Source organism: Lissotriton vulgaris, chromosome 11 (genome assembly GCF_964263255.1).
Source record: "Lissotriton vulgaris chromosome 11, aLisVul1.2, whole genome shotgun sequence".
Lineage (NCBI taxonomy): Eukaryota > Metazoa > Chordata > Amphibia > Caudata > Salamandridae > Lissotriton > Lissotriton vulgaris.
Genome location: NC_141699.1, coordinates 3,829,044 through 4,405,759, shown reverse-complemented (window position 1 = coordinate 4,405,759; position 576,716 = coordinate 3,829,044). Strand labels below are relative to the sequence as shown.

Sequence of the window (576,716 nt, the reverse complement as noted above, 5' to 3'; positions counted from 1 at the left end):
AAAGATGATGAGGGGCAAGCACTAAGATGGGCCGCAAGGGTGGAGTTCACTCTGACAGAAGTAGAAGGGGCCATACTAGGCCTATGAAAAAATAAAGTGCCCGGCCCAGATGGCATACCCCCTGATCGCTACCTAAGTAATGTGGAGCTGTGGGCCGCTATTCTGAAGCCGGCTTGCCGCGTTCCTGGTCCTCTGCTATAATAGTCCCAATCTTCAAAAAAGGGAATAGGGACAACCCCCAATGTTACCGCCCGATATCTCTGATCGACGTCACGGCAAAGGTGTTGGGCCGTGTTGTCCGTAATCGCCTTACAGAATGGGGCGGACACGCATCAGATAATCACTGACACACAATACGGGTTCAGGGAGGGAAGATCAACAACGGACCTTGTTGTTGATCCGTAATGAGGCGGGTCCGGACACCGTGGACATCTCTGGACTGATCGATAGTCGTTTTTCTCTCGGTGCCGGTTGCTCCCCGACGGCCGGGGGCCTCAGCCAGAAAAGTGGAACCACCCGCGATGATCGGCTGTATTCTGCCGTGATCCTGTATTCGCCTGATCCTAAGGAACTTCCTAGGCGACACTACGACTTGGCCCTGCGGGACTCCCTGCCGCGTTGGTGGCTGCAACCCGAGGTCTCCTTTGTCCCTACAGGACCTCGCCGATTGGCGCTGATCGCCCCCACTTCCTCTTTGGTGGTCTCCGGGGACTCAGCGGGGTTTCATCCCGAGAGATCGGAGTGGTGGCAGGACTTGGCGCCGCCAAGTCGAAGACGATCGAAGGCCCTCTTCACCACGGTTGCACACCGGGAGAGATACAGCCGACGCCCATCATTGGTTTTTAACCCGCCGAGCTTTCTTCTGCTGGGCACGTCCGCCATGGGAAAGCCGAGGGGACCTAAAGGAACCACCCTGGCCGCCTCGGACACAGAGGCGCCGGACAAGGACGATCGAGGTGACCCGGAGAGTTCTGGAGGCCCTCACCTACAGCAACAATTCGACCGGGTCCTGGAAGCGATCGCGAATACGCGATCTGCCCTGCAACAAGACATCGCCCAGGTTGCGACGAGTCTGGGCCTCCTCAGGACGGACCATGGTAAGCTTTCGGACCGAGTCAAAGAGGTAGAGAGCTCGGTGAAGGTCCTGGAGCCGGCGCAGAAGACTCTGGCGGCTACGATGAAGGATGCCCTGTCCCGAATCGGGGACTTGGAAAGACGGGCGGAAGACGCCGAAGGGCGTAACAGAAGGAATAATATTCGCGTGGTGGGCCTACCGGAAAAATCGAGAATGGGACATGGTGGCCTATCTAGAAGCTTGGCTCCGAACTGTGGTGGCGCCGGAGGGTCTGTCCTCCTTCTACACTCTGGAACGTGCACACAGAGTGCCAGAAAGACCGCCGCAACAAGGCCGTTCCCCGCGCCTGGTGGTGGCGCGCTTATTGCATTTTCGAGACAGGGATCTGCTCCTCAATGCCCCCAGACATAATGGCCCTTATCACCTGGAGAACAGCCAAGTGAACATTTTTCCGGACTATACCTATGAGACCCAACGAAAACGGACCTCATTCCTAGCGGTCAAACGTGAACTGCGGAGCGAGGGCATACAATACTCTCTCCTCTTTCCTGCGAGACTCCGCATCATCCTGGATGATAAGACCCAGTTTTTTTATACCCCGGAGGACGTGTGCACTTGGCTTGAGCTGTATAGGGCTGGCAAAGATAGCTTCGGTTCTTCCTTCCAGTCGACTTCGGAACCCGGACAACAGCGTCGATCCAAGAGACTTCGGAGTCGCCGCGGTAAACCGGGCAAACCCTCGACGGTAGAGACTATGGCTGAACAACGAGGAGTGTTGGAAATGGTTTCCAACCTGTCTGGCTCCCAGGGCGGCCCCATCGTCGAAGAATCCAAACCAGACGGAGAGGGAGCTCACTCGGACATGGAGGACTCGGAGACTGATAGTGTTCACTTGCCGGTGATTACTCCGGACTCGGCTGAGGGCATGCTGGATGGGCAGGGATGAACTCGGGTGAGCTGATTCCATTTGGGCGGGAGTCTATCGTGGGAGGTGTGGGGGTTACAGGACTTGCTGCTGGACTATGGATCACCGATGGAGTTGGGGGGCCTTGCTCTGCCTGATACCTTTGATTTGGTGCTCGATCTAGTCTCGGTAGTCCGAGACTCGGTGGCCCATTGCTGGCACCCGGCCCGCACTCGGCCCTTAAGGCATACCTGTGGTGGCTACCACAGGATTAGTCGGGAGACGGGGTTGTTTGAGGGTACAGTTTGGATGGGAACTAGATGGTGCTATTTGGGTCCTATTCTGGGGTGGGTGGGAGGGGGTTTGTTTCAAGGGGAAGTTTGGTTGTTGTTGGGGAGGGGTTTGCCATTGGTGTTGACATGAATATTGACTGCTCCGTGCCTGAGCGCTGTTGGGAGGGCCTGAGAGCGACAATACGGGACAATGGCTGAGATCACTAATGTAAAATGCGTCACTTGGAATGTGCGGGCCTTCACACTATGTCTAGACGACACAAAATTCACGCTTATCTAGTGCGTAGAGGGGTGCAAATAGCGTTGCTCCAGGAGACACACCTCACTAAGGAGGAAGGGGCGGCGCTACAGCGTAGATGGAGGGGGCAGGTTTACTACACTACGTACTCAGCTTACGCGAGAGGGGTGCTGATATGGATAAGGGCTGGGACTCCCCTGCAAGTTACCAAATCGGTGGTGGATCCGGAGGGTCGCTACGTGGCTATCTCTGGCACATTGGGGGGTAGGGCACTGAATATTTGTTGCATTTATGCGCCTAACGTGGACCAGCTTGCCTTCCTCTCCGGGTTGTCGGGCTCCTTGGCCCATTTTCTATCGGGAACCCTCCTGTTGGGTGGAGATTTTAATTCGGTGGTAGACGTCGACATTGACCGTTCACATCCCCCCCTTCCGGACTCCCCGGTCCGATGAGTGGCTAAAGGTAGGAGGGAATGGCAGGCACATTGGGGGTTGACGGATATTTGGCGTGCGCAGCACCCCGATGCTAGAGATTATTCGTACTTCTCTGGCCTGCACGAGTTACATGTGCGACTAGATGGGTTTCTGGGGTCGGCGGAACTGGTCTCCGCGACTGTACGATCGGAATACTTGGCCAGGACCATCTCGGATCACAACCCCCTCCTGGCGGATTTCAGCTGGTTCCCCGGGGTCCCCAGCGTGCCTACTTGGAAACTGCGCCCAAGATGTTAGAGGATATAGTCTTCAGGACGGACCTGGAGGATAAAATCACTGACTATTTTGCGACCAATGGGGGCACGGCCGGGTCGAGGGCATCGGAGTGGGATGCTTTCAAGGTAGTGATTAGGGGCTACTGCATATCCAAGAAAGTGGGAATGCGTCGTATCATCCTCAATGACCTGGCCACTGCGGACCAGAAGCTCCGCGAGATGGAACTTCGCCGCCCCGGCCACCCGGAACTTCAGGAACGTACTGCTGCGGCGAGGGAGACAGTGGCAGCGGAGGTCGAACGACTGCGCTGTTTTGATTATAAGGCCTATACCACCAGATCGCTCACGGAAGGGGATAAGTCTGGCGCGCTTTTAGCTTGGTTGGCTAATCCCACGCGCCGGACCTCCCTGACGATGTCTATGTGTACCGCAGAGGGACTTGAGGTGCATACCCAACCAGAAATATTGGATTGTTACTTGCGCTACTACAAACGGCTGTACCATAGTAGCCTGACCCGAGATCCTACCCTGATCGATGATTATTTGCAATCCTTAGAGATTCCCGCATTGGAACCCAACGTGGCGAAGGCCCTGGGCACCGATATAGAACTTGGGGAAATTCGTAGCGCTATAAAGGGGATGGCAAGAAATAAGACCCCAGGCCTTGATGGGCTCCCGGTCGAATTTTACTCCACCTACGTGGACCTATTGGCGCCCCGACTGTTAGTAGTCTACAAGGAAGCGAAACGTTTAGGACGGCTCCCCGGCTCGATGTGCGAGGCCTTGGTAGTTCCCCTTCTCAAGCCTGGTAGAGACTCAGCTGACCCGGCGTCCTATCGACCGTTATCAATGTTAACGGTCGACTATAAGATTCTAAGCAGCATATTGGCATCGAGGCTGCTGGGACACATGCGCTCCTTGGTGCACGAAGATCAGGCAGGATTCATCCCAAAACACAATACGACCATGAATATTCGGCGCTTATTTCGTCTGCTGGAGGAGTCGCATTCAGAGGCCCTCTGCCCCTTGGTCCTTTCGGTTGACCTGGAAAAGGCTTTTGACAGCCTGGAATGGGACTATTTGCGCAAAGTACTACTGAGCTTCGGTCTGGGAGAGGGATTTGTCAGTTGGACCATGGTGCTCTACGCCTCGGCGTCGGCCAGGGTGAGGGCGGGCCCGCTGATCTCTCAACAATACCCGGTGGAACGGGGCACGAGGCAAGGATGCTCGTTATCCCCTCTGCTCTTTGCGCTGGTGGTGGAACCACTAGCGCTGTCAGTCCGGACCAGAACTTTTTTCGGCGGACTGCGGACCTTATCTGACCGGCACTACATTTCTCTGTATGCCGATGACCTGTTGCTCTTCCTCGAGAACTCGAACAATGCTTTGGATGGGGCTGCTGAGGCTCTTACAACCTTTGGGGAGATCTCGGGCCTTAAAGTGAATTGGGCCAAGACCTGCCTGTTTCCGGTTCGTAGGGGAGAGCCCATGCCCGACTCCACCAGAGGGATTAGGTGGGAACCTGACTGCCTCAAATACCTGGGAGCATACGTATACCATGACCCCGCCGATCTTCTAGACGGCAATATAGCCCGCTGTATTCGCGCGCTGCGAGGCAGCATGGATTTCTGGGCCACCCTGCCGCTTTCGGTGGCGGGGCGTATAGCGCTGTTGAAAATGGTGGCATTACCCCGGCTGATATATTATTTTAGAGCGCTACCGATTTGGGTTCCGCCGGCCACCTTCCGTCTCCTGAGATCCATGGCGGTGGGGTTCCTCTGGGGGTCGGGCCGCCGGAGGGTGGCACTCAAGACCCTGATGAGACCAAAATCAGAGGGGGGCCTAGCGGTGCCGGACTTTGAAAAATATTATTTGGCGGCTCAGTTGCAGACCTTCACCCAGGAGATAGCGAGAGAGTTTCGAGGCCCGGAGGAGGGGAGGGGCAGGGGAATGCCCAGACATGTTATTTCCTACGTCGCACTACGCCAGCGCTTAGCCCTGCAAGACCTTACGCTCGAGGAACGGACTATTAGATTGTGTTGGAATCGCGTCCACGCCTGGGGAGAGCTAAAACTCCCATATGCACCGGAGATTCCGTTGGGGATGCTAACGGCCTTGCCGCACGGGGGAGACTGGTCGCGCCTCAGGCATTGGGAGGATGCAGGATTGCAATTAGTGAGGGACCTTTATGAAGACGGGGTGTTATTACCCTTCCAGGAGATTCTGGACCGTTTTGACGTTCCCCGAGGCGACTTCCTCCTTCATACGGCTCTAATTAGAGCAATTCAGACGCACTGGAAGAGAGGCATGGAGGAGCCACCAACGTCACCGGTGTGCCAGTATGTTATGATGTCCTCGGGGACAGTCAAAGCAGTCACGTGCTTATATAATAGATTAATTAACGAGGGTCTGCCCCCGCTCGCCACACTGCGGAGCCGCTGGGAGGCCGACATAGGGAAGGAGATACCAGAAACGACTTGGACGTAACTAATGCGTCGAGCGTGGAAGGGCGCACGCCACGCCCGGTTCCAATTGGTTCATTTTTATATACTCCACAGGGCCTAGCTGACCCCGGCGAAAATCCAGCAATACTTCGCCACGGACACGGCAGATTGTCCCAGATGCCGAGCGCCTGAGGCAGACCTCATTCACATGCTGTGGTCCTGCCCAGCGCTGTCTTCATACTGGCTTCTGATAGGGGACACTCTTAATGGGGTTACTGGGAGAACATTAACTTTCGATGCGGCGGTGGGGATCCTACATTGGTTCCCGCATACCCCTAAAAATAAAATCTCAAGCAAATTTATAGACTTAGGGCTCATTCTCGCTAAAAGAGAGATAACCAGGCATTGGAAGGCAAGAGTTGGTCCAACGGGAGCTAAATGGCACAACGAACTCCTGAAGTGGGCCACAGTGGAGAGCACTTTGCGATACCAACTGGCGAGGCGACAGCAGAATGAGAGGGCGCTGGAAACAGCATTGGAATGGGAAACAATAGTGCAGGCTCTGCGAGACTACAGCGCTTCCAGCGATTCCGAAAGTGATGACGCAGCACACCTTGAGTCCCGTTAGATGCCCATAACACTGATCTCTACGCAGTTACCTAAGGTTTCTTCCAGCAGGCTCTTTTTGCACACACAACACACTGATGGCGGGGCTGGGCGGGGGGAGGGGGTTAGGCTGAGTAGGTGTTGGGGAGGGTTTGTTCTTTTGGGTTGATTTAGAAAAGCAGACGAAGGTTGCTGGTTTATCCAGATCAGCCTCGACATTACAACGGATCCCCACCAGCGATTTCACAAACGGACGCCACCCGACCCTCGGGTTGTGGGCTGAATGGCTGTGTATTCAAGGTGTTCCCTCATGGGGGATCGGTTGCTTTTCCTTTACACCGCTGAACTATTGCTGATCTGTCATGTAATTTTGGCTAATTCCTGCAATAAAAATATATTTAAAAAAAAAAAATAATCACTTTCAATCCAGCCAAGAAATCCCTGAATAAAAAAGCTTGAGTGGACATCCCTGCACTGTTTTAAACATCTTCTCTCTGACACAAAATTTAATTAAACACCTTACACTCACACTGGCCCAGAGCTATATGACCACGGGGGCACAACTGCTCCTAGGGGCTTGGGAAGAAGGCCCTGTCCTGGCAGAAGTGACACCTCACAAAATGTCCAAATGTAAATGTAGCTCTTGGACCTGGCCGCAGAGGCTCCTGGGCATGTATGACGTTTTCCCTTACGATCACTCAATATGACAATATCCATCCATTCTGCACGCAATTTCATGTTATGGAAAATGATGTGAAAATTTGGAAATTATGCTAGCATGAAAAAACTGGTTCAATCAGGGAATGACTTGTGAGAGACTTTTCTCTGCACACGAGTGTTTTGGTCTTTATCTCGACTTGTATGTCCTCGTGTTTAGTTTTCACCGACAGCTCGAAAGTGCATTTTTTTTGCAATTTACACGTAATTACGCACACATTTCCAAACATTTCGCATAATGTTATAAACAAAATTATGCAAAAACATGCACCATTCTTTTTGAGCTAAAGTCTTGTCCGCTAAAGATGAGGCTGCCACAAAAGCGTAAAGCGTAAAGCCTCGTCAGGGGTAGTAAACGCTATATAAATGCCATTACAATTGCATGCTTGGACCTCTCCTTCAGCCTAACCGTAAATAGTGGGCTCTGCCCCATATCGGGCTGGGCAGAGCTGGTCTCTGCTGTGATAGCACCCCCGGTGAGAGGATGGAGCGACAGGGACAGTCTCGTGGCACCTGCAGATCTGTGCCTCAAAGCCACGTGGGTGTTTGTGGACAGTGACAGCACAAAGTTGTAAAATGTTCTGTCACTGAAGGTGTAGAGTAGACACTTTACCACAGCACACTTTCGGAGGCTCGCCACAGTCGTCTCAGTTAATTTGTTCCTGGTCGGTCATTCTTGAAAAGTTTGTTAAATGAATGAACCTTAAAGGGTGGCATTTAAGTGGGTTCGTCAGTGTTGTCTCCAGTGGGGGTTTGGGGGGGGGGGGGGTGCATGCAGGTTCAGGGACTCGTTCAGCATCTCTCCCGGTGGCCCAGGGGTGGCTCTCCCTGTCCCTGCAGGGGAGAGATGCGCGGAATGTTCTGGAAGGATTCCTCCCGCGTTGCCCTCCCCTTCAAGTTATCTTAACCGGGACCCCCTCCGCCCTGTGCGTTGTTCCTTCATGAATACTTCACAGAACATCTGCAGATTCCCTGCAGAAACCCCGGACTGTTCTTATGGAAAACGTGTCTCTCTCAGGAAACACACGAGCGAGTGACACCTTCACACCACAACAGATGCATTCCTATTAAACAGATGTTAATTTTTTTTAGCACTTTCAAGGCGCACATTTCATAAAATAACCCTCATATTACCTACCAAAGTGGTTAATAGAACATAATTACTCCCACAAGCAGTGAAGCATGACTGACCCCGGCCCGTCCCAACCGGCTTTGCCTCTGACACACCGGCTGAGTCCTAGAAGGGATAGTCAGTGAACCCTGTTTTGCTCCATCATTAGTTTCTACAGCACCCATCATCTCATATAAAGTAGAAGCTGGAACGACAACAGAACAGTGTGCTGTAGGGTAAACCCGTAGACTCAGTAGGGTCCGTGTGCCACGAGGCGGTCAGCTAGGCGCAGGAGGTCCGCCTGGTGGGCCTCGTCTGTCGTCACACCGCGCGTTTCTCCCATGCCTGTCCCTTCTATCAAGAGGGTTTGTAAGGGAATATGTGCTGTTAATGCTAGAAACCCCTGACCGCCCACCGAGCGCTGCAGCTGGGCTCCTGCCGCCCCCACCCCTCCCCTATAAGATTATATAGATGACAGTTTCATGGGGGCACCTGGTGGTCGGCCCACAGGTGGCATGAGAGGGTATTAATCCAGGGGGTGTCAGGCGCACCCCCCACTTTGTGAGCATGCAACAGAAGGAACATAGCAGGCAAAACAATGGCTTTAGGTTTTAAAATATCAAATTCCTCAAAACTTCATGTTTCCTAAAAAAGCCCCCACCAGCATGGCCTGCGGGGGCAGAGAGGGGCTCCCTTCCCAGAGGGGGGTGGGCGGGCCTCGGGCGCACTCTGCCTCAGGGGAGACCCTCCTGTGTATAGTCCGGCCTAGACTTGGAGACAACTTGGGGCAAGAACAGGAACCGGGCTGCCCTGTGGGGAAACCAGAGGTGGTTCTAACAAACTGGGAGAGGCCGGTAGGGGTGGGGCGGAGTCAGCCACATCTTCTGATAGATTTTTGTGTGAGAGACCAAAGCAGAATGGTTCTTAATATGGGCCCTTCGGAGAGCCCGGAGGGGTTGAGGAGTGTCTTGCTTTTCTGGGGTCAGCCACGGTGAATATTCAATATTGCCTTGGAGGCCTTAAGGCGTGAGGGTCTGGGGACATCACTCACACAGGGGCAAGTAGGCAAAGCCTTGGGCAATGTTAGGCAAGGGAGAGAGGTAGGTGGGCTACCAGAACATGTTTGCCAGAGGACCTCCTGGCTTCAATATTGTGTCTTAAATATCATGGCCAAAAATATCTTTACATTGGAGTTCATAAAAGAAAATCTAAACTTTTTGTAAAAGAATATATTTCCATCAGATTATATCTCTGTATGTGATAGTTGTACCTATAAACAGAAAGGGATTCATGAATATGTCTAAAACATGTGGTAAGCAGCGGCAGCCCATCCTTAAGGGTGGATGGGCCCCGTCCCCACCTTTTTCCCCCCGATGTGAAGAGTGTCTATCAGGCTGATCAAAAGTCGGCCTGACAGACACTTTTCTTGTTCAGGTCAGGCAGCCAGGCGCTAGACATGCGCTAAATGCGAAGGCATCTGGCTGTCCAAGCTGAACTTTGCTGGACTGAAGATGTCTCATTTTTGTGCGCCTGGCCTCCTTCGCTCACCAAAGCACTGGTTGGTCCCCCCCACCTCATAGAGAGGGGGGGGGCATCACTGATAGCCGCGGACCTGGGTGCTTCAGGTTGAAGCCCTGAAGGGCCCAGGGCCAAGTGCCAATCACTGACACCTCGTCACAAAGCAGGGTGGGATCAGCAGTCTCACTGACCCCATCCCACCTATGACTAGTGAGGGACTGCTGCCTCCTCTCATTGGCTGGACCATAACAAGGTCAGCCAATGAGAGGGGGTGGCAGTCCCTTTAGTTAGGATCCAGCAAAGCTTCCCTCCTGCCATCCGAGATCCAAGCTGCTGCCCAATATGTGTTATTTTAATAAATGATGGATACATACCTGAGTGTGTGTATCAATATATGTATATTTGAGAGTGTGTGCTGGATGTGTATGTGTGTATGTGAATGCATGGGTGTGTCATTAAGTGTGCATGTCTGACCCGTCCGCAGCCCACCGCCTGAATGACCGGCCTCCTCTATTGGTAAGGGAATGATTTGCATATAGTCCATGCGAATACCTTGCATGTAGCCCCACGCGTGAGTGAAGTGATTGGAGCATACAAAGAGGTCCACCCACACAAGAAGAAATTGAGTGCTATCATTAAATACACAGAAAGATATAACCAGGCGAGAAGATGTGAGCTCCTATCATTGAATATACAGGGCTAGCCAAATGGACAAGAAGACATGAGACACAATTATGGAGAATACAAAGAGATCCACACACGAGAAGGTACGAGAAGCTATCGCTGAGTATACATATGCATCCCACTGGGAAACGAGGCATGAGGCCCTGTCATCCGTTGCTTGCAGAGATTCAACCACACAAGAAGGCGCGAGACACTCTCAAATATACATTGTGATCCTACTGTGAAATAAGGGAGCAGGTCTGTCACCCCCTCGCCGCCATCGACAGACACCACGGACGCAGTATAGCATCCTACGCAGACGACACCCAGCTCATCCTCTCCCTCACCAAGGACTTCATCACCACCAGACTCAACTTCCAGGAAGGAATGAAGGATGCTGCATCCTGGATGAGCAGCAGCTACCTGAAGCTCAACTCAGAAAAGACAGAGGTCCTCGAACCCTCCCCCTCTGCATGGGACCACACCTGGTGGCCCACAGCCCTCAGCAGTCCCCCCGCCCCCACGGACCAGGCCCAAAACCTCGGCATCATACTCAACTCCTTTCTCTTCATAAGCCGACAGGTCAGCGCTGTGGCCGTCAGCTGTTTCAACACGCTCTGCATCCTCCGAAAGCCCTTTAAATGGATCGCCCCTGAATCAAGGAAAACCGTCACCCACACCCTCATAACCAGCAGACTGGACTACGGCATTGCCCTCTACACCGGAATCAACAAGTCACAGCTCCACAAACTCCAGACCATACAAAACACCGCAACCAGACTCATCCTCGGCATCCCCCGACACAAACACATCACCCCGCACCTGCGCAACCTCACAACCTCCACTGGCTCCCCGTCGGGAGGAGAATCACTTTAAAGATACTAACCCACGCCTACAAATTCTGACACAACACCGGACCGCAATACCTCAACAAAAGAATTTCTTTCCACGTACCCAAGAGAAACCTCCGATCCGCTGACCTCGCCGAAATCCCATGAATTCGCAAAGCCAGAACAGGTGGAAGGGCCTTCTCCTACATTGCAGCCAAGACCTGGAATGAAGTTCCGATCGACATCAGATGCACCCCCTCCCTGAACATCTACAGGAAGACCCTCAAGACCTGGCTTTTCGAATAAACGGATCTACTTACCCCCACCCCCAGAGTCTTGAGACCCTCATGGGGGAGTAGCACGCTTACAATGCACCTGACTGATTGATTGATTGATTGATAGATAATCAACCAGACAAGAAGGCATGCAGCAATGCCATCAAATATATTTAGAAATCCAGGTAGACAAGAAGGCACGACTTGAGATTATTGCATAGTCAAAGAGATCCAACCATTCAAGACATGAGGTTCTGTCTTTAAGTACACAAGTACATCCAAATTGGCAATAAGTCATAGGGCACTATCATCGAGTGCACAAAGAGATCCACTCATGCAAGAAGTCATGAGAAACTGTTATCGAGTATACAAATAGATTCATTCACACAAGCTCATCAAAAGCTGTCATCAAGTACACAAAGAGATCCAGTCACAGAAGTCATGAGAATCTGTCATCGGGTACACAAAAAGATCAAACCAGACAAGAAAGCATAAGGTACTGTCAATAATTAGATAAAGAGATCCAATCAGACAAGATGCCATGAGCCGCTATCACTAAGTTTACAAAGAGACCCACCCAGAGAAGAAAGAACAAGGTCATAGTCTAAAAACATGCAAAGAGATCCAGTGAGACATGAAGGCATGGAGTTTTATAGTTGGATATAAAAAAGAGATCTACCCAGGGAAGAAGGCATGAGGTTATATCAATTACTACACAAGGAGATTTACCCAGAGAAGAAGGAATGATGTACTGTCATCACATAGACAAAGAGTTCCAATCAGACAAGATGATAATATACAAAGAGATCTACCCAGAGAAGAAGGCATGAGGTTATACCATTGAGTAAAACAAAAGGAACAAATGTTGGACGGAATACTGAACAATGCAAACCTTCACCCCCAGTCGCAAGGATCTGGGTTTAATCCATCATTCTCTTGCTCATCACACCACCCCAGTTTGGACACAGTCATATGCAAATCAGTCTTGACCCTGTGCCTCATTGGAAAAGTCCAGCCCTAACTGCCAAGCCAGGTCCTCTCTGGACCAGAAACAAGGATCCCGGGACTGGTTTCAGAGCATCACCCCTCATCAGCCAGGCTAGCTTGAACCCAGTGGTGCAATGAGCACAGTACCCACGTCTGGGCATACCCTTCCTTTTAGGGCGACAAAAGCAAAAAGAAGAAACGATGGACGGAATGCTGAACAATGCAAACATTCACCCCCACTCTCAAGGATCTGGGTTTAATCCATCATTCTTTTGCTCATCACACCACCCCAGTTTGGATACAGTCATATCCAAATCAGTCTTGACCCTGTGCCTCATTGGAACAGTCCAGCCCTAACTGCCAAGCCAGGTCCTCGTGGACCAGAAACAAGGATCCCGGGACTGGTTTCAGAGCATCACCCCTCATCTGCCCGGCTATCTTGAATCCAGTGGTACAATGAGCAGAGTACCCACGTCTGGGCATACCCTTCCTTTTAGGGTGACAAAAGGAAGGAATGATGGACGGAATGCTGAACAATGCAAACATTCACCCCCAGTCGTAAGGATCTGGGTTTAAGCCATTGATCTTATGCTCACAACACCACCCCAGTGTGGACCTAGCCATATGCAAACCAGTCTATACACATAGAGATCCACCCAGATAAGAAGGCATGGGGTGATATCACTGAGTATACAAAGAGATCCGGTCAAACAAGAAGGCATGAGGTGATATCTGACATTTAGTATTACGAGATGTAAGAGGGTGATAAATCATGAGGCAGATTGAATTTACAGATGGTTAAAACACGGTGAGGAGGCATGAGTCATTATCATCAGTTGTAAATAGAGAAGTAATAGAACAAAATTATGAGCACTATTGTTTGTCATACAAAGGGATCTAACATGACGATGAGGCATGAATCACCCGGGGTCATCTTACAGAGAGACATCTTACAGGACGAGGAGGCGTGAGACCCCATAGTTCATCTTACAAGCAGATCTAACGGGATGTCAAGGCATGAGCCACTATAGCTCATCTTACAGCGAGCTATACCAAGATGAGGAGGTATGAGTCGTGATACTTCATCTTACAGAGAGATCTAACATGAAGAGGAGGCATTAAGCACCATAGTTCATCTTACAGAAAGATCTCAAAAGATAAGGAGGCATGAGTCCCCACAGTTCATCTTACAGAGAAATTTAACAGGATGAGGAGACATGAAGCACCATAGTTTGTCATATAGAGAGATCTAACAAGGCGAGGAGGCATTAGTCGCCTTAGTCCATCTTACAGAGAGACATAACAGGACGAGGAAATATGAGTCCCCATAGTTCATCTTACAAGCAGATCTAACGGGATGTCAAGGCATTAGCCACTATAGCTCATCTTACAGCGAGCTATACCAAGACGAGGAGACATTAGTCGCCTTAGTCCATCTTACAGAGAGATCTCAAAAGAAAAGGATCCATGAGTCCCCATTTTCCATCCTACAGACAGAGATCTAACAGGACAAGGAGGTATGAAGCAGCATAGTTCATCTTACAAAGGGATTTAACAGGATGATGAGGCTTTAGGGGCCACTGCCATGTATAAAGAGAGATTTAAGTTGATGAGAACATGAGGTACCATTTGAGGCATTCAGAAACATGTTGGGAAGCATTATTATTGTGTATAAACAGAGACCTAGCTTCAAAAAAGATGTGGTACAGTATCACCACATATAAGTACAAATTTAACATAAAGAGGAAGCATTAGGCAGTATGATTGAATATGCAGAGGTCTAACTGTATGAGGCAAGAGGTGCTGTTGTTCACCACAGAAAGAAATGTAAGAGGATGAGGCAATATTGAGTGTGTGGCAAAATATATGGATGAGATAACTCAAATGTTACCATTTAATATAAAGAGATCTAACAGAGAGAGGAGACATTAGCCTGTAACTCTGAGTGCACTGAGAGACAATGGTGATGGGTAATAAGCCCGAGAAGTTGGGGCATACCGTAAGCACACATACATACTCACACTCACACATCAACATGCACACTTACTCACTCCCTTCCATTTGCAAGTGCACACACATACACCCATCATTAAAAAGCGCATACATACACATACACCTATCCATAGCATGCATGCAAAAATACACATACATTCATACGCACACTCATCCAACATCAAAACGTAGCGAGCCAGACCAGCGACATCAGGTTGCGGGAGGGACGCATGTGGCTCCTGACGGCTTCAGTAAGGGACTTCTGGAAAATCTGGCTGCCTCCTCTTTTTGGCTGACCTTGTCATGGGTCAGTCAATGAGAGGAGGACCTTCTCTTACTCCTCACAGAGTGGGATGGGGGTCACTGAAACCCTGCTGAGTGACCACACCCTACTCTGTGACGAAGCATCATCGATGGACAGTCAGCGCTAGGCGTTCGGGGGTTGCAAAATGAAGTGCCCAAGTCTAAGTCTATCAGTGATGCGTCCCCTCATTATGAGGGGGAGGACCTCACGGCATTTGTTCTGGCCAAGGAGGTCACCTCCTCAGGGCTGTGAAATCTTCAGTCCGGCAAACTTCCGCTCAGGCAGCCAAGCGCCGGGGCATTTAATGCATGTACGGCACCTAACTGCCTGACCTGAACATGAATAGCGTCTGTCAGGCTGACCTTTGTTCAGCCTGACAGACACTCTCAAGCTTTGAAAAAAGGTGGGTGGGCAGGCGGGCTCCTCCACACTTAACTATGGGCTGCGGCTTCAAAAAGATTTAACAGAAAATGAAGCACTACACACAGAGATATCAGACCATGTGTAGACCGGGGTCACTAGTATGCAGAACAATTAAAGGTTAGGAAACCTTCAGACAATATTACAGAAATTAAATGCATCTAATAGAATGAGAAGGCAAGAAGAGATTTAGTCAGGTGTAAAGATATTTTACCAGACTGGAAGGCTTCAGGCGATGTCTGCAAATATAAAGAGATTTAGAGTAGGTCCTGTATTAATAGAGATTACAAATAAGTAATTGAAGCATTAGTATAATTTTAGTACAGTGGTGTAGAAGAATGGGGCTATTTGCAATGAAGATTGCCAAAAAGTAATCCATCGCAGATTAGACACCCATCGCCCACTGGATGAAGACCAACTCTCTAAAGTAACCGTGAGCAATAAACTCCGCTCCCCTAGCGGATGTTGCGGTGATTTGGTAACTACGCATTTCATTGACATGATTCTGACTCTGCTACGTAGTGGAGTTAGCTACTGCACCCTCAACACCTACAATGCATCCAAACTGTGGAACTCTCTCCCCCTACATCTAAGGTCCAACTCCAACCTACTAACCTTTCGCAAACAATTAAAAACCTTCCTCTTTAACTAAAAACAAACTTACTCCCTGTGATCAACTTCAGTAGAAGGTTCATTCTATTTTCTAGCGCCTGGACGCCTCAGGGCAGCTGTTCGCGCTTAACAAATTTCTTTCTTTTCTCATTTCATTTCTTTACCTTTACTTTTACCTTATTGTCCCATAATGCTTTGCAGGGCCTTTGGTTGGGATTGTATTTTTGCCCATAATTGTGCTTGGGGTGGTCCTAGGAGGATAGGACCACCACCGAATAATTTCAGCCTGATGTGCTCTTTGTGTTCGAGGCATCTGCTTAGTTCTCTCCCTAGGTTAGGGAAGACCACAAAATCTTCACCTCTCTCACTGCTTGCTATATTTTCATTTTCACTTTTGTGAGATGACTTTATGCATTTTAGCATGTAAAGATAAAATTATTTATTGTTTAACCCGTTTACTGCGGCCCCGATTTTCCCGCAGTGCGGCACTTCCACAAAACGGGCGGGGCCGCGTCGGCCATTGGCCGATGGCAGCACTGGGAAGGTAGTGATGCCGTCGGCCAATGTCCGACGGCAGCAAGGAAGGGGTTAACTGAAGGCACTCTTTGCTATGTTTTCATTTTTGTGAGATGACTATATGTTTTAGCATGTAAAGATAGCTATTTGTTTTTTTATTAAAAGTATGTGAGATTTATGGTTTATTGTTATGCATTAACACAGAGTTCATGCAAAAACTCTGGAATGAGCTACTGCACCCACAACCCTTTGATAAAACAACTTTACCTTTACATGCTAAAAAGCTTAAAACCAATTCACAAAAGTGAGCTTTGAAAAACATCAGGCAATGAGAGAGGTGATGATTTTGGGGTCTCCCCTAACCTAGGGGGAGGACCAGGCACATGCCTTGAACACAAAGAGCATATCATGCTCATTGACTGTGGTGGGCCCATCCTCCTACGACCACCCCAAGCAAAGTTATGGGCAAAAATACAATGCCAATCAAAGGCTCAGCAAAACATTATGGGGGCGAGATTCTCGAGTGCAATGAATATTATAGTATTAGCTCTCAGCTGAGTCTGGAGAACCTGCCCCTTGAGGAATGTTTTGATATTGAATACTATAATATTCACTGTACTCTAGAATGTCGTCCCATAATGCTTTGCAGGGCCTTTGGTTGGGATTGTATTTTTGCCCATAACTGTGCTTGGGGTGGTCCTAGGAGGATGGGACCACCACCAATCGTTCAGCATGATGTACTCTTTATGTTCAAGGCATCTGCTTGGTTCTCTCCCTAGGTTAGTGAGGACACCGAAATCATCACCTCTCTCACTGCTTGCTGAATTTTCATTTTCACTTTTGTGAGATGACTATATAGATATTTGCATGTAATGATAGAGTTATATGTTGTATTATCAAGGATATGTGAGGTTTTTAATTTATTAAACAGAGTTGTGGAGCAGGAAGGGACTCCACCTGTTAGGCAACAGAGCCAGCACCCACGCCCACCCCCACCTCCCACGCCAAGAACCTCAGGATCATCATCAACAGCAAACTCAACATGACCACCAAAGTCAATGCCATCACCGCCTCATGCCTCTACAACCTAAAGATGCTAAGGAAGATTTTAAAATGGCTCCCCAGTCAGAACCCACAAAACCATCACATATGTTCTGGCCACACGCAAGCTGGACTACGGTATGCCCTCTATGCCGGGATCTCACCAGAAGGCTGCAGACCTCTCCCCCTCCACTCACATCACACCACACCTGAAGGTGTTCCACTGACTGCCCATTCACAAACAAGAACAAAACAAACTCCTCACCCAGACTTTCAAGCCACTACATAACACTGGTCTAACGTACCTCAACAATCACATCTCCTTTCACAAACCATCCAGACATCTCCACTCTTCTGTATTCCTAGTTGGCCAATTTTTATGCAGTCGGAAAACCAGATCTGGCGGTCGAGCTTTTCGCTACATCGTTCCTAAAACGAGGACCAACCTGCCACTACAAATAAGTGCCTCCTCATCACTTCTTGAATTTAGTGAGAAGCTGAAAACCTTGCTTTTTTGAGTAGTGCCATTGAGCCCTAAATGTGTCTACACTTACACATGCTCAATGTCAGGATACAAAACTCTAATTTAAGACAAAATCCTGACTTTACTACTACTGAATTCCGTCTGTGAATACCAAAAGTAGTACATTTAGGATTTTGTCTCCTATTATTCTGTGAATCAACCTCCTAGTTATTATGATGAGGAACAGTAAAACCTGTGGTATTGGAGTTTACCAATAATTAATGACAGCATTACCTGCTGGTAGGACTGTGACACAGAAGATTACCACCGGTAGTAATGGAAATTACCAATAAGGAGGACTGTTAAAAAAGCACTGTCGGTGGAATTACTGCACTTGCCACCTGCTCCACGCACATTTAGATTTTCACAAAAAAAAATGTTGTTTGTAGCTGAAAGGGATCAAAAGGTACTATAAAAAGTGAGACGTGGTACAGTGCAATGGCAGACACCTTGCATAGGTGAATTGGTCACCATTCATATGTTGCTTGCTATACTCAACTAATAATGATGTGAAATCTTTGTCTAGAGAGTATTAACCCCTTCAATAGCCGCCGCAGTGCTAAGGGGGCGCGGCGGCCGCTCCGTCACCAGCCTCGGTTGAGCTGTGCTCATGACGGAGCGGTTCCGTCACGGCCCGCCCCGCTCAATGGAACGTCCAGCGCAGGCGCGGAATTCGCGCCGCGCAGGCGTTCCGAGCGGGCCATGACGGAACCGCTCCGTCATCAGCACAGCGCACCCGCAGCTGATGACAGAGCGGTTCCGTCATCAGCATCCAAGGAGTTAATGTCCCCTATTTGATGGACTTCCGTTTATTTTCAACAGGGTGAAAATAATTTCTTTTAATTTTATTTTATTTACATAGTTTTATAAAGCGCGAACATAACCCAAGGGTACCAGAGCACTATAGATAGAGAAAAACCCACATACAGTTGCATGACAAATACCAGGAAAAACACGAATAAAAAAAACATATACGTATGCTGTTTCTGACCACCCAAAATGGGGAAACACGGGCTATTGTTGAATTATAGCAGTGTCACAGTAAGCATGGGCTCCGTAAATCATACAGTTTCGGACAAGATGCAGAAATCCCAAAAGAACATCCACTGTAGCAGTCCGCCCCCTCTGCGGGATTGACCGTGATTGTTAGTGTCAGCACCACCATGGCGAACTTGTTCTTCCGGTGTCAGTCGGTCAGGATTAGACCCTGGTCAGGCACCTTATGGTAGGAATCTGCTTGTTGAAATCTGTTTGACTTATTTCTTGAAGGATCAGGCTGAAGGGTTTGAACAGGTTTCTGGTGCAAGAGAGTCCCAAATTCTTGGGGCAGATCCATAGAATGTGCAGGCATAGGATTTCTTTTTTTCTGAATCTAGGAGGTTCTAGCAGAAGGGAGCTAGCACTGCATACAGATTGGCTGCCCCCTGAGGTCTTGAACTTCTGTACAAGCTACAAAGGTCTCTCGAGGTGGAGGGCTTTGTGTGTCAAGCAGGCTATCTTCAACTGGATCTTGACTTCAAATAGGACCCAGTTTAGAGATTTGAGAGAGGGTGTGAAATGGCCGAAACGTCTCGTTTCAGTAATCAGTCTTGCTGCAAGCATTGGGGATGCCTTGAACAGTATTATTCTTGCTTTAGGCAGACCCATTATAGTCAACCTCCCTTATGCAGGTCTGGAGATGATTAGGGAGTGCACTGCTTGCTTGAAATTTGGTGGTGGGAGGAACAGTTTCACCTTCCTTAGGAGGTTCAGTTGGATAAAAGCCCCTTGTGCGATGTGCGGCTGCATTGATATGTGCTTGCATGTTGAGGTTTTTATCCATGGTTATCACAAGGGATTTTGTTGACTCGATGGTGATGGGTTTGCAGTTGAGGGCACCTAAGTGGCTAATCCATTCATCCACAGACAATTTGCTGGGGGTGGGGATATGAGTAGGAATTCTGTTTTCAGGGCGTTCATTTGTCCGTGACAGCCAGAATTGGCTTTTATAAGTGTGCCATTGAGTCTGATGGTATCCTCCAGGGAGCAAATATTTACATAAAGCTGAGTGTCATCCATGTACATATGGTACCATCCAACTGGTGCAATATGTTTGTTTGTCCAAGGATCTCCGTCAGTGGTTCCATATACGGGTAGAACAGAGGTCGTGAAATAGAGAAACTTTTAAAAACTCTGTTGATCAGAGCCTCAGTTTCTCTCAGAGGCTCAGAAAAGTCTCTAAAAGCCTTTATAAAGAACCAGTGACATTTAAGACTAGAAAAAGAAACATTAAGTTGGTGATACTCCACCAAAAACTGCAAGACTGCCACAAAAGGATAGGAAGAATCTCAGAGATCATGCTGGGAACACCACCTGTGGAAAATACCCCGATGTCTAGAGTAGGCATTGAGAGTCGAAGGCCAACGTGAATGCTGAATGATCTTGACCAAAGCTGCCAGAAGACTTCTGCTTCATAGGTTTGCCCGTTGAACCTCCAGGCCGAGAGACGGAGTTGAAGATGTGGAGGGCATGGCGTCTCAAGAGGAGATGGAGTTGACGGAGACACTAAGGAGGACAAGTGACCGGTTGCTTCAGAAGAAGAAACCACGATCTTCTTGGTCAGAACGGAACAATCAAGATCACTTCTGCTCTCTCCCACTGAGTCTTTGCTAAGTCTCTGTGATGAAGGGATGGAGGAAAAGCACAGAGCAGCCTCTGGGGCCAATACACCTGGAGAGTGTCCATGACTCAGGCTTCCTCCTCCTGGAACCTTGAACAAAACCAATTGTTCCGTGACACAAAAAGATCCAGAAACGGCTGAATGAACGTCCTGCAGATCTGGAGGAAGATCTTGCGGGTCAAAGAAAGGTACATTCATAAGGGACGTGTCCTGCTCAAGTGATCGCCCTTAGAGTTGTCTCCATCCCTGATGTGAGATGCTGTCAAATTCAAAAGATTGGACTCTGCCCTAAGACTTATTGATGACGCTACTTGATTCAAGGCCTAGGATCTGGTGCTCTCTTGATTTTTGTAGGCAATGAAGACTGTGTTGTCTGATCTCACCAGCTCATCCCTCTACGTGATCCACTTAATTGGAGGGATCCCTCTACCTGATCCCTCCATGCTGCTCGTCCCATGTGTTCTGGTCCCAGAGGACAGACAACCAGCCAGGGAGACTCTGGTTGAGCCCATGCCTTATATGGCACCAGGAGGGTGGGTCAGGCTTACTAGAAAAGTCCTGTCTGTTATTCTGTCCGGAGGGTGGAGTCACGCTCATGCATCAGTAGTGGCTCCCCCGCTAAGGCGAGGAGCGTTTCCCCACTGCTTCGCAGCAGTGAAGTAAAGGAAACAAAATGATAACTCGCGTTATTATCATTTTATGTTTCCTTTTGCTGCAGCTTTGCGTTTGGGGCGGGGCTGCTCCGATGACAGAGGAGCAGGGGGAGGCGTGGTTTCTCCACTCTTAAGTACACATGACTGTTGGGCCGGCCAAATATTCATGCACACTTTGCATCTTCTCCATACAGGCTGCATTACAACCCGCATGAAGAACATGCCCAGGCTCCCATTCCCTGGCTGAGCTCCGAACCACGGTGCTCAGACCAATTACACTGCTACATTGCAGCGTTGTGATTGGTTCAGGGAAGCCTGTGAGCCCGGGCGCTTCCTGCTGCTTCCTGTATCCTGCTGCAGGACCGGAGACAGAAAGAAGAGGACGGAGGAGAGGCAGATAAGTGGCTTTAAAAAAAAAAATTCTTCCTACCCCCTCTGCTTCACCACCCGGGTCCGGTAGTAGCTGCTACTGGTTGTGATGACGGACTTGTACGAGGCTAGGTGACTTAGCGGTAATTTCTGTAGATCATGGTCTCAATGGATGAACCACAAACTCAGGGGCAGGTTTACAATAACTGGCGCATCCCTACATATCAGCAGGGATGCGCCAGTTATTGTGCGCCGTAGCTCCGCCATCCTGGATGCACCGCATTTACAAAGCAGCGCACCATGGGGCAAAAACGGCACAGATGCGTCCGCATCTGTGCCGTAAAGGCGGTACATTGCTGGAGTTGTGTCGCAAGCAGGGTGCAGCTCCAGCAATGCTCTGGGAGGCCGTATCTCCGCAATGCTACGTCAATCCTTACGCCTGCTTCAAGCAGACGCAGGGTTTTGACGCAGCATGGGCCCAAAAGTGACTGAGTGAAATCTTGTAGATTTCACTCTGCCATTTTTGGGAGGGGTTCCTGCGCCTGAATGCCCCCACCCCCTTGCGATGGAACACCTCCTTCTGGCGCAGGGCTTTACAACGTGACGCATCTGGGAGATGCGTCACATTGTAAATACCCCGCACCCTGGCGCATCTTTTGTGCTGCCGCTGAGTCACAAAAGTGACGCAGCGGCGCCGTAAAAGAGGCGCAGAGGGCTTGTAAATCTGCCCCTCAGCCTTTCACTGTCCTAATGTTGGTAAAATGAGTATTGTAGATTTTATGAAAACTACACCCACAACTCTGTTTTTGGTGCTGTCATAAAGCATTTCAGCCAAACGGCGAAAGCAAAACTCACATATTAATGCAATTAGACGAGGCATTGACGGCATTTAAATGCCAAACTCCAACTAGGGGCCTCAGTTACAGGAGAGAATGTATAATGAGGGGAAAAGGCAATTAACAGATGCTAATGCCCTGCTTCACGAAGACACGTGTCACACAATATTATACCTTATTTTAAATGTCTTGCTGACTGTAGCACCACCCACCTTCCAAGAAGCGTCTGCGATCATCTCCTCCTCGAGGAGGGAAGAGATCAGAAGTCGGAGGGATCTGTGGATCGCTGGCAGTGGTCACGGTAAGAGATTAATCGCAGGCCGAGCCCGGCCCTGCAGGATGAAGGGCTCAGACAGCGCGCTCTCCCCTCGGCGCGGCTGACAGCAGCAATGAAGGATTCGCTCTGGGAGTCCAGCGGGATCAACTAGCCCCGCCGGGGAGCGCAGATGAGTGGATGGAGGCAAGATAAATCATGCATCATCTCGAGCGCTGTGATTTACCTCAACTCTGGGCCCCCGGTCAGCATCGTCCCTGGGCCGAGGCTGCTCAGCAGTCATTGGCCACTTGATGTGGCCCGGTGGGGAAATTGTCAAAGCCCCGCGGGGCATATTTCCAACAAGTAGCAATTTTTATCGCTAAATAGACTTAGCGACAATTTTTTTATTGCTGCCTATCGCTAGATATGTTAGTAGAGAAAACATGCTATTAGCAACGTTTTTCTCCATTGTGCTAAAATATCCAGCAATAGCGGCTAAATGCGTGAATATCGCTGAGAATACAGCGATATTCACGCATTAGCGATGAAATGCTCTTAGCCATGTTATCTACCTCCCATTGGATAACATGGCTAAGAACTGGTCTGGGCAGGTGTTAGTTTTTGGCAATAGCGGGAATATTTCCATCGCTACGCCTGCCTTGCTAATAGGCGATAGCGACGTTAGCGACTGCTTTCAGTCGCTAACTGGTTGGGTATGCCCACTTTGCATGTAATTAGCGATAAACATCACTGACATGCAAAGCGGGCCCCAAACCGCTCGCTATCGCCTAAAAGCTGTCGCTAACATCAGTTAGCGACAGCTTCCTAATAAGGCGATAGAATTATTGCCGCTTAGCGGCCGAAAACGGCCTCTAAATCGGCAATAATTGCCTATCGCCCCCCTTGGTAATATGCCCCCGAGTGTGAGAAATCTCACTTGTAATCTCGGCTTTCACACTTGACCAAACTTGTGTGATCTTGGGGAAATTGCTTTTGCGTTGGATGCTCTGTTTTTTTGTCTCGTTTTGGAAACAGAAACAGGGATACATCGAAAATATTTTACGCTGCTCCAAGTTAAGTTTAATTCATTACTTGTTGTGGTTGGTTGAGGAGCACAACTTCAATCTCAGCCCCTTCGTGAACTTTTGTTAAAGACGTCACTATCCACGTGAACGTCACGAAGTTCAAAAACATTCTTTTTTTAAGGACCAGGGGAGAAAAATGCTACAAAACTCTGCCTGTTCGCTGAAATGAAAATGACCACAAATAGTTTTCATATGAGAATTCTCCCTCAATATATTTCTTTTGTTGAGTGGGAAAAAGTTGTTCAAAATCCGTATGGTATTCAGTTTAATGAAGGAGTGAGGTTCCAAACATCACACAACTCAGCTTGGTTGAAAACTCACATCATTGAAACGTTTGTTTGAGTGCCAAAGGCAGTGTCAGAGAAAGGAAAACAGAAAGATAGAGATGAATTCAGGCAGAAGTGCAAGGGAAATGAGAAAAGAGGTAGAAATCAAAGATGGATTAAAGAAGGATTAATAAAAATAAAAAGAAACATGTCTAAATGATAGTACTAAAAAGAGCTAAAGCACTTTAGAGAAATGGATAAATGAAAAAGAAGAAAAACTGAGAGCACAGAAAAGGGATTATACTGAAAGACAAATTGAAGGGAGAAGGTAGAAGAGAATAGGTTACACACATAAATTGAAAAAAGACAAAGAAAGTAAGTAAAGAAAAAAATAAACAAATATGGAACTAAGAAAGAACAATGAAAAAAAAACGAAAGGAGAGCGGGAAAAAAAAGAGAACGAATGGGTTAACCATGGATGAATTCAGCTGAGTTGCACATAGATCTCTGTGAAGTGATGATATACACAGATACACCACAAGTCCCTGTGGAAAATGGGATGAAATATCCTGGTTGTACAGTCTCGGAAAATTCCTGAACAGTATCATAGGTTAGACTAGAACCACAAGTCAACGGGCCCGCTGTGAAACTGAGCGTGAGTGCAAACGTGACAAGAAGAAGCCGAGCATGGTGGATGGTGAGGGAAAGGCTGCCATTGTTGGACTCCAACCACCTTCCCCATTCCTCTACCCCGCCCCACACACCCCAAAACATCAAAGAAGCCATCTGAGGTCATGGCCCCTTCAAACAAAAAATTGTGTAGCCTTATTTTGCTCACTCAGGGGGATCCACCATATTAGGCATCCTCCTTCTCCACATCCCACCAGGGGTATCTGCCAACCCCTGACTGTTTGCAGTTTCCTTCCAGTTTCCCCAGTTTGGCAGTCGCAAACCTTAGCAGAGGAGGCCAGTGCAACAGCTTGCAGAAGAAGAATGAAGGTTTGATGGGGTCCAATTAAAAAAATGAAATGCACCCCCTCTGCAAAATCCAGGATGAAACTTTACCCGCTGTATGCATCCACTAAAATTAAACAGTAATCTTCTCCATCAGGTTCAAATTAATCTAATGTCTTCCTATGAAACCTGGAAGCGCAAGCGTGACATGTGTAGATGTCTGTGAAGCTGCCTGCCACTACTCTTTCCCATTTGAGAGAAAGGGTTGGGTTGCCTAGTTTGAGTGTCTAGAATGCAACGCCCCACTACAGTGGCTGTCCGGCAATGGTCCTGATGCTGTGAAATTGTCGGGTCCTATATCATTGAGGGTCCTACAGAACACTACATCTTTTCTGCACTGGCAACCAATGGACACATGGTTGGAGATGAGTCAACGAGGGGGCAGATTTTGGACCAATCTCGCTGCTGTGTTTTGGAGCAATTGGAGTTTGAGAATTTTTAATTAAGGGATATCCATGTAACATGAGCTACCATAATCCAGTGTCAATATATCCTTCACCCTGGTAAGGTTAAGAGTCTTGATAGGGCACTGTGATCTAGCTAGGAACAAGGCCAACATGCTCTGATAAATACTCGTGAACGGAATTCTAGTATCTTGAAGTTTACGTTGTCCAGATACACAGTCCTACTGTATACGTAGAACCGTATAACAAGAGCAGGGACTACAGTTTTCCTGCAGGAGTGGAAAGGCATAGGAAGAACCTTCCTGAGCACTTGGAGTGGTAAAAAAAAGCAGGAAGCTGTGACATGTGATATTTGCGTGTCAACATTTCTGGTGGCTTGAGGGGGATGAGAGGGCAGTCGAAGTTCTGCTGGCCACCGGGAATACAACAAAACTTAAATCAACTTATCGAAAAGCAGAATCTCAGATTTGTCACTGTTGAGGTGTAAACAGTTATTTATTGTTGATCAAGAGAGCAGCAGCTGAGAGGCAGATTTGAGAAACCACCAGACACGTGGGAGCCCAGTTGTCAGAGACAGAAGTGATCAACTGTGTGTCACCCACATAAGAAATTATTTTGAAACCAAAAGATTTGAGCAAAGTGGCAAGGAGGATGACATATATTGTGTTAAATAGCGTTGATCTGAGGGAAGAGTCCCAGAGAACACCTTCCCCACCCTCAGGATTTTCAGAAGTGTAGGGAGGAAGAGACAATATATGGGTTCTGTTGGGTGGAAAAGACAAACAAACTCTTCGAGCACACTTCCATAATTCCCCTGACATTGCAGTCAGCAGGAAGGGATGGGATACTGTGTTGAAAGCTGCTGATAAGTCAAGAAAGATTAAACCAGCAGAGAGGTCCTGATTTAAGAGAGCTGTCAGACCCTCCGCGACTGCCAGCAAAGCAGATTCAGTTCTGGGGCTTATTCACTTCAGTTCTGGATATTCTTCAGACTACTCACCAGTAAGGGTCTTAAAGCGCTGGGGAGTGGGGGGTCGCAGAATCCAGTCCATCAAGGAGGTGGTCTGTCGAAGAGCCAGGTTTTGAGGTTTCTGGCGAAGATGGGGAGCGATGTTGTCTGTCTGAGGTGGAGCAGAAGGGCGTTCCAGGCTTTGACCATATGGAAGGAGAAGGAGCGGCCTCCCGATATGGACTTTCTGGTCGGGGGACCAAGGCGTAGGGGAGCTGGGCTGATCATAGGGTCCATTGGGGTGCGTGGAATTTGAGTCGGCTGTTCAGGTATGCTGGTCTGGTGTCATGGAGGGCCTTGTGTGCGTGGGTGAGCATCTTGAAGGTGACTCTAGCTTCGATGGGGAGCCAGTGGAGTGTGTGCAGGTGCTGGGAGATGTGGCAGAGGCTCGGCAGCTTGAGAACCAGTCTTGTGGCGGCGTTTTTGGATGTTCTGTTGCTTACGGCTGAGGTTTTTGTTTATTCCGGCATAGAGTGCGTTGCCGTAGTCGAGCCTGCTGGTGACCAGGGCGTGAGTGGCGCTCTTTCTGTGTTCAAGTGGGATCCATTTGAAGGTCTTACATAGGAGGAGGAGGGTGTGGAAGCAGGAGGACGAGACGGAGTTGATCTGATGGTCCATTTTGAGCTCTGGGTCATCTTGGAGTTGGCTGGTCTTGACGTTGTCATAAGGAACATTCATGTGCTTTTCTAAACCTTTTGTGGCAAGGTGCAAAAGAGAAATTGGATGATAGCTCCTCAGAGTAGAGTTGGAATTTTTGAGAAAGGTAAAATTGAGACAACATTCCAATTCGCAGGAACAGAAGCAGGGGTGAAGGAAAGGTTTAGGAGGTCTGTAAGTATTAGGCCAATGGCCTCTAAAGCCATTTTAGTGATAAGGGTACCCTGGAGAACCAGACTTTTAGAACAGCATTATTTTAGTATCATCATGAGTGGATCTGGCAGGGAAGTCTCAAGGGTGGTGAGAGGAGGAAGGGCTAGAAGCCTCGAGATCGTAAGAAGAAGGAAGTGGTCTCACTTTTCAAGCCCCTCAGACATCCACCAAATTGTGAGCCCCAATCTTTACATGGATATGTGCATTCTCCTCACAGCCCATCAGCCCAACATAGACCGCACTCTTCGTATGCTCTGACTCCAGTCCTCTCCTCATCCCATTCGCAATCCGGGGATTACACTCTTCACATGCTGTATCTCCAGCCCTAACCTCTCCTCATCCCTCCACAATCCAGGGACCGCACTCTTCACCTGCCCTGACTCCAGACCTCACCTCTCCATCCCTTCACAATCCAGGGATTGCGCTCTTCAAATGCGTTGACTCCAATCTTAACCTCTCCTCATCCCTTCACAATCCAGGGGCCACACTCTTCAAATTCTCTGACTCCAGACCTCACCTCTCCTCCACCGTTCTCAATCAGGAGACTGCACTCTTTGCATGCTGTGACTCCAGTCCTAACCTCTCCTCATCCCTTCACAGTCCAGGAACCGCACTCTTCTCACACTCTGTGTCAGCCCTCACCTCTCCTCATCCCTTCACAATCCAGAGACCACTCTTCACAAGCTCTTACTCCAGTCCTCACCTCTACTTAACCCTTCCCAATCCAGGGACCACACTCTTTGCATTCTGTGATTCCAGCCCTCACCTCTCCTCCTCATCCCTTCACAATCCAGGGACCGCACTCTTCACATGCTCTGACTCCAGTCCTCTCCTCTCCTCATCCCCTCACAATCCAGGGACCACACTCTTCGCATGCTCTGACTCCAGCCCTCACCTCTCCTCATCCCTTCACAATCCAGGGGCCACACTCTTCACATGCTCTGACTATAGCCCCCACCTCTCCTTATCCTTTCAAAATTAAAAACAAGCGGCAGTGCCATATGTGATTGTCTTGGCTGGAATTCCTGAACTTAAGCATGGACAGACGGAATCACAGCTAGACCTTAGAAATAAGATCTTGTTTTGGACGGCCACACACAAACAATTCCCTTATTATGGGGCTGGTGAGATGCTGATGGTACGGAGGGTGGCTTTGGTGTGTTCTACAAAAAAAACAATACCAGGGGACTGTGTGATTGTTAATTTTAAACACCCAGAGGTAGTACGCAGATTAGCATCCCAAAATTCTTGCCCCTCGGAACAACAAACAGCCATCAGAGTGTTTATGTTGGATTTTTTCTATCCCTCCCCCGAAGCATGGGTGAAGCCTATACTGCTTTGGACTGGGGCAGATGGCGAATGCAATCCTATAAAACCCCTACAATCCATCCACACAACTCTTCCTCCTTTAATATCCCGGTATCAAATTATTTTGGGCCGCTGGAGGATGTAGTTTGACTGGGAGGACCTGAAGTTTCTAAATATGATAAATCCGGGTTATGGGCCCTTGATGTATCATCCTATCCAAGTCAGATCCACCAACATTTTACAGTCCGTAGCGGGGTGGGTTTGGATTTACAAAACCAGGATATTTCTCATTGTAAGATAGCAGGGGGATCATCTAAAACCGATGGACCCCTCCCAACGGTTGTCTATAAATCCATAGGGGTACACACAGAGAAAAAATCCACTAGTGTATGTGGAGGAATTAGTACTATTTTCCCTGCAGCCTTAGTCTCTGTGCACCCTGACCTTCCCGGGGGCGGGGGGGGGGAGCCAATAATGGAGAATAATCTTAACCCCTTCGCCGCGGGGCTAATTCCCCCGCGGTGCGGGGGGAGGGGGGCCGCGCACAGTGCCGCGGTGCTGATGACGAGCCCAGGCTCGTCATGCAGCACGGTGCTCGTGTGCTCATGACGAGCCTGGGCTCGTCATGAACCCGCCTGCGCAATGGAACGCTCAGCACAGCGGGGGAATTAGCCCCGCGTGTGAGCGTTTCACGGCTCATGACGAGCCCAGGCTCATCATGAGCACACGAGCACCGTGCTGCATGACGAGCCTGGGCTCGTCATCAGCACTGAAGGGGTTAAAGTCTTGTCATGGAATGTGGCAGGCCTATCTAAGAAATTAGCCTGCCCTGATCGGGGGGTATTTATAGACCAGTTTGATGTCTGCCTACTCCAGGAGACATGGGCAAGGCAAGAGATAGCAAGGTTGGGTTTTGCGTCCTATAACAAAATGGCATCTATAGGAGAAAGGGGAAGACCCTATGGGGGATTACTGATATTGGTGGCATCCCATTTGGGCTGTACGGTGACACATTTAAATACTCCAACTATAGATCTCCAATGTGTCACACTCAAGTTCCCGTCTAATTTAAGGGTGACTTTTATTAATGTCTATTCTCACCCGGTTAGGCTGGGGAAAGAATCCCCCACTCTGGCTTTGCTGGATACCTTTATTTCCACTGTCATGGGAGAGAGCAGACTGTTTATTACGAGGGATCTTAATTGCCAATATGAACCTTTACCTGGCATTGGAATCCTACTTACTAGAGAAGAAGATGAGCAATGGTCAATCCCCGAGCTTCAGATTGGTCCTATTAAGGTTTGGTCGCCACTGGCTTGCCAAGTAAATTCTATAACAATGGCCCATTCATTGAGAGCCTGTAATGGCCGAGCCCATTTAGATCGGGAAGGGAAAGCTATGTTTAATCGTGTTGGTCAGTCTTCCAGGATAGATTATATCTTGGTAGAGACAAGGACATGGTCTTGGGTCGCTGATTTTGAGGTTCTTTTACGTCATGACAGCGACCATAATGCCCTGGTCCTTAACTTAAGACTCCCTGAGACAGGTAATGCCCCAGGGGAAAAAACTAGGAAGGAAAGTGCTTAGATTCTTTCTAATGACAGAAGAAGGCTTAAATGGCCTACGATAAAACAATCCCCAGATAAAATGAGTGCTTTATATTCAATTGTCCATAAGTTTTTTGTGGAAATAAGTGCTTTTATTGAGCTTGGACAGGAAATGATTATGAAGGAAACAAAAGCTCCTCAGCATAAAGGAATAAATGCAAAAATGTTATATAGACCACAATAGGCTACTATATATTTCAGTCCCTTGTCCAGCCGGACAGGGAATTTAATAATCAAACAAGTCGTTCAAGGTAAGGGTACATATGAGCAACAAAGCATTATGGTTACAGTAGGGCACAGTCCTGTACCGTACAAGGGAAGGGAAAGTGAGAAAGTAATAGAGTGAAGGAATATCAGGCAAACAGGGTGAGCTAACAGGCCACTGTCATGAATCAGAATTAGCAGTGTGTCCTGGAGTAAACCATACATACAGTGATATAATAAGGTGAAACGTATGTCTACTCAAAGGAGTCGACGTTTTGATCCCACGCTCAATTTATATAGGGATCATCTTCAGGACTTAAGGAATTGTTTTTGCCTGAATGGAAATTAAACGCCTGTTGAGGAGAAACAGGGAAGAAAACAAAAGGTAGACAGATACAGTCACTTTTAGGAAGATTATAAATGAACATCACCTTTAGCCATTTACTTACAGTATTAGGATCCGCAGTGAAAGGTGTTGCCTGATGGCGTGGGCATTCAGTGCAAACATATATTAATAAGTGAATAGTGAATTGACCGCAGTGCTAAAGGACTGGTTGCCAGGGCGGCTGGTGACATTTGAAAGTGGTGAGGCGTAAACTAATTTGCATATTGCACCGCAGCGAGCGAGCGAGCCCGAACCACCTTGCATCTATCCATCATTCATTCATGCATTCACCCATCCATCCATCCATCCACCCATCCATCCTGCATCCATCCTGCATCCATCATTCATTCATGCATCCACCCATCCATCCACCCACCCATCCATCCTGCATGTTATGTTATGTTATGTTATAACGTTTTATTGAGCGCGAACAGCTGCCCCAGCAACGAGGCGTCCCGGCGCTAAACTATAACAAAACCAAAAGGGGGAGATGGAGCGGAGAGGGCAATAAGAAGTTAGGATGGGGAGAAAAGGAATGTTTTGATCGCTTTGCGGAAGGCGAGCAGATTAGTTATGGAGCGAATGTGAAATGGGAGGGAGTTCCAGAGCCTTGCCCCCAGGACTCTGAAAGAGCGACCGCCCATTCTGCTTAGCCTTATACGTGGGGTGACAACCAAGTTTTGACCTGAGGAGCGTAGGGCCCGCTGAGGGGTGTAGGGCTCTAGGAGTGGACGCAAGAGGTAAGCATGGGCGGAAAATCCGTTACGCTCGCGGATTTTGCGGATTTTCGGGAAATCCGCAATCCGCGAGATTTGCGAATTTCCCGCAAAATCCGCAAATCCGCGAGCAGCGGATTTTGCTCGCGCTGCTCGCACTGTTCGCGTGAGTTCGCGCCCCGCGAATAAGTGCAAAATTGCAGAAATACGATCTTAGCAAAACTGAAAGTAACTACTTACCAGGTTCAAAAGTTCAGGCACATCATTAGTAGCCATTTCCTGTAGTGCTTCCTGAGGGGCCCCTCCAGAGTTCAGTTGCCAGTTGAAACTATTATGTGACCCTGCTCTGAACCTCAGAATAGTTACACATATGCCACAAAGGTCCTGAATTACAGCTAAGGGAGACAAGCAGGAGCCAGGCTGGAAGTTAAAATCCATTAATCAGCCCCTAATTCATTATTGTCAGTTGGGGCAGGGCAGGTGTTGTAACTAATTTTGCAACAATGAAAGCACTTAGCAAGTGCAAAAGATCACTAATCAGGGCGCACTAAGGAAGCAGGTGCCAGCTAAAAAAATATTCTGTGACACATTAATCAGCCCCAAATTAATTCAGGTCACTTGAGGCAGGGAAGGTGTGCTTTGCTTTGCCGAAAATAATGTACACTGGACAACCAGAGGGTGTGGTGATGAAACAGAGGGTGGCATGGGTGGGCCAGAGGGTGGCATGAGTAGTCAGAGAGTGGCAGTGGTGACAGAGAGTGGCAGTGATGAAGAAGAGTGTCCCAAACAGGCTGGACACGTAGAAACAACAAGTTCGCAAAACTTGCGACCCGACAGGTAAGTTCGCAAATTGCGAAATTGTAAAAACCCTCGCGAACTGGCAGAAACACGGGCGAACACAAAAAAAAAAGAATCCGCAAATTCGCGGGAATTCGCGGATTTTGCGGATTGCGAATCCGCAAATCCGCAAAATTCGCGGATTGCCAATCCGCAAAATCCGCTCATGCTTAGCAAGAGGCCAGGACAGTCAGTCTTGAGAATCTTGAAGACCGTAGTGAGGGCTTTAAACTGGACTCTGGCTTCTATTCGTAGCCAATGTAGTTTCTGGATGGTGTTTCTTGCGGAACACCTTCGGGGGAGGCCTACAACTGCCCTGGCGGCATAGTTTTGAATACGTTGAAGCCGCATCATCTCAGCTTTATTAAGGCCGAGGAAAAGGACATTGGCGTTGTCCAGTCGAGCCAGGATGGTGGATTGGACTATTAGTTGACGCGTATGGCGATCAAAAAAGCCAAGAATAGGATGAAGGTTCCTCAACAGGCCCACACAGGTGGCAGCCAATTTCTTTGTGTGGGTCTGGAAGGTAAGGGATGCATCTACCCAGACACCAAGGTTTTTTACCACGGTTTTGGGGGGGGGGGTCGGGCCCAATGCGGACGGCCACCAGTGATCAGTCCAGTAGTCAGGGTTTTTGCCATCCATCATTCATTCATGCATCCATCCATCCATCCATCCACTCATCCATCCTGCATCCCTCCTGCATCCATCATTCATAAAGGGGTGGGGATCGTGGGGAATAAACATTGCATGTAACACTGACCAACACAAATGTTGCAGAAGGGCAGCAAAACGAGTGTAAATGAGGGCAGCAAAACGAGTCATTAGCAGTTAGATGGCCGACAAAGCTACACTCATTTGTAGCAGCGCGCCAAAAACGCCATTCCAAGCGCGTGCATAACGACGTTACTTCCTATAGTGTTTCTTTAATGAGTTAATCAGGTATTTACTTTTCCATCACCACATTTCATAAGCAAACCTGTGCTGCCTAACTGGCGATTGCTACTGCGGCATAATTTAATAAATAAAAATCACTCTGCATCTATATTTCTCAAGGTCGGATTTCACTTTCCGTGTACACTACACTACTACAGTGAACCCGTTTAGTAAACAATGTTCCTTCATAGCACTCTGATCATTGACCAGCCAATCCTGGCGCTGTATGGTGCCCCCCCAGCCAGGATTGGCTGGGGGGGCACCATAACTGCTCGCCCAGTCGCCCTGTACAACCCCGGGGGCTGCCACCCGCCCCCATGTCCTCTCTCTAAAGGGAAAATCAGGGGGGAAACAATCTGTGCATGCGCGGGCATGTTTGTGCCCAAAAGTCGACATGCGCAGCTTTAGCAGGCCCATCAGGCCCCCACCCCCACCCTGTGCACTCCGGGAAAGTCGGGTGTCTCCCGGATTCCCGGCCGGCAATAAGCGCGATTTTAAAAAAAATGTGTATGTGGTTTAGTGGCGACGGTGGGTCCATGGGGCTTAGTGGGGCTACGCCCCTACGCCCCAATGGACGCACCGCGCCTGCTGGTTGCTATGTGCAGGTGGTGAAGTGGCCAGTTTTACGTGTAATCTGCGGTGGGGCATAGTGACGATTTGCCGTTGCGCCGTGACGTGGAAAGTGGGCCGGATCTGTGTTTCAATTCCGAAGGGGTCACATGTTGCCAGGGGCTTGACTGCGAGAGGGCATCCTTATGGACCTCACAGAAACAACTTTTATCCGGTGGTGTTACATGTTTCTGGTGGAAGTGAATTTAAATGTAATTTTTAGGGGGGAGGGAACCTCCCAGAGGTTTAAAAATGGAGGACTTCCGATAAGTTTGCAGCAATGCTGACTGGGCAGCTCTGTAGAAGCTTCAGTTGCCAAGTCTGGGCGCCCAATTAGTCGGACACTGCGGGTAAAAGGGACGGTATTTAGGACATTAATTAAACCTTGTGGGGGGGGGGGGGTTTGTTGATGCGCCAGAATTTACTGTGGAATCCTCGCGGCTGGTCCAACGTGGGTTGAAGGGGTGGCCGGAGTTATGGTTCCGTGCAGGCATCCATTAGCACAATTTGAGGTCCATCAACACACCCTTTTGTACCGCTTTTTATTTTGTGCTTATTTAGGCTTATTATGCAGAATGATACTTTGGCTTTAAGGATATTTATCTTTTTTAATGTTGAGAGCATCTAGATTGGACCTGGATTGTTTTTACTCTATTCCCTTTCCAGTGCTCTACCCGATTTTCTTTCTTTATTTATGTCAGACCCCATTCAGAGGGCCACGGGCCCAGAAGTGGCTATTGGGCCTCAGTCGTGGGATGATGGGGGTCGCTTGTCACTGGTGTCAGAGTGTCCTAGTGTCCTTCATACGGGTCTGGAGCACTGGGCAAAGTACAATCCCTCCAGCACTTGACTCTCAGTGGTAGTGAAGGTGGGGTGCCATCTGCTTCTCAGGGAGATTGTGTCGGGGTACATAGGCTCAGGATGTAACAAACACCCAGCTGCGCAGTAACAGATTGTCCAACCCAAGGCTTCACTTTTGTAAAGAAAAGTACTTGACATATCTATAAAATTGAATACTGCAGAGAACAGGCTAGAGATGGAATTATTTCTCTGGTGCTTGGGCTACTGCGCCTTGGCCATGGTTCCCCTGTCTCTTCTCCTGTAAACTCCTCCTTTATTGAATTAGGCCTGTCCCCCTAGTCTTCATTCAAGCTCTCACGAGCAGGCATCAAGGGTCATATGTAGTTTGCCCCTTGAAATTTTTTGTGCACTCAGTTATCATATATAGCCGCTGTGTTACAGTTCTCCCGACAGCGGAGTTGTTTCAGTTCTCCTTTGGAGGCTTGCAAGGACCTATAGCCCGCAACCTGCTATCTCCGTCTTACAGGCGGAAAAGCTGCATCTGGAGGCTTTTCCCACTTTCGGCCAGAGGGGAAAGCAAGTCTCAGCTGGGGTTGCCACCTAGCATCCTTGCAAGGTTGCAGAGCTCGAGTGATGTCGCGGGTTTCCGGCTGTTGAAGAACCCACTTCTGAAATTGGGTAAGATGCAGGTATTGGGATGAGAGCGGCAGAGGTCATGGCGGCAGGGTCCACCTCAGGCCCAGTCTCTGATGCGGAGCAATTGTCAGGTAAGGTACCACACAAGAGTGTTAGGAAACATATCACATGAAGGAGATGGAGAATGGGGCAATTGAGACTCCAGTCATGGAGGACAAAAGCTTCCAAGGCGTGGCCTGAAACACGTTGCCCCAGCCACCAGAGGACCGATAGCTGACTTTCAGGTCAGAGAGGGCAGAACCGTATAAAAGCTTAGTAGAGGCAGAAGACCGTGTGTAGCAACATCACTTGTTTAGACTGGGCCTGGGTGGAGTTCGCGGAGTTCCAAATGACCCAAAAACTCTGCCGCCCTACGGGGAGTTCTGCAAGTGGCGGAGTGCGTTAAGTCATGCTGTTCATGCTGATTTTTTGCACCAGGTGTTTGTCCCACTCTGGAAAATCAGCACGATCAGCACCATGCGCAGCGCAAGAGGGCGCTGCTTCTTTCTGTCGCTGGAGTAGATGTTCTACTTGAGCTTCAGCTTCCTTCCCTCCCCGAACTGAAGGTTTCTCAACGCAAGCGGTAGTGGCCGTCTGTGACTGCCCACGTTGAGAAATCTCGCCAGAAGGTGTTCTGGAGTAAGATTTTTGGCGCTTGCCAACTTAATGGTGAGCGCGAGCGAGGAAAAAACTCTGATATGCAGAACTCTGCGCGCTATGCGGTGTGCGGAATGGGAATGGGAAAAACTCTGCAAACTCCGCAAGCGGAATTTCACACCCAGGCCTAGTTTAGACTCCCTCATTTGATGTTAAAGTTCTCACTCATAATTCCATTCCTCTATTTTTGTTGTTTTTCCCTTCTGTTGGTTACCTCGTCTTCCTTCTCTCGGTTCCTTGTACTGACCTTTGTATTTGTTTTTGGACAGATCTTGGTATTTTGCTGTGCCATCCTGTATTTCAGAGACTTTAGTTCATGTCTTTTGCCAAGTATCCTGCTGAAATGATTGTTCTCTTTTTAGTCCCATATCCCTTACCTCTCTTTAGAAACAGGTGTTTCTTACTTACCAGGAGTGTGATACAGGAAGTAGGACCACCTAGAAAGGGAGAAGGGTTGGATTAACCTCACTATCGTTCAACCTGAGTCATCACAGCAATCCACCTCGAGCACTGTTTCTCCGATGCAGTGCCACAGGCCTTTCGGGCACAGTTCTTGAATGAATGAATGAATGAATGAAGCCAGATTTATATCGCGCAACTTAGCCCCAAAGGGCGTCAAGGCGCCCAAGTTCTTTGATGCAGTAGCACAGTCCGGCCAGGCACAGTTTTTCGATACAGTGGCACAGTCACTCAGGTGCCTATTCCTCAATATAGCAGCACAGTCCGCTCAGGTACAGCTCTTGTAGTACAACTGTTTGTACTGAGAGACTGAACCCAAACTCCTCAGGGCATGCAGGTCACTCTCCTGAGTCCTCCTGTTCTGACGGACACACACAGCTTCGGGGATCGCGCTGCTTCCGGGTCTCACTCGACAGTCACACCACCAGCATGGTTGGTAGGCTCCTTCTCTCTCTCAGCAAGCAGGTTGGCTTCAAGGAGCTTCAGTTCAGAGGAACACTGTCCTTCTTCCTGGAAATACTTTGGGTGATGCGCTTCATCTCTAAGTAGCTGGATGTCAGGCAGACAGCAGTTGAGCTAAAAAATATATATATATATATGCATTAATAATGATTAAAAGTGGTGCACAGAATTAATTAAAAGTAATTCAATGGGATTTAATAAAATGCATTGTTACATTATTTTTTAAGTGTGAAGTATTACAATATTTAGAAAATACATAATTAAATAAAAATAGGTACTATTTTATATATTTTTAACATCAAATTATATTTATTTGTTTTTAACTATTTTACATAATGAAATATCTTCATTTAACATTCTTTTCTATGTGGTTTACATTCAAGTGCCTACCTACATTATATTTTATGGTAGGATGCTGCAGTACTAGTGGTTGGCCATGTGTGCAAGGTGCTAGTTGCAAGGTACAATGTGCTGGACTTACTTCTGCTCTAAGATGGAGTAATTTACTACAATTTTGGCTCCCTATCTAGGTCTTCTCTGTGTCTGCTTAGATCCCGCCCATTGCTTCTGGACCTCATTGTCACTCTAATTTGCTGATTTCTAATTGGGCTGCCAAGCTGGCTTCACTTCCTCTTCTTTTGGCTGGAGCAAGGACCAAGTACTGATTGCTTAATGTGAATTAGGTTCCTTCTCCTTCTAGTGCTGTGAGTGAGCTGCTATTTTTTTTAATTCCTTGCTATTTCCCTCTCATCACCCTGCCAATGTCGCTTTCTCCCCTTCCACCCCAGTCTGTGTGACTTTCCTCCACCCCCTGTCCATTTTTGCATCTTCCCCTCACACCCCATGCCCGTTTGCTTTTTCTCTTCCCACCACCCTCTGAGTTACTTCATCCCTTGCCACTGTAAAAAAGGGTTCCAAAGACAACCAGTAACCAAGACCCTTTTTATGTTGCCCGGCGGTATCGCCTCTATGACCCACCAATGTTAATCAATGAAGAAGCAGGCGCTGGAGACTGGAAGGCAGGAAACGGGGATTTTATTCTCTCCGGAGGAGAACACATCAATTCAGACAGCAAGTATCGTCACGAGGTGCTCTAACCACATCTCTGAGGCCTGGCCTCTTATACTAGGGTTTATGACCTTTATTGCACATAACACATTCTCGCAACACATTGATAGTTGAAAGAACATCCTCGGAATCTCCCCTTCAGGCCCGTTCCCACATACATTTACAGTTGGATTCCCCACCCCGGTCACAACAGGTGGTGGTTGCCGCACAGCAGGGCATTCCGCCGATTCACGGAATGCATGGGGTTGATCGGATCTCATAGGGTGGGGGCTTTGATCGGTTCGTGGGTCTTTTGATGGGGAGGGGAAGGTTCCTACTGTACGGGGTAATAAACAGTATCCGCAGGGCCAGGTGGCGGCCTGGGAACAAGGAAGACAAACAGGGACACAGGAAAAGGGGTTTGCATCAAAAGGATCTGAGGCCATGAAAGGAATGAGGGGAGGTGTCGCGCTGGGAACAGGATGGGATTCCGTGATGAAGCTGCGCTGAAGAGGGGTTTATGACCCAGGGCATGAGAGAGCGGGGGTTGTCAGTGTGCGGGGGGGATGCTTGCGAGGTTAAGGGAGAGAGAGAGAGACGTGCTGGCTATCAGCGAGGGGCAGGGAGGCCATGGTGCTCAAAATGGCTGCCGCTTACGCGCACGAATGGGCTTGGGAAGGGGCAAGATGGCGCCGATAATGTTGACGTTTTGCAGTCTAATCTTTAACAGTCCTCCCTTTTCAACATATCTTAGCCAACTTGCTTACTCAATGTCAATCTTCATCAAATTCCTAACCTCGGCATCATATATTGCTCTCATATGTTCGTTTCCAAAGTCCACAGTCTTAGGGCAAATACAATTTACACATAATGTACACAGGGGTGGTAGACATTGAATTCCTAAACATAAACCGCATATTACGACCACAGGAATCAGAATAATGGTGAATAGTCTCCAGCCCCAGTTCTTAACGGTGCTCCAGAACCACCCACCCAGCGACCATTCTTCTTGTTCTTGGTGGACTTCTGAAGAGAGTCTATGAAGATGTTCGATGGCCTTGTACACTGAGGGTGAGTTGTCCGGTATGTACGTACAGCAGCTGGACCCAATAATGCGGCATGCCCCACCACGATCCGCAAGAACCACGTCCAGGACAAGGCGGTTCTGGAGCGCCACCAAGCGGACCGCTTGAAGTTCAGCGGTGTTGTTAGCAAGGATACCAGCCGTGATGTTCATTGTTGTCTCGACTGCTTGAGTCAGATGTCGGATGGCACGGCTGTTTGCCATCGGGCCCCAGAGGGGGACAAGTCCTTTCATAGCATCGATGAATTGCGCTCCTGTTGAGTCGGCTTGTTCGATGTCCTTGGCTCGTTTTTGTCTGTGATGATTTGCTGGTGCCACATAGGTCGGAGGAAGGATGAAGGAAATGAAACAAGTGCCCCCCCAGCCTTTGGGGAGCCAGGTGTAAGCCTTTGTGCCGCAGACGAAATACGTGTTTGGTGATGCCACAAAGGAAGGTGGGTCGGCGGAGTCCAGAGTTCTGGAAAACCGGCAGGCACTGTGGCCTACCAGCTGAGTCCCAAGCCCTTCCATGCACATGTGGCCGGTGACGTTGATGACTGACAGGGCCACAGTCAGAGTGGCAGCCGTTCGTTTTCGCAGGTAGGAGAAGGTGGTTCTGGTTGGATTATTGAACACTTGCATTTCAACTTGTTCTTTAGCAGGGATGTTCAAGTGGATTGTGTTGTTGTTGGTCTGTGGGCAGAAGTGTGTCTTTGTTCCGTTCCGCCAGACCCCGTGGTAGAAATGCGTTACGGTTTTGCTGGAGGTGGCATTGTCCTTAAAGCTTTCTTGCAGAAGCATCAGCCAGGCAAGACAGGAGCCGTGAACTGAGAAAGGTGAAGGGATGAATGGTATCGAGTGTCCAGTGGCGTGGGGTAGCAACCCACAGATCCAACAGTTGGTGGCATTGGTGGCAAGGTTGTGCTGGTGAAGTAGTTGTACGAAGGAGTTATTCCAAAATTCCTTTCGCCTCTCTCTGAGTTGGGGAGAGAGCGAAATCAGATAATGTTCCTTCATGGTGGTAGGCTGGACAGTGGTCAGGAACGTTTCGTGAGCAGGTGCATTTTCTTCCATAATCCAGAGTGTGGTCATGAGGAGAAAGCAGAAGAGGATTGTGATGAAGAGCGCAATAGTCTTTGGGCTATGGAGTCTGTCTGCTTTTGGGTTTCTGCGGTGGGTATTTCCTGTTTCCTTCATTATCTTCTTATTTGGCGCTTCCATCATCTTCTTATCTGGCGCTTCCATCATCTTCAAGGGGCTCGGTAGCGGGCAGAACCACAGACTTTGTTTTGCTTCTCTCCGGGTAACCCTTGGTAGTGTTTAGGTCACCGTTCTGAGATTTAACTCAGTCCGTGGTCTACTTAGCCGAGACTCCCTCCTTTCGACGCAGGAAATACCCTTCTTTTGATGGCACTGTGGGATCAGAGAATTTTGAAAGTTCAAGTGGGTCGGTATCAGGATAGCAGGTTAGTGACGGTCGGTCCTTGTTCAGGAGCTCTTCTTGGTTGTCGATGTTTTCGGTCGAGGTCAGGGTCGAGGAGATCTTCTTACAGTGGTGCGCATGCAGCCAGTTGCGTTTCCCCTCCACCCGTAGTGCTGTTCGGGTGGTGATGAGGACTTGCCAGGGGCCCGTCCACCGGGGTTCCAGACTCTTGGCACGCTGGAAGTTCCGGATCAGGATGAAATCCCCAGGCTGAATGGTGTGTCCGGGACCCCTGGAAGTGTCAGGGATGGCATGCAGCCAGGGCCGGACTGGGAACCAAAACCGGCCCTGGCAAAGTGCTCGGCCGGCCCCCCCTCCCCTCCACCCGGGGGGAGGGGGGGCCGGCCGCGCTCTTTGCCAGGGCCGATTTTCGGACGATTTTGTTACAGGGCCGTTTTTGCAGCTATGCTGCAAAAACGGCCCTGTAACAAAAACGGCCCCCAGGGGCCCCAAACCGGCCCCCACCCGTGCGGCCCACCGGGGGATTTCCCGGTGCCCGCAACGGCCAGTCCGGGCCTGCATGCAGCACCTGTTGATGGATAACAGACAGCGTTTTAGTCAACTGACATAAGTAATCAGACATTAGGACGTCCGGGACGTCATGAATGGAAGTTGGTTTAGGTGCAGACCAGACATTCATAGGCCGGCCGAAAACAACCTCGTATGGCGTCAAGTGGTGTTTGGTGGGGGTGGAATGCATTGAAAGCAATGCCAGGGGGAGTGCGTCTGGCCATTTCAATCCTGTGGTAGCTACTATTTTGGCCAATTTTAGTTTCAGTGTGGCGTTATGTCGTTCAACTAGTCCAGCAGATTGGGGGTGGAAGACTGCGTGGAACTTTTGTTTTACACCCAACCCCTTCAAAATGAGTTGGATAACTTCGGCTACGAAGTGGGGGCCATTGTCGCTCCACAAAATTCGACAAAGGCCGTAACGGGGGAAAAACTCCTTTAACAGTACTTTTGCTGTGGCCATAGCAGTGTTGTCACGGGTTGGATATGCTTCCACCCATTTGCTAAATGCGCACACCACCACAAGTACATATTTCAGGCCTTGACATCTGTCTAGTTGGATGTAGTCCATCTGTAGGACTTCAAACGGGTGATTCGGGACCCCAAACCCTCCCCGGGGTACTACAGTTCCTTTCCCGGGATTGTGTTGCAGGCATATCAAACATTGTTGGACCAGGCGTTTGGCGGACTCTGTGATCTTATCATTGTGCCAAACTCTGGAGACAAGTTCAATCATAGGGGCTGATCCTATGTGGGCAGGGGAATGTGCCATAGTCAGTATGGGAATCAGATACGAGTCAGGTAACAACCATTTGTTTGTGTCTTTTGTCCGCCAGCAGCCTTCGTCATCTTTCAATCCCACCCGTGTCCATTCAGTCAGTTCGTGTTGTGTGCTAGCCATTTGAATGTCTCTGATAGTGTCCCTAGCGTCAGACCATTTTTCTGCTTGTGACCTGGTCACATACATGCGTGTTGTCGTCCTATTTTCAGCTGTCGTTCGGGCAGTGAGGTCGGCTAGTGCATTTCCCTGTCCAATAATGTCTGTCACCTTTTTGTGTGCCTGGCATTTGATGACTGCAAGCTTTTTGGGGAGAAGGACGGCTTCGATCAAGGCGGAGACTAGATCCCCGTGCAAAATGGGGGTGCCGTGTGAGGTCAAGAATCTCCTCTCCCTCCAAAGGAGCCCAAAATGGTGAACCACCCCAAAGGCATACTGGCTGTCGGTGTAAATGTTTGCTGTGGTTCCTGCTGCTAGAATACAGGCTCGTGTCAGGGCAATCAGTTCCGCTGCCTGGGCAGATCGTTGCGTTATGCGGGCTGTCTCGACTACAGTTCGAGCCGTGGTGACTGCATAGGCAGCTGAAGTGGTGCCATCGGGGAGTTTGATGCAAGAACCGTCCACCCACAGCTCTCCGTCGGGGTTGGGGAAGGCCGTGTCTCTGAGGTCAACCCTACTTCTGGTCTGTTCGTCTGTGAGGGTCACACAGTCGTGTACAGGGTGTGCATTGGGATCGTTTTCTGGTAAGGGCAGCAGGGTTGCTGGGTTCAGTGTGGTGCATCTCTTCAGAGTGATGTGGGGTGCGAGCAGAGTCAGTTCGTATCCTGTCAGTCGTGCACTCGTCAGGTGTTGCGTTTTGGTTTGGTTTAGGAGGGTGTCAACTGCATGGGGTACCAGTACTGTGAGGGAATTCGAGAGCACGATCCCTTCACTCTGTCGGATAGAGATCGCAGCAGCAGCTACGGCTCGAAGGCAAGCAGGCAGGGCTCTGGCTACAGGGTCAAGAGTGGCTGAGAAGTAAGCGCATGGTCGTTGCTTTGAGCCGATGGACTGGGTCAGGACAGATAAAGCGCACCCCTCCCTTTCATGGGTGTAAAGGGAGAAGGGCTTTGTGTAATCAGGGGTACCCAACACAGGGGCCGAGCAGAGGGCATCTCGTAGTTGCATGAAAGAAGCCTGACACTCAGGGGTCCAAGGGAGTGGGAGAGGGATGTCCTTTGCTAACAATGAAAGCAGTGGTTTTACTACAAGGCTAAAGTTGGGTAACCACTGTCGGCAGAAGGAGGTGAGGCCTAGTAGGGAGCGGACCTGTTTCTGGGTTTTAGGGACGGGGGTGTCAAGAATGGTTTGGATCCGGTCAGGAGTTAATTTCCTTCCGTCTTTGGATAAAAGGTGGCCTAGGTAAGTGACCTGGGGTTGGCAGAATTGCAACTTCTTCTTAGAGACCTTGTGGCCATTTTCTGCGAGGAAATGCAGGAGTTGAATGGTGGCTGTGACAGCTAGTGGAGTGGTGTCGGCTGCCAAGAGGATGTCATCGACATATTGTACTAACACCACTCCATCGGGTAACTGGACTTGATCCAGTTGTCTCTTGAGGGCCTGGCTGTAGATGCTAGGGCTTTCTGTGTAGCCCTGGGGTGCTCGGCAGAACCTATATGAGCGGGCTTTTAGGGTAAAACCGAAGAGATATCGGCTGTCTGGGTGGATGGGGATGGAAAAGAAAGCGTTTTTGAGGTCAATGACAGTGAAGGTGGTGGCAGTGGAGGGAATCAAAGTCAGGATGGTGGTAATGTCCGAGACCACAGGGTACTGGGGTACCACCACTTTGTTGATCTCTCGAAGGTCAATGATGAAGCGGTATGCTTTCTCATCTCCTTCTCCCTGTTTCTTAATGATGGGCAAGATTGGGTTGTTGCAAACGTTGCTAACTACTTCCCCTACCACTCCTGCGTCTATCAGTGATTGGATGATCTCTACCAATGCCTTCTCGCCCTCGGGCGATATCCGATATTGTGGAAGTTTTGGGAGTGTTGCATCTGGTCGAACAGTGATGTGCACTGGGTCAATCATCATGCGCCCTACATCCGAATCCGTTTTGGCCCACAGATACGGAGGCAGAGTGTCAAGCAGGGAAGTGTCAGCGTCGGTGATGGAAAACATGTGTCTGGGGGGGCAATGTCTGAGCAGAACAGGATTGTCGTAAAGGAAAACTCGGACTCCATCTTGAGAACATCTAATCGTTGCTCGGAAGTGTTTCAATAAGTCGAGTCCCATGATTGCGTCAGGGCTATTGGAGGAAAGCAAAAACGTAGTGTCAGTGGTGTTGTTTTCTAAGTCAAAGAGGATTGGGGCGGACAAAGGGTTAGTGGAGGGCGTCCCATCGAAACCTGTCGATGTTATTAGTGAGCCAGACAAGGGTGCCCTTGGAATCAGTCGTTTAGATAATGCACTACGTGTTGCGCCAGTGTCTACCAGGAATGGTGACTTTGTACCCAAGACCTTAGCAGTGACATAAGGGCCTTGCTGGTCAACATGGAGCTCGACTGGATCCCTCCCTTGCCCTAGGCAGTCCTATGCAAAGTCATGAACGTCATCGTAGTCAGATTGCTGGCATTGGTTCTGTCGGGGTCGATCAAATGTGTTTGGTCTACTTGATCTATCATTAGTCGCGTTGTTTGGGGGCCCTCGCTGTGGTCCCCTATTTCTTGGTTCGTTTGCTGAATCTCTAGGATCTCTATTTCTGGTGAGTTCCAAAAGAACCGGGCACTGAGATTTCCAGTGGCCCGATCCTTTACAGAAGGCACACTGGTCCTCTCTAATGTCTGTACGTCCAATGTGGGGAGTTGAAGCACGGTCTTTGGGAGGTGTCGTTTTAGGGACGTTCATCTGAGGGTTTCCCCGGTATTGGTCTCGTCCCAGAGTCACCCCTTGCAGTTGTGCTATCATCACCCTCTCCTTTAATTCTTTCTTCTTTCTCTCTGTTGTTCTATCGTTTTCGTTTTTCTGATGTTCATAATATTGGGCCATCTGGAGGATAGCCGTAGGTTTGGAGGCTGCCCAACTACTTTCGCTGGCCTGCAGTTTCTGCGAGACCTCCGGTGATAAGCCCTTAACGTAATTCTGGACAAACAGATGGTGTCCGGTTGCAGTGGTCAGGTCCTGGCCGCTGTAATCGGAGAACACCGTTTCAAACCGGGAGAAGTATTCCGATACATCCTCCTGAGGTTTCTGGCGACAAGCCGTTACTATCGACCAGTCCACTTTCTTTTCTGGGATCAGGGTTTTTAATTTCTGCACGATTTTATCCGGGAGGTCTAAAATGGCTTTCAAAGGCTTTTGTCCGGGTTCTCGTTGTCTGTCTATGCCATCAAGTTGTGACCAGTTATGTCCAAACAGCTCAGAGTGGTCGGCTTCCGGATTTGCTTCCACACGTCAGCCGGTAGACATAACCCGAAAAACAAGTCGATGTCAGCTAGAGTCATAATCGTCGATCCTAGGGCCGTACCTAACTCAGTATAGAAGGCAGTGGGGTTTTTACGTAGGTCAGGCAGAGATTTCCGGAAGGTCAGAATCTCTTGCCGGTCCCATGGTTGGTAGACCCAATTGTACACTACTCTTCCCTTTGCATCTTTGTTGTTTGCGTCATCGTGAGTCCCTTCACCTCGTGGAGGAACCCAGTAAGGAGCAGCCTCTCGTATCGGCATCATAGTGTTAGGTCGTTCAGTTTGCGGGTTGGTTGCTACGGAGGTAGTGGATTCGATTTTCGGCTTTTGTTCAGTGAGGTGGCGGAAAACCTCAAGCGTACGCGTAAGGAGGTCCGTCACATCACTCTCACTCTCATCCCCGATATCAACCTTCCGGTACAGAGTCGTTAGGCTCTGTGGACCTTTTTCTTGATATCGGTCCTCGTATGCATTTAAGACATGGTAACACAGTTGTACAGTGAAGTGTCGTCTGTGACTCCCAGTATAAGAATTAAACACATCCATGACGGACTCTTCATCCTCCCTCTTCTCTACCAGTATCTTTGCTATCTTGTCGACCCCTGCTCGTTCATGTTTGCTTAGTCTATATGCTCTAGCAGGACCACCCCTTCGGGCTTCTGGGTCGCCCAGCGTTGTCGTTTGCGTAGTATCTAATACAAGGAGTTCAGCCGGCACGGAGGCCATGGGGGCTGAAGCCGTGGTGCTACTCTCGCTGGTACCTGGGGATAGTGGGTGCTGGGCTAAGGGTTGGGAAGGGGCATATGGAGGGGGCATGTGGATGATCGGAGGACCTAGCAGCAGATCATCGTTGGTTCGCTGTTTTGAGTGTAATTCAGGGTAGAGCGTGGAGGGAGTTCTAACCAGACACTGGCTTGATGTTTCTATTTCTAGCTTCTGTTTGGTATCCTCTCTTTCTTTTATCTCTTTCTCTAGTTTCTGGGCCGCTAGGTGGGCTGCTTTCCGCAGCTCTTTTCCCAACCTACTCTCGGTTCTCTTTTTGCGTTGTTCGGCTTCTTTTCGCCACATGCCGAAGCTGTCAAGCATAGTGGACGTCGTCTTGTTTTTACCAAGGGCTGTTTCTAGTGCGATTATTCTATCATTTTCGAAGGATCCTATCAGTGGCCACTGACTTTCTCGATCCTTTTTCGTATATTTATGCCACAGCTGGCTATAGGCTATAGCAACTAATCCATGCTTCGTGAACATGTCCTTATTAGGGGTGCCTTCCAGCGGAGCCGGATGGTTCATCTCTAATAAGCGGTCCGGGCTAAACAGGCTACTAACCAGTGGGGAGAAGACAGGCATGACGGATCACAATGGGATAATAGTCAGCACTACCTATCTTATCACTGCGTGCAAAGACTAGACAGAATATTTCTATTCTACGTTGTTTGCACGTAGTGAATACCTCATGAATCAATCTTGAGCAATCAATGTTAGGTCAAAAATAAAAAATCAATATGGTCAATGGGGAGAATAAGTAGGCTCGCAAAGGTTCGCGTCACCTACCCTTTCACTATCTGTAAAGAGGGGACCTATTTTTCCCTGTTTGCAGACAGAGAATCTCCAGAAAACAATCTATAACAGTTAATCAATGGGGGGAAGGGGCAATTGTTCAGTGGGGGAGAAAGATAGGTCCGACGGGTGCGTACCTATCCTTCGCTGTTTATAAAGGGAGAGCCTGTTGTTTCTCCGTTCGTAGACAGTGAATCTCCAATAAATTAACAAAAAGTAATACTAGTATTTTCTCATCAATTATCAATCACTTTCAATTATCAATCACTTTCGCAATTTGTCGTGTTTACACGACCTCACCCGGACCGCATGGACAGTTTCTTGTCTTCCGAATCCAGCGCCCGATCGTCCTCTTCTCTTCGTACTTCTCGTGGCACTCCTGGTGGTTCCCAGTCAGGACCGCAGATCACTCGAGAGAGGTCTGTTCGGAACCAGTGAAGTTCGGATGATCGGCTGTCAGACGAGGGTCTATCGGACAGGGTACCTTCCGATCGTTGCAGTCGTTCACTCTGTCGTCAGGACCTCTCCCACTGGATCCGCGAGTCGCTGATGGGCCCCACGTTTGGGACGCCAATTGTAAAAAAGGGTTCCAAAGACAACCAGTAACCAAAGACCCTTTTTATGTTGCCCGGCGGTATCGCCTCTATGACCCACCAATGTTAATCAATGAAGAAGCAGGCGCTGGAGACTGGAAGGCAGGAAACGGGGATTTTATTCTCTCCGGAGGAGAACACATCAATTCAGACAGCAAGTATCGTCACGAGGTGCTCTAACCACATCTCTGAGGCCTGGCCTCTTATACTAGGGTTTATGACCTTTATTGCACATAACACATTCTCGCAACACATTGATAGTTGAAAGAACATCCTCGGAATCTCCCCTTCAGGCCCGTTCCCACATACATTTACAGTTGGATTCCCCACCCCGGTCACAACAGGTGGTGGTTGCCGCACAGCAGGGCATTCCGCCGATTCACGGAATGCATGGGGTTGATCGGATCTCATAGGGTGGGGGCTTTGATCGGTTCGTGGGTCTTTTGATGGGGAGGGGAAGCTTCCTACTGTACGGGGTAATAAACAGTATCCGCAGGGCCAGGTGGCGGCCTGGGAACAAGGAAGACAAACGGGGACACAGGAAAAGGGGTTTGCATCAAAAGGATCTGAGGCCATGAAAGGAATGAGGGGAGGTGTCGCGCTGGGAACAGGATGGGATTCCGTGATGAAGCTGCGCTGAAGAGGGGTTTATGACCCAGGGCATGAGAGAGCGGGGGTTGTCAGTGTGCGGGGGGGATGCTTGCGAGGTTAAGGGAGAGAGAGAGAGACGTGCTGGCTATCAGCGAGGGGCAGGGAGGCCATGGTGCTCAAAATGGCTGCCGCTTACGCGCACGAATGGGCTTGGGAAGGGGCAAGATGGCGCCGATAATGTTGACGTTTTGCAGTCTAATCTTTAACACCACCCTTTCCGTATTACTTCCAGCCAGTCCTGCTTCTCCCTCTTACATTAACTACTAAAACATATACTTGCGTGTGTGCAAACTCCACCATCAGACTGCAGATCACTGCACACAAAAAGACAGGAAAAGCAGAGTCAAAATCTCCACACAGGTTTATGAACAGCATTTTGTAGGACGTTTGTAGTATTGTTGTATAACTACAAAAAAATACTACAACATTCAGTTTGTGAATGGGTCCCATGGTGTTTCTGTGTTTTTGGGACATTTTTTCTGGTCTCATAATTGTGTAACCTATTGCGCATCAGATTGTGTTGCCTCTTTGTGTATCTGGACACTCAGTGCCAGTTTAAAAAAGCTTTCCATGGTTCAGAAAAGCAAAAACATACATTATACCTAAGCTCTCACAATCTTCAGAGTATAGAATTGCCTATCCTTTCTCTGCTTCTGAGAGATTCTTCCATTCTGCAGGGCATATGCACTCCTCAGAGCATCAGCAGCCAAGGCCGGACTGGCCGTACCGGTCATCGGGCAGTTCCCTGGGAGGCTGGAAGGGTGGGGGCCTATTTTGTTAGTGGGGGCCGGTATTGTAGCAGTGCAGCAGTTTTAAAAAGCACTGTGAAGTTCTTGTACATCCATCAGTTTTCAGGAAACAATAAAAGTGCCAAGTTAACTCTGGTGATTAATGTACCTTCTGATGAGAGAGATGGGAGTTTTGTCTAGTGGCAGTTTTGGCTCATCTAAGGTAGTGCAGAGGGTTAATATGCCTGCTGCAAAAGAACATGTACCATGCATATCAAACAACAGTATTTTATGGGCATAGCTCAGAGGGTTACTGCTTTTGTCACAGAGATTCTTTTGTTACTGAGCAGTTCATAAGTTACAATCGTAACCTAGCACAGTGAGCCATTAAAGAGCTGCATGGAAGCTTCATGGTACAGGTTACAAAGGTATGGTTTTTCCCAGTCGTTCATTATCCTGATGCTTCTAAAAAGGTTTGTTTGGAGAGAAATAAATTCTTATTATTATAGCCAACCCTAACCATTGTGTTACGTTCTGAATCCTGGGTTGGTGCTTCTCCACGCCAAGCACTGTTAAAATAATGCCAACCAGTATGGATGACATGTGAGTCCTACACCATGTAGTCCCCTTTGCCTTATGTAATATTTTCTATAAACCAATTTACACATGTATGATTGATTGTCTCTGTATGTGTGTGATGTATAGTGTTCAGACACCCTACACTAGTATGCGAGGCGCTGTAAAACAGACAAAATAATTGTGAGAGAGGGGCTATGGAGAGATGAAGGGCGCTGTCGGAGGGTGATAGTGAGGGATCCATTGAAGACCCCAACAAAGATTGCTGTATCCTGAAGCACAATGAGGTTATCATTTACTATGCTTTAAAAGCTAATACAATTGAATATATAATGACAAATATGTTATAGAATGTACCATTTGTTCCTAAATTCTGAAATTTCCTTGGGGGAGAACCCCCCCCCCCCTTTGGAGTGAACAGCAGCGCTAAGAAAGTATGGGGGCGGCTCCAACTACATTTTCTAGAGCTGCTTTGGGTTCCCAGTCCGGCCCTGTCAGGGACTTGGGCTGGGGAGGAGGGGTGTCAACCTTTACATATTTCTGTCTCAGGTCAAACACAGTCCTCTCAGCATCAGGGATTGAGCAGAGTCTAACCTGGCTCTTTTTCTGGAAGATTTTCCTTTCCTCAAGGGTTTCTACTCTTCAGTGCATCCACTTGCCTCTTTTCCATGTTTCTGGAATCTTTTTATCTGTCTTCAAGCACTAACCCATGAGTATTATTAGCGCGCCAGGCCTTTCCATATTTCTAGACGATTCTGCTGTCCTCAAGGTCCTGGACTGTACTGGTCCAGTCATCTGAATGGAAGACATTCCCATGTTTCTGGAAGCTTCTTGGCTCCTGAGGTTTTCTCTTCTGCAGGAGCTTGGGTGTTGCAGATTCCAGGCAGCTTAGCCAGACGCATCTTCCACCATAGGGCGCCATGTTGTTTCCGTGACGTCTGCCTTCGCTCAGGAGGAGTCCCGCCCACATCTTGATTGGCGTCCGGCCGCCGTGCACAACTTAAAGCAGATGAGGTGTGTCAGGCCGCAGAAGACGCATGAAGGGAAGGGAACTGCCCTGAAAACCAACCCGGCCGTGGATTTGTCACTGCCCGTCTTCTGTTCTTATCTGGGAGAGGGCCGCATGGGATCAGAAACACATTTTTGTGGTACAGAGCTGACCCCTGACTGGATCGGCAGAAATGTCTGAGGCTGCACAGCTGTGCCAGGGGCAGCAGAGGGCGACAAGGATGGATGGCCCACTGCCCCCGGGGGGCCGGACCCCAGGGAAGACTGGAAAAATACAGAGGCAGGGGTCTAAAAGGCCCATTGTGAAGGGGCGACAAGTTCAGTCACTTGTCAGAGTGTGTGAGGTGTGACTGACCCTCACACAGTGCTGTGTGAGTGTGTGGGCAAACTTGATACACGACTGACTCTGCCCCAGCCCTCCGCGCCTTTCATAGTAGAGCCCAGGAGGTTCGGCACAATCTTTACTTAATCTCTCGGAGGGGAGCCTCAGTGGAGTTATTTTTAAGGGGGGTAGACACGCGCCCACATTGGACAAGTTGTGGGGCCACCTACAACCTACAACGAGCAATCATGAAGATGCAGATATTTTAATCAGAAATTAATTATTAAAATTAAAGGAACAGTGACCTCCGGAATGTGTCAGTCACTCCTGTTCTCTTTTTCGCACAGTTATTTTGCAGTCTCCGGGTTAGACACTGACGGTCTTTTTTCCTGCTCTCTTTCTGAAATCCTCTATCTGCATATTTCACACCTCATCTCTTTCCTCTTCAGCATCCTCTTTTCACTCTCTCCTGCATGTACTTTCTTGCATCTTCTCCCCCTCAGCTCCCCACATACAACGCAACCAACTTACTTGTAAGCCCTGCCTCTCCTTTATTCTTCACCCTGGCAGTAGTTTAACGGCGATGCACCTTCCTTTGCACACTTTCACATAGAATCACCCCCCACCCCACCCCTGCCCCCTGCAAGGCCACTAGTGATCCTAGAGTATGTCTGGCTTTTGATATTACACCACCCCTTCCAGACACCAGCCAGACTTATAACTGACCACAGAACTGCTAAGTCTTTCAGTGACAAGTCTGTTACTGACCCAGCCCCAGCCCTACTGACCTAAAAGAGTCTTCGATCTGACATTTGATTGACCGTTCTCCCCACTTTCAGGTCTCACAGAGGCCAAACGTAACCAATATTGCATAGGAGTGCCCCTTCAGAGATGAACCTGACGTGTGACTGACGTCACCTCAGCCCATCCCATCCCAGTATTTCAGAGATGAATTTGAGATGTGACAGTTTCCTCCCTAGTCCTGCAGCTGGCCTTACAGTAGCCAGCGCTCCTTTATTGCTTCCCTTTACGGGTTTTTTAAATTTTAAACCAAATACTAGAGTATATTCTCGATTTCCTTTTTTCCTTGTTTCATTTCCCATTTTGCTTATCACATGTTTATGTTACAATACAATATTTCAACAACTTTGAGGTACTTTTAAGAGGTTGGTCAACGATGCTTTCTTTCAGTTTTCTGAACTAGCAATTCAAATCCCCTATTCACAATACTTACTTATGAGTGGAGCTATTTTAAAATTATTTTCCTCATATATCGCCTTATTGAGACCCAATGAGACCTTTTTCTGTGTTCACTGACGTCTCAGAGAAAGCAGCTGTGCTTTCATTATGTAAACATGTAGAATAATTCGGTTAAAACATTTTTAAACTACAATAACACTTGAAAACTGGTTTATCTGGTGCATCTTTGGTCTACATGTACTCCTTCCATTGTGCATCTATGTACCTTTCATGTGCTTGGATCTGTGTGTTTGTTACTTTCCTCCTTAAAAGCATATCCAATGCACTACCCTATTTCTCATCCTGTACCTCTATCAATATCTTTAATCTACTTATACCTACCTCCTGTATGCATCTATATACTTTCAATGTACTTATGGATCTATATATCACTTCTAATTCAGCATATCCAATGCACTACCCTATTTCTCCCCCTATACTTCTCTTCAACGAGACAGCCCTCATCGCCGCCACAGACGGCATCAGGCGCCAACTAGACAACAGCGAAATATCAGCCCTCATCCTACTGGACCTGTCGGCCGCCTTCAACACGGTCTGCCATCGCACTCTAAAGACACGCCTCCTGGAAGCCGGAATCCAAGAGAAGGCCCTTGACTGGACCACGTCCTTCCTCACCGTCAGAACCCAGAGCATCCACCTCCCACCCTTCCGATACGAAGCCACCGACATCATCTGCGGCGTCCCCCAGGGCTCATCCCTCAGCCCGACGCTGTTCAACATCTACATGTCCCCCCTCGCACAAGTGGCCCACCAGCACGACCGCAACATCATCTCCTACGCCGACGACACCCAGCTCATCCTCTCCCTCACCAAGGACCCTCACACCGCCAAAACCAACCTCCACGAGGGGATGAAGGCCGTCGCCGACTGGATGAGGAGCAGCCGTCTGAAGCTGAACTCAGACAAGATGGAGGTACTCATCCTCGGACCCACCCCCTCAGCCTGGGACGACTCCTGGTGGCTGACCACAATGGGAACAGCACCAACACCCACTGACCATGCACGCAATCTAGGATTCATCCTCGACTCCTCCCTCTCCATGGCTAAGCAGGTCAGCGCCGTCTCCTCCTCCTGCTACAACACCCTCTGCATGCTCCGCAGGATCTACAAGTGGATCTCGACCGAAATAAGAAGAACGGTGACACAGGCCCTTGTCAACAGCAGGCTGGACTATGGCAACGCACTCTACGCAGGAATCCCAGCCAAACACCTACGACGACTACAACGCATCCAGAACGCCTCCGCCTGACTGATCGTCACCGTCCCCCGCCTCAGCCACATCACCCCCCACCTGAGAGACCTACACTGGCTCCCCGTCGACAAGAGGACCACCTTCAAGCTCCTCACCCAATCACACAGAGCACTCCACAATGTTGGACCAGCCTACCTTAACAGCAGACTCAGCTTCCACACCCCCACCCGCCAGCTCCGCTCCCCCAGCCTCGCCCTCGCACCCGCTGTCCCCCGCATCCAACGAACGACCTTCGGTGGCAGATCCTTCTCCTAACTCGCCGCCAAGACCTGGAACACCTTCCCTACCCACATACGGCAGACCCAAGACCTACTCGCCTTTAGAAGACTCCTCAAGACCTGGCTGTCCGAGCAGTAGCAGCACCCCCTCCCCTCAGCGCCTTGAGACCCTCACGGGTAAGTAGCATGCTTTAGAACATGGGTACTCACAAACTTTCTCTAGGGGGCCAAATTTACAGTGTGGTTTATGTCCGAGGGCCGCACTGGTGGGGGCGGGGTCAGTGGGGGAAGGGACGGGGCTAGAGCAACAAGAAAAAAACTGTGACCATGAGGTTGATCACAGGTCCCCGCAGCGGACACCTTCGTCCACTGAGCCACCAGACCCGGCATACACACATCTCTCTCTCTCTCTCTCTCTCTCGTTCTTTCTCTCCCTCACTCTCTCTCCCTCCCTCTCTCTCCCTCTGTCTCTCTGTCTCCATCTGTCTCCCTCACTCTGACTGTATCGCTCCCTCTCTCCCTCTGTCTCACTCCCTCTCTCCCTCTATCTCACTCTTTCTCTCCCTCTGTCTTGCTCACTCCCCCTCTACCTCTGTCTCACTCACTCTGAATGTCTCACTCTCTACATCTCCCTCTCCATCTCTGTCTACCTCTCCATCTCTGTCTTCCTCTCCCTCACTCTGTTTCCCTCTCCCTCAGTTTTCCTCTCCCTCACTCTGTTTACCTCTCCCTCAGTTTCCCTCTCTCACACTCTGTTTCCCTCTCCCTCAGTTTCCCTCTCTCTCACTCTGTTTCCCTCTCCCTCAGTTTCCCTCTCCCTCACTGTTTCCCTCTCCCTCCTTCCCTCTGTCTCCCTCTCTCCTTCCCTCTCCCTCCCTCCCTCACTCTCCCTCACTCTCTCTCTCTCTCTCCCTCCCTCGCTCTCTCCCTCCCTCGCTCTCTCCTTCCCTCGCGCTCTCCTTCCCTTGCTCTCCCTCCCTCTCCCTCCCTCTCCCTCGTCCTCCCTCTCCCTCGACCTCCCTCTCCCTCACTCTCTCCTTCCCTCGCTCTCTCCCTCCCTCGCTCTCTCCTTCCCTCGCTCTCTCCTTCCCTTGCTCTCCCTCCCTCTCCCTCGTCCTCCCTCTCCCTCGACCTCCCTCTCCCTCACTCTCTCCTTCCCTCGCTCTCTCCCTCCCTCGCTCTCTCCCTTCCTCGCTCTCTCCTTCCCTCGCTCTCTCCTTCCCTCGCTCTCCCTCCCTCACCCTCGTCCTCCCTCTCCCTCGACCTCCCTCTCCCTCACTCTCTCCTTCCCATGCTCTCTCCTTCCCTCATTCTCCTTCCCTCTCCCTCCCTCACTCTCCTTCCCTCACTCTCTCCTTCCCTCACTCTTTCCTTCCCTTGCTCTCCCTCCCTCTCCCTCGTCCTCCCTCTCCCTCGTCCTCACTCTCTCCTTCCCTCGCTCTACCTCTCCCTCGCCCTCACTCTCCTGCCCTCACTCTCCTGCCATCACTCTCCTGCCATCACTCTCCCTCACTCTCCTTCCCTCCCTCTCCCTCCCTGTCTCTCGCCCTCCCTTTCCCTCCCTGTCTCCCTCCCTCCACCTTCCCCGTGTGTGCCCGGGCTGAGACAGCTTCTGGGCAGGCACACCCACAAACACAGCCTCACCGGAGCACTTCACACGTCTTCAAAAGACACTTCGTATGTTAATGAGGCTTTGTCACCTCTTAGCCCCCCTGCAGCCCCACTCTGACTGCGAAGGGAATCGCCTGGCCCCCACAGAGCAGCAGTCTGAGTCGCGCTGCCGCAGGGGTTTTTGCTGACACTGTAAAAAAAAAAAAAAAAAAATTAAACACGGGTACATGTCTGCAAGGTCCGCGGGCCGCCAGGGAAGGCTTGCCGGGCCGCCCCTGGCCCGCGGGCCGTACTATGAGTACCCGTGCTTTAGAAGTACTCTGATTGATTGATTGATCGATTGAATATATCTTCTAGCCCAACTTTCTGACTCATCTCAAACTTCTTTTTACTACTCTTTCCAATGCACTACTCTATTTCTCACCCTATACTTTTATCAATATATCCTCTACAACCACTCTATCATTTATCCCAAACCCCATTCCACTTCTATGATCCCCAAATTAACCCTTTCTAGAATCTCCCTTACTCTTCCCCTCCTTGCATCATCTGACACCTCTTTTTCTATACTGATCTTCCAAAACAAACCTTTCTAAACTCTTCCCTCTGACTCTTCTCGTCCACAACCCCTTTTTACTCATCCAAAAGCCTCCTCCTACTGCTATGACGTAAAAAAAGAAATCCTTCACTCTTCTATCCCTCCACTATCCTTTTCAATCAAAATAACAGACTAACATGTTCACTTCTCTAATTCCATATTCCACTATACTAATTCACCACTAATCCTTTATGGGTCCCAGAGTAACGTGCTACTTGCCGAAAATGCATTTCAACACCTCATCAGAGGTAAGCATGCATTATATAAATGCAAACCTTTTTCCCTTTCTATCCCTCCGCTACCTTTCTCTGTCCAACTGAATAACACACCCACCACTCAAACTACTTTCATAGTTCACTATATTAATTTTCAACACTACTCCTTTATGGGTTCCGGAGTAGTGTGCTACTCGCCAATAAAGCGCTTCAACACTCCATCGGGGTTACAAGCGCTATGTAAATGCAAATCTTTTCCCTTTTCTACCCCTCCCCAACCCTTCTCAATACAAATAACTGACTAACATATCCACTACTAAAATTGCTTTCATGTTTCACCATACTAATTCAACACTAATCCTTATGGGTTCCAGAGTAGCGTGGTACTCACCAAAAAAAGCGCTTCAAACCCCATCAGGGGTAACAAGCGCTATATAATTACAAACCTCTTTCTCTCTTCTATCCTGCCACTACCCTTCTCTATCCAAATAACTGAATAACATATCCACCACTCAAATTACTTCATATTTCACTATACTAATTTTCAAGACTGTTCCTTTATGGGTACTGGAGTAGTGTGCTACTCTCCAATAAAGCACTTTAACACCCCATCAGGGTTACAAGCGCTATATACCTTTTCCCTTTTCTAACCCTCCCCAACCCTTCTCAATCCAAATAACCAACATATCCACTGCTCAAATTACTTTTATATTTCACTATACTAATTCACCACTGATCCTTATGGGTTCCAGAGTAGGTGCTACTCATCAAAAACAGCGCTTCTAACCCCATCAGGGGTAGCAAGCGCTATATAAATACAAACTTCTTTCCCTCTTCTATCTTGCCGCTACCCTTTTCTATCCAAATAACTGAATAACATATTCACCACTCAAATTACTTCATATTTATTTACTATACTAATTTTCAACACTAATCCTTTATGGGTTCCGGAGTAGCGTGCTACTCACCAAAAAAGCACTTTAACACCCCATCAGGGCTAACAAGCGCTATATGAATGCAAACCTTTCTCCCCCTTCTATCCCTCCACTATCCTTCTCACTCCAAATAACTGACTAATATCCACCACTCAAATTACTTTCATATTTCACCATACTAATTCACCACTAATCCTTTATGGGTTCCCGGGGTAGCGTGCTACTGCCCCCCCCCCCAAAAAAGGCACTTCAACACCCCATCAGGGGTAACAAACAAACACGTTTTCCTCTTTTATCCTTCCGAATCCAAATAACTGACTAACCCATCCACCACTTTAATTACTTTCATATTTCACTATACTAATTCAACGCTAATCCTTTATGGGTCGCTCCTCGCCGAAAACGTGCTTTGACGCCCCATCAGGGGTAGTAAGCGCTATATAAATGCAATTTCAATACAATACAATCTGAGAGTGGTTTCCATAGCGCTCTCGTGCTATGGCCTTGCGGCACTCTCCGACCTTGGACGGCCGAACATAATGGTAAGCAGCAGTGCCTGAAATGGAAACATTGGGGGTTAAAGAGTGGAAGCAGGAGCGTAGCTATTATTAGTACAGCAGGTGCAGTGGCACCGGGGCCCAGAGACCTAAGGGGGCCCATTGAACCCTGATTATTGCTGTATTTAACTACCCCAATAGCAGTCAAACGTGGCATTTTTCATGCATACACAAGGACCTATGGCATCCGTGCTACACTACCGGGTGGCAGCCCAGACGGAGTGGGGTCACAAGGGGTGGGGTCATGGGGTGCAGAGTTGGAAACTCAACTTATACATTCATTTGTTTTTTAACTCTGCCCCTCCCCCCCCCCCCCCCCCCCCCAAATTGACAACAAGGACAAATGCATACATCTGTTCAGGCTTACATAATTGGTCACAGGCAGGCTGCATTTTAAAACATCATACGGGGTTCATCCTCCGAGCACGTTCCAGGTACCAGCAGTAAGACAACTCAGGCGGTTAGTGCACCTTCTCCAGAGAGGGGCATGCAGTCCAGTCAAAGCTTTGACTCTTCATAAGATAGCTTAGAGGGTTAGTGTGCCTGCCTGCTGCACAGCACAGCGTGTAACAGGAAGGTCACATGCTTGTAATTTGTGGAGGTAGCTCAGTGGATTACTGCTTCTGCTGCAGACATCCTTGTGTTGCCTGATGGTCACAAGTTCCCGTTCTTCTACTATAGCTCAGTGAAGTATGACCCAGCAGCAAGGAGGCACATGCAAGCTCTACTTTCTTTTCAATTTTTGGTTGTAATAGAGAATAGTAGGTGTAATAGAAATACTTGTGTAATTACTCATATGGACAGATACATATGACTTTCTTACAGTGCTTGCATATCTCTTGCTTGCAGAGTTTGGAAAAGTCAAAAACCTGTTCCCAGAGCAAAGTTTATCTCTTAGGAATTGTGGAGTAACACGCTGAGCGTTTTTATTTCCTGGATGGAGTTGGCATCTAAGCTCCAGGTACCATCAAACACATAGAAGGTGATGGGAGGATTGCTTGCGTTAGGTCTACCCACTAATAATCACTCGAGCCGCATTCCAAGCATCACTATTTTGCCCATGATGCCTCCGCAGCTTGGACCGAGCCATATGCAAATCAGTCTTGACCCTGCTCCAATGGAAAAAGTCCAGCCAGAACTGGCAGGCCACTTCCTGAAGAAAGGTAGAGGCAGCACCAGGGAGGAAGTCACACTTTAGCCAGTATGGTCATTTCAAAATCCTTTATTGTTTTTTGTATAAAAACACAAGACAACAGCCAACGCGTTTCGTTCCCTTTATAGGAACTTCATCAGGGCTGAAATCAACACGAAACAATACATAAATAACCACATATAAAATTCATAAGACCAAATACACATAAGTATATAATGAACCAACAGCACATATATAAATATATATACAACGTACACAAACACAAAATTCCATACAGAGTGGCACTAAAACCTAATGTCACCACAATAGACAAGATCTACAATGTATTTCCACAAACATATTTAAAAACAATTACAACTAACCACACCATCACCGACACAACTTTTTCTTCGATTTCTTTCCCATTTCCATACATTTAAATTTGTAAAGATGTGCATATTGTCATCATTGATGGGAGAATCGATATCAGCACAGATATATCAAATGTTTAGGATAAACGTTTTTATATATTGTGGAAACTGTGATGGTCTGTTTAGTTGTGTCTCTGGATTTCCACAGAGACCTAACTACAGCAGGTCTCGGAGGTGATTGGCACGGCACTCTATTATTTTTTGGACTTTAAGATTGATGTGCTTAACATACAGTCAGCTGTAGGATCAGTAGTGTTTGGCAGGCCACTTCCTTCCTGAACTGGAACACAAGCAAACCACAGCAGGCTACCATCCAGCCAGGGTGATGCTTAAGTGAAAGGGGTGCTTGTCTTGCTTTTATCTGGAACTGAAAAGAAGACACACCTTTCATCCTCTGCATGTTACTGCTGAGAATGCCAATCACACAAAGTGCAGGGGTTCGGCTGCTGAATGTGGACACACTGCAGCCAGCAAACATTCCGGATCTGGCTCTAAAATTACTGATGGGTTTGGAATCCGGTGGGATCCCTGTCTCTTCCAGCATTGATCCTGAGGATTCCTTCCTCAATTGGATTCTTCACCAGTATTACAGTGAGTGTGTTTCATGTCTTGATTTGTGTGCATTATTGGGTCATAGGTGTATTGTAATAGGCCATAGAGATTGTACCATGTGCTCAGAAGCCTTTACAAGTTCAGGGACATATCTTCTGGGTAGCGAGCTTTGCACATCACCAGTCTAGTGGCCTGTTTGTGAGTTGCTGAAAGTATTTTTGTTTATTTCTGCATTTAGCAGTTTTCTTCAGCCTTCCTGCACCAACAGGCATGTTTTGGTGGTCACAGTAAAGTTAAAAGAACAGTAGTAGTGAACATGGTCAAACAGTAGCACGTGCATTCATGGGGAATGCAGTCAGTCTGGTGCTCAACCTGAATCAACAGCTGGTGTTTGAGCTCAAAAGCACATACACACCTGGCTTAACATCTCACACTATCTGTCATGGCCGCGGCTTAGCATCTCCACCTCCATGACCCATGGCATAACGTTGAGAATGTAAGTTATATACGCCTTATGCTAAATAATATTACTGCATTTCTCTCTCTTCTGTAGTGTTCAGGCTGACTGAAAGGCATTCTTGTGCCTTCTGATTCACAGAGTGGATACTTAAGGAGGGTCAACCTCAAGTGTATCCTCCTAAAATAGTATAGCACAACAAGGGGCGCTAGAGGGGTCCTAACTCACGGCAGACTTAGTATTATTTTGGGGGGTTTTCAGCGGGTGGGTCATCAATAGATCTTTGTTGAGAGGTCACCTCACCCTCAACTTATCAAGGCAACTTTCATCATTTGACGACCTCTCACACCAGGGTAGGAACAATGCCGTCCTGGCGGACTCGACCGAGGGAATCTAGTCTCCCTCCGGGAGTTCTTATAAATCTGTTTTCAGGACAAGGCACTTGGTCCTGTTTTTTATGAAGAAGAAGAAACGGGTTTTAAAATATACCTAAAGGTATACTAAGGGATTTCCTTTATTTTGTGAGTACCTCAGGTATTGTTAAAAACATTAGAAGAATCGCGGTCAACTAGTGAGTTACAATGGATCACCTGACCTGCATTCATTCCATTATCAAAATGTTTCGACCACACTTAAAGCCTAACAAGGTCTGGGGTCTTCTTCAGGGTAATCATTGGTACAGCAGGTACAGTGGCACCGGGGCCCAGAGCCCTAAGGGGGCTCATTGAACTCTCCCAGAGGGAGTGGGGTCACAAGGGGTGGGTCCATGAGAAGCAGAATTTGACACTCAACTTCTACATTCATTTTTTAAAAACTATGCCCCCCCCCAAATTGGCAACAGGAAAAATGCATACATCTGTTCAGGCTTACATAATTGGTCACAGGCAGGCTGCATTTTAAAACATTGCACAGGGTTCATCCTCCCAGCACATTCCAGGTATACAGCAGGAAGACAACTCTAGCGGTTACTACACTTGCATTGCAAGGGTAGAAACGGTGTCCCGACTCCCTACCGGTCCCTGTACTGTATCAGCTTAACCCTAGTACAATTCAACTAATGGCTTCATTGCGGATGTGGGGGACGCCTCCTTCATAGTCACACATTCGTCAGAAGGATGGATGTGCAAGTGTCACCTATCCGGCCACCATCCATTACCATATTGTGGTTTTAACCGTACCAGAGGTACTCACAAAATAAAGGAATTTCCTGAGTATACCTATAGGTATATTTAAAAACCCTTCTCTTATCCATAAAAATCAGGACTAAGTGTCTTGCCCTGAAAACAGATTTATAAGAGAGACTAGCTTCTCTCGGCCGAGTACGCCAGGGCGACATTGTTCCTACCCTGGTGTGAGATGTCATCAAACGAGTAAGCATGCCTCGATAAGTTGAGGGTGGGACGACCTCTCATAAGTCTATTGCTGACCCACCTGCTAAAAAAATAAATAAAATAATACTACACAATACGGTGCATTCCTGTCCTACTTCCCTGCGCCGGTTCACAAACAGCAGCTGTGTGCCAAGGCAGACACCCTTGCATCATGTTGCAAGGGTACCTGCGTTGCGGGGATTATTGTTTTTGTGCTGGAAATTGCACAAAATCAATAATTGATTGCATGTTCCTCTTTCTGTGCGTGATGCATTCTGCAGCACGCATAGAAAGAGGACAAACAATGAGAAATAAAAGTATTTCTGCTTGTTGCGCCACTCCTACGCCTCCCCTGCTGAGGTGGACGATTCAGACGCATTCCCAGCTTCACTATCCCTTGTACATCTGGGAATTCTTCAGATTCCATGGGTGTTGTGGGGCAACACCCATGGAATGCCCCTTTCATGCAGTGTCCTGCGTGAAAAAGGCACATATTCACAAGGCAATGAAAAGCCACGTAAAGTGGGTGTGCATGGTCTCGTAAATATGCTGCGGCACATTGAGCCACTGGAGAAGCAAAACATGCCACTCTGGTGGCGCAAAAGTGCCGCTCGGGGGCTCGTAAATTAGGCCCACTGTGCGTAATCTACCGCCTTCCTTATTGCTGCACCACGCTTGTCATACCTGTAACAGCACTCAGATGTAATGTCATTGGATCATTTATCGTAAGTGCACCCTGGAACCCTTTGGGGTTTATCAGCGCTATATCCAAATTATTGAAAAAGTTAATAGTAGGTTTGAGAAGCAGGCTCTGGATAGAATAACAGACATGTTGACTCACATATGTACAGAAGAGGTCAGTTGTTGGTCCTTTCTTGCACAACAAAAGTTCTGGTGCAGTTCTTATGTGTGATCAGAGTGGGTTCCAGAAGGTTGTTGCCCCACCTGAGAATGCTTGGTTCAGTGCGGGGGAGGTCTTGAATCTAGGTGGTTCAAGGAGTAAGGAATGATTGCACCTGAGAATGCTTGGTCCAGCGCGGGGGAGGTCTTGAATCTAGGTGGTTCAAGGAGCAAGGAATGATTGCACCTGAGAATGCTTGGTTCAGCGCGTGGGGGAGGTCTTGAATCTAGGTGGATCAAGGAGTAAGGAATGATTGCACCTGAGAATGCATGTTCCAGCGCGGGGGAGGTCTTGAATCTAGGTGGTTCAAGGAGCATGGAATGATTGTACCTGAGAATGCTTGGTCCAGCGCGGGGGAGGTCTTCAATCTAGGTGGTTCAAGGAGTAAGGAATGATTGTACCTGAGAATGCTTGGTCCAGCACGGGGAGGTCTTGAATCTAGGTGGTTCAAGGAGCAAGGAATGATTGTACCTGAGAATGCTTGGTCCAGCGCGGGGGAGGTCTTGAATCTAGGTGGTTCAAGGAGTAAGGAATGATTGCACCTGAGAATGCTTGGTCCAGCGTGGGGGAGGTCTTGAATCTAGGTGGTTCAAGGAGCAAGGAATGATTGCACCTGAGAATGCTTGGTTCAGCGCGTGGGGGAGGCCTTGAATCTAGGTGGTTCAAGGAGTAAGGAATGATTGCACCTGAGAATGCTTGGTCCAGCGCGGGGGAGGTCTTGAATCTAGGTGGTTCAAGGAGCAAGGAATGATTGTACCTGAGAATGCTTGGTCCAGCGCGGGGGAGGTCTTCAATCTAGGTGGTTCAAGGAGTAAGGAATGATTGTACCTGAGAATGCTTGGTCCAGCACGGGGGAGGTCTTGAATCTAGGTGGTTCAAGGAGCAAGGAATGATTGTACCTGAGAATGCTTGGTCCAGCGCGGGGGAGGTCTTGAATCTAGGTGGTTCAAGGAGTAAGGAATGATTGCACCTGAGAATGCTTGGTCCAGCGTGGGGGAGGTCTTGAATCTAGGTGGTTCAAGGAGCAAGGAATGATTGCACCTGAGAATGCTTGGTTCAGCGCGTGGGGGAGGTCTTGAATCTAGGTGGATCAAGGAGTAAGGAATGATTGCACCTGAGAATGCATGTTCCAGCGCGGGGGAGGTCTTGAATCTAGATGGTTCAAGGAGCGTGGAATGATTGCACCTGAGAATGCTTGGTCCAGCGAGGGGAGGTCTTCAATCTAGGTGGTTCAAGGAGTAAGGAATGATTGTACCTGAGAATGCTCGGTCCAGCACGGGGGAGGTCTTGAATCTAGGTGGTTCAAGGAGCAAGGAATGATTGCACCTGAGAATGCTTGGTCCAGCGCGGGGGAGGTCTTGAATCTAGGTGGTTCAACGAGCGTGGAATGATTGCACCTGAGAATGCTTAGTCCAGCACGTGGGAGGTCTTGAATCTAGGTGGTTCAAGGAGCGTGGAATGATTGCACCTGAGAATGTTTGGTCCAGCACGGGGGAGGTCTTGAATCTAGGTGGTTCAAGGAGTTAGGAATGATTGCACCTGAGAATGCTTGGTCCAGCGCGGGGGAGGTCTTGAATCTAGGTGGTTCAACGAGCGTGGAATGATTGCACCTGAGAATGCTTGGTCCAGCACGTGGGAGGTCTTGAATCTAGGTGGTTCAAGGAGCGTGGAATGATTGCACCTGAGAATGCTTGGTCCAGCGCGGGGGAGGTCTTGAATCTAGATGGTTCAAGGAGTAAGGAATGATTGCACCTGAGAATGCTTGGTCCAGCGCGGGGGAGGTCTTGAATCTAGGTGGTTCAAGGAGCGTGGAATGATTGCACCTGAGAAGGCTTGGTCCAGCGCGGGCGAGGTCTTGAATCGAGGTGGTTCAAGGAGCGTTGAATGATTGCACCTGAGAATGCTTGGTCCAGCGCGGGGGAGGTCTTGAAACTAGGTGGTTCAAGGAATAAGGAATGCTATATTATGGGCCTCATTTACAAACTATTACGTCACTTTGCATAATTACTTCCCATTCTTAGCAGAAACATGCACTGAAGGAGAGAGGGGGATATGGAATAACCCTGGGCCACGAACTTCACTCTGCTGGCTGAGTTTGCAGATTTTTCATACTCTTCATTCCACGGAGAACGCGAAGTTCCTGCAAAACTTCCCACTCCACAGAGGAGCAGAGTTCGGCCCCGGACCCTCCCGCCTCCCACCCTCCCTCAATAAATATTTTTCAAATAATAATTATAATTAAAGTTAAAAAAAGTGCACTTACCTTTATCGCAGCATCTCCAGGCTGCCCTCCTCCTCGCTGTAATCCTCTACGTCAGACGGACGTCATGGTAGGACTGCGCATGCGTGCGCTTGTGCAGTCCTAACATGACATACATCTGATGTAGGGGAGTCTACAGGACCACGCCGAGGAGGCGGGCAGCCCGGGACACCGCGATAAAGGTAAGTGCTCTTTTATTTACTTTAATTGTAATTTTTATTTGAAAAATATTTATTACGGGCGGGTGGGAGGCGCGTAGCGGAGCGCCACTGAGTTTTTGCCCAAATCCGGAGAGCTCCATGTAGAGCAACTCCGCCTGCTCCGCCCAGGGTTAATATGGAATAGGTATTTCAACATAAATACACTGGAGGAGAGAGGGGAGATGTGGGGGCATTTGGGGCCCGATGTAGGTAAATCCCATTTACCGATTTTAAAATACCGAATTATACCGATTCGGTATTTCAAAATCGGTAAATGGTATGTTGGTCCCAACATCTGGATTCGTTACCGAATCCTTAACAATTCTTTAATTACCGATTCGGTAAATACCGAATCGGTAATGCCCATTCATTCCTATGGGCTTTGAAGCCCATAGGAATGATTAGGCATTACCGATTCGGTATTTACCGAATCGGTAATTAAAGAATTCACAAGGGTGCAGGGGGTGTCCCTTTGACACCCTCTGGCACCCCCAAAACAGGCACAGGTGCCATGTGGCAGGCATACCTGCCCTAAGGGCAGGTCTGCCTGTCACATGACATAGGTGTGCATGCACACATGTGCATGCACACCGGAATCGGTATTTTACCATGGATTTGTATTCCATGGTAAAATACCGATTCTGTAAGCCATGTGCAGAAGGTACATTGCCTACCTACATTGCATTTTCGGTAATTTTACCGAATCGGTAAATATTACCGAATCGGTAATTATTTTACCGATTCGGTACATATTACCGAATCGGTAAATTTACCGATTCAGTAATGATACCGATTCGGTAAAATTACCAAAAATGTGCACCTACATCTCAATAGCCCTTTACCGATCGGAAACGGCCGAAAATCGGTATTTTCGGCCGATTCCGATCGGTAAAGGGCTACCTACATCTGGCCCTACATGTCTACAGGGCATAAATATAGTGGAGGCGAGAGGGCCATGCAAGAGGCATTTAAATATCTACAGGGTATAAAATCAGTGGACGAGAGTAAGGAGTAATGGGAGATTCATTTAAATATTTCAGGGTATCAATCAATCAGTCTTGTAAAGCGCTGCTCTTCACCCCTGAAGATACCCGGGTGCTGAGGTATGGGTAGTCTCATTTGAAAAGCCAGGTCTTGAGTTCCTTTTGAGGGCGTTTCCTTGGATGCCGGTGGTTGAGTCTGTTGATGTGGGTGTGATGGGATACGGTGTTGAATGCAGCCGAGAGGTCGAGGAGGATCAGGGCTGCTATCTCACCATGGTCAAGGAGGAATCAGCGATTAGGGCTGTTTTGGTGCTGTGATTTGTGCAGAAGCCAGATTGGGAGACGTTGAGCATGTTGTTTTCTTCTAGGTGTCTGGTGAGCTGGTGGTTGATGGCCTTCTAGAGGACTTTCAAGGGTATAAATACATTGGAGGAGTGATGGGGGTTATGGAGACTCCTTTAAATATCTCTAGGGTATAGTTGTCCTGAGGGAGAGAGGGGATATATGGAAGAAGCATTTAAATATCTCTAGGGTACAAATTAGGGGCGGGCGCCAGAAGATTCATGGAGGTTTGTCACTCTGCGCTCTGCTTGGAGGGTGGAGATTGGCCAAACAAAACTTTGTCAACAGAGTTAATTGGCACCCACCGCTCACCCCCCTACTCAAACCCCATCTCCCTTACACAATTCTGCCTTCCTGCTGCTGGTACAATGCCCCTTTGTCCATGTTTGCAAATTATCCACAGTGCGCACTATCCCCAGCAGTGCTCACCCCGAGAAGGGCAGAGATGGGCATGGATTCTCCAATATGTGGCGAATTAGCCTTGGATAATCTGGACGCAGCAACTTGTTGCTGACTCTGGGGAGGGGTTTGGGCTCCAGCCCAAGTTTGAGCAGATAGGCCAGGCAGCTAATGCCATACTTCAGGCTATAGTTGGACCTAAGGAGCACCATGCATGACCTGGCTCCTCCAGCATCTGCACACAGAACAGATATAGGAGCAGTAAACCAGGGCTTTCATGTGACCAGCATTTGATTCAACCTCCAACTTTTAGTAAAAACAATGACAGCTTTGGTACTGTGTAGCCTAAAATAGTGCCCATCAAGACCAGTGCATTTCAGTGTGGTGTTATAGTTGGAACAACATAACATACCTCTGTGACAATTATATATATATTTTTTAATATTGAGCGAACCCGTCCTGAAGGTGTTGGAGCACTTTACATGATGTGAATGCGACAGCTCTCTGGTCAGCATAAGTGTAGTCAATATAAAGAGCGCTTAGGGAAGGAGGTGATACCAAAGGCCTGCATGACAGACAAAAAAAACACCGAACCAAAACAGAGGTAGTGTTCTGGAATCACGAGTTGGTCATCCAATAGCAGCCCAAGAAGTCTGGAGCCGGCGGTTGGAAGACTTGAGACGTCTAGTCTGATTAGCTGCTGGAGATGAGAGAAATCGTCCACCTGCAGGCCGGCCAATGCAGCAACCAGATTGGAGCCAGGGTGAAGTCTAAAAATGTGGTACCCGTGATGTGGCTGTGAAGGAAGCGTGAGAACTTATTTTGTTGCGTTACTGGTGGTAGAACATATCTAAAGAGCGTATTCCAGTGGTAGGTTGATTGGGGACCGGAAAGAACGCTTCCAGTATGCCGTTTTACTTAAGAAAGTGGCGCATATGCACGGTATCCTGGTTATTAGACTTATTTTGCCTTAAACAATTTGTATTTGTATTTGTATTTGTATGGGGTATTTCTAAAGCGCTAACTGTCGCTCCGAAAGGAGCATCCTGAGGCTGAGTAGAAGTGTCCGAAAAATACTCCGCCTGCTCAAGGAACTCCGCAGAATTTTGCCGGAGTTTTTAGTAACTGTGCGGAAATCTACGGAGTGAAACTCCGCTAGCTCCGACTAGCCCTAGTATAAATACATTGGAGGAGAGGGGAGGGTATGGAAGAGGGATTTAAATATTTTCAGGGTATAAATACAGTGGACGAGAGGCGAGATATGTGAGAGCCGCTTACATATTTTAGGGTATACATACATTGGATGAGAGAGGCGAGATATGGAAGAGGCATTCAAATATTGTCAATGTATAAATAGGTACAGGAGGAAGAGGGACAACTTGGGAGCAATGGAAACATGTAAAAGTTTTCTCTTGAATGAGTGATGCAATTGATTTACCAATAAGCACTCAGTAAAAAGTCTGAAGAACTATTATCAAGGCTGACGAGTTATTGATATCTGCTAACCGGAGATATGCTCTTCACATAGTTGTGCCTCGTTAATAAACATGTTCTCCCCTTTTCAGGCCATCACATGAGCAGGTGGTGGTATCACAATCAAAGTTATGACAATCGCCTTGGATAGCTGAGAGACAGGGCTGGTTCAAGAGCCCTCTAGCCCAGGTTCCGTGTGCCCCCAGCAGACCCATCTCCGGCCGAGGCACACACTGGTACAGGAGCACAGGTCCTGGGTCTGATCTGAACCAGGGCTTTCAAGTTTCCAGATCAGTGTGTGAGGGGGAGATCCAGTTAAGGTGTTTTCTTTGCATTCTGGTACTTGTAGTCTTGATTTTCAAATGGGATAACAAGGACTACAAGTTCCAGAATACAAACAAAATGAGTAACTCACTGGGAGAGCTCTGGAATACCTGGTAGGTGTGGCTTGTTGGCATTGGACATGCTCGATCAGGGAGTAAGTGCACCCCAAAAGCTTGGCCCTTCCTGCGGTGGGCAGCTCATGACTGGCTCAAGTCCTATGTGAAAGCATAGCGCCCGATGCTTTGCTGTGCAACCTGTAGGCCTGGTTTCTAGTTTTGGCTTCCCACTTAACCAGATTATGTGATCACGCCAAATCCTCTGATGTCCATATACCTCAGTTTTACGGTCAAAACTGGAACACTTAGGAACAGAATATATACTATAAGTGCCTCCTAGTACTAAAAACTGGACTTTGGAATAGCAGTGTGAGGTTGCATTGCTGTGGATAGTCACTCATGCTTGGGACTCCATGTTGGCAGGGGACAGGGGTTCCAGTCCTCCGGTCTTTCTGTCTTAGTCCTGTTTAATAGAAGCAAATATATACTACTGTCTCTGGAATGCATTGCCTTAGTGAACCAAAGACACAGAGCTATGCTCACAGCCTGCCATCTGCGTGGCAGCAGGGCCCTGGTTCACTATATCTTGGGGTATGTGTTTGTGTTAAAGTGGCATTTCTATAGCGCAAACCTTGGCAAGGGCAATGGAGCCCTCAACAAGACCAAAGACAAGCATAAAGTCTGAGCGACAGGAGAGGGAGCTGGGTTGTGTGCGGTTAATGCATTCCGATGTATAGTTCTTTAACAAGGTGTGTTTTCAAGTCCTTCTTAATTGGAAGATGCACTGGAGTGGTCCTGATGGATACAGGGATGCTGTTCCATATACTGGGTGCGTAGATGGAAAAAGCTTCCTGTCTCATTTAAACAATTTTACACTTCTTAATCTGCAGTCTGGTGGTGTCCTGTCTGCGGGTGAGCCGATATCCACCAGAGATGATGAGCTAGTCTGCAAGATAAGCGAGGGTGCTGGTCGTGCTGGCTTTGTGAATGATGCAACTGTTTTGAAGATGGTGCCGGATGGCAAGGACAGCCAATGGAGTTCAATCAGGATGGGAGACATCCTATTATTAATCTTAGTTAGAAAGGGCTTTTATTTCTACTGAAGTCCAGAAACCTCTGGTTCTAGGATATTTCACCAAGAGACTCTCGCTGTGGCCCTGTTTTCCCTTGAGCTTGTTGCATGGTGAGTTCCCAAACTAACTTGTTTTTTCCTGTTCAACCCTTCAGCTGCTGAACCTCCCATCCCCCAGTACTTTACACTTAAGACGTCACAACTTTTACCCCACAAAAGGTTTCTAGGCTAACTTTGCATCATTTTGCTTTCCGCTCAAGTGTTGAGTATTTTAAAGGCACCCAGGGGTTGTGGATTCCCCTAGAAGGAACAAAGAAAGTGGCCAAAATATAGCAATATGTTGTGGTGTTTTTGGAAAAATTGTGAAAAAATTGCTCAGCAAGAAAACCAATGTTTTTTTTAACACTGCACCAGCAAAAGGATTCCATGTATGTATGTGGTATTTCTATTGCATGAACCTACCCAAAAGGCAACAGTGTACTATACATGGTCAAAGACAGGCATAAAATCAACAAGTGGTAGGACAGGAGACTGATAAGTGGACAATCAATCAATCAATCAATCAATCATGACATTTGTAAAGCGCGCTACTCACCCGGAAGGGTCTCAAGGCGCTGGGGGAGAGGGGTCCGTTACTGCTCGAAAAGCCAGGTCTTGAGTTGCTTCCTGAAGGAGAGATGGTCCTGGGTTAGCCGAAGGTGGATGGGGAGGGAGTTCCACGTCTTGGCTGCCAGGTAGGAGGACTATTGTGCATTTTTCTGATATAGTGTTCTTTAAAGAGTTGTGTCTTCAACTTTGTCCTAAATAGGAGCAGCGTTGGAGTGGTCCTGATGGATGTTGTTCGGCACATAGATGGAAAAGCCTGCTACCTTGTTTTTATTTACACTCCTTAGTCTGCAGTCTGATGGTGTACTGGCTGCTGTTGTGCCGAGAACCACCAGAGATGCTGAGCTTGTCTGCAAGATCAGTGGGTGGACGTGATGACTTTGTAATCGATGCAGCTGGTTTCGAAGACGGTGTTGGCCAGCAGGGGGAGCCAGAGGAGCTCCATCGGGATGGGGGGGTCATCATATTTCTTAAAACCCAAGATGAAACCAGGATGAGAGGTGCTGCAGTGTGTAGGATGCCCCTAAGGGATGCCAGTGTGGAGTCTGGGAGGCCATAGAGTAGGTAATACAACCCTCCCCCCGATGCAAGAATACAAGGGACTACACAGCAATTCTGAAGTTGCTTTCTGGAAGAAGTGGTTTGATTTTCTTTAGAAGAGAGAGCTGGTACCAGGCTGCCTTTGATTTTTTGGCACTGAGGGTGGAGTTGGTGTCCAGGCTGAATCGAAGTCACTTGCCATTCAGTTAAATTTGGGGGTCGAAGCCTGGTTTGTTTGTACTGTATCTTGTTTTTTGTTATTGCCAAATAATAGGAATTCTATCTTGGTTCTACAGAGCTTCAGGTATCCAGGTATGGATGAAGGTCAAGCAGTGATTGAGGCATTGGATGTCTGAAGCAGAGGAGGCTTTGAAGCAGAGCTGCTTCTCCTCGACACATTGTTGAATCGTGATGCTGTTGTCTGAGAGAAGACCACCAAGTGGCTCCACGTAGAGGTATGGAAGCCTGGGCGAAAATATTGGGGTGCTGTTCAAAGGAGGTGGGCTACTAGAGTGTTAATGGTACTAAAACCATTTGCTGGTGAGTAAAAGGAAGGTATTCATCTTACATGGCCCAACCGGTGTACTGCGTATTACTATAACTTGTGGGTGAGTTGCTGCATGAAGAGATGGGCCATCAGTTGGTTTCTGAAGAGGATTCTGAGTCAATATGTTTGCCAGAGTCATGTGTAGCGGGGTAAGGCAAGTGGTCCCTGTTCCAACATGGCGGGTACCTTTTTCCTAGTATAAAAGCATAAAAGAGGGTCAGTTCTCCGGGCTTACAGCAATGTGCTTCAGGGAACATAGTTCCAACCGAGAAAGGATGCTTGATGCAGCTTGTCACTCTCTGCACAAGTGCACACTTTTGTTACTGTGTTCATGCAATAGTTGATTACTAGTGCAGTGGTGTGAACTATGTGGTGGCCAGATAATCACAATCATCCCTACACATGGTCAAATGATCACCATTGTCCCAGGTGATGGTTACATCCTCATTGTGGTGTACGCTAGCAGTTATCCTATCCGTTTGATCCCCACTTGGGGTTATATCATCCCTGACATCCCAACTGGTGACCACATAATTACTGTGGTCACTATATGTGGTTAAATCTTCACCATGGCTCCAGCTGATTCTTACGTCATCACTGTTATGTTAAGTGTATTTGTAAAGCACACTATCAACCACTAGGGTATCCTGGTGCATCACTTTGGTGTAAACTAGCGGTCATCTTACCACTTTGGCCCCAGCTGACGGTTACATCATCCCTGTCATGTTATGTTGTGTTATGTGTATTTGTGAAGCACACTATCGCCCGCGAGGTTATCCTGATGCATCACTGTGGTGCAAACTAGCTGCCCTCTTGTCACTATGGTTACCACTTCCGTTTATATCATCCCTGACACCCCAACTGGTGACCACATAATTACTGTGATCCCCACACATGGTTAAATCATAACTGTGGTCCTGACTGGTGATTATTTTACCCCTAGGGTATAGACTAGCAGTTATCTTGTCACTGTGGCCCCCTCTTGTGCTTATATTATCACTGACATCTCAACTGGTGGTGATGTACTTGTGTTCTCGCACAGTTATCTCATCACCATGCTATGAAAAGTGATGGTTTACCGTCTGGTGGATACATTATCACTCTGGCACCAACGCATCCCTATCACAGTCACCAATGCTGTCGACTCGTGGTCCATTCTGATGCCAACAGACAGCCCGCAAGATCGGAAAGTGAGGATTACAAGTGACAGCGGGTGGGGACACGCATTGTAGGGGTATAGCGCCTTGAGACCCTCACGGGTGAGTAGCACGCTCTATAAACCCCCTGAATGATTGATTGATTCAGTGTGAAAACATTACATTATTTCTTTAACACCTTCGCTGCGGCGGCTATTCCGCCGCAGCGCTATGGGGGCGGGGGGGCCTCGGAGCGCTCACACGCTGGCGACGGAACCGCTCCGTCACCAGCCTCGGGTGAGCTGTGCTGATGACGGAGCGGTTCCGTCATGGCCCCGCCCGCTCAATAGAACGCCCAGCGCAGGCGCGGAATCCGCGCCGCGCAGGCCCATCGGGCGGGCCATGACGGAACCACACCGTCATCAGCACAGCGCCACCGCGGCTGATGACGGAGCGGTTCCGTCATCAGCATCGAAGAGGTTATTGAAAGTAAAACCTTGTGTGCGGAGCATATACTTGGCCAAGTATGTATAGCTGCCATGTTTCCAAGCCCATCCGTGGGAGCTGGTCCAGTCCAGGGTTTTCCTTTGCATTCTGAACCAAGTTGTACTGGAATGGTATGAATCTGCCAAGAAGTTCCAGAAGGTACAGAAGAAAACCTGGACTGGAGCGGCTAATCATGCATGGACGTGGGAATTTTGGCAAGATCGAAAATGCTAAAATGCACACTTCAAGAACAATTTGTTATTTTGCGTTACCCTTCATTTTCTAATTTTAGAAAATTTCCGTTTAGGTTTCAGAGTGATGGCAAAGGCAGTGTGCACTGTGGTCCCGGGCAGGCCACACAAGTTTTTCAAAAACTCTTTTCAAGGAACATTTGAGTGGGAGAGGAGAGAGCATGAAACCAATCTAAAATACCACCAAAGTGTGTAGAGAAAAAGCAAATAAAGGAAAATCCGAGAGTGACGGCTGCAGAGGAACAGTCAAGCCCCTGAGCACCGGATTAAACTTGTCTCTCGTGCTTTAATCCTGCTCTGTCACAACACGGCGCTTAATCCCTCCAGTACTAATAGAGGCACTTGGAGGAACAATGGCGGCCGACAAGCACACAGGGGCCCCGAAACAACTGGCGCGAGGCCAGCTACGCCCCCTACGCAGCACCTGTGAGGAGAAGGCTGCCTCATTGGCCCAGCCCCAGTGCCATGGCTACAGTAGGAAGCAGGCACAGCCATGCCCTCCAGGAGTCATACTACACACAGTACCCTCATGCCCATCAGGGGTCATATTACACACAGTACCCTGCATGTCCACCAGGGGTCATATTACAAACAGTACCCCCATGCCCACCAGGGGTCATATTACGCACAGTACCCCCATGCCCACCAGGGGTCATATTACACACAGTACCCCGCACGTCCACCAGGGGTCGTATTATAAACAGTGTCCCCCATGCCCACCAGGGGTCATATTACAAACAGTACCCCCACGCCCACCAGGGGTCATATTACACACAGTACCCCGCATGTCCACCAGGGGTTGTATTACAAACAGTGCCCCCCATGCCCACCAGGGGTCATATTGCAAACAGTACCCCCATGCCCACCAGGGGTCATATTACACACAGTACCCCGCACATCCACCAGGGGTCGTATTACAAACAGTGCCCCTCATGCCCACCATGGGTCATATTACACACAGTACCCGCACGTCCACCAGGGGTCGTATTACAAACAGTGCCCCTCATGCCTACCAGGGGTCATATTACACACAGTGCCCCTGGGGCACAAAGAGTTTGCGTGCCTGTTTTCTGTATACCCTGGGCTCTGTAGTATTACAAAATGAGGCATAGATGCTTGTGCAACCTCTCCTGTACCACAGATCGTGCCGGTGCAAATGGAGCGCAAGGCGCTATCTTCAGGGGGCGTGCCTTTATTTGCATGGGGACATGGCAACATGCTAATGAGGGAAACATTTGCCCCTGTGCTTTCGCCCTAGTGGATGCAGAGACAAAGAGTCTGTCAGGAGGCGCAGTGACAGTGTGCCCCAAAAAAGTGGCACCCAGCCATTTCCTCCCCCATCTCCCCTCCCCCTGTCCCTTCCACATGTACTACTAAAACCTAGTCTTATGCGTACAGAGACCTTCACAGCACAACAGAGATATCTGCACAGGAAATACAGGAGAGGGGGAGATAGAGGTCTCCGCCCCTAGGTTAGTGAGAAACATTTTGATTGGCTGATTTGATTTGATTGATTGGTACCACTGTAGTACTACGTCACATGCTAAAAAATGCAGTTGTGAATAGGCCCCTCAAATCAATTCGCTGCAGACAGCATACAAAACTTTAAACTGAAACCTGTGGCAGGTATACTTTTCTCCGCTGCAATGGTTGTAGTAAGGTGCACTCCTTAAAAAAGAAGGGGCAGATTTACAAGCCCCTTGCAGCACTTTTGCGTCACTTTTCCCTTGTTAAAAATGACGCAAAAGTGGTGCAAGGGGCTTGTAAATCTGCCCTGAAGTGTTCTATACAAAAACAGAAGTGTAAAACTCATTAAAACACCCCTTTGCCTCTTCACTCTCTACCAATGACCACGGTAGAAACAGTAAAACAGGCTTTACACACAGGAAGCTGCATTTTTTCTGCAATGTGTGAATAAACACCTACAATAACCGAAGTTCAGATTTAGCACTGATGCATCTTATTGTTGGTATCAAACTGAACAATTATCAAGAATTAACACAAACATTAGAAATATTTTTCCCAAAAAACATGTAATTCCCATAATTTCCTCATCCCTGAAATAATCGAAAGCACCTATAAAGGTAATTCTGGGGATGAGAAGTAACAGACATTTTAACTGGCCACTTGTAGTAAGGGCCTTACAGGCACATGCATTAAAGGATTTTGCGATCGCAAACGGTGCGATTCGCAAAAATCGGCCGTTTGCGATCGCAAAATCTGCTTTTGGAATGCATGAAGGATGAAGGCCCTCGCAATTTGAGAATTCGCAAATATTTGCGAATTCCCAAATTGCAATTGCATTTAAGGAATCGCATTTTGCGATTCCTTAAATGCAATGCATGAAACTTTAAAAAATTGTGAATTCGCAATTAGAGGGGAGCAAATTACTATGAGGTTGAACCTCATGGTAATTTGCGAAAACTTTGAAAAATGCACTTTTGTGCATTTTTCAAAGTTTCATGTTGTGCACACACATGCCCTTGGGGCATGTGTGTGCACAACATATGTGTACAGATTGATTTCAGGGGTGCAACAGGGTGTCCTTTGGACACCCCTGCACCCTTGAAATCGCATTCTCAATCAGCGAATCGCTAATTGCTAATCGCAAATTGAGAATGTCTTCCCATTCATTCCTATGGGCCCATAGGAATGAATGGGGAGGTATTCCTTAATTGCGAGTCGCAATTTGCGAGTCGCAATTAAGGAATATTAAGAAATCGCAATTTATTTAGCGATTTCTTGATGCATTGCATTTTGCAATTCCTTAATTGCGATTCCTTATTTTTCGCAAATAAGGAATCGCAAAAAGCAATATTGATGCATGTGCCTGTAGATGTTTGTAAGGTGCACAAATAAAATAGAAAGATACACCAAATATTATTTAATAGCTGGTACACTTAAAAAAAGTAGCTGGATTATTTCTTATTTGTTTTGATCTAATTCAGGAATTCTCTCTGTGAAGTTAAGTCTTATTTAGGAATTTTATAATTCACAGAATTCTAGGGGCCAGCTTTACCACAGTTTTTGCGGTCGCAAAAGTGTATTCAACCCTTTTGCAACCGCAAAAATGGTGGTGGTATGTACCAAAGCTATTTTGCGAATCACAGACTTGCAAAATAGCGTTTGCGACTCGTTATTAGGAAGGGGAGTGCCAAGGGCGTCCCTTCCTAATAACGAGTCCAAATGATATGTCCCATTGTTTTACGACCGCATTTGTGGTCGCAAAACACTTGTATTTTACCACCTACTTCAAGTAGGTGGTAAACCATTTGCAAACGAGAAGGCTTCCCCAGGGGACACCTTCCCCTTCGTGAATGGGAGCGAAAATATTTTTTACGGGCAGGCAGTGGTCCCAGGGACTACTGCCTGCCCTTAAAAAATGAAACTGAAAAGTTTCCTTTTTTAGGTCTCGCCTGTCGATGCGCATGCGCATCGAGCAAGCGAGACTATGGGGGCTTATCCACTCTTTATCCAACTTGCAAGGAATCGTGGCGATTCCTTGCAGTGCCCGTGACTTTTAAGCTCAATGCGCATGCGCATTGAGCTTAAAAGCGCGTGCACATGCCCCCAGCCGCCTGCCTTGCCTACTCTCCTGCCCCCTCACTTCTTGATTGCACGGCCGCTAGGCCGTGCCTCCCCTACTCTCCTCCTCCTACTCTCCTCCCCTCGCCGTCTGTTCCCGCACTCCTCCCACACCCCCGCTCCGCCCCCTCCCCTGCCTGCCATGTCGCGTCGCATTTCTCCTCCCCCCTCCCCCCAGCCGCCTGCCTTGCCTACTCTCCCGCCCCCTCACTTCTTGATTGCACGGCCGCTAGGCCGTGCCTCCCCTACTCTCCTCCTCCTACTCTCCTCCCCTCGCCATCTGTTCCCACACTCCTCCCACACCCCCGCTCCGCCCCCTCCCCTGCCTGCACTTTAGACTGCCACGTATTTTTCTCCGTGTAAAATCCGAGGCAGTAAACTAGAAGTCCTTTCACATAAAATGTTCTGGAATCAAAAGAAAGGGCGGGTTGAACGTGAGATGGGCTGCCATGAAAGCTGCAATCTCTCCCCACCACGGTGGGCAGCAGGGTTCTCACCTGAAGGAGTGGCAGTACCCGCTGGTTCAAACGTCTCCTCTCAAGCAGGGGCGCAAGGCCCGACCGGCTCATCTCGCTAAGAAGTACCAGTACGGAGATCTTATACGGGGTCACCCAGTCCTTGATGCCGAACACATTGGCGTGCACCACCCCGTTGGTCATCATGGGGTTGAAGTAGAGGCTCTCGTGCACGCTGGCCATGGCAGGGGATCCTGCGGCTCCCGGGGGCCAGATTATCACCTTAATATGAGCTCTATACAGGTTCCTGGACTCGGACACCCAGACTCGCGCCTCTACCTTTCACCCGCACCAGCAATAGAATACAACCAATCAGAGAACTTGCTGTCACGTGACGTCACAAAACAGAGTTGGTCATAAACACTAGCCCGGAAGCATACCATCAGATCTGCGTGTAACGTCGGTGGCCATACTGGAAGGAGTTCGCTTGTCTCTCCTTATGTATCAAAATGTCTACTGTCTCCGAAAAGGCAAAGTTTACATACGCTCTTTCCCAAGAAAGTAAGAATTACTTAATCAAACCATTGATTGTTCCAAAACGAAAACAACCAATTCACGATATAACTTTCAATATTGTTATGTCATTAAGTATACATTTTGTAAAAATATGCAATTAACCACGTTCTAATTTAATAACGCTATATTAAAGATACTGTATCTTATATGTGTAAGTGAAGTCATATTAAATAAGTCCAAAACTTGTCGTTCCTAGCTGGCTGTTTCTTGTCAACATGGAGCAAAACTGAGGCCCTTCTCCTCATCCAACTAAAATTTCTTCAGCCTCACCCTCACTCACCCTCACCCTCACTCACCCTCAACGCCTCACCCTCACTCACCCTCAACCCCTCACACTCACTCACCCTCAACCCCTCACCCACACCCTCAACCCTTCACCCTCACCCCCTCACTCACCCTCACTCTCGCTCACCCTCAACACCTCAGCCTCACCCTCACTCACCCTCACTCACCCTCAACACCTCACACTCACTCACCCTCACCCTCACTCACCCTCAACCCCTCATCCTATCTCACCCTCACTCACCCTCACTCACACTCACCCACACTCACCCACACTCACCCTCACTCACCCTCAACACCTCACCCTCACTCACCCACACCCACACTCACCCTCACCCTCACTCACCCTCAACGCCTCACCCTCACACTCACTCACCCTCACCCTCACTCACCCTCACCCTCTCACCCTCTCTCACCCTCACTCACCCTCACCCACACTCACCCTCACTCACCCTCACTCACCCTCACTCACCCTCACCCACACTCACCCTCATCCTCACTCACCCTCAACGCCTCACCCTCATTCACCCTCAACCCCTCACCCTCACCCTCACTCACCCTCACTCACCCTCAACCCCTCACTCACCCTCACTCACCCTCAACCCCTCACCCTCACTCACCCTCAACCCCTCACCCTCAACCCTTCACCCTCAACCCCTCACTCACTCTCAATCTCACTCACCCTCACTCCCCCTCACCCTCACTCACCCTCACCCACACTCACCCTCACTCACCCTCACTCACCCTCAACCCCTCACCCTCACTCACCCTCAACCCCTCACCCTCACCCTCACTCACCCTCAACCCTTCACCCTCAACCCCTCACTCTCACTCATCCTCACTCACCCTCAACCCCTCACCCTCACCCTCACTCACCCTCACCCACCCTCAACCCCTCACCCTCACCCTCACTCACCCTCAACCCCTCACCATCACTCACCCTCAACCCCTCACCCTCACCCTCACTCACCCTCACTCACACTCACCCTCACCCTCACTCACCCTCACCCTCACTCACCCTCACTCACCCTCACCCTCACTCACCCTCACCCACCCTCAACACCTCATCCTCACTCACCCTCACCCTCAACCCCTCACCCTCACTCACCCTCACCCTCACTCACCCTCACCCTCACTCACCCTCAACCCCTCACCCTCAATCCCTCACCCTCACTCACCCTCACCCTCACTCACCCTCAACCCCTCACCCTCACTCACCCTCAACCCCTCACCCTCACTCACCCTCACCCTCACCCTCACTCACCCTCAACCCCTCACCCTCACTCACCCTCACTCACCCTCACTCACCCTCACCCACCCTCACTCACCCTCAACCCCTCACCCACCCTCACTCACCCTCAACCCCTCACCCTCACTCAGCGCAACCACAGCATCTTCACTAAATATATTTAATAAACTTTAAGCTATTGGCAATATAAAATAAAATCCATTTTATTTACGTATTAATTATTAATTGTTTTTTAAAGCCATTGATTTTTTTTATATCAATACATATAAGTCACATATAAGTCCCGTTAATACAAAACATGTTGCTTTACAAATGCTAGAGGTGTCACATTTACAAAAATTATAACTATTGGCTTTGTAAAGAAGAAAGCTATTAATTTAGCTATTTAGAAAAAACAACACATAAATAAAAAACAAAAAAATAAATAACACCTATAGCTCAAACTTTACTACTGCGAGACCTATTGCATTTCCAATGCTTGTTTTTAAATGCATCCCGTTTTCCTTTAAGGAAAACGGGCTGCATTTTAAAAAAAACTGCTTCATTGAAAAAGCAGTCACAGGCATGGTGGTCTGCGGACCCCAGCAGACCACTATCCCTGTGGGGAATGGGGTCGCAAATTGCGCTTGCCTCATGAATATTGATGAGGCATGCAATTTGCGACCCCATTGGGAATCGCAAACAGTGTCTGAGACGCTGTTGTACATTGCATTTCGGCGAGTCGCAAAGCGGCGCAATTTGCGAGTCGCAACATGCAAGCATCGTACATCTGGCCCTAGGCGTTTTACGTCACAGGTTCTACCTGTTGTAAAGGTTCCTTGGTCCCAATTCTAATACTCACACTCCTTCAAAAACTGCAACCTTTATCATCCCACTTAAAGCACCGTCTAACAATGAAACTCGAAACTGACCAGTGCTTAGCGAAAATTGGCGAAGGTATGCATAGCGACACCTGCCTTTGCATTAACTCTCTGGTGAAAACTATACATAGAGGGCTTCGGGCACTACAGATGTCATAGCTTTCCAAGTTTCAGACGCATATAGCAGTACATGGCCTTTTCTCACTCCATTCTAACACCATCATTTTGAGATTAATCTCGAAGACTAAACTGACACTTGATGATGTTAAATTTGCCTATAAGGACAGGAAAAATCAAAGGGAACAGCTCAATGACAGTTTGAAAGCTGCTTTAGGGCTGGCTTCCAGGTTTATTTGCAGAATAAATATGTGGCCCGTCAGACAGTAACCTGTAATCTCCTGTAGATAAAGCTAAGTAAACCAGCGATGCCAGCGCTCATGCAAATAATGTTTGTGAACCAGAGGTGCCTGCGCGGACCTGCAGGGCCAGGGACGCGGCGAGTATTGGGAGGTTGCCCCGGGGCAGGTGTCCATGGGGCTTGGGCACAAGATTGCACGACTGACCTATATAGTTCCTGCAAAAGATGAAACAGGGACATGGGCACATTTTGCATTTTGCCACACCCACAAGTTTGCTCTGTTTTTAGCAAAATGGATATGAGTCAGTGTAATATAAATATGTTCACTTTAGCAGCCCATCTCCATCATTGTTTGGGCTGCTTGGATCTCAGCCAATGAGTTTCAGAGCTGAACGTTCTACCTCCAGGAGTCTGTTATCTCATGTCACTCAATGGAGAATGCTGGTTGCATGTGAACTTGTGAAATATTCTGACCATGAAGATTTCTATTACCTGGCAAGTAACCCTTTCCTCTCCACTCCTGGAGCTCCCAGACCCTATGTTGTTGAAATGGAATGGCCAACAGTGTTACCTGTATAGGGGAGCGGTGACGCATTGTCTTCTGCCTGTCTTGCTTGGTTCTACCCTTTGGCACTGGTGTTAGCACAGTTATGTGGATACACCTGACCTGATCTGGACTAAACAACCTGAGGATTTTTTTTGTTTTTCTCTCCCATCTTTTAGTCCTCTCTTGACTTACGTTGATGGGATTTCCTGGGAAGACAGACTGCAGAAGCCTTTTTTTGAAGGTTAGACTCTTGCTGTTTTTTAAAAAGATTGAATTCCTGCACTTCCTACAATGACATATTCTACAAGTCCTAATGTTTAACTGCTAGAATGTTTTCCTTCTTGTTTTCTTGCCAGAGCTGTGATTTCATATTGTTGGGCGGCGTTCATAGGGCCACAGGGCAGGCAGGGGCCACTGAACCCAATGATGGTTGAGGGCGATGTGGGGTCTTTCCTTCCATGACTCTGCAGACTGGACCTAGTGCATCCCTTCTGCACTTGATTCTCAAGGGAGAGAGGGCGATTATTGGTGTGGGAAGCAAAGGCTGAGACCTCAAGCATTAACCAAGACTCAGCACAACACTGCCCAGCCCGCGCTTGTCCTCTTAGAAGAGAGAAAGTACTTCTAATATCACAGCGGTACCAAATACTACACAGTTGAATAGATAATGACTTCTATTACATTTCTGTACCTGCCCCGATGCCCTGCTCCGGGGTCTCTTCAATGTCCCTCCCCTGTGCCTTTTGGCAAAATTGGGCACAGATGCAAGCTGCACTAACCCGTTGCCTCTGGACACCCGGTACATCAATTAATTTACTTATTTAACCCAAAAGAGTGGTAGTGGTAAAGAGAAATCCTATCGCAGTTTGGCTTCGCTCTCATTCACTGTCTCTGGAGGGTGTGCCACTCTGTTACTTTTCTCAGTGTATGAACTGGCCCGGCAGGCCTGGGCTGGTACAATGATACTGGCCTTTGCATACACTTATCAGCATCATCTGTGGTCTCTCTCTCTCTCTCTCTCTCTCTCAGTCTGTCTCATGGACCACTTCAGGCATTGGCCTGGGGTTCAGAAGAAATGGCCTCAGGTCAGGCTTCCAGTTGTGGTGGCAACTGGTCCCGTGTTTTGAGGCGGCAGTGCCAGTACGAGCCCCCCTGACTGTATACGTTTCGGTGGTACACGGGTATTTAGTTGTGCTTCTTCAGGCAGTTCATCGCTAAAACAGTGCTTGAGAAGACAGGACGACATCTCGCATCACAGGCTGATCCCAATGATGCTCTATTGAATAGACAGCTTCCTCCTGGTGTCCCACACATGAGGGCACAGCTGGGCTTCTCTGTATGGACAGTTCGACACTCATTCCTCCTGCAAGCCCTGGCACTTTCCTTCCCTCTCTAATCAAGCAGTCTTCAAGGTGCTACACAAACCCATTACTTCTCCAGAAAGATTACATCACTTTCAATTACACCACAGTAATCGTAGTAATATCGGTATTGGTAATTCCACATTTACTCTTTAACGTGGAATTACTGATAATATTACAATTACACCTGCTCGGGTAATTAAGAGTAATTTGTGGGAAAACATCCTACGAAGCTGTGTGCGCTCACTGTTCATGTTTTGTTGCATTTAGCGCTATTTCTTAGCACAAAATGCATCCTCACATCCAGTTTGTATGCACGGGTGCATTTTGAGCTAAGAAACTTGTGCTAAATGCCGGAAATATGTTGGTTGGAAAATCCTACTTCAAATGCAAATTTTGCAAGCGCCAGCAGCTGCTCGCTATTCGTGTTCTGTTCCATTTAACGCTATTTCTTAGCGCTAAATTCATTCTTGCATTCATTTTAGACACGAGGATCATTTTTTGCGCTAAAAAATAACTCTAAATGCAGAATGACTCCACATAATCGCGCTGAATTTTTTGGTAATTGTACACGATTACTTTACATGGGATTACGTGAGTTATGCCCACCCCTAATTAGGACAGCTTCCGTATACAGAACGCATATTGCCTGCATTCCCGTGGCTGACGGGTGGGCAAATCCAGACAATCAGGTGAGGTGGATGGAGACGGGGGTTTCTTTAGAAATTCCATGAATATTTTGTTCGCAAAGGACTGCTGTAGGGTTCCTCCGAACTGCTGCCGTTTGGTTAACGGTAGTGGTGAGGGGTTGGATTGCACTTTCTCTTCCTGGAGGTGAACTTTACTTTACTTTACTTGTGGACTTGTATAGCGCAATGAATCATCCCCAGAGGGATCTCTCGGCGCTTCGAAGAGAAGTCATAATGGGCAAATGTAACTAATAGAGCCATGTCTTTAGAAGTTTTTTGAACATAGTGATCTTATTACAGGCTCTGATGTTCTGCGGTAGTTTATTCCAGTGACTGGCTGCCAGATGGGAAAAGGCTCTACCACCCATCCTTACCTTACCTTATGAAGACGTTCGAAGATCAAGCCTGCTGTCTTGTCGGTACCTGATTACTGCTGAGTAAGGCTAATGACACCAATTACCGAAACCTCACGCTTTGTTGTGCACATGTTGTGAGTATTCCAACATGGAGACAGCCCCGCATCCTCTTGGTCCAAGAAACATCACTCTACACAAAGGCTGTGCTCGGAGAGCATCCTGAGAAGGAGAAAAACCCCAAATCGGTTCTGGTGTTTGAGACAGTAGGTCTAGAAAACATCTATAAATGTGAGATACAAACCACCCCACTTTGTTCCAATTCAAAGTTCTTCATGAGAAATATCAACACACAGAGACCTCAAGGAACGGCCGTGGGACCAAGGTTGATGTCTGCCTGGCAGGCAGTGTCCCAGAGGTGAGGGGGTGTCCCCTGAAGGCGGCCCTTTCTGCTGAAGGAGATGAGGGCCTGCCTAGCGCCCAGAAGCCCGCCTGCCTGCTGAGAGAGGGAAGGAGTCTACCTGGCCCTGCAGGAAAGGTTTCCAGGAGGTGAAGAAGAGAATTTGCCTAGAATTGGTAACACCCAGATAAAGACACTGCTTGTGGGAGTGCCCAGGGGCCACTTGTGCTGCATGTGGGTCCCCGATACTCCTTCCACAGTTCACATTGAGAACCACACCTGAAGAACTGCCCATGATTAACTATATGTGTGCAGGGTCGGATTGGGATCACAATTTGGCCCGGGCACTGACGAAAAAGTGGCCCACATTAAGGGGGCGTGGCCTACATTTAAGGGGCGTGGCCTACATTTAAGGGGCGTGGCCTACATTTAAGGGGCGTGGCCCACATTCGAGGGGCATGCCCTTTCATGAAACACCATTTGGTTACTCTTTGAGGTCTAATTTGTAGACAAATATTTAGTAAATTAAGCCTTTTAAAGCTTACAGAGCAAGTAACATTGGTAAAGACTAGGAGCACTGCAGTTCAGATAACTGAATACTTACTTGCAGTCTTAACGCCCTGCACAATGTCGTTGGATACTCTTTCCTAACCAGCTATGTCCTAGACTCTAATCATCACATAAACCAGAAATCTAGTACAAAGTCAAGGAGAAAGGGTAAGACTGGAATCTCTGGTAATAGAACATGTAATAACAAAAGTAAGAATTCACGAACGAGGAAAAGGCAGTCTGGGGTGTAAAGAATGCTGAAAAAATGTATCTGTACAATCTAGTCATACATTTATTTCACAGTCAGCAGGTGATGTCTATATACAAAAAACACAGTTTTATTCATATCTGTTGCTGCCTTAAAGTCTGGGCCATGGGGAGTGAAATAAAACAATTGCATAGGATCACATGATCTGATTAAGATACGAAACCAGTATTAATGCCAAGTTGTTGGTATCACATTGTGCAATTCAGAAACTAGATGTATATGCCTCACTTCCCTTACACTCACCTTACCCCCAACTGCAACTCATCTGGTATCAACATAGCTCTTGGTCATAACTCAGACCAGATGTTGTTGCTCCTGGCAAAATGTTTGTGAGCACCTATGTTCAGGCCTATATCATAATGTAATACAATCTGGAATAATGCTGCAAAATCATTCCTTGGGTAAATTGTGTACATTAAATTGCAACAACATTTGACGTGGAATTCTGTGTGCAACCTGCCTATTTCTCACATTTTTAGTGGTAAGGGTGATTTGGTTGTTGTTTTGTGAGCTAGCACACAATATCACAATAAACCATACGGGCATTGTGTTTGCAATTGTAGCTTTAGTTATGTTTACTTATGCCATTCTTTCAGCAACAATGAAAACCAATGCGATGTTCTGAGGATTTTCACCATTCCATTGGAGGAAATCTAATAATTTCCTCCTTATATAGAAGAAGCAATACACACACTCTGTTCTCTGAATCATGGTACAAGAGACCTGCAAACAACTAGTGCTATTGGTTTTAAATATTCCAACCGTGTAACAATCCCTCACAATTTTTCGCATGTCCTCCATGTGTAAGACACATTATGTAGCACCAACTCTGAAGCACGTTCTGGGGCCCACATGCATGATAACAAAACACAACCAACCAGAAAAAGTTGTGCAATACCCTAAAAACTAATCCCACCATGGTCCCTTTAAATACCCCTGCACCCCATAATCATAACCCATCCTAACCCTAAAAATACACCCTGCACCCTAAAACCCAAGCCTATCCCTGAACCCTAAAAATACCCCTTTACCCCAAACCCCAAACCTATCCCTGAACTCTAAAAATACCCCTGTACCTCAAAACCCAAACCTATCCCTGAATCCCAAAAATACCCCTGTACCTCAAAACCCAAACCTATCCCTGAATCCCAAAAATACACCTGTACCCCCAAACCTATCCCTGAACCCTACAAATACCCTGTACCCCAAAACCCAAACCTATCCCTGAACCCTAAAAATACCCCTGTACCCCAAAACCCAAACCTATCCCTGAACCCTAAAAATACCCCTGTACCCCAAAACCCAAACCTATCCCTTCACCCTAAAAATACCCCTGTACCCCAAAACCAAAACCTAGTCCTGAAACCTAAAAATACCCCAGTACCCCAAAACTATCCCTGAACCCTTAAAATACCCAATCACCCTAAAACATATACCTCAGAACCCCAAAACATATACCCTATATACCCATACTTACCTTATCCTAACATATACAAAAAAACATGCTTTTATCATTCATGCATTTACGAGTTTCATTGTAAATGTATGCGTGGTAAAAGCATATAAAATGTAATGCCATGCGTTATAACGGCATTGCGGAGTCCTAGTAGATTCGTAATAAAAGTATGCGGAGTGATGGTATGCGGCAAGAAAGATTCGGGATAATGGGTGTTTACTGTCAGAATGACCTACAAACTACAAAAAAAAACTAACCAAAACTTACTAAATGATATTTTTGGCATATAGAGAAATATGCCCCTTGTCTGCATTTTGGATTAGGCCTTTAAAATAGAGTTAAATTGTTAACTGGCACATGAAATGGAAATTTTATATCGGAAAAGCTGTGTTAAAAATATGGACATGTTTTTATAAAGTGTCCTCTTTAATTATCATGGTCCCTTTGCAGAATCATAAAGCATGAACAAATGGTTATTTTTTATAATTTTCTTACCATTTGACAGTTTTATGTAGTGTAAATTCAGCCCAAGACAAAGGCTATTTGAGTTCTATTCATGAGTACCAATTACAGTACACATGATCTGATTTTTAGGTCGAGCAGACGTACGCTCAATGCGTGAGCATTGAGCGTGTCTGCTACAGACCTAATGTCGCCCGTATTCAGGAGACTGGACACGACTCAGACGCGCGCTTTTGCAGTGTCGGATTTGACCGCGGGAGCGCGCGTCTGAGCCGCGCTTGCGCAGAGTAACTAGTACTCACAGCCTCTGCTCACACACAGCCAGCCCCCACCCCTCTGCATGCACGCATACACACAGGCGCGCGCGCGCACACACACACACACGCTGCCGCCCCCCACCCACCCCCCTGCATACACACAGACACGCCAGCACGGAGCCCCACTCACCGGACACATCCAGCCCCCACCCGTCTGCATGCACGCACACAGGCACGCGCGCGCACACACACACACACACATACACACGCTGCAGCTCCACTCACCGGGACTTCTAATCCGCAGGACTCTTCCGACGTTAACGGGCACAGGGACACCGGCACTCCGCTCCTTGGCTTCCCGGGCGGACGCCGGCTGCACGCAGGGCTCTCCTCTCTGCACCGGAGCCATGCGCCAGCCACTGCAGCCTACCTCCTGGAAAGCTCCGGTCGCGTGTCCGGCCCCGCCCCCGTCCCAACAAAGGTTGCCTGGCTTCCTGTTGAAGCCGGGCTGCTGCGGTGAGTTTGCTTTTTAACCCTTTCCTGTCTGTAGACACGTCACCCTGGGCACCGCGTCAGCACATAGGACTTCGCTATGTGTAAAAGTTGTGTTTTATTTTATTCGCCCGCTTTTCTGTGCTGACACTTCCTTGTTTCCCTGCGCTGCAGAGACCCGGGGGAGCCCCTCGTCCGGGTGACTTGCATTTTGAATGGGGAATGTCATGGCGCTTCGCGTGTCATTCATTATCTCTGTCCCCGCCTCAGACCAGTTTCTGCTGGCGTTGATACTCATGCAGTCTCACAGCTGGGTATTCTCACGTTTCAAGTCATGGAGAATTTGCGTAATTTATTGGCTGAAACATTCTTGTTTGTTTTGTGGCTTCATGTGTCTGGAATTCCTGCGTTGGTGTGGGACACTAGCGTCCCTCTGAGTCTTGTTAACTGTTCCGGTTTGCAGTTCATGACATTTGACCCCAGGCCGCTCTTACATGCTTCCTTTCCACTCCAGGTGCAACAGGCATCCTTTTACCCTGCTGCTGCCAGAAACAAGGTGGGCGCACAAAGATCCATCCCTGGTTCTTCAGATTCCCTGCTGTCTGGTTCTATTCAAGGGAGTGTATTTGAACTCAGTGACTGAGCACAGCTATGTACAAGCAGACTTGCACAACCAGTCAGCACCTTCTGTGTGTGTGTGTGGTTGGAAGCTCTTTTGCTCTCTTTTCTTCACCGGTAGAGATGTGGCTGTTGAGCCGGAGGATGATGTAACACTTACACAATGAAAAGAGTCTAGCTAAACCTTTATTCCGGCGCTTAATTTGTAAAATAATATATGCATAAAAGTGCCGGAGCTCAGTTTTCTCGGGAGTTAACCACAGATTCTACTGAATGCTGGGATTGTTGAATACTGAGGCTGCCTTGTTTTGATTCCACCTCATCAACTTTTCTTACACCACTTTACTCTTCCTCTCTTATACCTCACTTTCCAGGTTCTTTTTCTTACCCCTGCTGCTTTAGTACCAGTTTTCTTATCCTTTCTTCCTTTTTAGCCTTTCTCTGTTGTGCTCTACACCAAAGTCAGATGACGAAAAATAATTCTTGGACCTTAAAAATAAGTACTGGTGCCCACTACCTGCACTACATGCCCATCCCTGTCTGTTTTTAAATCTGAAACACTCAGCTGTGTTGTGTTGGAGGCAATAGGCTTTTGCAGTAACATCAAGATCTCTGTTGTGACACTAGGTGTGGAACCGGAGAACTACACTGCCAGCTTCTCGTAGTCACCCTCACACCCTCACTCACCCTCACACCCCCCTCACCCTCACAACCCTCACACACCCTCACATCACCCCACCCTCTCACATCCTCGCACCCTCACCCTCACACCATCAAACCCTCACTCACCCTCACACCATCATACACTCACCCTCACACAATCAAAGCCTCACTCATCCTCACACACCCTCACACCTCCTCGGCCACACACCCTCACTCACCCCCCTTCACCCTCCCTCACTCACCCTCACACACCCCCTCACACACCCCCTCACCCTCACACCCCCCTCACACCCCCCTCACACCCCCCCTCACCCTCACACACCCCTTCACCCCCACACACACCCCTTCACCCTCACACACACACACACCCTCACCCCCTCTCACCCTCACCCACCCTCACCCACCCTCACTCACCCTCACTCACCCTCACCCTCACACCCCCTCTCACCCTCAAACACCCTCTCACATCCTCACCCCGCATCACTCATTCGCCACCACAACATCAATCTGTGCAACCATTCAACAACTACTTCAAATATGTTCTCTCAATATTTCAAGCTTTATTACAAATGTAACAAAAACATGTTAATATTTCACTTCTGTTCTAGGAGTTTTGTAACAATAAAAGACACAGAACATAATCTTCACAAGTTATTTACAAAACTTTAAGCTATTACCATTATAAATTATAATACCTTTTATTTAAGTATTAATTATGTAAAAAAAAAATGAAAAGCCATTGTTATTTGTAATATCAATACATGTAAGTCACGTAAATACAACACATATTGCATTACAAGTGCACTATGTGTCACATTTGCAAAAATTATAACTATTGGCATTGTAAATGACAAAGCTATTAATTTCGCTATTTTCAAAAACAAAACCTAACTAAAAAAATTTGTCATTTACAATTCCAATAGCTCAAACTTTCCTAATGCGAGACCTATTGCATTGCAAATGCTTGTTTATTTAAGGGCCTGGGCGAGGAAGTGATCTGCCCAGAATCACAGGCTGTTGAGCAGACCCTGGGATTCAAACTTGAATCCCCATCTCTGCAACTCTGGCGTTAGGCCACCTATGCCTATGCAAAGATAAGGAATGAAAGTGGGAGGATACTGTTCTTGCGCAGGACTCAGGCCCAAGGTGACAATGGCCTACATGCTGAGCAACTAAAAAAACAGCAAGGCCCCTTTCTGTCACAAAATTATTCAAGAACTTCAGTGCAGGAGCACCTGAAAAGAAGGGAAGCCCCTGCTATTACTAACCTACTTAGCTCAAGAGCACATGAACAGCAGTATGGCCCCTGCAATTAGTAAATTAATCAACCCTCCCCAGCCCTCCAGGCCCCAGGGCAATGTCTTGGCAGGGGAGCACAATGGTAGACAGGGGAAGGCTGAGGTGAAGATGGTGGGAGTTCAAAACATCACCTAGCCCCCACAGCCAGGCCCATTCTTCCTCGCCCACTGTGCCCTGAATCTGAGGGGCTGTGGGCGAGGTGTTAAGATTAACACCGTTTCTCGGCTGCGTGGGCCCCAGGGGGGCCGAGGTGGAAATGGCTCAAGGCCTGAGCAACACCTGGCCCCCAGGGAGGCCGATTTTCGCAGACAATCACCGCTCCCCAGCCCACCCTTGGCGTGATTGCTTTTCAGGGGCAGGGGGTGAAGTGAGGCCACAGCTAATAATCACTGCATGGCACACAGTGAAGCGCTTTCATTTCTGTCTCTGTTTCCGTGCGCTCTGTGGGCCGTTTTTTTTTTCTCCCCTTCCCAAGTTCACAGAGAGCAGATAGCAGAGAGCACTCTCTGTGAACTGAAAAAGGGGAGAAAAAAACCGGCCCACAGAGGGCACTGAGACAACGGCCCTTCGGCCGTTTCCCGAATGCCCGCCTTGCCAATCCGACCCTGTATGTGTGCCTCTGATGACCTCTGTGACCTTCAGTTCTGAACTGTAGACAGCATGAGAAGCTGGGACCCTGCTGAGCGAGAGCTGATAGGACTACACGGGCTGCAACTGCCTGGAGCACGCATTGATCTGGAAGAGGTGTTGCAAGTACCTTGCCCTGAGATGCATCTGCTTGGACTTTAGAGAGGGTTATAACTACCCTCCTGTGAAATCCATCTGCACTCAACCAAAAGAGGGTTGCAACTGGTTTGCCATACGATCCACCTGACCCAGATGAGGACCGCAACTGCTGAAGTCACCAGGTTTGCTAAGCTATCAACCACTGAGCTGCGTTTCATCCATCCCACTGGATGGATGGACATGCTGAATACATAGGCAGTGTTCGACCTCCTTCCTCGACTGTGACAGAGACAGGTAACAAGTACCGCAGATCCCCACATAATGCTGTACAGGAATTGAAATGTGTTGACTTAGCGTAAAGCAGTGCTTAATTTGAGCCAGTGGTTTCCGGTGCTCGGCACCGGCACTTAATTGTCAACACTGACGCTTAATATTGTCTGCCACATGATGGCGCTGTTTTGCTAATTTTAAAATGAGCACAACAACTATTGTTTAATAATTAAATATACAGTACAAATGGCTAATCCCTGCTTCCCAATTTTTTCTTCTAGCTACTAGGGCCCTGAATTAGTCCGAATTGTCACACTTGCAGGAGTGTGATGGTTAGTAGTTGTGTTGGTTCTGTCATTGGCAGTGCTGGCAGAGGCAATGTGTGGTGCAAGACGAGGCCGCCTGACGAGGGCCCTGGCATTCATTTTCTTACAAATTAAGAACTGGCGTAAGGGGCTCGAGAACTGATCCTGCCCACAACCACCAATGGGTAAGATCACAGGAACTGATTACACATTTAAACTAGTGGGGTGGATGCCATCTGTACCTCAGTCTAACTCATGCCTCTACTAGAGATTGCTGGGGAACTGTAATCAGGGTGCCTGGAATTATGCATCAGGGGGGAATAAATTATACTGCAGGGTTGATTGAATGATGAAGCAAGAAAAGGCAAATTATGTGGCATAATTTGCCACATTTTGTGTTAGTGTTGCTTCACTACTTTGACATTGTCACACTTGTTAACACTATGCCTAGGATTCACCTCATTGTAGCAGTTTAACAAAACCCAAATATAGCAATAAGCCACAGAAAGATAACGAGTCAACCTTTGGGAAAGGCCTTCCACCGTGCAGCAACACTCGTGGCTGCATTTCTAGTAACTTTTGATCTGTACTAGCTAGAAACAGCATGCACAAGAAGAATGATTATGTGGCAAATGCGGTCAATCCATCATTATCTGGAAGACGCTTTGGCCAAAATACCATATTACCAGTGTCTCTGGAACGGCGTAGCGTCACCTGGATGCGAACAGAGCAGTGGGTGGAGGGAGGAAAGTAGAACCCACAAGGCTGAGAATCATGACCAGGAGTAGCACACTTCATCTGCAAAATATAGTTTTAGTTTTATTGTGTGATTAAAAGTACTTTCATTTACCCAAAAGAGAAGCACTGAGGTGGAGATGTAGTCATTGTGTCTTTTGTCTGATTGGTCAGTTCTGGGTTCTTGACCCCATACAGGCCTGTGACTGCTCTCTCTCTCTCACTACCCTGGGAATAAAATGTGGAAAATGCTATAGTTGGCCCAGTTTGCAGAGCCGTCATAAGAGGGACCCCTAGAACAGCAGTGGCAAACAACTTCAGCCGCCTATTGATACCCGAACTTAGGGGTATACTTATAAGCCCCTATCGCCAGCACAACGTCACTTCACTTTTAGTGACGTTGTGGTGCCACTAACATGGCTTAACGCTGCCTTGTAAATAAGGCCCCATTCACGGTACACTTAGAGTGAAAGGGCAGGGCAATGGGTGTGGCTGTGGGCGTTCCACTGTAACACCCATTTGTTTTGACGCTGCCCCACATTTACAAGAGCAGCGTAAATATGTGGCAGCGCCAAAATAGAAATCAGGGAAAACCTGGTCTAACCCTGGAGGAACGAGGAGAAATGTTTCATTTCTCCTTGTTTTTGCTCTTTCCATGTGTGCTGCGTTGTGCAGCCCACATAGAAACTGAAGGTGCCCCTTCCTGCACATAAACAATCACTTTAAAAAAAAATACAGTTTTGCAGCTTCAATGTGCGCTGCATTGGCACTAGGCAGCTGAATATAGCGCCAGCACCAGGGGAAACGCAGGGCTGCACCAAATTCTTGTAAATACGGTGCAGCCCTGTGTTTCAGAAGTGACGAAGCGTGTTGTGAGCCTTCTTGGCTTAACAGCACGCTTCAGCACTTTATTGTAAATATGCCAGAGAGTCTCACAAGTATTAGGTAAGGCAAATAGGTTGTGTCCAGTGCTCTGATGCAATCTCAACATATATCGGTAAATACAGCGGTTGGACACCCATATGGGCATCTATAGGGCAACATTATGTAAAGTAATTTCTTCCTCGCCATCAGCACCCTACATAACATGCATTCTTTAGGCATGTTCACACTGAACAGCAGATGTTTACTGTCACACAACACAATGGTACTAACCTTATCGTCTCCAACAGGATGAAAGGCTGAGTAACCCTGAAAAGATTCAAACTTGTGATCAAAGAGCAGACTTCTGACCCACCTGAGCCAGTTGCCCTGCAGAACATGTCCCAAAAGGGATGATGGCCATCAGTTGCTAGGGTTTCCTTGAATCACAAAAGAAGGTTAGGTTATACCTATCAAAAACAACAAAAATAAACTAGTAGCCGACAATGCTCGTAAAAGAAATCTTTCAGGGAGAATTCTTCTACAAAGACTTTTAGTTGGGGAATGAACTTGTGAGTTTACTTCTCATATACACACATTATGTCTGTGCCTAAACAGCCAAAGGGTCTGGGCCTGATATGCGACTGACCCTGCCCCAGTAGTACCAGCCTGCTGGTATTAGAGTGCTGCCCCTAAACAAAACCTCCGAGGCAGCAGTTCTTCACCTAAGGTCTGGAGACCACTGGGGGTCCTTGATGCCTACTCGGGGGCTCTACAACTGTTTAGAAAAAAAACAACAATAACAGATTAATATCTCGTAAATAAAGAAGCAAAACGTAAAAGTGAAAACTTTAAAAAGTTCTGTAAATGTGAAGGAGTGTGAAACTGGAGACTAAAGATCAAGTCAGTATCCTCAGACTGGTGTGTGGGAGCAGAGAAATTGCATCAAACACAATATAGTGCGAACAATGGGTGGTCTCGATTGAATTTGGAAAAGGTTTAACCTTCCCATTAAAATGAAAATATAGATTTTTGTGAATTGAATAAAATAATTCATCATGTGTGTATTTGTTTGACGGATGCTTGTTTCTGTAATTGTGTGTATTGTTCTATGGTTTAAATCATCCATTTGCTTAGCCAAGGTTGCAGGGAATCCAATCAGAACTCAGTGGGGTTCCCTGGATTCCAATAATGGTTTAGTAGGGGTTCCCTGAAATCCAGAAATGATTAAGTGGGGGTCCATTGCAGTCAAAAGCTTAAGAACCGCTGCTCTAAGGGCAGGGAGAACATGAAGAAATGAAGCAAAACTGTGCGACTGCTCCCAAACATGCGCAACCTAAGCCGGGTCAGTGGGTATAAATAGCCGAGCGCGCCGACAGCTGGCCTGACCCGGCCTCCGGCCACAAGTCCAAGTGCTGGTGACACAAAGGCGACTCCGGCATCAATTCTGGGACTCATTTAATGCTCTGAATAGGATTAGGCGCTGTAGTGTGCAGCTGTCGGCGCTATATATAAAGCGTGCACAGTTGTGACCATGCGGCAATGGGTTGGTGGGAGCTGCGCGCGCTAAGTGGGCGGGTACATGCACTTGGCTGTTCATTGGTCCTCCCTGGGTATGAGGGACGTCACCTGACTCACGGGCAGGAAATAACCATACTTCTGTCAAATAAAGGCGAAAGGCTTATCTGCCCTCTGGGTTCCCCTCGCAACATTATGGGTGCGCTTTCTTTTCCTGCTCCCCCATTAGAAATGTCATTGGACAGCTTTGATGCTGCCGGACATGACATCAAACAGACCGCCCACTTTAGGTCTGACATCGATTGTACTAATGGTGGGCAATGGTTTACCCTGCTGCATGGCGTTGGCCCTCTGCCTTCTGTCGATTCTATAAATGGTGATTTCGAGGGGGCATTCCTTTGCCAGCTATGCGGCTTTGGTGCTTTTTTCAACAATCACAAGCCAGCAACTCAAAAAAACGTCACCAATGTCAACCAGCCTCTTGCAAAGATGTTTAGAAATCACAGACAGGGATGCACCAATGACTGCTAACCATCGAAAATTGATACCTTTGAAAGATGGCTAATAATCACAGCCCATTGTACCTTAAAGGTGTCCAACAGTCCCATTGGTGTCAAACATTTGAAAGTAACCTGTGAGCTACAAACCTGTGGCCTACAGGCTTCACACAAATTTCTGTAGCAGACCATGAACCCTCTGATCAACTTTAACAATGTCGACTTGTTTCAACCGAGGTTCTATTCAGTGTTTCTGCCCCCAATCCCTTCTCTGATTTCCGTTTTGTCTTTCCTTACTAAAGTATTTTTTCCTTTGGAGGGACTCTTAGAGCTATAGAGAAGGTAACTGGGAAAAGCCCTTTAGGACGGTGCCGGAATCACGCTGTGCCTACAAAGCACCCGCAACAGAACGAGTGCATCTTTAGCACGCACTCGTTTTGCACGCAAGGCGTTACAAAGACTTGCTTTAGTGAGGGCACAATGGTGGAGTGGTGTTGGAACTAAAGTACAACACCTTCCCTACTGTTGATCAGGCTGGAGTTGGAATAGTAAATTAAACCATTCCAATACCTAGTGTCACCCTAAGGCAAGTCGTTAAAACAACTTACGTGCAGAACTAATGCACGCTAAAGATGCATTCGATCAAATGAAGGAGTTCCTAAGGCATGCTTGAAAAATAGATATGGAATTCCAGTATCCATTCAAGCTGGATGTTTAAAGGGCTTTCGCCCAACCAACCAGACACCTAAGATCTGCCTCCCTCTTGCTCGCAGACACCCCCCGGATTGGTTGAAGCAACAGCAGAGGCAGCTGAGCTTCTTCTCACACCTGGCGGCCAAAGCTTGGAACGGCCTTTACCTGCCCATCGGGACCACCCCATCGCTCCAGCAATTCAGGAAAGGACGCCAGACCTGGCAGTTCAAATACCCGATCACCACGAAGCTAGCAGCAACTCCAGCGCCTTGAGACCCTCCCAGGAGATTTGCTGCGCTTTACAAATCCTGCTTGATTGATTGAAAAACCCTGAAGCTATAGGGAGCGGACAAACTTTACTCACTAAGGGCCCGATGTAGGTAATCTCGATTTACCTACTCTTAAATACCGAATCATACCGATTCGGTATTTAAGAGTAGGTAAATGGGATGTAGGTAATTCCACTTTTGAAATTACCGAATCGGAATGATTCGGTAGATTCCTATGGGCCTCAAGGCCCATAGGAATCAATGCCTTTGAGGCCCATAGGAATCAATGGCAATTACCGATTCGGTAAAATTACCGAATTTGCAAGGGTGGCAGGGTGGCACTTTGGCACCCTGTTGCACCCCTCAATTGTGCTTGGGTGAACATGTTGCTGACATACATGCCCTTAGGGCATGTATGTCTGCAACATGGCACATTTTTAAAGCAAAAAAAATGCTTTTTGAAGGGTTTTCATTATTTACCACCAACTTCTAGTTGGTGGTAAATAACGAATTCTTAAACCCTTGTAGCACTGATTACAGTGCTACCTACATGTTAAATTACAGAATCGGTAATTTAACCGATTCGGTATTTTACAGAATCGGAAAAATTACAGATTCGGTAAAATTACTGATTCTGTAATTTAACATGCCCCTACATCTCATTTTCCAAATACCGGTCGGTAACGGCCGAAATTACCGAATTTCGGCCGTTTCCATCCGGTATTTGCCTACCTACATCGGTCCCTAAGACATTTAAATGCCTGTGATTCCCATCAAATGTGCTAATACTGTCCAGCTTCAGCAGATATTCACACCGTGCCTCGGAGCCGGGGCAGGAACAAAACGTAATGCGGATTGTGTTTGAGACAACCACTGCCAGGGTGAACGAGGACACCCAAAAATAGCCTGGTTCAATGGCACCACCCAGCCAAATATGACAGCACAGAAGCAGCTGAGGGCACCTTGACCGAGAAGCTGGTGCTTTGTGGTCTGTGTGTGAACGGATGCCACCAGTGACCCTCTGAAGGCCTGGCAGCCAGGAGACATTCCCAGCACATGGCTTCTGTTCATGTGGAGGAATGCAGCTCAGTTTAACACCTCTGTCCCTAGAGAGGCCCATCGAACGGCAGAGATGCACATAAAAGGGTCCGATTCACAAACTGCATTTGGTAATATGGAAATTAGTACTCCAGTAGTACGCCTTACCCGGACCATCTTTGGTTCTATCCCAGATGATGAAGCTCGGCCATATGGGTGGGCTGATGGGATTCATTTCCTTTTTGTTGTACACACTTTATAGGTAGACACAGAGTCCGTCACATTTTTCTTTGCCCCCAGTAGTTGTACAGACCATTGACAGTCCTTTTGTATTGTTATACTGTGAATAAGGGGTTTGTCTGTCCTTTGGTCTTTAAATAATTTTCCCCTTAGACCCTCCACCAACCTTGTTTTTTGACGCCTTAATTACTACAGAATGGAATTCACAACCTACAACCAAAGAGTGTCACTTCTGCCTCTCCACCGTTTCTTGTGCAAAGACCTCCATCGAGGTGGCAGAACTCTCCGTAGGCGTATGTCTACCCTTTGTAGCAAATGCACGGAGTTGGGGAGTGAACGTGCTAATACCAAACACACACCCTCAAAAGAGTAAACCTGTTGATATTCACAAACCACTCTTCCAAAGTTACTGCAGCGCTAAAGGTGTAAAAGTTGGCAGATATGTACTCCAACCCAACCTTAGAGATAGCCAAGCAGCAAGTACGGCCAACCACTGGTGCTGGAACCCACTCGACAGAAATCAATGGAGAGAGGGGATTAAAATACCCTGAGAGAGGTTTTTATGTGTTTGTGTTATTTGTTTTCATTTCACACTCCATTAACTTGACAACCTGTGACATATTCTTCAGTGGGTTTCCAGGATACTTAAAGAGGAAGCAATAGAAACATCACATAAGAAAGGAAGCCGCATAAGGATAGAGAATTACGGTACAACAATAGAAGTATAGTAGGGACGAGGACAAACCATAACTATTCTAGATAAACTGTTAAGAGTAGTTTGGACAAATAAACTCATAAGACAAAGGGGTTTCAAAGAAGGTGGAAGAAAGAAGTACTATAAGCGTAGGAGAAAGAAATGGGAAGTACAATAAAGTTACAATACAGGGAAGGGTCAGTAGAAGATGATAGATGCAAAGATATAGCAACTGAAGTCTCACACGTCATACACTTACCTGTGTTCCACTCTCTTCCTCAGAGGGTCTCAGATCCAGTAGCAGTGGAACCTGTGGCGGTGGAACCTGTGCCGGTGGAACCTGTGGCGGAAAGGACGACTAAGGAATCAGCAGGTCATCCGTCAATTCATTGGAGAAACAAAATAGATTGGCCTCACCAAAAGAACAATTTTGGCATTCCTAAAAAGAAATACAAATGCAAACTTGAAATGAAAGAAAAAGTGAACAAGTCACCATTTCATTTGTTTTTCTGTTTTAATACAGTACCTTCCCAATGTCTACGTATACACAACAGATTACACGGTGGTGGTAGTCACTGTTCAGCAATATGTGAGTCAGAGCTTCCATAGATAGAGCATTTTATGTTTTGCTAATAACTTTGGCGCCATTTAATGAATCTTCACAAACCTTGAAAATAAAACTTCACCCACCTCAGCTCCTGCAAGGAAGGTTTCGAGTTGATCCGTCCGGTGGGAGCTGAAAAAAAGTGAGGGTCCCAAAACTCTTTTTTCCCATGCAAGCCTCTCCCTCTCTTGCAGCAATGCTTAGTGTCTCCCTCGACAGGAGACTCCCAACTTCATCCCACCTTCTGCTAGCACTGCGAGACTAAGGTTATGGCTGGACCAGTCTGGGAGCAATATGCAAACGTCAGAAACTGCCTGAAATGGGTCTCGGAGTTAAACTTGTGCAATGCATAGACTATGTCTGCAAACTTGGTTTATGTATGGGGGAGAAGCTGCCAGTCAGGTGCCAACTGGATACCACATCAATGGCGACCAAGAGATGCTTCTGTACTTCAGGGCTGGGGCATTTGACCACCAAATCCCTTTCTCCAGAATAGAGAACAGAAATGTGGTGATCTGCAACCAGCCAGGAGGACCTGCCTTTGTTCTTCCTCAATGGAAGGAGCTAACTGGCTGCTGACGAGGGCTGCTGGAGATGCTCTTGAGGAGAGAAAATTCCACCTAGAAGAGAAGTCTGCAAGGAGCTGAAGCAGAGGCAGATGAACACAGCCCCCTGGAACCCAGAGAAGGATCTGAAACACCAGGCCGTGGTGTGAAGCCTTGCAACCGTATGGTACCTGTGGGGTGCCAGCAGGGCCGGACTGACTACCAGGCGTTTTGGAATGCTGCTGAGCTGGGGGCTGATTTTGTTGAAGGGGACCTGTGTGTGCTGAACGAAATTCGTTTTGCTTTGCTTATTTCAAAGCAGATGCAGGTCTCCATCAACGAAATCAGCCCCCACCGCAGTGAAATCAGCCCCCAGCTCGGCAGCATTCCAAAACGCCCAGTAGTCAGTCCGGCCCTGGGTGCCAGCAGCTAAGAGCTTGTGATAGCTTGGTGATCATGCTGATTAAGTGCTTAATTTGTCCCAAAAAAAATAACTGCCAGAGCCCAAGGTATTACTATCTGGTCCCCTGCCACTGGCACAACCCATGTACATTTTTATCTGCAGGTTTAAGTTCAGGTTTATAATTTTTGAAGCTATATTAAACAGCTTTTGCTCCATTAATGAATGTTGCTTAAAAATAAACACACAGCTCCACCATGTGGTGGTTTCTCATAAATATGTGCTGGTGTTTACGAGTGCTGGTGCTGAGCCCCGGAAAACACAGGCACAAATGAAGCACTATGTGATTGATACTGCATCCTATTGTCCCCCATAACCACAATCATCAGTTTTATCGATCTGTGTTGATCACTGCTTTGACCCAGGATGGGCTCTTGGCTTTGCTAGGGTGGTGACTGTGGGCCCGATTCACGAACGTCCTCCGCACTTGTCTCGGAGGTCCCGCAGCAGTGGCAGGGCCTGTACTCGTGGCAGGAACTCAGCATTGCAGCTTCTCATCGCGTAGGTCCCGCTCCGAGTTCAGGCCCCTGTCACCACTGCAAGGCCTTCGCCGCGAATACGAGGCCACACCACTGCAAGGCCTTCGCCGCGAGTACGGACGCTCGCCACAACCACATGCTGAAAGATCTGTATTTGGGGCCAATGTTACGCGTAAACAATACCTCTCCGGATCACAGGAACTCAGATGGGACTCGAGAGAGCCTTGGCCTTGATCCTCCAGAGCAGCAATGTTGCCTAACTTGTATTAACTATATATTGCTTCAAGACCAGATCATTGGGCACCAGCCCAGGCCAACACTGGTGGAGTCCCTGACAAAGCAGTCGTAACCTTGACCACTGTTTACCATGTGTCTGCTCTCTGGATGCTTTGCCTCTCAATGTTGTAATTTAAATGTAGGATAAATTAAGTTGGTACCAACGATGCATATGAGGCCAAAGGAAATAAAAGGCAATTAATTGATAAACATTAACATGTTACATCGTACATGAGTGTTCTGATCATGTGTTTGCTTTATTAAAGCAAAAATCTGACCACACAGACATGCCAACAGAACACTTTTGAACTGTGTTTTACGTTTAATATGTCACATGTATGTTTTCTACATATACTTTGCAATTTAGGTTTGAAATGACACAAAGTGAAAGTATTTTTTTAATTTTTTTATGGTGCTTGGTAGTTATAATATGAAACTGAAGACACAGATACACAAGAATGTGGTGCGCGTTTAAGAGTTAAGAGTTTGCTGTTTGCTTCCTGTTGGTGTTCTTTCACCAGGTTCAAAGCACAAACCCCCTCCCATCTAGGCCTACTTATGGGATGCAGGTTTAAAGGGGTAGAGGGGCTCACTGTTGAGATGCCCAAAGATAAATAGAGGTAGGTGAAGAATTCCTCTCCACCGTTAGAGTTTACAGAGTTTTGCCCACCCCGCGCGGAGTTCCGCGAAACTCCACGAAGTGACACTGAGCGGAGTTTTCTCTCTCGCGTGGTTGGCGAGTTAGAAAAATCATGCACTAGACCTCCTACTGGCGAGATTTCTCAACGTGGGTGGTCGCGGCAGGTCGCGACCGCTCGTGTTGAGAAATATGCTGCTCGCGTTGAGGAAACTGCTGCTCGAGTACAATATCTACTTGAGCAGCTAAAAGAAGCAGCGCCCTATGGCACCTCCGGGTGCTAAAAATTAGTGCGAGCAGTGCGACTTACCACACTCCACCACTCGCGGAATTCCGCAGACCTCTACAGAGTTTTCCCTGCACTTTGCAGAGTTCTGTAGAGCAGAACTCTGCGAACTCTGACCAGGCCTAAAGACGGCCCATTCCTGTGGGGAAACAGCCTTTACAACGCAGTCATTACATCGCACTACCTTCACATAACAGTCATTACATCGCAACATCCTTTACATCGCATGTCATTACAACGCAGCCATTACATTGCATGTCACTACAACGCATGTCATTACAATGCATGGCACTACAACGCAAGCATTACAATGCATACCATTTCAACGCATAGTACCCTTACACTATCCAACACTTACCCTACTGTTGCACTCACTGGAGTTAGAACAGTAATTATTACCCTTATACTATTCAACACTTACCTTAAATGCAATGTAATGGTATGCATTGCAATGGTACGCGTTTTAATGGTATGCATTGTAACGGTATGTGTTGTAAAGGTAGTTTCTAAAAATGCGATATAATGGCATGCTATGTAAAAGAATGTGTTTTAAAGGATGTTGCGATGTAAAAACTGCGTTGTAAAGGTATGCATTGTAAATGTATGCTTTGTAACTTCGTACATTCATTCCTTGGCCATCCATATACAGTAAGAGGACTCTGCCAGGCTTCTGACTTTGAAAAGCTTCCCAAGGTCGCATGTCAAGGGGTGATGAGCCATGGAGGTGCCAAGGGCTGGGACACAGGGAGACAGCACCAGCATTCCCCAGAATCCATCAGCCTTGTTGTGAGGTGGATTGGGCCTCCATCCTTTAATGGTGGGGGCACTACCAGTGTGGTTGTGAACCCCACACTTTTGCAGTTTACGTGGGGGTGGTGTTGACACTCAGGGCCCGATGTAGGTGGCAAATACCGGTCGGAAACGGACGAATTCGGCCGTTTCCGACCGGTATTTGGCATCTTGAGATGTAGGGGGCCAGATTTTACAGATTCTGTAAATTTACCGAATCGGTAAATTTACAGAATCTGTAAAATACCGAATCGGTATTTTTACCGATTCGGTAATTCCCAGATGTGAGTGGGACTCTTCTGAGTCCCAAAGGCCCTACAAATTCGGTATTTTACCACCCAATTCAATTGGGTGTTAAAATACCGAATTCAGGTGTGCATGCACATGTGTGCATGCACACGTAGCCATGTGACAGACAGACATGCCCTTAGGGTATGTCTGTGTGCCACATGGCGCCCATGCCTATTTTTGGGGTGCCAGAGGGTGTCAAAGTGACACCCCCTGCACACTTGTGAAATTCGGTATTTACCGATTCGGTAAATACCGAATCGGTAATGCCCATTCATTCCTATGGGCTTCAAATTCTTCCGATTCGGTATTCCAGCACATCTGGAATACCTACATACCCACCCCTTAGATTTACCGATTTTTAATTACCGAATCGGTAAAATTCGGTAATTAAAAATCGGTAAATCTATTCTACCTACATCTAGCCCTTAGTTATTTATGAGCCTTTCCTGTCTGCAGCTCTGCAGACAAAAGCTCTTAAAAATACTGGACACTGATTACAGAGGTCAAGCAAAGAAAGTTAAATACAACGAAGAAATGAAGAGGAAAAGAGAGGGAAAGAAAGAGAGAGCGAGAGAGAGAGAGGGCTAGAAAGAAGAGTGAAATTAAGGGAATATGAAAATAAGGAAAAACTGATGAGAAGGAAGGGTAAAAAGGATGAAAGAATTGATGCAAAGGCAAATGGACTGATGGATGTAAAGATACAACAATAATTGCATGAGTGAGAGAAAGAAAGTGGCTGGAATGATAAAAGTCTGGATGAATGGGTGAATGGATGAATGGTCGCCTGGATGGAGGTGTGGAAGGATGGATTGTGGATTAATAAAAGGAAGGTGAATTGGTGGATGAATGGATGGGTAAAAGGATGGATGAATGTTTGGAAGTGTGAGCGGAAGGATGGATGGAAAACTTATAATGAAATGGTGGATCAGCTGGGTCTGGTGGCACAGTGGACGAATGCGTCCATTGCAGGGGCCTGTGTTCGACCTCATGGTCACAGGTTCAAATCCCGGCAGGTCCACTCAGCCTTTCATCCATCTGAGGTGGATAAAATGAGTACCGTTGAGTTGGGTAACAATGAACATCTGTTATTCAGTGCCCAGAGACCTCTGGGTGAACGTGCGCTTTACATATACACATGTTATGTTATGGATGGCTGGAATTGCAAAAGGATGGATGAAGGTATGAAATGAAGGATGTATATGAGAAAGACTTAAAGATGAATGGAATGGGTTAATAAGGAACCGCATTTAGAGTCGGTAGGTCTTACTCACTTCGCTTCCCCAATGGCATTCGAGGTATGGATCAAAGTGGGGGGTGTTTTAATTTTCTGACTACTACCTTGGTCACCCTGTCCACTTGCGCCCAGCCCTGACTTGTTGCCTGCTCCCACTGTATTTTATACATTTCTGGCCGCATCCCTACTCTGCAAACTTTCCCAAGCCTCCACTAGCAACTCCACAGGCCTCCACACTACCTACGTCATCATCCTTCTGGAAAACATCATCACTTCTCAAACCTGTCGCACATACTCCCCTGAGTGCAGAGTAGGCCCCCCTCCCCATGACACAAGAGCCCCTGCCCATTAACATCCCCGCCATGCATTTACACAGCACACAATCTTCACCACACCCGTGAGTGTGCACTAAACTGATAAAAGCTCTGAGGCAGGTAAAGTTGTAGAAGGAGCTTTATTGGTACAACCATCAACAGGAGATCACAGCAACTGCTCTACAGGAGAAAACATAACATTCTGATAATGATGTAAGGAAGGAAGAGTTGGTGAAGTTCTATTAACCCCTTCGACGCTGATGACGAGCTGGGCTCGTCATGGCGTAGCCTCCTCGCACGCTGATGACGAGCCCAGCTCGTCACGTAAAGTGCGTTTTTTAAAAACCCAGCGTGCGAGCGGAATTCCGCTAGCGCGCATGCGGTTAAAGGGATAGTAACCACAACACATCCCCTTACCAATAAAAAAGAAAGAACAGAAAAGTAAAAGAAAAACACATCGTAAAATCAAGGACACTCTATAAAATCAAGGACAAGGAATAAGCTAGAGTTTAAGACATTACGTAATCATTGAACTTCCGAGGGAGGTGAATAGACCTCCTGGGAACAATTCTCTGATGACAAAAAGAAGGAGTAACACGAGGATTACAAGAGGAACTGGAACTGCTATTGGGATAATTCCTAACACCATCGCACCTGGCTAATTTTGACATATTCCAAGTGCAACCATTGTCCAATGTGACAACATTTTTCCTGATGGAAACAATGGTGAAAGGACCGGTGAAGTTCGAAACACCTATTTGACCACACTTGGGTTTTTTCACCATAACACAGTCACCAACATTCCATTTCCTAAGTTTGACAACCATCTTAGCATCATAACGTTGTTTATACTTCTGCTGATAGTTTGTCAACATTTCCCTCCTTCTCACTTCACTCTCAACACTGTCATCACAACTCTTCTCAGGAAGCCAAATAGGATTGAGTTTAGAACAAGCTAACCTATGTATGTATGTATGTAAATGTATAGGCATTTATACAGCGCACTACTTACCCGGAGGGTCCCAAGGCGCTTCGACCGCTGCGAAACCCTTCCAGGCTTCCCTGAGAGATGGTCCCTTAATGGGTATCTCCAGGGTGAGACTGATGGAGCAAGGATTTGCACGTGAAGCGCCTTGCCCCGTGCAAAAACCTCGCCAAAATGTATAATATTACTAAAATCATTGTTGTCGTTTATTACACGTTTTTTCCCAAACACGCGGGTGTCCCCGGATGCTTGCCTGTATGTCTTTTTCATATTAACGAAGCTTGCACTAAGGAAAATGGCTGCTTCGCTGAAATTCAGTCTGCGCATGCGTCGGTCATACCCATGTGATGTGACGCACTCGCATTCTGGAGGGAGTTCTGTGCACATGCGCACTACTACTAAAATGGCCGCTTGACTCTCACCACGCTCTCTGCTATTGCTGCTGCTTTAGCCTATCTATCTTTTCGCACTAAACCTTAATGCTAGAGTCATTATAAAGTAAGGGTTGGATAAGATTTTTCATGGTATACAGTGTGATCATTCTGGATGTGATATTAATTTGTTTTCGCTTACTTTTCATGTACCGCGTCTTTTGGGGCTGGGAGTTCTTAAGATACACCATATTTGAAGCGCCTCTGGGTTTTGCCATGTGACCTGGGAGAAACTCGACTGCGCAGAAGCTGAACCAAGCCAGCTGGCTCCTGAAGCAAAATGCGCCTGAGAACCCAGCACACAATGTGGACAATCACCTTGAATTTAACAGACTTTGTTGCAACCGTCTTATGCGCTCATATTTTCTGTTGTACTCTATGGATGGGAACGTGAACCCGGGGGGCGGGTATGCAAACCTGAATATTAAATCTGGGAAAGCTGAATTTTAGGAGGTGGTAATGATCGCACCACCTCTCCTGACCAATCAAAATATGGGAAACTGTCACTTGCAACATTAGTGGGTGGTCTGAGGGACCCCAAATTGGTATAACTACTCTAGTTTGGCTTATGGAAATTGTCCGACTTGTCCGAGTAGCAGACCTGTCACTGACCCTACGATCTCAATAGGTGTTCAATCTGAAAGTGCTGCGGAGCACTTTGTCCATACTTTCCACAAGCTCCTAAGGGGTGGAAATTCCTAAGTGCTGGCGAAGCACTTTGCTGGGAGATTCGAAAATCCAATCGGGGTTTCTGGCGGATTACTTGCAGAAAGGGGTAACGCAGGCGTTGCTGTCCGAAGCTGTGGGTGTTGGTCGTTCCCTGGGAGGCCCAGTCCTTTGACCCGAACCTGAGGGGTATCCTGTCCTGATCTGTCCGTGGGTTGTACCTGTTCGCATTCTGGTGTGCCTTTTCTGAGGGTCCTTGTCCCCGTCTTCCCAACTGACCCGTGGCCAGGGTTGGTCTCAAATCTGAATTAGGTAAATATTGTTTGTGGGTTTGCGTATTCTCTGTATCTTGTTTTCTCTCTCTCTCTCTCTCTTTCGTATAATCTATTAAAACATTCAACCTGTGATATTGCTCTATTGCCGTTGAAACATCCAGTATATGCGTCTGATTTAGTTGGGTTCCTTCTCTCCCCCCCTCCTTTAGGAGCTCATTGACTTTGTCATAAATAATAGCATGTTCCCATTTTTCCCTTTCCTTTAGTGGTTTGCAGTGAACTTAGTAAGAGTAGTCTTAAGTGATAAGGATAAGTACATGTTTTAGGTCCCTCCACAACTCTTGTCTTAGTATAAAATTGCAGTGATTAGTTCTATGCCAAACCCCACCTCTAGTTTTCCCATATATCTTAATGGTCGTGATTTTCTTTGTGCAAAGTTACCTATTGGTGTTGATATTAATGTTTGACATAGTGTTCTGCATATCGCTTATTGTCTTGGCATCTTCTTTTTGAATTTTCATATAAAGTGTTAAACTTCATCAGGTGTCTGTGGTCATTTTACAGAAAAGTGGATAAAATATATGGACGCAAAGAAATGTTTTAAGGTCCTGTCTACTATTTTCCCTTTTAGCTCTAGGTCCATCGTAAGTTTGTGCCTGCGGTAAGTCAGGTGCATGGTAAGCAGAGGTAATCCTGAAACCATTGATTACTCATAGTAGCGTGCTAGGATCTCACCCGGTTCACGAGAATCACTGATTGAAAATCAAATGCACGCCGGGGCCCAGTGCGTGTAAGAAATTGGTGACCCGGGTGAACTGCGCGCTCTATCAGTAATTTTCTGGCAGCCAGAGGATGGTTTGGACTAGTTAGATTAGGTAGACAGGGAAAGTTAAGAAACAAACAGTGAAGAAAAAATAATGTGCTGCTGATTTTTTATTATATTGTTTGAATTTTTTTTTTTTTTTTTTTGAAATGTTTTAAAATTTTATATGTAAATGTATATGATTTTTTCATTGCTGCTATAAATGTTGAATTAACCCAGAATTGTTTGTGAATGTTCAGTGTAGTCCGAATCCCCGGGGAAGTATTTTAGCTAACGGTGAGCAGAATCCGGTTAGCTGTTGAAGTCACTAGGGTCTGAATCATTAGTGCAGGGTTAAATGAATAACTGGAAGCACTAATTAGGATCTTTTGTTATATCTGAATAATTGATAGCTACGAGTCCGGTATAAAACTTTCATTGCGATATCACCTAGTAAGGGTCGCATACGGAAGGAGTAGTAGGGTCTCCGAGGCTTGTCTGGTAAGTAAAATAGTTCACTGGTGAAATCCCGGCTCAGTACATATCCCTGATGACAGTGGATGAGTCGGAAGAATAACGGGTTCTATATTACTCGAGTGTGAGGTTAGGCAAAGAAGTCTACCCAGAGTGAATGAGAAGTAGACAGAAGTGGTTTACTTGCAGTAAAAGGAAGTTTTTCTATCTTTTTAGAACACTCAGACATAGTGGCAGACGTTGTGTGTTGGTAACTAAGTTTTGCAATTGCAATTTAGGAAAAGTTAAAAGTTTCCGTTACCTTGTAAAGGAGGGAGTCAGTCGGAGAGCTGCTCTGACGTCACTCCGTGCCGCGCTGGTATTGGTCAAGACAGCGGGCGTGTAGTGAAGCTGAATTTGTGAAGGAGGGGTGAGTGCCGCAGAGTGAGACTCTGTCTCGCGAAAAGGCCGCGCACCCATTGGCTAAGAATTTTTGTATTCTCTGACCTGATTGGGTAGTGCGAAATAAAAGTCGCGCTAGCATTGGAAGCACAAAGGTAAACAAAATTAATCAAGCCGAGTTCAAAGAAAGTCCCGAAGATTATATGTGGTATCCAGATTTTATACCGAATCCAAAGTACCTAGGATTCTATAAGGATCAGCTTATGCGAGGTAGACCACACATGATGTACGGAATGAAGAGGAAATTGTCCTTTTCTGACAAAATAAAGAATTTTTTCAAAGCTGACAAGCCCATTAGAACGAGGGAAGGTGTGCTCATTCCCCCGCCGAATACTCCTGCTTCTTTCATGATGTTTGAGAAAGGGTATCACACTTGTGTTTGGTTGGAAAATTGGGCAAAGTATACTGCAGATGACGGAGTTCTAGCATTCCCTGTTGAAGGTACTTTTAATGGTCGGATCCTGTTTAACTTAAGGACCCGCATGAATGAATTGCACCCTAGACCTAGGTTGACCCAGTACGAAGCTCTGGAGGAATGGGAGATTGAGGCTGCAGAGCGAGATAAACCCAGGATGGATAAGGGAGTAAGTAAATGGTATCCTAAGCTTCCAACGCCAACTAAAGAGCAGAAAATGAAACAGTGGAGGCAGTCTATGATAACTGAAGGGCTGTTCCCGATGATGGGGGTGGTTGAGGAAAGGAAAGGAAAATGCAAAGAAAAGACCCATCACCTAGCTCCTATGGGGGACTTGGATGATGACCATTTGGAAGATTTGCTAATGAAAAATCCACCTCCCTATGATGCAGACTCAGAACCTGTGCCCTCTCGAAATCCCTTTGCAAAGTATCCCAGATGTAGGAGAGATAGTGATACAGATGGAACCGGGACAGACAGTAAAACCAGTGGAAGGGACGGGTGTTGCAGACCCAAACCAACAGTCCCGAATTATCAGCCATTCGGAGAAGATCCTCCGCGACTGGTCACTCCGACCGCTCCGAATATTTATCCGTCCTTAGTACCCCAGGTATTGCATGACAAGTCTACTGGAAAGGTATTAGGAGAAAAAGAGAGAGAGGTCCTGACTAAACAGCGAGATGAGTTAATTCGAACCATTACCCAAATGCAGCCCCATCCCGATTCTTTGACTATTCCAGTAACTATTGGTCCAGCTATCCCACTGTATAGAAATGACATGACCAGTCCTCAGCCTCCTGGTCTCCCCTCGATGCTGCCCACTTCTAGCATCCCGACCATGAAGAAGGAGATATTCATAGATGAGGATCAAGAGAGTGAGTGTGAATCTGGAAGTTTGATGGATCTGCCCATAAGGGAATCAAGGGCCAGTGTAATAGGGACAAGAAGTCAGCCCAGACCAAAGGAGGTGGGAATTGAAAGTGCAACGGGAATTAGGAGTGCCACTTTAGTTTCCCCTGAAGAATTAGACAGATGGACAAAGGAGCTAGAGAAGGAGGCCACTCCCCAACCTAAAGCATTGGAAATATATAAATTGAGAATAGAAATAGAAGAAATGATGGCTGGAAACGTAGGAGTAGAGCGCCTAAGCTCGTATAACGAAGAAGAGTTGCTGTTTATCAGTAAAAATCTTACCCGGAGTGCTAGGACGCTCCATGAAAAAATAATGGATACAGCAGAAGAAATGGGAATAGATGTTAGTCGCTCCAAAATCCTTCAGAAACCTTACAGAGTGGATTTTTCAGACAAAGATTTAGAAAGCCTGAATGTAATGGGAAAACAGGTCCAGGTAAAGGAATTGTTAAAACTCCTGCAGAAGTGGGGCGAAGTGGGGAAATGGAGAACCCGGTGGGCAAAGAAAAAGGAAAGCAGCAGGGCTGGGTCAGTGACTTCGGAATTTTTATTAAAGGAGGTAACACCAGCCGAAAAATTGTGCCCCATGAGGGAGGTCCTGGGAGGAAAATATGTTCATGTCCCTTGGTCCCGACAGGATATTGTGTCATTTACCAATGACTTCCCGAAATTACGGGAGAAGCCAGTTGACTGGTACAGGCAGGTAGAACGCTTCATAAAAGTTCAGAAATGTCTGCTGAAAGACCTGGATGGGTTTTTCGACATTGTGGTCCCTGTAGATTTATGGACCGAATGTAAAATAGAAATTGATTGGCCTAATGATGAATATCCCAGAGATGAGAAAACCGGAGCTCCCTCACCTGATGTAATGAGGAAATATGACCAGGTCATACAGTACCTTAAGAAAAAGGTTCCCGCAAAGGAAACAGATTGGACCCGAATAGACAGAACCACCCAAGAACGTGATGAAAATGTTCACTCCTATTATGAAAGGTTACTGCAAGTGTTTAAAACATACAGTGGTATCGACAATGTGGACCTGAAAGACATGACACATTTCAGTTACAGATTTGTGCTAGGATTAAGGCCTGAAATTTCCCAATGGATTAGAGACAATAAAATCAGTTGGCAGGGAGAACCAATAGATACTGTCCTGAAATATGCAAAATATTGCGAAGATGAAATCGAAAACAAAAGGAAGGCCCTCAAGGAGAAGGTAATGTGGGCACAGGTGAAATTAGCCGAACAGCAAGAAAAGCAGTTAAGTAGATTGACTTCTGATAATAATGCTCAGAATGCCACTGCTTGGGGAGGAGGGAAGCCCCGCACTAAAATGAGTAGAGAAGAAGCCATGAAGAAATTCCCGTGCCATGGGTGCGGCCAGATAGGGCATTGGAGAGACGAGTGTCCACACCTACAGGCCGGTAATGCCCCTGTAAATGGTTTAAATCCACAGGTGCCGAAAGAGGGGACGAGAAAGAACCAGCAACAGGTAAAATTACCCCCAGTGCCTCGCGCTCCTAGACAGAATTTTAAGAATCAGGGTCAGCAGAATGAAAGGGCGGAAGCATGGGAGGTCGAGAATGAAAGAAACGCAGTCATTCCACAGTATTTGTTAAATGACACCTTCCTCTGTGAAGATCAAGATTGACGGGGCCTGAGGGGGGAGGATGGGGAGTGCGTGCTTGGCGCCTCCTTACCGGTAGACCAGACTGGACCATACATTGAAGGAAAGGTTGAAGGAAAAGATGTCACCTTTCTGTTGGACACTGGTGCTACCAGATCTACTGTAAGAACAGTGGATGTTCCTAACCTACCCCTCTCGGGAGAAGCAATCCAAGTAGTGGGAGTCTCAAATCAAATAATAAGTACTCCAGTAACCGAACCAATGGAAATTTCTATAGGAAATTTCAAGGAAATGCACAGATTTGTGGTCTGTGATTCCAGTCCCGTAAACCTGCTAGGACGTGATTTGTTGTGCAAGATGCGTTGTACCATCTACTGCACACCAAATGGTGTCGAAATTCAGACCCCCGATGAAGATGGCCTATACAAACTGATGTTAGTTAGACAAGATGCTGATATTAAGACTTTGACAATTGAAGATTTACCTGAAGAGCTCCAATTAAGAGTAGTACCAGAAGTGTGGGATTTCACAGGAAAAGATGTAGGCCTGATGGCAAATGTGGACCCAGTTAAAATAGCAATAAAAACGAATGCTATATACCCCAAAACCAGACAGTATAAGATGAGTGCAGAAGTGAAAGCAGGAGTGGCGACTGAAATTACCCGGCTGCTCGAAGCCGAAATCATAGAAGAAGTGATGAGCAGCCCCTGTAACTCGCCTATCATTGGGATCAAAAAGCCTAGTGGGAAGTACAGGGTAGTGCAGGATCTGCGCAAGGTAAACCAAATTGTTGTACCTTGCTGTCCTATTGTACCCAACCCTGCAGTAATTCTTTATCAGATTCCCTGGAATGCAGAATGGTTCACTGTCATTGATCTGTGCCACGCATTCTTTTCCATCCCATTACATCCAGAAAGCAAATTCCTTTTCAGTTTTGAATTCGACAGCCATATCTATGTCTGGAATCGTGTCCCTCAGGGGTACACCGAGAGTCCATCGATTTTCAACCAGATATTGAAAAAGTGCCTTCAATCCCTAGTGCTGCCAAGAGAGTCTGTTCTGGTGCAGTACATAGATGACCTGTTAGTGGCATCTAAAACCCAAACTGACTGTGTCACTGACACCATTGCCTTGCTGAACCACCTGGGAAAGGGAGGACATAAAGTGTCGCCTGACAAATTGCAGTTTTGTAAGAACTCAGTAAAATATCTGGGGCACCAGATAGAAAAAGGAATCAGGAAAGTAACTACTGAAAGAATCAAAATAATTAGAGCAATGGAACTGCCCAAAACTCAGAAAGAAGTGAGAATGTTTCTAGGAGTTGTGGGTTACTGTAGACAATGGATTGTAGGATTTGCTGCACTGGCCAGGCCCCTGATAAACATGACCAAGAAAGGAGTAGAAGACCCCGTCAGCTGGGACAGCGAAAGCATGAATGCTTGGGTAACATTGAGAAATTGCCTATGTACCGCTCCTGCATTAGGTATGCCGGACTACTCTAAATCTTTTGAACTATTCTGTGACACCAGAGAAAATTGTGCTCTTTCAGTCCTGACTCAGGAGCACGGATTAGTTAGACGCCCAGTGGCCTATTTTTCGGGCACCCTGGATCCGGTGGCTGCTGGATTGCCGGGGTGTCTGAAGGCAGTTGCTGCTACTTGTGTCAGTCTGGAACAGAGTGAGAACATTGTCATGGGACATCACGTCACTGTATATGTTCCTCATTCTGTTGTAATCCTGCTAACTAGAACTAAGACCCAGTACCTCACACCTAGTCGGCTGACTAGGTATGAAAGAATCTTGATTGGTGCTGAAAACGTCACCATTTCCCGGTGCAATGTCCTAAACCCAGCGACACTGTTACCTGTCCCCCTGGATGTAGAATCAGAAGAAGAAGGGGACCATAATTGCATTGATCTGACTGAGTTCAGTACAAAGCCCCGTCCAGACATTCGTGAAATAGCATTACTTGATGGGGATGAGACAATGTTCGTGGATGGCTCATGTTTAAGACATGAGAATGGGGGCCTGAGTGCTGCCTATGCTGTGGTTACATTGACGAAGACCATAGAGGCATCATACCTAAGCGAGGTGAAATCTGCACAAGTGGCAGAGCTCATCGCGTTATCCAGAGCCTGTAAGAGGGGTAAGAACAAAAGAATAACTGTGTACACCGACAGCCAGTATTGTTACGGGGTTGTTCATGACTTCGGCCAGTTGTGGTTGCAAAGAGAATTCATGACTTCCTCCGGCACCCCTATCAGAAATGGAAAAGTGGTGCATAACTTACTGGAAGCTATCCAATTGCCCAAAGAATTGGCTGTGGTCAAGTGTGCGGCTCACAGATCAGGAAATGATGATGTGACCGCCGGTAATAGATACGCTGACCAAATGGCACAGTTTTGTGCCCGACATCACATGTCTCTCCAAATTGCATTGTGGAGTGGAAACAGCTGCCAACTTATGTTGTTTGAGAATGTGTCAACGTGGGAAGAACTAAAGGAGTTGCAACAGGCAACAGACAGGCAAGAGAAAGGCAGGTGGGCAGCAAATGAATGCAAGTTGAGAGAGGATGGTGTGGTGGTAAATCCGGCTGGGGTGCCCGTACTGCCTGATAGCTTGGTAGACCCCATGGTCAGAATCATACATGAACCAACACATATGGGAAGAGACGCTATGTGTCGGGTGTTTGAACAGGTATTCTGTAACTCAAAGTTCAGGAACCAGGCGGAAAGGTTTTGCCAGAGGTGCCTAGTGTGTCAGCAATTTAATGCAGGGAAAAAGACTGTAGTAAAACAGAGTACAATTGGGAAGGCAGTAGGTCCCTTTGTAAGAATGCAGGCAGACTTTGTAACCATGCCAAATTGCAAGGGATATAGATATATCCTAGTCATAGTTTGTCTGTTCTCCAGGTGGGTGGAGGCTTACCCAGCAAAGAAAATTGATGCCCTAACTACAGCTAAACTATTGCTCAGGGAGTTGATACCTAGGTATGGAATCCCAGAGACTATCGAAACGGACCAAGGTGGGCATTTTGCCAACGATGTGCTAGAAGAACTCTGTAAAGCATTCAAAATGAAGAAAAGACTACATTGTGCCTACCATCCAGAGGCTTCTGGAGTAGTGGAACAAATAAACGGCACCCTGAAGTCCAGGTTGGGGAAAATGTGTGATTCCACAAAAATGAACTGGATAGAGGCTTTACCCCTTGTGCTGATGAGTTTGAGAAGTATCCCGAACCGAAAGACTGGCCTGAGTCCCCATGAAGTGTTGATGGGAAGAGTGATGCGGCAGGCATGGGTACCCGGACACAAACTGCTAAGCATTTCTGATGATATGGTGCTAGAATACTGCAAGCAGCTGGGTGACCAAGTGCGTTCTCTCTCTCAGCAGATTGGAGAGACAGAAGACGAGTGGCCAAAGACTCCAGCACACAACTTGCATCCAGGAGATTGGGTGGCATTAAAGAAACACACCCGGAGCAGTTGCCTGAAACCCAGGTGGGGAAAGCCACGACAAGTGATCCTCGTCACTACCACTGCTGTAAAGTGTGCTGGTGTACCGAAGTGGATCCACGCCAGCCACACGAAGCGGGTAGCTGGAGAAGACGCGACTGTAGCTGAAGGCAGCTCAGCTGATGAGGCTTCTGAAGAGGAGAGTCCGGAACTAGCTGACATCGAGCTGCCGAGCACAAGTCAAGGCGTTGAATGGTATCCCGCCGACGACCCGGTTCATGATCCAATACGAACCCAGAAATATTCCTACTTAGACAGTGAGTGGGATAGTCCAGGTGAGTTAGAAATAGACGAAGCAGATCAGGTCCAAGAGAATCACATCACACCTGATCAGGACGTAGGCCAAGTAGGGTCAGATCAAGGCATCGAGACTCCTCCTGGAACTCCGGAGTCTGGAAAGGGACAGATAGTAATTAGAGCTGACGTTCATGCAGAAGAAAGCGAAGGGATCGAAGAGCATGAACAGGAACAGATAGAACTAGATCAAAGTGCTCAGACAGCGGAAACAACAGCAACCAAAAATAAAAAGAAAGTGCGATTTGAATCTGAGCAGGGTCAGAATAAGGACCAGGCAGAAGAGATAGATGAAAGACCTGGAACTAGTCAGTCAGGTAGGGAAACAGAAGTGCCACAACAAAAAGTAAAAAGAGTGCACGAAGAAGGGCAAGTTTCCTCAACTACTGGGAGGAAAGGAGGCAGAAGTGCACCCCGATACGTAAAAAGACTGAGGCTCAGACTAAAGACAGTCGCAGAAAACGACAAAGACCGAAAAAGGGCTCAAAGTGAAAGAAGGACAGCCCAAGGAAAATCGCTGAGAAAGAGCGACAGAATAAAGAAACAGAGCAAACGGTATCGAAGCCCTGAGTGGACTTACTATGTGTTGGAAGAAATAGACGAACCACACCACAGTGGCAACAGTGAAGACGAGTCCATTGCTGATCGGAGCTCTGACGAAGACCCTCCTTGAAAAAGCCCAGAAGTGAGCCTTGGGTGCAAAGAAACGAAGAGGGGCAGCGAAAGCCACCTGTAAGCTAGAATGTCTGATCCGAGTGTCTCTGGGAGATCCAGATGTGGGTGTCTAAAAACTTGCTGTAAAGTATGCTTATGTAGCATAGCTGTGCTAATAATAATATGGATAGGACTAACAATCTTCTTACCGTTTATGATAAGTAAGAATCCTAACCTTTCCCCTACTGAACCTGAGGCAGTAGACGTAGGGGCTGACCCGACTGCAGAAACACCACGAAGCTTAGAAAGACGCGACAAACTAGTAGGCTCGACACACACACGACCTAACTTAGAAGCATCAGATGAGGATGGACTACATTTTCACAAAATGAAAAACAGAACACACCTAAATGTTTTTGCTAACTTGTTAGTGCATTATGTAGAAGCTATGGAAATAGAAGATTGTTATGTCTGCATGAAGCTACCTACCTCAGTAGCTGAAGGTGTGACATATCACCACCTACCGTTAACCTATGGAATTTCCTGTAGTATTTTAGCTAGCTTGTTCTATAGAAGCACCTTGCAATACTATTATTCAAATGATGACGTAGTTTTTTCTGAACTTCCTGTTAGAAAACACTTGAACCGTGTACATACTACAAGTGACGTGACCCGTTATATGGGAGAATATTTTCTGACTATAGGTAATATAGATTTAAATGAAGCAAGAGAATCTAATCTGACCTGTTCTCTGCAAGAGCAGGAAAAGATGTTCATAAAGATGGCAGACAGAAGGAGAGAAAAGTTTCAAAAGAAAGCAAATGACGAAAAAGATAGAGTCCCTAGGTGGGCTGAACACATGGATAACACCTCACAAGGCGAAGCTAATCCTGCCTTGTTGCTGGATTTTGAACGAAAGGGGAAACTTTGTATCCATAGGGAAAAGACGGAGTACTATAACAATGAATTCATCGGTTCCAGCGAGTGTGAACATAATTACAAGGTAATTGGTGGTTGGGGTTTCAAAAATGGGTCAGAACCTGTGTTTCCCGGAATATATTATATATGTGGGAACAAGGCTTATTTCAAATTGCCGGATCACTGGTATGGAAGCTGCTACTTTGGCATTGTTTTCCCGAAAATATACCATGTGAATAATGCAGCTGGAAGCGATGAAAAAACTAATGGCTTAGTGCGTAGTAAGCGCGAAAGTGTAGGTGAAGTTATAGGTGATATTTTCAGTGCACTGATACCTGGAATGGGGGTAGTTCTGAACACCCATAGAATCTGCAAATTGTCTACAGTAGTGGACCGGTTATCAACGGACACTGCTGCTGGATTCCTGCTGGTCAATACTGAAATGGTTGCGATCAGATCAATGGTTTTACAAAACCGTCTTGCCCTTGATACCCTATTAGCAAAAGAGGGCGGGGTCTGTAGAATGCTGAAGGCGCAACATTGTTGCACTTACATTCCAGATAAAGGTATCGAATTAAAACAATATGTGAAGAACATAACCAATTTGGAAAAGGAACTCAAACCATTGGAGGTTGACAGTGCCTGGACAAGACTGACTGGAGGTCTCTCCTCTATAGGTAGTTGGTTTGCTAACTTAGGTAGAAACCTGTTGTGGAAAATACTGATGCCAATAGTTGTGATAGGTATAATTATATTGATTATTTTTATCTGCTGCAAATGTCAGAAGTGTAAAAAGAAATACACAATAAATCAGAGAGGGGTGAAAAGAAATATTGATGAACTGGAATTAGAAGAATTAAAGAATACTATCTACAAAAAGGCGAAAAATCACCACTCTCATAGAGAAGCTGAAAGAAAACTGAACAATAAATTCATTGAAATAGAAATGAGTGATGTGGATGAATGAGAAAAGTTGGCATCTGTTTCCATTATGTAGTGATGATAGTAAATATCATCAAAGAGGGGATTGATGGAGCAAGGATTTGCACGTGAAGCGCCTTGCCCCGTGCAAAAACCTCGCCAAAATGTATAATATTACTAAAATCATTGTTGTCGTTTATTACACGTTTTTTCCCAAACACGCGGGTGTCCCCGGATGCTTGCCTGTATGTCTTTTTCATATTAACGAAGCTTGCACTAAGGAAAATGGCTGCTTCGCTGAAATTCAGTCTGCGCATGCGTCGGTCATACCCATGTGATGTGACGCACTCGCATTCTGGAGGGAGTTCTGTGCACATGCGCACTACTACTAAAATGGCCGCTTGACTCTCACCACGCTCTCTGCTATTGCTGCTGCTTTAGCCTATCTATCTTTTCGCACTAAACCTTAATGCTAGAGTCATTATAAAGTAAGGGTTGGATAAGATTTTTCATGGTATACAGTGTGATCATTCTGGATGTGATATTAATTTGTTTTCGCTTACTTTTCATGTACCACGTCTTTTGGGGCTGGGAGTTCTTAAGATACACCATATTTGAAGCGCCTCTGGGTTTTGCCATGTGACCTGGGAGAAACTCGACTGCGCAGAAGCTGAACCAAGCCAGCTGGCTCCTGAAGCAAAATGCGCCTGAGAACCCAGCACACAATGTGGACAATCACCTTGAATTTAACAGACTTTGTTGCAACCGTCTTATGCGCTCATATTTTCTGTTGTACTCTATGGATGGGAACGTGAACCCGGGGGGCGGGTATGCAAACCTGAATATTAAATCTGGGAAAGCTGAATTTTAGGAGGTGGTAATGATCGCACCACCTCTCCTGACCAATCAAAATATGGGAAACTGTCACTTGCAACATTAGTGGGTGGTCTGAGGGACCCCAAATTGGTATAACTACTCTAGTTTGGCTTATGGAAATTGTCCGACTTGTCCGAGTAGCAGACCTGTCACTGACCCTACGATCTCAATAGGTGTTCAATCTGAAAGTGCTGCGGAGCACTTTGTCCATACTTTCCACAAGCTCCTAAGGGGTGGAAATTCCTAAGTGCTGGCGAAGCACTTTGCTGGGAGATTCGAAAATCCAATCGGGGTTTCTGGCGGATTACTTGCAGAAAGGGGTAACGCAGGCGTTGCTGTCCGAAGCTGTGGGTGTTGGTCGTTCCCTGGGAGGCCCAGTCCTTTGACCCGAACCTGAGGGGTATCCTGTCCTGATCTGTCCGTGGGTTGTACCTGTTCGCATTCTGGTGTGCCTTTTCTGAGGGTCCTTGTCCCCGTCTTCCCAACTGACCCGTGGCCAGGGTTGGTCTCAAATCTGAATTAGGTAAATATTGTTTGTGGGTTTGCGTATTCTCTGTATCTTGTTTTCTCTCTCTCTCTCTCTCTTTCGTATAATCTATTAAAACATTCAACCTGTGATATTGCTCTATTGCCGTTGAAACATCCAGTATATGCGTCTGATTTAGTTGGGTTCCTTCTCTCCCCCCCTCCTTTAGGAGCTCATTGACTTTGTCATAAATAATAGCATGTTCCCATTTTTCCCTTTCCTTTAGTGGTTTGCAGTGAACTTAGTAAGAGTAGTCTTAAGTGATAAGGATAAGTACATGTTTTAGGTCCCTCCACAACTCTTGTCTTAGTATAAAATTGCAGTGATTAGTTCTATGCCAAACCCCACCTCTAGTTTTCCCATATATCTTAATGGTCGTTATTTTCTTTGTGCAAAGTTACCTATTGGTGTTGATATTAATGTTTGACATAGTGTTCTGCATATCGCTTATTGTCTTGGCATCTTCTTTTTGAATTTTCATATAAAGTGTTAAACTTCATCAGGTGTCTGTGGTCATTTTACAGAAAAGTGGATAAAATATATGGACGCAAAGAAATGTTTTAAGGTCCTGTCTACTATTTTCCCTTTTAGCTCTAGGTCCATCGTAAGTTTGTGCCTGCGGTAAGTCAGGTGCATGGTAAGCAGAGGTAATCCTGAAACCATTGATTACTCATAGTAGCGTGCTAGGATCTCACCCGGTTCACGAGAATCACTGATTGAAAATCAAATGCACGCCGGGGCCCAGTGCGTGTAAGAAATTGGTGACCCGGGTGAACTGCGCGCTCTATCAAGACCAGGCATCCCCGGCGGTCTGGTGGGGCCGTTAGTGAAGATGAGGCAAGCTAATGCCCAAAGTTGCCGAGTGTGATCGCTGATCGGAGTGGGCACCGAGGCGAGAGAATTATCGAGTCCGCTGACCCTGGTCCAGAAACCTGCCGCGCCGGGAATCGAACCCTGGTCCCGGGCCGTCCTCTGCTCTCGGGTCTGCCGCCTCTAACCAGTGAGCCACGCTACTTCACTCCTACCCCTCAAAGCCTCAAAAGGAGATCTTTGCATGACGTCGCCAGTGATAAAAGCTCTGAGGCAGGTAAAGTTGTAGAAGGAGCTTTATTGGTACAACCATCAACAGGAGATCACAGCAACTGCTCTACAGGAGAAAACATAACATTCTGATAATGATGTAAGGAAGGAAGAGTTGGTGAAGTTCTATTAAAGGGATAGTAACCACAACACAAACCCACCCTCACACACTCCTGGATGGGCCCTCCTTCCCTATTAAAGACCCCTCTTTTCTACTAGTCACTTCCTCACTCACTGCCCTAAATGTGAACTGAGCCCTCCCACCCCTCCAACCATTAACCACCCATTAAAACCCCATGGGCTGCCTCTTCACCCCTGGTCGCCTTCTCACCCCCTGCCCTAAGTGTGAACTGAGCTCACACTCGCTTTCACTTTGAATCTAGGTTTGTGCTAAACACGTTCTCTCCTTTCTCTCTCCCAGAATAACTTCGTTTGTGTCACAAACACTATTCAATATCCTTTCGAACTCACAGGAAACAAACCTATATTTTAAGGCTCTGGCTAAGTTTAGATTAGTATTTCTGGTTCTGTGATTCCTCCGTGTTCTCAGTATAGGAAGGCGCCTGTAATTATGCCGGACCAGATAATGCGACCAGGAATAGCAAGTTACGCAGCAAGAAAAGGTAAAAAGCACGTGACATATTATATGACTAAAAACTAATCACAGAACACATTCTGTGGCCTTAATATCCAGATATTATGACATTTTAACACACAGATGTGAAACGGATCGCAGTGCTATGAAATCACATCGAGGGAGAAAACAATGCAGCCGTGTGTATAATATTATTCACTAATACGGAATGATTTTGCCTCGTAAGCACCATTGAATAAACACACCTTTCTAGTTATCAGAGTAAAACAGATTGAGAGAAACAAGTGTGATGTTGTACTTTGCAGTAAACAAGGCCTAGTCCACACTTTGGCACCTCCCAGTTATGTTCTAAAGATTATCTTCATTTTTGGGGCTTCCAGTAGACACAGCTAGAGCCTACACAACCGTATACTCTATTTTATATGTATTATGTATGTGTCTCACTGGGTGGAACTTTGCGATTCAAAGCATTGGCTCTCGAGAAGAGATGTCACGTGCAGGGTTCTTCCAGAGTTCGAGCACCATCTTGAAAGACTGGTTTGAGAACAGTGTCTGTGATGTAAACATGACTTTGCATGAAAACAGAATCAAAATATTTTCACATCCATGAAACATTTATTTGACTTTAGTTGAATCTCATTTACATATGTAGGGTTATTTGTTTCCTGATCCAGACAAACCCCTTTCCCATTCCATCGACCGGAAATATCATTACAATCTATGCAAACCTTTCATCAAGGTTTGAATACATTAGTCCACAGATGAAATGTGCCAATTGGCTTTGGCGTAACATAATGGGCTGCATGTGGTTTTCTGTGTGCAGCTTTTTAATAAGGTTGTATTTGTTTAATTTATAAACCTGTAACCTTATTATGTTGAAATCTGCAAATTAAGCAGCAGATGGTGCACTCAAGATATCCAATGTTGCCACCTCTATCAATTCCTCTTGAATCCATATGGACCCCACATGATCCCGCTAATGAAATCCCGTTCATTTCTACCTCATCGCAACAGGATTTAGGGTAAGGGGAAATGTCCTTAACAATATGTGCGTAGTAGAAGAGTTGCTAATGTTATTTGAAGATCTACTTGAGTCAAATTGAATACAGTTTACATAAGCATAGTTCAAAATACAGTACAATCATATTATACACCAAAGGTTGAAAGTTAAAAATTCATTTATTATGTATACAATGAAATAAAAACAATAATGTAGGGCTAACTAATCTAATGCCCTAATCTAAAATACATGAAACACAGCAAAAACAATCAATTATGGCCTGCACAATTGAGACTAAAGACAGAAAAGGTAAAACATAAAAATTGTTAAATACAGGTTGTACATTCGGACTCCATTATATTTCCACCAATATACTGCTACTACAGAATCTGCGCGTCAACATCAATGTCGGAGTCTTGAATTATACCAGGAATTGCGTTGACACGTTTCGGTGGATTCTAGTGATAATTACCACATTTATCAAGACTTTCTGTATATCTGTCACACCAGGGGGGTCAGTCAGATCTCCCCTTGTTCAACAGGTAGCTTGTAGTCAAAATATCAATCTCTGTAGCCAAGAGGTCTGGTGAGAATCGTTGAATAAATGAAATCAATCTCTGCCCTGTTTTGGGACTGAGAATTAATTTTTCTAGCGATGTTCCCAGTTAAAGCCAGTTTTCGTTAAAATTAGTTTTTCATGATACATCTAGTATTCCTGTCCCTGTTGACCTGCAGCGAGGTTTGTTATAGATCGGCTTCTCCCATCTAGCGGTTATATCGGTAGGTTAATACCGTCTTTCTCGCTGTCAGGAGTCGGGGTTGCTGCAGCTTCCTATAGAGCACTGGCTGCACCGGCGTCTTCTGGGGTTCCGTCTTGTAAAAACACGACGGAACCCCAGAAGACGCCGGTAACCCTGACTCCTGACAGCGAGAAAGATGCAAAGTAAATAAGGATGAACACAAACTGAAAACTGAAATATATAAATACCATAAAACCAGGAGCCCTATTTATTAATATGTTCTGCTATTGACATGTATGTAACACACACTTTGCCATTAGCATGGTCTTCCACATTTGGCTGTCTGCCGGTCCGTGCCTCATGACTTTGAGGTTTTCGGCCCAGACCTGAGCTGTACCTTGTTGATAGGTTTCAATCTGTGCTTAATTTGAGACAGTGGTATCTGGTGCTCAGCACAGTAACTCGGTTGCCAACACCAGCAATTATGACAGCTGCCAAATGGGGGCGCGGTTTGTGTAATTTAAAGATGAGCAGAACAGTTGAGTATTCATTCAATATACATTAAAAACAACTATTTCCTGCCTCCCAAGCCATTCTTATAGCTGTGGGTGTCTCAAACAGTCTGAATTGTCGCAGTAGCAGTGCAATGGTTAGCAGTTATGTAAGTACTGTGATTGGCAGTGGCAATGTGTGGTGCAAGGTTTGGTGGCCTCCTGACAAGGGCACGGGAACTTATTTGTTACTGGTTCCAGGTACTGTGTTCTGGCCTGGCTCCCTGACTTTGTGATGTGATGTCCCTAGTGTGATGCTGAGCATCAGATTCATATGAGGCACACTAGAGTCCACGGTACTTGGTTGGATGGTCACACATCACACATTGAACTTTGGGTGGGTGATTGGCTGCTTGAGAGGGGCGTGGCCGATTGCTTTGCACCTCTTGGCTCAGGAGCAAGCCCACTGCCTGGTGGTTACTGATATTCTGCAGTGCTTAATTTGTAAATAACTAATTGCCAGGGCTCTCACCAGGAGGCCACTGCAGCTTACATCACCCCTTGGCCCTGCCAACGCTGCTAGTGATAGTAACAACACAACTACTAACCATTACACTCTTCCAAGTGTGACAATTCAGATTATTTCAAGCCTCTAACGGTATAAGAATGGCTTCGCTCCTTCCTTCCTTCATACCTTCCTTCTTAGGTCCCCCCCTTCACTTTCTTCCCCTCTTGCTCTCGTCCTTCCTTTCTTACGTTCCATTCTTCCTCCTTTCTTCCTCCTTCAGCCTTCGCTCCCTTCCTTCCTTCTCACCTTCCTTCCTTCTCTCATTCCTTCCTCCCTTCATTTCGTCCTCCCTTCCTTCCTTCTTCACTTCCTTCCTTGTGTCTTTCCTCTGCATCCTTCAGGACCTTCGTTCTTCTTGCTACTGCTTCATTCCTTCTTCCTTCCCTCTTCTTTCCTTCCTAGAGGTCTTTCGTCATTCTATCCTCTGTTTCTCCTCCCTTCCTACTTGATGCCTCTTACATGGCTCCCCCGTCATCCCGTCATCCCCTCTCTCCATTCTTCTTTCAGTGCTTCCATCCCCTCCTTAATCTCTGCTTCCTTCCTTTCCTGTCTCTCTTCCCCTTCACACTTACTCCTTGTTCCATCCGTCTTTTCATCCGTCCCTCCTCCTATTCTCTGTCTTTTCCTCCCATTCTTCCTTCGTTCCAGTTTCTTCTTTCCTCTCTTTCTCTTACCCTTCCTTCACACTCCTCCTTCCTAATGCCCATCATATAGTTTCTCCATCGCCCTTAAACCCTTTCTTCCAGTCCTTTATTTCTTACATTCTATCTTCAGCCTCTAATTTTCTTCCCCTTCTAACACTTATGTATTCATATAATACTAAGCCATATTTTACACCCCCCTTCTCTTCTCCCCCCTCACTTTTTCCCTCCCTCTTTCCACGCTTCCATCTTTTCTTCTCACCCTCCCTTCCTTGCCTCTCGTCTCCTCCATCCTTGCTTGGACCCATGCAGCTTCCCTTGAGGGGAGCTGTAAAGGGGGGGGCGAGGGGGGGCATGTGTCACTTGTTCCTGGGAAGGTTAAATTTAGTTCTGTGCCTCACAAATAAAGCAAACAATTGCTGGATGGTTCCGCGCCCCGCGGTGCCCTTTCTGCTCCACGGGTGAGAGCGCGTGCCAGGATATTCCGGGCAGGCCTTGTAACACCGGCCCCCCTGAGGCCCGAGGCCTGCCAGGGCCTGGCTCCCGGAGGGTCCGGCCGGATTAACCACCGCAGGGGGCCGGTGCTGCGCCTTCCGCCTCGGTCACGAGATGCTTCGCGGATCTGCCTTAAAAGGCCCCCACAGGGCACGGGAGCACAGCGCAGCCCGCTGCAATGCCAGCTATGTGATCCTGTGTCTATGATTGCTGAACGTCTTTGGGAAATGCTCGCCATTAGATGACAAAGTCACGTTTAAAGTGGCCGCACCTTCTGGCTGTGGAGTTATTTTAAGCTTGCACGGCCTTCTTTGCAAAGGCAGAAGGCGAAGCCGAGGACGCGTGCCCTTCACAGAGGCCGCGGTTTGACCCGACCTTGATCAAGGTTGCCAACTTCCTCTCTCTAGTGCACTCGGTGCTACCCACAATGCACCGGTTCCCCCCTGACCTGTTCGAGTCCAATGAGAATGCTCGACATTGTCTCTGTTGTTCAAGGCCCCTGGGTGGCCCTGCTGGCATAGCCTTTGACCATAGTCCTGGTACTGGTGTGGTACTGCGAAAGATCCCATCCAGAGTGTGAATTACACGGTCCTCATGGTGAATCCTTGGTGTGAAGTGTGTAAGTTATTAAAAGGACCACCCTATGATCCCACCTGGACGGGGTAAATATTATCTATATTTAAAGGGTGCTGTGGGCATCATTCAGTAGGTAGGTTAATACATTAAAGTGAGGCGCCCGAAGGAAGCGGTTCACACAGTGAACTATTGGTGTGAAGGACATGATTCTCACAGTGAACTCTTGAATAAAGGACGCGGTTCTCACAGTGAACTGTTGGTGTGATGGACAAGGTTCTCATGGTGAACTGTTGGTGTGAGAGACACGGTTGTCATGTTGAACTGTTGGTGTGAAGGACACGGTTCCCATTTTGAACTATTGGTGTGATGGACACGGTTCCCATTGTGCACTGTTGGTATGAACAACACGGTTCCCATTGTGTGCTGTTGGTGTGAAGGACACGGTTCCCATTGTGAACTGTTGGTGTGAAAGAAACGGTTCTCATGCTGAACTGCAGGAGTGAAAGGCATGGTTCCCATTGTGAACTGTTGGTGTGAACGACACACTTCTCATGCTGAACTGTCGGTGTGAAGGACACGCTTCTCATGGTGAACTGGGTGTGTGAAGGGCATGGTTCAAATTGTGAACTGTTGGTGGGAAGGACAAACTTCTCATGCTAAACTGTTGGTGTGAAAGACACGGTTCTCACAGTGAACTGTTGGTGTGAAGGACACGGATCTCATGGTGAACCCCTAGGGTGAAGGACATGGTCCTTGTTGCGAACCACTGGTGTGAAGGATATGGTTCTCATGGTGAACCGTTGGTGTGAAGGTCATGGTTCTCAAGGTGAACTCTTGGTGTGAAGGACATGGTTCTCACGGTGAACTGCTAGTGTGAAGGCCATGGTTCTCACATTAAAATGTTGGTATAAAGGACACAGTTCTCACAGTGAAATATTGGTGTGAAAGACACGTTTCTCACAGTGAACTGCTGGTGTGAAGGACACAGTTCTCACAGTGAAATGTTGGTGTGAAGGACACGATTCTCACAGTGAACTGCTGGTGTGAAGGACACAGTTCTCACAGTGAAATGTTGGTGTGAAGGACACAAGTCTCACAGTGAACTGTTGATGTGAAGGACATGATTCTCACAGAGAACTGCTGGTGAGAAGGACACAATTCTCATAGTGAACAGTTGATGTGACGGACACGATTCTCACAGTGAACTGCTGGTGAGAAGGACACGATTCTCACAGTGAACTGCTGGTGAGAAGGACACGATTCTCACAGTGAACTGTTGGTGAGAAGGACACGGTTCTCTCATTGAAATGTTGGTGTGAAGGACACGATTCTCACAGTGAACTATTGGTGTTCTGAGATAAATGGATGACCGTCTTGTTGACTCACCACTATTCGTGCTTCTCACCTGAAACCCTGACCTGCAATCATCTCACAATATGTGGGCCGAGAGGCCACGACAGCAGATAACATGGCGGTCTATGAGGAAGCCATTCCAATCCAACACCATTTCATCTGCAGGAGATACAAGCATCGTTGGATGTCCATTCACACTTACCGTTCCTTCAAAGAAAAGAAACCAGGGGCAAGAAAAATACTTCAGATGTTATAGGTTTTATATCTGAGGTTGTTGGAGGCCAAAAGGCAGCAAACCTTTGGTGACAGCGGGTTGGTGTCCTCACTCCCTGTCAAACTTTTAATGGTCAATCGACCAAGGTTACTCTTCTTTTAATGGGCTTTCTCCTAATTTGACCGTTAAGGAAGGTATTGGTTACTTGAGGGCTCGTCCATTTGCTGTGAAGATTATCTAAACTCCCAATCCGGAGCCTCTAGAAGAGGTGACTTTGCTCCTTCTGTCCTGCAAATCCCTGGTTTTGGACATGGTGACACTGGTTACAATGCTAGCTGGGTTACCAGAGGCGTCAAGCCTCTACTCTTACCTTACAATTTTTCCCTAAAGCCTTGACTTTGAGATGAATCCTGAGTTCATGACTAAGGTCCTTTCAGCTTTCCATCTGAAGAAGCAGCTTGTTCTGCCAGTCTTTTTCCAGGCACTGTTCCCAGGAGGAGTTAAGTCTCCCCTGTTATGATGTCTGTAGTTGTTGCTGATATAGTAGGCAGGCTTGCACTTCCTTGTTTAGGAAGGTTCATAGCTTATTTGTTTCCTTTGGGGCGCTTCAAGATTCATCGATTTCCACGATGAATATGTGGGCATCCGTGGTGATTCTATAAGACGAGGATTTGGACGAAGTCCCTTATCTTCTAATCGTTTAGAAGCATTTGCCTAGAGTTTCTGGCGGAATCCTGGCTATAGACTCCGGGGGTGGCAATATTGTATATATGCTAAGCAGTCGCTTGGGCTTCGTCACATACCTTCTCGACTAATTATCAGATGTATGTTGAAGATCCTAAGCCAGAGGGGTGGATTCTCTCCTTTAGTCATGGTGAATGAAATATAATAAATAGGCCTGGGTGAAATGTAAAGTTCATCAGCTTAATTCACACCATTGTGGGGATTTTCTGTTATCAGCCTAATAAAAAAGTTCCTAATATTATGACATTATGCCACTTCGCTTCATTATGGCTCCATCTGCGGCAAAATTATAGAGCGGGAGCACCGTAACAACGCGAACAACCTGAACGCTAGCAGCTGTTGTTTGCGCCACTTGTGTGCTCATTAGTGTGAAGTGCGTCCTCATATCAATTATTGATGCAAGGACGCATTTCGTGCAAGCATAGAGTGCTAAATGACGGATTTGCATTTTGTGTATTTACGTATAAATTTGCGAAATTGTGCACACATTTTGCATAATTAAGCAAAGGCAAGTTATGCAAATGTCTCATGCCCCTAATTCAAACCTGATGCTGACTTCGGTTTTTTCTCAAATATTAAGTGGGGCAGATGGTAGTGAGGAGTCGAGTAACGGGGATTACTGGTAATGAAAACAGAATGGAAAATAGAACAAACTCGGGCCATCAAATTTGGTGCCCCCATTCACCACACAAAGGAATACAAAGTCAACAACACGAGCATTCGTGTGGGCTGGAAGAAAGTGCATATTTGTACAGTGATAGACCTGGTAGAAATGCCTGATCCCGGTTAACAAAGTAAGCTGGCAACATCAAGATATGTTATGTTATGTCAGGTCATATGGCATGGAGTGGACTGGTATGGTATGGCATAGTGTGATGTGGTGTGTTATGGTACGGTACAATTCAGTATGATGTAGTGTTTTCACCAAATTGAATATATTATTTTCCCCTGGAAAACACCACCTCCCACACACCGCTTCGATTTTTGGGGGTGCTCCCTTACAAGTTCCCCCCTGGAAAGTAAGCTTACGGTTAATATGAGGGCTAGGGGCTGGGTGGCGGTGAGGGCTGAGGTAGGGATGGGGGAAGGATAAAAAGTGGGGTAAGAGAAGCAAGGTTTGGGGCAGTGTTCAACAAACACACCGGGGGTTAGGGACAGGTTAAAGCCCCAAGGTTAGAGATAGGAAACCAGTTACCCCAGGGGTTAAGGTAAGGGGCAGTGCGGGACTGCACTTCTGCACTGAGCCAGCATGGAGGTGCGAGTGCACTAATATCGTGCACAGGAGGGAAGTGCATGTAACTAATGGGCAAATGTACAGGTGAGTGTGCATTGGCAGTGAGCAGCACTTCACAGGCCAGAGTCCATCAAACTGAGCACATGGATGTGAGTGTGCAACAGACGTGAATGTTCCCACCGGGGGGTGCTTGCCACCAGTGAGCATATGTGGAGTGAGTGAGTGATGTGAACCCTTGAAAGTGATGGGTCATTGTTAGTGAGCGCATAAGACAGTGAGTGCACGCACAGGCCGGTTCACACGTGAAAGCATTGCGTGAGAGGGAGGGCTGTCACTGAGTATGACGGAGCACGCGGGAAGGGCCTGGAACACCATCTCGAGGCGTGAGAAGCACAAAGGTGATGGGAGTGTCTGTGGCATCCCAAGAATGCACCTGGATCACTAGAGCGTGCACGCGTGTCGCAAAGACCCTGCGGCGAAAAGCTGGTCTGACTGGATGTGCTTGGGTACGTATGGCCCTGTTTGCACCCAGTGCAGGCTGCGGTGTCTTACCGCTAGCACCCTTCACAGGCCCTTCAGACACCTGGCTACATGCATACATGCAAACATACATGCTCACAGACAGTGTGTAAAGGCAGTACCCTCGGATAGATACTTTTCTAAATTCCACCTGGCACCTTCCCTATCCGTCCCTGGTGAGTGTGGGAAAGCATTTAACTTCTAAAAAGATGCCACACTCAAATAATCAAACATTGATTATAACAAAAATATCAACCAGACTTCTTAGCTTCAGGTGACCCATGTATTTCAATGTTCTTTATTTAAGCGTTAATGCCCTCTCCTGAGAGCATTACCAGTGACTGAGGAGTTAATGCCCTCAGCAGAGGGCGTTATGGGCTGGTAACTGCTTGTTCGGTTATTATGTGCCTGAGCTGAAAGAGAAAGCAGGTGATGAGAGAAAGGGCAATCTCTCTCTTTGTAAAGGGAGTTAACCTGTTAATTGTCTGTTAATGCCTCCTTCTGACGCTCTTCGTGTAAACACAGACATATATATCTATCCAGGTTCACATGAGGCATGGACAGGGACCTTCAACGGATCCTGTTTTGCAAAATATCTTTTTTTAATGCACCAACTTCATCAGGCTAATGCAGGTGAGTTAGTAAGAGTGAGTAACAAAATACTCTGGGCTGTGGTTTTTTTTTTGCTGAAGAAGCTCCCATAAACCTTTTTTTGCAGAGAAAGTTTCTAGCAAACAAAACTATTTTTTTATGGCAATTCTTCACAAAAAAATCTTTATTGAAAGGGAAAATTTCACATCCAGGCACAGTTAAAGTACACACGTTTTTTTGCAAGATTTTGAATGTTGTGCACTTTCCCCAACATTGCCTCTGGGATTACTATTGGGATTACTATTTCACAAACATCTCTTTCTCAACTATTGTAATAAAAAGCATACTACATCTATGATTCTGCATACATGGTTTATGTTGTGGCATTTTTTCATTCATTGTTTCAAAAAAGATATTTAACTAATTCGGTCCGCACAGGTTTAAATTTGTGCATAATTATGAAATCATAAGAGGCCTTGGGCCATTAGGAAAACTGTATCAATGTATAAAGTCATTGTAATACACAATGTGTGCGGCGCTGGTCTCCTGCGGTTGAGTCCATTCTACTGTGGTAAGAAACTGCAATTTGACCTTTGATTTGTAGTAATAAATGTGAACATGTGGATGTGTAAGTGCAGCTTCTCTCGATAATAAAGTAGCTATTCGCTATATAGTGAAAATAATAAATATACACACACACGTTTATATTTATAATTTACAGTGGCTGTCGCCAAAGTGTAGTTACAATTAGGTCAGATTTTTTGCAACAATTTTGCAACATTTGATGAATTTGCATCAAACTGTCTAAAAACAAAGTTCGTCCACCCCAGCTCCTTCGTGAAAAGTTTCACGCTGATCCGTGAAGCAGGGCCCGGGAAAAAGGGCAGGTTAGAAAACATTGTTTTCCCATGTTAATTGCCATAGGACATTTTGTTCTGTGGTACAGAAAAGGTGGCTGAAGGAAATAACACCAACTATTGCAAAAAGTTTAACTTGTGCCCCCTGCCATTCACTGCTCATGACATCAGACATTTCCCCACTCACCACATGTTAAATGACATCACTGAGGCGTTCATGTGCCACAAGAAAAGCTAATGGTGGTAAGGTGCACATTGGCCATGGCCTTGTCTTCCCCCACTCCACCCTTGGTCTACGTCATTCAAGGTTTCTTGAAGGGTACGGTCGGTGTCCCAGGAGCAGAGCGCGCGCAGTCGAGCCATGGGCGTCAGCCGCCGGGGCCACGTGCCGTCCGACACCGCAACGATAGCTCAGGGACACGAATACACACACATCACTTCACACATCCCAGCAGCACACACACGGTGAGGAAAAGCCTGAGTCAGCAGCACCAGATTTATGAGCGCCCTAAAGCTAGGAGGAGCGCGCGCGGCGCTGCGAGGCAGCCATTGTGGAGCTGTTAACACAAGGCCTCTGTCATCGGAGCTGTGAACGTGTGCGCTGCATCTAATTATGAAAGCTCCATTGACAGAGCCATATCAATGTGTCAGCAGGGCCTGGCGCCTTGGCATAGGCCACTGCGCCGGCCAATCACAGGGGCGCCTCCTGCCATCACTCTCCAAGGCCCAGCCAATGGGAGCTGCGAGAGGCCTCCATTTTGTGGCCCCCAAATGTCTTTTCCTGGTTGAGCTCGAACAGTTGTGTGGGATTATTCTGAGGGCGGGGGTGGCGATCTGTTTTGTTTCTTGTTTTCATCAAAATGTCTTTTTCTGTCCCGCTTGTCACACTGCGTGAAACGTGGATGTGATAATAGGGCGAAGACATCAGTTACATCACTGATTACACGATTGGTCTTTCGACGCCAAGTGATGCCAGTCAGTTAGCCTGAAAATGGTCTGGAATTGCAACAACTTACACACAATCGTCACTTATGTAGGGGTCTGCATCTTTTGAATTTGGCCCGAAAAGTTTAGTGAAGTTATCGAACTTGGCACTCCTCAAGCACTTAGAAATTCGAAAAAGAACTGTTCTTTTGCAAGACAATTTTCACACTAAAAGTTTTTTTTTCCAGAGATCGGTCCCTGCAAACTCTGCCTTCGTAGGACGTTATCTCGCATATAAAACGTCGCAGTCTTTATAAAGGTGACGCAGTTCCCGAAGTTGTAAAAAACTGAAATGACATAGTTTGCAGAAGTAACCCTTCTTAACCTTGCACGCCCATCAGAACTACTACCGGGCTGATGTAAAATGGAGTGAGTGATGGGCGAATGTTTCACTGTCGGGTCTCTCTGGAAGGCCACGAGGGCTGGGGCTGGATCAGTCACCTGTCAGAGTACTGCAAAGCCAAGTGCTGCTTAAAACTTATTGGACCGAGCCTGCAAGCTTCCCGCATCCACTTCAGCCCCCACCACTCCCTGTCCATTCTCCCCACGTCCCTCCACCCTGCTGCTGACTCACTTTTGTCCACAACTCTGGGGTTCAGATGATCATCTGAGGAGCACGACGAGTCCCTTCTGGTACTCCTTTCAACCAACTGACGCCTTCCATCTCACCACCCTCGCACACTTCGAACCAGCCAGGCCGTCTCCCACCCCACAGACTACGGGCACAGGCCACGCGCGCAGTCGAGTGTACAGATGTGTCCGTGGCCTCCTCGCCCCCTTGCCCTGTGGGTCCAGCTTCCGGGTCTATGCGGCACGTGAGGCTGTCCTCTGCCCCGGGCCGAGGGGAGGGGGGCTGGATAACATGTTCTGCTTTTACGTCCTATGGCCCATATGTACCTTCGTTGACCCCGGGGCTCTCACAATGCAAACGTGTCCAAACGGCTGAAGTGCGCTGCACGCGCAGTGCCAGGCCCGCGTTATTCTATGCAAAGGGGGTGCAGTGGGGCGGGAAAGTGCAAACACCCTTCGAATGTCACACAAGGCGGCCTGATCTCCTAATGTCCCCGATCTGGCATTTTGTGGTCCTCTAGGGCCCAATGAGAGCAGAGACACACAGTGGGCAGGTGCAAACTATGGCTAATGTAAGCAATCGCCTCAAAAGTCCACCTGTGATGTGAGTACCACGGGGCAGTCGTGGCCAGCCAGAAGCTTGCACTAAAGCGGGGTCCCTGTGCAACACACCGCTGCCCGCGTGCCTGTGCGCGGTGGCATCGTGCCAACTAAGCCTTGCACAGAATGGCGCAATTGACGGGGGTGTCTTTGGCGTTGCGCAATGTCTTGCCATTCGCTAATGCGGCGCTGCAGAGTTTCATGTAGTTCTGGGGCACGTTGGTCACCCTGGGACGACGTTGCCAGGAATCGTTCGACGCTACGGGTTGTTTAGGCCTCAAGTGGGCAAAGAAGGCCCTGGGCTCTCCGGGCACTAACACGAACGTGACATCCCGCAGCGCTTCCCCACCGACCTTTGCACACCCGGCCTGTGAGCTCCCGACCTCTGTGCACGAGTTTCACGACTGAGGGAACCTATTTACACCCATGCATTGCATCCCAAGTGCACACAATACACAGATGCCAGGCAGTGCCTGACGTGTGCCTGACCCCTAACACAGTGACCGAGGCACTGTTGCAGAATCTCACATGCCCGTATAAGGCTCCACAGGCAACCCCGTCCTCTATGGATAAATGCAGACATATTCACGTGAAAAAGCAAGCAGGCTGTGGCTTGCTCAACCGACTGCTAAACCGGAGCCCCCCAAAGATGAATGGTTATTTCCCATTGTTTGGTATCTTCCACGGGGGGGGGCAGGCGCGGGGGGCACTCGAGGCAGTAGAGATCCGTGCAGGGCAGAGCCCGTGGCGAGAGCGCGGAGCTATGTAATAGACACCGCTTAAGATGCCTTCACCAAGTCCGGGCGGGAGGTGAGGCCGAAGGCCAGAGCATCACACGCCTCGCTCTGATGAGGCATTGCTACTTTTCCGGGACACCTGTTGTTATGGAAGTCAAACCAGTTCTGGGAAAAAAAAAGCACAAAAAAAGTTTCACCAGCAGAGCAAAAAAATATGCATTCTCAGGCCCCAGGACCCCTGGCGCTTCGTACCCCCCACGGACAGCGCGGCGGGTTTTCTGTGAAATGACACGCTCAGTGTCTGTCTGTCTGTCAGTCTTCGGTATCCCTCAATTTGTAAGACACGCTTTAAGAGAGGCCTGGCGAGGCCAATGGAATGACAGCAAGGGCCTCGAGGCCTAGACTGCGCGCGAGAGAGAGGGGGAGGGGGGCGAGAGCAGGCGGGGCATGCAATGTGGCTCGGAGTCCGACAACTATATAGAAAGCCTCTCTGTAGTTATGGTTGATTCAGAGTTTACTAACAAAACACCATGTATGCGTCTGATCACTTAACCCCTTCCAGCAATCTGCCCCAAATCTGGCAGCTGCTGGGCTCTCCCCAATAACTCCACCCTCCAGATTTAGAGCAGCTCAATCAAGGAGGTGAAAGGTTACTCCAGCCAAGGAGGTGAAAGGTTATTTCAGAAAAAAAAAATATTGGTATGCGTTCCAAATCGTTTTGTTAATTACAGCAATCATTATTGGGCACTGGGCAGACTTACCTCACAGAATGAAGACAGAGACTTTGCTAGAATGAGCCCTTTCTGTGGTTTGTTGTGAATTGTTCAGTGTGGTTGGAGTTGTGAGCGATTTAAAAAACCCAACTCTCACACTTGTTACAGGTGATGTTATGTAGACATACAGTAAATATACTGGAAAGAGGGTTGAAAGCCAAATGTCACATTTCCCGCATCCTGAGTGGTGGCATGTGGGCCAAGAGACAATCTCTGAGGAGCTACCTGACTTTGACGGAGACCTCAAAGTGTACCTGACTTTGACGGAGACCCTCAAAGTGTACCTGACTTTGACAGAGACACTCAAAGTCTACCTGGCTTTGACGGAGACCCTCAAAGTCTAACTGGCTTTGATGGAGACCCTCAAAGTGTATCTGACTTTGACAGAGACCCTCAAAGCCTACCTGACTTTGATGGAGACCCTCAAAGTGTACCTGACTTTGACAGAGACCCTCAAAGTCTACCTGACTTTCATGGAGACCCTCAAAGTGTACCTGACTTTGATGGAGACTCTCAAAGTCTACCTGACTTTGATGGAGACCCTCAAAGTGTACCTGACTTTGACGGAGACCCTCAAAGTGTACCTGACTTTGACAGAGACCCTCAAAGTCTACCTGACTTTGATGGAGACCCTTAAAGTCTACCTGACTTTGATGGAGACCCTCAAAGTCTACCTGACTTTGATGGAGACCCTCAAAGTGTATCTGACTTTGATGGAGACCCTCGAAGCGTACCTCACTTTCAAAGGTGCCTGATAGTTTCCTTCTGTCAGTCATGTTAGAGTCACAGACCTCAAATGGGACTGATAGAGCGCCATGTTATTCTGAAATTTGTAGGGGTGCATCATAATCACGGGTAGTCAGCACCCCCATATTTAGAGGATTATATTAACGTGTGACTCATAGGAATGTAGTACTTAAATCTCATATCTTGAGTGTTTAGAATTGTAACCATGTAGTTTATGTAGACCAAAGTAGAGTTTATTCAAATATGTCCTCAAAGTGATGCAGAATGTATTAGGTTATGTATAAAGTGATGCATTAGGATTAAATGTGCACCATATTAAAATCTGCACGTGTAGATTTGCTTATTCATGTAACAAAATGTAATGCTTTAGATCAGTGTCTCCAAAACGTTTGGCTCCTGAAGACCCCCACTGAATCACTACTGGAAGCCGGGGACCCCCAAGCAATTTGTAAAATTTTTAATTTTTTTTTAAAAAACGCCTTCTGAAGCAGAGGCAATTTCAAGAGGGAGACAGCCTGAATTGGGTCTATTGGCAAGGACATGTATGCATACAGCAGTGTATTATTTAGTGGTACCCAAGGGCTTGTGGAAAGTGAGCAATCAGACAGCAGCACAAAAATCCTACTGCTGATCCTGGCTGCATCTATTTTTACCTGCCTGCCAAGTAACGGTAACCTACACACATGTGTCTTTCAAAGTTTTATTGCTTTTATTGTATTGCCTGTATTTTCATTGTTGTGTCTGTGACTGCTGTTGTCTGTCTTCCCCCGCTGCCTGTACGTGGTCCATGCCCCTTTTTCTTCCCTCTGTTCCCCTCACTGTCCCCGTGCTCTCTCTGCCCGGTCTTTCCTTCTGTACCCCTCGCTGCCCCGTGTCTCTGCCCCGTTTTCCCTTCTGTTCCTCTCGCTGCCCCCGTGCCTCTCTGCCCGTTCTGCCTTTTGTTCTTAGCTGCCCCTATATTTCTGTATTCTATATTTTGCGTCTGTGCCATTTGTTTTTTGTGCTCGTCTGCCCTCTGTGGCACTCGTTTTTCCCTAGTTGTTGTGCCCCTTTTGCCTTCTGTTCCACTCGTTTTTCCCTCGTTTTTTGTGCCTGTCTGCCCTCTGTTTCACTCGTTTTTGTGCCTTTCGGCCCTCTGTTCCACTAATTTTCCCCTCGTTTTTTGTGCCTTTCTGTCCTCTGTGCTACTCGTTTTTCCCTCGTTTTTGTGTCCTTCTGAACTCTGTTCCACTCGTTTTTTGTGCCCTTCTGCCCTCGGTTCCACTTGTTTTTTGTGCCTTTCTGCCCTCTGTTCCACTCATTTTCCCCTCATTTTTTGTGCCCTTCTGCCCTCTGTTCCACTCGTTTTTTGTGCCTTTCTGCCCTCTGTTCCACTTCGTTTTCTCCTCATTTTTTGTGCCCTTCTGCCCTCTGTTCCACTACTTTTTTTGTGCCCTTCTGCCCTCTGTTCCACTTGTTTTTTGTGCCTTTCAGCCCTTTGTTCCACTCGTTTTTTGTGCCCTTCTGGCCTCTGTTCCACTTAATTTTTCCCTAATTTTTTGTGCCTTTCTGCCCTCTGTTTCACTTTGTTTTCACCTTGTTTTTTGTGCCCATCTGCCCTCTGTTCCACTCGTTTTTCCCTCGTTATTTGTGCCCTTCTGTCCTCTGTTACACTCGATTTTTGTGCCTTTCTGCCCTCTGTTCCACTTCGTTTTCCCCTCATTTTTTGTGCCCTTCTGCCCTCTGTTCCACTTGTTTTTTGTGCCTTTCTGCCCTCTGTTCTACTCGTTTTTCCCTCGTTTTTTGTGCCCTTCTGCCCTCTGTTCCACTCGTTTTTTTGTGCCCTTCTGCCCTCTGTTCCACGTGTTTTTTGTGCCTTTCTGCCCTTTGTTCCACTCATTTTTTGTGCCTTTCTGCCCTCTGTTCCACTTCATTTTCCCCTCATTTTTTGTGCCATTCTGCCCACTGTTCCACTCGTTTTTTGTGCCTTTCTGCCCTCTGTTCCACTTGTTTTCCCCTCGTTTTTTGTGCCCTTCTGCCCTCTGTCCTACCTGTTTTTTGTGCCCTTCTGCACTCTGTTCCACATGTTTTTTGTGCCCTTCTGCCTTCTGTGCCGCTCGTTTTTTCCTTGTTTTTGTGCCCCTTTTGCCTTCTGTTTCGCTCGTTTCCCCAGCTGCTGTGCCCCCTGCGGCCCGCCCCCCTGACTGCCCACTGCCCATTCGCTGCCCCCGCCTCCCGATTGTATTGTTATGGTCTCGCCACCCCAGCGCCAACAGTCACAGCTCTTGTGTGCTGTGAGAACGCATGGGCGTTTCATTTTTCACTACGATAGGCACTCGAGTCCTGCGGACCGCCTGGGAATATCTCACCGACCCCTGGGGGTCCGCGAACCACAGTTTGGGAAATGCTGCTTTAGATGACTATGAAATGTAATGCTTTTAATGTGATTTTAGAATTATATGTTTAATCGTGTAAAGGCTGGATTGCATATACATTCAAGATAAGGCCTATTTGTGATTTCTTATGTTAGCTGAATATTGTAGCCCCGAAAATGTATTTCCTTGGGAAGGCTCCTTTTCTTAGTTGAATGTAGACTGTAGAATTTGTGTGCGTGCAAGGTCGATTTGCTCACAGGCTTTCTGTGACAGGTGCAAGGACACGCCTCGCCTCGTTAGGCAGAATAACCCTTTTGTTTTAGGAGTTAGGATGGTAGGGGAAGGCGCCATGGGAGTATACTGGAATGCAGAGATGATACTCTAAGCAGACAAGGTGCCTGGGACCCAAGGTCAACCTAACGGTTTTTGGATGAAGACAGAGTTTCGATGGAAAACTACTGGAAGAAGACCTGTCTTGATGAGGACAAGAGCGGAAACAGGACGGAGCATCTTAGAACGAGCTCTGTAGCTTTGGCTACTTACCTATGCAAAGTGAGTGCACTTCTGAGGAAGTCTTCACTGCCGACACCTTTTTCTCCTGCCTGGGAATGATACTGAGTAGGCATGCCACTGTAGTGTTAGTGTAGGATTAAATTAATATTTGTTCTTTCTTTTAGGTCAATGCAGTCAAAGATTCAAGTAGGGACTGTCGTTGTTTGCCTGATGCTTTTAGATATAACGCTCATTCTAATTCTGAGTCGGATGAGACTCCTCCGTAGGAATTTGTTTGTATTAGTGCCCGTTCACTTTCCTAACCTCTTGCTGAGGTGCTTCTACATTCAGTTGTTTTTGGCTTTGTAATAAATCTTCAAAACTTTACCTTGGTAGTCAATAGTTCCTTCGAATTAGATTAATCTGGTCATTGATAGAATTGCGAATGAAAGTGTTTCTTCCCTTTACACTTTATAGCAGACAAAATGGTCCGAAGGAAAAAGGATTCTCAAGATTGGTAAGATAAAGCCCAAACTGTAAAAAAGAATTCGGCGTCTTCAGGACTGCGGATGGTAGCATGAAACACCTTTGGTTCAAGCTCTGCCGAGTAACCCCAGACTTATAGGAGACTCAAGGAGTGGAGAAAGCTCACCTTCCATGCCCACAGAGGACCTCTTCAGTGGTCATTAACCTCCAATGACTATGCGATTCTTCTGAACCACATAATGTGCAAACTGCAGAATTCACATGATAGTCGATGATCATTTTCACCACAATACTGACGATGAACAATCTGGGCACAAAGCACTAAACGATATTGTGGTCATCCAGCCTGCGTTTTACAATATCACAGACTTTGTGACTACCCAATCCAAAGTCATAGTGTATCAAAGGTACATTCAGGCTCACAAATGTCTTTGAGAGTCACAACGCACAGTTTGCGGCCCACTGCAAGTGTTAGGAAGAAGGTGTGTGAAATGGACATCCATGTCCACACAATAAGACTAAATTGTGGTTGCAAACAGTTGATTGGATACTGGCACCTGATAGGGGGTCATGTCGAATTGGAAAGAGAAACCTGTGCTTAAGGGACAGATCCTAGTTTGTTATGTGGGCATGGGGAAGCGGGGGAACACATAGAGGTCCCTGACTCTTGCACGCTCTCCTCAAGCTCCTCCTCACATCATGTCAGTTGTTTCCTGTTTGCAGCCCCTATCACTGAATTGGCCATTAATAGTAATAGAGCAGGACTCTGCTTTTGCCGCTGAATGGTCATGTTTGCTCTACGGCTGACTTGGCCATCAGTTGTAGCACAACAATATTCTGAAGTCGCTAACCAGTTGCTGTTTTTGCACAAGGACTGCGTTGCACCCCAGTGCATCAGGCCCTTTGTGTTCACGAACATCCACAGACTTCTACAAATATAGATTAAAAAAACACTAACACACAATTTTTCAATAAAAAATCTTAAGTTAAAGGACTTTATGACACAGATGAAAGTAGACTATATGGACTACTCAGTTAGGCAGGTACGATTGTCGGAAGCACTAGAGCTGTAAGATCCCCAGGGTCCACTTCAAACGTTCAAGTCCCTAGCTCAAGAGCCCCCTTGGCGTATATTTCCGCCTTGTGGAGTGGGCTCTGGCTGCAAGCCCCGCACTCACTCCCCAAGCTCAATAATCTTGATCCCATTGGCTACAATCTCATAATGGCATTCCATGAAATGTACAAATTATAATGAGCTTCGTAAACTCCCAGAATGCATTGCTCCTCAAAGAAGGCCCATCAACCGATGAGTTATGATGTCACCAATGACATTGAATTTGTGCAGGTTCCACATGGCTCGGTGTGTAGGTTGGCCCTGTGAATGATATGCAAGGATGTGGCTTCTGACATAAATGGTATCATGTCATTCACCATAAAAAGTCATATCAAGGAATGCTGCCAAGACTTGTTCAGAGTAAACATAGGGCATGGCCTGAGGTCGTGCATGCACTGTGAATAGGACACATGAAGGTTTAGCACACTGAACATACATGGATGTATAGCTACTCGAGTGATGGCATGCGTCCTGAACACGTCATGACACACACAGGGATGCGTTGTATACAATGAGTAACTCACAGTTTGGACTTAACAAGGGACAGGACCTGTGTACTAGGCCAGGGCAAAATCTTGTTTATGTCGGCGTACTCTTGGCTAATTTCCAACATTATCCATTACGACTGGGCAGCAAAGTACTCGATTGCGCCATTATGCCATGTTGAATAATTATTTTGCTCAGGAAAATATCTTATTACAGGATAATAGGAACAATGCGAGCGGAACATAGTAGTAACAGCTGTTCACCTTATATTCAATGTTATGTTATTTGAATTTATAAGAAGCGCACAAACACCGTTGGGTGTCCTGGCGCTGAGCTTTACCTAAACTTTGGTCGATGCGGTCAATGAAAAAACAGCCAGGTCTTCAGACCCCTTCTGAAGGAGAGTAGATTGGCAGCATTCCTCGGGTGGAATGGCAACTCGTTTTATGCCTTGGATGTGCAGGTAATAAAACTCCCACCTCCCCAGCCGTTTTTTTGGAAGGTAGGTATTTGGACATATTTTGCACCGTAGGATTGTAGCGTCCTACTGGGGGTATACCATTTAAATCTTTGCCTCAGATGTTCGGGCCGGTAACATTAAGGGCCTTAAAGGCTATACAAAGGGTCTTAAAAAAAAACCTTTGTTTAACCGGAAGCCAGTGTAACCAAGTTAAAGCTCTTCGGACTGAAACAAATTTGGGTATGCCAGACAATAGTCTGGCAGCTGCATTTTGAACTATCTGAAGCCTATTGAGAAGTTGTTTTTAGGCATTCAGATAGATGCTATTGCAGTAGTTCAGGCGTGCCATTACGAGGACTGTGACTACCGTCCTAAAATTACCGTCCGAGAGATGTTTTATTTTCCTTAAAACTCGCAAAATCAGACAACAAGCGGATATAACTGAACTAATGTGGTCAACAACTGAACTAATGTGGTCACAGAAAGTCATTCTATTGTCCACTATTACTCCTAAATGTTTCACTTTAAGAGTGGGGGTAGGATGATTTTCCATATCTGTTGGCCACTAATCTGTGGTCCATACATGAGGGTTGTGTCCAAATACAATCACCACAGTTTTGTTGGAATTTAGTTTTAAACAATTTGCTGGCATCCAACTTGCAATGGCCTTCATGCGGTCATGGAAATGAACTTCTGTTTCTTTTACCTGACCGTCATTGAAGGACAGTACAATTTGTGTTGTCAGCGTAAGAGGTCAACTAAAAACCAAACGATCTAATCAGGGCTGCCAGGGATGTCACATAGTTATTAAAGAGCGTAGGGCTCAGTGATGCCCCCTGAGGCACCCCGCATGAAAGGCTGAAAGGCTGAGATTTGTTATTATCTAAATTGACCATTTGAGTTCTCTCTGATAGGAAGGAGTGAAGGAGTTTCCAGGCGACCCCTCGTACCCTCGCCCCCGACAGCCAGTCCAACAAAACTTTATGATGGACCGTGTCGAAGGCTGCTGAGAGATCTAACATTATAAGTATGGCCTTCACGCCACAGTCCAGAGCCTTCCTTACCTAATGACAAGATTTAATTAGTGCAGATTCCGTACTATGGTCAGCGCTGAAGCCATATTGGGTGTGATCAAGTACATTATTACAATCACTTTTTTGTGTGTGAACTACGCCCTAAATTGGACGGTAGGGTGCAGTTTGTGCTAAAAAATTGAGCAAAATGCCAAATCAGAATTTTGCATAGTATCGCATAATGTTGCGCAACTTTTGGGGCAATTTGCTTATTAGCCAGTAAGGAAAATACATAAGCTTACTTTGCACCATGAAACTGGAGCATCAGTCCTGATTCAACCCCACCCAAGGCTAGGCCCAGATGTGTTTTTCGGAGCAACACATAGCAGAACATGAAGACATTGGATGTACCTTTCAGATATGCTGGGGCAGGTTCAAAAGTCCCTAACAGTCACGTGGCACACTGCTGTGCGACTCTCAACTTGTTGAAAATGATGTGCCACGCAACATAAACTTGCAACACAGACAGAACTACACAGTGAAGGCATTCAGTAAGTGCGTTTTATATGGGTAATGCAGATGTTACACCGAGCTGCCTCTAGGTGAGGCCTTGAAAGATCATAGGTAACCCTGGGCGGAGTTCACAGAGTTGCACTACGCAAATCTACGCGAAGTGCAAAGAAACCTCTGTCGCACTATGCGGAGCGCCGCAAGCGGCGGAGTATGGTAGAAAAATGCAGTTTGCGGTGATTACACAGTGGGGCATTGCTTGTCCGCACTCTGCAATCATTGCGAACAGCACCATGCACAGGGCAAGCTTACCTTTTCTGCCGCTCAAGTAGATTTTTACTCGAGTGGCAGCTTTCTCAAGGTGAACGGGCAGTTTCTGAGCGGTCACGAGCATACGCGACCACTCGAAATGAGAAACCTGACCCCCGCGTTAAGAAATCTCGCTGGGATGTTTATTTTCCAAGCTAACACTCGTCAACTTGATGTTGGCGATCGCGAAGGAGGAAAAATCTCGCTGGCCGGTGGATTTTCCTCGCTCGCGCTCGCCAACTTGATGTTGGTGAACGCGAACGAGGAAATATACTTAGTTTTTCGGAACTTTGTGAGCTCTGCGTAACACTGAGTGCGGGAAACTCTGCAAACTCTGTGAGCAGAGCGAGTTCTCCGCCCAGGGTTAATCATAGGCAGTGAATCTGCGGACTGTGCAGTAGGTGGTGCGTATAATGGTTCTCTCCACCTAGTTTGTATGTATGTGGTATTACTGCAGAGCGAACCTAGCCAAAAGGCAGCGGAGGTCTGCACAGGGTTAAAGACAAGCATAAAGTCAGCTAGGAAGGGAGAGGTATCTGGTTGTGGACGGTTAATGCATTGTGATGTAGCGTTCTTTAAAGAGGTGAGTCTTCAACCCTTTCCTAGATTGGAGCAGTGTTGTGGTAGACCCGATGGATGCGGGATGTTGTTGCAGATCCTAGCTGCAGAGATGCAAACTGGTGACATTGTTAAGATATATTTTGCATGCTTAAGAGACAGCCAGAGCTTAATTTGAGCCGGTGGTTGTGTGATGGGGGCCTCCAGCCCTTATATTTGGGGTCCGGATCTTATTTCTACACATCAAATATTTACCAAGCACAAGTGAGGGAAAACGCACGGAACGCAGCAGCGGTCCGTGCAGGTAAGCACGGTGGGACGAAGGGGCGGGGGGATGTCGTCAGACGACAGAATCGAATTTATTTATTTATTTATTTTTCCCAATTCCATCGTCTGTCGGCTCCCTCCCTATCCTGCCCCGTCCCACTGCTTTTCCGCCGCTGACAGATCACAAAGAAGAATGAACAGAAAGAGGGAAAAACCATCAAAAGGTGAGAAGGCAGAAACCTGCACAAGTAGAAATAAAAAGACACAAAGTGTCGGGTAGTGGATTAAAGAGATCTGAGGTGGATTCAGGACTCCCAGCTTTGATATTCAGGGCACCAAATTTTAATTGTGGCATCTGAGCAGAGCAGGGCACCGGCAGTCTTGCATTTACAAATTAAGCCCTGGAACACATTTATTCTATGTCAACAAAAGTGAAGTCATACAGGGCTCAAAACGAGACCACCGCTAAGGTGCGTGGCATGTGCATTGCTTCACTGTTCAATGAGGAGCCTGCGTTCTGAGGGCACCATAGGGCGCACATGCAGAGAGCGGCGGTGCCATTTTAAATGTCATAGCCTTGTATTCTAATTAAACAATATAGGAATAAAAAAAACTCTTGCAACACAATAGCAAATGTTCTTTAAGCAGAGGGGCGGACAGTCTTGACCTTGCGCCTGCATCGGTTGATTGGCTGCTTGTTAGGTGCAGTGCGTGTGCTTACTAACTCTGGGCACGCTTAGAGGCCTGCTCCTACCTCGTGGAGTTTAGGGGCCTGGTCCTTCCCCAGTGGAGAAGTTTAGGAGCCTGGTCCTTCTCAGCTGGGGAAGTTTAGAGGTTTGGTTCTTCCCTGGTGGGAAAGTTTAGAGGCCTGGTCCTGCCCCAGTGGAGACGTTTAGAGGCCTGGTCCTGCCCCAGTGGAGACGTTTAGAGGCCTGGTCCTGCCCCAGTGGAGACGTTTAGTGGCCTGGTCCTTCCCCAGTGGAGAAGTTCAGAGGCTTGGTCCTTCCCCAGTGCAGAAGTTTAGGGGCCTGTCCTTCCCTGGTGAAGTTTAGAGGCCTGGTCCTTCCCTTGTGGAGAAGTTTAGGGGCGTGGTCCTTACATGGTGGACATGTTTAGGGGCCTGGTACCGCGCCAGGATACTCTGGTAGTAACAGAGCGCGTTATAAAACAGCTAAAAGTAAAGTAAAGTACCTTCCCGGTGGAGACATTTAGGGGCCTGGTCCTTACACGGGTAGAAGTTTAAGGGACTGATCCTTCCCCTGTGGAGAAGTTTAGAGGCCTGGTCCTTCCCCAGTGGAGATGTTTAGAGGCCTGGTGCTTCCCCGGTGGAGATGTTCATAGGCCCTGTCCTTCCCCGGTGGAGAAGTTCAATAGCCTGGTCCTTCCCTGTTGGAGAAGTCGAGGTGCCCGCTCCTTTCCTGGAGGAGAAGTTTTGAGGCCTGGTCCTTACATGGTGGAGAGGTTGGTCTTTAATCATTGATCTCCCCAGGACCTCAACCTGCCTTCGCTGTCCCTGTCCCCACCCACCTGGTCCTGTTCCCTGCTTACTTCCCTAGACAGCTGAGACCTAGCTACTTTTGTATGATGCCCGGTGGAGCTACCTCGCGAGCTATAGGGGAGATAGACTTCGGACTCCCTGTTTGACTATCACCTACCCAGCCGGACTTCGGGCAAATGCTCCTGCGTCTCTCCTGACCTTATCTTCCCCCAACCCTCACCCCTCTCCGCTCCTACTCTTTCCAGCTTCTGTCCTCTGCCCTCACCGGCCCTTGCCCTTTGTCCCCACCCTGTTTCTCTGTGAACCTCTTCCCTCGCCACTTGAGACCGAACTATTTTGTCTGATGCCCGATGGAGCTACTTGGTTTAGCTTTAGGGGAGATGGTGCCATGGATTCCCTCCTTGGTCGTCACCTACCCAGTCGGTCCTTAGACAGACTTCCTTTCGTCTCTACTGTTGTCTCTTCCCTTATCCTCACTTTCTCACCTCCCTTACCCCCCACTACTTTTCTCTCTCCTGTCTCTCCTCTCCTAATGTATTGCTGATTGTTTGATGTAATGTGTAATTGTAGATCTTGTTCTGTTATATTGCTGAACCACATTGTTGCACTTCCTTTCGTCTCTCCTGTCGTCTCCACCTGCATCCTGCTCTATTTTTGTCTCTCCTTCTATCCTCTCTCAATGTATTGAGACTGAACTATTTTGTCGAATGCCCGATGGAGATACCTAGTTTAGCTATAGGGGAGATGGGCCGTGGATTCCTCCTTGGTTGTCACCTACCCAGTCGGTCTTTAGACAGACTTCCTTTCGTCTCTCCTTGTAGTCTTGTCCCTTATCCTCCCTTTTTCACTTCCTCTGCCCCCTCCACTACTTTTCTCTCTCCTTTCTCATCTCTCCTAATTGTATTGCTTATTTTTTGATGTATTGTGTAATTGTTGAACTTTTTCTGTTATATTGTTGATTTTCATGTAAAGCTCTCTGATTCCTTCGGGTCTAGCCAGCGCTATATAAAACTCTTTAATAAAAAAATAGATTAGAGGCCTGTTTCTTTCCCAGTGGAGACCTTTAGGCGCCTGTCTTTCCCTGTAGGAAGACCTTCACTGGTGAAAAAGGTTAGAGGCCCGGTCCTTCCCCGGTGGAGATGTTTAGGGGGCTGGTCCTTCCCTGCTGGAGAAGTTTAGGGGCCTGGTCCTTCTCAGCTGGGGAAGTTTAGAGGTTTGGTCCATCCCTGGTAGGAAAGTTTAGAGGCCTGGTCCTTCTCCGGTGGAGAAGTTTAGAGGCCTGGTCCTTCCCCGGTGGGGAAGTTTAGAGGCCTGGTCCTTCCCCGGTGGGGAAGTTTAGAGGCCTGGTCCTTCCCCGGTGGAGAAGTTTAGTGGTCTGATGCTTTCCCAGTGAAGAAGTTGAGGCGCCTGGTCCTTCCCCGGTGGAGAAGTGAACTCACGTGGCTCTGGGGATGCTGGACACAACACCACTTGCATGTTATTCTGTGAGACTTTGGAGTTCAGATATGTTGTCTCGTAAGCTAACAGGTCTTACTGACCACCCTCTAGGCGTGCCTGCTGGTGACATCTGCTCAGGGCATTGTAGACTGTAGCGTGACCTCACACACACACACGGCCCATGCACTGCTGGTGGTGGAGGCCTGTAAAGGGGGAGCATCAGATGCCAGTGTCTTACAGTCAGCACCAAACAGCCAAGATGGCTCCTGCAGTCATGCTTGGTCCACACCGTGCTGCCCAGAGGCGCGGTACCACTGTGTGTGTGCGATGCACAGTTGCACTCACAGCAGTAGCGGCTGCTACCGGGCATCAGTGGTAGGGCAGGGGAGGGAGTCTGGGAGGTTAGAAAAAAAGAGAGAAGCAGAAAACGAAAAAAAAACCTTACCTTACTAGCGGCCGAATTTCCTCCATCCTTCTTGCAGACGGAGGAACAGGAAGCACCCAGGCTCCCGCCTCTAAGCCAATCACAATGCAATGCAGCGTTGTGATTGGTCTGAGCACCGTGGCTCGGCGCTCAGATGGAGAATGGGAGGCTGTGCATGTTCCTCACGAGGCTGGGCATTACAGCCTATTGGGGAACATGCGCAGTGCGCAGGACTGTTGCAGTCATGCGCACTTGGGGAGTGCCACCACTCCGCCCCTGCTCTGTGGGCAGCCCAGCCACGTTGGCGTTATCATTTTATTTTTCTTGTGTGGCGACGCTCCTCTGGCATCATTTACGCAGCCAACAGTACATCCTCTAACTCAAAGACATCAGCTTGTCATACATGCCACATATTTAGGGCTCCCGGTTTTATGGTATTTATATTTTTGCAATTTCCATTTGTATTTATCCATATTTATTTTGTGATAACTTTATCTGTATTTATCCGTATTTATTTTGGGTTTTGTGGAAAAATTTAGCAGAAATTAGTATAGTTCCACATTTATCTAACCAATAAATATGCACTCCAGCTTGAATGTCTGCCAGGTTTCAGTGCTGAGAACACCCGCAGAAAATAAATCAGTGCGCTTATATGAAAATATGCAAATTTCAGTATCAACCTTTTGCATATCTACTGTTGTTAAAGGCTTTTTACTAAATTTCCTTTTTGTTTTTATCCCCCTTTTCTAACAATCCGCACATCTATTGGCCTTGCAATCATGGCAGACAGTTTTAGAACTACTAACAAAGCAACACAATTTCCGTTTTTATCCACATTTAAAAATAAATACAGACAAGAGAATGAATGTTTACTGTCTCTATCTTCAAAAATCAGTACAAATGGAAAACAGGGAGCTTTACACATATTCTATTGCTTTGTGGCCTTTCTGTTGGCACCAAGGATTTCTTCCTCATTGTCTTGGAAGGGGGGGGGGCATCTTTCTCTATGGCAGGGTTCTTCAAACTGTGGGGCGCGCCCCCCTAGGGGGGCGCGGCACCATCCCAGGGGGGGGCGCGCTTCACTCCGATCTTCCCTTTGTGCCCGTTCCTTTGTCTGGGTGATTCTCCCAGGAGGGGGCCAATTCATGAAGTCGACAGCTTCGGCTGCAGTGCAGGCAAGGAGTCTCCTATGCTAAAAAGCTGTCGACTCTGTGAATTGGCCCCCTCCTGGGAGAGTTAGCTCTTCCCAGAAGGGAGAGAAGGTTTCCCTAGAGCAGCGATTACCAATCTGTGCGCCGTGAATGCAAGCCAGGGGCGCCGTGAACAGTTGCACACAAAGATAGTTTTCGGTAAAAGAACAGAAGCATGTATTGTAATTTATAGTGCTACAATTAGGCTAAAGTGTGTACAAAAGACTTGTAGATAAAGGCATACCGTATTTAGAAGTGATAGGGGGCACGAGACGGCACCCTGATGACACGTGGAGCAGGAGACGTGAAAAGAACACCAGGTTGCTTTGATGTAATTGAAGTGTAATTGAATTGTCTGTCACGTGAGGATCAGCAGAGTGTGCTATACAGAGAACTTGAGAGGAGAGCACACAGAGCGGGGACAGAGGCGCCAATAAACTCTCTCTGAATATGCAGGTAAAAAACGAGAGCGGGTTTACCTCTCTACCTGCAGATGTGAGCGCAGACCTGCTCTGAGACTCCTCTACCTCTGGCACTCAGAGATGGCGGTGCTAGCTTCTGTGGCTTAAGTTACCTAGTAACTATTGAAACAATATTGTGAGATTTAGGCAAAAAGTATGTGGCGAGAAGAGCAGAGGGGCTTTCCTCAAGAAGTCCTTTGAAAGTCAGGCACTTTCACTCAATTTTATAGTAAGCACTTTGTTCCTTTTCTGAAACAAAAGCTTTGAGAAGCAAGCACATAGTGTCAGGCTGCACCCATTTGATGTAACTCTCTGCATACCACTGAACACTGCTTCAGCATTCTCTGCTCCATAATCTCCAACACAATGTTCGACCCTGGTGCCTCCCTTGCAATCAGAGTCCTTCAGCTATGCGACCTTAATACAATTATCTTCTTTCATTTTCATAACTGCACCCTCATTCCCATTTTCCTTCTGCGCATTTCCAATTCCAAGTAATTGTCTCATCCCTACTATTTTATAAGGAACACATCCTGTCCCACCTTTTTCATCAACCACTTTTTTACTAACTTTGTCTCATTATGCACTGTATTTACAAAATCTATCTACCACATCTTTCTCTACATTTAGCCTGTTTTTCCATGCCATCTTTATGCAAAAGCACAGCATGTTTTGAAACCCTGTTGATTGTAGGAAATCTGCTTTTAATATATTCTAGTGGTATTTAAAGTATAATCAATTTCCTTTCCTTGATCTGGAAGATCTCTGTCATATTTAACAGCAGTGACTTTTTGACATCTCTTTGCACTGTGGGTCAATCGGTTTTACTGACATAGTATACCGGGGATAACATCTATGATGGACGGGGGATGGATGGAGGAGTGAAGGGGTGGGTGAGAGGTCATGGATGGATTCATGAGTGGATGAGTGGATGGATGAGTGGGTGGATGAGTGGGTGGATGGGTGAAGGGTGGATGGAGGGATGGGTGGCTGGGTGAGGGGGGAATGGAGAGAGAGGGGGAGGATGGATGGATGAGTGAGGTCATGGATGAATGATTGGCAGAGTGGATGGGCAGGTGTGTGCATAGATGGGTGAGGAGAGGAGCATGGAGATGGATGGGTGAGAGAGTGCATGCATGAGTGGGGGGAGGGTGGGGAGCGGGAGGGATGGATGGGTGGGTGGAAGGATGAGTGAGGGGTTGAGTGGGTGGACGGATGAGTGACTGGGTGGATGGATGAGTGGGTGGGGGGATGGCTGGATGGGTGAGAGGGTGGGTGGTTGGATGGATGAGTGAGTGGATGGATGGATGGGTGGATGGATGGGTGGAAGAGTGGATGGATGAATGGAGGAGTGGATGGATGAATGGAGGAGTGGATGGATGAGTGGGAGGATAGCTTGGGTGAAGGGGTGAGTGGATGGATGGGTGGAAGAGTGGATGGATTGGTGAGGGGATGGATTGGGTGAAGGGATGGATGGATGGATGGGTGAGGGGATGGATGGGTGAGGTGATGGATGGAGGGATGTATGGTGGATGGGTTTGCAAGTGGTTGAAGGGGCTTGGATGTGGATGGAGCACAGATGGAGGGAAGGAATGAATGGTGGGGGAGTTGGTGGACGACAAGGTGTACATGATGGATGGGGAGGGTTGTGATGACTTCCTTTGCCTTGGAGGATTGTGTTTTGAGCTGTGTGGTATGCCTCTGTCGTTTCGCCACACCCACTCACAGGCCTGCAGTTTGCTAGGCACTCTTGTTGTGTTGAGCATTGTTTGCCGGATATGGCCCGTGGTGTGCGCGTTGCAGTCGATCATGTGGTGTGCCGGATTCCTGAGGTTTCTGTCGGGTGGTGGGGGGGCCCAACATCTGGGGGAATTCAGTTGGGGGGGCTCAACCTGGAAAAGTTTGAATACCTCTGCTCTATGGCGAGACAAGGGACTGTTTCGAGTGCAGCAACATCCTGCGTGGTTTGTGTGTGACATACGTCAGGCCCTGTGGCCTTCAGGGCCTGAGTTGTAATTTTCATACCGTGACTTGTGTGAGGGAAGCACAGAAGTGACATCAGATGTTGTTTACTGTAACGTACCTGCATCTTCTGGAGTCAGACCCACGTAAGACGCACGTCTCCGTTGTCAGCCCCGGGTCCCTCGCGTGCACCTGCACTTCTGCACATAACCAGGCGACCCACGTTCAAGGTCACACGGCATGCGGATGCACCACACAGCTTTCCTCCAGCTTGAACACTTCCGGGGTGAAGACACCCGCTTCCTCCATAATACATTTGTATTTTCTCCTCTCGCCTTCTGCCAGACTCTGGTATCCCTCACTAATTTCGCTCGCTCACTGAAACACTGTAAGATATGAAAAATACAACCCTTTGTGACCAAGCAGCTAGAGCAAATTTACTGTCACATTTGTAATTTTTGCTAATTTCATTGCAGCGTATTGAAAATAAATAAATAAATGTATATGTTGCCTTGCAGTCTCTCCGCCTTTCATGGCTCTGCCTCTCGTGACTCCACCCCCTTGACCTCCAATTTCTATGTCTCTGCAGCACACCCCCCCCCCCCCCCATTTCCAGCAGTGGCCTGGAATGCAGTGTCCATCCCATCTGCACAGGCGTTCTTGCCATCAATACATGCACACACCTGCATTCTCGTGCTTTTTGTGACGTCATTAACAAACGCTATGCCGCATCGGGAGTTTGCTAACAGTGCACAATTTAGCGAGTAGCAAATTATCAATTTGCAAAATTAGACACGAAATCTACATTAATTTAATAGGATAAATCGCTATATCTGGTATTTCAGCGTTGGGCTGTATTCAGTGCTTGAAATGAAAAAATAGAAGTGCCTGTACTTTATACCAGAGTACCTGCTTGTTTCTGAGACATGCCAGTACTCTACAATTAATAGTAATATATATCTCTTGAGAAGTGCCGGTACTCTCCCTCTCAAAATAAACAAGCATTGGCATAGCCAAATGGTCGCGCCTTTGGGACCTTATAAGTGTTTAGTTATCCAGCCCAATATCCTTGGTGCAACAACATCAACTGTTGCATGGCTAAACACTAAAATACCGACCCCAAAGGCTGCCTTTTTTCTGGACTATATCAAAAAGATTCATTCCCCTTGAACATTCACATACGTCTGAGTTTAGCTGTAGCTGTTTGTTGGGTAATGTCGCCCCCGGAGTCATGGTCCAAGAAGAACCTGTTTTTTTATTGTATGAGATGCATCCTGTGGGAAGGAAAGGATTCGTGGTAGGTTTTGTTCTGAAGTGACACAAAATTACTCAACATACAAGTTACTCTTTAATAGTGTTTAAAGTCCAGTGGGTGGGGGTTGGTGAAGGGCAGAGGTGGGGTGGGTAAGATAAAAAAAAGCATCTTGAAAATAACCCTTTTTAAAATAATAGATTAGTATATACTTTATTTATTTTATTTTCAGAGTTTTATATAGCGCTGGCTAGACCCGAAGGTATCAGAGAGCTTTACATGAGGATCAGGTAAAAAGGGGGTAAGAGATGGAGATAGTGTCAGGCAGACGGGCAAGGGGGAGGTTAATTAAAGGGGACAAAGACTGAAACCGCTAGATGAATGACCTACAGGAGTCGATAGCACTGTCACAAAATGGCAGGATAAACAAAATCAATCCAAGCAAGCATTTGTAATGCAAAAAGGTCTTGCATTTACGCAAGCCAGAGCCCTTGGCAATGTTTTGGTTTGATAAAGAAATAAAGCGCATTGTCATTTACAATGCGAATAGCTTAAACTTGCGGAAATGCGAGACCTTTTGAATTGCAAATGATTGTTTTAAATACAAGAGATTTGTCAAAGGCACAGTGCAACAAAACCTAAAAATAGCAACAATAGGCAGCTGCAACAGTTATGCTGTCATGCCAGACATAACAAATATTGGCTTAGACATGTCGGTCTATGTTCTCCTCTGAGGTTAGTACACAGAAGCGTTATTGTGAGACACAAGGCTTATTTATTTATTTATTTATTTTTTTTTTATATAGTGCAGGATTCGACCCCCGGAGGGGTATCTCCGCGCTTGTGCATAAGTACAGATGTTGGACTGATAATCAAATAATTGTACTGCCAGTAGATTATAGGGTGGGGTATAGATGGGTCTTAGGGACCTTCCTGAAGGATTGGAAATTCAAATTAGTCTTTAGGGCAAGTGGAAGTGAGTTCCAGAGAATGGGGCCTTTATAAGAGAGGGCACGTCCTCCCTGTCTTGCCCTCTTGATCCTAGGGACCTGGAGCAGTTGCTGATTACTTGAACGCAAGGAGCGTCCAGGACTGTAAGGAGTGAACTTGTCCGTTAAGTATTTGGAGCCTGTGCCAAAGAGACATTTATGTATAGTACAGCAGATTTTATATTTAACCCGTTGCCGAACAGGCAGCCAATGAAGGTTATCCAAGAGCAGGCGGGAGGGAGCCCTGGGCAGAGCATTAAGCACTAGCCTTGCCGCGGTGTTCTGGACCACTTGCAGACGGTTGAGTTGTTCCTCATTGGCAGAGATGAACAAGCCATTACAATAGTCCAATCTACTGACCACCAATGTCTGGACCAGAGTCTTACGATGATTGTCAGGCAAGAATGGAAAAACACGTCGCAAAAGTCCGATGGTATGGAAGCATAGACCAGCGACTTGATTGGCATGTTCTTTAAGTACCAGTGCCTGATCCAGACGTACACCAAGATTTTTAACGGTTTGTTTTGGGCTTGGCACTGGCCCAAGATCTAGAGGCCACCATTCTGGGGACCACAAGAGCGGCGCGTCTCCGAATAACATCACCTCTGTTTTGCCTACATTGCATTGAAGGCAATTTGCAGCCATCCAGTTTGAAACCGCCCTCATACCATCCGCAAAAGATTTCCTTATTGCTGGAGTGAGGGACTGGAAAGGGAACAGGAGTTGGGTGTCGTCAGCATAAGACACCGGGGTGAACCCATATTCTCTCACAATGCCAGCCAAGGGGGCCACATACACATTAAATAGTGTGGGGCTTAGACATGAGCCTTGTGGCACTCCCTTGGTGAGCTCCCTGAAGATGGAATGAAGGAAGCCCAGTCTGACACCTTGTGAGCGGCCTGCGAGAAAGCTCTCTACCCAGGACAGCGCCACACCTCCAATGCCCATCTCCCGCAAGCGGCCGAGAAGGATCTCATGTGACACCGTGTCGAAGGCAGCGGACAAATCTAACAGCACCAGAATCATCGAGCCCCCTCCATCAAGTGTCATCCGGATCGTATCGGTCACTGAGAGGAGGGCAGATTCGGTGCTGTGATTAGGTCTGAACCCTGATTGCGAGGGATCCAGACCTCCCGCTGCCTCGATGTATTTTGACAAACAGGTGTTTACATGCTTCTCGACCATCTTGCTAAAGTATGGCAAGAGGGAGATGGGTCGGAGGTTGGAAAGATCCGTCCATGGGTGTGCCGTGTTCTTACGTATTGGGTTCACCACCGCTCTCTTCCACTCCATAGGTACCCGCCCTTCCTTGAGCAAAAGATTTAATACAAATTTGACCTCAGGTCCAATCAAAGTACTCAAGGGGGCGAAATTGAAATGCCATATACCCCAAGATGAACATATATAGTCATATTGAGAGCTTGAATACTCACAATGCATTTTCAAGCATGTTTGAAAACAAAATTAAAATAAAAGCCACTCTGTAAGATAACCGGAGTGGCAAATCTCAGCTTGCATGGTTAGCGCATTTACTGTATTCTAGACACATACACATATATGTTCATGTATAACAGTAAAGCCATTTTATTTTTGCACTACTTCAAGTCTTCTATTGTGTTTCAGTGGCAACTCCTGCTGGGAGATACGCTGAGAAAGAAATAAACTAATTTATTAATCCCGCTTGTTTCTGAAAGCCGAAGAATGCAAGTGCGTCCACAGTTTACAATATAAACAAGAACGAGCAGTTTACAGATTACAACACAAACAAGAGCCTCCAGTCCAAGCCCATATACATGCATACATTAGAGTTTAACATTTCACTTTTCATGGAAAGGGCGTGTTTGTCATATTTGCAAATTATGTTGTGTAATTCAATGAAAGTGCACAACATTGTTTTGTTTTTTCCTCATTAGCCCCTTAAGTGCGGGGAACGTTCAGCGGTCGTCGCGTGCACTACCTCGCTAGTGCTGCGCACGTCCGCTGAACGTTCCGATCCCGTTAGCGCAATCGAACGTCCGCACTGGGGCAGAATTTTCGGCGCGCTTAACGGGTTAAAAAAGCACGCTACTGAAGCACGAGACCGGACCAGATCACAGGATCCGCCGTACATGGGGACCTAAGACTGTTCTTTGGAAAGCATAAGCGGTCTTCACAAGAGGCCACGTAGCCAAAAGAAAGAAAAAAACATTGGCGTTTAACTATACGCTACGGGATATCATTTTCAGAACATACTAGCGAGAGCAGAGCATTAAATCAGGAGAGTGTAAGCAGTGACCTACTGGGTGTGATCTTATTAAGATCCTGTGGGGTTTTGGAAGTAAAAATACTGTGGAACCTCCCCATGGAGTGACTGGTCTCCGGCACTTCACGAGTTTTATGATATAATTTGTTCAATCAAATTGTGGGTACGAAAGAGTCAAAAAGAACCTTTAGTCTTGATAAAGGTGGTGCACATTAAGTAACACACCGAAACGCGTTGACGCATCTGTTGCAAGTTAAACTTCAAGGAACAATGTGCCAGGACTGATCTATTTGATTCTGGCTTTTGCTATTCTGATTCCTATGAATTAACATACCGATGATTGTATATCACATCACGGGTTTCGAGTCTCTTTCTTGTTTTTAGAACTGTGTAATGTGTTTAAATATTGATGAAGTAATATTTCTGTTGTATTGTTTTTAATGTTTTTAACTGATATTTAATACTAATAAATGCACATACTGTGATTTTGAATTGTTCAGGTTTTTTCCCATAATCAAAACTGAGGGGTGGTTTACATTTAGGATATCTAAATATATGTATGATACAATTGATGAGGAAAGGATGAGGTATGAATGTGTGAGTGCAGCATGTATAACTAGGAGCTTAATTGACTTACCCAAGGGATATTTTATTCTTTGAGTGCACAACATGTGACAGCCCATAGACATGTTTAACACTGTTGTAATACATCATGGTTTTAAAGCTCCGTTGAGGACGAGGTAAAGTTAAACAAGTGTCTCCGTCACAGGAAAAACGACCCTCCCTTTACGAATCTGTATAAAATGTTCGATATTAATGTAATAGGACCTTATGGATATCAGCGAGGCATCTGTAGATAGCTTATTCTAGGGCCTTCACTGGGTATGATGGGAGGGGGACCGTCAGTATGTTGTGAGCTGGGTCTACCTAGGGCCTTCTTCTTACTAGTGCGGACAGCTCCTTGCTCCAAGATGGCGGTGCCGATGGACGTGTTGAGGATGGTGGTGAGGGTTTAGCTGATCAGGGTGGAGACCTTTTTGAAGGCGTGGTGAAAGAGGAGGTCTGCCGGGGCCCCAGAGTGGATGCCCATCAAAATGGCTATTCTTTCTTCTATGATAAATAATAAATTGATACTTGTATAGCGCACTACTCACCCGCAAGGGTCTCAAGGCGCTTGTATGAATACCGCTGTGGAACCCATCCTGGCTTTCCCTGTGAGGCGTCCACTCCTGGGCACCCCCAAGGTGGAGGCCAGGCATCCTTAGCGTTGTGGGGGCCGTTGTGGAGAATAAGCAAGCTATTGCCCAGAGTTGCAGAGTGGGACTCCATGATTGGAATAGGCACTGAGGCGAGAATGATCAGGTCTGTGGAATTTTGAGCCCAAGACCCGCCGAGGCGGGGAATTGAACCCTGGTCCCGGGCTAGACCTCTGCATCAGGGTCTGCCGCTCTAACCATTGAGCCACACTTCTCCACTATGAGTGCTCCATGTGGTAAGGGTGTTTCTTTTGTCCTAGATTGGTAGGCTTGTAATCAGCTTGCTAGAGTTCAGCTACGGGTTAAGGTTGTCATATATGACTGTGTCGTCATTGCACAGTTCTTGAGTAGGGGTGATATTGGTCGTGGTTGCTGCGGGTGTGGTGGATTCCTTGCTGATCGCTAACATGCATTTGCTGCTGTTGGATCCGGCATCAGAGCATTCTGTTAGGGCCTTCCTCTTGGTTTCCTGTGTTTGCAGTTGTTCTCATCTGCGTCTTCTCAGGTGGCTCGCCACCTCCATTACAGTTGTTTGCAACGTCATTTGAATATGCTGAGTTCTTCTGTATACCAGCTAGTCTGTTTTCATGTGCTTGATAAGTAGCTTTGTTTGGGGTGTGTTAGGGTGTTTCTGCAGGTGGTAGTCCAGTTGTTTATGTTGTTGATCTCTCTCTTGATAAGTTGCCTGTGTGTTATTGCTGGTTCTTCTGAAGGGCAGAGGCCGAATCCACTTTTGATATATTGGTTCAAAGTCGGGGATCAATATTTGTTCTTCTGTGTGAGGGATGTTGATTTTTAAGTTGACTATGGAGATAGCCATCCATGTGGTAGGTGCGTGTGCATTTACTGCGATGTCTTTTTGTGAAATGAAGACGGGGTCCAGAATGTGTCTGGTGGCATGCATCAACCCAGAAACTGGTTAGGTGTGTCTTGGGTTTTCAAGGCTTTCGAGGAGTGCGACTGAGTTGGGGGTCGGTCTGTTTTTCTAAGTGGAAGTTGAGATCTCCTACGAGAATGCAGATACAATGACTGGTGGAGCGATGAAGTCTGTGATGTTGTTAATGAAGTTTGTGCAGGATCCTAAAGGTCAGCTGTGTTTCCGTGAGAAAAAGGAATTGGAAGTCCGGGGTAGCGTCGACCAGTAGGTCCCCGGTCTGACTGGTGTGTTTGCTGTATGTGCAGGTGCTGAGGATCATGCATGATAGCGAGGACAACAGTGTGGGTGGTGGAAGGTTTGGTGTGTCTGAGAAGGTGGGGTGTGCAATGATGTTGGTGTGACAGTGTGGGGTGTTGTAGTGGGGAGTGGTGGTACAGGTGAAGCAGCAGAAGATGCATTTAAAAGCCTCTTCTGTGTTGTGTGGTGCAGTGCTGTAGCAGCGGGGTGCGGTCCACCCTGGGAACGAGTAGCTCGTATTGACGGAGGGTTGCTGAGCACAGGTTCTACTGGCCCTCCACCCAGACAGACCATGAGGCGCAATTTGGCCATAAAATAAATACTACGTGTTCAGAATCAACCGTATGTATTTTTTCGCAATGTTCACACAATAGGTGTGCATTCATTATCTTTAGTTTCACTTAACTATAGGTCCTGCATGGAGTGGTACTCAAAGGGCTAGTCCCTTTGTTGTCCTGAAGAAGAGGTTTAGGGGATACCTCGAAACATGTCGACACAATACTAGGGATTATAATTGCATAACAGTTATTTTTCCCTTTTATTAACCCCTTTTTATCCTTGCCAACTGGGAGCACGAATAAAACTTTAGCTCACTAGTTAGGTACATTTTTAAATATCACTTACAAAACTCCCCCTACACTGCACTACACATAGCTTCACAAAAAGTGCTCCTACGTAGTTCCGCAAGTCACAGTACGCCCAAGACAGTAGCTGTCTGGGATGGCCCCAATGATGAAGCATGTCACCTAGGGGCAACCCTGGGTGAGTGAGGGAACTCAAGAAAAGATTTTTTTTTCCCGGCTAACAGATGTTGGTTTCCACCCAATTGGTGAACCACCAGTATGTCCTTGGCTAGGTTCTTTTGATCCGTCATCCACGGATCCTTTTTGCTGCACTTTGAACACATAGGAGGGTGAACCTAGCCCAATCCTCCTCCCCCCTGTCCTGTGAGGAGTCCAGTGTGGGTGGTGGAAGGTTCGGTGTGTCTGAGAAGGTGGTGTGTTCTATGATGTTGGTGTGACAGTGTGGGGTGTTGTAGTGAGGAGTGTGGGAGTGGTGGTACAGGTGAAGCAGCAGAAGATGCATTTGAAAGCTACTTCTGTGTTGCGCGGCACAGTGCTGTAGCAGAGTGGTGAGCAGTGGCTGGAATGGATAGAGTGGAGGGAACGTGGAGGAATAGCAGTGAGGTGGGGTGGGACCAGTGTTCCTGGTGCTGGGTATGATCCAGGTGTGGACTGGCACAGATGGGTTTGCCTTTGGCGCACCAATGGCGTGTTGGCACAGCGACCACCAGTAAGTAGGTCCTGGGAGGAAGGAGGGGCATGGGGGTGGTGGGATAGGGCTGGAAGGTTTAGGGGAGGCGGGGGAGAGAGAAGGAGCGGGAGGCACAAGGATCAGGTAAGGAATTGTGGGGAGACAGAGGGGGAGAAGAGAGGGTGGGAAAGGGAGCATGGGAGGAAGCAGCGTGCAGGAGCATGGCAAGAAAACCAGGTGGAACAATCACAGTCACAGGAGACAAACAAAGGGACAATCACAGGCAGAACGAATGGCAAAACGAAAGGCATAATGGCGGGCGAAAGAAACAGACAAAGGCACAATCACAGGCAGAAAGAATGGCAAAACAAATGGCACAGTCACATGCAAATAACAAACAGAGGCATAATCACATGTAGAAGGAATGGCAGAACAAAGACACAATCAAGGCCAAAACAAGTTGCTCCCTCGTGGCAAAAAGAGACAGATAAAAGGCCCCATCATGGGCAAAGCAATTGGCAAAAACACAATACAAAGAGAAAGACAGTGGCAGAGAACAGGAGAACAGAGACAAAAGGTCACGAAGTACAGAGAAAAGGTAAGAGAGCAAGTGGGAGAGAGCAAGAGATAAAAAGAGCGAGGAGGTGGTGGGAGCCTTGAGGGGCTGGAGCCGGGTCAGAAATGGATTTGACCAACTGGAGAACTGGCCACAGGTAAGTCTTAAGTCCCACTACAGCTACCACCTTCTTAGTGCCCGGTAAGTCAGTGGCCAGGGATCTCCACCCATTGAACTGAGATAGGGGTGGTATCACCTGTGGGTGGTTGGATGGAAATGAAATATGAGGTTGGACCTGAGTCTTGTGCAAAATTAATGATTGATCGAGTTATATTGATAATAAAATGCGAAATGTGTGTAATACAGACAAGAGGCAGTTGGAAGTCATTGTCTCGGATGAGTGGGGTGGAGCAGGTAGTGAACCCACACATGCCCTCAGCCAACTATATAATTGCCTCTCCCTCCTCCCCCCAGACAGGGAGCCGCCATCTTAGAGCGTTACCTTTACTTCGGCTGAAATATGTTTCTCAAAACAAATGTGGCTCTACGCACATCATGAACTTAAGACAATTGATGAGCACGCACCGGCTTGTCCCCGCGGTGCCAACAAAACTGCATCACAAAAACGACAGCAATTGTTCTTTGCCGTCCTCTGACCTGCATTGCATCTTGGAATGTGTGCATTAAACAACAACAAAAAACAATTAACTGCTTCATAACCTGCAGGCGTCGCTAAAACCTAACTCTGTTGCTAACACAAAACTGTATTTTCATTAGGTCAAAGGTTGTTTATAGTTGGGTTGGCCCTAGGTTGCTTTCTACAGGTTGCAGTGTGAAATATGTTATTGAAACAACAAAACTAGTACACTACCCTTCAGCATGTCAGGTCTTCGGCTTTGGACCACTTAGGTGGTCGCTTTACTCAATCTAGCGGGGGCTTTTCGCAAATCTGATCTATTGTTGTTTATTTTTTAAATAGTTTAGTTGAAAAAAATGACACCATTCATGTTGAATAATCATGGAAAAGGTTGTAAAGTTGCAATGTATTTATTAGCAGCATGGCCATCCATCCACAGGTTACAGAGTACAGCTACAACTGATTTCTAAGACAGCAACATGTCAGTTCCAAAAGCATGTGGAATGTAGAGCTCTGTTGAAAGGAAACATGTCGCATGCAGTGGCATGCGACAATGACCAAGCTTCTTAAAGAAATACAACCTGAAATAAGAATACAACATCTTCCCTTTTCAAAACAAAAAGAAAAAGAGAAGAACAAATATGTACAATATTGAATAACAAAAAAAAATGAAAATAAAAAAATACAAAGTTACATTCAGTCAGAAAATCTTTTAGGTAAGTTGACAACACGTTTTTCACCCTTGACTCTATGAGCTATAGAGTCCTCTGTGTCAGCATCAACTTGTTTATCAGCCAAACTATTGTAAACATTATAAGGCTTAGTACACTTGGCTAACCTACACATATTCCAAATCCTACCGTCTTGGGTCATGACACTGTTGGTAAACACCTTTTTAATCTTAATTGGATCGGTAAATTTGCTGGATCCTTTGGGCAAAAGACCAGGTTTAAGAATTCTGACCCATTCACCCTCTTGAAAAAAAATGCGTTTGGTATTCCATTTCTTGTCATACCATGATTTAGTTTTCAACTGTTTACATTCCACACGTTTAGCCACCTCAACAATATTTTCCTTGTCATTCAAAACAACCTTGCTATACTTTTCTTTTAACCACCAAGGTAGAACACTGGAAGCTGGATTTCGACCTTTAAACAGTTTGAAAGGACTCACCTCTGTAGTAGAGTGGGGCGTGATACGATAAGTCCACAACCTTTCTCGTAAAGCACTTACCCAATTTTTTCCAAATTTGACAGATTCCACAATGAAATTTTTTAACACTCGATTAAATCTCTCCACTTGCCCATTTTCATGTGGTTCGTATAAAGATGTTAATCTGTGGACAACATTACATTCTTTGAGAAAAGAAGACATATCTACAGAGGTCAATTGCACCCCATTATCAGACACCAATACCGAGGGACAACCTTCTCTAGTAAAAATGTCCTTGAAAAAGCCAATCACGGCCTCTGTGGAAGCTTTGGGTACAAATTTAACTTCTGGCCACTTAGAATGGTAGTCTATCATGACCAAAGCATACTTAGAAGATTCTGGCAACATGTGAAAAGGACCAGAAATATCAAATGCAACTTTTTCCCACGGTTCCAATGGCCACTTAACCATTTTGAGGGGTGGAGTAATGGTTTTCATCATCCTGTCACTGGATGCACAATCCTGACATTCTCTGACAATTCTATCAATGAATCTGTCAATTCCAGGCCACCAAAAATACGACCTAACTAATCTTTTCATAGATGAAATTCCCGGATGAGTCTTGTGTGCCACCTTAAGTATGACATCCTGCATCCCTTCTGGAGGAATACACTTGCCTGACTTAAAAATAAAACCAGACTCTAATTCCAATTCTTCTTCCACATTATAGAAAGGCAAAAGTTCTGCTCTAATTTTGTCTTTGCTAGGCCAACCCTCATAGATATAATTTTTGAGTTCCTCCCATTTATCATCTTTCTGTACACACTCCAACCACAACGATTCAGAAATATCTTGAAAAGAATCTTGTAAAACATCCTGAACCGTAACCACAAAATCACCTTCATGTAAAGTGCCCACTACATCTTGTTGACACGGTAAACGCGATAAACAGTCAGCCATAACATTCTTCTTCCCAGGTACATAGCAAGTGACAAAATTGTATTCTTGTAATCTAGAGGAAAGTCTGGCTATCCTGGCTGTTGAGTTCCACCCACCACCAACTGATAAAATGTTGACCAGTGGTTTGTGATCTGTCCTAAGGACAAACTTAGAACCCCAGACATACAATCTGAAGTGCTCAATCGCCCAGACACAAGCAAGAAGTTCCCTTTCTATCACTGCATATTTTCTCTCACACTCATTGAGAGTTCTGGATGCAAACGCTACAACCCACTCATTATCACCCTCTTTCTGTGATAAAACACTGCCCAATCCATACAAACTCGCATCAACCGTAATTACACATTCCTTGTTTATGCGGAAAGGCTTAAGGGTAGGGGAACTTATAATATCATTTTTGATGGTATCAAAAGCTTGTTGTTGTGTAGTAGACCACTTGAATTCCTCACCTTGTCTTAATAATTTTCTCAGGGGTTCCATCTTAGTTGCAAAGTTTACTACAAATTTACTGTAATATTCACACATTCCAGCAAATGATAGCAACTGATCCTTATTTATTGGAGCGGGAGCCTTAATAATAGCATCTACATTTGATTTTTTAGGAACAACACCCTCACCCGACAACGTGTGTCCTAAATACTCCACAGATTCCTGAAATAATTTACACTTATGTGCTTTAAGTGTTAGCCCATTTGACTCTAATCTTCTGCAAACCTCTTGCAAATGAGATTCGTGTTCATTCACATTTTTTGAAAATACTAGGATGTCGTCCTGAAAGCATTTGACGTACCCATCCAAATCTCTGAAAATATGGAACATTGTCCTTTGGAACACGGATGCAGCCGATGCTAACCCAAACGGCATACGTACATATTGGAATAAACCTTGAGGTGTAATGAAAGCTGTAAGTTTCCTAGATGTTTCTGTTAAAGGGATCTGGTGATAAGCCGATCTCAAATCTAATGTTGAAAATATTTTTGCACCTTCTAACATAGACACTAGCTCGTTTATATTGGGTAAGGGATGACAGTCAATAACGATATTAGCATTTAGTGCTCTTAAATCTACACATAGCCTTAATTTTTGGTCCGGTTTTCTTACTAGAACTATGGGCGAAACCCATTCGGAGGATTCGATTGGTTCAATGATGCCCTCATCTAGCAAATCTTTCAACATACTTTTAAGTTCCTCCCTGATGTTGATAGGTACACCTCTAAGCTTTTGTACAATTGGTGTATGGTTCCTCTTGAGAACAATATTATGTGAAAAATGTTTGAGCATTCCTAATTTTTCGCAAAAAACTGAACCAAAAGACTTTACTAGATTATCAGCTTTTTCAGTATAAGTAGTAGCAATATTGGATGGTTCAATCAATGAAACAGTACCCATGAGACTGTCATCACATAGAGAAATGGGATCTTTGGCACGTGGATTAATCAAAATTCCTAATTGCCACTGATCCCACCATCCTAAAACGTTAACGCCCCTGAGAGAAATATATAATTTTATGTCAGCTTTCCTATTTCTAAATTGAATCGTTACGTGAAAAAAACCAATAATGTCAATTCTTGTACCAGAGAAATTTTTTGCAAAAATATCAGGTTCATTCATTTCATTCAACATTAAATAATTAGCTAAAATCTGGTTGAAAAACTCTAGGGTGATGATAGTCCAAGGCGAACCTGAATCCACCATGAGGGACAATTCAACATTACCAATGTTGAATGTGCAATCAGGTGCTTTAAGGTGTAACAAAGCCTGTTCATCAATGATGGATACTACAAAACCAGAAGAATGTGATTCAAGGTTACAAATTTCATCAGCATTCACTTCTGCTACAGAAGAAACAGAACCCTTATTATGAGATTGAAATCGTCTGTCCCTACACATGTTCCCAAAATGACCAATTCTTTTACAAAAATTACATTCTTTTTTAAGTGCTGGACAACCTGGAAAGGAAGCATAATGAGATTTGTTTCCACATCTAAAACACATTCCTTGCATACTAGTATATTCATTGGACTTTTGTGTAAAATTAGTCTTAAATCTGGAAGGCACATATTTAGATAAAGATTGGTTAGCCACAAATTTGTTATCTTGTCTATTTTTGATAACACAGACTTCTTCCTCAGGAACTTTCTTTTCTGAATCATTTCTAATAGTTTTCATCCATAAGTCAAATAGATAAAGCTTGTAATTAACGCTGTATTCAGCCGCAGGTGCGATCATAGCACATAAATATATTCAATTTCAGCCGCAGGTACAATCAATGTACATGAATTCAAATAAATGAAGAAAAGTACATACCAGAATTTCAGCAAGATAAGAAAATAGTGAGTTCAACACCACTGAAATCCATGCTGCTTAGTGGTGATTTCCCTCGTCGCCATATTTTGTTGAATAATCATGGAAAAGGTTGTAAAGTTGCAATGTATTTATTAGCAGCATGGCCATCCATCCACAGGTTACAGAGTACAGCTACAACTGATTTCTAAGACAGCAACATGTCAGTTCCACTAGCATGTGGAATGTAGAGCTCTGTTGAAAGGAAACATGTCGCATGCAGTGGCATGCGACAATGACCAAGCTTCTTAAAGAAATACAACCTGAAATAAGAATACAACAATTCAGTAAGCACATTCTATTAAAAAATGGAAACCGTATGAGGTCTACGTAGGTTATATTTGAGATGAAGAGTGTCCACTAAAAATAATTTGAGGAAAAATGATGGTAATTTGAGGTTCAACTTAATGTTCTTCTTTCTCCTTTGTTTCAAAATGTATTTCGAAGTTTACATAAAAATATCAAAATTCAATATACGCTTTATTCGATTTAAAAACAATTAAATCATAAAAGCACATCATAAAAACAAAGCCTTAAAAACAAACTGTATCAATTTATGTAAGAACATTAGAAATGCAATAGAAATACAATACAGATTTCTTTAAACATCCCTGACGTGAATAAAATTGAAAATCAGTTATGCTGGACGCTGTTTACATCGAGTTTCTAGATCTAACCACCCCCTTTAAAAATATAGCTATATGTCCAGTACAGATTTCATCATCCAAAAATTGCAGTTTTATAAATGCAGGTCGACACTGTCTCAAAGCTTGTGTTTTTAAAATGGGTATGATCCATCTCTTCCTGGTTATGGTGTAAAACTTACAGAAAAAGATGACATGTATTGTCGCCTGTGGGGAGATGTCATCGCACGGGCATGGGCACAAAAAACGTGACCAATCATTAATTTTGGGGAATGAAACCATATTATGAAAATTACCTAGACGTAAACGTGTTAAAAGCATCCTAGCATATATACTCGGATTACAAGACAAATATGGTTGTAACCCTGGTTCAGTAAGAATCAATTGATTAGCACGGACCGTTGATTTCATAATATTAGAGGAAAATCTAAGCATCTCCAGGTGACTGAAACATAGGGACATTAACTCCTTCCTCGTAATTGAAGTCAGACGGTCAGGTTTATCGAAAAACTCGGGATAACCCAAGTCATTTGACATACACCTGCCAGTGAATACGTAAAGCCCCTTGTAAATTCAAACCGTTGTTTATCACGTCCCGGTTGAGACTGGTAGGAATACCATTCCAGACTTTATGCCACAATAGTATTGGCTGCGTTTTTATTAAGTCGGACACATATGGTAGTCCCAGTTCGGCGTGACAAACATACGTAGCGGTGCTATCTGGAACAGCTAAAAGACGTTTTAAAAAACTGTTCTCGATTTTCTGAATGACCTCTACATTTGCATAGCCCCAAATGCCAGCTCTGTACAGTGCAGTTGAAATGCATTTGGCCTTGTAAATTTCCAATAGATCTTTAATAGGACCCTTGCCTAGCTTCCTAGCGAAATTTAAAAGGGCTCCCACAGCTTTAGCAAAGAGCAATTTTCTTGAATTGATAGCTGGAGCCCACGAACCACTGTTTTCAAACACAATGCCCAAATAAGAAAAAGACTTGGCAAATTCCAACCAAAAATATAAAAAAAAACCTTGCTGGCTGACGTCTATTAACATTTTAAACAATTAAAAAGTATGAAATGATTTTCATAAATGAATATGAAATATGGTAAATTAACAAAAAAGCCATATTTAAAAACAGAAAATTACTTCACAAATAGTGACCAAATATACCTATTTGGCGGGAAAATACCCTGTAGATGCAGCAAAGCGTAAATACTCTATTTTCACTGTAGTCACACTCATTCACCTCTTCATCCAGCTCCACAGTCTCACTATTATAAGACAGAAAGACATGTGTGTCCTCCGTCTGTGTAGAATGTAGGTGTGCAATGCATACTGTGAACTATGGTTATATGTACAAGAGTATTACGCACAAGCAAAGCCTATGCTTCACAAAACCACACGCTTTGTGTCCGCAAAAACACAGAGATCCCTGTTCACAAATGTTCTTTCGATAAACATGTTTATGAGTAAAGTTACATCATTTACACCTGACAGAAATTCACACAAGGATTCATACCAGCCAGAAATAGATTTACTCCTGTAGATTCTTCCAACACAAATGTTGAGACGTCTGTGGTAGAAATCCCACGCAAGCACTGGGGAGTGGTACAAAGCTTGTTTCCCTTTATCTTTGAGAACACCCACAGGCATGTCCCCTTGGGGGTCATTTCACAAGCTCTGATATAACCCTCCTTACTCTGGCGCTCGTTGGCAGGGCCAAAAATGTTGCCCAATATACGTACCTCCTTTATGCATCTATATACTTTCAATGTACTTATGGATCTTTATATTTATCACTTTCTTCTAATTTAGCATTTCTGATGCACTTCCCTATTTCTCAGTCTATACTTTGCTCAATATATCCTCTACATCCACTCTCTCATTTAACCCCAAACCCCATACCACTACTATGATCCCCAAAATAACCCTTTCTAGGCTCTCTCCTACTCTACCCCTCCTTGCATCATCTTACACCTCTTTTACTATGCCGATCCCCCAAAATAAACCTTTCTAAACTCTTCGCTCTTTTCTACCCCTCCGCAACTCGTCTCAATCCAAATAACTGACTAACATTTCCACCACTAAAGTTACTTTCATGTTTCACCATACTAATTCAAGTCAAGTCAAGTCAAGTCAAAGAATTTATATAGCGCACTACATACCCAGAGGGTCTCAAGGCGCTTAGGGAGGGGAGGAGGATTACTTGTCAAATATCCACGTTTTAAGTTGCTTTCTGAATGCTAGGTGGTTCTGGGTAAGGCGAAGGTAAGTGGGGAGTGAGTTCCATGTTTTAGCAGCCAGGTATGAGAAGGATCTGCCTCCCATGGTGGTCTTGTTGATGCGAGGTACAGTGGCGAGGGCTTGGCTGGAAGAACGTAGTTGGCGGGAGGGGGTGTAGAAGGACAGTCGTGAGTTGAGGCATTCTGGTCCGATGTCGTAGAGTGATTTGTGTGCGTGGGTTAGCAGTCGGAAAGTGATCCTCTTATTGAGGGGTAGCCAGTGGAGGTCTTTCGGGTGACCAGAGATGTGTTCGTTGCGCGGGATGTCTAATATGATCCTGGCTGAGGCGTTTTGGATTAGTTGGAGTTTCTTCTGGAGTTTAGCGGTAGTACCTGCGTAGAGGGTGTTTCCGTAGTCCAGTCGGCTCGTGACCAGAGCATGGGTGACTGTTTTTCTGGTTTCGGTGGGGATCCAGCGAAAAGTTTTTTTGAGCATGCGGAGAATGTTGAAGAAGGATGAGGATACGGCGCTGACTTGTCTGTTCATTGAAAGTGCAGAATCCAGGATAACGCCTAGGTTCCGTGCGTGGTCTGTCGGGATGGGTGCTTTTCCAAGGGCTTCCGGCCACCAGGAGTCGTCCAATGCAGAGGGGGATGTACCTAAGATGAGGACTTCTGTTTTATCTGAGTTCAGTTTCAGACGGCTGTGTTTCATCCATTCGGCAACTTCTTTCATTCCTTCGTGTAGGTTAGTTTTGGCGGTGTTGGGGTCCTTGGTGAGAGAAAGGATCAGTTGAGTGCCATCCGCGTAAGAGATGATGTTGAGGTTGTGTTGGCGGGCGATGGCCGCGAGGGGGCTCATGTATACGTTGAAGAGGGTGGGACTGAGTGAGGATCCTTGTGGTACGCCACAGATGACTTCAGTGGCCTCGGACTTGAATGGTGGAAGGCGGACTCTCTGGGTTCTTCCGGTGAGGAACGAGGTGATCCATTCAAGTGCTTTTCCTTGTATTCCGATGTTTCTGAGGCGTTGTAGAAGGGTGCTGTGGCAGACTGTGTCGAAGGCTGCAGAGAGGTCTAGGAGGATGAGGGCGACTGTGTCTCCATTGTCCAGTAGAGTTCGAATGTCGTCTGTTGCTGCGATGAGGGCGGTCTCAGTGCTGTGTTTTGCTCGGAAGCCAGATTGTGAGGAGTCCAGGGATTTGTTGGCTTCGAGGAAAGCGGCGAGCTGGTTGTTGACAGCTTTCTCGATTACTTTGGCCGGGAATGGAAGGAGCGAAATGGGGCGGTAATTTTTTAGTTCGGTGGGGTCCGTTGTGGGTTTTTTCAGAAGGGCGGTGAGTTCAGCGTGTTTCCAGCTTTCCGGGAAGGTGGCGGAGTTGAAGGAGCAGTTGATGACGTCTCGGAGGTTCGGTGCTATGACAGAGTCTGCTTTGTTGAAGATGTGGTGAGGACATGGGTCTGTGGGGGATCCTGAGTGGATGGAGTTCATCAGGCGGATGGTGTCCTCAGTGGAGATTGGGTTCCAGTCGTTAAGGGTGTTCAAGGGGGGAGAATGTTCAGCATATGGTTGGGTGGGTTGGTCTCCGGGTTGGTTGTTGAAGCTGTTGTGGATGTCTGCAATTTTGTTGTGGAAGAATGAGGCTAGGGAGTCGCAGAGGGCTTGAGAGGGGGTGATGTCGTTGGAGTTGGCCGAGGGATTGGTAAATTCCTTGACGATGTTGAAAAGTTCCTTGCTGTTGTGGGCGTTGTTGTCAAGTCGATCCTTGAGTGCTGTTTTCTTGTCCTTTCGGATTAGTTGGTGGTGTGTGCGGGTGGCGTTTTTGAAGGCGTCCTTGGTGCTAGTGGTTGGGTCTTTTTTCCAGGCCTTTTCGAGGGAGCGGCAGAGTTTCTTGGACTTCTTAAGATCATCGTTGAACCAAGAGGCCTTCTTGCTGCCAGGTTTCCTTTGACGTTTTTTCAGTGGTGCTAAGGTGTCGGCGGTGTTGGATAACCATAGGGTGAAGTTGGCGGCGGCTTGGTCTGGGTTAGAAGAGTGGGCTGGGGTGTTTAGAAGGAGCGATGAGGAGATCTGGTCGATGGTGATTTTGTTCCAGTTTCTTTGCAGAGTTGGTTGGAGGTGGTTGGTGGGTTTCGGCTTGTTGTAGGTGAAGTGAACGCAGCTGTGGTCAGTCCAGAGGAGATCCGTAGTGTGGCTGAAGGAGACATGATTGCTGGAGGTGAAGATGGGGTCGAGTGTGTGACCTGCGATGTGGGTGGGGGAGGTGACCAGTTGTTTAAGTCCGAGGTTGGCGAGGTTGTCCAAGAGGGTGGTGGTGTTGCGGTCGTTGTTCTTTTCAAGGTGAAAGTTGAGGTCTCCCAGAAGGATGTACTCTTTGGAGGGGAGCGCGTGTGGAGTGATGAAGTCCGTGATGTCTTCACTGAATTTTGCGCGGGGTCCTGGTGTGAGTGTGGTCTTGGGGTCGATGTGGATCTGGAAATGAAGGTGTTCAGAGTTGGCGAGGTTGGCGTCAGAGCTGGTTGAGATGCGGATTGATTTTTTATGGACGAAAGCGATTCCTCCTCCTGTGTGTCCGGTACGGTCCTTGCGTGTGATCTTATAATCTTCAGGGATGGCAATGGTGATGTCTGGGGCGGAGGAAGCGTTCATCCATGTTTCTGTTAGGAAGGCGACGTCTGGAGAGATGGTGTCTAGTAGATTCCATAGGTCGATGGCGTGTCTGTGGACCGATCGGGTGTTGAGCAAGATGCATTGTAGGTGGTTGGTGTCGGGAATCTGAGGTGTGATCGTAGAGGAGTTGTTGACGGTGCTGATGAATTTGCAGGAGTAGCATGAGAAAGGGCCATGGGTGTGTCCAGGAGCGGCTTGGACGCAGTTGGGGGCGCGACCGGGGTTAAGGGCTAGGAGGGTGGCGGCATCGTAGGTAATGCGGGAGGGCTGGGCAGCGCGAGGGGCAGGGGGTCTGGCGCTGGGCGCGGTCCAGGCACGCCTTCGGCGCGGGTTGGGCGCGGTCGCTGCGCGTGAACGCTGCGCGCAAGTGCGTCTGTCATATATGGATACTGGGAAGGGGAGGGGCAAGGGGGGGGTCAGCTGGGAGGCGGGAGCGGGGAGGGGCTGAGGTCAGGGAGGTTAAACAACAACAACAACACCAGTGCGATTAAAATGGCCGCAATCGGAATAGCTTCGAGTGCAAGCGCACCGTGGCAGCTAAGCGCTATGGAGAGTTACTTGGCACTAGTAAGCTACAGTGTAGCAATGCGACGCCGTCGAGCGCGAGCAGATAGAAATAAAAGCAAATCCCAAATCAGGTAAGGCAGTCTAGCGCTACGATCTGTGGGCAGGTTAAGTGGCAAAGCAGTCAAGCGCTACAATAAAGTTTAAATGCAATTAATCTGTGCAGGTAAAATGCAATAAGTTTGTGCAAGCAAGGCAGGAAGCACTTATCGGTCTGGCGGTATGGGCAGCAGGGAGCAGCGTTGGGAGCGACCTCTTCTGCGATCCTAATGGGTTCCTGATGGGTTCCAGAGTAGCGTGCTACTTGCGCTTCAAAACCCCATCAGGGGTAGCAAGCGCTATATAAATACAAACCTCTTTCCCTTCACTATTCCGCCATCTACCCTTCTCTACCCAAATAACTGAATAACCTATCCACTACCCAAAATACTTTATATTTTACTATACTCATTTTCAACACTAATCCTTTATGAGTTCCGGAGTGGCGTGCGACTCGCCAGAAGAGCGCTTCAACATCCATCAGGGGTAGCAAGTGGGATATGAATGCAAACCTTTCTTCCCCTTTTATCCCTCCGCTATCCTTCTCACTCCAAATAACTGACTAATATCCACCACTGAAAATACTTTCACATTTCACCATATTAATTCACTACTAATACTTTGTAGGCTTCCTGAATAGCGTGCGTCAACAAGCGCTATATAAATACAATCCTTTTTTCCTCCTCTATCCTTCTGCTATCATTCCGCATCCAAATAACTGACTAACCTATCCACCACTTAAAATGTACTTGCATGTTTCACTATACTAATTCAACACTAATCCTCTAAGGGTCCTGGAGTAGCGTGCTACCCACCGAAAAAGTGCTTTGACGCCTCGTATGGGGTAGTAAGCGCTATATAAATGCAATTACAATACAATACAATACAATATTGCCAGGGGGCTAGAGTAATCCCCCGGCTAGTATTAGAAGGGGAAATTAAATATGAGGCTGGACTGGATTCTTGTGCCACATTAATGATTGATAATTCGAGTTGTATTGATAATCCATTTGCCAAAGATGTAGAGAAAAATTAGAGCAAAAAAAGAAACATACCCAATGTGCATTTGTATAGCAGATTCCATTTTCCCTGCGCTGAAATTAGCGCTGTGTATATTTCAGTGCAGGAACAATAGGAGTCTTTGGTAGATATTACATGGCAGTCCCACTAGTATGGGTGAAGACCTGGGGCAGCGTTCCATGCACACTTCTGGGAATGTTCGGGAATTAAAAAATAACACATGTAAACCTCCATGAGTACTTTTGCTTTTTTTGTGAATGGGCCCAGAATGAAAACGCAAAGCATGTCCTCTGGAAGCCTTTCCAACTACAAAATACACTTTGCTGATGAGAAGGTGGGAAGGCGGAGGGAGCATGACAGGGTTTATCACTTTCTCCTTCCATGTCGCAATGGAATGTATTAATGTTTTGCGGCTGCAATTGTGGTGACAAACATTTGAGAGAATACCAAATTCACAAATAGGTTGGTAGCCATTTGCAGAGTGTAAGTTGTCCAGCATGGATAGCGTCCACCCTGGCATCCATGAGAGCAGCCAGTGGTCCCTGGCGCTACCACATGCTCTGTCTCATGGTATGCCTATTCTTTTTAGGTCTCGCCTGGCGAAAGCAGCGCATGCGCTGCTGTCGCCATAGAGAGGACTTTTTGGAATCGATTCTTCCTGTGGGCTTACGTGCATGCGTCTGCATGGACAAACTCTTGCCATCTGTCCAAAGCAGACAGAATGCGCATGTCAGTGGGACAGTGGGCAGTTCGACGCCATCTTTATTTAAAGCTTTTCATTGTCATGGCAACTATGCTTCCTATCAGAAGCTTCATCATGCTGCCTTGTTTTTACAGTCATGATCGCTTTCGCTGCCACTTGTTCTTTATTCTTGCGCATAGTTTTCTTCCTGGCACTACTGCACATTACTTTCACGGCTGCTTGTTTTTTTTTACACTTGCGATCGCTTTCACTTTTGCGATTGCTTTCACTGCTGCTTGGTTTACATGTTTTCCCCTTCACCAAATGCTAGTGGTAAGAGGCAGGTGCAGTGTGCTCCCCCCTTCTGTAACGAAGAGGCAGGGAGCAGCTTGGAGTATACACAAGGTTGATGTATATTCCATTACATATGAACCGGCGACCAGGAGCTTCCGCCACCTGCGAGCCGCCCCTGCAACTGAATAACGCTGCTGACAGCCTTGCAGACGGCGTCCACTCCACGAATACGGTACACCACTCAAATGGCAAAAATGTGTAGGACTGCATGCACCGACCTCGAGAGATCACACCTCTGACTTGTAGGTCTCCTAGCTACACAAGGCCAACCACTACAACCCCCCCACCACCCATAGCTTCAATCCAGTGCTGACAACTGCAGTTCATTCCAAATAAGTCTTCGGTATGCTCCTTGTTCAGGCTGCCAGCATTCAACCCTTGTTGTTTTCCCTCTCCTACAGATTAGTACAGTAAAGGGCGTAAAACAAAGACATAAAAGCACACGTTAAAAGGCATTAACACTAAAGCAGCCTCAAAAAGTTCAACACATGGCGAGACATCAGAAGGCGTGGGCGCCCGCCCCCACACTCACATTACTTACAATACATTGATGCATTCGCTTTCAAGTAACAGAGGCAATTACAGCTATGTACGCTGCCCGACAAACACTCACTTTTGTCTAACTCCTGCGTCTCGTTGCTTAGTGATGTAGGAAATACACGTTATCTGCTACATCGGAATCACAAAACTTGCCAGAAATATGCTGTTGCCATTTCCTCAGAGACTTGTGCTGCGGTGGTGCAGAACAATAAAACATGCGGTGAGAAGGGAATGATATATTCTCAGATGATACAGCAGGAACAGAATTAAGGATTGCACAACTTCCCAGTTCTAGGAAGACACTCAGGGACCCACTTGCCATCTACCAGTTACTACACACCGACCACAGTCACAAGTACCACTTATATGGTTAACGCTGGATAGCGTCGTTCACGGACTGGTAACCAGGACATTCTGAAGGAAGCCCGGAATGGTAAAGATAATCTTGAAAAGGAGCAAGGCTGTTCCATCCAGCTGTGATTCACAGGTGGATCTGAGAGCGCTGCTCACACCTTCACTTCCTCTCAGCTTTAAGCTTCCATGTGTTTTTATCGTAGTTTTCTACTGCTTGGATTAACAGTCCATCGAGGCAACTGTTTTTTTCACCAAAGAACAGGGTTTTCGTATTCAGGAAGAAATGGTGCTCCGCCTATTGAAGTCAGTGTGTATGTGATTCGAACAAATTAGTATGGTGCTAACTGGGAAGGGCAAACCCTACTAACCCCTTAATTAGTGCAGGGAAACCCTACCACTTGACATAGATCAACAATCCCATGCACACATACAACATTAAAACAAGCAATGCAAATGTGTATAAAAAGCAGATGGAGCAAAATCCAAAGGCGATATCTTGGTATTCTTTAATTGGTTGTTAACGAAGCAGCCAGCCGACACATGTTTCATCAGAGAGACAGTGGTCTCTGACTCTTCAGGGCTGAATGGTCCGATTCAAGATCTGTGTACTCCCTGAACCGGTGATAATTCCAACCCGGTGGGGAACAAATCAGTCAACACAGAAAGTTCTGTTGCACTAAAATAAAGGTGACTGTTAGGTGAAGGCAACATTAACTGTTGCATGGCTAAACAATTATAAGGTCCCAAAGGCAAGACCTATTGGCTATGCCAATGCTTGTTTCATATTGCAGCTCCCTTAACGGACAGGAGCTGCACTCAGAAAAGAAAGACATGCTAATATCGCCAGTGCAGGGTTGGTGGTTTGTACCTCCCAGGCCTCCGTCCCTGCATTCACAGGCATTGGACAGGATCTTGAAAGGGGCAGTGATGCTGGAACAAACTTCCAAGTGGGGGTGCTGCCATGAGTGTTACATCACAGAAGTCATAGAGATCGTGACTAGGGTACAAGTGTAGCAAGTGAGCCACGCCCATTCTACAAGAGAGTAGTAAGGGTGTTGTATGTGTCGGTGGTGCTTTTCAGAGCACAGTGTGGCAAATATATTACTAAAGCGTGGCATGGTAGCGCATTGTCGTTTACAGACAGCACATTTTCCATTAAAATGTACACTCAGGGTGGGATTTACAAAGATTTTGCAACACAAAAGTGAGGCAAGTCAGCGCCAAATCTTTTTTACTTAATTAACTTTCCAGCGCTAAGCTTGTTTAGCACTCCATGGCAAGGATGGTGCGTGGGCATTCACATGCAACCATCCAAGGTTTCTCATGCTAAACGCAATTTACTCAAAACAGTAGATTGGGTTCAGCGTGAGAAAACTGCGCCCTTTCAAACTTGGTGCAAGGAAGGAGAAATGCTTTCATTTCTCCATCCTTGTCCGATTTTGCATGCGTTCTGCACTGTGCAGCACGTATGCAAAGTGGGAAAAGTTTTGCATCGTGCCTAGCATAGTATTTTGTACAGGAAGGGGACACTACACTCATGTACACACCCTCGCTACGCCGCTACGATGTGTACATGGCACACGGCAGCTGAAATCAGCGCCAGGGCATGGGAAATGGGAGGAGAGAGCCATGTCTTTAAAAATGTGGCTCTCCCCTGCTCCTTCCTTGTTGTGCAATGCAGTGCAGCCTCGCGGGCGGATGTGCTGCGGTGAGATTTTGCATATCTCCCCCTAAATTTGCATAGACGTGCAGTTTTCCTGATAAAACTCTGTAGTGCACAAATGATAATGCGTGGAAGACGTGTTTCAGCGAATGTTTATCATTCATGCCCCGCCAAGTAAAGTGTCTTGATTAGTTTTGATTCAAATCTTTGTTTCTATCACACTTCAGAATTAAAATGCACTCCAGCAAATGTGTCACCTATTTCACTTCACAAAATCCTCTCACTTTGTAGTCAGAGAAAGAAAAGTGAACACCAATGTTCCCTGTAGAAGAATAAGCAGTTTTTCATCAGAAGACGCAGCGTGACTCTTGACCCGTGTCTTTGAATGCACTGAAAATGCGACAAGATAAAAAGAAAATTAAAGGAATTTTTGTTGGTTATTCCCTTTCTGAACTCCAATGTGGATATTTTGGGGGTCCTGCAGCACCCCCTCACTCCTACTTCCAGCCCCTTTCCAGTGTGGATTCCTGGCGTGTTCACATTAACGGGCCAGGACGGTGCAAACCCTACTGCATGCCCCTGCTGAGCTGTAACGAATTTGCACCTACATCACAGTGCAAAATGTTGGTCGGGTAGCACACCAGTTGTGTGCAAAAACACTGTGGACCCGACCCGTAGTACAAAGGGAGACACTATGGTTTTCGAAGTGGTATTGGATGTCGACTGTGTGACGGCTGAAGAGGGGATTCTTGAGCAGGTCTCAGGTGAGAGCGTGTTTTGCATTTTCTGAGTGTTTTTCTCTGGTATTATTCTTTCTGCTGGAATTGTGTGTGACGCGGTGTCCACGGAAGTCTGTTTCTTTCTTAGAAAGTTTACGTCTGTCTAATTTTAGGACGATGGCTTTTTGGGTGTTTTTGTTCTGTAGCTTGCTTTGTTGGTCACCTGGGAGTCGGAATGCATGCATGTGTATATGTCATTGTTCGCTTGCTTTACATTCACTGCGTGTTCTTTTTTCCATTCTCCCTTACCAGATTCTGGTGGGCGTGGTCTTCTCCTTGGGGTTTTGTGTGCTCAGTGACGTCACTTGTCCCAAAGTTCTTTTAAGACTCTAATTCTTAGCATTTGGGCTGCAGGAAAGTAGTACTGGTGGTGACAATAACTTTTTGTTGTTAGTAGTAATTTAAATACAAGTATGTGACATTTTAGAGTAGTTTAGAGTGTTTTTATATATGTTGTAAAATCATTGCTGGTCCCTGATTTTATCCTATCCTCTGTCCGTAGTCCTTTAGATGTATTACATGAAATGAAGCATCTTTGCGTTCATTGTAAGGTTGGTGGAATTATGGGGGTAAATATGTAGGGTTTTATTTTTTAATCATTGCAATTGCATAAGTATAAGTAGTCTTATGTTTGGTCTCTGGTTCTATATTGTTTCATTGTCTCTATTTCATACATTTATGGCTGCATGTCAGCTAAATAAAGCTGATTTAATTGGTTGGTGTGGGGTTCAAGGGGAGGTAGAGGTGGGAGTGAGGTGAGACTGATAGGCCGATTCCCATCTCGGTTGGAAAGCATTCCGACCGAGCCGGATCCGGGGTGTTTTCCGACCGATCCGGACTCCTGCAGTCCGACCGAACGAGTACGATGCAGCCGTATGCTGTCGGACTCGGTTCGGTCGGACTCCCATAGAAGTCAATGGGAGCCGATAGTACGATGCATACATGGGCTCCCATTGACTGAATGGGAACTTACGGACAAGTGCGCCCCCTACAGTGGGTACACGTTGGTGCCATCCGCACCGTACATGCCTGTGTTAGGGAGACCTATGGGTCTCCCCCGTGTCCGAGTCGTAAGGCTGCGGGTAACAAGGGGTCCGATGCGGACCCCCAAAGCCCAACTCCGGGAGCTATTGCGAGCCAGAAGCTCCGACTCGAACCGGCTGTCCGAATCGAGCATCGTACTGGCTCGGACGGAATTCTTCCTCCATTGCGCACCACGGTTAGCTTACGGCCGAGACGTACGGAGCGGTTCGGACCCAGAAATGATTCGGATGGAGATTTTGCGCTTGTACACATCGTTCTTTGACGTCCAGACCAGTGTATGAACCAGATGGAAATTCAGCCTCCGAATCCGATCCGCTAATGCCGAACACGATTCAGTGCCCTCCCGACCAAGATCGGAATCGGCCCCTTAGAGAGAAAGGCTATCTTTGGGAAGAAGAGCGAGTTCTGTGACTTTAAGAAGAATCCCTCATACATATGGGGGTCTACAGCAATCTTTTCAAGTTCAGAATAGGACATAAAATGTAAACATAACATAACGCATTTATTTGTAAAGCGCACTTATCACCCATGGGTCTCAAGGCGCTGCATAACAGATGTTTATTGTTACCCAACTCAATGGTACTCATGTTATCAACCATAAAGGGGTGAAAGGCTGAGTGGACCCGCCGGGATTTGAACCTGTGACCATGAAGTCAAACACCAGACCCGGCTTGACCCCATGATTATGACCAGGGGATGGGTCAGAAGAGGAAACCGAGGGTGGAGGGAGGGTTCAAAACTGATTGAAGTTTACATCCCTCACAGCTCTGGGAGCTCACCGGAAACAAAAGGGCACCTACCGGGCAGCAAGTGGGTAACAAGTGCAGGTATAAATCAAAGAGTTGTGCAATAATGCAATAAATACTGCAACACTGGTAGTGTTTCTTTTAAAACAATAGTGGAACTATTTTACATTGCAAATAAAATTAGAGGACCTCGGTTCCCACTCAATTCGACCTCTTTCATTTCTGTTCCTTCTGTTGAATGTAGGTGATCAGGAGCACGGCAGCACATTTCTGTGCCTTCCTTTAGTGCAGGAGTGGGGCTGGATGAATGGCTGGATGAATGACCCTAAACCTCATTTGTCGACTCATCGGTCTGGAGCTGAGACCTCTATCCTTGGCTGCAAGTTGAATGTTGCACACACTGAGTTTTATGCTTTAGGAGTTCAGGATTTTAAATCTGAGTTTAACTCCAGAGTCATGATGGTTGCACACCTGACTTTAGTTATGCAGTAAGTTTCACTCACAATGTTGTACCCCACACCATGTACACTATTGTGAAATAATGTCAACCTAGAAATGGGGGTACTCCCATGTAGATTGGATTAAAACATGTCATGCTCTGATGCACAGATCACTATATACTAAGGTTTGCTGTGCCATGTTATAGGAAATTGTATAGCAGACTCTCCGTCATAGCACTGTTTATAATATGGGGGTGCCTCAGCGAACAATTCTGGGGTGCAGTATAGTAAGGCACATGTACATTTTGAGTTTCGAAGGCAACAGCAAGCTACACAACCAGCGAATTGTAGGGCAGAGGAGGAAGTGAAAAGTCATTGAAGTAATCGATGAAATAAAACATTGGGGGCCAATTCGCAAAAAAGTCAGACTTTTACTTTTGTAGGTCTCTGCCTAGTTTTGAATTAAATATTTGACTTTTTTGGATTAGCACAGACCTCCTTTAGTGTTCCTATAAATCTGTGACTGTCTCATCTCTCCAGGAGTGCTGAGATAATGTATATTTACTCATACGCATGTGAGAACTGCTAAAGATTACCCACAAATACACGTTTTCCATTTGTTTCTTCACATGGCCTCTATATTTTCAGTGGAACCCCCATTGCCTTGTACTCTGCCAACTTTGCATGTACTCACACCCCCTTCTCTTCAGTATAGGACCTTCCACTGCCCTTCTCAGGGGGAGTAAATATCCAACTGTAGCGGAAAGGTGCTTCAAGTGTGGAACAAAACGTGGGTACGGCCTGCTTGAAGAAGTTGAGCATATACTGCTGTCTCCTCCCCTAAATCCCACAACTTTAGACATTCTCTACACACAAAGGCCCACATGCATCTATATCGGCTTTTGCGATTTCTAAATTGCGAAAAATAGCGATTCGCAATTTAGAAATCGCAAAAGCCCATGCATGATTATTTTTTCATTTTTTATGCAATTCGGTAAAAATCGCTATTTTTACCGAATCGCATAAAAAATGCGAATTTCAAATTGCGAATTCGCAATTCCCATTCATTCCTATGGGCCAAAATGCCCATAGGAATGAATGGGAATTGCGAATTCGCAATTTGAAATCGCAATTCATCAATCCATTTCAAGGGTGGAGAGGGGGGTCTAAATGACCCCCCCCTGCACCCATGAAATGTACTTTTCAGTAGAAGTTACCTACACACATGTCCTAAGGACATGTGTGTCTGTAACTTAACAGTTTAAATAATGCATTTTTGTACATTTTTAAACAATTTTGCAAATTACCACGAGGTTGAACTTCGTGGTAATTTGCACTTCCAATTTGAAAAATCGCACATTTTTTGGAAATGATGCATAGCATTTAAGAAATCGCAAAATTGCGATTTCTTATATGCTATCGCAATTTTAGAAATCGCAAAAAAGTTGCGCTTTCTAAAATAGCATGATGCATCCCAAACAGCACTTTTGGAATCGCAAACGGCCGATTTTGAGGAATCGCACCGTTTGCGACTCCAAAAATGCTTGATGCATGTGGGCCCATGAAACAAAAGAGGATACACATGACAGGGTCTGAAACTAAGAGGCGTTAGCTGGTGCTTAGTCGCTCACGAGAAGAGGGCAAAATACTTTGGAAAAGTACAATAAAGGGACTCGATTGAGAATTTGCGTTTCGCCGGGTCAGGCATGACAAGGAGGCGTCTGAATGTCAGAAGTGATGGTGACATTTGACATAGTGGTATATCTGTTAACAATTGTGAATTCACAAAGTGTGTCACAGCTAAGCCTGGGCAGAATTTTGATTATGCCGCAGTAATCGGAGTAATTTTGGAAATTCCTGGTGTGTGTCCTTTAACACTCAAGAGTGCATTTTGTGCTACGCAAATAGTACTAAATATTGGTACTAAATTGGGGACAATCCGACCCCAAAATCATGTTTAACGATTGTGAGCGGCTGTTTGTGCTCTCTATCCGTGTTCTGTTGCATTTGGTGCTCTTTCCTGGTGCAAAATGCATCCTCGTGTCCATTTTGAAAGGAAAGTGGCATTTTTGGGGTGAGAAATCCCACTAAACACAGAAAAACTATTATCACTTAATTCATCCTTAACCTAGCAGAATTCTTAGGTAATTTGGGGTGATTTGGCTACCGAGCACTAGACAACTACGCCCACCACAAGTCACAACCTGAGAAACATCAGATTACCAGCAGAACTCTAGAAATCGTGTGTGAATTCCATGATACCCCTTGTGTTACCTTTTAAACATCTGTAAATGTGCATGAACTTCAGTTGAAATGTGAAACACTTTTTTCTCCCTGGTGAAGAAGCTTACACACCCAAATTTGGTGATGACCTCTCATTCCCTTTTTGGACATAACTTTATTCCTTCCTTTGGTAGGAATGCACATCTGGCCATATAAAACTTGATAAAGTGCCTCGAATAAAATTGTCAAATTTAGGGGTGTTCATCAACTTTTTAAGACATACATGCCCTGGTACGCCTACGCCCTACCCAGCAAGCAAAGTTGCTCACACATACCCTAACACTGTATTGTCGGAATATTACATGTGAGAAAATAGTATTACGAATGCCAATTCACCTTTGTGTATCCAAAATGTGAATTTACAGTCAGAGCACAAGTTATTTGCAATTCTAATTACAACTTAGGTGTGCAAAACGCACTGTAACCCTGGTCCCATCTTTTAATCTCCATTATTTTGTCAAGGAAGACTACCCGCATTTTATCCACTGAATATCATGAATTTAAAAAAAAAACTTCCAGAATTTAAGGCATGGGATTGTATGACTTTCTGGACTACAAAATAAGCTAAGCTCTGCTTACAGAAAAGGAAAAGGGGTCAGGGGGCTCACAGAAGAGTGTAGAGTTTAATGCATTTTCCTGAAATTTTGTTAAGAAATAAAAATTGTGAATGTGATGGAACTAAACTAGGAGGTGCACTTTTGCTCAAATGTTGTCAGGTTTGGAAAATGAGTGTTTTTGTACCGGAAGAGTGGCCTTTTAGAAAAACAGGAGTTGTGACTTGAGTAGGGCAGGGCCAGTCTCACGTCAAGCTGAGTTGACATAAAATAACCCAAATATGTGGAATATGATTGTGTCTGTCAGTTTCCCTCAATTGTGCTCTCAATGCCGCCATTTTGTTTCCACTGTTTACACCAAACATGAAAGTCGGCTGGGTGGCCTTTGAAGGCAGGAACTGAAGGTTCTCCCTCTGGGAAAGAAAGGCGCACCCGCAACATGGCCGCCCAGGTGAGAGGATGTTTTTCCAGTACGCACCCGCCCTCTAACCGCAGACCGTGCCGCAGTGATCCTCACCTGCTGGCCTGCGGCCCCCACCCAAGAAAGGCACTGTTGCCCAGGGCAGAGCAGGAATCGTTTCTTCTCTCAAACTTTCTCCCACTGGGGAACATTCCTTGGTGCTTATAAAGCGGAGTAGCCTTCACTCCTGGAAGACAGGTGATGAGAGAGTATCACCTCTGGGCGCGTCCACTTGGGGTGGGGTGGCGAGTTAAAAGCCAAACCACCACAGAACCCTCTGGAAAGACAGACAACACTGTTTAGTTTCACTCTAGCTCCCCTGAGGCTTCTTATTGACAATCTGCCTTTCCAAAATGGCCCCCACTTTAGGAAACCACGTGGATCTGAAATAGGACAGAGTAATTGTGAGTGTGTTTATCTTTCTCAATCTGCTTTTCCCTTGTGGCAGCCATGTTTCAGCAGATGCTGAAAGGCTTGTAATAAAAGTTGGAAAAAAGTTTCCCCCCAGGCGGGTTTCTCTGAATTGCTAGCGGGGAAGAGTTCTTTACATGCCAGTCTTTTCTCGGCATGCAATCAACTGTGGGACACCAGTGCCAGCTTTTCAGTGCCACAGCTTGTTAGTACATCACCTGATTGGTCCATCAGCCTGCTCACCTGTGCAGGTAAGAGAACAACATATGCAAAGAAGCAGCTGAACCTAATTAGAAGCCCATGCATCGAATGCATGCTGCTCAAGGGTACGTGCGCCTTGAGGTACATTGTGCTAGTTTAGGCGCACAGTACCCACAATGTGAGCTTGTTCACTAAATACACTCATGTGACAAGAATGTCTTCCTCAGCAGCACAACAGACAGGTGTAGGTTAAGCATGGTCAACTGTAGGACAGCAGAGTCAGGATATGCCACCAGCTGCCCACCTAAAGTGCCCGCGTCTGCTTTGACCGGTGCATCAGCTCTAAGGTTTCTCTGAGAATGGTCCACCGCTCCCTCTACGCGAGGCCACTTCTAGTCGTGTTCTGGGCCGGTGCCACATGGAAGTCACTGCAGACCCCTGGCTCACGGTCCCACCACAAGAGGACACAAGATTGCTACATAAGTCTTCAAATCTGCTAGGTAAGTGGGAGCTACCAAACTGCAAAATATCGTTTTTTTCCAGGACTTTAAAAATCCTTGCGGTGCAGCTGCTTGTGATACCTCCAGCAGGCCCAGCAGCACCGAAGGAGCCTTGTGTTCTGTGTCTAAATCCTCCTCTTGGGACCTAGAAACCTCCTGGTGATTTTGGTTAATTTGAATCAGTGCCCTTGAGGATGCAGGTACCAGATTACAGAAAACAATTTAAGGAAACCAGTTTCACAAAGTAAGTGGTGGACAAGATTCAGAGATACCTTCAACTGCTGTGATAGGGATGGACTGAAGTCAATAGATGCTTCATCTAGTTGTACCATCCTCACATTATGTTGATTCTCTCAAGTAAGGCCCTTTATGTTTGATTATTCGATTCCTAAAATATTCTTTAAGACAGTCACCAGTTGGCAATGGGTTTTGGCCCACTGCAGCAAACTGGAAGTACACCTCTGACATTCAGAAGAGTCCACTGACCCTCACCTGTGTGTCCTCTCTGAGAAGTCCTCACAGGAGCTTCAGGCTGTCAGTCTTCCTAAGTCTGGAACTAAACCTATAAGTCTGCCCTGCCAGCTGCCTAGACATGCTACCCAAATGGATTCCACCAATAGGCCAAGGGGAGCTCTAAGGGAGTTACCAGGGTTCCTCCAAAGACCCCTCACAAGAGTCGGTGGAGAGGAAGGGCATCAAAGACCACGGAAAGGTGAGCAGACCCCAGAAAGAGGGAGAGCCTGAGGGGCTTGTTCCCTGCACCACTGAGTAACCCTTTGTGCCTGCGCAGCTACACATGCACGTTCCCAGTTCCCTACCAGCCCCGCCCTGCATGGTGTGAAGCCTTATGGCCAACCTGATGGCCTGAGTGCCATGGGAATGCCAGCTCTTGAGGAGTCTTTGCGCAAGAAGTGGGCATGTAATGATTTCCTCTTCCTTGGCAATCTGTCCTCGGATCATTCTTGAGCAGGGAAAAGTCTTATGACGATTTTGTGCTCCATGTTGCCACAAATACAAATATATATATAAATAAAAAATGATGTAATTTAAATATATAGGTTGGAGCTTCTCTAAATTCAAATGAGGCCCCTCATCCGCCATACTATATTCTGTTTGACTGCTTCCACAAATCAAGCTCAGGATAGTAATTTAATTTTTATCCTCCAATTTCAAATTCCTTCACATTTACAGTACATTTTACAATGTTAAATTGTACATTTATCTTATTCATTTATATGCATTCTAATAATCTGTTAATATTATTTAATTTTCTAAGTAGTCACTGACCCCCGGAGGAGGATTTGTGGACCCCTAGGGGTCCTGGCACCCCAGCTTGGGAACCATTGAGGTGTATTACACTGTGCTTAAATCCACCTTTGATTGGAATTGACTTGAAATAATTCAGACTAGTTCTCATTTTGAAAAAAACCTATTATAGAATGAAGAGTTTGTAGAGGATGAGAAGTGAGTCCCCCTGGGGTGCCTTTTGACTTCAACTTTTGATTCTTCTTTTCTGAATACCCCAGGGGCACCTTTGCAGATTTAGTAAACAGTTCTAGTACTCTGGACAGTCCCAGAGTGATCAATGGCTCTAAACACAAATTATTAGAAGCCCATTTTTTCTTGTAAGAGGTGTGCTGCCGAAGTGTAGGATAGTGTCCAAATCATTACATAAACGGTGGAACGCGTACCATCCATAACAGTTAGATTTGACCGTATCTCTTGACGGACTAGTGATTTGAGACTACTGCTGTTCTTAGGTTTTGCTGTAGTAATTACTTAAAGTTTTTCCCAAAAAGTGGTACTTCATTTCAAGTAATAACCCTGGCTTTAGCGTAATAGTTATTGTATCTTATTTTGGGTTTACCCAGCAGAGTCATGGAGACTGTGGGTGGCTCCGCTTTGCTTCATAGACCCAGGCACAATATCCTTATTTTGAAGAGGAGATACCCGAAGCTTTGCCTTTGATGGTGTTAAGTTGCACTTACAAATTCAAGGATCTAGAAAATGCCTAGAAGCAACAAACTGCAAACGTTTGTATTTGTATTTGAATCCAGGATAGGGTAGGATTGGATGGATGGATGGATGAATGGATGGATGGATACAGAGTCGTCTACTTATAGAAAGATGCACACACAGAAAAACAGACATATACATAGAAAGGCAGATATATTGAAATATGCAAATGTATAACAATAAATGCACAGACGAAAACAAACCTAACTAGACTGATACACACTCAGGCAAAAACACACAGACTGAATTCACAGTTAGGCAAGTACATTAACAAACAAACACTGGTAACACAGACAGACAAGACAGACAAATACACAGATAAGCAGATATACTGACCGACGGATGCACAAATAGATTCACAGAAAGATATAGAAACTGACAAATGGACAAATACACAGACAGAATTAACAAGCAGATAACCCCGTCGGGAATATATATACACAGGCAGATCAGGAAACAGCCGGACAGAGTAGACAACTGCACAGATAGGGTGGGGTCATGATTATTGAGAATATCATTATATTTTAATAAAGGACCCAAAACACCAAGCACAAATATATCGACAGGCAAGTATAGATTTTGTACACGTAAATATGCGCCATGACGATACAATGGTATCTTTATGGTAAATAGATGTGGAGTTAAGAATATTAAATCTATACTGCCCTAAATGCACTTTTCTTTTGATCTTTAGTTGCTCAGTATTTCGGGTAATGGTATTAGGGTATCACAACCCGCAGAAAGGCGGAAATACAAACACAGAGAGACAAACGGGTAGAAACTGAGAAAAACAGAAAGGGAATGACAGAGTTACAGTCAGGCACATTCACGACCAGGCAGATACATTAACAAAAACTAACACCAACATACAGATACACAGGCAGATACATGAGCAGGCAGACATACAAACAGACAACTAAACAGACAGCAAGAGAGATAGGTAGAAATACAAACACATGTCAACAGACCAACAGACAGATACACAAACAAAACAAATGCCCAAGCAAATACACGACTCAACAATCATACACACAGGCAGATAGATACAGAGCCAGATGGCCAAGCAGACAAGAATGCAAACAGACAATTATATAGAGAGACAGCTATACAGAGGCAGAAAAACAAACACAGGTAGACAGGCAGAGAGACAGACATAAGGCAGCTATTCAAACAAACAAATGCACAGGCAAATATACAACTCGACAGTCAAACATACAGGCAGGACAGATACACAAGCTGATGCCCCAGCAGGCAGACATGCATACGGGCGAGTGTACAAACAGGCAGATATACAGAGAGGCAGAAAAAAAATACTGGCAAACAAACAGGCAGTTATTCAAACAAATAAATGCACAGGCAAATGCAAAACTCAACAATCATACATACAGACTGATAGAGATAGAGAAAGCCAGACAGGCGGACAGAGACAGAGACAGACAGAACTTGGAAGCTTTCCATGAGATGCTAGAACGTCCCCACTGCCGCCATGACAGGGGTAGCCGCTCCTTGGTTTTCACCGCCTGATGTCATCATTTAAATCACATAAAATGCTTTGAGACTTAGACTAACTGTCTGCAGAAAATCAATTTCACCCCCTGCTCCAGAGAATGAGTTAATGGTGGGTGGGAGCCAATGTAAATGCAGACACAAGCTGCAGAAGTGAAGAGCAATTCTTCTCTGGGGGGTAACTCTATCTGTGAAGACCCCATCCCAAGCGCCAGCCCAAGGCGAGGACTGCAGAGCTTGAGGGTGCCAGAGGGGCTTCTGTCCACACCAGACATGGACCAGCAGCTGCTGCAGGGGCCGAAGACCTCCAAGTATCGCCTTCATTTTTTATAAATTCTTCCACTGTCCTGTCTGCCCCATCATAGTAATCTGGCGAATGGGGGAGGCGCAGACTCCAGAGTGATTAAGACAACAATGATACCCCTTCTTTAATCTTTAAAATACAAAAGCAAAAATGCTAAATTTACTATGGTGCTATTTGATTTTATTTCACTCTTAACATTGGTTTTGAATTCTGACAATGTATGATTTATCAGGTTTTTCAACATTTGTTTTTCATATATATTCTTTGCTATCATTTGGATTGGTTTTTGATGCTCTTTATTATAACTTTGCACCATGTTCTCTTTATCTGTTTTAATAAAGCTTTCTGAACAAAACAAAAAACGACAACAATGATGGGACCATGACTCTCTCATGCCCAATGTGTCTGCCAAACTCTTGCCTTAGCTACTGGGAAAGGGTGAGGTAAACTCCAGAGCGATGAAGGCAACAATGATTGGACCGTTCCCCCCTCACATTTACTGCGTCTTCGGGACTCTTGCTGTAGCCAATGGGAAATGGGGTTGTGACAAGCGGCCATAATAAATGAATCCAGAGACAGGAGGTCAAGTTCAAGAGTGGGTTTATACTCCATAAAAGGTCCCATGCATCCTCAACAACCTCTGCCTGGCTTCTCGGTCCAATCTCCTGCCTAAACATTCCATGTGACCTGAGTACTTTCCAGTACCATGGTTACACGCACATACCAGGCTTACATATGTACAAGCAATTTGGATATTGCAGGGGAGGTGGGCACTCGACCAGTGAAGGCAATGATGATTGGACCATTCTCATCTGACACCCAACACATCTTCCAAAGTCATGATCTAGAGAATGGGGGAGGGGCAGACTCCAGAGTGATTAAGACAACAGTGATTGGGCCGTGTCTCACTCACGCCCAATGCGTCTTCCAAACTCTTGCTCAGGTGAATGGGGAGAGTGAAACTCCAGACCAGCGGATACAGCAAAAATGGAACCATCCCCTTCACATTCAATGCATCTTCCAGACTCTTGCGCTAGTGAATGGCGGGTAACAGACTACAGACCAATGAAGACAACAATGATGGCCACATTCCACCCCCTCCCCCCCCATACTCAATGTGTCTACCAACTCTTGCTCTAGTGAATGTGGGAAAGAAGACTCTTGACCAACCATGATTGGAACATTCCCATCTCACACCCAATAAATTTTCCAAAGCCATGCTCTAGCGAATGGGCGGGGGGGCAGACTCCAGAGTGATTAAGACAACTTTGATGGGGCCATGTCTCTCTCATGCCCAATGTGTCTCCCAAACTCTTGTTCTGGGAAATGGGGAAAAGCAGACTCCAGCATGAGGCATACAACAATGATGGACCCATCCCCCCCCCCCCGCAATCGATGCATCGTCCAACTCTTGCTCTAGTGAATGTGGCGCAGACTCTGACCGATGAAGATAAACACCTAACACGTTTCCCAATTGATCTTATTTTTAGCCCAAATTATTCTATTAGAAATCTTAGTAGCAGAAAATGTGTCTAAACCTACATAAAATTAGAGCAGTGGGATGAACAAATTGAAAGTGCAAAATAGTCACGACTGAAAGTTTTCAACAAAACAGTGGTCAAAATATAAATTACCACATTAGTAGTGGAAATATCTTTACAAATTACAAGCTGACTAGGTAGAGGTGTGGCAAATTTGTAAAGCTGGCTTTTGTTAAATATGTTTTTTTTAATGTTGCTAATCTCAAGTCTATACATCATAGTATTCCAATATGCTTAAGTAAGGGCATTTTTCATTTCCCTCTTTGATATATATATATTTTTTCTTTACATATATTTACTTACAACCGTGGTATTCTTTTCTGGACTGTTTTAACTTAATAAATAAAATATTTTGAACACTAAAAAAAGTTTTTCCTTAGGAAAGGATGAAAATTGTACACAAATTAGGCTTTTCAGAAGGCCTGGGTAAAATTGTTGTTAGGACAGCTTAATCTAGCGTAATTTCTGGCATTTTGCATTACACCTGTTAATGAAATACCCAAAATTATGCTATTACATCATGTTACATATTTTCAAGTCCATTCAGGTTAAAAACCTTAATGGGATCAACAAGAATTAACAGAACATGAATAGCTGTTGGTTCATGACACGTGTCTTTTTGCGTATGTTTTTAATGCAAAATGCTTTCAGACTTTCAAAATGGGCTCAAGGATGTATTTCATGCTACAACATAGTACTGAATACGGGATAGGCATTATGCATAATATTACATATTTTTCCTGAAATTTCAAATAAATACACAAAATATAATAAAGCACATTTTGCACAGTCCTACTTTTTAGTAGTTTGCTTTTTTTAGGCGTATTCTCCTACAAAAGAGTTTTTAGTGAAAAATCTCTAGCAAAAGTAATTTTTTTGCAACAAAGTTCATCAGGCAGGGGGGGTATTGGTGATGTCAGAAGCTTTCTAAATTTGAGAAGTTTCACAATTTGGTGGAAATATACTCCTGTGTACTCCTAAAACCAAGCCCTACAACATCCTTTACACATTTCTTGTTCCCGATTCCTATTACCAGAGAGGTGATGTAGGCAGCCGTGGCCCTTGCAGGTAAGAGCGGTGTGGCCGGGTGGGGTGGGGATTTTGACAGACGTCGATGAGGGAAAATGAATTATGTATTTAATATTCCCTTGTGGTAGTCGGTCGAATCCCCCTCTAACCCAGCCCCATCGCTCTGACCTGCACGCGCCGCGGCTGGATGGAAGTGTGCTCTGTAAGAGTCTGAAGACTTGCATGAATATATTTCCCGTTTTGAGAATTTAGAACATACATTGAGAAGGGTTTTCCTAGTAACATAGTAATGATATTGGCCATCTATATAGTGCATAAACTAAACTCAGCTGTCACTTACTGATTACACAATAAATCTTATTGTTAACCATCCAAGGTGCATATTTGCAAGGGCTTTATCTCCGCTTTTTTGGCTTAAAAAGCCAAAAAAGCGGAGATAAAACTATCACCCTATTTACAAGAGGTTGCTAACATGCATAAAGGCATGTTAGCACCCTTTTTCCCCAACGCCTTCCTTTGCATCTCTAATGAGATGCAAAGTGGGCGTCACTGGGCAGTACAACCTTGCAAATATCGCTGATGTTCACATTGCGATATTTACAAGGCTGCCCCAGCATTTTAGCACACGTTAGTTTTTGGAGAAAACTGCAGTTTTCTCCAAAAAATAACGTCTGCTAAAATGCAGACTTACCTATCCCTAACATTGGGGTGGCTTATGCTGATACGACCCTGTGGGTCGTATCAGCAAGGTTATCGCCGTTTTTCAGGGAACATCGCTTTTACGCCACTGGTGCGTCACAAAAAGTGACGCACCAGCGGCGTAAAAGTGACGCACAGCCTCATAAATGAGGCCCCATGAGCTCATTGTAATTAAAGTTTACCAAAGTTTGTGAGCGCCCTTCCCCTGCCCTCCCATGACGGACACCTGAGTATCTCTTCCCATCTCTTCAAAGGGACTAGTTTGACAAAATGCTCTAAAATTTGACTGCAGAGCGGGGTTGGGCAACTGTTTGCTTTCTCTGGACAAACAATTTGTGGTGAAAGAGCCGCCTTGGTCCTCGCGGGCTGGTGGACACAGTAATCATTTCATACCCAATGTTTACCTTTTTGCTCAGAACCCCCCCCCCCCCCCCCCCCCCCCCCCCCCCGCACCAGGTGGGCGCAGCTTTTTAAACTGTATCCAGAGGTAAACCACGGTGCGGTGGTGGCGCGTGCGTGGAGGGAGGTGGCAACTGGGACTCGTGGTGGTGAAAGATGGTCATTTTTGGTACATTTCCGGTTATCTCAAGATGTGCCCAAATGAAGGGGTCGAGGGTCTCTGAAACGTGCAGCTTTAAGGCAGCTATATTTTAATTAGGTCTAAAATAACATATCTGCCAATCCGTAATGTGTGGAAAGCGGATTGGGGGGCTGTTTGCTGAATTTCCGCTTTGTCCCCCCCACCCTTCGTCATGTCACCTCACCTGCCTTCATCTTTCACTGCTTTCATTCTTTGCTTATGTTTACTCTCTCTCCACGTGTCATCGCCTGGCAGTTACAATTTATGTTTCAGGTGCAAAGCAAGAGTACGGGAGAGGAGACACGCTATTGTCTCTGTCGAGGCGCTTTATGGACAAATAAACGCAACAGTTTCCACTTTGATAGCCACGCAATGTGAAGGTTGAGAATGGGGCAGCGCCGTGGGTGTGTTGACACACCCCACCCCCGGCGGCACGGGGGCTCTAACTGTATCGGGTCTTTCAGAGGCAGACAAATAGGCTTGATTTCCAATAAAGGCCCTCGCAGCGGGGCGGCAGGCCGGCCCGGGGCCTGTTGACAGCTCGTGTCATGGCGGCCATTGTGTCCGCCATGATGCTTCTCGGGGATGCGGTTACTGCGCACAATGGGTTGGAGTTAGTTGTACTAGTGTTTCTGGCTTCTAGGCACCTGCTGCCTCGGGGGCAGAGAGCCCCTGTCCTCAGCGCCCGATGCTGCCGGCGTCAGAGGCAAAGTTATAAAAGCAATTCACCCCGGCCTCTCTCGCACCCTTGTTGTAAAACCCTGTGCAGCGCTTGCTTGCTTTGTAGCTTGGCTTGCAGCCTGCACATACGTGCGTGCACGCATACATACATACATACATACATACATATAGTCGCTGTGTCTCATTACTACCTAAGTGAAGAGGTAAGGTAACCAGGGTGGTACGTGCATGCACACACACATACATACATATAGTTACTGCATCTCATTACTACTCAGGTGAAGAGATAAGGTAACCAGGTCGGTATGGGCATGCACACATACATACATACATACATACATACATACATACATACATATAGTCGCTGTGTCTCATTACTACCTAAGTGAAGAGGTAAGGTAACCAGGGTGGTACGTGCATGCACACACACATACATACATATAGTTACTGCATCTCATTACTACTCAGGTGAAGAGATAAGGTAACCAGGTCGGTATGGGCATGCACACATACATACATACATACATACATACATACATACATACATATAGTCGCTGTGTCTCATTACTACCTAAGTGAAGAGGTAAGGTAATCAGGGTGGTCTGTGCATGCACACATACATACATACATATAGTTACTGCATCTCATTACTACTCAGGTGAAGAGATAAGGTAACCAGGTCGGTATGGGCATGCACACATACATACATACATACATACATACATACATACATACATATAGTCACTGTATCTCATTACTACCCAAGTGAGGAGGTAAGTTAACCAGGGTGGTATGTGCATGCACACATACATACATACATACAAACATACAAACATATAGTGACTGCATCTCATTACTACTCAGGTGAAGAGGTAAGGTAGCAGGGTGGTACATGCATGCACACATACATACATATAGTCACTGTAACTCATTTCTACCCAAGTGATGACGTAAGATAAACAGGGTGGTACATGCATGCACCCATACATACATATATACATACATATAGTCACTGTATCTCATTACTACCCAAGTGAAGAGTAACCAGGTACGTGCATGTGCACATGCACACATGCATACATACATACATACATACATATAGTCAATGCATCTCATTACTACTCAGGAGAAGAGGTGAGGTAGCATGGTGGTATGTGCATGCACACATACATACATACGTAGAGTTGCTGTATCTCATTACTACCCAAGTAAAGAGGTAAGGTAACCGGGGTGGTACTTGCGTACATACATACATACATATAGTCACTGCATCTCATTACTACTCAGGTGAAGAGGTGAGGTAGCCGGGTGGTATGTGCAGGCATACATAAATACATATAGTAACTGTGTCTCATTACTACCGAGGTGAAGAGATAAGGGAACCAGGGTGGTACGTGCATGCACATATACATACATATAGTCGCTGTATCCCTTTACTAACCAAGTGAAGAGGTATGGTAACCAGGGTGGTATGTGCATACACACATGCATAAATACATACATATAGTCACTGCATCTCATTAGTACTCAGGTGAAGAGGTAAGGTAACCGGGGTGGTACGTGCATGCACACATACATACATACATACATATAGTCACTATATCTCATTACTAACCAAGTGAAGAGGTAAGGTAACCAGGGTGGTACATACACGCACACATACATGCATATAGTTACTGCATCTCATTACTACTCAGGTGAAGAGATAAGGTAACCAGGTTGGTATGGGCATGCACACATACATACATACATACATACATACATACATACATACATGCATATAGTCACTGTATCTCATTACTCAGGTGAAGAGGTAAGGTAAGGTAAGGCTCTGTGCATTGGAATAACATATGCTATAGTTTAGACGTAGGACTGAGGTCGACTAGGTCTCCATCGAATATGTTAGACTTAATTGTGAGTGCCAGCTAGCTCAGAGATCACTAGAAACGTTCTTGAATACACAAGAAGGGATTAGTTTCTGATAACCGCATAAACCTGACAACTTTCCTTCCCAAGAATAAGAAATCAATATCTAGAGTCGCAGAAACAATAGATAGTTATTTCACTCAGTCAATCATGCATACTTCGTTTCACCAGAGGTGCAGAGAAATAGAGAGACGGGCGTGTTCAATAAAAGGGTATTTATCGAACAGTCTTCTTTCTCATGCAGAAGAAATTAACTACTACAGTCGTGATACTGGTTGCAAAGTACAATGCGTACAGTACAAAGAGTATTATAAAACAATACTGTAAAAGCATGATATGGTTTCTAAGCCATACAATACATAAAATACATACACTAATAAATAAAGACTAAAAGTTCTCAACTGGTGCTTCTAAAATACGCCTACGCCGGTGTACCTAACCTAAGTCTAGTACAAGGGAAGAAGTAAGTGAGGTGTAGCTTAGTTTTAGTATTCTTTGCCAAGAATCTATTCCAAGAATTCTCTAAGGGTCTAATCAGCTCCGTACCTTGGTTTAGAATGAAGGAGGTCTTGTATATCTCTCTCAGGACTCGATTTCCCAGCAACCCGCAAGGGTAGCCTGGAAACACTGGAGCTGGATTTCTCGGGAAGAGAAAAGACAGCGTCTCTCTCAGTGCATCAGCTGGAGGGTTGGCTTCCTTCGGAACTTGCTGCAGCAGGGCGTCGAACAAGTAGATAGTCAAACTGCTCCAAGCCACTGTGTGTTTGCTAGGGCAAGTGTGGGCATATTTATACCTTGAAGGTGTCGAGTTTGACGTAAGGTTAGACATAATAACGTCATCAAAGACTCAGTTCTTTGAAAACTCCTTGAGTCCTTGAATAAATCAATATTCAAGCAAGGGAAGTCCCTGACTGTTGAAGGCGGGTTTTTCCAAGAAATCGTTGTCAATTTTCGGAACTAGTGGAAGTAGCCGTGCCGTATTTGGACTGCATAGGCTAAGTCTAAATATGGTTATGATTTCTATGCCTATTTAAGGATAGGGTGATTTATACCTATATATGGCCATGAATCGGGAAAATTACACTAGGGTCCTAAAGCGCCACACAACAGGGTGGTACGTGCATGTACACATACATATAGTCGCTGTATCTCATTACTATCCAAGTGAAGAGGTAAGGTAACCAGGGTGGTACATGCATGCATGCATACATACATACATACATACAGTCACTGTATCTCATTACTACCCAAGTGAAGAGGTAAGGTAACCAGGGTGGTACGTGCATGTACACATACATATATGCATACATACATACAAATGTAATGTAAATGTACAGGAATTTATATAGCACAAATCACCACCGGTTTCTAAGCGCTTGCTTAGGGAACCCGTCCTGGTATTCCCCTGTGAGATAACCCCGTCAGGGTATCTGCAAGGTGAAAGCCAGGCATCCCGCCGCGAGGGGCCGTTGTGGAGATTAAGCAAGCTATTGCCCAGAGTCGCAGAGTGTGAACCCGTGAATGGAGTAGGCACCGGAGCGAGAATTGTCGAGTCCATGGACATTTTAGGACTCAAGACCCGCCGAGCCGGGAATTGAACCCTGGTCCCGGGCTGACCTCTACTTCCAGGTCTGCCTGCTCTAACCAGTGAGCCACACTTCTCCACATACATACATATAGTTGCAGTATCTCATTACTACCCAAGTGAAGAGGTAAGGTAACCAGGGTGGTACGTGCATGCACACACACATACATACATATAGTCACTGTATCTCATTACTAATCCAAGTGAAGAGGTAAGATAACCAGGGTAGTACATGCATGCACACATACACACATACATATAGTCGCTGTATCTCATTACTACCCAAGTGAAGAGGTAAGGTAACCAGGGTGGTACGTGCATGCACACACACATACATACATATAGTCACTGTATCTCATTACTAATCCAAGTGAAGAGGTAAGATAACCAGGGTGGTACATGCATGCACACATACACACGTAGTCACTGTATCTCATTACTACCCAAGTGAAGAGTTAAGGCACAGCTTTCGAAACTTTTCATGTTGGTGACACACCTTTTTGTGAAAACATTTTCAGGGGCACGGTTACGCGAGGAAGCGCAGTGAGCGATCCCAGATCACCTATGGTGGGTTCGGGCCCAATACACAACCCCACACACACCACCCCACAGACACACCACCCCACAGACACACCACCCCACACACACACACACACCCCACTTGCACACACAACCCCCCACACACACAACCCCACACACCCCACACCCCCCCACACACACACAGCCCACACACACCCCCACACTCCCCACACACACACCCCCACACCATAGCACTCGGATTACTATATTCCCTGTGGTCGTTATGCTCCAGGTGAAATATATTCCCCTTTTAGGGCTGCCAGAGTCTACCAGTATGTGGGAGGTTGAAACGTGTTGAAATTCTCCTACTGGACTTGTTTGGAAGGAATTTCTCCGTTATTTTTATTACTAAAAAAGTCCACAGAATGTTAGCACAAACTCCTGTGCCAAGGTAAAGCAACAACCAATACATGCGGACTGCCGCCTGAATTAAAGAGATGAAGATGTCACCCTGCATATCACCAGAGAAAATGGAACACTGACGCCTCAAGATCTGAACATCTCCATGTAACCAGATTTTACATTGGTAATCCAGGGGGCTAAGAAATACCTGTCAAAAAGAAATTACAATAACAGGTAAAATATGCTAAGCCTAGCGTCGCTGCAGTGGTGAAAGCTTTTCGCTGCTCTTTTTTGGCGCTGTTAGATCTTGATTCAGCTGACCGCATGTTGATGAATGAGTAATAAGATTAGACAGACCCATCTCTGAAATGCTGTAATTGTTACATTTTGGTCGATTTGACAAAAGGCTCGGGTGATGAAAAGGTACCACACAACTGGAAGACATATGTCCTTGCTAAATTTACCAGGAGATTTGTTTAAAATGAGAGAGCCAAGCAAAAAAAATGCCTGTATATCACCTTCACCTTGAACAAGAGAAAACAAATGGTATGTTATGTTATGTTATTTATTCTTTTGTATAGCGCGCGGCTACTCAAAAAGAGTGTCCCGGCGCTTTATGGAAAAGGAGGGCTGCAACACAATAACATAACACCGTTAAAAAGAAAAGGACAGAAGGCCAAACAGATACATACAGGAGAAACAGGCTACTGGGTGAACAGCCAGGTTTTAAGGCCTTTTCTGAAAGCTAAAAGGCTGGTAGCTCCCCGCAAAGTGAGCGGCAGAGAGTTCCATAACTGTGGCGCCAGTAGTCCAAAAGAGCGACCTCCCAGGCGGGCTCTCTTCACACGCGGAACAACCGCCAAAAACAGGGATTCCGACCTCAAAGACCGGGTCGGTTGGTAGAAGACCAGTCTCTTTTGAAGATACTTTGCTCCCACCGCGTGGAGAGCTTTATAGGCCAGAGTCAAAGCCTTAAAGGCGATCCGTTTCCGGATAGGAAGCCAATGCAGGGTTTTCAACAGGCCCGATGCACTGGCCCGTCTATTTAATCCAAAGATTGCTCTCGGGGCAGCGTTCTGCACCACTTGGAGCCGCTGCAGCAAATACTCTGGCAGGCCCAGGTAAAGAATGTTGGAATAATCCAACCTGGACCCGATCAGAGCCTGCACTGTCAGTTTCCTGTGCTCCTCAGACAGCAGGGGGAGGAACCAAATACAATTAACTTGGTTTAATGTTGCTGCATGCTCGATTTTCAAGGCTAAGAGCTATTCAGCATCTGTGACTTTCGGAAAAGTACAATTGGACTATTTTTACAATAGGTGGGGCTTATTTGCGATGACTTGTGGTGCTGAAAATACACCAGGCACAACGGATTACCCCGTTAAAGGCACGCTTGTTGGAAACTCACTGCAGTCGCCACTGATTAACTAAATGGTCTGCTAATCCTCCTATGTTGCTTTGCATTTAAAATACATTTGAAAGGCGAAAAGTAGTGTCCTTTCATATTCTACGCAGAAGTTTAAGGCTGCGCGCCACCCAAAAAAATGTGGCTGATTGCAGAAGGTGGGAAGGCATAACAGATCATTGTTCCAGTGGACAAGCATTACATCACCTACAGCACTCTGCCAAAGAAACTCCAGAGAGCAGAGCAATCCTCATTCTATTCAGCTTCAGAGCTGTCCACCTGTGGATACTCCTGCATCCTAAAGGGCTTCAGCCCCTTCCCCCCCCCACACCCCCCCCTCGTGTGTGGCATCCCGGGACCGCTCACAGCCGCACCCGAGCACTTCACGGGTCTTTAAAGACCCTTAACATATTAATAGGGCTTTGTTGTTGTTTCACCCCTTCTAAGAGCCCCTGCAGCCCGGCTCTGCCGGTTGCCGGCAGACGTCAGATCATCGCATCGCGCGACGCACCTACATATGGGACGCGACACAGTAATGTGTCGCACCACACAGTTTGTAGTGTAGTTCCTAGTTTCCCACTAGGCCCTGCGCATTGGAATAACATAAACAGTAGTATCGACGTGGAACTGCTTATATTCCAGGCCTCCACTGACTATGCTAAACTTAATTGGGTTGTGTTACCAACTAGCTCAGAGGTCACTGGAAACTTTCTTCTCTGCATAGGAAGTGATCAGCTTCCTTGGCACAGACAAGAAGGGATTCAGTTTTCCAACAACCGTGCAACATGACAACTTTGCTCCTCAGATCAAGAGTCAATCTCTAGGGTCGTGTGAAACAATAGACATAGATTTCACTCAGTCAGTCTAGTGCAGTTTACTTTCACGAGATGTAGAGAATAGAGAGACGGGCGTGTATCAATAAAGGGTTAACATTTATTGAACAGTCTTTCTTCTCGTACAAGAGAAATGTATTGCCACAATTGCAATAACTGTTATTATAAAAAGTACGTACAGTAAGATAAGTATTGCGAAATAGAACTGTAAAAGCATTGATATGGTTTCTTAGCCATACAATGGTTTAAAAGTAATAAAACATATATACAGTCATATATACATTAGGCTAACATACTCAACTGGTGCTTCTAACTAAGCCTACCCCAGTGTACCTGACCTAAGCCTAACACGTGAAAAGGGGAGTAAGTAAGTAGCTTAAGTTAAGTTGGTTTTGCCAAGGTTTGTTTCAAGAATTCTCGTCTAAGGGTTTAGTCAACACCATACCTCTGAATAGAATGATGGAGGATTGGTATCTCCTTCAGGGGTCTCTCTCGATATCCCAGTCACCCGCGAGGGTAAACCGGAAGCGCCGGGACTGGATTTCTCTGCACGAGAAAGGCAGCGGCTCTCTTCAGCGCGTCGAGGAAGGAGGCGGGGGACAGCGTCCGCGGGCAGCTGGAATCTGCTGGATGTCTTCGCAGAGGACGGCTGCTCGGCTCCTCAAGCGTACTGCACCATAGGTCGCGCTGTAGCGGCGATAATGGTAATCAGCAGCTTCACCACCACAGGATAGCAGGCTGCAGCGACAGAGTGCTAGATTAACCAACACAGGGTCATGCAGGCAGCTGGCATCAGCAACAGGCAACGAACTCACAGCTCGTATCTCTCTCATTGCTTAAGGCAACGTTGGTAATATTTATACCTGACAGGTGCCGGGTTTGACGCAAGTTTGCTGGACATAAGACGTCAATTAAAGATGTCACTAGGAAGTGATAGTTATCAGTTGCTCATTAGAGTTCCATTACTAATCAAAACATAGCAAGCGGGGATTTCCAGGTTTTGCTAAGTTTTTATCTTGTTGAAGAACTCGGAGTGTTATCTAGGAGTATCAGATAGTGACTGCTGCTCTGTCATTGCACTAATTGGTCGCAAAGGAAGTAGCAGAGAGTCATGCTGGAATGTGGCTCTGTTCGTGTGAGGCCAGAGATGACTTTACAGAAAATCGCACTTGAACGGTTATGCCAATATAGGGAATAAATGGATTTATAGCCGAATAGGGGCATAAGGTCACAGTATCGATCAGGAACCTAGATAAGCACGCAACACCCACTCCACGGGTTAATGTCCATCAAAATTACTAAAACTAAGCAATTAGATGCATGTGTAACATTGCCCACCCCAAAATACATAAATGCATTCGAAATAGGCGTACTTGTAATACATGGAATTTAGGTACTGTACGTTTTTTTTTAAAGCATAGTAATCATTCAAAAACGATTGCATATGAAATCAATGAACGATTCTGCATAAAGAATTACACATGAAGTATCTCTGACAGAAGAAATGCGAGATAAATCATCACATAAAAATGCATTGTAATAACATGTGTGCTAGAGGCTGGTGTTATGTTGTTATGTCTCTAGATGTGTTTAGAAATAGAAGTGTGAAGCTTCTGTTCTCTAAGAATAGTTTTTACGTTAAGCAAAGAATTGTTCGTGCCAAAAAGGGTCAATATTAGAAAAATTGTCCAATTCAAAGAAAATAGACTTCCAAAGCTCTTGGCAGTTTTTTTGTTGATCAAAACTGAAGGCCGAATTCAGAGTTCATGGGAACGCTGTGTGTCAGAAAAGCTTCTCAAAAGTTATTGTTTCTCTATGGGTGAGAACATCGTATCAGACAGGCTCGCAAAGAATTGGTCTACAAATTCAGGTGATAGTTCAACCAAATTAGATAGCGCTGTAACTTGGCAGGTGTGAGAATGATTGCTGTCATCGAAGGCAGGACCAGCAATGCTCACAGATGGTTGTACCTGGGTGATGCTGCTTTTGTCACTCGCTCCACTGATACCACCTAGTCGTAGTACAGGAGTCTCCACAAATGCCGTCATCAGGATTGGTAGCCGCTGGGGACAACACAATGCGTGAGCCGTTATTGGACTGAGCAAAGTATCGACGTCCATTGGTACTGCTGATGGAAGTGAAAGACAGATGTCCAACACGCATTCATCTCCGCAAAGCATACACCGTAGCACAGGTAAAATGCAATTTTGCCATATCGGTCTGAATGAAAGGAACCAGGTCATGTTCAGATCTCTCAGCCTGGCCAATCCGAGGACGTTAGATATCCTGTCCCTGTAGCGCATTGCTAGGATTGTCTCTTCCATTCCCATGGGAGCTATGTCTGAGCCGAGGCTTGCCATAACGAAGCAGGAGGGTCAAAAATAGAATCCCTGCAACGAGTCCCAAAAATAGTGGTATGCCGCCAAAAATGGAGTGCACAAAATTAGGAAAGATTCCCAAAATTGCCTGGAAGGGTGTTAGCAGTCCCGTAAAGACTGTCTTAAATATGCCTGGGATGCTTGTTGCACTAGACATGTTAAGGAGTTGGCTGAACATTTCTACGAAATGCACGGGGCAATTTGTTGATAAAAGGTCATGGACTTCAGTAGCCGTCCTTGCGACTAGAAGATCATACGTCTCCTTAGATGACGTTATAGGCACTGTTGTCTGTAAAAGTACAGATTTCATTTTGCTTAATGTATCAATTCGTATAGAATAGAGATTCAGACGAGGCCAGAGGGGAGTCACTATGTCTGGAGGCCCGCTCGGGAACAATGCTTGCATACAACATTTGACCATGGACGTTACTTCTACTAGATAACTTTTTCCTGGCGCGAGGCCACAACATCTGTGATCCGTTCTAAGAATGTAACTCCCGTTCGAAAGTTGCATAAAGAAGGGCTCTATCTGAGTTGCAGGTGTGACTAGCTGGTGGCATGAAAGGTTGTTTGAATTTCCATCACATGCTCCGTGTAAATTAATACCCTGACACAAAAGTATACCGCTTAGTGAATGTTTACAGTTCTCACCACCAAGAAATACATTTTTGTCACTGTCACTATAGCAAGAATGAGTGTATGGTAATTTCCACTCGGATTTTACAAATCCTTTACCCAATTGTTCATACTGGCCAGCAGGTATGTATTCAAGGCACTTTTTAAATCGGAAAGTTGTTATCGGAATTGTGATAATTCCGTGTATTATCCATTCAATGACAGGACTCTCTGACATTGTCAATGGTAATCTCTCGAGTCTTTCGATGCTCAGGATTGTATAGTCTGCTCCTTTCTGTGCCAAACTGATCTGTTTATCAGTAAGGTTAAAACTGGAAAATAATGACGTTGTGTTGATTAAACGCCAAGGCACATAGCCTGAACGAAGGTTTTGCAGCGTCCAGCCTAATTCTATAATAGAGCGTAATTGAGACTGGCCATGTTGTAACATTAGCAAATCTCTGTCTATCACATCAAAGGCAGAGGATACAATATTGTCCAACGAATATATTCTGGAAGACAGAGTCATTAACCCATTGTCTACCACAGAAAGTGATTTCTCCAAATTAATACGATCAATTTCTCGTATTTTCTCAGCAGTTTCAATTTGCTTTACTTTCCAAGCCTCGTTGTAAGCAGCATAGATGCTGGTCGCTATGAAACGCTTTTGACGCTGTTTGCGTGGTCCAAGAATGAAATCGCGCAAATCAGCACCATCTTTTAATAAAGACAAGTGTTGCTTAATTTCAGCCAGTGTGGATGTAGCTAGCCATTCTAGGCAGAGTTTCCCTACACTGTATGTTGTTATAATCCCTGGATGTTGTCTCTGGGAATATCTTGAGTCTAATCTGGTCATTTTTAACCCCTGTGTTTTATTCAGGAATCTATCTTGACAGCTATTTGTGTCTGTAGGCCAGATTAACCACTTTTTCCAATCAGGATGTGTTCTGTTGAAATGTAAAATTTGTGAAACGTCTAACTCAATATCTGCGGTTACATTTTCAGGTATTGGCTTTGGTATAGACGGTGTTTTAAGGTCTTTGATCTTAGCTAGGCCAAGACAAGATGTTTGGTGTACAGTGTCATTTAAAAATAACATTTGTTCTGGTATCATGCAGGTTCTAAATAGTGCTTCAATGCCTTGCACCTGCCAATCTTTTGTACCCCAAATTGTTTTCGTTTCAATATTATTTTTCCAATAATCAAAACCAAATGTCATCATTTTGTCATAAAATGCTTCTGAATATATCAATTTAGAATTTGTCAGCATTGTTTTCATTCCTGTTTTATCTAACAGTTTATAATAAAACGTTTCTGCATCACTTGTGTTAAACCCTGAGAAGTATTTGAATTTCTCAAAAAATGCTTTAGAACTGCTTTTAGGTGGTGTAGAACAATGTTCCCATTGATTATACATAAAAACATTTCTAGGCTGTGCAGATTTATGCAAGTAATGATCCCCATAGTGGGTGTAACAGAATAACTGTTCATAACTAGATGAACCTTGTAAATAATCATGATCTGTGAATCTAGCTGACATTACTAAATCAGACATCATGTCATTAATACTGTTAAAGTCCCAATCATCAGAGAATGTACTAGGTTTAACAAAGTCACTTAAGGAAACCTTCAGTTGATGAGGATACTTCAGGATTTCGACTGGACCATAGATCTCATAGTCTGTTTTCTCCCATACTACCCCACCAGGTATTGGAATTGCTGTGACATTTACTGTTGACAGTTCTCTTTTCTTCACGTGGGATGATCTGTGTGGCTTCAGGACTAGGTTGATGTTCTGACTTGCTGTGTCCATTCAATTGTAATGAACTTTCCTAAAATTAAAACTAAAATTAGGCAGAGTAGGAGTATGAATACCCCTGAAATAATCCAATGCTCAATCAACGGTGAATCCAGATATAATTCTTTGATTTGTTGAAGGAGTCCTGTTGTATTTTCTTTAGAATACTTTTTTGTTTCTGGCATCACTTCGGGATCGTTTTCATCTTCAGAGAAGTTGTCGAAGTTGATGAAATAACCAGAGGCAGTTCTGTCAATTGATGGGATTGTTCTTTCAATCTGTCTCTCGGTAGCATTTTCTGATGCCACATTATTGTAGACTGGTGTTTCTTGACGAACTGTTTCAATCTGTGTTTCAAGAGGCACGAGTTCCATGGCATTATTGCATAGTCCTTCAGTGTGCACTGCAGGCTGATCGAATGTGATTAGTCTTTCAGTTTGAACCTCTTGGATTGTTGCAAGTTTGGGTATTCTGTTGTTTCTTGGGAGTCCACTAGGCCTACTGTTGATTATAGGCCACATGCTTGTGGTTTTACCAGATCGATGGACACGATTCTGTTCTCCTTTTTACCAGCAAGGGGCGGTAGCACAACTGATCTTGTTCCGGTGACTGCTAAGACAGGTACTGCTTTTCTGTAAGAAGGCCCAAATTCCTTCTTAACCGCGATCTTTTCTCTGACTAGATCCCCAATCTTTGGAATCCAGACAGGCCTTGCTGGGGCTGTTGCGGGTGGTGCCTCGTCAGTGGTACTTGGCTGTTGCTTTAACTTTATGTTGCTTAATGATTTTCTTGTTTCATTCAGTTCCTGTAAAACAGCCAAACGGTCTTTTACATCAAACTGCGTTGTTTCTTCTTGTACCACTGACATCTGACTATCGAGGTCCTGAACGCGCATTCTAATTCCGAACAATAGTTCGTATGGGCTGAAACCTTTTAGAGAATTTCTTGGCATGTTGTTAAGACTAGTCTGGACACTTATTAAATGTTTGACCCACCCAGCGCCTGAACCTAATACCTTCGCTGTTATAGATTGCTTTATGCCCCGGTTTTATCTTTCTACCACACTTTTCCCTTCCGGGGTATGACGGACAAGAATACCGCAACCCAATTCCCATGCTAGCTATGGTCTCCCTATAAGCTCGAGAGCTGAAAGCAGGACCCTGGTCAGAATGGAACGTGGTAATTGCGTATATGCCGATAAAGACTCGCAAATCTTTTATAACAGTTCTAGGCGTCAGCCGAGTGCTGGAGGACTCATTTTTAAAGTGCTTTTCGTCTTAACTAATTAATAGGACGCAGGTTGGGGTGCAGGCAGCGTTACGCTCTTTCTGACTGGTAGCCGGTAGCAAGGTTCGCTACTGCGATCCCTATTGCAGTTTTCACAGTTGTTTGCATATATTTGGTGTTCTACACTCATTCCCGGCCACCAGTATGCTGATTGTAATTCAGTCAGAGAAACCTTAATTGTTTGGTGTCTCAGACCCAAACCCATATGTGCATCTGCTATTAAAAATATTCTCCTGTTCGTGTTTGGAATTACTCTATCCCCCACTCCAGGGATTCGAGCAAAAGGAACGGAGTTTGCATCGATTATGTATGCATAATTGAGTGGATAGTTTACGGGTAGTGCTGCACAGTCGCCTTTTACGGTCGTTTTTACTGCCAGCATGGTTTCCCCGTCTATGTATTTATCTGTACGCTTTTTTGTGGCTACGGAAGCCGGTTTAGTTGCTTCCGCTTTGGCTGTATTAGCCAATGAATTCCCTGCAACGTGAACGCCATCACGTTGAAGACTCTGTGCGTGAATCACGTGAGTCTTTTGTAGTTCTTTGTGTAAAAGAGCTACCTCGTTCCAGAGCTTTTTATGCTTTATTGTGGCACCTGTGTCATCTTTGTAGTCGTTTTCGATCCAACTCTGCAGTTTGTTATTGTAAGAATTGACGCAAAAATGAGAATCGCACACTATAAGTGTGGGGAATTCGCGTTCTGCATTTTCGAGCGCCATCTTTAAACATCTGATTTCAGTTCTTTGAGCCGAACAGTACTTTACTGATTCAGTTTTGGTTATCTTCGGTTTGATTTTACCGCACAGCCAACGACATTTAATGATCGCACATGCTGCATCGTAGGATTTTCTCTCTACGTTGAAATGCTGTACAGAGCTATCCGTATAGATTATACAGGCGTATTGTGGGAGAGGCAGAATTTCGATTGGCAGAGGATATTCTTCTTCATATTCTAAGTCATTCAGTTCTTCGTATTGCGGGGCGAAATAGTATTTCACGTCTTCCGCTCCTAGAGAATCTATACACTGTATCCATTTTGGATCCAGTGACACTGTAGGCAGATTTACTGGGCTGAATAGCGCTTCGAAGGCGGATTCCGCTGTAAGGATATTAATCCGTTTGCCGTGTGCTAGTTCTCGTTCATTTGCTAATGCGATTTGCACTGCGTTCACAGTTCTTTCTGTGTGACTGAATGTTTTTTCTGCTTGTGTGTACAAGTGAGATTTAATTGAAATGGGTACCTTTTCTCCCTCATTAGAGGTTAGGTACGTGAATCCGCATCTTCCTGGGATGACTCGGATTACAAGATCGATCGTGTTGTCACGTGTATCTAATTTTGTTTTTGCTAACATGTCTGTTTGCAGTGATCTCAAAATTTCTGTGTGTTTTTGAGTCCAATTGATTTGTTTGAAATCAGGTTTAATTAGTTCGTAGAGAGGTTTAACCCTCTCTGCGTAATTTAGGATATAAGTTCTTCCGAAATTCAGAAAACCTAGAATGGATTGTAAATTCTTCAGCGTTTTTGGAGCTTGGAGTACAGCGCACTTCTCTAAGAAGTTGTCCGCTAGGCTTTTCCCTTCACTTGATAATTCGTACCCTAAAAATAGTACTGTCAGATGGGCAATTCAGGACTTTTTAAAGTTGAATTTGTAACCCTCTGCTGCGAACCCAAGTATGATGGTGTTCACTCTTTTCAAGTGAGTATCCAAGTCGTCGTCTGTGAGATAAATATCATCTACGTAAGATAATGCTTCATCATCATAGATTTGTAGTAACTCTGTTACCCTAGCTGAGAATAGTCCTGGGCTGTTCTTGAACCCCTGTGGGAGTCGACAGAATTTTTTCTGCGACCCAAATGCGGAGAAAGCGGTCAAATATCTGCTTTCTGGTGCAATGTTTTGACAAAAGAAACCATTAGATATGTCTAATGTCGTTTTATATTTTTTCCTAACTATATTATTCATTAGGGCTGCACTATGCGAGTTTTGTACTGCAAAGGTTTTGCAACATGTATTAAGATGTCTGTAGTCCAAAACTAGACGATATGAATTGTCTGGCTTGGAGACAGGAAACAAAGGATTGTTCATTTGAGAGGTGCATGTTTCAATCACCCCCTGGTACTCAAGTTGATCTAAGATCTCCCTGACCTGTTTTTTAGCTTCTTGCTTTATGGGATACTGCCGTTGGGCAGTTGGTTCATTTTTTAGTTGGATTTTGTGAGGAGGTGAATCCTCATCCCATCCTACATGATTTTTATACAATGCAGGTGCCTGGGCTACTGCCCATTTCCTAGCATATGTATATTTTTTGTGAATCGGTATGTGATTCGAGAAGGCAGGCATAATTACTTCTTCGCCACGAGGGCACTCCCTGACAAACTCCGGGGGCCAATCTTTTTCAGCTAACAGAATATTATAGCCTTTTGAGAGCTTATCCCAAAATAGACCCTTAATTTTCCTAGTCTTATCACCCTCCATACGCAATGTTATTTCGTATATTTTATGGGGCTCGCTAAGTCTGGTGTCGGCAGTTTCAACCTGAATGTACTCATTCGTGTCCACTGTCTCCAGATGACTCATCAAGATCTTGCGCGCTATACTGATTTCTGCTGCACTGTCCAACATTGTCAATGCCCACTCCCCGTTTTTCAACAGTGTCCTCAGTATTATCGGCATGGTTGATTACTCTAATACTGGCTACCTTCTTTTTCTGAAATTGAGATTTCTTATTTTGAGCAGGTTCCTTGTCTTTGGACTTGGTGTGCTCTCCTGGGTCTGACCGTCCTCTTCTTTCCGAATTCTGTGGAAGAGATCGAGAGGGACGTGTATCAATACTTTGATATCTATCAGGTTTTTTTATATTATCCCTATTTCTAAGGTTATATCTTTTCTCAGAGGGCTCCCGTTGGGGAGACTGGCGTTCTCGAGTCGGAGTTCTTTCTCTCCGTCGAGGAGACCTTCCTCTGGACTGGAAAACTTTTTCCTTGGGAGTGGATTGTTTATTTCCATCCCAGCTCTTTTTAGGAGTGTTTAAATTATTTTTAATAAATAATTTTTCTGGATTTTCGAGCAGTTGGGGCTTTACTGGTTTCCCACCCAAGCTGTCTCTACCTAATTCTTCATAGCATTTTTCTATGATTTTTGCTAGCTCAACAGGATCTTTTATATCTGTTTCCCTCAACTTCTGGCGAATCGCCACAGATGCTGCTTCTCCCTTTATGTTGGCTAATAATATAGCCGTGACCTGCTTGAAGTCTTTCAGTAATTTCATACCTAGATTTAAAGCGGGCTCTGGACCGAATTCATTTTGAATCTGTTTTAGCACTTCTGGTATTACCGCCATAGACGGAACACCGTGTGTTTTTGTGTAAATGGAAGCAAAGACTGTACCCCAAGTGTCACAGTCCTCCACGTGTGGTGCGATTCCCATAGGAAGGCAGATGGTCAAGATTCTGTGTTTCTCAATAGGGGTAGTATCAGGAAATACTGCCTCTATTTGAGTGATTTTCTGGGCTAACCAGAAAGGAATTTGTTCCCGTTTTACGGGTGTTTTACCAAGACATGACTGTATGTTCTGTGGTGTAATTTTATTTGTGTTCCCCTGATGAGGGGTCAGCTGTGGTGTATTAACAGCTGGCTGGATTGTAGCAATCCGCATTACATATTGGACTAATTGCCTATGTATTTTTATCAATGTGTTTAGCTGTACTAACAGCTCATCTCTAGACATTTTTACAATGTCCGGATGTGGTGTGTAGCTGGCTAGAACCGGCCACGTTGCTCCTGGTTTACCTAGTGGACCGAGCCTGGTAATGTGATCATTGTGTTTTAGGGCGCCATTAAACCAGAGCAGGTGCTCTTGAAATTTAAGTGGAATTTCAATCTCCTCGAAAGGAGCGTACTCTTCCGGAGGTTTCTCTATTTTGTAATAGTGAAACTCTTGTGTTGCAGCGTTTGCTGCTGGAAAGTTTATCCATGAATAGAATACCTCTGTCTGCCGATACTCGTGAGCCTCTATCACGAAAACTACTGTACCACCTTGTGGTGTCAGTCCGTTATCTATAAGTTTTAACGTTATAGATCTTCTTAAGTGGACCGGGATGATAATAGCATCCGGGTCTGTGTGTTCGGAATCCTGCTGAGTCGCATCTACTGCGGCCCCAGAGGTTCCGTTGTTTTCTCCTGGCATTTGCTAAAATGCGAGGTTTGCAGAGTAGGTCTCCAAGGAGACAAAGATTAGGTGCACAATATTTTGGAACACTGTATCCTTCAACGTTGAATAAACCAGAGCTTTACATAGGAATCTCTTCCTACTAAGGTCGGGCGGATTTTAACCTTTCACCCACTCCAGACGTCTATTGGAGTATTTACGGGAGAAAGGGGTCTGTGAAATATGCACGACTGAGTTACTCTACAAGTCTTGCATTAGTTTATCGCCTTACCAAACGTTGGGCGCCATGTAGTGTAGTTCCTAGTTTCCCACTAGGCCCTGCGCATTGGAATAACATAAACAGTAGTATCGACGTGGAACTGCTTATATTCCAGGCCTCCACTGACTATGCTAAACTTAATTGGGTTGTGTTACCAACTAGCTCAGAGGTCACTGGAAACTTTCTTCTCTGCATAGGAAGTGATCAGCTTCCTTGGCACAGACAAGAAGGGATTCAGTTTTCCAACAACCGTGCAACATGACAACTTTGCTCCTCAGATCAAGAGTCAATCTCTAGGGTCGTGTGAAACAATAGACATAGATTTCACTCAGTCAGTCTAGTGCAGTTTACTTTCACGAGATGTAGAGAATAGAGAGACGGGCGTGTATCAATAAAGGGTTAACATTTATTGAACAGTCTTTCTTCTCGTACAAGAGAAATGTATTGCCACAATTGCAATAACTGTTATTATAAAAAGTACGTACAGTAAGATAAGTATTGCGAAATAGAACTGTAAAAGCATTGATATGGTTTCTTAGCCATACAATGGTTTAAAAGTAATAAAACATATATACAGTCATATATACATTAGGCTAACATACTCAACTGGTGCTTCTAACTAAGCCTACCCCAGTGTACCTGACCTAAGCCTAACACGTGAAAAGGGGAGTAAGTAAGTAGCTTAAGTTAAGTTGGTTTTGCCAAGGTTTGTTTCAAGAATTCTCGTCTAAGGGTTTAGTCAACACCATACCTCTGAATAGAATGATGGAGGATTGGTATCTCCTTCAGGGGTCTCTCTCGATATCCCAGTCACCCGCGAGGGTAAACCGGAAGCGCCGGGACTGGATTTCTCTGCACGAGAAAGGCAGCGGCTCTCTTCAGCGCGTCGAGGAAGGAGGCGGGGGACAGCGTCCGCGGGCAGCTGGAATCTGCTGGATGTCTTCGCAGAGGACGGCTGCTCGGCTCCTCAAGCGTACTGCACCATAGGTCGCGCTGTAGCGGCGATAATGGTAATCAGCAGCTTCACCACCACAGGATAGCAGGCTGCAGCGACAGAGTGCTAGATTAACCAACACAGGGTCATGCAGGCAGCTGGCATCAGCAACAGGCAACGAACTCACAGCTCGTATCTCTCTCATTGCTTAAGGCAACGTTGGTAATATTTATACCTGACAGGTGCCGGGTTTGACGCAAGTTTGCTGGACATAAGACGTCAATTAAAGATGTCACTAGGAAGTGATAGTTATCAGTTGCTCATTAGAGTTCCATTACTAATCAAAACATAGCAAGCGGGGATTTCCAGGTTTTGCTAAGTTTTTATCTTGTTGAAGAACTCGGAGTGTTATCTAGGAGTATCAGATAGTGACTGCTGCTCTGTCATTGCACTAATTGGTCGCAAAGGAAGTAGCAGAGAGTCATGCTGGAATGTGGCTCTGTTCGTGTGAGGCCAGAGATGACTTTACAGAAAATCGCACTTGAACGGTTATGCCAATATAGGGAATAAATGGATTTATAGCCGAATAGGGGCATAAGGTCACAGTATCGATCAGGAACCTAGATAAGCACGCAACAAGTTTGGGAAACTGTGAGTTAAGGTAACCAGGGTGGTACATGCATGTACACATACATGCATACATACATACATACATACATACATACATAAATATAGTCGCTGTATCTCATTACTACCCAAGTGAAGAGGTAAGATAACCAGGGTGGTACGTGCATGCACACACACATACATACATATAGTCACTGTATCTCATTACTACCCAAGTGAACAGGTAAGGTAACCAGGGTGGTACTGTGGAAAATTAACACAAACTTGGTGAACATTATCGGCGTCATCTTGCCCCCTTTTCAAGCCCCTTCGTGCGCGTAAGCGGCAGCCATTTTTTTGAACACCATGGCCTCCCTGCCCCTCGCTGATAGCCAGCGCGTCTCTCTCTCTCTCTTAACCTTGCAAGCATCCCCCGCGCACTGACATCCCCCGCTCTCTCATGCCTTGGGTCATAAACCCCACTTCAGCGCAGCTTCACCACAGAATCCCATCCTGTTCCCAGCGCGACACCTCCCCTCATTCCTTTCATGGCCTCAGATCCTTTTGATGCAAACCCCCTTTTCCTGTATCCCCGTTTGTCTTCCTTGTTCCCAGGCCGCCACCTGGCCCTGCGGATACTGTTTATTACCCCGTACAGTAGGAAGCTTCCCCTCCCCATCAAAAGACCCTCGAGCCGATCAAAGCCCCCACCCTATGAGATCCGATCAACCCCATGCATTCCGTGAATCGGCGGAATGCCCTGCTGTGCGACAACCATCACCTGTTGTGACCGGGGTGGGGAATCCAACTGTAAATGTATGTGGGAACGGGCCTGAAGGGGAGATTCCGAGGATGTTCTTTCAAATACTAAAGTGTTGCGAGAATGTGTTATGTGCAATAAAGGTCATAAACCCTAGTATAAGAGGCCAGGCCTCAGAGATGTGGCTAGAGCACCTCGTGACGATACTTGCTGTCTGAATTGATGTGTTCTCCTCCGGAGAGAATAAAATCCTCGTTTCCTGCCTTCCAGTCTCCAGCGCCTGCTTCTTCATTGATTAACATTGGTGGGTCATAGAGGCGATACCGCCGGGCAACATAAAAAGGGTCTTTGGTTACTGGTTGTCTTTGGAACCCTTTTTTACAATTGGCGTCCCAAACGTGGGGCCCATCAGCGACTCGTGGATCCAGTGGGAGAGGTCCTGACGACAGAGTGAACGACTGCAACGATCGGAAGGTACCCTGTCCGATAGACCCTCGTCTGACAGCCGATCATCCGAACTTCACTGGTTCCGAACAGACCTCTCTCGAGTGATCTGCGGTCCTGACTGGGAACCATCAGGAGTGCCACGAGAAGTACGGAGAGAAGAGGACGATCGGGCGCTGGATTCGGAAGACAAGAAACTGTCCATGCGGCCCGGGTAAGGTCGTGTAAACACGACGAATTGCGAAAGTGATAGATAATTGAAAGTGATTGATAATTGTTGAGAAAATACTAGTATTACTTTTTGTTAATTTATTGGAGATTCACTGTCTACAAACGGAGAAACAACAGGCTCTCCCTTTATAAACAGCGAAGGATAGGTACGCACCCGTCGGACCTATCTTTCCCCCTCCCCATTGAACAATTGCCCCCCCCCCCCATTGATTAACTGTTATAGATTGTTTTCTGGAGATTCTCTGTCTACAAACAGGGAAGATTAGGTCCCCTCTTTGCAGATAGTGAAAGGGTAGGTGACGCAAACTTTTGCGAGCCTACTTATTCTCCCCATTGACCATATTGATTTTTTATTTTTGACCTAAACATTGATTAACTGTTATAGATTGTTTTCTGGAGATTCTCTGTCTGAAAACAGGGAAGATTAGGTCCCCTCTTTACAGATAGTGAAAGGGTAGGTGACGCGAACCTTAGCGAGCCTACTTATTCTCCCCATTGACCATATTGATTTTTTATTTTTGACCTAACATTGATTGATCAAAATTGATTCATGAGGTATTCACTACGTACAAACAACGTAGAATAGAAATATTCTGTCTAGTCTTTGCACGCAGTGATAAGATAGGTAGTGCTGACTATTATCCCATTGTGATCCGTCATGCCTGTCTTCTCCCCACTGGTTAATAGCCTGTTTAACCCGGACCGCTTATTAGAGATGAACCATCCGGCTCCGCTGGAAGGCACCCCTAATAAGGACATGTTCATGAAGCATGGATTGATCGCTATAGCCTATAGTGAGCTGTGGCATAAATATACGAAAAAGGATCGAGAAAGTCAGTGGCCACTGAGAGGATCCTTTGATCTTGACAAAATAGAAACGGTAGAAATAGCCCTTCGTAGGAATGAAACAACACCTATTATGCTCGATAGTCTCGGTATGTGGCGCAAAGAAGCCACACGACAAAGGGAAGGGCCAACGATGGCACAGTCCCGAGGAGTAGATATGAAAAGAGAACGGTGTAAAGGGGTGTGCCGACAAGTCAACCCCGGAACACAACGACCCGAAGGTAATCCCCCGACACTGCGCACAGGACGAATAGATTTAAAACAGAACCAATGTGCTTTCTGTAAATGTCTCGGGCACTGGAAAGCCCAATGCCCGACTCTGCAGAGCATAGGTAAGAACGGAAGGTCGACAGAAAGAACAGGCCGACAGAAAGGGAAAAGGCGCGAGGTAAATCAGACTAGTACGGACAGGACAGATAGAACCACCCCGTTTGATTATGCTCGATGGCACAGATTTCGTCAGACCAATTTTAACGACATGTTAGAGTTTTGGGACTGATTGCTCTCTGTTGCCCCCCCCCCCACTCTGAAAAACAAACACAACTGCAGGCCATTGTAAACAACCCCCAGTTAGAGAAAGGACTCAAGGAAGCCAAGCGTCTATTATATAACTTAGGATTTAATTACGGTAAAGAAAAACACACAACCAACAGTAAATAGAATAACTAGTAGAACTCTCTAAAAAGCTAACTTGACTAATAGGGAAAATACAAAACATGTTATGCTCACTCCGGAAGTCCTCGAAATGTAACAGTTCGATGGTCCCGCCCATCCGAAACACATAGCACGTGTGGGGCGGGGCCTACCAGCAACCATGGGCCAAAAAGGAGATCGCTGGCGAGAAGGTCCTGGAGGCTCCACCAAGCAGGCAATGAAATGGTCTTCCCATACTACCCTTCCAGGGATGGCGTCCCCCGGGCCGCGAGTAGGGAGGGGGCGGCTGCAAATGACCCCCTCCCTCGTATCTCCTGGTCCGGCCATCACGAATTCCTCCAGCGAACGGATGCAGGGTGGGCAGGGAGGAAGAGGCGACGCGGACGAGCCCCTTCCACCTCCACAGGTAGGAGGCTTCCCTGCCCTGGTCCGGCGCCGATGTCCTCCAGCCGGGCGATGGCCATATACCTGCGCTGCACAGGACACATAATGCCCGACTGGTATATTTCCTTAGCACGGGACATACAAGACCCAACTGGTATACTTCCATAGCACAGGACACACAATGTCCGACGGGCATATTGCGGAGCACCGGATGTACAGTGGTCCCCCAAGAGTCGGAATCAGGGGTGTAGGGTGGTCATCATGTGCGCCCCTGATTCAAAGGGGCGGCGTAGGATGCGCCGGGAGAGGAAGGAGGCACGGACGAGCCTCTCTCACCTCCCCAGACGAAGGCTCCATTGCTGCACCCTGGCGCCCCGAACCAAAATGTCCTGCTCCAGCAGCATGATGCTCTGTCCTTCGCCATCACAAGAAGTTTCTTCCACTCCCGATGGATACGACAAAGGTGGCTGCCACAGGGTCTCAAAATGGCGTCTGGGCCCTCGAAAGGCGGGTCTAGGCCGCTGGAGTAACTTTGTCCGAAATTGCAACTCTGGCACTTGCCCACCTGGGCGCAAGCCCCCACCATCGACAAACATCCCCTCGACTTTGAAGATTCTACCAAAGTCCCAAGAGCCCTCAGCCCCTTCAGGCTTCCGGAGGGGAACAGCTGCATTGATCACTAATGAAATAACCACGGCACAGCAACAAGATGGCGGTGCTCTCGTGTCTGCATCAGCTTCCGTCTGAACCACCCAGGAACATTATGGGCTAACGAACTCGAGTAAGTTCCGGCTGAGCATCAACGTGACCCGGTAAGAAAGACTCTACCCCCTCCCTCTCTTGATTGACGGTCCACACCACCAGCCCCTCTGTTAGCACAGTTTTCTTTTGAACTGCCGAAAGGGACCCTGGTCCAACCGCCAATCGTCGAGGATATTTTTTCCTCTGGTGCTACTTCCGGACTAAACCGGCCTCGCCCAAAATGGCGCCGGTATCAATGGAAACTAACGGACGCCTCGTGGTGTTCCTTAACTAATGAAACTTGATGTACTAAGATATATACGAACCATTGTGCACTCGAGGGGAAAGGGAGGAGGGTTCACTTGGCGAACGTTTGAGAGGGGTTCCGTAAAAATGTTGATTTCAATGAACGATTTATTTTTTTTGATATTTATTGTAACTGGTACATAACGTCGCTTATGATGCACACCCACGGTTTACATCTAGGAAATACGATTCCTATGAGCTTGACTGTGTTTCCATTTATGAACTAAATTGCCCCTGATTCCCTCGTCACGCAATGAAATATTTTTAGTTACTTGCAAATAATAAATTAGGCCTTTTTACATGTTCTTGTGTTATAAAATAACCCCTACTGTATGTGCCTCCATCGACGACATATCAGGCCAAATTATGATTGTGCTCTCACATTTTACGTACTGAATGATTATACAAATAAAGGTCTTAAAAACTATGAATAGGCATCGCATACTTTTGTAAATGTGGGTATCGGTGGGAGGGTTTTTCTGTGCGCAACCGTTCTGCTCTTTTTTTTTTAAGGTTATCCGAGAAATTATTGTCCGGCCCCGGATTGATGATCGGATCCCAGGTATGATACGTTGCCTCCAAAATATGCGACTAAGCTCAGGGACTGACATATGAAGAAGGACCTCGACCTCTGAGAATGGGTAAAGTAAAGCGGGGTGATTGATAAAATGTTATTAAGAGATGGTGGTCGAAGGTACTAAGGTACCGGGCTAAACGAAGAACTGATATGCCTTAGAACCTCACAGCTTTGGGAATGATTTAAGGATCCCGAAGGCCGGATACATCTACAAAACCGGGTACCTCACGCTAGGCACCTCTGATTCCTTTTTAAGCGTTTCTCTACACACGATCCTTAATGCCATCCTCGAACCTCCCCATGAACCACCCATCACATTGCCCACCCCCCCTACGAGTATGCGGTAAGTAAAGGACTTTCGTGCCCGTACATTTGGTGTGTTCGAATGTTGTCCCCCCACCTTCCCCTTTCCCTCCTTTTTCCCTCTGCAGGTTACATTAGAACCCCGATTAGAGTATCGTAAGGGATCTGGAACCACGTCACGCCCGATGCATGAAAACGGACTACCGCTGCAAGACGACACAAAAAGGACGCCCTACCCAATGCACGACCTTTTTTGTACCAGATCTAATGCTCTTCTGTCCCAAAACTGCATGCTTTCTACATCCTAACACAGACCTGAAACGTCTAACGTTGGGTAACGCACTGAATAGCCCAAACAATACACGGTCATTCTCCATGTCCCATGTGTACCGTTTGGCCTATTGTCTCTCTCTCTCTCTCTCTCTCTCTCTCTCTCTCTCTCTCTCTCTTTCTCTCTCTCTCTCTCTCACTCTTTCACCCCTCCACACTTTCCCTCTTCCTAGCGACTGGCACCTAATTGACGAACCTGGTGCACCTCCTGATTGGCCCCAAATACCATAAGTATTTGCACAAATTTGTCCAAAATAAAATTGTATCGGTACCACGTTACTACCTCTCCTTTTCTGCTAAATATGGATGAAATTTAAATTGGCCAAAAGGAAAGGGACAGGTAAGACGACTGAGGTTCCCTAAATTTGACCCACAGCCAGGGAACCATTTGTCAGTGGCTTCTATGATAAAATATGTCTGTGGTAATGCGACCATCCCCATTCCAAATTGCCTCTACACCCCGAACAGTAAGAAATGATCGAGACACCTCCGTCTTCCCAAAATGCCCCCAGTTTGGTGTCAGCTGCCCTGAACGAGAGCCTGAAAAACGCCCCCTGCTCTAATTCACTGTGTCCCTAATTGTTTTCCATAAGATCCCTCCTTCCCCGAGGATAAGTTCAATAATTACTGCAAACCACCCCCCGAGTTTTTTGTAGTAACCAGGTTGCGAGGATTTATATAGAAAGTTAGAAAGATGTGTGCAAAGTTGAAAATTAGATCGAAAATCGAAAGAACTTGTTGCAGTAAGCCTGGTTGAAAATAAGATGTTTTTATGTAATGAAGACTTGTTTAGCCTATGTTCACCCCTCAGAAGGATGCACATCAGACTGTGGTGAATAGCACGTTGCACTTTTTGTAAAATACAAGGCCCTGAAGGCCAGCCTAGCCTTGCAAGACTCGTACTAGGGAAATGGGTCTCTACCAGAAGAACTGACATCTACTATAATAGACGTATGCAATAAATGAGTACCAGACCTCGTACCTATTACAAATAAATATAATAACCATCAAAGCGCCAAAGAATTAGCCAGCAAAAGGAAGTTGTAAGGAATCCAACAAACCCATCATCAATTGTTTATACGTTAACCGCAAGAATCTCCAAATGTAGCGAGTGCTTACCCCAGTTGCTTGGTGTTGGGAGAGAAATAGATTTATGTAATTACCTTCTTCTGCAATATCTCTAAAGACTGTTTTTTCAAAACTCATTTAAGGGTATCACTGTCGGAGGAGAAAGAGACCGGATGTGGGAGCACGCGGCCTGACTGCGGATTGTGGAACATCAGCGACGGAGGCCGAGGCGAGACCACAGCAGTAAGGAGACGCAGGACGGGGCACTGTCTCAGACAAAGCTAAGGAAAGGGCTGACCTGAAGCCCCTGCTCTATGATCAACGTGTGCCAAAAAGTCCCCGCCCTCTGAACATGGTTACGGACTCGCCTGTCACAAACTCTCCGCCCCCCTGATCTGTTCCCGACCTGGCCTTGCTCCATCCCCTCCTCCTCCGACCTACCATAAGGACTGTTCACACCCGCACCTTTCCACCCGAACTCCCAAGTTCCTCCAAATCCTACTGAGCTACCCAGAGAAGAGTACTCCCTGCGTCAGAAGGGAGGGAGCTCCGACTAAGTAGACCACGAACTATGTTAATCTTAGAACGGTGACCTAGAACTCCACCAAGGGTCGCCTCTAAAGAAAAGATGAATGAAGTATGTGGTTCTACCCGCTGCTGAACGCCTCGAAGATGATGGAAGCGACTGGAAATGCCCACCACAGAGACTCAAGAAACAAACAGATCCCACAATTCAGGAACAATCGCATTTTTTATTGCAAACCTATGCTCTGCGTTACAAAAGAAGATGCACCTGCTCCAAAACCATAACACATTGCTCCTATGAGGTCTGGCGAAACAAGACAAAATGTACCCCTGCCCGCAGACCTCCAACGACTCAATCCACATGAACATTCCTATTGACAGACCGAATTGTAATCCAGGTGCTTAACAGTGCCAACAGAAGACGACAAAAGACAACGAGAACTCTGATATTTTCTCTATATCTCCTTTCTCTCCCAATCACCATTGGACTAACAATGCACCCGCCGAATGCAAAAAAAAGGACTTACTTATATAATAACTTACCAGCTCCTATTTCGAATGACTATAAGTACCTATGATCTGTACCCAACGCCCTCGCTACGTAATTCTAGTCTGATATTGCATTTCGATGACTTTTTCTGCAACCAACTTAACGATGAACCCGACTACTAGATGATGAGATTTTTCAATATGATGTTTATAATGTGATGTTTATGTACAGTTCTTTTGCCTAAGTCCACACTTCCTTACTTATGATCGCTGCATATAGGTATAGATAGGAAATAGGCCAGCAAGATGTCTTGGAAATGTTAAAGGGGGGACTGTGGAAAATTAACACAAACTTGGTGAACATTATCGGCGTCATCTTGCCCCCTTTTCAAGCCCATTCGTGCGCGTAAGCGGCAGCCATTTTTTTGAACACCATGGCCTCCCTGCCCCTCGCTGATAGCCAGCGCGTCTCTCTCTCTCTCTTAACCTTGCAAGCATCCCCCGCGCACTGACATCCCCCGCTCTCTCATGCCTTGGGTCATAAACCCCACTTCAGCGCAGCTTCACCACAGAATCCCATCCTGTTCCCAGCGCGACACCTCCCCTCATTCCTTTCATGGCCTCAGATCCTTTTGATGCAAACCCCCTTTTCCTGTATCCCCGTTTGTCTTCCTTGTTCCCAGGCCGCCACCTGGCCCTGCGGATACTGTTTATTACCCCGTACAGTAGGAAGCTTCCCCTCCCCATCAAAAGACCCTCGAGCCGATCAAAGCCCCCACCCTATGAGATCCGATCAACCCCATGCATTCCGTGAATCGGCGGAATGCCCTGCTGTGCGACAACCATCACCTGTTGTGACCGGGGTGGGGAATCCAACTGTAAATGTATGTGGGAACGGGCCTGAAGGGGAGATTCCGAGGATGTTCTTTCAAATACTAAAGTGTTGCGAGAATGTGTTATGTGCAATAAAGGTCATAAACCCTAGTATAAGAGGCCAGGCCTCAGAGATGTGGCTAGAGCACCTCGTGACGATACTTGCTGTCTGAATTGATGTGTTCTCCTCCGGAGAGAATAAAATCCTCGTTTCCTGCCTTCCAGTCTCCAGCGCCTGCTTCTTCATTGATTAACATTGGTGGGTCATAGAGGCGATACCGCCGGGCAACATAAAAAGGGTCTTTGGTTACTGGTTGTCTTTGGAACCCTTTTTTACAGTACGTGCTTGCACACATACATACATATAGTCACTGTATCTCATTACTCCAAGTGAAGAGGTAAGGTACCCAGGGTGGTACGTGCATATATGCATATAATCACTGTGTCTCATTACTACCCAAGTGAAAAGGTAAGGTGCATGCACAGATACATACATGTAGTCACTGTATCTCATTACTACCCAAGTGAAGATTTAAGGTAACCAGGGTGGTATATGCATACACACATACCTACAAACATATAGTCACTGCATCTCATTACTACTCAGTTGAAGATGTAAGGTACAAGGTGGTACGTGCATGCACACATACATACATACATACAGTCAATGTATCTCATTACTACCCAAGTGAAGAGCTAAACTAACCTGGGTGGGTCTGAGCTGCAGAAAAAGGGAGAGATGCCTCAGCCGGGCAGTGCTGGTCATGTCTCGTCTCAGGCAGTATCATGAACCCCAGACTGACCGGCCTCTCAGCGCAAAGTGTATCATTACCCAAATCAATGTTTCTCATGTTATCAGTGCAGAATCATTAAAGGCTAAGTCAGCCCTTGCTGGATTTGGAATTGTGAGCTGTAGCTTTATCACAGTTGTAAGTGTTCTAACAGCTGTGCTGTTCGACCATTTTTTCCACTGACGATGGCTCTTGAGTTTTCAGGCAGTATTGCTCGTCTGACGTCAATGAGGAGACCCTAGGAAGGTAGGCAGTGTTGTAAGGTTGAGGGCAGCGTAGGGCAGTCTGACAAGGTTGCATGTGGCTTTTGGTGGTTGGCTCAAGTACAGGGCTGCACTGGAATCAGCCCTGGCACAGAGGGAGCTTCCTTCAGAGAGGAGACATGAAAGCCCAATACTGGCATGGAATACGGAGACCAGCGTGAGCTGGTCAAGGACCCAGAGTGCTCAGGACATCCCAGACCTTTGGTGGTGGTCCAATGAGAGCCAGAAGAAGGTGGTGATGGTGACCTCTTGACGCCACGTACTCCTTTGGTGGTAGTTACAGGTGCGTCAAGCCATTTCCCACAGTCCTCATGACACTCAGAGACACCTCCACACTTTACCACACGCCCGACAAACCCTGACACTGCAGCTTGACTCATCTAGGTGCCCCTTCCAATTTAAGAAGTGTTTTGCTGTCATCGGCACACGCACAGAAACAAAGCCCACGCACGTGGGTAAACTTAAACATACACGTATACTAGCACGTGAAGCATCATCATTGGACCACCACCAAATGTCAAATCCTGAGATGTCCAGAGCCCTCCGGGCTTCCATCATCACTAGAAGTCCTGCCACTGAACTCAGCTAGGACTAATGCCTGAGTAAAAAAACTACCAAGACAGAATAATTTATGCATTTGTTTTACATATGTGTGTACCTTTCACAGAAGGCTGAAAGGAAAACCGTAAGTAGGCGGTTTTGTGTGTGACTCTGAGTCGTGTGCACCTTAGCGTGTGCATACGCCTCTTGTCACTTCTGTGATCCTGATGAAAGCCTTGCACTGACGTACTGAGGCTGAAACGTGTAGACCGTGATCCTTCCACTAATATCACTTTGTAGATGTCACAGGTCACTTTAACCTGTGAAGGCACCACCCTTTGTATTTAATCTTGTCCTATTGCTCCATTATAAAAGTTTTAAGGAACGATAAAGACAATTTTACTCACTTTTCTTTCACGCATTTACACTGTATCACCAAACAACAACCTGCTCCGCTGTAATCATGCGGCAAAGCACATCCGAGTGACTTTCGGTTGCTCAGGTGGGAACCCGATGATGAAGCATGTCACCAGCTAGGTTGGTGAGTGAGGAATTATGGAAGTGCCACTGGCCTTTCAGAAGCCATCTAAAAGCCACCTGACCATAGTCACATGAACAAAAAAATACAAATGTTGGACGGAATGCGGAACAAATCAAACATTCACCCCAGTCACAGATCTGAGTTGAATCCATCGTTTTTCAGGTCATCCTTGGACCCGGATACAAGCATCCCGGGACCGGTTTCAGGGTATCACCCCTAATCCGCCACGCTAGCTTGACTCCAGTGGCACAGTGAGCACGAAACCACATGTTGGTATACCCTTCTCACTTAGTGCGACAAAAGTAAAAAGAACAAATGATGGACAGAATGCTGAACAAATCAAATATTCACCCCTATTCACAGATCTGGGTTTAATTCATGTTTTTCTTGTTCGCCAAATCACCCCAGTTCCCAGAAGCTGTCTAGTAGCACCCTAACCATAGTCAGAAGAGAGCTGCGCATGGTGATAAAAAGTTCTGATGAGCAGATCCCTGGAGTAGATTTCTGGAGATTGCGATGCTCCCTTGCAAATCCTGTTCCGCAGGGGTGCTCCTAGAATTTTGTCCTTGTATTGCCTGGAGATGCTAGGAAAACACATGACAACAGCCCCACCATGAACATAGGTGTGTCGCCCATTCCTACGCGTGTTATATTGAACTGTTATGTTTGTTCTAGTTGATTCAATGCCCATTAGATTCCCAATGTTAGACTAATGTTCTGATTTGTTACCTTTGCCTCAAATTGTAAAGCGCTCTGATATACTTCGGGATCAAGTTTGCGCCATATAAAGCTTTATAAATAAAAAATAAATACATTAAACGATGTTGGGTGTTCTGTCTTATTTCCAAAAACCAATACAACATATTCAGATTATAGCAGTTTGCCAGGAACTCAGAAGTCGTAACTTTGACAACATCCCCCATATCATATGGGCTCTGCATCGATTGCTGGATCAACAAAGGGCGTATGCAAGCATCCTCTGTACAGTTCATAGAGCTGTGTTTGAGGCAGTTCTCTTGCATTTGAAAATTAATTAGACATCTTGGATCATACAATAAGGTGAGAGGACTCCTCCAAGTGTTCCGCCTTAGGCATCAGAGTAAGGGATGGAGGCCCTTTTTCATTCTTAGCACTACATTATCGAATAGCTTAAGCCAGGACCTTTGAGCTTTGCCTGATCGGTTATGTTCTTTGAAAAGTCTTAACATATACTATTCTTTTTTTTTTTTTTTTTGGAAAGTATGGGCCTACAACCCCCAGGGCTGGCCGCTAATCAATATCATTTCAACCAAGCAATTAGAACCAGACTCGGCCTCCCGGGAGGCGAATACAGCACGACTTCAATTAAAACTGGCAGCATAGCATACTATACGAATATCAGGATAATAGAGGTTCCATTTTATAATATAAAGATAGAAGGATCAGGTGCCATACAATATCACAAAGGTGCATAAAGGGCGGGCAAAACAGTAGGAGGTCCACAGTTAGTTCGATATCAGTCAAAACAGTGGCGCTGAGGCATACGATTCAGGATAAACAAGCATACAATTAATGTTCGCACCAGTGGAGCGCCCGCCCCATGGTACCGAAGTACCGTGAAAGTATAGGCACAGATAAAAAGTCGACAATTGGCAAAAGAATAGACCCACTACGCTGACCCGAAAAAGAAGAAACAAAAGAAAAGGCGAAGAAAGATAAGAAGAAGGAAAAAAACATACTATTCTTATGTCTAATTGGACCCTCCAATCTTCCCATTTACACCACAGTAAAATCTTAGGGTGTACATAAAAATAAAACAACTGAGAAAAATAATCAATTCTTGTGCGTTTAATCTTCTTTAGTTCTTTATTTGTGAACCAATGGGCAGCATATCTTTGTAATCCCCAGCAAACACTAGCCAACACGTGTTTCATCTATGGACATTTGTAATCCATTAGACTTCATCCGGGCTGAAAATAGAAGAATCCCTCTAATCATATATTCAAAGATCAAGCAAATTCAAAATGATGGACTCGAAAAGGAGAGTACTATAATCTTAGTGATGCAAGGACCGTATTGGTGTTCAAGAAGAAGAGGAATTCTTCTATTTGCAGCCCTGATGAAGTCCAATGAATTACAAATGGCCAGAGACGAAACGTGTTGGCTAGTGTGAGCTGGAAATTACAAAGATACAGTGGTTTACGAATAAAGAACTGAAGAAGATTGAACACACAGAAATTTAATATTGAATGGAGTTGGAGTGCTCACATTTACCCATCTTGTACATGGACATTGACCTTTTGAAAAGCAAATTGGCAGCTTTTCTTCCTCTCTGAGCAACCATTTGATTTACTTGGCAACATTTGTGTTACTCATTTTTGGAACAGTTTGAACCTGAGTGTGTATGCACTAAAGTTACCCAGTTCACATGCTTTTTCTAAACTTAGATAAATACTTCTGGAGCTTGAGCAAAATTGTATCTATCGTCTTGCAGGTCCCGCCGCTATGTACTGACTCCTGGTGGCCTGCCTGACCTGACCCGACTCTATACTAAGCAACAAATTCGGTTGATTCTGAACTCCACAAACAGAGTCCATGAAAGCTACAAACAAATCTCTCAAACCCCTCTTAGCCAGTGGGCGAGCTTGAGCAAAACTTCCTCTACCATCTTGGTGGTCCTCCTTGCAGCCTGCTCACTCGTCAAAGTCTACACATTGCTCTCTGCGCCTGTCTGGCCTGACCCTATCATGGCTGCCAAACTCACAATCTGAAATCTTTTGCACCATATGGTTTAGTTCTTTCCCTTTCTACCGAGCTCTCCTAGGATATTCCAACTCATACATTCTTAGAAAACGGGATTACCACTAAAGTCCACTCCATGTGGAACATGCCCTATTTGGCCATGTTTGGTCTGGAAGGGCCCAACACTTCACACTCGCAATGAAAAGGCCACTCTTCGACATGATGCCAGCACCTACTAACTCTGCTGATTGTGGGCCGACCCCTATCATCCATTCTATCTTTTTGACTCACTCCATCCGCAGGTCCGATTTGATTCATCACAATATGGGTCTCAGTAACGTGAATGAACATCCCACTCATTTTATCTAGGGAAGGGAACTATAAAATGGCCGCCACACCAGGCATCACATCTCATGTCATCACTTTTTACAAATTCTTTATGAGCAGGGCTTCTGGGATAGCAATTGCTCTAAAGTGGTCCACTTTTAAAAAAAAGTTATGAAATAATGTCCTAATTTATCTACATTTGTAAGATCTTGGAGTTCCGCTCAGTATGCAGAATGTCGTCCTATAGTAGTTATGTGAAAACAGTGAAACAAGTCGCCAGGATGTCAGGGCAGGACAATGTGCTGATAGTAGCCCTACTCTCTGCGCATGTACAATGCCAACAAAAGGGTTCTCTGATTGCCTGGTGATGACATGTCCCATTCAAAGGCTTCCCCGGTGCACCATAGGACAAGGCTAGAGCCGGCCCAGTCCCTCTGTCATCGCCACCGACCGCCTTTGAAACCCACTCGCGCAAATTGGGCTTCTTGTATTTCCGGGACACTCTAACCGGGCGAGTCCGAACACAAAGGACCTTGTTCCCGGGAGAGGTTTCCTGTGTTGGCAACAAGGGTGACAGGTGCCCTGCAACAAGGGTGCAACAGAACCGTCGCGTCCTCTTTCCTCTATTGCGGCGGTCATGGCCAAGAGGACCTAATCAGGCCAATCAAAGGCAAAGGGCAGGGAGGCGGAAGTGGAAAGAGACGGCTGAGACAAACAAAAATGGGGGCATTGTTTGTGGCTAGGTCAACAAGTAGGATGTTTAAAAATGGCACGTCAACAAATGTGGATCTGAGGACATTTCTGAGAGGTCACAGGCCTTGCTCAATGCTCTCAGACCACAAACCGCTCTTTCCAGCTTCAGGACCAAGTCTAGAGATTAGATGGGTATGGAGACTAGACTTTCCTGATAGGTGGCGTGGGGCGGGGGAGTTAAAGGATTCTCTAAGGTCCAAGGAGGTAGCTACCTTTGCAAAAGATCTGACATGATTACCCAGTGCCGCCATCTTGAGTAGCCACAACTTCCTGCTGCGAAGGAGGGACTTCCTGTTAACCTGTACTAAAGCCTCTGTTACTTCTCGCTTGAAGCCAGAGTGGGGGACAGGTACTTTGAAATAATAGGCTACTTGTCAAACGATGGCACGTCCTCTCCAGCTCACGTGTGTGCATGTACATGCACACACATGCTGCAGATACCTCTTTACTGCATCAGCTAACTCTTCCGCCCAGTGGCTTGCAAGGGCCCTCACGGCGGAAAACCACTGGTTGGAGTGGGCCTTGCGGATCGTTGATGTGAGCTATAAAAGTGCTTATAGGATAAAATGACACAGCTCATACACAGAGAACAAGGAGTGCGGGAGGATGCGCTGGGACTAAAGGTCTTGCTTGGGCTTGGGTGGGAAGGCAGAGGTCCATTCTGCTGAATTCTCCTACTTTTCACATCAAGTCAAAACCTTGGCAGGACGTCTGGGAGAGCATAACATCTGTTTCCCCTATGTGCTAAAAGTGTCCACAATGTAGCGCTGTAGACTTGTAGCGTGTTTTATCACTCTTCTAGGCGCATCCTTTTCCAGAGCCTGCCCTGGTGTTTGTAAATATTCCCTCGGACAGGTTAGGCGGATGCATGGACCTGTCCCAGTAGATGGAGAGGGTCGCATTAAATCAGAAGGGAAAGAGAGAGGCGTGGAATGCATGGCACCGGCACAGACAGGGGTCATAGCTCTGAGACAGACCGAGGCACAGGACAGGGACAGACAGGGAAAGCTTTTCACTAAGACAGACGGAGAGACATAGGACAGAGACAGAGTAGAGACACTGACTCCAACAGAAAGGCACAGTACTAAAAGAGGGGGGTAATGGTACTGAGAACAACAGGGAGGGATTGTACTGAAACTGGTCAGTAATGGTACTGAGAAAAACAGAGAGACGTCGTACTGAGACAGGGGAGTCAGAGTACTGAGAACAACAAACAGACCTAGTACTGAAACTTGGGAGGCAGAGTACTGAGATCAAGAGGGAAAACTAGTTCGGAGAGACAGGCGAAGGGGACACATAGCACTGAAAGCAACAGGGAGGCACAGTCCTGAGATGCTTATAGGGATGCCTATCCTTTGTGAATTCCCCTTACTGGCGGCGGGGCAGGGAAGTAAAAGGCATTACAGGATTCTGGAGAATACCTTGCGAGAATCTGAGTTTCTGCCCCAATTCCACATGTTTGACCCTTGTACTTTTAGCAGCTGAAACCTCTGTGTGAAACACCATATCTTATAGTTCTGGGGCCCGGGAACTCCCATTCTTGGGGCCTGGTAACTCCCATTCCTGGGGCCCTGTAACTCCCATTCATGGGCCCGGTAACTCGCATATCTGGTGCCCGGTAACTCTCCTTTCAGGTGCCTGGTATTTCCCATTCATGGGGCCGGTACCTCTCATTCCTGGGTCTAGATAACTCCCATATCTGGTGCCCGGTAACTCCCATTCCTGGGGCCTGGTAACTCCCATTCCTGGGGCCCGGTAACTCCCATTCCTGGGGCCTGGTAACTCCCATTCCTGGGGCCCGGTAACTCCCATATCTGGTGCCCGGTAACTCCCATTCCTGGGGCCTGGTAACTCCCATTCCTGGGGCCCGGTAAATCCCATTCCTGGGGCCCGGTACCTCCCATTTCTGGGACCGTCAGTACTATAAAGGGTCCCTCTTAATGAGGCCTTGGAGGCAGGGCTCTGCCACGAACAGGGAAGACACAGTACTGAGATGGGGGAGGGGGTGGGGGAGGGTACGCGGTAGTAACCCAGAGCGGGGGTCCTCATGACACGTGGGCCGTTTATTCCGATGAGTCCGGTAATTGTAGGTTCAGGGCCCACAGAAACTCCCCGGGCCTCTATTAGTTCCTTGCACGGCCCAGATGTTTGAAACAGCTGAAAATTCTGGGAGACCCTGTGAACAGGATGGTCAATTGCCTATCACCCAGTAATTCCCCATTCCTCAGTGGAGCCCCGGGGTTCAAGTCGCTCTCTTCCCACCCCCGGTGTCAATTGGACCCCGAGCACCGTTAACTCTGGTGTTGCAGCCTTACCAGGTGTGGGTCCGTATACCAGTACCGCGGCCCTTGGAGGCACAGAAGGGAAACAAAGTACTGAGGCAAACTGACAGAGAAACACAGTACAGAGAGACAGGCTAGGAGGTCAGGCAGTGAGAGACAGAGAGGGAGGCACAGTCTCTTGCCAAACACCTGGAGGCATAGAACTAACACGGACGAGAAATGTAGTCAGTAGGGCTGGGGCAGAGACGGTTACAAAAAAGGGCCACGCCCCTGGAGGATGAGAAGGGCAAAAGCAGTCTTTCATTTGTATCTGGGGTGCCAGTCTGCGCCAGTCCGCGCTGGACCCGCGCCTAGTGCCTCAATTCCTGGCCGGGTACTACACCATCCTAGTAAGTTATTGAAATACACATCCTCAGACCTGTTAGATATAAAAAACACTATGGCCTTGGAAAAATGCCCACACTTCAATTTAGAAGAGTGCTCTAACATGTCTCATGTAGTTTGCTCAAACTGTAATTTTAAATCCACTCGTTTCCTCACTCAGATACCGCCAGTCCTAGGGGCTTCTTTTAACGAGGCCAAACGCATTAAATGCGCACTGGTGAATGCTAGATCTATGTGCAAACATAGAGAAGATGTGGCCGAATTAATCTCGGCACACAAATTAGATATCCTGTTTATAACAGAGACATGGGCCGATTTGGCTTCTGACCCTGACCTTGTGGCAGCCATTCCTGAGGGCTACTACATCGTCAGACAAGATAGACCGACAGGGAAAAAAGGGGGCGGGCTCGCCATAATTTTACGGCTAGAACTAGCATAAAAACAGGAACACCAGATAGCATTCCCGCAGAAACACTAGCCTTTTCTATTACTTTGTCTCCCATCCAAATGTTTAATGGTGTTCTGCTTTATCGTCCCCGAGCGGCTCGAGCGCCTTTTCTCCAATCCATTAGCACCTTATTAGAACCAGTGGCAGAAGCCTCCGATTTTACAATACTTGGAGATTTTAATTTTCATTTAGAAAAAACAACAGACAAAGATACATTGAGCCTTATTGAGGATCTTAAGGCAGCTGGCCTAAACCAGTTAGTTACTACAACCACGCACAAAGCAGGTCATGTTCTTGACGGCCTATTCACGAATAACCCGGCCATTACTCCCCCTACTGTTGTTCCAATTGTATGGTCAGATCACGCAGTGGTGGTTTTTTATGTCTGTGTTAAAAAACACAAAAATCAACACTCGGCTAAAAGGCAACTTAGGACGTGCAGGGACTGGAAAAACATAGATATAAAAACACTATCTGAGAAACTAGAAAATAATAAACCATCTAAAGCGTTAGATTCTCAATTAGCAGCAAATAACTACAACCAATGGCTCACAGACACTTTTAATCAGGTAGCGCCTTTAAAGAAAGTGCGTCCAAATCGCGCAACACCGTCAGCCCCTTGGTTCTCTGAACCTTTAAGATTGGAGAGACTGAGATGCCGCAATCTAGAAAGATGCTGGCGAGTTAATTATGATAACAACGATAAAGAAAGGTACAAACAAGCACTATCAGGCTACAGGAAGCTGTTAAGACTGGAAAAGAGTAAATACTTTTGTGAACAGATAGAAAAGGCCCAGAACTCCAGTAAGCAATTATACCAGGTAGTGGCAACATTAACAAATATACCAACAGCTAATACTACAGATACCACCCAAGATTTCTGCAATCAAATGGCTGATTTTTTCAGGACCAAGGTCACAGAAATCTTTGATAAATTTAACAACAACATGACAGTGGAATCATCAGAAAGCCTTAAGAACGCACAGCTCACATCCTCCTCTCTGAATGAATTCCTCCCTCCATCACTGTCAGAAATAAAAGATCTCATTAAAACAACTATGTCGGGTTCCCCCCTGGATCCCTGCCCACCGACCATCATAAAATCAACAACTGATGTGGTAGCTCCAATCTTGGAAAACATCTGCAGTACCATCTGCGAATCAGGAATCTATCCTCAAAGATGGAAAACAGCTATAATAAAGCCACTTCTAAAGAAACCCACCCTTAACACCTTGGAACCAAAAAGTTATCGCCCTATAGCAGCGCTCCCATTTCCTTCTAAAATACTTGAAAAAGTTATAAATAAATAGCTGGCCAACTACATTGACCATAATAACCTGCTAGATAATACTCAGTTCGGGTTTAGGAGAGGCCATGGAACGGAGACGGCGCTCATAAAGGCTTCTGAGGAAATCAGACAGATCATGGACCAGGGTGGCACGGCAGTCCTGATCTTGCTGGATCTCTCAGCGGCCTTTGACACGGTCGATCATAACATCCTGATCGACCGTGTCACTGCTATGGGCATACAGGGCAAAGCTGCGGAGCTCCTGGCTTCATTCCTGTCTAACAGAGAACAGTCGGTAAAGATGGGGAGCTTCTATTCACCAACGTTTGTACTGCCCTGTGGAGTCCCCCAGGGATCCTCGCTAAGTCCGACACTCTTTCACATCTATGTGTCGGACTTGGCGAGGGTCATTAAAACCCATGGAATAGGAGTGACTTTGTATGCCGACGATACTCAGTTGGTGCTAGCAGTGCATAAAAATGGGAGTGAGGTGGCAGCCAACTTTCAGTCAGGTATGAGAGCCATTAGTCACTGGATGGACAGTAATTGTCTAAAACTAAACACCGATAAGACCGAGGTAATGGTGTTTGGAGACCTAAAACCATCTTGGTCCCCGGTCTGGTGGCCACCAGAAATGGGTAATCCACCCACCCCAGTTTCAAAGGTTAGAAACCTGGGAGTGTTGTTTGACAACAAACTAAGTTTCACCAGTCATGCTAATGCAGTAGTCTCCTCTTCCTTTTTCACGCTACGAAAAGTGAAAAAGTTGTTACCTTTCCTTCCCCTGTCTGCGGGGAAAACCCTTATGTCCTCCTTGGTGTTATCCAAGGTGGATTATTGTAACGGGCTTCTGCTGAATGCCCAGGAGCAGGTTTTTAAAAAATTACAAATGGTGCAGAACGCTGCTGCACGAATTCTGACCAAAACTCCCAAGTTCGCATCCACCTCTCCTATCGTTTACCAACTTCACTGGCTTCCAGTAAAAAAGAGAACCAAATTTAAGGCTTTATGTATCATCTATAAAGCACTGAACAGCCTAGGACCTGACTTTTTTAGGGAATCACTGTTGGTATATGTCCCTAAGAGAGCTTTAAGATCTGCCTCATCCGCATCTCTATGCATTCAACGGGTGAGAACGGTTACATGGGGAGACAGACGCTTCCTGGTAGCCGCCTCGAAGCTCTGGAATACCTTGCCCCACCATATAAAAAGCAGTTCATCACTGATGATTTTTAGAAAGCAAGTGAAGACTTGGCTATTCATCCAATAATGCACAGGAGGTGCCTCTCTGTCTGCCCAGCGCCGAGACACCATTTGTGGTATTTGTTGCGCTTTATAAGTTTAAAAAATAAATAAATAAATAAATAAATATCATCACATCAGGCCTCTGAATAGACGGTACAGCTGCCAAACTACCGCCCCAGCCCAACAGGCTTTTTAGAATTTTAGGGGCATATTATCAAGGGTGGAGATAGGCAATTTTTGCCGCTTTAGCTGCCGTTTTCGTGGCCGTTTTCGTCCGCTAAGCGGCGAAAATTCTATCACCCTATTAGCAAGCTGTCGCTAACAGCAGTTAGCAACAGCTTGTAGGTGATAGTGAGCGGTTTGGGTCCCGCTTTGCATGTCAGCGATATTTATCACTAATGACATTCAAAGTGGGCGTACCCAACCTGTTAGCGACTGAAAGCAGTCGCTAACATCGCTATTGCCTATTAGCAAGGCAGGCGTAGCGATAGAAATATTCGCACTAAGCGCGAATAGCTCCATATACTAACACCTGCCCAGACCAGTTCTTAGCCATGTTATCCAATGGGAGGCGGATAACATGGCTAAGAGCATTTCGTGGCTAATGCGTGAATATCGCCGTATTCTCAGCGATATTCACGCATTTTGCCGCTATCACCAGGTATTTTATCACTTTTCAGATAAACGTTGCTAATAGCACGTTATCTCAGCGATAAAATCCGGCAATGATTGCCGATAGAAAAATTGTCGCTAAGCGTATTTAGCGATAATTTTCGCTAGTTGTTGGTAATATGCCCCTTAGATCCACAGGGTTGTCTGAAAATCTCTGAGGGCATATTAGCAAGGCGGGCGAAATGAAATTATCGCCGCTTTTGCTGTCGTTTTCGGCCGAAAAGCGGCGATAATTTTATCGCCTTATCAGCAAAGACACGCTATCGCGTGTTTTGCTGATTTAGCGTCCTTGTCAACAACGCCCAGCTTTGCATCTCTAATGAGATGCAAAGTGGGCGTTCCAGGGCAAAATATTAGGAGAAATGTCAAGCGACATTTCTCCTATTATCAAGCTGCACGCTCACAAGCAGAGCGTTAGGAAAAGTAGCGCTAACCACAGTTAATGCTACTTTCCTAACGCCTGCTTGTGACCTGGTTTAGCTTGTAATCCAATGGGAGGTGGATTACATGGCTAAGATTGTTATCGCCATTTTCAATGGAATATCACTGGAAAACCAGCGTTATTCCTTTGAAAACGCCGATAATCCCCGCTATCGCTGGGATTTTTATCTCCATGGCGTTAAACGTTGTTAATACAACGCTACCATGGACATTATCGCCAGCGAAAGCGGACGATAGAATTCCTCACGCTAGCAGCGGTCAGCGATAATTATCGCTGCTGCTTGCTAATATGCCCCCCAGTTTCCTGACAGGCCAGTCCTCTTCTGGCATACAAGTGAGTAGTGCTTTAAATGGGCCGGTACTGTCCGGTACGGAGTACCGGCACTTTTTAGGTTTTGCCTCGCGAAAAAGATGCGCTCTGCGCATCTTTTTTGCGCAGGCAAAAACCTAATGAGTACTGTGTGTGGGTTTGGGTCGGCCCTCGTCATTCATTGGCTGGCTCCATAAATGGAGCCTAGCCATTGGATGAGGGGCCTGTCCGTCAATGCCGGACCAGACACGGGGGCGTTCCCGAGATTCTTTGGCTTTTGCCGACGTCACGCGACGTCAGCCGAAAGCCGGGAACGCCCCCGAATCCGGTCCGGCATTGCCGGCACCCGCCTTCCTGCTCCGGCCGTCTTCTGCGTCTCTCCACCCCCTTTCCCGCCCCCTCCCGCCCTCCCGCTCATTAATACCTGCTGCAGTTCAAGAATGCTTCCGAACCTGGAGGCCACATTAATGACAGGCCATTCTACGAGAATCCTATCAATGGAGTGCTTAACTTTCTGTAGATTTAACATCTGAAAGCATTTGATCATATCACTGGGCAGTGGAGACAACGGGGTCCGGTTTGCAGAATACACCATTTAAATCAGAATTTCGCCTTTGACAATAAATTATGACGTAATGCAGCTAACACAAATGTAACGTGTGAAACTGCAGACTGTTATGTTCAGCCAGGATTTTAGGACTGTTACTCTGCACTGTGAAATACTTTTTTTCGCATCAGAGTGGAGCTTCAGAGTGCAGAGTGGAGCTTCAGAGTGGAGCATCAGAGTGCAGAGTGGAGCTTCAGAGTGCAGAGTGGAGCTTCAGAGTGCAGAGTGGAGCTTCAGAGTGGAGCTTCAAAGTGCAGAGTGGAGCTTCAGAGTGGAGAGTGGAGCTTCAGAGTGGAGCTTCAGAGTGGAGAGTGGAGCTTCAGAGTGGAGCTTCAGAGTGCAGAGTGGAGCTTCAGAGTGGAGCTTCAAAGTGCAGAGTGGAGCTTCAGAGTGGAGAGTGGAGCTTCAGAGTGGAGAGTGGAGCTTCAGAGTGGAGCTTCAGAGTGGAGAGTGGAGCTTCAGAGTGCAGATTCAGAGTGGAGCTTCAGAGTGGAGCTTCAGAGTGCAGAGTGGAGCTTCAGAGTGGAGCTTCAGAGTGGAGCTTCAGAGTGGAGCTTCAGAGTGGAGCTTCAGAGTGCAGAGTGGAGCTTCAGAGTGGAGCTTCAGAGTGGAGCTTCAGAGTGGAGCTTCAGAGTGCAGATTCAGAGTGGAGCTTCAGAGTGGAGCTTCAGAGTGGAGCTTCAGAGTGGAGCTTCAGAGTGGAGAGTGGAGCTTCAAGTTGGAGCTTCAGAGTGCAGAGTGGAGCTTCAGAGTGGAGCTTCAGAGTGGAGCTTCAGAGTGGAGCTTCAGAATGCAGATTCAGAGTGGAGCTTCAGAGTGCAGAGTGGAGCTTCAGAGTGCAGCTTCAGAGTGGAGCTTCAGAGTGCAGAGTGGAGCTTCAGAGTGGAGCTTCAGAGTGGAGAGTGGAGCTTCAGAGTGGAGCTTCAGAGTGGAGAGTGGAGCTTCAGAGTGGAGCTTCAGAGTGGAGCTTCAGAGTGGAGCTTCAGAGTGCAGCTTCAGAGTGCAGAGTGGAGCTTCAGAGTGCAGCTTCAGAGTGCAGAGTGGAGCTTCAGAGTGGAGCTTCAGAGTGGAGCTTCAGAGTGGAGCTTCAGAGTGCAGCTTCAGAGTGCAGATTCAGAGTGCAGATTCAGAGTGGAGCTACAGAGTGGAGCTTCAGAGTGGAGCTTCAGAGTGGAGCTTCAGAGTGGAGCTTCAAGTTGGAGCTTCAGAGTGCAGAGTGGAGCTTCAGAGTGCAGCTTCAGAGTGCAGAGTGGAGCTTCAGAGTGCAGCTTCAGAGTGGAGCTTCAGAGTGCAGAGTGGAGCTTCAGAGTGGAGCTTCAGAGTGCAGAGTGGAGCTTCAGAGTGGAGCTTCAGAGTGGAGAGTGGAGCTTCAGAGTGGAGCTTCAGAGTGGAGAGTGGAGCTTCAGAGTGGAGCTTCAGAGTGGAGCTTCAGAGTGGAGCTTCAGAGTGGAGCTTCAGAGTGGAGCTTCAGAATGCAGAGTGCAGCTTCAGAGTGCAGAGTGGAGCTTCAGAGTACAGCTTCAGAGTGCAGAGTGGAGCTTCAGAGTGCAGCTTCAGAGTGCAGAGTGGAGCTTCAGAGTGGAGCTTCAGAGTGGAGCTTCAGAATGCAGATTCAGAGTGGAGCTTCAGAGTGGAGCTTCAGAGTGGAGCTTCAGAGTGGAGCTTCAGTGTGCAGAGTGGAGCTTCAGAGTGCAGAGTGGAGCTTCAGCGTGCAGATTCAGAGTGGAGCTTCAGAGTGGAGCTTCAGAGTGGAGCTTCAGAGTGGAGCTTCAGAGTGGAGCTTCAGAGTGGAGCGTGGAGCTTCAGAGTGGAGCTTCAGAGTGGAGCGTGGAGCTTCAGAGTGGAGCTTCAGAGTGGAGCGTGGAGCTTCAGAGTGGAGCTTCAGAGTGGAGCTTCAGAGTGGAGCTTCAGAGTGGAGCTTCAGAGTGCAGCTTCAGAGTGCAGCTTCAGAGTGGAGCTTCAGAGTGCAGCTTCAGAGTGGAGCTTCAGAGTGGAGCTTCAGAGTGGAGCTTCAGAGTGCAGAGTGGAGCTTCAGAGTGCAGATTCAGAGTGGAGCTTCAGAGTGCAGAGTGGAGCTTCAGAGTGGAGCTTCAGAGTGGAGAGTGGAGCTTCAGAGTGGAGCTTCAGAGTGGAGAGTGGAGCTTCAGAGTGGAGCTTCAGAGTGGAGAGTGGAGCTTCAGAGTGGAGCTTCAGAGTGGAGCTTCAGAGTGGAGCTTCAGAGTGGAGCTTCAGAGTGCAGAGTGGAGCTTCAGAGTGCAGCTTCAGAGTGCAGAGTGGAGCTTCAGAGTGGAGCTTCAGAGTGGAGCTTCAGAGTGGAGCTTCAGAGTGGAGCTTCAGAGTGCAGAGTGGAGCTTCAGAGTGCAGCTTCAGAGTGCAGAGTGGAGCTTCAGAGTGCAGCTTCAGAGTGCAGAGTGGAGCTTCAGAGTGCAGCTTCAGAGTGCAGCTTCAGAGTGGAGCTTCAGAGTGGAGCTTCAGAGTGGAGCTTCAGAGTGCAGAGTGGAGCTTCAGAGTGCAGAGTGGAGCTTCAGAGTGCAGATTCAGAGTGGAGCTTCAGAGTGGAGCTTCAGAGTGGAGCTTCAGAGTGGAGCTTCAGAGTGGAGCTTCAGAGTGCAGAGTGGAGCTTCAGAGTGCAGCTTCAGAGTGCAGAGTGGAGCTTCAGAGTGCAGCTTCAGAGTGCAGAGTGGAGCTTCAGAGTGCAGCTTCAGAGTGCAGAGTGCAGCTTCAGAGTGCAGCTTCAGAGTGGAGCTTCAGAGTGGAGCTTCAGAGTGGAGCTTCAGAGTGGAGCTTCAGAGTGCAGCTTCAGAGTGGAGCTTCAGAGTGGAGCTTCAGAGTGGAGCTTCAGAGTGGAGCTTCAGAGTGCAGAGTGGAGCTTCAGAGTGCAGCTTCAGAGTGGAGCTTCAGAGTGGAGCTTCAGAGTGGAGCTTCAGAGTGGAGAGTGGAGCTTCAGAGTGGAGCTTCAGAGTGGAGAGTGGAGCTTCAGAGTGGAGCTTCAGAGTGGAGCTTCAGAGTGGAGCTTCAGAGTGGAGCTTCAGAGTGCAGAGTGGAGCTTCAGAGTGCAGCTTCAGAGTGCAGAGTGGAGCTTCAGAGTGCAGCTTCAGAGTGCAGAGTGGAGCTTCAGAGTGCAGCTTCAGAGTGCAGAGTGGAGCTTCAGAGTGCAGCTTCAGAGTGCAGAGTGGAGCTTCAGAGTGGAGCTTCAGAGTGCAGAGTGGAGCTTCAGAGTGGAGCTTCAGAGTGGAGCTTCAGAGTGGAGCTTCAGAGTGGAGCTTCAGAGTGGAGCGTGGAGCTTCAGAGTGGAGCTTCAGAGTGGAGCGTGGAGCTTCAGAGTGGAGCTTCAGAGTGGAGCGTGGAGCTTCAGAGTGGAGCTTCAGAGTGGAGCTTCAGAGTGGAGCGTGGAGCTTCAGAGTGGAGCTTCAGAGTGGAGCTTCAGAGTGCAGCTTCAGAGTGCAGCTTCAGAGTGGAGCTTCAGAGTGGAGCTTCAGAGTGGAGCTTCAGAGTGGAGCTTCAGAGTGCAGAGTGGAGCTTCAGAGTGCAGAGTGGAGCTTCAGAGTGGAGATTCAGAGTGAAGCTTCAGAGTGCAGAGTGGAGCTTCAGAGTGGAGATTCAGAGTGAAGCTTCAGAGTGCAGAGTGGAGCTTCAGAGTGCAGATTCAGAGTGGAGCTTCAGAGTGCAGAGTGGAGCTTCAGAGTGCAGATTCAGAGTGGAGCTTCAGAGTGCAGAGTGGAGCTTCAGAGTGCAGACAGGAGCTTCAGAGTGCAGAGTGGAGCTTCAGAGTGCAGATTCAGAGTGGAGCTTCAGAGTGGAGCTTCAGAGTGGAGCTTCAGAGTGGAGCTTCAGAGTGGAGAGTGGAGAGTGGAGATTCAGAGTGGAGCTTCAGAGTGGAGCTTCAGAATGGAGCTTCAGAGTGGAGCTTCAGAGTGGAGCTTCAGAGTGCAGAGTGGAGCTTCAGAGTGCAGAGTGGAGCTTCAGAGTGGAGATTCAGAGTGAAGCTTCAGAGTGCAGAGTGGAGCTTCAGAGTGGAGATTCAGAGTGAAGCTTCAGAGTGCAGAGTGGAGCTTCAGAGTGCAGATTCAGAGTGGAGCTTCAGAGTGCAGAGTGGAGCTTCAGAGTGCAGATTCAGAGTGGAGCTTCAGAGTGCAGAGTGGAGCTTCAGAGTGCAGATTCAGAGTGGAGCTTCAGAGTGCAGAGTGGAGCTTCAGAGTGCAGACAGGAGCTTCAGAGTGCAGAGTGGAGCTTCAGAGTGCAGATTCAGAGTGGAGCTTCAGAGTAGAGCTTCAGAGTGGAGCTTCAGAGTGGAGCTTCAGAGTGGAGAGTGGAGAGTGGAGATTCAGAGTGGAGCTTCAGAGTGGAGCTTCAGAGTGGAGCTTCAGAGTGGAGCTTCAGAGTGGAGCTTCAGAGTGGAGCTTCAGAGTGGAGCGTGGAGCTTCAGAGTGGAGCTTCAGAGTGGAGCGTGGAGCTTCAGAGTGGAGCTTCAGAGTGGAGCTTCAGAGTGGAGCTTCAGAGTGGAGCTTCAGAGTGGAGCTTCAGAGTGGAGCGTGGAGCTTCAGAGTGGAGCTTCAGAGTGGAGCATGGAGCTTCAGAGTGGAGCTTCAGAGTGGAGCGTGGAGCTTCAGAGTGGAGCTTCAGAGTGGAGCGTGGAGCTTCAGAGTGGAGCTTCAGAGTGGAGCTTCAGAGTGGAGCGTGGAGCTTCAGAGTGGAGCTTCAGAGTGGAGCTTCAGAGTGCAGCTTCAGAGTGGAGCTTCAGAGTGGAGCTTCAGAGTGGAGCTTCAGAGTGGAGCTTCAGAGTGGAGCTTCAGAGTGCAGAGTGGAGCTTCAGAGTGCAGAGTGGAGCTTCAGAGTGGAGATTCAGAGTGAAGCTTCAGAGTGCAGAGTGGAGCTTCAGAGTGAAGCTTCAGAGTGCAGAGTGGAGCTTCAGAGTGCAGATTCAGAGTGGAGCTTCAGAGTGCAGAGTGGAGCTTCAGAGTGCAGATTCAGAGTGGAGCTTCAGAGTGCAGAGTGGAGCTTCAGAGTGCAGACAGGAGCTTCAGAGTGCAGAGTGGAGCTTCAGAGTGCAGATTCAGAGTGGAGCTTCAGAGTGGAGCTTCAGAGTGGAGCTTCAGAGTGGAGAGTGGAGAGTGGAGATTCAGAGTGGAGCTTCAGAGTGGAGCTTCAGAGTGGAGCTTCAGAGTGGAGCTTCAGAGTGGAGCTTCAGAGTGCAGAGTGGAGCTTCAGAGTGCAGAGTGGAGCTTCAGAGTGAAGCTTCAGAGTGCAGAGTGGAGCTTCAGAGTGGAGATTCAGAGTGAAGCTTCAGAGTGCAGAGTGGAGCTTCAGAGTGCAGAGTGGAGCTTCAGAGTGCAGATTCAGAGTGGAGCTTCAGAGTGCAGAGTGGAGCTTCAGAGTGCAGATTCAGAGTGGAGCTTCAGAGTGCAGAGTGGAGCTTCAGAGTGCAGATTCAGAGTGGAGCTTCAGAGTGCAGAGTGGAGCTTCAGAGTGCAGACAGGAGCTTCAGAGTGGAGCTTCAGAGTGGAGCTTCAGAGTGCAGAGTGGAGCTTCAGAGTGCAGATTCAGAGTGGAGCTTCAGAGTGGAGCTTCAGAGTGGAGCTTCAGAGTGGAGAGTGGAGAGTGGAGATTCAGAGTGGAGCTTCAGAGTGGAGCTTCAGAGTGGAGCTTCAGAATGGAGCTTCAGAGTGGAGCTTCAGAGTGCAGAGTGGAGCTTCAGAGTGCAGAGTGGAGCTTCAGAGTGGAGATTCAGAGTGAAGCTTCAGAGTGCAGAGTGGAGCTTCAGAGTGGAGATTCAGAGTGAAGCTTCAGAGTGCAGAGTGGAGCTTCAGAGTGCAGAGTGGAGCTTCAGAGTGCAGATTCAGAGTGGAGCTTCAGAGTGCAGAGTGGAGCTTCAGAGTGCAGATTCAGAGTGGAGCTTCAGAGTGCAGAGTGGAGCTTCAGAGTGGAGCTTCAGAGTGCAGAGTGGAGCTTCAGAGTGCAGAGTGGAGCTTCAGAGTGGAGATTCAGAGTGAAGCTTCAGAGTGCAGAGTGGAGCTTCAGAGTGGAGATTCAGAGTGAAGCTTCAGAGTGCAGAGTGGAGCTTCAGAGTGCAGAGTGGAGCTTCAGAGTGCAGATTCAGAGTGGAGCTTCAGAGTGCAGAGTGGAGCTTCAGAGTGCAGATTCAGAGTGGAGCTTCAGAGTGCAGAGTGGAGCTTCAGAGTGGAGCTTCAGAGTGGAGCTTCAGAGTGCAGAGTGGAGCTTCAGAGTGCAGATTCAGAGTGGAGCTTCAGAGTGCAGAGTGGAGCTTCAGAGTGCAGATTCAGAGTGGAGCTTCAGAGTGCAGAGTGGAGCTTCAGAGTGCAGATTCAGAGTGGAGCTTCAGAGTGCAGAGTGGAGCTTCAGAGTGCAGAGTGGAGCTTCAGAGTGCAGAGTGGAGCTTCAGAGTGGAGCTTCAGAGTGCAGAGTGGAGCTTCAGAGTGGAGCTTCAGAGTGGAGCTTCAGAGTGGAGCTTCAGAGTGGAGCTTCAGAGTGGAGATTCAGAGTGGAGCTTCAGAGTGGAGCTTCAGAGTGGAGCTTCAGAGTGTCAAGAGCAATGCCAATAGCTCTAACTTTAACAAAGGCAAAACCATTGCATTGTAAATGCTTGTTTTTTATTTTGAGAGGCAGAGTACCAGCACTTCTGAAGAGAAATGTAATACTTTTAATTGGAGAGTGCCAGCACTTCTCAGAAACAAGCAGCTACTCTGGTACAGAGTGCCTGTACTTCTATTTTTCCATTTCAAGCACTGCACGTGACGTCAGCATCTTCACCACTACATCCTCGCACGCACCTCCGCTGTCCTGTGCCTGATGGCTCCCGCATGCTCTAAGGTTACCCCCACCCCTTCTCACCACAGCCGCTGCCAGGCCTTTACAAATGGCCTGGGGTGTCTCATTATAACCTAATGTCGGCGACCTTTGACCCGAGGAAGCGTTTTAGGAGGAGCAGGCCTTAAATCTCCCCTGCACTCCTCTGCGGAGGAAGCCTTCGGCCTCTTATCAGCCTCCCCGGCAGGAACCGGGCCACTCGGCGAGGACAGACGACTTTTGAAGTGCCTTGAAGGAGCGCCCCCGCCGCCACCGCACTGTCCTCGCCGTCCAGGGGGGGCTGTCAGAAAGAAAAACACCCTGGCCGAGCCCTCACTCAACCCCGCAGGGATGTGTGTTTAACTTTCAAAACAGACAGAAACCCCAAGGCACGCGGGGGAAGTAAATGTGTTAGCAGGGCGTATATCACCGCGAGGCCTCGCAGCTGGGACCTCTGGAGGCACCGGCTGGGGTGGCGGGCCTGTGCTTTTGAGAGGTAAATGTACTATAAGCGCATTTATGCAGCGCCTACCGTCCCTCACGATACGTGAGGCGCTTTATAATAGCACGCTTCTCCATAACCCACAGTTCGTGGCTAACCCAGGGATTATTACTTCCTGTTGTAAATGTGTTGGTTACTGCCTTAGTCTGCTGCTCAGAGGAAAGGGAAACCTTCGGTCCAGTTTCTAGTGGGGAGTCAAAATGTCAGGGGTAGCAGAAATAACATCACACACCCTCTGCCCTTAATGACAGCACATTCGGACACCATATGACCTTTGATCCGATTCTTCCCAGGAAGTGATGTCACATGACCTTCATTCTGATGACGGCACAATAACTGATATCACGGAAGCTCCATAGAAACGGCATCCTTACTGTCACACTGCAAACCTACATGTTTATTTTAACCCTACCTATAGTGATATGCTGCCACGATATGGCAGGGGAACTTTACACGTTTCTCTTTTCATCATATGAAATATTATGAGCGCATCCGGAGAATAAAATACTGCCAAAAACAGCACTGGGAACCTAAATTATTTATACCACAAAAAGTTATGATTTTAATAGTTAACCTAGTGTATATCGCAACGAGATATTGATTGATAAGTGATAGGAAGAGGAAAAAAGATTAAAAAAAACAATACTAATGCCCACAAGAATTAACTTGCATAGACCGTACGTGCGTGCTGAGTAGTAATAATGTTATTGGTTTAAAGCCCTCCTTATTGTTCAAATATTTTCATTTATAATTCATTTGCAAGGCACTATCACTCCTTGCGAAGCACAGAGGTGACGGGTTTATTCCACAAAATAATTTTTCATGTATTCAAAATAATGAAACAATGGAAGAACGTATTAATAACATATTTTGAGTCATGTTTTACTTAATTTGAAGAGTTTGCAGTACACTGTTGAAATTATTCACAAATCTAAAGTGGAATGTCCCTGTGGAAGCTGCAGCTAGTAAACTGCGCTCACTGAGACACTTTTTTACCTGTTGTCTTTTCAGTGACGGCTGATGAGCTTACAAACTGGTTGGGCGTACTACTTACCCTGAATGTGTAATGAGAGTGTGAAGTGAGCGAGCCCGCCTTCTTCTAGGATGAAATAGTGAATCTTAAATCACACCTATTACATACATTTGTGAAAAGCCTTTTGTATCCTCGGAAAGTTTGTTTATTAAATATTCAGGTCTTTCCAGTGGCAGCTCCTCTGCAATGGCGGAGGAGCCTCGACCCACTGCCTGGCGCAGAGCCAGCAAACGAAAATAAAATGATGCTCTAGCATCGTTTTATTTTTCGTTAGCCGGCTTTGAGCCAGCTTGTGCAAGGAGGGGCGGGGCATAGGAGGGGGAGGAGGAGTGCTTGTGTACTCCCTAAGTGCTCATGTGTGTTTGGCTGGCTGTCTCAGGCCGACCAAAACAGACATGCACACTTAGGTTTCTCCAGCCTGGCTGCATTCACAGGTTGGGCTGGGCAAACCCCACAGACTCCATCACCTGAACTTGGCGTTTTTCATGCCCGCTCAGACCAATCCCTGTGCTGCTCTGCAGCACGGGATTGGCTAGGAGTCTTTCCCAGGGGCTGCTGGGACCCAGGAAGAGGCCAGCAGGAGCAATGGGATGTCGGAGGCGGCTGGCGGCATCAGGTAAATGTTTTTATGTATTATTATTAACCCCTTGCGTGCTTCTGTCGGCCGTTAGCTAACGGGAGCACTACCTCGCTAGTGCTGCCGTCGGCCAACGGCCGACGCTGCCCCGCCCATTTTGTAGAAGTGCCGCACTGCCACAAAATCGCGGCCGCAGGAAAGGGGTTAACATGCCCCCCTCCTACCCGTGTGCGCTCTCCCCGCCCCCTCGCACTCACCCCACCACCCTTTGTTGATGGCAGCCACCGCAGGCTCATTCATGGCGTGCCAGGCCAATGCATCCCAATGCTCTCCATGACTTGACCCAATTGTTTAAACAAAAATGCGATGGGTGTTCCCATATATCAGAAATGTCTACATTGTGCTAGGGCCCGCATTTTGTGATGGGGGTCGCCCACATGCTCAGGGTACCTCTTGTGGCCAAACATGCTAGTGCCACAATTTTGCAATCAGTGCCTCTCATACACCATGGGAGACCCTTCTGTCAAAAATGACCTGTAACAATGTTAGTGCCAGCATTTTGTCACGAATGCCCCCCAGCCATACATGTCCCCCCTTATGTCAAGAATTCACTATAATATGCCAGTCTGCCAGCATTTTTCCACAGGTGCATCATACCAAGTATTACCTCTAGCACACCAGTGCCAGCATTGTGGCATAGATGCCTGCTAACGCCTCCAGTAGGCCAGCACAAGCTTTTTGCCACTGATGCCAGGCATCGGATGCCCGGGCCAACGGTAGACTCACAAGCTAACACCATATTGTAACTCACGCGCACACACTCACTCAAACTCCTCCCCAGACAAGTTCACCCATTCAGACCCAGTGAGACTGACTAGAGCGCTCCAAGAGCTGCAGCTTCGAACATTCTGAAATACACCCCCCTCTGGTGAGTGGAGGAGAGCCGTGCATCAACAGCTCTGGTCTTTACAAGTTTCCGTGTTCTGTGCAGTCCTCTGTTCTTTCAGTAATGCAGTGAGCGTATGTAGGCATTTCTACAGCATCATATGTTGGGTGGGTGCGTTACAGTCCATGTGCGGGCTCGGGTTGCTCCGGTCCACTGAAATATGAATCTCATTATATCCTATGGTATTTATATTTCGGCGGGTGGGTTATCCGTCACCCTTGTGATGGAGTGACCCGTCCACGAGATCTAAATGAGGCCCTCAGTGTCGTGCTGGGACTGAGAGGCGGCTGTAATGCCAGAAACCGGTCCCCGGAAGCTTGTTTCCTTCCCAGTACAAGAATTGGCTTGGTAGTTTGGTCTGCCCTGTTCCCATGATGCACTGGGCCAGGGACAGACTAATTTGCATGTAGCCAGGTTCTGAGCTGGGATGGGGCAGTCAGCTAAATAACGGTGATGGATCAAGCCCTGATCTTTGGACTGGGTAAGAGTGTTCTGCTTAATTCAGACACTCTGTCCATCACCACCCCCTTTTCTGAATCGGGACTGAGAGTGCATCCCAGTTTCCCAGGCACTTTCAGTGAAGCAATATACGAATGACTTTACAAGAGGCTGACCAGTGCCGATATGGGCAGCTGTGGCAAGTTGTATGTCAGGTGTACAGGTGGACCCACAGTGCTGTGTTAGGTGATAGGGTCCCCGGTCTGGTGTCTCAGTGGACTAAAGCATCCACTGCAGGGGCATGTGCTCGACCTCATGGTCACAGTTTCAAATCCCAGCGGGTCCACTCAACCTTTCATCCATCTGAGGTCGATAAAATGAGTACCATTGAGTTGGGTAACAATAATCATCTGTTATTCAGCGCCAAGGTACCCCGTTAGGGGTGAACATGCGCTTTACTAACACACATGCTATGTTATGTTTTGTAGGCCCTTTAGACAAGGCATGCTAAGCAGATTAAAGGTGCTGGCTTCACATGTGTTCTGTGAGCTTGTAGGGCCGTAGTTTGCAAGGTGAAAGAGGCGGATGAGAATTCTGGTGCAAAGGTGGGAAAGGACAGTGGGCCTCATTTATGAGAAATTATGCATCGCTGCGTGAAAGCAGCGATGCGTCACTTCTCAGTGCGCACTCCTTGCGACATTCCTGATGCATCATATTTAATGTATGACGCATCATGTCGCAAGGAGTTACAGATATGTCAGTATTTCTGACGTATCTGTAAGCGCAAAAGTGACGCATTGCTGGAGTGTGTCTCAAAAGTGACGCAACTCCAGCAATGCGTCTTTTCACATGGGGCAAGCCCAATGTGAAAGGGCCTGCGTCAGTCTTACGCCTGCTGTGAGGCAGGAGCAAGATTTTGACGCAACGGCGTCCTAAAAGTGACGCAGTGAAATCTCATAGATTTCACTGCGTCACTTCTACGACCCTTCCTTGCGTCAATACACCCCCCTTGCATACATTATACCTGGCGCAGGTATATTGTGGCGCAGGGGTTTACAAAGTGACGCATCCACCTAGATACGTCACTTTGTAAATATGGCGCAACAAGGCGCCTATTTTACGCCACTGGTGCATCACAAAAAGTGACGCACCAGCGTCGTAAAAGTGACGCACAGCCTCATAAATGAGGCAGTGTACCCATGGGAGTCCTAGGAAGCATCCCTCTGTGTTTTTTTACGAGCATGTTTTTCTCTACCTATTTGCAGGTTTTTAGTGTTTAAATCCAGATATATAGCTAGATCAGGGCAGATACCTATTGCCTAATGTCTGTTTCTGGTCACTCTGGGCAAATGACTTCACCTCAATGCAACATTTAGTTCTCATGTAAAATGTGGGGCATATTATCAAGAAACAGCGTTAACAATATCGCCGCTTTAGCGGCAGAAAACTACTGGCAAAGTGGCGATAATGGGCTTGATAATACGGCCTTGTGAATTCCCATAGAAGCCCATGTTCTGGTGTGAACATGGGCTTCTATGGGCATTCTCTGCTGCGTATTATCAAGCCCGTTATCGCCGCTTTAGCAGCAGTTTTCTGCCGCTTAAGCGACAATAATGTTAACGCCGTGCTTGATAATATGCCCGTAGTGCTTTTTTTATGTATGATCTTCGTATTGCTATACCTTCTATGCCTGTTTTCGCGTATTGCTTAAAATGTAGTTTCGCGTTCGGGACTTTTTAAAAGTAATGCCTTTGCTGAGATGTTTTCTATGGGGCCTCGACTTTCAGAGTATTTGAATCTAAACTTGGGAAATGGCTCTGTGCTCCCACCACGTGCCCTCCCCCTACCCCCCCCCCCCCCACCCCCCCCGCCCCCCAACCACCACCTTGCACACCAGAGGTTCAGCAGCATTCTTTTTTCAGATAACAAAAACAACAGTGATCATTAAGTGACGTAATAGAAGTACTTAAAAACACTTACAAGCTCCAGACCCAATGAAAACAAATAAGAAGTGCCCATGGTGGCCCCTTTACGTCATGCTGTTTTTGTATGCTAACCTGGCACGGAATCTGAGAAAGTCTACGAAGGCCAGGGTTAATTTGCAGCACCAAGGTGGCGTCATCCATCGGGTGTGTGAAGTGTCTCTCGTACTCGTAGCGCTGTCTCGGGCTGCCTTCAAAGCGCTGTTTGTACACAACGCCAAAGGTGTTTTCTTACTACAATTGTATTGCATTTATGTAACGTCCCTTTCAACTTACCTGGGGCCCCCAGATGTTAGGGCAGTGCGGGCCACTCCGGTAGGGCGAGACAGACAGCTGATGCGAGACAGATGCATGGACATTCGCAGCTTGAAAAACTGGACTGGAGCTGCCGCCTGATGTTTCTACCACAATCACAGTGCGGAACGGGCGCAACCAGGTAGTGGCGGCTCCCCCACTAAGGCGGAGGAGCGTCGCCCCACTGCGTTGCAGCAGTGAAGGAAAGGAAAAAGAAAATTATAATAAAATGATATTATCAGGGGGCCGGGCTGCTCTGCTCAAAGAGCAGGGGAGAAGTGGTGTGCACACTGAAGTTCGCATGACAATTTGGCCAGCCGTCTTGGGCCGGCCAAATAGACATGCGCACTTAGCATGTTCTCCACCCAGGCTGCATTACAGCCTGGTTGGAGAACATGCCCAGGCCCCCATGTCCTGTTTGAGCACCGAGCCACGGCGCTCAGACCAATCACAACACTGCATTACAGCCTGGTTGGAGAACATGCCCAGGCCCCCAGTCCCCATCTGAGCGCCGAAATACAGTGCTTGGACCAATCACAGCGCTACACTGCTGCATTGTGATTGGCTCAGGGGAGCTTGGCTGCTTCCTATTCGTCCGAAGGAGAGATGATGTGGGAAAGAGCTGCGTGGAGGTAAGCGTGTTTATCTTTTTTTTACACTCCCTTACCCCATCAACCCCTTACCCGCCACTCTAGATCGATGCTGACCGCCACTGCATAAATCATGCAGGAACAGTAGGAGGTGGAACATGCTAACCCAGGCTGTGTGTCCCGCCCTAGCTAAATGAATCAGCCAATTGGAAATGAGTATTCATGGAATAGAACGCAGTGCTTGTAATGCACAGTGGTGATTAGCCCTCTGATTGGCTGATTGGAGTGCGGTTACTGCAGCCTGGGCTTATTGTAATTCAATCAAAGAGCTGTTCTTTTCCGGCTCTGAGGCTTGGCCATTTCTTTTTGAAGGTCAACAGGGCATCTATATTCAGTGGGGTGTATGTAGGTGGTCTGTGCACCTTCACTATAGCTAGTAAGTGAGTACACATTTCGAGGCCTGTCTTGGCACTGCTTGTGCCAGACTAGGGGTCGCAAAAGCAGTGGCAGGAGTTGCAAAGAGCAAGCCAGGGTTCACAAGTGTGACCCCTGGCGACCCCTAAATGACAGTCCATGGGAGCTATGTGTAAATTATTAAAGTAAGTCCATGCAAATTTAATAACAATGGGATAGGTAAACAGAGTGGAATTGGGCAGATATTGTGAGAAGTGTGAATTGTGATTTAAGGGAGCAGGATGAGTAGATGAGTTACAAAAGGTGAGATATTGCAGGAAGGGTTACGCAGAAAGTGAATTTATGATGTCCAGGGAAATTTATGGTTAAGTTATAGTAGAGAGAAAGGTAGCAGGCGTGTGATAGAGTAGGGTGCACTCAGAGGCACTTCAGCAGGCAGAGGATGGAGAGTAAGGGAGTACCATTCAGACAGAAAGAAAGGAAAGAGGGTAATCCCTAGCTATAAAATAAAGGTAACATTTCCAGCAGGGTTTAGGAATATGGTGGGATGAAGATATTGAGACAGAGTGCAATCTGTGGATCTATAGAGAACAGAAGGAGGTGGAAAGTTGATTACCTGCAGGCAACTGATCTATGTTGTTGCATCTTTGGCTGTTCATGGTGTTGCTGAGGCACAGGCAAAATGTAAATGACACAGGCATAAATTGTGGGGCATATTATCAAGGGGGTTTATCTCTGCTTTTTTGGCTTTAAAAGCCAAGAAAGCGGAGATAAAATTATCTCCCTATTACCTAGCTGTCGCTAACACCAGTTAGCGACAGCTAGTAGGAGATATCGACCATCTTGGGCCCCGCTTTGCATGTCAGTGATATTTATCACTAATGACATGCAAAGTGGGCGTGCCAAGATGTTAGGGACTGGAAACAGTCGCTAACATCGCTATCTCCTATTACCAACTTTTGGAGATATTCGCGCTAAGCTTGAATAGCTCCAAAAGCTAACACCTGCCCCAGAGCAGTTCTTAGCCATAGTATCCAATGGCAGGTGGATAACATGGCTAAGAGCATTAGCTCGGTAATGCATGAATATCACTGACTTTTCAGCGATATTCATGCATTTCGGCCGATTTTTATCGCTTAGGAGATATACTTTGATAATAGCAAGGTTCCTAAGCGATAAAAATCGCCGCAGCTCAGCGATAAAAATATCGCCGCTAAACCAACATAGCGATAATATCGCTAGTTGTTGGTAATATGCCCCTGTGTTTTTTGGTAATTTCACTTTACAATTGTTACTCTAAATTCCCGAAACTAATGCCATTACACTACTTTGCGTAATGACGTTCCATTCCCTGCAATAATTTACCATGAACGTGCTATTCTTGGTAAAAAGTTGCGGTGCACGCACGGGAACAACAGCATGTGAGCGACAGTTGTTAACCGAGCTTTGGGTTTTCTGGGACTATTTTTTTTAGCAAAAAAGATTTCTTGTGTGAAAAATTGACGCGAGGACGCCGTCCACACTTAAATGTAGCTCTAAATGATGGATTTGCATTCCGAAGAATTATGCATAATTTGACTCAAATTTCATGATTATGCGAAAGCAAATTACGTGAATTTTGCACACCTCTAGAGTTGATGCAGTCCGTCTGTTTTTTACATCAATGTTTTTTACATAAATATTCAACATAATTGACATTTTTTGACTTTGCACTTGTTTTTTTAATATGAGGCAATGAGTTCTGTGGTCCAAATAGCGGGTCCTTCCGGTTTGTCTGGTAAGATTTTGAGAAATGTGGACGATCCCTGGGATTTGTAATGATTATTTATTTGTTTGAAACAGAGGCAGGGTTGGTATGTTTATAGGGGGATGGGGTTCTCTATGATATAAGAGGTTGTTTTTTAAGAGATTCTGGTGATTTAGCACTTTTATGATTTTAAAAGGTCCACACGGATATCTGTTTGTAGTAATACATTGGATTCCTGTGGATTCTTTGTTGATTCAGGGTGGGACTAACCAGGTCTTATCCATCCTTCTAAACTCTCAGTGATTCTCAGTGGCTCTGATCTTGGCAGGAAGGGAGTTCCATAATTCTGTGGCTTGAGCGGCAAAAGTAGCGCCACAATTAGCAGGGATTATTAGGTGCAATACCAGTCTGGAACACAAGCTCTCGCGATGGGAATATTTTGTGATGTTTCTTGAATTGATTTTGGTCTTTTGCCATCAATAGATCTGTGAGTGCTGGACAGTAGTTTGAAAGAGAATCTTCTTGAACTTATGGGCCACCGTAGAGCAGTCAAGACCGGAGAGATGTGGGTTTGTATGTTTACATTTAGAAGTAGCCTTCTTGCAGAGTTTAGGCTTCTTTGTTGCCTTCTAATAGGGGAGAGTGGATTGATATATTTGTTAGCATAATCGCGTTTGGAAAGAATGAATGATGTTGTTTTTAAGTCCTTTTGAGGAAATCCAAGATGCTGAAAGATTCGTCTGAGAGTTTTCATTGAGCATAAAGTTGACTGAGACAGCCGACATGTCCACTTGAGTATTCGAGGCACGTGTTGAGTCAAAGAAGATTCCAAGATTTCTAATGCATGTTGATGTTTTTGACAAAGGTTCATCTGAGTCACCCTTTTTCTGTTCACCGCAGGTTGGTATTTCAGTTTGTGAAACATTCAGCTGGAGGTGGTTCAATGTCATCCACTGATCTATGGCTGTGAGGCAGGTGTTACGTTTTTTGATGTTCGTATGTCCTTAGGGTTTCCAATTTGAGCATTATCTCTGTGTCATCTGCGTAGTTGTAGCAATGAGTTTGAAACTGTTGATATGATTTAGTGGCGGTTTAAAGTATATGTTAAAAAGTAGAGGTGAGATGATAGATCTTTGTAGTACTCCTGTTTTTGTGCAGTAAGAATTTGTTGAGTAGGCAGTATGTGAATCAGGTGGGATCTCTTGCGTAGATAAGAGGAAATCTAGCTGAGAGTTATATCTTCGATACCGACTTCCTTCAATCTAAGAAGCCATGATTCATGGTGTACCATGTCAGAAACTACTGAAAGGTTTTAGGTCATTTCAAATTGTGATGAGAGCAGACTTGCCCTTCTTCCTGGACGGAATCCTGTTTGCCAGTCTGAGAGTAGATCATATTCTTCTATGGATTCTGAGATCTGGTGATAGGATGGTCTTTCCACACGCTTGGTAATGAGCGGTACATTAGAGACTGGTCTGTAATTGATGGGGTCCTGGGGGTCCAATTTGTTGTTCTTAAGCAGTGGTGTATCTATGTCTTTTTCAATATCTCTGGGAAAGCTCCTGAAATTAAGGAGTTATTGATACTGGCCCCGATTCACAAAAGTAATCTGAGACAAAATCCTAACTTTACGACTTTCTGTATTCACAAAAGGCATTTAGGAGTAGTAAAGTTTTGATTTTGTCTCAGTTAAACTTAAGTTTTGGTCTTAAGTTAAACTTAATACCAAACTTAAGTTTAACTGAGACAAAATCATAACTTTACAACTTTCGTTATTCACAAAGGGCATTAAGGAGTAGTAAAGTTAGGATTTTGTCTCAGTTAAACATAAGTTTTACTTAAGTTAAACTTAAGACCAAAACTTAAGTTTTAACTGAGACAAAATCCTTACTTTACTACTCCTAAATGGTCTTTGTGAATACCGAAACTTGAAAAGTTAGGATTTTGTCTCAGATTACTTTTGTGAATTTGGCCCACAGTTTTTTGTGGGACATATGCAGATGTTGACTGAAGGATCTTTTTGAAAATTTGTGAAGGGCAGGGATGAGACGGGCAGCTGCTTGGGCTGCTAACTTTTAGTAGGACTACAAATTCTGAAGTTGTAACTTTGATAGCTGATACAGATCAATGCTTATCTTCTGTCATTGTTTTTCACTGTAAAATAGGTGAATTAAAGTTTTTAATTCTGGTTCCTCTCTCTGGAGACTTTCTATAAGATTAGGGTAACCAGAGTTTTAAAACTAAAATCGTGGACATGTCACAGGCATAGACGAATGACTATAGTTTGAAAACAGCTACGGGCACAGGACTACAATGACAGCTCTCGCAAGGATTGCATTAAAAAGGAGTTCCTAAAACATTGTTGTATACACTTCACCCTTAAGCGTAACCAAGAGATACACGCTGCCATGTAACAAATATTCAACAGACATATTGATGATAATCACACAGGGAAAGTGAAATGCAAACTTTAATCAATTTTAAATATTATGAAGATTGGAAATGCTTGCATTAATCTCAGCCATTGGTAATTACTTCCGGCCAATCACCATTCCATCACGTTTTGCAGACTGAACCACTTCACACAGGGACCAACCATATGCAAATCCGCCTTGGTCTTTCTGCAGGAGAAACAGTCAGCCCAAACTCCCAGGACATCTCCCCTCTGAATGTTGTTTTGGGGTCATCTGCGAGGTGCAGCTTGGCGCTGTGCATGTCACAAACATTTTCCCAACAGCCAGCCAAAGTGGTCCATGGCACAACCACAGGCTGGAGGTATGGGTGTGGGGGATGCTGCAGCACAAAAGTCAAATGTCAGGCTATGTCTTCTGACAAACTGCTGCTTATCCTTTGAGCATGGAGATTAGTGTTTACTTGTCTTTGACTGCAAGGATGTGACAGTCTTGTTGGGGTACAGGGATCATGAAAGGAAAGGCTGAAGGATGCCATTTGTTTCTACCACACAACAAAATGTAAATAGTTGTACATGAACTGTTCAAAGGATATCAGCAGATAGGAAACTTGATGATTCGCAAATGATGAGCATTTGCTGAAATTTGTTTTCAACACATTTCAACAGTAACACTGCATCTCTGTGCCAATTTAGTGACCATTTCAAATGAAAATGGGCTGTTAGTACATGTCAATGCGTTACCACACCATGCTTTAGTAATATATTTGCGAATGTGTGCTCCGAAATGCACCGGCCGCTACATACAACACCCTTGTCACACTCATGCGGAATGGGTGTGGCTCAATTGCTACACTTGTTCCTCGTGTAACACTTGGAGTTTTCACAATCCCCGTGCCTTTAGTGATGTCAAACTGTTGCAGCACGGCTGCCACAACAGTTTAGTATCACGTGATATTCGGTGCAAAATTTACCAAAGAAACAGGAGTGCATGGGAGGAAAGAATGGACTTCAGGGTTATCCTGTAGTAATTGTATGTAATCACAAAAGACGTGCTACTTTAACCCCTCCCCTGCTGATGACGGAACCGCTCAGTCATCAGCTACAGTTGGGCTGTGCTGATGATGGAGCGGTTCCGTCATGGCCCAGCCGCCGCGCCTGCGCGGCGCTGATTTCGCGCCTGCGCGGCAGTTCTAATGAGCGGGGCTGGTCATGACGGAACCGCTCCGTCACCAGCACAGCTCAACCGCGGCTGGTGATGGAGCGGTTCTGTCACCAGCATGCGGCCGCCGCGCTGCCGCCCCGCCCCTTTAGCGCTGCGGCGGAATAGCCGCCGCAGCGAAGGGGTTAAAACTATGGGGCTTATTTTATGAGTGTCCTGCGTCCTGCGCCACTTTTGCACCATGTAAAGTGGGATATGCGTGGCGCAAGGTTCTCATAAAGATTTATGAAGCCCGGCAAAGCCCCCCTGCATGGCTTTGAGTGACCTTGTAAATCTTTAGTCAGGCTGCACAGCGCACATTGCTGCGTCGCCTCACGCTGCACTTGGGAGGGCCCCACGGGCATTGCACTGGGTTTTCCCATGCAACACCCATGGATTTTGACATTGCCCCAGATTTACAAAATCATGTCCACCTGGGAAAGCCCCAAATCCGTACGCCTCCCGATGTGAGGCATAAAAAGAAGAAATATCTCCAAATTTGTACCTCTTTCTATGTGTGCTGCGTGCAGCATTCTGCAACACATATAGAAGGAGGAAAAAGCCTCTTAGGAGTGTTTATGTGCAGGAAGGTGATCATTCCGGCACAAAAGACAATCCTGTATTCAACCATGTGCAAGAGTGCCTATGTTGGCGCGAGGCAACCGAAATGGAGCCATCGCAGGGAGACAGGGCGGGAATGCACCGTATTGCATAAATATGGTGCATTCCTGAGCTTTCAGTGTGGCGTAGGAAAGCGCAGCAGGTTGCCTTACTACGCTGCCCAACTCCAAAACCCCATAAATGAGGGCCTATGTTCATTACCAGTCGAACTATATCACCCCAGCTCAAGGGACTGAAGAAATGCAGGTTTAGAGGAGAAGACACTTCCTCAGACTCTCAGAGAACAAGACAAGGTGTACAGTGGACCCTGCTCAGGAATGATGAAGACATCAGAAGGGCACTATAAGGGCTTTGGGTAACAATTCACCATCTATCCGTTGCTTTCATCATTGGTGCTTTTTATTTACAAGATCATAAAGGACAGAAATCAGTTTATCTTCTGTCCTCAGGACTGCCTCTTTCTTCTATTGGGCCTATTGCATGTGAGCTGATGCACAACTTTTGTGTCCCCCTCACGTCTGCTCTGCTAGGCCAACAGTGTGTTCGCCTTACTCCCGACCTCGTGCAGGCGTCTCAGCGAGACCACGTACTGGGTGTGGGCCTCATCAGGTAATACATCTCTTTATTTCTATTGCTTAAGGTGAAGGGCATGTTCACTACACTTGTCCTGGGTGGTGGAACACGTCTGTTCTAGATAGAGAATGTCCCCCTCAGTTTGCACAGCCGCCGCCAGGCATTCACCTCACAGGGCCGCTGTCATGGATATAACCAACCCCATAATGACCATATTGTAGGCCTCCCATAGCGACAATACTGAGGCGATCAAGTCCTTGTTTTCGAGAAAGTAGTGTTCCGTATTGTCTCTGAGCTGCGTTGTCACCTTCCTGTTTTTTAGGATCCAAGGATCCAGGCACGGGAGATTTTGGGTGTGCAACTCCCCATCCAACAGGTCCATCCACAAAGAGGAGTGGTCAGATATCCCCCTGGACAGGTATCGGGCATTACAGAATTTGGAGCTGGAGTTTCCTTGGGTGAGACACTGATCTGTGCGAGAGAAGCACCGATGGCCTCCCGGAGTAGATCGAGCACTGTTTGCTGGTATGATGATGGTGTCCCCACATCTCCACCAACTCCACGGCATTAAGAAAGTCGCCATTTTTGTCTTCCTCCCTCTGTCGTCATGGTATAACCTGTCTAGCTCCGTTGCCAGTGGCAGGTTCTGGTCGCCAGCCAGTACTAATTACCCCTTTGGGGAGGGTGAGCATTTGCGCCCCAAGTTTTGTCGAGGGTTGGGCTCTGATGACGAGGTAGTCAAATATACTGAAAAAAGACCGGGTCTCCTATTATGTCAGGTGCACGTCACTGCCACAAATCTACCCTGAGAGTCAATCCACATTCTGCCCTCCACAAAAGGAACCAATTTTGTGATCAACATAGCTACACCCCTCGAGTCACACATAAAACCAGCACGTGCGAGTACTCTATAACCTTCTCTGTTAAGTATTTTCCAGGAGGTCTCCTTAAAGTGGGTCTCCTGAAGGAGCCCACGTTGGGCACATGCCTTTTTAAGTAGCCCAGGACCACTCCTCTCTTTATCTTGTTCCCCAGCCCATTGACGTTCCATGGCAGAATGCCTACTGATTGATGGCCAGGTGCTAGGGTACGTGATACCTGCATGTGTCCCAATGAACTGAGGCATCCGTGTAGCCATCGGGCTGCAACCATAAAGACGCAGCAGGTCTCCGAGCACCGGTCTACCATGAGGTCTCATACAAAACTTCAAACATCCCCTATAAACCACCCCAACTTACCCCCTGCGCACAACCCTGCGCTGCAGACTTAAAACTGCCTGCTCTCCCAATGTGCAGGAAGCCTGTGCTTTCAACAGGGTGGTCATGTGCAGGAGTAGTAAAACGATCTCGGAGAGTAAGACGCGAGGATGGCGTGCTACAGTTCTGCAGGTAACTAGCATATTTTGGAAGCACCGAGGTTTTGTGGGTACATGTCAAACTCGGCTTTACCTTTTCTCCCTGAGTGACTGTGAGGGATCATACCAGCTGTGCAGATACCCAAGATGAGCAATGTGGCAAGAGACAGCCAATAGAAGACCGAGCGGGGACAACACAGTACAGCCAGTGCACACCATCATCATCAAAAGCAGGGCTCTATGGGGTGCGGATTGAGGGCCCGATTCACAGAACTAACTTAAGACAAAATCCTAAACGTACTACCATTTTGGTATTCACAGAAGGCACTTTCTCATTTCGGTATTCACAGAAGTTAGGAGTCCTAACTTTAGGATGCCTAAATGCCTTCTATGAATACCTAAAGTCTTAAAGTTAGGATTTTTCTCAGTTTAGGAGTAGTAAAGTTAGGACTCCTAACTTTAGGACTCCTAAACTGAGAAAAATCCTAACTTTCAGACTTTGGGTATTCACAGAAGGCATTTAGGAGTCCTAAAGTTAGGACTCCTAACTTCTGTGAATACCAAAATGAGTAAGGGGACGATTCACAGAACTAACTTAAGAAAAAATCTTAAACTTACTACTTTTGGTATTCACAGAAGTTAGGATTTTGTCTTAAGTTTGTCTTAAGACAGAATGAAGACAGACTTAAGACAAAATCCTAACTTAAGTCTGTCTTAACTCTGTCTTAAGACAAACTTAAGACAAAATCCTAACTTCTGTGAATACCAAAAGTAGTAAGTTTAGGATTTTGTCTTAAGTTAGTTCTGTGAATCGGGCCCTGAGTGTGCAGCACAGTTTGCACAAACTTTAGGCCTATCGAACTAAAGCACACTCAAACCATCTAAAAATAGACGCTACCAAAAAAAGAATTGCTTTATTTTCTGCAGCATCCATTTTTCTGATGCTTTTTTCAGCACTTTCGCCTGAGTGCTCTAGGGCAGACAGATTATAAAGGTGGCATCCAAACTGGAGAGGTAAAATAATAATAGAGCATGTACTATGCCGCTCAGAGAGGGTCACCATGTGTTTAACACCTTAGCTGCGTTTAAACATTTCTCCCCAGTGCTGCGCTGTCCATTAGAACTAGTGCTGAATGGACGTTCAATGGTCGTGCGCAGCACTGGGGAGGTAGCGCTGCTGACGACCATTGGCCGTCAGCAGCACTTAAGGGGTTAAACAGCAGCAGTGGGGAACGAGCATTGACAAAAGCATATGGAAAATGGATGCAACAGAAAATAAAACAACCCTTTTTCCTGTATCATCCAATTTTCAGTGGTGTTCTAGAACAATATCATGGTCAGAATATCGAACCGCAAATATATAGTGACAATAATATATACTTCAAAATAGTGTCACACCAGAGTTGGCAATAGTCAATTACCTTGACATGGCTTTGGTGGTTTATGGTATTGATTGAGATTTTGGCTGCATTATTGTGACATGCAACCTTTTTCAGATGTTTTTGTGAACTCTCTCTCCCCAGTATTATCGTGCGACTTGATAACTGAATACAGATGTAAAATAGTACCTGTTGCATTTCAGAGGAGGTGAAACAACACATCCAAACAGGTAACAGAAAACAAGTATTTGCAATGCAATAGGCCTCGCATTTACGAGAGTTTAAGCTATTGGCATTGGAAATGTGCCTTTTATTTATGTTTTAAAAACAAAACAAACAAAAATAAAAGGATTTGTTATTTGCAATGTCAATAGCTCAAACTTGCGTAAATGCGAGACCTATTGCATTGCAAATGCTTATTAGATTAGTGAGTAGAAACGCTCCCTTTCTGCCTACGTGGCAACTTAATTAAATAAACAAGCGCGGCCGCTAAAGTGAAAGCCGAACGCGCTACAAACAAAAAAAAATGGTGCATATCGACTTATAAAGGAGACCGTGTAACACCACAAGTAAAAGATCCAGTCCTCATGGGAGGTAACAAATGGCGACAGGGCGGGAACAACGATGGATTAACAAGACTCATTATCAATCAGAAGCCTGCATTTACCAAGGACAATGACACCAGCCAATCAAAAATATGGGCAGAGAGAAGGCGAGTCTTCTACAGGATACTCGACAACTGCATGCCTCGCAGAGCGAGCAGCGCATGCGTGCTGCAACGCTAGGCTCGACCTAAACAATGGACTAAAATACTTGTGCAGACTAATCCAGGTTGGATTTGGCAGTGAATCAAGCTAATGGCAGAAGGTTGAGGAACAAAAGAAGCCAAAGAAGGAAGAAGGATTAAACAAAGACCTTAACATAGGAATAGCATAAAATAAGTGTCTCCCAACAAGTACAGGCAAAGCCAAAAGGTCTAGTCTTTTGGACCTATCGGCTTTGCCAATGCTGTTTGCCAATTTTGTGAAGGATGTCAACATACCTTTTTGGACGATGCTGTGCAGCATTGGTTAAAATAAATAGCAATCACAAAAGGTCATTTTGAAGTGTGTGCATTTGTGATTATACATGTGCACAAATGTCTAATCACATAAGCACACGCATGCGTCACCTCACTGAGTGTTGCATAGTAGAGTTCAGTGGCGTAGAGTGCAGTGGTGACGAGTGGAGTGGTACAGAGTAGAATAGAGTGGCACAGAGTACAGCAGTGTCGAGTTCAGTGGAACAGAGTTGAGTAGATTGGTATAGAGAGATAGGTTGAGGCCATTTTAAAATTTACACAGAAACGTGGCCATAAGCCTGAAAGGGAAACGCTTATTTAGAAGAAATGCCTGTCCACCGTTACATATGGCGCCAGTTTATGGGGATACCAGATTGCTGATCATCTGCAGAAAATAGAGAATAGATTCACCAGAAGATTCTGGCGGGTCCGCAAGGTTGTTCTACCTATATACGCATGGTGAGCTTGGTCCCTCATTTTTGGAGGACCAGGTTAAGACCAGCCAACTTTTATTTTTGATTTCCAAATGGCCAAAAGAGTAGCCGATCCTCACACTACAGATTGTAAAGGATCAGCAAAATTTGGACAAGGCTCACCATAGCCCATGGTTAGCATTAATAAAAAAGGCATTCTTTGATCTACGGTGGACCGAGGCTTTTAATAACCCCGAACAAGCTTCGTCATAAGTAAGCAGGTGATAAAAGAATGGTACAGGGCGCAACTAGGGCAGGACAGCTTATCCCAGGAAGTCAGTACAAATACAGTTCAACACCATGATGATTTGTTCACTGGGGAAGGGGTGGAGCCTAATCTGGGAAGGGTTGTGAACCCCCAGCATAGATTCTACTTAACATGATTTGTGCTGAACCTGGTGCATTTTTGGTGGTGTTTCCAAATCGCTGATCCTGGGCAGAACATCTATGTCCCTGTGATAATTATTCCACTCTAACCACTGTGCACTTTATTATATTTTGCAATATTTATTCTGAACCTAGAAAACACAATTTTTTGCCTTTATTATGTGATTGTAAAATAAGAGCACCAAACAAGCATTGAGAGCTTCAAGACAACTGTCTTCTGATAAGATATGTGAGAATGTCATGAATTACATTTTAAGTGCTATAAGAATAAGGAATCACTATGCCTCCTAGTATGAGATGACCTACCCCATATACCTGTAATTGTATGTTTTTAATGTCTCTTTTTAAGGTATAGTTTTATCTTTTTAATGAATGTTTACTGTATGCTGGATGTAATGGTTATTTCTTTTTAACCTGTGTTGTATTTGTTTTATCTATTGCTGTAATGAATGCACTTTTATGGCTGCTATTTGAAGCCAGATAAAGTTATTTTGACTGACTACCTGGTAATGGTGTAGAGTGCAGTGGCATAGAGTGCAGTGGTGTAGAGTGCAGTGGTGTAGAGTGTATTTGTGTAGAGTGCAGTGGCATAGAGTGCAGTGGTGTAGAGTGCAGTGGCATAGAGTGCAGTCGTGTAGAGTGCAGTGGCATAGAGTGCAGTGGTGTAGAGTGCAGTGGTGTAGAGTGCAGTGGTGTAGAGTGCAGTGGCATAGAGTGCAGTGGTGTAGAGTGCAGTGGCATAGAGTGCAGTTGTGTAGAGTGCAGTGGCATAGAGTGCAGTGGTGTAGAGTACAATGGCATAAAGTAGACTGATTCCGAGTAGAGGGATAGTGTAGAGTGGAGTGCTGCAGGCTGGAGTGCAGTGGTGTTCAGCGTAATGGCGTAAAGTGGTATAAAGTGCAGTGGCACGTAGTGCAGTGGTGCAGACTAGATTAGAACGGTGTACAGTGGATTGCTGTAGAGTGGAGTCGCATAGTGTGGAGTTATTCAGATTGGAGCGGAGTGGCCTCCACTGGAGTGGTGCAGAGTGCTGTGGCAAAGAGTGCAGTGGTGTAGAGTAGAGTGGTGCAGACTAAAGTAGAAAGGCGTAGAGTGAAATGGAATAGAATGGAGTGGTGTAGAGTGGAGTAGAGTGCAGTGGCACAGACTGAAGAGGTATGGGGTGGTGTAAAGTGGAGTGGTGCCGAGTAGAGTGCAGTGGGGTGGCGCACAGTAGAGTGGAGTGGTGTAGAGTGGAGTATGCAGGGTGTGGTAGAGCACTGTCATTTACAGACAACACATTTTCAATTAAAGTGACCATTACATTTGCACAGACATACAGTTTTACTAATAAAGGTACGATGTAGATATCTTCCTAGACAGTTATAATAGCTAAACGTCTGTGAATAATTTGTCATTCCTGAGCAAGGAAAATATAGTGTCAAGCAAGAAAGATTTGTAAAAAAGATCAATATTTATTAAAAAATAGAAGGATAAAAACACAATAAATTCAACAATTAATTTTAAACACAAAATGTACAATCAGTTTTGGACACAAAATATATACTCAATATAGTACAGCTCTACCATTCATAGACTGCTGGCCCATATTAATACAGGAATCTGTGGCTCGATTCCCAGAAGAAGGCGCAGTTAAACGCCGAAACGTGCGTTGGAAATAATTCTTACCTGTTTATTCAATTAGATAAAGACATTTTCTTGTTTTTAACTGTGATACTATATTGATTATAAATTTTGTGTCCAAAACTGATTGTACATTTTGTGTTTAAAATTAATTGTTGAATTTATTGTGTTTTTATTCTTCTATTTTTTAATAAATATTGATCTTTTTTACAAATCTTTCTTGCTTGACACTATATTTTCCTTGCTCAGGAATGACAAATTATTCATAGACATTTAGCTATTATAACTGTCTAGGAAGATATCTACATCGTGTTTTACCCTGTCCTAGAAGTACCTTACTTAGCCAGGGGGTCCTTGTTTTCTTAATTACTAATAAAGGTATTCAGCACACAAACGATATTGAATAGAAATGTCATCACCTAATGTATTGATCTGTTTTGATCATATTAAAGTGTTTGTTTCCAACAAACTTCAGCATTAACAAAAACTTTTCTTCATTTGGCTTTCCTCATTTCTGACATATTCTGAAATACTTGCGCAGCTCATTTAAAAGTTGTGGTGTGCTAGAAAAAAAAAACCTTCCCTAGTCCCAGTATCCAGCAAGATTGTCACATAAATCTTCTCACTTTGAAGTGCGAGGAAAAAAATAAACACCAATCTTCCTTGAAAACAGAGTCTGACATTTGACTTATGTCTGTGAATGCACAGCAAATGTGACAAGATAAGAACAAGATTTACAGGCCTGTTAACAGAAAGGAGCACTTGTGGAAGCAGAGGTGGTGTGAAAAGGCTTTGCTCCTTGGGAGGGACAAACTCACGCTGGAGAGCCTAAACAAATAAAGCCTGCAAATAGAAAGCCAGAAAATGTGAGTTACAAAGCCAATGGTAAGCAGTGGTAAGCAGTGTGCATTCCCGAGGAAGCTTTCAGAATGTCCCCAAGATGTATTCAGCAAACCTATACTTCGACCTAAAAAGTAGCAAGCAAATGAGAGTGCCAATAAAGCGACCCGTGGTAAGCAAAGAGTGCTTTGCATGCTCACTGTAAATTTTTGGTAAGCCCCCCAAAAAGCCCTTTACAACCAGACAGCTTGCACTTTTGTTCCCCAAATACTCTGTAAAAATGTTGTTTAAGGCACCTGAAAAATTCTACACCCAAGGGTGCTGGGTTTTACTGGGTACGGTCGTTAATACCCCCTGTACCTCTATGGCACTGCTGTAATCAGGTCCCTGCAGGCAGGCATTCATCACAGATAACAAGCATTTAAGAGCACACAAAGCTGCATGAATGGATGAATAAAGGAAAGAAGCAGGGATTAGTTCTCTGCACCGGTGAGATGCACCTGAGCTGTGTTTTATATTTCAAAGCAGCTCCTTACAACACTGTTCCCTGATGAGTGACATGTCTTTGAAATGCGTAACAAATTTTCAGTCCTGGCTGAAAGTCTGGTCACATATTTTGAAACCTGAGTAAAATGAAATGATGCAACTGCATATATTAAGGCTCCCAGTTTTCGAATTATAGTGACATTTACAGATAAATGCAGACAAAACAATGTGTTGCCTGTCTGTATTTATTTTTAAAAGTGGAAAAATACAGAAAATTGTTTTTCTTGTGGGGGCCTCTCGTTCTGTCCTTCATGAAAACCAGCAGAACAGCTGAGCAGATAGGATGGGAGTTAAAAACTTTGAGATTTCCTTAAATGCAGGCATGTTAACACATATTTGGATATAATGTCAATATGTACCTGTGGGTGTATTGTTTGGTTATATTTGGCTGCTTAATTTGCTAAAATGCAACAGGCATCAAAGTATGAGAGCATTTTTATCAGTTAACGCCTTAACCGCTTCGAACGTTCCGCGCCAGTGCAGAACGTTCTATTAAGCGGGCGGGGCCACGTCGGCCAACGGACGTGCGCAGCACTACAGAGATAGTGCTCACGACGGCCGTTGGCCGACGGCAGCACTTAACGGGTTAATAAATGTGTAAAAATACAATTTTATGACTCAATTTATTCTCAATACATAAAAAGTAGATAAATACCTATGAAGCTGGATACAAAAACATACATATCAACAATGAACTAATTCCCCCCTCCTCCTCCCCCCCCCCCCCTCCCCTCCCCCTTTTTGGGATTTTAGATAAACAGGTCTGGGTGAATGCAACACGGGGAACAGGCAAATTGCAATTTCTGCTCCATAAAAACTAAAATTAACAAAAGAGTGAACAAATATTCGTTACTCAAATGAGTACATTAAGATTAGATAGCATCTATCAGTTACAGCGCTTTGACAGCACAACTGCTATTCTAAGTGCTATATAAACAATATATTATCGTTAATTATGGAACATATTTGAAGGGACACATTAGGAAAGTGTCGTGCGAGATTATTAACGTCTGATGAAGTTATAGGCCTCCTCAGTGGAAGGATTCTGTGCACGGAAGTGACGGTTTAACCTTCATTCCCTGGGCATTACCTCAGCGGCCATTGGGATGCTAGTCATGTGAGAAACCGGAAGCGCGTGAAAACTGTGAAAACAAAGTTTGGTGCACTTCTCTTTCCTCGTTTTCATGGTTGTGCTCATGCGAATCTCTGCGGCAACCAAACTTTGTTTTTCCAAGAACTCCTTATCAATACAGCGGTATCTGCTGCACCCATCAGGAAAGACTATTTCCTTATGAAAATAGCAAAAAAAAAAGAGCTTTTATGAAATATGAAAATGTATTGCGGCGCATCTACTGTCAAGGGAGGCCCTCTGGAGGCGAGTGTGAGAACTGCATGTCTGATGGGTTTTTCTCTGACCCCGAGATGCAGAGCGGCCCTGTTTTGGGGAACAGTCCAGAGGGGTGCTCCACATGAGTCAATGTGGGCGTTTTATATCACATCGTACAATTGTATTGACTAGAAGTTAGAAAATGTAACTGGCAGTTCGAAAGAAAAATTAACTGAGGAATGCATAATTTCCCAACGCAAGGGCTGGCACAATGCCCCAGGGCATTATTTCTCTGCAACAGCTAATCATGGAGTGAACATCAGAAAGCGGTGTGTGTGCCCAAATATATACGTTAGGCACAGCTAGCAAATATTTGTACGACAGAAACATTCCTATTTAAAATGCTATCCAATGAAAGCAATCCAAGCTTTAGTGACTTTTCCTAGACCAGTACCATTCATGTTTCAATTTCCGTGTCAAAGGTTAAAATGCCAATAGAATATAACATATCTTTAGATGCCCTTACATGCCAGAGTACTTTGGGCCCGATTCACAGAACAAACTTAAGACAAAATCCTAAACTTACTACCATTTTCATTTTGGTATTCACAGAAGGCACTTACTCATTTCGGTATTTACAGAAGTTAGGAGTCCTAACTTTAGGACTCCTAAATGCCTTCTGTGAATACCGAAAGTCTTAAAGTTAGGATTTTTCTCAGTTTAGGAGCAGTAAAGTTAGGAGTCCTAACTTCAGTGAATACCGAAATGAGTAAGTGCCTTCTGTGAATACCAAAATGAGTAAGTGCCATCTGTGAATACCAAAATGGTTGTAAGTTTAGGATTTTGTCTAAAGTTAGTTCTGTCAATCGGGCCCTTTGAGTGTTGTTTAAATATTGAAGTGCCTAGATGCCTCTGGACAACTGTCACGCTTTATAAAATATTTAACATAATATTCCAGGTACAGCCGATAAGTGCGCTGCTTATGAAGTTGCGGCTGCTAGTTTTAGTAGGATGCTTAATGCACCTTCTTCTCTGTGGTGAGTGGGCTGCTTGGAGAGGACATGGCTGAATCCACCCTGGACATCAAAGATGGGGGCAAGGACTGGCGCTCAGTGTATTCACATGCCAGTGTTTACATTGGCACTATGTTCATAACCACACATGATATTCCAGCAGACACTGCACCCAATTCTAAGGCATCAAAGCCATTTCCATAGTACCCCAACCATACTCCATCCAGATTTACCATGCCAGTCCCTAGACCCTCGGCCTGTAAAGTACCTTTACCACGCATCGATGATTGCACCAGCATGCAAAGCCCCACTGCTGTGCAATATACACGCTGACCCTGAAGGAACAGCATTATTGCCGCACTAGTGTCTAACTAGCTTTAGAAATGCAAAGCACCATTGTCATGTATTATCCACACTGTTCCCCAAGTACGAAGAGCACCCTTGGTGTATGTAACACGCCACTACTGTGACGATTCCACGATGCATACCTTCACGTAAAGTACCATTGCCGTGCTGTATACACATAGTCCCTCAACTAGACAGAGCACCATGCGGCATGTAACACACCATTGCTGTTAAGATTCGAATATGTATAGAATAAACATGTTACAAAATGCAGTTTGTGAATAGGCCCAGTGTAGTATTTACTATATCTATGGTATAGGGTACCCCGGTGATCTGCGGGGAGATGGGGGTGGCCTAAAGAGACCAAGAGGGACACAGGCAAAGGCGGGAAATTTCTGAATGACTGATTCCGAACCTGGCACGTGGACATCCATCACCATAATGCAACATATCTCTCAATATATGCAACTCCAGACATTAGCATAAAAGAGTCCAGGGTAAAAACAGCTGTTCTGATTAGGACCAGGAATGTTTTAATCACTGCAGTGATATTTGCACAATTTTGGGATTGTTGTATTTCAGTGCTAAATAAGAGATTTGTATTTTGTGTAATTTCCCCAAATTTTCCATAATTACACGAAAGAAAAGTGTGCACATTTTGTGTATCCCTAGTTTTGATACCAGATTTTCACAGATAACGGATGCATTGGTAAAGTCCTTTTCTCCTCATAAAAAATAAAGAGGCTGAAACACGTCAACCACAAAAAGGAGGCAGACATAAAACAAGCAAGACCTGAATAAACCATGGGACTTCTGCATGCTGTAAGCAAAAGTACACACTTAATTTTAGTACAAATATATAAAGTCTCCCTTGACTTTGATTTAAAGGACATTCGCTGTACTGATGTGCACAGAAGAAAACACTATATAAATACCAACACAAAACAATTCTTGCAAAATGTCTGTGGACCAAAAATCATGTAATGTTTTGATTCCATGATATGTAAGGTGTGATAAAATTAAAAATAAACTTCACAATATTGCTCCAATTCGGAGCACAAAATGACGTAATGTAGTAGTCACGAGAAGATTCAGCAAATATGTGTTTTTTAAACCAGGAGGAAATAATAAAAGACATCAGAATATGTTGAATGCTGAACATTAACCCAAAAATGTAATTATATAAAGTGTCTTACAATGTGACAGTGAGGAATTCACTCCCCTCAGTTGATTTATTAAATATATTCTTCTCTGAGAAAACATTTGGCATGTTATTCGAAGCCTTAACTTGAGCTCTCACCTACTCTAGTGTGACACATTATGGGCCATTATTGTCTAGTTTTTAATTTTTTTAAAGCTATATTGGTGAAAAAAGAATTGCAAAGCAATAGAAAAGGCACGTGTTTCTTAAGAAAGAACCCGTACACACCCAGTAGATCCCAGTGAAAAGAAATTCACAAACAAGCACTGGTTTTGTCTTGCATGAAAGCACAGGAACATCATTTATTACCAGGCCTTTGTGCCTCTCACAGTAAGGTAGCATCTGTCACACACATACAGTGTAAAACTCAGCTCTAAACACCCCCACGTGCACATACCTTGTAGTCGCTTCTTTGATTCCAGACATCTCTTTTATGTACACATACTTGTGTTCGGTTTTTGCCTTACTGTGTGTTTACACTACAGGGCCTCTCGAAGAAATTCTCTCCAACAGAAAACAACCCTGCAGAGAAGTGTTGCACCTGACAGGTTATTCATGACCAAAAAAGTGACTCAGAATGTTTGCCTTCTCCCGAATGCCCTCATAATAACTGCTCCTTTGAAAGCGGTGTCGACGGCACAGACATCAATTTGCATCAAAAGTGAAACAAAGCCCTTTCATCTGAAGAGGGACATTCTTGCAAAACTTTTTAAATCGCATTTAAATACTTGGAGGTTTTGTTTCCGGCTGAGGACATTTCTTTGGAAGTGCAACTTCATATTGTTATAATTTTGTACGACTCTTAAGCCTCCTTTGTTTAATTCTACAAATGGAACTCCTTCTCTACTTTGTTTTTTTTCATAACTACTTTGTCTATTGCAATTATAATTTACTGGTTTTTAATATGTACTTTTTCATGAACTTGTCTATGAACTTTTGCTGTCTTTCGTCTTATTTTGTCATCCTGCACATCAATAAAAATGTTTAAAGAAAAAAAAAAAAGGAAGTGCATGCAATGGATTTATCAACACAATCCGAGCAAAATTGTCACTTCTTTAATGAGTGAATACACCATTCAGTAGCTCAAAGGCGACCAGTTACCAGTGCAAACAGGGGGAGGAGGAGGGGTGCGACGATGGATCTTTTGAGCACTGTTTTTGCCACTTTCGATCAGTTTGTGCTACAAACACATTTCTTCAGACACAACAGATAGAGATAGTGAATGCAGTGGAAAATCTGTACATGCAGAGAAAACAAAGCAGCCATGGAACTGCATGACCCCAGCAGCTCTACCCCAAGGGGTGGTGCCTTCAGGTAGGTGACACTTGGGGTTACCACCCCCATGAGTCCAGGTAGGGAGTTTGGGTGCTACTGGCTATTTACCACGTAAGGTAATTGGGCTGTGTAGTGCTACGCTGCACCAAAGCGCTATGGGAAAGACTGTGGGATGGAACAGAAAGGCAGGAAGGCGAATATTAGGGGCGTGGCCGGCTTCTGCCCAGGGGCGACCTGGACCCAGACCCAGGGCACCGATCTCTAGAGGGGTGCAGGAGTTGTCTGCATTAAGCTCATGCAGCCAGCAGAGTTCCTGCCACCTGCCGCCCGGCACCAGGCATTCACAAGAAAGTGGGTTCACTCATTTTTATGGTCTGCCTCTACAGCTCAGCTGACACCAGAAAACTATGTGAGAATCACCAGGAGAGGGGCTGTGGCTCCGCTCACTTGTTGGGACACAGGAGTACCTGTTGTGATTAGGCAGAAAGTGTCTGCTTCCATCAAAAAGTGCTTTCACTCCATACAGCTGTGATCCCCTGTCCTCAAAGAACTTTTTTTTAAAACATACAGTGGGGGCACAGTTTGGATACCCTGACTCCCTTGACCATGGCAACTGTATGTGTTATAGTTACTTTCGGGCAAGAGTTTATAGTTAATTGAGATAACCATAACTGGTGCATTTCAGGCGTTTTGTTAGTTTAAAACATTATGTCTTAACTTACATTTTCACTGAACCATTTAGCCTCTGTTTTTTAGTGAATACATACTTTATTAGACACACAAAGAGGGTTTGAATTCATTGCGAATGGGCTTCAGTTAGTGAGTACTCAGCTGAGATGGTTGTGTTGCACACTCACAGCGGAGATCTGCGTGTACTCTGCAGTCACTAGTTCAAATCCAAGGAGGGCTGTCTGTGGATTTCATCCTTTTGAGGTTGATAAATTGTGCTCTAATAAATTCCTTGTTAGTCGTGCTTCTTAAGTGGAGTGCTGCTAAACTGCAGTTGCAAACCCCGCATACAAATATAAGTCATACTAAGCACACATCTCATTACCTGCGAGGTGCCAGTTATTGCTAGAAGCTTTGTAGATGTGGGTAGATACCAGACTTCTTTTATGGGGTAACTGTAGGAATTATCTGTACATCCGGCCCCGTTGGTCCTGCATGCAGTGCTGCAGTTTTCGTCTTCCCTGAAGAGGTCACTGAGGGAAGTCTGTGGTTCCGTAGATTCTGAACCCGTTCAATAAAGGTCGTCGGATATAGATGATTTTGGTGTCAGCGGACCGCAAATGACGAGTGCGGTATGTACGAGTGTTTTCGTCACAAACGATCAATGAGAACACTACGTATTCATAGATTTCGTTCGAACCTTCGGGTTCCATTTTGTGTACGGCAGCCATTTTGTGTGGTTGCCCTCACATAGGCCGATGACTACGGCCGAACGAGTCTTTGGGACACGTACACCTTAGTTGACGTCTGAGTGACCTGAACGAGCTGACTCCTTGCCCGAGGCTGACCTCGTTGATCCAGTTCCTTGTAAAGCAGCTGGTCAGATAGAGATCAAAGAGCAGGACATTGCTTAGTTTATGGTACATGCACACACCCTTCTATCTTGCTTCTCATCTGCTTCTGTTCCTTCCTTTATGGCTTAATTATTGATTGGGTTGAGGTCTTTATTATGGGTTCGCCCGGCCTGTTCGAACAGGAATGTTGAATTTTGCTTGGTCATTTCTGGTGGGCTGGACAACGGAAAGTGGGATTGTCGTCATGCGATGTGTTTGAAATGTCACCCTACGATTGGTCAGTTTGTATGTAATTGATGCTAGCCAGGAATGTGATTTTTAGCATTAAAGACGATGCTCCGCTCTATGAATTTGTGCAGTCTCTAGCGCCCCACCCGTGTTGTGCTTCGTAGACCTCTGTTCCTGGTTGCAGCCAATAAATTTGGTCTTTGACGTCATCAAGAAGTGTCCCGTGTCTCTGTTTGCCAAGGCAGGGGAACTCGAAGACATCGGGCATTTTCCCTGGCGCCGCTGGGTTCTAAAACCTGGTTCTTCAAGTATGGGCACATTACAGCTTTATGATAGTGGAAAATGTATATGTTTCTGCAAAATTCAAGGGTTCATAAAGTGAAAGGAATACCCTAAACGGTCCTCGCATAGACGAACATTCAAAACAAAATTGAATATTAATTGATGTGCAGCTGTCCGGTTTTATATCTTATGCTGTTTTCACAGCATATGCACAGAGCATAACCTGCCTTCTATGTGGCACTGCAGGGCTTTTGCTGTTCAAAAAGTGGCTTACCAAATGGTCCCAAGTTTGAAATCTCATTATTCGGCTTCTGGAGATGTGAAATTGGTAGTGAGGCCTGTTCCTTTGTTAGGTGAAGGTGCCAACTTCTGGGAGTTGTTGTTTGGTGGTTGATGGGTGACACCATAGGGCTGTGCCGAAAGGTTTAGGCATCTTCTGGGATGGTGGAAGGCAGGGCCCATTGGCAGTGGAAGTACACTTGTGTAAGAGTCGGTGGCAGCAAGTGCTGTTGGGTGCAGTAACCGCTCATTCAGGCTGTGTTGATTGTATGTTTGTCATTTGGTCATAGGTGATTTGTTGTATGATAGTGCTTGGTGTGTCCTGATGAAGAGCACCTTTAGCAAGATGATACTCAGAGGCCCCTCTCAATGACACTGATTGTGAGGGGCCTCTTAGACCATTCTGCTTAGGAAAACAAGTTCCACCTAAAGCAATATTATGACCCCTGCGTGAATAGTGTGCATGGTACACTACATTGCTTTTTTGCGGACAAATATTCCAGGGCAACCATGGAGGACTTTGTGTATGGGAAAAAAACAGACTGTCAGGTTCACATGCGAAATTCAGTGCAGTAGGAATGTTTCCCATGTGCCATGCCCCCCCCCCCCTTTTGTACCGCTTTGTTCGCCATAAGTTGGCAGGGTATGCTCAGACGTGAGTCCCTTGCTCACTTTGCCACTGGATTCAAGCAAGCCTGGCTGAAGACGGCTGTAATGCCAGAAACCGGTCCTCGGAAGCTTGTTTCCGGTCCAGGGAAGACATGGCTTGGCAGTTCGGACTGGACTGTTCCCATGGGGCACAGGGTCAGACTGATTTGCATATGGCCATATCTGAACTGGGGTGGCGGAGTGGGCTAAAGAACAGTGATGGATTAAACCCAGATCTTTTGACTGGGTGTGAGTGTTTGATTGATTCAGATGCTCCGTCCATCACCACCCCCTTTTGTACCGCTATGCCCAATTCCATTGGCGCCAATAAGGGAATCAACTTGAGTTCCCCAGTAATACAGCGACCAGGTATTACTGATGCCCAATGCTATACAGGGTGTGCTATTACTCAATATAAGGTCAGACTGGGGCAGAAAATAGGCCTGGGCACCAAAATAAAAGTGGCCCACATTTGCAAATTGGAAAGTTTCAAAATTTGTAAAGGCACGGTGTATAGGTGTTTTGCAAAGTATGGAGACTGCATCCATTTGTACTTGTTAAAGGCAATGCCTGTGCTAATATCAGGAAAAACAACAGTGAAAACAGGCCCCTAAAACCAAAAAAGAGACCCACAAACCTCCAAGCACCTGGTCCACACTGACCTATCATACCAGCCACTCAGACACTGCCTTAGCGCCCATTGACCAGTGCACCCTTGGTAGCCCAGGGCAATCAGGCAGTGCCCAATGGGCTTGTGTGAGAGATCAGTCTGTGGGCCAGCTTTTTGGCTGTTTTTTGACCTGTTTTATGGTCTTCTTCTGGGCCTGTTTTTACTGTTAAGCTTGTGATATTACCTCAAACATTGCCTTCAGCGAGCTCACGTTCATGCATCCTTCCATACCTCGCAAAGCACCTATGCAGTTTGTCTTCACAAGTTCAAAACTACCCCAATTTGCAACTATGGGCCACTTTTTTAGCTATCTAATTTTATAATTGGGGCCACTTTTATTTTGGCGCCTGGGCCTATTTTCTGTCTCAGTTTGGCCTTGAACCCATAGGTGTGACTGTGGGAGTGGGGCCACTCCCAGTGAGTCCCTCTGTGGGTGTATCTGTGCTGCATGTGCGTGCAGTGTTCTGTCGAACATTTCCTGTTATCAGTATGCAAAGATGAATGCTTTTCACAGCTTGTCACTTATTCAAATTGTTAAAACATGGCAGACATTCCATCCCCTTGTAAGACAAAGTAGTCTAAAGGTCAAACATGACACACGACTGTGACAGGAGGATTTCAGGTGCTTTCAGAGTGGACATATTTAAGTAAATTCATCGACTTCTGCAGGCAACAACCGGTGAAAGGCCTCACTCCTTTAACTCGCTACCTTATGAACAGCAAGTCTGAAAAGGTGTCCAGCGAAGACATAAGAAAGCTGCTTGCATTTAAACACTAATCTATGGATTCACACTCAAGGTCTCATGAGTTTCCCGGGTAGAGTTGCAAGAATTCCAGAGGACTGGAACATCTGATTCCAGCCAGTATTCCTACACTTAGAGGCAGGAATTGCCAGAATGGGGAATAACAAGCAGACCTAGAAAATTTTAGACCAATGCACATGTTATGCTATGGAAGGGCAATCTTGCTTTAGACTCTCCTGGGGTACACTTTGTGCTCCCCCAAGTCGAAGTAACCAGGTGGACGGTGGCTGGGTACTGGAGCTGCTCGCAGCCTCCGAAGCTCCACTGACAAGCCCAGGTGTCTTCAATCCTGGGATTATCGGGTCTGCAGTTTGTGGACTGGAGACACCAGAAAAAACAGGGGCCTATTCACAAAAAAGTAAATTAACATGTGAGTAAATCTTCATACCTAAATTTACTATCACACTTTGGAGTCAATTCTCGTCACTTGACTATTCACCATTTTTAGTGCAAATTTACTCCAGAGGGTAGACACACATGCCTCCATCCCCTGAAACCAGGGGTTGGAGAAAAATGTAAGAGTTTTCACACAAAGGCGGAGCTCTCCATGACCATAGTAGAGCTCTCTGCCATCGTGGGAAAGAATACGGGAAATGATGAACGTTTATTAACTCCTAAACATATATATTTGATTTATTTATTTATTAACTATAAATACAAAATAAATATAAATAATTATTGTTACCCTAGAGCTAATAAAATAACATGTTGGAGCACAGTACCTCTTCAAAATAATTGTTTATTAAATAATTTAATAATTTAAATATAAACATTTATTTTAGAACTATTTAAAGAAAAAAAAGACCCTATATAGCAATTTTATTTGTAATATTTAGTCAAGGTAATTAGAAGTTGTATTTAATTAATGTAAATAACGTTTTATTTTTTAATAAAAGCTAAAGATAATTTATGTTGATACATTAACTATTACATAATTAATATTTCATTATTATTTTTTATAAATACGTTAACTATTTAATAATTAATATTTCATTATTATTGTTGCATTCTCATATAGTTACACATAGTTTACAAGTTTAAATAAATCATTATTTTGACAATATTTCCTGCGGGTGAAATTCTTATTCCTCCACCTGGACGTCTGTATCAATGCACTGTCCATGTCGGGAGCGATGGTGGTATTTGTGCCACAGTGGCCAACTGGCATGCACCCTTCTTTGCCTGGAACTATTGCCACCCGTAAGACACCTGCCACGCCCACAATATTGGAAACGGGATCAAGATAACTCCTGCTGCCACCCGAACACCTTGGGGCCCATTCGTCTATCTGCAAATGGGTTTATTCAACCGCCCAAGTGTTCCGCCTATTCTTATATTTCTGTGATTGTTTGCATGTTTTGGGGTGAGTTGAAGCTTACACCCCTGGGTACGCGCTGATGCCATTACTGCAGCAAGAATGGTTGAGGGACTTCCTCCCCCAGTTTGGCATGCTGCTCAACCTTTGGAGTGATCGGGGCTCACACTTTGTTCAAGCCAAGCCATTCCATCCCAGAAAAAAAAATTAAAAGGCCCGATTTAGAGTTTGGTGAATAGGATATTCTGTCACAAAAGTCACGAATATTCTGTACAAGCGCCATAGGATATAATGCACTTTTGATAAGGCAGACGGGACATCTACCATTATTGCGATGGAGTATCCCGTCCTCCAAACTAAAAATCACGCCCTAAGGACCTTGGAGATTGCCATGCGGCCGCCTACGATGCTTCCTCCAATTCATCAGTGTCGCCTAATACTTAGATTCTGCAATTGAATGATTGCATGCATGCACTTGACTGCCTCTTCAATTTCCAGTCTCACGTCCGAGATACCCCGCCTGACTGCCATATTGAGGTCTGCCACCATCTGAAGCCTGGCTGCTGGGTCTTTGACAAGGTGCAAGGAGAGTTTTCTCTGCAGGCATGCTGGAAGGGGCGCTAACAAGTGCTGCTCGCAACCCAAACTGCAGTAAAGTGTCAGGGACTTCCTGGCTTTATTCACCCCACTCACAGCAAAAAGCACCTACAAATCTGGTAATCCACCCTGTTGCCTCTGCTGTGCCTCCACCCAGTCTCCCGCTGCTGGATCTGCTCCACTAAAGTATTCCACTTTAGGACTGCAGGGAGGGCGCTCCTACCTGCACCCGCTCAGCTCCCGCAGCTGCATGATTCCCTGGTCCCTTCTCAAAGCTACAACCTTCACCCGAGGTGATCGTCCCTCTGACACACCTCTCCCACGCCACCCCTCCAGCTCTAGGAATAGACACCAGACCCATGGTCCTTGTACTTTCAAATGTGTGGGGGCAGTGCTTAAGTTGAGCCGGTGGTTTCCGTTGCTCGGCCCGGCACTTAACTGTCAGCACATCACTTATGACAGTATGTCACTTGGTGGCGCTGTTTGTCTAATTTCGAGATGAGCACAACATAGTTTATTTATTAATGCAATATACATTAAAAAATGATATTCCTTGTTGCCTAAGCCATTCTTGTAGCTTTAGGGTGGGCGGGGAGGGTGGACTAGTCTGAATTTTCACACTTGTATGAGTTTGATGGCTAGTAGCACTGTTGGTACTCTTTAGCTAACTCTACAGTCGTGTCTGTAGCACAGAGATACCCCTTCGGGGATCGATTCGGGCGCTATATAAATAAATAGATTGGCAGAACTGGCGGGTCAATCTGTAGTGCAGGCTGCAGGGGCGTCCTAAGAAAGGCCCTGGCACTTCTTGTATTTTTTACAAAGTAAGCACTGTGTGGGAGTCGTCATCACTATGCAAGTGCGCACTGGTGTTTTCCAAGTGGAAAGTGTTTAAAAAATGTCAGAAAGCAAGTGTGTGTGGAAGTAAAGGGAGGGGTAGACCAAACCTATGAGTAGACGTCTTGTGGTGATGATGCAGGGGCGTCCGCCAGGAGTTGTAGAAGCGCTGCAGGAGAGACCAAGTATCGATGTATTAGAAGGGGAGGGAGGGAGTCGCGGGAATCCAGTAATTCTTGAAGGAGGCATAACTGGACCCTCTCCAAACCCACCGCTGACCCTCATATAGACCACAAGACCCGCCTCTTCGTCCACTGCTCCAGGGGCTTCTCACCCACGTTTACCTGATCGCCATACAGACCTGGACGGCTTCTACATCACCACTCTCACAGACCCCAATACAGACCCCTCTATAAACCAGTACACGCGGATACTGACACTACCACCCCTCACACAACTAGAGCCACTGAAAGCTCGTGCCAGGCTCGAGTCAGATGCCCGGCTCCGATCGAGGTCCTCTTGGACCCTCAATCCCAGAACGAGTCGAGCCTCCATGTGATTCTACCACCCATGATCTAACCTCATGCACCAAGAATGAAAGACAAAGAATAAACGGGCGAACGAGATGCCCAACTAGTGGCTGGAAAGCACAATGTGAAAGCAGAAAACCTGAGACAAACCCCAGCTTTCTTGACGATTGTGTGATCCTGGGTGAATGTGTTATTTCATTAAACCTCCTTTTTCCATTATCACAGAAGTGAGAATTGTGGCTCAATGAGTAGAGCGGCAGACCCTGATGCAGAGGTCTAGCCCGGGACCAGGGTTCAATTCCCGCCTCGGCGGGTCTTGGGCTCAAAAATTCCACGGACCTGATAATTATCGCCTCGGTGCCTATTCCAACCATGGAGTCCCACTCTGCAACTCTGGGCAATAGCTTGCTTAATCTCCACAACGGCCCCCACAACGCTAAGGATGCCTGGCCTCCACCTTGGGGGTGCCCAGGAGTGGGCGCCTCACAGGGAAAGCCAGGATGGGTTCCACAGTGGTATTCGTACAAGCGCCTTGAGACCCTTGCGGGTGAGTAGTGCGCTATACAAGTATCAATTTACATTACATTTACAGAAGAGAGCGCTTTCAGGAGTTCAGGATGTGCTCTGTATAAAAATAAAATACCTCTAGTGTTTGATTGAATAAACTGCAGCATTGATTTGTCTATAATAAGATTCTAGGCCATGTATAGGGTGCGCGTGACAATAGGTGTGCATTGTGCCTCTACTGGCATTGTTCTTAGGGCGGAAATAGGGCATGTATGTTTCTAAATTCATGTTTGAAAACTACGAATGCCTCTCAATGCAGTGAAATAATCCGAGGGCTGGGGTGAAATGATAAAGGAACATGTACTTTTTCGAGTTTTGAAGAGACATTATCGTACTTTTAAACGTTGTTTGTAGCACAATTTACATGGTAATCATGTTAAGGTCTCGGCTTGTGCACGGGCTCTTAGAGACAAGCCAGACCCTTGGCTCGGCTCTGGCTCGGCTCTTCCTCTTCATGTGTTGGGTGGCCCACCTCTACACACAACCCAACTTGGCTCTCACTTACCCTCCGCACATACCCCACAAAGGACCATCATGTTGCCCCCAGGAAATGCTCATATACCCTAACAATACCGCACGTGCTGCTAAAAGCTCACGAGATACTTTTCAACAGACCCTCACAGACCCCAACAGGCCTTGACTGAGCCAGACAGAGTTCTGTACAGACCCTAACAGGCCCTCAGAGCCCTGCAAGGTCCAGCCCAACACGTTTTCCACAAAGACACAAAAAAAATGATTTTTGGAGCTGCTGAGATTCCAGGCCTTCTCACGCTCCACGGATATCACAAAACAGGTAGCGCTCCTTTACCTGCTGGAAAAACAGCCCCGGCCCCCTCATTAATCACCCGCCGCTGCGCAAGATCACAATATGTTTTACATAACTGGCCCCGGCACTCCGTCTCTGTCACTCGCAGCGCACAAGAAAAATACCAAACAGCCGCCTCGGAGAACGAAAACAGGGCGAAGAGGAGCCCGGTTCTGGCGAGTTCCTGCGGCGTCGCCTGGAGGGCCGCCTCCTGTGTTTACGTTCTGGGTCAGGGTCCAGGGGAAGGGTGCCGGGGGGACTCACAAAACCAGTTTCAGAGGAGTGGGGGGGAGATGCATGTGCTCCGAGATCTGTATCCTGGTGATAAATGAAGCCCAGACGTTCTGACAATGGTTAATGTACGCTGCGTCACCGAGATAGCGCCATGAAAGCCCTTGTGCGTAATGACAAAATATCTATTTTTTAGGCCGCGACACACCTGGGTGGAGAGATATTCAATTAATCTCCCTCGCTCTGCTTTTGAGGATGAAAGGCAAGGAACAGGCCTCTGTGCTCGGCTTCCTGCCCCCACCCCCCTCACCACCACCACCACCGCCATGACTCCCCCCACCCCCCAACTGTTCTCTGACAGAGCCTTATCTGGCAATCCAAGCTTTTATTTAATCTGCACGTGGCGCCTCACGTATGGACCACCCGGCATATCCGCCTGCAGGCCCAAACCGTGGCGGCCATTTTAGCGGGCGCCATTTTCATAAACAAAACCACCTACAAAGGCTGACTCAACTGGGTCACCTACCTCAGAAGAGCGGACAACCTGGCGTTTCAATACTCTCCCTGGAAAGCGTCATCCAGGGGCTTGTGGGAAGTTCTGGGCAAAACCCTGGCCCGTACGGTACGCCATAAGAATTGCCCGCACTCGCTGGAGCACTGTGCTGTTCCCATCGTGCAATGGACATGGCGGGGACTAGGGAAACCTATTACCAAGTCAGAATGGTATATCTAGCTGTTTTGCCTGTCCTATCCTTCTCCTACGCCTATTCCTAACTTTCCTGTACTTTCCTATCTAGACCTACCTCTCTACAAAAGTATAGCCAGCAAAAGGGAGAACCGCTCAATTTGTTACTCTATACTAGGACCAAGCCAGCAGTAAACCCATACAACAAATGTATGTATTATGTATGGAAAACTCAAATGAAAATAAAATATAAAAAATTGTTACAAAATGAAATACATCATTTGCATTACCTCCCAATCGCAGCGCCTCCTACTGGAAATCAACTCAACAGCACCCCGGATTCACCCTTCAGACAGAACTTTCCTTCTAAGAACATTTCTACAAAAAAATCATGTGAGCCTGGTATCAGGTCAGCCTCCTGAAAAAAATGAACATATTCCGCCTTGAATTGGCTGTAGAACAGTGCAAGCTTGCGTCTATTTGCACCTGGATGGAGCAGCGGCCTGCACCACGGTTTCAGCGTCACCACAATTACCCCACTGAACGTCATACTGCATGCTCCAGAACGGTTCATCATGGGTGTAAGGAAGTTTTCCTGCACCACCCTAAGACTGAAGAAAACACACTGCTCCTTCCAACCTCACATGCAAGGCGACCAGAAATGGCCTCAAACCCGGCTCCGTAAATAACCATCTCATGTGGACAGCACCACACCACACGTCTTGCGCTGTCACTCTGTCGCTAGGTTTGTGCTCTGCAAATATTCTTACATGTTGTGTCATATCGATTTGTGTAGCGCACTAATCACGGAGAGGTCATCCAGGCGCTTGGGTAGGTGAGTAGGTGTGAGTTCCCCAAGGTGCTTATATGAAGAGCTAGGTCTCAGCTTCTTGCGGAACTCAAGAAGTGAGGTGCATCGATGGAGGGTACTCCATGCCTTGGGTGAGAGGCAGGAGAGCGAGCAGTCTCCGGTTTTGTGTGGGGAATGTGTGCGAGTGAGACAGAGAAGAGGTGTCTGGTGGGTTGGTGAAAGTGTATGTGGCTGTTCGGGTGTTCTGGTCCTGTGTTGTGTGGGCTTTGTATCTGTGCGTGAGAAGTTTGAATCGGCTGCGCTTGTGAATGGGGAGTCAGTGAATCTTCTTGAGATGTGGGTCCAGCGTGGGAGATCGAGTGCGATTCTTGCAGCGGTGTTCTGGATGGGCTGAAGTCTGTGTAGGAGTTGTTTGGAGATTCTGGCATAGAGGATGTTGCCGTAGTCCAGCTGTGGAATTTTAATTTGCGATCTGAACATCATCTGCGCCAGCTTGTCACCTATGTACTACGTGCACGGCAGCCATTTTAGATATCATGGTCTCCCTGTCCACGATCGATCGCCAGCGCGCCCCTCTGACCCAGCAAGCATCCTCCGCGCACCCTGGCTCCCCCTCCCTCCTCCTTATGAGCATGACCCTTCTGCATGACCCTGTCCTTGGGAGTCACGCCAGCGCCTGACCAACACCTCCTCTCCTCCCATGAATGCCCCTCTGTTGATAAACCTCCCTCCTGCGCTGGATTGTCCACGCAGCATGAATACCACTCCATTGATGGCCCCTCACCCCGTGTCCGACTGTCCACACAGGTCCGAGGCCATTGCCTAAGCCGGGAGATATCATTTACTGCCCTTTATTGTATGAGGTCGCTCTCCTTCAAAGGACCCTCTATTGATCCAGGCCTCCCCACCCCCCCTGTGATATGATCAGGCGCACACATCCTAAGACTCGACGGAACACTCAGCTGCGTGATGGCCCCCTCCTCTTATCAGCAGGTTGAGGACCTCTATTGTGAAGGTATATGGGGGTGGGATTGACACTAGGATTACGGGGATGTCTTTTCCTTGCTTTACAAAGTTCTGATTGTAGTAAAGGAAGGTCACATGCCATAAACCAGTGTATAAGAGGCCAGGCCTCCGAGAGGCTGTTAGAGCACCTCGAGACGATACCTTGTTGTCTGATCTGATGTGTTCTGCTCCGTCGGAATAAACTTCTGTTTCCTGCCTTCTGGTCTCCGGCGCCTGCCTCATTGCTTGGTAAATTTGAATGGTACAAGGGCGGTTAGCGCCGGGCAAATCTTGAGAAAGGTCCTAGCCCTACCTTTTTCTACAATTGGCGTCCCAAAGCGTGGGGCCCATCAGCGACACGTGGATCCAGTGGGAGAGGTCCCGATGACAGAGTGAACGACTGCAACGATCGGGAAGAGCTCGTGTCCGATAGACCCTCGTCTGACAGCCGATCATCCGACCTTCACTAGTTCTGAACAGACCTCTCTCGAGTGATCTACGGTCCTGACTGGGAACCATCAGGAGTGCCGCGAACATCACGAAGGAGAGAGGACGATCGGGCGCTGGATCCAGAAGACAGGAAACCGTCCATGCGGTCCGGGTAAGGTCGTGTAAACACGACGAATTGAGGAAAATTGTTTTTGTTTGGATAATACTAGTATTACGCTTTGTTGAAACCCTCTGGAGATTCACTGTCTGCAAACGGGGAAAAACAAACAGGCTCTCTCTTTGCAAGCAGTGAAGGATAGGTAACGCAGACTTTTGTCCCCGTTGTAATCCGTCGTGCCTATCTTCCTCCCCCACTGTTTCCCGAACTGTCGTTCGTGGATTATTGTCTGGAGATTCTTTGTCTGCAAACAGGGAAGAACAAGGTCTCTCTTTGCAGGTAGAGAAAGAGTGGGTAACGATAACTTTTCGTGCCCACTTATTCTCCCCACTGGATTGTTTGATTGGCCGATTATTCGGTATTGGTTCTTTTGAGGTATTCACGGCCTCCAAACAACGTAGAATAGAAATATTCTGTCTAGTCTTTGTCCGCCGTGATAAGATAGGTAGTGCAGACTTTTGTCCCCGTTGTAATCCGTCATGCCTGTCTTCTCCCCACTGGTTGGTAGCCTGTTTAGCCCGGACCGCTTATTAGAGATGAACCATCCAACTCCACTGGAGGGCACCCCTAATAAGGACATGTTCACTAAGTATGGACTAGTCGCTATAGCTTACACTAAACTATGGCATAAATATACGAAAAAGGACCCTGAAAGTCAGTGGCCACTGATAGGTTCCTTTGACGAAAATAAAATAAAAACATTAGAAATAGCGCTCCAGAAGAATAAGACCACGCCCACTATGCTCGACAGTATCGGCATGTGGCGCGAAGAAACGGAACAACGAAAGAAAAGAGAAGAAGCAAAAATAGGGAAAGAATTACGAAAGGCAGCCCACCTGGCCGCGAAGCAACTAGAAGAAGAAATAAAGGAAAGAAAAGATACTATGCAAAACCAAGAATCAGGGTCGACAGGCCAATGTCCTGTTAGGACCCCCTCTGCGCTCTACCCTGAATTGCCCTCCAAACAACGGGCGAACGATGAGTTACTACTAGGTCCCCCAATCATCTACATGCCCCCTCCATATGCCCCCTGCCGACAAAGCTTTCACGCTCCGAGTGTGAGCGAAAGCGATCTCAGTGCTAGTGCACCAGCCCTCACGGCCTTTGCACCAGCCACATTAACAACCTCATCAGACGACCCCGAGTCTAGCAAACAATCATCAACCAGACTAAATAGGTTGAGCAAAGATGAGCGGGATGGGATCGACAAAATAGCAAAGACATTGGTAGAACGAAGGGAGAGCGAAGAATACACAATGAGCATATATAATTCACATGCCGACAGCCACAGACGGCATTTCATCTTGCGATTCAGCTACCACACCCTGAACGCGTATGAAGATAGGTATCAGAGCAAGGGTCCCGCTAAACTAACAACACTGTATAGGAAAATTGATGTTGGAGATGGGACTGAACGTGAGGCGACGGAGCTCTTCATGCAAATGCTTGAGGTCTTCCGCCACCTCGCAGAACAGAAACCAGAAGCCAAGGTTACGGTCCCTGAAACAACCTCGGCAGAAGTAACCAATACTATGATGCCTATCAGAGAAGCGGCTCCTTACTGGATCCCGCCACGGGGCCAGGGAACGAGCGATGATATTAATAATGAAAATGCAAAAGGGAGGGTTGTGTACAATTGGGTTTACCAACCATGGGACCGACAGGATATCCTAACCTTCAAACAAACCCTGCCCGATTTAAGAAAGAACCCGACGGCATTTTATACCGAATTAGGCACAGCCTTGGGTTCGACAATAATGACTTTAGCGGACATTGACTTGTTCTTTGGGTTATGCCTGCCAGCTGATGTGTGGAAGCAAATCCGGAAGGCTGACCACACGGATCTGTTTGGGCATACCTGGGACCAACTCGGTAAATTAGATAGACAACGAGAACCTGGAAGGAAACCAGTGAAAGACATACTAGAACTCCCAGACAAAATAGTTCAAAAATTAAAAACACTGGTCCCGGAAAGAAAGGTAGACTGGTCGATAGTTACGGCCTGTCGACAGAAACCGCAGGAAGATGTGTCAGAATACTTCTCCCGATTCGAGACAGTGTTCTCCGACTACAGTGGCCAAGACATGACCACCGCAACCGGACAGCACCTGTTTGTACAAAATTACGTAAAGGGTCTAACACAAGAGGTCTCCCAAAAGCTGCAGACAAGTGAGAGTAGTTGGGGGGCCTCCAAACCTGCAGCTATCCTTCAGATGGCTCAGTATTACGAGCACCAAAAGAATGAGATTGATAGGGCGTCCGAGAAAAAGAAGAAAGATTTAAAGGAAAGGGTAATGATAGCCCAGATACAAGGTATAACGATGGGACGGGAACCTCAAAGAGGGAACTACCAATCAGCCACCCCCAGAGATCCACCTCCTAAAGATCACGCTCCCACACCCCACCCTGGACGTAGAGACATTAGCAACGACCAATGTGCCTTCTGCAAAGGGTTCGGCCATTGGAAATAACAGTGTCCGGTTATGCTAGAGATGAATAGAAATAGGGACTCCAGGGATGTGGCAAGTGGTCCAAGAAATGGGGTACAAGGACGAGGGCACGCCAACGGCACCAACAATGACAGATCAGGGAGGCTGAACACATTTGACCGTTCCCGGCAGAACCAATATCAGCTGTCCGAAGGTGAACATGCCCCCGACTTTGCATAGGACTGCCAGGGGCAAGGGAGGGATCCAGTCGAGCTCTGTGTTGACCAGCAAGGTCCTTATGTCACCGCTAAGGTCTTGGGTACAGAGTCTCCATTCTTGGTAGACACTGGGGCGACACGTAGTGTGTTATCAAAACGACTGATTCCAAGGGCACCCTTGTCTGGCTCACACATAACGTCGATAGGTTTCGATGGAACGCCCTCCACTAACCCCCTGTCCGTGCCTATTTCCTTTGATCTAGAAAACAACACCACTGACGCAACATTCCTGCTTTCCTCCAACTCCCCTGACGCCATTATGGGCATTGACTTACTGAAACACTTTCGAGCTACCATTAGGTGTTCCCCAGATGGAATACGAGTCATCCTATACGACAACCCAGACATGCCCAGATCCCGTCCCCCACGACACATGTGCCCCATAACTGACGCTGACATGTCCTTGCTTGACGCCCTGCCCCCGTACTTGTGGGCCAAAAACGACTCTGATGTGGGGCGAATGATGATTGATCCTATCCACATAACTGTACGACGGGACGCTATGCTCCCGAAACTCCCGCAATATCGGATATCCCCAGAGGGTGAGAAGGCACTGGTAGCGATCATTCAGTCTCTGGTAGATGCAGGAGTGGTTGAAGAGGTGGTTAGCAACGTCTGCAACAGCCCAATCCTACCTATTGTTAAGAAGCAAGGTGAAGGAGATGAGAAAGCGTACCGCTTCATCATCGACTTACGAGAGATTAACAAAGTGGTTGTACCCCAATATCCCGTAGTCTCTGATATCACCACCATTTTGACCCTCATCCCGTCCACCGCCACCACCTTCACTGTTATCGACCTTAAGAACGCGTTTTTCTCTATCCCCATCCATCCAGACAGCCGTTATCTCTTCGGCTTCACTTTAAAGTCCCGCTCGTACCGATTTTGTAGAGCTCCCCAGGGGTACACTGAAAGTCCCAGCATTTACAGCCAGGCCCTCAAAAGACAGCTGGATGCCTTCCAGCTACCAGAGGGAGTGGTGTTGATCCAATATGTCGATGATATCCTTTTGGCGGCCGACACCACCCCGCTTGCAACGACAGCCACTGTCCAACTCCTACACTTCCTTGCAGAAAATGGCCATAAAATCTCCAAAAAGAAGTTACAGTTTTGCCAGCCACAAGTGACTTACCTAGGCCATCTTCTGTCCAAAGAAGGGAGGAAACCTACCCCTGACCGAATCCAAACCATCCTAGACACCCCCATCCCAAAAACACAAAAACAGGCCCGCTCTTTGGTTGGCCTAACCTCTTTTTGCAGACAGTGGTTGCCTAATTATAGCCTCATTGTGAAACTATTACTTGCCCTGCTGACCAAAGATGTCCCCTCCCCGCTTCCTTGGACCACTGAGTGTCAAGCCTCCTTTAAGGAATTACGGGATGCACTCTGCTCAGCACCCGTCCTCGGAACACCGGATTACTCCAAACCCTTCTCCCTCTTCACCCACGAAAGGGAGGGATGCGCATTGTCTGTCCTGACTCAATCGGTTGGCCCTAAGCAGCGCCCTTGTGCCTACTTCTCCGCCACTCTTGATCCTGTAGCCAGAGCTTTACCTGCCTGCCTTCGAGCAGTAGCTGCCGCTGCTGTCTCTATCCGTCAGAGCGAGGGAATCGTACTTTCCAACTCCCTCACTGTATTAGTGCCCCATGCAGTTGACACCCTTTTGAACCAGACAAAGACCCAACACCTGACTAGCGCACGACTGACAGGGTACGAGTTGACTCTGCTTGCACCCCACATCACACTAAAGAGATGCACGACTTTGAATCCTGCCACATTGTTACCCCTGCCTGAAAACGACCCCGACGTTCCTCCCATACACGACTGTGTGACCCTCACAGACGAACAGACTAGGAGTAGGGTTGACCTCCGAGACACTGCTTTTCCTGACCCCGATGGAGAGCTATGGGTAGACGGCTCATGCATCAAACTCCCAGATGGCACCACTTCAGCTGCCTATGCAGTAACGACAGCCCGAACAGTAATTGAGACAGCCTGCATCACACAACGATCTGCCCAGGCAGCAGAGCTGATAGCCCTCACCCGAGCATGCATCATAGCCGCAGGGACCACCGCGAACGTATATACGGACAGCCAGTATGCCTTCGGAGTGGTCCACCATTTTGGGCTCCTGTGGAGGGAGAGGGGATTCCTGACGTCCCACGGCACCCCTATCCTCCACGGAGATTTAATGTCCGCTCTGATTGAGGCAGTTCTCCTCCCCAAATGATTAGCGGTGATCAAATGTCAGGCACACAAAAGAGTGACAGACTTAGTCGGACAAGGGAATGCATTAGCCGACATCACTGCACGAACCACAGCTGAGAATAGGACGGTGACACGCATATATGTGACCAGGTCGCAAGCAGAAAAATGGAGTGACACAAGGGAAATGATCAGAGACATACAGTCGGCCAGCACCCCTCACGAATTGACTAAGTGGGCAAGGGTGGGTTTGAAGGACGAAGAGGGTTGCTGGCGAACGAAAGATGCAAATAAGTGGTTACTGCCCGACTCATACCTGATCCCCATACTGACAATGGCACATTCCCCCGCACACATAGGATCTGCACCCATGATCAAACTCATTTCCAAAGTCTGGCACAATGACAAAATCCCCGACTCAGCCAGACGCCTAGTTCAGCAGTGCCTTATCTGTCTGCAACACAACCCCGGGAAAGGAACTGTAGTACCCCGGGGAGGGTTTGGGACCCCCAATCACCCCTTTGAGGTCCTTCAGATGGACTACATCCAACTAGAGAGATGCCAAAACCTGAAGTATGTACTAGTCATTGTGTGTGCCTTCAGCAAATGGGTAGAAGCCTATCCAACCCGTGACAACACTGCCATGACTACTGCCAAAGTGCTACTGAAGGAATTCTTCCCTCGCTATGGCCTTTGTCGAATTTTATGGAGCGACAATGGCCCCTACTTCATAGCTGAGGTTATCCAATTAATCCTAAAGGGGTTGGGGGTGAAGCAACGATTTCATGCGGTCTTCCACCCCCAATCCGCCGGTCTAGTGGAACGCCATAATGCCACACTGAAGCTGAAACTGGCAAAAATAGTGGCCACCACTGGACTTAACTGGCCGGATGCCCTCCCACTGGCCTTGTTATCGATGCGCTCCACCCCCACCAAGCACCATTTGACCCCCTACGAGGTCGTGTTTGGGCGACCGATGAACCTCTGGACTGCTCCCAAACCGACCTCCATTCATGACGTCCCAGACGTCCTACTATCTGATTATTTGTGCAAGTTAACCAAAACGTTGTCTGTCATTCATCAACAGGTGCAGCAAGCCATCCCCGATGCTTCCAGGGGCCCCGGCCATGACATCCAACCGGGAGATTTCGTGCTGATACGAAATTTCCAGCGAACCAAGAGTCTGGAACCTCGGTGGACGGGCCCCTGGCAAGTGCTGATCACCACCCGAACGGCACTCCGAGTGGAGGGGAAGAAGCACTGGCTGCACGCGCATCATTGTCGGAAGGTCTCTGCAAACCTGGCCACGACAGAAAACGTCAGCACCCAAGAAGAGCTCCTGAGCAAAGACCGACCGATATTGGACTGTTATCCCGATACTGAGGCACTCGAACTTGCAAAATTCTCTGATCCCACTGTGCCATCCAGAGAAGGGTATTTCCTGCGTCGAAAGGAGGGAGTTTCGGCTAAGTAGGCCACGGACTAAGTTAAATCTCAGAACGGTGACCTAAACACAATCAAGGGTTGCCGGGAGAGAAGCTAAACGAAGTCTGTGGTTCTGCCCGCTACCGAGCCCCCTTGAAGGTGATGGAAGCGCCAGACAAGAAGATGATGGAAGCGCCAGATAAGAAGATGATGGAAGCAACAGGAAATACCCAGTATAGAAATCCAAAGACTGACAACTTGCACAAATCAAAGACAATCGCACTCTTCATTGTCTTCCTCTTCTGCCTCCTCCTCATGACCTCCTTCTGGATTCTGGAGGAAAGCACACCGGCTCATGAGGCATTGCTACCTACTGCACAGCCGACCCCCCTGAAAGAGCATCACCTAATCTCTCTGTCGCCTCAGCTCCGAGAAAGGCGCAGGGAATTCTGGAACAATTCCTTCGTGCAACTGTTGCACCAACACAACCTTGCTGCAAATGCTACGAACTGCTGGATCTGCGGGTTGCTCCCGCATGCTACAGGACACTCCATCCCCTTCATTCCTTCTCCTTTCTCAGTTCACGGCTCCTGCCTCGCCTGGCTGATCCTCATGCAAGAGAGCCACAAGGAAAACGCCACCTCCAGCCGGACAGTGTCGCACTTCTACTCTGGGTTCTGGCTGAACAAAACCGAAAGGACCTCTGTTGCTCTGTGTCCAGCGCTTACGGGCGCCACCTTCCTTAAAGACATTCCTGCCAAAGAACGAGTCGAAGTACAGGTGCTCCACAACCCAGCCAGGACCACCTTCTCTCATCTGCAAAAACAAACTACCGCTACTCTGACTGTGGCCCTGTCTGTTATCAATGTCACAGGTCTTGTGTGTCTCGAAGGCCATGGAACGCAGCTGGTGGGTCACAGTGCCTGCCGAATCACCAGAACATTGGACTCAGTTGACCCCCCTTCCTTTGTTGCTTCTCCGAATATGTACTTTGTGTGTGGCACCAAAGCTTACACCTGGCTCCCGAGAGGTTGGAAGGGCGCCTGTTACATTGCCTTCGTTCTTCCACCCACATATGTAGCCCCTGCCAACCATCACCGGCAGAGGCGTGCAGATGACATTGGACAAACCGACTCCACCGGAGCACAGTTCCTAGATGCTGCAAAAGGACTAGTTCCCCTGTGGGGCCCAATGGCAAACAGCCGCGCTATCCGACACCTGACCCAGGCAGTAGAAACAACGATCAACATCACGGCTGGCATCCTCGCCAACAACACGGCGGAGCTTCAGGCGGTCCGCCTTGTGACCCTCCAAAACCGCCTTGTCTTAGACGTGGTCCTAGCCGACCGAGGAGGAGCATGCCGCATCATCGGATCCAGCTGCTGCACATACGTGCCTGACAACTCGCCTTCAGTCTACAAAGCCATTGAACACCTCCACAGACTTTCCTCAGAGGTTCACCAAGAACAAGAAGGATGGTCGCTTGGGAGCTGGTTTTGGGACACTTTGAAGAATTGGGGTTGGAAGTTGTTTTCCTTCGTGCTGATACCTGTTGTAATATTATGTGGGTGTTGCTTAGGTATCCAATGTCTGCCACCTTTGTGCGGCCTTGTTTCTAACTGTATGTGCCCAAAGACTTTGGACTTCCGAAATGAGCACATGAGCCCCCTCTATGAAGTAGAAATACGTGGCCTTATGGGGATAAATCCAAACTGACAAGTTGGCGAGACATGTTAAAAGGGAGGACTGTGGAATTTTAATTTGCGATCTGAACATCATCTGCGCCAGCTTGTCACCTATGTACTACGTGCACGGCAGCCATTTTAGATATCATGGTCTCCCTGTCCACGATCGATCGCCAGCGCGCCCCTCTGACCCAGCAAGCATCCTCCGCGCACCCTGGCTCCCCCTCCCTCCTCCTTATGAGCATGACCCTTCTGCATGACCCTGTCCTTGGGAGTCACGCCAGCGCCTGACCAACACCTCCTCTCCTCCCATGAATGCCCCTCTGTTGATAAACCTCCCTCCTGCGCTGGATTGTCCACGCAGCATGAATACCACTCCATTGATGGCCCCTCACCCCGTGTCCGACTGTCCACACAGGTCCGAGGCCATTGCCTAAGCCGGGAGATATCATTTACTGCCCTTTATTGTATGAGGTCGCTCTCCTTCAAAGGACCCTCTATTGATCCAGGCCTCCCCACCCCCCCTGTGATATGATCAGGCGCACACATCCTAAGACTCGACGGAACACTCAGCTGCGTGATGGCCCCCTCCTCTTATCAGCAGGTTGAGGACCTCTATTGTGAAGGTATATGGGGGTGGGATTGACACTAGGATTACGGGGATGTCTTTTCCTTGCTTTACAAAGTTCTGATTGTAGTAAAGGAAGGTCACATGCCATAAACCAGTGTATAAGAGGCCAGGCCTCCGAGAGGCTGTTAGAGCACCTCGAGACGATACCTTGTTGTCTGATCTGATGTGTTCTGCTCCGTCGGAATAAACTTCTGTTTCCTGCCTTCTGGTCTCCGGCGCCTGCCTCATTGCTTGGTAAATTTGAATGGTACAAGGGCGGTTAGCGCCGGGCAAATCTTGAGAAAGGTCCTAGCCCTACCTTTTTCTACACAGCCTGCTGGTGAGGAACGCTTGCTTGATGGTCCTTCTTGTATTCTGAGGCAACCATTTGAGGATTTTTCCCAGCATGCATTGGATGTGGAAGCAGGAGATGCACACTGCATTGCCTTGAGCCGTCATGTTGAGCTTGTCGTCTAGGACGATCCCTATATTTCTTGGGTGGTCTGTGGTTGTTGGTCCGAGCTCTGGTGGCCACCAGGTGGAGTCTGAACAACAAAGAGTAACTGTGGGTCTAGACAAAATAATCCATGAAACAGTGTCTGATGAGTAACTCAATCCTGAATTAAATTATGTAACTGAAAAAAATGTGATTTAAGCACAGCAGGTTACTTCCATGTTTTGAAAGTACCCATCAGTTATCGTCCGAATCCGCCCTTGTCATCATCTGGGCCTCCTCACACCAAGGAGAGTATTCTTGCAGCCACTTGTAGAATAAAAAGTGGGTGCCCCAGTGTGTGGAATGTTTTCAGGAAGGTGACCAAGTACTGATAACTACAAAGCAGTGCGTAAAGAAAAATAATAGTGATAATAATGACTAGTGTGTGGCTAAATGTGAACTCTAAAATTGGAGAACCGGGAGGAAAAGTAATTTATTAGGTACCTCACATGTTTCCAATATTTAAAAACCATTGCGGAAATATAGTAGGTTTAACAGATAGTTACTATATATATCATAAGGTCAACATGTTTCTGCAGTTAATGGACCCATAATGGTGTCCGCTGCTTTCTTCAGGACCATATCTCGCTACTGCTTAAGAACAGAACGAAATAACATATATTTACTTAACATGTTACAAGTGTCATCTGGACGTCCTTGAGTAAATATGAGTCCTCCTAGGTACTACTGGAGATCCAGGTAATGAGAATGTTCAAGTTCAAGTTCAAGTTCAGGAATTTATATAGCGCACTACTCACCCAGAGGGTCTCAAGGCGCTTGGGGAGGGGGTTCATTATTTATCGAATAGCCAGGTTTTAAGTTTTTTTTTTAAGGAGATGTTGTTCTGTGTAAGGCGGAGGTGAGTGGGGAGTGAGTTCCAAGCCTTGGCCGCCAAGTAGGAGAAGGATCTACCTCCCATGGTGGGTCTGTGGATACGCGGAACTGCGGCGAGGCCTTGATTGGAGGATCTTAGTTGACGGGTGGGTGTGTAGAAGGACAGTCGAGTGTTGAGGCATTCGGGCCCTAGTTTGTAGAGGGCCTTGTGTGCGTGGGTGAGGAGGCGGAATGTTATTCTCTTGTTGACGTGGAGCCAGTGGAGGTCTTTCAGGTGGCCAGTAATGTGATCTTGGCGAGGGATGTCCAAAATGAGTCTCGCTGATGCGTTTTGGATGCGCTGGAGTTTTTTCTGTAGTTTGGCTGTAATTCCTGCGTAGAGGGTGTTTCCGTAGTCTAGACGACTCGTAACCAGTGCGTGGGTGACAGTCTTTCTTGTTTCGGCGGGGATCCAATGGAAGATTTTTTTGAGCATACGAAGTACGTTGAAGCAGGAGGATAAGACGGCGTTGACTTGTCTGGTCATCGAGAGTGAGGAGTCTAGGATGAAGCCACGGTTACGTGCATGGTCTGTGGGTATGGGTGCTGAGCCCAGAGCCGAAGGCCACCATGAGTCGTCCCAGGCAGAGGGGGATGATCCTAGGATGAGCACTTCCGTTTTGTCCGACTTGAGTTTTAGGCGGCTTTTTTTCATCCATACGGCTACTTCTTTCATGCCTTCGTGAAGATTGGTTTTGGCGGTGTTGGGGTCTTTGGTGAGGGAGAGGATCAGCTGGGTGTCGTCCGCGTAGGAGATGATGTTAAGGTTGATGTAATGAGAATTACACCATCAGACAAAGACATTGACAACACAAAAGACAAATACAAAAACAACACCAGGTGGAGTCCCATGACGAGGTCTTGATTCCAAAGACCAGTACTTCTGTCTTATCTGTGTTACGCTGCAGGCCGTGGTTTGCATCCAGTCTGCTACCATGCTCATGCTGTTGAAGAAGTTGGTTCTGGCGGTGGCTGCCTTGTCCGTCACACATACAGCAAACAGACTCACAAGCTACATACAGAGCTCCAAGCAAAGATTTCTGGATCTCAGACAAAATGATGTTTTGTCTTTTGGACTTGCCCTTTCGTCTAGCAACAAGGACATGTTTGGGCTTTCTGTATCAAAGTGAACCATCGCTTTAGCCTTACGACTAAACCCCGGAAAAAATCTAGGCACGCCGCTGTAATCTCTGGAAATTTTGTACATTTCACTTTAAGATTGTTATGTGAAATTCCTGAAATGTTGCAAATACACCATGTACCGTAATAATCCTGCAAACGTTTAGCACAGGAATAAAACTAACATCTAGCACGCAAGGGGCACCTGTGTTATTGACACAATTATTTTTTGGGGGGGTGGTGGGGGAGGGTAGGGGTGAGAAGTGCGTCCAAAAGGGACACACGGATGCATTGAAAACTAAATACCGATTTTGCATTTGAAAGGATTTTGTTTATTTTTGTAGAATTTTGCAGAATTACGCAAAAGTAGATTATGCAAATTGTGCACACCGCCGTGTATGACCCTGCATCGTCTCACACGTTAGGGAACAGGGCGACTACAACCTGCCCAAACCCACTCACTGTAAAACTGCCCATGCACCCGGGAAGGACAGAAATTCGCGAATCCATTGCCCCCATCAGCAAACCATTAATTGGAACCCCCCATAACACAAACACCGCCAACAGCGCCTAGAGGCCACGTAACTGGCAAATATTTCTCTTTTTACAATATTGCGTAACATAAGCGTAATAAAGACGAAAGTATTGACGAGTTTAAATTGCTGACTGTCTCGTATAAGGGCACTCACAGACTACTGTAAACGTGATCACGTGACGTGTGCTACACGAGTGCAGCGCTGTGACGGGGGCGTCAACATGATGAATCCTTAGCGCCCCATAACTAACCCCTGCACACACAGCAGACAGGCCCTTGGGGGTAATAAGCCAGACACGGTGTCTTTTTCCACGGGGCGGGAGGGGTCATACATGGAAAACAAAGCCCCGGCTCCCTGACACGCCGGCGCTGCGAAGGGCTCTGTGTAAACACCGCAGCGCTGGAGCGCCATTTGTTAGACACGGGCGGCGCACGGCAGACAGGCCCCGCTGCCTGGGCTTGCAGCCTCTGCCAGGGAGGGGTGGGGGCGGAAGATTGCATCATGATCTATAACCGCCCTGTGCTCCCTTCGGAAGCTGTGAGGGTAGGCAGCAGGCTGCGAGGTGAGGATGGGCCCCCGGGGGCGCAGCCACCCACAGCAGGCCCGGCCCGGACTGCACCCTTCAAGGCAAGATGGGGAACTAGATCGGTTCGTGGGGCTTCAGTAACGGATTAATGCGTGGTTAACCTTCCAGGCGCTGTTAGCCACCCTTCGAGGCGCTTCCACATTCATTCACCAGCATTTCCTGCTAAAAAATATACCTACTTTTAGGAAGTATTACAGTTACCAATGCGCTTTTGAAATATGTTGCATTTTATTTCATTTCGAACTTGTTAAAACTAATTATTCGTATGTTCACCACTTGCGACGGAATTGTTTAAATCTCGTTGATGGAAAGGTAGTTAAATAAACACGTCAAGCTTCTCACGTGCAGTTATCGTACAGGCAGGGAAACGTGGTTTGACCAAGAACTCACCGGCTCGTAGGTGAGGCCGGGACTTGAGATCACAAGGTGGAGACCGATAGATCGAACTGCTCTGAGCGCCTCGTCCAATCTTGAGATCACAAGGTGGAGACCGATAGATCGAACTGCTCTGAGCGCCTCGTCCAATAAGATGGGTCCCAAACGTGTGCGTTTCGTCACGTGGACACTGTCAGTGTCGAGTCAAGGTTGAGATTAGCAGGGCCATAAACATACTAATTATAATTATAATATTCAACAGCCTAACTACAGCGCAGACTCCCCCCTCATTTTTCTGAGTAGGACTATAAATTATAATAAAGAAAAACCAAAGGTGGTGTCTTCAGCCTGGCTTGCTTGACTCCAGTGGCAAAGTGAGCAAGGGACTCACGTCTGAGCATAACCTGCCAATTTAGGGCGAACAAAGAAACACCAAAGGTGCTTGTTTCCAGTCCAGGGAGGACCTGGCTTGGCAGTTCGGGCTGGACTGTTCCCATGAGGCACAGGGCCAAGACTGATTTGCATATGGCTGGGTTCAAACTGGAAAAGCATGGTGAGCAAAAAACGATGGATTTAGGCCCAGATCTCTGTACTGGGGTGAATGTATGACATTGATCTGTATTCTGTCCAACACCTGTTATTTTTATAAATTATAATAAGCTCCGTTTCTGACCTTCTGCCAGGTACACATTCTCGGTTATATTAAAATTAATTTTCAACTTATGGTTCACGAAACCTAAGCATTTCCACTGCAAGGCGTTTTCTGCTTAAAGCAGTCCCTCAATTGTGAAAATTACAAACAAAAATACAATGATATTTATTTCTGAAAATTTCTCATAATAATAGATGAAAAAATCTCGCGAGATTTCGCTTGGGCCTTTTGTTTTTGCCTTCATTTCTAAGTGTTTTAGAAGCGTTCCCTTATGCCCTTTTCCATTCTGTATAAGGCGATTTTGATGGTATCCTTTAGATGTCTCAGATCATCATTGGTGGCGGCTAGCTTCAGACTTATCAGTGCCTGCGCAGAGACCCACCAGCTCCCTCGACAGAGCAGTGATACTTTCAGGGTTTAGAACTCATACGGGAGAGAAATATTCTGCCCTAACAGTTCATGTGTTGTGTTCTTGCACTGAGAATATTCCTTAATATCACCCTTCAAGCGGGCTGTTATTGCACTGAGAATATACCTTAATATCACCCCTCAAGTGAACTGTTAGTGCACTGTGAATATACCTTAATATCACCCCTCGAGTGGGCTGTTTTTGCACTGAGAATATACCTTAATATCACCCCTCAAGTGGATTGTTCTTGTACTGTGAATATACCTTAATATCACCCCACAATTGAGCTGTTAGTGCACTGTGAATATACCTTAATATCACCCCTCAAGTGAGCTGTTAGTGCACTGTGAATATACCTTAATATCTCCCCTCAAGTGGGCTGTTATTGCACTGAGAATATACCTTAAAATCAACCCTCAAGTGGATTTTTCTTGCACTGTGAATATACCTTAATATCACCCTTCAAGTGAGCTGTTATTGCCCTGTGAATATACCTTAATAGCACCCTTCAAGAGGGCTATTATTGCACTGTGAATATATACCACCTTCAAGTGGATTATTTTTGCACAGTGAATATATCTTAATATCACCCTTCAAGTGGGCTGTTATTGCATATGCCAACATACCTTAATATCGCCCTTCTAGTAGGCTGTTATTGCATATGTCAACATACCTGAATACCGCCTTTTAATTGGATTGTTATTATACTGTGAATGTACCTCAATACAACTCTTCAAGCGGACTGTTGTTGCACTGTGAATATACCTTAAAATATCCCTTCACATGAATTATTATTGCACTGTAAATATACCTTAATATCACCCTTCAAGTGGATTATTACACTGTGAGTATACCTGAATGCCACCTTTTAGGTGGATTGTTATTACACTGTGAGTGTACCTTAATACCACCCCTCAAGTTGACTATTATTGTACCTGGAATATACCTTAATACTACCCCTCAAGCGGATTGTTATTGCACATGTCAACATACCTCAATACCACCCCTCAAGAAGATTGTTATTGTACATGTCAACATACCTGAATACCACCTTTTACGTGGAGTGTTATTACACTGTGAGTATACCTTAATGCCACCCCTCAAGCGGACTGTTATTGCCCTGGGAATATACCTTAATATCACCCTTCAAGTGAGCTGTTATTGCCCTGTCAGTATACCTTAATGCCACCCCTCAAGCGAACTGTTATTGCACTGGGTATATAACTTAATACCACCTCTCAAGCAGACTGTTACTGTACTGTGAGTATACCTTAATGCCACCCCTCAAGCCGACTGTTATTGCACTGTGAGTATACCTTACTGCCACCCTTGAAGCGGACTGTTATTACCCTGGAAATATACCTTAATGCCACCCTTGAAGCAGGCTGTTATTGCCATGGGAATATACCTTAATGCCACCCTTGAAGCGGACTGTTATTGCCCTGGGAATATACCTTAATGCCACCCTTGAAGCTGACTGTTATTGCCCTGGGAATATACCTTAATGCCACCGTTGAAGCGGACTGTTATTGCCCTGGGAATATACCTTAATGCCACCCTTGAAGTGGACTGTTATTGCCCTGGGAATATACCTTAATACCACCCCTCAAGCGGACTGTTACTGCACGGGGAATATACCTCAATACCAACCTCTGAGTAAACTGTTATTGCCCCTTGAATATACTTTATACCACCCCTCAAGCAGACTGTTATTGCACTGTGAATATATCTTAATATCTCCCTCAAGTGGATTGTTAATACACTGAATATACCTTAATACCACCCCTCAAGCGGCTTGTTATAGTTCATGTCAATATACCTTAATACCTCCCCTCAAGCAGATTGTTATTGCACTGGGAATATACCTTAATACCACCCCTCAAGTGGATTGTTATTGCACATGTGAACATATCAGAATACCACCTTTTAAATGGATTGTTATGTGAGTGTAGCTTAAAACCACCCCTCAAGCGGACTGTTATTGCACTGAGAATATACCTTAATATCAAACTTCAAGTGGATTGTTATTGCACATGTGAACATATCAGAATACCACCTTTTAAATGGATTGTTATGTGAGAGTACCCTAATACCACCCCTCAAGCGGACTGTTATTGCACTGAGAATATACCTTAATACCACCCCTCAAGCGGACTGTTATTGCACTGAGAATATACCTTAATACCACCCCTCAAGCGGATTGTTATTGCACTGGGACTATACCTTAATATCACCCTTCAAGTGGATTGTTAATACACTGAGTATACCTTGATACTACCCTTCAAGCGGACTATTATAGCCTTGAGAATATACCTTAATACCACCCTTCAAGCGGACTGTTATTGGACTGTGAATAAACCTTAATATCACCACCCTTCAAGTGGATTGTTCTTGCACAAGTCAACATACCTTAACATCCTTCAAATGGAGTGATCTTGCATGTGTCAACATAGCTTAATTCCACCCTTGTTATTGCACATGTCAACATACCTGAATACCACCTTTTAAGTGGAGTGTTATTGCACATGTCAACATACTTCAATACCACCCTTCAAATGGATTGTTATTGTACCGTGAATATACCTTAAATCCACCCTTTAAGTGGATTGTTATTGCACATTTCAACATACCTTACCACCATCAGCTGTAATGTCTACTATACAACTAAGGTTAGGTAAATGTTTTATGGCTGTCACTTAATTAGAGTATTAAATAAAATGAAACCAAAAAATCATTTAAAAAGGATGAAGCATATTTTTTTAATAGTTGCCTAAATTAGACGGATGGGTGTTTGTCCAACAATTTAGCTTTTTGGATGTATTTCAGGGAGAAGTGAATCATGTTTCAAAATCTATGAACGCCATTGAAACACCAATTTCCTAATACAGAACATGTGAAATGGTAAATGTGTGCTTCATCCTCTACACCTTCCAGAAACAAAAATAATTATCTGGAGAAAAGATCGTCTAAAAAGAGATCTCTTAAGAAAAAAAACACCTTGAATGGGAAACACCAAGCAGGCAGAAACTGAAGATGCGTTTACGGGTGCGAGTATTGCAGCACTACAGATTCTGCAATTTTGGTAAAAACATATTAAAAAAATTATGCAAATTAAAAAAGTCGACATTTTTTGCAAGAGTAAATGTTTGCAAATAAAAGTATTGCCTAGGAAAAAATAGTAAATCGATTTTTTGCAGTTTGCCTTTACAGGACTTTTGGAATTATCGGTACATTTATTTATTTATTTGCAAAGTTTTATATAGCGCTGGCTCGACTTGGAGGTATCAGAGCGCTTTACATGAGGATCAGCGAGTTACAGAATTGCATAGCAAGTATAGACATAGGGGAAAAACATGAGATAACACAATAATACATAGGAGAGAAACATGAGATAACACAATAATACATAGGAGAGAAACATGAGATAACACAATAATACATTGAGCTCGTTTCTTGATATTTTGCATGCCCTTTGTACACAAGAACATACCTCATGTATAATTTTGACGCACATGATCAACCCTATATGTATAACACTGTACATTCTCACAATAATTTCACGTAATATGCGCAGTAAAATGTTTGCAACCTCGCACAGCCCTATTGAAAACTCCTTAGAGGTCAAGAGATTCAACAACGCAGATGTAACATGCTGTTCACCCAAGATGCCCGAGGAGGATCACTAAACATTAGAATGAGGGCAAATCTATAGACAATGCATGTGTTTATGTATGTGTGATCACGCGAGCATGTTTGGGGCAAGTGTGCAGTGCTTAATTTGAGCAGGTGGTTGCAGGTGGGGCCCACCCGCATACATTTTTGGGGAACAATTTTTGTGAACAAACGTTGCCCCAGAGCAAGAGAAAAATACAAAAGGAAGGGAGAGAGAGGGAAATACATAATAGTGTTGAATGGAGAAATCAGTGGTGAAAAGAAATTGTAGAAAAATGAGATAGAGAGGCAGACTCCCTGGCGTCTGATGGTGGAGGAAGGTGGCATGAGGTGGAATCACCACTAGGCAGCCTTGGTATTCGGCCCGCCGAACTTCGACAGCGCCGGCCGTGGGCACAAGATGGGCCCTGGCACTAATCAGTCACGCATTTCATGGGCGGGTTGGCGGTACCTGGGGATCATTACCAGTCCTCACCCTGTGTGCCCCCCAGTCCTCCGCGCGAGCTGGGGGTCTGGCGGAGGCGGGCGGCCGGCCGGAAGTGAGGTAGGGCCCCCGGTATTCTCCAGTGCCCTCACCCTCGCCGGCTGGCTGCGGCTCGCGCCGCCCTCATCCATCATACCCCGATGCTGTTTACTTTGACGGATTTTCCTCCTGACATGGGGGCTCGCTGCTCCATTTCTTTTTATTTATATGTGTGGCTGTAGAAAGCGGGCTCTGTGCTGTGGCCACTTCTGAAATCTGAAAACGAAATATGTGTGTGTGTGGGGGCGGGGGAGGGAGGGGGTACAAAACAAAGCAGAAGGGGCGGAAAAATAAATGCATCGGTCACTGGAAATTATATTTGAGTTGATTTTTGAATGCACTGAAAGGTCCCGGATAGAGAGCTGTATGTATTAATAATCCCTGTTCACAATTTCTAGAGCTTGCTTCACTCTCCGACATGTTTCTTTCTACTTAAATCTCCCTATTGCTCACCAGTAGTGCTTTATTCTTTTCTCCCTCTCAGGCGCTATATCTCTACCAGCAGCTCCAGTGGTGTCAGGCTTCATCCTATGGCCTGTCGGGCATCAACAGTAGTCTGGGTTTATCTTTGAGCGGGTCTTACTGTACAGTCTTGATGCATTTTTTTACTTTTTACACTTAATAGTTCTTCTGTTTCTTCACTGCTCATCTATTTACCACTCTTTCTTGTATATGTTGTCCCATCGTCTACACTCCGAGCTGGGTATCTGCCTTACATTCTCATGTTTTCATTTTGTCCCTCTAAGGCGTTTGCGTCAGTTTATGGTCTTACCTCACCCCTCCACTCTCGGCATTTCAGTGTGTCCACAATCATCCAATTTTTCATTTCTTGACTCCTTGCCACTCCTATTGCTGTGAGATGCTGCGCAAAGTTTTTACTACACACAGGGGTATATTCACAAGAACATGTGATAACTATCGCAAGAGTAGCGTAACGCAACTTTCAACATCAATCAATCAATCAATCAAGACATTTATAGAGCGCACTACTTACCCGTAGGGTCTCAAGGCGCTTGGGGGGGGGTGGGGGGGGGGGGGGTGCTGCTACTGCTCGAACAGCCAGGTCTTGAGCTTCTTCCTGAAGGAGAGGTGGTCTTGGGTCAGGCGCAGGTCGGTCGGGAGGGAGTTCCAGGTCTTGGCGGCCAGGTAGGAGAAGGACCTTCCTCCTGTTGTCGTTCTTCGGATGCGGGGGGCGGCGGCGAGGGCGTGACTGGCTGATCGGAGATGGCGTTTGGGAGCGTAGAAGTTGATGCGGTTGTTGAGGTAGCTCGGGCCTTGATCGTGTAGGGCTTTGTGTGCGTGGGTGAGGAGGCGGAAGGTGATTCTTTTGTTGACGGGGAGCCAATGCAGGTCTCTCAGATGTCCGGAGATGTGGCTGTGTCGTGGGATGTCGAGGATGAGTCTGGCTGAGGTGTTCTGGATCCGCTGGAGTCTCTTCTGGAGCTTGGCGGTGGTTCCGGCGTAGAGGGCGTTGCCGTAGTCCAGTCGGCTGGTCGCAGTCTATCGTGGGAAAATAACTCTGTGACAACGTGGAATTCACAACAAGGCGGTAGCATGCAATAGTCTGCCAAAACGTGGACAATGTCCTCGATGCAACCACCTCGATGGAGACAAAAACACACACCACAACACCAAAAAACCTGCAATGGGCCAAAGCGCAAAGAGGAAATCAACAATAAGAAGCGCCAGGCCTGCAACACACACCTGGCAGGTGGGAAAAATCACCATAAAAGTAGAAAAACACCCAAACACAAACTGACCAACACCCAAGCACCATGGTGGCAGTCGGAGTAGGCGCAGAGGACGAGCGCAACCCCACAAGCATCCCGGACGACCAGCCTGGGATCTCAGGGACAGGGAAGGACAAGTACAAGAAGAAGAGTAAGACGAAATTCAGTCCGCAGGTGAACAGGATCATAGTGATGGAGGTGATGGAACACCATCAACAACTGTTCGTTGCCTCCAACATGTCATTGGGCACCAAAAATGGAATATGGCGGGACATCGTGGATAAGGTGAATCCCGTTGGGGAGCACAAGAGGACAATGGACGAGGTCAAAAGGCGATGGAATGACATCAAGCGGAAGACCAAGGAGAACCTCTCCTCCAACCAGAAGACAGCAACGCAGACTGGAGGTGGGACCCCAGTGCCACAGCTCATGCTGGATGACATGGAAGAGCTAGTGTCGACAGTCATCAGTGTGGAGCCTGTGACCGGAGTCGGGGGATCAGGCACTGCTCGACAGGACACAACACAATTGCAACAGGGTGAGTGATCACCAGGTACTGGGGGGACGGGTGGAGAGGGGCGCAACGGCACACATGCACAATTAAGCAGAGCACACACACAATTCTTTGGGACCCTGCCCAGGTCTACAGACTGTCTAAATATCAACATGTACCATGTGGCTAAATTCATGTGGACACATTGTAATACACCATCTCCCCTTCACATCGCAGAGGCACCGTCAACACCTCCTGCAGAGCAGTCCCAGCCACTCATCACTGCCGACGAGGAGGACAACACCAGCATCTACACCCAAACCATCCAGGACATCATTGGCCTCATCCGCCACTCACCTCCAGGACCAGGGCAGCCCAGCTGCATCGAGGAGACCCCACCCACTACCCAAAGCTCCAAGCAAGAGGCACCCACAGCCCGGCATTCTCCCAAGACCCCCAGGAACAACACATAGCCTTCCAACGCCGTGTGCTGGAGTTCCAGAGGGAGACGGCTGAGCAGGTGCGGTTGGGCTTCGGCATCATGGCAATCAAGCTTGACGCCATCCTTGGGTGTGTAGGCCCCCTCCATGGTCTCCAATGAGCCCTGACTGACATTGCTGGAGTGATGACGCGTAGAGAAGAACACCTGTCCGCTCAGAGTGGCTCCAGCGATCCCAGCCATGAGCTGGCACACATGCGGAGGCTCCTGGAGGACATGGTGCGGATGGAGGTGGAAAGGATGGCTGCCACAGCTGCACATCAGCGGAATGTAGCTGGGATCTACCATGCCCTACAGATCCTCATCATGGCATTGCTGCCACAAGGCATGTCGATGATGAATGCCACTGGCCCCACACCATCCACATCTCCGCCCCCTGGTGTGTCAGTGCCTCCCAGTGCAGCAGGCATATCCACCTCCGCCCCCTGGTGTGTCAGTGCCTCCCAGTGCGGCAGGCGTATCCACTCCGGCACCTGATGTGTCAGTGGGACACAGTGCCTCAGCCAGTACAGCAACACCCACAGGTGGGACAGAGCACTCATCCGGGGACAAGGACATGGATGGGCCTGTGAGCAGAAGGACTCAGTAGCATTCATTTCCGCCACCTGGCCTGTTTTTGCTTGGTCCCACACACGGCCTCATGACCTTCCACTGACCCCCGATACACTCAGATGCACTCACCATAGACAGTGACATGGACTGCCACATCCTGTTTGATGACCAATGACATGGTGACCAGACTGTGGACGGTACCCTTCCTCTTCCCATTCCCCGGATGGACTCTGGCTGGCCCTCCTCTGGTCCATATTGTGTAGTATGCCCGGCATTGCCCTGTACCACTCCAGCTGCAGAGCTGCACTGTATGTGCAATAAACATCCAGTGACGCACTTCTGTCATGTCTTTCATCATTCATGTATGTATATGTGGATAAATGTAGGGACAGTGATTTCCCTTGCGTCAATGTTGCTCATCCTGTGAGATGCCAGTCAGAGGGTGCTACATAGCATTTTATGTAACGGATCCCTTGGACACCACAACAGGGACACACGCATCAGTCACTTCCTTGTCTGGACATGGACTGAATCACGCCCAGAGCCCACGAGTCATTGTTGCAATCCCTGCGCTGGTCCGGCGTATGGCAGGCCAGACCACTCCGCTAACACTCCGAGGGGGGGGGGCCTCATTGTTACCCATCGCAGGCGTACTCGCTGGTGGTGTGCAGGTCACTGGTCTAGTAATCAGCATGTCACAGCCACTCCCTGAGGGCAGGTTTGCACGCACACCACACCCATCCGGCACATGCATCACAGGCCACGTGACTCCGCCAACATAAGGGGCAGATGACGTCACATTCCCCTCTGCCGGTGGTGACTGGATAATGGACGCTCCACGGTTCTCAATAATAAAGGGTCCATGAGTTGCTGCGCACAGGGTTCGTGGCACCCAAGGCATTGCAGCCAACACAGGCCTACCACCACGTGGCGCAGACTGGGGTTGAACAGGGTTATTGGCACCCAGAGAATTGCGGCTGGCACAGGCACCCCGCGACGGAATGGTGACTTTGGGTGCACTGAGTCAGTGTCACCTTAAGCTGCTGAGTGGGTGTGCAACCTGTGATGATGCCCAATACTGGCGGGCTGGACAGCTCAGGTTTTGTGTGCCCTGCTGGACCGCAGTGTAGGCCAGAGCCAGCGGGTAGCGCGGGCCTACCACCGAATATGTGACGAAATTCAGCATTCAAAAATCCTGCATACCATGACTCCTCATTAATTACAACGCAGAGCCATTAGTCTGCAGTACAATCACTCCGCAGAATTAAACCCCGCATATAACTTTACAACGCATGCCTTTACAACGCAAAGGCATGTGTGGTGAAGTTATATGTGGGGTAAACTTAGAAAATGTACTTACACTATACATAAATATGTATATATATATACATATATATATCCTCCAAAAAAGCCCCCAAGCTATATATATATATATATAGCAAACAGACATAAATGTAAATACTTTGTTTATTTAATATACAATGACATGAAAGTATGATTTGGAATTTAAATGGTGATGACAAAAATGCATTTTCTTACTTAAATAAGCATTTTTGCGCATTAGGAACTTTTCTATGTTTGTTGCGTGATCACATGACCAAACTTTGTGTTACCAGAGTTACTAGACACCAATCACAGTGAGGCAACTGTGTTTGTCATAAGGTATATATGTTTGTATTTTACATCCAAGTAGGTGAAGTGAGCAAGGCGGAGGCTTCCGCCGAAACGCGTCTTTCAGCAGCTTTGGAAAAATAAACTTAATTCTTAAGCAACTCACGGAGTCGGTGCCGTCCTTTATCGTGAGGAAGTGTGCTTGGTAAAAAAAAAAATATATATATATATATATAAATATATATATATATATATATATATATATATATACATATATACATATAGTGTATACATATATGTATCTAAATACATACAAATAAATATAAATATATATGCATATGTATATAAATAAATATATATTTTACATTCATATTTTTTTTAATAATTAAAAAAAAATATATATATATAAAATTTAAAAAAATACACTTAACACCCTAAAAACTAATACCACCCTGCTCCCTTAAAATACCCCAGCACCCCAAATCCAAACCCACCCCAACACCCTTAAACACTAACCCATCTTAACCCTATAAATATACCCTGTACCCCAAAACACAAACCTACCCCTGAACCCTAAAAATACCCCTATACCCCAAAACCCAAACCTAGGCCTGAACCCTAAAAATACCCCTGTACCCCAAAACCCAAACCTAGCCCTGAACCCTAAAATACCCCTGTACCCCAAAACCCAAACATACCCCTGAAACCTAATAATACCCCTGTACCCCAAAACCCAAACCTATCCCTTAACCCTTAACACCTTGCCTGCTGCCTTGATTCCTCCCCCGTGCTGGACATCCTTTAACTGGGTGTGGTCGTGACGGAACCATTCCGTCATCAGCACAGCTCAACCGTGACTGATGACGGAATGGTTCCGTCACCAGCATCGAAGGGGTTAAATACCCCTGTACACCATAAACCAAACCCACCCTTTAAATACCCCTGAACCCCTAAAACATATACTCCAACACCCCCAAACTAAAACCATATACTTACCTTACACTTAAATATACAAAACATATGCTTTTACCAATCATGCTTTTACAGCGAATTTCGTTGTAAAAGCATGCGTGGTAAAAGCATATCATATATAATGGCATGCGTTGTAAAATTTTGCGGAGTAACGGTACCTGCGTTATAATAGTATGAGGAGTAAAGGTATGCGGAGTAAAAAATGCGGAGTGACGGTGTTTTACCCCTACCACCACGTGGCCTCGCTTCCGGGACCACAGAGTTAGTGGCACCCATTGGGCTGAGAGGGTGTGCAGCCTGCGATGGTGCAGGGTGCACTGGTATGTCCTAGGCCATGGAGTGATCAAGACCCAGCACCAGACGTGAGACCTGGTGGCCTGTGCAGCGTGGCTGCATGGTGTGGAAGGTGCCATGTCGGCGGACCCCGGGCTTGTGGCTTGCAGCGGCACGTGATAAGACCTCCTGTCTACACGCTAGTGGCAGAAAGTGAGCAGTGAGGCCCGGGTGTGCATGGGCAGGCATGCTCCGATGGGCGGGGGGGGCTCGGGGGCCTCTGCCTGGGTGTGCATGGATGGGCGGGCAATGTTGTCTTGCGCAAGTGTGTTTATTGTGCCAGTTATGTATCTGGACTCTGTTTCAGAGACGGCTCTGACTCTGATGTGTGACTTGGTGTACTGCTATACATACCAGCACACACCAGTGGCAGCATGTGAGCAGGTTGGCCTGGGTGCGCAGGGCTACGCTAAAGTGCAGTTAAATTTGCGATAGCTCCTTGTGAATATGCCCAGAGTTTCCAATTAATCGCCTACCTGTGGTTCACAGAGTTCCTCACTTTTCTCATGACTACTCATGTTAGTAGTTTTCTCCAAAGAATGTCACCAGAACTCGCAAACTTTTCATAAGTAAGTGATAAGTTTAACAACTTAAATGGAAAAACCCCACTGATGACGAAGCCATCAGTTGATTCAAAATAGTCGTTCACATACTGCCTCATCACCAATCTTCAATTTCCAAGGAAGTTCCATGAGGGTGAGAAAACAAATCCACTTCAAAACTATCTGAAATCACTCAAGTCTCGTGCACAATCGACATAACAAGGCCTTAGACTCATGAGGAAGCAAAGACCACAAGGAGATCTCTCATTTGAAGGACGCCCATAAGCCTTGGACCTTCTTGACCTCATCAAGGATCCAAGATTCGTTAAGTAGGTGGCGTGAGTCACCGCCAGCTACTTAACGGATCTTGAACCCATCTGGACCCTCTGGAGAAATGTGTCAAGGTGGCAGAAGTGGTCCTACATTGGATCTGACCAGTAGTGTGTGCCCGCAGAAAGATGCCAGAAACAACACCCTGATGTGTGGAGCCAAAGGCATCTCACGTAGGACACCAGAGGGGTCCATGCTGTCTTCAAGGCTTTTACATATTGGGGTGCACCCTGGGGTGTGTTCATCTCCTCATCATGGCTCCAGCTGCAAATACATGCCAACAATATTCAAATTCACCCCAAATTTGGAATCAACCATGAGTATCAAGGCCATGCCGCTGACCAGCTCAGACTTGCCTCTGAGGATTTAAGTGGATGTCTTGACAGCAATAAACAAAAATAAACTTGTTTAGTTTATCTAGTCACAAGTCCTTATCCCAAAGCCCTTTCCATATAGTGAACAATCTACTCTTCTGTAGTAGTATTTTTACTATGCCATTACAGTTGTCGGTATTGAAAAAAGACTAATGTGTCTTCCCTGCTGTAGGCAAAGTAGAAAGACTACCATCTTTCAGACGGCATTATTTTACTATGTCTACAGCCATCTATAGAAGACCAGGGGTGTCGTGAATCCAGCACCATAACAGCTAAAGTGTGAGACTGCCACTGCGCCTGGAGGGCTGGTAATCTGGATCTTAGTTCTGTATGGCGTCTTTGATATGTCTACAAACAACACCAAATGCGAATACTGTGACAGAGCTGTGGTGACAGCCACAGGCTCCAAAATGAGACAAGTACAGAGAAAAATACAAAGAAAGAGAAGTTATTAAAATGGGGAGAAAGGCATACAGACAAAGAGAGACAAATAGACCAAGTGGGAAAGTAGCACAAGAAATAACAACCACTGGCAAAACCAATAAGTACAGATTTGGAATGCTTGTGACATCAGTTTGTCTTATTTTATTAATGTTTTTTATTGCAAGCATGTGGAAGAAGATTAAAAGAAGAAAACTTGTCACTACTTAAACATGGCCACTCTATCCTTGCAATTAAAACTGTAAATGTCAAATATATTCCCCAAGGCAGCTGTTTTACTAGTGATGTTTTTTAAACTACAAACCTTTGAGCTGCTCCATCAATTTTATTATTGTTTTTTTTTCTTCTGGAGTTTTATATAGCGCAAACTATAGCGCAAACTGGACCCAATGGAACAGAGCAGTTTAAATTAGCGCCAGTTGCCTTATACAACAGCGCATTAATTTTTTTTGTTAGACACGGGTAGATTAAGTGAGTTGCCCAGAATCACAGGCTGTCATTGCCGAGACACAAACCCGGTTCTCCAGATTTGAGGTCGGCAGCCCTAGCCGTTAGGCCACATCCTCTATGTTATGGTATGTATGAAGTAAACTAGAATACATTGCTGTCTAAACAAGCATTCAAATCTCAAGCAGTTATAATGTCACAATGTCTCCTAAGCACTTTATAACATAAACGTTACTGTAGGCAAAATATATAGCCAGTGTTTCGATTTTTCATTGAAGGGAAATGCACTATTTTTAAGCGGATGTGAACAGTGAGCACAGGGTTTGTGCAGTCACTGAAAGTCATAGGAGCCAATAGGCAAAGTGGACTGGCCCATTTCTCCAGGATGTATGTTGTAATGGGCAGGACAAAATCTGAATGGGGTTAAACAGACCAATGGGTGAATCTTGCTGACCAAAGTCCTTCTTTGCTTCTGTATTATGTGTGCATTTTTGTGAAAAAATAATAGGCTGGTTAAATAGCAAAAGCTGTCTCAAGGACTAGACCTAAAAAATAAGGAAAGGAAGAAAGAAAGGTGAGCAGATATGGGAAATAAAGAATGAGAGAAGGAAAAATGGTATAAAGGAAGGGTGAAAGGAATGTATGGGAGGAAGGAAGGGTGAATGAAAGGGAGGGTGAAGGAAGAAAGCTCACTGAATGAAGGAAGAGAGGAGCTAAAGAAGGCTAAAGTGATGGATTGAATGAAAGGGTGGGCAGATTGAAGGATTACAGGAAGCATCAGTAGAAGGGTGAACACATGTATGGGAGAGTGAATGCCTGGATTTATGAAAGGAAGAATAGATCTTAGGATAGAATGATAAATGGATTACATTTTCCCAGTGGATGGAAGATGTGGTGATAGACAGATGCAAAAAAGGATATAATGTTAAAGTGAACTCTTCTAGGGAGGCTTCAGCAAAACAGTGTCAGCCCTATGTAACAAGCATTTACAATGCAATGGTCTCGGCAGCATTAAAGGTAGAGCTATTGGCATTGGTCATTATTTATTTATTTTTTTAAATCTTAAATAAATGACATTGTATTCTGAGAGTTGCTCCTGGGGGTAACAATGCATGGTGTGAGTTACTCCCTGTGGGATAAAAATGGAGGTTTACTGAATCTCTTTGTTCGCAACAGTGAACGCTGTCAGTCAGATACTCCCTGGGAATAATAATGGAGCAAATAACAAATGTTGTAGGGTAAAAAAACATGCTGTCAAACACCACCACGGTCTAACAGTTTATGCCGTCATGCTGTAAATGTGCACACACTCAGATATTCCCTGTGTGATACCAACATTACATGCTGTCATGTACAACCTGGAATTAAAAATGCAGGCGTCAGATAGGCTGGGGATAAAACTACATGCTTTCAGATCGGGAGGGGGGGGGCGGTAACATTGCTTGCTGTTAGATACTCTCTAGCGGTAACAGTGCATCCTGTCAAATATTCCTGTGCCCAACAAAGCATACTGCATGTACTCCCTGGGACTAATAATGTAGGCTAGGCATTAAAGCCCGTATGCTATTACTTCCGGGGGTGGTGCAGGGCTAACGTGGCATGCTTGCACATATTCCCTATGGGCAACAATGTATTCTGTGAGGTACTGCCCGAGGTAATAATGCATGGTGTCATTTGCTCCCTGGGGCTAACAATCATTGTTTACATACACTATCTGTGCGCGCCGTCGGGTATTCACGGGAATACTAGTGGAGGCTATCAGGTTTTACAAGGGGAGGACAGTGCACGTTGTCAGGTAACCCCGTATGCTGTCAGACTCCGTGTGAGTGACGGCGCAGGCTATGGCGTACTCCAGGGGTTATACATACCCAGGTGGCTGCTGCTCCGATGCCTGGGCAGGAGGGGGCCAAGAATAGAAAGGCGGGGGCCAGGAATAGCAGTGGGACCGATAACAAAACACAGAGGAGATCGGAAGGAGGCAGGAATTGGAAACAAGTCCTGAGGAGAAGGCACGGTTCACCCATGGGCAATCGGCATATTAGCAGAACTCTCAAGTCTTCCAGGGCAATGCCAGTCAAGTTTAATATATAATATAGCTTTCTACTACTAATATATGTATATCCTTGTGTTCGTACCTTTGAGTTTATCGTGGGAGAAAGAGAACAACTACAAGCTCCATAGTCCACCGCGAATATCCCGAAAGGATTATATACTTACTTATGGATCAGGGAACACTTTAGAGCTCTGTGTCAGTGAAACTCTTCCTTGCCTGATATCGTCTTTGCCATTCAGAACCTTGAAATGCGTGTGCGTTCACGTTATCAGCAGACAGACGAGCTGCATGCGAAACCTATCGTGGGGCGGGACTGAGAAAACGAAACCTATCGTGGGGCGGGACTTCCGTTTTGTGAAGCCCGCGCCCACGGAGTGCCTGGAGGAGCACCGAGGGAGAGCCCCGCGGTCGGAGGCTGCACAAGTCCGGAGGGCCTTTGACCGGTGAGCGGAGCGGAGCGGGGCGGGGGGGGGGGGAGAGAATGCCTGTATGTCTGCGTGTCCGGAGGGCCTTTGACCGGTGAGCGGAGCGGAGCGGGGTGGGGGGGGCAGAGAATGCCTGTATGTCTGCGTGTGTGTGTGCGACGGCGGAGGGGAGGGGTGGGGGGGTGCGACAACGGAGGGGTGGGGGGGGGATGCTCGGTGCACGTGTGTGTGTGTGTATGCATGCGACGGCGGGGGTGGGTTCGCTGTATGTGTGGGTGCGTGCGTGCATGAGCGCTCGTGTGTGTGTCTGTCGCTGTTTCTGCGCATGCGGTGTTGCTGCTTCCCAGGAGACAGCAGCTAAGCGCGTTCGCGAGCGCGTGGCCAGCGGAAATCGCCTCCTTGAAGAGGCAATGCGCATGACCAAGCCTGTCTCCTGGGAAGCACAGTCCCTGACAAAAGATCTCCGGCGGAGACGCGCTTCCGCGCGTTGACACCGAGACCTAAAAAGGCATAAAATAGCAAATGAAATGGAGCGTTCAATTCTATACAGGATTATCTGTTCCCAAATTAACAGATGGTTAAACTGTTCTCCAGCAATAGAGCAAGTAGTCATGATGTGACAAGAGTTATTCAAGAGTCTTGCAAGTTGCTTTGAATTCAATTTTATTCAACAAATGCCAATTTAACAGAAGCAATCCATTCGACCCAGCCAACATGTTTCATCCCAGTTGGACTTCATCAGGGCCTGATCAATATTCCAATGTTGAATTTGAATTTTAACATATTTGTAGAGCGCGCTTATACCGGGACGGTTTCATGGCGCTAAATGTTGTCATCCACCCAGTGTTGGCTCCTGTTGTTATCTCATAAATCCTCATAGATACTTTTTTTTTTTTTTGAAAACCTTTATTTGACATTTTTAACCAGATACAAACACGGGCCTACAACCCCCAGGGCTGGCCGCTAAGCAATCGCAACACAATACAACGATAAAAACTTCAGACCCAGCCTCCCGGGGAGCATAGTTGCTACATCCACAATGCGTACTGGTTGGAAGACATATCAAATTGGAAACAGGATACAAAAGGTTTCATTTTATAATATAAGATAGAAGGATCAGGTGCCATACAATATCTCAAGCTATGAAGAGGGGGCGAGCGAAATAGCAGTGTGTCCACTAAGCATGGGCGGATTTTGCGGATCCACGATCCGCGGATTTTGCGGATTTGCGGATCCGCGGATTTGGGGCGGGGCTTCCATGCGAGTGCACATGCCTCTTGTGTGTTTGAAAGGTCTGAGAAAGATCAGTTCAGCAGATGAAGAGAAAGAAGCCCCTGGTCACAAGAACAGCACGGGTATTGTGCTCGTGAAAGTCAAGGATGCAAAGGCCTCTATCCAGCATCACAGCTGATTTTCCATGGTAGAGTTGGGAAGAAGGCACACCTCTCCAGCCTCGACGACGCTCACGATTGTTTTTGGGCTAATGAATGAGTCACTGAATTTGAGCATCAACTAGTTCGAGCGACCATGTGTGTGTTACTATGCAATGCCCCCGAAGGGCGCAGGGGTCCCTTGAGTGAGCTGTCCATCATAGTGGGTGAATGGCGGGAAGGCGGTGCAAACCGCGAGTGTGTGGGCGGGGCCAAACGGGCAGGGCTTCCATGCGAGTTCACACATGCTTCTTGTGTCACGGGTATTATGCTCGTGAAAGTCAAGGATGCAAAGGCCTCTATCCAGCATCACAGCTGATTTTCCACGGTAGAGTTGGATAGAAGGCACACCTGTCCAGCCTCGACGACGCTCACGATTGTTTTTGGGCTAATGAATGAGTCACTGAATTTGAGCATCAACTAGTTCGAGCGACCATGTGTGTGTTACTATGCAATGCCCCCGAAGGGCGCAGGGGTCCCTTGAGTGAGCTGTCCATCATAGTGGGTGAATGGCGGGAAGACGGTGCAAACCGCGAGTGTGTGGGCGGGGCCAAACTGGCAGGGCTTCCATGCGAGTTCACACATGCTTCTTGTGTCACGGGTATTATGCTCGTGAAAGTCAAGGATGCAAAGGCCTCTATCCAGCATCACAGCTGATTTTCCACGGTAGAGTTGGATAGAAGGCACACCTGTCCAGCCTCGACGACGCTCACGATTGTTTTTGGGCTAATGAATGAGTCACTGAATTTGAGCATCAACTAGTTCGAGCGACCATGTGTGTGTTACTATGCAATCGCCCCGAAGGGCGCAGGGGTCCCTTGAGTGAGCTGTCCATCATAGTGGGTGAATGGCGGGAAGACGGTGCAAACCGCGAGTGTGTGGGCGGGGCCAAACGGGCAGGGCTTCCATGCGAGTTCACACATGCTTCTTGTGTCACGGGTATTGTGCTCGTGAAAGTCAAGGATGCAAAGGCCTCTATCCAGCATCACAGCTGATTTTCCACGGTAGAGTTGGGAAGAAGGCACACCTGTCCAGCCTCGACGACGCTCACGATTGTTTTTGGGCTAATGAATGAGTCACTGAATTTGAGCATCAACTAGTTCGAGCGACCATGTGTGTGTTACTATGCAATCGCCCCGAAGGGCGCAGGGGTCCCTTGAGTGAGCTGTCCATCATAGTGGGTGAATGGCGGGAAGACGGTGCAAACCGCGAGTGTGTGGGCGGGGCCAAACGGGCAGGGCTTCCATGCGAGTTCACACATGCTTCTTGTGTGTATAAAAGGTCAGAGAAAGATCAGTTCAGCAGATGAAGAGAAAGAAGCTCCTGGTCACAGGAACAGCACGGGTATTGCGCTCGTGAAAGTCAAGGATGCAAAAGCCTCTATCCAGCATCACAGCTGATTTTCCACGGTAGATTTGGGAAGAAGGCACACCTGCCTCGACGACGCTCACGATTGTTTTTGGGCTCACAGAAAGGGCATGTTGTAAATATTTTACGATGGCGCCGGCAAGCTGCCAGCGTCATCCTAAAATACTTACTAAATTAGCTTCAACAGGAAGCTCTAATAGATCAAATAAAGCAGGTGCGAGCACCTGCTTTATTTGATCTATTAGAGCTTCCTGTTGAAGCTAACTTAGTAACTATTTTAGGATGGCGCTGGCAGCTTGCCGGCACCATCGTAAAATAGTTACAAGTTGACAGGCCAGCCAGGCTTCAACTTTTGCCCCCGGAATCCGCCGCTCGCGGATTTGCGAATTTGCGGTAAATTCGCAGGAGTTCGCGGATCGCCAATTTACCGAAAATTCGCAAAATCCGCGAGCAGAACGGATTTTGCGCTCACGGTTAGTGTCCACAGTTAAGTCGTTTTCATGTAGGTCAGTGGCGTTTAAGCAGACGACACCCGGATAAACAAGCATACTATTACGGTTCGCGCCAACATTTATGCCCGCCCCGTGGCCCCGAAACATCGCGAGAGTTGAGGCACAGATGTGAGAGCAGAGATGGACCAAACAATGAACCCACTACACTGACCCGGAAAAAGAGAAAAGAAAAGGCCAAAGAAAGATAAGAAGAGAAAAAAGGCCATAGAAACAAAGAAAAAACAAAACTCCCATCCCCCAGTCCCCCACCCTGCACCCCTGCAGATGACTACGGCCTACCCCCCTAGCAGCGTGCCTGTCGCCCGAGAACCGAAACCCGAAATATAGAAGAAACAGGGAAAAAAGGAAAAGAAATTAAACCCCACCCGAAGAAGGGAAATGGAGGAGGGCTTTATTCAACGCACTCCCGGTCTCTCGCCCCCGTCCTAACCAACCCCGCCCCAGACTCCGTTAATTCAATAAAACAATCCTGTTAACCATATACCACAATGAACAACCCAGACAACAACTCAGCCTTGGCCCCGTTGATTAAATTCGCTGAGTCCGTCAGGGGAAGAAAGCCCCGTCCTCAAAATGTCGAAAGGTACACAGAAGTTGGCAGAACAGGGGTCCACAGATGAAAAAGGAACGGCAGGTCCCAAATTAGTCGGCTGGTACCAACGATGCCCCTCCCCGTCTCCAAAGCCAGGCTTTATCCCATCCGCCATCTTAATAGACCGACTGGGGAGGGGGGTCGACACAGTCCAAAACAGTTCACAGTACCAATTAAAAGGAACCGAAGTGGGGACAGCATGTAAATGTTCCGACAGTTGCAAAACCGGGGATTCCAACGGATTAATTGAGTCACCAAGCACAGTACTTTCGGGTAACTCCACTGCGATAGGGGCAAATACAGCTTCCAGCGCCGGGTCTAAGTACGCCACCGGGGCGGCAATCGAAAGGCGGGATGGCCGCCGGGTCTCGGGCTTCAAGTCAGGATCCGGTCTCAATCCTTTGATTCCATCCGCTCCCAGCAACAGGCTGCAGGTCTGGGCGTTAACAGTCTCCTTGAGTGCCACAAGGGCCTCCAGCACCGTCCGCAATGACGGGCCACTTTGAGCCTGCTCCGTCAGCCTCCATTTTCCCTCAGGCATGGTGTTCCCCACGGAGAGGCGCCTTCTCCGGGGGAAGATTAGGCGGAGCAGGAATGAGCCATGAGGGACAGACTGTTAGCGTGCAGTAGCGCGTAGTGAGATTCCAACCCAAAGGGCACCGGCGATAAGAATGCCGGACCCCCGGTCCGGGACCCCCGCAACACAGCACTGTGCGTCACTCGTCACCTCACCTCCTATAGAGCACCAGGCAGCAGATGGTAGCAGAGCTATCCCAAAATTCCAAATGTTCCAGAGACCGGACCCAACCGCATTCAACAGTCCGTTGTTGTTCAACTCGGACCCGGCTAGGCCAGCACTCGAGACCCCGGCTTCTCGGCTGGGTTAGGCCTCAAATCGGTCCTCGACGTTACTCCGCTCCACTCCGGGATCACATCATCGGAGTGCAAATCGGGTCACACACACGGATCCGGGGCAGGAAATCAGGATAAGTGACAGGATAGTAGAGCATAGGACGGAAGTCAGCGGAGCCGGGAGACTATGCGGCCATCTTGGTTGGTGTCGTAGCTCCTCCACCCGACATTGGACCATAGATACAATTTTGTACCACTAGATGGGGTGTTGCACTCCCACCTTATCTTCATCCTTTCTGTTTCCTGGTTCGAATGTCCTATGAGTTCACGCCTGTTAAAAGGCATCAACATTAGAGCATAATTAAAAACACATTAGAGTATGCAAATGTTCCGGATTGCATTGAAACAATGGAGCAGTAACCCAATGGTGTAGCAGTAGCTCCCGCAGCCCCCGTGGTGCGCGGGGCAAACTGCAGCGGGCCCTCTCCAGCAATGTACACAGGTGCCAGGCCCCTGGCCTGAGAGCTCCTGACGGGTTCCAGAGCTGGGGGAGCACCCTCAAGTTTCAGTACACCACCACAGTGACCTGGACATGTGTGTGTTCCTGGTTATGGACACTGAATGGCAGCAGCTCATGGACAGAGGCTGATGCCAGAGGGGTGGTTTGCATCCTTGTGCTTCCATTTGTTGGCCTCTCTCCCTCAGCTCCCGCAGTCAGGCACCGATGGTCCAATTAGCAAAAACGTTATTTTTGAGTATATTTGTCATACTACTGTCTTAGAATTGAATTACTCCTGCATTTCAAGACTAGATTCACAAAGCTAGTCCTGTGAGCATTTGGGTCTCCCTCCTGGCTCAGGTGTGAGTTATTCATGAAGTGTCATGCCATGTAGAACAGTCTGACTGGGAGAAAAATAAGTCAATCATGGAGCTAGAACTAATGCTGTATTCTTGTCAAGAACTGAAACCAGCCACAGGGCTGGAACAAATCCTCACCATGGACTAAACCAGAGAAGTGAGCATTGTATCTCTAGCATTGGTCCAGCCAGCAAGAACCCTGGAACCATCAGAAGTTCAAACCAGCCAATCCCAGAGCAGGAGAAAACACCAAATCCTTGTCATTGTTCCAGCCTAGCCAGCTCCAAAGGCAGAACACACACCACTCTTGTCATGGGCAAATCCCACTAATCCCATCACTGAAACATGATGCCTCTGTCATGGACAAAAGTAGACAGTTATTGTACTGGAATTAAGATTATATACCTGTCAGAAGTTCAAACTAACCAATCCCAGAGCCAGAGCAATCACTGTATCCATGTCATAGGTCCAACTCGACCAATCCCAGAGATGGAACAAACACTGTAATCCTGTCATAAGTAGAACCAGGCAATTTCAGAATTAAAAGAACATGATAACGATACCTCTATCATAGGGAAAACTAGCAAATCTTTGTGCAAGACCTAACACTGTACCAGGGGCGTTGCTTGGTCAGTAAGACGGGTGGTGTGTGAGCTTCAGATTTTACGACAATCACACTGGCTTATCATATCAATCATTATCTGAAAAGTAGTGCATGAGGGGGGCTTAAGGGCCAGTGGAACGAGAAAGGAATGTAGATAGTTAGGGGATACTTAAAATACAGTATTTTGTAAAACAACCATGTTTTAAGACCTTCAAAGCAGAGAGGAGAGTGTGTGTATGTTTTTGTCTGAGGGAGTATTTGAAAATCCCAAGTGAAAACCAAGAGACACCTTACCTTACCCAACTGTAAGCTCCTGCACCCAACTGTTTATCAAAACATACATTTATTAGGGAGTGTAACACCCCAAATACCTCCCCTAAAGCTTCGCCCATGACTATATCCCTGTCAGAGGCAGGAACCAGCTGATCTCAGAGGTGGAACAAAGACTGTATCCCTGTCAGAGGCAGGAACCAGCTGATCTCAGAGGTGGAACAAAGACTGTATCCCTGTCATGGCCAAAAACAGCCAATTCCAGAGCTAGATCCAATGTAGCATCCCTGACGCACACCCTCCCAGCATTGGAACAAGCAGGATATCTTTGCCATAGGCAAAACCAGAGAATACAGAGCTAAAACAAACATGGTATGCCTACTATGGTCCCAAAACCAGCTACTCTGCAGCTGAAACAAACATATTATCTCCATCATGATCCCCCAAAACAAGCCAATCCAGAGCTAAAACAAACCTGTTATCTCTACCATGGTCTCAAAACTCAAAAACCAACTAAGCCATAGCTAAAACAATCATGTTGTCGCTACCATTTCCCCAAAAAACAGCCAATCCAGAGCTAAAACTAACATGGTATCTCTACCATCGACAAAAAAAAATGTAAATCCAGAGCTAAAGCATACATGGTATTCCTATGATGGCACCAAAGACCAGCTACTCCAGAGCTAAAAAAAACAATGGTATCCCTACCATGGTCTAAAAGAACATCTAAACCCTAACTGAAGGAAACATAGTATCTCTACCAAGTCCCAAAAATCAGCTAAACCATTGATAAAACAAACATGGCATCCCTAACATGATCACAAAAATCAACTAAACCAGTACTAAAACAAACATGGTTTATGTTACATCCCAATTACATTAAGTGGTTTCCCCAATCTGGATTCCCCCCTCTGCCTCCTTTACCTGGTGGTATCTTCCTTCCCCTGATGATGTAATGCCCGGTCACCTAAACATTCTGTCATCTTGTGCCTCTCTGCTCACTGGAAGTTGCTGTGGTCTAAATAAACAACTGAGAGATTTCTACTAGATTGGTTTGTCTTCATTACAACATTAGCGTATCCCTACCATGGTCCCACCAAAAGATAATCCAACGCTAAAAACAGTCATGGTATTGCTGCCTTAATCCCAAAAAAGAGCTAATCCAGAGCTAAACAAACACAGTACCTCTACCCTGGTCCCAAAACCTGCGATCCAGAGCCAAAACAAACACGGTATCCATTTCCTTTGTCCTAAAAAACAGCTACTCCAAAGCTAAAAAAAAGAGGTATCCCTACCATGGTATCAAAAACCACCTAAACCATACCTCAAAGAAACATATCATCCCCACCATGGTCCCAAAAATCAGCCAAACCAGAGCTAAATGAAACATGGTACTCCTACCCTAGTCCCAAAAACTAGTCATTTCCAAAGATAAAACAAACATCTTATGTTATCCCTATCAAGGTCCCTATCAATCAATCAATCAATCAATCATAGCATTTATATAGCGCACTACTCACCCGGAGGGTCTCAAGGTGCTTGGACAGCCAAAACAGCCAATTTCAGAGCTTGAACAAAAACTGTAGCTCTTGTCAGACCAAATTAGCCAATCACGAGGTGAAATAAACCTATACCCATTTTATAGGCTCACACCAGCAAATCATGGTGCAGAAACCAACTTTGTATCTCTGTAACCTCAGCCCACCATATCTCAGATGAGATAACATCCTTGCCCATTACAAAATTATCATTAGGCTCCCAGTTTTCCATTTTTACTGATTTTTACAGATAAATAAAGATAGAAAACAATGTGTTTCCGGTCGGAATTTATTTTGAAAGGCAAAAAAAATACAGAAAATTGTTCTTCTTGTGAGTGACTGTCCGTGCTGTTCTTCGTGAACTCCAAGTCAACAGCTGAGCAGATAGCATGCGGTGGTAAAAAGTAGGATGATATTTCCTTAAATACTAACATATATGAACATATAGCTGTAATTATTGTTAATCTTTCCTAGCAGGTGTAGTGCTTTGTTGTATATGGCTGCTTAATTTGTTGTAATGTGTCAGGAATCAAAGTATGAGCACATGTTTATCAGTTGAATCCCATGTTTATCAATTAAATAAATGTGGAAATATACCATTTTATAGCTCCCTTTATTTTCAAAACATAGAATAAATATGAATAAATACCAATACGATGGCTAAAAAATAAGTATGGATAAATACAGATAGAAATGTTAAAAATATATATATCATAACACAGGGAGCCCTAATTGTAATTAATAGCTGGCCACTGTAAGGTACATGAAGAAAGCTCCATGGGTGACCTTCCTGGATTTGAATCTCTTGACTTGAGGTCATTCAATCATCTCTGGAATGAATACGATGGCCCACTGCCTACCAAACTAAGTAAATTTGGTCCCACGTTTGGAATTAATACTGCAAACACAGCGGGGCAGTGCTAGCCTTTCATCTGTTTAATGTCGATGAATTATCAGTGAATTGGCTATTAATGGTCCTTGATATTTGTAGAGCTCCAAAGTCACAAGGCTGTGGAAGAAAACATTGAACACGTCCAGTATTTGCCAGGAAATTCTCGATTTTTCGCCAGCTGTCTTGACAGATTTTGGCTCATATCTCTGTTTTTAGAGCGGGTCGACTGAAAATAGTGAGAGGTACTTTTTAGGTGATCTAACGCTGTGCTATTTACTAGCTGTCATAAGTAAGCAATTTAATCGCAGGTATGGCGTTGGTTTTAGAAATTAAATTGTATTTATTTTCTTAGTGCCTCTTTTGTGTTCCTATGTTGGTGAGAGCTGTAGTTCTGCGCCGCTCCGTTGCTGTAAAATGGTGGTCCTTCTTCTATTTTTGCAAAATGTCCCCGTTTTTGGTTCTCAAGATCTAGTCACCCTAAATTGTTAGCATAAGGTGCTCTAATGACCCCGCCCCCAGACTTCCTGTGGCCCTGGAGCCCACAGGGGCCGCCCCCGGCGTGCACCGGAAGCCCTGGTGCAGGCACGAGACAGGGACTCCATCCAACAGGTGCCTTCACAGGGCGCATAGCTATGTGACGTCGGCATGCGGAGCTATCCATCACTCCGGGCCTCGAGGCACACGTCTGGGGCGGAAACTGGGGCTTCAGTTAATCATATCTAGCACAATCCGTCAGCGAAAAATGCCACCTCTCACAGTGAAAGGTCACAACCTCCGCCCTCCAATCACCTACTTAGCAGCCTCCTAATTATCCACCTGCCCAGGTGGGCGGTGGAGCCGGGCTGAAGAACCAGGCCCTGAGCTCTGAGGTTCAGAGCTCGGAACCAGGAGGTCCAGAGTCAAATCACAGCATCTCAGAAGACAACATTGTGCTCCTGAGCAAATTACTTCAACCTCTACAACACCTGCCCTAGCTCCCTATCAGGGAAAACGTGTAAGCGCCTAGAGGCGAGTCACTTCCCCGACTATATAAGGAAATGTATTAATTAATTATAATTTTAAAGCTGGCGTACTTATGGTGAACGCATTTCATGATTCTGTCGGTCCACAGGATAATTCTTTTTCTTCAAGAGAAGCTAAATTTTTCCAGCAACATTACATCCTTCTCTTGCAACACAAAACTGAACGGTCTCCATGCTAAGAAGTACATCTGGTTCCATGTTTCTTTCCACTGCCATATTTTACATAGGTTGCTGTTTTTGTGTCTGCTGTCTCTGCTGGAAGCTCTTTAATGCACTCAGTTCATGTTTTTTTAGAAGTATTTTCTGCTTCTGAGACTCTGGATCCGATTCACAGAACTAACTTAAGACAAAATCCTAAACTTACTACTTTTGGGATTCACAGAAGTTAGGATTTTGTCTTAAGTTTGTCTTAAAACAGACGTAAGACAAACTTAAGACAAAATCCTAACTTCTGCGAATACCAAAAGTAGTTAATTTAGGATTTTGTCTTAAATTAGTTCTGTGAATCTGGCCCACAATTTCTTGTAGACTCGTGGGATGACCAGTTTCTCAGAGATTGCTTGTCCACTGTGGAACCCAGTTACTGACCTGTGTGTATGACCTCCTTGAATGTGAAGCCCCGCCCCCTCCACGCCATTGCTCACACTCTAACATTCACCGGATTTGCACCGTTCACTATTTTGGTTGCTCGTCTGCAAACAGCCTGCCATTATGTTCCTAGAGGTGTGGCCTCCAGAAAGGTACATCATAGTGCAGATGTTGCCTCGAGACCAGGAGAGGACTCCAGATGTGGCCTCCAGAGCTTGACCCAGCGCTGCAAATGTGGCCTCCAGAGCACTGCAGATGTGGCCTCTAGTCAGGACACAAGGCTGTAGATAGGGGTCTCCAAACCAGGAGATGCCTCCAGAGCTTGACCCAGAGGTGCAGATGTGGCCTCAAGTCAGAAAACAAGGCTGTAGTTAGGGGCCTCCAACCTTTTCTGCGACAGGAGCTGCCGATATTCAATGAAAATCACCTGACCACTAATATTGTTAGTGTTGTAATAGCAGCTATGACAGACAAGATTACATTATTACCACCACATGCATGATTAACAGCAGTAATCACATCAGTGCATCAGGCAGAGTTGCCAGCAGTAGTGTAAATAAGCATTGGCAAAGCCAATAGGTCTCACCTATGCAAGAGCTGTTGGCTTTGCCGGTGTGCTTTAGCCATGTTGTACGCCAGCGTGGCTGCAGTCCAGCATGGCTAAAAGTTAGAGGAGTAATGGAGAGTGGCGTGGAGTGGAGCGTTATGGAGTAAAGTAGAGTGGCATAGAGTGCAGTGACAGCCAGTGCTGGTAAGAGCAGTGGGTAGGTATGGGGTGGAGGGAGTTGACAGACAACAAGGGAAAATACAATAAAAAGAAAAGAAACCTACTTACCTTGCACTCGCCGCATCTCTGAGTTGGAGATGTGGGGAGCGCAAGGTAAGTGGTGTTCTTTATTTTATTTTCCATCGTCGTCTGTCGACTCTCCCAAACCCCCCCTGCTCTTACCTCTACCGGCCGTCACTAATAGCGTGGTGTATGGTAGAGTTGAGCGATGTAGAGTGGAGTGTCACGGAGTTGTGTGGAGCGGTGGAGGTGTTGTGGAGTGTCGTGGAGAGAGTAGAGTATTGTACAGTGAAGGGCATAGAGTGGAGTAGAGTTAAGTGGCATAGAGTGAAGTAGAGTGTTGTAGAGTGGAGTGGCATAGAATGTTGAGTAGTGTAGAGCAGAGTGGACTAGTGAAGAGGGTGTTGCGTACAGTAGAGTGTTGTAGAGTGGCATAGAGTTGAGCAGATTGTTGAAGAGTGGATTGACATAGATTGAAATAGTATTTGAGAGTGGAATGGCGTAGAATGTTGTAGAGTACGGCAGAGAACAATAGAGTGGAGTGGCCTGGAGTGGCAGAGCGGAGTGGCATAACAGGAGTTGCATAGCGCGTCATGGTCATGGAGTAGAGGGGATACAGTGTTGTAGAGTGGAGTGAAATAGAGTGTAGCGGCGCTGAATGAATGGGTTTGTGTAAAGTGGTGTAGAGTGCATTGGCATAGAGTGCACTGACATTGAGCAGATTGGCATAGAATGCAATGGTATAGAGTAGAGTGGTGCAGAGTAAATTGCAGTGGCATAGAGTAGGTTGTTTCAGAGTAGTGTGAGGTGGTGTAGAGTGGAGTGGTTCAGTGTAGAGATGCAGGGTAGAGTGCAGAGGTGTACAATGCAGTAGCACAGAGTGGTGTGGAGTGCAGTGGCATGGAGTTTAGTGGTGCAGGATAGATTAGAGGGCATTGAGTGATTCTGAATATGGTGGTGTGGAGTGCATTGAAGTAGAGTGCAGTAGAGGGGTGTAGAGTTCAGTGGTGCAGAGTAGAGTGCAGTGGCATAGAGTGCAGAGGTGTAGAGTGCAGTGGCAGAGTGTGGACTAGCATAGAGTTCAGTGGCAGAGAGTTCAGTGGCAGAGAGTGCAGTTGCAGAGAGTGCAGTGTTGAAGCGCAGAAGAGAGTGGCATAGATTACAGTGACGTAGAGTACAATGGCGTAGAGGGCAGTGGTGTATTGTACAGTGACGTAAAGCATTGCAGAATAGAGTTTAGTGGTGTAGAGTGCAGTGGTGCAGAGTAGACTGGCAGAGTGCAGAGGCGTAGAGTGCATTTGTTTTGAGTAAAATGGTATGGAGTGCATTGGCGTAGAGTGTAGTGACGTACAGTGCAAAGCGTACAGTGCAGTAAACTGGCCTAGGGTAGAGTGCAGTGGCTTAAAGGGCAGCAGTGCAGAGAAGAGTGGCATAGAGTTCAGTGGCAGAGACTGCAGCGTTGCAGAGTAAAGTGCTGTAAAGTGAAGTGGCATAGAGAAGAGTGGTGTAGAGTGGAGTGGTCCATGGTAGAGTGGAGTGGCATAGAGTGGAGTGATGCAGAGTGAAGTGACTCAATGTGCAGTGGCCTAGACTGTATTGGTGTAGGGTGGTGCAGAGTAGAGTGTGGTGGCATAGAGTGCAGTGGCATAGACTGCAGTGGCAGAGTGTGGATTGGCATAGAGTTCAGTGGCAGAGTGTGCCGTGGCAGAGAGTGCAGTGTTGAAGAGCAGAAGAGAGTGGCATATATTGCAGTTACATAGAGTAGAATGGCGTAGAGGGCAGTGGTGTATTGTACAGTGACGTAAAGCATTGCAGAGTAGAGTTTAGTGGTGAAGAGTGCAGTGGCGCAGAGTAGACTGGCAGAGTGCAGAGGCGTAGAGTGCATTCGTTTTGAGTAAAATGATATAGAGTGCATTGGCGTAGAGTGTAGTGATGCAGAATAGAGTACAATGGCACACAATGGAGTGGCGTGGCACAGAGTGGAGCGGCACAGAGTGGAGTGGCATTGAGTACAGGGACAAGAGTAGATTGTTTCGGAGTAGAGTGCAGTGGTTCACGGTAGAGTACAGTGGTGTAGATTATAGGGGCGCAGAGAAGATTAGAATGGCATAGAGTGGAGTGCACTGGCGTAGAGTGGAGTGGTACAGAGTAGAATGGATTGGCATAGAGAGCAGTGTTGCAGAGTAGAGTGGGGACAGAGTGGAGTGGCCAATCTGATAAAAACACCAGCTTTCAGACTAGCAACGAAGGGAGGAAAATCACTCACAGTGTTAGGCTCAAAGGCTTGAAGCAAACTTCCTCCACAGCTTCGCCAGAGTCAACCAGGTTTCTGACTCCCTCATCTCTGGCTTCCATTTCAGCGTAATGATGCTCCTTGGAGTGGGAGTTTGCCCTATACAAATGGACTATTACATTACATTACAGAGTGCAGCGGTGTTGAGTGCAGTGACAAGAGTAGATTGTTTCAGAATAGAGTGCAGTGGTGAACGGTGAAAGTGGCGTAGAGTATTGTGGCATAGATTGCAGAATAGATTAGAATGGCGTAGAATGGATGGACAAAGAGTGCACTGGCATAGAGTAGAGTGGTACAGAGTAGACTGCATTGTCATAGAGTGCAGTGGCGTAGAGTAGAGTGGTACAGAGTAGACTGCATTGTCATAGAGTGCAGTGGCATAGATAGTGTTGCAGAGTAGAGTGGCATAGAGTGGAGCGGCGCAGAGTGGAATGTTTAATAAAATACACATAAAATGCTAGTGTCATTTGTTACTATTGCACTTTGTTTGGTTTCTATGTTACGTTTTTACTAAATTATTTTGAAGATGTATCCGGCCCAATGAATGATAAATTATACTAACAAATGTTACTAGTATGTTATGTGTCTTTTATTAAATATTTATGAGATTCTAAATATCGTAGTTGGAGCATAATTAGGTATTTTTTTGCATTGAAGTTATATCTGTTGTTCTTAGGTTTATAATTAAGCAACCACATAGTGAAAGTTTGATTTTAATAAGTCCAGGGAAAAAAAATGGCTTGTAAAGAGACCAGGCTTGGCAACAAGGGATGGGGCATTTTGTGATCAAGGCCGTCATGAAGAATGTGGTCAGGCAGGACAATGACGACGTTTGGAACATGTCTAGGCTCGTAAAGTGGGAGGTGTGGAGAAAAAGGAGTCAGAAGATAGGGCAGAAGATAACGTGGTCTTAGACGGGCTTGTTGTCCTGTCTGATGGAAGGACTATTATATAAGAAAAATGTTTCCCTTAGAATAAACTGACCAGTAAACCACAATCATATGTCACAAATACGCAACATTCACACAAATATATGTCAACAATAGAGAAACCCAACACAATTATAGACTTACAATAGATCATGGAAAAAATATCAAAAAGATTTTATTTATTTCTCCTCAATGTAAACTATCATTGGTAACAGATTATTAAAACACAAATTCATACAACACATAAGTAATAAATCACAGTTAAAAATGCAAGAGAAAACGGCACGTGATATCCTAAAAAATCATCATAAAAACATTAATTAGATTGAATCTATTACTGTAGAGTCATAGCCACATAGGAAATTGATGGAAGGACTATGTCATGTCTTGAACTTGCTCCCACAGCTTGGATTCAAATGTAACTTAAAACTATTTTAGTTTACTATGTTTCTTGTTTTCGATATTTGCATTTCTTAACACAGTTGCCTTTTTAATTCATTTAGCTTTGGTATTCTCTTTTTATGATATGGTATTGTGTTATAATATTTATCTCGTTTTAGTTCTGGGGAGAGTGGATGGGATGTCGTTGATGTCTCTTATACCCTTGCAATCAATGGAGAATTGGAAGAAACCTCCAAGCGACAACAGTACCCAGGACAAGGGAGAGTGGAGAAAACACAAAGATGGCTTTCCAGGGTCCCTTCAAGGTAACTTCTTCATTCGTTGACTCTACCGTTTCCTTTAGTCTTCTAGGTACGTCATGTGTCTGGAAACAAAAATAACAGATGTGTTAGGACCTTCACCAATTATACATGAATCACTCAGAACAGTTTAGGACCTGATAATGTGTGTCTCTTACCTCCGACCTCTCACTTTCCCACTTGGGTTTTAGTGACCATCACCCAATAAATGCAATGTAATTCTAAAAAACAAAAGTAACCCTAAACAGTAAATAATGCAAACACTCAATATTCTAGTTCAACGAACCTTCAATGAAGCCCTTTAATACCTAAATATGTAAAATGGAGGGACCTTTCAGGTAGCGACATAGAACTGGAATTACTTTGTTCCTAAAATGTCTCTCAAAAACAAAAGAAAATGGCTGAAAACAACCTCTTAGAAATATTTAACTGTCACTCTTAAAATTTATATTTATTACGAGGAATGATTTAACAGTCTTTTTAGGTCTCGCCTGTCGATGCGCATGCGCATCGAGCAAGCGAGACTATAGGGGCTCATAGACTCTTTATCTAACTTGCAAGGAATCGTGGCGATTCCTTGCAGTGCCCGTGACTTTTAAGGTCAATGCGCATGCGCATTGAGCTTATGCGCATGCGCATTGACCTTAAAAGCGCGTGCGCGTGCACGTCCGTCTCCTAACAACACACACACACCCTCTCCCCCGCTCCGCCCCCTCCCGCCGTGTCGCATTTCTCTTTCTCCTCCCCCTCCCCTCTCTTCCTTCCGTCCAAAATGATTTGTCTGTATGCATCTTACCAGATTAGAAGATGAGCCAGCTGTTGGTATTGGTAAATGCTTTTGTTCCCCTTGTTCCAACAGGAGCATAGAGAAAGAAACAACCTTCCAAAACAACTGAAGAAACCCGTGTCAGGCAACAACTCAGGAGCAGGCACCGAAAACAAAACAGGAGCCTCTACCATAGGGTATGTAAAGTCAGCAACCTGACTATAACAGTAGAAAGTCAGCAGAGGTAAGGCCATTGAGGAATCAAGGTAAGTATGCATCCAAAAAGAAAATATAATTACAGGCCCCAATGGGTTCCCGAATTAGGCTTTTATACCGCCGCACTCGAAAACCAGAGACTAGCACAGCTTTTGGGAGGCGGCCGACGCAGGAGAAGGTGGAAGACTAGACCGGTGCCCCTGCCTCGGCTCTTCTCATCACTTCCTGGGTGTCCATTGTGAAATGGACACTCGGCTGCAACCAGGACAGTCTCTGGACTTGCCTTCTGTTTGTTCCATAATGTCTTGGGCAGTGCTTTAAATGGGAAAAAAATAAGTACAGGTACTCACCAAAAGGAGCGGTGGACAGGGGGTGGAGTGTGGGGCAGAGCCATTGACGGGGCTAGGTTTTCAAACTTTCCAAACGTTATATGCAAGAAATCCAAGTGCAAAGTAAAACAATCGAAAGTATCTGTCCTATGGTTATGGCCCTAATAATTAGGGTAGGTTCAAAATCATCTCTGAATTTTGCCATCAAAGCTTTGCATGCTGGAATTTTTAGAAACGCTTACTTATAATGAGAAAGGAGAACTACGAGTCTCAGCATGCAAAAGCATTACCAGCTAAAATCCAGAACTGTCTGAAAGTCTAAAGCATTCCATGGAGCTGTCTGTCGCATTTGGTTGAAACATGGTTTCCCATACGAAACAAGCGGTTTATACACACCAAACCAAAATAAATTGTGTTGCCTTTAAAGTGTTTTTTTGTTTGAGGGGAATCGTAAAATTGGCGGCAAGGGCAGAGATTTACATTCAAGTAAAGATGCTTAATTTAAAATGCTGATGAACTAACATTTACAGCCTTTTAAAACAATGGCATGCTACAAAGCTGTACTGCCCTGAAGGATGTATGACGTTACAACTCATGCTATTACAACGCATGCCTTTACAACGCGGTTTTTACATCGCAAACCTTTACAACGCATAGCGCTTTGGGGTGCTGGATAGTGAATAGTTTAATTTACTATTCCAACTCCAGTCCCCGTGGACACTAGGGAAGGTTTTGGATAGTAAATTAAACGTATTCCCTATCCAAGAGCGCCCCCCAGTGCAATGCGTTGTAATGGTTTGCGATGTAAAAACCACGTTGTAAAGGCATGCGTTGTAAAAGTTTCGTTGTAACGGTTGTTCACCGCCCTGAAGATTGCGCCCCACGCCCTCGTCCATTAGTTTTATGGTGGACTCTCAACTCCTACTGTGAAGGATCAAAGGGTAAACAAAACACCCTGCCACCCCACCCTGCTGGAAGAGTTGCAGAGAAGTACGACAAGATGGCTGTGTCCAGGTGAGAAGCGCTCCTGTGCGGGCTCAGCTCGGGATTGCAGAATCAGAGCGGGTCGTGTGAAAAGTGCTGCCAAGGCAAGAGAAAATGAGGCACACCACTTGTGTCTAGGCAAGGCCCCCATGTGTACCAGTACTCTCCTTGTCCTAGGATAAGTTCCGGTACTCAAGGGGTGAAAATTAAAACGTGCTGGTACTCCATAGCGGTGAGTACCGGCCCATTTATAGCACTGGACATGGGGCAAAGGTTCCAACCAGGGCAGGTGGAAGCTGGAGCTGCCCTGTGCGGGTAGTGTTTTGCTGTCTTCCATTCAACCTATAAAGGTACTTTCTGTGTATGTGTCTTTCGTGGAAGTTTCTTTAGAACAAGTAGTATTCCCTATTAACTCTCATAGGAATCCTTGCGTTTCACTACAGGAAATAAACGCTGAATGGAATTCCCCCAAACTTGACATGACTTTACTCGGGAACGTGCCTGTACTTGGGTTGGTGTAAATACATTAGCCTTACTTACAAAAGGGTGTTGAGTAGGCTTGAAAGGGTTAAAAAAAAATGTTAGAGAAACATTGACAGTTAAAAGAAGTTTTTTTTTAACAACACATTTTATTGAATTTTCAGCATACTAGATGGGCCGAGCCCAACAAGAAAAGTACAAAGAAAGTGCATAAAATAATGTCTTTGTGTACAGTGTAAAAAAAAACAATAGTCTGCAGAACATCAGACCGAGAAAAGCATGAAACCTCCACCCCACTAATGCGCACTGTACATACTTAGGAAACATTGCATGTAGAAGCCAAGCAAATTCCCAACCACGTCTCATTGACATCAATACACTAGACAGGTACGCTATTCACCACCAATTGTTCAATGGGATAACGAGCGGCGGACTGCGACATTGGAGGCAAATCTATTCCTCCGAGACCAAATCTTTCCATGCTTCTGAGGACACCCCCTCGCTGAAACACCACAATCTCCGCAGACATGCACCTGTCCAGTGCCCTTTTCCAGTTAGTGTCGCAGGGTGGGGACGCGCCCTTCCAATGCTGCGCTATGTAGCGCTTACCTAAGGTGAGGCCCAAAAATAAGAGGGGTCTCTTGTACCGGTTCCCTCCGTGCTATTTAAGAACGCCAGTCTGTGTTCCAATAGAATATCCCACGCCAGGACACGACCTAAGCAAGACCAGAATCGCTGAATTGCCCCACACTGTATATAAAAACGACCCCTCGTCCGCACTGCAGAGGAGACAGTTCGGGGACTGGAATCCCCCATTCTCCAAAGTCTAAGACGAGTGTATTATACCCTGTGGAGGTATTTACACTGGACCAGTCTATATCTGGTAGATACGGCGGCATACCGAGGGCTAGCCAACGCCTCAGCCCAATCAACATCCGTGAGGGCCGGCAGATCAGCGGCGCATGCCTCCTGGGTTTTGTGGATAGCCATCTCGGAATGTGTATTGAGCGTCTGGTAAATTTACTGAAATTTGTGAGCCCCTAGATCCCCCATCAGTAGGCGGCCATCCAGCGGGTGGAACTCTGGTAAAGACTCTAACTACAGAATCAGGGGGGTCAAGGCATGACGGAGCTTCAGATAGCGATGGAACAGCGATTTGTGAAGGTAAAAATCAGACTGCAGCCTTTGAAAGGATTTAAGAGTGGTCCCCTGCATAATGTCTCCAAGCGTAGGTATACCGATGCGGTCCCACCTACGGAATCCCGCAAGCGCCAAAACGGCGGTAAATGAGTACCCTGCCAGAGGGGAGTGGCGCCCGTCAACTTACCCCACCAGCCCTTTGAAAAATAGGGCGTGTTTTGAGTCTCACATAAAGGTAGCTTTGTTTGACAAATTTGCACCTAATTTGGCAGATGCTTAGCATGTTTAATGCTGAGCTTGCCCTTGGTATTTTGAAATGTATGCAAGCTCTTCAAGGTAGCACAGATAGCAAGGATTGGCAAAGCCAACAAGATTCACCTCTGCAAGATCTATTGTCAATGTCAATGTTTTTTTTTGCATGCCGCACATCAGCATGAGCTGCTGTGCAACATGGCTTAAAATAAAAAAAAGAAGACCTTCTATGATGTGTCCAGAGTTGACCACATCTTATTTTTTTTCCTTGAAGCCATGTTGCACAGCAGCCAGCACACAGCGGGAGGAGGGTAGGGGGTGGATGAAGAAACAAAGGACAGCGGGAGGAGGGTGGGTTAGGATAAAGAAATGGCGGGCAGCCGAGGAGAGCCATGGGGGATGTATGACATTACAACGCATGCTTTTACCACGCATGCTGTTACAACGCAGGTTTTACTACGCATACTATTACAACGCATAGCGCTTTGGGGGGTGCTGGATAGTGAATAGTTTAATTTACTATTCCAACTCCAGTCCCCGTGGACACTAGGGAAGGTGTTGGATAGTAAATTAAATCTATTCCCTATCCTAGAGCGCCCCACCCAGCGCAATGCGTTGTAATGGTTTTCGTTGTAACACCTGCGTTGTAAAAGCACTGCGTGGTAAAAGTTGTATTGTAAAGGATGTTTCCCGCCATGGGAAGGACTAAAGTAAAGACAGACAGTAGTAGGAGGAGGGCCAGGGAAAGCAACCCTAGAGAGCAGTAACAGTGGGAGGAAGGAGGGAGACAGACTGCAGAGACATACACTCTACAAGAGTGCATGTTAAAAAGCGAAAAAAGCGTATCTGCAGGAGACTGTGGCCAGTGAAAGGGCCACAGTTGCAGTCAATACATTTACATGGTGCATGCTCCATAACAGACACACACGCAGAAGCCCCAGGAGGAAGGCAAAGTTGAGAAGGAGGTGGAAGCCAATAAGCAGCAAGGAAACGAGAATGGCATGGAAGCCAACCAATAGTAAGTAATGGTAGGTACTGGGCTGGCTCTACGCTCCTTTTATGCTTTTCTTTTATTTACAAGAGATTTTGCAACAGCTGTGCAGGTGAAACCTAAAAAGGAAGATAAAAAGCTGTGGCATCATTTGGCGAATCCACTGAACTTTGGCAGACATTTAGCATAGTCAGACGTGTGTGGGATTGGCAAGTTTCATGCAGATCCATGAGGTTTAGCAAATGTAACCGGGTGGGATAAAAACCCTTTATAGATATGGTGTATTACCCAGTTTTGGTCGCCACTGGGTAGTTATTGTTAGGACAACATTTCCATAGGAAACTGATTTTTTGTTTTCTTATAACTTTGGTTCCATTTTGACGAATCTTAACAAAACATTCTCCCCAAAAAGTCTCATCCACCTCAGCTCCTTCCTCGAAAGTTTGGGGGTGATCCGTCAAGCAGGAGCTGAGAAACAAAAGGGGGGTCCCAAAACATGTTTTCCCATGCAATTGCCCATAGGAAAATTTAACAGTGACACAGCAAAAAAAAGGCTGAATGGAATTACACCAAATTTGGCATCCCTTTATTTCTCTTTTGATTGGAGCAAAATATTACTAACACTCGTCGAGCATTGTGTCGTACCCCTGCCCGTTCCCCACCATGCTGCACTCCATAGAAAGATGCAACAAACTGATTAACTTCTTATTTGATGAAGTTGTCAAACTCATAAACTACACCAGCATCCCCAGACAGACACCCATTATCTCATCCATGGTATGCTGCAACATACCCAAAGATGGCATCCTTCGTTCCACCATCATAACATCCATTATGAGAAACTCACTCAAGCCCGACATTTACCAAGTAAATGTAATGTAAATGTACAGGAATTTATATAGCGCAAATCACCGAGCGGTTTCTAAGCGCTTGCTTAGGGAACCCGTCCTGGTATTTCCTGTGAGATAACCCCGGCAGGGTATCCGCAAGGTGAAAGCCAGGCATCCCGCTGCGAGGGGCCGTTGTGGAGATTAAGCAAGCTATTGCCCAGAGTCGCAGTGTGTGAACCCGTGAATCGAGTAGGCACCAGAGCGAGAATTGTCGAGTCCATGGACATTTTAGGACTCAAGACCCCGCCGAGCAGAGAATTGAACCCTGGTCCCGGGCTGACCTCTGCTTCCAGGTCTGCCTCCTCTAACCAGTGAGCCACACTTCTCCAAGTTAACACATCGTTCCCACAAGACATCTTTCACAATGCACTCAAGAAAGAGAGATTCTACCACTTCTGAAAAATCCAACTTGCAATTCAATTACCAGCAAACACCTCCTTCATGACAATTAGTCCAGCTTGAGGCCAATGTGCAGCAGCCAAACAGGTCCCATCAAAAAGGTGGAGAACGGCCTAGAGGACGCTGACCATGACAACCACTGCCGCCAAGGATTTCGAACATTTTCAGTGGCCTTCGGCACCATGGACTATCATGTGTCCGCACTACAATCCTCTCCACCTGCAGTACAGTTGATAGCAAGAGATCTAGTTAATCGCCTTGCGCCCTTCAGACCACTACCAGTTTGCCCAAATGACTACAGTACATACTGATCATGGAGCCTTCTATTGACTAGTGGGGTATAATTTTTGATTATCCTATTCCCAATATATGGTTTGACCTAGGTGTGCACAATATAAGTAAATACAACTATAACATGTCCCATGTTCAAACATTTCCCCTGTCTTGTTCAACTTCTAAATGGAGCTCAATGAGGGCCCAGTTGGCAGTCACAAAGTCAAAGTACGTCAAAACAATAACAGTATTTAGGTCGATGTCAGTCGGTAACCGGAAGCTGACATCGACGCCAGTACCAAGGCTTCACACAGCCCTCGCTCCTCTGAATTTTGTAAATACAACAAAATTCCCAACCCAAGACTCGGCAACCCGACTTGGTGCCTACAGCGCAATTATACAGAAAAACCACCCGATTAGGACCGGGTTGGAATTATCACCGGTTCACCGACCACGCCGAATGATTATTTAAATCAGCCCTGAAGAGTCACAGCCACATGTTGTGACGAAACACGTGTCGGCTTGATTGTTATTTTACAGTGATTCCCAGGAGGGGACACTGTTGGAGAATAAAAAAACTTGAAATTACCTAAATTGATATTTGTAGTGATTCCCAGGAAGGGACACTGTCGGTGAATAAAACCGTGGAAATTATACACTTTTATTCGATCTATCCCTACTAGGACTAGTCTAAAACAAAAGAGGGTATAGATACATATTGTGTGCTCTGGATCCTATTGTCCAAATTCATTGACAAGGAGGTTTTGATCTCCTTTTCAACTACAGAGGTTAAGGTTTATCCTCTGGCCAAGAAGCACCTACCAGAATATACCCGTAACAAACCCAGCAACCAGTATTCTACCGTAACAAGTTGTGCGCCAATTATCTGAACACTAAAAAACCGACCAAAGTCTCTGGGACATGTGCACCTTAGCTTGAGTTTGTGCTGACTCCTGTTTGACCTGAGTGAACTGACCCTGTTGTCTGAAGCTGACCTTGCCAAACCAGTTCTTGCCCTTTAGCTGATCAAGATTAAGGATCAGAGCACAGGACATCGTAAAGTTTTACCACACACAAACATGCCTTATCCTACTTCTATCTGTTTCTGTTCCTTCTTTATGGTCTATTTATGATGTGGGTTGTGGTCCTTTTTATTATGGGTTTGTCCGGCCTTGTTTAAAGAAGAATGTTGGGTTTGTTTAATAATTTATTATGGGCTGGACAACTGAAATGTGGGTTTGTCATCATGCAATGCTTTGGTCGTGTATACATGGGATTGGTCAACTGTAAATAAGGAATGTTTGCCTGAAGCACAATTTTTGGCATAAAAAGGGACGACCTGCTTTGTAAAGTTGAGCAGTCTCCTGAGAACATACACCGTGTTGTACTTCTAGGACCTCTGTTACTGGCTGCAGCCAATAAATTTGATCTTTGACACCACCAAGAAGTATCCCGTGTCTCTGTATTCTAAAAACAGGTGAACCCGAAGACTTTGGGCGTGCCCCTGGCGCCGCTGGGTTTAAATCCCGGTTCTTCAGTACTGGGAGATGGAGATGCTCTGAGGTGCCAGGAGGTTGTTCCAGGGCTTAGCCACCAGGTGGGAGAAGGAGCTGCCTCTGCTTTTGGTCTGGTGGATGTGAAGTGTGGCTGCTAAGAAGACAGATTTGGAGCTGTGGATTGGTGAAAGTTCATTTGCTTGTTGAGGAACGCCAGTCCTTCATTGTGTAGTGCCTTGTAAGCGTGGCTGAGCAGCTTGAACAAGCATCTCTTCGCAACTGGTACCTAGTGGAGTTTCCTAAGGTGAGGGTGACATGAGTCCACCTGGGGAGGTCGAGGATGAGTCTAGTCACTGTGGTCTGGATAGTCTGGAGTGTTGTCATAAGTTGGTTGGTAGTCACAACATAGAGGAAGTTGCTGAAGTTGAGTCTAATGGTAACAAGACCCTGCGTGACAGTTTGCCTGGTGTTGGTCGGTAGCCATCTGAAGACCTACCAGAGCATTTGGAGGGTGAGGAAGCAGGCAGAGGAGATGGTGCTTACCTGCTTCTTCATGGCGAGCTGGCTGTCGAGGATGGTGCCTAAGTTGCGGGCGTGTTCTATGGGTGTGGGTGTTGGGCCTAGCTCAGGTGGCCACCATTTGTTGTTCCAGAGGGTGTCCTTGCCTTTCCCGAAGATGAGTACTTCTATCTTGTCAGTGTTGAGTTTGAGACCGTTGTTGTTCATCCAGGGTGCCAAATCTTTCATGAATTTTTTTAACTTGTCCTCGGTGGTCTTTATTCAGGGAGAGGACGTGTTGGGAGTTGTCTGCGTAGCAGATGATATTGAGTCCATGGCTCTTGATGACGTTTGCCAGAGGTGTCATTTATACGTTGAAGTGGACTGGAATGAGGGATGAGCCTTGAGGTACACCGCAGGTGATGTTCTTAGGGAGCGAGAGGTAGGGTAGGAGGATGCCCTTCTGTCAGTCACAAATTCATGATTTATTTATTTTGAAAGTTTTATATAGCACGAACGTGACCCAGTTGGGTATCAGAGCGCTTTACAATTTGTATAGATATTACATGAATATGCATAAAACAACAAGATAGATGTGCAACAAAGTTATGATAGGGTGTATAAAGACCATGGAGAAAAATATTTGATAATATTTGCCACATAAATGAGCATGGCAGGCAAATGCTGGGATTCAAAGGTGTCCAGACAATCTAATAGCCAATCAGGGGTATTCAATGAGCAGTGGGGACAGAGCTGTTTTATGTCAAAAACGTAGTCATAGGACTTTTTAACTTCCTTTTTGAAGGTAGTAGTGGAAGAAATTTGTCAGACTTCTGGTGGAAGAGAGTTCCAAATCTTTGGGGCAGCACCTGAGAAGGCTCTGGGACTTGTTCTCATTTTGTGTTAGGGCTGTGGTTTTAAGGGAACTTGCACTTCTTGACTGTCTGCAACCCCCGGATAGTTCTCGTTTTTGAGCCAGATACGAGGGGGTCTTGAGATGTAGGGCTTGTTGAGTCATGCAGGCTATCTTTAGCTGAATTCTGGCTTCGTATGGCAGCTAGTTTAAGGATTTGAGGGCTCGGGAGATGTGCTTGTTTTTTTTTAACCAGTGATCAGTCTAGTTGCAGCATTAATTGGCGATTTAGTGTGGCCAAGTTATATTTGGGATGTCCACAGAGCGTGGAGCTACCATAGTCTAGCCTAGGCAGTACCAGAGGTTGCAAAGCCATCTTGAAGTCCTCTTGTGGAAGGAAAAGTTTTAGGTTCCTTAATGTGTTCATCTGGTATTGAGCTCCCTTGCTTAAATGACTAATATGATTCTGCATGTTTAAGTGCTTATCAAGTGTGATTCCGAGGGATTTTGCAGAGTCAATAATGCGGGAAGTGCAGTTGAAGGCCGTAAGATATTTCAGCCAGTGGTCGATCTTGGAGGTGTGATTAGGCGGAGAGATGAGAAGGAGTTCCGTTTTCGAGGTGTTGAGCATGAGGTGGTTGTCAGATAGCCAGTTTTGAGTATCCCAGGGGTAGAGTTGAGTGAGATGAAGTCTTCAGGGGATGGGATTTTTGGATAAAGTTAAGTGTCTCCGCATTCATATGGAAGAGGATGTTTGAGGAGTTCAGAGCATTTGCCAAAAGGTTCTAGGAATAAATTGAATAGTATCGGTGATAGTGCCGACCCCTGTGGAACCCCTATAGAAACTTAGGAGGGCTGGGATAGGGATTGCTTTATCTTGACATTTTGTGTTCTATTTTGGAGGAAGGCTGTAAACCATTGCAATACCAGCCCTGAAAAGCCCATTCTGTGTTCAAGGCTGGATAGAGATTGTTGTGGTTAACAGATTCAAAAGCTGAAGAAAGGTCAAGAAGAATCAGGAGGCATGCTTCATTGTGGTCTAGCATTATCAAGATCTCATCCATAATATGAGTGGGAGCAGATGTCCGTTCTGTGACCTTTTTGAAATCTGGATTGATGTTGTACCAGAAGTTGGAAATACTCCATATGTGCACAAAGTTGCATCTGCATGCATTTTTCAAGCAGTTTAGCCGGTGTGGGGCTATTCGAGATAGGCCGGAAGTTATTGAGGTCAGATCTGTCTGCAATAGAGTTTTTAGCATGGGGAGCTTTGCGCTACGTTTAAGCAGTCGGGATTATGCCTTGCAATAGAGAAGCATTGACAATCTTTGTCCCTAGGGGGAGAATGGTATCCTTGATATCTTTGAAGATGGGTGGTGGTAGCGGTCATGCAATGGTGGCATTATAGAAATCTGTGAGGACATGAACATCAGACATTTCTGATTGGGGAGTCAAGGCCTCTCTACTGCGGGTTGCTAGATCCATGGAGTTAATATTCCTAAGGTTCCTTTTCCATTGCTTCGTTTTCTTGGGTTAGACCCCTTTCGGTGACACCTCCTTCTTAATTAGGAAGAAGATTCTGTAATTGTCATACCAATCACAAGGGATAAGGGCTTCTATTGAGATGGTTTTATTGATAGTTTTACTTTTCAACTTTCCACCAGTACCAAATCCCTCAGCTTCCTTGACTTCTCCTTCTAGCCAGCCTTCTCCAAGGACACCCCAAGATCATGGTTTGAGCTATCATGGCTAAGAAGTGCCCTACGGTTCCGTCTTTGATATTCTTCTGTCCGCTCCGTGACCAACGACCTTCCACAATGGCATCCGCTGTACAATGCTGGGTTCGCTGAGAGGCGACCACCTCACATTCATGGCACACCTCAATGAAGGGTTGAAGGAATATAACTACATGATCCCAGACCCAAAGATTTGACCACTGCAGGCCTGATGCACCCTACAGAAGGCCCAAGGCATTACCTTCCCATCTCAAAAATACCTATAAAACACAAAAAGCAAGATATCAGCAGCTTGAAGTCTATAAGAGCTGAAAAGAGAAAACAAAAATGCAACCCTTCTCAGACAATGGACCAAGGATTCGGAAGGGTAAATAACAAGGACCCCCTGATTGTGGATCAATTTCCTGGGTCAGGGCAAGCAATATAATGACAAGTAACAACCTCAGGCAAACGAAAATTCCAAAGTCCAATGAAAACCAGCAAATTAAAAATGACACTTTACTAAAAAACGATTTTTATAAAAAAATCATCGGAGTATTTAATAATTTTCGTAATACAAATTACACAAAAAATGCATATATTTTCTAAAAAACCATATACATATCATTAAAACAGACATGAACATAAAATTTAAAAATGATGGTAAGGGTGAAGTAGTGACGATTTCTTCAACGCATTTCGACACCAAGTGTCTTCGTCAGGAAAGTACCATCATATAATTCATCTGAAAAATTGAGCTTACGGCACTGCACCGTCAGGTTCTGATTTGTCTTAGTGATATTTGTGGTAATAGGGCAAGCGTGTCAATCACTATGAAAACGCAAAAAATATTAGTAAGGAAATTCCGCTGTTAACAGGGCTGGTCGGACATTCAATTGCGCAGCACTCTGGCTGTCGTTTTCAAAGAAGGGCACGAATCTCTAATAGGCCAAATAGACCTTTGGAGCTTTTATATATTGCCGAAATAACAAGGAACTGCGCGGTGATGAATCGCGGTCAGCCTCACTGTTGGCAATTTCAAAGCGTATCTTCAAGGGGCAATGGTGGCCTCCTGGTGATTCCTCTTCTCTGGTCAGTGCCGGATCGAAACACTGTTACTTGTCATTATACCAGGGATTCGGAATGCCACCCCACCCTCACACCAGGCAGCTCAATCGAACCTGCGCTTCGAAGAAACTGAAAGCTCCCCCTTTCAAGGGACACATCATCTACCATCATTGAAGACACAGCTCTTTCTGCATGGTGGTCCCCGTCAGAGAGCCACCGCTCTGGCAACCTACACCATCCCAATTGTCTTTCTCCAGTGTACGATGCCCTGGTCTATTCCCTCTTCTATTGTAACGTGCTCGGTTGCTTCTCAGCCGGGTTGGCGCTATATTAACATCAGTGCATATTTTCCAAGCACCTTTCAAGGGCGGCTGTCCCAGCAGACATCTGTCCCTTCTGGAAAGAAGGTTTTCCCTAACACATTGAGGGAACCTTGCTTTAGATAAACTAAATTAGGCGTGGCTAAGGGCCAGATGTAGGTCGCCAATTATCGGCCGGTAAATGCCGATTACGGCCGTTACCGACCGGTATTTGAGATTTGGCATGTAGGGGGGCATTTTATTTACAGAATCTGTATATTTACCGATTCTGTAAATAAAGATGTAGGTGGCACTGTAATCAGTGCCACAGGCCCTTAAGAGTCGGTATTTTACCACACAATCCTATTGTGTGATAAAATACTGAATTCAGGTGTGCATGCACATCTGTAAATCTCTGAAAACCTGGCTGTTCCCGTGAGCCTCCCCTTACGACTCCGCCTGTACTCATTCAGCGCTGGGATGCTCACGGGCAGCCATGTGCTTTAGAAATCCTGTAACATTTAACATTTAACGCCATGTGACACACAGATATGCCCTTAGGGCATGTATGTGTGCCGCATGTCACACAAGGATGTACTTGGAGTGCTAGAGGGTGTCAAAGTGACACCCCCTGCACCCTTGCAGGATTTGGTATTTACTGATTCGGTAAATACCAAATCGGTATTTCCCATTGATTCCTATGGGCTTCAAGGCCCATAGGAATCAATAGGAAATACCGATTTGAATACGAATTACCTACATCTGCCCCCCTTCCTATTTACCTACTCTTAAATACCAATTTGGTAAAATTCGGTCTTTAAGTGTAGGTAAATAGGAATTACCTAAATCTAGCCCTTAGTTTTCAATCTTCTAAATACCACGGTCACAGAGATTCACAGTGATCTCTTACGGTAATCATTGAAAACTAGATTCTAAAAATTGAGTATTGTTGGAAAATAAATATGATGGGATTGTGTCAAGGTCTGATTTTGACCCACACACCGCTCATACATGTTGACATCACATAAAGTCTTACATTGACACACAGTTTTCTACTGCTCATGTTCTCTACTTGATCTTGCAGCCATTCTGCACCATTTTGTAAGTCTGGTGTGTTAGCCAAGCCCTTTTGATTTTATCAAAAAAATTCTATAACATATACCTATCTATAGGGAATTTCAGCCAGCCCTCTTCTTCCATTGGTCTGTTGTTATGTCTGTCTCTCTTTTCTTAATCTCCCCGACGGAACCTAGCACCTTGAAACCATTAATGGGTGATATGTTCGCACTTTACAAGTAGGAATTATTCTTATAGACGCAGTGTACAAGTAGATCGGTTGATAAAAGTCAGCCCTGTCTGTGGCCCTGCTTCACATCCATACATAGACTGCATATTTAAATAGTCATAAGATCACTTGCTTCTCGGCGCTTTGCTAGCAAGCGCTAGAGTTATCGGGTCTGTTTTATTTACTTGATGGCATTGGAGGAGAAAAAATAAAGGAATGAACTGGTGGCTTGCGAGTGACATTCATATCTCTGCAGTGCAGTGCCTAACCCACTGGGGTATCTTTCTGGACATCTGCAACAAACAACTTCTCGATTCCAAATTCTCTCGCTGTCTTGGACCCAACATGTCCCTATTTATGAAATTCATTATCTGTAAAGTGTCTCCAACTCCCCACCCCTCAATAGACGTATCTGCTGGATGGTGGCCAGAATGGAAAGGCATAGGCTTTCTCCCATACAATCTCTGATTAATTCTAAACATTGTGCCCCTACCCCTTTCTAACTACCTGCTATTTGCCCCAGCCCCTCCCATCCTCAATTCCCGACATTATTTACCTGCAGAAAGGAGACCCCACCTCCCTCCAGTGTTCTCAGTTCACATGAAGGGGCGCATTCCTTAGGGTGCGCCCCCCTGTCTAAAAGGGAGTCCCTGGGTTGTCAATGTGTCTCGTTGTCCTCCCGACAGCATCTGTCGAAGGCTCACGTCATCACTCTCGGCTCGAGATAGGACCACGCATCCTGGAGTGTTGAGGCGCTACATGAATGCCCGCATTGAGCCCAAGATGGCGGGAAGGCCTCCTTCCGGCTGCGCCCAGCCTCCATTGTCCGGGGGGGGGGGGGGCTGCACTGGCCGCACGGGCCAGGCCGGACCAGGGGCGCTGAGAGAGCTCGTCTGTCGCCGCGGGCTCCTCTTACAGATTGTTTTTGTGTTGTTTACACCTGTTCACATAAATGTCAGCCTGCCCCGACTTGGCCAGGCAGGGGGTGACCGTGTCTCGAGTTTCCAAGCCTCTTCGGCTTTTCCATCCAATGTCCTTAACACGAACGCATATTTCTCGTTTCTTATGAATTAGTTTATAGTTATCTCATGCAGTCGTTGTGCTACGATTCCATGTATGGCTGTGACGCAAGCACGCACTTCTGCCCTGAGTGTCCCTCGCGCACTCTGTGTCCCACACCTCTGTAGCCCTGCTCCGCTGTCTGCAGTGTAGTGTGACAAGCACAATCCGCCCAACAGTATCCCCATCAAAAACCTCGGCCTCTCAGTCGAGGGGCCAGGGGTTGAATGGGCAGAACAACTGATCTCCCCTCTTACCCAAGCTGAGCAGGTTTAATGCACACCACTGGTCAGTTTGAGATGATCCAACACACAAAATGTGGTGGTAGGAATGCGTGCAAATGGTCGAAACCAGTGGTTCTTAACCTTTGGACCTGTGTGGACCCAATGAATCATTATTGGAATCCGGAGACCCACAATGAGTCATTTTTGGAAGACAGGAACTACTCGGCATAAGCAGTTTCTGTGAATTGAACATCAAAACAATACACAAAAATACAAAAACAAGTACACACAAAACAAATGCTCAAATATTGAAATATCCTGTTTAATTCATGATAACATATAAAAAAAAGGTTTTAAAAATTTCATTTTTTTAATTCATTTTAATATTTCATAAATTGTAATATTCCTTCATGTTGTATAACAGTTGTGGGCCCCATGAGTAGGCTTTGCAACCCCCCAGTGGTCTTCGGACCACAGGTTAAGAACCACTGGTCTAAACCATCGCTAATCCCCTGAGCTAGCATTCCAAGCCATTATGTGTGGCTCACTGTTAGTGCAAGAGGTTTGCACAAGTGGGCACTGTGAGAAGAATGCCCCGGTGAGTGGTCTGAGAACCAGGCTTGGTTGAGCAGAGTGAAAAGCTTCCATTGATGGGTGGAGTGGGAAGCTTGTCCCGATGGGTGGCTTGAGACGCAGACACTGGTGGGAGCAATGGTGAATGTGAAAAGCCATTAGTGCAATACGATTGCACCAGTGGACACTGTGAGAAGAAGGCACCGGTGAGTGGACTGAGAACAGGCTTGGTTGGGCAGTGGGAAAAGCTTCCATAGATCAGTGGCGTGGGAAGCTTGTCCGATGGGTGGTTTGAGACGCAGACACTGGTGGGGGGTGATGGTGAATGTGACAAGGTATTAGTGCAAGAAGATTGCACCAGTGGACACTGTGAGAAGAAGGCACCGGTGTGTGGTCTGAGAACAGGCTTGGTTGAGTGGTGCGAAAAGCTTCCATAGATCAGTGGCGTGGGAAGCTTGTCCGATGGGTGGTTTGAGACGCAGACACTGGTGGCCTGCGTGAGTGTGAAATGGCGTTACTTGTGGGCAGTGTGAGAGGTTTACACTGGTGGGTTGTGCTAGAAGTGACCTGGTGAACAGTGTGATACGTGTGTTCTGCCAGGAAGTGCCAGCATGCTAGACTTGGACAGACATGAGAAGTAGTCACAGTACAATTATTGGATTACCAAAGATCACACAGTGACAGTTTGTCGAGTGGGATGCCGGGATCTGAATTCAGTTCTCCTGGTTTCCCAGTCACCCCGCCCCCCTTCTCATGGAGAGTGTCTCTGAGGCGTGTTTATCGGAAGGGTCCGAGACTTCTTAGAAACTCACCGGAAGAGGGGGCTCCAGGGACAGGGGGCGAGGACCCCCTTCACCTGCTATCCTACTTCCCCTAAACCCCCCTTCCTGTGATCTCTGAGGGCCCCTCGGGGGCCCAGCTGCTCTTCCAAGCCTCCGAGAGGTATGTTTGGTAAAAGCAGGGAGCAGGAGGCGGCCCTTGCCCCCTCTGCTCCCACCCCACTTTCTCAAAACATTGGGGCCTGTTTGTGTTTTCCTGCCCAGTTAACGGAGTGTCTAATTGTCAGCGGGTCCCCTGGGTCCTGGACTGGGGGGCAGGGCCGCAGTGACAGATCCTTGTCACGGACGCGGGGAGGGGGCACACCTCAGGATGGGGCACAGATGCCCAAAGTGCCTGTTCCTTCCTCTTATGTTTGTTTTCATGCTTGCCCCCGTCCCTCTGCTGACAGACGAGGCTCACCTCTAGTCTTAGAACATTGTAGTGAGCTACACACACCAGACACTACTAAGCGCTATAACACAAGTGCGACAACATACACACGATAGAAACTGATTATTGATAGCCGCAAGGCAGATACTTCAATTCAATCAACTAGAAATCAGACTCGTCTGCCTGTGAGGGTCCACAAGGCCAAGCTGTGAAGGTACCCTGCTTCAGACAGCGCCACGAGGCCATACTAGTGTCAGATCCTGCGCTATACAAATATCTCTAACTCACTCGCGCAGGTTCTATTAATATGTATGTATTTCCCACAGCGCAAACATTCCTCCTAGCCAGACGCCAGGGGCGCTAATAGAAAGATATATTGAGGGGCTAAAAATTATGGGGTACTTCAGCAATTCAAATGACATTTGTATTCACCATCAAAGTTTCCAGGTTTCCCTCCTCACCCAAGACTTTTTATCCACAATACCAAGATATGTTCTCCGCACAGCAAAATAATTTTCACTCCTATCAAATATAACCAGACTAGAAGTTTACCTTTTACAAACCTTGTTTTTGCAAATTGGCAAAGGTTTTCATTTTTTTTCTCTGCACGTTTACCCTTTGCTGAGATTTTCTGTGCAAACTGGTGGTGGGCTCTAGCGCCTGCGGTAACTACCTTGGGGCAGCGAGGACCCCCTATTAGGAGTTTCCCTCAGAACAATAAGAATTGAGATTCGGAATATTTACTTCCAGCACCCAGTTCGCCTCTCTCTAGATTTACGGCGCTTTCCCCTCCTAGTGAATTTTGAAAGTTTTACCTGCCAAAACTTTATGGGAGAACATTGTGGGGCTGAGGGTTGGTTGCGGTTACCACATAACCCGGAAATCCGATCCCTGCACGGACAAGAGTTCGCACAAGCATCGAAATTCAATGCCCTCTCACAATTAGGGCCTGTTTGCTGCGAAATATATGTTACGGAGAACCGTTTTAATAATGATATAAGACATAAATTGCTCCCAATTGTTACCGTTTTCACTGTAAACAGAGTTGTGAAGTTTTTCCATAGACGAAAACTCGATAAAACTTATGTTGGCAAAGCTAGTGTGGGATACTGTTGGGAAAAGTGACGACAGCGATCTTGGCACTAACATGGGATGCCCAACGCGTTGTGCTTTCGACCCTGGTTTGTAAACCATCTTCATATTAGAGAGCAACGGGAGAGGTAAATACTTTTTGCAGGGGAGATATGGCCTATGAGGTAAGTTGTCTGGTCTGAATCCAAGAAAGCCGAGTTCTAATCCTGGCTTCTTTCATCGCGTGTACAGTGTGTGATCCTCGCCACATCCGTCGGTTTCAGTTTCGCTTGGACTTAGCCTGTTTTTGCCATTGCTCATTCAGTATGCTTTTCTTCTATCAGTTGAGATTGGGGTGTTGTTAGTGCCCCTCCCCCCTATGCGGCTGTTAGGTGTGTGAGCAGTGCACTGTGTACTTGCCCCCCTGCGGGGGAGAGTTCCAGCCCCTGACACTTTGATGGACAGACAGCCGAGCTGTGATTGGCAGGCCGGGCTCTCTTCCCATTAGTCACTCTTTCCACAGGCATCTTTTCCCTACATTCCTTTGGTGCCAGCTTGTGTGCAGCTGGCTATCGCGAGGATTCTTAGCCAGGCATACCAGTAGTACCTCATTAGTGGCAAGGTTGGGTTCCAAGGGTCTAATTAGGGCTAAAGTTGGGCTCCAAGGGCCCACCTGCCCCCACCCCCATGGAGGGCCCCCGTCACCCTCGTGGGGGGGTTCTCGGACTCCCAGCAGGGCTCTGGACTGCCCTGTTAAGCTGCAAAGGGCTGTGCAGCTGGACAGATGCACCAGGTCCTGGGGACAGGAGTGTTTCTAGAAGGATTTTTTTTTTGGGGGGGGAGGCGTGGCACACAAAGCACCACAGATAAAACTGATGGAGCCACATTCAAAGGGCAACATGAGGAGTGCATGTGTTTTTGCGTTTGTGCATAAACACACACATTTCATATATATAACAACCAAGAGAAATGCAGAAAGAGGTATTAGAACTCCAGAAAGAGGAAGAAAGGTACAGAAAGAAGCAAGAGATATGCAGAAAGAACCAACAGAGGTGCAGAAAAAAGCCTTGTTCCAAAGTCATCCTGTGCCGCCAAAGTTTTGCTGACGGGTACTGGTTGTAACTGACTATGACTAACCAGGCCTAGAGCCAGTGCTATGCTAAAAGACATTTAGAATACAGTAAAAACACCTACATACACTAGGGAACACTATGGCTTGGGGTACCCCTGTGATTGACATGACCTCCCCTGTAAGGCCCTAGTATATAATAGGGCAGGGGGATTAAAACTACCTCTAAGTCAGAGGTGCAGAAACATGCTACTTTAATTAGTAGTCGCAGAGTGGTACAGAAAGGGTGCTGGGCATCCGAACAGCGCTTAAGAATTCTGCTACATAGGACTTACACTAGGTACCAAGAGGGCTTCTTGGCCCCCTTTACTCGGGAATAAAGGGGACTTCATCCCACATCCCGTAGTCTGCCAGGAGGCGCATTTGCAGAGTGGTGGAGAAAGGGGGGCATGGCCTCCGAAGACGTCTTAGCAATCCTGCTGTGTGGGACTTACTGGAGGTAACAAGAGGGGTAGTTGGCCCCCAAGGACATATTGGAGGTACAGTTAGTCCCACACAGCAGGATTGCTAAGTTCTCATTGCAGGCCACACCCCCTTTGCCCACCACTCTACAAACACGCTCCCTGGCACGCTATTAAATGGGGATTGAAGTCCCCTTCGCTCCTCGGGTCCATTAGGGGCCAAGTAGCCTACCTCTTACCTCCAATAAGCCCCACACAGTTGGATTGCTGAGAGGTTGGCACAGGCCTTTCCCCACCACTCTGCAAACATGCCTCCTGGCACGTTGTAAGTTGGGGTATTAAGTCCCCTTCATTCCTGAGGGTCCCTGGGGGCCAACTAGCCCACCAGGTACCTCCAGTAAGTGACATACACCTTGATTGCTGGGAGTGGTCCGAGGCCACGCCCCCATTTTACACCACTCTGTAAGCACGGCTCCTGGTGCACTGCTGCTTAGGAGATGAAGTCTTCTTCTGTCCTGAGGTCCTCAGGACACAAGAGAACCTCACTGCCCCACCAACAGTGCACCAAGAGGAACGTTTACAGAGTGGTGTAAAAAGGGGGCATGGCCTCGGGCCACTCTCAGCAATTCAGGTGTGTGGCGCTTACTGGAGGTACCTGGTGGGCTAGTTATCCCCAGGAACCCTTAGTATTCAAGGGGACTTATTTCCCCATCTCAGTGTGGTGCAGGGAGGGGGCGGGGCCTCTGCCAAGATGCCAGCTTTTAACCTCTTCCATGCTGGTGACGGAACCGTTCCATCACGAGCCACGGGTGGGCTGTGCTGGTGACGGAACGGTTCCGTCACGGCCCTGCCACCGCGCCTGCGTGGCGCAAATTCTGCACCTGCGCTGACGTTCTAAAGAACGGTCGGGGCCGTTGTAGGAAGGTACCTCCTGACTATGGTTGCCCCCAACTTTTTGCCCTGTGTTTTAGCTGGTTCTTGACATAGTCGACCTGGGACCCTGCCAATCAGGACCCCAGGCCTACTGCTCTCTCTGTAAAATGGATTCCATGTACCTTAGGTACATTACCAATTGGTACTGGGCCACCTTATCAGACCCTGTAACTCAGGGCATAGGTGTACCCAGGGCCTACCAGGGGCTGAAGCATGTATTATGCCACCCCTGGCTGGCCTCCTAAATTTGCCACAACTGGCTGCATGACAGCTGGGGCAAGGTGGTGTAATCGCCCTTTGCTTTAGATATAGTATACCTATATCTAACCCTAAAATGGACACACAGATTCCTATCAGTCACTCCTATGGCAGGCCTTGACAATCCTGAAGGCAGAGTGCTTGGAATCGTGTGAGATGGTGCTCTGGCATGAGCTGAGCCTGTCTGCAGCTTGCGGAACCAAGTCCTAATAGCTGTTCCAAGATATCGCATACCATATACTCTTAAGTGCATTATAATCCTCGCGGTTAAATGCTATCTCTGGTATTGCTTTATCAAAACATGTCGAGTAAGGTGTCATACGAATTGGAATACTAACCCCTCGCCAATTCAGGCGACGGGGTTAGCATTCCACCCTTCTAGACGGACACGACATGTATGTAACTGTGAACCCCGGTTAAAGTTAAGCGAAGCCTCAGCTCCACAAAATGGATGCTGCCACCACAGACACGAGTCTGACCTCCTGCTGCTGGGAGTCCTTCCAGCGAGGAGAGCTTGGACAAAGGGTTTCCTGTCACGGGCGGTGCTAGCACCATCCCAGACAGGGTTTTGTGTATCCTGGGTAGGCAGGGCTTTACAGGAAGGTGACTGCTGAGTGGCACCCCGGTGCTCACTACGCATCTGCCGGCTAGAACCAGTTCCAGGGGCACACCAGCCCCTGGCCTGGGGAAAGTCCGGCATGGGAGAGGGGTGTAACCACCCCCCTCCTAGTCCCACCCATAGGCAGGACCTAGTCACCGGGTCAGCCCCCTTTTTTAGTATAAAGATAGGAGCGGGCCCCCTGTTAAAATTAGATCATCTTTGGAATCAAGACACGACTTTCTGCGAAAGGACATCACGATTTCTTATTCAAGATTCTCCCTTGTGGCTAAGGAGTAGTCACCCTGCATCAAGCGGGCACCATCCTAAGAACACTGCGGTCTGCTGCAAGTCCTTCCTCCGGAATCCGACTGTCCAGCTCGACGAGACCCGGCTTCCCTGGCACCTCTGACCTCTACTCACCTCTACAGCCAAGCTGAGAACTGTGAGTGCGACGAGACCTCGAGGGACCGACGATCGCCAAGACTGCACGACTTCTTTGCAACAAGCCCACCGTGTGCTCCACTGGTGAGGGCTTTGGGGTCCGAGAAGCCCCAACCCTGAGCAGCTCCAGCACCGAAGATCAGCCCTCCAGCATCTCAACGATCTGCGTGGGGCCCTTCTGCTTTTGCCTGCTCACCGCGCTGTGTGGCTACTAGCCGGCTGGCTTGTGGCCTTCTTCACGACGCCCGACGACATCACTGCTGCTGATTTGGTTGCTCCAGACTGGCCCATGCTTCCTTGCAACAGAGAAGCACCCCGGACCCTCCTGGTCCACTCCAGACGCCATTTTGAGTCCACCGCGTGGGCTTGAATTTGCCAAGGCTTTGTTGCCCAATCCTGGGTCCAGCGACGCCGACAGCTTCATCCATCGTGGGACAGCTCGCTCCTCCATCCTGGTCGCCGACAACGCCTCCTGGTCCGTGAGATCTGCAGAGCACAGCGTCACCCACTCACCTAGTCGAGGTGACTACCATCCAGTGCCCTCCTGGTGCCACCTGACTACTGGCTAGTAGTCTCGAACTTGGTCCCCTCTGCTTTCAGGTGTCATCTCTCTTCAAGATCCAGGCTTGGATCACTTCGAACTCTCTTCACTGGTCGCCTGCCAGCATCTTCCTTCCAGGCTCCTGGTCCGTCTACGAGGATTCCCGACGTCTTTTGAGACATATGCAGCCGCAGCCCCTGGGCTAGGTAACTTCGGCATTTCGGTGCCCCAGCATAGCCTCACTATCAAAGGGTCAGAATCCACTTTCGTTTTCCTCCTACCAGGTCGGGTTCGCCCGAGAACACTAACTCTGTGAAATCTAGCTACCATAGACTTTGTCCCGCATCCCGCGTGAGAGTGCACACTCTGCACCCGAGTCCCCTAGGCCTCCTAGAAGTAATCTGAAGATTCTATAGTCAAGACCTAGCGATTCCAAAGCCTATTAGTACTGTACTTACCTGCTAGTAATTTCTCATTCCACTTTCAGAGTATATGGTTTTCCGTGCCCCTCGGGCATTTGTATATACTGTGCTAACTTAAGTATTTTCGTAAGAGTTTTGTTTTGTGCTTAGTACCCTGTCCTCATAAAGAGTACAGGGCTGTTGTGATTCTTAATAAATATCTTGTTTATTTTCATAACACTTGTGTGGTGTCCTTTCACTTGGTATTCAAGGAGTATATGTGTGGTATAACAGCTGGCTTAACACGCCCTCTCGAGTCTTTAGCCTTAGACTGCTCGTATCCACGCTACTAGGATAGCTGGTCTATAAGGTTGACTTACAACCAATCATCAATAAGGGTTGCTGGACTGATACATAGTGTTCACTAGAATAGTGAGCACTGCATATCAGGCCACCTTCTCACAGCCGTGACGGAACCGTTCTGTCACAAGCACAGTTCACCCACGAGCCGTGACAGAGCGGTTCCGTCACAAGCACGGAACCGCCGCGTGGCCGCCCCACCCCCTTACCACTGCAGCGGAATAGCCGCCGCAGCGAAGGGCTTAAAAAAAATATTTTTTTAGAAGGGGGGCTGTGTGGCCCCACTTCTTTTAATATTTTTGGGGCCCTGGGGACCCCATCCCCCAGGGCCTGACCACCTTTACAACAAAAAAAAACGGGAAGGGGGCCGCGCAGCCCCACTCCCGAGTCCATGGTATGGCCAGAAACACTTTTTTTTTATTTTCTAATGGAGGGGGGACGAGTGGCCCTCTTCCTGAGGCTTCTATCTGCCCTGGAGACCCCATCCACCGGGGCATTGCCTTTTTTTTTGTTTGTTTTTTTATTTATTTTTTTAAATCGCGGGAGGGGGGCTGCCTGGCCCCCCTCCTGGGCCACTTCTGGCCCTGGGGACCCCATCACCAGGGGTCTGGCCTCACTGTTGGGGACTGTGGGGGGAGCCCCAATGCCCCCACGGTCCCGCCGGCTCCCCGCCTTCTGCAGGAGCCCGCATTACTTTTGCACAAGGGGAGCTAATGACATGCAGCTCCCCTTGTTCAAAAGCAGTCTGCTTTAGCTTTTGGAAGCAAGAGCAGATTTTCCTGCTCTTGCGTCCAAAGCAGAGTTTGCTATGACAGGACGGGAGCCGTCAAAATGCAAGTGTGTTGTAATAAATCCAAGGAAGAATATCAAAAGGAACTGAAAGCCTATCACTCACTGATTAAGAAAACCAGGTGTGAATTTTATACACATAAAACAGACACAGCCAACAATTCACATAAAGAAATGTTCATCATCCTAAAATCCCTTAAAATTCAAAAATAAAAGACAGCCGATATCCCAGATACCAAAGAAAGCTGCAACAAGATAGCTGAATTATTTTCAAACAAAGTAACTAAAATATACGAGACCTTTCCGGCAGATGCACGGCTAGGGACTACAATGCACGCTGGCGAAACGACAACCTCAGTTAAAGTAACTCTGGAGAGCTTTACAATACCAGAAAGCACTAATCTACAAGCCATAATAAAAGGAATAAAATCAGGTTCGCCCAGAGACCCGTCGCGACCTGAGAAAATGATGGAGGGGATGGAAACAATCCTACCCTACATTGAGGATCTCATTCTGTGCTCCTTCCAGACGGGGATAGTCCCTATGAAATGGAAGATAGCCATTGTTAGACCACTTAAGAAAAAACCCACTCTAGATTTCACCAAACTAGACAATCTGCGCCAAATCTCACTTTTCCCATTCGTGGCTAAAATTGCAGAAAAAATCATTAATAAACAGCTAGTTGCCCACATCAACATGAACAACCTATTACACCCCTCACAATCAGGTTTTACAATGGCACACTCAACAGAATCAGCACTATTAATGTAAATGTAGTATACTTGTAAAGCGCACAGCTGCCCCAGTAACGGGGCGTCCTGGCGCTATATAACGCTGTGGAACCCTTCCTGGCTCTCCCTGTGAGATGCCCCTCCTGGGCACCCCCCAAGGTGAAGCCAGGCATCCCAGTGTTGTTGGGGCCGTTGTGGAGATTAAGCAAGCTATTGCCCAGAGTTGCAGCATGGGACCCATGATTAGAGTAGGCGCTGAGGCGAGAATTATCGAGTCCGCGGACATTGAGCCCAAGACCCTGCCGCGTTGGGACTTGAACCCTGGTCCCGGGCCTGATCTCTGCTTCAGAGTCTGCCGCTCTAACCAGTGAGCCACACTTCTCCACTGACGATGGCGACAGAAGCTCTGAGGAAACATGTGGATGAGGGACAAACAGCTGCGCTGATCCTATTGGACCTCAACGCGGCATTTGACACCGTCTCACATCCACTACTACTTCAGAGATTAGAGACCCGCGGCATTAGGAGTACAACCCTGAAGTGGCTGACTTCGTTCCTAGAGGAACAGAGCTTCCTAGTGGCCCAAAGAACACAACGGTCTGATAGCTACCCTCTGCCTCAAGGAGTACCACAGGGATCAATCTTAAGCCCCACACTTTTTAATCTGTATGTGGGACGACTGGCAGACTGTGTAGAGAAACACGAGGTGTCAATAGTATCTTATGCTGACGACACACAACTAATTGTAAAGCTGTGCCAAAACTAAGATCACGCAGTGACTCGCTTTGCGAATTGTCTTAAAGAAGTGGCTGACTGGATGTCAAACCACTGCCTCCGGTTAAATGGTAACAAAACTGAGGTATTAGTGGTAGGGAAGACACCCACCATTTGGTCATCTGCTTGGTGGCCAGAAGTACTGGGCCAAGTCCCCCTCCCCAAACCTGAGGTGAAAACCCTTGGAATTTGGTTAGACCACAAACTATCCTTCGACAATCAAATCCAGAAGGTAACGGGGAAATGCTATGGAGCCATGAAAACCCTTAGGAAAGGTATAGATCTACTTCCAGCCAAAAGCAGAAAGACCATAGTCCACGCAGTCATCACCTAGCAACTGGACTATGGGAATGTATTGTACCTAGGGGCCTTAAAAAAGGCCTAGCCAAACTACAACGGGTACAAAATGCTGTGGCACGTTTGGTTCTCAGTCTCCCAAGGAGAACAAACACTAGGAAGGCCCTGGACACCCTACACTGGTTGCCAGTGGAAAAATAGCCATGTTCAAGGTGATGTGCTATTGCCACCTCATCCTTTCACACAATGGTCCTAGATACCTGCAACCACTGCTGACTAAATATATCCCCGGACGTAACCTAAGGTCCATGGACTTGGCGTTAGTAAAAGTCCCCAGAATCTTCAAAGCCCGCACGGGAGCCCGCTCTTTCAGGTACCTGGCGGCCAAAATCTGGAACACCCTACCAATCTCGACAAGGTTGGAACCCAGCAAAAGAGTATTCCGGAAACAGCTGAAGACTTGGCTATTCTCCAATACATTTGAGGGAAGAGTGTAGGACACACTCAGTAACAGTAGTCACTCTTCTGATTATGTCTTAGCGCGGGGACACACCGGTGGTGTAACCATGCCTTTACAAATGAATAAATATAAATATAAATATACGTGAGTGATCGGAAATCAACTCAAAGTTACATTTATGAGTTAAATATTTACCCTAACGGACCGTTCAAGGATTTTTTTGAGTGAGGGATGCAGTTTGCATAATTTTCCATGATTTTGCAGTCATTTCACATATTTACACTACAACACATAAATGTGAGTTTCACCCCCTTATCATTGAGAAGGTAAGGACTGGCCAGGGTCACAGAATAGCGCGTGTCCGGCACTGATAAGAGCGGTAGGGCGGTAGGTTGTGGGGAGTTGACAGACGATGGGATAGGAAAAACAAAATATTAAAAAAATAAATAAAACCACTTACCTTGCGCTCTCCGCATCGCCGCGAGCTCACGGTAAGTGGTTTTATTTATTTTTTCATTTCATTTTATCTACCCCGTGGTCTGTTGACTTCCCCCATCCCCACCTCGCCCTCCCCACTGGTCTTACCTGTGCCGGACACGCCTGCACAGAATATCCCAGTGTGGGGGTGCAGGGAAATCCCCAGCATAAGCATATAGTGACCACACTAGGGGCATTCTTCTCTGATTGTCATTTTCATTCTCCGATTTTTCGGTCTTTACATTTTCTTGCTGATTTGTGGCACGTTGTCGCGGGTGAATTGGATCACAGAGTCAGAGCTGTGATTGGCCGTAGGTTCTAAATCCCTACACATCAATAAACCCAGACTTTAAGTGTCTCACTCCTTCCTGCTTCACTGAATCCACACTTTAACAGTGTATCACTCCTTGCCACATGTATCACTTAACCCGTGCAATTCCGGTGTCTCACACCTTCTCACATCATAGAACCTACACTTTAATGGTGCATCGCTCCTTCCTCCGACAGCCAATTCACATTTTAAGATTGTCTTACCCCTTTGTGTGTTTAATGGCTCCTCAATCCTTCACACATCACACAGTCTGCACTTTAAAAAAACCCTCCTTCCTTTTCATGTGACTGAACCAACACTTTATTTGGCCCACACCCCCTACAAGTCTGTGAACCGGCACTTTAATTGTGCATCATTCCTTACAGGTCTGTGAACTAGTAAATTAATGGTGCCTCACTCCTTGCAAGGCTGTGAATCCACACTTTAATAGTGCCACACTCCTTACAAGTCTGTGAATCTGCCCTTTAATTGTGCCACACTCCTTATAAGTCTGTGAACCCGCACTTTAATAGTGCCACACTCCTTACAAGTCTGTGAATCTGCACTTTAATAGTGCCACACTCCTTACAAGTCTGTGAACCCACACTTTAATAGTGCCACACTATTTACAAGTCTGTGAATCCGCACTTTAATATTGCCACACTCCTTACAAGTCTGTGAATCTGCACTGTAATTGTGCCACACTCCTTACAAGTCTGTGAATCTGCACTTTAATTGTGCCCCACTCCTTATAAGTCTGTGAACCCGCACTTTAATAGTGCCACACTCCTTACAAGTCTGTGAATCTGCACTTTAATAGTGCCACACTCCTTACAAGTCTGTGAACCCACACTTTAATAGTGCCACACTATTTACAAGTCTGTGAATCCGCACTTTAATATTGCCACACCCCTTACAAGTCTGTGAATCTGCACTTTAATTGTGCCACACTCCTTACAAGTCTGTGAATCTGTACTTTAATTGTGCCACACTCTTTACAAGTTTGTGAACCCGCACTTTAATAGTGCCACGCTCTTTACAAGTCTGTGAATCTGCACTTTAATAGTGCCACACTCTTTACAAGTCTGTGAATCTTCACTTTAATAGTGCCACTCTCCTTAAAAGTCTGTGACTCCACACTTTAATCGTACCATACTCCTCACAAGTCAGTGAACCCACACTTTAATAATGCATCATTCCTTACAGGTCTGTGAACCAGCAGTTTAATAGTGCCCCACTCCTTTCAAGTCTGTGAATCCGCACTTTAATTGTGCCACACTCCTCACAAGTCTGTAAAGCCGCTCTTTAATAGTGCCACACTGCTTTCAAGTCTGTGAATCCGCACTTTAATTGTGCCACACTCCTCACAAGCCCGTAAAACCGCTCTTTAGTAGTGCCACACTCCTTTCAAGTCTGTGAATCCGCACTTTAATTGTGCCACACTCCTTACAAGTCTGTGAATCCTCACTTTAACTGTGCCCCCTCCTCTTAAGTCTATGAATCGCAAATTAATTGTGCCCCACTCCTCTTAAGTCTATAAATCCGTACTTTATTTGTGCCCCAGTCCTCTTAAGTCTATGAATCCGCACTTTAATTGTCCCACACTCCTCTTACGTCTATGAATCCGCACTTTAATTGTGCTCCACTCCTCTTAAGTCTATGAATCCGCACTTTATTTGTGCCCCACTCCTCTTAAGTCTATGAATCTGCACTTTAATTGTGCCCCACTCCTCTTAAGTCTATGAATCTGCACTTTAATTGTGCCCCACTCCTCATAAGTGTATGAATTCGCACTTTAATTGTGCCACACTCCTAACAAGTCTGTAAATCCGCACTTTAATTGTGCCACACTCCTCACAAGTCTGTAAAGCCGCTCTTTAATTGTGCCATACTCCTTACAAGTCTGTGAATCCTCACTTTAATTGTGTCCCACTCCTCTTAAGCCTATGAATCCGCACTTTAATTGTGCCCCACTCCTCTTAAGTCTATGAATCCGCACTTTATTTGTGCCCCACTCCTCTTAAGTCTATAAATCCGCAGTTTAATTGTGCCACACTTCTCTTAAGTCTCTGAATCCGCACTTTAATTGTGCCCCACTCCTCTTAAGTCTATGAATTCGCACTTTAATTGTGCCACACTCCTAACAAGTCTGTGAATCCGCACTTTAATTGTGCCACACTCCTAACAAGTCTGTAAAGCCGCTCTTTAATTGTGCCACACTCCTTAGAAGTCTGTGAATCCTCACTTTAATTGTGCCCCACTACTCTTAAGTCTATGAATCCGCACTTTAATTGTGCCACACTCCTAACAAGTCTGTAAATCTAGACTTTAATAGTGCCACACTCCTTACTAGTACGTGATACCGCATTTTAATACCCTCTCACTCCTGCCTTTATCAGTGTACCAACACCACTCTGTCATTTCTGCATCATTGAGTGAACCCATACTTTAACGGAGTGTCTCTTCTTCCTGCATTAGTGAGTACGCACTTTACTCGTGTCTCACTCACGCACATTAAAGGTGCCCCGCTCATTCACACAACATGGAACTCACACTGATTACACATTTCATCAGGTGAGGGCCCACACGTTTGCTTCATTGTGTCCAAAGCTGAACTGTAGCCTTAAAAAAACTTTTATAACTATTTCACATGGGGGATGTCTGACTCCAGGATGTCTGGTCAGACCCCCTTCTATCCCACTGGAGTCTGTCTCGCCCCAGTATATCAGGTTCAACCCTCTACACTTCACTAGTCCATTTCATGCCGGTTTATCAACTAGTCACTAGTCTGTCTCGCCCCAGGATATGCGGACCGACCCCACACCGCCCACTGGTGTCTCTCTTACCCCATTGTATATGTCTCATTACCGATATATACCCCGTGGCCTTCAAACCCCTCACTTGAACCACACTTTGTTCAGACAGGCAGTCTCCTCTTAAGAATTTTGGGGGGACCCAAGGCAAGACATATTTTGGGGCTCCCTGTAGAGAACGAATTTGAATATTACTTCCCATTTCCTGCTAATTGAAGTGCGCATGGTGCCAAATGCTACTAAAATATATGTTAAACTTAAACAGGGTCACACAAAAACAGTTGCAATATGTCTTGGCCAGGACCCCAAAATTCATAAGGTGACACAGAGCAGAAAGCCAGAGTCATTGGTAGCCTAGACCGAGTGGTGGAGCAGTTTAGCTAGAAAACAGAATAGACAGATCAAATAGAGAGAACATTCGCTTTCCCAGGGGGCCCCTTGGAGGGTGGGGGTCCTGGGCAACTGTCCAGTTTTCCCATGACTTAAAAGGTCTCTACAGAGAGGACATTAGTGTGGGGCCTGCTCCCACTTGCCCCTTGGGTGTACACTCTGACTCCGGAAGCATACATTTGTTCCGGGCCACTTAGAGCTGCAGCGGGCGAGGTTCCATTGGGCCTTGCAGTTGGCCCGGCTGAAGTTGGACCCGAAGTTAGCCTGGTTCCAGTTGGACCTGCAGCTGGCCTGGTCCCTCTTAGACCTTCACTTGACCCGGTTCCACTTAGACCTTCAGCTGGCCTGGTTCCACTTAGACCTTCAGCTGGCTTGGTTCCACTTAGACCTTCAGCTGGCCTGGCCTGGTTCCTCTTAGATCTTCACCTGACCCGGGTGCAGTTAGACCTTCAGCTGTCCTGGTTCCACTTGGACCTTTAGCTGGCCTGGTTCATCTCAGATCTTCAGCTGGCCTGGTTCCGATGAGACCTTCAGCTGGCCTGGTTCCGATGAGACCTTCAGCTGGCTGGTTCATCTTAGATCTTCACCGAAACGCCAACCAGATGGGAGGAGGCATCGCCATCATCCACAGGAGCACCATCCGTCTCACGACCAGCACCGACAACTCCCTGACCACTGCCGAACACCTGCATTTCCAGATCCACACCAACCCGAACACCACCCTCAGAGGCACCCTGATCTACCGACCCCCTGGACCACGCACACAATTCAGCGAGGACATCGCCGACTTCGTCAGCCCACATGCCCTCCCCTCCGCTGACTACATCCTCCTGGGAGACCTCAACTTCCATCTGGAGAACAACAACGACCGCAACACCAGCACCCTGCTCGACAACCTCGCCAACCTGGGACTCAAGCAACTGGTGTCCACCCCCACCCACCTCGCCGGACACACACTCGACGCTGTCTTCTCATCCAGCAAGGACATCGACTTCAGCCACGCCACAGAGCTTCAATGGACGGACCACAGCTGCGTCCACTTCACCTTCAAGAAAACAACGACCCACCACCACCAGCAACAGGCCGCCCGCAGAAGCTGGAACAAGATCACAGCAGACCAGCTCGCCACCTCCCTGAGCCAGCACCCTCCTGCCAGCTCAGCGAACCCCAGCCAGGCCGCCGACAACCTCACGAAGTGGATCAGCAACTGCGCGGACGAACTCGCCCCACTGAGGACCCCGCCCAGCAGACCCGGCAGCAAGAAAGCCCCATGGTTCACCGACGAACTCAAGAGCTCCAAGAAGAACTGCCGAGCCCTCGAGAAAGTCTGGAGAAGGGAACCGACACCGGACAACAGGACCTCCTTCAAACTTGCCACCCGGAAACACCACCAGCTGATCCGCGCCGCCAAGAAAACAGCATTCAAGGACCGGTTGGACAACAACGCACACAACTGCAAGGAACTCTTCAACATCGTGAAAGAGCTTTCCAACCCCAGCGCAGGAAACAACGACATCACCCCATCGCAAGACCTCTGCAACTCCCTCGCTTCATACTTCCACAACAAGATCGCGGACATACACAACAGCTTCAACAACCAACCAACGCACACCATGACCGAACAACCACCCCCCACCACCACCCTCCACGCCTGGACCCCGATCAGCACCGAAGACACCATCCGCACGATAAACTCCATCCACTCCGGATCACCGACCGACCCCTGCCCTCACCACGTCTTCAACAAGGCCGACGCTGTCATCGCACCCCACCTGCGAGACATCATCAACACATCCTTCGACACCACCATCTTCCCTGAGAGCTGGAAACACGCCGAACTCAGCGCTCTACTCAAGAAACCAACAGCGGACCCCACCGACCTCAAGAATTACCGCCCCATCTCGCTCCTCCCGTTTCCAGCCAAAGTCATCGAGAAGACCGTCAACAAGCAGATGGCCGCTTTCCTCGAGACGAACGGATCCCTCGACCCCTCACAGTCCGGCTTCCGAGCCAACCACAGCACCGAGACCGCCCGCATCGCCGCCACCGATGACATCCGAGCCCTGATGGACAACGGAGAAACAGCGGCCCTCATCCTCCTAGACCTCTCCGCGGCATTCGACACGGTCTGCCACCGCACCCTAGTACGGCGCCTCAGCAACGTCGGAATCCAGGACAAGGCACTGGAATGGATCAACTCCTTCCTCGACGGAAGAACACAGAGAGTCCGCCTACCACCGTACAAGTCAGAGGCCACCGAAGTCATCTGCGGCGTCCCCCAAGGATCATCTCTGAGCCCCACCCTCTTCAACGTCTACATGAGCCCCCTCGCGGCCATCGTACGCAAACACAACCTCAGCATAATCTCCTACGCCGACGACACCCAGCTGATCCTCTCCCTGACCAACGACCCCGCCGCCGCCAGAGCCAACCTGCACGAAGGGATGAAAGAGGTAGCCGAGTGGATGACGACCAGCCGCCTGAAACTGAACTCGGACAAGACGGAGGTCCTCATCCTGGGCTCCTCTCCCTCCGCCTGGGACGACTCCTGGTGGCCTCCCGCCCTGGGCACCGCACCCAAACCGACAGACCATGCACGCAACCTGGGCTTCATCCTGGACTCCTCCCTCTCCATGACCAGGCAAGTCAACAACGTCTCCTCTGCATGCTTCAACATCCTACGCATGCTACGGAAGATCTTCTGGTGGATCCCCACCGAGACCAGGAAGACCGTCACCCAGGCCCTCGTCACCAGCCGACTGGACTACGGCAACGCCCTCTACGCCGGTACCACCGCCAAGCTCCAGAAGAGACTCCAGCGGATCCAGAACGCCTCAGCCAGACTCATCCTCGACATCCCACGAACCAGCCACATCTCCGGACATCTGAGAGACCTTCACTGGCTCCCCGTCAACAAAAGAATCACCTTCCGCCTCCTCACCCACGCACACAAAGCCCTACACGACCAAGGCCCGAGCTACCTCAACAGCCGTGTCAACTTCTACGCTCCCAAACGCCACCTCCGATCAGCCAACCACGCCCTCGCCGCCGTCCCCCGCATCCGAAGAGCGACTACAGGAGGAAGGTCCTTCTCCTACCTGGCCGCCAAGACCTGGAACTCCCTCCCGACCGACCTGCGCCTGACCCAAGACCACCTCTCCTTCAGGAAGAAGCTGAAGACCTGGCTGTTCGAGCAGTAGCGTTTCCCCCCCCCCCCCCCCCAGCGCCTTGAGACCCTACGGGTATGTAGCGCGCTTTATAAGTGTCACTGATTGATTGACCTGACCCGGGTGCAGTTAGACCATCAGCTGTCCTGGTTCCACTTAGACCTTTAGCTGGCCTGGTTCCAATTAGACCTTCAGCTGGCTGGTTCCTCTTAGATCTTCACCTGATCCGGGTGCAGTTAGACCTTCAGCTGGCCTGGTTCCACTTAGACCTTCAGCTGGCCTGGTTCCACTTAGACCTTTAGCTGGCCTGGTTCCAATTAGACCTTCAGCTGGCTGGTTCCTCTTAGATCTTCACCTGACCCGGGTGCAGTTAGACCTTCAGCTGGCCTGGTTCCACTTAGACCATCAGCTGGCCTGGTTCCTCTCAGATCTTCACCTGACCCATGTGCAGTTAGACCTTCAGCTGGCCTGGTTCCACTTACACCTTCAGCTGGTCTGGTTCATCTCAGATCTTCACCTGACCCGGGTGCAGTTAGACCTTCAGCTGGCCTGGTTCCACTTAGACCTTCAGCTGGTCTGGTTCATCTCAGATCTTCACCTGACCCGGGTGCAGTTAGACCTTCAGCTGGCCTGGTTCCACTTAGACCTTCAGCTGGCCTGGTTCCACTTAGACCTTCAGCTGGCCTGGTTCCAATTAGACCTTCAGCTGGCTGGTTCCTCTTAGATCTTCACCTGACCCGGGTGCAGTTAGACCTTCAGCTGGCCTGGTTCCACTTAGACCATCAGCTGGCCTGGTTCCTCTCAGATCTTCACCTGACCCATGTGCAGTTAGACCTTCAGCTGGCCTGGTTCCACCTAGACCTTCAGCTGGTCTGGTTCATCTCAGATCTTCACCTGACCCGGGTGCAGTTAGACCTTCAGCTGGCCTGGTTCCACTTAGACCTTCAGCTGGTCTGGTTCATCTCAGATCTTCACCTGACCCGGGTGCAGTTAGACCTTCAGCTGGCCTGGTTCCACTTAGACCTTCAGCTGGCCTGGTTCCAATTAGACCTTCAGCTGGCTGGTTCCTCTTAGATCTTCACCTGACCCGGGTGCAGTTAGACCTTCAGCTGGCCTGGTTCCACTTAGACCTTCAGCTGGCCTGGTTCCCCTCGGATTTGCAGTTGCCCTATTCCATTTGCCCTGGTTAGATCTTCACTTGACCCGGTTCCTTTTAGACCAGCTGCAGTTGTTCCTCCAAGAGGCCCCAAGGACAGCTCTTGTTCTGAAATCCCCAGCCCCCCGAGTCTCCCGAAGCCCCAGAGAGTGGCGCATTCCCTCCTCTGCATCGGCTCAAATGCAAAACACTCAGTTTGTGCAACTGTAATGAGACGAAGATAACCTTTGCCATTTAAAATGGCGCGGGTCAGAGCCGGGCGACCTCTGACCTCTCCATGTGGCCTTGAGTCTGTCTGGGATTGCACACGAGGCCGCCTTCTTCGGGCCCCAGTCCCTGCAGAGATGGGATGAGAGTTTAGGGTTACACCAAATCCGCCGGACTGATTGCAGCTGTGATGCCGATAATGAGGCGCTGCCGGGAGCGGCTGCCTGCTGGGAACCTGGGAGTATCTCTTACCAGCTGCCTGCATACTCGAAATGCTAGCAGGGCTGGGGCAAAGTCAACGGCATGACAATTATCTGTATGCAACCTGCAGATCGCACATTCAAATGCTATTGGGACCTTTCATCTTTCCTGGGTCGGTAAGACGAGCGTCATTAAGATCTCTAATGATATCAGCTATTTTAGCGCCTTGAAAACGAATATTTTGATGGGCGCTATGTAAATTGCCATCTCTGTGCCAGTGCCAATGCCAGTGTAACCCAAGAGCAGGTGGTATTTCTAGTAATGGGGGCACAGGCTGACTGCAGCTGCAGGGTGCTGGTGGGCCCAGAGAGGGGCACCTATCAGGTTAGCAGGGCGCCCTTTACTGGGCCCGTGCCAAAGGCATGGATTGCCAGCTCATGCTGCAGCCACTGTCTCTTTCAAGGGTTTAGGGGACATGTGTCCAGCAGAGTGTGATGAAAAGTCAAAGCACATTTAATGCTGGACTCTGACAAGAGAGTTATTTAACAATAATCAACATAATCGACCAATCTGTGACCGTACACGAATCGTCCCTGCCCCCATTAAGGGCCACTCCCCTGTACCATCCCTATCAGTGGTCCAGTCTTTTTTGTTTGATTTGGTCTATTTGGGGGTACTCTTTACTCGGAGCACTCTGGGATCACCTCCTCTGTTCCATTTTGTGGTTCTGTATGTTATTTTACCAGGGCACTGATTATAAATTAAACAAGCATTTGCAATGCAATAGGTCTCGCCTTTACGCGATTTTAAGCTATTGGCCTTGTAAACGACAATGCCTTTTATTTATGTTTTTAAATCCAAAACGTTAAAAAAAATGAAAAACCATACATTATATTCATATTTTTATTATTTTTTTTATTTTTTACAAATGTGTTGTACACTTTATAGATAGTCCGCACGGGATTATGTGGCGGTTCTGACAGCCTGACGGGCTCCTTGAGCCCGTTGGAAGCCAGCCGGATTGACTAGCTGGTTTCAAATCCAACCGTTGTCATTGTAACATGGCGGTCAGATTTGAAACCTTAGATGTTGGACAGAAAGCCTCTGACCTGCGGACCGAGGCTTTCCGACCGCCTTCCAAATTCGGCCCATAATGTCTCTAAGTATGTGTGATATGTGATTCCTGCACCTTATTACCTTGAGGTAACATATCTTGTTCATTGATTTACACACTTGTATGATTTATTGTGCCTGTGTGTGTGATGTAAAGTGCTTTGGCAGCCTTCACTGGGATGAGTAGCACTATAAAAAGGATTACATTAAACAAAATAGCAGGTGCCATTTAAAAAAAATATTTGTGTAATTACTCATACGGAGAGATAAATCTTGCATTCTTACAGTGCAAGAACATCTCTTACATAGAGAGTGGATCCAAGTTAATAAAAACCCGCTTCTAATAGTTTCCTTTATTTACCAGTGAAGTGGTAACAAGCTGTGCGCCTTGGTTTCCTTCCATTACATTGGCATTTAGGTGTTGGGCTCGACATGGTGCCCCGCCAGGTTGATACTTTAACTACAGGAGGACCGGACCGGACCGGACACCAGGACAAATGAGATGAACCAAAGTTGCTTAAAATAAACGTTATATTCACAATAATTAGAGGCGGATGAGTACGAATCGATAGGTGCTCTTAGCCTGGAGGACTTGTAGCCTTGTTCGGAGTAACCCCGGGCAGGTAACTACACTCCGCCAGCGGGGTTTACATAGTTTTGCCTGCTCCGCGTTCCGTTGCGAACGCTCAGTTCAGGCAAAACTACAACTCCATGGTGGAGCATAGGTAGCCGGCCCCTCCACCCTCCCAAATGAATTCAAACTAATTAAAAGACACATTATTAGTGAAGCAGGACGGCGAGGAGAAGGCAGGAGAGAGGCGATGTAAAGGAGGAGGCAGCCACGGGGCAGGTAAGTACCTTTTAATTAATTTTAATTATTTTGTGAGGAGGAGGACGAGGAGCGTAGTGAAGTTCCATGGAGTTGCTTTCCAAGGCAACACGCCTGCTCCGCCCAGGGTTAGTTTAGAGTTCGGTGAACAGAATACCCCGTCGAAACTCCGCAGACATGCCATCCGCCATATTCCAAGTGCCATAGGATATAATGTACTTGTGCGGCGTGACCCGTCCTAATAACTCTAAAATCTTTTATCTTCTAAATAAGATGCTAAAGTTGCTGATTTTACCATGCCAGTACCGTGCATATTCATACTGCCACCTAGCAATATCTGTGCACAATGTTTTTTTCCCTCCATGCCCCCCTACACAGAGACTCTTCCGTCGACACTGCGTGCACTCAGCTTGTCTCTCAGTCATTCCTGAGGTTCTGTGCCCACACTGATGGATGACAAAGGGGAATCTTGCCCGCCCCTGATTTGTGAGATGGGGGACAAATGTGTCCCTTTCAGTGTAACGTGGCAGTGACTGGGTAGAGGGAGGCAGGGGCTTCTAATGCACCCACAGGCGCGCCCACCGGTCAGGCCACTCATCCTACCCCTACAGAGTAACGCAAATCCTTAGCCATTTGGCAGAACTTTTACCCCATCTCTGAAGATGCCCTCCTCAATTGCATCCGCGAATCAAAGCCCTCCAACCATTCTCTGGACCCCATCCCTAGTGCCATTGCCATTGACTTCTATACCCATTCTCTTTCCTATTTGACCACTTTGGTCAACCTCTCCCTCCGTCAAGGCTCCCTTCCTGTCTCCTTCAAAACTGGGCAGGTCACCCGTCTGCTTAAAAAACCCACTTCGGGTGTGTATGACCTCAACAACTTCCTCCCCATCACTAACCTACCCTTTCTTGCGAAGGTCACAGAAAGATGTGGAGTGAAACAACTCTCTCGTCATATCAAGGACAATGATCCTCTTGACAATTTTCAGTCTGGCTTCATCCAAAACTGCAGCACTGAAACAGCCCTACTGCAAGTGGTTGATGACGCGCTGCGGATACTCGATCCGGGGGGGTCTTGTCTTCTAATTCTCCTTGACCTTTCTGCAGCCTTTGACACTGTCAATCACAACACCCTCCTCAACACTCTTCAACAGAGAATGGAGGGCACTGTGCTTAAATGGTTTGCTTCCTTCCTCTCTGATAGATCCCAAATGATCAAAATAGCGAATAGTCTTTCATCTCCGGTGGTAGTAGGTCAAGGTGTTCCTCAAGGCTCTATACTTGCACCCACATTGTTCAATCTCTATTTAGAACCACTGGAAAATCTAAGTAAATCCGGGATCCACTATCATCTCTATGCAGACGACACTCAAATCTACCTCAAGGTTGCCTAAACTCACGATCTCTCCATCCTAAGCTCTACTCTCAACTCCATTCAATACTGGATGTCAACTCACCAACTGATTCTGAACCCCTCCAAAACTGAATTCCTCTCCTCCTCACTTTCTCCTCCCCCGGTTCAATCATGGATGGATCAGATGAATCTACTTAACAATAAACCCATCATTGTCGACAGCGCAAAATCCCTTGGTGTTATACTCGACAAAAAACTCAATGTAATCTCCCACATCAATTCCATTGCAAAGTCTTCTCGATACCAACTGCGCCTTCTTTGTGAAATTCGTTGCTTCTTCATGGAGCAAGACCTTAAAACCCTGGTCCAATCGCTGGTCCTCTCCAGACTGGACTACTGCAATTCTCATCTTACTGGCCTCCCCAAATCCCACCTGTCCCCCCTTAAATCTGTTCTCCATTCAGCAGCTCGTTTCATTTTTGGGGCCAAAAGAAGCGACCACATCACACCCGTGTTAACCACCCTCTGCTGGCTTCCCATCGAGGCAAGATCTATCTACAAGACTGCCTGTATCACCCACAAACCCTTGCATTCCTCCTCTCCTCGCTACCTGGCAAAAAAGCTGAAACTCTTTGGAGGCTCTAGACCATCACTTAATGCAGAAAATTTACTGCTTGAACCTCCCACTTTCAAGAAGGAAAGATCGATGGCCCAGTCCTTTTTCAGGCAACGCAGTGAGAATCTGGAACTCACTTCGCCTCAGCTCTGGACCACCACCTCCTCCCAGGCCTTCAAAACTGACCTCAAAGTTCTCCACCTTCAAAGACACTTACAAATTTAATTCACACCCTCTCTATTATCTGAAGGAAGACCTTCCATTATAGAAAATTCTATTCTCCATGACTATGGAAGTGCCTTCCCAGTGTGTTCTTGTGGTTGGAGTGTTTGCCATTTATTGCAATATTCTCCTTCTACCTGTGTTTGGTACTCTTTTGTAACATGCACACGTCACTTTTCTCTTGTAACACACTGTTTGCTACCTCTTACATTTTGTTTGCTTTCGATACTTGCTCAAGTGCCACCATTGCCCACGTAACATTTGTTCTTGTGTTTGAGTGTGAGAGAGCGCAAACTGACCTAAATGTAGAAATACACCACACTTACACGTAGTAAGCACAAGTCATGAAGAGAAATGCCATGAGTGCTGATAGTACCTACATCTATATTCTGAAAAATGTAGTTAATGTAGAGATTTAAGTAGAAGTGGAACTAATGTAGAAATGTGTGAAACTATATGATTTTATTAGACGTGATTGTTCCTGAATCCATGTCGTGTAGCTGCTAAAATGTAAGATGGCATACGGTTAAACGTAGAACGTGGTAGGCCTCAGGGCCAGAGCTAGAAGGGAGGGGGAAGGTGGTTCATTTCACGACATGGATTGCACTAATGTTTTAGTAATAACGTTAATAGGCCATGATTTATAGATGTGTTTACCAAATAATAGACTAGGAGTACTAACATGCTATTAATTAAAGAAGAAGTTGAATGCTATAATCATTATGAGAAATGCTGTAGGCCTGAATTGTTCAAACAGTGATTTACACATACTGGTCTGGGCCGAGGAATGTTGCAAACTTAGTTGGAAGTCTATGAGAATTGGGGTTTTGGCTGCCGATGTCTGTCTGCAAGAGAAAGGGGAGATCCAATTATAATAGAATGAATAGAAGTTTGTTCTAGAGACGGACCAGACATGGAGGAGGGTTCCGGAATGTATTAAGGGGTATCAGCGGGCCGGAGAAGAGTCTGAGAAGCAAGGTCGACTCTAACCACGAAGCCTCATCATGGAAAAAGCCAGAAGCTACACCACGTGAGGGGCGTCTCACGAGGGGCGTCCCAAATGTTGTTATGTTTTTGCATTAGGGACAGCACCCCGGGGTGGAGTTAGAGCAGATGCCTGAGGACCCTTTAGAGAGCGGATGGGTAGGCAGAGAGGGGTCATGACTGGAGAACTATAGGTTTTCACCAAGAGCTTGAGAGTGGGTGACTTCCCTTGGGGGTCATTCACTGCTGACACCTTTTGATAGGTTGAGACCTGGTTAAGTAGGGATACCATCTAGAGCAGGGTAGGGACAGCCTAACCTGTATTTTCCCTCCGGCTGTAAATGACTGAGAGATCACAATACGTGTCTATGCTAATAGCCCTTTTATTTTTAGAATTGGTTCTTGTAGTTTCCGTTGCTCGTCTGAGGGCTTTCAGAGAGCACATGTATGTAGTTGGGCCTGTTTATCTTGTGAATCTCATTCTGAGATGCCTGTATCTTCAACTTATATTGACTTTATAATAAATCTTTGAAAGCTAGAAGTTGTTTGTGATCCTTTGGGCGGAGTCCTTTATTGGGTGAACTAACTTGGTAAGAGATGCACTTTCTTCCCTCAATGACAGGCAATAAAGGTTCAGTCGACCAGACCGGGGTTTTAGATCAATAGTGATAAGGTATCGATCGAAATCTCGCCACTCCAGTTGGTAGCTATAGAGGATGGTTGCCTTCTTGAGGAAGGTGATCTAGGCCAGGTTAGATTACCCCAAGGCCCCTAGAGACCGATGATCGGAAGAACCGCCCGCCGAAGAAGGACCGGATGACGTGAGACAGAAAAAGCAGCAGTATCGGTCGAGAGTGAGTATAAAGGGTCATGCGTGCTAGATTGCGGTGTTTTTGTGTTGTATCTATGTTGTAATGTCTGGCGGAGTTGAATGCCTGTAGAGAGACTGTGGAACAGGTTGTGAGCGCGCGCAACCGGTGGAAATCTTAAGCTCAAGGAGAGCTTAAGTGGTTCGGGTGTATCGGACACCCAGAGTAATTGTTAACTAGTGTGAAGGGGGTCATGAGGTACCATTGATCACCCGAAGGACCAGATAGGGGGAACGTAAGAGTGAGTGCGTGAGTAACGGACGCTGGTCGGAAGTTACTGTGTGTGTAAAGAACCTATCAGAGAGACGATAGACATCTCGTCAGTTGTGTTGACAATTACAAATAGACTGTGGACGTACAGTCGAGGGAAGTGACCGCTTGGTCGGAAGTAGTCATTTTTCGGTGTATGAATGGGACGCGTGCATGACCGCGAAGAGAGCTGAGAAAGGAGGGGTGCTGCTGCAAAGCGGAGACTAGTGACGTCAGAAAGTGCCGCGCTGGGATTGGCCGGCCGGTGGAAGACCGCGCTGCGATAGGCCAGCTAGCAAAGCCGCGCTAGGATTGGTGGATTGTCATCAGGAAGTAAACAAAGTATTCAAGCTGGAAATTTTGCGCATAATTATGAAGTGTTTTAAATGGTTAAGAGCGCTGTTTAAAAGAGAGAGGCGGAGATCTTATGAAGGGGAAGAAGCCCCGCCGGAGGGTACGCCGGCTTATTATATGGCGGCAAATGTTGGGCTGCACACAATTCTGTGGATTTCAGAGTGGAGTAAGATTACAGACGGAAATGAGGAACTGACGTTCCCAAAGTACGGGACGTTCAGATTAGAGGTGTTACACAGATTAAAAGCAATTATGACCGCAACGAGACCCTTGCCTAGACCGACCCAGTTTGAAGCCCTTAATGCGTGGATTAGGGCGGCGCATGAAAAGAACATGAACAGACGACAAGAAAGGGTGAAACGATCGGTAAGGGTAGTACAAGATGCAAAGTGGGATGCGGATGCTAAAAGATGGAGAGTGCATAACATAGAAGTAAATAAATTGTATCCAGTGTTAGAAATGCCCGGGAACAAAAGCCCCCTAGAAGAAGATGATGAGAGCGAGACAGAGGACAGCCTGATAAACAGATTATTGACAGACAGGCCACCCCCGTATAACAGAGCAGGGGGAGATGTCGAGAATAGTGAGAAAGGGGGGGGCAATGCAGGACAGCATGGGCCGCTTCCCAGTCCCGATTGGGATCCCGCTGCAAAGAAAGAACTGTCCCAGCCTAGCCAAGTGCAGCAGGTAGTCGGGAGGTTTGTGGTGCAAAGGGCGCCAGAAACGGAGTGTGCCACATCCTACGCATTACCCGATGCACTACAGGTACCTGTTACCATAGGTCCTATAGTATCGATATATGACCCAGAGAGAGCTAGAGGGGATGAACGGGTACGGAGGGACAGAGAAAGAGCAGAGATGGCAAGGAGGAACGATACGATTAACCCCCCAAGCCTGTTGCCGATACCAAAAGACTGGAGCACCCCAGTACATACAGAGGGGGATCCGGGGGGCCATAGATGGCCAGAAGATATGAGGGGATCAGGACGGAAATCCTTTCAGGAGCTAAACGAGTACATGAAGAAGTGGGATGAGGCAGTTGAGGCTCACAAGAGCATCATAGCTGCGGAAGCTGGAAGAGAAAGTCAGGATAGCAGAGCCCGGACTCACTGCGGGGCTGAGGAGAGCAGCCCGGAGTGGGACGGGAGGGAGAACGAGAGTAGGGGAGTCACCCATTGGGCCCGGAGTGGAGGTAGATCAGGCATAGAAAACGGGGGCCCAGAAAACGGGGGGGTGTCTCGCCCACAACATAACGAAGGAGACCGAAGGACTCGAGAGTATAGAGACAGCTTTAAGTGTATTCACTGTGTGCCCGGCAACAGAGAACAGAATGGGAGTTGCGAGAGGTCGCACCATAGTCCCTGTGATGACGGCCATGAGCGAAGCCCAGGGAATATGGGGAACCAGGAAGGATCGTATCAGATACTGAGTGATACTAGACCGAGAGAGAATGGGGACCGGAGAGAGGATAGCAGAGAGGCATACTGCGAAAAGAGAGAAGAGAGAGAGAATGGGCAAAGTAAGATTGGGGGTAACAGGCCCGTATTCCATCACCTTCCAAGATCGGATGACAGAGCATGGGACCTAGAGAGGTGGGAGCAAGGGAGAGCCCTCCTTAACTCTCCCGAACCCAAACGTAGGGCCCGGAGTTGGGATGGGAGAGAAACCTGTGAACCTCCTTCGAAAGAGATATTGCGAGCGGAGATAAAAGCCAAAAGACTCGATGTCTCCAGCTTAAGGTCAGATCTGGATGACATGGTAGATGGTACCCTGCCCTTAGAAAGAATGGAAATGTATGAGCAGGAGGAAATTCTGTTCATGGCAAAGGACGTAACTCGAAAGGCGAGAGCAATTCATGAGAAATTAGTGGAACTAGCAGGCAAATATATGGTGGACCTGTCAAGGACCAAAGCATTACAGGGTAACCACAGGCTACATTACACAGATCGAGACCTAGATGAGAGGAGAACCATCGGATTGAAGACGCACATAAGGGAACTGATTACTGGAATAAGGACATGGAGGGCACTAGATAAGTGGGAGGAGAGGTGGTCCAAGAAAGGGACCGTCAGGAGAAGCACACTTGGTATGACACCAGGAAGACAGCAGGGAGTAGAGGCATACCCTTTGAGGGAAGTTGCAAATGGGACCTACGTTCACGTCCCGTGGAGTAGGGGAGATTTAGCCGCTTTTACCACCTCCTTCCCTAAATTGCGGGAAAACCCAGTGGAGTGGTACAAGCAAGTTGAGAGATTCGTAAAAATCTCAAAGGTCCTATGGATAGATCTGAACACGTTGTTTGACATTGTAGTGCCCGGAGATTTGTGGACGGCATGCAAGGTTAGCGCTGAGTGGCCCATAACTGAGCCAGAGAGGGATGCTAGGACTAATGGGCCGTCTGAGATTGTAATGGCAAAATTCGAGAGAGTAATGACTTGGCTGAAAGATAAAGTGCCAATGCAAGACATAGATTGGGTCAAAATAGACCGAACAAGACAGGAACCCAAAGAGACAGTCCACGAATACTATGAGAGATTGCTGAAGGCGTTTAAACAGTATAGCGGTCTGGATGTAATGGATCCAAAGGACATAGGGCAATTTGTGTCCAAGTTCGTCTTGGGCCTGAGACCGGATATTAGTTTGATGATCCAGCAACACTTGATTTGTTGGCAAAATAAGCCCCTAGATGAAATACTGAGATATGCCAGGTATTGCTGTGATGAAATAGACTCCAAGGCTAAGAAACTAAAGGAGAAACTGATGGTGGTACAGATGCAGGCAGCAGGGAAGGGGGGACAGCAGCAACAGCAACCAGGAACAGGTACTGGGGGAAGGAAACAATATAGTCAGAACAAGGGCAATGAGGAGAACTCCACCTTTAGACCCAGGATAGATATAGCTGCCTTAAAGAAAACGACTAGGTGCCACCAGTGTAACGAGGTGGGGCATTGGAAACGCGAGTGTCCCTATAATGTTGAGATAGGAGAACAAGAGGTAGAGGAGGAAGAGACCCAGAGTGCGCCTACAAGAGGGGTAACACAGTACCAGGGAAAGGTGCTCAAAGGGGGGGGGCCTCCTCCCCGAGCCCAGTTCCCGCAGGCGCCCAGAATAGGGACTATGGGTAAGACATATAGACAGATGCCCCTGTTTGTCGGGGGAGAGGAATGCTATTATGTGGACCCACTAACTGGACAGAGGGTGGAAAAGGATGACTGCACCCTCGGGGCAGCCTTAGAGGTGGATCAGAGGGGACCCTATGTTGAGGCCGAAGTGGCGGGGTTCCCCACGACATTTCTAGTGGACACAGGAGCCACTCGATCCACGATCAGATCAGCCGCAGTTCCAGGCCTGCCCATGTCTGGAGAGACCATACAAGTAGTGGGGGTCGCTAACAGGAGAATGACCAGCCCACTGACTGAGCCCGTGCAGGTGAAAATAGGGAAGTACAGTGATGAGCACCAGTTTGTGGTTTGTGATTCTAGTCCTGTATGTCTGCTAGGAAGAGACCTTTTGTGCAAACTAAATTGCACCATATACTGCACACCACAGGGAGTGGAGGTATTGACTAATGACGATGATGCTGACTTCAAAGTCGCAAATTCCAGAATATGTGTGGAGTTGTATCCCACTCTGACAGTAGATGAGCTCCCCTGGGACCTGAGAGAGACAGTAGCTCCAGAAGTGTGGGATTTCACTGGGGAAGAGATTGGGTTGGTGAAAGGGGTGGACCCAGTGAAAATTGTAGTGAAACCTCATGCTGAGTTTCCAAGAACACCTCAGTATAAATTGACTCCAGAAACGATTGCAGGCATAAAACCCGTGATTGAGTCCATGATTAAGCAGGGAATACTGAAGGAAATCGTGGGTAGTCCATGTAACTCCCCGATTATGGGTTTGCAGAAACCAAATGGGAAATTCCGGATAGTGCAGGACCTCAGAAAGATTAATAACATAGTCGTTTCATGTTGTCCAGTGGTACCGAATCCATCAGTGATACTGTTTCAGATACCATTCCAAGCAGAATGGTTCACTGTAATTGATCTTTGCCAGGCTTTCTTTTCGATCCCTTTGGACGAAGAGAGCCATTTTCTTTTCGCATTTAAGCTGGAAGGTCGCGTCCTAACATGGTGTCGTATTCCTCAGGGGTATACAGAGAGCCCATCGATCTTTAACCAGCTTCTGAAGAAAAATCTTGAAAGTCTAGTGCTGCCCCAGAGGTCAGTTCTGGTCCAGTACATAGACGACCTTCTTGTGGCGTCAGAAACAGAAGAAGCTTGCAGGGAAGACTCTATTGCGTTGTTAAATCACCTAGCTGAAAATGGGCACAAGGTGTCCCCGGGAAAATTGCAGTACTGCCTGACAGAGGTGCAGTACTTGGGACACAGAATTGAGAAAGGTAAACGAAAAGTGTCACCAGACAGGATAGAGGCCATCATGAAGATGAATGCGCCTAAAACACAGAGAGAAGTCAGGATGTTTCTAGGGATGGTGGGATATTGCCGACAGTGGATTGCAAACTTTTCACTGAAAGCAAAACCCTTGCAAAAACTGACGCACAAGGAGGTGAGTGATCCGGTACCATGGGACAAAGACTGTTTGATGGCGTTCCTACAGCTGAGAGAGGACTTGTGTCGTGCTCCGGCTCTGGGAATGCCAGATTACGATAAACCATTCTTGCTCTACTGTTGTGAGAGAGAGGGTTGCGCACTGTCTGTGTTAGTCCAAATTCATGGGAATGCCCGTAGACCAGTCGCGTATTTCTCGGCTACTTTAGACCCAGTAGCCGCAGCGTTGCCCGGATGTCTCAAATCCGTTGCCGCAACAGGTGTCAGCATTGAGAGGTGTGAAAACATAGTTATGGGGCATCCGTTAGAGGTGCATGTGCCCCATTCTGTTGAATTATTGATGACCAGGACCAAAACACAGCATCTGACAAACAGCAGGCTCACGCGCTATGAGCAAGTTATTCTTGCTGCAGAAAACGTGACCCTCAGGAGATGCTCTGTTTTAAATCCTGCTACCTTGATGCCACTTCCAAACGATATTGAGGATGATGATGAATGTACAGACCATGACTGCCTCGATGTGACTGAACTATGCACCAAACCAAGACCCGACATCGTAGATGAGCCACTGACTGACCCAGATGAAATTTTCTTTGTCGATGGCTCATGTGTAAGAGACGAAGTTGGGCAGTTGAGAGCAGCTTACGCTGTTTGTACAATTACTGGAGTTGTGGAAGCTGGATGCCTGGAAGGAGTACACTCCGCTCAGGTGGCCGAGATTATTGCCCTGACGCGTGCCTGCCTGGCAAGCAATCAAATTCGAGTCACCATATACACTGACAGCCAATATGGTTACGGGGTAGTTCATGATTACGGGCAGTTGTGGTCTCAAAGAGGTTTCATGACCTCTTCAGGCTCTCCCATTCGCAATGGAGAGTTTGTGCGCCTGTTGTTAGAGGCGTTGCAATGTCCAGCAGGTATCGCAGTTGTGAAGTGCACCGCACATACCAGAAATATGGACTTCGTGTCACAGGGCAATAGGTATGCCGACGAAGTCGCGCGGTATTGCGCGGAAACAGGGTACTCTTTCACAGAGGTGGAAGTGGGTGGAATAAATGTAAGGACTGAATTAGCCATGATATTAGAAACTGTTGATACTTGGGACGAACTGAAAGACATGCAAGAAAATGCTCCTGATTGTGAAAAAGAAACATGGCAAAAAGCAGGATGCGTGGTGGGAGAGGCCCATTTTTGGGTCTCAGCAGATGGCAGAGCAGTGTTGCCCAATGAGATGGTGAGCCCAATGGCCAGACACATACATGGTCCTGTCCACTTAGGAAGAGATGCTATGCTGAGAGTGTTTAGACAGACCTGGTACAACCCTAAGTTCAGAGTAGCAGCTGAAGCAGTGTGCCAGCGTTGTGTGACGTGTCAGCAGTTGAATGTAGGGAAAAAGACACCAGTTGCACTGAGCCACATAGGGAGGTCTGGAGGTCCATTCAATCGAATGCAGATAGATTTTATTGAAATGCCAAGGTGCAACCGCCTCCGCTATGTCCTGGTGGTTGTTTGCGTATTCTCCAGATGGGTTGAGGCATACCCTACACGTAGGTGCGACACCCTCACAGTAGCCAAGTTACTGCTTAGGGAGCTTATCCCGCGCTTCGGGGTGCCGGCCTCTTTGGAATCAGATAGGGGAACGCATTTCAACAGCGAGCTGGTGAAGATGATTTGTGCGGCTTTGAATATAGATCAGAAATTACATTGCAGTTACCGACCAGAAGCCTCAGGAATTGTGGAGCAGATCAATGGCACCATCAAGGCCAGAATCGCAAAAGTGTGTTCATCCACATCCTTGAGTTGGCCTGACGCTTTGCCATTGGTCCTTATGAGCCTCCGTAGTACCCCAGACAGAAGAACGGGGCTGTCACCACATGAGGTGTTAATGGGGAGAGCAATGAGGTTGCCATCTGTCCCAACTACTGCACTGTTAAATATCACAGATGATATGATCCTGGACTATTGTAAGGGGCTGTCTGACGCCATTCATTCTGTGTCCCTTCAGGTGCAGGCTGCCGAGGTTCCATCGTGCCAGGACCCGTGTCATGACCTGTTGCCTGGGGACTGGGTCCTGGTGAAAAAACACGTGAGAAGAAGCTGCCTGGATGTTCGTTGGCGTGGGCCTTTCCAGATCATCCTGATCACGAACACGGCTGTGAAAGTGGGAGGCCTGCCCAATTGGATCCACGCGTCACATACGCGGAGGGTTCCAGCACCTCTGGAAGAAACAGCTCCTCTCTCGGATAGACATCCAGCTGCGGACCGAGAAGCCATAGAGGGGGCTAGCCAAGCTGTAGAGGTGCCAGCGGAAGCAGGGAACGAGTCTGACCAAGCTGAGGACGGTCAGTACAGCAGCGAGACAGACGACGCTACTGAAGGAGAAAGTAGCTGGGAGTACGAGTCAGACACTGACAGGTCTGACAGAGAGCGTGAACAAACCAGAAGAAGAAGGAGTAGAAGGGTACGTGGAGAAGCTGATTGGCCGCAAAGAAGGAGCTCTAGCCTGAGGTCAACTCCGGAGAGAACCCTTCCTCCGATATCAGAAGACTCAGACCCGGAAGAAGGTGCTCAGGGCGCTGAAGCACCGGACTTGAGGAGGTCAAGAAGAGTGCGTGTGCCTAACAGAAGATACTCCACCCCTGAGTGGACATATCTGGCGACAAATGGCTTCGAAACCGGAGACAGGGAGGATCCGAGCGGTGGTAGTGTCCAGTTCTGAGCCCATCGTCACAGTGGAAATAAGACTGTTAGTACCCGGAGTCGAACAAGAAGGGTCACTGACATTCATGCTCCCCCGTCCTCCCCGCCTCAGCAAGTTAAAGCACATGTTTCTCACAGAATTGCAATTCCCCGATTTTGGTACGAAAATAACAGCCCATGAAGAGCACAATCTTCGTTTGGAAATATTGAACTTTGCTATTGAAGCTGCAGGCGAACGCCTGATAGTGGATGCTTAAAAGACTTTGTAAATAAGCGTGAAGAAAAGAAGATTACCTAGCGCCCAGGAAGCAGAGAATCTTAGGGACTTTCCCTGAGTTGATGGAGAAGGGCTAGGGTTGTCTATATTGAACTGTTAAAGGACTTTTGCGAAGAAGGTTGTCAGCTTCCAGTTGTGTGGTTCTAAGAGCAAGAAGAGTAAAAGAGACTGTAAAGGAACGAAAAGAAAAGAACTTTGTGCTGAGTTACAAGAGAGCCATACTGTCTGACGAAATGGAAGCCGGCACCCAGAACCGCAGAGCTAAATGTATAATAGGCACACTAATAGTAGGAGTGATAATATTAATAGCTTTAGTGGTAACTGTTTCCTATGTAGAGGGACGTGATGAGGAGGCAAGGGTAACCGATGTGAAATCTGTAGAGACGCTTACCCCCACCGTTGCTGGGGAGAAAAGGGAAAACACTCGAGAAAAAGCGTTATTAGCTGCAGAAGCCCGCAGGTTACATGTAGATGAGTCCCAAGGTGACTTTAGGTCAAACGCTTATGCTAAACTTCTATATGAATACGTGGATGCCATGGAGGTTAAGGACTGCTATGTTTGCATGCAGTTGCCGGCGTCTGTAGATGAAGGCATTCGATATCATCACCTCCCGCTGACATATGGCATTACATGTAGCTTGTTGCTTAGTATATTTTATGGGAGAGATAGTTTTGAATACTATTTCTCCAATTATGATGCAGTGTTACCAGAAGTCCCAAATTATAAACAAATGAATAAATGGGACTACTGGAAAAGTGAAGACAGGTTGGCAAAGTTTTTCATTCCTTGGATTACCTTAGATACTTCACATGCCCGTAGAAATAATCTGACATGCAAGGTGTCAGAAGTCGAGAAGAAGTTCATAGGGCAGGTGGATGATCGAAATAGGAGACAAAAGATTTTGAAAAAATCAGGACAATGGAAAACAGATTGGACCGAAGAAGAGAAGGCACACAAGAGAAAGGGTAGTAGTGGTCCGATAGCTTTGGATAAAACGCAGAGAGGAAAGTTATGTCTTCACAGAGCCAAAACGTATTATGAAAATGTATACGTGGGAGAAGTTAGCTGTGAACATGCTTTCAATTTAGAGTACTATACCAAGGACTTCCTGAAGGGAATGCAAGTGATTCCAAATGTATATTTTGTATGTGGAAGAAATGCCTACGTGAGGCTACCTGACAATTGGTATGGCTCATGTTATTTGGCAATTATCTTCCCCAAAATATATCATGCCCAGGACTTAGAGATCATCGAGGGCAAGACATCATCGAGAGGAAGGAGAGATGTAGGAGATGTAGAAATGGTTGGAGATGTCTTTGGAGCTGTGTTCCCTATTTTGGGATTAATCCTTAATGATGTAAAAATTAGACGACTAGCAACAGTCGTAGACAGGTTGTCTGCCAGCACTGCCCAGTCCTTAATGCTGGTAGAAGGAGAGATGCAATCGATAAGGGCTATGGTTCTCCAGAACCGCCTTGCATTAGATGTCCTATTGGCAAAAGAGGGCGGAGTCTGTAAGGCTTTGAAGGTCCAAGAATGTTGTACTTACATTCCAGACAATTCAAAGCCCCTTGAGAAAGTTATTAGGAACATAACTAATATTCACAAGGAGATCAAAGACCTGAGTAGAGAAAATGTCTGGGAAAAGGTGGGCCATGGAATGAGTGAAGCTGGAAGTTGGCTCACCACCTTAGGCAAAAGCTTTGTGTGGTCTATCCTAAAACCTATCATCATAATATTGATCTGTGGGATCGTGTTATGGGGATTGGTGAGGGTATTCAAATGGTACCGAGCAAGAAGGTCAGAGAGAGTCCAGAGGGAACAGCTGCAGAGATTGGCTGCCATACAAGACAGTCAGTACAGGAGCCTGAGGGCTCTGGAGACGCAGAAACGAGTTATGCTAGCAATCACTGCAGTTTAAATGTTAATGATGACCCCGAGAGGTCATCAAAGGGGGGAACTGAGAGAGCGCAAACTGACCTAAATGTAGAAATACACCACACTTACACGTAGTAAGCACAAGTCATGAAGAGAAATGCCATGAGTGCTGATAGTACCTACATCTATATTCTGAAAAATGTAGTTAATGTAGAGATTTAAGTAGAAGTGGAACTAATGTAGAAATGTGTGAAACTATATGATTTTATTAGACGTGATTGTTCCTGAATCCATGTCGTGTAGCTGCTAAAATGTAAGATGGCATACGGTTAAACGTAGAACGTGGTAGGCCTCAGGGCCAGAGCTAGAAGGGAGGGGGAAGGTGGTTCATTTCACGACATGGATTGCACTAATGTTTTAGTAATAACGTTAATAGGCCATGATTTATAGATGTGTTTACCAAATAATAGACTAGGAGTACTAACATGCTATTAATTAAAGAAGAAGTTGAATGCTATAATCATTATGAGAAATGCTGTAGGCCTGAATTGTTCAAACAGTGATTTACACATACTGGTCTGGGCCGAGGAATGTTGCAAACTTAGTTGGAAGTCTATGAGAATTGGGGTTTTGGCTGCCGATGTCTGTCTGCAAGAGAAAGGGGAGATCCAATTATAATAGAATGAATAGAAGTTTGTTCTAGAGACGGACCAGACATGGAGGAGGGTTCCGGAATGTATTAAGGGGTATCAGCGGGCCGGAGAAGAGTCTGAGAAGCAAGGTCGACTCTAACCACGAAGCCTCATCATGGAAAAAGCCAGAAGCTACACCACGTGAGGGGCGTCTCACGAGGGGCGTCCCAAATGTTGTTATGTTTTTGCATTAGGGACAGCACCCCGGGGTGGAGTTAGAGCAGATGCCTGAGGACCCTTTAGAGAGCGGATGGGTAGGCAGAGAGGGGTCATGACTGGAGAACTATAGGTTTTCACCAAGAGCTTGAGAGTGGGTGACTTCCCTTGGGGGTCATTCACTGCTGACACCTTTTGATAGGTTGAGACCTGGTTAAGTAGGGATACCATCTAGAGCAGGGTAGGGACAGCCTAACCTGTATTTTCCCTCCGGCTGTAAATGACTGAGAGATCACAATACGTGTCTATGCTAATAGCCCTTTTATTTTTAGAATTGGTTCTTGTAGTTTCCGTTGCTCGTCTGAGGGCTTTCAGAGAGCACATGTATGTAGTTGGGCCTGTTTATCTTGTGAATCTCATTCTGAGATGCCTGTATCTTCAACTTATATTGACTTTATAATAAATCTTTGAAAGCTAGAAGTTGTTTGTGATCCTTTGGGCGGAGTCCTTTATTGGGTGAACTAACTTGGTAAGAGATGCACTTTCTTCCCTCAATGACAGGCAATAAAGGTTCAGTCGACCAGACCGGGGTTTTAGATCAATAGTGATAAGGTATCGATCGAAATCTCGCCACTCCAAGTGTCTGCCATTTATTGCAGTATTATACCTCTACTTGTACTTTGTACGCTTTTGTAACCTGCACATATGTCACTTTTTCCTCCTGTAATGTACCGTTTGCTACCTCTTTGTATTTTGTTTGCTCACAATTGTCACTTTTGCCTAATGTAACTGAACGTTTGCTTTTGTAATTTGTTCACTTGTAATTTTCTCCTCATGTATCATTACTGTTCCTATTGTGAAGCGCTCTGACACCTTCGGGTAAAGTCCGCCCTATAAAAAACGCATAAAATAAATAAATACAAATAAAATAAAGACCAGGAGTAAACCGGTGGTGTGTGCTAAAAGTTATTGTGTGTACTCCGCCCGTCAGTGTTTACACGCTCACAACAGGCTCTGCGGCTGCAGATTAAAATCAGGCATTAATCAGCACACACGAAAGCCTTTCACTGACATGTGTGCAACATTTGAGTAAATAAAACGAATCAGAGGCTTTCGTTTTCCATAATATATACCAGTGCGACTTTTGCTCCAAACGTACCAGTTTTCAAGTATTCTTGTACTCTATGTTCTGGTGCCCTCTAGTGGCAGTTTAGAATATTAAATACAGAATCCGGAAGTGAAGGCTCTCCAGACATGGACATGGGAGCATCCGGCAGGACATGGAGTGGTTAAAGCTGCGTTGTTGAGCCTCGTGGACGCCGCTTTACCGATGCCCTCTAAGTGCGTTGAGTCAATTTTCCTCGTGACTTAAAAAAAATAATAATAAAATAAGTAGCAGGCCACTGCAGCATGCGCCACCCATTGCCTATGCCAGATAGCACCAACACACGACCAATCATCACACTATTAAAAGTGGGACATAATCATTCCAGGCGCGCAAAGCAATAAAAACAGCCAGGTTGTTAGGTATTAGTCATTTTTTGAATTGTATATTGAATTAATGAACAGTTGTTGCCCTGATCTCTAAATTGGACAGACAGTGCCACCATGTGCATGCAGACTGCCATACGTGCTGGTGCTGACAATTAAGTGCCTCTGCCAGTACAGGAAACCACCGTCTGAAATTAAGCACCGCTTAAATCTGATTAAACGTCAAGGCCATGCCACCGAATGTGATGGCCACAAAACTTTACACGTTGTAACCTATTAAGTAAACCTCTGGTGCCAAGGTTCTCTGGTGCAAAGCTATGAATCGTAATGGATTTAAAAATGATGCTAAATTATTACAAGTCCTGGGTTATGTTTCCACATGTACAAGGTTATATGGTTCAACGTCATCACAGATGAAAAGTTATAGCTCGTAAGAACGTACAGCTAATGGTAAATTAACAACAGGGGTTGCGTAGTTTTTGCTCACTCCTGGACCTAAGAAACGACCATTAGTTAGTTATCATGTGCATTAAATTACCAACGGTGGTAAACTAGTACCGGCTCTGAGTTATTACTCTACTCAAGTTATTACAGGTGCTAAGCAACTAACACAACACTTATTCGCTCTAAGCTATCACAGGTGCTAAGCTAGCACCCACAATGAGTTATCATTCACTCAAAGCTATCATAGGTGCTAAGCTAGCACTCACACTGAGTTAGCATTCACTCTAAGCTATCACAGGTGCTAAGCTAACCCCCACACTGAGTTATCACTCTCTTTAAGCTATAACAGGTGCTACGCTAGCACCCACACTGAGTTATCCTTCTACGCACTTTGTGTTCTCCTTCAGCTGCGTTCTGGGCTTTCGCGCATTGCCTCATCTTTGCAGCCTCTCCTTCCTGCACGCCCCCCAGAGCGCCTGCCGCTGATCGTCTCCTCCTGCCGGACTGGTGCTCGGAGTAGGGACGGGCGAGTCTGCCATCTTGGGCGGCTCTGGGTCAGCGCTGCAGTGTTTCGGCCCCTCCCTCCCCTGCCACTCCCCCTCATGTGCCCCTATACCTGGATTAGTCAGTCCCGGCAGCGCAGCGGACGAGCGCAGCGGGCACGACGAAGGCGCGACGAAGTTGCGCCTGAGTTAAGCCCATCTGTGCCCGTCCGCGACGGGCCGGGACCAGGGGCCACAGACCCTGCCCTTCCTCTGGTCTACACTTCTGCCCAACTGTCAGCACACCTCGTCACTGTCCCACTCTCCCCTTCCCTATTGCACCGTCTAAACTCTTTTGGCATCTACGCCCCTCACTCCCCTTGTCCCCTCCCAGTCTCACCCAGCCCTCCCTCCCCTATGTCTTGTACTTCCACTGTCACTTGCCCCTCTCCTGGTCCCTCGGCAGCCTCTGCTATTCTGCTCAACACCCGTTCTGCCGTCAAAAATCAAATGGCACTCTTCAACCTCCTCAACACTGATTCCCCCGACTTCCTATTTCTCACAGAAACCTGGTTTTCCTCTGACTCTCTCCCAGACCTTTTGGCCATCCTTCCTAATACCTATTATGCCCTTCGAGCTGACCGCCCTGACGGCAAGATTGGAGGGGGTGTGGCGATGATAATTCGCTCTTCCCTGAAATTCCAACTTCTAGCTCACCCCCCCATACCTAATGTAGACTTCCTGGTGGCCCGTTCCCTAAATCTCCCCTCACCTCTCACTGTTGTCCTCATGTATCGCCCCCCTCAAGCTATGCCACTGTTTGTGTCCATCCTGCAGGATCTCCTGGCCACACTGGTGGTTAACAACTCTTCGTTGCTACTGCTTGGTGATTTCAACTTTTGGCCGGGCGACCCCAGGGAGGACTCCTCATCTAAAGACTTTTCTGCTACACTTCAGTGTCTCAACTTATCTCACTTCTCGGCCCCCTACTCACATCAAGGGTGACACCCTGTACCAAATTTGGTCCTCACGTCTTAACATCTCGTCTACCTCCATCCTTCCCTGCGTCTGGTCGGATCACTCTATGATCTCATTCGCTATCCACTCGGATCAAGCCGAGAAAGTCCCTCCGCCTAAAACCATTATGGCTCGAAGTTGGAACCAGACCGACCTCAATGCTCTCTCATCCTCCCTGACCTCATCTGCCCCTGACCTGACTGACCTATCCTTGGAAAGTCAGGCTGATGTCATCAGCACTTGGCTCTCTTCCTCCTGCGACCAGGTTGCCCCGCTCAAAAAGGTCAAATCTGTCCGCCCCTACGAAGCGCGCAAGTGGTTTACCAGCGACCTTAAAGCCCTTAAACTAGGTCTTAGGCGCTCGGAACGCCAATGGAGACGGAACTACTGCCCCACTCTCCGCCTCAAATACAAAACTCTTCTCAATGACTACAAAGAAACCATTTTAGCGGCCAAAACCAAATATTTCACCGAGAGAGTGACCCTCTCTGCCAATAAATCCCGGGAAATCTTTTCATTAGTTCATAACCTCACCACTTCCGACCGCACTTGTCCTTCTCTGGTTCCATCTCAAACGTTCTGCTCCTCACTGAACGACTATTTCATCGACAAGATCATTAACATAAAAGCCAACATCCCCATTGTGCCTCAACCTGAACTCTCTGACTCCCTTCCTCCGCTCTCTTCCTCTCTGGATCACTTTCAACCCATCTCTTCTGAGCTTTTTTTTGACTTGCTTATTAAGGTTAAGTCTGGTTCTCCGGCGGACTGTGCTCCCGCACGGATCCTCAGAACTCTCTATACTAGCTGTCCTGTCCCTCCCCTCACTTTCCTCAATGCTTCTCTGGCTTTGGGTTCTAACCCATCTTCACTTAAATCTGCTATAGTTCTTCCCATCCTTAAAAAATCTGGTCTTGACCCTTCTCTCCCATCTAATTTCAGGCCTATCTCTTTGCTCCCTTATCTAGGGAAGATCCTTGAAAGCCACGTAACATCTTGCCTATCCTCCTACATCGAGGAGAATCATCTTCTGGCCTCCCACCAGGCGGGTTTTCGTCCTGGCCACTCCACTGAGGAAGTGGTCCTTACGGTCCTGGATGAACTCAAGGCGAAAGCTGATAACAACCTCCCCCAAGCTCTGGTCCTTCTTGATTTGCCCGCTGCGTTTGACACAGTCGATCATGCCATTCTTCTCGAACGTGTCAGCGCAGCGGGCATCCAGGGCACTGCCCTTTCTTGGATCGCGTCCTTCCTTCAAAGAAGATCGCAAGCGGTTCACCTCTCCGGTTTTTCCGCTCCCCCTCGTCCGGTCACCTGTGGGGTCCCTCAAGGCTCCTCCCTCTCCCCACTTCTCTTTAATCTTTATATCCGCCTTCTCATCTCTTCTCTTCTTGAGCTGGGGGTCTCTGTGTATAATTATGCGGATGACCTCCAGCTCGTCTTTGATCTTTCGTCCCCTGCTGACTCTCTTCCTAAGTTCTGCTCCACCTTAGTTTTTATTTCTCAGTGGATGAGCTTCAATCATTTGAAGCTCAATCCGGACAAGACCGAGCTCGTCCTCACCGGTGGTCCCTCTAACCCCTGGTCCCCGGCACACTGGCCCCTCTCCTTTGGTCCCCCTCCCTCACCTGTTTCCTCTGTTCGGACTCTGGGCATCAAGGTCAGCGACGATCTGTTCATGCATGCCCAAATTAGTTCCGTTGTGTCTTCCTGTTTTTTGTCCCTTCGTTTAATCCGTAAGATTTCCAGTTTTTTTTCTGCAGATGCCCTTAAAACCATCGTCACAGCTCTCATCACCTCTCGCCTGGACTATGGGAATGGCCTGTACGTCGGCATCCCTGCCTACAAAACCCGCTGCCTCCAGGCCATCCAAAACCTGGCGGCCCGCCTCATCCTTCGTCTTCCCAAATCTTCTCACATCACCTCTGCACTCAAGTCCCTTCACTGGCTCCCGGTTCATTTCAGATCCTACTTCAAATTAGCCTGCTTGGCCTTTCGGGCCCACGCTCGTTCCGCCCCACATTTCATCAATTCTCTCATCACTTCTCACGCCCCTAGCCGTACTCTCCACTCTTCATCACTTTCTTTCCTTCACGTCCCCCGTTTCCGGAAATCACGCACAGGGGGCACCCGTTTCTCGGTTCTGGCTCCCTGGTTCTGGAACAGTTTTCCCCTTTCCATTCGTTCTATTCCTATCTACACCCACTTCCGCAAGGCCCTCAAAACCTTCCTTTTTTCTCAGGCATTCCCCTGCTAATCCTCTTGGGTCACTCTGTGAGTATTGTTGAGTCCTCAGCGCCAGGAAGCCCCTTGGCCGCAGTGCGCTTAACCACGTTTTTTATTCATTCATTCATATTCACTAAGCTATCACAGGTAGCTAGCACCCGAACTGAGTTATCATTCACACAAAGTTATAACAGGTGCTAAGCTTACACCGGCACTAATCATTCACACTAAGCTATAAAAGGCGGTAAGCTAGCACCTGCATATATCCTTCACACTAAAATATCATAGGTGCTAAGCTAACCCTGCACTGAGTTATCATTCACCCTGAGCTATTACAGGTGCCAAGCTAGCAACCACACTGAGTTATCATTCACTCTAAGCTATGACAGGTGCTAAGCTAGCACCCACAATGAGCCCAAAGCCTGGAACAAGCTCCCACCACAAATGCGCCTGATCCAATCCGAAAAACTGTTTCGCAAAACGCTCAAAACATGGATCTTCAAAACCGAAGACTCACTCTGCCTGGCGCTAATCTAACCCCACACTCTATACATGGACCAGGATCCATGAATACGATCTACCTTAATTTCAGCTTTCCCCCCTTCTTTCTTTTCGGGACAGTGATGTCTAGCGCCAAGATGCTCCCTGGAGTGTAAGCGCGCTCTATAAAAGCCTATTCACATTCACACATTCACATTCACATTATCATTCACTCTAAGCTATTACAGGTGCTAAGCTAGCACCCACACTGAGTTATCAATCACTCTAAGTTATCACAGGTGCTAAGCTAGCAACCACACTGAGTTATCATTCACACTAAGCTATCACAGGTAGCTAGAACCCGCACTGAGTTATCATTCACACTAAGCTATAACAGGTGCTAAGCTAGCACACGCATATATCCTTCACACTAAACTATCATAGGTGCTAAGCTAACTGCGCACTGATCTATCATTCACCCTGAGCTATTACAGGTGCCAAGCTAGCAACCACACTGAGTTATCAATCACTCTAAGCTATCACAGGTGCTAAGCTAGCACCCACACTGAGGTATCATTCACTATAAGCTATCACAGATGCTAAGCAAGCACGAGCACTGAGTTATCATTTGTACTCTCTCTATACGCGTGCTAAGCCAGCATGGGCACTGACTTATCATTCACAATCAGTGGCGGCTCCTCTGCTAAGGCAGTGAAGCGTCGCCCCACTGCTATTTAAGCAGTGCACAGAAGAAAAATAACATGATAATAGGACATTGTTTTTTTTTAAATAGGTATTTTTATTAACATTTTCTTCAATACATTACAAAGACATTGATTAATAGCAGCACACAATGGCATCTTCAGTGCAACTTCGGCATCGTATAAGAACAACAGTGACGGATAATCTAGTAACTATTCCAGATTCTCACACATTTGATGGGAGCATCTTTCAGCTGCATAACCCATAAATCCATCATAAGAGATCATTGGGAATCAGAGAGCGACAACCCATAATGTGCCAACCATGGCTTCCATATTCTCCAGAACTTTTTGGGGCAGCCCCGTGCTTTACATGTCGTCTTTTCCCTCAACATATACATATGATAACAGGACATTGCTATAATTTAATTTTTCTATGCGGCACTCAGAGCCAGGGGGGGATGGGGCTGGGCTCTGTGATGCCAAGCAGAGTGAGCAGTGGTTTGCACTCCTCTAAGTGTCCATGACAGTTTGTCTGGCCCTCTGGGGCCGGCCAAACCATCCTACGCACTTAGGATGTTCTCCATTGGGCTGTATTGCACAGCCCCGTGGCGAACATGCCCAGCCTCCTCAGGCACTACCTGGGCATCCACACAGTACACTCAGACCAATCAGGACGCTGCTTTGGCAATGTTGTGATTGGCTGGGAGAGCCTGGAAGCCTGCTTACAAGGCTGTAGCATACTTGAAGAACATGAAGGAGAGGCGGCAGCAGCACGGCACACTGGCGAAGGAAAAGGTATGTTTATTTAAAAATATATATATATATTTTTAAATCATTATAGTCCGCATCACCACCCCTGGTTCGAGGCAGCCGCCACTGTTCACAATAAATTATCTGAGGTACTAAGCTAGCACGGACACTGAGTTTTCACAGGTGCTAAGCTAGCACAAGCGCACAGTTACCACCTGTACTGAATTATTACAGGATCTAAGGTAACATGAGCACTGAATTATAGCTGTTAAACGTGCTTGGGACCCGAGTTATCATTCATACTGTGTTATCACTGGCCCTAGTCTACATCAAAAACACAAAAGGTGATGAGAGGAATGCTTGCAATAAGTATAAGTATAACCACTGACCCCCATGCCTCCTCAGATTAGACACAGTCATATGCAAATGCGTCTTAGTGCTGCTCCAATATAAACACTGCAGCCCGAACTGCCAGGCCAGGTCCTCTCTGAACTAGACCACAAGCATCCCATGCCCGGGTTTGGCCTGACTGGGACTTTCCTGCTGGGTGTAGCTTGGTTCTAGAGGCACTGCGAGTAAAGGACCCACGTCTGGGCAGACCCTTGGACACTTAGGGCATGAAATCAAACCCATGGAAGTAACCCAGGGCGTAGTGGGGCTACATGGAAGGCCATGGAGTTGAGAACAAACTCCGTGGAACTCCGTGGAGCTCCGCTACGCCACCCGCCTCCCACTCGCCCTATTAACAATTGCTTACAACTTAAATAAAATAAAAACACCTAACCTTAGCAGCAGCGCCCCGGCTGCCCTCCTCTTCTTCCTCGCGTTCTCTGGGAAAACTGCGCATGCGCCCACGCATGCGCATTTCTCCCGAGAAATGCGCGGGCGTGCGGAGATTTGCTTACTCCGCGTTCTCCACGAACGCGAAGTAGGCAAATCTCTGCAGTCTCCGCGGCAGAGCCGAGGTCTCTACCCAGGGTTACATGGAAGAATGCTTGCAATAAGTCTAACCACTGGCAATCGCTTGGTTGGCATTTCAATCTCTTGTTCTTTTGCCTACAATCCATTGAATTTAACTGAATTGAATTGAATAAGAAACTTATAAAGCACAGACTGTCACTCCGAAAGGAGCATCCTGGCGCTGGACAGTTGAGGGCAGAGCAGAGAGACCTATATAAGGGAATGGCAGAATGTATCTGGTGCTCCAAAAATCCAGGCCTTTAATGCCTTCCTAAACTGTGTTTCTCTTTCTAGGAATCTCAATTTGTCTGGCATGAGGTTCCATGCTTTGGTTCCTAGCACAGTTACTGATTTCCCTCCCAAGTTTTTATATCTTAAGCAGGGGGTTTGAGGAGGTTCGCCGAGGAGGATCTAAGGGTCCTAGTTGTGGTGTATGGTGTGAATCTTGCTGAGAGGTGTATTGGACCCAGTTTACGTACTGCTCTGAAGGTGATTAAGAGAACTTTAAATAAAATTCTCTTGTGTAAAGGGAGCCAGTGGAGGGATTTCAAAGCTGCCGATGTGGGGAGTTTCAAGAGCAGACGGACTGCTGCCTGCCGGACCACCTGTAATCTCTTCAGTGTTGATTTATGGGAATAAGATTGAATAATTTTTTTAATGTTTTAATTAGACCGAAACAGGACCCTGCCACCTTCAGTGCGTGAAGTTTAAAAGAGTGGGAAGCGTCAAATAGTACTCCCAGATTTTTAGATACTTCGACAGTAGAGGGGGTGGCTATAGCATCTCCTAGCCACCAGGCCCTGGGTTGAAAGGGATTGTCTTTTCCTATCAAAAGGATCTCCGCATTATCCGTGTTACACCTGAGATGGTTATCTTTTATCCACTGGATGACCTCCGAGAAGCAGAGTTAAAAATTTTCTTCTGCACTGGTGTGAAGGACCAGGTTTTTAGAACCTAGCGGCGCCAGGGAAAAACACCCGATGCCTTCGAGTTCCCCTGCCTTGGCAAACAGAGACACGGGACGCTTCTTGATGACGTCAAAGACCAAAGTTTATTGGCTGCAACCAGGAACAGAGATCTACGAAGCACAACACGGGTGGTTCGCTAGAGACTGCACAAATTCAATGAGCGGAGCATGGTCTTTTATGCCAAAAATCACATTCCAAAGGTGGCATCAGTTACATACAAATTGACCAATCACAGGGTGCCATTTCAAACATATCGCATGACGATAGTCCCACTTTCCGTTGTCCAGCCCACCAGAAATGACCAAGCACATTCCAATTTCTTGTTTGATCAGGCCGGACAAACCCATCATAAAACCTCAACCCAAATCAGTGATTATGTCGTAAAGGAAGGAGCAGAAACAGATTGGAAGCAAGATAGAAAGCTGGGTGCAGTGTACTGTAAACTTCGACACGTCCTGCTCTTTGATCTTTATCTGACCAGCTGCTTAACAAGGAACTGGCTCAGCGAGGTCAGCCTCAGGCAAGGGAGTCAGTTCGGCCAGGTCATTCAGAAGTCAGCTAAGGTGTACGTGTCCCAAGGACCCGTTTGGCCGTAGTCCTCGGCCTATGTGAGGGCAACCACACAAAATGGCTGCCGTTCACAAAATGGAGCCCGAGGGTTCAAACAAAATCCATGAATACATAGTGTTCTCATTGATCGATTAATGCAAAAACACTCGTACACACCGCACTCGTGATTTGCGGTCCGCTGACACCAAAATCGTCTATTTCCGACGACCTTTATTGAACGGGTTCGGAACCACCGTACCTCAGACCCTCAAACTACGGAACTACAGGTGGAGTCTTTGTCTAGGGATAAGATCAGCTGAGTATCGTCAGCATAAGATGTTACTTCAATCCCGAATGACGAGATAAGAGAGATAAGAGGAGACATATATATATTGAATAGAAACGGGCTAAGAGAAGAGCCCTGTGGGACTCCTGCCATAATAGGTCGTTCGGGGGAGAGAAAAGTGCCAAGAGAAACCGCTTGACTACGATGAGTCAGGAAGGACTTGATCCAAGTTGTTAAAAAGGGTTCCAAAGACAACTGGTAACCAAAGACCCTTTTATGTTGCCCGGCGGTATCGCCTCTATGACCCACCAATATTAATCAATGAAGAAGCAGGCGCTGGAGACTGGAAGGCGGGAAACGAGGATTTTATTCTCTCCGGAGGAGAACACATCAATTCAGACAGCAAGTATCGTCACGAGGTGCTCTAACCACATCTCTGAGGCCTGGCCTCTTATACTGGAGTTTTATGACCTTTATTACACATAACACATTCTCGCAATACTTTAGTACTAGAAAGAACATCCTCGGAATCTCCCCTTCAGACCCGTTCCCACATACATTTACAGTTGGATTCCCCACCCCGGTCACAACAGGTGATGGTTGTCGCACAGCAGGGCATTCCGCCGATTCACGGAATGCATGGGGTTGATCGGATCTCATGGGGTGGGGGCTTTGATCGGTTCGGGGGTCTTTTGATGGGGAGGGGAAGCTTCCTACTGTACGGGGTAATAAACAGTATCCGCAGAGCCAGGTGGCGGCCTGGGAACAGGGAAGACAAACGGGGACACAGGAAAAGGGGTTTGCATCAAAAAGGGTTTGAGGCCACGAAAGGAACGAGGGGAGGTGTCGCGCTGGGAACAGGATGGGATTCTGTGGTGAAGCTGCGCTGAAGAGGGGTTTATGACCCAAGGCATGAGAGAGCGGGGGTTTGTCAGTGTGCGGGGAAATGCTTGCGAGGTTAAGAGAGAGGGAGACGCGCTGGCTATCAGCGAGGGGCAGGGAGGCCATGGCATTCAAAATGGCTGCCGCTTACGCGCACGAATGGGCTTGAAAAGGGGCAAGATGGCGCAGATAATGTTCACCAAGATTGTATCAGTTTTTCACAGTCCTCCCTTTAACATTTCCAAGACATCTTGCTGGCCTATTTCCTATCAATACCTATATGCAGCGATCATAAGTAAGGGAGAGGGGACTTTAGGCGAAAGAACTGTACATAAACATCACATTATAGACATCATATCGAAAAATTTCATCATCTAGTAAGCGGTTTCATTGTTAAGTTGGTTGCAGGAAAAATCATCGTAATGCAATATCAGACTAGAATTACGCAGTGAGGGCGTTGGGCACAGATCATAGAATAAGAACTGGTAAGTTATCATATAAGTAAGTCCTTTTTGTATACGGCGGGTGCATAGTCAGTCCAACGGTGATTGGGAGAGAAAGGAGATACAGTAAAAATGTCAGAGTTCTCGTTGTCCTTTGTCGTCTTCTGTCAGTACTGCTGAGCATCTGGATTACCTATCAACAGGAATGTTCATGTGGATTGAGTCGTTGGAGGTCTGCGGGCAGGGGTACTTTTTTGTTTTGTTTCGCCAGACCTCATAGGAGCAATGCGTTACGGTTTTGGAACAGGTGCACTTTCTTTTTGTAGCGCAGAGCATAGATTTGCAATAAAAATGTGATTGTTTCAGAATTGTGAGACCTGTTCGTGTCTCGAGTCTCTGTGGTGGGCATTTCCTGTTGCTTCCATCATTTTCAGGGTGTTTGGTAGCGGGCAGAACCACAGACTTTGTTTATCTTTTCTTCGGGGGCGACCCTTGGTGGAGTTCTAGGTCACCGTTCTGGGGTTTAACATAGTTCGTGGTCTATTTAGTCGGAGCTCCCTCCCTTCTGACGCAGGGAGTACTCTTCTCTGGGTAGCTCAGTAGGATTTGGAGGAACTTGGGAGTTCGGATGGAAAGGTGCGGGTGTGAACAGTCCTTATGGTAGGTCGGAGGAGGAGGGGATGGAGCAAGGCCAAGTCGGGAACAGATCAGGGGGAGGCGGAGAGTTTGCGACAGGCGAGTCCGTAACCATGTTCAGAGAGCGGGGGCTTTTGGCACACGTTGATCATATAGCAGGGGCTTCAGGTCAGTCCTTTCCTTAGCTTTGTCTGAAACCATGCCCCGTCCGGCGTCTCCTTACTGCTGTGGTCTCGCCTCGGCCTCCGTTGCTGATGTTCCACAATCCGTTGTCAGGCCGCGTGCTCCCACATCCGGTCTCTTTCTCCTCCGACAAGCCCTTAAATGAGTTTTGAAAAGACAGTCTTTAGAGATATTGCAGAAGAAGGTAATTACATAAGTCTATTTCTCTCCCAACACCAAGCAACTGGGGTAAGCACTCGCTACATTGGAGATTCTTGCGGCTAGCGTATAAGCAATTGATGATGGGTTTGCTGGATTCCTTACAACTTCCTTTTGTGGCTAATTCTTTGGCGCTTTGATGGTTATTACGTTCATTTGTAATAGGTACGAGGTCTGGTACTCATTTATTGCATAAGTCTATTATAGTAGATGTCAGTTCTTCTGGTAGAGACCTATTTCCCTAGTACGAGTCTTGCAAGGCTAGGCTGGTCTTCAGGGCCTTGTATTTTACGAAAAAGTGTAACGTGCTATTCACCATAGTCTGATAGGCATCCTTCTGAGGGGTGAACATAGGCTAAACAAGTCTGCATTACATAAAAACATTTTATTATCAACCAGGCTTACTGTAACAAGTTCTTTCGATTTTCAATCTAATTTTCAACTTTGCACACATCCTTCTAACTTTCTATATAAGTCCTCGCAACCTGGTTACTACAAAAACTCGGGAGGGGTGGTTTACAATAATTATTAAACTTATCCTCCGGGAAGGAGGGATCTTATGGAAAACGATTAGGAACACAGCGAATCGGAGCAAGGGGCGTTTTTCAAGCTCTCGTTCAGGGTGGCCGATACCAAACTGGGGGCATTTTGGGTAGATGGGGGTGTCTCGATTATTTCTTACAGCTTGGGGTACGGAGACAATTTGCAATGGGGATGGTCGCATTACCACAGACACATTTTATCATAGAGGCCACTGACAAATAGTTCCCTGAGGGTGGGTCAAATTTAGGGAACCTTAGTCGTCTTACCTGTCCCTTTCCTATCGGTCAATTTAATTTTCATCCATATTTTAGCAGAAAGGGAGAGGTAGTAACGTGGTGCCGATACAATTTTATTTAGGACAAATTTGTGCAAATACTTGTGGTATTTGGGGCCAATCAGGAGGCGCACCAGGTTCGCCAATTAGGTGCCAGTTGCTAGGAAGAGGGAAAGTGTGGAGGGATGGAAGAGTGAGTGAGAGAGAGAGAGAGAGAGAGTGAGAGAGAGTGAGAGAGAGAGAGAGAGAGAGACAATAGGCCAAACAGTACACGTGCGACATAGGGAATGACCGTGTATTGTTAGGGCTATTCAGCGCGTTACCTAACGTTTAGACGTTTCGGGTCTGTGTTAGGATGTAGAAAGCATGCAGTTTTGGGACAAAAGAGCATTAGATCAGGTAAAAAGGTCGTGAGAGCGTCTTTGTTGTGCCGTTTTGCAGCGCAAGTCCGTCTTCATGCATCGGGCGTGACGTGGTTCCAGATCCCTTACGATACTCTAATCGGGATTCTAATGTAACCTGCAGAAGGAGAAAGGAGGGAAAGGGGGAGGTGGGAGGACAACATTCGAACACATCAATTGTATGGGCACGAAAGTCTTTTACTTACTGCATACTCGTACTCATCTCTTCGGGATATAATCCCTTAGGGTTCTGGTTTCCTAAAGTCATGGGGGCAGGCAATGCGATAGGTTGTTCATGGGGAGGTTCGAGGATGGCATTAAGGATCGGGTGTAGAGAAACATTTTAAAAAAAGAATCAGGGGTGCCTAGCGTGAGGTACCCGGGTTTGTAGATGTATCCGGCCTTCGGGATCCCTAAATCATTCCCAAAGCTGTGATGTTCTAAGGCATATCAGTTCTCCGTTCAACCCTGTACCTTAATACCTTCGACCACCATATCCTTATATCAATTTATCAATTACACCGTTTTACTTTACCCATTCTCAGAGGTCAAGGTCCTTCTTCTTACGTCAGTTCCTGAGCTTAGTCGCATATCTTGGAGGCAGCGTATCATACCTTTGATTCGACCATCAACCCAGGGCCGAACAACCATTTCTCGGATAACCTTAAAAAAAGAGCAGAACAGTTGCGTACAGAAAAAAACCCTCCCACCGATACCCGTATTCACAAAAGTATGCGATGCCTATTCATAGCTTTTTAAAACCTTTATTTGTAGAATTATTCAGTACGTAAAATGTGAGAGCGCAATTCATATTTTGGCTTGATATGTCGTCGATGGAAGCACATACAGTAGGGGGTTTTTGTAACACAAGAACATGTAAAAAGGTCTGATTAATTATTTGCAAGTAACCAAAAAACATTTCATTGCGTGACGAAGGAATCAGGGGCATTTCAGTTCATAAATGGAAACACAGTCGAGCTCATCGTAATCACATTTCCTAGATATATACCGTGGGTATGCATCATAAGCGACGTTATGTATCAGTTACAACAAATATCGAAAATAGATTGTTCATTGAAATCAACATTTTACGGAACCCTTCTTAAATGTTCGCCAAGTGAACCCTCCTCCCTTTAACATCGAGTGCGCAATGGTTCGTACATATATATATATATCTTAGTACATCAAGTTTCATTAGCTAAGGAACACCACGAGGCATTCGTTAGTTTCCATTGATACCAGCGCCATTTTGGGCGAGGCCGGTTTAGTCCGGAAGTAGCATCAGGGGCAAAATATCCCCGACAATTGGCGGTTTGGACCAGAGTCCCTTTCGGCAGTTCAAAAGAAAACTGTGCTAACAGAGGGGCTGGTGGTGTGGACCGTCAATCAAGAGAGGGAGGGAGTAGAGTCTTTCTTACCGGGTCATGTTGATGTTCAGCCGGAACTTACTCAAGTTCGTTAGCCCATAATGTTTCTGGGTGGTTCAGACGGAAGCTGATGCAGACACGAGAGCACCGCCATCTTGTTGCTGTGCCGTGGTTATTTCATTTGAGATCAATGCAACTGTTCCTCACCGGAAGCCTGAAGGGGCCGAGGGCTCTTGGGACTTTGGTAGAATCTTCAAAGTCGAGGGGATGTTTGTCGATGGTGGGGGCTTGCGCCCAGGTGGGCAAGTGCCCGAGTTGCAATTTCGGACAAAGTTACTCCAGCGGCCTAGACCCGTCTTTTCGAGGGCCCAGACGCCATTTTGAGATCCTTGTGGCAGCCACCTTTGCCGTATCCGTCAGGAGTGGAAGAAACTTCTCGTGATGGCGAAGGACAGAGCATCATGCTGCTGGAGCTGGACATTTTGGTTCGGGGCGCCAGGGTGCAGCAGTGGAGCCTTCATCTGGGGAGGTGAGGGAGGCTCACTCGTGCCGTCTCCTTCTCCCGGCGCATCCTACACCGTCCCTTGGAATCAGGGGCGCACATGATGACCACCCTACACCCCTGATTCCGACTCTTGGGGGACCACTGTACATCCGGTGCTCCGTAAATATGCCCGTCGGACATTGTATGTCCTGTACTATGCAAGTATACCAGCCGGGTCTTGTATGTCCTGTGCTGAGAAAATATACCAGGCGGGCGTTGTATGTCCTGTGTTGCGGAAATATACCAGGCGGGCATTGTAGGTCCTGTGCAGCGCAGGTATATGGCCGTCGTCCGGCTGGAGGACATCGGCGCCGGACCAGGGCAGGGAAGCCTCCTACCTGTGGAGGTGGAAGAGGCTCGTCCGCGTCGCCTCTTCCTCCCTGCCCACCCTGCATCCGTTCGACGGAGGAATTCGTGATGGCCGGACCAGGAGATACGAGGGAGGGGGTCATTTGCATCCGCCCCCTCCCTACTCGCGGCCCGGGGGACGCCATCCCTGGAAGGGCAGTATGGGAAGACCATTTCATTGCCTGCTTGGCGGGGCCTCCAGGACCTTCTCGCCAGCGATCCCTTTTGGCTCATGGCTGTTGGCAGGCCCCGCCCCACACGTGCTATGTGTTTCGGATGGGCGGGACCATCGAACTGTTACATTTTGAGGACTTCCGGAGTGAGCATAACATGTTTTGTATTTTTCCTATTAGTCAAGTTTGCTTTTTAGAGAGTTCTACTAGTTATTCTATTTACTGTTGGTTGTGTGTTTTACCGTAATTAAATCCTAAGTTATATAATAGACGCTTGGCTTTCTTGAGTCTTTTCTCTAACGGGGGGTTGTTTACACTGACCTGCAGTTGTGTTTGTTTTTCAGAGTGGGGGAGCAACAGAGAGCAATCAGTCCCAGAACTCTAACATGTCGTTAAAATTGGCCTGACGAAATCTGTGCCACCGAGCATAATCAAACGGGGTGGTCCTGTCTGTTCTGTCTGCACTAGTCTGATTGGTTTTTATCTCACGTCTTTTTCCTTTCTGTCGGTCCGTCCTTTCTGTCAACCCTCCATTCTTACCTATGCTTTGCAGAGTCGGGCATTGGGCTTTCCAGTGTCCAAGACATTTACAGAAAGCACATTGGTTTTGTTTTAAATCTGTCCGTCCCGTGCGTAATGTCGGGGGATTACCTTCGGGTCGTTGTGTTCCGGGGTTGGCTTGTCGGCACATCCCTTTACACCGTTCGCTTTTCATGTCTACTCCTTGGGACTGTGCCATCGCTGGCCCTTCCCTTTGCCTACTGGACGTTTGGAGGGTTATCCGTCGTGTCCCCTCACCTTTTCTGAATTCGTCGCCTTCCCTTCGTTGCGTGGCTTCTTTGCGCCACATACCGAGGCTATCGAGCATAATAGGTGTTGTTTCATTCCTACGAAGGGCTATTTCTACTGTTTCTATTTTGTCGAGATCAAAGGATCCTCTCAGTGGCCACTGTCTTTCTCGATCCCTTTTCGTATATTTATGCCACAGCTCACTATAGGCTATAGCAATTAATCCATGCTTCATGAACATGTCCTTATTAGGGGTGCCTTCCAGCGGAGCCGGATGGTTCATCTCTAATAAGCGGTCCGGGTTAAACAGGCTACTAACCAGTGGGGAGAAGACAGGCATGACGGATCACAATGGGATAATAGTCAGCACTACCTATCTTATCACTGCGCGCAAAGACTAGACAGAATATTTCTATTCTACGTTGTTTGCACGTAGTGAATACCTCATGAACCAATTCTGAGCAATCAATCAACGTTAGGTCAAAAATAAAAAATCAATATGGTCAATGGGGAGAATAAGTAGGCTCGCAAAGGTTCGCGTCACCTACCCTTTCACTATCTGTAAAGAGGGGACCTAATCTTCCCTGTTTTCAGACAGAGAATCTCCAGAAAACAATCTATAACAGTTAATCAATGGGGGGAAGGGGCAATTGTTCAGTGGGGGAGGAAGATAGGTCCGACGGGTGCGTACCTATCCTTCGCTGTTTATAAAGGGAGAGCCTGTTGTTTCTCCGTTTGTAGACAGTGAATCTCCAATAAATTAACAAAGAGTAATACTAGTATTTTCTCAACAATTATCAATTACTTTCAATTATCTATCAATTTCGCAATTCGTCGTGTTTACACGACCTTACCCGGACCGCATGGACAGTTTCTCGTCTTCCGAATCCAGCGCCCGATCGTCCTCTTCTCTTCGTACTTCTCGTGGCACTCCTGATGGTTCCCAGTCAGGACCGCAGATCACTCGAGAGAGGTCTGTTCGGAACCAGTGAAGTTCGGATGATCGGCTGTCAGACGAGGGTCTATCGGACAGGGTACCTTCCGATCGTTGCAGTCGTTCACTCTGTCGTCGGGACCTCTCCCACTGGATCCACGAGTCGCTGATGGGCCCCACGTTTGGGACGCCAATTGTTAAAAAGGGTTCCAAAGACAACTGGTAACCAAAGACCCTTTTATGTTGCCCGGCGGTATCGCCTCTATGACCCACCAATATTAATCAATGAAGAAGCAGGCGCTGGAGACTGGAAGGCGGGAAACGAGGATTTTATTCTCTCCGGAGGAGAACACATCAATTCAGACAGCAAGTATCGTCACGAGGTGCTCTAACCACATCTCTGAGGCCTGGCCTCTTATACTGGAGTTTTATGACCTTTATTACACATAACACATTCTCGCAATACTTTAGTACTAGAAAGAACATCCTCGGAATCTCCCCTTCAGACCCGTTCCCACATACATTTACAGTTGGATTCCCCACCCCGGTCACAACAGGTGATGGTTGTCGCACAGCAGGGCATTCCGCCGATTCACGGAATGCATGGGGTTGATCGGATCTCATGGGGTGGGGGCTTTGATCGGTTCGGGGGTCTTTTGATGGGGAGGGGAAGCTTCCTACTGTACGGGGTAATAAACAGTATCCGCAGAGCCAGGTGGCGGCCTGGGAACAGGGAAGACAAACGGGGACACAGGAAAAGGGGTTTGCATCAAAAAGGGTTTGAGGCCACGAAAGGAACGAGGGGAGGTGTCGCGCTGGGAACAGGATGGGATTCTGTGGTGAAGCTGCGCTGAAGAGGGGTTTATGACCCAAGGCATGAGAGAGCGGGGGTTTGTCAGTGTGCGGGGAAATGCTTGCGAGGTTAAGAGAGAGGGAGACGCGCTGGCTATCAGCGAGGGGCAGGGAGGCCATGGCATTCAAAATGGCTGCCGCTTACGCGCACGAATGGGCTTGAAAAGGGGCAAGATGGCGCAGATAATGTTCACCAAGATTGTATCAGTTTTTCACAAAGTCAGGACGATGTTCGAGATGCCACTAGATTTTAATATCGCCAGAAGTATGTTATGATAAATGGTATCAAAAGCGGCAGACAAATCAAGCAGGATTAATACTGCTTTCCTGCCTTTGTCTGCAATGAATTTCAGTGTATCTGATATTTCTAGTAGAGCGGATTCTGTAGAGTGTTTAGGACGAAAGCCTGACTGGCGTGGGTGGAGTAACAGAGGTTTCAAAAACTTTTGAAAGCTCTTTATTGACCATTCTTTCTGTAATTTTTCCCAGAATTGGTAACAGTGATATTGGGCAAAGATTTGAGAGATTGGATAGGTCTACATTCTGCTTTTTCTTTAGAGGTTTCAATATGGCAAGTTTCCATTCATCAGGGACCGTGAAAGTGAGTAATGTGGAGTTTGCAATGTGATTAATCACTGGATCGACAATATTTAAAATTTGATGTAGGATCGAAGGAGGACAAGCATCTAATGGCGAGCCCGATTTACAGGCTACAATTGCTGTCTGTGTATCCTTCAGCGTGACAGGTTGAAAGACTTGCTGGGAGGGCATGCCCGTAGGATCCAATTCCTGATCAATGTCATGTTCTCATAGGGTGGGTGGTCCAAAGTCCTTTTGAATATTCTTAATCTTGTCATCAAAATAAATTGAAATTTCATTGCAGAGGGTCTGAGAAGGGGGAATTTCTTTACACAATGCTTTTGGGTCAATGAAGGAATTTACAATTGAATAAATCGATTTTTGATCATGATTGGCCTCCACTATTTTGTTGAGGAAATAATCCGATCAGACCCAGCCATATGCAACTCAGTCTTGGTCTTGCACCAATAGGATCTGTCCAGCCAGAACTTCCAAGCCTAATCTATTGCCAGCAATACATTTTGATTTGAGCTCTGCCATTATTAGTGACATGTTATTGTGTGTGCTTACTTTGGGTTGGTGTTAACCTATTTCTACACCTTAGTTGTGACATATGTTAAGTTATTAGTGGTGCAAAGCATTCGCCAGTCGTATGTCTTGTATCACATTGTAATTGAATTTCTAATACTAATTTTAGTATTACGTTTACCTATTTTAAGTGTCACTTCTGATACACTGCTGGCAGTGCAAAGCTATTACTAGTGTAAACACACCACTGGTGCTAAGCTATCATAGGTGATAAACTACCACAAGTACTAAGTTATCACTCTTAAAAAAACTAGTGTTAAGTTATTAGAAGTGATCAGCTACAACTGCTAAGATAACCATATTATTTAGAAACTATTTATGCATTTGTTTGGAAGTTGTCTGTGGTGCCATTTATCACCATATGTCCTCTACAGAGCACAAAAGAACAAATGAAGAACTTCTTTAATGTGTAATGCAGAGGAGGACGAGTCCGGCTGCATAGGAGGTTTAGCGTCATCCAGTATTTTTGTTCCACTACCCTTACTGCTGCTAGCTTATGGGCATTGTCCTTTTTTTACTTTTATAAGCAGTTATCAACACAATCCAAACACACTTTAAAATTAAAATAAATACAGGTGTGTATCAATAAACAGATCAAACACAAAAGGAATATTCAACACAATCAGATCAACCATAATACGCCAGAAGAAAATATGTCTCATAAAATAAGGGCACAATGCATTTCAGATGCTTCTGTATAGGATACTCTAAAAAAAACAAATGAGAGCGTATACTATAGCGCTTTCCGGAGTATGACATTGTAGTGTTTCGTCACACAAGTAGCTTCATTTTCACTTATTCTAATCTCTCTATGGTTCTAAGGTACCAGCTCATTGATGCTGTAACTAATAACACAACAAGCAAACAAAAATGAACCCAGGCAATGAGTCAAATATATATGTACCTCAAAGTATTGATAGAACCAGTATCACAGGATCACAGCAACACATAAATACAAAGTGTCTGGGATACAAAAACAAGAAAACCCAAGACACCAAATCTAAAATGTTTTATATTTTTTATTTACATACATTTATCTAGTTCAAAACAAATATTAAACCCTAGACAAACCCCACCTTATTTCTAACCCGTATATACAAAAAACAGGGATACTAACAATCTAAAACACAACCAAGGGGATATTTTGTTGAGGAAACGCAAGGGAAGTTTTCGAGATCCGTTCACAAGGACATCCAAGAGGGATGTTCATAACACAATCTCAAACTCTTCGATTATATATTTTCTCAATGTTTTGCTCCCGTTTAGGTGGCATAACAAGACCATCATTAGGACTGGGTGGAAGTTACATATGATTTAACCGAAGGATGCTGTTGAAAACAGAAAAGAACATTTTTTAGTTACATAATTTTTCTTCCATAAAGTCATCCAACATTATTATCTTCTTCAACTTTGTTCAAACCCACAACCCTGAGATTAAGAGTCTCATGCATACATATTGAAAAATTGATACAACTTCCCTTCTCAATAGCTGAGGCACATTCTTTGGTTTGGTTAATACACGGGGTAATTTCTTTACCAATTTAACCTTTTCAATTTACAGCATGTAAAAAGCATTTTCCTATAGGTAGATTTGAACCCTTGGGTAGTGCTTATTTACACAAATTGTGGGCATTGCTGTTTACATATCACTGTTTACGTGAAGATAAGGAGGTTTCCCTGACAGGGGAGAACTGTGATTCTACTGTGGGACATGCTTTGGTGTGTACACAAGCAAACTTCACGGCGCTTGTAACGTGTCAGCTCCCAATTTGGCTTGTTTTTTTAAAGGAACATCAGTCCTTTCAATAATTCCCATACTCACATTGCTTTCTAATGGTCGTTATCTTATTTTAAATAACCACAACTGCTGCGGGTTAAGGGCAGGCATTCCATATATAGTTATGGTTTCCGAACGTGTTACTTGTTGTAGCCATGTTATATTTCCACCCCTGAATGGAGTCGCAGATACTTCTCTGTGGCCTTCCATTCCCACTTTGAAAACCTTCATGGTTTATATTCTCGGGGAACCTAGGCATGTGTATATTCATGAAAGAAACCATCATTTCCATCCACCGCAGAAAATGTCACCCAAGAATAAAAAAACCTTGAAGCGAAATGCAGTGTTTGCCTCTACCACAAAGATAATGGTCGGACCTGAGCCTGGGAATCCATTTTGAGTCTAGTGCGCAGTAAGAGCAGCACAATTAGGATCTACAATTGCTATAGCCATTATTTAAAAAGTACGGAAAGAACGGTAGTGCAATGCCTGGTATAATAGACAGAAAAACAAAACCTTTTAAAATTCAAGCTTGAAAAACCTATAATCTCAAATACAGGAGATTAACCTCACGCACCCCGGATGTCTCCGGTTACCGGTGAAAGGGTATTGTTGACAAGCACAAGCGCTACTCAGATGTTCTCGCAGATAAGAACCAGACCAAACATTGGTGGCGCCATGTTGCAGGGATTCTGCTCATACACAGAACTATGTGCAAGATTATGGGACCTTTGTGCATAGTCGCTGTACCTTCCTACCACCTTAGTACCCACGATCCTAGGACCGACTAGCTATAGTGTCCCACTCGCTCTCCTACTCACAACCGAAGTAACAAATGATTGGACACCCCAGAACACAACACTCCCTGATCTCTCAGGAATCACAGACACAAGACACACCTTTTTGCTCACTTACTCGTCCACAATAAGATCAAACAGAAACACTAAGATAGTTTAAAGAATGTATTTTAACTAACGTGCTCTAATGGACAAATGTGAAATGTCATCAATGAATCCTCACTAGCTCATACATCTGTGGGACAAAAGTGAAACATTGTCAAAGAATGCTCACTAGCTCAGACATCTAAGGTACAAATGTGAAACGTTGTCAATGAATCCTCACTAGCTCAAACATCTAACAGACAAATGTGAAATGTCACCATTGAATCTCACTTGCTCAAACATCGAATGGACAAATGTGAAACGTTTAACCCTGGGCCGAGTACTCCGCTCTGCCAGCGGAGTTTTACCAACTTACTCCGCTTTCCGCTGGGAACGCGAAGTTGCGGCAAAACTCCGACTCCATGGCAGAGCGGAGTACTTGGCCAGCCCCTTCAAAAACATTTTTTATAACCCACTTATGCGCATTAACGCAAGATGTAATACGTACAGGGACGTGAGGAGGACGACAGAAAGAAGGAGACACTGCGGCGAGGAGGAGGGCGGGCAGAAGAGAAGGTAAGTGTTTCTTTAAACATTTTTTTAAAACTTTCGTGGGCCTGGGGTGAAGCGGAGCAGTGCCTTGTTCCACTGAGTTTTTAAAAACTCTGTGGAACTATGTAGAGCACCACTCCGCATGCTCCACCCAGGGTTAGAAAAGTTGTCAACAAGTCCCTACTATCTCATATATCTAAGGAACAAACATAACACTTTGTCAATGAATCCTTACTAGCTCATACAGCTAAGGGACAAACATGAAATGTCATCAATGAATCCTCACTACCTCATACATCTAAGGCACAAATGTGAAACATCGCCAATAAATCTTCACTAGCTCATACATCTAAGGGAGAAATGCGAAACATGGTCAACGAATCTTTACTGGCTCATACATCTAAGGGAGAAACATGAAACATCATCAATAAATCCTCACTACCTCATACATCTAACGGACAAATGGAAAATGTCATGAATCAACCCTTCCTAGCTCATACATCTAAGGGATAAATGTGAAACTTCGTCAATGAATGCTCACTAGATCACAAATATAAGGGATAAATGTGAAAAGTCATTAATTAATCCTCACTGGCTCCTACATCTAAGGGAGAAACACAAAACATCAATAAATTCTCCTTAGCTCATATATCTAAGGGACAGCAGTGAAACATAGTAAATGAATCCTCACAACCTCATACATCTATGGTACGAATGCGAAATGTCATCAATCAATATTCAATATCTCATACATCTAATGGTCAAACACGAAACGTCCTCATTGAATCCTAACTAGCTCATACATCTCAGGATAAATGTGAAACATCGTCAATTAATCCTCACTGGCTCATACATCTAAGGGACAAATGTGAAATGCTGTTAATGAATCCTCAATCCTCATTGGCTCAAACATCTAAGGGACAAACGTGAAGTGTCAATAGGTCCTCCCTGGCTTCTAAATCTAATGGACAAACATGAAATCATCAATACATCTAAGAGACAAATGTAAAACATTGTCAATTAATCCTCCTCACTCGCTCATACATTTAAGGGACAAACACAAAACTTCACTAATGAATCCTCACTAGCTCATACATTTAAGAAAGAAACATGAGAAATTGTAAATTAATCCTCACCAGCTCATACTTCTAAGGGACAAATGCGAAACATCATCAGTGAATCCTCACCCCTCATACATCCAAGGTAAAAATATGAAACCGTCAATTAATCTTCATTAGCTCATACATCTAAGGGAGAAACATGAAACATCATCAGTGAATCTTCAATACCTCATACACCTAAGGGACAAATGCAAAACATTGTAAATTAATCCTCACTATCTCATACGACCAAGGGGCAAACACGTACTGTAGTTGGTGAGTCCTGACTACTTCATACATCCAAGGGACAAATGCGAAACGTCTTCAATGAATCAAATTTTGTATATGTGTTTTCATAAGGTTCCATGGTAGCAAACTTGGTTAATTGTGGAGAGTGAATATAAGAAGATTGTTTCTTTAAGGTCTTTTAAGGGAATTCTTCTGGTAATTTGTAGTTGGATTAACCCAGTCCGCTGCGATTTGAGAGTTTTCTCTCTTTTCTTTTAAGTCCTGCACAAAACCAGGTGCCGCTATTCTGCTAGTCTCCGTGTTCCAGCAAAACCAGCTGTTCCCTTTAACATGCAGCAACGTCCGTGCTAGGTAACCAAACTGCACTCTGATGACTCTCTTACATCCAGCAGGTTCAGGTGCAACTTCTGAGGGTTGGGACTCCATCTCCCAGGCTGCATCTTGGCGACGGAAACTCAAAGGAGCAGGATTCTCAGCTTTTATGGTCCTGTGGATGTCACAGAATGCCAGCCAAATGGCTCTTGGAATCACCTTCTCTGTCTGGGGTTCGGGGACAACTTCTCCTCAAGCCGGACACCATAGGCACAGTCCATTCTTTCCTAGCCAACGACGCAGCAGGTGCAGTCAATCCTTTGGTGCAGCCTGTCTTTGCTTTGTCCAAGGAACAGCAGGGCAGTCTTTCTTCAGTCCTTTCTCCATTTCAAACATGATCAGAGGTCTGGGTGCCAGGGGTGAGACTTTTATGACCACTATGAGCCTAGGGAGATATAGTGACCAACTAGCCAATGGGCTACCAGGTCTCCTCCCACCTTATAACTACTTCCTACAGTGTGGCATCTAGCTAGCCCAGAATGCATCATTTTGCCCACTATAAACATGGCAGGACTCTTCTTTCGGTGTGTGGCGGTCCCTAGCTCAACCAAGAAGTGTGGCTACCTGGGGACTACACACCCTTGGAAAAAGCAGTTTGACAACGGCTTCCCCCTCTCTGCCCATGATGCCAGCCTTTTGCTTTAGCTGACAGAGCAGCCCCTCTCATGTGGTTACCTTTTGCCCTTCAAAGGCGGCTTGGACTTTGAAACTTGACTCTAGAACTCACACCCAATCGGGCCCTCCTGCCACGAGGAGGTCACACCTCTCCTCTTGTCAGATCCTGGGCACTGATTCTTTCTGTCGCTCGAGTAGATTTCTACTTGAGCAGCAGCTTTCGCAACACGAGTGGTAACAACCTGCTGCGACTGCCTGCATTGGGAAATCTCACCCGGAGGCAGTCTGACGCTCGATTTTCTTGCTCCGCTCACCAACTTACAGTTGGCGAGCCAAGCGTGAGAAAAAACGGTTGGAGGAATTTTTCCAGTGACTCCGCGCTCCAAGCGGAGCGGGCAAAACTCAGAACTCGACTGAGGAGCGGAGTTTATCGCCTACCCCTAATTATTCTTCCTTGAAAGTCGTTCCATTTCAATATATGAATATCTTATTGTAAAATATGGTCCCTCATGTATTGCAATGGAACCACTTTATTAGTTAACACCGCATTAATAGCATTAGCCTTTTTGAAATAATATTAAAAAATGGGATTTCCACTTTGCAACATGGCTGAATGACTGAAAGTATTTTTAAAAAGCACCGCACGCAGGTGGTTCGACCCTGTTATACTGCTTTTCTTTTTTCACAGCATAAGCAAAAGCTACTGCCAATGCTTGTTAAATTAAGAATGGATTTTTTTTCTTTTCTCATTTAAAAATATATTCCATATAAGCTGTTTCTTCCTCTGCTTCCCATGCCCAGTAAAAACTACGGTGATTGGCACGCTCCTCCTTTAGGGTGACCAGCGAAAATGCCATGTTACATTGCATGCCATTTCAATGCATGCCATTACTGCGCAGTTATTACAACAACTGCATTGTTACATCGCATGCCATTAAAACGACTTGCTGTAGGGGGGGCGCGCTGGATTTTGGAATGGTATAATTTACTATTCTAACTCCAGTCTGTGCAACAGTAGGGGAGGTGTTGGGTTTTAAATCCAACACCTTCTGACCCCTACAGCAAGTCGTTGTTCTGACTTGCATAGTAATGGCATGCAATGGAACAACGTTGTCGTTGTAATGACCGCGTTGTAATGGCATGCATGGTAAACAATGTTTACCGTGACCACCTCCCTCCAGGCCATTAACAATATTGTTTCCAGTCCTGAGCGTTTGAGCGATAGCCTAATGTATTCTGGATGTTTTAGTCTTGCTTTCTTCCATTGAAGTAATTAGACAAATAAATAATAATAAATCCATGTTTGTAAAGCGCACAATCACCCGCAAGGGTCTCTAGGCACTGGGGGCCATCGGGAAGATTAAGCAAGATATTGCCCAGAGTCACATGGTGCTGGGCTAACCTGCCGCCGGTGCCAGGGATCGAACCGTGATCCCCAGATTCTGGAGTCAGTCGCCCTGGCCGCGGAGCCACAGCTCTTCCACACACTCAAGCACACCTCAAATAAATGATTTGTCAATGAAAAGTTCATAGCTGGAGGCAGTGTCCTTAGAACGTGGAGTCAGGTGGTGCTGTCTCCTTCTTACACTTTCTGAACCATCCAGTTGTATCTTAAGTGTTTAGAAATGATTGAGCAGTGCACTTAAAATGTTAGTAAATACCAAAACAGTTCCACCTGAATGGGTGTGCAAATCATGTGCTTGGGATTACCCAGACTCCTCTGCTCCAGCCCAAAGAAGTCCCAAAAGTGAAACTGAAGAGGAAATTTAAGAGGGTGCAAGTTAAAAAAAAAACATACGTTCTGCACATTATTTAATTGACTTAAGTTAGTTTGTGAATTTTAATAAATATGAAGCAGCGTTCACAAGCATGTTATGCCTATTTTCAGGATTAAATGTTAATGTTAATGTTAATGTTAAAAAAACTTTTAAAGTGCACGAATACCTTACGGTGTCTTGCCGCTGAACTATAGCAAGACCTGTTGAACGTAGAGAAGGGGGAATTTATCATGGTAAATCAAAAAATGTCCTTCATAAAGTGGGCCCTTTGTCTTGCACATGTGTCACTGCTCTGAATTCACTAAAAAAAACAAAGGTTACAGGGACGTTATAGCTAGGGTCAGATTTTACTCATACAAAACCAGAGAAATTCAGTCGTTATAGTTACCTGAGTTAACTATAACTTGCGCACACACAATGCGCTGCTTATGTCAGTGATTTGTGGGGTTGTTTAATACAATGTGTATTGGATTTTAAACTTTTTTTTAAATATCCCTTGGGGTTCATCTTACTGACTTGTGGGGTTTTTATAATAATAATCCTCGTGTTGTGTGGTTTACATTGTCTTATTTTAAATTTGGTCAGTTTGTGTGCCATCCTATGGAATTATTGGGTAATTATGTTAAATGTTGTGCTAAATGTTGTTCATGTGTCTTTTATGTGATTGATTTCAGCCCTGATGAAGTTCCAGGAGTGTACGGAACGAAACGTGTTGGCTGGATTTTAAGTAATATTTATACTGAAGAGTAAGATTTAAGGATATATTTCAAAATCCATACTGGAATTGGACTCTTTCCTGGTGCACCTTCCTATATCTCATAAAGCCTTTGATCTGCCAAACACTGGCACAAAACAGCAGCTGGTGCCAGAAGAATTGTGTACGGGACACTCAACTTTTTGTGACTGGAGATGGAGGTGTAGCTTGTATAGTCCGCCACTGCTTCTCTTTTATGAATCATAGTCAAGAGGGTACTGTTAACAAACCACTACAAACTCTAGGGAGTTTGTATCCCCCGCTCCCCACCTCCACACACACACACTAGTGGTCCAAAAAGTAAGCATGTGACAGTGGCGTGCATCAGGCCACGGTTCGCCCAAAGAGTTATAACATTTGAAAGTGACCCCCATGAGGGCACCGGTGGTTGTCACGACAATGATAATTTTGATTGTAATGCTGTAACAGACGAGTATGGTTTGCTTCATATATGACATGTATGAAATTAAAATCCAATCAAAAGGTTTAAAAAAAAAAAATCAGGGCACCGGTGGTCCAAAGAGTTATAACATTTGAAAGTGGCCACCATCAGGGAACCGGTGGCCCAAAGAGTCATGGATTTCAAAAAAGGAGGGGGTCCCCTGCAACAAGATTGTTTGCCCAAGGAAGGGATAATACAAATGAATTTCAAAAAGCAATCTCAGGCAAGTAATTATGAAATAGGGTAAAGGGCGCAATCAAGGACACACAAAAAAAGAATCATGATAGCGCAAAACAGTAAAATCATTTAAATTGTATAAATAACAATGCCACTGTATCAATGAGATAGTTATGACTGGAGAACATATATACATTATTTGAATAGTATGTATTTCCAACAACAGACAAACTGATGTTCATTCATACCCATACATTCATCCACTTCTCATCTATTATATTATTGATATATATATAAAAACAATCAATACCTTTGTGCACTCATTTTGTTCACGAGTCATAGTAAGGCAAGATGTTGAAATTGTTTATGCAAGAGAGGTAATAGTTTGCGGCCAAAGGACTGAATTCTACATATGATATGAAGAGTCATTACATTTGAAAGTGGCCAGCATCAAGCCTTGGGTGGCCCAGAGAGTCATAACATTTGAAAGTAGCCAGCATCAGGGCCTGAGGAGTCACAGTACTTGACAGTGGCGTGCATCAAAGCACAGGTGGACCAGGGGAGTCATAGCGTTTGGTAGTGGCCATTACAGCTACACTGATGACACGAGTGGTCATAGTATTTGACCATGTTCAGCATGGGGCAGTAGTGGCCAGATTCATTATGGCATTTGACAGTGGTCACGTCAGAGATTGGTGTTATGAGGAGTCATAGCCACTGATGGTAGCCAGCACTGGGGCACCGGTGGGTCAATAGGTTATAGCCTTTTATAGTAGCCAGCATTACGATATTGGTGGCCCAAGGGTAATTCCATTTAACATTGACCAGCATTGTGGCGCAGGTGGCCTGAAGCATTTGATAGTAGCCAGCATCGGGATATTGGTGGTTAAGTGGCCAACACTGGTGGTACAGGGGTTTATAGAAATTGATAGCAGCCGGCATATTATTATTATTATGGACATTTCTGAAGCGCCTGGTTACGCGCACCGGCGTGTCCCCGCGCTATGGTGAGAGACAATGAGGAGGCCTAACTAAATTCATCTACACAAGTATTAAACGGAACAAGTGGGTTTTGAGAGCTCTTCGGAACTTAACCTCTGAAGGTTCCAGACGCAGCTCTAACGGGAGCATGTTCCAACTCTTGGCTGCAAGGTGCCTGAAAGATCTGCCCCCCATGCGCGCTTTGTTGATTTTGGGGATAGCTACCAAGCCAGTACCCGTGGATCTAAGCGTCCGCTTAGGTCTGTAAGGTGTGATAAGGCTCAGTAAGGGACTAGGCGCCTTTCCCCCAGTGATGCGATGACACGTGTATAAGGCCTTAAAGGCGATCCTTTCCCTGACTGGGAGCCAGTGGAGAGCCTCCAAGGCAGCTTTAGAGGCTGCTCTTCTAGGGAGCCTCAGCACCAAGCCGGGCTGCGGCGTTCAGTAGCACCTGAAGGCGATTCAGACTTCTGACCGTGGCCCCCAGATAGAGAAGGTTGGCGTAATCTAGTCGCGAGGTTACAAGGGCGTGCACCAGCGTCCGCCTAGCACCAACGGGGAGCAGGTCCAAGATCTTCCGCAGGCCCTTAAGGATGCCAAAACACACCCCGACCACACGACCAATCTGGGGAGTAAATGACAGGTCAGAGTCAAACATCACCCCGAGGTTTTTGGCCTGCTGATAAGGCATAGGTGTGGTGTCTAGGCATGCTAGCCACCATGCCGAGGACCACACAGACGGCCACCCCCCACCACGAGCACCTCAGTTTTGGCATAGGGGTGGTTCGAGGGTCATTGTATTTGACATTGACCAGCATTACACAGGTGGCCTGAAGCATTTGATAGTAGCCAGCTTCTGTACATTGGTGGTACAGAGGCCAACACTGCTACACTGGTGGTACGGCGGTCCATTGCCAGTAGCCAACATCAGGACCTTGGTGGCCCGAGGGTCATATAATTTGATAGTATCCAGCATAGGGACACTGGATGCCAAAGGCTTATAGCCATTGATAGGAGCCAGCATCAGACATTAGTGGCCAGGAGGGTTCATAGCCAATAATAGTAGCCAGCATTGGACATTGGTGGCCGAGGGTCATAGCCATTAATAGTAGCCAACATCGGACATTGGTGGCCAAGGGGGTTTACAGCCATTGATAGTAGCCAGCATTGGGGGATTGGTGGCCGGGAGGTGGGGGGAGGGTTGGGGGGGGGGTTATAGCCATTGATAGTAGCCAGCATTGGGGAATTGGTGACCAGGGGGGTTGATAGCCATTAATAGTAGCCAGCATCGGACATTGGTAGCCTGAGGGTCATATTATTTGATAGTAGCCATAATTGGGACATTGGTGGCCCGAGGGTCGTAGCCATTGGCACATTGGTGCCCAGTGGGGGTTTATAGCCATTGAGAGTAGCCAGCATCGGTCATTGGTAGCCTGAGGGTCATATTATTTGATAGTAGCCATCTTTGGGACATTGGTGGCCCGAAGGTCATAGCCATTGACAGTAGCCAGCATCGGTGGCCGGGGGGGGGGGGGGGGGTTGGGGGGAGGGTGTATAGTGTGGTAGATAGCCATTGACAGTAGCCAGCATCGGACATTGGTGGCCGAGGGTATAGGGGGTAGATAGCCATTGGCAGTAGCCAGCATCGAACATTGGTGGCCGGGGGGAGGGGTGGGGGGTCGGTTGTATAGTGTGGTAGATAGCCATTGACAGAAGCCAGCATCGGACATTGGTTGCCCGAGGGGACCCAGCTTCCGTCGCTGGCCCTTCTCTGACTTCTCCTGTGAGGCGAGCAGCGTGGCTATCTGATCGGAGTCAGGGGTCGCCCGGGTACCTGAAAGTTCACGCAGTGTTCAGTCCGAGGTGCAGAGAAAGGCGCTGTTTGCCATCCGATGCGGCCGAGATAAGCCGCCCTTGTCCCTGTTTGATTTAAAGCGCAGCGAGGAAAGAAAACGCTAATTTTACAAGAGATTTGAAAAGGACCTGGATAAGAACTTCTTACAGTTCCTGTTCCTGTCAGGGCATGATGGATCATAGCCCCCATGAAGGATGTAAGGGGGGGCACATTCATGTGAAAAAAGCCCTTTGGGACAGGGCACGAGCCTGCAACCTAAGTCATCGGCAGCTATTTCTTAGCGCCTGAGCTTTGCCAGAAACGTTTCTTGGCGCTTAGACTGACTCTATTGGGAAAATGTTTCTTGAAAAGCAGCAGGCCGCTATAATGTGGAAACGAGGAACTTTTTTGACCACGCCCCGCCCCCAGTTCGCCCTGAACTCGAAAATATTCTGTTACACCCCCTGGACCCGTCCCGACTTGTGTAGAAGGAAATCGAGACATTGCCAGGCATTCCCTCGGTAAAACTGTAGGGCAGAGGATATATTTTATATGTGACTGACTCTGCCCCAGCCTTACCAGAGGGGATGGTCTGACGAATAATACCAGATCTCACCACAGTCAGGAGTCCAGGCACCCCAAATCAGTGAATAGACATCTTGATAAAAACCAGCGCTACTGGAATTATGCGTTGGGGAGGACCAAATTATGCGGCAGGGCTGACGAAATTATGCAGCAAGAAAAGGCAAAGTATGCGGCATAATGAGGCACATTTTGTGATAGTATTAATTCCTTATTTTGTCATTTTTACTCATGGTAACACTGTCTGGGCAAATATTTCACCTCATTAGCACCTGTTTAACAACGAAATGCAATAAGCAGCTGAAAGATGACCAGCCAATTTTTGAGCAAGAAACAACATTTTAACAAATAAATAGCCAACAGGGGGTATAAATATCAGACAGAACAAAAGTCTCAGAAGGTTTATTCACTCAAAATGGCAACTCGAAGGTTCATTGTGGAGCTGTGCGAGGAACATTTAAGGCTACTAAGAAATGGTTACAGCAGGAAGGAATGACAACAAGCATTACATTTTGTTTCATTCCTACCCTACGTAAAACTAGTATAGGCACCAAGTGAACACACTTGGCCTGCTTTAAAAAAAAAAGTGGAAAATGAAGTGCCATGGGTTCACTACCTTCATAGAAAAATTCTTATATATTTTTTTTTTTTTTAGAATTTAAGGATGGTTCCAGGAGTATTTCTAGGAGATTGTGACAGTCACAGTTTCCCATTAGTAGTTCAAAAATTATTTTGTGACTTTCAGGTGCTTAACATGAAAAACAATTCCCGTGTCTGGGAATGTAACAGGTGGACGGACACCTGTGTGAAATACTTTGCAAATATACATTTGAACTTTAAAACATGTTTCTTCGGTTTTTCTCCACAGGAAAATTGTTTTTTCCCTTTGAAGAAGCTCCTTCATTTAAACGCCTGTCAATTTTGAAAATCTTCTGTCCACATTCCCAATCTTCGTGACTACAGCCAATGTCCAACCATATCCGGTGTGGAAGAGCCGTGCGATAGTTTGCGAATGCTTATTTGTGGGGGGTTGACACATTTTATCAAGAGAATTCTCAACCAAAAATAGATTTGCAGAAAATTAATTTGCATTAAAAAAATGAATTGCAACAAATTTCTCCCAGATAAAAAATGTAACAGAAGCTGAAAAATGTTCATTCTTCACTAGGCATAAAATCAGTGATCAGAAAAAACTTTCAATTTCGCACAATCCTATCCCAGTTGTATCAGGGATCAGCTCTCGCTCCTTAAGCAAGGCAGAGCAAGGCAACAGACTTCTCAAAGTCAAGATTAAGCGCCAGGATGCCCTTTGGGTGACAGGTTTTGCGCTCTACAAATATACAAAATAAATAAATAAATAAATAAGATTTAAACATCTCTCTTGATCGTTGTTGACAATGAAGCTTTGGAGTTAGACTGTTCTCTCTGGTCGAACAGCACCCCTTGGGTTCTTACCAGGGTTAAGGCAGCAGGACAACGCTCTGTCTATATAGGACACATTTTGTGATAGATTACTTCATTATTTTGTAATTTTTACACTATCTGGGCAAATATTTCACCTTATTAGTACTTGATTAACAACGAAATTCTGCAATATATAGGACTTTTTATGGGGTTCAACAACGCAGCATGGGAAGCCGCACATTCGAGAGATGCTGTTTTGCGATGGGCTGTGCAGTGTTTTAGTTTTCCGGTAGAATTCCAAGAAACAATGTCACACATCAAAGCAGGGTAATGTTCTGGATTAGCCTGTAGGTTGCCTTCTGCATAGTTATACAGAGGAAGACAACGTGATGTCATGGAAGGGATTAGATCAGTGATTCTCAACCTGCGGTCCGGGGACCCCCAGCGGTCTGCAAATCCTATTCAGGAGGTCCGCAATTACCTTGAAAATTAAATATTAATAGATTAATAAAGTGTATATAAATAAAGAAGATACATGTAGAATTTCAAAGTTTAAAATGTTCTGCAAATGTGAAGAAATTTTAAATTGGAGGCCAAAAATTAAACTAGTATCCACAGATTGTTTTATAAGAGTAGTGCAACTACATCATACAGAATGGTACACAGACAAAATATCGAGTTTTAAATTTCAATATACAATTATATCGAAGTTTAAATATCGATGGGACATAATATAGAAGGTAAGTAATATCGACAGTCTTAATATCGATATTAGTATGATATTAGTAATATCGAAGTTTTAAATATCGATGTCAATAATATCGAAATAAATAATTTCGATGTTACTAATATCAATTTTTAAATAAATTTTGTGTATATTATATTGTATTTATTATGTTTTATTATTTATTTTTAATGTAATTTAATCAAATATTGTCTTTTAGTACTGTAGCGGGTTGTGGGTTTATAGGGGAATAGGGTGGGAAGTAATTTAATTATGTTAAATTAATTATTAATTAGTAGGAATTCTTAATTAATTAATTGAGAATTAATTTTTAATTAATTTTAATTAATTGATTAATTGATAAATATGTTCTGTAGCGGGTTATGGGTTTATAGGGGAATAGGGTGGGAAGTAATTTAATAATAATTAATTAATTAATATATGTTTGTAAATATTTTTAATTAATAATTAATTGGTAATTAATTAATATGAATTAGTTAATTAATTAATATAATGTTGTACATATTTTTAATTATTAATTAGTTGGAAATTAATTAATATTAATTAGTTAATTACATTAATTAGAGTAATTTTTTTATATATATAGTTTTTTGTTATTCTTAATTAATTAATTGGGAAAAAATAATATTAATTATTAAATTAAATTAATTACAGCTAATGTGCTAATATATTTACTTTATTGTTATTGTTAATTAATAATTAATTGGTAATTAAATAATAATAATTAATTTTGGGTAAAGGAGTATTTTTAGGGTTCAGGGTCAGTTTTCAGTTTTTGGGTAAAGGGGTATTTTTAGGGTTCAGGGTCAGTTTTCAGTTCTTGGGTAAAGGGGTATTTTTGGGGTTCAGGGTCAGTTTTCAGTTCTTGGTATTTTTAGGGTTCAGGGTCAGTTTTCAGTTTTTGGGTAAAGGGGTATTTTTAGGGTTCAGGGTCAGTTTTCAGTTTTTGGGTAAAGGGGTATTTTTAGGGTTCAGGGTCAGTTTTCAGTTCTTGGGTAAAGGGGTATTTTTTGGGTTCAGGGTCAGTTTTCAGTTCTTGGGTAAAGGGGTATTTTTAGGGTTCAGGGTCAGTTTTCAGTTTTTGGGTAAAGGGGTATTTTTAGGGTTCAGGGTCAGTTTTGGGTTTTTGGGTAAAGGGGTATTTTTAGGGTTCAGGGTCAATTTTGGGTTTTTGGGGTACAGGGATATTTTTAGGGTTCAGGGTCAGTTTTGGGTTTTTGGGGTACAGGCATACAGGGTAAAATTAAAATAAATTTAAATTAAATCAATTAAATGAAATTAAAAAAAATAAAATTACATTAAATTATTAAGTGTTTAATTTATTTTAAATGTATATGTATTAGTTTTAATTTTTTATTATGTTTTAATATTTTTATTTAATATTTGTAAAATTATATGTATTTTAAAATTATTTTTACATTATTATTAATACATTTAAAAAAACGATATTTTTAATTTCGATATTTTTGTACTACGATATTAATTTTTCGATATTTTTGTACTTACCTTTATGAAGATATGACTCCGATATTTTTGATTTCGATATTTTTGTGCCGATATTTTTGTATGTAGATATTTTGTCTGTCGATATTATGTCAGACATTCATACAGAATAGAGTATGGACGAGGAGTGGCCTCAATTGAATTTAGAAACATTCCAACCCTCCTATTAGAATTACAATTTTGATTTCTGTTATATTTGATTGTGAATTAAGTAGATTATTTCAGATTTTGTGTATTTATTTGATGAATGCTTGTTTCTGTATTGTTTGGGTATCGTTTAGTGGATCAAATCATCGAAAATGATTAGGCCAGGTACCCCAGCTTCTAGTAATAACTCAGTGGGAGTCCTTAATTCCCCCAGCTTCTAGTAATAACTCAGTGGGAGTCCTTAATTCCAATAATAATTCAGTAGCAGTCCCCAGTTTCTTGTAATGAGTAAGTTGGGTCCCTCAAAGACAAATGTTTTAGAACCACTAGATTAGAGGAAGATGACACCTGTTGGTAACCAGAGGCATGAGAGACAAAGACTATGGTACCACACAGGTTAGTGGTGCAAAATTTGGTTTGAATCAGGTGTGGATGAAATATTCCATTCCGCCCGCTGTATTGATGGGACTTTGGCCACCTCGCATTACTCTTTAATGTGGAGCTTTGGTCAAATTCCGGCAGTCATCGCATGGCGGAATTTTTCTCCAGAATATGTGAGCTGGTGAGCGCGAGCGATATTTGGCATTCCCTAGCGCGATTTTGTAACACGGGTGGTGGCCGGTGTTCACTAGTGGTCGTGGTGAGAGGGCTACCATTCGAGTAGATTTGCTGCTGCTTAAGTAGATTTTCTACTCGAGTGGCAGCAAAATGAACTCGAATGGCTGTGTACTCTTGCATGGTGCCATTCGTGCTGATTCTCACGCTACCGACGCTAAATTGCAGCACTAGCTATATATTTTTACCCGTTGGTGGAATCTCACTGTGTTTTTCTGTAAATCCACAGAATTCCACCGAGTAGAACTCTACGGAATTCCATAGAGTAAAATTTCACGAGTTCTGCCAACTCCTAGTCTGAATACTGGGGGGAGCAAATCCCACTGATGATGAGTGGAGAGAAAAAAGACTTACATAAACAATCCAAGCTTGTTTGTCCAATGTCAATTCTACCCAGCGAGTCCTGGCGCATCAAGTCAATGGTGGTATGATGTTACGTTAAATTACTTACTGCCAGAGATCAAAAATCCAGACTACAATTGAGCCTTATCTTTTTCTCCTAATCCCTGCTAGAAACCTCCCTTCAGGGGACCATAAGGCTCCTCTTGCCCCAGCCCTGCTTGAAACCAAGTTTAAGATATCCATAGAGTGATCAATTGTTTGGATGACCAGAGGGCCCCAATGCCTGGTTCAGGGGCATGATGCCTTCAATCAGGCGAAGTGGTACCAGTTAATGCTTTTGATAGGAGGGTTTGGGCAAATGTAAACTGAAATAAAGGAAATGTAAGCGTTTGTGGGGACCTCAGAGCGTACGAGGAACAATAGAGAAACGATAGAGTCTACAGGCGGCCCGGGCCGGTGTTAAGATCACTGGCAATGTTATTGACAAATACGGAAAAATGTGCCATGAAGCAAAAACAAGCCACAATATTAGCAAACCTTAGGATGGGCTAGAATTTGGATAGGATTAAATGGGGCATTGCTTCAACCGTATGACAGAGATTATCATTAATTCAGTCTGAGTATTACTAGGCATAAGTGTTATTAAACACATATGAAATTATAATTCTTCTTGCAGAGTTTTGCAAAGGTGGCAATTTGACCAGGTTTGTGTTGTTTTTTTGTTTGTTGTTCTTGGCAAATAACAGGAATTCTGTCTTGAGTTGAGTTGAGCTTTCGGTAGGTTTTGGACACAATGAGTCCCTCATGCACTCCACAGGTGATAAGGATCTTTTGGGAAATGAAGATGCCCATATGAACTAACTGTGGTTGGTTGGAAAGGTAGGGAAAGAACCAGTGGACATTGCTGGTGACTTCCATTTGAGACTTGAGTGTGCATATGAGGGTGGGCTGGTCAACTGTGCTGAAGGCAGCTTAAATATCCAGCAAGGCCAAGAGGCAGGTGCCATCTTCATCTGTGGCCAAGAAGGAATTGTCTATGATGTGTAAGATATCAGTCTCTGTGTTGCGGCATGCTCTGAAGCCAGAAGGGTAGTTGTGCAGAGATGGTTAGCACTGACGTGGTACTGGAGTTGAACATATACGGCTTTTTATGATCTTGTCGACCAATGATGTTGTCGAAGGGCGTATAGCTGATCTTCAGGGCCTAGTGTAGGTTTCTCCAGAAGTGTGAGGATCTCTCCTGTCTTGAGAGCTCCTGGGAAGGTGCCATGACTGAGCAAGGCATCGACAACGGTGAGTAAGGATGAGAGGGTGTTCACAGAGAGAGCTTTAATGAAAGACGAGGGTCTGGCATCATTTCATAAGAGCTGGCTTTAAAATAGAGGAATATATCAGCAAGCTCCGACAAATGTAGGGCTTTGAAGGGATATCCAAGTTATTGGTATAAGCGATGAAGCAGGCTTGGTATCATCGAAGTGATGTTGGATCTTCTGGATTTCATTGACTGAAGAAGAGGTTGATGTCATTGCACCTTTCTGTGCCTTCAGCAGTAGGTGGATCCGGCAGAAAGTTGATGCAGTGCTTGAATGTCTTGAAAAGCATTTTGCGTCTGTTGGTGGCTTCATTGATGGTGGTGGTAGAGGATTTTGCTTTGGCTGATGCAATGAGCTGTCTATGTGTTGTTGCACAGAGGGGCTTTAGTGTTATGAGGTCATCAGGAGTTCTGTTTTTCTTCCGTTCGCTTTACTTTCCGCAGATGGAGCGTACATTGTTGGAAAGATCTTTATAGTGCCAGGATGCTGAAACGCTTTGGCTTACACTTGCGTGTTTTAATTGGGGTGTGAATGCCCAACTAGTTTTTCAAAAAAGTGCTGAAGTTGTTTTGAAGGCTTTGGACGTGGACTTGATAGGGCGAGAGAGGAGCTGGAGAATTAGGTTGTCTATGGAGACCTTTGCAAAAATGTGCATGGAGGTGAAATTTCAATAAAAACACTTATGTCCTGTGTAACAAAATTCTCCCACAAACACAGGTTTTGCAGGTATTTTACTCCAACAAAACCAACCTTAGAAGTGCTTTTTATCTGATGTATTGTTTTTTTGTTTACTTCGTCAACTTCGCATCATTGCCAAATGTACAAAAAAAAAACAGTAACAAAAAAAACTTCACAGCATTAGTGGTCAGGCGTTGCCAACTTTTCATACTCCTAAAATACTCCTAACCATCACTTAGCCTAATTTGGACAGGACTGGAATTAGAATAGTACGCCTACACAGTGAAACAGCTGCAGTGTTTAATTTGTGGTGGGGCTTGCTGGAGCTCATCCCCAAAGCATTTGTGGAGCACTGCCACGTCCTACAGAATGGTATATGGACAGCAGAAGGGGCGATGATCATTTCCACCGGAAGACCTTCTTTATTTCCATCATAGCCCATTGAAACAGAAGAAAGACTCATTAAATGTAGACGCTCCATTTATCGAATTGTTATAACTTCCACAAGCCTAGCGATAGTGAAAAAACACAATTATTGAATCATTGAGAATGGGGCATGTCGGATTAGCACCATCTGTTCTACAATCATCAGAGATACCACAAGTGACGAGTGAGGTGAATCAATGGAACTGGAGCTCCTATCTGGCTTTCACTTCTTTTGAAATCCTTAAAAACTTTTTTATTTAAGCTTGCCTTTCTATCTTTTACAAATTCTTATTTTTTATTCACATTTTTCTGACCTTCTATTCTCTTCATTTTTATATCCTTTTGGATTGCACTATTTTAGTTAAAAGTAAAATTTCTCCTTTTCACTTTCATTTGATTTGTTATGCGTGGCCTTCATTGAACACCACTAGAGTGAATACCAAATTCAAAATCTGGTTATTCACTGCTCTCACATAGCTAAATCATAAAGACATTCCAGATGGAGAGCAGAGAACACAGCATCAGTAGAGAAGGCACAAAGGGTGATGGGGGTGGTTGGCAGGAGGGAACGTTTTTTGTTTTTTTTTTACATTTGAAAATGGAGAGGTCATATTCAGTATGGCTCCCCCATTACTCCTCTGTCGCTATGAAGCTGTTAAAAGACGGGGTAGATGATGTTGTGACTATACATAACATAAAATTATAAATGGGCAAAAATTGAATAATGGATGTTTTCACCGGATGTATGACGTTAGCACGCATACTATTACCACGCATACTTTTACAACGCGGTATTTACAACGAATACCGTTACAACGCATAGCGCTTTCAGGTGCTGGATAGTGGTAAGTATAATTTTATATTCCAACTCCAGTCCCCGTGGACACTAGGGAAGGTGTTGGATATAAAATTAAACTTATTCCCTATCCTAGAGCGCCCCCCAGCGCAATGCGTTGTAATGGTATGCGTGGTAATGCCTGCGTTGTAATGGTAGTGCGTTGTAAAAAATGCGTGCTAAACGTTGTATACCGTTTTCACCTGGGGTTTGTAAGTGACATTATAGGCAACTCACGCATTTGTGCTACCTTTTCGATTTTAATCAGAATACCATGTTGAAAAGCATTTAGAGTATTCACCATTACCATCTATAACTCTATATATTCGTATGTACAATTATATGCACACTCATTTGAGCAGCGTCTCGCTACCCTCGCGGTCAGAAATTATGCCACATTAAATGATGTCATAAATAGTAAAAGGGGGCTCTTGGAAATATTTGTGGGACCACCTCTGCCCAGCCCTGATGGCCTTCCAGTCTGATTTAGAGTTGTGCAGTTTTTGTCCAAGAGATTGGGGAGACTCATTCAGTGTCCTAAAGAGGCCTGTAATAGAATGGGACTCACTCGCCTAGTTTGGCAGGACTTTAAGAGACACGCATAATACTAAGGGAACACGCGCTTGCTATCCGACTGATTCTTCCTCAGCCCTGCTGACTTTTCAAAGGAATCTCACTTCCTATAAGTGCCAGTTAGGTGTTACCACCATTTTCCATGTCGACAACACAACATGTTGCCTGTCCTGGCCTTGCACTTGGCAATCTAATGAATTCTGGAATTGTAGTTTTGATGAGTGCATATTTAAAACCAACACACCAGAAACTCGTGGTCTGTAAAAGTAAAGTCCAGGAATGGAAACATGGCATCCTGCAGACATGGACTGAGGTCAGTGGGAGTCTGCGAAAATCACATCATTTTGCCTTATTCCAGCCAAATCTGTCAATTAGCGCTACATTTTAGCGCGAAAGGCTTTTTAGCACCAGTTTTGACACAAGAATGCACTCCACAGTGAAAAAAAATGTTCACGTTCTAGTTGTTCGTGTTGTTCCAATGTTCTCACGATTGGTGGCGTAATTATGTGACATGACGTAATGGCATAATTTCAGAACTGCAACAAACGTAATGCGAAATTACAGAAACTAAGCCAGCGTAATTTCAATTTCGCCCCGGCCCACTTCCTACATGTGACTGTTCCTCATCTGTGAGGCCCTTGGGAGCCCAGCTCTGACAGAGCATCTCCTGGTGCACCAGGGGCCCCTCTCCCCCCCCCCCCCCCCCCCCCAACACACACACACACACACAGCCTCTCTCTGGCACACACGCTTTCCCGCCTGTTTACAGCTCATCTTCCCTAAGCAGAGAGCCTGCGAGGAATCCGGCACTTACGCTTCTCAGACCTCTCCCTAATGACTTCCCTCTCCTCCCAGAGCATCATCTGTGACCGCGCTAAGAGCTCCTGGGCCTGGAAGTCACGGAATGCGCCACAACCCGCTGAGAGACGCCCTCAAAGCTGAACTGTTGTCTGTTTCTCTGTCACTCACCTTAAAGGCCATTTATGCAAATACCTGGCCTTTTGAAGGGCCCCGCGACCGCCCTGGTGCTGCAGGTGGACGTCAGGGCCCAGCGGCGCGCATCAGGCCGGCGGTGCACGCGCTGAAAGCTCACCTCAGCGCCTGGTGTGCCTGAGAGGTGGCGATGACAGCAGGCGCTATGGGCGAAGTAACAGGTGACTTCCAGCCACCTGAGGTTACAGCCCTGCTGCAAAGTATGGAAGGAAAGCACCTTCTCCTCATTAACCTTTAACCTCTGGCGGCCCTCACACAGAGCGCCGCACCCCTGCACCTGTTGGAATGGGGCGTCCCTAACTGGTGACAATCACTAAAATACTTTTCATGCTTTTGAAGTTACTTCAGCTGATAACATTTATTCAGTGGTATTTAGAAAACATTATTAGTTCAATAGCCTCTAAAAGCATTTACAATTCCCATATGATTCTATTTGAAATACTTTATATGTGCATACTGGGTTTTGGCAAGAACATTAAACACATTGTCTTCACTCATAAACTTTTTACCCACAAACTATTGTCTTCCGGTTTGTCAGTCAAAGGCAGTCAATGAGAGCAAAAGAAGACATCGGGCCCGATTCACAGAACTAACTTAAGAAAAAATCCTAAACTTACTACTTTTGGTATTCACAGAATGCACTTACTACTTTTTGTAGTCACAAAATGCACTTACAACTTTTGCTATTCACAGAATGGATTTACGACTACTAACTTTACGTCCGCACTCGGGCCGGAGATTATGGCCCAGAGGCGGAGCTTCTGGCCTGAAGGCGGAGCTTCTGACCAAGAGGCGGAGCTTCCGACCCTGAGGCGGAGCTTCCGGCTTAGTTGTGGGACTTACGGCCCGGAGGTGGAGTTTTCAACCATCGCTAAATCTCCGGCACCGGACAAAATTCCCACCTCTGAGCCAGAAGCTCCACATCCCGGCCGAACGCTCTGCCTCCCAACCAGAAGCTCCGCCTCTGGGACGGAATCTCCGGCCCGAGTGCGGACGTAAAGTTAGTAGTAAGTGCATTCCGTGAATACCAAAAGTAGTAAGTGCATTCTGTGAATACCAAAAGTAGTAAGTTTAGGATTTTGTCTTAAGTTAATTCTGTGAATCGGGCACTACGATACCCAGAATGCATTGTGTTATTAGAGGAACGTCAAGGACTGGAAACAGTGTCCTGGAGTGGGAACGTCACGTCATAGAGACGAACCACCCTCTAGTTACATTTGTTGTGTTTCTTTGCTTATTTCAGTTCTGCACAAACCCACGGTGCCACGTGTGTCACACAGTTATCAGCAGTTATCACACGCTCACCAGTGAACAGATGTCACACAGGGGAAGGCAGGGCGATCCGGAACCGCTGCACAGAGGGGTTTCCAGCTCAGGTGGCCCCCATCAGGGGTTTTTGTACTTTCCCCAGTCCATGGGAGTGAGCACCACAAGCCTCAGTCCTAGGCCGTGAGTGAACACCGTGTGCATCACACACTTGCAGGGCTGGACTGTGTCCTTACAAGCAGTCTGACACAGAGAAGGAGCACAGAGACACAGAGGGGACACGTGTGTCCACACACGTGGGTGCATCAACCCCTCCAAGCAGATTCCCTGCCCCTCACCTGCTCAGGTACTCATGTGTTGATCAATGCCACGTGTCCTGTACCTTGGCAACACAAGGGTGTCTAGGGGGTTTGCAGGGGATCTGACTATCGGCCAGATTCATCAAGCGAAATTGTGCTCGCAAAGGGCCAGATTCTGAGAATCTGGCCCTTTGCGAGTGTAATTATTGCATCAGGGATTCATCATCCCAAATGCAAAATTCGCTATTTAAGAACTCGCAATTTTGCGAGGAATAGCATTTAAGGAATTTCTATTAGAGATTCCTTAAATGCTATTCTGGAGGACAATCCCAGCTCCCAACCTGAGTTACCATTGGCGGAGTTGGCTTCCCTCGGTCCAGTTACTAAGGAGGAAGTCCTGTCGGTGCTGAGATCTATGAAGTATTTACAACAGGGGGTGGTGAGGAACAGAGTCTCTGAATTAAGCAGAAAGCTCTCACCCAGTCAAGAGATCAGGGCTAGATCCAACACCGTTTTTTAGCTCACTGCACCATCCCAGTTTCAGAACCTGGCTGTATGCAAGTTAGTCTGTTCCTGTCCCAGTGCATGATGGGAACAGGGCAAACCAAACTACAAAAGCCAATTCTTACACTGGGAAGGAAACAAGCTCCCGGGGACCGGTTTCTGGCATTACAGCCGTCTTCGGCCCGGTTTGCTTGAATCCTGATGGTGCAATGAGCAAGGGTCTCACATCTGAGAATACCCTTCCACGCTTAGGGTGGACAAAAATATTTACAACAGGGGGTGGTGAGGAACAGAGTCTCTGAATTAAGCAGAAAGCTCTCACCCAGTCAAGAGATCAGGGCTAGATCCAACACCGTTTTTTAGCTCACTGCACCATCCCAGTTTCAGAGCCTGGCTGTATGCAAATTAGTCTGTTCCTGTCCCAGTGCATGATGGGAACAGGGCAAACCAAACTACAAAAGCCAATTCTTACACTGGGAAGGAAACAAGCTCCCGGGGACCGGTTTCTGGCATTACAGCCGTCTTCGGCCCGGTTTGCTTGAATCCTGATGGTGCAATGAGCAAGGGTCTCACATCTGAGAATACCCTTCCACGCTTAGGGTGGACAAAAATATTTACAACAGGGGGTGGTGAGGAACAGAGTCTCTGAATTAAGCAGAAAGCTCTCACCCAGTCAAGAGATCAGGGCTAGATCCAACACCGTTTTTTAGCTCACTGCACCATCCCAGTTTCAGAACCTGGCTGTATGCAAATTAGTCTGTTCCTGTCCCAGTGCATGATGGGAACAGGGCAAACCAAACTACAAAAGCCAATTCTTACACTGGGAAGGAAACAAGCTCCCGGGGACCGGTTTCTGGCATTACAGCCGTCTTCGGCCCGGTTTGCTTGAATCCTGATGGTGCAATGAGCAAGTGAGCAAGGGTCTCACATCTGAGAATACCCTTCCACGCTTAGGGTGGACAAAAATATTTACAACAGGGGGTGGTGAGGAACAGAGTCTCTGAATTAAGCAGAAAGTTCTCACCCAGTCAAGAGATCAGGGCTAGATCCAACACCGTTTTGATAAACCTGTCTCTCGCCCATGGGGTGGTCCCCCCCAGTTGGAAAGGGGCGGTGGTTAAGGCTCTTTTGAAAAAGCCTAACCTCGATCCCGCCGATCTCGCCAACTTTCGGCCTATCTCTTTGCTGCCGGGTATCAGTAAGCTGGCTGAGAAGCTGGTGAATAGCCGCCTCTCCAACTTCTTGGAAGCCAATTCCCTCCTGGGCGACTCCCAAACGGGTTTTCGGCCCGGTCAGGGGACCGACACCGCCCTGCTGGCGGTCGTGGAGAATGCGAGGAGCATGCTGGATTCGGGGGGATCAGTGGCAGTGATCCTCCTGGACCTCAGCGCTGCTTTTGACACCGTGGACCATCAGGTGCTTCTCCAACGGCTGTCAGGGGTCGGGGTCACGGGTTTGGCCCTCAAATGGTTCGCCTCCTTCCTGGAAGGTCGTACATTTGAGGTGTGGGAAGGCCAGGAAAAATCATCTTCTACCCCTCTCCAGTGTGGTGTGCCACAGGGCTCTTCATTGAGCCCTACCCTATTCAACGTTTACATGGCCCCCCTGGAGAATGTGGTACGGCCGCTGGGTATCAAAATCATCAGTTACGCTGATGATACCCAGCTGGTGGTAGGCCTCTCCCAGTCGGCGTACCATCCCGACCGGCTGCACACGTGTCTTGAAAAGATCTACACGTGGATGTGCAGCTCAGCCCTAAAGTTAAATGGCTCCAAAACGGAACTGAGGCTGCTGGGGAACTCCTCTCCATCTTTGCCCCCCAGCAGCTGGCCAGACTGTTTGGGACCGATGCCCCCCCCCCCAAGCAGGAGATCAAGAGCTCGGGGGTATGGCTGGAGCTGGACCTATCATTTAGAACCCATGTCAAAAAGACTGCTGGCGTGTGCTTTGGCCTGCTCCGTTCAGCCCAGAAGATTCTGCCCTTGCTCCCAGTGGCCACTCGAAGGCTTCTCATCCAGGGACTTATCATCTCGCGGCTGGATTTCAGCAATGCGCTTTTCCTGGGCGCACCCGAATCTACCCTGAACAGACTGCAGCAAGTGCAGAACGCGGCTGCCAGGCTTTTGACGGGTCTCCCTAGGCGGCAATCTGCCCGCCCGGCGTTGAGGGCACTGCACTGGCTCCCTGTGAAGGACCGGGTGAAATTCAAGTCACTCTGCATCGCCCACAAAGTCCTGCACGGGGTGGGTCCACCTATTCTTGAGGAGATGGTCCAGCCCTATAAGGCCTCTCGTTCCCTCCGCTCTGACCACCAACATCTCCTTCAGGTTGGCAGGGTGAAAAAGGCAAGAACTGGGGGCAGAAGGTTTTCAATAAATGTGGCCTCCTTGTGGAACTCACTGCCCCTACAACTGCGCTCCGAAGCCAGTCTCTTCAGGTTTCGTAAACTTTTAAAAACTTTTTTGTTCTCTGTTTAATCCTTGCATTCTTGTAGCTGTGTTATGTTCTGATAAGCGCGGGGATGCCTATTGGTAACCAGGCGCTATACAAAACTCGGAATAATAATAATAATAATATTCTTGAAACATTTAAAAATTGCGAATTCGCAATTTAGAACCGCTATTTACCACGAAGTCAAAGCTTGTGGTGAATAGCGAAAACTTAGAAAAATGCATTTAAATGCATTTTTCTAAGTTGCAGGTTACACACACACATGTCCTTTGGACATGTGTGTGTGTAACATCAGTGTAAATTTACATTTCAGGGGTGTTACAGGGTGTCCTTTGGACACCCCTGCACCCTTGAAATCGCAATCTCATTTGCGATTAGCTAATTGCTAATCGCAAATAAGGAATGACTCCCCATTCATTCCTATGTGCCTTATGGGCCTTTAGGCCCATAGGAATGAATGGGGAGTCATTCCTTATTTGCGATTAGCAATTAGCTAATCGCAAATAAGGAACCTGTAGGAATCGCAAAAAATATTGCGATTCCTACATGAATCCAGTTTTGCGACTCTGGAATAGCGATTCCTTAATAATCGCTATTTCAGACTCGCAAAACTTCACAATGATGAATCGGGCTGTATATTCTGTCTCCTTGTGCTGCGATTCCTTCTGTTTCTTCTTTCAACTTTCTAGAAGGCCGGGGGCAGAGGGCGTCCCCCGTGGGGGCAGTGGGGACCACTTCCAGGGAGATACGGTGCACCTTAAGTTGCTAAAATTATTTGTCTTCCCAGAATGCACCAGAAACCAGAGATTGCCATGAGTGGGGTCTACTGGGAAGATGTTGCGAAGGTATTTTAATTTTCCAGAAACCTTTCTTATACTTTTCATGAAAAAAAACACAAGCTTGGGCAATGCAAGAGGTCTGGCTTATGAATGAAAGTGTCTTTTGTTTCCTCGATGGTTTTGAGCTCTCAATCAGTCATTGTACATGCGATCCACTCATCTTTTCACACGCGCATTTATTTATTCATCCATTGACTTATTCTTGCATTCACCCTCTGACACAATTGCAATAAAACACACACAAACTCAACAACATATGCAAAATAAAATAAAAGAGCACAAAAAGAAAGAAAAAACATGCTGCCATCTAAACACAGTGGGGATATGCTACCCGACACCGAAGCCCCTGCCTCCTAGGTAATCTGGGAGAATCCATTAAAAAATACCCATCTGTAGGCCGAAAGACACAGTAATAACAATCTACCCTTAAATGTCTACTGACCTAAATACATGCTTTTCACAATCAACATGTCAGGCCTACTGTCTTCATCATAACTTTTCATAATAAAGAATCGGGCCTGCAGTCTTTACCACAAGCCTGTCACCATGAGCATCTCACACCTACTGTACTGAGCACAAGCTTTCCACAGGGTACCATTCAGCATACAGCCATAAAAGTACAAATGAACTCAAAATTACAGTAGGTAAAACAAAATACTTTCTCTCCTGAGAAAGCCTAACAAAGATCACTGTAGTACATATCTTCTAGCCCCACTGTTTGTTTGGGTGGATCACAAACACCAAAATCCTCGCACACTACCTACTCTGTGAAATTCCATGTAACAAAGTACCGGCCTGCGGCTTTAGCAGTGTAGTAACAATCTATCCTTAAGCACCTATTGTCTTTAACACATGCTTTTCACAATAAGTAGGTCAGGCCTACTGGCTTTGTCATAACCTTTCATAATAAACAAATTAAACTTTTTAAATCTGCAATAACTTTGCCCAATGAACCGGTTAAGTCTTTGGGCCAGATGTATGACCAAGGAATTTGTTGCTAGCAAATTGCGTCGCAATAGCGACTCACAATTTGCAACTCGCAAGTTGGTATGTACCACTGTGTCTGCAACACTGATTGCGATTCCCAATGGGGTCGCAAAATTCGAGCCTCATGAATATTAATGAGGCACTTGCAATTTACGACCCGATTGGGAATGGTTGACCCTCCTAGGGATGGTGGCCTGCTGGGCTCAGCAGACCTCCGTGTCTGCTTTTCAATAAAGCAGTTTTTTTTTAAATGCAGCCCATTTTCCTTAAAGGAAAACGGGATGCATTTAAAAAAAAGAAAACAAAGCCTTTTTGTTTCAGGGGCAGGTAGTGGTCCCTGTCGTAGCAATGAGCAGTAATGATTGGGTAGCCTGGTCGCCACCCGCAATCAAACAGGGTGGCCTGACAACCTGCTCCTGGAATATCAGCAGTCTGCAGACAAAATCCATGGAATCCATGGACCCAGTTGTCGTACGATATCTGGGATCATTTGGTATATTAATGTTTCAGGAAACCTGGGCTCCAGATAGCATTCCCCTAATCGTATATAAATGAATATATAAAACCGTCCGAAAGTAGTAGCACCTATGGAAGTGCGAAAGGCGGCCTGGCAACCTACATCAACACTAGCCTATGGGTCAAGACCGCAGAAATGTACGTGGATGATACAGGCATGTTGGCATTGAAAATGGATGCTTGGCCCAAAGATTCAGAAGAATCGATCATTCTTGTTAATTTATACATCAATCCAAAGAAAAGAGCAGCAACATCTAGTAGAACGGGAGCCCAACTAGCCCAACTAAAAGATATTCATCGCAAATCATACCGGCTAGTCACGGGAGACTTTAATCCTAACTTATTCCATCAGCCAAATGAGGAACACACTGAAGCAGTTGGAACTCTTCCTGGGCAGGCAATGCCACTTAAAAAACAGAGGGGCAAAACTGGAGAAGAACTAATAAAGGCCTGCGAGCTAAAGGGCCTATTGGTCCTGAATGGGTGGAAGGCAGGTTACACTCCACCTGCCTGGACAAGAGTTTGGGGCAACGTAATCTCTATTTTAGATTACACACTCGTCCCACTGTCCCTATACAATCAGGTATGTGATTTTAGCATTGTCCACCGTGTGGAGAGCGTCCACAATCCCAAGGTTATTACAGTAAATTCACTCGTATGCAAACACAAAGCAGTTTGTATGCTACAGCGGGACATTTTTTAATTCTTTTTTTTTTTTTTACAGAGTTTTATATAGCGTGAACTTGACCCGAAGGTATCGGGTATCAGATCGCTTTACACAAGCACCAGTTGCGTTACATGACGACACATTCAATTTTGTTAGGCACGGGGAGATTACGTGATTTGCCCAGAATCACAGGATGTTGCGCGTCCTTGCCGAGACTCGAACCAGGTTCCCAAGATTTGAATCTGACCGCCCTAGCCGTTAGGCCAACTCCTCTCCCCGTTGGACATTGGCACAGAAAACCTAAAACCTCTCAAGTGGTTCTCAAATACAGTTAACATCCTAGCAGAGGATGCAGACACGAGGCTGGTGGATCTAGTTCCAACTGGCTCTGATCCAATAGTGGCAAAAAAACACTCGCCGATAATTTGACCAAAACCCACAAAGAGAACAATCGGAATAAGGGAGCTCGCCTGGTTCATCGTAAATCTATCATTATACCATTCCATATACGAAAAATAAAAAAGAAAGTAGACAAGCTCTTTCAACAAGTATGTCAAAATTTAGGCGATATGGAATTATTAAAACACCTCGGCAACAAAAGACGTCGCTTAAAAAAAGAGATCTGGGTGTATAAAAAAGCCAAACAAGAAACACTATGGGCCCAGTTGTTACATGCCACTAAAACAAATGACTCAAAAAGATTCTGGAAGCTTATCAATAACATCAAGAAAGAGGGAGGAGCTATGCCGTGAACCAAGATGGCCGCATAAGCTCCCGGCTCCGCCGACCTCCGCCGGCGGCCCGACTATCCTGTCGTCTATCCTCTACCCACGTCCCGTGCCTGGCTGTATGAAGGTTGCCTGATGCTAATGGTGCTTTCCCGGATTTTCTATCTTCTTCAGCGACGAAGTTATGTCGTGTTCCATTTTTGTCCTACTCCCGGGCTGCCACCGGGTCCTCGGTTTCTGAAACACCCGAGAGGGACCTCATCAACATCGGCTGTGGGACCGCGACTGTGGCCGGTGTTCCAAGTCTGGAATAATTTTTTCTGCTCTTGACTCTTGTCCTTGTTGATGGATGGTGCCGGAGAAGAGACACTGCTGGGATCCTCCTGCACCGCGGCTGTGGGTTGTGTGCCTGCCCCCGCTTCACGGTCCCGGGGCCGACGGGCTGCACCCACGGCCGGTGTCTGCCCTGAGTGTGCCAGTTCGGGACACCCTTGCTATTGCGATCGCTAAGTGTGTGCCCGGAGCCCGGTGCTGTGTGCTGGAGTTCGTGTCCCCCTCCGTCCTCTGAGCCCCGGGATGGAGGGGATGGATGGCGCACATTCATTGAGGTCCGTAATGGCGGCGATTGGGGCGCTCCGCTCGCAATTCACTGGCGCTTGTGTTTCCCTGGCGGCGAAACTGGACGATGTCTGCTCGCGGCCGGCCACGGTTGCAGCAGTGCCTGCACAGGAATCTGCGATCCAGACGAGCGATTTGACCCTCCATCTGCGGGGGCCCGAGCGGCAGCCCGATTTTGTTCTTTTGAGAGTCGGCCCCACCTTTCCTTCATCTACTGCAGCGCATGGTCTACCCTTTACATCTCCTCCTCGATGGTGTGTCGTCGTTGGAAGTCTTGTTCCTCATTGCCGAGTCTCATGGTCCCGTCGGAGAAGATCGCCATTTTCCTTTGTCCCGTGCAGTTTGCGCGACGGATGCCGCCATTTTGAAACCGACCCGTGCTTCGCCTTCACTGCCCTGGTCCACCATGGACGCTTTGATTGCTTCTGGTCTGATATGGCTTGGTCGAGATGTGCTCCGGAACGGATCCGCACTGGTCAGGGCTGACTTTGACTTTGGAATTTTCTTGCTCCTCGCCACTGCTTTGCACTTTGAGACGCTTCCTCGGTTTGCTATTGTCATGACTTTGGCGATATAACTCCTCGTGACGATTGCAGGGTTGACTTTTAATTCCCTGGGGTTGCTCCGTTTATTCTTGCCGGGATGCACCGAATACCTCACCGGGCAGGGGGTGGGGGGAGGGGGGGGGGTTTCTGGTGACTGTCCTCCCCGTGCTAATGGTGACTGCTTTTGCTTATTGATGATGACTGTGTTATGGGGGGGATACCGCCGGCGGGGGTGTCAGGTGTCCGGGGGCTTGTTTGATTTCTCCTCCTTCACTTCTTTTTATACTTTCCCTTCTGTGGGGCAGTTCCGGGGCGACAGGCACGCTGTTAGTGGGTTAGGCCGTAGCCATTACAGGGGTGCAGGGTGGCGGGTGTGGGGGGGTTTGTTATTTTAGTTTCTTTTGTTCTATGGTCTCTATCGCTCTTTTCTGGCTTTGGGAGGGTTCTTTCCCCTTTCGTAGGGTTGGCTGTCTCTTGGTCTTGCACCTTTCTTTTTTCTTTTTTGGCTTCTCGACAAGCCTCTGTTTTTCTGTTCTTGGGGGGTAGGCTCTCTGGGGTGATTTTTAGATATGTGGATCATTGTATTGTGGTTTCCCGTCTAGTATTATCGCCGTGGCTGCTTGGATTGTATAGTCGCTTTGATTGTAGCCTATCTCCGATTGTGATTGGGATTGGTCCCAATCGTTTCCTTTGTGCTCCTATTCTGTGAGGTGCGATGCCCTTGTTGTTGCAGCCCCTACTCTTTTTCTAAAATTTAAAAATTAAAACCTCACATCCTGTCTGCGAGCCCCACAACGCATCTGGTGTACTTTGTTATATACTGTTTCCTGATTGGCTTCAGTTTCTCCTGTTTTATTGATTGCTTTTGCAGCCGGCCATGATGGTTGTGGGCCTGCGCATGTATCTCCTTCTTTTTTGAATAAAGGTTTTCACAAAAAAAAAATAATAATAACATCAAGAAAGGTTCTGGAGCAGCAAACAACGCAAATATTAGTGGGATGCAGTGGGTGCAATACCTAAAATTACACTTTAAGGGAAGTTCTTTGGATGTAACAAGCCTTCTTTAGCCCAATAAAGATAGCTTGGCACCATGTGTATTCACCTCGGCAGAGGTATAGAAAGTCATTAAAAAGTCATGTGCAGACTGTGCTCCTGGCCCAAACGAGCTTCCACAGGCACTCTTTAAGCACTTTATTTAAAGGTGGGCAGCCGTTTTGGCATCAATGTTTAATTACATTCTGGCAAATGACGTTATCGCTGAAAGCTGTAGAGGCTCAACAATCCATCCCAGCAGTTACTGGCTAATCGCAGTCATGGACGTAGAGCTCAGATATTTTTCCACACTACTATTACATGATCTGGAACCTTGGGTGTATGAAAATGGGAGACTCCCTTTAAATCTAACCGGTTTTACAAGGGGTCATGGCACTATAACTAATCTTATGACCTTGAGCCTATTTGTAAATAGAGCAAAGGCAACCGGCACATCGCTCTATTTGTGTTTCGTTGACTTTAAGGCAGCCTTTGACTGTGTCCACGTAATATGGTATGTGCCAAGCTCCGGCGATGGGAAATCCCACCCAACGTCTTACGAGCAATTAGGTTAATATACTCGGATACATGGGTTAAGATAAAAAACAGATATCGTACAAACGTATCAAAGAAAGTTCAAACAACAACAGGCCTCAAACAAGGCTGTGTGTTAGCCCCCCTTCTTTTCAATTTATATCTGGCGGATCTTTCAACAGAGTTAGATGGGCAGATGGTTCACGCACCGAGCTTGGGTGGTCAACAACTGTCACACATTCTTTATGCGGATGATTTACTGCTGTTTAGTAACACTCGAACAGGCCTTCAAGGCTACTTAACTGCCTTGACACAGACGCAGAAAAGAATGGCATGGAAGTAAATCACATACAAAGAAATGTGATGGCTTTTAATCGGCGCATCAACAAAAATTGCAGATGGCATCTTAGTGCAAACAAAATTGATGGGGCTGCCACCTATGTATATTTATCAGTCAAAATACATTCAAATGGTACATTTGCATCCCAGAAAAAGGCGATTAAGGGTAAAGTTCTTTCGACAACTACGTCAACATTTGGGAGATTTGGAATTATTAAAACACCTCCGGGGATATGGCTTGGTGAGATATCCACCTTGGATTTCATTCCAAAATGGAGGAAAGGCGGCCTAGGTGAAGACCAAAACTGCTGACTATGCCATCAGGGGTTTGAGACCCTGCTGCAAGTCATATGCATCTGGCCAGTACTGGTAAACCCGCAAAGAAGCCTATTAAGAAGAGAGTTCATTGACCGGGGAATCATGTCCTGTAGGACCACCCTGGTGGAGTCGCTGGATCCAAGTCACACATTGTTAAACATTAGATTAGTGTAGTTCCTGGCCATCTTCAAAAACCTAACTGGTGCATAGGTCGGGTGCCTGGTGAATCTAGTGGGGGCTGTGAAGAGAACTGATAAGCTCCTAGTGGGTTGTAGGGCCTGTTGATAAGGGTTGCTAGGGAATTTGAGATAAGGTTCAGCCAAAGCTGTCAAGTTATTTAAATAATTGTGGGTGGGCAAATGGATGCGTAAGGATGGGAAGCCAGGGAAAGCGACAGTAGCAGCTTCCTATCCTGTCATGCTATGGTAATACCCGCCTAACAAGCAGTTACCTTTTGCACATTAGCACTATACCCGCACTGTAGACTTGCGCACGGGCACTTTAACCGCATCATAGTCTTGTACACTGGCACTTTATCAGTAGAATTACAACTGGGTGTATACTAAACCACATACACGCTAATTAATCAGGGAAAAACCCAGTTTATGACCGATCAGTTTTAGAGTCGTAGGAATGTGCTGTGGTTGGCTCGTTTCTCCCGATCGCTTTTTTTTATTTGTACACTAGTATTTTTACTCTTATAATTGTGAAGGGCAGCAATTAATGAGAATGTTTCCCAATTAGATGTGCAATGGTTGCAGCTGATGTAAACAAGTTTTAGACCATTTTTAGCTAAATTTTTCATACTGCACGATTTTAGTTATGTTTATGGTTTTAATTGACTAATAAACTATATTATCTTATCTTTTCCTTTAAAGTGCTTCACATATATATATATATATATACATACATATATGTATGTGTATATATATATATATATATATATATATATATATATATATATATATATATTAAAACAGACAACGCCTTCTGTCCATACACAGATGGACTTCTTCAGGTCACAATAGTAGCAGATAACAATTAAGTACGCCATCATCAAACAACAACCAATTCTAGGTAAATGTGTTTACCGTCTTGCCAATTGGAAGTTCTTCCGTGAATCTTCCGTCAGAATGTAACAGAACCAGATACTCTAATCCATTTAATAGTCAATTTTTCATATATAACTTATATTTAGATTTAAACAATTGGAAGACAAAGGGCAAACCTACCGATCATCAAGCACTGCAATTGGTTCCAAGGGGGAACCAAACCAATCCTCCCGGCCCGCACTCTTGGGGTTCAGGCCAAGAAGAGTGGTTTGGTTCCCCTTGACACCAATTGCAGTGCTTACCGATGGGCAGATTTACCCTTTGTCTTCCAATCGTCTAAATCTAAATAGAATTTGTATATGAAAAATAGACAAGCAACAGTTTTTTTCGCTATATATATATATATATCAAGATGGACGATACTTTCATTTATGACGCATTTGTGCAACATTATTTAAATAGGAGTGTACACACATCTATGAATTAAGATTTATAATTTAAAAGCCAGAAAAAATATTTGCGATGAAACAACTTTGTGTAGATATACTTAATGTATAGGCATTCTTTAAGGCAAAGAACTACAAAACTGCTTTACAAGTATGTTTTCTATGTCTGCTATTTGTGCAGTGAAATCACTGTTTGGAGCCCTTTGTGACTTTTAAATGTTTGCCTCACCGCCCGTTTGTTTGCAGTGAGCAAGGACACAGCCTGGTGTCCGAAACGCGTCGAGGTATGCACGTTCATTTGCACAGCAAATAAATATCTGGTTATCAACCATCATCGTGTCCGTGGTCCTGTTCGGTGCAGAGAAGCATATTCACACATATTCACACATGCAAAAAAACTATTGAACATCCATTTATTTGCATATACAGCAATACACACACTACCACTTTACTTCTAAGAATACTTACACATACTTACTGTCTTCATACTTACTCTAATCACTTATATAAACACATACTTATTTAAACAGGAACTCTTATAATCTCTCACTCTCACATATATACTCACTTTTATAAATCAATACTCACATATACTAGATTAAAACATATGTCGTTACTGCAAAAGACAATAGTGAGACAGTCGTTTACTCACTAATATACACATATACACACTCATCCATCCATACAGTCCTGTACATATGCTGTCTTCAAAACACATACAACCAGTGAGTCAGTCACCAACACATACAGCCACTTATACACAAAGTGAAACACTGATACATACATTTCAATATTTAAAAGTTACTTGCTAATATATGTATTCACTAAGATACACTTAGTAAGGCAGTTAACCAATCAATTCTTTTAAAAACAAACATCCATTTACACACTTATTTAATCATTTATTCTTCCATCGTACTTTACAAATACATATACAAAACATATTTATTTTTCAGAAAGACACACATTCACTGGATGGTGTTGATGGAGCCTAGAAACTAAAATTCTTTATAAATGATGACACAATCCACTATCACACTTACCAATCAATACCAGGCCCATAAACATAGAGAGTGAGGTGAATGGATACTATATGTTTGTTTAAGACATTCATAATAAACAAGACCAGCTTGTGATTTTAAAACCCTTCTGTACCACCCAGCCCTTATTAATTATTAATTAACCCACTAATAAAAAGACATTTAGCAAAAGCAAACAAATAAAGCAACACATATAATAACTACCATTCTTCATGTAATCCAGCTTTATGTTTCTAAAAGAGTAAAAAGATGATTAAATAATACACAGACAGACAAACACAACATAGGACATACATGTAAGCACATATAAAAGCACATGCCATGAATGATCAGCTGCATGTTAATAGTGACAAAGACAATAGGATAGACATAACAAACAGGACAATATTAATAATGTGTTACAAAAACAGACTTGCAAATGCAACAAGAGCACATTTAATTAGTTTCCCGCGTGTTCATATGTGGTGCAAACTTAATCTAGGTTGGTTTAATCAAACAAATCATGCAAACACTCATCAGTATATTAATTCAAATTATGAGAGTATGACATCACAAGCTTGAATAAAGTATTTTCTAAAGCTCGCTCTATCAGTGTCATCAGTGATGTCATGAGTGATGTCACTGACCATGTCATGAGTGATGTAATATGTGACGTCATCAGCAGTGCATTGCAGGCGCGCAAGTTATAGTGAGTCCAACTAACTATAACGTGGGAATTTCAATGGTTTTATGTCAGTAAAATTTCCAGCTAACTATAACTGGTGTCAAACCTATGTTTTTTTCAGTGAATTTAATAGGTTTTTTAAATGCTAATTCCTAACTATAACTGGTGTGAAACCTATGGTTTTTTCAGTGAATATATATATATATATATAAATATATATATATATATATATTCACTGAAAAAAACATATATATATACCAAATAAAAGCCTAGCTTTGTGTTAATGCTGGAGTGCGTCTCATTTGCTGTGGGCAAACTTGGAGCATATATATATATATATATATATATATATATATATATATATATATATATATATATATATATATATATATATATATATATATATATATATATGGAAACCAGATCCTGGAAGAAAAGCACAGTCCACCTTCACGAACTGCAAACCGCCACACACCAGGAACGGACCAACTCGAAGAGGTTAGAATTTAAAGTGCAGTTTTATTTTTAGCCATACACAACATGACGCGTTTCAGCCGGGTTTCCCCAGCCTTGATCACATGAATATATATATATATATATATTCACTGAAAAAAACATATATATATACCAAATAAAAGCCTAGCTTTGTGTTAATGCTGGAGTGCGTCTCATTTGCTGTGGGCAAACTTGGAGCATTTATATATATATATATATATATATATATATATATATATATATATATATATATATATATATATATATATATATATATATATATATATATATATATATATATATATATTTATATACATATACATATATATACATATATATATATATATATATATATATATATATATATATATATATATATATATATATATATATATATATATATATATATATATATATATATATATATATATATATATATATATATATATATATATATATATATATATATATATATATACTAGCAGCCCGCCCCAGCGTTGCCTGGGGCAGAAAGGGGCTGGGGGCAGCATTTTAAGCCTCTGTGCACCCCCCCCAACATTGCCCAGTCCGCATCCCTCCCGCCCCGACATTGGCCATACCGCCTCCCGCCTCCCGCCTTCCGCCTTGAGCCTTGTGCCTTGAGCCTCACGCCGCCCGCCGCCCCCCTGCCCCGACATTGGGCATAGCGCATAGCGCATAGCGCCTACCGCCTCCCGCCTCCCGCCCCGGCTTTGTAACCCCCCCCCCCAGGTCCCGACTTACCTCATCCGCCGCTCCTCCCTACGCTGGAGTGTTTACCGCTCCACTGTTTGACCGCTTGTCAGCTACCTCATCCACTGCTCCTCCCTGCGCTGCCACTGCTCCTCCGCTTCTCACCGCTCCTCCGCTCCTCCCGGCGCTCATGTTCTCCCCTCTTCCTGTTGCTGGGGAACTCCGCTCCTCCCCTCACGCAGACGCTCCTCCCGGCGCTCATGTCCTCGCTCTTCCTGTTGCTCGTGAACGCCGCTACTCCCCTCACACATACGTCGCGGCCGGCGCTACTTGCAAGGGACTACTTTATTTTTATTTCTAAATATTTTAAACAACGTTTTATTTTTATTTTTATGTAGCTTATGTCCTTCTGCTTGCCCTGAGGTTTTCTAAGATGTCTTGGGTGTGTAGATTGGCGCTGTGGTTCCCGAGATTACCTTGCCAAAAGGTGCAAGTTCTCTTTTTATAATAGTAGTATAGATATATATATATTTTAAAACAGCCAACGCCTTTTGTCCATATACAGATGGACTTCTTCAGGTCACAATAGTAGCAGATAACTCAATTAAGTACGCCATCATCAAACAACAACCAATTCTAGGTAAATGTGTTTACCGTCTTGCCAATTGGAAGTTCTTCCGTGAATCTTCCGTCAGAATGTAACAGAACCAGATACTCCAATCCATTTAATAGTCAATTTTTCATATATAACTTATATTTAGTTTTAAACAATTGGAAGACAAAGGGCAAACCTACCGATCATCAAGCACTGCAATTGGTTCCAAGGGGGAACCAAACCAATCCTCCCGGCCCGCACTCTTGGGGTTCAGGCCAAGAAGAGTGGTTTGGTTCCCCTTGACACTAATTGCAGTGCTTACCGATGGGCAGATTTACCCTTTGTCTTCCAATCGTCTAAATCTAAATAGAATTTGTATACGAAAAATAGACAAGCAACAGTTTTTTTCGCTATATATATATATCAAGATGGAAGATACTTTCATTTATGATGCATTTGTGCAACATTATTTAAATAGCAGTGTACACACATCTATGAATTAAGATTTATAATTTAAAAGCCAGAAAAAATATTTGCGATGAAACGACTTTGTGTAGATATACTTAATGTATAGGCATTCTTTAAGGCAAAGAACTACAAAACTGCTTTACAAGTATGTTTTCTATGTCTGCTATTTGTGCAGTGACATAACTGTTTGGCGCCCTTTGTGACTTTTAAATGTTTGACTCACCGCCCGTTTGTTTGCAGTGAGCAAGGACACAGCCTGGTGTCCGAAACGCGTCGAGGTATGCACGTTCATTTGCACAGCAAATAAATATCTGGTTATCAACATCATCGTGTCCGTGGTCCGGTTCGGTGCAGAGAAGCATCTGGGAAGTGGAGTGTATATATATATATATCTATATCCCGTCTTACCTGCTCTCCTGGGCTCCTGCTTCTTTTCTTGTGGAGGAAGGCTGTCGTTCATATTTCTTGTGTCTGCCAGTGGCACAATTCAGGAGTCCCGCCACGCTTGGGTTCTGGATAACTGCTGGCTTCCGCCTCACGGCATTCACGTCTTCCCGGGAGGGATAATCCAGTTCCCGCTTTGCTATCAGAGGACCCGGCGCAGTGGGGTAATTTACCTCGATTTGGACATTGTGCTGACAGCATATTTGATCCCTGCACATTGGATCTTCTGGGTGCGAGGCTGTGGCGTATTGGGGAGCAGGGAGACGGACTTGTTGGCAAGACGGCAGGGGAAGGCTCAGTCATTGTGTCCTGCTATGTGACTGCGGTGGAGATTTTCCTCACACCCTCCTGTACCGACCAGATTTTCGGACCAGATGGAATCAGCTCCTAGGAGCCCCTCTAACCCAGCCGGAACGTAAACAACTCCCTCCTTAGAACGTATTTACAATGGATATGGATATATGTATGTACATCTTGTACCTAAGGATGGGGAAAGTAGCAATAAACATGCATTGGTTTTCTACAATATCCTATTCACACCTGTTAGTCTCGCGGCCACTTAGGCCCAGACTGGTCTACCCTGGGGCAGGTCCGATTATGTACCATTACGCACTGATCACCATCAGTGTTCACTCGACACGCAATCCGGCGCGCCTACACACACATGGGCCTGCAGTCCCAGTGCTCTCACTTATACCCGGTCTGCAATCCGGCAGACCTACACACCTCTCTATCTTAGGTGCTCTCACTTACACACGGCCCGCAATCTGGCAGGCCTCCACACCGTGTCCCTCCGGTGCTCTCATTCACACACGGTCCACAATCCGGCAGACCTACACACCATCTACCTTAGGTGCTCTCATTAACGCCGTATACCAACGACGATCACTTTCCTATGAACACTTAGGGATGAAGTCTGTTGTTATCTATCCGGGATAGAACTACGACCATAGAAATTGGTATGGCTTTCCGAATTACAATATGTACCTTCTGCTCTTGGCATAAAATGTTCCCTATCTCCCTACTTACTCAGTCACTCCTTACCTGATCGGGATTCGCATCCGTTCATGCAAACAATGTCTGACTAGAAGATCAGATTACCCTGATTGAACAAGAATACAAGGCACATGTTGGTTCACTAAGAACTGGGGTGTTTTTATTACAATAAAAATAAACACAATACTACACAATATATATATATGCAGCAAAGAAAAGTAAAGGTTAGAATGCGCGCTTCACAAGGAAAGGGCAGAGATCACCTGGTTAATATGAAGTCGGGGCTCGGCAGTCATCTAGGTTCCTGTCTCGTCTCTGTGTCTTGGCTCGTCTCGGACTCGCACCTCAGCAGTCACGGGTACACATCTGCACCGCTATGCTCAATCTCCTCTGCTTCCCTCCAAGTCACTGGAACCTTGTTCGCTATTAGCTACCGTCTCTCTCTCTCTCTCTCTGTCTCTGTGCACTCCACACTATTTCTCCTTCAGTCTTTCTCAGAGAGTCTCGGTTTCGGAATCTTTCTCGGACTTCAAAATGGCGATTGTCTGCCTTGAGAATAATTAATGGCATAGATGCTAATGGCTAGCTGCCGCCTACAGACTGACTGACCCATTGCCTAACACTTTCGCTAATATGGAAGCTGTCCCTTCATGGAAAGTTACCGCCAGTAACCTGCCGCCCACCAAATTCTTGTACCTCCCCGTACCAAAGGCATGTTCCCAGCCGGCCGGCCTGGAGTTGTGTCTTCGGAGTGGAGAAAAATACAGTCTTTCGATAAGGGCCAGCCTGTACCGGTTCTCTCCAAGCGAACAACACCTTGAAACTAAAACATTACACTTGACCTAGAAAGCCTCTCAAGCTACCAGGCAGAGGGCAAGATGGAGTCTGTCCCGTTTAAGGCCTACAAGGCCCAAAATATGCATAACTCCATAGAAGATATACTAACACTCTTACAAAAGGATGGATCATCACTAATACTTATATATCTATCCACTAGCTTAAGTTTATAAGCCCTGATCTAAGGAAAAGGGTACGAAAATGCACTACTGTGCCTCATGGATAGGTCCTAATTATAGTCCTAATCCCTATACTGCAAGGGTAATAGGCTGGAGTCATCTTCCATCATCCTCCCTCTTAAGAGGGTCGAAAAAGTCGGCTATTACACTTCACCCTTGACTCCAGTCTATTAGCCATGTCCTATATAGAACTAACATCAGTGGAAGAATAATAAGAAACAAAATTAACTGACCTACTCTTTTTACCAAATCTACAAAATTGTAATAAAGAAGGAATGTGCTGAATAAAGCAGCAAATAGCTACTAAAATACAAATAGAGATAATAACACCCCCTAAAATCTGTCGTAAAGAATGCAAGTCAGGCAACCAATTAAAGAGCCAGTCAAACCAGCCCTGATCAATATGTTGTCTAACTTCTGCAGTCAAGTCATGAAGTTTGTCAATATGGGCCTGAATCGATTTAGAATGGTCAGAGAGGTTAAAACAACAAAGACCCTCAAAGTCAGAACAGTCATGGCCATGTTTTAACAGGAGATAATCAATCGCTGCGTGGTTTTGTAGAATAGCTCGACGTTCACCCTGGGCATCTAATAACAGGTCCGATAATACAGTAGAAGTCTGATTAATGGATTTAACCATCCAGCAAGCCATCTTGCCAATTGTTTTCGCATTATAAACGGCTAACGCCGGGACACCAATAATAGAAATAGCTAAACTAAGATACTCAGATTTAGAGTAGAGATGTATGGAGGAATCACAGTCCTCCTGTAATGTCATAGAGTCTCGTATTACACGGGAATGGGAACCAGGGTGTGAGGAAAACATTAACAAACTTAATCTAGTGATAGCGCATGGACCTCCAGAAATATTAGCGGGAATATAGGGCCAAGAGGTATTCCCGCAAGAGAACAGCCATCCAGTAGGCAATAACATTGCACGATAATAACTAGGAACAACTAATAAACTTTTACATGTCATATTGTTCTTAACGGAAATACATGAACTTGGAAGTCTTCGTAAACACAATAATCGTTGATGAGCTGAAAAAGAAGTGGCAGCTTGCAATTTCAATTTTATACATTCTGAAATGGCCTTGGGATCACATGTTAAAATAAAGCATAAATCACCTTGCGTAATATTATATGTAGTAATCTGGGAATGAATCGGGGGAACAGAGTCAGAAAGGACAGAACACAAAGGGCAAAATTCGTGAGCCGCAAAATCGCCCCGAATAACATTTGGTCGGGCACTCGAAATATTGAAAATGTGCCGCAACGTTTCAGTGGAGGCAGGGACAGCAACCAAGCAGGTCGCTAGGATATCAGTCACAGACCTCATAGGAGTGAGGCAAAAATGTGGGGAGTTTGTAACCCGTTTAGCAAGGGTAATCCAAAAGTTCGACGAAGAGTCCCACGCAGCGAAGGAACGCGGAACTCGGGTTCTCCAATCACCCGAAGTCGGCGGGTCCTCTCCTCTCCCGGCGTAGCAGACCAAAAGGAGTCCAACGCCGGCACATCCTGCAGCAGCAGTCTAGAGAATGATCTGAAAGAATACAAACACAGGCCTTAATCATTCTCGTAAATAACATTTGTCAGCTGGGACAGCTTCCCAGCTATCTTTCCCTGGCTTCATCACCAAAATGGTGTTGTCATGACCGGTCGCAATAACTTCAGCCTGTTCAGGGGGATGTTTAGGCGATTGCACCCAAATTTTTGCACCGGGATTATCGGTGGATCCGAAGCCCTTTTGGCCACGTATTGTTAGTAAGGTCGGGGCAGTGCCTTTCTTAATCTCACCACTGAAAACAGGCATAATCAGCAACTGAGCAACACGGTCAGATTTTTTGGTCGATAAATCAATTTCACTGCTATTAAGCAGAAGAACCTTAATCTCACCCTGATAATCGCTGTCAATTACTCCTCCGAGAACTTGAATACCTTTCAAGGCAAGGCCCGATCTAGGGGCAATCAGTCCAAAGCTACCGGCAGGTATACAGACACCAATGCCAGTTTCAACAATGATTCGGTCTCTACCTTTTAGAAGTGTGTCATTCATAGCATGCAGGTCTAAGCCTGCGGAACCTGGGGTCGCTCTGCATGGAGCTAAAGCTCCGGGGGTAATTTCCCAGTACATAACAGTATTGGACATGGAATTAGGTTTTGCATCAACAGTTGGAGGAAACAAACGCATCAAAGGAGATTCAGCATGCAACAAGGGACGATTATTCAATATTAATAGTGCCTGGAGCAAAAAATCTCTCCAGTTTTTGTAATGCTCATCAGTCAATTTACGTAGCTGTTCTTTTAGCAAACCATTCATGCGTTCAATGAGGCCCGAGGCCTGCGGATAATATGGAATATGAAAAATCCATTCAATGTTATTTTCCACACAGAATTCCTGCATCAATCTTCCACGGAAATGGGATGCATTATCAGATTGAATTTGGAATGGGACACCATAATACAATATGAGTAATTCAAGAGTCTTAATGGTATTGACTTGGGTAGCTTGTTTACAAGGGAAAGCGACCAATAGGCCACTATAGGTATCAACAGCTGTGCAAACATCCTGGCAAATTTTGCTCATAGGGAGCGGGCCAATATAGTCAATCTGCCAAATTTGGGCAGGCATTTTTCCACGATGTAAATGGCCTTTAACAATATGAGGCACTGTTCTTTTCCTAGCATGCTGACAGATAGGACAATGCAGAATGACATCTTTAATCAAATTTAAAGGAATATGAATTCCTTGATCGGAAGCCCACCTGCTAGTGGCTCTTTCTCCAAAGTGTCCTGCTTTTTGGTGGGCCCATTTCGCCAATCCCGCCAAATCAGAATCCTGCATGTCCACCACTGCCTCGGAAATTTTAGACTTTTCATCTGCAATGTTATGAAAGAATTTGTCAAGGGAATCAATCGGGGTATGAGCATCCACATGAAAGATTGTAACAGTACTCTGTGGGAGTAATTCCCAAATTTCTTGCCATAATTCTTTTCCCCACAGTTCTTTTGAATGCAATTTCCAATTATGAGAATGCCAAGTTGGTAACCATATCGCCAGTCCATTAGCAGTGGACCAAGAATCAGTGAAAATATGACATGTGCCAAGTAGTTCCTGTTTCAAAACTTGGTAAACTGCATTTAATTCAGCATATTGACTACTCTTTCCATCACCAGTAGTACTCAATAATTTTTGTGTGATCGGGTTATATGATACTGCTTTCCAATACCGTTTTTCACCAATGAACTTCGCTGAACCATCTGTAAACCACACATGTTTTCTGTCCTCCGCGGACAAATCATCAAATGGCTTACCCCACCTGACAGGAGATTCCTTAACTACAGGCACAGAACAATCATTTCCAGTTTCAAACGATGGCGCCTGCGCCACTCGCTCATGCAACACAGCCACACCTTTCGGGCCAACACGCGCTCTGTCCTGAATGTACCATTTCCATTTAATCATACTTGCCTCTTGAGCATGTCCAATTCGATGGGATTTCGGCGAACTCAAAACCCACTGCATGATAGGAATTTCAGGTCTCAAAATCACAGTATGACCCAGGGTCAATTGCTCGGTATCCACCAGAGCCCAATAACATGCAAGTAGTTGTTTTTCAAAAGGTGTATAACGCTCACCAGCCTCAGGTAACTTTTTAGTCCAAAAACCCAAGGGCACTTTTCGTCTGCCCTGCTTTTGCCACAAATTCCAATTGGCATACTGACCGTCAACAGAAACATTCAAATCCACATCACCCTCGCCCACAGGCCACAAATCCAAGGCATACTGAATTGCTTCTTTCGCCAAATTAAAAGCATTTTGTTGTGATTCACCCCATTCAAACGCATTCTTTTTACGGGTGACTCGATACAATGGAGCTAAGATCTGACTCAAATGGGGAATATGCTGACGCCAAAAACCAAACAGGCCAATGAAACATTGAGTCTCTTTCCTGTTCCTCGGAACAGCAAAATCCAAAATTTTCCGCCTCACCTGCGGGATCACTTCTCTGTGACCTTCATGCCAATTAATTCCTAAAAATTTAACATTCTGGGAAGGGCCCTGCAATTTATCGGCATTAATTTCCCAACCTTTAGCACGTAAACAGTCAAGAATCTGATCTAAATGGGATTGGACCTGGTCTTGCGTCTCACCTTGAATCAAAATGTCATCAATATAGTGACACACTTGAATTTGGGGATGTACGGGCACTTCAGATAAATGTTCTGCCACCAGCCGGTGACAGATCGTAGGACTATGTACATAACCTTGAGGAAGACTCCTAAACATCATTTGACGTCCATGCCAGGTAAAACTGAACTGTTCCTGACACTCTGGGGCAATCGGGATTGAAAAGAAAGCATTAGCAATATCAATGGACGCATACCATGTACCTGGATGCTTCTGAATTCTTTGAATCAAAGTAACCATGTCTGGCACTGCAACAGCTAAACGCGTCGTGGAGTGTGTTTGTTCAATTCTCGATAATCAACAGTCATGCGCCAAGAATTATCACTCTTGCGCACAGGCCACACGGGATTATTCCAAGCAGAAGTAATTGGAGTTATAACCCCAGCATCAACCAAATCCTGAATTGTGGCAGTAATTTCCTCATGACCACCAGGAATACGATATTGTTTTTGAGAAACCACTTTCGTAGCTTGGGGAATTTTAATGGGGGGCATCCGCAAACGACCAACCCGTACGGTCTGGACGAAATGTAATGCTTTGTTCCAAATTGATAACAACCATCATCCAAATGCAAAGTCGTTCCTTTTAAAATGTCAATCCCAATTATGTATTCCAGGAGTGGCACAACTAACACAGAATATTCTTTACGGGGAATTCTGCCAATTTTCATCTCAAGCGCTGTTTGCACAGCAGGGGTTTCTTTACCACCTAACCCAGTAATTGTGAAAAATTGTCCTTTAAATTTTTTTGATTTACCATGAATTAAAGTGGCCTCCGCCCCAGTATCTACCAATGCTCGGGCCCTTTGGATATTACGATGTTTCCAAAAAATTTCAATATCTACATAGGGTCTATTGTCTTTGTGAGCCCACCTGCGTACCGGAGCTTGACCTATTTCCTAGTCATTTTTATCGTGGTCAGTCAACCAGGACAAATCAGGATAAATGTTTTCAACTTTCTTTGGGATCAGAACGTCTTGTTCATATCTATCTCTAGTACGAAATGGATTATTGTCATGTTCAAAGAATTGAGAATTGCGGTCAGAAAGCTTGTGACGATCCTCCCGTCGTCTAATATCAGGGGAATAACTCCTCTCATCTCTGCGTCTATTAGAGACACGATCATCTCTCGCCCTGTCTCTTTCTCCTTCTCTCACCCTTGTATTATCACGGCGAGGGGAAACATCACGTTCATAGCGCCGGTCATCACGGCGATCAGCATCCACACGACGCCTTTCATCACCACTGCCATCGGACCCTCGGTCACAATCATTCTTACGTACACGACGGGCACCCTCCTTCCGATCTAAACCACGCTTACGAAACATGTCCCACAAGCGATTATTAGGTTCACCGTCAATGTCCTCCCTTTTCACACCATCAGCCAAAAGTGCAAGAAACATATCACGTCTAGAGAATTTATAATCCCCAGCGGTACGACCCTCGGGTCGAGATTGCCTCTCAGGTTTAAACCATTCACCCAACTCACCAAGCTGACGAACAGATTCAAGCACCATAGACAAAGGATTGCCAGTTTGATTGATCAACAAGGTCATCATAACCTGCTTATAAGCAACAGGTGAAGAACGGATAATGCGATTACGCACAGAAGATGTTAAAAGACCATCCAACAATCTGTCAGAAGTACTGAGAAAAATCGCAGTTTTCATCACTTCCTCTTTCAAACGTTGCGATGCATCGCGCAAAGTGTACCATGGCTTGTCATTGACAGGCCAATCAGATTCAGTAGGGTATTTATGGTTACAGCCATCATTCGCAAGCTGGAGCAAACTAATTTGGCCAGCACTTATAATTCCGAAAATGATCTTGTACAGTAGAATCGGAACTCAAAGAGCAAAAACGTAAACAATCACCAGCATCAAGCATAATACCGGCAGCACCTAGTTCATAAAGGCGCACCATCCATGTAAGCAAAGTTTCACCGGGCCGTTGTCGAAATCGTTGTAAAATGTCACTAACCTCCTGTTGAGTAAAATCTTCAATACTATCCAATTGAATACCATTTGGCATACCAGGAGCCTGTTGTAATTTGCGTTGAAACACAGGGTGAGCAGAAACCTCCGGAAGAGCCTTCGAGGAAGCCCGATCCTTAGATTTAATAGAACAATCAGAGCGTAACACGTCATCAGAATGGGTAGAGCGACCACGGTCGCCCGAAATGTCATCTTTGTCACAAGAAGCAGATTTACAATCACGTCCGGAGCGAGAAGACTCGCGCTTATCACCTTCCTCAGCCGAGGAGTCAGAATCATTCGAATCCCAGATATTACCATCTCACTCGTCGGGGTTCCAATCCAGTCCGGCTTTCGCCACGGCCAGACGCACTTTCCGTGTAGATACACGACCACGACGGTGTCTGTATTTATATTTCGCAATGCGTACTGCAGCCCTTTTGGCTATATTTTGATAAGTCTCAAGTTTGTCGGCAAGCAACTTATTTTGACATCGCAAAAGAGTGTGCGCATTCTGCACTTCAACAAACTTTTCTTCCATATCAACAAACCGCTTCTGCAATTTAGTGAACCTCTCATGGAGCATTCTGTACGCAGTCAGCACAATCCAACCTCTGCGTCCTAAAATAGGAAGCTCATCACCCTTCACTACTGGCGCTTTTTGCAAGCAAGAAACCACATCAGCGGGCTCCGCCTGCTCCAAACAAGAAGTCCAATTCTCACTCAAACCAGTAGAATCGGCCCACTCACGGGCCAAAGCCTCATAAGGCGTTGATTCCCAGCCGGGAATATCCATAGGCAATTTAAAAGTAGATTTCGATTTTTTCGAAAACATTTAGACACACAAAAAAAAATATATACACAATTATCAACAAAGAAAATACGTACGAGCCGAGCGCAAATCAACAAGATCAAAATACAGCGCACACAGGCTTCGTAAACAGTTCGTGACGCCAGATGTACCGACCAGATTTTCGGACCAGATGGAATCAGCTCCTAGGAGCCCCTCTAACCCAGCCGGAACGTAAACAACTCCCTCCTTAGAACGTATTTACAATGGATATGGATATATGTATGTACATCTTGTACCTAAGGATGGGGAAAGTAGCAATAAACATGCATTGGTTTTCTACAATATCCTATTCACACCTGTTAGTCTCGCGGCCACTTAGGCCCAGACTGGTCTACCCTGGGGCAGGTCCGATTATGTACCATTATGCACTGATCACCATCAGTGTTCACTCAAAACGCAATCCGGCGCGCCTACACACACATGGGCCTGCAGTCCCAGTGCTCTCACTTATACCCGGTCTGCAATCCGGCAGACCTACACACCTCTCTATCTTAGGTGCTCTCACTTACACACGGCCCGCAATCTGGCAGGCCTCCACACCGTGTCCCTCCGGTGCTCTCATTCACACACGGTCCACAATCCGGCAGACCTACACACCATCTACCTTAGGTGCTCTCATTAACGCCGTATACCAACGACGATCACTTTCCTATGAACACTTAGGGATGAAGTCTGTTGTTATCTATCCGGGATAGTCAAGTCAAGTCAAGTCAATAAACTTTATTCGGTTGTTCGTTTTGACAACCATAAAAGTATTTACATTACAATTAATAAAACACATATTCATTTAAAAGAGAGAGTTCAATTGTAATTAAAAATCACAAGATTAAGAGTACTAGACTATATCAGACATTGAAGACCATTTAAAAATAGAATTCCTTTAGCAACAAATATAAATAACAATTCATATATCAGTATTATTATCCTTCCATACTGTTTCTGAATTTAACTGCCAACTTTAAAAAACTACATATAAACAGAGTGTATTCACGGTTTAGCAGCTGTAGAAAATGTTGTGCAGGACGAAATTGTACAAAGTTCAATTTTTTCAAACAGGGTTTCAAGTATAGCTTCCTTGGTATGGCATAAAAAGGACAAAAGAACAGAAAGTGTGCCAGGTCTTGCGGAGACTTATCGTCGCAGCCGCAAGCCGGCAACACTTGACCTCGATGAGAACCCCTAGGAACAGCCAACAAAAAATGAAACAGGTTAAACCTGAACCTTGTCAGCAGGAAACGGTCATAACTCGACATTTGCCATGTCAGGTAGGGTTCCGTAAACAAAGTGCTTTTAATTAATATATGGTTACGTACACTTTCTTTTTTTAGTTCACATGATTCCCTTTCCTGTTGTCTAGAGTCAATAAAAGCATTTTTGACCGTAATAAGATCCATTTTAGTGATGGATTCCGGAAATAGAAAAAGTTCAGAGCGGCCTAGGTCAGTAAAGCACTTAGATAAGTACTTAAGCCAAGGAACCTCCTCCCATGTAAGTGCTTCTCTTAGAATAAGCTTGGTAAGTGGGATATTGTCATTTAGCCAACAATTCATCCAGCATAACAGGGGATTCACTGCAATTTTATCACATACGTACGGAACCCCCAGTTCTTCATGCACAGAAAAACTTGCTTTACCCCTGGGGACCCTTAAAATCTGTTTTAAAAAATTATTCTCAACTATCTGTAGTGCATCCAGGGGGACATATCCCCATATTTCACTGCCATAACATGCTGTGGTAACGCTTTTGGCCTTGTAAAGTTGGAGTAGAGCGGCAACTGGGCTATTTCCCATTTTTCTGGAGAAATCCAATATGGCCGCATTTACCCTAGTAACATCTCCCTTCTTTTTTTGGATCACGGGTCCCCAATTTAGTTGACTATCAAAGAGGACCCCGAGGTAGGAGAATGTGTGAGTTACAGGGATTTCTACTCCAGCTACATTTAAGCGATTTGATTTTTTAAAGCCTTGACCAACCTTCATTATGTAGGATTTGGTGTTGTTAATACTTAAATCTCTTGTTTTCATAAAAGAGTAGAAGGAATCTAGTAAAATTTGGAGTCCATTAGCCGTTCTAGATAGAAGGACTGCGTCGTCCGCGTATAATAGAACCGGCAGTCCTTTTCGACCAATATACGGATAATCTGTGTTGGTGCTTAAAAGGTGCTCTTCCAAGTCATTAATGTATAAGTTAAAAAGGAACGGGGCCAAAATGCACCCTTGTCGGACGCCCCGATACACTCCAAAGTCTTTAGTCACTTTTAGGTCCTGGGTGTATCTGACATTCGCTTTGGTATCTGAGTGCATATCTTCTAAAAAATTTACTAGGTTTTTATCCACGCCCATTTTTTCCATGGCACCCCAGAGCTTCTCCCGACTCACGCAATCGAAAGCCGAGGAGAGGTCCATGAATGCCATGTGAATCGTTCCTCTTCGAGCCTTGGTATACTTCCCAATGATAAGATACAAATTTAGACATTGAGAGATGGTAGAATGTCCAGGCCTGAAACCATACTGGATTGGAGATATTATATTATTTTCCTCTGACCAACTGATCAATCTATTTAAGATGACTCCTCCAACAACTTTTGCCACGGAGTTTATTAGTGATATTGGTCTGTAGCAGGCCGGGCTGCTACGGTCTCCTTTCTTGAATATAGGCACAATTGTAGATACCCCCCATGATTTTGGGCATCCACATAACACGGCAGCATTAAGTACTGCTGTAAGTACCGGCGCCCATAGTGCTACACATGATTTAAAGAGGTCAGGCGGAAGACCGTCAGGACCTGGGGCCTTGTTATTTGATAGACCTTTAATTCCTTTTGTTATTTCATCATTTGAGAAGCATAGTGAAATTTCTCTACTTTTATTTAAGCTGTGTTCTGCCTGTGACTCATTGTTTTTAAAAATAGAGCTGAAGTGGTTTATCCATTCTTCCTCTGGGATGTTTGTTCCCACAATTGAAATACTAGGACAATCAAATATTGGTTTATTGATAATCTCCCAGAACTTCGAGCTGTTTTTTAGTGTCTCGGGGTCTAACAGTGACTCCCATACACTTTTTTTAACTTCTCGCTTGCGGGCGGCCAGTGACTTCTTATATTCAGCCCGCAAGCCCCTGATGATCAGTGGATCTCTTGGTTATGTTTTTAAGGCTTTCTTAAGCTCACGGCTAGCCTTTGAACAGTCACTGTCAAACCATTTCGGGTTGCTATTTGAATTGATTCTCCCCTTAATAGGTATCGTTAAAAATGACTCCACCTTCTTTGCTATCTCCTTGAAGGATGTCAAGATTTGCAAAGGTGCTGATACAGGAGATGTGCATACCGTCAGTTCGTGGTTACATACTACATTAATAGAGGTATAAAATTGATCGCAATCCACCATTGACCATTTTAGGCGACGCTTGCCATTAATGCATTTTAAAAGGCCACGGTCCTCTCGAGAGTTGCGCTTTTCAAGTAAACTCATGCCCATAATAATGCATAGAGGGTTGTGGTCGCTGTAAATGCTCATAAGGATCAAAAATTCCTCAATGATATTAACAAAGTCAACTGAAAGAAGAACATGGTCTATATAAGATCCTGTAGCATGACCTTTAAAGGTAGGGGTTAAGAATACAGTTTGATCAGGTACTGTCGACATTGCCGTGAATAGATTGTTTTAATTCATTAAGTCGTTTAAACCTGTACCCCTCCGCGAGTGTTCAAAGTGTATTCCTTCCATACTGTTGCAACCCAATTGTCCAGCAGGTCTCATGCTAGGGTTCCCACATAAATGTGTATTAAAATCACCCACTAGGATTTTAAGACGTGGCAAAGAGCTATCATTTGCCCCTAGCAAATCACGTAAGGACTCTATATTACAATCTCCAGACTGGTTCACAGCATTATAAAAATTAATCAATACAAAGTTAGTTTTACCCCTTTTAAGTTCCAGGATCTGGATGTTGTTATTACCAGAGTAGTGTTCAGTTTTGTGACATATGAGCGACAAGTTAACAAAGATAGCCAAACCCCCTTTAGCTCTTCCACTAGCAGATGGAATTGCAGGAATTATAAAGCTCTGATATCCTTCAATGTGTAAATTTCTCCCTACTACCCAAGTTTCTTGGAGACATATTATGGGATATTTTTTAACAAAATACAACCAATCCTTGTCTTTCAGTTTGTCAGAGAGTCCAGCTATGTTCCATGATAACAATGATAATCCCTCCTTACATTTTTGACGTCCACCTTGTATTATATCCATTTTCTCACATACAAGTGGGCTAGTGGGGATAACAGTACTGTGACATTCCTGAGCTGGCCCAAGATTCTCCATGGTGTGAGCTGGAAGAGGAGCTGAGTTTATATCAGTATGTGGACCAGGATTATCATTTTGAAGGATGTCCGCACCCAATACTGCAACATTACCAACCGCTGATTTTAATACTTGGTTAGCATTCCCTAAGCCTGTGTCTTCTGGTAGGCAATCAATAGGGGCAGTGTTACAAAATGTATCTAGTAGTCATTCACCCCATCCAGCCCACCCTCAGCAGAGAAGACATCATACCTATTGGAAGTGGGAATATTAAAGTATTGGTGATCTGTGTGGTATGGTCGTAATGGTTGATCATATCTGTCCCTACTATAGCCTCAGTTGTTTGTTGGTGCGTCAAAACCTCAACCGTTTGTTGTTTCTGGCCATATTGGCCTAGTGTAGGTGTGAATAGGCTTAGGATAAGTCATGCTCTGTTGTTTTTTACCAAAGAATTCCAGAGTAAGAGGAATGATGGTACCTCTCCTTCGTTGCGGCGGTAGAATATTAGGAAGGATATTTGGTAAGACTGCAGAATTTGCAAAATTTATAATTATGCAGTCGCCTTTAAATTTTTTAGGATTTTGTCCTATCCATGTGGCCCTTCTGGCTGATTTAATATCTCTAGCTAGCTGTTGTTTCCCCCATGGGGCCAACCGCATATTACCTGATAGCCAGTGCAGGGCTTTACTTGTTAGCGCCGTGGGGGATTCAGATTGATCCGGTGCTAGTGGGGGAGCATTTGCTAATACCAACACTAATGGGGCTGCATCTTATTTATTTATTTATTTATTTATTTATTGACATTTGTAGAGCGCGGCGAATACCCGTGGGCGTCTCGGCGCTAGTTAAGGGATGGATCAGCAACTGGGGTAAAGAAGATATACAAGGCTAATGGTCAAATAACCACGTCTTTAGCTGTTTGCCGAATGTGAACAGGGAGGGACTTGCTCGGATATGTGCAGGAAGGGTGTTCCAGAGTCTAGGGGCGGCAACCAGGAAACGCCTGTCGCCCCAGGTGACTGTTCTAGTGCAAGGCACAGCCAAGAATTTCTGAATAGAGGAACGAAGAGATCGGGTTGGGACATGATGGAGAAGATTCTGTTTGAGAAAGTGGGGACCTTGATTATTGAGTGACTTGTAAACAATACACAGCGATTTGAATTTGATACGGCTGCGTATCGGGAGCCAATGGAGATCCCTAATGATGTTTGTAACTGGTGCGAACTTGGGGATCCCAGCCAGCATTCGTGCGGCTGCATTTTGGATTGACTGCATCTTATTTGTCACTCGGACTTGGGCATTTAAGAATAGAGCATTACAATAGTCCAAGGAGAGGAGGACAGACTAGTGAGCTGACCAGTGTTTTCCCGGCCGTGTTCGGTAGGAAAGGCAGTATTTTCCTAATCATTCTCAATTTCATATGAGCTGAAGCCGCAGTTTTATTCGCATGTGCCATAAAATTGAGGCCAGCATCGAAGATGACGCCTAGATTTCTCACTTTGCTAGCTGGACTCGGCGGGGGACCGAAAGATGGTGGCCACCAGACAGGTGACCAGCCCGGGGAGAGGTGACCGAAGATGACCACTTCAGTTTTTTCAATGAAGTGTAGTGTATCCTCTTCTACACTTGGTAGGGTTATTTCAGGAGGATGTGGAGGGTGGATTTCCCTTGACGGAGAGTGATTGGACGCAATAGTTGGAGTCTGTTCTAAATGATTTACTTGTATGGTATTGGGAGTTGTACCTTCATCTAATCGAAGACCAAATGCCTCTTTTACAGGTAAGACCAAGTTTTTAACTGTTCCAGATATGATTGACATCTCTTCCATTATCTTCTTCTGATCTGCACCCAGCTTTTTTACATCTGCAGATAACTTATCCAGTTTAGTCACTACTGGTTTAATTAAAGCTTTGAGTTTGGTGTCAATTAAATCTGCTATCCTAGATATAAGTTCTTCATCCACGTTTGACTTCTCTACATCTTCTACTTTCCTCCTACCTTTTTCCCTACTTCTCAATGGTGACGCGGCCCTCTTCCTCCCTGGGCAAACTCCACCACGGAGTAATTGTGTTTTTCTACACTTTCTAATAGCTCGAGAAGCTGGGGCTTGAACAGGAGGGTCAGCATCAATATTTGTCTGCTCACTCTCTTGTGCAGTGTGATCTTCTTCAAGATCAACTATCTGCGAGTCCGAATCATTAATCGTGGCTGTGTCTTGTCCCTGTGCTATGTTGATACTCATATTTGAGGGACCATTATCAAGTGTATCAGGATCTAAGATTACACTTCCCTCAGCCTGAGAAGGGATATCAATCCACGGTGATTCTGGTGATGGACTTAAGGGAGATAAATTAGGGGAATGACTAAGACCTAAGGATTGTCTCCTATCGTTATTGATCTTTGAGACTACTTGTACCATATAGTTTTCTATGGAATTACCCCCCACCACAACATTCTTTTTTGGCATTCTGATTGAGGTTGGTATTAAAACCTGGACTTTAGCGGACTGGTAAGTCAAGAGGGCACACAATAATACGATACAGAATGTCGAAGTTTGAACGATAAATTCAAGGATTATTAGTCTTACTGTAACCAAAAAGGACAGGGTTAACAGGGGCAGAGTAACGTGTCCAGTCCAGTCTCAGCCTGTCTCGGACTGTCTAAGACTGTCTGCCCTTTGTCCGGGCTTCGTCCGGCGTCCCGCAAACGCGTCCCGCTGTGCGTCTGTTGCACGTTTTTTGTAGGAGGAGTAGGGGGCGGGAAGAGACTCCAGGTGCGCTCCGATGCTCCTGCGCGGAACCCTGGGTCTCGCAGTCCCGTCCCCTGTAGCAGCAGGCTTCCCGGTGTTTGTTGAGGCTCTAAAACGCCTTCTCCTCTCGCCTTTTGCCAGCGGCTTGAAAACAGGAAGAAATCCACACTAAGGCACGAAGACTAACTCAGCTGCGAGCGGCTCCCGCGATGCGGGGGCCGCGAGCTGTTTTGAACGATGCTGGCAATCAGGGAGGAGCAGGGGGCGGGAAGAGACTCCAGGTGCGCTCCGATGCTCCTGCGCGGAACCCTGGGTCTCGCAGTCCCGTCCCCTGTAGCAGCAGGCTTCCCGGTGTTTGTTGAGGCTCTAAAACGCCTTCTCCTCTCGCCTTTTGGCAGCGGCTTGAAAACAGGAAGAAATCCACACTAAGGCACGAAGACTAACTCAGCTGCGAGCAGCTCCCGCGAAGCGGGGGCCGCGAGCTGTTTTGAACGATGCTGGCAATCAGGGAGGAGCAGGGGGCGGGAAGAGACTCCAGGTGCGCTCCGATGCTCCTGCGCGGAACCCTGGGTCTCGCAGTCCCGTCCCCTGTAGCAGCAGGCTTCCCGGTGTTTGTTGAGGCTCTAAAACGCCTTCTCCTCTCGCCTTTTGGCAGCGGCTTGAAAACAGGAAGAAATCCACTCTAAGGCACGAAGACTAACTCAGCTGCGAGCGGCTATCCGGGATAGAACTACAACAATAGAAATTGGTATGGCTTTCCGAATTACAATATGTACCTTCTGCTCTTGGCATCAAATGTTCCCTATCTCCCTACTTACTCAGTCACTCCTTACCTGATCGGGATTCGCATCCGTTCATGCAAACAATGTCTGACTAGAAGATCAGATTACCCTGATTGAACAAGAATACAAGGCACATGTCGATTCACTAAGAACTGGGGTGTTTTTATTACAATAAAAATAAACACAATACTACACAATATATATATATGCTGCAAAGAAAAGTAAAGGTTAGAATGCGCGCTTCACAAGGAAAGGGCAGAGATCACCTGGTTAATATGAAGTCGGGGCTCGGCAGTCATCTAGGTTCCCGTCTCGTCTCTGTGTCTTGGCTCGTCTCGGACTCGCACCTCAGCAGTCACGGGTACACATCTGCACCGCTATGCTCAATCTCCTCTGCTTCCCTCCAAGTCACTGGAACCTTGTTCGCTATTAGCTACCGTCTCTCTCTCTCTCTCTCTGTCTCTGTGCACTCCGCACTATTTCTCCTTCAGTCTTTCTCAAAGAGTCTCGGTTTCGGAATCTTTCTCGGACTTCAAAATGGCGATTGTCTGCCTTGAGAATAATTAATTGCATAGATGCTAACGGCTAGCTGCCGCCTACAGACTGACTGACTCATTGCCTAACACTTTCGCTAATATGGAAGCTGTCCCTTCATGGAAAGTTACGGCCAGTCCAATGCCGCCCACCAAATTCTTGTACCTCCCCGTACCAAGGTCACGTTCCCAGCCGGCCGGCCTGGAGTTGTATCTTCGGAGTGGAGAAAAATACAGTCTTTCGATAAGGGCCAGCCTGAACCGGTTCTCTCCAAGCGAACAACACCTTGAAACTAAAACATTACACTTGACCTAGAAAGCCTCTCAAGCTACCAGGCAGAGGGCAAGATGGAGTCTGTCCCGTTTAAGGCCTACAAGGCCCCAAATATGCATAACTCCATAGAAGATATACTAATACTCTTGCAAAAGGACGGATCATCACTAATACTTATATATCTATCCCCTAGCTTAAGTTTATAAGCCCTGGTCTAAGGAAAAGGGTACGAAAATGCACTACTGTGCCTCATGGATAGGTCCTACTTATAGTCCCAATCCCTATACTGCAAGGGTAATAGGCTGGAGTCATCTTCCATCATCCTCCCTCTTAAGAGGGTCGAAAAAGTCGGCTATTACACCTCCCTATCTCACGGACCCGGATTGCCGCTATCACATGGCCTTTTGGGAGTTGCAGTCCCTGGAGTTAAAACAGACTGCAACAGGTGTGCCTTATTGGCAGGGGGAGGGGCGGACCACGCAAACTCTTTCATCAGAGGCAGCAGGAACAGAATACTGATGAGGGCTCCCGGTGTTGGGTACCGAAGAAGGCTTCACGCCGAAATGCATCTGCCGCAACTGGGACTGCCTTTGTGTCAATAAAACCCGTCTTACCTGCTCTCCTGGGCACCTGCTTCTTTTCTTGTGGAGGAAGGCTGTCGTTCATATATCTATATCTATATATATATATATATATATAGATATATCTATATATATATATATATATATGAAGCACTTTAAAGGAAAAAGAGAATAAAGAGAAGATTCATATTGATTATTAAATATGGTGGAAATATCTCTTGAATTTTGTAATTGTTGTACAAGAATTGCACCTCTGAATATTTATTTTTTACTGATTTCCCCTGAGGTTAGGGTGACACCGTGGCGGCAGGTGTCTACAGGGAGTGTACACAATCAAATATTCAATTGAATAATCTTGGGAGATATCTGGTTATCCATACTAATATAATAAAGAGAGATCCTAAACCTTTGAGCCGGGTAATCTCAGGAACCACAGCACCAATCACAACACCCAATACAGCGTTGGAAAGGGCAGTTGCAGCAGAAGGACATAGGCTATGCAGACGCCCACCATATACATTTAAAAGGTAAAAGAACTGTGCCAGCAAAGTTGTCCCTTGTGGGCATGTCTGCGTTGTGCTGTGGGCGTGTGCTGGGGCGTGACAAAGGCTGGGGGCGTGTGGTACGTTCTGCCCTTCCTGTCATGTCTCATATTGTGTGCTAATCCCACCCTGCTCCCTTTAAATACCCCTGCACCCCATAATCATAACCCTCCATTACTCCTTAACATACCCCAACACCCTTAAACACTAACTCATCTTAACCCTATAAATATACCCTGTACCCCAAAACCCAAACCTATCCCTAAACCCTAAAAATACCCCTGTACCCCAACACTCAAACCAAGCTCTGAACCCTATAAATACCCCTGTACCTCAAAACCCAAACCTACCCCTGAACCTGAAAAATACCCCTGTACCCCAAAACCCAAACCTAGCCCTGAACCCTAAAAATACCACTGTACCCCAAACCCCAAACCTACCCCTGAACCCTAAAATTCCCCTGTACCACAAAACCCAAACCTAGCCCTGAACCCTTAAAATACCCCTGTACCCCAAAACCCAAACCTAGCTCTGAACCCTATAAATACCCTGTACCTCAAAACCCAAACCTACCCCAGAACCCTAAAAATACCCATGTATTCCAAAACCCAAACCTAGCCCTGAACCCTAAAAACACCACTGTACCCCAAAACCCAAACCTACCCCTGAACCCTAAAATACCCCTGTACCACAAAACCCAAACCTAGCCCTGAACCCTTAAAATACCTTGTACCCCAAAACCCAAACCTACCCCTGAACCCTAAAAATACCCCTGTACCCCAAAACCCAAACCTAGCCCTGAACCCTAAAAAGAACCCTGTACTCTAAAATCCAAACCTACCCCTGAACCCTAAAATATCCCTGTACCCCAAAACCCAAACCTAGCCCTGAACCCTAAAAATACCCTTGTACCCCAAACCCCAAACCTATCCCTGAACCCTTAAAATACCCATGTACCCCAAAACCCAAACCTCCCCCTGAACCCTAAAAATACCCCTATACCCCAAAACCCAAACCTAGCCCTGGACCCTAAAAATACCCATGTACCCCAAAACCCATACCTATTCCTAAAAACTAAAAGTACCCCTGTACCCCATAACCAAAAACTATATCTGAACCCTTAAAATACCCAAACACCCCAAAACATATCCCTCAGTAGCCCAAAACATATACCCCTATACCCATACTTACCTTATCCAAACACTAAAAAAACATGCTTTTACCATTCATGCATTTACAACGAATTTCATTGTAAATGTATGCGTGGTAAAAGCATATAAAATGTAATGCCATGCGTTATAATGGCATTGCGGAGTCATGGTAGTTTCGTAATGAAAGTATGCGGAGTGATGGTATGCTGAAAGAAAGTTGCGGAATAATGGGTGTTTACCCTCCCCCGGTAAGTACATTGGTGGCATGGCGGCCCACATCTCCAGCAACATACTCATATTTTTTCACCACTCATTTAAAAAATGCACAGGTCTCTCTCATTGATGGCCAGCACCGACATACAATTTTAGACACACCTCCCGCCACAAGTTCTAGAATTGCGAACTTTAGAGCTGGGGAGCAATGTTCGAATCTCAGCATCAGCTCAACATCCTGTGATTCCAGGCAAATCGCTTTGTCTCCCCGTGCCTACCACAAATGAATGTGTTCCTCTGTAATGTAAATTGTGCTCATGCCATGTTGTCGAGTTTGTGCTATATAATATTGCAAGGAAAAATAAAGTAGGGAAACTCGAGTTCACACACTACTGAACGCGCACTCTTAAGTGCATCAGCAGTGCACTCTGAATCGAAACGTTTCACAGGCCTGTCACAGATAAGAAATGCTATCAAAATGAAATCCTACAAAACAATATACTACTGGCCGTCAGCAATTCATACCCGGACAACGTCGGGACGGGCTGCTAATTTGTTATATAAAATTAGAAAGGTATACAAAATTACAGATGACTTTGCAAAAATACCATCTCTTCAAAGAGAACCTAACACGGATTCTCACAGACAAAGCTTCTACATCCATGGCTTGTCACACAGAGCAACCAACACCAAAACGCTTGCCTACATTGGTAATCTCTGAGATAATACTAGTGGTGGTCGTAACTCACGTAATTCCATGTAGTGCAATCATGCGGAACTACCTAAAAATTCTGTGAGATTTTGCAGGATTTCGTGAGAAGAATAATTCTGCATTCAGCACTATTTTCGTACAGCAAAAATGCCTCTTCATGTATTTTGCAGTAAGAAATAGCATTAAAAACAACAGATTAATGATCACTCATTAAATATGCACTTGGGTTAGGATTTTTACCCAACTTACTTCCGGCATTTAGCACTAGTGTCTTAGCGCAAAATGCACCCTTGTGTCCAAATTGGAAGCGAGGATGCATTTTGATCTATGAAAGTAGTGCTAAATGCAACAGAACATTAATAGCATTGTGAGCAGCCACTCGCGCTCGCTAAATGTGCTCTCGCAGTAGGATTTGTTTTCCCAAATTACTCTTAATTGCGTGAGAGGGCGTGATTGCAATATCATTGGTAATTCTGTGTCAGAGAGTAACCCAGAATTTCTGAAATTGGTCCAATTTATCCAGCATGATTCAAATTACTTCCAGGCCTAGAAAATACCTATCCGTAGGCTTTATTATAGAGTAATAACAGGCCGCACTTAAATGTTTATTGACTTCAAAACACACTTTCACCATAAATAGTCAGTCCTAGTGCCTTTATTGTAACATCTCATAATAAACAGATCAGGCCTATAGCCGGGATCATTGGCTTACCGCCATAACCAACACAGTCCTTCCGTATCAAGTATCAGCTTTGCCACAAGCCAAGAAGTGCAATGCACGCAGCCTTTAGAGTCGAAGCACACACGTGGTCTGTTCAAATCCTATACTCAGGCGCATCTAAATGTGGGTCGGAACTGTGCCCATCTCTCAGCGGTACTCTGAAAGTTGTTTTATATTGATCACTTGAGGTCAGACGACAGTTGCATTATCAAGCCAGATCTAGAAATCCTGGTAGATTAATGCAGTCCTATGCATGCCAAACTGCAACCAAACTGCACTCTGAAGTCTAAAGTTAATGGTGGGGGAGGAGGGTGCTGGGATTGCAATGTAGCTGTGTCATCTCTGTCAAGTCAGGTGAGCCTATTGTTTGCTCCTGGGAGCAACTTCACGCCTATTTAAATGCTAATTCCTGGCTGGCAGACATTGGAGAACAAAATGCAGATGTAGCTCCCAGGGATTACATGCAGGGCAAAGGTAACTTTATAAAAGTTACTTTTCCTTAATATTTAGAAAAAATACGACTTCACCATTGAATTGGAGTTTTAATAACATATAAAAATAGTTGCTTCATTATTTTTCTAGCTAGTTCTAGTCCAAAGATACAATATTAGTATTTAATATTGCATCCCAGTGATTTCCTGTGGAACAGCTAACTCTGCCACAGTGAAAATAGCTCACACTGTAATAAGTTTTATATGAATCTTTTACATGTGCCACTTGTAAGTACTTACACCCAGCATTATGGACAATAAGGGCTAATTATGGGTGACATAAATATTTAAAACTAATATTTAGCACCACCAAAAGGAGTTATCTTGACAGGTTAAATGTGCAATTAAAACCTGCACACTTAGGCTGCTGGTCTCAGACTTGTAGTCATGTTTACTTTGTCCCTGTAGTGGATGCCGCAATGGGTGTTGCAGTCCACTTATGGCATTTAACGTATGAACTCTCGAGTACATCTTGGTATCATATTCTAGGGACTTCTGGGTAAGTTAAATATTCCAATCTGGTGATAATTAAACAGAAAGTGCCCCATGGGTGCAACGGGCAAGTGAGCCCACTTTGAACACACCCGAGGCACTTTGGTATTACAGAAGGGGCCACAGACACTTGTGCGGCCCCTTCTTTAATACCAATAGCGCTGGTGCATATGTAGTGCCATCGCTATCATTAGAGAGCGGTCCCTCAAATGCATGGGGGCGTGGCCCCGTGAAAGAGTGAATCCCTTTGCCTTAGCGCCATTTTATGGATGCAGAGGCAGCACACTGAAAATGCATCCCAAAAAGATGGTGTACTTTCTGTGCATCTCCTAAAGGCAGCCCACTGGAGGGGAGAAAAGGAGTCCCATGGACCCTCAGACATCCCCGTGCAGGCAGGTGCAGTCACTCACTGCACATGCCTGCAAGGGGATCTCTAATCCCTCTTTACAGTACAGGCAGGTTGCCGGCTGCACAGTGAAAGGGAGTGCCTGTGAAGAAACTGCTCCGTATTTTTCTTGAATGTGACTGCCCTGAGGGCAGTTCATTCACCACCATAGGGTGCACTTTCCCTGTTTGTGCCCAGGGCACTTATTTTAAGGAGCGCTGTGGCACAAACAGGTAAAGTGTGCCCTTATGGTAATACAGTCCCTGGTGTGTAGCAGTTTCATCATGTTGAAAGGAAGAGCACAAGCACTTTACCAATAGTTGGCAGGGGGGAAGTTCACAGAGTTCTATAGCCAGAAAAAATAGGGTTCAGCAAAAAAGCAAACTCATCTGAGGTGAACGTTCAGGAAGGCTAAATTTCCGACAGTGGCTCTTTGTCCGCCAACTCCAAGTAGAGCATGTCGGCAAATTCCCAAACCTCTGAAGGCCCTTACTCCATCGGGCCATCTGAGGAATATGTCAACGGCCAGGATAAAGTAGTCTCCATCGCTGACATACTTGGGTTCCGCCCGACCACCCGAGAGCCATGTCATGTATGTTATGTTGTGATATGCAAATTGTAGCGAGCACTATCACCCGGGCACTGAGCAGCTGTGAATCTCGCCAAATCTAGAGCCTAGTGGGACGATACAACAATCTTGCCTTCAGCTTCTTGCAAATTCAAGAAGAGACAACAAGGCTGTTATGTGTCGCAGCGGGTCGTTCCACGCATTAGAAGTGATGTAGGAGAAGGCTTGACCGCTGGATCTGGTTTTCCAAATGCGCGAGGTGCGCACAAGAAGGATTCCGGACAATCTGAGGTGTCCAGAGGGTTTGTGAAAGCAGTTGTAATTGTTGAGGTACGCTGGGGCAGTGTTGTGCAGTGCTTTGTAAATGTGGGTGAGGACTCAAGTTTGAATGGTGCTTGTTTTTGTATGGCCAGCCACAGGAGCGGCTCTTCCGCTATGGCGGGGGAGCGTCGCCCCACTGCTTTTAACCAGTTTGCTGCTTCAAACGTTCCGTGCAGGTGCGAAGCGTTCTATGAAGCGGGCAGGGCCGCATCAGCCAACGGACGTGCGCAGCACTACCGAGGTAGTGCTCGCGACGGCCGTTGGCCGACAGAAGCAGCAAACGGGTTAAGCAGTGCTCCGCAAAGAAATATAAAATGATTATAAGTTTGAGCTATTATCAGTGTATGTGTCCTGCTGCTTTGCGGGCGATGCGGGTGGGCGGGGCTGCCCTGCTCACGGGGCAGTGCAGGGAAGGAGTGGTTTGCCCACTCCCAGTAATTGAAATGGAAAAATAGTAGTGCAGGTACTCTGTACCTGAGTACCCGCTTGTTTCTGAGAAGTAACGGTACTCTCTAATTAAAAGTATTACGCCTCTCTTGAGAAGTGCTGGTACTCTCCCTCTCAAAATAAAAAAGTGCTGGTACTCAGTACCGTTTTTTCAATATAAACAATGGTTCTGACGGGTACTCAGTACCGGACAGACAGTATTCAAAGCACTGCCCACTCTTAAGTGCGCAATGACGGTTTGGTCGGGCCGCCCAAACCAGTCATGCGCACTTTCTCTGCTCTCCGTGCAGGCTGCATTGCAGCCTGCGTGGAGATCAAGCCCAGGCCCCCATTCCCAGGTTAAGCGTCCAACTAGGATGCTCAAAACAACCACAGCGCTGCATTGCAGAATTGTGATTGGTCAGGGGAGCCTTTTCTGTGCTTCCTGTGCTTTGGAGAGCAGGAGCTGAGACGCGGGACCAGCGCATCAAGGTAAGTGTTTCTTTTATTTTATTTTACAGTTTACCCCCACCCTGCTGGTAACCTCACCCCCACGTGCCTGCACCCGCCTCACCACCCGTGAACCATGCCGGCCGCCACTGCCCAGCCAGTGTAGCTCATGTTGACCAGGAGGTTGAGAATGATTCTGGCTGCTGAGTTCTGAATGGCCTGCAGCCTCCTGCTGAGTTGCCCTGGTCAGGTAAAATGACAATTGCCTTTAATCTTTTACTTCGTAGCTCGCAGTTTTTCATGAAATGCCAGTGGACTTGAGGCTTGCCAACGTGTGGGTGCGTTATTTTTAACATCGGGAAAGTTGAGGGGGCAATCCAGTTTTTTCAGAACAGGTGTCTTTTGTTCCCTTTTCTGTCTACAAAGAATTGATTAACACACCTGGGTAAAATTTTTCTAAAGTTTTACACAGGTGCTAAAAAGGGAGCACGTGCATTCTGAAATATGTCTGCTTGTATATCGGTATTTGAACAGACAGGATTTGCTCCGTGCCAGTAATAAGCACCTGCGGAATAAGGTACCAAACTGATGGTTGCCTCATTTTTGCAGGTTTACACAATAGTGTATTGTAATTGCATTTCTATAGCGCTTACTACCCCTGACAAAGCTGTAGCAACATATGTTTCTATACTTTTATAATCTAAAGGATACAACTTCGCTCAAGGCAAAGTAAATGTCTTATGCGTGTTTTAGAAACAAAGCAAAATCAATTTGTTCCAGTTTTTGTGCATCATAAATGTTAACCTGTGACTCATTTTGTAATTAAAACACTATTGCACAGATGTGCAAAGACCTAAACGCAAAGGAAGTGTCGCATATCTTGTTTTCAATGTTTTCTCAAAATGTTCCCTCCATGTTCTAGTAAAACACCTTTCTGTGACATGAGTCGCAGCAACCCCCTCCCTTTGCGCATGCTACAAAAATGATGCAAAGTTTGTTTGGTGTGTGTTTGCTGCAACATGGTGCAAAGTTTGTTTCGTGTGTGTTTTTGCAACAATGCAAACATTTGGTGTAGATGGCCCGAAATGAGCCAAAGGTAAACTCTCTCAGCCCTTTATCCTGCATATTTTTACAATGAGTACCTGTACGTTGAGTATTGAATTCACCTATTGGGAAAGCGCCTAGAGAAGATTCTGCTTAACTATGCGCTACAGTTGTGTTTAATAATACCAGTTTATCGTTGCGAACACATCTTGGCATGACCTGTTGTGTGACCCGAAAGTGACCCTCACGGAGAGCGGTGCCAGACCAGTGATGCGTCCAGTCCACTGCCCCCACCTGTCCGAAGCCCCTCCCTCCTCATCCTGCTGCCATTAAAGGCCCCCTCTGTTACCTGGAACAATCGGGCTCTGAGAGCCTTTATTGCTGCCTAATGGAACGAGGGAAAATAAAGAGAGATTGAGGGAGGGGCGGGCGGGCAGCTGAAAGCTTTATTTGTGGCAGGGCTGGGCTGCTGCTGGCCTCAGGTGCGCCCCACCTACACCAGGCCCGGGTACCTGGCCCGCCGCGGGCGCTGAACAGGCCCATTAAAGTCCTGGAAAACAAACACACACAGGCCGGCCCCCTTCCATTCAAGGGTACTGAGCTGGCAAGGACGGGCCTTCTCTGCTCAAGTGGGGGCGCTCGCGGGTCAGTGCGCCCCACAAAAAGAGAGCCAATGGGCCGGGCTATCCATGCCCTGGTGAAGAGGAGGCCGCATGGGCATAGTGACCCCGCAGTTCGCTGCGAGGTCACCACGGTGAGCACCCGCTGGACACAGTCGTGGTTCACGCAGCACGTCCCATTTCACAAGATGGTGTTGTGGTCTATCGGGTTAATGCACCTGCTGCGGAGAGCTGTGCGCCACCTGCAGGTCAGAGGTCGTAATCTCAGGACGATGATACGATGCTGCTGCAGGTGAACGTGTACACAACAAAATAGTTTTAAAAATATATCTTTAACCTGCGAGACACAGTTTTAAATACTCCCACAAGGGCGGTTCAAAGCTACGTATTGACGACTTTCCTTGTTCCTTTTACTACCTTAAACCCCAGCAGGGTGTACAAGCTTGTTACATAAAATAGCATAGCATAGCATAGCATAACATAACGATTGCCTTGTCTAAGAATAGTTGCATAAAATCAAAAACATCTCCGTAAACTGCTGCTGAAAACACCACAGCCAATGCTGAGGCCCTGTCAATCTACTGGTCAGTATCCAGCAAAAATCCGTGAATGGCCGGTAATCGTCAACTCTCCCAACCCAGAAACCACTTCCTGGTTATTTCCAGTCTGGGTTCAGGGCAGCTGTGAGGATAAAAACACATTATTGGACACCAGGGAAGAGATGCTTACTGCTAGGGACCATGGGCAGGATAATGCATTACTCCCTGACAACCAGTGCTTTAAATGGGCCGGTACTGTCCGGTACGGAGTACCAGCACTTTTTCATTTTGAGAGGGAGAGTACCAGCACTTCTCAAGAGAAATGCAATACTTTTAATTGGAGAGTACCGGCACTTCTCAAGAGAAATGCAATACTTTTAATTGGAGAGTACCGGCACTTCTCAAGAGAAATGCAATACTTTTAATTGGAGAGTACCAGCACTTCTCAAGAGAAATGCTATACTTTTAATTGGAGAGTACCGGCACTTCTCAGAAACATACAGGTACTCTAGTGCAGAGTACCTGCACTTCTATTTTTCCATTTCAAGCACTGCCGACAACCTATCCGCGGCCTTCGACACCATAGACCCCAACATTCTACTCTTGTCATTGGGACATCTTGTGGGACTGTGGGATCAGGATTTCTGTGGTTCGAGTCATCCCTCAGAAACTATAACCAGGAGGTCAAGATGGAACCCTCTTTTTATGGTGACCACCAAAGCAAACGGGAAATGCTCTAAAGATAACCCTATAGCAGTTCCTATTGAATGCATACATGATGGGACCTCACTCCCATACGCATTAACGGCTGCCATATGTACACCAATGATGTCCGGATCCAGAGAAAGTGACTGATGGATCCGGAAATAGGAGAATGCCTCTCACACGTGCTAAAAAGGATGGACCCAGCCTGGGGGTGGCGCCGGCGAAGGGATTTGTGAATTCGGATTTGATCAGGTTCATTAATCTTCTTTTAAAAAATGTAACCAACCACTATCTTCTGCATTCTGAACTTTGATATGTTTAAAAAAACACAGAAGGCGAAAGTACCGCAAAAGTAGATTTGGAAGGAGTAAAAGTGAGAAAAATGTTTTGGGGGGCAAAACAAGTTCTCACAAAAAGTTGGTCCTGCAAAACTATCCCATAATTATCTCATTATTAATTATGAATCGATCCACTTTGAACTTTTACCACTGTGGCACAGTTTGAAAACTTTATAACCAGCACAAAACTTTGTTGGAGAAATTATAATGACACTTTCCTTTAGTCAGAAATATTTTATTGTTTGATTAATGAAATCCTTACAATGTATATAAAGACTTAAAACGTTGGTCAAATGTTTTGTCCTGCACTGCTCCCATCGCAATCAATAAAAGTGTAAAAGTAGAACATTAATATTTAGATAAAGGTTGTCTTCTGGAACAATGAAGCCACCCTTTATGAACTAGGACAAAGTGGCGTTATATTAATATTTATATTTAATAAAAGTAAAAATCCCTTCTAAAAACGAGGTAGCCACCAAGTAATAATGAGTATAAGATAGCGCATAAGGGAGTGCATGGGGCATATCACCAAGGAACGGCGATAAATATCGCAAAGCGCGCTTAGTGCTTATATATTTATCGCCGTCTATCTCTGGAATTTTTCCCCCGGTTAGCGCGTTATCAACAACGCGCATCGCCGAGGCGATAAAAATTCCAGAGATAGTGGGGATATCACAGTTTCCCATGGAACATCGCTGGTTTTCCAGCGATGTTCCGTGGAAAACGGCGATATCCTTGATGATAGGGCCTGTGGTCTTAGCCACACAATCCACCCCCATGTTAGGTATGCCTCAGTCAGGAATTTAACAGACGTTAAATTCCTGCGTTAAGGCAGACTTAACACGATTTCAAATTTCGCTAACCCTCGTTGATAATATCACGAATCAGGGTTAGCGATATTTTCCCTTGGTGTATTGTCTGGCATGCCTCCTTTGCATCTCATTAGCGATGCGATGGGAGGCGTGCTGACAAGGGGCGCTAATGCAAGGAAACACGCACTAGCGTGTGCTTGTTGATGATGCGATAATATTATCACCGCTTTTCGCCCATAAAAAGGGCTCTAAAGCGGCAATAAAATTATCGCCGCGCCTTGTTGATATGCTTCCATGTTCGTAAGCCAGTGCAAAAGGAGGAAGTGTTAAGTAGCTGAGAAGCTTAGGACTATACTGTCCAACAATTCGTCCGTAAATTAATAAATGGTTCGCTGGATGCTCCAGATCGAATTTAGCTTGTTCTGTGGTTGCGCTGCCGCGATTTTAGTGTGAGGTTCAGACTTACCGTGATCGATAACAGAACGTTAATATTGCATCCTTTTCTCAGCCTCACAGCTTGGAGTTCTGTATTCCTTTAAGCAGGGTTCACTGTTATTGAAGAGGCAGAGCCTTTCAGTATAAAACAAGGGTTCTTTGTTGCACGTGGAGTAAGACTAGGTTGGGGGCAGTATCAGCCCAAAGGTGTGCCATTGACTTGTGGAGGGGTTCAATGTTCTGAAACTGAAATAGGGGTCACCGAGTTACCGGATCAGAGGACTAAAATGCGACAAAGGCTACTTTAATAATGTAGGCCTGGGCGGTAAATTCTGTTCCGCTGGTGGAATTTGTGGAAATTGGGTAATTTTGCTTTTGCACAGAAAACACGGGATTGCCCAAAAACTCTACGATCCACGACTTTGAGGAATTTTTTGCTTGTTCGCGCTTTCAAAATGCGTGTTCGCAAGATATTTCTCCCTGAGCACGCAAACAGCGTTCGCGAACAGGAAAAAGCGTCGCCAACGGGTGGAACAAGCAATTCAGCGTGTTTGCGGAATTTCCGCGTGCTCACGGAGATTTTTTACCATTTCACAGAGTTTTGCGTAGCACGACTACGCAAATTCCGCCCACCCCTACAATAATGTACCTCTGTTGTGTCCGCCAGTGACTGTTTCCTCATTTTGGCACAGAACCTAGATTTTCTGAGTGACCAGAGGCTGCTTGAACTTGCGATATGCAAGATGAACAAAGATTGTGAAGCTGATGTCTAGGGCTGTGTTCTCCAGATTCAATGCCACAATGATGCCCTGCATGCAGGACCGGACTCCCAGTTTGTTCCACTCAGGCCTCAGTTTTGATCTACGCAGGTTCATCAGTGCTGGGCAGATGCATACAACGTGCTCCAAGGATTCGACTGATTCCCCACAACCCCTACACGCAAGTTCATCCAATGGGTGCCGCCAAAGGGGTCGATGTTTCAAAAGGAGCCACTCGCTTAATCTAGGTGGCAAGAATCTCTTTAGGTGCAGGGAATCTGTGCAAGCAATGTATGACGGAGGAGAGGCCAGCTGGTAAGAGTTGATCACTGCCCATGTGCTTGCATTTGACAAGGATCCCCTTGTCGGACGAATAGGAGCATAGTTAGATACGCTTCTTGATGCATAATTTGAATGCTTTTGCTCTTGGATGACGGTTCCACAGTTTGCTTGCTGATAGTTGCTGCATACATTTCCTTAAAAAAACGACGGTATGTCCCTTCAGGGTTGTTGGAGCTGATATCTGACCATAGTAGGGCCTCAAGAGAGCCAGCTCTAGCCTGCCTCGACTTGTGGCACAGGTTAAGGAGAGCACCAGCGCTCTGCATTTCGTAGTTAAGGAGGCCTAGTTCTAATCGAATTTGTCCTGCGGATGAAGTTTTTGGCAACTGAAGAACCTTTTTGTAGATCTTAGTCATGTGTTGGATTAGTGCAGAGCTGAGCTTGCCCAAGGAAATTTCAAAGCCTGTATGACAAGGTGGGGCCTATTTTGGCTCACATAACTTCCAACATTGGAACCAGGCTCGGACCTGTCAGCTTTTTGGAAAGTGTAGAGAGGCTGATTTAAAGAGCCATGGATTTCATAACGATTTCTCTGCGGTGCTTGACAAGGGTACACCTAGAGTCAATGTTGATCCGCAGGTATATATATGTTTTTCCTACTGAAATTTGGAAGTTGTTGTGCGACCAACCGCCACCTCTGTAACATTTCCTGCCAAATATGGCCACTTGGGTTTTCTTTAGATTTACCTCCAAGTTGTTCGGGGTGGTGTAGCTGTATAATTTATTTAGCAGTCGTTGCAGCCCAACTCTCGCGAGAGTGAGGAGAGCAAGGTCGTCAGCATATAGGAGATTGCTGAACTGAGCACCACCGATCCTAGGGTAATGACTATTTATTGCGTCTAACTCTGCTGAGAGGTCGGCTAAAAACAAGCAGAAAAGCAGCAGAGCTTACACACATCCCTGTTTGACTCCCCTCAACCTCTGTATTTTTCAAAATAGATGAAAGTTAGTGCCAAGCTTAACTTGGACCCAGGTGTTAGTGTGCGATTGGACGATTGTCTCCAGAAGTTTGGCCAGAATTCCCCATTTTGTTAACTTAGCCCAAAGGGCCTCCCCTTGGACCCAGTCGAAATCTGCTTTGAAATCTACAAAACAGCAGAAAAGCACCTTAGACCATACATTTGCTTTATCGATAAGCATTGATAAGGTTAGAAAATTGGACAGTGTACCTGAAGTAGCCACAAAGCCTGTTTGATTTTTCGGATCAGTCCTTTCGAGTCGGCCCAACATCTCAGGTCTTCGAGTAAGAGACTGGCAAAATGCTTCGCCTCATTGTCCAGCAAGGCTATCAACCTGAAATTGTTTGTAGATGAATGGGAACCAGACTTGTGAATAGGATGAATTATCGCCCTGCACCATGAGTCGGGTATAATTGAGCTCCGTAGGGTATGATCGAAAAGGTTAGCTAACTGTTTTGACCAAATCGAAATGTTCGATTTAAACATGGCCTGTGGCAGGCCATTTGGGTCCATCAGTTCTTGCTTCAGTTAGTATTTTGACCAGCCTGGTACGAGTGATGGAATATTTGTCGGAATTGTCGCTTGGTTGTTGCTGCATGTCTTGCGAATGGACCAGCCACTCTCTGTGGATGACTTTAGAAGGTGTAACATTGTTAATCAATGTAGATTCAATCCTATTGTCCGCCTGGAAGTGTCTGGTCAGGAATGTTACCCATTTTTGCTCTGAGATGTTTGTACCTCCCTGGCTGGTATTTCCATTAATTTACCTTTTTACTAGCACCCAAAATTGTCTTAGTTTCTGGCTCTTACTTTCCCAAAAAACAGTACACCAAAATTGTTGGAAGTTATGTTGTTTATCATTTTGGTATGCCGGTCTATAATTTGTTTGCGCAGTTTTGTAGTCGGTCAATAGCTCTTCAGAATTGGGATGCCTCCTAGCTACCCTAAGAGTGGTATTTCGAATGTTCTTTAGCGCCGTTGTTTGGATCAAACTAGGGTTCTGTTTGGTAATTGGATTGACATGATGACGCGGCGGTAGTACGAATTGACTTAAAAGTTCAGAGCAAAAATGTTATCCAGTCAAATATTGGAGAGGCGGTCAACAGATTGCGACGTGTGGTGAGTTGCCCTCATTCCTTCATGATTTTTGTACTGATGTTATCATTCCATCTTAAGTGTTTTCGGTTTTCAGAATGAACTCCTTTGTCGCTAAATTTGGAGTGACAGTGACAACTTTTGGGCGGTGATCACTCTCGGAACAAGCTATAATGCTTTAGTTTTCTATGTATAGAAACAGGTCTAAGTTGCATGTGAAATACTCTTGGTAAGTGTTATTTCATCCGTTTGTCCATGACCAATTAGGGGAATTTCCTGTGGAAATCTGCTGTTCATTACAATGAAACCTGCGCTGTAAAGTTGTAAGACCCAATGTTCCCCTAGGCTGCAACGCAGTTGGAATTTGGGTTTACCTGTACCTTCAGTTCTGGTAGGGGGAAGAAAGGATACTTTCTGAGTCCTCCAGGGTCCCTTGAAAAAGGTTGGTGTTGAAGTACCCCATAAGAAGACAATCTGCTCGTGAAAAATCCCCAGCCAGGTCGCACAAAACTATGAATAGACGATTTAACTGAGACCTTTTTGTTCGTTGAGAGGTCGCTGCTGTCTCCACAGGTTAATTTTTACTCCAAGCAACCAATTCTCCTCAAAATGTAGTGGTACAATAGTACCTTTTAGGCTACATGAGGTATATATATATATATATAGACAGTCCCCCCTTAGGCCAGCCGAATTTCTGGTTCCTTCCAGCTGATTTCCAGTGTTCAATGTATCCGGTTAACGAATAGTTTTGAGTGGCCCATGTTTTCTGAAAGGCGAGAACATCATGTCTACGGATCTATATGTAACCTACATTACATCGAAATTACCTGCATAAAAGTCAAACAACGCAACGGGGTGGGGGGGCACCATTGTAATATCCAGCGCAACAAATCTACCACCAAGATGAGCAGCGACTGTAAAACTGAACAACACTCAACAGATGACTTACGTTGGGGTCATTCAGGAGACTTCCGACACTGCACAAGAGAATGTGGAAAGCATCCTTTTCGAGCAAGAACAAAGGGGGTGTACAGCTTGGGAACTTATAACCAAGAATTAATCTACACTACCCCGTGGTTCTCATTCCAGTAATGAACGTATGTCATGAATCACCAAAGGCACGTAAGAACGAAAATTACCTGTTGAATAAAGAACAATAAATGTGTTTAAGTACATTCTAAAACTTTTCACTGTCTAATCAGGAACCTTTTTTAGTGTGACATTGCATTTTATCCTCCACGATCCTGAGAAATTAACGGCCACATGCATCAAAGTCCGTTTTTGCGATTCCTTATTTGCGGGATGCATGATTGAAATTGCATAAAATTTGCGATTCGGTAAAAATCCCCATAGGCCCAAAAGGCCCATAGGAATCAATGGGAATTGCGAATTCGCAAATTGGAATTCGCAAATTGTTAATGCATTCCATGGGTGCAGGGCGGGGTCCAAAGGACCCCCCCTGCACCCCTGAAATGTATTTTAAAATGGATGTTTCACACACACATGTCCTAAGGACATGTGTGTCTGTAACATGACAGTGTTTCAAATGCTAATTTGAGCATTTTAAACCTTTTTCGCAAATTACCACGAGGTTCACCCTCGTGGTAATTTGCCCCCCCTAATTGCGAATTCGCAATTTTAAAAACAATCATGCATTGCTTTTAAGGAATCGCAAATTTGCGATTCCTTAGAAGCAATCGCATTTTTGGAAATCGCTAAAAATAGTGATTTTTCCAAAAATGATTGATGCATACTAAAAAGGTATTTAGGAATCGCAAACGGCTGATTTTACCGAATCGCACCGTTTGTGATTCCTAAATACCTTGATGCATGTGGCCGATAGTGCCTTATTACCAGTTCACATCAAAACTACATCGCACATAAGGCAGCATTATTAGACACTTCCTCCCTCAAGCGGCTCCAAAAAACTGCTACCCAAAATATCTGCCCTTTAACACTTCCTATATTCACATTAAGAGCTCTCTTGGCCCTTGTGCAGACATCAAGAACGATAATTGCTGAGCACTATTAGCCATGGGAATTTGTGACCAATCAGAGCACATGCGGGAGGGCAAACAACAAAGTCCCTCCCTCCGAATCTACTTTCTGTTCCAGGACAAATAAAACAGAGACAGCACATGTTTTACTAATCCCACACGGCAGGACTACAAGCTGCAGTGCCGCCTCATGGAACTGTAATACCCGCATACATTCCAGGTAAAACTAACCAAATATATTTTTCCTAAAGCTGTCTCACTTTCACTTTGCACGTTTATCCTCATAGAGGCACACAAATTCACCTTTTGTACTTTTCCATGAATGTGCTTTACGTCAGCTTTTCTGCACATTTTCTCTTCTTTTAAAACCTAAAAGTTCACTCTGGCTTGTAATAGTTTACGTCTACTGACAACAGGTAGCCAGCACTGCGAAACGCATTAGACATCTAAATCACATCAAGCGAGAAATATAACTTTTTAACACTTATTTTGAAAATGTAGAAGTCCATGTATAACTGTGCCTTGCATAATAAATAAGCCTTTAACTTCTTCCTTAATTCTCTTTGACCTCCACAGCAATTGACCAAATTAAGGCCTATTACCACATGTGCATAAAAGGCAAAAAATACAACATGTTGCCCTAATAGGGTGAGCAAAACTACTCCCCTAAAATAGCACAGACACAGCCCCTCAACGTTTGAGATGGCTGGATCCTTTGGTCCTGAAGAAAGCCATCCAACCCTTTTGGCGACACAGGCTGAAACATGTCAACTGACCACTCACCAGGTGCTTCGGACTTATAGTTATCCAATTAAGCTCCACCCACGTTTTCTAACCATATACCGCCCCTGTGAAAATAAAAACAAACTACACAGGAAAGAAGATATTTTTAATCATTCGTTATTACTCCGACACTCTTCCCACTCACGACTGTTGCACACCAGACAGTCTCCCTCCTGGTGAAGGATGATAAATACCTGGAGAATTTGATGCTCTGGTCCCAAGACCCTATGATGATTCATCCCACTTAAGAGAACCAAGATATACCAATGCCGTCACAGCGTGGTTGAACGTCCTCATCAGAAAATTTCCAAGAGACTCTGGAAAACGACCCAAGTGATTAATTCTTTTTGATTATTTAAGACGTATTAATGTGGCTAGCGTCTGTTACTTTGAGGTGCAGGTCTGCACATGCATTGTGGGTCCAGGGTACAATGCCTTCATGCAGCACTTTGTGATTAGATTGATGGGCCAGCATATGTTGCTTTGTTGTACAGGTCTGTGGTTGTATTAGGTGGTCAGCGTGTGCTTGCTTGTTGTACAGGTCTGTGCATTTATTTAGAGGTCAGCATATGCTGCTTCGATGAGCAGAGCTGTGGTTATTCTGTGGGACCAAGACATGCTGCTTCGATGAGCAGAGCTGTGGTTATTCTGTGGGACCAGGACCTGCTGTTCGATACGCAGGACTGTGGTTATACTGTGGAACCAAGACATGCTGCTTCGATGAGCAGAGCTGTGGTTATTCTGTGGGACCAGGACCTGCTGTTCGATACGCAGGGCTGTGGTTATACTTTGGAACCAAGACATGCTGCTTCGAGGAGCAGAGCTGTGGTTATTGTGTTTTGCAAGAATAAGTTGCTTCAATACACAGAGTGGTGGTTATACTGTGGGACCAAGACATGCTGTTCGATGCGCAGAGCTGTGATTATACAGTGGGACCAGGAACTGCTGTTCGATACGCAGAGCTGTGATTATACTGGGGGACAAGGACAAGTAGCTTTAATACGTAGAGCTGTGGTTATACTGTGGGACCCGGACCTGCTGTTCGATACGCAGAGCTGTGATTATACTGTGGGACCAGGAACTGCTGTTCGATACGCAGAGCTGTGGTTATACTGGGGGACCAAGACATGCTGCTTCGATGAGCAGAGCTGTGGTTATTCTGTGGGACCACACAAGTTGCTTCGATACGCAGAGCTGTGGTTATACTGTAGGACCAATACATGCTGCTTCGATGAGCAGAGCTGTGTGTCATACTGTGGGACTAGGACCTGCTGTTCGATACGCAGAGCTGTGGTTATACTGTGGGACCAGGACCTGCTTTTCGATACGCAGAGCTGTGGTTATACTGGGGGACCAAGACATGCTGCTTCGATGAGCAGAGCTGTGGTTATTCTGTGGGACCACACAAGTTGCTTCGATACGCAGAGCTGTGGTTATACTGTGGGACCAAGACATGCTGCTTCGATGAGCAGAGCTGTGTGTCATACTGTGGGACTAGGACCTGCTGTTTGATACGCAGAGCTGTGGTTATACTGTGGGACCAGGACCTGCTGTTCGATACGCAGAGCTGTGGTTATACTGTGGGACCAAGACATACTGCTTCGATGAGCAGAGCTGTGGTTATTCTGTGGGACCAGGATATGCTGCTTCGATACGCAGAGCTGTGGTTATACTGTGGAACCAAAACATGCTGCTTCGATGAGCAGAGCTGTGGTTAAACTGTGGGACCAAGACATGCTGCTTCGATGTGGGACCAAGACATGCTGCTTCGATGAGCAGAGCTGTGGTTATTCTGTGGGACCAGGACAAGTTGCTTCGATACGCAGAGCTGTGGTTAAACTGTGGGACCAAGACATGCTGCTTCGATACGCAGAGCGGTGATTATACTGTGGGACCAGGACCTGCTGTTCGATACGCAGAGCTGTGGTTATTCCATGGTACCAAGACCTGCTGCTTCAATGAGCAGAGCTGTGGTTATACTGTGGGACCAAGACATGCTGCTTCGATGAGCAGAGCTGTGATTAAACTCTGGGACTAGGACCTGCTGTTCGATACGCAGAGCTGCGGTTATTCTGTGGGACCAAGACATGCTGCTTCAATACGCAGAGCTGTGGTTATACTGTGGGACCAGGACATGCTGCTTCGATGAGCAGAGCTGTGGTTATACTGTGGGACCAAGACATGCTGCATCGATGAGCAGAGCTGTGGTTATACTGTGGAACCAAGACATGCTGCTTCGATGAGCAGAGCTGTGGTTATACTGTGGAACCAAGACATGCTGCTTCAATGAGCAGAGCTGTGGTTATACTGTGGAACCAAGACATGCTGCTTCGATGAGCAGAGCTGTGATTATACTGTGGAACCAAGACATGTTGCTTCGATGAGCAGAGCTGTGTGTCATACTGTGGGACCAGGACCTGCTTTTGATACGCAGAGCTGTGGTTATACTGTGGGACCAAGACATGCTGTTCGATGCGCAGAGCTGTGTGTCATACTGTGGGACCAGGTCCTGCTGTTCGATATGCAGAGCTGTGGTTATACTGTGGGACCAAGACATGCTGCTTCAATGAGAGGAGCTGTGGTTATTCTGTGGAACCAGGACCTGCTGTTCGATACGCAGAGCTGTGGTTAAAATCACGAGCCTGAATATAGCTGTGGTGGTACTGTTGAGGCGGGCTATACTGCTTTGATGTGAAGGGCTGTTGTTGCTAGGGGTGGGCGCTCCAATGGCAGAGTTTGCAGTTTTGTCCACTCCATAGAGAGTACGGACTTCCGAAAAAAGCCCAAGCCCTGGGCACTCCCCTCACCCCCAAGGAAAGCGTCAAGAGCCTAGGAGTGTGGCTGGACAGCAAGCTGTCCTTCTCCACCCAGGCTACCAAACTGTCCGCCACCTGCTTCGGCATCCTCAAATCCCTAAGGAAGGTCCTTCCACTTCTGCCTCCAGAGGCCAGTAAAGTGGCAGTCCAAGGCCTGATCCAGTCCCGCCTTGACACAAACAATGCTCTATACGTGGGGGCTCCCGAGATGACCCTCAGGAAACTCCAGATAGTGCAAAACTGCACTGCGCGCACCCTGTTAAAGATTCCTCGAGCTCAATCAGCCAGATCTGCACTAAAAAGTCTTCACTGGCTGCCAGTTAAACACAGAGTGTCATTCAAGGCGCTGTGCATTGCACACCGAGCATTCTGGAAAACAGGACCTGCTATTAATAGCAAGCTCGTCATCCCCTACCAACCAAACAGGAACCTCCGCTCCTCTGAGGCCCTTCTGGCAGTGGTCCCCCGAGTGAAGAGAGCCAGAGCCGGGGGTAGGATGTTCTCAGTGAACACCGCCAAACTTTGGAACACCCTCCCCCTCTCACTCCGCTCCAACCCGGACCTGCTGTCATTCCGTAAAAAGCTGAAGACCTTACTATTCACCAAAGTCTCCGAGCTATAATGTGTCATGTCACCGAGCCCTTCGATTCTTACCCCCCAGCGCTTGGACGCCCCCGGGCAGCAATCGCGCTCAATAAATCTATTTCCATTCCATTCCATTCCATTCCATTCCACAGAGCATAGTTTTTTCTATCGAGTGACTCACCAGCGTTAAGTTGGTGAGTGCTTGTGAGAAGAAATTGCATGCTAAACCTTCTCCCGGCGAGATTTCTCAACACGGAGAGTCGAGGTAGATCGCAACCGTTCACATTGAGAAATCTGCCACTCGAGTTGAGGAAGTTGCCGATTGAGGAGAATATTTACTTGTGCGGCAGAAAGCAGCAGCGCCCTCCTGGTGTGACATTTAGTGCTAATTGCGCTTTCACAGCATGTGAGTAAATCCCAGCACTAAAAATCAGTGCGAGCAGCACGACTTAACAGACTCCACCGCTGGTGGAACTCCGACGAGCGCGGCACTTCACAGTGTTCTGCGGGGTAAACCACTGCGAACTCCACCCAGGTCTAGTTGTTGCAATGGGGGCCAGGACATGCTGATGTGCAGGCCTGTGGTTGTCGTGTGGGGCCAGGACATGCTGATGTGCAGGCCCGTGGTTGTCGTGTGCGGCCAGGACATGCTGAGGTGCAGGCCTGTGGTTGTCGTGTGGGGCCTGGACATGCTGATGTGCAGGCCTATGGTTGTCGTGTGGGGCCAGGACATGCTGATGTGCAGGCCCGTGGTTGTCGTGTGGGGCCAGGACATGCTGAGGTGCAGGCCTGTGGTTGTCATGTGGGCCAGGACATGCTGATGTGCAGGCCTGTGGTTGTCGTGTGCGGCCTGGACATGCTGCTGTGCACGCCTGTCGTTGTCGTGTGCGGCTAGGACATGCTGATGTGCACGCCTGTCGTTGTCGTGTGCGGCCAGGACATGCTGATGTGCAGGTCTGTCGTTGTCGTGTGGGGCATGGACATGCTGCTGTGCAGGCCTGTGGTAGCTGTGTGGGGCCAGGACATGCTGATATGCAGGCCTGTGGTTGTCGTGTGGGGTCAGGACATGCTGCTGTGCAGGCCTGTGGTTGTCGTGTGGGTCCTGGACATACTCCTGTGCAGGCCTGTGGTTGCCGTGTGGGGTTAGGACATGCTGATGTGCAGGCCTGTGGTTGTCGTGTGTGGCCTAGACATGCTGCTGTGCACGCCTGTCGTTGTCGTGTGCGGCCAGGACATGCAAATGTGCAGGTCTGTCGTTGTCGTGAGGGGCATGGACATGCTGCTGTGCAGGCCTGTGGTTGCTGTGTGGGGCCAGGACATGCTGATATGCAGGCCTGTGGTTGTCGTGTGGGGTCAGGACATGCTGCTGTGCAGGCCTGTGGTTGTCGTGTGGGTCCTGGACATACTCCTGTGCAGGCCTGTGGTTGCCGTGTGGGGTTAGGACATGCTGATGTGCAGGCCTGTGGTTGCCGTGTGGGGTCAGGACATGCTCCTGTGCAGGCCTGTGGTTGTCATGTGGGCCAGGACATGCTGATGTGCAGGCCTGTGGTTGTCGTGTGGGGCCAGGACATGCTGATGTGCAGGCCTGTACTTGTCGTGTGGGGCCAGGACATGCTGATGTGCAGGCCTGTGGTTGTCGTGTGGGGCCTGGACATGCTGATGTGCAGGTTTGTGTTTGTCATGTGGGCCAGGACATGCTGATGTGCAGGCCTGTGGTTGCTGTGTGGGGCCAGGACATGCTGATATGCAGGCCTGTGGTTGTCGTGTGGGGCCAGGACATGCTGATGCTGCAGGCCTGTGGTTGTCGTGTGGGGTCAGGACATGCTGATATGCAGGCCTGTGGTTGTCGTGTGGGACCAGGACATGCTGATGTGCAGGCCTGTGGTTGCCGTGTGGGGTCAGGACATGCTGATGTGCAGGCATGTGGTTGTCGTGTGGGGTCAGGACATGCTCCTCCTCATGTGGTCCAGGTCATGCTGATGTGCAGGCCTGTGCTTGTCGTGTGGGGCCTGGACATGCTGAGGTGCAGGCCTGTGGTTGTCATGTGGGGCCAGGAAATGCTGATGTGCAGGTCTGTGGTATGCAATGTGGGCCAGGACATGGTGATGTGCAGGCCTGTGGTTGTCGTGTGGGGCCAGGACATGCTGATGTGCAGGCCTGTGGTTGTTGTGTGGGGCCTGGATATGCTGATGTGCAGGTTTGTGGTTGTCATGTGGGCCAGGACATGCTGATGTGCAGGCCTGTGGTTGTCGTGTGGGGTCAGGACACGCTCCTGTGCAGGCCTGTGGTTGTCATGTGGGCCAGGACATGCTGATGTGCAGGCCTGTGGTTGTCTTGTGGGGCCTGGACATGCTGATGTGCAGGTCTGTGGTTGCCGTGTGGGGCCTGGACATGCTGCTGTGCAGAACTGTGGTTGTCGTGTGGGGCTTGGATATGCTGATGTGCAGGCCTGTGGTTGTCATGTCGGGCCAGGACATGCTGCTGTGCACGCCTGTGGTTGTTATGTGGGGCCTGGACATGCTGAGGTGCAGGTCTGTGGTTGTCGTGTGGGGTCAGGACATGCTGATATGCAGGCCTGTGGTTGTCGTGTGGGACCAGGACATGCTGATATGCAGGCCTGTGGTTGTCATGTGGGCCAGTACATGCTGATGTGCAGGCCTGTGGTTGCCGTGTGGGGTCAGGACATGCTGATGTGCAGGCATGTGGTTGTCGTGTGGGGTCAGGACATGCTGCTGTGCAGGTCTGTGGTTGCCGTGTGGGGTCAGGACATGCTGATGTGCAGGCCTGTGGTTGTCATGTCGGGCCTGGATATGCTGATGTGCAGGCCTGTGGTTGCCGTGTGGGGCCTGGACATGCTGAGGTGCAGGCCTGTGATTGTCGTGTGGGGTGAGGACATGCTGATGTGCACGCTGTGGTTGTCATGTGGGGCCTGGACATGCTGCTGTGAAGGCCTGTGGTTGTCGTGTGGGGTCAGGACATGCTGTGGTGCAGGCCTGTGGTTGTCGTGTGGGGTGAGGACATGCTGATGTGCTAGCCTGTGGTTCTCGTGTGGGGTGAGGACATGCTGCTGTGCACGTCTGTCATTGTCGTGTGCGGCAGGACATGCTGATGTGCATGCCTGTCGTTGTCGTGTGCGGCCAGGACATGCTGATGTGCAGGCCTGTGGTTGTTATGTGGGGCCTGGACATGCTGCTGTGCAGGCCTGTGGTTGTCGTGTGGGGCCTGGATATGCTGATGTGCAGGCCTGTGGTTGTCGTGTGGGGCCAGGACATGCTGATGTGCAGGCCTGTGGTTGTCGTGTGGGGCCTGGATATGCTGATGTGCAGGTTTGTGGTTGTCATGTGGGCCAGGACATGCTGATGTGCAGGCCTGTGGTTGTCGTGTGGGGCCTGGACATGCTGATGTGCAGGCCTGTGGTTGCCGTGTGGGGCCTGGGCATGCTGCCGTGCAGGCCTGTGGTTGTCGTGTGGGGCCTGGATATGCTGATGTGCAGGCCTGTGGCTGTCATGTCGGGCCAGGACATGCTGCTGTGCACGCCTGTGGTTGTTATGTGGGGCCTGGCCATGCTGAGGTGCAGGCCTGTGGTTGTCTTGTGGGGTCAGGACATGTTGATGTGCAGGCATGTGGTTGTCGTGTGGGGCCAGGACATGCTGATGTGCATGCCTGTCGTTGTCGTGTGCGGCCAGGACATGCTGATGTGCAGGTCTGTCGTTGTCGTGTGGGGCCTGGACATGCTGCTGTGCAGGCATGTGGTTGTCGTGTGGGGCCAGGACATGCTGATGTGCATGCCTGTCGTTGTCGTGTGCGGCCAGGACATGCTGATGTGCAGGTCTGTCGTTGTCGTGTGGGGCCTGGACATGCTGCTGTGCAGGCCTATCGTTGCTGTGTGGGGCCAGGACATGCTGATGTGCAGGCCTGTGGTTGATGTGTGGGGTCAGGACATGCTGCTGTGCAGGCCTGTGGTTGTCGTGTGGATCCTGGGCATACTCCTGTGCAGGCCTGTGTTTGCCGTGTGGGGTCAGGACATGCTGATGTGCAGGCCTGTGGTTGCCGTGTGGGGTCAGGACATGCTCCTGTGCAGGCCTGTGGTTGTCATATGGGCCAAGACATGCTGATATGCAGGCCTGTGGTTGTCGTGTGGGGCCAGGACATGCTGATGTGCAGGCCTGTGCTTGTCGTGTGGGGCCAGGACATGCTGATGTGCAGGCCTGTGGTTGTCGTGTGGGGTCTGGACATGCTGATGTGCACGCCTGTGGTTGTCATATGGGCCAAGACATGCTGATATGCAGGCCTGTGGTTGTCGTGTGGGGCCAGGACATGCTGATGTGCAGGCCTGTGGTTGCCGTGTGGGGTCAGGACATGCTCCTGTGCAGGCCTGTGGTTGTCATATGGGCCAAGACATGCTGATATGCAGGCCTGTGGTTGTCGTGTGGGGCCAGGACATGCTGATGTGCAGGCCTGTGCTTGTCGTGTGGGGCCAGGACATGCTCCTGTGCAGGCCTGTGGTTGTCGTGTGGGGTCAGGACATGCTCCTGTGCAGGCCTGTGGTTGTCATGTGGGCCAGGACATGGTGATGTGCAGGCCTGTGGTTGTTGTGTGAGGCCAGGACTTGCTGATGTGCAGGCCTGTGGTTGTCGTGTGGGGCCTGGACATGCTGATGTGCAGGCCTGTGGTTGTCGTGTGGGGCCAGGACATGCTGATGTGCAGGTCTGTGGTTGTCATGTGGGCCAGGACATGCTGATGTGCAGGCCTGTGGTTGTCATGTGGGCCATGTCATGCTGATGTGCAGGCCTGTGCTTGTCGTGTGGGGACTGGACATGCTGAGGTGCAGGCCTGTGGTTGTCATGTGGGGCCAGGAAATGCTGATGTGCAGGTCTGTGGTTGTCATGTGGGTCAGGACATGCTGATGTGCAGGCCTGTGGTTGTCGTGTGGGGCCAGGACATGCTGATGTGCAGGCCTGTGGTTGTCGTGTGGGGCCTGGATATGCTGATGTGCAGGTTTGTGGTTGTCATGTGGGCCAGGACATGCTGATGTGCAGGCCTGTGGTTGTCGTGTGGGGCCTGGACATGCTGATGTGCAGGCCTGTGGTTGCCGTGTGGGGCCTGGGCATGCTGCTGTGCAGGCCTGTGGTTGTCGTGTGGGGCCTGGATATGCTGATGTGCAGGCCTGTGGCTGTCATGTCGGACCAGGACATGCTGCTGTGCACGCCTGTGGTTGTTATGTGGGGCCTGGCCATGCTGAGGTGCAGGCCTGTGGTTGTCTTGTGGGGTCAGGACATGCTGATGTGCAGGCCTGTTGTTGTCGTGTGGGACCAGGACATGCTGATATGCAGGCCTGTGGTTGTCATTTGGGCCAGTACATGCTGATGTGCAGGCCTGTGGTTGCCGTGTGGGGTCAGGACATGCTGATGTGCAGGCATGTGGTTGTCGTGTGGGGTCAGGACATGCTGCTGTGCAGGTCTGTGGTTGCCGTGTGGGTCCTGGATATGCTGATGTGCAGGCCTGTGGTTGTCATGTCGGGCCAGGACATGCTGCTGTGCAGGCCTGTGGTTGCTGTGTGGGGCCTGGACATGCTGAGGTGCAGGCCTGTGGTTGTCGTTTGGGGTGAGGACATGCTGATGTGCACGCCTGTGGTTGTCATGTGGGGCCTGGACATGCTGCTGTGCAGGCCTGTGGTTGTCGTGTGGGGTCAGGACATGCTGAGGTGCAGGCCTGTGGTTGTCGTGTGGGGTGAGGACATGCTGATGTGCACGCCTGTGGTTGTTCTGTGGGGCCTGGACATGCTGAGGTGCAGGCCAGTGGTTGTCATGTGGGCCAGTACATGCTGATGTGCAGGCCTGTGGTTGCCGTGTGGGGTCAGGACATGCTGATGTGCAGGCATGTAGTTGTCGTGTGCGGTCAGGACATGCTGCTGTGCAGGTCTGTGGTTGCCGTGTGGGGCCTGGATATATATGCTGATGTGCAGGCCTGTGGTTGTCATGTCAGGCCAGTACATGCTGCTGTGCAGGCCTGTGGTTGCCGTGTGGGGCCTGGACATGCTGAGGTGCAGGCCTGTGGTTGTCGTGTGGGGTGAGGTCATGCTGATGTGCTGGCCTGTGGTTGTCGTGTGGAACCAGGACATGCTGATATGCAGGCCTGTGGTTGTCCTGTGGGCCAGTACATGCTGATGTGCACGCCTGTGGTTGTTATGTGGGGCCTGGCCATGCTGAGGTGCAGGCCTGTGGTTGTCATGTCGGGCCAGGACATGCTGCTGTGCACGCCTGTGGTTGTTATGTGGGGCCTGGCCATGCTGAGGTGCAGGCCTGTGGTTGTCTTGTGGGGTCAGGACATGCTGATGTGCAGGCCTGTTGTTGTCGTGTGGGACCAGGACATGCTGATATGCAGGCCTGTGGTTGTCATCTGGGCCAGTACATGCTGATGTGCAGGCCTGTGGTTGCCGTGTGGGGCCTGGACATGCTGAGGTGCAGGCCTGTGGTTGTCGTGTGGGGTGAGGACATGCTGATGTGCACGCTGTGGTTGTCATGTGGGGCCTGGACATGCTGCTGTGAAGGCCTGTGGTTGTCGTGTGGGGTCAGGACATGCTGTGGTGCAGGCCTGTGGTTGTCGTGTGGGGTGAGGACATGCTGATGTGCTAGCCTGTGGTTCTCGTGTGGGGTGAGGACATGCTGCTGTGCACGTCTGTCATTGTCGTGTGCGGCCAGGACATGCTGATGTGCATGCCTGTCGTTGTCGTGTGCGGCCAGGACATGCTGATGTGCAGGTCTGTCGTTGTCGTGTGGGGCCTGGACATGCTGCTGTACAGGCCTATCGTTGCTGTGTTGGGCCAGGACATGCTGATGTGCAGGCCTGTGGTTGTTGTGTGGGGTCAGGACATGCTGCTGTGCAGGCCTGTGGTTGTCGTGTGGGGTCAGGACATGCTCCTGTGCAGGCCTGTGGTTGTCATATGGGCCAGGACATGCTGATATGCAGGCCTGTGGTTGTCGTGTGGGGCCAGGACATGCTGATGTGCAGGCCTGTGCTTGTCGTGTGGGGCCAGGACATGCTGATGTGCAGGCCTGTGGTTGTCGTGTGGGGCCTGGACATGCTGATGTGCAGGCCTGTGGTTGTCTTGTGGGGTCAGGACATGCTCCTGTGCAGGCCTGTGGTTGTCATGTGGGCCAGGACATGGTGATGTGCAGGCCTGTGGTTGTTGTGTGAGGCCAGGACATGCTGATGTGCAGGCCTGTGGTTGTCGTGTGGGGCCTGGACATGCTGATGTGCAGGCCTGTGGTTGTCGTGTGGGGCCAGGACATGCTGATGTGCAGGTTTGTGGTTGTCATGTGGGCCAGGACATGCTGATGTGCAGGCCTGTGGTTGTCATGTGGGCCATGTCATGCTGATGTGCAGGCCTGTGCTTGTCGTGTGGGGACTGGACATGCTGATGTGCAGGCCTGTGGTTGTCGTGTGGGGCCTGGATATGCTGATGTGCAGGTTTGTGGTTGTCATGTGGGCCAGGACATGCTGATGTGCAGGCCTGTGGTTGTCGTGTGGGGCCTGGATATGCTGATGTGCAGGTTTGTGGTTGTCATGTGGGCCAGGACATGCTGATGTGCAGGCCTGTGGTTGTCGTGTGGGGCCTGGACATGCTGATGTGCAGGCCTGTGGTTGTCGTGTGGGGCCTGGATATGCTGATGTGCAGGTTTGTGGTTGTCATGTGGGCCAGGACATGCTGATGTGCAGGCCTGTGGTTGTCGTGTGGGGCCTGGACATGCTGATGTGCAGGCCTGTGGTTGCCGTGTGGGGCCTGGGCATGCTGCTGTGCAGGCCTCTGGTTGTCGTGTGGGGCCTGGATATGCTGATGTGCAGGCCTGTGGCTGTCATGTCGGGCCAGGACATGCTGCTGTGCACGCCTGTGGTTGTTATGTGGGGCCTGGCCATGCTGAGGTGCAGGCCTGTGGTTGTCTTGTGGGGTCAGGACATGCTGATGTGCAGGCCTGTGGCTGTCATGTCGGGCCAGGACATGCTGCTGTGCACGCCTGTGGTTGTTATGTGGGGCCTGGCCATGCTGAGGTGCAGGCCTGTTGTTGTCGTGTGGGACCAGGACATGCTGATATGCAGGCCTGTGGTTGTCATTTGGGCCAGTACATGCTGATGTGCAGGCCTTTGGTTGCCGTGTGGGGTCAGGACATGCTGATGTGCAGGCATGTGGTTGTCGTGTGGGGTCAGGACATGCTGCTGTGCAGGTCTGTGGTTGCCGTGTGGGTCCTGGATATGCTGATGTGCAGGCCTGTGGTTGTCATGTCGGGCCAGGACATGCTGCTGTGCAGGCCTCTGGTTGCTGTGTGGGGCCTGGACATGCTGAGGTGCAGGCCTGTGGTTGTCGTTTGGGGTGAGGACATGCTGATGTGCACGCCTGTGGTTGTCATGTGGAGCCTGGACATGCTGCTGTGCAGGCCTGTGGTTGTCGTGTGGGGTCAGGACATGCTGAGTTGCAGGCCTGTGGTTGTCGTGTGGGGTGAGGACATGCTGATGTGCACGCCTGTGGTTGTTCTGTGGGGCCTGGACATGCTGAGGTGCAGGCCAGTGGTTGTCATGTGGGCCAGTACATGCTGATGTGCAGGCCTGTGGTTGCCGTGTGGGGTCAGGACATGCTGATGTGCAGGCATGTAGTTGTCGTGTGCGGTCAGGACATGCTGCTGTGCAGGTCTGTGGTTGCCGTGTGGGGCCTGGATATGCTGATGTGCAGGCCTGTGGTTGTCATGTCAGGCCAGTACATGCTGCTGTGCAGGCCTGTGGTTGCCGTGTGGGGCCTGGACATGCTGAGGTGCAGGCCTGTGGTTGTCGTGTGGGGTGAGGTCATGCTGATGTGCTGGCCTGTGGTTGTCGTGTGGAACCAGGACATGCTGATATGCAGGCCTGTGGTTGTCGTGTGGGCCAGTACATGCTGATGTGCACGCCTGTGGTTGTTATGTGGGGCCTGGCCATGCTGAGGTGCAGGCCTGTGGTTGTCATGTCGGGCCAGGACATGCTGCTGTGCACGCCTGTGGTTGTTATGTGGGGCCTGGCCATGCTGAGGTGCAGGCCTGTGGTTGTCTTGTGGGGTCAGGACATGCTGATGTGCAGGCCTGTTGTTGTCGTGTGGGACCAGGACCTGCTGATATGCAGGCCTGTGGTTGTCATCTGGGCCAGTACATGCTGATGTGCAGGCCTGTGGTTGCCGTGTGGGGTCAGGACATGCTGATGTGCAGGCATGTGGTTGTCGTGTGGGGTCAGGACATGCTGCTGTGCAGGTCCGTGGTTGCCGTGTGGGGCCTGGATATGCTGATGTGCAGGCCTGTGGTTGTCATGTCGGGCCAGGACATGCTGCTGTGCAGGCCTGTGGTTGCCGTGTGGGGCCTGGACATGCTGAGGTGCAGGCCTGTGGTTGTCGTGTGGGGTGAGGACATGCTGATGTGCACGCCTGTGGTTGTCATGTGGGGCCTGGACATGCTGCTGTGCAGGCCTGTGGTTGTCGTGTGGGGTCAGGACATGCTGAGGTGCAGGCCTGTGGTTTTCGTGTGGGGTGAGGACATGCTGATGTGCACGCCTGTGGTTGTTATGTGGGGCCTGGACATGCTGAGGTGCAGGCCAGTGGTTGTCATGTGGGCCAGTACATGCTGATGTGCGGGCATGTGGTTGTCGTGTGTCGTCAGGACATGCTGCTGTGCAGGTCTGTGGTTGCTGTGTGGGGCCTGGATATGCTGATGTGCAGGCCTGTGGTTGTCATGTCAGGCCAGGACATGCTGCTGTGCAGGCCTGTGGTTGCCGTGTGGGGCCTGGACATGCTGAGGTGCAGGCCTGTGGTTGTTGTGTGGGGCCTGGACATGCTGAGGTGCAGGCCAGTGGTTGTCATGTGGGCCAGTACATGCTGATGTGCAGGCATGTGGTTGTCGTGTGTCGTCAGGACATGCTGCTGTGCAGGTCTGTGGTTGCCGTGTGGGGCCTGGATATGCTGATGTGCAGGCCTGTGGTTGTCATGTCAGGCCAGGACATGCTGCTGTGCAGGCGTGTGGTTGTCCTGTCGGGCCAGGACATGCTGCTGTGCAGGCCTGTGGTTGCCGTGTGGGGCCTGGACATGCTGAGGTGCAGGCCTGTGGTTGTCTGTTGTGTGGGGTGAGGACATGCTGATGTGCACGCCTGTGGTTGTCATGTGATGTGAGAAGTTGGCCTGATATATAATGTTCACTATTCTAGTGAGCACTTTGTATCAGTCCAAACAACCATTATTGATGATTGGTTGTAAGTCAACCTTATAGACCAGCTATCCTAGTAGCATGGATGCGAGCAGTCTTCGGGCTAAACTCTAGAGGGCGTGTTAAGCCAGCTGTTATACCATCACATATACCCCTTGAACACCAAGTGAAAGGACACCACACAAGTGTTATGAAAATAAACAGTGTATTTATTTAGATCACAACAGCCCTGTACTCTTTATGAGGACAGGGTACTAAGCACACAACAAAACTCTTACGAAAATACTTTAAGTTGCACAATTTACACAAATGCCCGAGGGGCACGGAAAACCATATACTATGAAAGTGGAATGCGAAATTACTAGCAGGTAAGTACTGGACTAATAGGCTTTGGAATCGCTAGGACTACGTTACTGAACCTTCAGATTACTAGTAGGAGGCCTAGGGGACTCGGGTGGAGAGTGTGCACTCTCACGCGGGATGCGGGACAAAGTCTATGGAGGCTAGTAAAAGCAAAGTTAGTGTTCTCGGGCAAACCCGACTAGGTAGGCTGAAAAACGAAAAGGATCTGAACCCTTCGATAGTGAGGCTATGCTGGGGCACCGAAATGCTGAAGTTACCTAGCCCAGGGGCTGCGGCTGTATAGGTTTGGAAAGACGTCGGGAATCCTCGTTGCAGTCTATGGAGCCTGAAAGAAGAAGTTGCTGGCAGGCGACCAGTGAAGAATGTTCGGTGGATCCAAGCCTGGATGTAAGATGGAAGACACCTGTAAGCAGAGGGGACCAAGTTCTGAATCACTACCCAGTGATTAGATGGGCACCAGGATGGCACCGGATGGAGTCACCTCGACCAGGTGAGTGGGCGACGCTGGGCTCTGCAGTCTCACGGACCAGGAGGCGTTGTCCGCAACCAGGATGGAGGTGCGAGCTGTCCCACGATGGTTGCTGCTGTCGACGTCGCTGGACCCAGGATTGGGGCAACAAGTCTCTGCAAATTCAAGCCCACGAGGTGGACCTAAAATGGCGTCTGGAGTGGACCAGGAGGGTCCGGGGTGCTCCTCTTTTTGAAGGGAGCAAGGGCCAGTCTGGAGCAACTAGACCAGCAGTGGTGATGTCGTCGGTCATCGTCGGGAAGGCCACAAGCCAGCGGGCTAGTAGCCAGACAACGCGGTGAGCAGCAAAAAGCAGAAGGGCCCCACGCAGATCTCGTGGATGCTGGGGGGCTGGACTTCGGTGCTGGAGCTGCTCAGGGTCGGGGCTTCTCGGACCTCAAAGCACTTACCAGAGGATCCCTCGGCGGTCGTGCTGGATAGAAGTCGTGCAGTTCTGATGATCGCCGGTCCCTCGAGGTCTCGTCGCACCTACGGTTCTCAGCTTAGCTGTAGAGGTAGGTAGAGGTCAGAGGTACCAGGAAAGCTGGGTCTCGTCGTACTGGTCGGTCGGATTCCGGAGGAAGGACGTGCAGCAAACCGCAGTGTTCTTAGATGGTGATGCGGGTACAGGGTGACTACTCCTTAGTCACAAGGGAGAAATCTTGAGAAGAAGTCGAGAGATCCTTTCGTAGAAAGTAGTTTCTTGATTCAAAGATGATCTAATTTGGAAGGGTCCCCGCTCCTGCCTTTATCCTAAAAAAAGGGGTGGGTACGCGACTAGGTCCTGCCCTAGGGGTGGGACCAGGAAGGGGGGTGGTTACACCCCTCTCCCATGCCGGACTATCCCCAGCTCAGGGGCTGGTGTGCCCCTGGAACTGGTTCTAGCCGGCAGATGCGTAGTGAGCACCAGGGTGCCACTTGCAGTCACCTTCCTGTAAAGCCCTGCCTACCCAGGATACACAAAACCCTGTCTGGGATGGTGCTAGCACCGCCCCTGACAGGAAACCCTTTGTCCAGGCTCCCCTCGCTGGAAGGACTCCCATCTGCAGGGGGTCAGACTTGTGTCTGTGGTGGCAGCATCCATTTTGTGATGCTGAGGCTTGAGTTAACTTTAACCGGGGTTCACAGTTACATACATGTCGTGTCCCTCTAGAAGGGTGGAATGCTAACCCCGTCGCCAGAATTGGCGAGGGGTTAGTATTCCAATTCGTATGACACCTTACTCGACATGTTTTGATAAAGCGATACCAAAGATAGCATATAACCGCAAGGATTATAATGCACTTAAGAGTATATGGTATGCGTTATCATGGAACAGCTATTAGGACTTGGTTCCGCAAGCTGCAAATGGGCTCAGCTCATGCCAGAGCACCATCTCACACGATTCCAAGCACTCTGCCTTCAGGATTGTCAAGGCCTGCCATAGGCGTGACTGATAGGAATCTGTGTGTCCATTTTGGGGTTAGATATAGGTATACTATATCTAAAGCAAAGGGTGATTACACCACCTTGCCCCAGCTGTCGTGCAGCCAGTTGTGTCAGATTTAGATGGCCAGCCAGGAGTGGCATAATACATGCTGCAGGCCCTGGTAGGCCCTGGGTACACCTATGCCCTGAGTTACAGGGTCTGATAAGGTGGCCCAGTACCAATTGGATAATGCACCTAAGGTACAGGGAGTCCATTTGACAGAGAGAGCAGTAGGCCTGAGGTCCTGATTGGCAGGGTCCCAGGTCGACTAAGTCGGAAAACCAGCAAAACACCAGGCAAAAAGTTGGGGGCAACCATAGTCAGGTATCCACCTTCCTACAATGTGGGGCCTGGACATGCTGCTGTGCAGGCCTGTGATTGTCGTTTGGGGTCAGGACATGCTGAGGTGCAGGCCTGTGGTTGTCGTGTGGGGTGAGGACATGCTGATGTGCAGGCCTGTGGTTGTCGTGTGGGGTGAGGACATGCTGCTGTGCATGCCTGTTGTTGTCGTGTGCGGCCAGGACATGCTGATGTGCACGCCTGTGGTTGCCATGTGGGGCCAGGACATGCTGAGGTGCAGGCCTGTGGTTGTCGTGTGGGGTGAGGACATGCTGATGTGCAGGCCTGTGGTTGTCGTGTGGGGTGAGGACATGCTGCTGTGCATGCCTGTCGTTGTCGTGTGCGGCCAGGACATGCTGATGTGCACGCCTGTGGTTGCCATGTGGGGCCAGGACATGCTGAGGTGCAGGCCTGTGGTTGTCGTGTGGGGTGAGGACATGCTGATGTGCACGCCTGTGGTTGTCGTGTGGGGTCAGGACATGCTGCTGTGCAGGCCTGTGGTTGTCGTGTGGGTCATGGACATACTCCTGTGCAGGCCTGTGGTTGCCGTGTGGGGTCAGGACATGCTGACGTGCAGGCCTGTGGTTGCCGTGTGGGGTCAGGACATGTTCCTGTGCAGGCCTGTGGTTGTCATGTGGGTCAGGACATGCTGATGTGCAGGCCTGTGGTTGTCGTGTGGGGCCAGGACATGCTGATGTACAGGCCTGTATTTGTCGTGTGGGGCCAGGACATGCTGATGTGCAGGCCTGTGGTTGTCGTGTGGGGCCTTGACATGCTGATGTGCAGGCCTGTGGTTGTCGTGTGGGGTCAGGACATGCTCCTGTGCAGGCCTGTGGTTGTCATGTGGGCCAGGACATGGTGATGTGCAGGCCTGTGGTTGTCGTGTGAGGCCAGGACATGCTGATGTGCAGGCCTGTGGTTGTCGTGTGGGGCCTGGACATGCTGATGTGCAGGCCTGTGGTTGTCGTGTGGGGCCAGGACATGCTGATGTGTAGGTTTGTGGTTGTCATGTGGGCCAGGACATGCTGATGTGCAGGCCTGTGCTTGTCGTGTGGGGCCTGGACATGCTGAGGTGCAGGCCTGTGGTTGTCATGTGGGCCAGGACATGCTGATGTGCAGGCCTGTGGTTGTCATGTGGGGCCAGGAAATGCTGATGTGCAGGTCTGTGGTTGTCATGTGGGCCAGGACATGCTGATGTGCAGGCCTGTGGTTGTCGTGTGGGGCCAGGACATGCTTATGTGCAGGCCTGTGGTTGTCGTGTGGGGCCTGGATATGCTGATGTGCAGGTTTGTGGTTTCATGTGGGCCAGGACATGCCGATGTGCAGGCCTGTGGTTGTCGTATGGGGTCAGGACATGCTCCTGTGCAGGCCTGTGGTTGTCATGTGGGCCAGGACATGCTGATGTGCAGGCCTGTGGTTGTCGTGTGGGGCCTAGACATGCTGATGTGCAGGCCTGTTGTTGCCGTGTGGGGCCTGGACATGCTGCTGAGCAGGCCTGTGGTTGTCGTGTGGGGCCTGGATATGCTGATGTGCAGGCCTGTGGTTGTTGTGTGGGACCAGGACATGCTGATATGCAGGCCTGTGGTTGTCATGTGGGCCAGTACATGCTGATGTGCAGGCCTGTGGTTGCCGTATGGGGTCAGGACATGCTGATGTGCAGGCATGTGGTTGTTGTGTGGGGTCAGGACATGCTGCTGTGCAGGTCTGTGGTTGCCGTGTGGGGTCTGGATATGCTGATGTGCAGGCCTGTGGTTGTCATGTCGGGCCAGGACATGCTGCTGTGCAGGCCTGTGGTTGCCGTGTGGGGCCTGGACATGCTGAGGTGCAGGCCTGTGGTTGTCGTGTGGGGTGAGGACATGCTGATGTGCACACCTTTGGTTGTCATGTGGGGCCAGTACATGCTGCTGTGCAGGCCTGTGGTTGCCGTGTGGGGCCTGGACATGCTGAGGTGCAGGCCTGTGGTTGTCGTGTGGGGTGAGGTCATGCTGATGTGCTGGCCTGTGGTTGTCGTGTGGAACCAGGACATGCTGATATGCAGGCCTGTGGTTGTCGTGTGGGCCAGTACATGCTGATGTGCACGCCTGTGGTTGTTATGTGGGGCCTGGCCATGCTGAGGTGCAGGCCTGTGGTTGTCATGTCGGGCCAGGACATGCTGCTGTGCACGCCTGTGGTTGTTATGTGGGGCCTGGCCATGCTGAGGTGCAGGCCTGTGGTTGTCTTATGGGGTCAGGACATGCTGATGTGCAGGCCTGTTGTTGTCGTGTGGGACCGGGGCATGCTGATATGCAGGCCTGTGGTTGTCATCTGGGCCAGTACATGCTGATGTGCAGGCCTGTGGTTGCCGTGTGTGGTCAGGACATGCTGATGTGCAGGCATGTGGTTGTCGTGTGGGGTCAGGACATGCTGCTGTGCAGGTCCGTGGTTGCGGTGTGGGGCCTGGATATGCTGATGTGCAGGCCTGTGGTTGTCATGTCGGGCCAGGACATGCTGATGTGCAGGCCTGTGGTTGTCGTGTGGGGTGAGGACATGCTGCTGTGCAGGCCTGTGGTTGTCGTGTGGGGCCTGGACATGCTGATGTGCAGGTCTGTGGTTGTCATGTGGGTCAGGACATGCTGCTGTGCAGGCCTGTGGTTGCCGTGTGGGGCCTGGACATGCTGAGGTGCAGGCCTGTGGTTGTCGGTTGGGGTGAGGACATGCTGATGTGCACGCCTGTGGTTGTCATGTGGGGCCTGGACATGCTGCTGTGCAGGCCTGTGGTTGTCGTGTGGGGTCAGGACATGCTGAGGTGCAGGCCTGTGGTTGTCGTGTGGGGCGAGGACATGCTGATGTGCACGCCTGTGGTTGTTATGTGGGGCCTGGACATGCTGAGGTGCAGGCCAGTGGTTGTCATGTGGGCCAGTACATGCTGATGTGCAGGCACGTGGTTGTCGTGTGTCGTCAGGACATGCTGCTGTGCAGGTCTGTGGTTGCCGTGTGGGGCCTGGATATGCTGATGTGCAGGCCTGTGGTTGTCATGTCAGGCCAGGACATGCTGCTGTGAAGGCCTGTGGTTGCCGTGTGGGGCCTGGACATGCTGAGGTGCAGGCCTGTGGTTGTTGTGTGGGGCCTGGACATGCTGAGGTGCAGGCCAGTGGTTGTCATGTGGGCCAGTACATGCTGATGTGCAGGCATGTGGTTGTCGTGTGTCGTCAGGACATGCTGCTGTGCAGGTCTGTGGTTGCCGTGTGGGGCCTGGATATGCTGATGTGCAGGCCTGTGGTTGTCATGTCAGGCCAGGACATGCTGCTGTGCAGGCGTGTGGTTGTCCTGTCGGGCCAGGACATGCTGCTGTGCAGGCCTGTGGTTGCCGTGTGGGGCCTGGACATGCTGATGTGCACGCCTGTGGTTGTCATGTGATGTGAGAAGTTGGCCTGATATATAATGTTCACTATTCTAGTGAGCACTTTGTATCAGTCCAAACAACCTTTATTGATGATTGGTTGTAAGTCAACCTTATAGACCAGCTATCCTAGTAGCATGGATGCGAGCAGTCTTCGGGCTAAACTCTAGAGGGCGTGTTAAGCCAGCTGTTATACCATCACATATACCCCTTGAACACCAAGTGAAAGGACACCACACAAGTGTTATGAAAATAAACAGTGTATTTATTTAGATCACAACAGCCCTGTACTCTTTATGAGGACAGGGTACTAAGCACACAACAAAACTCTTACGAAAATACTTTAAGTTGCACAATTTACACAAATGCCCGAGGGGCACGGAAAACCATATACTATGAAAGTGGAATGCGAAATTACTAGCAGGTAAGTACTGGACTAATAGGCTTTGGAATCGCTAGGACTACGTTACTGAACCTTCAGATTACTAGTAGGAGGCCTAGGGGACTCGGGTGGAGAGTGTGCACTCTCACGCGGGATGCGGGACAAAGTCTATGGAGGCTAGTAAAAGCAAAGTTAGTGTTCTCGGGCGAACCCGACTAGGTAGGCTGAAAAACGAAAAGGATCTGAACCCTTTGATAGTGAGGCTATGCTGGGGCACCGAAATGCCGAAGTTACCTAGCCCAGGGGCTGCGGCTGCATAGGTTTGGAAAGACGTCGGGAATCCTTGTTGCAGTCTATGGAGCCTGAAAGAAGAAGTTGCTGGCCAGTGAAGATTGTTCGGTGGATCCAAGCCTGGATCGAAGATGGAAGACACCTGTATGCAGGGGGGACCAAGTTCTGAATCACTACCCAGTGATTAGATGGGCACCAGGATGGCACCGGATGGAGTCACCTCGACCAGGTGAGTGGGCGACGCTGGGCTCTGCAGTCTCACGGACCAGGAGGCGTTGTCCGCAACCAGGATGGAGGTGCGAGCTGTCCCACGATGGTTGCTGCTGTCGACGTCGCTGGACCCAGGATTGGGGCAACAAGTCTCGGCAAATTCAAGCCCACGCGGTGGACCTAAAATGGCGTCTGGAGTGGACCAGGAGGGTCCGGGGTGCTCCTCTTTTGGAAGGGAGCAAGGGCCAGTCTGGAGCAACCAGACCAGCAGTGGTGATGTCGTCGGTCATCGTCGGGAAGGCCACAAGCCAGCGGGCTAGTAGCCAGACAACGCGGTGAGCAGCAAAAAGCAGAAGGGCCCCACGCAGATCTCGTGGATGCTGGGGGGCTGGACTTCGGTGCTGGAGCTGCTCAGGGTCGGGGCTTCTCGGACCCCAAAGCACTTACCAGAGGATCCCTCGGCGGTCGTGCTGGATAGAAGTCGTGCAGTTCTGATGATGGCCGGTCCCTCGAGGTCTCGTCGCACCTACGGTTCTCAGCTTAGCTGTAGAGGTAGGTAGAGGTCAGAGGTACCAGGAAAGCTGGGTCTCGTCGTACTGGTCGGTCGGATTCCGGAGGAAGGACGTGCAGCAAACCGCAGTGTTCTTAGATGGTGATGCGGGTACAGGGTGACTACTCCTTAGTCACAAGGGAGAAATCTTGAGAAGAAGTCGAGAGATCCTTTCGTAGAAAGTAGTTTCTTGATTCAAAGATGATCTAATTTGGAAGGGTCCCCGCTCCTGCCTTCATCCTAAAGAAAGGGGTGGGTACGCGACTAGGTCCTGCCCTAGGGGTGGGACCAGGAAGGGGGGTGGTTACACCCCTCTCCCATGCCGGACTATCCCCAGCTCAGGGGCTGGTGTGCCCCTGGAACTGGTTCTAGCCGGCAGATGCGTTGTGAGCACCGGGGTGCCACTTGCAGTCACCTTCCTGTAAAGCCCTGCCTGCCCAGGATACACAAAACCCTGTCTGGGATGGTGCTAGCACCGCCCCTGACAGGAAACCCTTTGTCCAGGCTCCCCTCGCTGGAAGGACTCCCATCTGCAGGGGGTCAGACTTGTGTCTGTGGTGGCAGCATCCATTTTGTGATGCTGAGGCTTGAGTTAACTTTAACCGGGGTTCACAGTTACATACATGTCGTGTCCCTCTAGAAGGGTGGAATGCTAACCCCGTCGCCAGAATTGGCGAGGGGTTAGTATTCCAATTCGTATGACACCTTACTCGACATGTTTTGATAAAGCGATACCAAAGATAGCATATAACCGCAAGGATTATAATGCACTTAAGAGTATATGGTATGCGTTATCATGGAACAGCTATTAGGACTTGGTTCCGCAAGCTGCAAATGGGCTCAGCTCATGCCAGAGCACCATCTCACACGATTCCAAGCACTCTGCCTTCAGGATTGTCAAGGCCTGCCATAGGAGTGACTGATAGGAATCTGTGTGTCCATTTTGGGGTTAGATATAGGTATACTATATCTAAAGCAAAGGGTGATTACACCACCTTGCCCCAGCTGTCGTGCAGCCAGTTGTGTCAGATTTAGATGGCCAGCCAGGAGTGGCATAATACATGCTGCAGCCCCTGGTAGGCCCTGGGTACACCTATGCCCTGAGTTACAGGGTCTGATAAGGTGGCCCAGTACCAATTGGATGTGTACCTAAGGTACAGGGAGTCCATTTGACAGAGAGAGCAGTAGGCCTGAGGTCCTGATTGGCAGAGTCCCAGGCCAACTAAGTCGGAAAACCAGCAAAACACCAGGCAAAAAGTTGGGGGCAACCATAGTCAGGTATCCACCTTCCTACAATGTGGGGCCTGGACATGCTGCTGTGCAGGCCTGTGATTGTCGTTTGGGGTCAGGACATGCTGATGTGCACACCTGTGGTTGTCATGTGGGGCCTGGACATGCTGATGTGCAGGCCTGTGGTTGTCGTGTGGGGCCAGGACATGCTGATGTGCAGGCCTGTGGTTGTCGTGTGGGGCCAGGACATGCTGCTGTGCAGGCCTGTGGTTGTCGTGTGGGGTGAGGACATGCTGATGTGCAGGCCTGTGGTTGTCGTGTGGGGTGAGGACATGCTGCTGTGCATGCCTGTCGTTGTCGTGTGCGGCCAGGACATGCTGATGTGCACGCCTGTGGTTGCCATGTGGGGCCAGGACATGCTGAGGTGCAGGCCTGTGGTTGTCGTGTGGGGTGAGGACATGCTGCTGTGCAGGCCTTTGGTTGTCGTGTGGGTCATGGACATACTCCTGTGCAGGCCTGTGGTTGCCGTGTGGGGTCAGGACATGCTGACGTGCAGGCCTGTGGTTGCCGTGTGGGGTCAGGACATGTTCCTGTGCAGGCCTGTGGTTGTCATGTGGGCCAGGACATGCTGATGTGCAGGCCTGTGGTTGTCGTGTGGGGCCAGGACATGCTGATGTGCAGGCCTGTATTTGTCGTGTGGGGCCAGGACATGCTGATGTGCAGGCCTGTGGTTGTCGTGTGGGGCCTTGACATGCTGATGTGCAGGCCTGTGGTTGTCGTGTGGGGTCAGGACATGCTCCTGTGCAGGCCTGTGGTTGTCATGTGGGCCAGGACATGGTGATGTGCAGGCCTGTGGTTGTCGTGTGAGGCCAGGACATGCTGATGTGCAGGCCTGTGGTTGTCGTGTGGGGCCTGGACATGCTGATGTGCAGGCCTGTGGTTGTCGTGTGGGGCCAGGACATGCTGATGTGCAGGTTTGTGGTTGTCATGTGGGCCAGGACATGCTGATGTGCAGGCCTGTGGTTGTCGTGTGGGGCCTGGACATGCTGAGGTGCAGGCCTGTGGTTGTCATGTGGGCCAGGACATGCTGATGTGCAGGCCTGTGGTTGTCATGTGGGGCCAGGAAATGCTGATGTGCAGGTCTGTGGTTGTCATGTCGGCCAGGACATGCTGATGTGCAGGCCTGTGGTTGTCGTGTGGGGCCAGGACATGCTTATGTGCAGGCCTGTGGTTGTCGTGTGGGGCCTGGATATGCTGATGTGCAGGTTTGTGGTTGTCATGTGGGCCAGGACATGCCGATGTGCAGGCCTGTGGTTGTCGTATGGGGTCAGGACATGCTCCTGTGCAGGCCTGTGGTTGTCATGTGGGCCAGGACATGCTGATGTGCAGGCCTGTGGTTGTCGTGTGGGGCCTAGACATGCTGATGTGCAGGCCTGTTGTTGCCGTGTGGGGCCTGGACATGCTGCTGAGCAGGCCTGTGGTTGTCGTGTGGGGCCTGGATATGCTGATGTGCAGGCCTGTGGTTGTCATGTCAGGCCAGGACATGCTGCTGTGCAGGCCTGTGGTTGTCATGTGGGCCAGTACATGCTGATGTGCAGGCCTGTGGTTGCCGTATGGGGTCAGGACATGCTGATGTGCAGGCATGTGGTTGTTGTGTGGGGTCAGGACATGCTGTTGTGCAGGTCTGTGGTTGCCGTGTGGGGTCTGGATATGCTGATGTGCAGGCCTGTGGTTGTCATGTCGGGCCAGGACATGCTGCTGTGCAGGCCTGTGGTTGCCTGTGGGGCCTGGACATGCTGAGGTGCAGGCCTGTGGTTGTCGTGTGGGGTGAGGACATGCTGATGTGCACACCTGTGGTTGTCATGTGGGGCCTGGACATGCTGCTGTGCAGGCCTGTGGTTGTCGTGTGGGGTCAGGACATGCTGAGGTGCAGAACTGTGGTTGTCGTGTGGGGTGAGGACATACTGATGTGCAGGCCTGTGGTTGTCGTGTTGGGTCAGGACATGCTGCTGTGCAGGCCTGTGGTTGCCGTGTGGGGCCTGGACATGCTGCTGTGCAGGCCTGTGGTTGTCGTGTGGGGCCAGGACATGCTGATGTGCAGGCCTGTGGTTGTCGTGTGTGGCCAGGTCATGCTGATGTGCAGGCCTGTGGTTGTCGTGTGGGGTCAGGACATGCTGCTGTGCACGCCTGTGGTCGCCGTGTGGGGCCAGGACATCCTGCTGTGCATGCCTGTGGTCGCCGTGTGGGGTCAGGACATGCTGATGTGCAGGCCTGTGGTTGTTATGTGGGGCCTGGACATGCTGATGTGCAGGCCTATGGTTGTCGTGTTGGGTCAGGACATGCTGATGTGCAGGCCTGTGGTTGTTATGTGGGGCCTGGACATGCTGATGTGCAGGCCTATGGTTGTCGTGTGGGGCCTGGATATGCTGATGTGCAGGCCTGTGGTTGTCATGTCGGGCCAGGACATGCTGCTGTGCACGCCTGCGGTTGAATTTGAATTTAAAATATTTATTGAGCGCAGCATTCACCAGCGGTTTCTTTGCGCTATGGAGGGCAGGGTACCAATGGGGGAGAGAAAGTCTTGACTGAGGCAGAAGGAGAAGGAGGGGGCCCAAAAGAAGAAGGCCAAAATAGAGAGTTCCAGGGACTGGAGCAACCACCCGTGAGGACCAACTCGGTCTTATCCGGGTTCGACTTTAGGTGGTTGTGGTTCATCCAGTCCCTGATGAAAACCATAACTGACTGAAAATTAGAAATAGAATGAGGAGAAGAAGAAAGATTAAAGATAAGCTGGAGGTCATCCGCATAGTTGAAAACGGTGACCTCCAGCTGCTGAAGAGCAAAAATCAAAGGACAGATATAGAGATTAAACAAGAGAGGAGAAAGAGAAGAACCCTGAGGAACACCACAGGGGACAGGTAATGAGGCAGCCGAAAAGTCTCCCAGCCGGACCGCCTGGGTGCGGTCCCTTAAAAAGGAGGAGAGCCAGACCAAGGCCGAGCCCCCGATTCCCGCCGCTCCAACACGGGACAACAAGATGGGATGGTCCACCGTGTCGAAGGCGGCGGAGAGATCGAGGAGCACCAGGGCCTGATGATGGTTTTGGTCTGCTCCCTCCCTAAGGTTGTTAAGGACCGACACCACAACGGACTCCGTGGAGTGTCTTGGCCGAAATCCTGCTTGTCGGGGCGCTAAGTCCCCATTCTCCTCAATAAAGGAGCTGAAAACCGTTGTTACATGCCGCTCCAGCACCTTGCCCAAATAGGGCAGCAGCGAAATTGGACGGTAATTGGCTGGAGCGGAAGGATCGGCCCCCGCTGTCTTGAGGATAGGCACTATAGTGGCGGACTTTAGGGAAGGAGTCACCACCCCTTGTGTAAAGGAATTATTAAGAAAAGTAAGGGGGGGTAAAGGACAGGCAGTGTAAATGTGTTTGAGGATGCGGGCTGGACAAACATCCATCGGAGAACCCGACTTAACTTTTGGGAGAATGTCCAGAAACGCATCCTCAGTGAGCGGTGGAATAGAGGTGAGGGAGGACCGGGCAATAGGGGGGGAGGGATCAACAAAAGCTGGGGAAGGAAGAGGAATATTTAGTTTAATATTGGTTATTTTATCCAAAAAATAGGAGATAAGGGAATCACATAGATGCTGAGTGGGCAGGGGTTTGAGGGATGCCCTGTCCGAGTAGGCCAGATCATGGACTATGGAGAAAATCTCTCTGGGTTTATTTTCTGCCACCAGAATTTTGGCGTAAAAATAAGCAGTCTTTACATCGAGTATAGCTCTCTTATACTCTCCCAGGAGGATGGTGTATCTAACTTTCAGTGTAGGACAGTAGTCCCTTCTCCACAGCCTCTCCGCTCGCCTAAGAGCAAGCTTCTTCTCCTTTAACTCCTCGTTAAACCAACGATTGGATTTGTTGGGACGACTGGTTGATATCCGACGAAAGGGGGCTACCAAGTCGCATCCCCTGGCGAGCCAGGTGTTAAGGGTGGCGGCTTGGGATGAGGAGGAAAGGCCTGCCAACTGAGGCGAGGAGTACAGCAGGGAGGATGACAAGGACTGGAGGTCGACACAACCCCAGTTACGTGCCCAGGTGTTTTTGGCTAATGGAACTTTCACCACTGACCTGTAATAAAGGGAAAAAGCAACTAAGAAGTGATCCGACCACGGACATGGGGAAACAGAGATGGATGAAATAGAGCAATTGAGGGACCAGACCTGGTCCAACACATGACCATGTTTATGTGTAGGAACCTGGAAATGGGAAACTAAGTTCAAGGCCAAAAGAAGTTCAGAGAACTGTTTAGAGGAGGTACATTCGTGGGCGTCAGTAGGCCAATAATTAAAGACCCCAAGTACAAGGACCGAGGCATGATTGACCACTAAGGTGGCCAAAAGATCCTGTATGGCGGGCAAAAATAAAGGTGACAGCTGGGGCGGAAGATATACCAATAAACAGGTAAGAGGAGGAGATAGAGTAGGAAAAGAAACTACAAGATGGTCTGTGGGCGCAATCGGGGGTGATGGGAGTAGTTGCATGTTATGTGGGGTGGTTATGTGGGGCCTGGACATGCTGAGGTGCAGGCCTGTGGTTGTCATGTAGGGTCAGGGCATGCTGCTGTGCAGGCCTGTGGTTGCCGTGTGGGGCCTGGACATGCTGAGGTGCAGGCCTGTGGTTGTCGTGTGGGGTGAGGACATGCAGATGTGCAGGCCTGTGGTTGTCGTGTGGGGGGAGGACATGCTGCTGTGCATGCCTGTCGTTGTCGTGTGCGGCCAGGACATGCTGATGTGCACGCCTGTGGTTGCCATGTGGGGCTAGGACATGCTGAGGTGCAGGCCTGTGGTTGTCGTGTGGGGTGAGAACATGCTGATGTGCAGGCCTGTGGTTGTCGTGTGGGGTGAGGACATGCAGATGTGCAGGCCTGTGGTTGTCGTGTGGGGGGAGGACATGCTGCTGTGCATGCCTGTCGTTGTCGTGTGCGGCCAGGACATGCTGATGTGCACGCCTGTGGTTGCCATGTGGGGCTAGGACATGCTGAGGTGCAGGCCTGTGGTTGTCGTGTGGGGTGAGAACATGCTGATGTGCAGGCCTGTGGTTGTCATGTGGGGTCAGGACATGCTGCTGTGCAGGCCTGTGGTTGTCGTGTGGGTCATGGACATACTCCTGTGCAGGCCTGTGGTTGCCGTGTGGGGTCAGGACATGCTGACGTGCAGGCCTGTGGTTGCCGTGTGGGGTCAGGACATGTTCCTGTGCAGGCCTGTGGTTGTCATGTGGGCCAGGACATGCTGATGTGCAGGCCTGTGGTTGTCGTGTGGGGCCAGGACATGCTGATGTGCAGGCCTGTATTTGTCGTGTGGGGCCAGGACATGCTGATGTGCAGGCCTGTGGTTGTCGTGTGGGGCCTTGACATGCTGATGTGCAGGCCTGTGGTTGTCGTGTGGGGTCAGGACATGCTCCTGTGCAGGCCTGTGGTTGTCATGTGGGCCAGGACATGGTGATGTGCAGGCCTGTGGTTGTCGTGTGAGGCCAGGACATGCTGATGTGCAGGCCTGTGGTTGTCGTGTGGGGCCTGGACATGCTGATGTGCAGGCCTGTGGTTGTCGTGTGGGGCCAGGACATGCTGATGTGCAGGTTTGTGGTTGTCATGTGGGCCAGGACATGCTGATGTGCAGGCCTGTGCTTGTCGTGTGGGGCCTGGACATGCTGAGGTGCAGGCCTGTGGTTGTTATGTGGGCCAGGACATGCTGATGTGCAGGCCTGTGGTTGTCATGTGGGGCCAGGAAATGCTGATGTGCAGGTCTGTGGTTGTCATGTGGGCCAGGACATGCTGATGTGCAGGCCTGTGGTTGTCGTGTGGGGCCAGGACATGCTTATGTGCAGGCCTGTGGTTGTCGTGTGGGGCCTGGATATGCTGATGTGCAGGTTTGTGGTTGTCATGTGGGCCAGGACATGCCGATGTGCAGGCCTGTGGTTGTCGTATGGGGTCAGGACATGCTCCTGTGCAGGCCTGTGGTTGTCATGTGGGCCAGGACATGCTGATGTGCAGGCCTGTGGTTGTCGTGTGGGGCCTAGACATGCTGATGTGCAGGCCTGTTGTTGCCGTGTGGGGCCTGGACATGCTGCTGAGCAGGCCTGTGGTTGTCGTGTGGGGCCTGGATATGCTGATGTGCAGGCCTGTGGTTGTTGTGTGGGACCAGGACATGCTGATATGCAGGCCTGTGGTTGTCATGTGGGCCAGTACATGCTGATGTGCAGGCCTGTGGTTGCCGTATGGGGTCAGGACATGCTGATGTGCAGGCATGTGGTTGCCGTGTGGGGTCAGGACATGCTGCTGTGCAGGTCTGTGGTTGCTGTGTGGGGTCTGGATATGCTGATGTGCAGGCCTGTGGTTGTCATGTCGGGCCAGGACATGCTGCTGTGCAGGCCTGTGGTTGCCGTGTGGGGCCTGGACATGCTGAGGTGCAGGCCTGTGGTTGTCGTGTGGGGTGAGGACATGCTGATGTGCACACCTGTGGTTGTCATGTGGGGCCAGTACATGCTGCTGTGCAGGCCTGTGGTTGCCGTGTGGGGCCTGGACATGCTGAGGTGCAGGCCTGTGGTTGTCGTGTGGGGTGAGGTCATGCTGATGTGCTGGCCTGTGGTTGTCGTGTGGAACCAGGACATGCTGATATGCAGGCCTGTGGTTGTCGTGTGGGCCAGTACATGCTGATGTGCACGCCTGTGGTTGTTATGTGGGGCCTGGCCATGCTGAGGTGCAGGCCTGTGGTTGTCATGTCGGGCCAGGACATGCTGCTGTGCACGCCTGTGGTTGTTATGTGGGGCCTGGCCATGCTGAGGTGCAGGCCTGTGGTTGTCTTGTGGGGTCAGGACATGCTGATGTGCAGGCCTGTTGTTGTCGTGTGGGACCAGGACATGCTGATATGCAGGCCTGTGGTTGTCATCTGGGCCAGTACATGCTGATGTGCAGGCCTGTGGTTGCCGTGTGGGGTCAGGACATGCTGATGTGCAGGCATGTGGTTGTCGTGTGGGGTCAGGACATGCTGCTGTGCAGGTCCGTGGTTGCGGTGTGGGGCCTGGATATGCTGATGTGCAGGCCTGTGGTTGTCATGTCGGGCCAGGACATGCTGCTGTGCAGGCCTGTGGTTGCCGTGTGGGGCCTGGACATGCTGAGGTGCAGGCCTGTGGTTGTCGGTTGGGGTGAGGACATGCTGATGTGCACGCCTGTGGTTGTCATGTGGGGCCTGGACATGCTGCTGTGCAGGCCTGTGGTTGTCGTGTGGGGTCAGGACATGCTGAGGTGCAGGCCTGTGGTTGTCGTGTGGGGTGAGGACATGCTGATGTGCACGCCTGTGGTTGTTATGTGGGGCCTGGGCATGCTGAGGTGCAGGCCAGTGGTTGTCATGTGGGCCAGTACATGCTGATGTGCAGGCATGTGGTTGTCGTGTGTCGTCAGGACATGCTGCTGTGCAGGTCTGTGGTTGCCGTGTGGGGCCTGGATATGCTGATGTGCAGGCCTGTGGTTGTCATGTCAGGCCAGGACATGCTGCTGTGCAGGCCTGTGGTTGCCGTGTGGGGCCTGGACATGCTGAGGTACAGGCCTGTGGTTGTTGTGTGGGGCCTGGACATGCTGAGGTGCAGGCCAGTGGTTGTCATGTGGGCCAGTACATGCTGATGTGCAGGCATGTGGTTGTCGTGTGTCGTCGGGACATGCTGCTGTGCAGGTCTGTGGTTGCCGTGTGGGGCCTGGACATGCTGATGTGCACGCCTGTGGTTGTCGTGTGGGGCCTGGACATGCTGAGGTGCAGGCCAGTGGTTGTCATGTGGGCCAGTACATGCTGATGTGCAGGCATGTGGTTGTCGTGTGTCGTCAGGACATGCTGCTGTGCAGGTCTGTGGTTGCCGTGTGGGGCCTGGATATGCTGATGTGCAGGCCTGTGGTTGTCATGTCAGGCCAGGACATGCTGCTGTGAAGGCCTGTGGTTGCCGTGTGGGGCCTGGACATGCTGAGGTGCAGGCCTGTGGTTGTTGTGTGGGGCCTGGACATGCTGAGGTGCAGGCCAGTGGTTGTCATGTGGGCCAGTACATGCTGATGTGCAGGCATGTGGTTGTCGTGTGTCGTCAGGACATGCTGCTGTGCAGGTCTGTGGTTGCCGTGTGGGGCCTGGATATGCTGATGTGCAGGCCTGTGGTTGTCATGTCAGGCCAGGACATGCTGCTGTGCAGGCGTGTGGTTGTCCTGTCGGGCCAGGACATGCTGCTGTGCAGGCCTGTGGTTGCCGTGTGGGGCCTGGACATGCTGAGGTGCAGGCCTGTGGTTGTCTGTTGTGTGGGGTGAGGACATGCTGATGTGCACGCCTGTGGTTGTCATGTGATGTGAGAAGTTGGCCTGATATATAATGTTCACTATTCTAGTGAGCACTTTGTATCAGTCCAAACAACCCTTATTGATGATTGGTTGTAAGTCAACCTTATAGACCAGCTATCCTAGTAGCATGGATGCGAGCAGTCTTCGGGCTAAACTCTAGAGGGCGTGTTAAGCCAGCTGTTATACCATCACATATACCCCTTGAACACCAAGTGAAAGGACACCACACAAGTGTTATGAAAATAAACAGTGTATTTATTTAGATCACAACAGCCCTGTACTCTTTATGAGGACAGGGTACTAAGCACACAACAAAACTCTTACGAAAATACTTTAAGTTGCACAATTTACACAAATGCCCGAGGGGCACGGAAAACCATATACTATAAAAGTGGAATGCGAAATTACTGGCAGGTAAGTACTGGACTAATAGGCTTTGGAATCGCTAGGACTACGTTACTGAACCTTCAGATTACTAGTAGGAGGCCTAGGGGACTCGGGTGGAGAGTGTGCACTCTCACGCGGGATGCGGGACAAAGTCTATGGAGGCTAGTAAAAGCAAAGTTAGTGTTCTCGGGCGAACCCGACTAGGTAGGCTGAAAAACGAAAAGGATCTGAACCCTTTGATAGTGAGGCTATGCTGGGGCACCGAAATGCCGAAGTTACCTAGCCCAGGGGCTGCGGCTGCATAGGTTTGGAAAGACGTCGGGAATCCTCGTTGCAGTCTATGGAGCCTGAAAGAAGAAGTTGCTGGCAGGCGACCAGTGAAGATTGTTCGGTGGAGCCAAGCCTGGATCGAAGATGGAAGACACCTGTAAGCAGGGGGCACCAAGTTCTGAATCACTACCCAGTGATTAGATGGGCACCAGGATGGCACCGGATGGAGTCACCTCGACCAGGTGAGTGGGCGACGCTGGGCTCTGCAGTCTCACGGACCAGGAGGCGTTGTCCGCAACCAGGATGGAGGTGCGAGCTGTCCCACGATGGTTGCTGCTGTCGACGTCGCTGGACCCAGGATTGGGGCAACAAGTCTCGGCAAATTCAAGCCCACGCGGTGGACCTAAAATGGCGTCTGGAGTGGACCAGGAGGGTCCGGGGTGCTCCTCTTTTGGAAGGGAGCAAGGGCCAGTCTGGAGCAACCAGACCAGCAGTGGTGATGTCGTCGGTCATCGTCGGGAAGGCCACAAGCCAGCGGGCTAGTAGCCAGACAACGCGGTGAGCAGCAAAAAGCAGAAGGGCCCCACGCAGATCTCGTGGATGCTGGGGGGCTGTACTTCGGTGCTGGAGCTGCTCAGGGTCGGGGCTTCTCGGACCCCAAAGCACTTACCAGAGGATCCCTCGGCGGTCGTGCTGGATAGAAGTCGTGCAGTTCTGATGATGGCCGGTCCCTCGAGGTCTCGTCGCACCTACGGTTCTCAGCTTAGCTGTAGAGGTAGGTAGAGGTCAGAGGTACCAGGAAAGCTGGGTCTCGTCGTACTGGTCGGTCGGATTCCGGAGGAAGGACGTGCAGCAAACCGCAGTGTTCTTAGATGGTGATGCGGGTACAGGGTGACTACTCCTTAGTCACAAGGGAGAAATCTTGAGAAGAAGTCGAGAGATCCTTTCGTAGAAAGTAGTTTCTTGATTCAAAGATGATCTAATTTGGAAGGGTCCCCGCTCCTGCCTTCATCACAAAGAAAGGGGTGGGTACGCGACTAGGTCCTGCCCTAGGGGTGGGACCAGGAAGGGGGGTGGTTACACCCCTCTCCCATGCCGGACTATCCCCAGCTCAGGGGCTGGTGTGCCCCTGGAACTGGTTCTAGCCGGCAGATGCGTTGTGAGCACCGGGGTGCCACTTGCAGTCACCTTCCTGTAAAGCCCTGCCTACCCAGGATACACAAAACCCTGTCTGGGATGGTGCTAGCACCGCCCCTGACAGGAAACCCTTTGTCCAGACTCCCCTCGCTGGAAGGACTCCCATCTGCAGGGGGTCAGACTTGTGTCTGTGGTGGCAGCATCCATTTTGTGATGCTGAGGCTTGAGTTAACTTTAACCGGGGTTCACAGTTACACACATGTCGTGTCCCTCTAGAAGGGTGGAATGCTAACCCCGTCGCCAGAATTGGCGAGGGGTTAGTATTCCAATTCGTATGACACCTTACTCGACATGTTTTGATAAAGCGTTACCAAAGATAGCATATAACCGCAAGGATTATAATGCACTTAAGAGTATATGGTGGCGTTATCATGGAACAGCTATTAGGTCTTGGTTCCGCAAGCTGCAAATGGGCTCAGCTCATGCCAGAGCACCATCTCACACGATTCCAAGCACTCTGCCTTCAGGATTGTCAAGGCCTGCCATAGGAATGACTGATAGGAATCTGTGTGTCCATTTTGGGGTTAGATATAGGTATACTATATCTAAAGCAAAGGGTGATTACACCACCTTGCCCCAGCTGTCGTGCAGCCAGTTGTGTCAGATTTAGATGGCCAGCCAGGAGTGGCATAATACATGCTGCAGCCCCTGGTAGGCCCTGGGTACACCTATGCCCTGAGTTACAGGGTCTGATAAGGTGGCCCAGTACCAATTGGATAATGCACCTAAGGTACAGGGAGTCCATTTGACAGAGAGAGCAGTAGGCCTGAGGTCCTGATTGGCAGGGTCCCAGGTCGACTAAGTCGGAAAACCAGCAAAACACCAGGCAAAAAGTTGGGGGCAACCATAGTCAGGTATCCACCTTCCTACAATGTGGGGCCTGGACATGCTGCTGTGCAGGCCTGTGGTTGTCGTGTGGGGCCTGGACATGCTGCTGTGCAGGCCTGTGGTTGTCGTGTGGGGCCTGGACATGCTGAGGTGCAGGCCTGTGGTTGTCGTGTGGGGCCTGGACATGCTGAGGTGCAGGCCTGTGGTTGTCGTGTGGGGCCTGGACATGCCAATGTGCAGGCCTGTGGTTGTCGTATGGGGTCAGGACATGCTCCTGTGCAGGCCTGTGGTTGTCATGTGGGCCAGGACATGCCGATGTGCAGGCCTGTGGTTGTCGTATGGGGTCAGGACATGCTCCTGTGCAGGCCTGTGGTTGTCATGTGGGCCAGGACATGCTGATGTGCAGGCCTGTGGTTGTCGTGTGGGGCCTAGACATGCTGATGTGCAGGCCTGTTGTTGCCGTGTGGGGCCTGGACATGCTGCTGAGCAGGCCTGTGGTTGTCGTGTGGGGCCTGGATATGCTGATATGCAGGCCTGTGGTTGTTGTGTGGGACCAGGACATGCTGATATGCAGGCCTGTGGTTGTCATGTGGGCCAGTACATGCTGATGTGCAGGCCTGTGGTTGTCGTGTGGGGCCTGGATATGCTGATATGCAGGCCTGTGGTTGTTGTGTGGGACCAGGACATGCTGATATGCAGGCCTGTGGTTGCCGTATGGGGTCAGGACATGCTGCTGTGCAGGCCTGTGGTTGTCATGTGGGCCAGGACATGCTGATGTGCAGGCATGTGGTTGTTGTGTGGGGTCAGGACATGCTGTTGTGCAGGTCTGTGGTTGCCGTGTGGGGTCTGGATATGCTGATGTGCAGGCCTGTGGTTGTCGTGTGGGGTGAGGACATGCTGATGTGCACACCTGTGGTTGTCATGTGGGGCCTGGACATGCTGATGTGCAGGCCTGTGGTTGTCATGTCGGGCCAGGACATGCTGCTGTGCAGGCCTGTGGTTGTCGTGTGGGGTCAGGACATGCTGAGGTGCAGGCCTGTGGTTGTCGTGTGGGGTGAGGACATACTGATGTGCACGCCTGTGGTTGTCGTGTGGAACCAGGACATGCTGATATGCAGGCCTGTGGTTGTCGTGTTGGGTCAGGACATGCTGAGGTGCAGGCCTGTGGTTGTCGTGTGGGGTCAGGACATGCTGAGGTGCAGGCCTGTGGTTGTCGTGTGGGGTGAGGACATACTGATGTGCAGGCCTGTGGTTGTCGTGTTGGGTCAGGACATGCTGAGGTGCAGGCCTGTGGTTGTTATGTGGGGCCTGGACATGCTGATGTGCAGGCCTATGGTTGTCGTGTGGGGTCAGGACATGCTGCTGTGCAGGCCTGTGGTTGTCGTGTGGGGCCAGGACATGCTGATGTGCAGGCCTGTGGTTGTCGTGTGTGGCCAGGTCATGCTGATGTGCAGGCCTGTGGTTGTCGTGTGGGGTCAGTACATGCTGCTGTGCACGCCTGTGGTCGCCGTGTGGGGCCAGGACATCCTGCTGTGCATGCCTGTGGTCGCCGTGTGGGGTCAGGACATGCTGATGTGCAGGCCTGTGATTGTTATGTGGGGCCTGGACATGCTGATGTGCACGCCTGTGGTTGTCGTGTGGGGCCAGGACATGCTGATGTGCAGGCCTGTGGTTGTTATGTGGGGCCTGGACATGCTGATGTGCAGGCCTATGGTTGTCGTGTGGGGTCAGGACATGCTGATGTGCAGGCCTGTGGTTGTTATGTGGGGCCTGGACATGCTGATGTGCAGGCCTATGGTTGTCGTGTGGGGCCTGGATATGCTGATGTGCAGGCCTGTGGTTGTCATGTCGGGCCAGGACATGCTGCTGTGCACGCCTGCGGTTGAATTTGAATGTAAAATATTTATTGAGCGCAGCATTCACCAGCGGTTTCTTGGCGCTATGGAGGGCAGGGTACCAATGGGGGAGAGTGACCACCACACCTAAGAACTTGTAGGCCTAAGGAGAAGTGAGAACATATCACAAGGGAAAGGCCTGTTTAAAAAGAAAGGTTTTGAGGTCTTTCCGAAAGTCTTGACTGAGGCAGAAGGAGAAGGAGGGGGCCCAAAAGAAGAAGGCCAAAATAGAGAGTTCCAGGGACTGGAGCAACCACCCGTGAGGACCAACTCGGTCTTATCCGGGTTCGACTTTAGGTGGTTGTGGTTCATCCAGTCCCTGATGAAAACCATAACTGACTGAAAATTAGAAATAGAATGAGGAGAAGAAGAAAGATTAAAGATAAGCTGGAGGTCATCCGCATAGTTGAAAACGGTGACCTCCAGCTGCTGAAGAGCAAAAATCAAAGGACAGATATAGAGATTAAACAAGAGAGGAGAAAGAGAAGAACCCTGAGGAACACCACAGGGGACAGGTAATGAGGCAGCCGAAAAGTCTCCCAGCCGGACCGCCTGGGTGCGGTCCCTTAAAAAGGAGGAGAGCCAGACCAAGGCCGAGCCCCCGATTCCCGCCGCTCCGACACGGGACAACAAGATGGGATGGTCCACCGTGTCGAAGGCGGCGGAGAGATCGAGGAGCACCAGGGCCTGATGATGGTTTTGGTCTGCTCCCTCCCTAAGGTTGTTAAGGACCGACACCACAACGGACTCCGTGGAGTGTCTTGGCCGAAATCCTGCTTGTCGGGGCGCTAAGTCCCCATTCTCCTCAATAAAGGAGCTGAAAACCGTTGTTACATGCCGCTCCAGCACCTTGCCCAAATAGGGCAGCAGCGAAATTGGACGGTAATTGGCTGGAGCGGAAGGATCGGCCCCCGCTGTCTTGAGGATAGGCACTATAGTGGCGGACTTTAGGGAAGGAGTCACCACCCCTTGTGTAAAGTAATTATTAAGAAAAGTAAGGGGGGGTAAAGGACAGGCAGTGTAAATGTGTTTGAGGATGCGGGCTGGACAAACATCCATCGGAGAACCCGACTTAACTTTTGGGACAATGGCCAGAAACGCATCCTCAGTGAGCGGTGGAATAGAGGTGAGGGAGGACCGGGCAATAGGGGGGGAGGGATCAACAAAAGCTGGGGAAGGAAGAGGAATATTTAGTTTAATATTGGTTATTTTATCCAAAAAATAGGAGATAAGGGAATCACATAGATGCTGAGTGGGCAGGGGTTTGAGGGATGCCCTGTCCGAGTAGGCCAGATCATGGACTATGGAGAAAATCTCTCTGGGTTTATTTTCTGCCACCAGAATTTTGGCGTAAAAATAAGCAGTCTTTACGTCGAGTATAGCTCTCTTATACTCTCCCAGGAGGATGGTGTATCTAACTTTCAGTGTAGGACAGTAGTCCCTTCTCCACAGCCTCTCCGCTCGCCTAAGAGCAAGCTTCTTCTCCTTTAACTCCTCGTTAAACCAACGATTGGATTCGTTGGGACGACTGGTTGATATCCGACGAAAGGGGGCTACCAAGTCGCATCCCCTGGCGAGCCAGGTGTTAAGGGTGGCGGCTTGGGATGAGGAGGAAAGGCCTGCCAACTGAGGCGAGGAGTACAGCAGGGAGGATGACAAGGACTGGAGGTCGACACAACCCCAGTTACGTGCCCAGGTGTTTTTGGCTAATGGAACTTTCACCACTGACCTGTAATAAAGGGAAAAAGCAACTAAGAAGTGATCCGACCACGGACATGGGGAAACAGAGATGGATGAAATAGAGCAATTGAGGGACCAGACCTGGTCCAACACATGACCATGTTTATGTGTAGGAACCTGGACATGGGAAACTAAGTTCAAGGCCAAAAGAAGTTCAGAGAACTGTTTAGAGGAGGTACATTCGTGGGCGTCAGTAGGCCAATAATTAAAGTCCCCAAGTACAAGGACCGAGGCATGATTGACCACTAAGGTGGCCAAAAGATCCTGTATGGCGGGCAAAAATAAAGGTGACAGCTGGGGCGGAAGATATACCAATAAACAGGTAAGAGGAGGAGATAGAGTAGGAAAAGAAACTACAAGATGGTCTGTGGGCGCAATCGGGGGTGATGGGAGTAGTTGCATGTTATGTGGGGTGGTTATGTGGGGCCTGGACATGCTGAGGTGCAGGCCTGTGGTTGTCATGTAGGGTCAGGACATGCTGCTGTGCAGGCCTGTGGTTGCCGTGTGGGGTGAGGACATGCTGATGTGCACGCCTGTGGTTGTCGTGTGGGGTCAGGACATGCTCCTGTGCAGGCCTGTGGTTGTCATGTGGGACGGTACATGCTGATGTGCAGGCCTGTGGTTGTCGTGTGGGGTCAGGACATGCTGAGGTGCAGGCCTGTGGTTGTCGTGTGGGGTGAGGACATGCTGATGTGCACGCCTGTGGTTGTCATGTGGGGCCTGGACATGCTGATGTGCAGGCCTGTGGTTGTCGTGTGGGGTCAGGACATGCTGAGGTGCAGGCCAGTGGTTGCCGTGTGGGGTGTGGACATGCTGATGTGCAGGCCTGTGGTTGTCGTGTGGGGCCTGGACATGCTGCTGTGCACGCCTGTGGTTGCCGTGTGGGGCCAGGACATGCTGATGTGCACGCCTGTGGTTGTCGTGTGGGGTCATGACATGCTGATGTGCAGGCCTGTGGTTGTCGTGTGGGGTCAGGACATGCTGCTGTGCACGCCTGTGGTTGTCGTGTGGGGTGTGGACATGCTGATGTGCAGACCTGTGGTTGTCATGTGGGGCCTGGACATGCTGATGTGCACGCCTGTGGTTGTCATGTGGGCCAGGACATGCTGATGTGCAGGCCTATGGTTGCCGTGTGGGACCAGGACATGCTGATATGCAGGCCTGTGGTTGTCATGTGGGCCAGGTCATGCTCCTGTGCAGGCCTGTGGTTGTCATGTGGGCCAGGACATGCTGATATGAAGGCCTGTGGTTGTCATGTGTGCCAGGTCATGCTACTGTGCACGCCTGTGGTTGCCGTGTGGTGCCAGGTCATGCTGATGTGCAGGCCTGTGGTTGCTGTGTGGGGTCAGGACATGCTGATGTGCAGGCCTGTGGTTGTCCTATGGGGCCTGGACATGCTGGTGTGCAGGCCTGTGGTTGTCATGTGGACCTGGACATGACGCTTAGATCTGCAGACCTGGGTTGCGCTGTGTGATTGGTTCATGGTGCTTGATGCGGAGAGCTGTGGTTATCCTGTCGGCCACAGCATGGTGAGGTCACGTCTGATCTGTAAAGGGGGGTCTGGTTTGTTTGTACTTGGAATGATGAAAGGCGGATTGAAATTCGTGACTCGATGGTTAGAGACGGATCTATGCAGCCGGCGCTCAGGCTGCCGAGCTATCTTACCACCATATGGGGCCCTGTCTGATCTTCTGATCTTTCTTGACCCCACACACCAGATCATGGTCATTGTCTCTCATTCTACCTCACCCTACAAGACAAACACCCACACACACAATTAATGGGGCACAATGCTCCTAAAGCCGGGCCCACCCTTTCAGGCACTAAACGGTCCATCACACTCTTTCCTTTTTAATGTGTATAATGCCCCGTGAAGCCCAAATAGAACTAGCAAGCACTACTTCGCCAGCCAGATACTTCCCCTCTTTGAAAGTGCACCCTGCCGCCTTGCACCCTAGCCCACTGTGCTAGTCTCCTCCCATTTAATGTGCATGATGCGCTTTGAAGCCCAGCCTGCACTGGCAGGCACTAACTGGCCCTGTTACATTCATTTTAAATGTATAATATCACTTGAATCCCGGTTGATCCTGCCAGGCACTAGCTGACCTCGCACACGGTTGCCCTGCCGAACCCACGACCTCCCCCCTCACACCCTTTGGAAGTGCACCCTGGCTCCTTGAAGCCCGGGTTAAACCTGGTAAGCACTAGCTGGCCTGTCACAGAGATTCCTCATCTGAAGGCGCGCCCTACCCCTTGCAGTCCATACGGTTCTGGTAGCTGTCTCTTTTTAAATGTGTGTGATGCTCCTCGAAGCCAGTCTACCCTGGAAAGCGCTAACTGGTCCTGTTAGACTCTTTTTTTTTTAACAAGGATAATGTCTCTTGTAGCCCATTCAGTCCTGACAGGCACTAGCTGATTTGTCACAGAACCCAGCCTTTGAAAGTGCTGCCAGGCTCCTTGAAGCCCGGCTGATCCTGGCAGGCACTAGCTGGCCTGTCACACAGTTACCCCCTTGAAGGCGCACGCTGCCCCTTGCACCCTGGTCAGGCCTGGCAGGCTCTCTTCCCCCATTAAGTGCGCGCGATGCCCCTTGAAGCCGGGTTGAACCTAGCAGGCACTAGCCGGCCAGTCGCACATTTGCCCCCTTGAAGGTGCACCTTTGTCCCTTGCACCCTGGCCAGGCCTGGCAGGCTCTCTTCCCCCATTAAGTGCGCGTGATGCTCCTTGAAGCCCGGTTGATGCTGGCAGGCACTAGCCGGTCTGTCACACAGTTCCCCTGCACCCTGGCCGGGCCTGGTAGGCTCTCTTCCCCCATTCAGTGCGCGTGATGCTCCTTGAAGCCCGGTTGATGCTGGCAGGCACTAGCTGGCCTGTCACACAGTTCCCCTGCACCCTGGCCGGGCACGGTAGGCTCTCTTCCTCCATTAAGTGCGCGTGATGCTCCTTGAAGCCCACTCGAGCCTGGCCGGCGCGTCCTGTCACCGCGCTCACTCCACGCTGACATGCCTGGAGGGGGCCGCCTGCCCCCCTGTCAGCCGCTTTGTCCCGCTGTGATGTATGGGCCCCGCTGACCCTGTCGGTCCATTGTCCCTCGGCCACTGGCCCCCACCCGGCCGATCCTAATCTGGCGCTGAGATATGCACTCTTTTGGAAGGTGGACAAGAGGTGCGCGGTGCGCTGGACAGGTGACCCCCGCTCCATTGTGCCCTGGCTGGTCAGCCTGCCCGGCCGCCCCCCGAGTGTTTACTGAAAACCCCGGGTCTGTGTCCTTATCTCTAGGGGCGGGGGGCTTCTACCAGGGACCCTCTCCTTGTTCAAACAGGGCCACAGAGGGTCCCTGGAAGCACTCGTGTCCGGCCATTCTCTGCCCGCCATGCGCGCTGGTGTAAGTCAACACACCCCCAGAGATAGGCTCATTATTGGGAGATAATTGACCGGAGAACAGGAGGCCTGTCACTTCTGGACTGACGTGGACAATGTGGGCCAAGGGGTGTCCCCCCCCATCCTGCCCCCTCCTAGAGCAAACACCCTGGCTGTGTCCTCTTTCCTCCTCCCGAGGGGGTCTCAGAGGTCAAGCTCGCAGGGCAGTGTGCTCAAGTGTGCCTGATGCTGCCATGGGGACTGGCCTATGGGAGAAAGAGGGGAATCACAGAAAGGCGGGGTCTCTGAAAGGCTGGTAGAGCTGAGACAGATTCATTCCCCTCTGCCACAGCCACAACGACGACACTGCGTAGGAAGTCAACTTACAGCTGCTCAGTAGTGAAAAATGGAAATTACTAGAAACGTGTCAGTTTAATTTTGTCAAAACATGCTTTTCCTGGCTCGAATGCACAAGACCACACATAGCTTTCGCAGGGAGCTGGGAGTAGAAGCTGGGATTTGGGCTGAAAATATGAGGTCGAAATCACTGGAGGCCCTCTCCTTCGTCTCAACTTTATTCTATACAAGAACGAAAACTGTGTATTCGTTCAAACACACCTGACACTAAGATAAGAAGTGTTAGCAAGCACTGGCAAAACCAAGGGGTCTGCGTTGACCAACGCTGGTTTGACTTTGCCAATGGTTGTTGATTGTTACATTGTTTAAAAAATAATGTTTTACAAAAATCATTGAAAATGCTGTCCGTGCATGCACACGAACAGGTGGTCAGTTTGAAATAGATTTGTAATAACACTTTCAAAATAACATTGAAAGAAGGCCACCTACACATACAAACTTGTGCAGCCATCTTTGTATGGTATTAAAATCCATTCAAGTATGGTCACCCTTGTGTGTACATATGCATGCATGCGCATGCATGGACAGCTGTCTTTGAATTGTGTTAAAGCCCAGTACATATGCATGCATGCGCATGCATGGACAGCTGTCTTTGAATTGTGTTAAAGCCCATTTAAAGTTAGATGCTGCTTGCATCGCCCACATATGTATGCGGCGGAGGCGAGGGCCCGGTAGGAGTAACTGGGAAGCTACTGGGCCAACGCAATATTTTTTAAAAAGAGGCACATAAAAAAAATGTTTTAAAGGACACATTGGCCCACAAGTCTTTGGCATGAAGGGTATTGTTTTCTGTAACTCTGCAACATTCTCTCGGACTACTTCCACGGCAAGAGCTACAACAACTTCGACCCCCAACCCACTACCCTCAACAGCCTCAACCAACCAACGAACACCAGTCGAACGATTACCACCTGGTCTCCGCTCACCACACAGACCACAACAGTCATCATGTCTTCTGTTTACTCCGGGCACCCACCGACCCCTGCCCCCACCGTCTCTTCAACCTCAGAACCAACCCAATCAGTACAGAACTCACAACTATAAGTCAACACCTCCATCTCCACATCAGTCTTCCAAGATATTTGGAAACACTCAGAGGTCTGACCCTTCCCAAAGAAACCCTCCGCTGACCCCAGCAAACTCAAAAATTATCGACCAATCTCCCTGCTCCATTACCCAGCGAAGGTAGTCAAAAAGGTCATTAACGAACAGCTGACCGAATATCTGGAACGAAACCCCGTACTCGACACACCCTACTCAGGATTGTGCGCCAACCACGGCACTTAGACCATGTTGATCACTGCAACAGATGACATTAGAACCCTCCTCAACTGTGGAGAGATTGTGGCCCTGATCCTCCTCAACCTCTCTGCTGCATTCAACATGTTTCCCTCCACACCCTCATCAACAGACTCTACAACTTCGGCAAACAGCATAATGCCCTTAAGTGGATCGCCTCCTTCCTTACGGGATGCACTCTGACCATCCGGCTGCCTCCCTTCAACTCCAAACCTTTGGCGTACCCCAAGGATCATCCCTTAGCCCCAGCTTGTGCAACACCTACATGACCCCTCTCACAGCCATCATCAGATCCCACGGACTCAACATAATTTCATATGATGAACTCTCAACTCATCTGATCACACATCGAAAACCCCTCCACCTCTAGAACCAACTGCCTTAAACTGAACTCCGACAAGACAGAAGTGCTCATCTTCAGGAAAAACACAGGGCCACAGCTGGTGGTCAGCAGAACCCGGACCAACACCTATGCCAACAGACCATGCACATAGCCTAGGCATCATCCTCAACAGCTAACTGACCATGAAACGACAAGTTAACACAGTCGCCTCCTCCTGCTTCCATGTCCTTCACACTCTGCAAAATCTTCAGATGAATTCCAGTCAACACCAGAAAAACTGTCACTCAGGCCCTCATCACCAGCAGACTCGACTACGACAATGCTCTCTATGCCAGCATCTCCACTGAACTCCTCAGAAGACTCCAGACCATACAGAACGCCACAGCCAGACCTCCTGGACCTCCCCAAATGGACCTACATCACCCCCACCTCAGAAACCCCCACTAGCTCCCCATCCGGAAGAGATGCCAGTTCAAGATCCTCACTCACCCCTACAAAGCTCAACATGATCTCCGACCTGCCTATATCAGCTATCAGGTGAACTTTCATCTGCCTTCAGGACACCTGCGCTCCCCCTCACTAGCCCATGCACCCAGCTCCCACATCTGTCGCAGCAGGGGCCACTCCTTCTCCTACATCGCTGCCAAGACCTGGAACGATCTGCCCCTCCATCTACGAACAGCACCCTCCCTGGTGGACTTCACAAAGCAACCCAAGGCCTCGCTTTTTCACTGAAAAGTTGCACCTAGAGCGCCCAGATACCCCTAGGGGTGACAGTGCAGCGCTTACAGATGACAATTGATTGATTGGTTTCTGTGTACATGATAACGTTGTTTGGCAGAATAGCATCTCACATACAGAAAGAAACCAATGACTGAAGAGGGTAGACCCGTTGTCCCGTGCTGTATGCCGTAGTGGACGGAAGAAGACCGCGAATGACACCAGCAGAGACCAATGGATTAAGAAGGCTGACTGAAAGCCACAGTAAGTGAGTGAGAGAGAGAAAGTGTGTGTGTGCTCGTGTGTTGATTGTGTATTGTGATTCCTTCACTTTATAATCCACGAAAATAATCACTCAATTAGGATTTACAAACAATTGAGCAAACTTGCAGAAATATCGAATGTTTTTGAGACTCAGACTAGACCATGCTCTTACTCTAGAAAATATTAGCAAATACTCACTTTGCAATTTTTTGTTATATATATTGTGTTTTATTAAAAATAAATCAATGGCTTGTTTGAATTCACTGGACAAAACGAATCCATTTGCTTTCAACTAGTAGAACAAATACATGTAGTTGATCACACCTTCTTTGAAGACTGGAAGTGTGCATCCTCGCTTGGACTCACAAAGTGGCTGGCGTGAAATTCTATAGTACATTTGTTTTATAAGTTCTAATATATAATCAAATCATTTAGAAAAAACATTGGCAATGCCAGATGGTGTGGCATGTTTGGCTATGTCAATATTTGGTTTCCAATGGTTTTTGCAAAATTTATTTTTGGAAAAAATGCTGGGCCGTCATCAATCTAACAAAAAAAATTTGGTAAGATCAAAATATTTTTATCTCTAAAAGTACTCTTTGCCATAGGAGTCCCTAGAACTTACGGGAACTATTTTGTGTATCTATGTGCTCCTTGTGAATGAACCGAATGCTGCCACTCACAGTGAAGTCAGCCAATGGCTGAAGTGGGCTGACCCATTGCCCCATAATGTATGCGGTAGCGGGCGGAAGAACAATTTCAATGAGATGACAACAGACCAATGGATGAAGAGGACTGGCTGAAAGCCTGTTCAAGTCACTATATTATACAAATACGTTTAATAAAATCAAAAGGTCTTGGCTAACGCTAGATCTAAAAAGAGACCTTACATAATTTGAGCAAAGGGAGGGTGGCATTCTGAATTCTGATTATTTATCAAAGAAGTTTTATCTTGTTTTACAGTTTTATTGCCTTTATACAGGTTTAGTTATTGTAAGTTTCAAATGACTTTTAATATGTATAAACAAAGTATTTCTAAATGTCTGTATGTGTTAATGGTAAACTGAAGCAAACAAATTAATTTATTTATTGATATGGACTGTGGTGAAAAAAGAATGTAATATTAATAATTCTGAAATACATTTATGTAGAAAGGTCGAAAGAATGCAGAAAGATACCATTATTATCTAAGCTTGTGTTTTTTTAAGTCTGTGGAAAACGTTGAATTTCTAGTGCACATTTTAAAGTAATTCTTCAAGGAACAGATGAATCTGGACAAAAAAACTGAGTCAGACTGGCCTGCAGGAAAATCTGGACATTTCCTGAAAGATTGTAACGTTGATAATACTCATGGCCAAATTCACCTGAAATAAGGTCCACTGAAATTCCGGGACCAACCGCATACCTGAGTATGACAAAGAACCTTCTGAACAACCTATACATCTTAACTTTCGTATCTCGCACTCTATAAGAGAGATTTGGTGTTGCACCGATCTATCCTTGCTTTCTACAAAATGTTGTATATATGTGCCTTAATTTACACTGATGTGATGTATATGTAACCTCTATTGTCTGTACAGCGCTCTGATATCCGCCAGGATCTTGTTCGCGCTATAGAAAACTTTCAAATAAATAAATAAAATAAACTGACATGTGACTGAGTCTACACTAGACCCTGCAGCATTTTAATGGTGTTTCATATTATTATTGACTCAATATTATATTTGGGCAATAATATTGTTTCTAAAATAGGGTGGTGTTCAGACCATTGTGGGACATAGTATCAAATGTAAGACTAATATTGGGGCTGATGTTCAAGGCTCTTTTGTAACCGCAAATTCTGCTATTTGAGGTTGTAAAATAGCTTTTTTTCTGTATGAAAGCCTTTTTATGAGTCAGCATTGAGTTTCTGATTTGTAAGAGGATTTTTTCAATCCTTTCTGAATCGCAAATTTCTGGGAGTGTAAGGAGAGTGTCCCCCTCCTATTCGTGATTCCGAAAAGACTTAGTCAATGGTTTAGGACCGCAGTTATAAGTGCAAACCACTGATGAGTTACTGACCCCGAGTTGGGATGGTAACTGATTCGCGAAGAGGAAGTGACCCCCTCGAGCCTCTTCCTCTTTGGGGATTGTGTTGGCAGCCTTTGGCTTTAAAAACAGCACCAACTTCCTTAAAATGAACCACTTAAAAACTGGAACATAATTGGAATGCAGTGGGCAGGTGGTCTGCTGTCTCTTGCAGGCCGCCATTGCTGTGATTGAAGCCAATTACAGATGGTCCCAAATTGTGACCTGACTAATGAGTATTAATCAGGCAGGTTGTAGGAAAGTGCCCCTTTTTGACATGGTCATCCCCATTTTATTGCCTGGTATTGATGCAACTTTGACTGAAGTTCACTGGCTTCCTGCTAACCAGGTCCCCAGTGCCGATGTTCTTTCCCAAAAACAAGATAACTGTGCAATTGTTCCACATTTGGGAAGACCATTAGCACCTCTGTAAGTCCTTATTAAATGGTACTCTTGGTGCATAGGGCATGGGTACTAAAGAGGGCCCTTAACCACTTCCATGCTAATGACAAGGTCAGCTCGTCATGGAGTGGCCATTCATTTCAATGGAAAATACACAGAAATCCTTGAAGTGCCGTAGCAGCCAAGTGGTTAAGAGCTGCAGCATGTATTGTGCCCCAGTACGGGACCCACGGCCAAACTCATGCAGACCGCTGATTCAGGCTGCATGAAATGATGCAAACAAAAGTGAAACACAGCATGGCACCCACCCTGTCTGCCATGTTTCCAGATACTGCATTAAATATATGCAAGTCGCCCTACAGCGGGCCTTACAGCCCTAAGGCATGGTGCATTATCTTACATGTGTGGTCACATTTGCATGAGTAGATATGCCACAGTGCTGTCTAGTTCAATTACTACATAGTACGAGTGAACAGGGAAGCCATCTTAAGTATATGAATTGGGCTCTGGTCATTACGAGTTCCCCAGCGTCACGATGGCTTCACTGAAACCTATGGTGTTTGGCATCAAACACTTTGTATTGATGAATCCATAGTGATGCCAGAGATGGATTTATTAAGGTATGCATCCAGAGAGCACCTTAGAGGTGTCCCCTTAACGCCTACTTGCCTCTAGTGTGTTAGCTGACTGGTGTGGACCGGCCTGCTTCCAAAGACAGGTTTTTAATCCCCTGCAGGTGAGAGCCTATGGTCTCTGAGGGCACCAACAATGCCTGCTCTGGCCAGAGATGCCGTTACCTCTATCAAGCAGGATGGCTAGTAATCAGCATACCAAGGCAGAAGACCTCTTCCGTCTTTGATATGCAACAAGACAAGGGAAATGTCACCCCATACACAGGGCTCCTTTGGCACCTGGACAGGTGGGAAAATTAGCTAGTCAGGAGGCGTGTTGACGATCAGACTAGCTACACATCTACGGTGGGCTACCTGAAGTGAACACAAAAAGTAGAATTCCATCCTCTTGTGTTTTGGTGAAATTAGATATACTGGGTCAGGGTTATGTCCACTTCCTGCAAGAAGTGGTCATATAAGGGGTGTAGGCACCCCAAAGGTAAGAAGCCCATTGGCTACCACTTTACACTCCCCTTAACACTCCTAAATTGAGTATTTAGGTGGCACCCCTGACACCAGGAACTCTGCATTCAAAGAAGAGGACAAAGAAGAGCAAACACAGAGAACTGAGGACCAGCTGCAGACTTTTTGTCGCCAAACCCTGTCTACCCACACATTTCCTGGCAATCGCAACAAACCAACTCATCCTGCCTCTGTGCATCTGCCAAGAACCCCGGTGGGCTGCCAGCACTTTGCATACTGTCAGCAATCTCTCGTGGAGTAGAAGAACTACTTCTGCAGCTTGCAGGCACTAAACAGCAAAGTCTGGTCCACAGTTCTGCCACCCTCTGGTTCCACTGATGCAGCAGCCAGCCAGGAAGAGGTCACTGTGCTCCAGAAGGTCAGATCCAGCTCCCAACAAGTGAGAAGAACCAGAGCTGCACAGCATCAATACCCGGGGTACCAGACCCCTTCCAGCAACCAAAGTTTGTTTGTGTACAATCCAGACTCCAACGACTCCAAGACTGAGTAGGCATTGAGGGACGTCCGCACCAGAGAGACCCACTTCAAGAGTGGCCCAGTTGTCCTGTTTTTGTCACCTGTGCCTCCTTGCTCCAAGGCCCTTATGAACCAAGCCTCCCATTGGGAGCTCTCAGTCTTGTTCCCAAGCCCCCCTCTGCAGCCTGTTCCTAGTGGGCCCTGTAGGAACTGGGGTCACCAGTTCCCCGGGGGTAGCCTGGCATGAGCAGGTAGGCACCAGAATCTAGAACTGGGGTCACCAGTTTCCCGGGGGTAGCCTGGCATGAGCAGGTAGGCACCCGAAAGCTCAGGTGGTAAGTGACTACACAGCACATGCATCCACTGACACAATAAGTGCATGCAAGGACTTAGACCACACCAGTTACGTTTGATTCAAATTACTAAGCTTTTATATATGATTAGAATCAGGGCAATCAAAAATTCACAGTAGCAATAACTTATTAGTTTCACTTAAAAGCACATGCGTTTCATCACTTGGCAATAAATACTAAAATGAATAAAAATTAAATATTAGATAACCGTAGGTCTGGCAACAGCCTTGCTCCTAGTCAGCACCTGCAAGGAATTCTTTATAAATACATTCAGATAACATTGCATCAAGCATCAATAACCATTTCTTCAGGTGAGAATCAACTTGTCAACCGGTAAGACTAAACATTACTCTCAGCATAGGTAAAATACTTCATTAAAGCAGCAATAAACAGTACCTCTAGTAACATGAGCATTTCATTAAGGCTGTAATAAACAGTGCCAATAGTAACCAGGCAGGAATAACCATTCCCTCAATCAGGGCCAAGCAGTAGCCAGTGATCAACTACTCCCCAGCCTGGGTTTAACCTTATTAGAAGGGCCCTGTCACCAGTTTTCCCCGAGAGGAGGGGCGGTCTCGGGGCCTCCTTCGTTCTCCCGGGAGGCCCCGCGTTCACTCCTGCGGCCGCCCTCCTCCCCCTCGGGTTACCTGAGGATCTTCAGGCTTCTGGTGCGTAGGGGGGCTCTGACTCTTCTCGGAGCCCTCTGCAGCATCCGACGAGGGTGGAAATACCAGGGGCCTCCAATGCAGCAGCGGAGGCCCCGCGTTGTTGGCGGCTGTCCCCGGGCCTCTCTCAGCTCCAGATCGAGGGCAGGTGCTGGCAAGTGGGGCTCTATCCCCACCCTGGGCCCAATCAATCTGCAGCAATGGGGGGTAAGGCATGCCGGGGCCGCCAATGGCAGCGCGGCACTCGGGCGGGCCTGCCTCCATCCACTAGCAGGCCTCAATGACCGGGGTCCCTGTCACGTGATGGGGGAATCCTTGGCTTCAGGGCCTAACGCAGTCCGCTAAGTCACTGCGGTGGCCCCCTCCTGACATTGAGGGGCTGCCGCGACGATGCTGGCAGTAGCGGGGAGGCCCTCCTGGGATCCGGGCTGACGGCAGGGATTCCACCCCCAGGCGCGCTCTTGGTCAGCGCCGCTGAGAGGGGCTCGGTGATTTGTGGTGAGTGAGGAAGGGGGGCAGTGCTTCGAGAATGGCCAGCTCAGGCAGTAGCGGTAGTAATACAGCGCCTCGGGGGCATCAGCAGTTCTGAGGAGCACCGCGCTTCCAGGCCCAGCACTGAAGAGATGTATAACGCCTCAGGGATAATGCGGTTAGAGCTTCTAACGGGGCAGAGGTAAGCCCTCAGGCAGGCAAGCATGTCGGCAGATACGGCGCTGCTCAAGGATACAGTAGGAGAGCGCAAGGTAGGTAGGTCAGCAGCACCAGTAGTGAGTCAGTCCAGGATACTGGTGCATAGAAAAGGGAGCGCTTATCAGGACAGGTCACCATTCAGGCAGGACAGCGCTTGTGGCACAGGTTGAGGCCCAGGAAAATAGTCTTCTCGGCGCTTGGTGGTTCCTGCGCCCTTTGGAGTAGACTCTTGGTTTCTTGAGGAGGGGGGGGGGGAGTTTGAGTTGAAGGCTGGTCAGTAGATCACTTCAGGTGGTCCCTGGTTTCCCCCTCCCGCCGGGCCAGATCAGTGGGCTAGTTCAGGGTCCCTCACTCAGCTTGGTGGGCAGCGCCTAAGCCCTGTCACCCCCAGTGGTATAGGTCCCTGTCTAGGCCCTACCGCCTAAAACTCCTGCGTAGGTTCCACCAGGTCAGTGATGCCTCCCTTTCCTTATATAGCGACAGTTGGCAGTTGGCAGTGGCAGTTGGTGTCACCTCCCCTGTTCTAGAAGGTTCCATGGCTGGCTGTACTTCCTGGACCCTACCAATGACTGCTGTAGGGACACCAGCATTCCAGCCAGTGTCGTGCATTACTGTAGGCTGACCCTATGCTGCCAGCATCTGTCCATCTCATACTTTAGGACTTCCCACCCACAGAGACCGCCAGCAGGAAATGGAAAGGATTATACCCCATTTTGTATCAGAAATGGGGCAAACTTCAGGTACTGTTCAAAAGTCAACATTTTCCCATACTCACCCTTTTCCAATTTCGCCCCCTGGGCGTGCAGAGCAAAACCTTCAAACCTCTCCACCTAGTCTCGAGACATCAGAATTCAAATAAGAATAAACCTTGAAGAATGTCTTGGAACTCATTCCGCACATTCGATATTTCAAGCGCTGTGAAGTGGCTGGAAGGGGAGGTTCTAGCACTTTATAAAACACATTAAATAAATTAACACCTTCTGCTGCATCACTGGTAAACTGAACTGTATCCATCTAAGAGCACGCTGTATAACTGCATCACTGTCACATTTCAAAGACTCACTATAACAGCACACTGCATCTTGTTAATATCACGCTGTACAACTAAAAGATTGCACTGCACCACTGGCATATTCCAATAAATCACTGTGAGCCCGATTCACAAAAGTAATCTGAGAAAAAATCCTAACTTTACGACTTTTGGTATTCACAGAAGGCCTTTAGGAGTTTGTCTCAGTTAATCTTTAATTTTGGTCTTAAGTTAAACTTAAGACAAACAAGTTTAACTGAGACAATATCCTAACTTTACGACTAGGATTTTGTCTCCTTTAAACTTAAGTTTGTCTTAAGTTTAATTTAAGACCAAAACTTAAGTTTAACTGAGACAAAATCCTAACTTTACTACTCCTAAATACCTTCTGTGAATACCGAGAGTTGAGACAAAATCCTAACTTTACTATTCCTAAATGCCTTCTGTGAATACCAATAGTCGAGACAAAATCCTAACTTTAGTACTCCTAAATGCCTTCTGTGAATATCGATAGTCATAAAGTTAGGATTTTGTCTCAGATTACTTTTGTGAATCGGGCCCTGTAACATCAAACGGTCTACCTATTAGATTGCACTGCACCATTGATGTTGGACAGGCCACATGAAGGGCTCGCTCCCCCTCCGCACGACCGGGCCCGAGCCCGGCCCCTCAAGTGTTACACGCCACCATTCCCCGTTTTCCGTCCCCTCTGGGACCCCTGCCTCTGAACATCTCGACCTCATGGGCCCGATCCCCTACCGGCCCACTCGCCCGACCTGGGCGCCATCTTGGGCACAGCACCACGAGGCCGCGTGGCCTCCGACCGACCCTAACCCTGGGCCTGGCCAGGCCTCCGACATCCCGGCACCACCATCCACCCAGGAGGTGAGCGGACTACTTGGCAGGTCAATGGGAGAGAGAGGTGTCGATGGCTCTCCCCCGCCAGGTGCCGATCGCCCCCAGCCTCCCCGGGCGCTGGCTCCACCCCCCTGCTGGGTGTCTGGACTCCCTCATCCCGGACCTCCCGACCTCCAAGTGCGAGGGTCCGGACATCAAAGGGCGCCAGACCTATAACTGGGGCAGCTCCAGAGCAGGAAGGCAGTTGTATCCTGGAGTCGAGAGACACAGAGAAGAACTCATCCTTGACGGACTACTGGCGCTGCCGTAGCCCTGCCCTGTGAACTATCGTCCTGCCTGCTGGCGCTGCCGCAACCTGCTTAAACCTTCATCGTCGTCGGGACCTGCTGGCGTGGCCGCGGACCGTTTGTAACTACCACCTTCATCGGGACCTGCTGGCTCCGCCGCGGACCGTCGCTACCTTCAACCATCTCGGGACCAGCTGGCTCCGCCGCGGCCCGATCATCTAGAACGCCGAGCTCGAGGATTGAGAGCTATTTCATCTATGCAATTGGTAACAAGACTGTCCCGCTACCCTTTTCCCAATCCAGAGACCAGAACCGAGGGGACCCCTGAGTCCAGACCTCCTTGTATCATTTTACCGTACTTGAAGAATTGCTTATAAAGTATCGTTGAACCTTATCCTTGTGTGGTGTACGTCTGTGGGGGGGAAGTTACTTGTCTGTACGATCGCTGGAGACGGCTCTCCCCGGAGACCTCTCCCTTATCCTCGGCCGACCCTCCCGGTCCGTCTAACAATTGACAAATGTGAATGAGTACCTATAACATCACACTGCATCTACTCATCTTCACACTGCACTCCCTGTTCACTATTCACTATTCACTATGCTCCTTAACCTTTCTTTAAGACATGCTCCTCCCGTTCTTGTCATGTAACTTAAATGTTTTCCACCTGCAGAATCCCCGCTTGACACGCGTCCCCTGGTTCTATAGGTTGCTAATGCGGCTCCTGGGTGGGATTTAGAGGTCCATGCATGGGGGGTCTTTCTTGATTCCTTGGGTTACTCCTCCTCTGTAACCCTGGGAAGGACCTCGCATTCTCTAAAGTATGCATGGTTGAATTATGCACACCCTGTGGATTGCTCCTATGCTGCTCCGGGGTGGCACTGATGAGGTGGCAAAACATCAGAAGCACTTTTGGTCCCCACACACGATGGACACATTGGCCTGATCCACAAAGCGCCTATGCATTGAAGCGATGAAAGGCTGAGGGCCAATAATAGCTGTTAGAGGCCTTCTGCTCCAACATTCCAATGAGCGTCCTTGTGTTTCTGCCTTTTTTAATGTGGCAATTTTACCTTCAGTTCTGCCCAGGGCAGGGTGTTTAAAGGCCCTCTCCCTTATTAGCCTGCGACTCGGGCCTATACTACAGTTTCAGGGCCTTTAATGATTCGTATAGCCCCGTGCAGCGGGTATAAGGCTCTATATACACTATAACTCCATAAACTCACGTTGCATCCCTGGTGCACTGCATTGCATCCCTTTGATATTAGTTTGCATCACGATAACAGTGCCCCAGACCGCTGCAGCCTTTCACTGCATCACTATAGTATCACAATGCATCACCTCAGTGGAGTATCACCGGTGCACTACGTCACTTCCACATAAATGTAGAATATCACTGCATTAGAGTAAGCTCACACTGCTCCACTATTTTAAGTCAGTGTATTTCTATTACACATGTGGCCGTCCGTCGCACTCTTGTGTCCAGTTGGTGAAATGGCCCTCGCTGCTTCTATTCAGGCCCGAGGCCTGGAAGAGTCCATGCTGCAGTAGACTGCGGGGGTGTTTGTCCTGGGGGACTGTCCTGTTGTCAGTGACGTACGCACCTCACATCTGTGTCTGGCGTTACAAGCCCCACTTGCAGCGCTGAGGGCTGAGCGAGGCCTAATGGGCCACAGCAGCTTCCTGGGCGTCACGCGTCGGCGCGAGGACGTGATTTACGCTCACGCTTTGTCGTCCTCGTCGGAGCGTGAGGAGGAGGACGTGCATTTACTTGAGGCTTGAAGAGAAACCACGAGCGGGGCAATATATGCAAGCACACAAAGGACCTGGCCACGTGTGGCATGAATATGCACGCACACAAATGACCTGGCCACGTGTGGCATGAATATGCACGCACACAAATGACCTGGCCATGTGTGGCATGAATATGCACGCACACAAATGACCTGGAGACGTGCCATGTGCCATGAGTGGTGAAGCTCTCCAAGGTGTTAGGGAGGAGCCACATAAAACACGAAGACCATAGAAGCACCCTCTCCGGTACAAAGGGGCACACAGGTTGAAGAACTGAGCACTGCATGATGAACAGCACACCTTCACACGAGGCGTGGTGCAAGAGCGTGCACTGTATGAAGCACAGCACACCTTCACACGAGGCGTGGTGCAAGAGCGTGCACTGTATGAAGGGCAGCACACCTTCACGAGGCGTGGTGCAAGAGCGTGCACTGTATGATGGACAGCACTCCTTCACACGAGGCGTGCACTGCATGATGGACAGCACACCTTCACACGAGGCGTGGTGCAAGAGCGTGCACTGTATGATGGACAGCACTCCTTCACACGAGGCGTGCACTGCATGATGGACAGCACACCTTCACACAAGGTGTGGTGAAAGAGCGTGCACTGTATGAAGGGCAGCACACCTTCACAAGGCGAGGTGCAAGAGCGTGCACTGTATGATGGACAGCACTCCGTCACACGAGGCGTGCACTGCATGATGGACAGCACACCTTCAGACGAGGCGTGGTGCAAGAGCGTGCACTGTATGATGGACAGCACACCTTCACACGAGGTCTGGTGCAAGAGCGTGCACTGCATGATGGACAGCACACCTTCACACGAGGCGTGGTGCAAGAGCGTGCACTGTATGAAGCACAGCACACCTTCACACGAGGCGTGGTGCAAGAGCGTGCACTGTATGAAGGGCAGCACACCTTCACGAGGCGTGGTGCAAGAGCGTGCACTGTATGATGGACAGCACTCCTTCACACGAGGCGTGCACTGCATGATGGACAGCACACCTTCACACGAGGCGTGGTGCAAGAGCGTGCACTGTATGATGGACAGCACTCCTTCACACGAGGCGTGCACTGCATGATGGACAGCACACCTTCACACAAGGTGTGGTGAAAGAGCGTGCACTGTATGAAGGGCAGCACACCTTCACGAGGCGTGGTGCAAGAGCGTGCACTGTATGATGGACAGCACTCCTTCACACGAGGCGTGCACTGCATGATGGACAGCACACCTTCACACGAGGCGTGGTGCAAGAGCGTGCACTGTATGATGGACAGCACTCCTTCACACGAGGCGTGCACTGCATGATGGACAGCACACCTTCACACAAGGTGTGGTGAAAGAGCGTGCACTGTATGAAGGGCAGCACACCTTCACGAGGCGTGATGCAGGAGCGTGCACTGTATAAAGGAGAGCACACCTTCACACAAGGTGTGGTGAAAGAGAGTGCACTGTATGAAGGGCAGCACACCTTTACACGAGGGCTGGTGTAAGAGCGTGCACTGCATGATGGACAGCACTCCTTCACACGAGGCGTGGTGCAGGAGCGTGTACTGCATGAAGGGCAGCACACCTTCACACAAGGGCTGGTGCAAGAGCGTGCACTGCATGAAGGGCAGCACACCTTCACACAAGGGCTGGTGCAAGAGCGTGCACTGCATGAAGGAGAGCACACCTTCACACAAGGGCTGGTGCAAGAGCCTGCACTGCATGAAGGGCAGCACACCTTCACACAAGGGCTGGTGCAAGAGCGTGCACTGCATGAAGGAGAGCACACCTTCACACAAGGGCTGGTGCAAGAGCGTGCACTGCATGAAGGAGAGCACACATTCACACGACGACTGATGCAAGAGCGTGCACTGTATGAAGGGCAGCACACCTTCACACAAGGGCTGGTGCAAGAGCGTGCACTGTATGAAGGGCAGCACACCTTCACACGAGGGCTGATGCAAGAGCGTGCACTGTATGAAGGGCAGAACACCTTCACACGAGGGCTGATGCAAGAGCGTGCACTGTATGAAGGGCAGCACACCTTCACATGAGGCGTGGTGCAAGAGCGTGCACTGTATGAAGGGCAGCACACCTTCACACGAGGGCTGGTTCAAGAGCGTGCACAATATGATGGACAGCACTCCTTCACACGAGGCCTGGTGCAAGAGCATGCACTGCATGAAGGAGAGCACACATTCACACGACGACTGCTGCAAGAGCGTGCACTGTATGAAGGGCAGCACACCTTCACACTAGGGCTGGTGCAAGAGCGTGCACTGCATGAAGGGCAGCACACCTTCACACAAGGGCTGGCGCAAGAGCGTGCACTGTATGAAGTGCAGCACACCTTCACACGAGGGCTGGTGCAAGAGCATGCACTGCATGATGGACAGCACACCTTCACATGAGGCGTGGTGCAAGAGCGTGCACTGTATGAAGGACAGCACACCTTCACACGAGGCGTGGTGAAAGAGCGTGCACTGTACGAAGGGCAGCACACCTTCACACGAGGGCTGGTTCAAGAGCATGCACTATATGATGGACAGCACTCCTTCACACAAGGCCTGGTGCAAGAGCATGCACTGCATGAAGGAGAGCACACATTCACACGACAACTGCTGCAAGAGCGTGCACTGTATGAAGGGCAGCACACCTTCACACTAGGGCTGGTGCAAGAGCGTGCACTGCATGAAGGGCAGCACACCTTCACACAAGGGCTGGCGCAAGAGCGTGCACTGTATGAAGTGCAGCACACCTTCACACGAGGGCTGGTGCAAGAGCGTGCACTGCATGATGGACAGCACACCTTCACATGAGGCGTGGTGCAAGAGCGTGCACTGTATGAAGGACAACACACCTTCACACGAGGCGTGGTGAAAGAGCGTGCACTGTATGAAGGGCAGCACACCTTCACACGAGGGCTGGTGCAAGAGCATGCACTGTATGATGGACAGCACACATTCACACGAGGCCTGGTGCAAGAGCGTGCACTGTATGAAGGACAGCACACCTTCACATGAGGCGTGGTGAAAGAGAGTGCACTGTATGAAGGGCAGCACACCTTCACACGAGGGCTGGTGCAAGAGCGTACACTGTATGAAGGGCAGCACACCTTCACACTAGGGCTGGTGCAAGAGCGTGCACTGCATAAAGGGCAGCACACCTTCACACAAGGGCTGGCGCAAGAGCGTGCACTGTATGAAGTGCAGCACACCTTCACACGAGGGCTGGTGCAAGAGCGTGCACTGCATGATGGACAGCACACCTTCACATGAGGCGTGGTGCAAGAGCGCGCACTGTATGAAGGACAGCACACCTTCACACGAGGCGTGGTGAAAGAGCGTGCACTGTATGAAGGGCAGCACACCTTCACACGAGGGCTGGTGCAAGAGCATGCACTGTATGATGGACAGCACACCTTCACGTGAGGCCTGGTGCAAGAGCGTGCACTGTATGAAGGTCAGCACACCTTCACACGAGGCGTGGTGAAAGAGCGTGCACTGTATGAAGGGCAGCACACCTTCACATGAGGGCTGGTGCAAGAGCGTGCACTGTATGATGGACAGCACACCTTCACACGAGGCCTGGTGCAAGAGCGTGCACTGTATGAAGGACAGCACACCTTCACACGAGGTGTGGTGCAAGAGCGTGCACTGTATGAAGGACAGCACACCTTCACACAAGGTGTGGTGCAAGAGCGTGCACTGCATGAAGGGCAGCACACCTTCAGACAAGGTCTGGTGCAAGAGCGTGCACTGCATGAAGGACAGCACACCTTCACACAAGGTGTGGTGCAAGAGCGTGCACTGTATGAAGAACAGCACACATTCACACGAGGCCTGGTGGAGAACCGCTCTTTATGAAGGGAACCATATGTTCACAGGTGATGTGGAGTCAGGAACCGCACACTGTATGAAACACATCAGACTTTCACACGAGGTGTGAGGAAAGAGCGTGCACTATATGAAAGAGAGCACACATTCACACAAGACATTGTTAAGACTCGGTGAAGGACTGCGCGCTGTATAATGGAAAGCACGTATTCACACGAGGCCTGGCAAAGAACCCAGCACTGTATGTAGGAGAGCACATGTCGGGGGTTGTTACTTATTATTCTAACACAAATCCAAATACTACTGGTGAAAGTGGTTGACTGTATGGAGTTCAGATTTAATGCTGCAGCTCCTACCCAACTTCAATTGGGAAAGTGTGATTTTCACGAGTTCAGAATTACTATTTTAACCCCAAACCCACACGCACTGGAAAAATAAATTACGTTTAAAAAGTATTTTTCTTATTTTTTATAATACCCAAATCAAGCAATTGTATTATAAGTTTAAAATATATATGGTCATTCTTATACTATTTATTAATTTAGATAAATACAGAATTGAAAAACATTTACTAATAAAAAATAGCTACTTTTTAATATCTACGGTTTTTGATTGATGTCTTTCACCACCTATTCCCACTAACAACAACACTGATGCTTTTTTAATAAATTAGGGGGACTTTTAATACACATAAAATATATAAAAAATAAATTGAAATATCATAATATATATTTAAAAAAAGACTATGGACACTACTCCTTAAATGAAAAATACATTTGTTTAAATCCTTAAATATGCAAAAATGCAACTTCACTGTTTGAAATAAAGAAGTATGACATAAAATAATAAAATAATACCTGTAATGATTGTTTGGTTATAGAGGCACAACAGAAATATTATAATTTAATTCAATTAGCAAACATGGTAACAATTTTATTTAGCAAATAGATTAAATATGTAATTGATAAATCAAATATTAAAGCAAAATAAATGAATTGCATATACAAGTGAATATTAGTTTTGTTTAAGCATGCCCACTCTATCCTTCTACAAACCCAACAACCCATAAAGAATTCACTTGAAAACCCAACAACCAATAAAAATAAAAGAAAATCAAATGAACAAATAATACAATTCAATTAATGTAAGATTAAAACAATACAAACTATCATTAAAAATGTAAGAAAAAAATATTTTCAATTCTAACAAATGAAAAAATACTTAAATTACCTCCATCCATCTATATCGCTCTCTCTATCTACAAGCATAAATATATATATATATATATATATATATATATATATATATATATATATATATATATATATATATATATATATATATATATATATATGTTTATATATATATATATATATATATATAGTTCCCAACCTTATCTGATTGAAGAGCCAGCACACACCATCGTGCCCATAGCTAGAATGAGGGAAGCTCCTGGAACCTTATATATATATATATATATATAGCGCGCACTGCATCGCAAAATGCGATGCAGGGTGCGCTACGAAATTCATTTTAATAATTAAATTGTTTACTTACCTTCAATTATCCATACTCCAATTTTTAGCACCCCTCAATCTGCCGCTCCCCCGCCCCGCCTCTCCGCCCCACCGAAACTCCCTCCACAGGCCGAGGCTGCACGTGTGCACTTTTAATGGTCTATATTGACCGAAATAAAGTTTGTTGGAATGGAATATACATATATATTTATATATCCAAACTCAACCCCATAAGAGGAAAGACGACGCCATGTGGTGGTATAATTCAATATTTAATGTCGCTCTTCAACGCGTTTCGCCTGTCCCAGCAGGCTTGCTCATGAATAAAGAAAACTTTATTTGTTTGGAGATTTTGACCAGGTCCTGCTTGTGTGACCAGCCACGACAATGCGCCCTCTGTTCTGGTGGAATATATATATATATATATATATATATATATATATATATATATATATATATATATATATATATATATATATGCGCCCTCTGTTCTGGTGGATTATATATATATATATATATATATATATATATATATATATATATATATATATATATATATATATATATATATATATATATATATATATATATATATATATATATATATATATATATATGCGCCCTCTGTTCTGGTGGATTATATATATATATATATATATATATATATATATATATATATATATATATATATATATATATATATCACACAACTCCAACCACCTCCAACCGCTCCACTTCACTCCGGCTGCCTCCTCAACGCGTGGTGGAACGCGTACTATATTTTCAACACACAGTTCCCATCCGTGGAACTGCTACACAAATGAGGACACTCCAGCCCAGTTTTCGATCTCCGTTTATAGATTTATTCCTGCGCACACACACAGCAAACAAGCAAACGCGTTTCGGCGTTGCCGCCTTCGTCAGTGCTCGCCAGCGGAATCGTTTCTTAGTGTTTAAATAAAGTTAACATTCAAAAAACATCACGTGTTAAAAAATAATAAACATAAAAGAGGCACACTAAATTCATTTGCATTTGGCAGCCATCTTTGAATGGTTAATCCACCATCCGCATTCTATTATGCTAAGGATGTTTCCTCATTATCTAGAATTGCATTATGTAATGTAGCAAGAAAAAATTCATACATATTATCTTAATCTCATTCTGGAACACTATGTCCATATTATTCTTGTTACATATTTACAGAATCTTTTCTCGTGTTCCTGTGTCTAGCTGAGGATACAGTCTCGGAATTTCAGCCCTGAATGGGCCTACTAACCCATTCTTGGTGCAGAATGCGTTAGAGAATATTCGTGCCTCGGGGTATCCTAGTGGTTATACTGCCCTGGATGGGCTTATGATAGACTTCATCTATTCTGAGCAGATACCCTCAAATGAGGTGTTAGGGGCAGCGTGCAGTGTCATGGTTTCTTAATAAATTCTACAAAGAGTATTCGGCTCGGGGGGTTCTAAGCTATTCATGAGGTTGGGCAAATCCTATAGATGTGCCCACATCTCCTCTTCATTGTTCAGGCCTGTCGGGGTCTTAGTCTGCAGCATAATAATGTAGCGAGACTCCAACATTCTCAGTTTTCTAACCCAGTCTCCTCCTCTTTCTGTTCTCACCAGCTGATCCAATATGAAAAAGGACAGCAGATTGTTGTTGCTTTGGTGTTCCTTTTCATAGTGGCGAGCCACTGGGTATGCCTGATCCTTCAGGTTGATGGCCCTCATGTGCTCGAGGACCCTCAACTTGGTTTGCTTGATGGTACTACCCACGTACTTCTTTCCACATGGGCATACCAGGCAATAAACCGTGAACTCTGAATTACAGTTTAACAGTTTTAGAATTTTCTTCTTCTTTTGTCCCCTTCCCGGTACCTCATACTCTTTCACTTTCTGTGAATTTCTACAGGCCTTGCACTTCATGCATGGGTAAAAACCCAATGCAGGAGCTCTCTTTTTCTTTTTGCTCTCGAAGTGGCTACTTACTAGATGGTCCTTCAGTGAGTGACTTCTGCGGTAGGTTACCAGTGGGTAGTCTGATAATGACTCTCCCACTATGCTGTCTGATTTCAATATATTCCAATTCCTGCGTAGGATTTGGAATACCTCCGATGACTTGTCATTGAAGTTAGTTATTAACCTCAACGATGTATCTCCTGTCTTTACTTTATCTACCAGGAGTTCCTCCCTCGGTCGTGCGTCACTTCTTCTCTCTGCCTCATCCAGAATACCTCTGAAGTAGCCTCTTCTCTCAAATCTTTCTCTGGACTCTTTCTTGGCTTTTTTATACTCCTGATCTGTGGAGCAGTTCCGCTTTATGCGTAAGAACTCCCCCAGTGGTATGTTGTTAACTACCGAACGTGGGTGGCAGCTACCGGCATGTAAGATCGTATTGCCGGCAGTCGGCTTCCTATACAGGGATGTTTCTATTTTGTTGTCCTGTATATATACCCTTAGGTCTAGATAGAAAACCTCTTCTTTGCTAATATTGCCTGTAAATTTCAAATTGAAATTGTTCTCATTGAGGCTTCGAATATACTCCTCCGCCTCCTCATGTGATCCCCGCCACACGATGAAGAGATCATCAATGTAGCGGGTCCACAAAGAGATTTTCTCCACCCACTTTTCGTTGGGCCCCGCCCAGGCCACGTGCTCCTCCCACCAGCCCACAAATAAATTTGCGTAGCTGGGGGCGAAGCACGTGCCCATTGCGGTCCCCTGCAATTGCAAGTATAACTGGCCTGAGAACAGAAAGATGTTATTTTTTAAGCAAAATTCTGTAAGTGCAATGATCATATGGTTATGCGTCCTGTACTTCAGTTCCCTTCTTTGCAAGAAAAAAGTCAATGCTTCTAATCCATCATTGTGTCTGATTGATGTGTAGAGGCTTGTAATGTCTAATGTGATCAGTAGTAAGTCCTCTTCCCACATCACACCTTGTATCATTCTTAGAAAATCCTGTGTGTCCCTCAGGTAAGAACTTAAGTCCTTCACTAACGGCGCCAAAAAAGTATCAATATAGATGGATGTCTGCTCCAGTAGGCTGTCTATCGCTGATACTATTGGCCTTCCTGGGGGCCATACCCTGCTCTTATGTACTTTTGGCAAATGATAGAAGGTTGCCAATTGAGGATGTTCGTTCTTCAGATTTGCCCAGTCCTTAGGATCCAAGATGCCCTTGTCTTTCCAATCCGCGATCAATGAATGGAATCTTGTTATGCTCTCCGCATATTGTTCTCTTTTAATTGGAGCATAGTGCTCAAGTTTCTTCAATTGACTGAAGGCCTCATCCTCATACTGCTGTTTGTTTAGTAGTACGATGTTCCCCCCTTTGTCACTGGGTTTAATTACGATTTTGTCATCATCCCGGAGGTCATTCATCATATCCCATTCTGATTTCTTGAAATTCCTTTTGGCACCGTTAAATTTCTTTTTTTGTAAGTTCTTCAAACTCTCGATCACCACTTCCTGGAAGGTGTCTATTGAATCGTGTGTGCCTCTTGGATTGATCCTTGACTTGATTTTCATATTGCTCTTGCAGCCTTTCTGTGTAATTCCCCCTTCCTCTAGGAATTGTGTCAGAGCTTCCCTCGGGTCATTCTGAGATTCCGCTCCTTCGAGTAGTCCCTGTGCCGTGATCAGTGCTTCAATGTCTGTTCCCACCAAAGGATCCGTATTCGTCTCTTCTGTGGTGGTTGCCACTGTCGGCCCTCTAGGGTGTAGTTTAAATATCTTCATCAATTTTATTTTACGTACAAATTTGAAGAGGTCAATACGTACTTGCGTATAATCAAATGCTGGCGTAGGACAGAAGGTTAGTCCCAGGCGAAGTATATTGCTTTCCTCCTCTGTCAGCACTCTATCAGAAAGGTTGATAATTGTTTGCTCGGTTTCAACCCTTATATCTCCGTTCTCTATTGCCATCTGCCCCCTCGTTTGCTGCGGGTCACAATAGGGGTGGAACGGCCCCCTTCTGCCTTTCTTGCCCCTTCTTGTCTTCCTCTTGCGGCTGCAGGTGGGTGGGTTCGTGGAGTGGGTCTCTGTCTCAGACCTCGCATCACCTCGTACTCGTAAAAAACCGAGTCTTCTGAGGTTGGTGGCACCTCTTCTGCCAAGGCGATATTCCTTTCAGTGGTTCTAGAATCCTGTTGTCTGCGCTGCTGCGCGGATTCGTCCTCGGATATTTCTGATTCTTCGGTGCTCAATTCAGTAGGAGTTTGTGCTTGTCTCCTGGCTTGTTGTACATTCAGACGTGCTGCATCGTATTTTTTCGCGAATGTTAAAATACGACCATTCGCGTAATCTTTTTCGTCTCGTATATACTTTTCCTGTTTCCTTCTTTTTATAGTGTTTTCGTAGTCTATTAGTCTCTGTTTCATTTGCTTACGCAGGTCTTCGCTTTTTTTGGCGTCCTTATCCTCGCCTATTCTTTTCTCAATCTCCTTGATTTCTTCTTGTAGTTTGACTCTGTCAGCCCATGCGTGTTTCACGAGGATTTTTAGCATTTGGTGAGTTGTTCCTTTCATAAACTCTGACCATTCCTCAAGAAGTTCTTTGTTCGGGCTCTCGTAGGAGGGGACTATAAAGATTCTTAGTCCTCTCGGGACTCTCCCCACTTCTAGGTACTTTTGAAGACTTGTGGCCTCCCACCACTTTCGTATCTCTTTTTCATATGTTTTTTCTAATGTTAGAAATAAATTCTTCAAAGTGCCCGGTACAGTCTTTTCTTTCTGTTTTTCCTTGCTTTTGACCACTGTTTTTAGGTCAAACAGACTGCCTGCTGCTTCCTCCCTCTCACCATCCGTATACATCTCCCAGGTGAGTGCGCTTTATTTGGAAAGCACTACAGAGAGTTCGTTTCTTAGGGCTCTACGGGGTTAACCAGAATCACAATATCGGAGTTCGTCGTCACTCACCAGCTCCGCGGTCCCACTACCCTCGGAAGCCTCCTCGAGTCAGGTACAGGCGTTGCTGCCGGTTTCTCCGTTTTACTCCTTCCACTTGTATCCACAAATGCGAGCGGCGCTTCTTTGGCACGTCGCTTCGTTCTGGTGGGGCCGGCGGTAACAATAATCACACAACTCCAACCACCTCCAACCGCTCCACTTCACTCCGGGTGCCTCCTCAACGCGTGGTGGAACGCGTACTATATTTTCAACACACAGTTCCCATCCGTGGAACTGCTACACAAATGAGGACACTCCAGCCCAGTTTTCGATCTCCGTTTATAGATTTATTCCTGCGCACACACACAGCAAACAAGCAAACGCGTTTCGGCGTTGCCGCCTTCGTCAGTGCTCGCCAGCGGAATCGTTTCTTAGTGTTTAAATAAAGTTAACATTCAAAAAACATCACGTGTTAAAAAATAATAAACATAAAAGAGGCACACTAAATTCATTTGCATTTGGCAGCCATCTTTGAATGGTTAATCCACCATCCGCATTCTATTATGCTAAGGATGTTTCCTCATTATCTAGAATTGCATTATGTAATGTAGCAAGAAAAAATTCATACATATTATCTTAATCTCATTCTGGAACACTATGTCCATATTATTCTTGTTACATATTTACAGAATCTTTTCTCGTGTTCCTGTGTCTAGCTGAGGATACAGTCTCGGAATTTCAGCCCTGAATGGGCCTACTAACCCATTCTTGGTGCAGAATGCGTTAGAGAATATTCGTGCCTCGGGGTATCCTAGTTATATACTTGCAATTGCAGGGGACCGCAATGGGCACGTGCTTCGCCCCCAGCTACGCAAATTTATTTGTGGGCTGGTGGGAGGAGCACGTGGCCTGGGCGGGGCCCAACGAAAAGTGGGTGGAGAAAATCTCTTTGTGGACCCGCTACATTGATGATCTCTTCATCGTGTGGCGGGGATCACATGAGGAGGCGGAGGAGTATATTCGAAGCCTCAATGAGAACAATTTCAATTTGAAATTTACAGGCAATATTAGCAAAGAAGAGGTTTTCTATCTAGACCTAAGGGTATATATACAGGACAACAAAATAGAAACATCCCTGTATAGGAAGCCGACTGCCGGCAATACGATCTTACATGCCGGTAGCTGCCACCCACGTTCGGTAGTTAACAACATACCACTGGGGGAGTTCTTACGCATAAAGCGGAACTGCTCCACAGATCAGGAGTATAAAAAAGCCAAGAAAGAGTCCAGAGAAAGATTTGAGAGAAGAGGCTACTTCAGAGGTATTCTGGATGAGGCAGAGAGAAGAAGTGACGCACGACCGAGGGAGGAACTCCTGGTAGATAAAGTAAAGACAGGAGATACATCGTTGAGGTTAATAACTAACTTCAATGACAAGTCATCGGAGGTATTCCAAATCCTACGCAGGAATTGGAATATATTGAAATCAGACAGCATAGTGGGAGAGTCATTATCAGACTACCCACTGGTAACCTACCGCAGAAGTCACTCACTGAAGGACCATCTAGTAAGTAGCCACTTCGAGAGCAAAAAGAAAAAGAGAGCTCCTGCATTGGGTTTTTACCCATGCATGAAGTGCAAGGCCTGTAGAAATTCACAGAAAGTGAAAGAGTATGAGGTACCGGGAAGGGGACAAAAGAAGAAGAAAATTCTAAAACTGTTAAACTGTAATTCTTAGTTCACGGTTTATTGCCTGGTATGCCCATGTGGAAAGAAGTACGTGGGTAGTACCATCAAGCAAACCAAGTTGAGGGTCCTCGAGCACATGAGGGCCATCAACCTGAAGGATCAGGCATACCCAGTGGCTCGCCACTATGAAAAGGAACACCAAAGCAACAACAATCTGCTGTCCTTTTTCATATTGGATCAGCTGGTGAGAACAGAAAGAGGAGGAGACTGGGTTAGAAAACTGAGAATGTTGGAGTCTCGCTACATTATTATGCTGCAGACTAAGACCCCGACAGGCCTGAACAATGAAGAGGAGATGTGGGCACATCTATAGGATTTGCCCAACCTCATGAATAGCTTAGAACCCCCCGAGCCGAATACTCTTTGTAGAATTTATTAAGAAACCATGACACTGCACGCTGCCCCTAACACCTCATTTGAGGGTATCTGCTCAGAATAGATGAAGTCTATCATAAGCCCATCCAGGGCAGTATAACCACTAGGATACCCCGAGGCACGAATATTCTCTAACGCATTCTGCACCAAGAATGGGTTAGTAGGCCCATTCAGGGCTGAAATTCCGAGACTGTATCCTCAGCTAGACACAGGAACACGAGAAAAGATTCTGTAAATATGTAACAAGAATAATATGGACATAGTGTTCCAGAATGAGATTAAGATAATATGTATGAATTTTTTCTTGCTACATTACATAATGCAATTCTAGATAATGAGGAAACATCCTTAGCATAATAGAATGCGGATGGTGGATTAACCATTCAAAGATGGCTGCCAAATGCAAATGAATTTAGTGTGCCTCTTTTATGTTTATTATTTTTTAACACGTGATGTTTTTTGAATGTTAACTTTATTTAAACACTAAGAAACGATTCCGCTGGCGAGCACTGACGAAGGCGGCAACGCCGAAACGCGTTTGCTTGTTTGCTGTGTGTGTGCGCAGGAATAAATCTATAAACGGAGATCGAAAACTGGGCTGGAGTGTCCTCATTTGTGTAGCAGTTCCACGGATGGGAACTGTGTGTTGAAAATATATATATATATATATATATATATGCTAGCAGCCCGTCCCGACGTTGTCCGGGGGTGGCCGATGTTCAGTGTTGCCTTTACTTTTTGTTTGCATAGTAATGTGTGTTTAATTCATCCGCAGGTTTTCATTGAGCCACACGTAATTTTGTTTTGCTGTCCATGTTGAGAGTGTTCCCCCTGTGTGCGAATGTTGTTGTTTCCCAAATGTTGTAATTTGCGCCACAAGTGCAGCAAGTGTTACAGTGGTCGCTCAGATGTTTTGGCTTGAAATTGCTTGTTTGTGAAAGGGGCTTTCCTTGTTTACATTTTCGATCCCTTTACTAATGTCTTTTTTTTTGTTTTTATCGGTGCAAGTACTGGCTGTGTTCCACTGATAACGCAGAGTGTTTGAAATTCGGAAGTGTTTGTGTAAGTTTTAAATTTTGTCCGCAGTATACAATTATTCGGAGCCTTTGAGTAAAGTCTCGTTCATGTTCCGTCGATTGGCTTTCTTGTCTAAGAAATTGGCGCCTATTTGTTTACGTTCCTCCCCCTGTGACAACGTTGTCGTTTGTCAAATGGTTAAACATTTGTTATATTTTTGTATCGCAACTCGTGTGTGTGTTAATCATTGTGTGTCGTGATTGGTGGGCTGTGCGAAGCAACGCGAATGATAGGCGGCCCTTTTTGTAAGTCTGCTCCCTGTGGCACTGTTTTATAATGGAAGGCGCGCCCCTTTTTCGATGTCATCCCACAAAGGTGTTAATGTTTGAAGGGTAACGCCGACGAATGCGCGAATGTCGAGGCGAGTGATAGGCGGCCGTTTGCAAATGCGCGGGATGTACATTTAAGTGTGTGCCTTGCACAGTGAAATCATTGAAATCGCATTTGCGCTATGCACATTGAAGTGTGTGGTGAAGTGTGTGCCTTGCACAGTGAAATCAGTGAAATCGTTTGGCAAATGTTTATTGTTTGTACTTTAGGCCATGCCCCTGTAAACGCCCACATCTTTTGCTTGACACGCCCCTCTAAACGCCCACATCTTTTCTTTGACACGCCCACGCTAACGCCCACAAGGGACTACTTTCCCACTTTTGGCGTTTTTGCTTTTTTTAATGTATATGGTGTCCACATCTATAGCCTATGTCCTTCTGCTACATCTCCCCTTTCAAATAAATGGTGTATTGGGTGTAGTGATTGGTGCAGTACTTTTTGAGTTTACCTGGCTCAAAGTTTTGTGTTCTCTCTTTATAATAGTAGCATAGATATATATATATTTATATCCAACATATGTAACAGGTCGGGGAGGTAGCAACATCACAACAATGTTTGTGGACTGCAGGATTCGATAAATTGAGAAACCGTATTTCAGAATGACAGGTTTTGTGCATTTAACTTGCAACAGACAACGGACACAGATTTGGAGGCCCAACTAAGGGTTTGATTTTATCTTGCAGGAGGCAGAGCCCAACATTGGTCATATGCTGGTTGGAGGACTACGAATCCCATAAGTCCAAATATGACGTCAGCAATAACTGCTATGAAACAGGATGAACCAGGGACGTGTTCTCTTCCTACGTCTGCCGCTGCATGCCCGCTCCATGAGCAAGGAGCATAAGGAGCTCCGAAACGCGCTGGGGCTTAATGAAATATCCAGTGCTGTGTCCCGTTGTGCCTCAATAAAGGACTTAATCGTGGTGGCTGAGTTCGCCTGTCATTGCGTGCACCTCCAACTGTGGAAGCGTAATGGAATATATATATATATATATATTTATATATATATATATATATGTTAATACATTAAACATGAAAGATATTAATAATTACATTCCAAAACATTACATAAATTACCAAGAAAATAAAACATAAAAAATGAAAAATGTATAAAACTAAAAATACATTTACAAAAAATATGACCATATTTAAAAATATATATATATAAACAAACAATATACAATTAAAATTATACACAGATTTCAATAAAAATATATTTAACTAATATTAGGAAAAGTGTTGGAGCCTGTGCAAAATTAAGGTATGCTAACCATTGCACTTCGGGGGGGGGGGGTAATATTTACTATTCCCACTCCAGTCTGTGCAACAGCAGGGAAAGTGTTGTACTTTTGGGGGTTACATTTACTATTCTCAATTCAGTCAGCAGAACAGTATGAAAAGTATTGGACTTCGGAGGCGTAAGATTTACTATTCCCACTCCAAACAATACAATATTACGAAAAGTGTGGGTTTGCAGGAGTAAGATTTACTATTCTCACTCCAGTCTGTGCAACAGTAGGGAAAGGGGGAAAAGCCCTCTCCTGCCTTTGTGTTACATCCTGCTTTCATTTCTTCTAAGGAAGGACTCCTTAGTGTTTCTCATTTCTATCTCTGCATGTCTCTATGATGTCATCTGTGTTCCAATTGTATTTGCTTGAAAGCTGGAACAGTTACATCTAGAGGCTGAGCTGAAGTCCATCTGCTCCTGGTGGGGTCTTTTCTATCATTATACAATCTTATTCTATTTATCTACCTGACCTGATTTTATTCTACAATAAACCTAAATTGTTACATTTACTGGATTTATGGACACCAATTTATTACACTTTGCCCGCGTTATTGGAATGAGCTTCCTTTACATCTGAGACAATGTTCTAATAATCTCCATTTTAGAAAGCTGCTCAAGACTACCCTCTTTTGTTTCAGATTCCACCTTCACTTGCATATATTTATGATGCCCATCTGAAGTGCAGGGATACTCCTTCAGGAGTCGATTCTTGCGCTATACAAATACATAAATAAATAAATAAAGTGTTGGACTTTAGAGAGGTTACATTTATTATTCCCTTTCCTGTCTCTGCAGCAGTTGGGAAAGTACTTCACTTCAAATCCATTACATATTTGCAGAACCCTATTCATTTGGAAAACATGTAAAACTCATGATAGATACATTATTACTTAACAAAATATATATATTAAAAACATAAAAAACAGTTTACAAAATTCATAAACAATATAATAATTCATATTCAATTAAAAGAATGGTTATGTAATTATTACTTAATTACCTTGTCACCTTATACTCCTACAAAACCTAGCAACCACACCTAAAATGTCACTAAAATAAATAAGCATAACACAATTTACATAATTGGTAATCTGTTACATAATTATTTAAAGATTATTAATGAATTGACAATTATTAATTAACTTCCCACCCTATAACCCTACCCAAACTCAGCAGCCCCATGTAAACTAGAATTTAAATATATAATCATTACACAATTTTTGTAGTTATTAATCAATGAAATATGTAGTTATACATCAATAAATATTATTATTTAAATATTTCCTAATTAAATTCCAACTCTATACCCCTACAAACCTAACAACCTACAACTAAAATATAAAAAAATAAATCAGAATGATATAATGTATATAATTAGTATCAATTCAATACTTTATAATATATTAACAACTATTAGATAAACTTCATTAAGTCCCCACTCCAAATACAGTAGCCTCTGCCTAAAATATAACTAAAATATATGATTATTACACAATTTACATATTTATAATCAATTACATAAATAATAATAAACCAAAAATAAATTATTAAATAATTATTACCCAATTAACTTGCCATCATATTCTCCTACAAATATACCAACCCACGCCTAAAATAGATCATTATCACATGATATACATAATTAATAACAACCACATGCTTATTTAATAATTATTACTTAACTTCCCACCCTATGCCCCTATAAACCCAACAACCCGCTACGACACTATAAATTACTATTAGCAAAGACATTGAAAATTCGAATTCACTTAAAATTAAAACTATATTAAAAAAGTAATAACAATTATACAAGCAACTATAACACATTAAATTAATATATGAACTAAAACATATTAAAATAACTAATAACAATATTTATTATAGCTACAAGATTGAAAATGATATTGACAACAAAAATATTCTTAACAATATTTCCTGAAAAAATGATATTCTTCACAACCATATTTCTACATCGCAATATTTTTGTATCACATTCACAATACTTGCACCTTCGCTTTCCAAAATGTGCCTGTGGATGCCTTCTGTGTTAACAAAACAGCACCAAATGCTACAGGACGCAAACAGCAGTAGCTAGCGGTCACTCACTCTCTCTTAATTTGTTGTTCCTGTGCTGCTGTAGTAGGATTTCTGCCCAATATTACTCTTAATTACCCAAGCGGGAGTAATTGCGTAATTTCAAACATTTTGCCTCACAAGAGTAATGCGTAATTACTGAAATTACTCTGATTACCGTGGCGTAATTAAAATTTCACCCAGGCCTGGTTAAGTGTAACGTTAGGCTGGAATGATCCTGTGTGGTGTTGGAGTAATGCACAGAAATGTATCAATGCAGTGTGATCTTTCGTGGTGGCAGTACAGTGTTAAATCAATGCAGCCGGATGTAACATTGATGCAGTGAAATATTACAGTTCATAAAATAAAACACAACATGCAGGTTACCCTCCAGTCTAACATGCATTTAATGCAAAATTAGCAAGCAGAACAGCAAATAATCTAAATAATGAACAATTGCCATTACAACTGCTAAGAGATCTGATTAGAAATAGGTCATTTGGAATCCAAATCTAAATATCTGTACTTTAGTTCAGTATATATAGGTTTTCTCTTAATACAAGTCTATAGACTTTAGTCACATGACAAAAATTACTTTCAGCAAAACCTATTTGATGAGCGGATGACGAGATCGTCTCAAAGAGAAAGAGCGAGATGTCCTCGAGGGGAAGAAGTCATTCATGGAGGAATGCAGGGTTCTTTATTCTCTAAACATCTCACTTCTAGCTGCCAACACTGAAAAGCTGGTTATGCTTTGCAGAAATAGGCAAATGTTCTTCCCTGGATAAAATGGCTTCTGGCCCTAATAGAGGCATTAAAATTGGAAAGCATAATTGAGGCTGAAAGACACTTCACATCATTAACCCCTTCAATGCTGGTGACAAAGCCAGCTCGTCATGGGCGTTACCTGCGCTGCGCGCATGACGAGCTGGCTTTGTCACGTAACGCGCGATTTTCGAATTTTCAGCCCGCAGCGGAAAAACCCGCTAGCGTGCATGCGATAAGAAACCACATCCATATTTAGTTATAAAGCATATCGGTATGCATAGTGAAATGTGGATTTTAATGCATAAAAAAGTAACGTTGAAGTACATAGGAATGCATAATTCATTTTTCACACAGTGTTGCGGTTGAATGGCTTATTGAGGCAGTGTGATGTTATAGTGACGTAGTGAGATGCTATCTGGTGCAGTGGAGTGCATCAGTGATGCTATAGTTATGCAGTGATGTATTCCAGTGACCCAGTATGTTGTAGTTTGACTGCAGTGCAACCTTATTGTGAGGCAGTTTCATGTTATAGCAGTACAGAGTCAGTCCAGTAGTATTCTCTGGAGCTAACCAGTGAGGCAATGTGATAACGTCAGTCTGAGGTCATACTCCTGCAGTGGACTATACCAGTAGCAGAATGCAATGCTACAGAGATGCAGTGTCATGTACCAGTGATGCTGGGGGTAATTAAAGTACCACAATGAAGTACTCCAGTGATACAGTGTGATAACGTCAGTCTGAGGTCATACTCCTGCAGTGGACTATACCAGTAGCAGAATGCAATGCTACAGAGATGCAGTGTCAGGTACCACTGATGCTGGGTGTAATTAAAGTACCACAATGAGGTACTCCAGTGATATCGTGTGAAATGGTATGCATAGTAAAGCTGTGGGTGAGTTTTAATTTGCTAGATAATATCGACACACTTCGATGTGCTTCAGTTAGCATAACTCGGCCACCCCAGGCTGCACTGAGACTCATTCATGAAATGCTGCAAAACTGCATGTTTATTTCAGGTGTACACGCGTTCCGCATGCCTTTCTCTGTTCAGAAAATCAATAAAAACGCAGCTTCAATCATAGTCTGTCCAAATATGATCAACTATTATTTGTGCTTCTCTCAACGTGAAGGAGGTTCTACCTCTTGTTACATCATTAGTTGAACATGCTATTGTATTTCTATATGTCATAATGTATGCTTTCAGCTCCTTAATAGATTATGTATAGCTGTAACCAGTAAAAGGCCCCATGAAGTAGATCTGTTGTACCAACTAATAAATTGACTAGTTGTCATGAAAGAAATATTTTAATCGAACCCCTCTACATGATGTCATTGTATGAACATGTGGGTGCCTTCTGTCCCTAAAACAAAAGGTGTATTATTTTGAAAGAGACCCCGATCTTTAGGGCTTTTCTTTAGAGACAGACTCTATGTCAGTCTGTTTTCAAATCTATTTGGATGCCTTGGACTCTGTCTATGAGAGACTCAAGCCCATTCCTGCCTGACAACCTTAGCAATTTCTTCGTTAGGCCATCGAAAACATGGTTTTAGCTTGGAATGTACTGGGGATGAAATGCAACTTTGAGGGCACGCAAATCTTGCAAAATATAACGGGATTAAAAGCAATTTTAATAGTAAATTTTGCTTTTGTAGCATTTTCATGTAGAAAATTGTGACATTTTAACTCATAGAGCTATTGATATAAAAAATCTCAATCTCTTAGAATGCACAGAGTCTTCAACTGGAAAGAAACTGGTATACTTCCGGGTGATGCCGTCAATAGCCTTGCAAAAAGTATGCATTGACCCAATGTAGTGTTCCACTCACTAGAACACGCAGCTCTTATAATAAAATCCGCACATCCCAGGTCCGAGCTGAAGCCTCCCTCCTGGAGCACAGTGCAGGTTTATTCTGCATCCGTGGTGCAGGGGCTCTGAATGAACCACTTTGCACCATTAAACAGCACACGCAACAGTTTTCTGGTTCACGTGTATTACATGGGCGGCCAAGCCTCTAAAAGCAGCTCGAGCCGGATCCTTGGCTGTGGCTCAGCTCGAGACCAACTTGGAGCCTCAAGCCTGGGATTAGGACAAATACATTTTAGAATTTCTTCTGTCTGGAAGAACCGAGGCAGTAGCTTGGACCCCAGATCAGAAATATTCATGGGAAGTGTCATTACCATATCTTAGAGGTCCTGTCCGCGATTTCGAGATAGAGAAAGAAAAAAGAAAGTAGGAAAAAGGGAAAGAAAGAAGAAAGAAAAAAGAAGGAAAGAAAGAAAGACAGAAAATAGAAAGAAAGAAAGAAAAGAATGGAGATTAAGACACGAATTAAAAAATTAAGCAAAGAAAGAGAGATTTTAGAGAAAGTTTCAGTAAGAAAAGAATAAAAAAGAAAGAAAAGAAAGAAAGGCGGGTTGGGGGAAGAAAGGAAAGAGCGAAAGAAAGAACCCAAAAGAACAAAGAAAAGAATAGAACGAAAAGAATTAAGGCAGCAGGGATATTATCAAATTTTGCAGTCAAATTTCTCCATTCTCCTGGAAGCATGAACGAAAGGGGCGGAGGGTGGTGTTCCTGGCCATGAAGGCGGACATTGTGTGTCTCGGCTGAAATGTACTTTTCTTCCAGCTCTCCGCTCTGTTCTTGATCAATGGGCGGAAACCGAAGGCCCATCCTGAGAACAAGACAAATGGGCCGTGGCTGTGATGACAGACCAGGTAATGGCCGGGGAGGCCCTGAGCGAAGTGAGTTGTCCTCTGCTGCTCTCTGGTGGCCGCTGCAAAGCGCAGCGGGCTCACGGTTTAACTTGCATTCAATGGGAGGTGCATGTTTAATTTTAAGTGTGCGTCGGCTTCCGACATCAAGAAGAGAATGCACATAAAAATTAACACCACCAGGAGCTTTAGTTGCAAAGTTTGCACTGATGCAAACACCCAGCACGGTCCTTTTGCACCATATTTGCTGATCGGAAAGCTTGTAATGAAGCAAGCAGATTTTGCTGAGAACACAAAGGGCCTCATTTATGAAAAGTCTCGCATGGCTACCTGAAAACACGATGCAACACTTTTCAGTTGGCCCGTCTTGTGACACCATCGATGCAAAGTATTTACTGTACAGCGCTCCATGTCGTAAGGATTTACAGAAACGTCAGTATTCTTGACGTTCACTGTAGGCGTAAAAGTGGCACATTGCTGGGATGTGTCTGAAAACAGATGCAGGCCAGCAGTGTGAAAGGGCCTGCATCTGTCTTAAGCCTGCTGCAATGCAATGCAATGCAAACTCAGATTTCACTGCAACACTTCTATGAGCCTTTTCTGAGGGGTAACGCCCACCCTGCATACATTATATCTAAACATCTGCTTAGACACGTCATTTTGTAAATATGGTGCTACGTGGGGCATTTTTTATGCTGCCACTGTGTCAAAAAATGACGCATTGCCTGCTCAAAGGGCCCATAAATAAGCCCCGAAGATTTTTAGCCAGCACATAATAAAACAAGGAGAGGCAGACTGATTTTAGTTTAAACGTAGCCCAGTTTTTCTTTAACGTAGTCCTACTGTTCATGTTTTAAAGTGCTTTACAATTATTAACTTAGTAAGCAACAAAGTAGTAAAACAAACATCTGTTTTAGATTTTCTCTGCCCCAATGCAACAGTTTTCTACTCGTTTAGACCCTGGAAATAGTGTAAAAAACGGGTGCGGATAATAAAGTGCTCATTTTAGACTCGTGCGCACTAGGAGAGGTGTTCAGATACCACTAACCCTGGGCACTCGTAGAGGTTGCGTAGTTTCCACACTACGTGCTACGCGGAGCTTGCGGAGTTCACCAACGTCTGCGAGTGGAGCAGAGTTTTTTTCCTCGCTTACGTTCACCGTCAAGTTGGCGAGCGCAAGCGAGGAAAATCAACCTCCCGGCGAGATTTTATCCTCATTCGTCATCGTCAACATCAAGTTGGTGAGCGCAAGCGTGGAAAATAAACATCCTGGCGAGATTTATCAACGCGGGGTTGTCAGGTTTCTCATTGCGACTGGTCACGTATGCTCGCGACCGCTCGCAATGAGAAACTGCTTGTGCGCATTGAGAAAGTTGCTGCTCAAGTAAAAATCTACTCGAGCAGCAGAAACGGGAAAGAAGGGACCGCTTGCGCTGTGCAAAGTGCCGTTTACAATGATTGCACAGTGCAGACAAGCATCCGCATTGAACAATTACCGTGAACAGCATTTTTCTATGGAACTCCGCCGCTTGCGGAGCTCTGCGTTATGCGATGGAGTTTTTTTGCCATTTCGCCGACTCTGTGTAGTGCAACTCCGCGAACTCCACCCAGGGTTAGATATCACTCGATCATGGTTATTGCACCGGCAGCCTCCACCAGGTGATGGTAATTTCAATGTGGCAGGGGTAATAATGTATGTAAAGCAGACACAAATACCGTTTTCATTTCTGTGCATTACTCCCCCATTTTTAGCTTAGATTGTGCCTACAGAACGGTAGGCGGGTCCCCTCTCCACCCCATCGGTGGTATACCCCCATGCCTCACTTCGGTGCCTGCAGGCAGGTAGGCGGGTCCCCTCTCCACCCCATCGGTGGTATACCCCATGTCTCACTTCGGTGCCTGCAGGCAGGTAGGCGGGTCCCCTCTTCACCCCATCAATCGATCAATCAATCAATCATAGCATTTGTATAGCGTGCGACTCACCCAGAGGGTCTCAAGGCTCGGGGGGGGAGGGGGTCTGCTATTGCTCGAAGAGCCAGGTCTTGAGTCGCTTCCTGAAGGAGAGGTGGTCTTGGGTCAGTCGGAGATGGATGGGGAGGGAGTTCCATGTCTTGGCTGCCAGGTCGGAGAAGGATCTTCCTCCAATGGTGGCTCTGTGGATGCGTGGAATGGTGGCGAGGGTGAGGCTGGTTGATCGTAGCTGACGGGTGGGAGTGTAGAAGGTCAGGCGGTTGTTGAGGTACCTGAGGCCCAGGTCGTGGAGGTCCTTGTGTGCGTGGGTGAGAAGTCTGAACGTGATCCTCTTGCTGACGGGGAGCCAGTGCAGGTCTCTCAGGTGGCCATTGATGTGGCTGCGGTGTGGGATGTCCAGGATTAGTCGTGCTGAGGCGTTCTGGATGCTCTGGAGTCTTTTCTGGAGTTTGGCTGTGGTTTTAGCGTAGAGGGTGTTTCCGTAGTCCAGTCAGCTGGTGACGAGTGCCTGGGTGACCGTCTTCCTGGTTTCGGTGGGGATCCACCGGAAGATCTTTCGGAGCATACGCAGGGTGTTGAAGCACGATGACGAGACAGCGTTGACTTGTCTGGTCATCGAGAGGGATGAGTCCAGGATGAAGCCCAGGTTGCCTGCGTGGTCCGTTGGCTTGGGAGCGGTGCCCAGGGCAGGGGGCCACCAGGAGTCGTCCCAGGCGGAGGGTGATGATCCCAGGATGAGGACTTCCGTCTTGTCTGAGTTCAGTTTCAGGCGGCTGTTCTTCATCTACTCAGTGACGTCTTTCATCCATCGTGTAGGCTGGTTCTGGCGGGTGGCGGGGTCGTTTGTTAGGGAGAGGATCAGCTGGGTGTCGTCGGCGTAGGAGATGATGTTGAGGTTGGGTTGGCGTGCGATGGCTGCGAGGGGGCTCATGTAGACATTGAAGAGGGTGGGGCTGAGTGATGATCCTTGTGGTAGGCCGCAGATGACTTCGGAGGCCTTGGATCTGAACTGGGGAGGCGGACTCTCTGCGTTCTTCTGGAGAGGTACGAGTTGATCCATTCCAGTGCCTTCTCTTGGATTCCGATGTTGCTGAGGCGCTGTACTAGGGTGCGGTGGCAGACAGCGTCGAACGCTGCGGAGAGGTCCAGGAGGATGAGGGCCGCAGTTTCCCTGTTGTCGAGCAGGGATCTGATGTCGTCTGTGGCTGCGATGAGGGCGGTCTCGGTGCTGTGGTTGGCTCTGAAACCGGACTGTGAGTGGTCGAGGGATCCGTTCGCTTCGAGGAAGGCGGCAAGCTGTCTGTTGACGGTCTTCTCGATGACTTTGGCAGGAAAAGGGAGGAGCGAGATGGGGCGTTAGTTCTTGAGGTCGGTGGGGTCCGCTGAAGGTTTCTTCAGGAGGGCGCTGAGTTCGGCGTGCTTCCAGCTCTCTGGGAAGGTGGCGGTGTTGAAGGTGGTGTTGATGATGTCCCGGAGTTGGGGTGCGATGATGGAGTCGGCCTTGTTGAAGATGTGGTGGGGGCATGGGTCGGTTGGTGATCCGGAGTGGATGGTGTTCATCAAGCGGATGGTGTCTTCGGTGCTGACCGGGGTCCAGGCACGGAGGGTGGGGGTGGGGGGCGTTGGTTCGGTGATAGGGTGCGTGGTCTGTGTGCCGAAGCTGTTGTGCATGTCTACGATCTTGCTGTGAAAGAACGAGGCGAGTGAGTTGCAGAGGTCTTGCGAGGGAGTGATGTTGTTGTTTACGGCGCTGGGGTTGGAGAGCTCCTTGGCGATGCTGAAGAGTTCCTTGCTGTTGTGGGCGTTGTTGTCTAGCCGTTCCTTGAATGCTGTCTTCTTGGTGGTGCGGATCAGCTGGTGGTGTTTGCGGGTGGCTTGCTTGATGGCAGTCATGTTGTCGGTAGTCGGTATACCCCAGGCCTCACTTCGGTGCGTGCAGAAAAGTTGGTGGCTCCTCTCTCCACCCCATCAGTGGTATACCTCAAGCCTCACTTCCATACTGAAGGCAGGACCCTTCTCCACCCCATCAGTACTATGCCTCAGGCTTCATTTCCATACTGCAGGTAGGTAGGCAGGTCCCTCCTCCACCCCATCAATGGTATACCCCAGGCCTCACTTCCTTACTGCAGGAAGGACCCTTCTCCACCCCATCGGCGCTATACCCCAGCCTCACTTCCATACTACATTCAGGTAGGCAGATCCCCCCTCCACCCATCGGCGCTATACCTCAGCCTCACTTCCATACCTGCAGGCAGGTGGGCAGGTCCCCTGTCCGCCCCATCGGTGGTATATCCCAGGCCTCACTTCGGTGCCTGCAGGTAGGTGGGTAGGTCCCTTTTCTACCCCATCAGTGCTATGCCCCAGGCTTCATTTCCATACTGCAGGTAGGTAGGCGGGTCCACTCTCCACCCCATCGGTTGTCTGCTGCCCACCATAGGTAGATACCCCCCGCCTCTCTGGAGGGTGTCTCTGTGCCTTTGTTGCATCTGTTGCTGTGGTGATGCACTTTGGGTGCAGATGTATACCCAGCCTGCCATCGAACATTCTTTTATGGTTGCTCAGCCTTTATTTTATTTTTACAAACTCCTCAAGCTGAAGTAAGTTTGTGGCACACAAAATAACAATTGCCCAGCTGTGCAGAGGGGTTCCCTCCATGAGTGTGTGTTGGTGGGAGTGGGGCTTGCATGGTAGACCCCAGCAGGAGGAAGCAGCACTGGCATCCCTGCTCTAGTTACTAATGTTACCCAGTGGCCCTGTGGCAATCGGGTCACCGTGTGAAAGGATTCTGTCAGCAGAGAGATGAGGCTCTGCATTGAAACCACGGGGTTCGCCTGGCTGGCAGGGGAGTGTGTGTGGGGGGGGGGGGGGGGGGGGGGGGTCGGGGGGGGGGCACACGTTTGGGGCCAAACTCGAAATGAGGGTCTGTGTTTCGGCCTTTTTAGGTTTTGCCTGGCGAAAAGATGCGCTCTGCGCATCTTTTTCGCGCAGGCGAAAACCTAATGAGAACTGTAGTGTGGGTTTGGGTCGGCCCTCGTCATTCATTGGCTGGCTCCATAAATGGAGCCTAGCCATTGGACGAGGGGCCTGTCCGTCAATGCCGGAGGAGACACGGGGGCGTTCCCGAGATTCTTTGGCTTTTGCCGACGTCACGCGACGCCGGGAACGCCCCCGAATCTGTCCCGGCATTGAGCCGGCACCCTTTCCTGCTTGCGTGAGTGCTTTGCCGTCCGTGTCCCCTCCCGCCCCCCGCCCCCCCTCCCGCCGTCCGTGTCCTCTCCCGCCGTCCGTTTTGTAACATGTTGTGTTTTCAATTTGAGAAAACACAGTCCTCGGTGTTCCGTTTCCTCCCCCCCCATTGCTCACAGTGACTCAGCAGAGCCTGCCTGACAAAGGCGACGCTAATGACAAACGCTCGCTCTCCTCCCCCGCCATCTTACTACAGGGCCGCTCCCTCCCCTGCCTGAGCTCGCATCTCCCCGGGCAGCATGAAATGCGCAGATCCGGTTGGCTGGCAGCCGGCCTCTGCTGGCCAATCAGCGCTCCGCCACCCGGATCACAGGGTGACAACAGTGTTCCCACCGGTGCGTGCCTGGGCCTGTCACCCCTTGCGGCCTTTGATTGGTCAGCCTTTCAGGCAGACTGTGCTTCTCTTCCGTGTTTGGGAAAGCAACGAGACACCCAACAGACCCCTGCATTGTTCTCTAAAATCTAATATTCACTGTGCGTGCGGGGCTCATCCGAAGTCTCCCACAGCAAGGCCTGTGCAGTCTCCATGACAGCATTTAGCCCGGCCGGCCAATCCTAGCGCGGCCGGCCGGAAGTGCCCGCCACCCGGGGGAAGAAGGAAGACGGCGGCCCAGAAGCAGTATGGCGGCCCACGCGGGGCTCCCGTGGCCTGCCTGGAGGGAGCCCCGGAAGAAGCGGAGGACGTTGCCGGTCTCCCATGCTGAAGAGGGAGACCGGAGAAGTCAACAGATTGCCGCCGTCGCAAGGAGCCCCCCGGCGGCGGGGGGGGCGGACCGGAGAGCGCGGTGAGAGCAGAGTTGTGCATGTATATCTACTGGCATGTTATAACTCAACCATCTCTTACTGTGCACAGACTACAGTGGTGCTATTGTGGTCTTTACACAGGCTAATACCAATATGTGTACATTTAATTTTTATTGTACTCGCATGGTTAGGGTGCTTACGGAGTGTTTGTTGCTGCGAGCCCTATGCTTTTTTGTCTTCCCTTTTTAAGTACTGGCGGGCCTCACTTTAACACTCGCATGACCATGAGTGCTAACATCGTGTTTAGCGTAGGAAGCATACTTGTGACCACATGATGACAAACAGGTTGCAATATAACTCTCTTGACTATTCGCCCACCACAGGGGTACAAATAGTTCTTTGCACGCACTGTTTCCAATGCGGGACACTGAATTTTAATTAATATGGTTGAGATGAAAGCATTTTCTGATGTCAATTATGTCTGTTGCACCAATGGGACTCTACGGGGCTCCTGGAGACATAGGGAACACGAATCATGGGTATTGTTCACTGGGACATGCTCACGCTCTCAGGGGCTACTGTGTACTGCCCATGTTGACTTAAATATACCATTATATTGGGAGCAGCTTACCTCATATCATAGGGCTAAAATACTCTAAAGCTCATAGGGGGTTTCATGTTCACTTGTTACAGCCATGATTTGTTACTAAGCCTTTAGACCTGGGCGCATGCACATAATGACTTGTATACTGTAAGCTTTTTACCCGATTACACCAAGACTGCCTTTTCACCCATGGACGTTGCTTCGTTACAGAGACATATTCATGTTTATCTTATGATGGGTGATGTCAAATGAGTTTCACTTAACATGGTTTATACGAGGTTATCCTGAACCTGTGGTGATTCTACCTTACCTTGATTATGATTTACAAGAGATTGGGATTATCGCTTGTTATTAGGTACTTTGGGTAATATACATTAGTTTTTACACAGTTTTATATATAATAGGTTATTGCATATGGTCAAGATGATGCCATGGGAATTCCCATCACATCCAGCGCAATAAACTGGAGTGACTAAAGCAAACCATTTCATGCCTTCACTCCAGTAATATGGTAGAATAAGTTATCAGGAGTTGGGTGTTGTCACTAGTGAGTGGAGGTTGTATGGCAGTTCATGTTTGGGACTGGTAGGTGAGCTAGAAGAGGTTGCACATGAGGGGTTTGGCTTTAAAGATGGTTGTACTTGTGATCTTTGAAATGAGCTGTGCGGAAGTTGCAGAAATGCTTTAATAGAGCTTCAGGCATGCACGTGACTTGGAGAAGATTGTGCCCATGAAGAGATGACCTGCAGTGGATGGGGGAAAAGAAAAGGTCTTTTGAAAGGGGTTCTAGTTCGATTTTAAGTGACTGGTTTTCATGCTGGATTTTATAAATGGAGGGCTCGTTTTGTAACTACACGCAATTTGAGGATGCAAAACTCGGACCGAAGCAACAGTAGTTCAGTGTCAAGATAAGGCTACGTGCAGTACTTTTAGGATTCATTAGAATCCGTTGAACAGTCTGCAATGCTAGGTTCCTGCTAGGCCACTCCTTCAGCAAGGACAGCTCAGAGGTTGGAAGCTTACAATGACTGGCACGAGGCTTGAAAGATTCTGCGAATGCTGGAGCGGGTGACTGAGATTGGCTCAGAGTACGAATATGGCAGCTGACTTTCACTTTCTCTGAGTCACTATTTCGAAGCGCAGATTACAAGGGAAAACTCGGCAAAGCAATAGCTACGACCTATATATTGGGCAAATGGCACTGGTTTCCTGACCCACACTTCACATGAATTATGTCAAAGCTGAGATTATTACTTGTTCACAAATTACATATTTTAGCCAATCGAACGTGTGCACTTTCTAAACTTGTAGGATTGCATATTCATAAAGGTTACAATGTACAGAGACTTTATCTGCCAGCCTATGGCGTTACTTACCCAAGCGAAGGGTCGTTTATAGGAATTCCATTCCATTGTTTGACCCTCTACCCCTTTCCTAAACAATTCCATGTTCCGCATTTTATGCAGTCTATGCTTTATAGCATGTATGGAAAACTTGGAATCACTGAAAAATCATAAAAATAATGCATGTAGGAGGCGAGAAATGATCCACGCTTTGTAGGCAACGGGCATCTCTATGTAGGATCCTGGGCAACACCCACCCTCATGCTGAGGCAGATCTTTTTATCTTTTTGTTAGGAATGTCGCAAAGCACACTTTTGAAAACACTGCACTTCACGTGCACAACTCGACTTGTGTCATTTGTATCAGTGTAAACCTAAGATTTTGTGTACTTGACTGTACGCTTCTCCACATTTCAGTAAGTCAATGCCAAACATACTTTTATGATGCTAGTAATACAAAATATATCTCTCTCTCAAAAAAATATATATATATAGATAGATACACATAGAGAGAGACAAATTGTGTTTATAACTTCTTGAACTACAGTAACTCATTATTCCTCTAATAACTAGTATATCTTTTCCGGAAAACCAACTGGCTCTGCAGATTTTCCTTTATTTATTCCAGTATTTTCTAAAGTGTTAATTTAGGGAATTGGATATCCTTAAACAAAGTAGCTTAACTTCCTAGTTGAAATATTCTCTCTAAAGGTCAGAACTATGATCTTGAAACTCCAAATATATTTCCCTTACATTTTCTATTGTTGTTGAAATATTATTTCTACTTTTTTTTGCCTTGGTCTTCTACAATAGAATGACATTCCTAGCATACAATTCTCCAAAAGCAACCCCACCTCAGCTTACTCAAATTATGATTCAGAATGCCTTACGCCTAAGAGCTGTTTACGTGCCTCTGTTGCCTGCAATGTGTGGGGGCTCGCAGTGTGTGTGGGGGGGGCTCGCAGTGTGTGTGGGGGGGTCTTGCAGTGTGTAGGGGGGCTCTGTGTGGCTGTGTGTGTGGGGGGCTCTGTGTGGCTGTGTGTGTGGGGGGCTCTGTGTGGGTGTGTGTGTGGGGGGCTCTGTGTGGCTGTGTGTGTGGGGGGGCTCTGTGTGGCTGTGTGTGGGGGGGCTCTGTGTGTGGGGGGCTCTGTGTGGGTGTGTGTGGGGGGCTCTGTGTGGGGGGCTCTGTGTGGGTGTGTGTGGGGGGGGCTCGGTGTGGGGGGGCTCTGTGTGGGTGTGGGGGGGCTCTGTGTGGGTGTTTGTGTGTGGCATTTGCGAGAGATTAAGCTATTGGCATTGTAAATGACAATGCCATTTATTTATGTTAAAAAAACATAAATTAAAATAATGTCAAGAGCAATGCCAATAGCTCTAACTTTAACAAAGGCAAAACCATTGCATTGTAAATGCTTGTTTCCTCCTTGCCTGTGAAACAGGAAGTCAAATCATGCAAGTGGATTTGCACAACTTTTAGTTTCAGCTGAAAACAGTTAATGCCATGTTCTGCCCAAGCTGACTGCTAGCTTGAATCACATGCTGGGGCCCCAAACAATGTTTTTAAGGTTCAATAGAAATGTCCAGAGCCCCCTGTGCACGGCCACCCTCTCACAGCATGCTGCAGGTTTCATAAGGAGCCCCCTCACATGACATATTATGACAGATTTAACATTTGGAGCAAATTCACAGAAGTGTCAAAGTGCTGCCGCCAGATGGCACTAGCCCCCCCCACCCCCACGACCCCCTCCCCCGCTGCATTGAGCTAATGTGTACAGACTTGGAAAAACGAATGACCAGGCCTCTGGTGCTTTATTTTCCAAGGGATGTTACATAATGTTGGGTGTAAAAGGTCTGGGGAGCATTAAGTTGTTTCCTATGAGGCGGTGGGTACAGGGATCCCCCATAACACTTTGCCGCTCATCTATCACTGTCTTGGTCATGAGCAGCATATTTTATGATTGTTGCTTTTAAGTGCTACCTCGATCAGTGGCGGCTCCTCCGCTAAGGCGGAGGGGCCTCGCCCCACTGCTATTCAGCAGTGTTAGAAAAAATAAAATGCTAATAATTCAATGTTATTATCTTTCTATTTTTTCTTGTTGCAGCAGCTTTGGGAAGCGGGACGGGGCTGTTTTGCTGAAGGAACAGATAAGGGACAACAGGTTTTACCTCCCTACGTACCAATGAATGTTTGGTCGGCCTTCTTTGGCCTGACAAACATTCATGCGCACATAGCATGCTTTCCACCCATGCTGCATTACAACCTGGGTGGAGAACATGCCCAGGCCCCCACAGCGCTCAGCACAGCGCTCAGACCAATCACAACGCTGCGTTGTGATCGGCTCAGAGGAGCCTGGGTGTTTCCGGTGTCCTTCCTGCTCTGGCCGGAGGAAGAAGTGGAGAGACCAGGGCCGGACTGGGAACCGAAACAGGCCCTGGCAAAATGCTCGGCCGGCCCCCCGTGGAGGGGATGGTGGGTGCAGCCGAGCTGTTTGCTAGGGCCGGTTTTGTTACAGGGGGCCGATATTGCCGGCCCCGGGTAACAAAAACGGCCACCCAGCTGTATTCTTTGTTGCACATGACCAGTTCCAATTCATGTGAGAAACTGAAAAGGTATTAATTTCACTTTAAAACACTGTGGAGATATTCGCGATTGAGCTATTGTATTTAAGTAGAGGTGGGTGTGAAAGGGAGAGACTGGTTGGTATTTATCTGAGATGTGTTGTTCTGATGAATGTTTGTCATGTTACAATTTTACAACAAGACATCCGTGAAAGTTTGTCAGCATCAGACAATGTGTATTCACAAATAAGACAGTAGTCACATTGTCAGAAAAGGAGTGTATTTCTGTCAAAGATTGAAAAATATTAATTACATATATATGATTTGTATTCCAGTTTTCAGAAGTACGAGTGTCCCACTTCAGCACACAGAGTCTGAAACATAGAGAGAGAGTCTGAAGGTAAGGCTATTAATCTTGTCCTTCGGTGTCCACTGCGACACATCGACATCACCGCTCAGCGGATTGACGGGTCAAAATGCTGCTATCCTGTGCCTCTGTTTTCTCTCTCATCCCATTCCTCTTTCACTAACCACCATATTGATACTGTGTATGTATGGTTGACTGAATGTTCAGAGGAGTGTGGAAGCATTTATCGCTGCTGCTCGATCTAAACTACAAGGTTAGTGCTTTCTGACAACTACCATTTAACTGTTCTGTTCTCGTGGGTGCCGGACAAGGCATTCCCTGGATACTTACTTAACTATATTGTGATATGAAACACCAGTTTGCATTCCTGGCTATCGGCATGGATAAGGGATTAACGCCATAGCAATATTAACAAACGACCCAAACCATTTGCTATGAAGGGATGAGTGTCCGAAAATATATTGGGAAGCTGTCCATCCCCCCTGTCTGTCTTGTATTTTTCCTACAGTGCTTTCAACAGTCTACGAGTACATGATTTCGGATGATGTTCACTAGCAGAGGACCAGGCCAGGGGCAGTGCTTAAGTTGAGCTGGTGGTTTCCGGCGCTTGGCACCAGGACTTAATTCTCACCACCGACACTTATGACAGACTGCCACATAGTGGCGCTGTTTGCCTAATGTAGAGAAGAGCACAACAACATGTGTAGCTTAAATAAATATACATTTCAAAATGACTAATACCTGCTGCCCATGCCATTCTTATAGCTTTACGGGCAATGAATAGTGTGAATTAACACGGTTGTTGGTGTGTGATGGACAGTAGTCGTGATGAAATTGGGAGTGAAGGCTGGGGCACTGGGTGAGGCACACTGCAGTGTACTCCCGACGAGGGCCCTGGCACAAATTTTTATAATTTAGCACTGGCCAGGGGTACACTGAGAGTGTAAACGCCCCTCCCCGTTGTTGTGGGTGCTGTTAGCTTTTCATCCTCAGTAGAGGCAAGATTGATTGTTGGTGCAGTTCATCTGATTATAGTGCCGGGATACAGGTCTTTTTACCTGTACTCCTTGCTGGTAGCATGATGATTCTGGTCCGCCTTCAGGACACCTCGTTGGAAACCCCATAATAGATTCCTGTGCTATCCCCTCCTGGTGTGTCTGCAGGGTGATGGTTTGTGTGTCATGTTACACAAGTGTTATATGACAGGAAGATCCTGTACGAGGTTGTTGGGGGTCTATGAAAAACACAGGTGTTGCCTGCACAGAACTGTGGCCTCCATTCTGGCTGGCTGTTGTCCATCAGGCCTCTGGGACAGGAGGCCTCAGGGTCCCAATGAATAGCTGGTGGATTGAATGAGGATTCAACCATGTCCTGCCACCAGGAAACTCAACTACCTGGACTACTTCTCCCCTACCCTTGTTTTGTGCATGATGTCTTCTAGCACCCAGAGCCTTGTCTGAGGGCATGTGGGTTCTGTAACTTAACAACTTATCTTAATAAAGTAACCTAAGTAATCTACCTGAAGTATCCATCTTCTTTCTAAATACATCATTCTGCCAAAGCCAATTGGCATGGTTTCCCCACCTGATAGCTGTGAAGACTGTATCATTGAATATGTAATTGAATAATAATTATGTAAATTGTATAATCATTATATATTTTAATTCTATTTTAGGTGGGGCTGCTGGGTTTGTAGGGTTATTGGATGGGAAGTTAATGAATAATTAATTAACAAATAAATATTCATTTTAAAATAAATATGTAATTGATTATCAATTATGTAAATTGTATTATACTTATTTATTTGAGTGATATTTTAGGTGTGGATTGTTAGGTTTGTAGTAGTGTAAGGTGACAAGGTAATTAAGTAATAATTGCATAACCATTATTTTGAATTGAATATAAATTATTCTACTGTTTATCAATTTTGTAAATTGTGTTTTTTTATTTTTTTAATATATATATTTTGTTAAGTAATACTGTTTTTATCACAGGTTTCAATTTTTTTCCAGCAGTGGCGGAACATATCCTGGGGTTAAATAATGATGTTGCGGATTGGTTTTCCTGAAACTTCAGGAACTCCAGCAGTTGGAGGTTGAACACAGGAATCTGCTCAACATCCAGATGAGATGGGGACCTTTCGGGGTGGACCTCTTCGCAGACAGACTGAACACCCAACTACCACATTTCATCAGCTAGAGGCCGGACCCTCAAGCCCCTGTGGGTGGATGCCCACAGGGGGAAGGGCTTAGCCTCCTATGCCTTTCCTCCATTTGTCATGCTCCCAAGGCTTCTGCTACACGCATGCGGGAGCAAAGAGACCACAGTAATGATACCTGCTCTCTGGAGGTCACAGGCCTGGTTCACAATCCTATTGAAATGAGCATAGATTTACCAATCCAATTCCAATTCCAAAAATTCTTTATTTCGGCCACATGGGCCATAAAAGATGCAATAAAATACAATACATATATTACACAGTAAAATGCAATACGTAAATTGGACACTATTTACATACAAATAGTCTGAGAGGTCTGCATGGGGTTAGGAGGTCAGAGTAACACCAGATCAGGGGGACATTTTCTTCCTTATTAACCAAGCTGCCATTAGGAATTTAGAAACAGCAAAGACAATATGACCCAGGGTGTTGGTTTTCATGACCCTGTATGCTTGTAGGTATTCCCGAAAACCCAGGTTTCGGCACATCGGTGCTATCCAGCGCTTCCTGGGCCTCTGGTATGCGTGACAAACAAACATTATATGCAGATCATCTTCATCCTTGGTTTTACAACAAGGACAGAGTTTATCACCCCCAATAGACCATTTATGGGTGAATACTTTGGTGGGGAGTGTGCCAAACCTCCATTGCAGAAACAATTTCCTCGCCAAAAGAGGAAAAATAAAATCCATAAAAAATTCAAAAAGGTAAGAATTTTTGGATTCCATAAAACGTCCCGTCAGGGTGCCGCTACTGTGCGCAGTGTCCATATCAGCCAGGTTTTTGTTTTTGTAAAGCTGGGCAAGAGTTTTCCGCGTGATCCTTTGACAACCCTGAGCTGGATCATCCCATAGGTCTGGCAAGTTCAAACTATACAATTCTGTCTTAATAAAAGCCAGCCAGGGGATTTTGTTGCTACCATTCAGCCTCAGTACATGGATAAGGTCCTGTCTATAATGGTACAGTTCCTCGGTAGTCCATATCCGGTGCCAAAACTTCACGGGTTTCGACTGGAGATCCTCAGCAATGGAGTGTAACCCCAAATCCAATCTTAGGGGGAGGAGTGGCGTGCCTTGCGGGAGCGCAAGTAAGCGTCTCAAGAAACTATTTTCCACCGCTGCTAGTGCCTTCCCTGCTTTATGGCCCCACAGCTCGCTGCCATACATGGCTGCTGCCTTTGCTTGGGATCTGTATGTTTCAAGGGCCGGGCTTACAGGCTTGAAGGTGGACTTATTGGCCACCTTCAGGAGTGCACCCGCTAGCTGCGATAGTTTCAGCCTTGATCTCACTATCTGGGAGTCCCAGGCCAAGTTTTCTTGTAATGTTACCCCCAGATAGATAAAGGTCGAGACCCTCTCAAGACTAACTTCCCCCAGTTTTGGGTTGGGTCTAGTTTTGGTGGGGGGATTGAAGATCATAAACTTGGTTTTTTCTGTGTTGACCTCCAACCCGTGTTGCCGACAGAATAGGCCAAAACCATTCACAATCCTCTGGATCCCCATAGGGGATTTGGAAAGCAGGAGGGTATCGTCAGCAAACATTATTGCCGGGACCCTCCTGCCTGCCAAAACCGGGGCGTCATTGTCCGCAACAGTGTCAAGATGTTGAATGACACTGTTAATGAAAAGACAGAACAGGGTTGGCGCCAAGACACAGCCCTGTCTGACTCCTCGACGGACCGGAAATTTGCCCGAGAGCTTGCCATCCCTCCCACACCTCACTTGGGCATAGTTGTTCTCGTGTAGCCTGATGATAATACTAAGGAGGTGGGGGGGCACTCCTAGCTTCTGCAGAACCTCCCAGAGTTTCCCTCTAGGGACTAGGTCAAAGGCTGACCTCAGATCCACGAAGACCATGTACAGTCTTCCACCCTCTATGGTTACGGTCTTCCAATAAAGGAGAAGAAGGCGGAAGATCTGGTCCATGGTCGACGTGTTCTTTCTGAAGCCAGCCTGAAGGGGGGTCATGATGTCATTGCCCTCCACCCAGTCCAGGAGGTGATTAAGGATGAGGCGCGCAAAGAGCTTTTGGGGTACATCTATTAGGCTAATAGGCCTGTAGTTGGCGGGGAGCAGAGTGGATCCCTTCTTGTGGATCGGAACAATCTCTGCCCCCAGCCACGACCCAGGGATTGACATACCTCCTAAGATGGCATTAAAAAGAATAAGAAGGTATGGGCCCCAGATGTCCAAGTGATGCCTAAACAAATCCCCAGGTGACCTATCCAGACCTGGCGCCTTCCCCACTGATAATTGCTTCAGGGCTGCCTCCACTTCCCCCAGGGATAATTCCATTTCACATTCCTGTGCGCCACAAGGCGCAACCAGAGCTGCGACGGGGCAGGGGTTGGTGTCTTGGTAGAGCTCCCCAAAATGGGCCTCCCATACCTCGGGGGCAATATTGGGTTCCACTGCCTTTTTAAGTTCCCCTATGCCATTATTAACAAGGGCCCAGAATTTGCGGGAGTCCCTGACTTTAAGGGCATCGCGAAGATCTTGCCAGTGGTTCCAGTCCCACTCGGTCCTGGCGGACGCCATCACTGCTTTATAGTGTTTCCTGAGGTCACGTACCTTGGTCTTATTTGACCCCTCTTTTATTGCAGCAATGAGCTCAGACTTTGCTGCCCTACAAGAGGAGGTATACCAGGTGGGAACATGGGTCTTTTTCTTTCTATTGGGCACCAGCGGGTGAAATACCTCAGCCAAGTCTCTTACAAGATCCTGGTGGATAACACCCAGTTTCACATTGTATTCCGGGGTTCTTGGTGCGTTTAGAAGTGCGTCCACCTCCACAAACCTTGGGAGTGCCAGCTCGTATAATTTACTAATGGCCTCCTCTGAGCTCACAAGTTTTCCCCACTTAACCCGGCGCCTGTTGGTTGTAAGAACCAATTCCCCCGTGTCTCCCCCTGGGTTTTCTCCCCCTGGGTTTTCTACCACTTTACCCGCTACCTGGGGGGGCCACTGGATATTTAAACAAAGGGCATTATGGTCACTATCTGACCTGTTTATTACCCTAAAGTCGAGGACTTTAGGCCAGAGTGTAATGTCTAGCATGATGTAATCTAGCCTCGACTCGTGACCCCTCCTGTTGAAAGTACACACCGAGGGAGTATCGGAAGGGGTGCGTCCATTACAAGCCCTCAGTGCGTAGTTCAGGGTAAGGGACATGAGTTGTATTGCAAGGGGGGACCAGGCTTTGGGATAGGGGGAGGACGAGGGTGGGACCCCCCAGTAGTCATCCTCGGCCGTGAGGGCACCCTCTGACATGCCCTCAAGAGGTTCGAAGTGGCAGTTGAAGTCTCCTCCAAGCACCACCCTGAAGTCTCCCGGAAGTTGCCCCAGGAAGGAGGACAGGTCATTTAGGGTTGGGGATTCGTTTGGCGCGGCAACCGGTCGCGAGTAGACATTCACGATGGCCCAAGATGGTTTACCAGGCCATGTGAGCCGGACACACTGGATGTCCTGCGAGAACGTATGTACCTGTTCCGCCTGGCATCCAGTGTGACTCGCGATCCAAATCGCCAGACCACCTGACGGCCTTCCCCTCCCACCCCATTTGGCAGGGATTTCAAAAACTTCGAACAGTTCCTGGTTACGGTGTCCCTCGCCCATGTTTCCTGAAGGAGAAGGATGTCACTACTACCCACTAGATGGTCCCACTCCGGTGTACCTTCCTTATTTGCAATACCCGCTACGTTCCATGAAACAATTCTCAGACCCTGCTCAGTTGGTGGAGGGCCTTGATCTACAGTAGGGGGTTGGACAAGGACTGTGGGAGGATGGGTTCCTGGCGCGGTGATGGATGGACCAGCCAGCTCTCCCCCCCAAGTTGCAGGATCTGGTCAGTCCCGATATTGTATAAGGACCCCTGTGAGCCCAGACTGTCACCGCTGCTAAGTGGTCGCTCTCTGACCTTGACCTGCGGGGCGACCTGCGGGGCGAGTTCGGTTTCAGGGGCTACAGGCATTCCCACCCGACTTTGCACCTCGACTTTTGCATTAGCCTGCGGGCCAGGTTCAGTTGCAGAGGCTATGCTCTCTCCCACCCGGATTAGGGCCTCATTTACCATCTTCCCAGGGCCAGAAGAGGTCTCGCTGATTTGTAGTCAGTCGACCTGATCTAGACAGGAAAATCTGTTGTGCTGTATGAAGTTTACCTGGGCATGTGGAAGGTGGTGCCTTGGTCTATAGCGTGAGCCATCCACAGCAAAGCCCACTCTAGTCCACTCCTTCTCCCCCCTTGCCTCTGTGCTACTTGCATTAGGGTAGAAATATGAAAGGGGGACTAGTTCAATATTGGACTTGTCAGGCCTTACAAGCCAATTGGAGATGTAGTTAGCTACGTGGGGGCTTTTGAAACTTATAATAATGCAATCCCCTGCCCTATTCTTTGGGGTATAACCAATCCAAGGGATCCTCCTCGCCATCAGGACCTCGCCTTTCAGGTTAGGAGGCAGCGGCCTATTGGTACTAAGCCAGCTTATCACCTTATTACGTAGCGAGTCTTGGGGCTCCCTCATATCACCCGTTAACTCAGGTACTCCCACCATGATAACCGTATATGGTACTGCTTCTGGAGGCAGATTAACCACCCTACGCCTGTCAAAGTGGGGAGCGGGACCATCGGAGAGACCATTGACAGGGATCGCTGCTCCCCCAGTCTGTGGCGCTGGTATTTGCTTTGATCTCCTTGGGGCCGGGACAGGGGGCCTGGGAGCCGCAGGTAACAAAGGGAGCGCCTGAGGAGCAGGCGCACCGTCTGAACCTGGCAGCACCACATTTGCGCCCTGAGACGGTGCAGCGGGCCGCAGGCTATTCCCCAAGGAAACCCGGGGGACTGGAGGGGCATTTCTCACATCTCTGACTGTCCCAGGGCTTTTCCTTAAATGGCTACTTTCCAAAGCCTTCAGTCTGGACTCAATAGCGTCCAATTTAGCAGCGATGGGGGTTAGCAAATTCTTCATAATGTCGGTAAGTGAGTTAACTAGTGACTCAGTGCTAGTCGAAGCTGCCCCACCAAAAATGAAAGGGCCCGTATGCAGGGATAGGGAAGCAGGAGCTGGAGAGCCCATGTGATTCGTCCTAGCCCCTGATAAGTTTAGGTCAGGAGAGGCAGAAATGTCTGTACTATCAGTCTGATTTGGCACTATTGTGTCAACTTTGGCCCTCTTTGCCTTCTTTGCTTTCCTGGACCTTTTCCTTTTTGGGGGCTGTTCCACTGTGCTGCCTACATCACCTGTAGGGAAGTCGACCTGACCTGGATCTTGCTGGAATGATCCCCTGCTTTCCGGAATAGCAGGATGGTCAGAGATCCCAGATAGCCGGGAGGAGTTCCTGTCCCTCTGCGTCAAGGGAGTTCTTAACTGTTGGAGGACCGACTCGATCGTCTGGTCTATACTGTCCATTAGTGACAGGTGGGTGACGTCCAGTGGGATCGGTGTGCTAGCATCTGTAGAAAAAGAATCCCCATGATCCAGGAACACACTTTCCGGGCCCATCTCAGGGTGCGCCTCGGGAATTGACGAGCAAGTGCTAGCTAAATTACTCGCCTTTGGGAAGAATTTTTCCAGAGTGCTTGTACCTTGGAGGGCGGACTTGCTTCGTGACATTCTGGTCGCCATTACGGAGTTTGTAGAAGAAGCTACAGGGCAGGGAGCGTCAGAGGGGTGGCCCGGTCCGGTCTCTGCCGGCCTCTAACGGCCTAGAACGGCCCGCTCTTTGCCCGGTCTTCGCCCCGGGGATCGCCCCGCGCGCGTCCCGCGGCGCGCGTGAGCGGGTTCTCCTAAGTATGACAAGGGGGCGTGGCACTGGGAGAGGGCGCGGCGCGGCGGGAAGAGGAACCAGCTGGTGATGGCAGATGGGCTGCTGGTCCTCGCAGTCCGGCTCGCCTGCGCCTCTCACCTCCACTGCGGCCGGTCTCACTAGCGGTGCTTCCCCAGCAAACAACAAACAGGCGTTGGCTCCCAGCCAGAGAGTGGCGAGCGGACAGCAGTAAGGAGTTCTCCTACACGAGCGGCACCCGCGAAGCGGGGGCCGCGAGGAGTTAAGTACACCTTCTGGCGGGGGGGCGCGGCACTGGGAGGGGGCGCGGCGCGGCGGGAAGAGGAACCAGCTGGTGATGGCAGATGGGCTGCTGGTCCTCGCAGTCCCGCTCGCCTGCGCCTCTCACCTCCACTGCGGCCGGTCTCACTAGCGGTGCTTCCCCAGCAAACAACAAACAGGCGTTGGCTCCCAGCCAGAGAGTGGCGAGCGGACAGCAGTAAGGAGTTCTCCTACACGAGCGGCACCCGCGAAGCGGGGGCCGCGAGGAGTTAAGTACACCTTCTGGCGGGGGGGCGCGGCACTGGGAGGGGGCGCGGCGCGGCGGGAAGAGGAACCAGCTGGTGATGGCAGATGGGCTGCTGGTCCTCGCAGTCCCGCTCGCCTGCGCCTCTCACCTCCACTGCGGCCGGTCTCACTAGCGGTGCTTCCCCAGCAAACAACAAACAGGCGTTGGCTCCCAGCCAGAGAGTGGTGAGCGGACAGCAGTAATCCCAACTTTCAAGAACACCCCCTTGTAACACTGACGGCTTGGAAGATTTCAGGAGACAGGTGGTAAATCCCTGGCCTTTCAACAGACGCTTTCAGACTCATATCAGAGACATGGGCACCTGACATGCAATCCTGTTTCAACTGATCTAGTACATGTAATTAATGTGAACTATTCACATCAGGACTCTTATAGAACAGTTCATGTTTACAGACCGGCTATTGCAGCAGGTCACAACCTTGTAGACGGAAACTTCCATAGGACAAAATCTATTGACTAAAAAAATAATACCAAGTATGCGGGTACTAAACCCACCTTCTGCAAAATACGCTGCCTTATGGGGCATTAGAAACATCCTACAAGTCTTAGTAAGTTGGGGAGAGAATTCTGGCTAATCTCCAATAAATTAACTATCTTACTCTGTCTACTATCATTTAAGCAGACCTCAGACGAGAGAGCCCTACACATCCCCAACAGGGCGTACCATCCTGAAGGGGTTTGCTTCTATTTAAAAAGAAGCACATAGATCAAGACTGATTTGCATATGGCTGGGCCCAAACAGGAATGGCACGGTGAGCAAAAAAACGATGGATTTAGGCCCAGATCTCTGTACTGGGGTGAATGTATGACATTGTTCTACATTCTGTCCATCAATTGTTCTTTTTGCATTTGTCACCCCGAGTGAGACGGGTATGCTCAGACGTGAGGCCCGTGCTGTCCATGCCACTGGAGTCAAGCTATCCTGGCTGATGAGGGCTGAAAGCCCGAAACCGGTCCTAGGATGCTTGTTTCCAGTCCAGTCTGGACCTGGCCTGGCAAATCAGGCTGGACTGTTCCCATTGGGCATATGGTCAAGACTGATCTGCATATGTCTAGGTCCAAACTGGAATGGCATGGTGAGCAAAAAAAACAATGGATTTAGACCCAGATCTCTGAACTGGGGTGAATGTATGGCATCGTTCTGCATTCTGTCCATCAATTGTTCTTTTTGCATTTGTCACCCCGAGTGGAACAGGTATGCTCAGACGTGAGTCCCGTGCTCTCCATGCCACTGGAGTCAATCTATCCTGGCTGATGAGGGCTGAAAATCCGAAACCGGTCCTAGGAGGCTTGTTTCCAGTCCATCGAGGACCTTGCCTGGCAGTTCGGGCTGGACTGTTGCCATCGGGCGCAGGGTCAAGACTGATTTGCATATGGCTGGGTCCAAACTGGAATGTCATGGTGAGCAAGAAAACGATGAATTTAGGCCCAGATCCTTGTACTGGGGTGTATGTATGACATTGTTTTACATTCTGTCCATCAACTGTGTTTTTTGCAATTTTCACCCCGAGTGTGCTGGGTATACTCAGACGTGATTCCCATGCTCTCCAAGCCACTGGAGTCAAGAAATCCTGGCTGGTGAGGACTGAAAGCCAGAAACCGGTCCTAGGATGCTTGTTTCCAGTCCAGGGAGGACCTGGCCTAGCAGTTCGGGCTGGACTGTTCCCATTGGGTGCAGGGTCAAGACTGCTTTGCATATAGCTGGGTCCAAACTGGAATGGCATGGTGAGCAAAATACCAATTGATTTAGGCCCAGATCTCTGTACTGGGGTGAATGTATGACATTCTTCTGCATTCTGTCCATCAATTGTTCTTTTTGCATCTATTTAAAAAGAAGCACAAAGATCATGTCAACTTCTGTTTTCCACCCTTTACTTTACACAGAATGAAAGAGTTTGTTTGGTGAAATGCTTGATGGAGTATGAGAGGAGGAATGTGAGTCTGAGAGGAAAAACAGAACAAGTGCTTATATCTCATAGAACACCTCACAATGCAGACTCTTCCCCCACCTTAGCACGATGGGGGAAAGAAATAACGAAAGAAGCGGGTGCAGATATGTCTATGTTTGGGGCGCACTCCCTTTGAGGTGCTTCAGCCTCCAAAGCCTTTTTCCTGGGAGGAGGTTTGCAAGATATCCTCAGGGCCGCAAACTGGTCCAATGAAAGCATGTTTAAATCTTGCTACTTTCGACCTGTTACAAGTGCACTTTGAACTTGCATATTGTAAAGTCTTTTGTCTTTTTCTTCCAATATCTTGACTCAAGAGTTATATTCCCAGAGTGTTTGACAATGGTTGTTTCTTTGTATGTGTTTTGTTTCTATATTGTTTCTCCATTGTGTCTTACTTGGTCTTTTTATTGTGTTTTTGTGGGAGATTTGTTTATTTGGGCCTGGGACAATCACTGGTTACTCAGCAGTGCTCTGCCTGGATGCTGTTGTTTACTACTGGTGTCCCAGGGCCACAATAATAATGCAAAATGTAACAGGCCCACCTGCTGAATGAGCCCAATTGGGCCCCCCTGAATGGTTGGGCCCAGCTACACTGCAGGGGCCTGCGTTGTAAAGCAGAGTGGCTTTCCTGAGAGTTTAACTATTTCTTATTCCATGCCATTGAATACAGTCTGCAAGGCATGCAAACAGGTCCAGACGGGCCATAGCGAGCATCGGGAGTTTCCCCTGGAGGCTGGAAGGGTGGGGGCCGGTTTTTCAGCAGTGGAGGCCGGTTTTGTTACAGGGGGCCGGTTTTGCAGTGGTTTGGGAATATCGGCCACCAGTAACAAAAGCAGCAGTGCACCCTTGCCCACCCCCGGGGCTGCTCTAACAAAATTGACAGGGCTGCTTTGGGCTCTCAGTCCAGCCTAGCATGCAATGGCATCGCTTAGAGGGTGAGTGGGCCCCTTCCCAAACATGAAACCCTGTCACCCCCGTCTGCCCCTCGTCCCAACCTGTTACGCCCCTGCAGTCCTCTTGGATAGCCAAATTAATTGTTTTACCTCTCAGGGTAGCAGGTTCAAGCAGTCACGTTTTCAAAAGATATAACTTGGTTATCCATTTAAAGTACTCCAGCGTTGACTCTAGGACGCCAGTGGTTAATGACAGTATCCAAGCTCAATACTGCGCAGCAACCACTGACTGCCTTGACTGGGAGAAACAGGGTGCCTGTGAGCGGCAATTGGTCGGATAACTAGATTCCAGACCTCAGGAGGTACTGAATATACTTAATGATTTCCAGTACAGTATGGACCAGGTTCAACTGTCATGTCATGTTATTTGCTTCAGAAAAGAGAAGCAATAGATTTAACAAAATTAATAAATATTGCTGTTTGACACGTCATCATCCTATTTTACTTACATCCCATCCCACCAGAAAAAAAGCACGATGACATGGCCAGTGCTGACCTTGTCACAGCACTTATTTGTTTGCTAACTTTCAGCCATGCCGCTGTCCAACATGGATAAAAGCCATTGATAAAGTCTATAGCTCTGGCATAAATTATTATTTAAACCTATAATAACTGATAAAACCCCACCGAAAGGAAAATAGCCATCACCAGTGTAAACATATAAACACTGAAAAACCACCTTTACAACCACAAACTAAGTGCCATTCAGACAAAGAAAAAGCTGAGTGAAAGAGTCAATTGTATTTCTAAGGAAGGGGCCAATGCAATGTAATTTTGTTATACAAGGCAGCAGCAAGAAAGACTGGGCTAATATTCTGCTTGAGTTTTGTTATTTAGGGATGTCACTAAATTATTGTTTCTTTTTCCTTCTGCTTTGTTCAGTTTTGTGGCGATTGGTCTAAAGATGCAGTGATCAGAAGCATGTTTTAGGTCTTATTTAGTTATTTTATAAACTGTAGATAATCAGGAAAAATCAAAATAATTTATGATGTTTTGTCTACATTTGATTTAACTGATCGGTAAAATGGCTGGTTTTATAAGAATCTTTCCCAATATATGTGGAGAAGCATGTTCACATCTTCCTCTCTAACTTCATCGAGAGTAATGATATTCTACACGACACTCAGTCGGGTTTCCGTACCAACATGAGTACGGAGACCGCTCTTCTTGAAGTTACTGATGCCATCAGGGAAGTACTAGATACTGGAGGAAAGGCCATATTAGTTATGTTGGATTTGTCGGCGGCCTTCGACACCGTTCCCCACGACGGTCTCCTTTTAAGACTCTGGGAGATCGGATTGCGTGGAGCGGTGTTGAAGTGGTTTGAGTATTTCCTGGCCGGCCGCCGGCAAACGGTCTGGGCGCCACCTTTCTCCGCCGACATGCCGCCATTGGAGGTGGGGGTGCCTCAGGATTCCATCCTGAGCCCCGCCCTCTTTAATATCTATATGGCCCCTCTGGCGGCAGTGGCGGAGTCGTTTGGTGCCCAGATCGTATCCTAAGCTGATGACACCCAGCTCCTTTTTACCTGCACTAAGGGCTCTGACTTTGGCGATATGCGGATCAGACACTGTCTGGGGGCGGTCTTTGACTGGTTTAAACAGCACAGTCTGAAATGTAATTCCGATAAATCGGAATTGCTTTTCTTTGGATGCTCTCCTAATCCGAGATGGAAGGCCTGGTACTTGGCACCTCGATGTTGGAACTCTTTGCCCATCTCCCATAGGAAGATCAGCAATCTACTGGTTTTCAGGAAGGAGCTGAAGACATGGCTTTTCACTCAGTAATTTTCTTTTGCCCTGCATCTGCCCTGGATTTCTTTCTTTCTCGGGTCTTTGTCAAAGCGCCGGGACACTCCTAGGAGTAGCCGTGCGCTATAAAAGAGCCGTATTAACATAACAAACATATGTACCATCACATTTACCCAGGAACAGAGAATGGGTGTAATACTTAGATACATCCACCCCCTTTTCTAGCAAGACAGCATTGATTGTAGGTGAATTGCCAAACATCGCAGGCTTTAAACATTCAATGCAAGATGTAGTGACAGGTATATGTGAAAAGAGTGTTGTCACCAAGCATCTGAGATAGTGGTGAAAACATGACACCAGGACACCAGATGTTTGGTAAACATGGAATGCAGTGCCATTTGGAATGCTGCTGCAAAAAGTTCCTACCAAGTTCAATAAAAATTGAAGTGACATTGTTTGTATTTACAGTAATTGAGCTACTTATATGAAAAAGTTGTATGATGACCTGTCAAAATCAATACCTGAGCTGAAGTGCTTCCCTGTAAGAGATCCTTGTCACTTGCTAGTTGGTGTGCTGAAAAGCATATATCTTCATAGTTAATGAAGAATGCTATTGACTTTGTAGTCCATTCTTGTGCCCTGTTTCATAATGCCAAGGAACTAAAGTGCAAATATTTCTAATGTTGTGCTTTGTGTGGCATCAAAGAGAAAGTCATCCTCACTATGTCATTTAGCCGGTGGTTCTCCGTCCTAGAAGCTGTTATGTTATGTTATGTTATGTTATTTTTATTTGTACCGCGCACAGCTGCCCCAGCAAAGGGGCGTCCTGGCGCTTTGAGAAGGTAAACACAACACAGCATTAAAAGCGGGCAGAAAGGAGAAGAAACACAACAGATGAGCTAAACAAATAAAAAGGTCTTGATAGCCCGTCTAAACTGAAGGAGCTCATCGATGGCCCGGATTTGTGGAGGAAGAGAATTCCACCAGCTCGCTGCCAGGACTCGAAAGGAGCGGCCACCAATTCTGCTCAACTTAAAACGCGGGACCACTGCTAAGTTCTGGCCTAGCGATCTAAGAGTGCGAGAGGGGACATAGGGGATCAGCAGTTTCTCCAAGATTTGTGGGGAAGTGCCCTTTAGGATTTTAAATGCAAGGCAGAGAACCTTGAATCTAATCCTCTGCTGCACAGGGAGCCAGTGGAGAGAGCGCAGGGTATTGGACACTGAGCACCGCCTAGGCAGACCTGTCACCAGTCGGGCCGCAGCGTTTTGAACCCACTGGAGCCGCAGAAATTCTGACTGGTTAACCCCCGCCAGTAGGGAGATGGCATAGTCCAGCCTGGACAGCACTGATGCTTGGACCACCAGCTGTCTTGTGGGTGCATCAAAGAATTTGAGGATGGGTCGAAGTCCTCTGATGATGCCATAGCAAGAAGCCGCCACCTTCTTGGTATGACAGATGAAACTCAGAAAAGGATCAAGCCACACCCCCAGGTTTTTTATCCCTGCCGCTGGGAGGGGAGTCACACCCAACTCCGAAGGCCACCATTTGTCACCCCCACAAAGCCACCTGTTTACCAACCACCATAATCTCCGTCTTCTTGGTGTTTAACTGGAGACAGTTGGAATTCATCCAGTTAGCCACTTCCCGCAGACCATCACAGAACCTGGGAGCCTCCAGGTCTGAGTCCCCACTCAGTGTGACTGCCAGCTGCGTGTCATCTGCGTAAGAGACCATGGTCAGGCCCCACCGCTTGACGACCGCAGCCAACGGTCTCACATACAGATTGAAAAGGGTGGGACTCAGAGATGACCCCTGTGGGACTTCCTGGTCTAACGGGTAGGATGACGACTTACCGGGCGGGATCGCCACCTGGAATGACCTATCCGTAAGGAATGATCGAAACCAGTGCAAGGCGGAGCCAGAAACGCCCACCTCCTCAACACGCCGAATCAGAATCCCGTGCGAGACCGTGTCGAAGGCGGCACTGAGATCTAATAACAATAGTGCCGCCCTCCGACCGGAATCCAGCACGGAACGCAGATGCTCAGCCATCGAGAGAAGGGCCGTCTCCGTGCTGTGACCCGCACGGAACCCGTTCTGGGTAGGGTCGAGAATGTTAAGCCTACCAAGATGTTCTGTGAGAGTGGCATTCACATGGGCCTCCGCTATTTTCGGGGCCCAAGGGAGAAGGGAAATAGGGCGGTAGCTTTCAGGTTTAAGGGGGTCAAGGGTCGCCTTCTTCAGAATTGGCGTGACTACTGCCTGCTTCCATCTGACGGGAACCACTCCAGAAGAGAGAGACAGATTGATCAAGGACAGCACCGGAGTACGGCAAACTGGCGTCAGGGTCTTGAGTTGGGCCGGTTTCAGCGGGTCTGCAGGAGATCCAGACTTGATTTTGGCGCTGAGAGAGTCAAACACCTCCAGAGATAAGGGGGGTAAGATAGAAAGACATTCCCCCTCACCTAAGGTGCGACCAACCTGCTCTAGCATCAGGGAACCCATTGGAAAAGTGCGATAGATGGCTTGCACTTTTTCATGGAAGAAAGAGGCCAAACCCTCACAATGTGAGTCCGAGCATATTTCCACTGCAGTTGCTCTCTTCGCCATCAGGTCCTTTAATACTTAAATAAGTTTCGATGGATTGGCAGAATTCTGAAACTGTTGAGCATAAAAGGAAGCGCGAGTTTGACACACTGCCCTGTGGTAGATCTTGACCTTGGCCAGATAACATATCTTCAGATCTGGGTCGTACGACTTCCTCCATAATCTTTCGGCATGTCTACAGGCCCTCTTAAGAGATGCCAAGGAAGTGTCATACCAAGGACTCGGCTCCTTCCGATGACACTTGGACCAACACATAGGAATCAGAGAATCGAGGGCACCAGATATCCACTCACAGAAGGAGTCGTATCCACAATCGACCTAGGTGAGCAGACCTAAAGGAACCTCCTCGAGCAGATGGTAAAAATCCTCCAGTCTTAATTTGTTCCAGTGTCGTTTAAAAACAAGTCTGTCCTGAGATAGAAAAGGAGAGTCAGACAAAGAGCATGCCGTTTTCACCAGCATGTGGTCTGTCCAGACCAACTGGGAGGAACCAAGAACTCTGAATCCTTCTAGATTTGTGAAGAACGGGTCAAGAGTATGACCACCTCTATGTGTGGGGAAAGTAATCATCTGCGAGAGCTGTAGAGCCTCAAGATCCGCCAGAAAGCTCCTAATAGAGGGTAAAGAAGGGCAGTCCAAATGGAGATTAAGATCTCCCACAACATTAAAATTTGCGCATCCTAGTGCCTCTGTACTAATGTACTCAGGAAGAGCAGCCCTAAAAGCAGAGTCACAGGCCGGAGGCCGGTAAATTAATAAACCAGAGAAGGTAAACTGGTGACTAAACGCTATTTTAAACAGGGCACCCTCACACCCCAAAAGTTCAGCGGCTTTCCACTCGCAGGGATAACACCGTTTGGTGGCCATCGCAATGCCTCCACCTCTAGTCGTCCGATTTAAAGTAAAAATAGCTTACTCTGGGGGAAAGGCTAGGTTAATTATTGAGGAGTCAGAGTTCTGGAGCCACGTTTCCGTCAGAAAAAGCACATCCGGCGAACCATCAATGAGAAGGTCGTAATCCTCCTGATGGTGCTTTACCACAGATCTGACGTTTAATCTCCAGATACTCAGGTCCCGTTGTCCTACCCTCTTTATAACAGGCCCCAAGGAGCTTATAAGAGAGGGGGGTTCCAATGACCAAGCACCACACCTACAATGATATGGGCCATGCAGAGGGACTACAGGCGAAAACTCGCAATGTGAATGCTATATTATCCATGTGGCTACCGGTTACAGAATTTTTGCTTAGTGATGATGCCAAAGGCAAGAAATGTGATAATCTATGGTCACATATTGATAGTAATGTGAAGAAGTACAGTCTACTGCATGCTTAGGTTTTTACAAGAAAACATAACTGCTGTAGTGGACATAATCATAATTCCAGAGTCTGAAAACACCCTTGTCTACCAAGTGTTCAGCATAATTGGTGTAGATGTGAAACATCTCCTTGAGAGTAGACTGGGTGACACTTTTAGTGACTTTGCACTGCAACATGCTAGAATTCTTGCCACCTGGTAAGCAAAGAAATGTTGAGGAGCAATTCAGGAAATGTTATTTTACAGTCTATAGGAAATGGTTTGCAATGATGTTTAGAAATGTCCCTTCAACAACCATGGCATTTGAAGTTGATGAAGCCTCACTGAGGTACTCTGCACAAGTTCTAGATCCCTTCTGAATTTTCTTCACGCTTTCAAAAGTACTGCTTCATTTTTGACTGCTTCAATAACTGAGGGCATATGTGCCCAATTCAATGCATAAGTTGCAGAGCAGGTCCTAGAGAATCACAATCTTCAGGTGCACCAGTATTGGCATGGAAAGCTATGTCATTGTGTACTGGCTGTTTTGGCATTGCCCGTTTCAAGTGCTAATGTTGAGAGGGCCTTTTCACTGATACCCGTTCACATAGGAAGGACAGAGCAAGGGCGTATGACCAAAGACTCACCAAGGAAGTATTGTATGGTGTACTACAATAAGTTTGATTTGTAAAAATGTGTTTGGACCTGATATACTCTGCACCCACGCTGTCTATACACATGCACTATCAGTGCAGAAAGCAAGCAATAATTAAAAGCGGAACATTCCATAAACACCGGAAAAACACACACTGTTTCTGTTGTTTTTAATGGCTCGAAAATGTGTAACCACTGATAACCACTGTTTTTAAGGTATTGAAAACACTGAAAAAATCCCACCAGAATTGAAACTAGAAACTGAAAACAGGAAAGCCTAAGCATAATTAAGACGTATTGGCTTTAACACTGCTTGTTCACAGAGATCAATCAATCAATCAATCAATCAATCAATCACAGCATTTGTAAAGTGCGCTACTCGCCCGGGAGGGTCTCAAGGCGCTGGGGGAGAGGGGTATGTTACTGCTCGAACAGCCAGGTCTTGAGCTGCTTCCTGAAGGAGAGATGGTCTTGGGTTTGCCGAAGGTGGATGGGGAGGGAGTTCAAAGTCTTGGCTGCCAGGTAGGAGAAGGATCTTCCTCCGGCGGTGGTTCTGCAGATGCGTGGTACGGTGGCGAGGGCGAGGCTGGTCGAGCGGAGCTGGCGGGTGGGCGTGTAGAAGGTCATGCGGTCGTTGAGGTACTTGGGGCCCAGGTCGTGGAGAGCCTTGTGTGCGTGGGTGAGGAGTCTGAACATGATTCTCTTGCTGACGGGGAGCCAGTGCAGGTCTCTCAGGTGTCCGGTGATGTGACTGTGTCGGGGGATGTCCAGGATGAGTCGTGCATAGGCGTTCTGGATGCGTTGAAGTCTTTTTTTAAGTTTGGCTGTGGTTCCGGTGTAGAGTGTATTCCCGTAGTCCAGTCGGCTGGTGACGAGTGCCTGTGTGACGGTCTTCCTGGTTTCAGTGGGGATCCATCCGAAGATCTTGCGGAGCATGCGCAGGGTGTTGAAGCATGAAGATGAGACGGCGTTGACTTGTCTGGTCATCGACAGGGAGGAGTCCAGGATGAAGCCCAGGTTGCGTGCGTGGTCCGTTGGTTTGGGAGCGGTGCCCAGGGCCGGGGGCCACCAGGAGTCGTCCCAGGCGGAGGGTGATGATCCCAGGTTGAGGACTTCAGTCTTGTCTGAGTTCAGTTTAGGGCGGCTGTTCCTCATCCAGTCGGCGACGTCTTTCATCCCTTCGTGTAGGTTGGCTCTGGCGGTGGTGGGGTCGTTGGTAAGGGAGAGGATCAGCTGGGTGTCGTCGGCGTAGGAGATGATGTTGAGGTTGAGTTGGCGTGCGATGGCTGCGAGGGGGCTCATGTAGACGTTGAAGAGGGTTGGACTGAGTGAAGATCCTTGTGGTACGCCGCAGATGACTTCGGTGGCCTCGGATCTGAACGGAGGGAGGCGGACTCTCTGGGTTCTTCCGGCGAGGAACGAGATGATCCAATCCAGTGCTTTCTCTCAGATTCCGATGTTGCTGAGGCGCTTCACTAGGGTGCGGTGGCAGACAGTGTCGAACGCCGCAGAGAGGTCCAGGAGGATGAGGGCCGCTGTTTCCCCGTTGTCGATCAGGGTTCTGATGTCCTCGGTGGCTGCGATGAGGGCGGTCTCGGTGCTGTGGTTGGCCCGGAACCCGGACTGCGAGGGGTCGAGGGATCCGTTTGTCTCGAGGAAAGCGGCAAGCTGTCTGTTGACGGTCTTCTCGATGACTTTGGCCGGAAAAGGAAGGAGCGAGATGGGACGATAGTTCTTGAGGTCGGTGGGGTCCGCCGTTGGTTTCTTCAGGAGGGCGGTCAGCTCGGCGTGCTTCCAGCTCTCCGGGAAGGTGGCGGTGTGGAAGGAGGAGTTGATGATGTCTCGGAGATGGGGTGCGATGATGGCGTCGGCTTTGTTGAAGACATGGTGTGGGCATGAGTCGGTTGGTGATCCGGAGTGGATGGAGTTCATCGTGCTGGTGGTGTCTTCGGTGCTGATCGGGGTCCAGTTGCAGAGGGTGGTGGTGGCGGGCGTTGGTTCGGTGGTAGGGTGCGTGGTCTGTGCGTCGAAGCTGTTGTGTATTTCGGTGATCTTGCGGTGGAAGAACGAGGCGAGTGAGTTGCAGAGGTCTTGCGAGGGAGTGATGTCGTTGTTTCCGGCACTGGGGTTGGAGAACTCTTTGACGATGCTGGAAAGTTCCTTGCTGTCGTGGGCGTTGTTGTCCAGTCGTTCTTTGAGTGCCGTCTTCTTGGTGGCGCGGATCAGCTGATGTTGTTTGCGGGTGGCGTGCTTGAGGGCGGTCCTGTTGTCTGTGGTCTGGTCGAGCCGCCAGGCTTTCTCGAGGGTGCGGCAATTGTAAAAGGGGTCGTAGACAACCAGTGACCAAAGACCCTTTTTGTGTTGCCCGGCGGTATCGCCTCTATGACCCGCCAATATTTACTCAATGAAGAAGCAGGCGCTGGAGACTGAAAGGCAGGAAACGAGGGTTTATTCTCTCCGGAGGAGAACACATCAATTCAGACAGCAAGTATCGTCACAAGGTGCTCTACCTGCATCTCTGAGGCCTGGCCTCTTATACTCAGGTTTATGATCTTTATTGCACGTAACACATTCTTGCAACACTTTGATATATGAAAGAACATCCTCGTAATCTCCCCCTCAGGCCCGTTCCCACATACATTTACAGTTGAATTCCCCACCCCGGTCACAACAGGTGATGATTATCGCGCAGCAGGACATTCCGCCGATTCACGGAATGTGTGAAGTTTGATCGGATCTCGTAGGGTGGGGGCTTTGATCGGCTCGAGGGTCTTTTGATGGGGAGGGGAGGCTTCCTACTGTACGGGGTAATAAACAGTATCCGCAGGGCCAGGTGGTGGCTTGGGAACAAGGAAGACAGACGGGCACACAGGAAAGAGGGGGTTTGCATCAAAGGGCCTGAGACTATGAAAGGAATGAAGGGAGGTGTCGCGCTGAGAACAGGATGGGATTCTGAGGCAGATCTGCGCTGAAGAGGGGTTTATGACCCAAGGCATGTGAGAGCGAGGGGGTTGTCAGCGTGCGGGGGATGTCTGTGAGGTTAAGAGAGAGAGAGAGAGAGAGAGAGAGAGAGAGAGAGACGCGCTGGCTATCAGCGAGGGGCAGAGGGGCCATGGTGCTCAAAATGACTGCCGCTTACGCGCAAGGCATGTGAAAGCGGGAGTGATCAGTGTGTGGGGGTGCTTGTGTAGGTGGAGAGCCGTGCTGGGGGTCAGGGGTGTGCAGAGGGTGGTTCTGGTCAAGGCAGCTAATGTGGTGGGCGTGTGCGGCGAAGAGTGTGGCATCGGGGCAAAAGGGAAGATGGCGCAGATAATGTTCACCAAACCGTATTAAGTTTCCATAGTCCTCCCTTTAACATTTCTAAGACATCTTGCTGGCCTATTTCCTATCTATGTCTACTGTTGCGGTCATAAGTAAGGAAGTGATAACCCAGGTGAAGGAACTGTACATAAACATCACACATTTTTTAAATCTTTTCATCCAGTGGGCGGGCTCATCGTTAAGCTTTGTTGCAGGAAAGTCATAGTAATGCAATATCAGACAAAAATTATGCAGTGAGAGCGTTGGGTACAGATCATAGAAGCTGGTAGTCATTCGGAATAGGAGCCGATAAGTTACCAAGTAAGTAGGTTCCTTTTGTGCTCGGTTGGAGCATAGTCAATTCAATAGTGGTTGGGAGAGAAATGAGACATAGTAAAAACAATAATCAGTGTTCCCAGTGTCTTATGGTCGTGGACTATTGTTAGTCAGTTCTCGGCATTCTTTGTCGTCTTCTGTTGGCACTGTTGAACACCTGTATTACAATTCGTTCGTTAGCAGGAATGTTCATGTGGGTTGAGCCGTTGGAGGTCTGCGGGCAGGAGAGTGCCTTTGTACTGTTTCGCCAGGCCTCATGAGAGGAACGCGTTACGGTTTTGGAGCAGATGCATTTTCTTCCATAATCCAGAGAGTGGTCATTAGAAGGAGACAGAAAAGGATTGTGGTGAAGGGTGCAATTGTCTTTGAGTTGTGGAGTCTGTCTGTTCTTGGGTTTCTGTGGTGGGTATTTCCTGTTGCTTCCATCATCTTCAAGGTGCTCGGTACCGGGCAGAACCACATACTTCGTTTAGCTTCACTTTGGGGTGACCCTTGGTGGTGTTTTAGGTCACCGTTCTGAGATTCAACACAGTTCGTGGTCTACTTAGTCAGGGCTCCCTCCTCTTTGACGCAGGGAATGCCCTTCTCCGGATAGCACAGTAGGATTTAGAGGATTTTGAAAGTTCAGGTGGAGGGAGGGTGTGTGGGTGAATAGTCTTTATGGCAGGTCGGAGGAGGAGGGGATGGAGCAGGGCCAGGTCGGGAACAGACCAGAGAGACGGAAAATTTTAGACAGGCGGGTCCATAATCACGTTCAGAGAGCAGGGACCTTTCGGCACGCGTCGATCATAGAGCAGGGGCCTCAGGTCAGCCCTTTCCTTTAGTTTTGTCGGAAACAGTGCCTTGTCCTGCGACTCCTTACTGTTGTGGTCTCGCCTTGGCCTCCGTCGCTGAGGTTCCACGGTCTGCAGTCAGGCCGCGTGCTCCCACATCCGGTCTCTTTCTCCTCCGACAGTGGTACCCTTAAATGAGTTTGAAAAGACAGTCTTTAGAGATTTTGCAGAGGAAGGTACTTACGTAAATCTATTTCTCTCCCAACACCAAGCAACTGGGGTAAACATCCGCTACATTGAGGTTTGCAGCCAACGTATAAACAATTGATGATGGGTTTGCTGGATTCCCAACAACTTCCCTTTGTGGTTATTTCTTTGGCGTTTTGTCGGTTTATTACATTCATTTTGTCGTGGTACGAGGTCTGATACCCATTTATTGCATTCGTTTATTACAGTCATGTCAGTTCTCCTGGTAGTGACCCATTTCCCTAGTACGAGTCTTGCAAGGCTAGACCGGTCTTCAGGGCTTGGTATTTTACGGAAAAGTGTAACGTGTTATTCACCATAGTCTGATGGGCATCCTTCTGAGGAATGAACACAGGCTAAACTATTCTCCATTACATTAATGCGTCTTATCTTTGGCTAAACATCTCATTTTCAACAAGGTTTAATACAACAAGTTCTTTCATTTTTCGATCTAATTTTAACTTTGTAAACATTCTAATCTCTACATCGTTTCTTACAACCTGGCTACTTCATTAAAGACTCGGGGGGGGGGCTTGCGATAACTATTAAACTCATCTTTGATGCGAGTGGGGTCTTATGGGAAACAACTAGGAACACAGTGAATTGGAGCGAGGGACATTTTTCAAATTCTCGTCTAGGGCAGCCGATACAAAACTGATGGCGGCCTGGGAAGGCGGGTGTATCTCGGTCGCCTTTGCTGATTGGGGCATTGATACAATTTTGGGACGGGGAAGGTCGCGCTACCAGAAACATTTTATCATGGATGCCACTGACAAGTAGTTCCCTCAAAATGGGTCAGATTAGAGAACCTTAGTCGTCTTACCTGTCCCTTTCCTTTCGGTCAATCTAGGTTTCATCAACATTTAGCAGAAAAGGAGAGGTAGTAACGTGGTATCGATGCAATTTATATTTAAGACAAATTTGTGCAAATACTTGTGGTATTTGGAGCCAATCAGGTGGTGCACCAGGGGGTAGTGGTTCGCCAATTAGGTGTCAATTGCTAGGAAGAGCGAAAGAGTGGAGGAGAGAGAGAGAGAGAGAGAGAGAGAGAGAGAGAGAGAGAGAGAGAGAAAGATAGAGAGAGAAAGATAGAGAGAGACAGATAGAGAGGGAGAGAGATCAACAATAGGCTAAATAGTACACGTGTTACATGGAGAGTGGCCATGTACTATTTAGGCTATTCAGTGCATTACCCAACATGAAACATTTTGGGTTTGTGTTAGAAAGCATGCAGTTTGGGACGGAAGAGCATTAGGCCAGGTACATAAGGACATGCATTGAGGCGGGCGTCTTTAGGTGCCATCTTGCAGCGTAGGTCCGCTTCATGTATCGGACATGGCATGGCTCCAGATCTTTTACTATACCCTAGTCATTATTCCAATGTAACCTGTAGAGGGAGAAAAAGGAAGAAAGGGAGGGGGGGGAACAACATTCGAGCATATTAAATGTACGGGCACGAAAGTTATTTACTTACCATATACTCGCACTTATCTCCTCGGGATATAATCCCTAGGGTCTTGGTTTCTGAAGTCAAGGGAGCGGGCAGTGTGATAGGTTGTTCGTGGGGGGGGGGGTTCGAGGGTGGCGTTATAGATCGTGTGTAGGGAAACGCTAAAAAAAAAGAGGAATCAGAGGTGCCTAGCGCGAGGTACCTGGTTTTGTAGATGTATCTAGCCACCGGGATCCTTAAATCATTCCCAAAGCTGTGATGTTCTAAGGCATATCAGTTCTTCGGTCAACCCTGTCCCTTAGTACCTTCGACCACCATACCTTTATAACATTCTATCATTCACACCGCTTTACTTTACCCATTCTCAGAAGTCGAGGTCCTTCTTCATGCGTTAGTTCCTGAGCCTAGTCGCATATTTGGAGACAGCGTATCATACCCTTTGAGTCGATCATCAATCCAGGGCCGAACAATCATTTTCTAATAACCTTGAAAAGAGAGCAGAACTGTTGCGCACAGAATAGCCCTCCCGCCAATTCCCACATTTACAGAAGTATGCGATACCTGTTCATAGTTTGGAAAACCTTTATTTGCGTAATCGTTTAGTAAGTAAATATGTGAATGCAATCGTATTTGGTCGGACACGGCGATGGCTGAAGCACATACAATAGGGGGCTATTTTGCAGTATTAAAAAAACATTGAAAAACGTCTACTTAGTTATTTGCAAGAAACGGAAAACGTCTTTTAACAATTGAGGGATCATAGGGTATTTATTTCATAAATTGAAACACAGTCAGACTAATGCAATCACATTTCCTAGATGTATACCGTGGGCGTGCGTCGCAAGCTACGTTATGTATTGGTTACAATAAATATCATAATAAATCGTACATTGAAATCAACATATTAACGGGATCCTTTCAAATGTTCGCCAAGTGAACCCTCCTCCCTTTTTCGTCAAGTGTACAAAGGTTCACATACATAACTCCGAACATCAAGTCTTGTTAGTCAAAGAACACCACGAGGTGTCCGTAAGTTCCTATGGATACCGGCGCCATTTTGGGCGATGCCGGGTTGGTTGCACCAGAATCCCTTTCGGCAGTTCAAAAAACCTGTGCTAACAGAGGGGGTGTACCGTCAATCAAGAGGGGAGGGAGGTAGAATCTTCCCTACCAGGTCACGTTGAGGTTCAGCCGGAACTCACTCAAATTCGTTAGCCCACAATGTTCCTGGGTGGTTCAGACTGAAGCTGGTGCAGACACGAGAGCACCACCATCTTGCGGCTATGTCGTGGTCGTTCCAGTTGTTCCCTACCGGAAGCCTGTAGGGGCCGAGGGCTTCTGGGACTCTGGTAGAATCTTCAAAGCTGTGGGGATGTTGTCGGAGGTGGGGGCTCGTGCCCAGGTGGGCAAGTGCCCGAGTTGCAATACTTGACAAAGTTACTCCAGCGGCCTAGACCCGCCTTCCAGAGGGCCCAGACGCCATTTTGAGACCCTGTAGCCGCCGCCCTTCGTCGTGTCTTTCGGGAGTGGAAGAAACTTCTTGAGGTGACAAAGACAGAACACCATGCTGTTGGAGCAGGACATTTGGTTCGGGGCACCAGGGGGCAGCTGTGGAGCCTTCACCTGGGGAGGTGGGGGAGGCTCGTTCGCGCCGCCTCCCTCTCCCAGCGCATCCCATGCCGTCCCTTCGAATCAGGGGTGCACATGATGACCACCCTACACCCCTGACTCCGACTCTTGGGGGACCATTGTATGTCCGGTGCTGCGAAAATAGATCCGTCGGACATTGTACGTTCTGTGCTGCACAAGTATATCCGTGGCCCGGCTGGAGGATTTCGGCGCCGGGCCGGGGCTGGGAAGCCTCCTATCTGTGGAGGTGGGAGAGGCTCGTCCGCGTCGCCTCTCCCTCCCAGTCCCCCTGCACCAGTTCGATGGAGGAATTCGTGATGGCCGGACCAGGAGATACGAGGGAGGGGGTCATCTGGATCCGCCCCCTCCCTACTCGTGGCCCAGGGGACGTCACCCCAGGAAGGAGAGTATGGGAAGACCATTTCATGTCGGCCCATGGAGCCTCTGGTACCTTTTCATCGGTGATTTCCTTTGGTCTATGGCTGATGACTGGCCCCGCCCCACACGTGCTATGTGTTTCACCTTCCGGATGGGCGGGACCGTCGACTCGTTACATTTTGAAGACTTCCGGAGTGAGCGTAATATGTTTTGTATTGTTCCTATTAGTACAGTTTACCTTAAAGAATGTTTTACTAGTTTTTTCTATTTATCGTTGGTTGTGTGTTATCTCTATCGTAATTAAACC

At 47.0% G+C, this 576,716-nt stretch overlaps 1 protein-coding gene across 1 annotated transcript; it reads left to right on the top strand.

Moving 5' to 3' along the window:
- Positions 1-368,881: 368,881 nt before the first annotated feature.
- Positions 368,882-370,750, top strand: LOC147678870 (uncharacterized). The gene has a single exon (XM_086944692.1). The coding sequence runs from the start codon at positions 368,944-368,946 to the stop codon at positions 370,630-370,632; it is 1,689 nt and encodes a 562-aa protein (XP_086800818.1). The 5' UTR covers positions 368,882-368,943; the 3' UTR covers positions 370,633-370,750.
- The last annotated feature ends 205,966 nt before the right edge of the window (positions 370,751-576,716 follow it).

What these genes read in the sequence shown, in the direction of transcription:
- LOC147678870 (XM_086944692.1), top strand. Translation starts at nt 368,944, where the DNA reads ATGGAAGCCGGCACCCAGAACCGCAGAGCTAAATGTATAATAGGCACA.